The sequence below is a fragment of the Saccopteryx bilineata genome, chromosome 3, assembly GCF_036850765.1.
Source record: "Saccopteryx bilineata isolate mSacBil1 chromosome 3, mSacBil1_pri_phased_curated, whole genome shotgun sequence".
NCBI classification, from domain to species: domain Eukaryota; kingdom Metazoa; phylum Chordata; class Mammalia; order Chiroptera; family Emballonuridae; genus Saccopteryx; species Saccopteryx bilineata.
The window spans coordinates 96,906,400-97,483,115 of NC_089492.1; the positions used below are offsets into that span (position 1 = coordinate 96,906,400).

The 576,716-nt window shown below is 38.6% G+C and overlaps 1 protein-coding gene and 1 long non-coding RNA gene across 13 annotated transcripts; one reads left to right on the top strand and one right to left on the bottom strand.

Moving 5' to 3' along the window:
- Nucleotides 1-93,105: 93,105 nt before the first annotated feature.
- On the bottom strand, nt 93,106-466,961 carry SLC8A1 (solute carrier family 8 member A1). Of its 12 annotated transcripts, XM_066266978.1 has the most exons (13): nt 466,872-466,961; nt 438,899-438,964; nt 433,775-433,854; nt 393,118-394,952; nt 168,697-168,803; nt 165,590-165,610; nt 165,143-165,160; nt 165,012-165,026; nt 161,172-161,240; nt 155,770-155,900; nt 150,155-150,254; nt 126,806-127,081; nt 93,106-96,556 (listed from the first exon to the last, which is right to left on the bottom strand). In XM_066266978.1, exons 4-13 carry the CDS (start codon nt 394,914-394,916, stop codon nt 96,180-96,182), a joined length of 2,913 nt encoding a protein of 970 aa, XP_066123075.1. In that variant the 5' UTR covers nt 394,917-394,952; nt 433,775-433,854; nt 438,899-438,964; nt 466,872-466,961; the 3' UTR covers nt 93,106-96,179. The 12 variants fall into 12 exon arrangements, with proteins under 12 accessions (XP_066123075.1, XP_066123079.1, XP_066123074.1 ...); XM_066266982.1 differs by lacking the exons at nt 433,775-433,854; nt 438,899-438,964 and adding an exon at nt 409,414-409,544; XM_066266977.1 differs by lacking the exon at nt 438,899-438,964.
- Nucleotides 466,474-486,099, top strand: LOC136330328 (uncharacterized). The gene is made up of 3 exons (XR_010730274.1): nt 466,474-466,614; nt 482,531-482,623; nt 485,156-486,099. It is a non-coding gene; the product is annotated as an uncharacterized lncRNA (long non-coding RNA).
- Nucleotides 486,100-576,716: the final 90,617 nt, after the last annotated feature.

The window sequence follows — 576,716 nt, forward strand, 5'->3', positions numbered from 1 at the left end:
GTGACCAGTTTAGTGCATTCTTTGTTGGTGTTTGGATTTTGAGTAGAGTTGTCTTCAGCTAAAGACAACTCTTCAGTGGTCAGATTCCAGGCCCTAGGAGTTCCACTCTGGCAATGATGAAATAGGTCAGTAGGGCCAATCTTCCCACTAGGAATAGTGGGAAAGCTGGATCACATAGGAAAAACATTTATCTCGAGGCTTGAGAAGTAGCAAGACAGTGACAATTTATGGATGAAAGGTATGGGAAAGAATAAAATCAAGAGAGAGAGGCTGGCCTTTGGGGGCTGCTTTCCTTTAAAGGTCCCTACCATTTCTACAGGAGGAAGTTCAGAGGCTCAGAAGCTTACGCAGAGCTTTGACAGACAAACCCCAGACTTAGGGGTTCACCAAGGAGAGAGCTCCGCCTAACCCTGCAGGGACCCAAGGGTGCATTCTCTAGGATTAAGGGTAAATTGGAAATAGACAGGTTCTGAATCATGTCAGACCCTGGATGAATTATGGTGATTTGGAATCGCAGATGCCCCTAGCCTGGATGTAGAAGCAGATTAAAAACTCCTTAGAAGGAAGAAACCACCTTACAGTCTTGAGTTTTCTCTACATGTTTCATGTAATATGAGGAAATATCAATTTGTGACCCCAAACCAAAAGAGACAAAAGGAACAGACCCATAGGGAATCCAGATAATGGATTATTAGATCTAAACTTTAATAAACTCTGCTTAATATTTGTAAGAATAGAAGGTGAGAGACTAAGAGATTATGACAGAAGCAATATCTGAAGAGGCAGATAAGGGTGTAGAATTTTCCAGGAGCGACAAAAATCTTCAAACCAGAGACATATCCTAAGCAAGACTAATACAAAGAAAACAGTGTAATCAAGAGGAAACTAGACTAAAAATGATCAATTCAATACATCTGAAAGAAGCTAAGGTGGAGGGTGAGAGAGGGAGGGAAGAACACAAACCAGATGGGACCAATAGAAAGTAAAAGATAATATGGTAATTTAAACTTAAATACATAAGTAATTACATTTGAAGTAAACATGCCCAAAATACTCCAATTTAAAGACAAAGATTGTCAGGCTGGATTAAAAACACACAACTATATGCTGCTTCTGAGAGTATATCTTAAATATGTATAAGAGTGCAGACTTTCAGACACTAGAGAGCTAAAAGCAGCGGGCTTGGGGTTGGAAACATTCAGTATGCTGGGAGTAACTGCCAGCCAGCGACCTCTTTTGGCTGTTGGACTGGGTCTGTAGCTAGATGGTGATTAGCAAGACTGGAAACACTGACCGATTTATTAGACATTTTTTACCCCAGACTGCATTAGAAGTTTTAGCAGTAATATAGATTAAGGATTTCTAATATTTTCATGATGAGATGCAATTTTTTGGTTTCTTTAATGCTTTATGTCATTGAGTAATATGCAAAAATGGAGGTAGTAGTGAGAGATGGGGGAGGAATTTTTCTCTTCCATCCCTGAAATCTCTTAAAACAGAGGGGTAAGCTTTGAGCCGTTCCTTAAGCAGACTTGGATTTAGCCAGGGGAGTTGGCTATGTCTTTTCTGTTTGCAAGAATCAGTGAAATGCTTGGGCATTTTGGTGACGAGCATTTATTATAAGGGTAAATGAGGAAGTGAGAGAACATAGGAAATCATCTCAATGGCCAGATGTCAGGGAGAAGTAGACTCATTTCCATGCTGCCTGGGGTACAAAAAGGTTCACCTTCTCCTCAGAAGTCTTTCTCTAGACTTTTAAATCTGTGTCTTATTAATCCCTACCATTGAGAGAATGCCTAGTTAGTAGAGAATAGGGGAAGCAATTTCAATTGCATTAAGATTGCTATAAATAATTAAAACTAGTCTTTAAGATATACTTTCGGAAAGTAGTCATTACCGTGATATCATCAGCAATACAGCTTGATATAATTAATGCTTTATACTCATTATAATGATTGTCACTAGTCTCATTATTACCATGATTATTTTTATCCTAACAGGGCACTGACACCCCTGCTGCACACTACTGCCAGTTCTGTGTGCTGCAGGGCAGAGGGCACAAGGGCAAGGACAGCTCTGATTTTAATAGCACTTTCCCTCTCTTCCATTCCAGCTCATCTCCACTTCAGTTTTAATTAAGTTCTGCTTTCATGTCAGTGACTGCTCCATCTAGAATATTAAGACAATAAGGTTAATTCACCTGGGGATTCTTTTAAACTGCAGTTGCTGGTCTTGGAATCCAAGATGGTTTGGAACAAAAGGAAATCATATATTTTTGAGTCCCTGGGAGGTGAGGTGACTCACTAATGTTGTACCGCCTTCTCACATTTTCAGTATTTACCAGAGCCAAGCCATCCTTTGTGTGCTTGTTAAATTGAATCTAGAGGTCAAGTATTTGAAAGAAGAAGCCTTGGAACACTATATTAATTTCATCCATGCCATCAAATTCTATCCCATACTTTAAATACATTAATGTGCCTTTAAAGAAAACCTTCAGAGAATCTTGTGTAATAGGACAGACTATTTTAGTGATTTAATAAACCTTCCACTCCTTCCTTCAACCCATCATTTATACACATATTTTGAGTTGAAATCTTACAATCATATATGTTGGATTTTTCTTAAAATGAGAAGCTTAAAATGTTGTCCACGAGATGATTTCTTCCTTTGTATCATTTACTTATTACATTTACCAATATTTTGGCAAAGACCAAACATTTGAAATGGGATGGAAAATGGAAGGTGTATAGCAGGTCTTTCTCACATGTTGATACTGAGATACAATAAAGAGAAAATTACCTTTGACAATCAATGAGGGTAAACTAGTTGACTTATGCTATCCACACTAAACCCAGCATGAGTTCCCAATTTATCTATCCTGGCCACCCACAGGGGACTGGAAGTTTCATGGATGCATGCATCACTGAGAAAAATCACTTTCCCAAAGCCAGCTGTTAGAGTAAAGATAAACCACATTAAATTTAATGCTGGCCTCTCCGAGTCTAAATGGATAGTCCTTCACTCTTTGGCATTGTAGGTCAGTGCCCACTAAGATGCCACGACTGGGACTTACTAGAGACTTGTACTTTTGTAAAATTCCTCTTGTTACCTGCCATCAGAACTTCTAGGTCTATTCCTTAGGTCCTCGTTATCGTCTTCAAACTGGACCTTCCCTTCTCCCTAGACTATATAAAATGAAAAGCTAGTTGCATTCAATAAACACAAGGTTTCTATTATGCAAATAGTTGTGCCCAGAGATTGGCAAGTACAACTAATATGTTTCAGACTTGGCGCTTTTCTTTATTGACCCATTGAACTTCCCACACATGAAAACAAAAAAGAAGTAATTATGCGTTTGAAAGGATCCTTTAACTAAAGGACCCTTCTTTTTATACTCTGTGGCCTTTTAGTGAGAAAAGAAGAGATATTCTCAAGCTGGCTTCACCCTGGAAGTTAAAAGAGGAATGATTTCAGCACTTGACTGTAGGATATTCCTCCAGGGCTGTCGGTCACATTTCTTCTTTGGCCAGAGTAGCCAAAGTTGTCAGAATAGGACTCCATAAGAAACTTATATACCACAGAAAGAAACTTTCTTTTTTTCTGAAAAAACAGATTAATGTAATGGACCCCAGTAGAGTCAGATGGAGAGGCAGAATTGTGGTGCTGTGAAATTTAACATTAAAATTTTTTTTTAAGTTTTTAAATTAGAGTTGACATTTAATGTTATTTTTGATTCACGTGTACAGCATAGTGCTTAGACATTTATATAACCTACAAAGTGATCTCTTAGATGGTGAATTTTTGAGAAAACATCCCGCTGGGGAGGGGGGAGACTGTGACTCCTGAGCCAGCCTTGGGGAGGCAGTGCAGTATTATTCTTGGAGCAGGATTGAGTTAGATTTCTGGCTCAACTGCTTAAGACCTCTGGGAGCCTAATCTCTTCAGCTTAAAATGGGGGTAGTAAAGCATATATACCTAAAAGGGAATTAATGGAATAATACAGCACAGAAACAACCTGAAATAGTAATGATGATGATGACAATGATGCCTATGGATAATGTTAGCTTGGAAGCTGCTGAAGAAACTGACATCAGTACATACGGATTTATGCTTGCCCTTTCCTGGAATTTGAATTGGACTTTCCCATAGACACCATTTATTACTTATCATAGCTAATCTCATTCTGCTTTCCCTTCCTAAGTCCTTATGACTTGCTCATACGAGCTTTGCCCATCACAATGTTGTGTTTGGAATATAACCAATTTCATAGTCTTAAAGGATGAACTTTCACTCAATGAATATCTATTTATTGAGCCCGTACTGTGTGCTAGGTGCTGGCAGTTCAGTAATAAGTAAAAAAATGTGATCTGGTACCCTGGTAGAGGGCAAAGAAACCAATCAAATAATCATCTAAGTCAATATAAAACTATAACCATAATGATTGCTATAAAGGGAGCTACATATTGCTCTGAAAGTTAATACACTTCGAGAAACTCCACTGTCAACATGTCTTTCCCCACACTTCTGTGGAGAATCAGAGGACAAATTTGCATTGCTCTTGTCTGTAGGTTCTACATGTCATACATGGAGTGTATGACCCATGAACCAGGAGCCACTGCTTTCATTAAGAAAAGTCCATATTGCCTGCATGATGCCTACTGGCTTGTAACTGAGATATCTTGGGAAGGGTGCTAAATTCACCTTAATTTATTCAGCTTTAGTAAACCTATCATGAATGTTTTACATTGGAAATTGTTTCAAGAGGCCTAGCTCTCTTAATCCTTCATTTAATATTATCAACACATTTTCTGAGGTAGACAAGCTTGCCTTTGTGTGCCTTCCAGTTCAGGAAAGCTCTTTTGCTCACTCTCTAGATGTTTCCCTTCCTAGCAGTTGCAATGTCTTTTTATGCACAAGTGTGGCTCCTTCAAGAGCCTCCTGTTTAAAAAAAGAAACAGCAAAAGTGGAAGTAAAACTCCTTTGTCTTCTTTAAAACCCATGACATTTGCAATCCATGGGACTAGAAGAGGAAAGCCCAGCTGGTCAAATGTTAGTAGGCCGCCCCCTTCCGCTCTCTGCTGGCCAAAGTGTTTGTGTGCTTTGTTCAGTGTTCTATAGCACAGCATCTGTAAGAGTGCATTATACACTCAATAAATATTCGTTGAATGATGAACATACCCCTTCAAATTTGATTTGATCATGTGCTCTTTGACAACTTTCCTTTGGGATTTTAAAGATTGTCTTAGCTACATTCTATTTTCTGCTACCCATTTCCCTTCTTCATTGATCTTTATGTGTGAATCATGTTAGACTTTCTATTGTCCTTGGTGGCTTTACCAACTCACTCCCTGTTTCCTCGTTTCTCTCTAATTTCTCAGGTTGAGCTTAAGCTGAGAAGCCTATCAGGCTGGCTTAACTGACCAGAAGGTCTTGGCTCCTAAACACTATGTCGAGAGCAAGGATGATTCAGGGAGGAAGGTACATCATCACGGTGCCATTGCCTGGAGAAGCCTAGTCTGTCGATGCCTTTGATGGAAGTTCTAGTTAAGGGCCAAGAATGGCCACAGCAGATAGAGTAATTACTATGAAGGAAAGTGACAACACCCATGGTGAATCAGGCCTTGTTTCCCAGAGGAGCTGAGATTCTAATTGATAACACACAGAGAGCACAGCAAATCAAGAAGGAAAGAAGAAAGAAGAATATAAGTATAAACCACATTAAACAAAAACAAAGGGAAGGGATAAGGAAAATGAGTATTAAGTGAAAGAAATAACTCTGTGCTCAGAATCAGCCTCTTCCTTTTATAAGCAACTTACTATGTTTTAGGATTGTTTACATGTGTCGACCTCATGTCATCTTTTACCAATGCTATGTCATAGCATTATTGTGTGTTCCTTTAATTGATAAGAAAACTGAGACTTAGAAAGTTTAATGATAGATGGAACCAGGCAACCAAAATCTTAGCTATTCTGACATACTGAGTACCCTATCTATGTACCAATCACAGCTAAAGTGATGCTTTTCTCTCCAGCATTTCTTGTGCCCTTTACGTTGTTCAGCACACTCGGGGGCTGGCTGTTAATAAAATGTTCTGGTTAACTGAAAGGTGGCCCATAGATGAACTGCCAACTTTTCAAGAGTGATACTACACTTAAACAAACTTAATTCAATTTTTCTTTGATGATAGCACTTGAGGATTATGCAATTAGGGTTTCTGTCTCATCATTATGACTATAAATTCTCATCATAGCAGAAAATTGTGAAGCAATGGCTCGTGGAGAGCTCATATTGAGAAAATGCCAATGAGCCAATATTTATTCTCTGAGGGTAACTAACCATTGTGGAGATAACTGCTGGTGACGGGGGATGTGACTTTTCTAGAAGGGATGGGCAGGGGAAGCCTCTTTTTTTTTTTTTTTCCTTTGTATTTTTCTGAAGCTGGAAACGGGGAGAGACAGTCAGACAGACTCCTGCATGCGCCCGACCGGGATCCACCTGGCACGCCCACCAGGGGGTGACGCTCTGCCCACCAGGGGGCAATGCTGTGCCCCTCCGGGGCGTCGTTCTGCTGTGACCAGAGCCACTCTAGCACCTGGGGCAGAGGCCAAGGAGCCATCCCCAGCACCCGGGCCATCTTTGCTCCAATGGAGCCTCGCTGCAGGAGGGGAAGAGAGAGACAGAGAGGAAGGAGAGGGGGAGGGGTGGAGAAGCAGATGGGCGCTTCTCCTGTGTGCCCTGGCCGGGAATCCAACCTGGGACTTCTGCACGCCAGGCCGACACTCTACCACTGAGCCAACCGGCCAGGGCCAGGGGAAGCCTCTTTTGATGATCATCTACCATCATTGAAGTGGCACCCACTTCAACTGATTTATAAACTAGTGGCGTTGAACCCAGCCATCTGTGTTCCTGTCATGTACTGAATTATAAAAATCCACCATCACCACCCAGTTAGCTTGTATGGGGCACACATTGGCTGTGCTGCAAACATTGATTCAAAGATCTGATTTTGGGACCTGGGCTGATGCCAGCTCACTTAAGGGAACATTCAAGTTTCCATTATAGCCATTGTCAATCATAATCTAATCAAATTCCACAGGCATTTAATAGTGTGTCTAATGTGGGCAAGGCTCTGTGCTAGGTGACACAGAGGTACAGAGATTAAAAAATGAATGTTGGTACTTGGTAATCTAGATGTTTCTGGTTGTAGAAATTCTCTGAACCTGGTTCAGCGAAGCTCTTAGCAAAGCCCACTGCAGTATAAACGGGTGTGAACAAGCTTGTCATTGTGAGATATTGACCTTCTGCTGTCTTGATTCACATTAGACTCTGCCAGGAATAGTTTATTTGGGAAATGATCGCAGGGTGCACAGCTGAGGAACTGGGGAAGGTGAGACAGGGAAGGGAAAATGAGCAATACGAGGTGTGTTGATTAGCAGGTGGCACTCTGGGCAGTTGGGGCTGATCCCGCTGGAGTGCTCTGAGGTACTTTGTGGTACCCATGCCAGGACTGTCCTACCAGAGGAAGGGCAGTTGAGACATGTATTGACTCCCAGCCCCCATCAGTTGGGGACTGGCCCAGGGGTTGTCAGTTCCACAGTGCTTTCTGGCACACAGAGGCTGAGCAGGCTCTTGGGGTGCTTGAGAGAGCCTCTGATCTGGAGGGGGGAGGCTGGGCTCAGGGAAGGACCTGTCAGCAGGCTGCAGGCCATCTACCCCAGTTGCTGGTGAACTCATCTCAGCCTAGGAGGATGTCATTTATTTATTATAACAGTTAACATGTGTTACCACAGAAAATTTTGGAAATAGAGAAATAAAATTTCATAATACCACTTTTCAGAGATAACCTCTGTCATTCACCTGGTATACTTCCTACTAAAAATTGTTTTTTCATGTTGTGTGTGTGTGTATTCTACATGTGGATATTAGTTAGGTTTTGCTTTACTTTGTTTGAAATTTTACTGTGTTTTTCTTGCTGTTTTCCCACCATTCAAGCAGCTCAGTCACTAGTATTTCCTCTCCTCAGGGAGTTTAAGAACTGAAAGTAGATAGTATCAATATATGAGGTTAGTGCATCTTCCTGTCTTTTGTGAAGATGGACAAATCTTGCAGAGATTATCCTGGGTGTTTGGAGGGAAGGGGAAGCCAGGGGACCCTGTGTCTTAGACAGGCTGCTGTAACAGAATACCAAATTGGGTGGCTTGTAAACAACAGATCTGTTCCTCACAGCCCTGGAGGCCGGCAGCCTGAGGTCCGGTTGCCACTGTGGTCCGGCTCTGGTGAGGGCCCTCTTTTGGGTTGCAGACTGCTGACCTCTAGTATCCTCATATGGAAGCTAGCAGTGAGATCTCTTGGGTCTCTTTCTGAAGGACCTTTATTGCATCCATGTGAGCTCCATTCTCATGGCCTGTTTACCCCCCAAAAGCCCTGTCTCCAAACGCCATCATATCTGTGGGTAGAATTTCACTTGAATTTGGGAGGGGACACAAACATTCAGTCTGTGGTAAGAGAGAAGAGAGAGATTTAACACAAGATTGAGGGGATGCTGGAGGCCTCAGGAACATCAGGGCCCTCCAGTCTATGCCTGTACCCTGCCAGGTATATATAGCATATATATAAATATATATTATAACTATAGCATATCCTAAATTAAGGGTAAACCTTAATCTTCATCCTTTATCTCTGTACCTCTGTGTCACCTAGCACAGAGCCTTGCCCACATTAGACACACTATTAAATGCCTGTGGAATTTGATTAGATTTTGATTGACAATGGCTATACTGTAGGGTGCCAGAACTTAGAGGGAACACATTGATATCCTAGAAAGATTGGACCCGAAGCACAGGGGCTCTGGATCTAGCCAGTGCTTCCAGGACTCACATTGGCACAGGAAAAGCAGATCCACCCTTCTGTAGGTCTCATGCCTTCTGGGGCAGTGGCATCTGTGGATGGGTATGTGACCAATACAGCCCATGATTAAGACTCATGACTTCAGAGGCTCTTTGATGCTTGGCTCTGCATAATGTTGTAGGACTTTTTAAAAACCCTAAGGAGGGTGCCCCCAGAAAGACTGATGTGAATTATCCCATCACCCCTATGGATGTGGACTCATAATTGGCTTTAGTTTGATTAAGAAATAAAGTGAGGAATTGGATTCTAGATTTCTGTTGTTTCCTGGGGGGTTACGTTCTCATGGCTCCCTTTGTCTTTGGCTTCTGAGTCTAACCTACTGTTTCTGATGCAGCTCACATTTACCTGGAGCAATGCTTTCTTCATTTTCCATAGAAAATAAAAATCACTCATTCTAATTCATCTAGTCACCCTGAGTTAAGACTTGGGGTCGTTGGGAGTGATCGCATTATCCTGCAGCTTCATGCTGTCTCCCTGACTACCTTGCTCTATCTACGTCTCCCCTTTCCTCTTATTGCAAGAATGAGCTCTTGTGGCTACACTGGTTTTCTGGCTGGTGTTTGTTCTGATTCAGTCAGTTCTGATTGGTTACTAAATATATTCTCTGTGCTTGATCATTCTTCTAAGGAGCAAAACAAATTTCTCTCCTTTCCATTTACATTACAAGTTGCTAATGACCTTTCGGAATTTGATCGTGCCCTTGGGAGCCTCATGTTTTCTCAGTTTCCTTAAGCACAGAAAGCAGTGACCTTCCCGAAAGGCATTCTGTTGAATAAAGTTATACATTTCATGGAAAACAGCCTCTTCAAGAATGTTCAAGTTGTGTGATTGAGAGCATTATGGCAGACACACAATCCCATTTTATTTTTTTTTCTTTTGGTCACTCAGGAAGGCATTCTCTGGCTCCCCTTGTAGTTGTGTTGTGGCTGTGTCATTAGATTGACCTGTGAGCCATGAGCAGAAATGACACATGTCGCTTCCATGTGCAGCAGTCCAGCACTCTTTCCCTGCCACAGCAACTGTGGAAGCTGTGTGTTGAGCTGGCAGAGCTATAAAAGCAAGCAACCTGGACCACAGGGGCACCTTCTGGATCAGTTGTCCTGGAATATTGCTTGATTGAATTGAACTTTGTGTTCTAATGGAAAGGAAATAAACTACTGTTATTTAATGCCACTAAGAGTTGGAGGCTATTTTATAACTATAGCATATTTTAAATAAGGGTAAGCCTTAATTTAATATGACTCTGAAATCAGACTTACTAGGTTCTGCTCCATGTCCTGCCACTTCATAGTTTAAAAAAAATTACTTAATCTTATTAGGCTTTAGTTTCTTTGTCTCTATAGCAGTGGTTCCCAACCCCCGGGCCATAGACCCGTACTGGTCCTCAAAGAAAGAATAAATAACTTACATTATTTCCATTTTATTTATATTTAAGTCTGAACAATGTTTTATTTTTTAAAAATGACCAGATTCCCTCTGTTACATCCATCTAAGACTCACTCTTGATGCTTGTCTCAGTCACATGATACATTTATCCATCCCACCCTAAAGGCCGGTCCATGAAAATATTTTCTGACATTAACCCGGTCTGTGGCCCAAAAAAGGTTGGGGACCACTGCTCTATAGCAGTACCTTATAGAGTTGCAAGAATAATCAATATGCTTAAAATACTGTCTGGCACATTGTAAATGCTCCAAAAAACAATAGCATAATGATGATTAAAACCTAAAACATATTGGCAGTTTCAGAATAGTCACAGAGATAGAAATTGCAACATAGGGAGATAATAATGTTGTAATAACAATGTATAGAGCCAGGTGGGTACTTGAACTGTCAGGGGAAACACTCTGTAAAGTACATGATTGTCTAACCACTATTCTGTACACCTGAAGCCAATACAGAATATTATTGAGTGTAAACTGTGATTGAAAAAAAACTCAGCTTGATTTTTTGAATTTTTATCAACTGTCTCTTCACTCTCTGAACGGAGATTTGTACAAAAGAAAAGTATTAGTATAAGACTATAACTACTCCCAAGCAAATTATATTACCCATGTTTTTGTTCATATTTAAAACCCATCATTTGCCTAATGTATTGGGAAAATTATTTGTTGAGTTCATATACGTCTACTTACTGAGGGCAGTAACCAAGTGTATGAGCCATAGGTTCTCACATTTATTGCCACTGAATTGTATGCAGCACTATTTTGTAAACACTTCCTTCTTTTGTGATCATGATTATGCCTTTATTATGTCTAAACTAGGCTGATTTTGCTCCTTTTTTTCTCTCTACTCTGACTTTTTTTTTCACCAACTCATATTTCTATAAATAAGTGCCCTTTTGTGCCTTTTTCATGTCTATGTACATGGTAGTACAGTGGTACATCCTAGATCCTGTTCACCTTTGCTTGTGCTGGTGATAAGAGTGAAGGGATGGGCAGACAAGAGGTTGGTGAGGGATGAGACAGGATGCTTCCATGGGGCTGGATGATTGGCAGTGTCCTTAGTAAAGGGAAGGAGGCAGCAGGTGAGCTCTGTGTCCAGAGTGTGTGAGTGTGCACTCGGGAAGATGGAGGACAGGTGGGACGGTACTAAGCGGTATTGTCACTCAAGTGACATGGTGCTGGCAGAACATGATGGTGGAGACAGACGTCCTGTGGCCTTGGAAAGGCAAAACGTGACCCTCAGGAAGAATTTGCTTCTGTATTTAGCAATTGCTTACTTTAGAAGAGAAGTGAAAAGAAAAGGGATTGAGAGTAGCACAAAAAAGATTCCTCAACTTGAGGTCTGGAAGAAGAGCATTTCGCCCTGCTGAATGAGACAAGCTGTTGAAAGAGATTGCAGTGCACTCCTCACTCTAGTTTATATTCTTTTGTATGCATTTATTAATTTTATTTGTTTGTTTGGTGTCCCCCACTCCCACTTAGTTTTGATTTATTTTACCTTGCTGCCTTAATTTGTCTTGGAACAAAATAAGAGATATATAAATAAAAGCATTATTTTCTTAAGCCATGCTAAATAAGGAGGATTTGGGGGAGAAATTAAGAAAATACTATTATAACTTCACCTGGAGAGTTCTACCCCAATGAACATTGTTACAGAGCTGAGTAAGCACATTCTCATGAGGATATATCCCAGATGCATCTAGATATCAGTCATCATTGTAGAAATAGAAGATTTTCGTTCATAAAATATGTCCATGTAATTTCTATTCCTATGAATGATATGCTAGAATTACATAAGGGGCTATATTTAACATCATGTTAAGAAAGGATGAGTGTGGATAGCAAGTTGTAATCGTGGTGACTTCTCTCTGTATAAATATAGCTATAAATTCTCCATACAGAGCATTTCTGCGGCAATCAAGATGCGACTGCTTATCTAGCGCTTGACAATTTTGATAATGAAGAAGTTAGGATTTAATTTTGGCTGCTTCCAGTCCCAAATCTTTCCTAACTCTCCACTCCATAGGTGACCTCTCCTGACTTTCCTCTGACTTCAGGTGCAGGACAGTGCCTCCAGTCAGTGGAGGCTGCAGGCTCAGCCATTTCTGTCTGGTCTGCATACAGCTCCCGCTGGGCAGGACTGAAGGCTGCAGCCTGTGCGGCTCCACTGCTGGAGGCTGCTGGCCATCAACCTCCAGCTAGGGCACACCCTGCATTTTGCCACTGCAGGCCAGTTTCTCTTTCTGAGAGCTTTCTGCTTCTCTGGCAGCAAGAGCCAGAAGTGGAGTGAATTGATAGTGGGCAGTGAGTAGGGGAGGTGAATATAGACTCTTTGGAGAGAGAGTCTCAGCTGCAGCCATAGAACGTCACTGACTTGGCTATTCCCAACTATCTCTTACATAAACAGCAGAAAGATGGGCTGGAGAGATCAAACGAGGCAGCGCCTATTCCTTTCACGCAAACGCAGCAGCTCAAAGCCGCTCTATGTTTCCAGAGTACTATTGATAGATGTCAGCTTAAATAAATTACTGTTTCTAATTTAACATGAATCAGTGTTAATTCAAACAGACATGGTTGAGTAGGTTCAAGAGGTAGGTGACATTAAGTCTTTTACAAGTCCTCAAGATACATATATTCAAATTTCATTATTCCCCTTTTCTTGGGCAGGAAAATCAGGTAACATAGGAAAAACACCCAAAATAAAAGGAACTTGACTGAATTATTGTTAGTGCCAACCTGTTCAAACTTCATCAACTTGGATTCCTTAGGTTGGTAATGATCTTCCTGTGTATTAGAATTCATGTATAGCAGACAACTGATGTACCATTCATATAATCTCATTCACATTTAGCACTGGGTAAGAATTTTTAAAAAGAAACGTACAAGTCAATATTGTACAACTAAATGATTTTCGGCTATGAATTCCCAGAGCTCTTTAGTAATGGGACTTCGAATATGACAACTACACAGTCTCAGTTACTATTTACTTTACAAATTTCCTTAGTGCTGGTGGTCATCTCCGCATTCATTTTATCTCTGTACTCAGCAAGCGCTGTTTGTCTTTCACTTAGTGCTCCCAGAACCAATAAACCAATGTCATCCCCTGATGGATGGGCCGCCTTACTCTGTGGTTGGCTGTGTGGCCTAACTGTGAACCTGTGATCATGTTATTTAATTTGGCAAGTGGCTCTCTTGTTACCTCTCACAGGAAGTGTGTCTTCTCATTTCAACCGAATTATTTTTTTTCCTGACATCTTCTCCGTGTACCTTGTTGGCTGATGTCACACCTGTCACTTTGTGTTGGGTCTACATTTTTTTTCAAGCTTTTAAAGTGCCTTACTTCCCTTTAAGTAAAAGGTATTGAATAATTTAGACTTTTCATGAGTAAGCACAGCCCTATTAATCAATGTGAAAGAAGAGAGATAGGCCGGTATTGCTCTGTGGTGCCTGGAATTGACTAGGAATCACAAATAATTTGAATGAAATATCAGCTCCTTTTGGTTATCTCTTCCAGGTGTTTTGAATTTCTTTTTCCATTGCACTTTTCTTGGTGACTATTCTGCATTACAGTTAATCTTCATAAATTTCTTTAGTAGAGTTGATTGTGTATGATTATCTGAGATAATCCAAATGGTTACTATTACAGAAAGAACATATTTTACATTAGACTGTAATTTTGTGAGTAAAACTGAATCACTGTGTCTTTCTGGGAATTCTCAGTATTTCCTCACAAACACTGATGTCACCAGCACATAAGGAAGATTGGAAACAGCCCAGTTCTCTTGTCTCAGCATTCCTCTTCAATACAGCCATTCTCTCTCACTTGTGCTGGTGTAGGTGGTCCTATTCCCAGAAATAATACATAGGAGAGTTCTAGTTATAAGTGAGCTGTTGCTGCAAAGCCAACTTGGTCCAAAAGCCACTGCTCTACCACTTCTGACCCATTTGACCTCTCAGTTTCCTTCTGACTTGATCAGAGTTGATCAATATTCTGGTCCCTGAAGCAAACATCTGATTAACTGATCATAGGTCCTATGAGTTTCCATAGGAGGAACCTTCAAGGGAAGGTGGGTGTTGGAGATTACCCTTCAATAAGATGCTGTGGAATGGGGTGTTCTCCCCAAAGAAAGATAGAGTGCTGATTGAAAGGGATATAGATAGAACGCTAGATAGTAAATAAATCAATATCTGATAAATAACTGCTATATCGACTAATAATAAAGGTAATTTTATCTTCAGGAGCAGAAGTCCTGCAAAAATAGTATTTGAGAAAAAAGTCTGAACTGTGCACCCACAGAGTCTTGCAGCTAGCAGACCAGAGACGAGTTTCCTCCTCAGGGCTGCTCCAGACTCCGGCCGAGCCGGGAAGGCAGTCTAGGAAGGTGGAGAGGAAACTTATTCACACTTGCCAGATATTGATGTCTGTGCTTGGCCATTTGAACCACCTCTCCCGCTGTTTGTTTTTTGTTTTGTTTTTTTGTCCCCAACGGTCAAGGAGCCCCTTGTTTTATTTCAAAGTTGCATGTCTTACACAGGGAGTGATAGGTAAACTCTGTAAGGTTCCACCATGTGACTGTCTTGCTATCTATCCAGCACAGCCTCCAAAAGACAGTCTTTTCTGGATTTCTGTACTTTCTAGCAGAACCAGGTCAAGGGCATGTCAGAATTCTTAGAAATGTTGGAAATGTGAGACTACTTAATTCAGATTTCCTTATGGGAAGCCCACCTTTACCCTACTTCAGCCAAGACCCCCAGGTGATCACCTTCATTTCTAAAATATACTGCTCACAAAAATTAGGGGATATTTCAAATTGAATATGAAGCAATAAAAAAAGATTTAATTTTTTTATTAAATAAAAACATTATAAAAGCAAATGACAAGTCAGAGAAAGATGTTCGATTATACAAATGAGATGCAAAACCAACTTTTATTTCATTGGTGAAAACACACTATACAAAAGGCTGAAAGTACTGGAGTATCTGCACATTCCCTGATCTCCTAATTTTTGTGAGCAATTTATATATTTTTCATCCCTACCCATGTGATTTCTCTGCCTATACATTATGTCCATCAGCCTTAAGGTCAGCCAGCTGGCGCATGTGTCTCAGTTGGCTAGAGAAACTGAACAATGTGTGGCATTGTTCCATGTACTAAAAATGAGTGAGTTGTTATTTAAAGTTCAAGTATTTGAATATTACTTTCCAAGAAATTGTCTGGCTTAGAAAATCATGAAGGAGAACTGAAGAGGATGGAGGTGGAGGAGGAGAGTAGACAAATAGGAAACTTTTCTGAATGAAAGGAAAGAGAAGAACAGTTGTGTTTATTTGAATAAGTATCTCTAAAGATGATTTAGAAAGTGAGAAAAGTGAGAAAAGGGCCGTTGATCTTGTCTACTGTTGTCACTGTGGCATTGTCTAAGCCGCATGAAGTGGCTTCCAGGAAGTGGTTCCATGAAGTCCAGTGGTTCTCTGTTTCCATACATTCCCATGGGGAATAGGGTTCTCAGTTTGGGAACCCTAGTACTGAGGTCCTGCCCCTTCCAGGGCACACTGCCCATTGCTTCCTGCACATTCACAGGTGAAGGAAAGGTCCCTGGCTAACTTCAGGACCTACCTTTCCTTCCACTTCCCAAGCTCCAAAAACGTCCTGTGAGCCTGGAGGAAATCCCTCTAACTTCATGTTTGAGTTCAAGGACTCTTTCTCTTTAAATTTTCCAAGTCACCTAGCAGAATCTCTAAAATGGATTTATCTTTTGGAAACAAAATTTGGGAAGGATTGGGTTATGCGACTAATGCTACTTCATGCCTTTTCCACAGCTATCTTTAAGCAAGAAGCCCCAAACCTGCAAATGGGCTGTGGCCCTCATGTGAGTGAAATCGTGTGGTTCTTAACTTTTCTGTCTAACTTACTTCACTTAGCATATCCTCAGGGTCCAGTTTTCTTGTTGCAAATGGCAGTATTTTATTTTTTCTTATGGCTTGGTAGCATTCCATTGCATATATATACCACCTCCTCTTGATCCAGTTATTTATTGAAGGACACTTTGGTTGATTCCATGTCTTGGCCACCAGAAATAATGTTACAATAAACATAGGGGTGCATATGACTTTGTGGATAAATGCTTTCAAATTTTTCAGATAGATACCCAGCAGAAAGGGTTGTGGGGTGTATGATAATTATTCTTAATTTTTTTTTCATTTTTTCAAGAACCTTCATACTGTTTCCCATTATGGCTATACCAGTTTACATTCCTACCAGTGAATGAGGACTCATTTTTCTCCACAACCTTCTCAACACTTGTTTATTACTTGTCCTTTTTTTTTTAATTTCTTTTTTTATTTATTCATTTTAGAGAGGAGAGGGAGAGACAGAGAGAGAGAAGGGGGGGAGGAGCTGGAAGCATCAACTCCCATATGTGCCTTGACCAGGCAAGCCCAGGGTTTTGAATCGGCGACCTCAGCATTCCCAGGTCGACACTTTATCCACTGCGCCTCCACAGGTCAGGCTATTACTTGTCTTTTTTACAATAATCATTCTAACAGGTGTAAGGTTGTATCTCATTAGCATGTAATACTTATATAACCTGTGGCCCTTGAAGATGTACAGATCTTACTCCCTGGAACCTGTGAACTACAGACCTGTAAAATGGTAAATTTGTATTGTGTTAACTCACCAAGTTTATGCTGATTTGTTATGGTCACAATACGTATATAAGACACAATTTATATATTATATTCCTGAGTTTGGATCCATTTGAGAAATGAGACAAAGGAGACAAAAGAATAGAGGTAAAAAATATTCATTTTCCTACTGAGGAAGGTGATTTGAGAAAGTGGCTTTTTATTTGTGTTCATGGACTTTCTAATACTTTACCCCTGAATTAGAAAGTCTTTTCCAGCCAGCCACTGGCAAAGCTCTATGGCTCATCCCAGGAGCCTGGTCCAGGGAGCTTTCCCCTTGGCAGAGAGTAGATAATGTGCACATCCTGAGGGCAAGAAGACCAGAGAGAGGAAAGTTGGAAGCCACTAAATCACACACTATGACTGTTACTAAGTTCACCAATCAAACATGTCTCTCTCTCCCTTGGGAAGGGGAGGGTAAAAGATCCAGGAACGCCAGAAGTGTTGTTCTAGCAGAAGCGCCTCGACAAAGAACATGAGATCAGGGAGACAGAGGGCCCTCCTCTAACACCCACTATCTTCCTTAATTGGTGAGGAGAAGGAGAAAATATAGGAAGAGACTTTATATCTAAAAAAAAAATTGTCCTGTAAGTATTTACTTCCCATTTTTTGGACATAAAGAGTATAATTTTTATATATATAGTCAAATAATTTTTGATAAAGGGGCCAACAACACACAATGGAGAAAAGAAAGCCTCTTCAATAAATGGTGCTGGGAAAACTGGAAAGCCACATGCAAAAGAATGAAACTGGACTACAGTCTCTCCCCCTGTACAAAAATTAACTCAAAATGGATCAAAGATCTAAACATAAGACCTGAAACAATTAAGTACATAGAAGAAGACATAGGTACTCAACTCATGGACCTGGGTTTTAAAGAGCATTTTATGAATTTGACTCCAATGGCAAGAGAAGTGAAGGCAAAAATTAATGAATGGGACTACATCAGACTAAGAAGTTTTTGCTCAGCAAGAGAAACTGATAACAAAATAAACAGAAAGCCAACTAAATGGGAAATGATATTTTCAAACAACAGCTCAGATAAGGGCCTAATATCCAAAATATACAAAGAACTCATAAAACTCAACAACAAACAAACAAACAATCCAATAAAAAAATGGGAAGAGGATATGAATAGACACCTCTCCCAGGAAGAAATACAAATGGCCAACAGATATATGAAAAGATGCTCATCTTCTTTAGCTATTAGAGAAATGCAAATCAAAACGGCAATGAGATACCACCTCACACCTGTTCGATTAGCTGTTATTAGCAAGTCAGGTAATAGCAAATGTTGGAGAGGCTGTGGAGAAAAAGGAACCCTCATACACTGTTGGTGGGAATGTAAAGTAGTACAACCATTATGGAAGAAAGTATGGTGGTTCCTCAAAAAACTGAAAATAGAACTACCTTATGACCCAGCAATCCCTCTACTGGGTATATATCCCCAAAACTCAGAAACATTGATACGTAAAGACACATGCAGCCCCATGTTTATTGCAGCATTGTTCACAGTGGCCAGGACATGGAAACAACCAAAAAGCCCATCAATAGATGACTGGATAAAGAAGATGTGGCACATATACACTATGGAATACTACTCAGCCATAAGAAATGATGACATCGGAACATTTACAGCAAAATGGTGGGATCTTGATAACATGATACGAAGCGAAATAAGTAAATCAGAAAAAAACAGGAACTGTATTATTCCATATGTAGGTGGGACATAATACTGAAACTAAGAGACATTGACAAGAGTGTGGTGGTTACGGGGGGGAGGGGGGAATGGGAGAGGGATAGGGGGTGGGGAGGGGCACAAAGAAAACAAGATAGAAGGTGACAGAGGACTATCTGACTTTGGGTGGTGGGTATGCAACATAATTGAACGACAAGATAACCTGGACTTGTTATCTTTGAATATATGTATCCTGATTTATTGATGTCACCCCATTAAAAAAATAAAATTATATAAAAAAAAAAAGAGTATAATTTTTATCAATAGAAAAATCATATTTTCCCTTAATCTTTTTAAATAAACATTGAACTAATATTTAAAGAAACAAGATTGAAAGGGCATAGAAATCATTACTCTTCCTTTATACAGCGTCTCTTTGACCCAGCTTTCCTAAATTCCTTTTCCTGTATATTTTTGTACTTCTCTTCCCTGAAGTAGTCCTCCATGGTACTTTCTCTCCTTATCTCCATTTATCATCCAGAATTCCTGTTCAGTGATTAACAAAATCCCCTATATCTTCTCACTATTCATTTACTACTCCCTACACCTCCTGGTTGTACCAAAAACCTGGGTCCCACCTGAGGATTCTCCCTCCCTTGAGGCTCACTCCATTACATCCTATCTCAGACTCCAGATTGCCTGGTGAAATTTTTGTTCCCGAAGGCTTCCAGATCACTATTCTACCACCTTGCTGCTTTGAGGCTCATGAATTTTTGTTTTCACAATCCCCTAATCTTTCCTTGATTTGAGTCTTCAATCCCAGTGGTGATTTTCCTCTGCTTCCAAAGTCCAGTCAACATCCAGGGTGACCTTCATGCTCTGTGGACGACCCATCCAACACCTTGGGCTCTCAGTTTCTTTCTTCTCAAGGACCTCTCCCTCACTTAAATTTCATCCTTGTACAGCCATAGTCTGGAACCTGTCATCAGCCAAAACTGTTCATAATTTAGACTCATTGCTCCAAGCTTACTGACACAGTATTTTCATGATCCCTCTCATTCTATCACATCAGGACTCCTCATCATTGACTTCTCTACCTTTTGTCTTTCTCTCATTCTTCTCCAGCTTATATGCAAGCAATATTCTGTCATTTCAACTTCTCCCTTCCATGCCTCATGTTCACCTGGAGAAACCCCAAACCCTGGATGAATCTAGCCACTCAATTTCTCATATGCCTATATACGATTTATTTGGTATATCTTGAGGAAATTATACTTTTATGTAGACTGATATGGTCATAAACTTGTGGTCATCATTACAATCTGAGTGTATGATACTACACAGCAATCTGTAGTTCATTTTTTTTATTTCAAGCTGTTCCACTGTTTTCAAACTTTCAAACCAAGCATGTCTTCCTTCCATTTTTTTTATATTCTGTGAGAGGATGGGAGGTGAAGAGAGAGATTCCCACATGTGCCCCAACCAGGATCCACCTGGAAACCCCACTAAGGTGTGATGCTCTGCCCATCTGGGACATTGCTCCATTGCTCAACAACCGAGCTCTTCCTAGCACCTGAGGTGGAGGCCATGAAGCCATCCACAGCACCTGGGGCCAACTCTCTCTAATTGAGCCATGGCTGCAAGAGGGAAAGAGAGAGAGAGAGAGAGAGAGAGAGAGAGAGAGAGAGAGACGAGAGGGGGAGGGATGGAGAAGCAGATGGGCACTTCTCCTGTTTGTCCTGACTGGAAATTGAACCCAGGACATAGACACATTAGGCTGACACTCTACCACTGAGCCAACCTGCCAGGACCACATGCCCTCCTTCAATTAAGCTGATATATCTGGCTCCTCTTTTACGCAGAAAATAGACATGATTAGACAGGAACTTCCTCAAGTTAGTGCTATCAAATTCACAAAGCTATGTATTCAAATTATATATTTTTTCCCTTATCCTATGTTACAATAGAAGCTTCTCTTATAAAAATTTAATTCCTATACTCTGTTGTAAATTCCACACTTTCCTCATTTTTTTTTTTTTTTTTTGTTAAAAATCTCTACTAATTTCAGGAGCTTTAATTTCTTGAATTCTACTGACTCATGCCAATCAGCTTTTAAACAGTCTCAAATTTCTCCTATTTGAAAACAAAACAAAACAAAACAAAGAAAACAAAGAGCAAGTAGATAGAACAGAGAGTGAGAAAGCAGCTCAGTGTACCAAATCGTTGGGTTAGCTTTGGAAGCGTGCCTGAGCGCCCCTCACTGGGCATCTTTCATATTGAGGTTTTAGCTAGGTCTCCCTTGATGAGATTTTTAAAAACCTAATTTATTTTTACCTGGCTCAAATCATATTTTTGTTTCCTGAACTACCAAATATCCCCTTCCAACTTCTTCATAAAGTCCTCACTATCTCTGTTTTCCAATCTCACATGCACGCCTCCACTCACCAAAACGTGGTTCTACCTCCACCACTGCACGTAAATGCTTTCACTGAGGCCTCCAATGACCTTCATATGGTTAAATGTAATAGACAGCTTTCATTCATTAATTGACTTGACCTCATGAAAACATTTGTTATCACGACCACTCTTCTTCCCCCAAACCCTATTTATAGTGGTTATTCCTCATTAGACTCTGTGATCAACTCTTCCTGTGAATAAGGTATAAGTGTTGGGATTTTGTAGGGCTCTGTTTCATACTTCCTATACTCTTCCTAGTCCATTTTATCTACTTTCCTGGTTTTATGAACTAGCCCAGTCCATCTCTGGTGCCCACGAAGCCCCAGATACTTGTATAAAACTTCTTATTTGATTTTTCCACTTGGATGTTTTAGCATACCTTATAATATTTTGGAAACATGTCCAAGACTGAATTTATGCATACCTCTCACAAGCTGTTTTGTGTCTCAGGGCTTTTTTAATTGCAGTTCTATAAATAGCTCAAGACAAAGGCTTGGCACTCATCCTAACTTCTCTTACCTTCCTGCTCCTTTGGATATATTGTCACTTTATCACTAAGGCTTATGGGGTTGTCATCAGGCTCTGACATCTTCTATCTCCTAGGCTATCATCCTGTCTAACAGCCATCTCACCTGGGCTGTCATATTCATTACCTTTTGGATGTTTCTATCATCATTTTTCCCATGTTATGTCCTTAGAGCCTAGAAAAGTATTGGTGTCATTAGTCATATAATATATATTTAGTGAATGAATTAAGTTATTCATTCTTGTCTTTTCTAAAATCCAGTCTCTAGTCTACATACAAAACATTCTTCAAAAACTTACATTACTCCTCCTATTGCTATAAGTAGCTTAAATACCTTCAATGGCATATACTGGCTCTTAAAATTAGATCCAAAGCTTGCTAAAGCCACCCATTGTCTCTGCAACCTTTTAACATGATGGCCCCTGCTTCCACTTAGTCCCTTGGCTACCTACCCGGCACATTCCATTTTATTTCTCTCTACACTTGTAAACATGCTCTTTCCTACAAAACTCTTGGCCACACTCTTCTAATTTGCTAACTCTTGTTAACTCTTCATGTCTGGTGCTACTTGTCCCTTCCCCAAATGAGCCTAATCTGACCTCTGGGCACTTTCCCCATATTATGCTCTCATAGCACTCTCTGTTGCACATTTCATAGTATTTTCATACATTTTTAAATGTATTTCGTGCCTATATGCCACACTAGGAACCTCTTGTTCATCACGGTTCTCCCAGCACAGACAATAGACTCTTTGCTGAATGAAATGATGAATGAATGTAACAAGTATTCATGATTATAAATAATTTATACCTTCCACCATATTCATATAGTTAATGGTATATTCCTTTTGTTGTTTCTCTCTATATATGTTTGGTTTCTGAATTCTTATTTTGCCAGTTTATAGAGTATGAAATAAGCTGACTTGAATAGAGGAGTTGGAGATGTGATATCTGCTTTCTTGTTAGTAACAGGATTTTAGAGAAAGGGAAAGAGAGAGAGAAAAAAAATCGATCTGTTTCTGTATATGCTATATCTGGGAATTGAACCCACAACCTTTGTGTATTGGGAAGATGCTCTAACTAGCTGAACTATCTGGCCAGGGCAAACCAAGATTGCTTTTATTTTTCATAAGTCCTCCACTGGGACTGACTCTTCTGACCTTGGACGCAATCAGATTTGAGAGACCCTGTTCAGCGATTTCTAATGCAAAGCCCCTCGTATATGTGATGGGCAAACTAAAAGATAATTTTTAAAAAAGTATTCTTCATAAATTTGTTCATTTTCAAGTGGGTTAGAGTAAATCATTTCCTGAGGCTTTCACTTTTACTTCTGGGTTCATTGGCAAGTGGCAAATTTGTCCTTATATTAAACTACAAATATTGATCGACTTACGACCTATACAACTTACGACCATTCGACTTTACGACCACAATAGCTAGCCACGACTGCTCCGCGTCTGACAGTGCAAGCATTGCCCAGCTGGGTGTACGATAGTGCGGACCAGCTTCCGGCAGCACTACCATCTCCACGTGCACCATTTCAACTATTATCCCAGACTCAGTACAGCAATTTGTGTTTTGTGTCTTGGATATTTTTCATCAAACCCCTCCCAAGATGTCTACCAAGAGGAAATTGTCTTTGCAAATATTGTATTAAACCAGTTGTACTGGTAATGCAGTGTTTTACTTAAACCTGACGAATGTAAAAATAAAAAACAAAATGGTGTAGAGATGATACAAATGGCATAAAATGAACAAAGAAAATTACGATATATAACAATAATGAAAGAAAATTATGATAAAATATGACAAAGATTTTTTTTTGACTTAAAGATTTTTATAACATCATTTCACAGTACTGTACATATAGCCTACTCAACTTACGACCAAATCGTGTTATGACCTGTCTATCGGAACCAAACATGGTCGTAAGTCGAGCACTAGCTGTATGTAAAAACTGTTCTAAAGGAACTGGATCCAAAGACCATTTTAATATTTTTCTTATGGGAGGAAATAATTGGCTACATGTGACAAATCAACATCTCTACTTAACATACATCTCCAGTGTTACCTTTGGAGCATTTTAAAGATTAGAAACCAGAAAATTCTCCTGAGTATGATGTATAGAATTCCTTTTAGCTTTTTGGAAATGACAGAGAAAGAGAGAAATTGGAAAGAGAGAGCTAGGAAAGAAAATGTGGGCCGGCAGAAAGATTATTTTTCTTTATATATTTGTTAGTTTGCTAAATATCTTAACCTGACATTCTAAAATCCTCTTTCAGTATGTATGGGATTTTATCAGTAGCTATGTTTTCAGAAAAATGTGGACATCAGGGGCTGTGTAGGACTGGTAAGTCTTTTCCTGCGGCTTCAGGATGAATACAGAGAAGTTTAGGGGCTATTGCCAAGGCTAGGGATGTGAGATGTGACTTAAGGGAAATCATCTATGAGAAAATTCCCCCAACCCCCACAAAAAAAAAAGGAAAGAAAGAAAAGAAAAGAAAAAAAAAGAAATAGCCCTATCATGAACCTATCATGGTGTCAGGAATTTTGCACTGAAGTATTTGTTCCTCTATGCTTAAGGGATTGTATGGTTAGGAGTATTCTATAAAAATGCAGTGTTTTTCTAAGAGGTCTCAGATACACAAACACACACACACACACACACACACACCACTTGCTAGTTATGAACACTAATTAATCAAAATAATCAACAAACTATCTACGGGAAAGAAACACAGAGAAAATCATTCTGATAGCTGAGACCAGCACATAATGCTGCTTTGGATGCAAACAAAATAACGTTATCTTTATTAATAATAACTTATTGAAAGGCCACTGGTGGTACCCAGCATCAGGTTATTAGAAGGGCAGTAACCAGGGCAGGTCTAGAACTTAAGCAAGATGATTACCTCTTCATGCCTCAGTTTCCTCAATTTGGAGATAAATATAGTGCTGACTTCATGGAATTGTTATGAGGATCAAATGAGTTAATACTCTTGAAACGCTTAGAACAGTGGCTAGAAGTTGGTAAGAACTCAATAAAAGTTATTTCTTAGCCTGAATGCAGAAAGTGCTCAGGGGCTATCAATGGAAAGGCCTGGTCAATGGAGAGATGGGTTGAATGGGAGAGTTAGTCATGGGAGTGGTGTCAATAACCAGACTCTGGACTTATGTAGGAGATAGAATGCCAATGTATTTGCTAATAGATTAAATGTGAAGTGTGAGAACAAGAGATGAATAAAGAATGATGTCATGGTTTGGACTATAGCAAATGGAAAGTCGTATGTTGCCATTTATTCAGATGGAGAACACTGTGACAGATAAAGGGTTCGTTTTTAGATAGATTAGGTTTAAGATGGCGATAAGACCTCTAAGGTCAACTGGCTACGAGAGTGTGGTTTTAACTAGAGATACCCAGGCTTGTGTGGCAAATATAACACAGCAAGAAGAATAAATGTAAAAGTTAAAATAATCACTTCCTAACTATGCAAGGGTATAGCTGATATTAATAAATTCCTTTTATACTCTCTTCGCTTTAAGCCAATGTTTCAACTGTTTGGGTTTCCTTGTCTAATGAAGAAATCAAAACTTTTATTCCAGAGGTTTCTGGAGTATTCAAATAGTACATTTGGTGGCTTCTCCACTAGCATTTTCTATTGGACATGGTAAATCAGGTGGTACCCATAGAGTTGTCCTGGTTGGACAGGCCTTGAAGAAGTTGGCAAAATGGGGCCACAAGACAGTACTTTAAGGGGGAAAATGGCAGAAGTGGGTAAAGGGGGGAAGAAAGAGAATTTTTTAAAGAAAGGTTTTGTTCAGCCTACTGAGCATTGCTCCACGTCTGCCTCCAGGCTGTGCTCCCAAGTGTCCCCCCCACAGGTGCACCACCTCAGCCCCCCTCCACGGCAGCACTCAAGGTCAAAGCGGGCTGTGCTTGGACTCTTCTGCTCTTAGTTTTCATTACCTGAATAGCCATTAAATGAAACTCAGCCCAGCTTTTTTCTCTATTTAGTTTTTATTACCATCACCTAAGTATTAAAAAGCAAGCAAGTGTCAATTAGCTCCAGACACATACATAACAATTACACTGGGGAGGAACAACAGGGTTGAACAACACGTCCCTTTGGAGTGCATAATAATCTGGCAGAGGTCAGAGCTCTACATATGAGCAACAAATGTGTCTAATTGACTTCATGGGAAATGAGGTCCTCATGTCAAAACATCTGGGTACAATTTTCTGGGCATTTAAACAATTCCTTGGCTCTGGAGAGGCCTAGAGTAGGCCTTGGGCTGCATCTTGACTGGATTTAAACAACTGCCTTGTACTTTATTTCCACTTCCTTCCGCTCTTTGCCGCACATGCCTTCCCTTTAGCTCTTGGCCAAACCCACCTGCTATGGTTTAAAGAGATGGATTTTCCACCCACATTTCATCACCCAGTCCTCTGCCACTCTGATTTTCTGACCCTTCAATGGGAAAGACAGAAGGATCAGATTAGGTACTTTGCACATATTCTTTGTCCCTTGTTTTGCTGAAAATGTGTACTCATCCTTCTATTAGGACCTCGCCTAAGATCACTGACTTCATGTTGCTTGTACTGAGCGTCACCAGGAAGTTAGTTCCTTTGTATCCTGTGTTCCTACTTCCTGCCTCTGGAACAGGACTTATCAGATGTACCCTGTACTTTAACTGCTCACTCATCTCTCTTTTCAACTAGTATATGCGCTGCTTGAATTCAGAGACTGTGCGCTTCTGATGTAGTCTGAGATCCCAGAGCATGAGCCAGTTGGTGAAAGTTTGTAGCATTAATGCATTGGTTTTTGCTTGGCCAGCTGAAATAATTAGATTAGAAAAATATGACTAAAATAAGTTTTTATTCAACAGTTGATACTACTATCCTGTAGTTAATTACCCAATGGTAAGAAATATGGGGAGCAGTCCTGGGAAGCACCTGTGGTATTCAACAGAGTAGTGTTCTCTGTGTGGTCAGAGGACTATCAGAATCGCCTGGAGCATCTGATGGGACACAGATTCCTGAGCCCACCTTCAGACTGAAGTAGAATCAGATTCTTCAGAAGTGGGGATCAGGAGTCTCGTGTTTCCAAAACTTCCCTCAGTGAGTCTTGCAGACACGTAAGTTTGAAAGCCACTGTAATAAGAGAAGGGAGATAAAATGCTCCTTCAGAAATGTAGCCAGGATGTACAATGGTATAAAATAAAACCACTGGAGACAAGAAAATATTGAGGAAGAGAAACTATATTCTATCCTGGGATAAGAGAGGGGTGCTCTTTTATCCGCAGCCTCTCCTACCTACGTTCCCATTCACCTTTCAACCCTGGTGCTCAGCACATATCCACTGGCCTCTGTGCTTTATAAAATTTTTTATTGGTTCTTCTAATTAAAAAATAATCTATTTCTTTTTCTGTAATTTTGGGAGAATAACCCAGAGCATTTTACTGGCAAAAACGACACTTCTCTAAAGCCTTCAATTTTATATTAAATGTTCATGTTGATTTTGAACTCTATACACATAATATATACTTGTTTTAAAATAAAAATGTCTTAAAATATTTCATTTTTAACAAGTTTTTCAATTACAGGTGGCATTCAATATTAGCTTCAAGTGAACAGCATAGTGATTAGATATTTATGTAACCTATGAAGTGATCACCCTAAAAAGTGTCATACTTATCTGACACTGTACATAGTTATTAAAATAGATTGACTATATTTCCTATGCTGTACTTTAAAGCACTTAGTATTGAATAAAATTAAAGCCCCACGATGTTGTACCTGTTTGTCACTTGTCATAGCCACAGGGTTATTATTTCCTTCCTTTGAGAAAATAACTTCTTAAAATATCAGCGGATAAGGATTCTGATAGGAAAAGAAAAACAGAATTATAACCCTGATGTAGCTATAGACAAAAAAAGGATGATCTACTTGTTACTTCAAATTGTCTTCGGAATCAGATAGAGATGATTTATATAATTTTGGGCAAATGACATAACCTCTCAGAATTTCTGGTATGGTGTCCATAAAATAAACTACCGATCTTTCAGCAGTGGGTGTTAAAAACCAATGGTCTCTAATAGGATTTCAAAAACAGCAGCTTTAGGGCCACTTTCGATCTTCTGGCTGTGGCAGAGTAACTGTATGTGACTGGCCTTCCCACTGTAAATAGTATGAAAAAGCTGTTGCCAATAGGCAGCAGAGGACTGTGCATCCTGAGAGAGGGAAAACAAGCAGGGTGATCAATATGATCATTCCAGCTCACTTTCTGGAGGCACAGGAAGAAAGAACTCAAGTTGAGAAAAGTGGTCTTGCTGAGCTGAGTGTTCTAAGAGATCAGATTTTGTGGGGGCTAGGATGGCTATATTTGTGGCATAGACTACCAGAGGAGAGGAAGTTAAGCAGATATAAAGCATAGAAATCTGCAGAGGGTCTTCCTCAATTCCTGGAATAAATACAAATTGCGCATATGTAGGTGAAACTCCAAAAGGCCAGGCAAAGAACAATTGCTGGGAAAAAGAACTACCCACGAACTATAGCTGAATAATTCAGAGCCTACTGTAAGCTCATGCTAACAAAACTTTATAAGATATAAGAAGCCTCAGAAGGATTTGATGGTCCATGAGGAAACTAACACTAGCACTCTTTCAAGAAAGAAAAAAAAAATCTAGGTATTCACAATGTAACATTCACTACATCCAGCATCCAATCGTAAATTATTAGGTAAAGAAACAGAAAAATGTGATCCATAACCAAGAGAAAAACCAGCCAACACAAAAGACCCCCAAAATGACAGAAAGAATTAGCACACAAGGACTTTAGAAATGCTCTTATAAATAAATGTGAGCAGAGTGTCAATGGCCTGTGGAAAAATTCCCAGCACTCAAATAAAATTGGAGTCTTAGAAGCAGGAAGTGATAAATTATTTGAAGTAATTATGGCTGAAAAATATTCCAGATATGATAAAAAGTACCAACATAGATCATGGGAAGTGGGGAGGGCAACTGCATTAGAAAGAGCAAAGAAGAAGTGCGAGGCTGTCAATTGTACAAGTTACCACTAAAACAATTAAGTCTTAGTTGCTGTTGATAGTTATGTCAGTATATAAGCACTTTTTATGTGGAACAAGAGTTTGTCTGGAATGATTCTGGAATGTTTCTTCCAGCTAACAGAATAGAAAAGGAGATAAAAATTCAGGGACAGAATATGTCTAATTCCAAGAAACGTGCAAGCTTGTTTGGGCTTTTTCTTGTTTGGGAAAAAGAAAAAAACAGGCCAACAAAATAAGAAATCCAGGAGTATTTTAATGAAAATTGTAGATGATCTTTCTAATGACTTGCTGTTTTAGATTAGGAGAAGGCAATATTGTTGTTTTTTTAATTACAGATGACATTAAGTATATTAGTTTCAGGTGTATAGAATAGTGGCTAAGCATTTATATAATTTATAAACTGACTCCTCTGATAATTCTAGTACCCACTTGGCACTACACATACTTATTACAGTATTGTTCACTATTTTCCCTATGTTAAACTTTATATCCCTGCTATTTTGCAACTTCATATTTGTATTTATTAAATCATTTACCTTTTACACACAGCCTTCAACCCCCATCCCATCTGGCAACCACCAGTCTGTTCTCTGTATCTATGTGTCTGTTTCTATTTGTTTATTTATTTTGCTTTTTAGATTCCACATAGACCTCCAGGTCCATATCACAAATTGTAATATTTCTTTTTTATGGCCAGATAATATTCCATTGTGAATATATACCACATCTTCTTTATTCACTTGTCTATTGATTGGCACTTGGGTTGCTTCCATATTTTGGCTATTGTGAATGAACTTAACATTTTGGCTATATATGTAATGAACATAAATCTTTTGAATTAGTGTTTTGGGTTTCTTTGGCTATATAACTAGAAGTAGAATCGCTGGGTCATAAGGCAGCTCCATTTTTAATTTTCTTGAGGAAATTGTACTCTTTTCCCTAGGGACTGCACCAATCTGCAGTTTCATCAACAATGCACAAGGGTTCCCTTTCCTTCACACCCTCACCAACACTTGCTGTTTATTGATTTATTGATGATGTCCATTCTGACAGATGTGAGGTGATATCATTGTGGTTTTAATTTGTATTTTTCTGATGATTAGCGATGTTGAGTATCTTTTCATGTCTTTTAGCTATCTACATGTCCTCATTGGAGAAGGTGTCTGTTCAAGTCCTCTGAGGAGAAGTCAATATTGTAATAGACTACAATGGCTACTAAGCTCAACTGAATCATTGTACCATGATATCACTTATTTTTTTAATTAATTTTAATGGGATGACATTGATAAATCAGGGTACATATGTTCAGAGAAAACATCTCTAGGTTATTTTGACATTTGATTATGCTTCATTCCCATCACCCAGAGCACAATTGTCTTCCATCACCTTCTAACTGGTTTTCTTTGTGCCCCTCCCCTCCCCCAACCCACTCCCCTCACCAACCCCCTTCTTCTCCTCCCCCCCACCCCATAACCCCCACACTCTTGTCCATGTCTCTGAGTCTCATTTTTATGTCCCACCTAAGTATGGAATCATATAGTTCTTAGTTTTTTCTGATTTACATATTTTGCTCAGTATAATGTTATCAAGGTTCATCCATGTTGTTGTAAATGATCCGATGTCATCATTTCTTATGGCTGAGTAGTGTTCCATAGTATATATGTACCAAAGCTTTTTAATCCACTCGTCCACTGACAGACACTTGGGCTGTTTCCAGATCTTCGCTATTGTGGACAATGCTGCCATAAACATGGGGGTGCATTTCTTCTTTTCAAACAGTGCTATGGTGTTCTTGGGGTATATTCCTAAAAGTGGTATAGCTGGGTCAAAAGGCAGTTCGATTTTTAATTTTTTGAGGAATCTCCATACTGTTTTCCTCAGTGGCTGCACCAGTCTGCATTCCCACCAGCAGTGCAGGAGAGTTCCCTTTTCTCCACATCCTCGCCAGCACTTATTCTGTGTTGTTTTGTTGATGAGCACCGTTCTGACTGGTGTGAGGTGATATCTCATTGTGGTTTTAATTTGCATTTCTCTAATGATTAGTGATGTTGAGCATTTTTTCATATGCCTATTGGCTATCTGTATGTCCTCTTTGGAGAAGTGTCTATTCATTTCTTTTCCTCATTTTTTGATTGGATTGTTTGTCTTCCTGGTATTGAGATTTACAAGTTCTTTATAAATTTTGGTTATCAACCCCTTATCAGACGTATTGTCAAATATATTCTCCCTTTGTGTAGTTTATCTTTTCATTCTGTTCTTATTGTCTTTAGCTGTGCAAAAGCTTTTTAGTTTGATATAGTCCCGTTTGTTTATCTTGTCTTTTATTTCACTTGCCTGTGGAGATAAATCAGCAAATATATTGCTGCGAGAGATGTCAGAGAGCTTACTGCCTATGTTTTCTTCTAAGATGTTTATGGATTTATGGCTTACATTTAAATCTTTTATCCATTCTGAGTTTATTTTTGTGAATGGTGTAAGTTGGTGGTCTAGTTTCATTTTTTTGCAGGTAGCTGTCCAATTTTCCCAACACCATTTGTTGAGGAGGCTGTGTTTACTCCAATGTATGCTCTTATCTCCTTTGTCAAATGTCAGTTGTCCATAAAAGTGTGAGTTTATTTCTGGGTTCTCAGTTCTGTTCCATGATCTATATGCCTGTTCTTATGCCAGTACCAGGCTGTTTTGAGTACAATGGCTTTGTAATATAACTTGATATCTGGAAGTGTGATACCTCCCACTTTATTCTTCCTTTTCAAGATTGCTGAGGCTATTCGTGTTCTCTTTTGGTTTCATATAAATTTTTGAAATATGTGTTCTATATCTTTGAAGTAACTCATTGGTATTGGTATTTCATTGAATTTATAAATTGCTTTGGGTAATATAGACATTTTAATGATGTTTATTCTTCCTAACCATGAGCATGGTATATGCTTCCACTTGTTTGTATCTTCCCTGATTTCTTTTATCAATGTTTTTTAATTTTCCGAGTACAGGTCTTTAATCTTCCTGGTTAAATTTATTTCTAGGTACTTTATTTTTTTGGTTGCAATGGTGAAAGGGATTGCTTCCTTAATTTCTCTTTATGACAGTTCATTGTTAGTGTATAAAAATGCCTCTGATTTCTGAGTATTAATTATATATCCTGACACCTTGCTGAATTCATTTATCAGGTCCAGTAGTTTTTTGACTGAGACTTTAGGGTTTTCTATATACAATATCATATCATCTGCAAATAATGATAGTTTTACTTCTTCTTTTCCAATTTGGATGCCTTTTATTTCTTTTTCTTGGCTGATTGCTGTGGCTAGGACTTCCAGAACTATGTTGAGTAAGAGTGGTGAAAGGGGGCACCCCTGCCTTGTTCCTGATCTTAAGGGGATTGCTTTTAATTTTTGCTCATTGAGTATGATGTTGGTTGTGGGTTTGTCATAGATGGCCTTTATCATGTTGAGGTATGTTCCCTGTATTCCCACTTTGCTGAGAATTTTGATCATGAATGGGTGCTGGATTGTATCAAATGCTTTTTCTGTATCTATTGAAATTATCATGTGGTTTTTCTCCTTCCTTTTGTTTATGTGATGAATCACATTGATTGATTTGCATATATTTCACCAGCCTTGCCTCCCAAGAATAAATCCCACTTGATCATGGTGTATGATTTTTTTCCATATATTGCTGGATCTGGTTTGCTAATATTTTGTTGAGGATTTTAGTATCTAAATTCATCAGGGATATTGGCCTATAATTTTCTTTCTTTGTGTTGTCTTTGCCTTGTATTGGAATCAGAATTATACTCACCTCATAAAAGGAGATTGGAAGTCTTCCTTCCTTTTGAATTTTTTGAAATAGCTTGAGAAGGATAGGAGTTAGTTCTTCTTTAAATATTTGGTAGAATTCACTTGTGAAGCCATCAGGCCCAGTACTTTTCTTTTTTGGGAGTTTTTTGATAACTGTTTCAATCTCATTTGTTGTAATTGGTCTGTTTAGGTTTTCTGATTCTTCCAGATTAATTTTTGGAAGATTGTATGTTTCAAGGAATTTGTCCATTTCATCTAGGTTGTCTAATTTTTTGGTGTACAGTTCTTCATAGTATTTTCTTACAATTCTTTGTATTTCTGTTGTGTCAGTTGTTATTTCTTCACCCTCATTTCTAATTTTATTTATTTGAGTCCTCTCTCTTTTTTTCTAAATGGTGAGTCTGGTTAAAGGTTCATTGATCTTGTTTACCTTTTCAAAGAACCAGCTCCTGGTTTCATTGATCCTCTGTATTGTTTCTTTAGCCTCCATGTCATTTATTTCTTCTCTTATCTTTATTATTTCCTTCCTTCTACTTCCTCTGGGCTTTACTTGCTGTTCTTTTTCTAGTTCTTTTAGATGCGGGGTCAAGTTGTTTATTTGAGCTTTTCTAGCTTCTTAAGGTATGCCTGAAATGCTATGAACTTCCCTCTCAGGACTGCTTTTGCTGTGTCCCATAAATTTTGAGTTGATGTATGCTCGTTATCATTCTTTTCTAGACATGATATCACTTTTATGGGTTCAGAACTCAGCTGGACAAATTAGCTTTTTATACTTTATTAGGTGCAACTCATTACATCTTTATCCTGGTCTGTTGACCATAAATGAGTGTTATTGGTTATAAGAAGATCAGGTAATGTGCAATGGATAGAATACCACAATACATAAAATATAAATCACAAGCCATACAGATCTTTTCTAAAAAACAAAACTTTTTAAAACAAAGAAAGAAAGCCAGTACTCACAGAGAATCAGGTTTGCTAAAAAAAAAATACCAAAAAACTATTCATGTAGCAGCACAATTCACAATAGCCAAAAGGCAACCCAAATGCTCATCAGTGGATGAGTTGGTGACCAAATATGTTTTATACACACAACAAAATATCATTCAACCTTGAAAGGGAAGGAAATCCTATCAGATGGTACAACATGGATGACCTTAAGGACATTATACTATGTGAAATCAGTCTGTCACAAAATGTCAAATGCTGTATAAGTTCACTTATATGAGGTGACTAAAGTAGTCAAATTCATAGAAACAGAAACTAGAATGGTGGTTCACAGGGACAAGGGACAAGGAGATATCAGAGTTGTCGTGTAACAGGTATAGTTTCAGTTTTGTAAGATTAAAAATGTTCTGGAGATATTTTTCACAACAATGGGAATACTCTTAACACTCCTGGACGGTACACTTAAAGTGGTTAAGATGATAAATTCTATATTATGTGTTTTTAAACCACAATTTTAAAAAAATGTATGTATGGGAATAGGTTCAGAAAAATAAACTGCTTTGTCTACAGTCATCCATCTATGTTCATGGAACAAAGATTTAAACTCAGCCATCTCACTGCAAAGCCAGTGTCCTTCTGTTCATCTTGTTCCCTGAGAGTGGACAACAAGCTCATCACTGCTGAGTGTTTGGGCCACTTGGAGGTTTCTACACCATGAAAAGTGCTCCTCCCTTGAATTTCTTTGTAATTATCCAGTTTTCTGCATCTCTGCTAATGACATCTTTCTTCATCTCATGTGGCAGTGATTTTGCAGGCTTGTAAGTTTTAGACTTGACAGTAGCTTGATTTACATGTACAAAATTAGCAATTTTCTATTTCAAACTTATAGTCATAACTTTGATCTCCTGTTAATGTGCTTTTCAGGAACAAAAATACAAGTAACTTTTTTTATTTTTTACAGAGACAGAGTGAGAGTCAGAGAGAGGGACAGACAGACAGGAATGCAGAGAGATGAGAAGCATCAATCATCAGTTTTTTGTTGTGGCACCTAGTTGTTCATTGATTGCTTTCTCATATGTGCCTTGACCATGGGCCTTCAGCAGACCAAGTAACCCCTTGCTGGAGCCAGCAACCTTGGGTCCAAGCTGGTAAGCTTTTTTGCTCAAGCCAGATGAGCCTGCACTCCAGCTGGCGACCTCGGGGTCTCGAACCTGGGTCCTCCACACCCCAGTATGATGCTCTATCCACTGTGCCACTGCCTGGTCGGCACAAGTAACTCTTAAAGGCCAGTTTCAAAGGTAGTGAATTTTCACAGCAGCTTATTGTTTAAAAGTATAATAATAAATTGTATTGTATTGTCATGATGAAAATGAAACTTTTCTGTTTGTCCGTATGGTCCTTGATGAAGGTGGAGGGTGAGTGGCAGGTAAGGACTCCAGGAAATCAGTGACAGAGGGCTCAGGGTCTGGGAAGCTCCAATGTATTTTGGGTGTGTTCACCTGGTGAATACCTTTTCAAGTATTTCAGGTTCGCTGAACTCAGACTGTATTTTGCTAACTGCCATTTCCATTTGCTTCTCAACCCACCTGTGTGTGTAAGTGGCGATTCAAGCCATCTGCTTCATATTCATTTATATTTAACTCATTTAAATGTTATTTGGAGGGAAGGAAATCTGAGAACTCTTTCTTTCAGATTTAGTTAATACAGATTGGTCTTCAATTACAGAAAGGAAAATCATAAACAAATAAATATCACTATTGTTTAGTCCAATTTGTGGATAGAAGTCCTCTCCTCTAGGCACACTCAACATTGTGATGTAATTATCTAGACCTTTAAAATTTTCATGACTTCTACTTTACTGTCATTTACCTTCCTTTGGTGTCCTTCCATGTACACCTTGTGTACTCTGCTGTCCTACAATAGTAGCCCAACCTTATGAGCCCCTAACACACTTCCTCATACTTCTGGAACTCTTGCTTTACTAATTGGCAGACTGTATATCTATGAAAGACGTTGATGGTGAAAAGATGTTCATGGAAAATACTGGAATGAAACTAGCAATAACAAAGCTTCACTGAAGGTTTACTAATGCCAGTGTCTAGATTAGTTCATTATATTCTCATAACCACCCTAAAAAGAGGTAGTACTGTTATCATCATTTGAAAGATGGAATTTAGGCCCAGAGAAGTTGCTTTGAGTGACTTGCCTTTGGTCATACTGTTTGCACATTGCTTAGAAATCAAAACTTGGGCCATCCGACTCCAAGACCTTCATTTGTAACTCCCAAGTTCACTGCCTCCTGTTGACTTAACACCTTCTCAGCATGTTTGCATTTAAAGGCAACTTCCTAGGAAACCTTAATTGTAAAGAATGACTCTGATGGATGGGAAAAGGAACAGACATTGGGAACTACAAATCAAGCCCTCCAGACTCTTGAAACATAAAAGTTGGTGGGTGGGTGAGAGAATTATTTCATTTTCATCTGAGGCTGACTCATAACATGCAAAATATTTTCCTTTGTCCTCACAAGCAGATCTAAATCTGCTTATTTCAAGAATCTGTCTTGGTACCTTCAATAGAGACAACAAACTAATAAAAATGTGGTAGTACAAGTGTAATAGAGTCTTTACTCTCTGAGTCTCAGTTTTCTCATCTGTAGAAAGAGTATAATAATTCCACCTACCTTCTGAGATACTATAAAGATTGTCTGTTTTATAGAAAATGTTTCTTATGGTAAACTCTATAAATTCTGTATGGAACTCAATTACATGAAAGTATCAAAGAGTGATTAACAGCTTAATGAACACTTTGCTATTCTCAGTCCTCCTCTTCACCCCACAGGGAATTTGTAAAGGGATATTAAATTTTTATACTGAAACATACTTTATGGTGTAAGAGCAGGTAGGGTGGGTGGGACAGGGCTGCTTCTTTTTTTTTTTCTTTTTTTTTTTTTTTTTAGGGCTGCTTCTTTAAGTGCAGATTTTTCCAACTGCTTCTAGAACTTTTGAGAAGCCATGGAAAGTTAATCAAATGTAGAGTGGGTTGCTAGAAGAATGACATCTTCTGCATCATCAATGTTTTCTTACCCCAGAGACCTCTACCCTCATCTTGCTGACTGCCATTTGCATTGAGACTGGACGCTATACCCTAGCAAAAGAGTCTACAATAGCTCAAGACAAACCATGAATCATCAACCATTTCAGACCCATTCTGAGAAAGAACACTCCTGTTCTCTGTTCCTTTTCTTTTAGAATTTTTTCTGAATTTTACTTTATCTCTTGTGGAGAGACAATCAACTGTCATGATGAATTGCCTCTTCTGTTATAGGCCAGACCTCCTCAGTGCCTTTCTTTTTGCAGGATTTAGCTGTTGCATTTTCTCCAAGACTTAGATCCTGCTCCAGGAGCCTGTAGGTACCACACAATTTTACCATTTGGAAATGGCATGATTTTGCTGCTTCCAAAATTCCAGGCTCAGATGACCAAGGCAGTCATTTCTTAGTGCCAACTGGCCATCCTGAAGCTAATACACTACTCACAAAAATTAGGGAATATTTTATCACTTCATACTCATTTTGAAATATTCCCTAATTTCTGTGAGCAGTATAGTTGCCCCCCTCTCCTCCCAGCATTCACTTGTTCCCTACTGTTGCTCCCTGTACCATTTCTCTTCTGCCTTTTTCTCAGCTAGTTTTCAACCTGTAAGGTGGAGCTGATATTGACTGCTGACCTTGGGGTTGTAAGGCCAGTAGCCACAGCCATCATCACAGCTGCCTGGCCTGTGCAGGTTCTCATTTAATTCAGACAGATGGTAATGAAACAACAGAGCCGTCTTTTTTCTTGTTGCAACTGGTGGGCGAGAAAATACACACAGCGGGGAAAACACTTCCCTTTCCATTCAGGGTTCCCAAAGCCACTGACTTTCTCCGTTTTTTTCCTAGAATCAAAGGCCCAGTAGTCTCAGTTAGTCTCCTCTGCGTGCCTCCATTTTGGCTGCCTCTTCCCTTGCAACCACATGGGCTCCTTCCTCTGCCACAACGTGGTCTCCTCCTTTTAAAACTTTTGGGGAGAAAATCCCTCCTCCAGCACACATTAGCATAACCAAGCCCCTTCCGAAGCATGAAGGTAATCAGCTGCCCCACATGGGCAGCATCATTTCTAATAAAAGTGAGCAAAACCAACACAAATTCCACAAACTTATTTGCCCAACAGGGATCGTGTATGACAGGAGTGATAGTGTAACTGTTTTTTAATAGGTGACACAGCAAGAGAATGGCATCTGACTTTGGAATTCTGAGTTTGAATTTTGTCTCTGCTACTTGGTAGCTGTGTGACTTTGGGCAAGTGATACAAACTTTCTGGTCAGAAATCCCAAATCTTTAAAATAAATAGCATGTACTTAATGAAGTTGTTGCAATGGTCAAGAGAGATAATGTAACAGTTAAGTATACATGTAAAACCACTCATGTAAAGTGTAATTTGGTGGTAGCTATTTAAAGCCAACTTTGGCCGCAGCTGGTGCAAGCATCTCAGTGTTTAGAGCAGGGGTCCCCAAACTACGACCTGAGGTCCACACTTCCGGAGGGGCACCTCTTTCATTGGTGGTCAGTGAGAGGAGCATAGTTCCCATTGAAATACTGGTCAGTTTGTTGATTTAAATTTACTTATTCTTTATTTTAAATATTGTATTTGTTCCCGTTTTGTTTTTTTATTTTAAAGTAAGATATGTGTAGTGTGTATAGGGATTTGTTCATAGTTTTTTTTATAGTCCGGCCCTCCAACGGTCTGAGGGACAGTGAACTGGCCCCCTGTGTAAAATGTTTGTGGACCCCTGGTTTAGAGTCTGGACCTTCCTTTGCTATTTGCCACAGGACTGATTGTCATCCCCTAGTGAAGGCCCTAGATGCCAGAAAGGACCTTCTCCTTAGCCCTGCACCAGCCAGAGCAGAAGCTGCGACTGCTATTGGGCTAGAGAGGTGTCACTAAGCCCAGCAACTTTAACCCTTCAAGTCTTTGTGAGTCTTCAAACAGCCCACGAACCTAGAGGCTGTCCCAGGCCATGTGACCTTTGCCCAATTCTAGCTATTGACTCCTTGTCTGCAACTCCCCTCTGGGAAGGCCCAGATATCCAGGGTGAAGACAAAGTCAGGAAAAGAATTTGAGTGCCCAGGGGACACCACATGGTGAGCAGCCATGTTTTCCCAGAGCTACTTTTAGCCAGGAGGCAGTTTGAGGCTGTCAGAAGCTAGCCATAATGTAGAAACACGATTTCTTGTTAGCATGACTTCTCCCAGAAACAGGCAGGCACAACAAGTTGATAATACTAAGGATCTGTCTCTTCGGTACAGCAGTCTAACCCTTTTACATAATCTTGGTTTACATTGCAAACTTCTCCAAGAACTGCCTCCCAGAACTGCCTCTAGGATGGAAGGATATTTGCTCCCTCATTACTGTTTCTTTCATTCTCATGAAGTTTTTCCCATTTAAACCCAGTTAGCCTAAAATGAATAAATGATTGCATTGTGTGTGCACAGTGCAGCCTTCACTGGCCCTTAAACCTCCTTGGTTTGATTAACTCCGCAAACCTTGATTATCCTTGCTATTGTGGTTCAATTGGTTTACAATTCTACTTTTATCTCTTCTCATTTTTTCTTCCTTTCTCAAGGTTTTCTGTTGCAGAGATAATGACTTCTGGGATGTAAAGCCAGTAGGCACGGCTGCCATCACAGCCGCCTGGACCATGCAGGTGCCCATTGGATTCGGACAGTCGGTAAAGAAACAATGGAGCCAAAAACTTATGAGACATCTTTAATCCTAGCTTGCACCCGGCGGTAAGTAAAAACACACACTGGGCTCCAAAACCCACTCACATTCAGTGCTCACAAAGCTACTGACTTATCCGAGTTTCCTAAAATCAAAGGTTTTTAGCTCACCAGACTTATTCACCTCTGTTCCCCATCTCCTTCCTTCTCCCTGCATAAACTCTGCACTAACTGGCTTCTCACTCAACACTCCGCCATCTTGGCTGCCTCTCCTGGCCTCCTCCACATGGCCTTACTCTGCTCTCCTCTCTGCTCTCTCCTCTAATGATAATCTCAGGAACCAAGAGAGAGCAAGCTCCTGTTCTGCCCCCATTTTATAGTGTAGAAATCAAAACCTTTAATCCAATATACAAAATAGGGAAGTCTCTAATACAAAGTCACTTATCTGAGGCATGATGGGATTGTACCACCCCACATCAAAAAGGGTGGGAAAGGCTTAATCCCAAAACCAAGCCCCAGGCTACAAGGATTCTGCCTGCCTTTAGCCCACCCCCAACACACATTAATATCACCTGGGTGACGGGCTCCTCTTGAGCAGCGCCATCTTTAACAAAGTGAGCATAATATATTTTATCTGCCCAACATGGGAGATCACATGGCATGCACTGAGGGACTTAGGGGAGACCGCTTCACAATTCTCTATAAAAGTTTTATGAGATGGCCTTGACCCCCAATCCTTACAGGTATTTACTGATACAAAATAGAAGCAGGGACAAGAATGAAGAAGTCAGGAAGCAGAGAAGAGAATGAGGAAGTCAGGAAAAGGAACTTCTTTAGAGCAGAAAAAGGGCAAAGGAGTAGCTCAAATGTCCCCACCTATTGATTAATCAGAATTGTTCATTTTATCCCTATGTGCTGCCTTCAGCAGAGTAGTGTGTCAGCACTGTTGTCAGTAAAGCCACTGTGGCCTTTGCCTTAGGGCACTGAACTATCCCTGTTCCATGTTCCTATTCAGGGCCTCTATATTCCCCCTGTTTTGTTTGAGCTGTCTATTGGGGGTTCAAATCTTCAATAGGTTCAGGAGGACATTTTTTACAGGTGACAATAGTTTCAGCGGAAGGTGAAGGGCAAGCATAGAGAGAAACAGGTTTTCAGGGGTTACAAGCACGCCTGTATTTTGCAGACCTTCTTCTGCATGCCCAGTTAGACATTTCAAATCACCCCAGGTGATGTCAGGTGCTCCCTGAGTGCTTGGGAGCAAGTTAGGTCTCCTCCTCTTTATCGAGTTCATTCCCGGAGGTGGATTCACTATCAGCTTCTGGATCTCTGGAACTGGGTTGTTTCCTAGGGGCCCATGCCAAGTCATGACAAGGCTTTATGTTCCTTGCTGGTATCCAAAGAAGACCTGTTGATGACAAGTTTGCATCATAACCTTAGCCCCAGGTTTATAAATCAACCTGATTCTGCCGCTCAGGCCCAGCTCATACATCCTGGTGCAACAAAAAGACTTAGGCCATTGCTCAGCTGGTATAAAATGCCTCCTGGCTACAGTAAGTCCAGATGAGGAAATGTTAAAAAATATTAAGGTAAAAAGCCTTGTACAGTTGTTCTTGTGGGGTGAGTCTCTCCTCCTGACTCCCCAATTTCTGTTTGAACAGTTGGTGCTTAAGTAGGCCATTGGCTCTTTCAGCAACACTTGTAAGTTTGGGTGAATTCCTCAAGCTCCTGAGGCCCCAGGAATGTCCCAAGGTTTCCTTTTTTTTCTTAATTTTATTTAGACAATTAATTTTAATGGGTGACATTGATCAATTAGTGTACATAGATTCAGAGAAAACATCTCCAGATCATTTTGACATTTGATTATGTTGTATACCCATCACCCAAAATCAAACTGTTCTCCATCACCTTCTATTTGGTTTTCTTTATTGCCCCTCTCCTCCCCCCACCCCCTCCCTCTACTCCCTTTCCCTGGTAGCCACCACACTCTTGTCCATGTACATGAGTCTCAATTTTGTGTCTCACCTATGTATGGAATCATACAGTTCTTAGTTTTTTCTGATTTACTTATTTCACATAGTGTAATGTTATCAAGGTCCATCCACATTGTAAATGATCCAATGTCATCATTTCTTATGGCTGAGTAGTATTCCATAGTATATATGTACCACATCTTCTTTATCCAGTCATCTATTGAAGGGCTTTTGGGTTGTTTCCATGTCTTGGCCACTGTGAACAATGCTGCAATGAACGTGGGGCTGCAGGTGTCTTTACGTACCAGTTTTTGAGTTTTGTGGGTATATACCCAGTAGAGGGACTGCTGGGTCATATGGTATGTCTATTCTTAATTTTTTTGAGGAACCACCATATTTTCTTCCATAATGGCTGTACTACTTTGCATTCCCACCAACACCTTTTTCTCCACAGCCTCTCCAACACTTTTATTACCTGTCTTGTTGATCATAGCTAATCTAGCAGGTGTAAGGTAGTATTTCATTGTAGTTTTGATTTGCATTTCTCTAATAGCTAGTGAAATGAGCATCTTTTTATATATCTGTTGGCCATTTGTATTTCTTCTTGGGAGAAGTGTCTATTTATGTCCTCTTCCAATTTTTTATTGGATTGTTTGCTGTTGAGTTTTGTGAGTTCTTTGTATATTTTGGATATTAGGCCCTTATCTGAGCTGTTGTTTGAAAATATCCTCTCCCATTTAGTTGGCTGTCTGTTTTGTTGTCAATTTCATTTGCTGTGCAGAAGCTTCTTAGTCTGATGTAGTCCCATTCATTTATCTTTGCCTTCACTTCCCTTGCCTTTGGAGTCAAATTCATAAAATGCTCTTTATGACCAAGGTCTATGAGTTTAGTACCTATGTTTTCTTCTATATAATTTATTGTTTCAGGTCTTATATTTAGGTCTTTGATCCATTTTGAATTAATTTTGGTACAAGGGGACAAACTGTAGTTGAGTTTCATTCTTTTGCATATGGCTGTCCAGTTTTCCCCACACCATTTATTGAAGAGGCTTTTTCTTCTCCATTGTGTGTTTGTGGCTCCTTTACCAAAGATGATTTAACCATATATATGTGGTTTTATTTCTGGGCTCTCTATGCTGTTCCATTGATCTGAGTGTATATTTTTATGTCAATACCATGCTGTTTTTGTTTTTTTTTTAATTTATTTTTCTGAAGCTGGAAATGGGGAGAGACAGACAGACTCCCGCATGCACCCAACTGGGATCCACCCAGCACGTCCACCAGGGGGCGACGCTCTGCCCACCAGGGGGCGATGCTCTGCCCCTCTGGGGCATCGCTCTGTTGCGACCAGAGCCACTCTAGCGCCTGGGGCAGAGGCCAAGGAGCCATCCCCAGTGCCCGGGCCATCTTTGCTCCAATGGAGCCTTGCTGCGGGAGGGGAAGAGAGAGACAGAGAGGAAGGAGAGGGGGAGGGGTGGAGAAGCAGATGGGCGCTTCTCCTGTGTGCCCTGGCTGGGAATCGAACCCTGGACTTCTGCACGCCAGGCCAACACTCTACCACTGAGCCAACCGGCCAGGGCCAATACCATGCTGTTTTGATTGTCTTGGCTCTCTAATATAATTTGAAGTCAGGCATTGTAATGTCCACAGCTTCGTTCTTTTTCCTTAGGATTACTTTGGCTATTCAAAGGTTTTTATACTTACATATAAATCTAATGATTTTTTGTTCCATTTCTTTAAAAAATGACATTGAAATTTTGATGGGAATTGCATTAAATTTTTATATCGCTTTGGGTAATATGGCCATTTTGACTATATTTATTCTTCCTATCCAAGAACAAGGAATATTTTTCCATTTCATTGTATCTTTTTCTATTTCCCTTAACAATGCTTTGTAGTTTTCATTCTATAGGTCTTTTAAATTGTTTGTTATGTTTATTTCTAGGTATTTTTTTGTTGTTGTTGCAACCATAAAAGGGATTTTTTTGTGTGTGTTCGTTTTCTAATGTTTCATTTTTGGCATATAGGAAGGCAATAGACTTCTGTATATTAATTTTGTATCCTATGACCTTACTATATTGGTTTATTGTTTCTAATAGTCTTTTTGTGGAGTCTTTGGGGGTTTTGATGTATACGATCATGTCATCTGCAAAAAGTGAAACCTTTACTTCTTCTTTCCCAATGTGAATGCCTTTTATTTATTTCTCTTGTCTGGTTGCTCTGGCTAGAACTTCCAGCCCTACATTGAATAAGAGTTGAAAGAGTGGGCAACCTTGTCTTGTTCCTGATTTAAAAGGAAAAGTCCTCAGTTTTATGCCATTTAATATAATGTTAGCTGATGGTTTGTCATAATGGCCTTTATTCTGTTGAGATATTTTCCTTCTATACCCATTTGTTTGAGTGTTTTAAACATAAAATAATGTTGTATTTTATTGAATGTCTTTTCTGCATCTATTGATAGGATCATATGGTTTTTGTTCTTTGTTTTGTTGATATATTGAATTACGTTAACTGTTTTATGTATGTTGAATTAACCTTGTGATTCTGGGATGAATCGCACTTGATAATGAATTATTTTTTTAATGTGTTGTTGTATTTGGTTTGCTAGTATTAGTTTGGGATTTTAGCATCTGTATTCATTGGAGATATTGGTCTGTAGTTTTCTTTTTTTGTATTGTCCTTGCCAGGTTTTGGTATGAGGGTTATGTTGGCCTCATATAATGTGTTTGGAAGTATTGCTTTTCTTCAGTTCTCTGGAAGACTGAGTAGAATAGGAACCGAGTCTTTTTGAAAGTTTCTTAGAATTCACTAGTGTAGCCGACTGGCCTTGACTTTTATTTTTGGGGAGGTTTTTGATAGTCCTTTCTGTTTCCTTTCTGCTTATGGGTCTGTTTAGGCTATCTACTTCTTCATGACTTAGTTAAGAGGATTGTATTGTTTTAGGAATTTATCCATTTATTCAAGAATGTTAAATTCGGTGGCATATAGTTTTTCATAGGATTCTATGATAATTCTTTATATATCTAAGTAAGATATCTGTGGTAATTTCTCCTTTCATTTTGGATTTTGTTTAAATGAGTCCTATCTCTTTTTTCCTTAGTGAGTCTTGCCAAGGATTTGTCAATTTTATTGATCTTTTGGAAGAACCAGCTCCTTGTTTTATTGATTTTTTTCTATAGATTTTCTGTTCTCTGTTTCATTTATTTCTGCTCTGAATTTTATTATTTCCCTTCTTCTGCTGGTTTTGGGTTGCCTTTGTTCTTCTTTTTCTAGTTCCTTAAGATGTGACATTAAGTTGTTTATTTGGGCTTTCTCTTGTTTGTTCATATAGGCCCTGTAGTGATATGAACTTCACTCTTATTACTACTTTTGCTACATCCCAGAGATTCTGATATGTTGTATTGTCATTTTTGTTTGTCTGTATGTATCTTTTGATCTCTGCTTTTATTTCTTCTTTGACCCATTCATTTTCTAGAAGTATGTTGTTTAATTTCCACATTTTTGTGGGTTTGTTTATTTCTATTCTGCAGTTGAGTTCTAGTTTCAAAGCTTTATGGTCAGAGAATATGCTTGGTATAATTTCAATTTTCTGCATTTGTTGATGTTAGTTTTGTGGCCCAACATATGGTCAGTTCTTGAGAATATTCTATGTACACTGGAGAAAAATGTATACTCAGGCAATTGGGGTGAAATATCCTGTAAATCTCTATCATATCCAATTGTTCTAGTGTTTCGTTTAAGGCCCATATTTCTTTATTGATTTTCTGTTTGGATGAACGATCTAGAGCCATCAGCAGTGTATTAAGGTCTCCAAGTATGATTGTATTTTTGTTGCTTTTTATTTTTAGATCAGTTAGTAGATGTCTTATATACTTTGCTGCTCCTTGGTTTAGTGCAGTGGTCCCCAACCTTTTTTGGGCCATGGACCAGTTTAATGTCAGAAAATATTTTCACGGACTGGCTTTTAGGGTGAGATGGATAAATGTATCATGTGACCGAGGCAAGCATCAAGAGTGAGTCTTAGATGGATGTAACAGAGAGAATCTGGTCACTTTTAAAAAATAAAACATCGTTCAGACTTAAATATAAATAAAACGGAAATAATGTAAGTTATTTATTCTTTCTCTGCGGACCGGTACCAAATGGCCCACGAACCGGTACCAGTCCATGGCCCAGGGGTTGGAGACCACTGGTTTGGTGCATATATATTAAAAAGTGTTATGTCTTCTTATCTTTTTTTTTCTATTTTTTGAGTCAGAGAGAGGGATAAATAGGGACAGACAGATAGGAGTAACCCCTTGTTCAAGCCAGCAACCTTGGATCCAAGCTGGTGAACTTTTGCTCAAACCAGATGAACTCACGCTCAAGCTGGCAACTTTGGGATCACGAATTTGGGTCTTCTGCATCCCAGTCCAACGCTCTATCCATTGTGCCACTGCCTGGTCAGGCAAAAAAGTGTTATGTCTTCTTGATTCAATGTCTTCTTTATCATTATGAAATGACTATCTTTGTCTCTGATTACCTATCTTGTAGTTAGCATTGTTAGATATGAGTATGGCTACACCTGCTTTTCTTTAGATGTTATTTGCTTGGAGAATCGTTTTCCAACCTTTTACTTTGAATTTGTTTTTATCCTTTTAGTTTAGATGTGTTTCTTGAAGGCAGCATATAGTTGGATTTTCTTTTTTGATCCATTCTGCTAGTCTGTGTCTTTTTATTGGTAAGTTCAATCCATTTACATTTAGTGTAATTACTGACACTACAGGGTTTCCTATTGCCATTTTATATATTGCTTTCTGATAGCTCTGTATCTTGTTTGGTTCTTCTCTTTTGTTTTTCTGTCATTTGTTTTTGTTTGGTTGTATTCCATACTTCTTTCATCTGTTTCTTCTTTTTTTAAGCCATATGTTTCTGTAGTGGTTTTTTCAAGGGTTGTTACCATTAAGTTATAGAAAGGATATATATCATATTCTTTGTTGTACATAATAAGTGGTTCTCCACTCCATCATCCTTTGCTACTGTTAGTCTTTGTCCTCTTCCCTTTTTTGTTTTTGTTGTCACATATTAATCTTGTTTTTATTGTGATCTTGTTGGAGCTTTTACTTGTAATTTTGTTTTGTTTTGTTCTTTGTATTTGGTTGGATAAACCCCTTTAGTGTTTTCTGAAGTGGGATTTTCTGGTGATAAATTCCTTCATCTTTTCTATATCTGTTAATATTTTTATTTCCCCTTCGTATTCGAAGGATAGCTTTGATGGATATAGTATTCTTGGCTGGATGTTCCTCTCTTTCAGTACTTCAAATATTGAGGTCCACTCTCTTCTGGCTTGTAGAGGTTCTGCTGAGAAATCTGATGATAATCTAATGGGCCTTCTTTTATATGTTGTATTCTTCTTTTCCCTGGCTACCATGAGGATTTTTTCTTTGTCATTGGGTTGTGATAATTTCACTACAATGTATCTTGGAATAGGTGTGTTTGGGTTAAGATAACTCAGTGTTATGTTTGCTTCTTGGATTCAAGGCTCTAATTCTTTCCACATGCTTGGGAAGTTCTCATTTATTATTTGTTTGAATATGTTCTCCATTCCATTTTCTTTATCTTCTCCTTCTGATATGCCCATTATTCTTATGTTGCTCTTTCTATGGACTCAGACAATTCCTGTAGGGCTTTCTCATTTTTTTTGATTCGTGAGTCTCTCTCCTCTTCTCTCTGTAGTGTCTCTAGTTGCTTTTCTTCTGTGTCCCTAATTCTCTCCTCTATCTGTCCTGTTATGTTAGCTAAGCTTGTTACCTTGTTTTTCAGTTCATGTATTGATTTTTTCATCTCTGTTTGATTCATTTTCATAGTTTCAATTTCCTTGGTAATGTATTCTTTCTGTTCATTGAATTGCTTTTTGAGCTCTCTTAATTGCATTTCCATGCTTTCTTGTATTTCCCCGAGTATTTTTAAGACTTAAATTTTTAATTTTCTGTCATTTAACTTTAAGGTATTCAAGCAGTTGAAGTTTTTTTCTAGAGATTTTTCATCATCTATTTGACCTACATCTCTGCTTTTGTATCCATGATATTTGATTTCTTTTTTCTTAATGGTATTTGAGAGTGGTGTTAATAACACTAATAAGAGATGATTAAAAATTAATATAAAAATACAGTGAAAAAATGAAATTTTTATTATAATAAGTGGAACAAAAAGTACATAGAATGGGGAGCCAGAACTGAAGGAAAATGACAGAAATAAAACATGAAGTAAAAAAACACACAAATGCCACAAAGAAAAATATGAATCCGGAATAAAATAATTTGTTAATAAATGACGATTGAATGAGAGAAAAAGAGGATAAAAGAGAATGTTAAGGTTTTTTTTGAAATATTACCCTCATAAAAAAACAAACAAACCAGGAATGAAAAATGCAACACCTAAGGATAATGAAGTTCAAAAGGAAAATGAAAGAATACAAGGGAAAGAAGATAAAATGATCAAAGTGGAAACAAAAGAAAATAAAGGAAATAAAATGAAAAAAAGTTATAAAAAATGTAATTTTTTTCTGGTTTTGAGAGGTAGCTTCTTTATTTTTTCTTTTTCTTTTCAGAAGGTGGTGCTATACTACAGGTTTTGCCCCTGTGGCACTCTTGAGTAGAGATTTGCTATTATGTTGCTATCGCAATGACATAGGCTGGACCTCAGAGCTGTGGGTAGGCGGGCCTTGGTAGGGTGTGCAGGCTCTGACAATAAGAGAGTTGGTTAGTTTTCCAGGTGCCTCTCCCCACATCTCTTCCTCCTGCGCTAGCAGTCTAGGGAATTAGCTGTGAAGTTGCCATAACCACTTCTTGCAGAGCAAGTGGCTCTAAGAGCTGCCAAGTTTTCCCTCCAGCACCGCTCAAAGCACAGTTCTGGGTAAGACTGTGCCAACCAGAGCCACTAGCGAAAACAGGGCAGGGAGCCGATTGCTAATCAGGCACTTTTCTAAGGGCCACCAGGCATGTCTAGTATGCCTCACACACAGCGGGTCTAATCTTCACAGAATTTTCTCCCTTGTGCCCGCAGCAAGCTATATTGATGCCCAGCCCCCACAACTTTCGTAGTGCAATAGGAGGTCTGCTCCACAGGAATGTGCTTTGTAATCTGTATCAGCTAATGGAGGCGCTCTGCCCAGACTGGTCCAGGCCTAGGGATCTCAGCCCTTGTGTAATTCCCATGCTGTTGGTCCAAGAGTTGAGACCACACAGAAATGCTGGCTACAGCCCACACAGAAGTCCACTGATGATCCTGGGCCTAGCCCCTCTGCCCATGAATGCACGCACCCAAGCCAGCGGTACCAGGTGGAGTCACTTGTACACCACCTGCTATAACTGACCAGGAGCGCACAAAGCCCAAAGCCGTGCTGGCCTCCGCGGGCTACCCGCTCCGCTCCAGCAGCCTCCGTTGGAATCTACCACCCAAGCTAGCCCTGAGTCTGCGATCTCAAGCTGAGTCTGCCCACTCTCTCCTCTGCTTAGTCATCCGCCTTAGCCCATCTTCTTCCCTTGCCCCAAATCCTGTGTTTCTCTCAGTTCCAGGCGAAAGTGGCCCTTCCTCAGATAGCGAGGAAAGTGGAATACAATGTTCTCCATCTTATTTTCTTCAGAGTGAAATATATATTCAGCCACCTTTTTGCCCAGTCATACCTTTGTCTGGTGTGTGTACATTTCAGATGCTACTGAGATTATTTCTCTGTCTTTAGTTGTTGAATTTGTTGAAATTTCAGGGAGAGATATTGGGAGCACCCCTCGTGGAGCCATTACTCTGACGTCCGTGAGATTATTTTTTGCCAAGGTTTCCTTTTGCTTTCCTTTCAGGACAATCCTCTTCCTAAAGTCCTTCTTCTCTCCTCACCTTTGTTCACTTTCTCAGTTTCTTCACTTTTTGTTTCTTCCCTCTGCACATACCTTCTACCTGCAAAACCTTCTGCAATGTAACATTTTTCTCTGTTCAGAAATAACCAGCTTTCAGAACAACTTTCTTTAGTTTCCTTTCAAAAGTACCTTATATCCTCTATCATTAAAACCATACAATTTTTTTCCAATTAATCAGAACTCTCAATTTGCAAAAACCTTAACTTTTAGTGAGGACTAAGTCAGTAATTAGCAATTTTAGATTGGTACTTTTATGAACATATTTTATGACCTTTAGAAACAGGTTCTTTTTCTGGCAAACATATTTTCAACAGAGATATAAGGAACTTTTTGTAAACCCAGGCAAAAAAACATATTTTCTGTTAAGAATTTTAAAAATTATTAATTAAATTAAGCTAGTAGTAGTATCAAATGCTTTTGTTGACCACCAGGTTAAAAATTTTTTGAAATATAGTGGTACCTTGAGATACGAATTTAATTCATTTTGTAACCGAGCTCGTAAGTCAGTCAACTCGTATATCAAACAAATTTCTCCCATTTAAAATAACTGAAATATATTTAATCTGTTCCAGTCCTGTGAAACATCACCAAACCATCCTAAATTTTGAGAAAAGACATGTTTTTAATTAAGAAAAACACGTGTATACTTTACCAATGCATAACAAAATATATGAAATAAAAGAAAAAAGTGTTATTTAGCACTGTATTCTTACCTTGGAGACAGATGAGTGTGGCTAACAGAGGTGAATGGCAGAGGAGGAGGGGAGGAGGAAGGGATGCAGGCACTGTAGACATGTAAACTAAAACCACTTTCTTAACACTAAATGTAAACTAAAACTGCATTTTCTTTAAACAAAACTAAAACTGCACTTTCTTTACCTAAAATGAAACCACAAAGGCTTATTTGTAAAAAAAAAAGCACTTTCTTAATTTTAAACTTAACCTAAGCTTAACATTACATATTTTTTATTTAATCATCACTTGTTTTTGCCCTTTTGGCTGCACTTTCAGCACTTTCACTTGCAGGACTTTTGAATAAAAGTCTATCCAAAGAGGTTTGCTTTTGCCTGCCTTTAAAAATGTTATGGAAATGTGAAAAACAAGTGTCATTATAAAGTGCTGAAGCACGACCATTTGAAACGTTTTCTGTGTGTTTATTTTCAATGAAACTTGAAAGCTTCTCCCACATTGCCAGCATGTCTTTAATTTCACTTGTAGAAATCACTTCCTCCGACTCTACCTCCTCCTCGCTACTCTCTCTTGCAGAAGCTCCATATGTTGCATCATCCATAGCTCCTTCAACTCCTCAGTTGAGAGTTCCTCCTCATGTTCCTCGATGAGCTTGTTTACATCACCCTAATCTACCTCCAGACCCATCAAATGTCTGAGGGACACAATCTCCTCCAATGCTTCTACCTCGATCTTGGTCTCTGGTTCAAATCCTTCGAAGTCCCTTTTGGTTCCTTATAAATTTTTGGAATATGTGATCTATATCTTTAAAGTATGTCATTGGTATTTTAATTGGTATTGCATTGAATTTATAAATTACTTTGGGTAATATAGACATTTTAATGATGTTTATTCTTCCTAACCATGAGCATGGTATATGCTTCCACTTGTTTGTATCTTCCTTGATTTCTTTTATCAATGTTTTATAATTTTCCGAGTACAAGTCTTTAGTCTCCTTGGTTAAATGTACTCCTAGGTACTTTATTTTTTTGGTTGTAATAGTCTGCAACAACACCAGGCCATAACTTTTTCCATGCCAAGTTCAAGGTTCTTGTAACCTCTTGCCATGCCAAGTCAATAATGTGTAAATATATCACAATGTTGTAGTGATCTTTCCAAAACTCTCGAAGGGTTAGAATTGTATTCTCAGTTACCTCAAAGCAGTGGTGGAACAAGTGCTTTGTGTAAAGCTATTTAAAGTTGGAAATGACCTGCTGATCCATAGGTTGCAAGATTAAAGTCCTGTTGGGTAGGAGGTAGAGGACTTTCATGAATTTGCACTAATCGAGACTGTCGTCTTCGGTCTACAGCCATACCACCCTGAATGCTCACGATCTCGTCTGATCTTGGAAGCTAAGCAGGGTTGGGCCTGGTTAGTACTTGGATGGGAGAATGTCATCTTCAAGACCAGGTGGGTAGGCTGGAGCATTTTCAAGGATTAGTAATGCTTTCATCGGGAGTTTATTTTCTTAAAGATGTTTTTCACCGCAGAAACAAAGACGAGATTTACCCATTCAATAAAAAACTGCTGCATAGCCCATGCCCTAGCATTGGCATGCCACATAACCTGCAGTTTTTCTTTAAGAATCTTGTGAGTCTTAAAGGCTCAAGGATTTTTGGAATGATACACTAGCAGTGGCTTTACTTTACAGTCACCACTAGCATTTGCACACAATGCAAGGGTCAGACGGTCCTTCATGGGTTTATGGCTGGCAGCTTCTTCTCTGTGGTGATGAAAGTCTTCCGGGGCAGTTTTTTCCCAAAACAATCCTGTTTCATCACAGTTGAACAGTTGTTGAGGGATGTAGCCTTCCTTTGTGATAAGTGCAGCAAAACATATTATGTATTCCTCAGCTGCCTTAATGTCAGCACTTGCAGCTTCACCATGCCTCACCACCAAGTGGATGCCAGATCTCTTCTTGAAATTTTCAAACCAGCCGTGACTTGCCTTAATCATAGCTTCTGCTGCCTCTTTTGAGGTTGATGGTTCTTTCTTCTTCAAGTCGCTGTAAATAATATGTGCCTTTTCAAATGTTACAGTCTCTGTCACTGTATCTCCTGCCAGCTCTTTCTTTTTCACCCATACCAGCAGAAGCTTCTCCATTTCTTCATGGATATTTGTCCTTAATTGGGACAGAATTGTAGTTCCTTTCATTGGATTTGCACCTTTGATGGCATCCTTTTGTTTAAGGATGGTACAAATTGTAGATGTATTGTGGTCATACAATCTTGCCAGTTCAATCACTTATACACCACACTCATGTTTTTCTATTATATCTTGCTTTACTCCTATCAACATCATTTTCTTCTTCTTCTCACTACTGTCCTTTACACTCACTTTCTTCGGCCCCATGACAGCACACAAAAATAAATTAGTAAAAAATGCAAAAATGGTGCAAGAATGAGTATACTGCACGAGATTCGACTTGATTCTGGAGGTAACACGTGAGAAAGAACAAGATGCTGGTGTTGTGCTGCCAATACTGGACCCATGCACCAACGGCACCAACTAGTGGCAGCTTCCCGAATCACAACTTGTATCTTGAAATTTCACTTGGATCTCGAACAAAAATATGGACCAAGTTGCAGCTCATATCTTAAAAAAGGTATGTTGGTCTGCTCATATCTCAAGGTACCACTGTAATTATTTATTTTACAGTATTATTAATAATTGCAGAGAAGGCAAATCTCTTTATATGTCCTTGGCAGCCTGCTAGGTTGACTGAAGAGAAGGGAGGGGATGGACTACTGAGCCACTTGGATTTTAAAATGGCCTTATTATTCCCTTTACATTGAGGTTAGGTTATGACCCTTACTATTTTACAGCCTGCACCAGGTCTGGAGAGTTATTAGTTCTCCTATTCTCAGGATTACAATAATTTTCAGGTCTCTAGGAGAAAGTTTTAAGATATTTAAATGACCTGGTCTCTCTATTTTTCTTCCTTTTTTCTGAGTTTTACTATCTCAAAAGGGGAGTGAAATCTTTCCTCACTTTTAATTATTAATTTATCATTAATTTTTTAGTAGAATCTTTAATATGAATATGAAAGCTGGTGTCACACATAATAACCAAATTCTAAATAATGACAGAGTTCAAACAAAAGGTATTTATAAAACAAACCCTCTAGAAGGAGGGACCGAGACACTAGTCTTTAAACCTATTTCACATTAACCAGTACTGTAAATGATCTTTACAAGGTATAGGTGGACAAACCCAAATGGTTGAGGCAGAGGGTTTCTAGTACATATAGAATAAAAATTTCAGACAGACAGAAGAGACATAAGAAATTTCAGAGTGACACTGACTTTTATTTCACAGACCTGAGTAAAATTTGACATATAAAACAAGACAATGAGAGTATTGAGACACAGGCATGACACATAAATAAAACCTGATTAAATCTAATAGCAGAGTTGCTACTTGGCCCTTAACTCTGAAGACAATGAACACAGAGCCAGCCATTATTATAGCAAAACCTTACAGAGTACAAAACAAGTTTAGGATCTAAAATTCTATTCTATTTAAGTTTACATGAGCAGTCCTTACATATTTCAATTTTAAAGCAGCAATACTCAGAACATTTAAATACAGGAATAAAATTATTTTATTTAGTTCAGTATTAGAGCCGGCATTTCCAATTTTTGCATATGAAAACTTTAGCCTCAAAAGAGCCACATCTTGGCTATCCTAAATTGATAACTTACTTACAGTAGCAAGTCCAGCTTTAGCTTGGCCTGGTAATTTGCATAAACACCAATTGACCATATTGGGGATTTGGAGAGTGGGCCAGTGAGGTTGGGGCTCATCAAAAGAAAGAATCTGGTGATTTCTGCCCTGAATTGGGCATAGTGCCAATTGACAATGATTCCATGTTTTTAGGTGTTATACAGTTACTGGTCCTAATGAGTTGCAGAGCCAGCACCCCATTCGCCTCTAGTTTCTGATATCTAGAGTCCCTTGTTTTGGATACCAAGGACCCTGTTGATGCACAACAATAAGCAGCCTTGTGAGTTGCTTATTGGTGACCAACACCCCATACTATGGAGAAGGTCATGAAGTTGAAAGTTATGGTTGTGCTGCTGTGAGGTCAGGGAATTCCACATGCTAGACGACAAATGAAGGAGAAATGGGGAAAGGGAGGGAGTCCCCTGGTCTGAAACCTATTAGACCTTGCCGCAGATGTTCGGAAGCTATTCCTCCTTCATCTGTGTTCCACTTACTGGGATGTATAGGACATCCTTTTCCTTTGCCAGGTTTTGGGAAGTTGTTTCACAGTTTGGTTCTTGTTTCTCACATGGGGCAGCACTTGTCACAGAGACAATGACTACTCAAAGATCACATGGCATGCACTGAGAAACCTAGGGGAAACCGCCTCCCATTTCCCTGTACAGGTTTCATGATATCGCCTTGTGAGGGGTGTAATATCCCCAGTCCTTATGGGTATTTATTGATACACACAAAATAGAAGCAGGGACAAGAATGGGGAAGTCAGGAAGCAGAGAAGAGAATGATGATGTTAGGAAGGGGGATTTCTTTAGAGTGTAGATAAAGGGGCAAGTGGAGTAGTTTAGACCTATTGATTAATCAGATTTGCTAATTCTATCCCTATTGTGCTGCGTTCAGCACAGTACTGAGTTCAGTACTTTTTTCAATAAAGCCACTGTGGCTTTTGTGTCAGGGCACTGAACTATGTGCTTGTTCTATGTTCCTATTCAATGCCTCTGAATGGCATTTTTCAATGCAGTTCCTTCTGCATTTACTAATAATTCAATTTCCACTAGCAAAATTTATATATTTTTTATTCTTTGTGCTATAGATTACCCTTCAGGTCAGTACTTCTCCTTCATACTGGCACATACCCCAATTTCTCTAATCACCAGCAAATAAGAACAGGAACAATGAGCTTTACTTCTGGCAGTGAGGACAGCCTGGGGTGGGCTGCTGCCATCACAGTCTTAGTGGCATGGTGAGGGGACCAGGAATGGGAAGGAATTAAGAATACCTGTGTCATCCACAGAACTGAAGGCAGGGCCACTATATTAGGTTTTGCTAGAAAACCTTTTCATTATGCCTTAAAGGCTAATAACCCAGGTCTTTTTTCTAGTTATGGGGCTATACTGACTTTTACCAGGCTACACGTCTGCCTGGCATCATGATGTGTCTGTCCACCTCACAGAACTAGCATGGCTAAGCCTATCTTTGGATATAATTGGCCATCTCCAAAGAACACCATTGCTACTATCTTCCTTTTTTTCTCTTTGTCATCCATTTGGCATTTTGACAAATTCATAGCTGTCCTTTTTCTGCCAAAAGCTGTTCAGCTCTGACAAATAGCTCTGTCTTTTAACCTACCAGGAGAGGAAATTTAGAAGAAACTGAGTGTAGTTCCAGAATTGTGTCTTATATCTCAGAAGAATCCACCAGCACTTACAAGCTCAAGTGTGGCCCACCCATTCTCTGCTACTCTCCCACCCTCCTGACCACTTAGCCCTTTCTTCACAATAGACCTTGAACAAAAGAGTGTCAACAATTACTCAAGAACAAACTGTGAACCATTATCTATGACCTACCTACTCTCAGAAGATAACTTCTTCTCTGTTCTCTTTTGGCCTTTAGGAATTTCTCTGAATTAAAGGTTCTGGTCTAGTCTGGGAAGAGTCACAAATGAGGGTCTTAATTTTAGCTCTTTCACTTACTATGTTACATGATAAAATACAAGAAGAATGTAACTTTTCTGAGGTGGTTTTTTATTTTTAGAAAATAAGATGATAATCTTTACAGTGATGAAATAAGGTAGTGAACATAAATGCCAAACAGGCTGCCTGGGCACCCAGAGGGCACTTATAATACTGGTTCTCTTCCTACCTTTCCTGAGTGAGCCATGTAGTAACCAAGAGTACTTCATATCTAGGTGTTGGTGATGACCTGGAGACCAGGTACAGTAAAATACAGGGAACTCCCACCCTTTTCACTCCTCACACAATCTCCTACTCTTGATTTCCTTTGAAAGAAGGTTTGAGTACTGAAAAATATGTTTAAAAGCCATCAAGTCTAAATCAGAGAAAGACAGATGCCAGATGATTACAGTTATACATGGAATATAAAAAACAAAAGAAACAAATAAGCAGAACAGAAGCAGATTCATAGATAGAGAACATTTGATGGTTGCCAGATGGGAGGGTGAGTATGGGGAGGAATGGGTGAAAAGACAAAGAGTTAAGAAGTACAAATGGGTAGTTATAATCACAAGGATGTAAAGTACAGCATGGGGAAAGCTGTCAATAATAAGTAATTATGGAGAAGGATACCAAGATCACAGCAGAGTAGGCAGATGCACAAACTCCCAGCTCACACCACCAAACTGGATTACAAATTAATTTTGGAACAATCAGCGTGAAAAACCAACTTTGGACTACAAGAACAGGTTTCAAAAACCAAGGAGCAAAGAAGAAGACACACTGAGCCTGGTAGGGAGTATGAGGCACAGTGGGAGCTCCCCTGCTTCCAGGAATGAAGGGGTGGGGTTTTGAGGCTGAGACCCAGAAGGGCTCTCATTACAAGGAAAAGAGCAGAAAATATCACTCACAGCCACTTGCCTGGGGACCTGGGAATGAGGTGTGCTGAGAGGGCTGGCTTGTCTTCCAAAAGGAAAGTGGGGAGACAGACAGATGGTCAGGGGCAGAGAAATGCATGGGATGACCTGAGAAGCTGACTCATCCAATGCAGAAGCGGCCATAGCTGGGGGAGGGGTGGATCTCTCCACACTGCAAAAGCCTAAAGTGGTTTCAGATGACCCACCTCCAGAAAGCTCTCTGGCTCCAATCAGTGCAACAAGACACAGCTGAAAACAGGAAGTGGGGAGGAGGGGCAGTAACTCAGGTCTCCATGGAGATCTCAGATACACCTCCCCCTACTTAAGCAGAGAAAGCACCCTACCCTCAGAGAAAAGCTGGCAGATCAAGAGTATAAGGATATACCCACCACATTCCTGGATACAGTTTCAAAAAAAAAAAACCCCTGCTGAGATCAGTAAACAAGATTACCACCAAGTTAAGAAAACTGAGAAGAAAACAAATAAATCAAGACTTCAAAGCGGCTCTACTAGGTAAAGAGATCACAACTGGAAGAAGTCTATAAGTCATACAGAGAATAATGGGAAGGCAGAGAAGCATAAGTCATATCCTTCAACAAGATAAGTCCTCAGAAATAGTCTGGGATGAATCGGAAGTAATTAAATTACCAGATGCAGAGTATAAAACAGTGGTAGTCAACCTGGTCCCTACTGCTCACTAGTGGGAGTTACAGCTTTCATGGTGGGCAGTAGCAGAGCAACCAAAGTATATATAAAAAGATAGATTTAACTATAGTAAATTGTTTTATAAAGATTTATTCTGCCAAACTTAATGAAAATCTGACATAAAGCACTTGGTAAGTAATTATTATTATATGCTTTAACTTGCTGTAACTCTGCTTTATAAATTTTATAAAGTAAAGTTACTTCCCTACTTTATAAACCACCATTACTGTGGAACTGGTGGGTGGTTAGAAAATTTTACTACTAATAGAGATACAAAAGTGGATGGTAGGTTGACTACCCCGGTATAAAGTAATGATTGTTAGGATGCTTAAGGATCTCAAAGCTACAATGGATGGACTTAATGAACACCTCAACAAAGAAATTGTAAGCATCAAAAAGGACACAGAAATCATAAAGAAGAACGAGACAGAAATGACAAACACAGTATTACAAATGAAGACCACTAGAAAGAATTAAAAGCAGGCTGGAGGAAGCAGAGTACAGAATCAGAGACTTAGAGGACAAGATAAGTGAAAACACGGAAGTAGAAAAACAAAAAGAAAAGAGGATAAAAAAAACTGAGGAAACCCTGAGAGAGCTCTGTGACAACATGAAGAGAAACAATATCTGCATAATAGTGGTTCCTGAAGAAGAAGAGAAAGAACAAGGACTAGAGAAGCTCTATGAAGAAATTATAAATGAAAATTTTCCCTAAACTGATGCAGGAAAGAGTCACACAAGTTCAAGAAGCAGAGAGAACCCCATTAAAAAAGAACCCCAAGAGACCCACACCAAGACATATCATAATCAAAATACCAAAGCTAAGAGAAAAGAAGGAATATTAAAATTGTAAGAGAAAACAGTTAATCACTTACAGAACACCCATAAGGATGACATCTGATTTCTCAACAGAAACAGTTGAGGCCAGAAGGGATTGGCAAGAAGTAGTCAAAGTAATACAAAGTAATACAGAACAAGAACCTACAACCAAGACTTCTTTATTCAGCAGGACTGTTTAAAATTGAAGGAGAAATAAAAAGCTCCCCCCCCAAAAAAAAACTTAAGGAATTCATCACAACCAAACCAATGCTGTAAGAAATGTTAAAGGGCCTGCTGTAGACAGAACAAAGCAGGAAAAATTATATATATATTGTAAAAGAGGAATATATATTTAAAGAAAAAAATGGCAATAAACAACAACATATCAATAATAACCTTAAATGTAAATAGATTATATGCTCCAATCAAAAGACATAGGGTAGCTGAATGGATAAGAAAACAGGACCCATACATATGCTGTCTACAAGAGACACACCTCAAAACAAAAGATACACATAGACTGAAAGTAAAAGGATGGGAAAAAATATTTCATGCAAATGTAAATGAAAAACAAGCTGGGGTAGCAATACTTATATCTGACAAAATAGATGTTAAAACAAAAACTATAGTAAGGGATAAAGAAGGTCACTACATAATGATAAAGGGAGCAATCCAACAGGAAGATAAATTCATTATAAATATCTATGTACCTAATATAGGTGCACCTAAATATATAAAGCAGATTTTGATGGACATAAAGGGAGAGATCAACAGCAATACTATAATAGTAAGGGATTTCAATACCCCACTAACATCAATGGATAGATCCTCAAGAAAGAAAATTAACAAAGAAACAACAGAATTAAGGGACACACTAGATCAACTTGATTTAATAGGTATCTTCAGAACCTTTTACCCTAAAGCAGCAGAATATACATTCTTCTCAAGTGTTCATGGTACATTCTCTAGAATAGACCACATATTAAGGCATAAAATGAATCTCAACAAATATAAGAAGATTGAAACCATATCAAGTATCTTCTCTGACCAGATGGCATGAAACTAGAAATCAACTACAATAGGAAAACTGAAAAACACTCACACACTTGGAGACTAAACAGTATGTTATTAAACAATAAATGGGTCAACAATGAGATCAAGGAAGAAATAAAAAATTTCCTTGAATGAAAATGAGCATACAACAACTCAAAATCTGTGGAACACAGCAAAAGCAGTCCTGAGAGGGAAGTTCATAGCATTACAAGCATACCTTAAGAAGCTAGAAAAATCTCAAATAAACAACTTAATCCTGCAACTAAAAGAACTAGAACTAGAACAGCAAGTAAAGCCTAGAGAAAGTAGAAGGAAGGAAATAATAAAGATCAGAGTGGAAATAAATGACATCGAGACTAAAAAAACAATACAGAGTATCAATGAAACCAAGAGCTGGTTATTTGAAAAAGTAAACAGGATCAATGAACCTTTAACCAGACTCACCAAGAAAAAAAGAGAAAGGACTCAAATAAATAAATTTAGAAATGAGGGTGGAGAAGTAACAATGGACACAGCAGAAATACAAAGGATTGTAAGAAAATACTATGAAGAACTGTATGCCAAAAAATTAGACAACCTAGGTGAAATGGACAAATTTCTTGAAAAATATAATCTTTCAAAAATCAATCTGAAAGAATTAGAAAACCTAAATAGACTAATTACAACAAATGAGATTGAAACACTTATCAAAAAACCTCCAACAGCCCTGGCCGGTTGGCTCAGCGGTAGAGCATCGGCCTGGCATGCGGGGGACCCGGGTTTGATTCCTGGCCAGGGCACATAGGAGAAGTGCCCATTTGCTTCTCCACCCCCCCTCCTTCCTCTCTGTCTCTCTCTTCCCCTCCCGCAGCCAAGGCTCCATTGGAGCAAAGATGGCCTGGGCGCTGGGGATGGCTCCTTGGCCTCTGCTCCAGGCGCTAGAGTGGCTCTGGTCACGGCAGAGCGACGCCCCAGAGGGGCAGAGCATCGCCCCCTGGTGGGCATGCCGGGTGGATCCCGGTGGGGCGCATGCGGGAGTCTGTCTGACTGTCTCTCCCCGTTTCCAGCTTCAGAAAAAAAAAAAAACCTCCAACAAACAAAAGCCCTGGGCCAGATGTCTTCACAGGCAAATTCTACCAAACATTCAAAGAAGAACTAACTCCTATCCTTCTCAAACTATTTCAAAAAATTCAAAGGAGGGAAGACTTCCAAGCTTCTTTTATGAAGCGAGCATAATTCTGATTCCAAAGCCAGGCAAAGATAACACAAAGAAAGAAAACTATAGGCCAATATCCCTAATGAATTTAGATGCTAAAATTCTCAACAATATATTAGCAAACCAGATCCAGCAATACATGAAAAATATCATACATCATGATCAAGTGGGATTTATTCTGGGGAGGCAAGGCTGGTACAATATTCACAAATCAATCAATGTGATTCATCACATAAACAAAAGGAAGGACAAAAAACCACATGATAATGTCAATAGATGTAGAAAAAGCATTCAATAAAATCCAGCATCCATTTATGATCAAAACTCTCTGCAAAGTGGGAATACAGGGAACATAACTCAACATAATAAAGGCCATCTATGACAAGCCCACAGCCAACATCATACTCAATGGGCAAAAGTTAAAAGCAATCCCCTTATGATCAGGACAAGGTAGGGGTGCCGCCTTTCACCACTCTTATTCAATATAGTTCTGGAAGTCCTAGCCACAGCAATCAGCCAAGAAAAAGAAATAAAAGGCATCCAAATTGGAAAAGAAGAAGTAAAACTTTCATTTTTGCTGATGATATGATACTGACCCTTTAGTCACAGTCAAAAAATGACTAGATCTGATAAAAGAACTTAGCAAGGTGTCGGGATATAAAATTAATACTCAGATATCAGAAGCATTTTTATACACCAACAACGATCTGTCTGAAAGAGAAATTTAAAAAAAACAATCCTCCTCACTATTGCAACAACAAAAAAATAAAATATCTAGGAGTAAATTTAACCAAGGAGGTTAAAGACTTGTACTTGGAAAATTATAAAACATTGATAAAAGAAATCAAGGATGATACAAACAAGTGGAAGCATATTTCTTTTTTTTAGCTAGGAAGAATAAACATCATTAAAATGTCCTTATTACTCAAAGCAATTTAATAATTCAATGAAATTTCTATTGAAATACCAAGGACATACTTCAAAGATATAGAACAAATATTTCAAAAATTCATAAGGAACCAAAAAAGAACACGAATAGCCTCAGCAATCTCGAAAAAGAAGAATAAAGTGTGTGGTATCACACTTCTGGATGTCAAGTTATACTACAAGGCCATTGTACTCAAAACAGCTTGGTACTGGCATAAGAACAGGCCAATAGATCAATGGAACAGAACAGAGAACCCAGAAATAAACCCACACCTTTATGGACAATTGATATTTGACAAAGGAGGTAAGAGCATACAATGGAGTAAATACAGTCTCTTTAACAAATGGTGTTGGGAAAATTGGACAGCTACCTGCAAAAAAATGAAACTAGACCACCAACTTACACCATTCACAAAAATAAACTCAAAATTGATAAAAGACTTATATGTAAGCTGTGAAACCATAAGCATCGTAGAGGAAAACATAGGCAATAAGAACTCCGACATCACTCGCAGCAATATATTTTCTGATGTATCTCCATGTGCAAGGGAAATAAAGGATAGGATAAACAAATGGGACTATATCAAAGTAAAAAGCTTTTGCACAGCTAAAGACAATATGAACAAAATAAAAAGGCAAACCACACAATGGGAGAACATATTTGACAATACGTCTGATAAGGGGTTAATAACCAAAATTTATAAAGAACTTGTAAAACTCAACACTAGGAAGACAAACAATCCAATCAAAAAATGGGCAAAAGTAATGAATAGACACTTCTCCAAAGAGGACATACAGATGGCCAATAGGCAGATGAAAAAATGCTCAACATCATTAATCATTAGAGAAATGCAAATTAAAACCACAATGAGGTATCACTTCACACCAGTCAGAATGGCGCTCATCAACAAAACAACACAGAGTAAGTGCTGGCAAGGTTGTGGAGAAAAGGGGACCCTCCTGCACTGCTGGTGGGAATGCAGACTGGTGCAGCCACTGTGGAAAACAGTCTGGAGATTCCTCAAAAAATAAAAATTTAACTGCCTTTTGACCCAGCCATTCCACTTTTAGGAATATATCCCAAGAACATCACGTCAACAAGTCAAAAGGAGAAATGCACCCCCATGTATATGGCAGCATTGTTTACAGTAGCCAAGATCTGGCAACAGCCCACGTGCCCGTCAGTGGACGAGTGGATCAAAAAGCAGTGGTACATATATACAATGGAATACTATGGGGACATGAAAATGAAGGAAATCATACCTTTTGCGACAACATGGATGGACCTGGAAACTATTATGTTAAGTGAAATAAGCCAGGCAGAGAAAGAAAAATATCATATGACCTCACTCATGTGAGGAATCCGACGAACAATATGAACTGAGGAGTGGAATAGAGACAGAGGCGGAGTCAAAGGATCCAGAAGGATAGAGGAGAGGGAAAGGGGATGATAGGCTGATAGGATGGATGAGAGCAGAAAAGCAAACCCTGGAGGGAAGGTGTTATGGGGAGGGGGGCAGGAGGGATGTACTGGGGAACACAGGAGGGGAGGATGTATTCGGGGGGACACTAGAATCTATGTAAACAGTAAATTAATAAAAAATAATAAGTAATTATGTGTGGTGTCAGATAGGTACTAGATTTATGAGGCTGATCACTTTGTAAGTTATATAAGAGCCTAACCACTGGGTTGTACACCTGAAACTAATATAACATTACACATCCACTGTAATTGAAAAATAAATTTAAAAATAATTCATCAGTCAGGGATAATAACCACATATCATTGAAGAGGCTGTACATTAAAGGTTAATTCAAATGAAACCGCTTGTGTTAGAAAGTTTGATTTATGACAAAGTCAAACCATGTCATGCAGGGAAGAGACTGTGGCAAAGGGGATGGGGCCCCTGCTGTTTGCAGACTTCAGTTCTGTGTCAGAATTGCTCTTCTCGGGTTGTATATTTTACATTATAGCTCCTGTCAATTCCAGGAAGGGCTATGAGAAATTATGTCCCTAAAGGGATCAACTGTAAGAAGAAGCAGGTGCCACATACCAGAAAAATGGGGTTAGTTATCTCTCCACAAGGAGACCTTTTTTCCTGAAGTGTCCCTTTTTGGGACATTCCCTTGTCAGGTTTCTAGTTTTCCCAGGAGTGAAGAAGCCCATAATCTACTTTTGCATTTACTCAGGTTGTTCTGTGGCTGAAAGAAGAGGAATCAAATTTAGAAATGTCTGAAAGGACACAGGGTATTAATAGATGAGAGGCAAGGCAAGGTTGTATGAGTTGGAGAGGTACTATCAATTATACTCGGACTTAGGAGAGGATTTTTTTTCTTTTGTACTTTTCTGAAGTGAGAAGCGAGGAAGCAGAGACAGATTCCTGCATGTTCCTGACTGGGATCCATCTGGCATCCCCACTAGGGGGCAATGCTCTGCCCATCTGGGGTGTTGCTCCATTGTGACTGGAGCCATTCTAGTGCCTGAGGCTGAGGCCATGGAGCCATCCTCAGCGCCCAGGCCAACTTTGCTCCAATGGAGTTTTGGCTGCGGGAGGGGAAGAGAGAGACAGAGAGGAAGGAGAGGGAGAAGAGTGGAGAAGCAGATGGGCACTTCTCCTGTGTGCCCTGGCCAGGAATCTAACCCAGGACTTCCACACGCTGGGCCAACGCTCTACCACTGAGCCAACCAGTCAGGGCAGGAGAGGATCTTAAATTAGAGCATGTACGTAAGTCCCCACTAGGTACATGGAATAATGGAAGCAGTAGGAATAATGAGCATTAAAAATTTCTGCTCTTCAAAAGCCATGGCCTGAACCATAGTTTAATATATACACAGCAGGGCTTATTTTATATAATAAGAAAAATAAAAACATACTTTCAGAAAATGACAGGAAACTGGGCAGAAAATAAAGCTAATTGTGTGAGAGGACTATTTAAAAATCTCAAGTGGTGCTATAAGAGGAAAGAAATGAAAGAATAGGTGATAATGGAATTAGGAAGGACCCTGGCTTAGGGTTCATTGCTGCCCAAATGTCACATGGCATTTAAAATCTTTCATCCACCGTTGTTCCTCTACCTATCCAACCTTGCTGGGTCCGAGTGATCTGATTCCAAACTCTGCTTGACAGATGCAATAACCAGAGATTTTTAAGAGATGGTTCATCCTTATGTAGCTGGTTAATATTAGAGTTGGTTTTAAAAGATAGCTCCTATGCAAATATATATGTAGTATCTTGGTAGTTTGAAAAGTCTTTTATTGAATAGCACATTTTAATATGTATTGAGAGTGCATGTGTCTGTGCATGTTCATTTCAGGGTAATGACTGGTTGATTTCTATTTTCTTCTTTTGATTGTCTATTTTTCTTGCTATACTTCTTAGACTACTGGTTGTTTTGAATCATAAAGGAAATATAGTGGCTTATTTGGGAACTCTAGGGACCTACTTCAGCAACAGCCAGAACAAGAGGCTCAAAGCAGGGTGCTCTCCTTTATTGGAGTTCTTGACCCTGTTTCTCTTGGTGTCTTGGTGTTATTCCCACCGACTAAAGATGAGCTTCCCCCATGCGGCCAGGAAACATGGCCAATGGCACACACTATTCTTTGTCATTTCCATTTTGTAACCCCAGGAGGAAGAGAGTTTCTCCAGAGGATTCTAATTGATCCCTCTTGCATCCCTGATTCACAAGGGATTTAGGAGGGTGGGACACTCATGGACTCAACTGAGTTATGTGCCTCTCCTGCAGACAAAGGCAAGGCTGCATGGTAGATGCCCCTGACAGTACTTTATTGAGTGTTGAAAAATTAATCCACAAAAGAAAGAAAACATAAACCATATTTTTACCATAACGTGTTATTTTTTCAGTTAAATAAATGGAATACAGTTATTTTAGGGGGGAAAAGCCTTCTGAATTTTCTGTTTTCTTCCCATCATCCCAGAGAGCTTCTCAACTTACTGTCCCAATATTCTCTATTCAAACCACACTTGTTCTTGTTGCTGTGATGTTACTAGGATTTCCCTCTCTGAATAAAATCAGCATGCGGCCTATGTAAAGACCTGGGTTCTAGTCCAACCTCTGCCATTAATCACTTTCTATGAGTCCTGACTGTAACACCTCTTTTTGGGCCTTAATTCTCTTAATTATGTGAATACATGGGTCAGGAGAGATTCAAATGACTAATACACAAACACAAGTGTGAGAGGTTCCAAATAAGATGTCTACCATTTTCCCACTGGGAAGTATCATGGGTACACACAACAAAATTGTTCAACTATAATATGTAATATATAATATGTAAACTAATGTCAGCATATCTTAATTTTTAAATTTATATAGTTATACATACATTAAATAGTTCATTTTATAGAGCACTAACTAGTCATACAGTATTTTGTGCTTTCACATTTTAAAAATATTTTATTTAAATACACAAATTTTTCAGCATTAACATTATTATCAATGGAGTCATTTTTGAATCATCTAATGGTTTTCCAGAGTATCCCATTGTCATTGTCATCTAAATTTTTGAGACATAGTTCCTTTAGAATCTGTGTGTGCTACTGTCACTGGTGCCTATTATCCCTTATCACAAATACTCACTCAAAAACCATTAGTATGAGTGATTTTATTTCTTTTGTAAGTGTGTTGATGAAAGCCACAATATAACTTATCATTATGTTGATTTTTTACATGATCTTTACAAGTCTTGTTTACAGTGATATTCAGCATTCATAATTATAAGCTCATACCCCAGGAATAATTACTGTGTCTTTATTCGAGTTCTTGTTTCCTTATTACCTACAGATTAATTCATCATGTGACTATAAACATTCAAACTAATGTTGTGAGTGTTTTAAAATAACATACTTAATCCAAAAGATACTTTATTATTCTGAAGAAAATTACATCATGCCCATTTTTTGAGATGTTTTAAGGATGTGACTAATATGAATTCCTCTTTACCAAAGGAAATTTTGAGAAAAACCCCTCACCTTAATGCTTGTGATGGAAAGGGAGGCAAAAGAAATAGTTGACTTAAGCCAGCTTTTAAAACTGTGCAGATGGTAGAGGAGAGAGTCAGGGATGGTGCTGGAGGAAAATTCAGTCACCGCACAGAATTCTCCTTGGGTGACCTGCTTCTGGCCCTGGTACAAATGCCAGTATGGGCAGTTTTGAGCCAATAGATGCCTAGGAGTGGCCACTGGTCCCTGGAAGGGTACTTCTTGGCATGAGTTTAAGGAAAAGGAAGAGAGGGTAAGTTTATTAGGATCTCTCTGCCTGGAGTGATAGCAGAAAGAGAAGCAAGTCACTTGTCAAACCTCAATTTACTTTAGTGTTAACATACTACAAGTCCTTTCTCAAGGGCACTTACTGTTCATGAAATGTCACATTGCAAATCTGAAACCACTTGAAAACTGTTGATATGTATTACCAGGGAAAAGCTGAGAGGCAGATGCCTAATGGATGTAAGAAATATGATGAATAATCTACCTCTTTTCTGAGAGAGTCTGTGACATGCTGACTGGGTGTGGGGTGAGCATGATCATCCCCAAATGTTTGCTGTGCGAAAGGTAAGACATGCACGTATTTAGCAGAAAGTGAGAGAACAATGAGCTATACTTGTCTTGGTTTATTTGTACAAATAAGGAAAGCACTAAGTGTCACCCCTGATGACATGTTTGTTGTACAAGTAAGCTAATGTTTTTGAGGGCAGATTTTGGGGGTCTAAATGAGTAAGATGAATGATGCTAGTATTTGTTAATGGAGCATTTTCATGAACGTGATTTTGTTTGATCATATAAACCTCTGAAGGAGGCAGGCATTACTATAAATCTTTTAATATGAACACAGATCAGAGATATGGAATGGTTTTTACTTTCCTAGTGAGGTCCCTTTTTCTTTTCTTTTTTTTACAGAGACAGAGAGAGATTCAGAGAGAGGGATAGACAGGGACAGACAGACAGGAACAGAGAGATGAGAAGCATCAATCATCAGTTTTTCATTGTGCATTGCAACACCTTAGTTGTTCATTGATTGCTTTCTCATATGTGCCTTCACCGCGGGCCTTCAGCAGATCGAGTAACCCCTTGCTCGAGCCAATGACCTTGGGTCAAAGCTAGTGAGCTTTTGCTCAAACCAGATGAGCCCACGCTCAAGCTGGCGACCTCGGGGTCTTGAACCTGGGTCCTCCACATCCCAGTCCAATGCTCCACCTGGTCAGGCGTGAGGTCCCTTTTTAGGCCAAGAGTTCTGAAATCATTATATAGCTTGGCAGCCAGCACAAGGCTGAAAGAGCAGTTCCCCCACCTCTTCTGCTCAACAAAGTCAAGGTCCTTTAGTTGCTGGGATTGCATCCCTACTCTGTTTGAGGAAGATATGCCCAGATGGTAAGACTCACACAGATTTAGAGTAAGAGTTTTATGGTTTAAATGCTTCTTTTTTTGTTGCTGCTGTTAGTTTAGTAAGACCATAGACGTGGCACATTTCAAATAATCCAAAGAGTTACAATGAGAAATATGTTTCTGTTTTATATGCCCTGATCCTTAATCTTTCAGTTTTAGCCCCAAAAGATAACTCTTAAACCACTCTCTTGTGAATTCTGCCAGAGAAATTCTCTGTATATCTGAGTGCATCATTATTTATCTATCCTGCCAATATTTTTTTAACACAAATAGCATATTGAATTTTGTACCTTCTGATGTATCTTGGAGGTTGTTCCAGATCATAACATAAATATCAACCTTATTCTTTTTAGAGGTTACTTAGTATTCCATTGAATAGATTTGGTAATTTGTGGACATTTAGGTTTCATAAATAATGTTAAACCAAATATGTTTTATAAGTCTGTATTTATATGTGAACACATCCTTGCAGAAAAAAATAGCTAGAAATGTAAATGCTGTACAAAAAAGTCTGTGCATTTAAAATTTGGAAGAGCTTGACAAGTTGTCATTCAAAGATAGTAAACTGCCTGACCAGGTGGTGACACAGTGGATAGAGCGTCGATCTGGGACACTGAGGACTCAGATTCGAAACCCCAAGGTTGTTGGCTTGAGTGTGGGCACAGCAGCTTGAGTGATGGGTGACCAGTTTGAGCGTGGGATCATAGACATGACCCCATGGTCACTGGCTCAGTCAGAGCACCCCACCCCTCTTGCATCAAGGCACGTGTAAGAAAGCAATCAATGAACAACTGAAGTTCTGAAGTTATGACTTGATGCTTCTCATCTTTCCCCTTCCTCCCTGGCTCTGGCTCTGATCCTCTCTTTCTCTCTCTCTCTCTCTAAAAAAAAAGGGAAACGGACACTCCTACTAGTTATGAATGAGAGTGGTACCTGTTTCTTTTGTCAGTGTTTCATATTATGTATGACACTTTTGATCATGGCCAGTTTACTAGGTGAAAATTTATAATTTTAATCTGTAGTTTATATATTAAGACTCAGTATATCTGAAGATCTGTTTCACAGTAATGTTTATCTACCAAGCTGCTGAACTGTACACTTAAAAATGATTAAGATGGTAAAATAAAAACAAAAATTACTATATTTTAATATGTAAACTCTATTGATATTTTTTGTTCCTGTCCTCTGTCCAGTTTTTCTATTGTCTTGGAACTCTTTTCCTTATTGGTTTTTCAGAGCTCTTTCTATACTACGGATACAAGCCCTTTGACACCTGTTACAAATATTTTTCCGTTTTAAATTTGATGAAGTTTGTAGTAATTTTTTCACACACATTTAAATTTTTTGCATGTGCAATTTAAGATACTATTTATTATTTAAAGACATTTGAGCTTTCTGTCTTATAAAATATTTTTCTTTTGTGATTATTTACAGTTTTGTTGGTACTTTTACTTTCATTGAAATCCTTAATTCATTCAAAATATTGTCATTGTAGGGAAAGAGGTAAGGTTCTAATATTTTTCTGAGATGAATGTATAGTTACAGTCTGTTCTATTAATTAATCCAGTTTGTCTTCTACTGAATTAGAATGCTGCCATATTTCCACATGTAATTGAGTCTTTTTCTTTTTTTTTTTTTTCTGAAGCTGGAAACAGGGAAAGACAGACAGATTCCCGCATGCCCCCGACCGGGATCCACCCGGCACGCCCACCATGGGGCGGCGCTCTGCCCACCAGGGGGCGATGCTCTGCCCATCCTGGGCGTCGCCATGTTGCGACCAGAGCCACTCTAGCGCCAGGGGCAGAGGCCAAGGAGCCATCCCCAGCGCCCGGGCCATCTTTGCTCCGATGGAGCCTTGGCTGCGGGAGGGGAAGAGAGACAGAGAGGAAAGCTCGGCGGAGGGGTGGAGAAGCAAATGGGTGCTTCTCCTGTGTGCCCTGGCTGGGAATCGAACCCGGGTCCTCCGCACACTAGGCCGACGCTCTACCGCTGAGCCAACCGGCCAGGGCTAATTGAGTCTTTTTCATATTTATACTTAAAAGTTATTAGTATTTTAAAAGATATTATATATTTTTTTCTTAAGATTGTTTCTATAGTTGAAACTAGCATTTCAAATGAGATACATCCTACTATTATATTTTCTAATGTTTTTGCCTGAGTACCTTCGGATTTTTCTAGGGAGAGCAAGACTCCATAAATCATTTTCCCTTTGACAGTTCCATTAATGTCAAGATCCACTTCCATTTTCCCATCTTCAGTTCACAAAAGGAAACTCTTAGGGCAGTAACTGACATTTATCTCGCTTAAGTCTTGCTCTAATGCTGTTCTCATCTGGCTTGTTGCTTTGACATGAATACCGGTCAATAGAAATACTTTTAAGAGTTATCAGTGTGAATGCTGGTTTATTCGCTGATTCTGCCACAATAAAATGTCCAGTCCTCAACACAAAAGGCCAGTCACACAACTAAGGTCTCTTCAGAAGGCTCTTGGAGTTATACATCTTAGGCTCTGAGATAAATATATTCCATGGCAGAGAAAACATTAGGTCTCCTGGATCCATAATTTGGTTCCAGAACAAAGGATTTTTGCCTCAATTTGTGAATTCTCTTCTCATCTTATAACTGCGTTTCCAGAACAATATCTGACCACCAGAAACCCCATAGTATATCATGTTAAACAGTTGGGTCCCTGCCGTATTCACTAAAACTTGAGCTTCTGTGTTGGCTTCTCATCAGATGCTTTAATTTCTTTGAAACTGGGGATTTACTTTTACCCTGGTTAGTCTTCCCAGAATACTGTTTCTGAACCCATGTTCCCATGGTTGGTTGCTGAATTTTGGGAGTCTTGGATGTTTTAGTTTGCTTCTATTTCCTTGATGACACACTCCATCCACTTATCTTAATTTAGGGCAACTCAGTCATTCTCAATACTGAACATTAGAATATCTTGGGGAATAAGGTCATCAGACATAAGTACTCCTAGTTCAATTCAAATTTCAGAAAAACAATAAATAATTTTTTTGCATAGTATGTTTCATATTATATATTACATGGGACATACTTTTACTAAAAATTATTCTTTACCAGACATTCAAATTTAACTGGGCATACTGTATTTTTATTTGCAGAACCTGGCAACTAGGGAAAGTTTTGAAATAAATTTAAAAAAATTATTTTTATTAAGTGAAAGGCAGGATGGCAGGAAGGCAGGGAGGCAGAGAGACAGATTTCTATATGCGCCCTGACAGGGATCTACCTGGCAAACCCCCTATAGGGCAATGCTCTATTCATCTGGGGGCCACTGCTCTGACCCGAGCTATTTCAGCACCTGAGGTGAGGCCATGGAGCCATCCTCAGCACCCAGGGCCAACTTGCTCGAACCATTTGAGCCATGACTGCAGGAGATGAAGAGAGAGAAAGATTAAAGAATGGAGAGGGGTGAAGAAGCATATCGTTGTTCTTCAGTGTGTCCTGATGGGGAATCAGAATTAAGACTTCCTCATGCCGGGCTGACACTCTACTGCTGAGCCAACTGGCTAGGTCCTGAAATATACTTTTACTTAAGTTCCACCACCTATCTTCACATAAAGATTTTTATTTAATTTGTCTACAGTGTGTCCTAAATTGGTCTATTTTGGGTCCTAAGCCACATGTTTATATTAAATGCTACCCTGGAACCAGGGTTAAAACAACTGTTCTAATTGCTTAGGACTGATCTCTTCCCCATAAGAACTACCACCACTGTGGTCCCATCTAATCTTTAGATTCTGACTATTCCAGAACTTTCTAGTCATCCACCCATCCATTCATTTTTTCATCCATTCAATATATGCCTGCCAACCCTAGGTCAAGCATATGGCTGACCTATGGGTTAATTGAGGTTTTGGGTTAATTTCCTGAACAGCTTCTGTATGAATAAATTAATTTAGCAAAATTAACCTTCAGAGAAGTCAAGAAAGATTTCAGTACTCTGGCATATGAGGGGGAAAAAAAGTAAATCATGTTTTCTATAGATTCTAAAACCTTTTAACTCATCTTAAATTCCATTTAATCAATTATGTAAAGACAATAGTTTATTTAATGGTTCTAATTACATGTAGATCAAAAGGAAATGCTCTGACCTGGCCATAGGAGATTTATTCCTGAATTCTTATAGGCAGTCTTTGATGCAAAGTAATTGCACTTAAAGTACTTCACCAATTAAGCACATGTTATTCCTAAGAGATTCTCATATGCAGCATGTAAGTGATCATTTGTCATCCTGCCAGATGGAGGAAATTAATCCTGACTTTGGACAATGACTTGCTCTTTCATGCCTACCATGGATATACTGCTACAATGTCATTGTCCTGGAATGAAGAGTACATTGTGTAAGTTTCCTTGGGTGATTAGGGACCCTGCATCTCTCTCAGAAACTCTTCAAAGATTTCTGTAAGATCTCCCCTGCCCCAAACATACTTGGTGAATTTTATGATCACAATAATAATGTTCTGTTACCTTCTGACATGTTGCTATAAAAATATTGAAAGAATTCATAAGATAAAATCTTTGTCAAGTATGCTATGGTGCAATGTCAACTTCAATATCATTTTCTGAAATTCTGTTGTTGGTTTCCCTGTGAAAAATATTTATATGCATTTTAGAAAACTCTATATAGTTCAGCTTAGAAAATTTGATATATTTAAGTCTTCTGGAATGTCATGGTTTATCAAGTGTAAGTGCTTGTGGTTGTAAACCTAATTTCCCATTTTCCCCGTTTTTTCCCTATATGGGAAAGTTAGGTTTGATTTACAATATTATGATATGGGGAACTTATTATAAAAAAAATAGACCCATATTATAAAGATTAGTGGTTTTGCAATTATGCAACTATCAGAAATAGTACTTTTTTGCATATAAACAACAACTTCAATAATGAATCCATAGATTCATTGACTCTAAAAGAGTAAGAGCTTATTGCTATTGGTGGAGTCATACAATATAAAACCATTAATATAACACAAAAAATCCACAAGGAGGAGAACAGAATAAAAGATTTCGGGAGCAGGTTTTTCATGGCTGTTACTATTTGCATGCAGTTCAACATTTGGATTTTTTTAGAACAAAACCCATGTCCTGATGGGTGGGAGTGAGGGCAGCACGCAAGTGGGCGTGTAGCTGCTGGAGTAAGACTGTCTTCCTGCTGGCTCTGCACTGAACAGCCATGCAAGCCTCAAGCATCAGGGACCCCTTTTAAGTTTTTTTAACCTGGGAGATGGGAATAACACTACCTGATTCATGGTTTCTTTCGTGTGTGTGTGAAGGTTGAATGAGATAATATATGCCAAGTGCCTGGCAGTGGCTGGTGTTACTAACTGTGGACTAGTAATTTTATTATTGCTTATAGCACAGTCATAAGGGTACTTCGACAGGCATCACTAATTGTATTAACATTTTAACCCATCAATTTCCCTTCTCCCTTTTCTTATTCTACATTAAAATGAGTCCCTTCCATATTTAGTTTTATGTGAACACTTTCTTTCACTTTTGTCTTTTTCTTTTCCCAATTGTGTCTTAGTGGCTTCTGTTCTCTGTATCTATTTTCTTAAACATTGGATAGGAACCAAGTCATCCTTCGCTGTGGATGGAGAACAAACAGACATGATCACAGCTCTCTCTCTTAAGGCAGAGATGATAGTATGTAACATTCACATGGCATGTTCTGATTTTGTCTTTACAACAACTCCATGAGATTGGTGCTAATGTTCTCTCCATTTTGCTGATGAGGTAACTGAGGCACAAAGTAATCATTTGTTTATGATCCCACAGCTTTGCAGAGCCAGGATTTCAACGAAGTGGCCTGGCTTGAGGATTAGTGCTCTGAACCATTCCTTGGTAACCCCTCCAGAGGAACACTGGGAGCTGGGCAAATGAGTGCAGCGCAGTGACACCCAGACTCATTGGATTTCCCCTATGCCATGAGATCAAGGGCACAGCAGCTCAGGCACTAATGCTTCCCCTGACTACCAAACATGTTGCTGTATCTCAGGCTTCCTCTGCCTTGAATAAAATGAAGTGCCCTGGCCCTGGCCAGATAGCTCAGTTGAGCACCATCCTGAAGTGCAAAGGTTGCCAGTTTGATCCCTGGGCAGGGCATATACAGAGATAGCTTAATGTTCCTGTTTCATTCTCTCTCCCCCCCTCTCTCTAAGATCAATAAAATAAACATTAAAAAAAAATGAGGTGCCCTGGCTCAATGACCTTAAGGGTCTGTCATCTGCCTATGTTTATTTATTTACTTTTTTCTTATTCAACCTTAATTCATTCTAAAAGGTTCTGGTGTTTTCTTTATTGTTCTTGTAGCCATTGTGTGTGTTTTAATAATTTTTTGACAATTGGATCTTTTTTTGACATCTGGACTTCAGTTTAAATTATATTCAGAAGGACGCAGGTAATTCTAGTATGTAATTTCTATTGAATTGAAAAGCCTTTGGCAAAGGATGTTTGAGAGAAATCGCTATGTCAACAGAAGGAGATTAGTTAGGAATTTTGAGTTAATCTTCCCCCTGGAATTTGTGGAAATCTAACTTCATAGGAATCCTCACTAATGTGTAAGGGATGAGGCACATGGTGACCTCAGTCACAAAAATACAGATTTTTCTGGATCAATAACAGCAGGAGCCACAATTTATGTCTCCTTCTTACTGCAATGCCCTCACACATGCGTGGCCTCAGATTAATCAGGGACAAGAGGTTTTTCACTTGCATCTTTAGGTCCTGCATCCTATAGGACTGGGACTTACACTTGGAATTTGTTGGCTAGAATTTTAGAACAGATGGCCACATGCTTTTTCCCCTCTAGGAAACTTGCTTGGTTGTTTGTCCCCTAGTTCTCATGGTAACCAAAGGAAATTGTAATATTTTTTTTTTCTCACACAGTAAAATCAGCAGCATTGTCAGAATAGGTGCAGCTGTTTGATGAAGGTCTGGCCTTTTGTCATATTTTCTAGTTTGTGTTATTTGGTTTTAGTAACGTATACCATGAAAAAGAACCCTGAATGAATTCCTGTTGTATATAGCTAATTTAATAATTTCTCATTGCTATAAGAAAATAAAAATTTCCCTGCAATGTCAGATTTTTGGTAATGAAGACCTATGTTGTCACTCAGATGAAATGATTTCCTTTCAACAGAAGAAAGGGTTATGCCTGGGACCATCATAGATGACCTTCACATGTTACAGAGTTATCACCTTAGAATTTCTGAAAAAATTTCATAGCATTTTGTTTTCAGCCAATAGATGAGAGATGGAAGTAGAGGCACTTAGGTCTGGCTAAGATGCTGACCAAGGATTGAATGTCAACTTTTGCTAGTTGTGTATTTGCAGTGTGTCTACCATTTTTCCTTGAAATAGGTTGATGTTCATTGGTCAGTGAATGACTGAACACAGACCCTAGGAAGAGCTATTGATAGTTCTAGATATGTAAGCGTGCAAAGCTGTAGGATCTTGGGAGTCTACCCTGTAGGATCCTGAGAGTCTACACTTAAACATGTCCAATTATTGAGGTCTAAATAAAAAGTCAAGAATTCACTGGCATATCTCTGAATCTGATTATATTGTCTTCCCCCATCTGGGTGACTACATGGTATGTAGCCAATAAGCACAGAGGCTAGGCACAACTGGAGAATCACAGCTGATGAAAACGTGACTGCAACATAGCGAGTGTTATGGATAATCACAATAGAATGACCATTTCCAGTAACAGAGAATTCCTGGTATACACAAGCCCATTTTTGGAAACTGGTAATTGTTACCATTTATTGTTGTTCTGGATAATCTTATAATTTCCTTTATTAAAAAAAGATTGTGTTGTAAATATGTAAGAGAAACCAGATATTTGTCCCCACATCTTATGTGTATAGATAAGAAAGGACAAAACAACAAAAAAGAACTATAACTGTTCTCAGTGAGTGTCTGAAATACTGAACATGATGTTGAATGAGCTATTTTCAAGGTTACTTTGATGAAGCCTGAAAAACTTTAGAGTGCTTTCTATTCTTCTGAGGAATATTAATTTTTTTTTTACTGATTTGATGTTCTATATAAGCTCATGTTTCAAACTATAAGATCTATGACATTAACGGAGCAAGATTGTTACCATGGGGTTGTATATCAAACCTGAATGGGATTTCTTTTTACTATCCTGGTGATCATGATGATTGAACAGGTTGTATGTATTGGTAGACACTGCTATCATTTTATGTCATTTTGGGAGTTTGCTTAATCCTCATAGATATTTTCAAGATTAACAGAGTGAGGCACAATAACATGATGATCATAAGCTTAAGCTTTAGAATCAGACAAATTTGAATACAAGTCCCTGTTCTGCCACTCAGTAGGTATGTGATTCTGAGTAAGTACTTAAGTTCTCTGAGCATCGAATATCATGTGTAAAAAAAGGACAGAAGTTGTATTCCCTCAGAAGGTTTTTGTGAAAATTTGGGATATAATTCAAGTCAAGTGCTTAGTACAACTCAATAACTGTTGACTAAAATGACTACAGTGGCAAATGTTTTAATATAGCTCATTTGGTCTTTTCATCTTTCAGCATGGAAGATGTTGTTGGTGTTAAAGAAAAGTTTATATGGATTCCTGTTAAAAGATAGTATGGGATAATTTATTCAAGAAGGGGACAGCTGCAGTGGATCAGAAAGACTGAGTTCAACATTGAATAGAATAGGGACAAAGGTAATTTATAGCCAAGGAGCAGGATGGTGGTCAGTGGATGAAAAATTACTAAGTAAAAGCATCAAGGTGAGGTGGATTTTTGCTAGGCTGATTCCATATGATTTTTGCTGAAAGCAGGCCAAGATGATTAGATAGCAAGAGCTGGGGATGAGGAATTTGATTGGATATCAAGGTTGGAAGAATTTTCACTAAACTGAACCCCATAGGATATTTGAGAAACTGAACTAAACTGGCTAGGGAGAGACCCTAAAGTGAGAAGCCTGACTCAAGGTTGGTCAAAGAGAGAGCTTTTGTCACTGATATAAGAGATTATGTCTATATTGGTCATAAATATTCACAAATATTTATCAAATGCCTCTGAGTATCAGGTACTATCCCAAGCACTTCATAAGTGTTCATTGTTTCACTTAACCCTTATAAAAATCCTAAAGAGTAGATACTTTGAATCTTGGTTTTGCATACAAGGACACTGAAATTTAGAACAGTGAAGGAATTTTCACAAGATTACCTGGGTGGACTGATAAAGCTGGCACATGAATCTAGAGTTTTCTGACTCCAAAAAGCTGCATTGGTGGGCATTATTCCATCATGAGCATGTTTGGCTGTGTGGATAGATCTAATTTTACCTCTAATGCTTAGCAAATATTTACAGTGAATTAATAAATATCTGTAAGAAAGGAAAATTATCATTGTTTTATACAAGTTCAGAGGAATTACAAATGCTTCAAAAAAAAATTTGTGATACCAAAGTCAAGGCATGAACCACTTGTCAACCTCATTACCCTGAGCACCATAATGTCCCAAACCATGAGCTTTAGGGGGGCATCTCCTTGAAATAAGGAAAATGAGAATGTGGTGGGAGATATGCATCTTACTGTGGGTATGTGTTCAATTAAACAAGTGGTAAATAGACACGGTTCATATAAGGAACTCTATTATTGAGAAGACAACCTGTGTGTATTTCCTTCTGTGGTGTCTGTGGATATTTATCTTTCTGTCAGTCATTTTTCTCTTCTTTTACAGAATTTCCTGCTCCCTTGCTGGGGCACCATTTTAAGAAATGTGATCTGACGCTGCACTGATGTGCAGCAAAGAACCTTAAGACTAATGTTTTAAATTGTAATTTAATTCACAATCCTCAAGAGGGGTTCTTCTGTTTCTTCCAGAGTTGTGTTCAGTCTCTAAAACTGACTTTATTTTTGTTTATTTTTAAATTTGACTTTAAGACAATATTCCTGTGAATGATAGTTGCATTTTCCTTGGCCAAATATACTTCTCTTAATCCAAGACTCTTCTTGGAAATTTCTTTCTTTCTTTCTTTTTTTATTCAGTGAAAGGACAGGAGGCAGAGAGATAATCTCCCCCACATTTGCCTTAACCAAGATCCACCCAGCAAGCCCACTAGGGGACAGTGCTCTGCCCATCTGGGTTGTTGCTTTGTTGCTCAGCAACTGAGTTCTTCTTAGCACCTGAGGCAGAGGCTACAGAGCCATCCTCAGAACCTGGGGTCAACTCACTTGAATTGAGCCATAGCCGCAAGAGAAGAAAGAGAGAGAAGCGTGCACGTGCGTGTGTGTAAGAAAATGTGTGCTTATCCTATGTGTACTAACCAGGAATCAAACCTGGGACATCCACACACTGGGGCGATGCTCTACCACTGAGCCAACCAGCCAGGGCTGAGGTAATTTCTTAATCCAAGACTCTTCTTGGACAATTTCTGTCTTCATTATAACAAAGAAGAGACAAAATCATTTCTTCATTCCATAGAAGTCAAAGAATAGTTTAAGGAGAGTTCAGAAGTCTTCACTAGGTGGTATAGGTTTGTGTTACTCTGATTCTCAAAAATTCTCCCAATATTTTATTTATAGGAGATGCTCAATCAATAGTTATTTGATGAATGAATGAATTTTTGCCAAAGCCAAATGTCCCTGAGCCTGGACTAGACTACAACAGGGGAGAGCTTTGAGTCTCCTTTGAGTTAGTTAGTGGAGTCATACTGAAGATACAAACAAATCCATAAAAAAATGAGTGACTAATAGACAAACATTTATGTGTAAGTGTTAGGAAACATGGTAAGATTAGGAAAACAGTTAAGACAATGATTTGTACAGAATTGACTAGTCCAAGCAATGAACACTTCATGGATTATAGTTTAACAAGTTAAGTATCACATATAACATACATGTATGACAGCCAGCGCTTCTGATTTTGATATTAACATACCATCGATTATACACTGGAGAAAGATTGCAAGTTCAATTTGGGGTTGTGAAATATATAATTTTTTTGATAAGACATTTCAAATTACAACATATCTCAGGCAGCATGCAGGAAAAGTCATTTATTGTACATTTGTTAGGACACACTTTGCAGTAAGCTTTCAATTTTTGGTAGTTAGATCTAGAACATAGAAACCACTGAAATGATAGTATAGTTGAAATCAGCTGTTGTATTTACTGACTGAGAGCATTGCTGGTAAAAAATAGAACTCTCAGAATTCATTCATTAGGAAAATGCACAGTGATCATAAACTCAATTCTTTAAAAAGTGTTTTTCACAAGAAATTCTCATTTATTGGTGACATAGCAGCTGCAGGAAGTCTGAATTCTGAGAGCTGGTTGTACATAACAGCAGGAATTTATTCTGTGGGCTCACATGATTACAACAAAGATGCTTACCATTTGAAATCACATATTATAACAACGGTGCTGTACAAACATCACAAATATTTGGTGTTTCAGAGTCTTAACAAATATTATGCTGTTGTTATTTCACAAAGAGACCAGATTAACAGGCAGTGTAAATTACATATATCATAAGATTTTAAAAATACATTTTATACAATAGGCTTCTTATTTTTTCACTAGCATTTAATTTTGGTGAGTTTTGGGGGCCTCATAATTAAGAGTCCTTAAAGAAATTATGAACATCTGGCTCACGCCAGGAAAGTCAATAAGAATGATGCTTCCCCACAGGAATATGGCTGAGTGTACATTGAATCACAGAGTCAATAAAGCAACATCTAACTTAGAATAGATTATTTTAAAAATTCAAATAAAATCTATTTTAAAAGATAGCAGTTTGAACAAAACTATAGGAATCAAAAATTTTATTTACAAAACATTTGAATATATTTTTTAAATGGCTAGGTCTTGCTAACTGCACAAATTAAATGGCCTTGGTGTACATGGTCTATTAACCTCCCACGCAACATTGTTAGATGACTGAGCTAGCTTATATGAGATGGTCAGTGGGAAAACTATTTGATGGTAGTTTCCATCCACATAGGGTATTTGAAAAGGAATGTTTGAATGCTTTTCATGAGAGACAAGATCTGTCGGTAATGTCAGTGCCTTTAATTTGAAAAGATTAGTTGAAATTTCCAAATGTAATTTAGTGCAGTATAAGAATTATAAGAAAGACTGATAAATTCATCACCGGATGTTGGAATTCTAATCTAGCATCCTGCCATTGACCCAAGTCATTGTACTTCTCATTTCCAAGGCATTACATTGGCTTAGAAAAATTTTTTCTTGGTCCTTAGAAATACAAAATACCAATTTTCGAAAGATAGAGGATGATAGAGTGAGCATCACTTACATTCACATTCATAATAAAAGAAGTTAATACACATTTTACAGATGGTCAAACAATTGTCTTTGGCAGAAGGCTTCCTCCACTTCTAACATTTCATGTAGGCCATTTTCCTTTTTGATGAAATCAATTGTACGGTCACTTGTTCACTACTCTAGGTTAATAGGAAAATACCACAGATATAAAAAATATTTAAGTTTAGCACACATTCTTTTTGAAAGTTATATTCAAAGTGTATTGATTTACTGGTACTAGAGAAGACACTTTGCACAGGCATTTCCAACAGTGTTGCTTAAGGTCATAATTTTAACAACATGGTCAGCAAAGGGAATGAACATCTTTATTTCCCACAAAATGTTATCACTGAAACACACTGACAGGATTCATTAGAATCTTTTTGATTATTTTACATGTGTTTCCCACAAAACGAATAATATATGATGCATATGCCTTTATATGTGTGTGGTGTGTGTGGTTGTGTGTGTGTGTATACTAACAAATGGCAAGTCTTAGAGATTACATTCATTGGCATGAAAGAATAAAAGCGGAAAAAGTCAGTGAAGTATCCGGATGAATTACTGACACACCACGACTCAGGAATTTCAAAGTACAGTGAAGTTATTTATAAAGTAGCTTTAGACATGTGAACATCAACTAGAGGAACATTAGAATCTCTTGCTTCATTTTTCAAGGTTACATGTCCTCTCCATTTTGGCCTCTCTCCTTTCTATTCCCCCTCTGTCTTGGAAGGTTATTTGTAGTGGGTTCTTTAAACTGTGCCCACAAGATGTGAACAGGCTGTCCGCACGTGCGTGCATGCACGCGTGTGTGTGTTTGTGTGTGTGTGTGTTCTGTGTGGGAAGTTCATGGTCACCTCGTAGGAAGAGTGTAGCACAGTGATCTGCCACCCTTTTCTTTATAAATGGCCCATTGTGCTGGCTCAGAATAAGTTCCACCAAGCATTCAGTGGGAACAGATTGCCATCATGGCTGTCAAAGGCAAAAGAGAAGTTCTCAGTTTATTTCTTGCCTGAATTTTTCCTTCTCACCTGCCTGCATAGGACACTCCCAGGGTCACAGAGCAGTGTTTTGTGCAGATATACAGTATGTACAATATACTAGTTCTTTCATTGTTTGTCTAGAAAGCTCCAAGTATCTCCTCAGTGTGAACGTCCTAATGTGTACAAAAATTAATAGGTGAAAGCCAGGGAAGCCCCTGTTGTATTAACAGTTGTGCCAACTATTATTATTATGGCTTTATAGAAAAGTGTTGAATTGCACCACTGACCTACGGAAATCACCATGAATGGCACTGAAAGGCCAAGTCATTGGGAGATCAGAAACAGTTACCTGTTACCATCTAATGTCATAACCTTTTTAATGTACCATGTAAGTAAGGGTCTTTAGAATATATAACTCTATTTCCTAAACTTTCTGACAGAAATTTTTAATCCAGTTTTACTTCAAGATTTGAAGACTTGATCCAAAAACAAAAACTACTGATAACTTTGCCTTGGACTTCAGAGTATTAAAAAAACCCCACTGTGGACCATAGAGGTCTGGGAGGAGGTCAAGTCCTTGGATCTGAGTGAATCACAGTCAATACTACCCACCGCTTGTCTTGCATACGTGTACTTCCCACTACCAAAGCACCTTGACATTGGTGCTTCTGAGGGAGGTTTTAACATGGAGTAAAGAATATGCAAATGGAGATGGCTGCATGGTGGAGACAGAGGAGGGAAGGACGGAGCTTTAGCTGGCCTGTTTGGTGATCAGGTGTATGAGAGAAAAACAGGACAATGCAACGAACCAATGAGAAGATGCTCTCAGACACAGATAATGGACACCAAATGCTCCAACTTCCATCAGCAACAGGAGAGGAACACAGACAGGCAGAACACATTACAATACAATTGTTATTAGTTTTCAGTAATTCCTGAAAAAGAGCAGTGATTCCAAAATATCTGACAAGTTTGGTTCCTTTTAAGGGAGATATGAAGGGATAGTTCCCTGAATATTGTAGTTGAGGTTCCATTTTAGGCCTCTTTTTTCATACTTTGAATTAGGAAGTGTCAAAATATATAGGGATGTTTTAAATACTCATGAAATATGTCATTTTCAGGTCATATTTAAGGTTGCATATATACACACACACACAACTCACAATCTTAAATTCCCTTTTCTGAGCCATTTTTATAATTAGAGTCACTTGCTGATTCTCTGCCCTGGTTTTTCACTAATTCAAATGAACCGAGGAAGGGCTGCCAGTGGTCTTGGGATTGGTGTCTCCATTGTGGTTTCCAGATTTTATAAGCCATGTAAGCTTTTGAAACTCTCTTCTAAAACCTAGTCACTCATTACCAGTACGCATTTTAGCTCAGTCAATCCCTACCCACTCTTCAAATCAGAGCCATTAAATTAAGTAGAACTCAGTACAGTTACACAATGGTTTAGCTTAAGGCAAATGGCCCAGAGCTAATCAATTAAGAGAAAGGTGTCCAAGATCATTGCCTGGAGCCTGGGCAGACAGGCCAAATGGATGAATTGTGCTTTTTAAAAAGAACTAGAAAAACTGATTAAAATTTTGTCTGATTGGAGAGCCTGTCTGAAGCTCAATTATCAAGTAAGGAATATTTGTAAGGACTACTTTTCCTTCAAATTATATTGTAAGACCAAATGGTGGACATTTCTGTCCATACATCAAAATGTGTTGGGCCTCGATGAAAAATTTCATTTTAGCTTTTAAGCTTTTTTTCTGTGAGGAAGCAGAGTTAGATAGTGGGGACATTAGCTTTTCCTGACCACTTCAGGGCACTGTTTAGTAGTTCTCAAACTTGAACATATCAGAATCATCACAAGGGATGGTTAAAACCCATACTGTTGGGCCCACTCTCAGAATTTCTGATTCAGGGGTCTGGGCTGTGGTCTCAAGTGGGACCAGAGAACTAGCATATGAACACATTTCAAAGTTGTTGCTGATGCTGCTTTGTCGGTACCATGCATTAAGAATCACTATGGTAGTTTATTCTAAAACACAGTATCATTACTCAAAGCACTTAACTGTCACTATGGTAGTTTATTCTAAAACATACTATCATTACCCAAAGCACTTAACTGGACTCCCAGGACAGAGCTTTTTCATGCAAAATGTGAAAGTCAGTATTAGATTTCCATCCCACCCCCCAGATGTTCTTATAAGGGAGGTAAGAGGCATATTTGATTTATACTCATTTATAGAAACTCCAGAGGTTTAGAAGTTTAAGTATCATATCAGCATATACAGTAAACCTGTAAGAGAAATATGAGTCCAACTCATGCTATAACCTGTCTCCTCCCTCTGAAGGGACTATGATTTTTTTTCTCTGTCAGTCATTTGAGTCCCTATAATGCTATTGATGGAAGACTCTACAGCCCCTTTTCAGAGTATTATTTTAATAACAGCATTAAACTCTCTTGCCACAGAGGGTGACATTCCCCCTATTACCTCAGGATAGTCTACGTGATAACAGCTATTTTTGATCAATTCCTTCACTCAACCCAAAGGTTCGTTGACATTTTTCTACCAAGATCCTTTTTAAAGTATATAAGATGTAGAAGTCTACATGCAAGTGTAAAGAGAGGGCAAGAACGTTGAAGGGGCAATCCATGAAATTCAGTGGAGGAATCAGGTGGAACAAGCTCTCAGCACACATCCTTAGAGATTGCTCTTTGAAGGATACACAGACCTGGGTCAATCCCAGAGCCTGGATTGGCACAAGGACTTGAGAAAGAGAGATGAGTTTGTGGAAATGAGCAGCTGCTTATGTAGAAGGAAAGCTCGGTCTATTCCCAGGTTCTCTGCCTTAAACCAAGCACTGCTGGCTGATTGACATAGATACCAGGATGGCTTAAGGCAGTCATCTCCAGAAGGGACTTACCGATTGGATTTATTTAAGAAAAGAACAGAAAAACCTCCCTTTCCAATTTAGGACTTCCAATTAAATGTGAAATGGGGGTCAAATTCAACATGAGGGGCTTATTGAAATATATAAATACAATGCCTATGGCAACTGGAGAGCAGCTCTATATAAAGATTTATAATGAGAGAAGGGCAAATAATTTATCTTTAGGTGGAAGTCATAGAAATGACAATAGCTATAACAAAAATATTCTCTATTTTGATTTTCTCTCTCAAGAGTGTGAGGCTCACAAGATCACTTGATTTGTTACAATGCTGGGTATTTTTGTTTACGTGTCCCACTGATAAATTTGGCTTTATGCCTCAGTGCTCATCAACCGGGAATGTATTACTGCTGTGATATTGAAATGGTTTTGCCATTTCAGATGACATTCTGACTGGGATTCCTTCAAGAGAAAGCTTACATTCGTTCCACTAAAACAGTGTTTGTTTATATAAGCAGAGTTCACCATGGTTGCCTTTTCTGTTTTCTTTCTTTTTTGCCTAGGCAGTAGCTTTTTCCTTTTGGTGTATTTTCTCCAACCATGTTTAATTTCAGGTTGCTGATGGGGCATTTGGTCTGTGACAAGGCAGATGATTGCTAGCGGTGTGAGTGTGAAGTCTTTTGTAAAATCTTTCTGAATATTAATCCTTTTCTTCATAGCAGGGGAAGTGTTTAAAAGACAGTTGAATCTGTAGCAGATGTAATTCTTTTTCCTTCAGAAGAATCTCCCTTTAGAACGCTTGTATCTTTTAGTATCTTTCTGCCCCGTCAATGTACACCCTGCTTGTATTCACACACTTTCATATAAAATAACTGCTGTCAATCTCTTTCTTTTAAGAGGTTGTCATTAAATACAAAGAATGAAAAATAAGAGAGAAATTAGCATGGGAAGCTGTGTGCACTTCAAGTTTACATTGAGAATAGTGGGTTTAGCTTTATGAAGTCACTGGTATGGAATACATTCCAAGCTTATTAAATTTTCTGTTGCAGGCATCTTCCAAAAGGAAGAAACTTTTCATTTCTCTTAGGGAAGGATTTTTTTTTTCAAGCAGCACACAAAGAATTATCTCAAAATAAAGCTTTAAATTCCTGTCACACTTAATGTGGTTCCATTGGCTCAACATTTGCACTGGTAATTAGGCATTATGAAGAACCACAGGTTCAACCCACACGCAGTGGATGAGATCAGGGAACCACGAGTCACATAGGACTTGATCTATACTGGAAAACCAGGCAATAGGTGACATTCCTCCATTTAACAATGGGGACATTCAAGTCCAGACAAGTCAAGATAGAGCTGAAGGTTCATCTTTCTCTACAGCAATTAATTACTGGTTTTTCAAAAGAGGAAAGACATGAGATCTCTCCTCTCTGGTGACCCTTTGATGTAAAAATGGAAAGAACATTGTATATTCAGACATAGAGACTGAGGTCTTCTCCTCTAGTTGGTATTAGAATGTGACAGCTGGGGTTATAACTCACTGAAACACAGCTGGACACCTCAAAGTCAAAGAAGGAACAGGCAGAGTTAAGAAAATCCAATAGAATGAATTTACATCCAATAGAAAAAAAAATGCAAAAATGGGGAGTCAAATAGTCTTTGGAACAAGTTTTCACCTACATGAAATGGTAACTAAAAGATTGTATATAAATAAGCTTCATGCAGTCTTTGGCTCATTGTAGACTCTAGATATGAGAGTTGAATCAGAATCCATATATTTCATGGTGAAAGGCAGACTGTGAGGTTAAGAAAATTATTATTTCTATTTCTATTAAAAGAAAGTTAGTTGATAGGTTTAAGAATGGCTCCATTAAGCCATCTCAAATTGATAAGATGTCTCTAGACCCAAAATGGAAGGTAAATTTAAGTGGAGTGTCATAACTGAATGCTTCCTGGCTAAATTCAGGATTGGTGTTGTTTTCTTGAAATTACTTTTATCTTGAATTCTGCAGACCAAGTTTGGGCCCCTTGTTAATACTCCACATGAAATAAATGCTTGAAGTTTATGAAATTGGATGATTGAAAAAGTACAATAAACTCAGGAATTGGATTTAAAAATTGCCCCCCTGCCTTGACTGCATAGATCGTTTTTTAAAAAAGTTTTAATTGAATATAAAATGAGTCAATGATCCTGGAAGACGGACTTGCTAAATTGACTAATTTTCCACCCTCTTTGGTTTAACTTCTTTCAGATTCTTTTCCCTCAGGTTAATTTTCCAGTTGATATTTATCTAGCTCCAGCATCCAGGTCTGAATTTTAATTGATGAGCACTGCTCAAACACTTTCGTCTTTCAACCCTTATGAATTTGCAAACACTGAGCAAGAAGGTAATGTGGCTTTTAAGAGCTCTGACATTAAAGCAAGTTTTCTGACTTTTGATTAATAGTTGGAGATATTTCCTCAAATCTTTTTTTCTGGGTTGCTGTCACTTTAAAAAAGACATTTGGTGAGTACAGTGTTACTGTGGAGACAATTAGAACCGTCTGTGTTTTGGTACAAAGCTTCTGGATCAACCAGTGAGACACCTGTCAATTTTTCCTTTTTTTTAATATTACAAGCTCTGGGATGGCTTTTCTCCAGAGAGACTTAGGAAACCAAAGGCAGAGCCTGGAGCTCTGTCAGTTTCCTCCCACTGAGTGAGTGTGGAGAAGTATTCCACTGGGAACCAGGACAGATAAACACAAGAGAGCAAAATATCAAGAGATTGTGTCAGAAGCCCTTCCCTCCTATATAACCCAGGAGTCTATGCTGAATCTTCTTCATTGCTTTCAAATGTTATGATATATATTGTCTTTTGTTTTAAAAAGACCCAAACCAATTCTGTTTTTTTCACAAAACAAATAAGGTCTTACCAATACTACCCATGAGTCGGTCTCATTTTGGTTGTGGAAGCTTCAAGTTTTAAAGATTTATGAATTAATTGCATTGTTGCTGTTTAGACTTACTTTCATTTTATTAATAAAATCACTTTTAGAGTTGGGTTTTTTACCTTCTTAGTCAATGCTATGACATTCCAAATTTAGGCTCCTCTTTGCTTGATTCAATCCATTTGGTTATGCTGCCTTCTCAGTGTTTTTAAAAATTGGTTCCATGGCAACCAGTTTGAAAAGATGGTTCACTCTCCACGCAGGGAATAGCATGTGATTGAGTTGCAACTCTGTTTGGAAAGGTTTGAATCAAACAAAACAGCCTGGTTCAGAGCTAAAAGGAATTGCTGTAGGCAATATTCACATCAAATGAAAAAAATACTTCTGGCATTGTTCTAATGTTCATAGACCATATCCATCCCAGGAGTGAGCAAGGCTGGTGGTCTGGCTCAAGGACTCGGGTTGACCCTATCTATTTTGTCTCGTACTTGACCCTATGTAGTAATTGAATAAATCATGATCTGTCTCCCCTGCCCAACTCTTGTTTGTCCTCCCTTACCACCCTCGCCCCATTTTATTCATACAGTACTTAGAGGCAGAGGTTGAGTATTGATGTTATAAAATTCCAAGTCTTAATAATTAACTTTCATTTCTTTATAGCTTTCAAAAATGTATTTTTTTTGCTTTAGTTTGATATTTAAAAAGCATCTCTCTTTGGTTTGCATTTAAAATTCAGAAATAAAAAAAAATTTAACAGCGATGAAGAGCAGATTTAGTCCATTTTGAAAGGGAGGACAATTCTTTTCCTTTTGGCTTCCCCTCACCATCTGCAGTTGCTGCTGAAGGAAGTGTGCAGGGATTAGGAGTCAGACGTGGGAAAAGGGAACACAGAAGCAGAGTTGCTGATGCTCAAAGCTTCTGTGGGTGCTAGACTCACTTCTCAACAAAATGAATCCAGTTATGGGGAAAATTCCCAATCCATGTGAGAAAGATACTCTTTTTTTTTTTTTTTTAAGTAAGTCTATGCAGAATCCGTGAGAACAATCTGAGAATATCAAGACTATTTTGAGCCTTATGCATACATTAAGCATAGTATCATCTGTCTCAAAAAACATTCAGACTGTCAGATTTCCTATGATTTCTGATAGCAAAAACCTGTACTTCCTGTTGTTTCAGTCTAAATTTCTAAAACATATTTTTCTTGCAAATAGTAACAATAGTTGTAGCTAATAAAAATCACTCTTGGAAAAACTGGAAGGACTTCCAAAGGTAAGTATCCCAAATAGGGTCCAATATATAATGAGGCAGTGGGTTAAATAGGCTCCAATGACTCGGCTTCAACAATTTCCTCCCTCTTCCCACTCCTCATCCTTCCCCTTGGAGGAATCTCATGTGCTAGTGGTTGGAAGGGCTAATTCGCCTGTTTGTAAGTTCTTGGCAGGAAAATGTTAGGGACAAGACAACCATGAAAGTTAAATTGCTTCAATTAAAAATATCTAAGATAAACTAGAGGTAGTGGAGGAGCTACATGGTGGGAGACAATAGGTATTTTGGCAGAACTGGTTGGACTCCCATTCCTTTTCTCCCAACATGCCAAAATGCATTTCTATATAATATCAGCTGAGGTATGGGAGCCTTCTGTTTCCATGGAAAAATGCAAAATCTCATTCGTTTAATCCCCCACAATTTGACCTGGGCAAGGCTATTTTTTCAACACTTTCAAAAAAGGTAATTGGAAAAATCAGAAAGGAGCCCTAACTTACCCTAAAACCTTTCTATCAGAAATGCTTGCTAAATGAAGGAAATAAAAATGAATTTCTTTCTTTTTAAAATCCAGTTACATTTTTAGAAGGATACATATAATTAACAGTATTCTAAGTAGTTTCAAAATGCACCTTTAGCTAAAAAAAAACAAAACCCAAAAAAAACAAAAACAAAAACACCCCCACAGGAATGTGCTTCTTTCCACATCTCTCCCTCTTTTTCTATCTAAAAACAAAATGTGATCAACATGAACACTAACCTGACATGGGCTTTGAGGGCATGCCTAGAGCAAGTCAAGTTATTTGACATACATTATCTATTTATTTTTGTATTTCTATATATGTCCTTACGTGCTCTAGGGAGAGGTGTGAAAGAGGAGATTTAATGCTGAAACCATGTCTGATTCTCATAAAAATCATGTTTAAACTAGCATTTCAAATCTTTTTGTTTGTTTTTACACTGATTGAAACGGTCATTTTTGGTAGAAGTTAGAAAACAACAGTTCTATTTGCTGTTCATGGAAAAGCTATGTTTTAGAACCTTTTAAGTTCTGGTAGGTCCACTGGGCTTTTCTGTTTATTTGGGCTAGACCCAAGCTCAATATCCCATCTGATGTATTGGTTATTTTAAAAATTCTGTAATATAAACATCATCAAAATGGAACCAGCCATTTACAAATAAAATTACCAAGGTATTCAGTTATGAAATTTGGAAACTTCATTGCTTAAAAAAAGGAAGAGGAGGGATATTATTGAAGGCATTTTTATGATGGCTTATGAATTGCACAAAATAACTCAATAATATAGAAAAGTGTGCCAAAACATACTTGGTAACTTGTACTGTTATTGCTAGAGGCTGGGGGTCTATCTGCCTTAAGGGTAATGACTTTCAAATATCTTAGACAAGAGTAGTCCATAATGAAATACACATTTTCTTTTTTTCTGTTAGTTATTTCATTTTAAAATATGTTCTTGACAATCACATAGCTACATTCTCATAATGCTCATATAATTGAGTAATACAGCTAAAATAATGATTTGGGTACAAATTAACACCCTTCTACCCTTATATTCATCTTCACATTAAACTTCAAAAAATACTCCCAAAGAAGAAATCTTGAAAGGGACCTATAGGGAAATCTACTTTTCTCACAACTAGACATATGGGTCATATCACTTTTAAATATTTATGTAATTTAGTTTATATTTTAGATGAAATATTTTGAAAAGTAGTTTTATATTTGGATATTTAATACAGTTCATCTATTGGCCTACCATGTGGCTTCAAGTGATCTAATAAAATAATATGGTGCCAGTTTGGTGCTGGAAATATCAGGGGGAACACCCTGACAAACATTAAAAAACATTAAATAAGTTCTGTAAATTTAAAGTGGGTAGTTCCCACCTGGGAATGTAGGGGAAAGTTCTTAGAAATTGCATTTGGAAATCTCTGGGCCAGATCCTCCCAGGTGAGTAAACAGAGGGGCTGTTTCTACCTCCAACACCCTTGGATTTGGCTATGAAGCTCCGTCTTTCTCATTAACAAATTTGGAGTGCGAGGCTTGCATTAACTGTCAAAATGGACTCAGTAATACTTCAACTCATTTCAATTTTGGTGTGTTTGGTTATTAATGTGAATTCTGCTACTATTTGCATACAAAGTATTTGACCATCTCATATTTCTTGGAGGCATGGAAGCTACCTACGTTTTTCTATGTTTATCTACTTCACCTATGGGGGTATGTGTGGAGACCTTATCTCCAAACCATACCCACACATAGATAGAATATGCTAAATAGGTGGGCACTGAAATATGAAAAATGTGATCCAAAGAGGAATAAAACCAATCATCTGCTATAGCATTTGCTGTAGGCTGTAATATGTCCCTAACATTTACAGAGATAACAAGCTATGATCTAATAACTGTTTTCTAGGTGCAAGGTAAAAAATATTTGATTTTTCCTGTGACAAATTCACTTTCAGAAAAACATGTCCATGAGCCTTTCCCATTGCTAAGAGGTAAGAGTGAGCATTACTAAGGATAGTGAATATAATGCAAGTAGCCATGGAAAAACTATAAAGGTTGGAAACAGGGAAAAGAAAGACTAAGATTGCCATACTTCCCAGATGCTTGACCTGCTCACGTTCTTTGGATGTTTAGAATCACGCAGTCCCAAACTTTTCAGAGAGGTGTCCCCTTGGGAATATGCAATGATGACAGATGGAGCAGGCAACTCTGAGAAAGCAGGCCTTCCTACAAAGGCATGGGTCATAGTTTTAAAGAAATAATTTATACAATAACCATTGATTTAAATGTCCCATCGAGGATTAAATCAGAGGACCTTTGACAAAACTGAGAATTGGGAGAGCCTCTGAGTATATCTTTTTTGACCTTGTGGCAGGAAGGTAAAAGCCACAGAAAGCTAGATACTCACCATTTCTTGTTGGCTGGAAAGCAGATGAACTCTGCCTTTGGTGACCCACCTCTCAACAGTTGCTTCTTCTATAGAGAGCACATGCTCTGCTTTGGCAGGTGACTCACCATGACCTAATTAAGTACCATAAATGAAATACCTAACTTACAGTTGCTCGCCCTTCTTATGTTATCCTTAGTGAAATACCATCAAGACCACCCAACACTTGAAATATGATGGGTAAATGACAATACATGTGGCCAGAAGTGATAAGAACTAAGTGCTTTGATTGCACTTCTTCTCTTCTTTTAATTACCAAAAACCTGTAGATGGAGTAGAATAAAAGCAAATGAGTCCACTCCTAAAAGCACCTTTCTTTCTCTGTAAGATAAATATGATTTTATATGTCTCTTCTACATAATGCACTCCTTTATCGCTTGGAATGCTAATTTTTACCAGTGGCTGGAATGCCTTGACCCAGTGAAGTGATTGCTACAATAAAAGCCAAATGCCAGTTGTAGGTCAGGGTAAGATTCACTAGTGCATGGTCAATCATGAAATGGCCACATGCCTTTGAAATTCTGAAACTGTACTTAAGACTTGCTCCCAATATAACTGCCCAAGATCAGAGACAGAAAACCAGAATCAAAAGAAAGACTCCATATCTCGAGCCAGGGGAAACTTTGAAAGACATCTTAAAAGGGCTAATTTTTAGTCTCAAAAAAGTGAAGTTTTCTCTCTCTTTTTTTTAATTGAGAGGCAGGGAAGCAGAGACAGACTCTTGCATGTGCCTGGACTGGGATCCCCCTGGCAACCCCCATCTGAGGCTGATGCTCAGGTCAGTTGCAAGCATGGCCCCAGATGAACAATTTTTAGCACCCGAGGTGGAGGCTCCAGGGAGCCATCCTCAGCACCCGGGGCCAATACACTAGAACCAATCGAGCCATGGCTGTGGGAGGGAGGGAGAGAGAGGAGGGGGGGAGGGGAGGGAAGGAGAGGAGAGGAGGGGAGGGGAGGGGGGAGGGGAGAGGAGGGGAGGAGAGGAGAGGAGGGGAGGGGAAGGGGGAGGGGAGAGGAGGGGAGGAGAGGAGAGGAAAGGAGAGGAGAGGAGGGGAGAGGAGAGGAGGGGAGAGGAGGGGCAGAGAAGCAGATGGTCACATGTCCTGTGTGCCCTGATTGGGAATTGAACTCGGGATTTCCACATGCAGGGGCGACACTCTACCGCTGAACCAACTGGCCAGGGCCAGTTTTGTCTCTCTTAAAGAACAAAGGCCTTTTTTTTCTACCAGAGGAAATTTGCTATTTTTCTAATTACTTCCACAAATTCTCAGATGTACCCTGAGCTAATCAGCCAATCTCACTTCACTTCAGGTTAGGGTCAGGCGTCCTGGGCTATGGAATCAACAGTGAATCAGGCCCTGTCTGAAAAAGGCCATGTGGATGAAGAGCTTTTATTGGTAATGAGACTACTAGGGGAAAGGTGCCGAATTAGGGGTTCTCATTGTGGATGACAGCCACCTATCATGAAATACACAGTTTTAAGCAATGCCGCAACCCTTCAGATATTCTAAGTTTTTTCTTGTTGCTTCTCCAAGAAAAGAAGAACTATCACTGGTGGCAGGCTTGAATTAGAATCTGTGGAAAAAATTAAAATTAGCGTATAAAAGGTTTAGAATCATTGGGCCACGGCATTTTGCTGAAGGATTGTTAAATAGTCAAGGCTACTCTGGTCAGTAATTACTCTTTTGCCATTTAAAGAAGTAAATGTTGGCAGCTCATTTTATGTTAAATCAAAGATTGGGTCACAGGAAACATATTGTTGATCCAAGAAATATTTAAATTATACCTATTTCCTTCACATATGCAAGTGTTCCACGCATGACTATATATGAATATAATGAGGAATTCCAAAAGTTTTAAAGATGGTCAGGTGAATAATGTATCAGAAGTGCTTTCCTACTTCTCCACTGTGTACGTCTAAATGACAATTTTATTGGGACTGACTGACTTGATCTAATGCTCTATATGCCAAAAGGTGATCCGATAGGTGCCTGTTCTTGGATGCAGGAAGGATGTAGGTAACTAAAGTGGTGCTATATGCTGTAAGAAAACAGTGAAATGGAGAAATGTCCAACATTTATCTCAATCTCAATGGGACGATGTCCCAGGAGAGCCCAGTGTCCGAAGATTGGTTCTTCAAACTAGTACATCTATTTTCTTTCTTTTGGATTAGAATACCAATTGCACAATAATATCTTTTGGGTTTTTATTTCTTTAAAACATAAAAACAAAAAATGACGTAGATGACAATGAGGAGAGAAAACATTCCACACAGAATATGTTGCATCACTAGTGATTAAGTCAGAAACAATTAGAAACTTTATTCGCCGGTGTCAATAATGTGTACCATGTATAAGGAATAGCACAATTTGTGCCTTTCCCCCTAAAGCTGTGCACAATACACACAAAATAAAATAATCAAACAAAATAAAATAATTTTACACAACTATAATTATTCATAAACCCTGAACAACCAGAATCATATTTTCCCTATAACATAAAATTTTAAACAGCAAACAAACCCAAAAGCTTTGAAGTTGAAATTGACCAACGGCAGGAATTTCTCAAAAGTCCCCTGTAGTAATCCCCTGTAGGAATTTGCTATAGGATCACTGACATTCCAAATATGGCTACAAACGAGTGCAAAATCTTTCTAATGTTTAAACAGCTCATATCTCTTAACAATATTTACTTGGTGTTTCTAGGCTAGCTTTCCATTTAGTAACTTTGCAAAAAAGGGGGGGTAGAATGTGCCCCCAAATTAGTTAGGCCACTAGTGTGTTGGGCCATGACAGGTCGGGGGTGCGTCTCCAGGACAGAAGAAGAATTATAGAGGTGTGTAGCATGGAAACGTATTGTTGTCAAATAGTTAGAAACCAGGATTATTTGGGTCTTCTCAGTGATCTGGAATACCAACATGATTGCCCTCTTGGTTTAAGAAGGGGTGATGTACTTAACTGCAAGATGGGATGCTTTTCCTAACCTATGCACAGTTTCAATGTGTTTATTTCTAAAAGTTTCATAATTGTGTTTTTCCTTGCAAGATAACTGTTTCCACGTGGCTCGGTTAACTTTTACTCAGGGAAAGAGCAATCACACTCACAGTGAAGCCTCTGAGGGCAGGGGTCTGGGCTGTTCTGTTCATGGTTCACTCCCCAGGAGGTAGCATAATGCCTGGCATATTGAGTGGGAAACCAGCAGTTAATTATTTATTCAGTCACCAACTATTTATTAAATGATGAATGATCTTGATCACTAAGTGGAAGAAGAGAAAATAACACTTAACAGTTTTTATTTGTTAAGTATCATTGAATCAATTCAAAGGGCTTAGAGGTGTCTCCAGGCTGGGAATCTATCGATCGAGACATTTCTGGGAGAGTACCAACATCATTCCATTTTTGATCATTGGTGGATTCACTATTTTGGAATGTGGGTTTATTCACGCTCTTTGGTATTCTGAAACAGAAAAAGCCATTTCTCTTTCAGGGTTCAAAACTTCCCGGTACAATCTCTTTGGGAGGCACTCATCTTCTCCTGTAACTGCTGACCCCTTAGTCACAAGTAGAGAAGACTCACTTTCAAAGACCCATTGGTCAGCTTGGCTTCTTTCCTACTCAAGAACTGCAGGTACAATCAGAGGGGTTTGGACGGTGAAAGAAACAGGGCTCAAAATAGGCTTTTACATAAAAAAATAAACTGAACAAACCAGCACTATCTACCATCTGTGCCAGACAGAGAAGATGTGAAATAAATACTTTAGGGGCAGGGATGTTGTGAGAATGGAGGCTCTCAAAGCCCAGGCATAGACCTAACGCACCTGCTTGTCCACACCTTTCTCTTTGGCCTTCCTGAATCAGCAGGTGATGGTTTAGAGGCCTCTGGTGTGTTCCACATAGCTAATTTTCCATGAAGATACTTTGTAGTCTGCCTGCTGTCCTCTCCATAGCTTTAACTTCCCACGTGACAGTTATTGCTTCTTAGAAATGAATGTGCAGCTCCATGAACAACAAGCCATTTTCTCCTTTTTTATCACTAGTCATAAACTCAGTAACAACACAAAAGTTACAACTCAGGTGAAAAAAAACTCACTTATGTCTTCAGTGTCCAATGAACATTGCTGAATGAGAGAACAGTATATGCTATGCTCTACTATATACAGATAACGCTTTGTTTTGTTTTATTAGTTTTTCATCCATGCACTGTGTAACAGGTATCACAACAACATTCCCAAACAGGCACATGAAGGAGGAGCATATGTTCAGTCATGACCAGAACAGGGTTCTGCAAGCCATGGATGCCTTAGAAAATAAAACCAACAGATGATCTGAGGCAACAGGAACATGGGACTGGGACACATAGTGATGTAAATGGAAAAGGATGATATGCTTTTCTGAATGGGGTTATTCTTCCTGTTTGCAGGAGGGGTGGCGGGCTGGAGGAGGCGGGTGGGGGCTGGGGGGCCTGGGGAGTCAGCTGGGTTGGAACGCCAGAATAAGGGCCTTGCCGATCTCGATCCAGAGCTAAAGAGATACAAAATCAAGGATTTTACATGTTCCTGGGAATCTAGGCACGTTATTCCTTTACCTGTTGAACAAGAGTCCTAGGCGCCATCTCTTTAAATCTCAGATGGTCTCTAGAAACACCACTGCTCCTGGCTCTGTGCCAGCTCCCAGGCTGCTTCTCGGAGGTGGCCTCACCTCCGCTCACGTTCCAGAGATAAGCTTGACCTTACCAACAGAGTGAACACACGCTTCTTTCTTCTTCTGTGCCCATGTGTCCCTTCTTAATCCAAAGTAACTTTTTAAAGGATGTGGGGAAGGGGAGAGTCATCTTAATGACTTAAATTTTTACCAAAAATCCATTTGCATTTAGATTGGTCATCACCTCCCACAAGAGAAGCAAAAACTCTGATCTTCCCAACAAAACAAAACAAAAATAAAACAAAATAAAAGGCAAACATCAACCACCTCCCAACCCCCACTGAAAAGCCACAAGAGAAAGCAAATCAGACTCAATGGTGTGTGAACCTGGAGAGAACACAGCCCGTCGCGGCCCTGCCTCCGTGACGCTCAATGTGACGGTGCCCCTGGGAATGGGAGGGGGTGGTTTCTCACTTCAGCCCTAGTAAGTATGCTCTTGAAGCTGGATTCCATCAGCAGGTAAGTGAACATGACAATGTCAGTTTCCTCTGTTCATTGTACATAACTTTTTATGTATATATATGTATATATATATATATATAAATTTTCTATATCTGATTGTTCCTTTAGAAGCCTTTTATGTGGCAGTAGGCCTCCAGGGAGGAGAAGAAAATGTACAAGAGCCACAGGAGCACAAAGAGGGAGGATGTGAGGAGCTTGGCAGTCCGGGGCCCACCCAGCTCACCTCCGATTTCCGGCCTCCGCCGATACAGCAGCACCCCCACATTGATGAAAGCAAAAATGGTGAAGAGAGTGACAGAGAAAGCTAGCGTGCCAGGGGACACTTTGAACTGTTCCCCGTTGGCTGCATGGTAGATGGCAGCGATGGACCAGGCCACACCGATTCCCAGGAAGACATTCACTGCGTTGCTGCCAGTGACGTTACCGATGGATGCATCCGCGTACTGGTCCTGGGTAGCGGCCACTTTGCTTGCAAATGTGTCTGTGGAGGAAGAACAAAAAGGCAATGGAAATACCTTTTGATCCCTTAACTTTTTCATCTATAAACTGGAGCTGATGCTACAGCAAGTCAATAGTGGTGCTGAAACTAATTGAATTATAATAAAAACTGGTATCTGCTTATAGCCTTAGGTGAGCCTGTTTTACCATTCATGTCAGGGCTTATGCTCAGCCTTTTAAAGGTGTCTGCGGAGTGCTGGGAAACTTCAGCTGTGGACTCTAGAATAAACCCGTGGTTGGAAACGAAGTGACCACAGCAGGGCTGTGTCATTTTCTGGAGTCCCAGTGGTATGGCCAGAACAACAAGGTGTCAAGACTTGAGGACTCAGGGTTGGCTGTGTCACCGGTGATCTCAGTCAAGTTCTTTACCCACAGATACAACAATTCTTTGTAATACTGAACATTTTTCAGACTGATCATGGCCCATCTACATTAGAATCTGTGGGATCCTTCTTAAGACTGAAAATTACAATGCTCAGGAATCTGGCTTAAAAACATGCCAAAAGATTCTAGATAAACATAGCTGCTGGATCAAAGATGCTCTTGAATCCTTGGAAATACCTTTTGATCCCTTAAATTTTTCATCTATAAACTGGAGCTGATGCTACCGCAAGTCAATAGTGGTGCTGAAACTAATTGAATTATAATAAAAACTGGTATCTGCTTATAGCCTTAGGTGAGCCTGTTTTACCATTCATAAGTTACTGCATTGATAATGATAATTCTGTGTGGGGAGGAAACTTTATAAGTGAGGATGCTAGGCTTAGAGGTGATAAGTAATGGATGAAATGTCACACAGAAAGGAAGAAGCCATGTCAAGGCTTATGCTCAGGCCTCCTGCTTTCAAGGCAAATGCTTATCCATTGTGTCATCTTACCTTTTACTGTGCCATTGACAGAAATGACCATCTTCCAAGTTCTTTGTTCACTAATTGTTGTGAAGGCCGTATTTGAGACCCTCTGACTCATAAGTACTATAAACCTGGGCTCTACTCTTTAAGAAGTCTGAGTCACTCTTGTCCTGCTCCCTGTCTGCACCATGACTTTCCTGTCTTTAAGAAATTGAGGTTTAGGAAATTGAGGTAATCTGCAAGGTTCATACACTCAGTCCTGAATGTATCTTTTTCTAATCTTTAAAATTGAGGTGAGTGTCACTATCCCCGAGTGTTATTGTTAAATTGGAATAATATATGTAAAATGTTTCTGTCTGCATTTTCTGTGCCTGGGTGTGTATGTGAGGGGCCAACCTGTGTATAATGATCAGCTTCCTCCTGCTTGGAGCTGATTGCACCAAGAAACAAACAGTGAATGGAGTGGTACCTCCAGACAGGGGGACCACAATGGGTTACAAATGTCTGACATCAACCCATACCACAACCCTGCCAAGATCACCCAGAAGCAGTAGTGGGTGGCAGACTGAACCAAAGCTAGACTCACCTAGCCACACAAGCAACAAGCCCAAAGGAGGAGTCCAGCAGGCACCAGACCCTGCTGAGAATAACTATGCCCATAGGACAGACAATGCACAGTATCCAATACACGTGACCAAGGTTTACCCTTAGATCCAGTCAGCCTGAAGGGATAAGTTCACCCATGAAAGGGCTAACAGCTTTGAAGACTTACATAGAACAGGAAGGCAAATATAATCCTCAAGAATCATTCCTAGAGCAAGGAACTCAGGTAGCCTGGAGATTAATACCACTGAGCCCATCTTCCTCATCAAGGCACCACAACAAATTTTGGAGTCAGAGCAGACCTACCTAATATACTGACAAAATAGGCAGACAAAGAAATATGACCCAACCCAAATGATCAACAAGAGAAATCTCTAGGAAAAGAATGAAATGAAATGGAAATGGCCTAACCAAACTACCAAATGCAGAGTTTAAAATAATGGTTATTAGGATGCTTCAGGATCTTAGAGCAAGAATGAACAATCACAATAAGAACTTAGTAAGCGCCCTGGCTGGTTGGCTTAGTGGTAGAATGTCGGCCTGGCGTGCAGGAGTCCCAGGTTCGATTCCCGGCCAGGGCACACAGGAGAAGTGCCCATCTGCTTCTCCACCCCTCCCCCTCTCCTTCCTCTCTGTCTCTTCCCTTCCCACAGCCAAGGCTCCACTGGAGCAAAGTTTGCCCAGGCGCTGAGGATGGCTCTGTGGCCTCTGCCTCAGGTGCTAGAATGGCTCTGATTGTGGCAGAGCGACACCCCAAGATGGGCAGAGCATCGTCCCCTGGTGGGCATGCCGGGTGGATCCTGGTCAGGCACACGCAGGAGTCTATCTGACCGCCTCCCCGTTTCCAGCTTCAGGAAAAAAAAAAAAAAAAGAACTTAGTAAGCATTAAAAAGGACATTGAATCCATAAAAAACCCAGACAGAAATGGCAAATACAATATCTGAAATGAAGACTGCACTAGAAGTAATCAACAGCAGGCTGGATGAAGAAGAGGATTGAATCAGCAATTTAGAATTTCCTCAGTCTTTTGGAGCCTCTTTTCTTCTTGCTGCTCTGCTTTTGTGCTTACATTTATCTTGTCCTATAAGAGACCTCTATGACAACATGAAGAGAAACAACACCACATCATAGGGGTTCCTGAAGGAGAAGAGAATGAACAGGGATAGAGAAATTGTTTGAAGAAATTATGGCTGAAAACTTCCCTAAATTGATGAAGGAAAAAGTCTCACAACTTCAAGAAACACAGAAAGTCCCATTAAAGATGAACCCAAAGAGGCCCACACCAAGACACATCATATATAATTAAAATGCCTGAATAAGGAAGAATCAGAAAACCTGAATAGACCAACTACAACAAAATGAATGTTTGTAATTTTTGCCTGTGAAGCCATCCAGTCCAGGACTTTTGTTTGCTGGGAGTTTTTTGATAACTGTTTCAAAGAAGAACTAATACCTATCCTTCTCCAGCTATTCCAAAAAACTCTAGAGGAGAGAAGACTTCCAAGCTCATTTTATGAGGCAAGCATTATCCTAATTCTAAAACTAGGTAAAGATATGACAAAAAAAGAAAACTATAGGGTAATATCTCTGATGAAAATAGATGCTTAAATTCTCAACAAAATATTAGCAATCTGGATCCAGAAACATATTAAAAAGGTCATACACCATGATCAAGTGAGATTTATTCTGAGGAGGCAAAGGCTGGTATAATATTTGCAAATCAATCAATGTGATTCATCACATAAACAAAATGAAGGATAAAAATCACATGATCTTATCAATAGATGCAGAAAAAGCATTTGATAAAATCCAGCACCCATTTGTGATCAAAACTCTCAGCAAAGTGGGCAGAAAGGGAATGTACTTGAACATAATAAAGGCCATGTATGACAAACTGACAGCCAACATCATACTCAATGAGCAATGACAGAGACAAAGAGAGGGACAAATAGGGACAGACAGGAAGGGAGAGAGATGAGAAGCATCAATTCTTCATTGCGGCTCCCTAGTCTCCTTAGTTATTCATTGATTACCTTCTCATATTACCTTGACCAGGTGGCTCCAGCAAAGCAAGTGACCTCTTGGTGAAGCCAGCAGCCTTGGACTCAAGCCAGTGACCTTGCACTTCAAGTCGGCGACATTTGGGCTCAAGCCAGCAACCATGGGGTCATGTCTATGATCCCATGCTCAAGCCAGATGAGCCTACCCTCAAGCCAGTGACCTCAAGGTTTCAAACTTGGGTCTTCTACATCTCAGTCTTATGCTCTATCCACTGTACCACAGCCTGGTCAGACACCATTCTTATTTAACATAGTTCTGGAAGTCCTAACCACACAATTAGACAAGAAGAAATAATAGGGATCCAAACTGGAAAAGAAGAAGTAAAACTGTCATTATTTGCTGACAACATGATACTATATATAGAAAACCCTGAAGTCTCAGCTAAAAAAACTATGAGACCTGATAATTTTATATCTCCCCACCTTGCTGAATTCATTTAATATTCAGAAATCAGTGTCATTTTATACACTAATAATGAACTTCCAGAAAGAGAAATTAAGGAAATAATCCCATTCACTATTGCAACAACAAAAAATGAAGTACTTTGGAATAAATTTAACCAAGAAGGTTAAAGACTTGTACTTGGAAAAATATAAGAAATTGAAATTATAAATAGAGGAAGCTACAAACAAGTGGTAGCATATACCATGTTCATGGATAGAATTTTTAACACCATTTATATGTCCATACTACCCAAAGCAATCTATAGATTCAATGCCATTACTATTAAAATACCAATAGAATACTTGTTCTACATCTTTGAAGTATGTCAAAAATTTACATGGAACCAAAATAAAAACCAAAAAACCCGAATAGCCTCAGCAGTCTTAAAAATGAAGAACAAAGTGGGAGGTATCACAGTTCCTGATATCAAGCTATACTACAAGGTCATTATAATCAATGCAGCCTGGTACTGGCACAAGAACAGGCATACAGATCAATGGAACAGAACAGAGAACCCAGAAATAAACCCACACCTTTATGGTCAATTACTATTTGCCTTTACTCCATTTTGTACTTTTGCCTCCTTTGTCAGTCTCTTTAATGTGTTGGGAAAATTGGACAGGTGCATGCAAAATAATGTAAGACCACCAACTTACACCATTTACAAAAATAAACTCAAAATGGATAAAAGACTTACATATAAGTTGTAAGACCATAAAAATTCTAAAAGAAAACAGGCAGCAGACATGTAGACATCTCTCAAAGCAATATTTTTGTTAATATATCACCTTGGGCAAGTCAAATAAATGACAAAATAAACCCATGAGACTATATCAAACTGAAAAGCTTCTGCACAGCAAAAGACACCATTAACAAAATAAAAAGACAATCCACTCAATGAGAGAACATATTAATTCATATGTCTGATAAGGGGTTAATAACCAAAATTTATAAAGAACTCTAAGAATCCCAAAACACTAATTCAAAAGAAGAAATGCAACCCCATGTTTATGGCAGCATTGTTTACAATAGCCAAGATCTGGAAACAGCCCAAGTGCCCGTCAGTGGATGAGTGGATAAAAAAGCCATGGTACATTTATACAATGGAATATTATATGGCTGTTAAAAAGAAGAAAATTTTACCTTTTGTGACAGCATGGATGGACCTGGAGATTACTATGGTAAGAGAAATAAGCCAGGCAGAGAAACACATGATCTCACTTATATGTGGAATCTAATGAACACAATAAACTGAGGAACACAACAGAAAGAGTGGCAGGGTGACAGGGAGCAGAGGGACAGCTGTCAGAGGGAAAGGGGAAGAGGGGATGGGATCAAAGAAGGTGAAGGGATTAGCCAACTTATGTTACATAACTCAGACACAGACAACATGGTAGCGGTTCCCAGAGAGAAAGGGGGGACTCAGATGGGGGAGGGGGCTCAAAGGGTATATATGGGTATGGAAAGAGGCTCTGCATGGGGCATGGAGTGCATGATGCGGGGGTAGAGGGTGTTATATTGAGTAGGACACTTGAAAACATGTCAACAGAATAAAAAGCAGACAAAAGTTGAGGCAGAATCTGTAAGAGCTCCCTTTAGATACTCAATTTCTTTTGTATATGAATGCCCGCTTACTGATATCCAAGTCCTTTCAGCTGCCATTGTAAAATGCCATGCACAGTGGTTTTATAGTCAACCTTAGTAACTGTCAGTCTGAACATAGACTGCAAAGGCAATGACGGCAGGTATGATATCACTATACAGTAGCGTGTCACGTGCTCTGGTTCTCTTGATCCCTAGCGTGCTCTGAGCATGCATGTATTTGTATATCTGCAGTAGATTCTCCCCTTGGTGGCTATTCTGTGGCCACCATCCTTCTTCGGTAAATCTCCAAGGGGGAATGACACACAGAGCAGTAAGTTTCGATCAGCCTGCAGCTTCTCGTGCCTTACAATGAATGAGTGAGAAGGTTTTTCAGGCTGCTCACAGGCTCTGCAGTACCATATTCTCCCAGAAAGGGAACTGGTTAACCTTCAGGGCCCATCTCACCGACTTTGCTTCTTTATAAAAGAACTAAAACTGGCTTCCCATCACAGACAGAGGGCAAACATTGCTTACTCTGTGCTACATATGTGTTATCGGCTAGGAGGGTTGAATGAGCGATACATGTTATTTCTTATTTACAATTTAGGAAATGCCTTTGGACTGGGTGTTGCTCAACAGAACCAGGATTTTTAAGCCGAATCTGTTTGATTTGACAGTCCATTTTCCATCCACACCACACAGCTGTCACATCACACCACAAAGGCTAAAGATTTCCTCCCCTCTTAGTCCATTTCCCTGGGGAACTCTGAAACAGGTTCTCACACAAGGTTCTTCTCTGTCTGTGGGAGCCAAGGCTGCAGAGGTGTGAGCAGTTTTCTCACTGGCTCCAAGGTGTGGGCTGCTCTGTGAACACAGGTCCCACAGTGCAGCCCAGTCAGGACAGTCATAGAAGGTAGGGAGTGAAAGCAAACAAGATTCATCTCAATGGTCTCCTGCACATCGTTCTTGAGAGTTATCAGGAGCTGCTGCAGCAGCCTCAAATAAAAAGGAAGTCGTTTAGCTTTCCTTTTTCAAGGACAGGCAGCTGAGCAAGGAAAGGAAAGGAGTGGAGTCCAAGGCAGGAGGAAGCAGCGGAGGACACCTGAGACATTTATTCTGTGCTGACAGGGCTGCCGTGCCAGCTGGTCACTCAGGCGGGGCTGTCGGGAGGGGGCATTCCCCCGTGCTGCAGGGGCAGGTGACCTGGCGCTGTTCCACAGCACACACCTGCTTACCTCCCGGCACGTGGCGCATGCACACTGGACTTCCGGGCACCCCTCTCCACGCAGAAACCCTTCTTGGGCGGCACTCTGCCACAGTGCCAGAGGGAATGAGGTATAAAATCACAGGGTCCTGGGTCCGAGGGCCTCACACAGCCACATTAGTCATTCTGCCGGAAATGGAGGACACATCTGGGACTGTAGTGATTTCTTTGTCCTCAAGCCATTTCTTAGTCACTTAGTGTGAACATCACATGAGAATTCTTATAATAATGCTTTCCTGTTTGGTGACTGAATTTTCAGGATTCCAGAGAAAGGTATTTGCAAAGTGACTAGCTTGTCACATAAATTAACCATCTGGCCTTTTGTCTGTTTAGGTTCAAAAGCCATGTAAAAAAAAAATTGAGAAACACATGCAAATCTAAACCATTAACCTTAGCTCCAATAGAGACAACTCTGTTTTCCAAACGAAGTGGGAAGAACTGTCCCGAAATTACCTCTATTACAGCTTTGCCAAGCCCTGCCCTGAATGCTAAACCCATAACCTGCTATGGCTAAACAAGACAAAAGCCATTCAAATGCCATTCCCCAAAGTAAAACCCAAAAAGTAACTACTGCCATGGTCTCAGTGGGGTTGTAATCAGATTCCCAACTTTGCCTATTAAATTCAGACATGAATAAATTAGATTTCCAATGTGATTGGCACAAACTTAAATCATGTGAGTATATATTTATATACATCCCTTCAAGTATACTTAAGGTCAGATTTCTAACAGCAATTTTTGCTTTTAAAACTGCCACCTGGAATTCTAATAAATTTTAGAATAGTTGTACAGTCCTGCCTCCTTGGTACCCATGGCTGTAAATCAATAACAGGAAAGATTTGTTTGAGAGGCAGTGTGGTTGGAATTAAACAACACATGACAGAGTCAGGGCTTAATTGTTCTCTGTAGACCTGTCTCACATTCACTATACATAACCTTGGCCAAGTCACCTGGTTGGTATGCAGGAATAGGTTAACACACTTACCTGCATTTTTCAACCTTTATAGATACACATAGATGAAGCCTTAAATAGTTCTTCTGCAAAGGGGATAGTTCTTTCAGTCCTGCAGGTGACACATTTATGTATTGTCTGGAGCAAGGGTTTCACCCCAGATGATTTATCTTACTCTTGACTCTTAGCACACTTTGGGGCCCTCTATTCCACTCTCAAGTGATTTGAGCTCAGGAACTCACATGGACAGTGATTTTAACTGAAGCCCAGTCTGCTGACGGGGGCATGCCTGCATCCCCGCAGCACCTGGGGGTCAGTGCCAATGTCAGAGATGGGCTAGGGGGTACAGATCTGGTATAGTTGTGGGAGGAGCCTCATCATCTACCTGTCTGTTCTTGGGCAACAGACTTCATCTCTAAAATTTTCTGTAACTTTACTGTTATAGGATACATCAAAAGACTCAGATCACAGATATGATTTTGGTGTAATATTTTTATTTGTAGGAGTTTGTCCATGACAACCTTGCCTCATTAGAGCTGACTAGTGATAATAAATATCTTCTCCTCTTAAAAAATAATGACCTAAATAAAATATTTGAAGATGCTCAGAAGAAAGGTCTCTAGACCTAAAGGCATTGTCCTTGATCAAATTATGCTGTGTGTCTTCATTTCATAAATATTGCCACAGAGTCATTTCCTTTTGAAAAAATAGATAAGAAGTGTTGGCAAAATTATTTACTTCAAATCATACTGGCCAGCCCTCCATTTCTCTGGCTGAAGCTGCAGAATAAATGGTGGCAGCGATGAATGACATTACACACAATATCTGAAACAACAACTTTGCACACCACACATGACTGGGGTCAGAAATACTGGGAGCGGCTAGTTAACAATGAAGATTTGGGGCTCCACACTCAACCCACTTAATCAGACTCTGAGGAAAAAGATAAAGGAATGTGCATTTAAACAAGGACCTTAGGATATTCTTTCTTTTTTACACCAACATTTGAGAAGCAATGTTCCACGGCATGGGCTTAAAACCTGCTGCTCCCAGTCCACAGTGCGGGGGCCTTGCAGGGAGGACTCGATCTTTGAGTTTTAGGGAAGCAGCTAACTGGAGGGAGGTGAGGATCAGCTGATTTCTCTGACAGACAGTGCTGCCCTCAGATTCAGTTGGTCATCTCATAAAACAACTTGGGTGGGCTTGGTGGAAGGGTTGGGACAGCTGACCTCTAAAGTCCTCCCACTCTCAAACTAGGCTATGCTTATTTTGTAAAACCTTGTTCTAGCATGCATGCTATGAAAGGCCGAGGGAGGAGGAGAATCAGTTGAATTCTGGCCCCTCCACTTGCCAGGTAAGAAGCTTACCTACGTTATAGAGTTTTGAAGGAAATGAGTGAACGTGAACAACACTCAGGATGGGACCTTGCCACTTAACAAATGCCGGGTGTTATTTTTATAATAACAGAACCAGATTCCAAGAGAACCCATATGTGGTGAGGGAATCTGACTTGCTGTAATGATTCTAAACTAATACCCTTTAAAGATGTATTAACTTTATGGGCCTCTGACTTTTAAGAACAATTTTATGCTCTATTATCTTTTTAAATGCAAAGAGATTCTTTATTTTGAAAATTCCATACAACCCAAGTCATAAAAAGACATGAGATCTGGTTTAAGACCCTAATCTTACAAGCAGCTGAAAGGCAGGACTCTCTGCTTAAACAATGTGAGTATTCCTCTCTCCAGACCTTCTTCTCCCCTATGCCTTGCTTGTCTTGCTCTGTTAGTACATAAATACATAATATTTCCATCTGAATTCTAATTTCTCTGCTGTCTGTGAGGTCTTTAACAAGATTCTGTCTTTAGTTGGGATAATTATTTACTCACATAAGTATAAAAACCACATTCTTTCACTCCCATGCTTACACTCACTTCACTGGTTTATGAAAAAGAGCCCTTGTTTGGCTTCCAAGTGCAGTTTGAGCTCAGGGAATTATGGATGTTTGATCGATTAATGACCGGTTAGGAGAGGGGTTGTAAAAACTGAAAAAGAAAAAAAAACACTTAAAATTTCTGCTCGTAAAAGTCCCTGAAGAGAGTGAAAAAGTACTTGAGACAGTGACATGAGTTATTTTTAGAAAAGTAGAAAACAGACATCAGTAAAAAGCACCCAAGGACTCCTCTCGGCAGGTCAGAGCACCTGCTTCTACTAATTTTTGTCTTCAGCTGCAAAGTAAAATCACATGGGCAACTTTTGAAAAATACTAACTTGCTAGCCTCACCCCAAGTTTTGGCTTCACATTGCTATGCCATGGGCCTGGGCACTGGCACTTTTTAAAGTTCCCCAAGGAGACTGAGACCCACTTACTTACCACTCACAGCCCTGTGTCATTATCTGTACGAGGACAAGCACCTGCCTGTATGGAAAAGTTCTGACACACAGATCAACAAAAAACAACCATTCCTATTATCAAAACGAATTATTTTTTATTTTGATGTAACTTGAATGCACTTTGCAGGGTTTCCGCTGGGAATTAATTTTCCTATTATGAATCTAAAATCCTAGTATATATTTTAAATTCAAAGATTAGTTCTAATTAAAAGAGAAAGTAATAGAGATTTTTTCCCTCAGGAAATACAAGGAAGAGAATGAGTACAAACCAACAGTGCTATTTGATCTGCCTTCCAAACTAATTTAGTAGATGAGAGAGAGAGTGAGAGAGAGAGAGAAATACTCCTCAACACACCCAGAATGGGATTAGTTTTCAGTACAATGTTCATAGATGCTCAAGAGAGCATCCAAGTTTTCCCTTGCTTGATCAAACCCCCAACTTCACAGGATTTGCTAAAATTTTCTAAAATCCCTGGTTCTAATTCTTTGATGTCAACAAAAACTTGGAGTTCTTTCAAAGGTTCAAAATGTTTATCTGAAACTGCACTTACTCTATTCCATTGCTCGGTCACTGATTCCCCCTCCCAACCTGGATCTGAAAAGAGCCCTAAATCCACCAGCTGGGTGTGGCATGAGGAAGCCGTGTACTTTCCTGCTTGTCTCCCAAGCCCTGGACGCACATGGTTCTGGAGCAGATCTTGCTATGTATGCTTTTGACAGCTTTGGTCCTTTCACTTTGAGTACCATGCTTGTTTAAGTACCCAATCCTCCAAAAAAAAAAAAAGACTTCTGCCAATTCTAATGGTAGAAGTTCCAATGTGTACCTGATCCAGTCCACTCTATAAGGTCGAATGGTTGACTTGAGCGAAGTCTCCTGACTCTGGTCAGCCTGGTGAACAGGCAACTGGAGGATGACCATGTGGCCTCTGAACATTCCCAGTCAGCCCAAATATCTAAATTAATGGTTCTGCTTGGCATAGAGATATTTAGTAAGCTGAGGCCACTGTAAATGGCTAATTTGGTCACCTGAGTCTATGTTACCCTGTGAGTAAACACTGTTGTTACTGAAGAATGCCATTCCTAATTACAGTGGCCTGCATAATGTATCCAGTTATCGTAGGAAGGAGACCAAGCTAGGGAACAGAACTAGTCCCATTTTCCATGTACTGGCTGTGTGACCTCAGGATAACTAACCCCTCTTAGCCATACAAATGGGACATTTATTTTCCATATTTTATAGATGAGATATCTAAGGCTTAGAGAAGTAATACAAAAGGCATTACTTTCCTCAGCACGGTATCTGAGGAAAATAAGTAGGTGAACAACTATTACTTATATTTCAGAACTTTTTGTTCTGACAACAAAGGAAATGTTAATGAGATGAAAATCTTTCATTATAGTTTCCTTCAGCTATGTGATTTAGGGTGAATAGATCTTTTTACAGGATTATGAGAGAGAATGTGTTTGTCCTTGATGTCCAGAAATGAGGGTGGTGATCAGGACAAGAACAATAGTTAATATTGATGACGCTTGCTATGTACAGATTCCCATTTAATCCACAAAATAACTGTATGAGGTAGGTACTATTATCCCCACTTTATAGATGAGAAAACTGAATCCCAGCATACAATAGTTTTCCCTTTTCTGCAGAAGATACTTCCAAGACCCTCAGTGAATGCCAGAAATTGCAAATAGTACCAAACCTTGTATATACTATATTTTTCCTATACAGCTATACCTATGATAAAGTTTAATTTGTAAGTTAGGCACAGTAGAAGATTACAACAATAACTAATAATAAAATAGAACAATTATAACAATACACTGTGATGAAAGTAATGTGAATAGTTTCGGGGACTGTTATTAAGTAAAATAGGGTGACTTGAACACCAGCACTATGACACTATAACAGTCAATCTGGTGACCAAGATGGCTACTGAGAGACTAGTGTATCCACGCTGTCCATGCCCCCCACCCACTGAACAAAGGGATGATTCCTATCCTGGGTGAAAAGGAGTGGGAAGGTATGAGATTATACCATGCTACTTAGAATGGCATGCAATTTAAAACTTAAAAATTGGTTTATTTTGGAATATACCTTTTAATACTTTGGACTGTGATTGACCATGGGTAACTGAAACCCTGGAGAACAAAACAAAATAAGGGGGATTACTGTATAAGTTTTCCCAAAATTATATGACCAGTAAGAGGTGAAACTGGGATTCAGACCAAAGCACGGTGACATTAACCACAAGTCTGTGGAGTGTTGACCATGACCTCATGTACAAGATCATGTGCATAAGGGGTGTTGACAAGGACATAAGGGGCGTCTGAACATGTCTTAAATTTGAAAATGGACAAACAGTTCAAAGAGAATATACAGGAACTTCATCCTATTCAACTCTGCTTGTAACTATACAATGTTAAAGCATGATCATTTGAAAGAAAAGGAATAAATTGCTAAAGCAGTGAGGCTGCTGTTTCTGTCGAACACAGTATTACATCTGCATGGGTCAGAGACATTGAGAAGGGGCTATTTTCATGGAAGACCTCTCATTCTTTTAGAACAATATTTGAGATCACTGACTCATAACATTTTTTGATTCCTTAGTTCCTGGCTACTGCGCCTGGCATGACATTTACACTGTCCTCATAGTATGTAAAAACAGGCTTGAATGAACCTACTTTGCAAATAACATCAAGTTTTTTTATAGTTTTAAATTTAGGCTATAATTTTATTTTATAATAAACCTTTAAGTTTAATAATGCAAGTCTAGGAGAATAAAAACAATGGTAAGATTTAGTCAACATTTTGCTAATTTTGAAAAGGAAGAAAGGAAGCATGGGCATGGGCATAAATTGCTGAATTCAACGTCATTTTCCTAAGCAAGGTGGTTTGTTATTAGTTATAACTGAAATTCACTTCTTGCCTCCAAAACAGTCCAGGACTGCCCTGGACTGTGTCCTCCAGCTCCCATCTCCTTCCTTCCTAATAATTATCCCTTTCCCCTTCCCTTCCCTTCCCTTCCCTTCCCTTCCCTTCCCTTCCCTTCCCTTCCCTTCCCTCCTTATATTTGAAACCTGCTTCTTTTCTTTTTTTTTTGCCTTGTTCTGTTTATGGACTATCATAACTTATCTGAATCTTCTTAAATCCTCTTCCCTCTTTTTTCAAGTCCTACATTAGAATGGTAAAAGCCATCAGCATCCCAAGAGAGAACAGAGCTAGAGGTAGCTGAGAAAGATTTTTTAGAAAAGCCTGGAGAAAAATTAAAACAGAACTCTCCCACTCACACCTCCAGGTGACCTTAATGAGCTATGAAGGACTCTAACAGTGTGATGCAAAGTCTAGGTACCAGACAATACACTGAAGACACCTAATATGTGACTTTGACCTGTGAACATTTATCTAGTTAGTTATTCCACACGGAATCCTCTTTTGGGGGCGAGTACTCTGTGCATTATAAGTTTGGGAAAACATGAACATTATTAAAAGTTGGAAAACAGCGGCAACTCAAGCAGAAAATATCATATCACTGCATACAACTTCAACCCAGCACTGGAGGCAGCAGGTGACACTGGAAACAGGTTAAACTTGGGGGAGGGGTTCTGGAAAGTTAAAATAATTCTCCCATTTCTGCTTCCTCCTTGACTTGCCTTGGTATAAAATGTCTCCAGTTGCTTATGCCTATGGATTAATCATACAGTGCAAAAAAAAAGATAGGTGTCTATCAAAACACCTTAAAATCCATAAAATCTGTGGTCCAGCAATTCTACTTCTAAAGATTTAGAGGTAACTGTACCAGTGTGAAAGTTTATGTATGGCAATGGTAAGGGCAGAGTTTTTATGTTAAAAACTCTTTATGAGAAAAATTAGAAACAAATTCTCCATCATTTTTGGTCAAAGAAATTTCAACTTCATATAACATTGCACAGCTGGTAAAACCATGATGTAAGGGACATTGAGCAACAAAGCAAATATTCATGAGACACGGCTAAGGGAACTAGCAGTTGATGTAATTATGCCTAGTCTGAGTCCATTAAAAAGTGGATAAATATTTTTATATGTCTTTGTAAATGCATTTTTGTGCAAAGTATTACATTTTCCTGGATTTTAACATTTAAAAGTTAGAAAAGTGTAAATGGATGGTGGGCTTGCATTATTTCTTCTTTACTCTTTGCTTATTGCAAAGAGAATTTTATTTACAAAGAGAACATCATTCTCTTATTTAAAAAGAGGATGTATTTATGACTTATGTTATTAAAAGTCTTCTTCTAGGCCCTGGCCAGTTGGCTCAGCGGTAGAGCATTGGCTTGGCATGCAGGAGTCCCGGGTTCGATTCCCAGCCAGGGCACACAGGAGAAGCACCCATCTGCTTCTCCACCCCTCCCCCTCTCCTTCCTCTGTGTCTCTCTCTTCCCCTCCCGCAGCGGAGGCTCCATTGGAGCAAAGATGGACCAGGTGCTGAGGATGGCTCTGTGGCCTCTGCCTCAGGTGCTAGAATGGCTCTGGATGCAACAGAGCGATGCCCCAGAGGGGCAGAGCATCACCCCCTGGTGGGCATGCTGGGTGGATCCCTGTTGGGCGCATGCAGGAGTCTGTCTGCCTCCCCATTTCCAGCTTCGGAAAAATGAAAAAAAAAAAAGTCTTCTTCTAAACATACATTTAAAAGTAGCCTTATGTAAGTGATGGTCTCTGAGAAGAGATGGGGGGGTTCATTTTTAGCCTCTTCTGGCCTTTTCAGTCATCGTGTCTGTGGTCGTTGGACCCTTGGTGGGAGGTACCACACATACTACAGCACACACAGAGAAGATGGGGGAGAAGGTTGGAAGAGAAGACGTTTCCTGGACATCAGGGACTGGCCCAGAGTCCAGGGTCAGGCAAGTGCCTGGGACAGGCCATGAAGTGGAACAAGAACTCCAAACCACACACTTTGCTGATTTTAAAATTTGCCTAGAAATTAATTCAAAATGGATCAAAGACCTAAATATAAGATTGAAAACAATAAATTACATAGAAGAAAACATAGGTACAAAACTCATGGATCTTGGTCACAGAGAACATTTTATGAGTTTGACCCCACAGGCAAGGGAAGTAAAGGCAAAGATAAATGAATGGGACTATATTAAACTAAAAAGCTTCTGCACAGCAAAAGAATCTGACAACAAAACAAAAAGGCGGCCAACTAAAGGGGAGATGATATTTATAAGCAACAGTTCTAATAAGGGGTTAATATTCAAAATATATAAAGAACTCACAAAGCTCAGCACCAAACATGCAAGCAATCCAATTCAAAAATAGGGAGAATACCTGAAAAGACACTTCTCCGAAGAAGACATAGAAATGGTCAACAGAGATATGAAAAATGCTCTTTACTAGCTATTCAAAAAATGCAAATCAAAACTACAATGAGATATCACCTCACAACTATTAGATTAGCTATTATCAACAAAACAGGTAATAACAAGTGTTAAAAAGGCTGTGGAGAAAAAGAAACCCTCATTCACTGATGGTGGGAATGTAAACTGGTATACCCACTATGGAAGAAGGTATGGTGGTTCCTCAAAAAATTAAGAACAGAAGTACCATATGACCCAGCAATTCCTCTACTGGGTATCAACCCAAAAAACCCTCAAAAACACTGGTATGCGAAGTCACATGCACCCCCATGTTCATAGCAGCATTATTTACAGTGGCCAGGACATGGAAACAACCAAAGTCCCCTCAATAGAAGACTGAGTAAAGAACATGTGGTACATATATACAACTGAATACTACTCAGCCATAAGAAATGATGACATAGTGTCATTTACAACATGGATGAACCTTGAGAACATTATACTGAGTGAAATAAGCAAATCAGAAAGAGCTAAGAACTATATGATTTCACATCTAGGTGGAATATAAAACTGAGACTCATAAACATAGATAAAAGTGAATTGGTTACGGGGTGGGGGAGGTTGAGGGAGAGGGGTGATGGGGTGGGGGAGGGGAGTAAAGTGACAGAAAATAATTTGATTTTGGGTGATGGGTACACAACATAATCAACAGTTCAAATGCTATAGAGATGTTTACCTGAAACCTATGTACTCTTATTGATCAATGTCACCCCATTAAGTTTAACTTTCTAAATAAAATTATAAAAACAAGTTTGCCCAGGACTGGCTGTGAGGGAAGATGTGTGTCTAAGTCTGCTTCCCCCCATTCCTATCCAGCAGTAGTGGCTGTAAAGCAGAGCCAGTCCTCTTTTTTTGTATTTTATATCACAGCACCATAACATTTTATTTACTAACAATATGTTTTATTGACGTCAACCCTCAAATATTCACTTCAACTGACAAATACTTTTTACAAGCTAGTTATAAGATTTGTGTCCTTGAGATGTCTGGGAGGGGAAGTAATATCCAAGTCTTTCCTCATTTGTACTTGGGCTCTTACTAGAGTTGTAATTTGTAATGCAAAGACCAGAAAATAAGGTGGAGGCCTCTATCCATATAGCCAAGAATATGCTGAGTTCTAATGTCAACTTTTGCCTTTGTCTTTCTCTCCCAGGAACCTATCACAGCTCTTAGTAGATACTTAAGAAAAGCCTTTTGAAAAAAATTCTTTTTTACGTTATCTTGTAGTTTTCAGAACACTGCCATAGATATTATACTATTTGCACTTCCTGACATTTGAGATGAACAGTACCATCAGCCCCATTTTTTTTTTCAGGGGAGGAAACTGAAGCTCCCTAGGGGTCAGATGGAATTTCGCTGGGGTGGGATTATAATCCACACTGATTCCTGATGCCCAGATCCTTCCCCTGCAGGCTCCTTTCCAGGATCCTTCATCAGATCCTGTTCTTGCCGGATATTCTCCTGTGCTCTGAGACTCACCACACATTTGGGTTGCCTAACTCCCGGGACTACTTGTGGATACCGAAGAGATAGATAACGCAAAAGTGCTATTTAAACAATGAAGCTGTGCAAATGTGGTTATTGTTGAAACATTTTTTGTATTAAATGCAAATGCTCTGCCCTTATGAAATCGTCATTAGTCACTGATGCTTTCATGCGGATCATTTGTTGAATATTCCAAAGTCATAACTAACTGAGAATATTTAGATTGGGAGAACAGGTGTCAGGGAGGGAAACCCAGGGCACTTGGGTCCTAGCTGGCAAGAACGGGTTGCTGGATAAGCATCCCAGCTGCCAGAGGAGGAAAACACCAAATACATTAAGTTCTCACTTAACATCATTGATTGGTTCTGGGGAGTTTGGCATGGGCATCTATCTCATCAACATGATAATGAAACGGCTTTGATTGAAAGGATATTATTCAAGGACCTGCTGTAATTCAAAGTCATTATTGTTAGAAATGGGAGCCAGAAAAACTAACACTTTTTCGTAGTTTCTAAGACTAGAACTGCCTGGGTCAATTTGCATTGGGAGAGACAGGGGTCTGACAGGTTACATAATTTGCCAAAGATTAGTGGTACAAACAGTCACACCACCCTATTAAAATATCCACTACGCATGCACACTCTACGGCATGATTCCATAATTCTAGTTCATTCAAGAGTGTTCATTCTCATTGCTATCTGAAATTCTTTCATATTTTTAAGAACGTGTCTCCTTCCTCTGGAGCATGAACTTCACAGAGTTAAACATAATACATGTCTTGTTTATCCCTCCACCTCCATCCACCATGTAAAACAAGATCTAGTACCAAGTAGGTGCTCATGAAATGTTTGTAGAGTGATTAAATGAAAACTAATGCCTAAGCCTTGCCACCACACCATGCTGCTTCCTTTGTTTTAATTTTCAGAACATGGTATTAGTCACCTTTTTAGTGCCTCGTGACGAGTGTAGAAGAAAGATCATTTGCTATTTGACGATCAAGATCACCACACTGCCTCTGGGCCTCGGTCGGGGCTTCTTAGTTAGAGGTTGGCATTGTGTGTCAGAACACAGTGTTTTTCTCTTCTGAACAGTACTTGACACTAACATTCCACTGCAGACTATATTCAGGCATAGAAGTTGTACAAGACAAGACTTAATCCTTACTCTCAGAACAAGAATACGTGACACAGCAGAAGTCATGGATGTCAGGTTTGCTTCTTTTCTTCTGCAAAGTGAAACTCCAGCAGTGCAGAGAAACAGGCGGGCAGTACTCGGAACCACCCCGCTGCGGCCTCACACCGAGTGCTGACTCCCTGTGAGTGGTCGGGTGGAGCGGATGTCCTCTAGTGTGACAAGGGGTGAGTTTAGGGATTTCAGTTTGCTGTATTTCAGCCTTATTTCTGAAGCATCGCCATGCAGAAAATCCTTCAGAGAAGGACATTTGCATGACCCTTTGTATATTTACAGTTATTTGTTTCGCTTCTGTAACTCAGCAATGAAAAGGTACAATTCTCTGCTGGGCCCATTTGCAGAACCCAGTGGGGGTCATTTTAGTTCAGAACCACAGCAAGTCTTGCTTGTTGTCTCAAGCCATGATTTTTTACAGCAATAACCTAATAATAGCTTGCAGTTTACAGAGGACCATGCTCAAAAGCCCCCTGGGCTCCAGAGGGCATGCAGGGGTATGGGGAACAGAGGCTGAAAACAAACACAACGTGTAATATCCTGATTGTAAATAATAGAGCCAAAATAAGCTATTTTCTCCTTGTGCATAAAACACAGGATTTACATGTTCTGAGCTAAACAAAGGTTATCAAATATGGTCACCAGTAGACCTAGCATGTCTTGATTGTGTGCCAGGAAAGGTGGTAGAATATTGCTAAGGCATTTTATAAACTTAAATCCTTTTTGGAATAAAGCAGAATGTAAACAAGTAATCTATAGGTCCTGTTTCATTTCTGGGAAAAGGCAGGATGTGATGTCTGTGTTCTGAGGAACAATGATGCCATCCCAGCTGGCATCGTGCATAAATGCCAAGCACTGTGATTTCATACCTACACTACTCATTATTCCCAACAGATATCACAATTCTTTTATAGTCACATGTCAGATTTGCCTTTGAAATTGACTTAGCATTTTATTTGTCTTGTCTTCTAAAAATACCATTCATTTTATTGCTCATGAGGTGCCCATGACATGGCAAGTTAGGTTTTTTTATAGCCCACATTTTTTTCTTTTGAATTTAGAATGTGTTATAAGAAGACTGTGTCATTCTTTGTGCAGGGAGATCATGCACACAGCCTCTGTTCAATAGGCCTTGGTCTCTACTCTCTTCCTAATGGCTTCCATGGATTTGTATTGATCCAGGGTGACATGCTGGGGTCACGTATGAGAATAAGAAGCTGAACTTAATGACAGTTGCCTCCTTAGTGCTGTGTTATGATCCAAATCATAATTGACTGAATTGGCCAAGGACATTTAGCATTTATATATCATTAAACATGGGGTGTCACCCCAGGATTCACAGGGCTAATTCTAAGTACCGTTGTATGATATTTTCCCAGCAATTCCTATTATATGAACCATGGTTACTATTGAGGGGAGGGTAGTGGGGTTGTTTTAAAGGTATAAAAATCCTTATACGTACAAAGTGATGAATATGAAACATTTTACGTACACTGATAGTTTGCGAATGTCTAGTTTCTGTGATGAATAAAATAAAAGATTTTAAACTCAACTCATGGTAAATTTTTAACATTATGTATCAGTAGAGTACGTACAATTACTATGTTGTACAGAGTCTATGACATTTGTATATTAAAATTGATCTTTGTGAAAAATTAAGATAAGACAAATCAGTTGAGTCAGAAAGCCCATTAATAGGACCTGGAGCTGGAGGTGGAGGCGGGACTTCCTGTAAGTGGCCACGGCAATCTTAAGGGGATGTGGAAGTGTCCCAACACTGCAGTAGGGTCATGGGGACACAGCATAGTCAATTTACTAAAAAAAAAAAAAATCACTGAATTGTATTCTTCAAAAGTGTGAATTCTATAGTAAGTAAATCATACCTCACTAACATTAAAAGCACAAGCTGAGGCCTGAATTTGAAAGAAAAAAAGCAAAACCAAAATAAGTCCTTGAAAATTTTCATTGTTCTAACCTTCTTTACAAATGTGCAAAGGTAACAATGAAAGACATCTTCTTAGCATGTATAAGTCACTTGTTAGAAACCCGCCCCCTTGTTAATCGCCGTAGAGCAAAAAGGCCTGTTGCATTTGCTACACTTGATGCTTGCTCCCTTTGGAATGCACATGAGACTAAAAAGAACAGGAAATGGACAGGCATTCTCATCACACATTCATAACACCAACTCTTCAGACCACACACACACACACACACACACACATACCACACACACACACCCCTGAACACATGATGTGTCTGCCAAGTGTCTTTGCTCTGGCCAGAGTATGTCAGACGGCTCAGGTAGACACTAGAATGAAATATTTTTAGCTCTCCTTCTCTTACACTGTGACTTTTGTGGGACTGAGTGAAGGCAGCTTGCGAAGGATCGAGGCACTGACACCATGGCTCTGCAGAGCTTTGTAACACATGCCGAGTCCTCCTGTCCCCGAGCACCTCCTGGCAGATTGACGCCATTTCTGTTATCCCGGCGCCCCTACAGGGTTTTACTCAATGCCAGGTGCCCATGCAGTGTGGCCCTTTGAGAAAGTAAATTAAATGAAAAAGAACTTAAATGTACTGAATACATTTAAAACTCTGCTATTGAGCAGAAAGAATAAAGGATGCCAATAACTTCAGAACAGATCTTTCCCAGGTCTTGACGAAATGCTCTTGGCTTGCTACATGCAGTCTATTCCCCAGTGTTTCTTACTTTAGGACAACAGGCAGTTCTTGTGCCGCTTACAGAGCAAATCTTGTGAAATCTTGTGTCTAGCTTTTCTGTTTTGCTCTGTCCTTGTAAATTTTTGCTTATGTGGGCCTCTTTCAACTCTAATGATGTCATGTCACATTGTCATGGGAAAGTATATTAGAGTGTTTTTCCTCCAGACAGTTCCTCACTGGCGTGAGGTTAAGACAGAGTCCCTTGGAAAGCCATCTGGGTGATTACGGCTGCTGTGATGCTCCCCTGGTCGTGTCCCTACGCGACTTTGCCTCTTGGCCTGACTACAGATTGGGGACCCATTTTCAGCAGTCCTGACTTCCCCTAGTGACAAAGAAACTGAGTGCTTACTGGAGTGTCCAGAAACAAAATATATGTGCCCTTCACCATCTCCTGGGGGACCTGAGACCACAGCCATTGGGAAATCTTGGCTTGGAGTTAAGTTGTTCTGTTTTCATTTCCATTTAAGTTGATGTGAACTCATCCGATTAAAAATGCATGTACACTGTAGCTATGGCACTTTCTTTTCAACCTGTGTTTTCCGAGCTAAAACTCCAGCATCAGAGGATAAAGCTCATGGAGAGTCAGTGAAATTGCAAGAAACAGGGACACATTTGGGGATGTTCTCTTTTTTAATAACATGGGACAATAATGAAGATAGTCTGAGAATTTTCTTGATTTTCTATTTGTTCAATTGCTGCAAAATACCTGAGCGAAATACCCCAGAAGGCCCAACCTTAACTAACATATCAGCATGTTAAATGGAAGGGAAAAGAAAGTTACCATTTTTTTTTTTTAGTGTCACCTATGTGCCCTGCACTGGGGACTTTATAAAGGCGGTCTCTTGTAGTCCTCACTACAACTCTGTAATATAGATTTTCATGTCCCCATAATTCAAGTTAAGAAACTAAGGCTAAACAGAGTTAAGCAATTGCCCCTGAGGGTGTCATACATCTAGCAAAGGGGCTGGGTGATTCCCTGTTGTTTTAAGGTAGATCAGATGACCGTGGGAATTCACAATGGCTGGGTCCTCTGTCCCCCAAGAAGAGTGTTTGTTGTGGGTGGGGCACTGCTGTGTTCTCTCTCCTAACTCATCTCTGTGGTTAAAGAAGGGGCAGACTGAGTGGGCGCACTGAACAGTAATATGCAGTGATGACTCCCAGACTCCTACTCCTTTAGCTTTAAGACCTAAAAGACTGGGACATATTTCCAAAATTTCCCATAAATATCTGTAGAACACGACAGCTGGGAGAATGTCACCATGCACCCTTCCTCGGCCCACTGACCCCAGTGCCTGGCTAGCCATGTATCACAGGCAACTTTGTGTAGGCCCAGAACGACCAAATCTCCTGTAGCGGTCACTTCCACTGCACATGGCTGTGCTGATGAGGGTTATCTTAGCATTTTTTTTTCTTGCCAGCTAGGTCACAGTTGAACATGTTTAAAGAGTTTCTAGTTGTCTTAGTGTTTAAATTTTTACAGGTGGGAGATGTTAACCCTTTATGGCTACAGAAATAAGTCGGTTCATTTTTGAAATTCTTTTGAGGTAGGAACTTTATAGCTATTTTCCATGTCAAAGGGAATAATGATAGTGTCTGGCCTCAAGGAGCTTAAATATGAACTCATTTGTTGCATGCTTTAAAAGAGGAAAATGCTAAAATAGAAGCAAAGAGAGAAAGGAGTAATTTAAAATTTTTTGAGGTTTATGGGAAAGACTATATTCCAATGCTTATCTTAAAAATAAATCTGAGGTAGAATGATGGGGTAGTTAAGTACTAGATTATGAGAAAGAGAGATGATGTGCATTTCAGAACTTACTATCAATGTAAACTTGAACTAAATACGGGCAAATCATATATTCTCTCTGAGCCCTAATTTCCTCATGTAATGGGGATATGGTGCTCAATCTCACATATGCTACAAAGTGGCTTCTGCACAGGACCACCACTATGTCCATGCATGGGTGTGGCATTCCATATATCTCCAGGGATGTCACTTAGATTATGGTTACCTCTTCAGACTGCAGTATACAACCTGCACAACCATTCGAGTTACTTTAGGATCCACTGAGGAATAAAGCAGCACACCGTAATAAATTCTAATGAACTTGTTATTTAAATATATTCTAGAATATCTTAGTTTCAGGATAATTAGAAGTCAGGAAATTAGGAGATAAAATTTCTAAATCACCAGTAGCTAATTTTTTTGTCACAAAAATAATGTCTTCTAGCACAGTGACAAATAGAAAATCTCATTTTTGAAAGAAGATTCTAAAGGACAAAAAAATAAATGTCGGGAGAAGGCAAAATAGCTCCATATCGCTTTACTCTAAATAACTTCAGAATATATATATATATAGTGCTTGTGCCTAGCATACATTGGAACGATATGATAAATTTTAAAATTTTCTTTTTCTGCTTATACAACTTTTCCCATTCATTCTCGTTTTCTCAGGGTTTCTATTCCTGTTGACATTTTGAGAATTGATCTCAGTGTAAATAATGATAATTATTTCCTGCATTTTATACCAATTGTCAGTTGACAAAATGCTCTGAGATCCATATTACTAATCCTCTGATTGACTCTATTTAAATTACCATGTATCATTATGCCTGTTTGACAGGCCAGGAAGCCAAGGCTCAGAGAGTCAGTCAATTGTTTCCAGCCACACCGTGAATAATGGTTAGAAGTCCACTTTCCTGAAATCAGTTCTAAAGCTCTTATCACTGGGCTGTCTTGGTGAATATTCATAAACACCAAGAGAACAAAGTAACAGTTAGTTTAACTAGTTGTTTTGAAAATTCTTCCTATGGTATTTAGAAGGTTCGGAAAGATGTAATTTAAAAATGACATACATTTTCTCTAAGACAAAGTTTTATTTTTTAAAAAGGTTCTATTTACAAAATGGGGAGGGGGAAACCCTCTAAAAATAATCTATTTCCTTTCTATTTATGCCTTAACATCTCTAGCATGAAATAATTCCTACTTGACACAATCCAAAAGATATTCAAAACACTCCAAACCAATAGCAAAGCTGACAATGCCAGAGGCTAAGAGACAGTTAGAACACTCAGTGTTTAAACTGTGCTGACCCCAGGAGCAGACCTTGGTCAAGGGAAGACAGGGGAGCTGCCGGCTACCTTCATTCAGCACATGCTCAATCAAAATGCATGGAGAAAGACTAAGGCAGGACTTAGGTAAAGTATCCCAACTCACTAGCATCTCAGAATTTTCTGTGTAATTAAGGAAGAATTCTTACTTTTTTTAATCCAGTAGGATCAAAAAATAAAAGTAAAATCCATATTTGGAATCTGGTGTAGAAGCTGGAATATCTTGACTTAATATACCCAGCTTTCACTCAAGTAAATAATTGTAAGCTAAAAGCATATTTCATTAAAGGTGGTCCTTAGTATTAAAAAAAGCTGGTAAAATGTTTCTTCTTATATTTTTCTCTCTTGAATTTTGAAACAATTATTCCACAGAAGCAACATGATGTAACATAGTTATGAACCCACATCATGCTATTGCAGAATGTCTATTTAGAACTCCACTGAGTATGCTTAAATTTTATAAAGTATCAGTACTGAGTTCTGGGTCTTTGAGTCAGGGATTACTGTAGAGAAAAGAATAATGGCAAAAAAAAAAAGAAAGAAAGAAAGAAAAGAAAGCTTACTTCTCATCAAAGTTATTACCACAGCTAAAATTATGCAAGAGGAAAAATGTTTCTGTCTCAGCTTCTTAGTACTCTTGTTACCTCTACCCTTATTACAATACCCTACTCAGATATATTCTATTCTTCAAAAATAAGCCACACTATAGAATTGTCTCCTGTACATCACCCTCAGTCATAACTTTAAGTCTTAGCTATCTCTAGAAGGTGTTAGGAAAAAAGCAATGTGACTGAATTACCTTATACTAATGTGTAAATGACTTATTTGTACATTCATTTTATGTACACAACACACAGACACAGACACACACACACACAATTGCATTACTTATGTGTTAGCTAGGCACCATTCTAGCAGCCAGGGATATAATAGAGAGGAGAAAAAAAGTGGCAAGGTTTCTTCTCCCATGAAGTGTACATTTCACTGTGGAGAATTAGACAATAATATTTATTTGAATAAATTTATATACTCTATTCTAAAATAAATAAAACAAAAAAAATCCAGAAAGTAATACATACAGAAAATGGGGTGATAAAATACAGAAGAACTGGTTGACCACTCACATTGCATGCTTAGGAAAGGTCTCTTTGAAGAAGTGACATTTAAGATGAGATATAATTGAGACAAAGAGCCCATCTTGTATAAATAAAGAAAAGAGCATTTTATAAAGCCAGTGCAACTGGGAGAAAGGAATGACCTTGGAGCGTGGAGAAGAGTGAAAAGGCCAGTGGAGCTGAAGAGCAGAGGGTGAGGAAGAAAACACAATGGACAGATAGGCGGGGCCCACTCACATGGATGTTTGTAAGCCATAGCGATGCTTTTAAAGTTTACCCTGAGCAAAATAATAGGAAGCCCTTGAAACGTGGCCTGATGCATATCTTAAACAGTCTGTCACAGAAGCACAAAGACTGATAAAAGGCCACGGCATGGGCCCAAGTGAGAGAGAACTACACAGTATCCAGACCAGGAGAGTGGTGGTAGACAGAGAGAGCTAAAGGGGTTTGATCGAGATATTTTAGAGGACAGATGTGCAGGAGTTATAAATGGACTGATGGTGGGGATGAGGAACAGGAACCAGGACATCTGAGTGGATGGATGATGGTACTGTTTTCCTGAGAAGGACACGATCTGGGAAGAAATGGTTTGGTCGAAGGCTGAGGTGCTCAGGCAGCGGAAATTGACAGTTCTATTTTGGATGTGGTGATTTTGAGCTGCAAATTGCACATCTGGCATTGATACAGGGAAGGGAGTTGAGACATGAATCTACAGCTCAGCGGAAAGTCGGGGCTGGTGATATACATTTGGTAATCGTTGGCATACCGATGGCATTGAAGCCGTGGAGACTGGTGTGACGGCCCAGCGACTGAGCATGGACAGAGAAGCGAAGAGGGCTGGAGAACAAGCTCTGGCTCATTTTATGTTATAAAAAAAACATTTTTATTTATTTTTTTTTTAAATTTTTTTTTTCTTTTTTTTTATATTAATTTTTAGAGAGGAGAGAGAGTGAGTGAGAGAGAGAGAGAAGGGGGAGGGAGGAGCAGGAAGCATCAACTCCCATATGTGCCTTGACCAGGCAAGCCCAGGGTTTTGAACCGGCGACCTCAGTGTTCCAGGTCAACGTTTTATCCACTGCGCCACCACAGGTCAGGCTAAAAAAAACATTTTTAGTCGTATGGCTGTCACACTTTCAAGAGGCTATGAATACAAGAGATGCACAGAGGTGGAAAGAGACTGTTCAGGACTCTTCGCCGGACAGGCCGCTTAAGAAAAGGTGATTCAGGAAAAGCAGGTCCCTGCTCTACTAACCTGCGTGGGGCTTTTAGCTGTCCTAGCACACCTGAGGTTGAAGGGAAGTAGAGACCCTCAGGAATCCTGCTCCGACAGGGGGTTATAACAAGCATTTGCTACTACTTGGTATGAGGAAGAAACTCTGTTGCACCTACAGAGTCATAAGCTCTTTCTCCCATGGATGTTGAGCAATATTGTAAAAAATACTTCAAATGATATTTAATCCTGCCTTCGGGCAGGGAAAGTTTCCAACCCCTTCAGGCCATCACAAGCTCAGAATCTAAGTGTCTCACCTAAGAAGGGGCAGCAGTGTATCAGACACTAGCCAGGAGCTCTTGTACTTGAGGAAAAGTGTCAAGACATCAGCTTAGACAAAAAGCTGGGCCCCAGGGTCAACGCCAATTAATGGGCAGCTGTAAGTGAAGAGGATGAGTTTTCCTCCTTCTTCTTCAGCCTGTAGCAACTGGGCTTTGTCCTCTGGGAACAACAGCATTATTATTCTTTTTAAGTTTGGGAGATAAAATAAAGCACTGCGTGGAATCATCAGCATTGAGGAATAAAGTCAGAAATATTATGTTCATTTAGCACCTTGTTCAATTCACACAGCTGTTTATTTGAAAAGTCTGTTAAATAGATTTGATTATTTGCGATTACCTATGAATGTATTGTTTGGGAAGCATGCTGCACAGTTAATACGGCAAAAAATTACAGGAATTCTTCCAACAACAGAGCACAGAACTCTGTATCCCAATGGAAAAAATTTATGGCAATGTAGGGAAACCATTCTGACAACAAATGATTCGTGTATTCTCCCCAATAGGCTTTCTCACCTCTCCCTGGGAACTGAGCTGATTTTAAGTGGCAGAACAAACGACTCCTCCAAACACTGCGGTTTACTGGAAACCACATTGTATGTTACAGACAAATATTTTTAATTGTATGACTGCACACTATTCAAAAGCTTGAATGCGAAAGATGTAGAGAGCTGTTTTGGAAGACTGGTATTAGAAAAAGGAGCCAGTTTTGAGGTGTTGAGTTGAAGAGCTGAAAAATTTTAAAAAATACACACATTTTTTGGAACAAGGACTAGATGTAGGAAAAGCATTTTTAAATCATTTTGAAAGCAAGAGATGCATTTGCTAGGACCAACTGCTGACTTTGAATAACTGATGAGAGACCTAATTTTGCCTTCATTACCCTAATGTGAGCATATACTCCTCAAGGGTTAAATCGACAATCAACAGAGTGTGCTAATGTGGGCACCATTTCAAATAGTGAGTGATGCTTCAGGCAAAGTAGGCCCCAAAACATTTTCCTATGATAACCATAGACACAGCAATGGGTAACCACTGTGTTTAGTTCTTTTAGTTGTATATATGTTCTCTATACAAAGCAACTTAAAATAGGAATATTCTACATTTTTCCTCCTACTTGGTAAATTTCTGGTCATTTTTGGAAAAAAATCAAAATAAAGAGCAAATGTGGCAATGCTGGGACAGAGCTGAGGCTGGAGGGGGCCGTTTGGTGCAGAGGAGGAGCCCCCAGCTGAAGACTTCGCACAGCCCTGTTCACTAAGGGAGGATAAGGGTACACTCCAAGTCACCTGGCTTCTCCATCAACTCAGGTGGACACCAAGACCACACCAGGCACCTTGATCAGGAGTGCCAAATGGTCGGTAAATTGGGTAGTACCATGTGCTATGGCCAATCAGTATAACCTGTACACTTCATCCCCAATTATTCAAGAATAAAGTGTCCAGATATACACCAATCAGATCATCCTGAGCTATTCAACATAAATAATCACAAAAGCTCCTGCTTTATTAAGTGCCTTCTATGGCCTAGATGCTTTATTAGATGTATTAATTTACAGGTGTTTTCTCCAGTCCTTACCACAATTCTGCAAGTTAAGTATGGTCACCCCTACAAATATAGGAAGTGAGGCTCGGGGAAGTTAAGTAACTTATGTTCAGTCACTGAGATGATAAGTATCTGAGAAGAAAACAACCAGAGGATCCCAGTGAAGAGATATATATGATTTGAACGCTCTTGCTTTCTAACTCAAAACCAAAGGCCAATGTTACTGACTATAGTAAGTGATAGTAGAAATCACAGCATTGGCATTTAGGCTGTGATTATGTGGTAAGTGTGGAATGCTAAATGGTACCATCAGCAGGGCTGTATTTCCCCTCACGTGCTGCCCTTCCCCCAGTTCAAGAACCATAATGCTTGTTCTTCATCTACTATCTTGGTAGAGAAGGGGGGGCGGTTAATCAAAGTTAAAGCTGTACATTTGTCCAGATGTGAACTAGTGCTGGGAAATAGGCCGAGAATTTCAACTATGATAAGTTCTGATATGCACAGACCACTGTGAGTCAAAGCACACATTTCTGGGCCCTTCCTCTAAACCAGGGGTCCCCAAACTACGGCCTGAGGACGACATGCAGCCCCCTGAGGCCATTTATCTGGCCCCCGCCGCACTTCTGGAAGGGGCACCTCTTTCATTGGTGGTCAGTGAGAGGAGCATAGTTCCCATTGAAATATGGGTCATTTTGTTGATTTAAATTTACTTGTTCTTTATTTTAAATATTGTATTTGTTCCCGTTTTTTTTTTTTACTTTAAAATAAGATATGTGCAGTGTGCATAGGAATTTGTTCATAGTTTTTTTTATAGTCCGGCCCTCCAACAGTCTGAGGGACAGTGAACTGGCCCCCTGTGTAAAAAGTTTGGGGACCCCTGCTCTAAACCTTATGATTCCATAGCTTGGTGAGGATCTCAGGCATTGCATTTTTTACAGAAGCTTCCAGGTAATTCTGATGCCCATCAAAATCTTAAAATTACTGCTGTTAATGTCATGTTTGGGAGAATGATTCTTACTCAGAAGTCTGAGCAATCATAATGAACTACAGTTGTAGGGTGGAGGAAAAAATTCAGCTTATAGGAATACGTGAAGGGGCCCTGGCCAGTTGGCTAAGTGGTAGGGCATTGGCCCAGTGTATGGATGTCCCAGGTTCAATTTCTGGTCAGGGCATACAGGAAAAGCACCTATTTGCTTCTCTACTCTTCCCCCTCTTGCTTCTTTCTCTCTCTTCCCCTCCTGCAGCCATGGCTCAATTGGAGCGAGTTGGCCCTGGTGGTGAGGATGGCTCCATGGCATCTGCCTCAGGTGCTAAGAAGAGCTTGGTTGCTGAGCAATGGAGCAATGCCCCAGATGGGCAGAGTATCGCCCCCTAGTGGGCTTACCAGGTGGATACTGTTTGGGGAGCATGTGGGAGTCTGTGTCTGCCTCCCTTCCTCTCACTGAATAAAAAAAAAAAAAAAAAAAAAGAAATGCATGAAGGGACGCCTATGCAATGTGCACTTTCTCAGATTACATCTTCCCTGTCCTGATCAATGTCTGCCTCTTTTTATTTACACCCATTATCTCAGTTACTCAATGAATACAGAGTTTCATGAAAATCACCCAAATTTTATTTACTATCATTATAAAGAACAGAAAGTTTGTTCTTGAAGATGATTCTGTAATTTTGTTTTGTCCTTTTGAAAGTGTTAATTGTATTGGGAAGCTCGTCTACCAACCTAGCCATCAATCAATCTGCTCTCTTCATGCAGTCCTTCTGCAAATGCCTTCCTGTCATCACGGTGATACTGACCAGTTTTCTACCCTTGAAAAATGTCACGACAATGATCTGGCAGTGACATTATTTATATCTGTGGTCTCCTGTCTTTCCAAAGCCTGGTTTCTTATCGCAGTCCTTGAAATTGCTATCCAGGATAAGGTCATAGGCAAATGGACTTACGCTTGGGAGACTCATACATGAACGTATTCTCTTACCTGGCACTGATGTTCCCAGAGCAACGAACACGACTGCAGTCACAGAGTCTTTCAGGCCAATGGTGCAGCCAAAGTGGGAAGCCAGGTCACCGATGAAAGCTGTCAGTACGCCAATCATGAGGATGGAGACGATGAAACACGCCCAGCCATTCCAGTATTCCGTAGGGGGCACGAAGGCAAAGAGGACCTTCCAGAACACAGTCAGAAAGTGCATCACATAATCGAAACAGGAGGGCAGCTTCTCCTCCCCACATTCGTCGTCATCATCATCTTCCCCTACAGAGAAAGGAAAGAAGCACATTGTATCACAACATGTGTGATCTGGGTCTCTTCTCTCTCAATCCCTTCTTCTTAGGCCTCTCACCTGCCCTCTGAGAGACCAGGAGGCCATTAGAGGTCGATGAACCTTAGGGTTTTCCAAGAGTCAGTCATAATGAAACAATTATTGTTTTACGCTCCATGTTACAGGTCAATGGCAAAAACTTACCACCACCCTCCTCCACCCAGTTCTGGTTATATGTAATCAACTCACCCTTTCTACTCTCCTGTCCCCTCCAGTGAGATTTATCACTTGAGCGAAATGACAAGGATTTCTTCCAAGAGTCTGGAAAGTCCTGGGCGAGGCTCAGAAGCCCCTCTGAAGCACGATCACTCTGACACTATTCTTCCACTAGGATTCCTTTCTTGGAACACATTTTTGTTTTCCAACTTCAGCCCTGGATAGTCATGGTTCTGTAATCACCCACAGGCCGGTGCTCACACAGCGCCCTCCACCATGGCTCCGGGCCCTGCATATTTCTCCAGCATTATCTCCTGCAGCTACTTCAACCTCAAATTTCATCCGAGCCAAATGGAATTATTTAAATTCTTTTCCAAACCATATGTACTTTCTCCTTCTGTCCTTTAGAACTAAATGTACTTGGCATGTTTCAATGCCCCCCTCCTTCTCCTTCCCCGCTTGTCCTTTAAAACTCACTTCCTTTATGGAACCTTCTCTGAACCCCCTCACCCTCTAATCAGTGCTGGGAACTCCTTCTCTGAGCTCCCATAGACCCCCCCAACACGTGGAACACTAAATCAGTGCCCTCAAACTGTAGTTCCCTCAGTGAGAGCAGCTTCACCAGAGAAATTGTTGGAAATGCAAATTTCTGGCCCCACTGATTCAGACACTAGGGTGGTGGTGGGGGGGGGATAGGAGATGGTCCAGCAATCTGTTGGAACCAGCCCTCTAGGTGATTGTCATGCATGAGACTTATGAGACTCAGTTTCTAGATTATGCCTGTTCACTTTTCCTCTCTTCTCCAGGTAACCAGGAGCCCTTCAATGGCAGGAATTTGTTCATTTTTGTGTTCTTAATGTTTGGTCCCATTTTCAATGTGTGCAATAAGCTGGCTAAATGTTTGCTAAGTGAATGAATATATGCATTAATTTCTACTGACTTTATATAACTACTTAATTACATAATATATACGCTATCATAATTTTGCCAATTAGGTTATACTATCAATGCAAAAAGAAATGCATGAAGCTTACTATCTAAAGGAACCAGGAAATCACTAATAGTGTTCTAAAATGGAGACTTCATTTATAATATGACATAATTCCCATTCATATATTTTAAAATTGGGATATTGAATGTCAGCTCTTTTGAAAGTGGTGGCAAATATACAGTTGTGTGTTTTGTAGCCATTTAGGAAAGAAGAACTGCTTGAGGACATTGTTCACCATCCACAGCTCCCAACCTTGCCACCTGGGTCTACTTTCCCTCATTCACCTAATGCAGTGGGCAGCAGGTGAGATTGTCAAACCTCCCAGCTTACTGCTTGAGCCAAGATTGCCAACACAGAGCCAACGTATGTGCTCCCCGTGAGACACTTCGTGGTGAGGCCATCTGGTGCAGCTCTCGATTGGAAAAACCCTCTTAAAGTAGGACCTACAAGCAAATTGTGCCCTCACACAATATAAAAGGATGAATGTCTGGATTTGTCACATATCATTTTACAGGAGGAGAGAAGAGGCAATAGTTCACTCTTCAATGAGTTAGTTCAAGGTCAGGATTATTATGCAAACAAACTTGGAGGATCTGTGGAGGAAGCAGCCTCATCCTGAGACAGGAGAAGGTTTCCAATAAACTGTTGTGAGGAGGCCCCCAGCAGATGAATGGGATGACCTGGGGAGACTAGATAGGTCGGGAACTTGACTCAGGTCAGCTGATTGAAAAGGGTGTGACTCACTAGAGCGAACAAGCATTGTTGACCATGGCGCTCAGTAATTCAACAAGAAGGCCATGAGGCAGAGATGGCTCCAATGCCTTGGTAACCTAGGCAAGCAAACCAAAACCTGAGCCAGAGTTGATTCCTATCAATATACCTGTATCTGAGAAAATGAAATATAAGAACAATCAATCACAAACAACTGCTCAGGCTTTCCCAAGTAAGGCAACTGTTTAAGCTACAGCCAACTGGATTCTTTCCTTGCTTTGCTTCCGTATCTGCTCTATAAAAGTCTTTCTCCTACCTCTTGTTGGCAGAGCACTCCGAACCACTTTTAGTTTGTCTCTGTGCAATCTGAATCCATGTTTCCTCAAAATAACTCTTGAAAAATTTAATGAGTTTCAATTTATCTTTTAACAATCGTTTCCTACAGTACGCATGCTGTATGGTTCTTACATATTTCCATTATCACCCTTTCCTAAGAGAAGATGCTTTTAAATAAAAGCACAAGTGTTGGGTTGAGTTATGGTATCACTAAATTCATGGCCCTAAGCCCCAGTACTTCAGAATGTTTCTGTATTTGAAGACAGGGTTTTTAAAGAGATATTTAAGTTAAAATCAGGCTATTAGGGTGATCCCTGATCCAATCCAGTATCTTTATAAGAAAAGAAAGTTGGGACCCACAGAAAGACAGAAGGGACATGAGCTCACAGTGGAAAGACCATGTGAGGACACAGAGAGAAGGTGGTCCTTCCTTCTCCCAACTGAAGGAGAGAAGCCTCAGGAGAAACCAAACCTGCCAGTACTTTGATCTTTGACCTCTAGCTTTCTAGAATTGTGAAAAAAAGTACATTTCTATTGTCTAAGCTCCTCATATGTGGTATTTTGTTATGACAGCCTTGGAAAACTATTCCAGCACCCCCTCAGAGGCCTCCTATGCTGCAACGTTGATATGAAGGAAGATACATTCAGTGTGTCTATTACACACTCCTTTCTGTGTTTTTTACCCATTTCTTCCTTTTTTCCTTCTTTCACTTTTCTTCCCATTTTTCTTTTACCCTAAATATTAGCTTCAAGTAGAACTCACTATGAGAGCTGCCGTTGTCAGGGTTTATTGGGGAGGGGAGCGAAGAAGAAGGGAACCATGTTAATTCTTCCTCTACCTCCTTCTTCCCCCACTGTCTATCTACATCAAAGAGGGGGAGGTGCTGCACGTATCCTAGGAAGGCTCAGAGAAAGCACTAAACTTTCAAGTTATATTTACTTTGTATCTGATCCTTTCAAATTTCTATCTTTATAGACATTTTATAATTTCATAAGGCATATGATCAGAACAGTTTGGAAAACACTGAGTTTTAATCATTAATTTATGAAATACAGATTATTCTGCCTCTAATCCTATAAAATTAGTTAATTTTGGGTGTTTAAGTCCATATTGTGAAGACAAACAGGCAAACAATGGAGCTTCTCAGAAAAAATGAAACATAAATCACAAGTGGATACATTTGTCTTCCAGATGAAAACAGTAACACCTTTCCCAATGAGAGATGAGCATCATTATTTTCCTATAAAAGGACTGGGATTGTGTTTCCCTATCATTACTTGATTGCTTAGTCAATATGCGGGGTCCTAAGGTTATATTCTAGGATTTTTTTTTTTTTTTCATTTTTCTGAAGCTGGAAACAGGGAGAGACAGTCAGACAGACTCCCGCATGCGCCTGACCGGGATCCACCCGGCACGCCCACCAGGGGCGATGCTCTGCCCACCAGGGGGCGATGCTCTGCCCATCCTGGGCGTCGCCATGTTGCGACCAGAGCCACTCTAGCGCCTGGGGCAGAGGCCACAGAGCCATCCCCAGCGCCCGGGCCATCCTTGCTCCAATGGAGCCTTGGCTGCGGGAGGGGAAGAGAGAGACAGAGAGGGAAAGCGCGGCGCAGGGGTGGAGAAGCAAATGGGCGCTTCTCCTATGTGCCCTGGCCGGGAATCGAACCCGGATCCTTCGCACGCTAGGCCGATGCTCTACCGCTGAGCCAACCGGCCAGGGCTATATTCTAGGATTTTAAAAACAAAACATAATCCTGCCCTCTGGAATTAACTTGATGATCTATAAGTGTGCAATGCAAAAAGATAGAGAGAGACAGAGAGAGAAGGAGAGAGAGAGACAGAGAGAGACAGAGAGACAGAGAGACAGAGAGAGAGACAGAGAGACAGAGAGAGAGAGAGAGAGAGACAGAGAGTTCCTTCTGTGGGCTTCTAGCATTACACAGAATTTGAAATATTTTAATGTTTATGTCTGGAATAGGAGGCCCATCTGTTTTACTGCATTTGAAAGTAGAAGTGGCTTCCCATCCTTTTTCCTGGGATCTCATTGCTCTTTACAAATTTTAATCTGCAACTCAGATGTTATTTCCGCATCCCAGTCCGATGCTCCATCCACTGTGCCACTGCCTGGTCAGGCTCAGATGTTATTTAAATATTAAAAAATGACCACTGACTGCCATGTGTGATGCACAATTACCCTGTCTTGGAGAAGGACAAAGAAATATTATGTTCATCCATCACCATCTGGACTATGCTTAAAAGTCTGTTCCTTGCAAAAAGCAGTGGAGCATTAAAAAACAAAAAAGGTTCTGGGAGCATCTTTTATGTGACAGTAAAGCTGATTGTAATCTGCCGGATGTGTACGTTTGCCAGCCCAGGGTTACTGGAGGCTCCATAATTCTTTTGATTGCTTCCTCTATATTAGCAAAGAAACAGGCAGGTCGGTAGGTTTCCTTTTATAGAATCCCAAGCAAAGGATCCTCTTATCTCCAAATCCTTCTTTTCAGCTTTATGGATTCTACTAATGGAAAGATAACAACAACAAAAAAGCTGTATTTGATTAATTTATCCCATGGCCTTTTAAAAGGTTTCTTTGATACATGTTGGACTTCCTAAAAATATAGCTACAAATATAGCTAAATCATTAAAACCATAAATAGTGGAGAGAGTATCACTTCAAGTATAATAGTACCCGCTCTGACCCTGCTCTGGAGCATGAGAACAAGACCATCAGCAGCACAAGTGATCATGAAAGGCAACCCCTGGGCTTGGCACCTGCACATAACACAACACCTAAAGTAAACCAGAGATTAGTTTACATCCCTCTAGAAACGCTCAGGGACAGCTTTGAGAACCACAAAAAGGCTGTCGGAGTGTAGGAGACAGCTGGGTAAGTCAGCTGAAGTTAATTTCTAGTTCTGATAACTTGTTTTGGTGGAAGACACTTGATCTTCCTGAGCTTCAGTTCCTCATCCGTCAGATGAGTTTCCTAGCTCCCACATCACAGAGCTGTGGTGAGGACTGGAAGAGGAGATGTCTAGTTCCTTCATAAAACTCTGAACCCCTCTGCAGACAGATGTGCCATATTCCATCACCTCTACTTGTCAGAAGGAAGGCAGTAAATCAGTACGACCTGAGTTTCCTGATTTCACAGAATCTATATTCTGTTTGAATGAAACATTATTGCTACAGCTTCACTGAACTTCATCACTTTAAGAAAAGAAAGAAAGAAACAGGGAGAGAACATGATGGGCATCTTCTAAGTGACAGGCACTTAACTAAATTTTCTCCCATGCCTGTTCTATTTAATCCTTACAATAACCCTGAAGGTGGGCATTATTAATCCTATTGCACATATGAAGAACCTGAGATTCGGATAATTTAAGTAACTTTCTAAAATAATTTCACAATTGGTAAGTGGCTGAGTTGGGATTTGATCTTACAGCTTGGGGACTATTTACTGCACAACATGTTGTCTTGGTGAAGCAAGTTGAGGAGTATAGCATCTGTCAATTGATTCAAAGTTTGAATTTGTGAATTCTTCCTGTGCCTAAATGCTATATAAATACAATGGTTTGTTTTTAATAAAAGGAATGTGAAAACACTGATCAGTAGTAATGTTTGTGTTCTGGTGCATTTTCCAAGTACGATTTATTTTCTAGATATGATATATTTTTATCAGAGTCAGCCACATGTTTTTTTCTCAAGCCCTTCAGGATCAAGCAACACAGGAAATAAAATAATAAATAAAGGGAGAGCATCATGGTAATGATCATTTTCAACTTTGTGACAAGTTCTTAGTCCCATTCCTAATTGTCAAAGGTCAACCATCTAGTTCGAAATCAAATATCCTGGTGTGTATCTATCTAGCTCTTCACTCTAGAATTTGGGAAACTGGCCTGCATCATCACAAATCTATACTGGAAAGGAGTTTGGGGAATGGATGCTGCTATTAATCTGAAACTTTCAAATCCTTTGAGGTATTTATTTATGTCTATAATTAGTCTATTTTTATTCTGCAAGAGAATCCTCCACTATGGACTAGTGAGAATGGTCAGAACACATTCCAGAAGTATGACTGGATGAATATAGGATGACATCGGTGGCCAACCACACTGTCATCCATGTGACTTTATAAGTAGACGAGGCCAACGAGTGTTAGCTAGCAGCCCTGTGTACTATACAGATTAGTAATTGTGAAGCTGGATTCCTACAGAGGATTTCTACATTCTTCACACATTGTTTTGGGCTTAATTTTTCTTTCTGACATTTTCCCCCTTTTTTCCAAATGGGAATTGATTTTAATTTTGTGTCTCCTTAGTTTCTGAGCATAAAGATTTGTTGTCTTCAAACAAAATAACTTGATCTAACGGTCTTTCTCCTCCCTATCTATCATTTTATTTGCAATCTGAAATGTAGTCTTTACAAATCAGGTTCTGTCTTCTGTTGTACCTTTCCACTCCTCTTTGCTTTCAAAGGTTCTGGCAAAACCATAAAATATTTAAGATGAAAGAAACCTTAGCAATCAGCTAATTTGCCCTTCTCATTTCAAGAGAAAAAAAACTGAGAACTATGACTTAATTGATGAATTTTTTTTCTCTTATTTTCTTGTATGTCTCTCCCCTCGTCCCGTGTGTGTATCTCTCTCTCTCTCTCTCTCTCTCTCTCTCTCTCTCTCTCTGTGTGTGTGCGTGTGTGTGTGTGTGTGTGTTTGAATGTGTGTGTGTTTGTGTTTGATAGCTAAGGGCTTAAGTTAAACCCAGTGGCTTTTACTGTCTTGTTCACTCAGTGATCTAAAAACCTTTTCCCCCCTTTCCTTTTTATATGCTTGTGCCTTATTTCTATTGAGAAAACATTTATCCATCTCTTCCAACCATAAGCCATTTCTAGATGCCACTAAATTTAATAATCTAAAGGTTAATTCCCAAATAAGAATTTACCTTTTGCTCTGGATTTGGAAGAAGTGCTATAAATATTGCCCTATAACCTAATGGTTGGGAGGTACTTATATGTTCTCTGATAAAATGTTGACGTCTGCAATTTTTTTGACAAATATATTACAAGATAATGCCTTATCAAAGGAGATCTCAAATCACAATTTACTCAAATGTATAGCTCTATGGCTTTCCAAAGCACAGAGAAAAAAGCCGGTATTTGAATCTATCAACTGAAGCATGTACGTATTAGAAAACAACTGAACTTAGAGCACTGGGAGGGTTTCAGAGCTTGTCAAGGTCACCTCCCTATTTGACGTGAATTCCTTTACAATCTCTGCCAAGTGGTCTCCGGTGCTGCACTTGAGTCTCAGCTAATAGGGCATTCATGATCTCATGATCCAAGTTTTAGCAGCTCAAGCTGTCAGCTTGGGCTGTTAGGTTCCACTAATTTGTCCAAGTCCTGTCCCTTGGGCCATATGGAACAAATCCAATCTGGCTGCTCATGACCTCCCTTCAGGCACTTAGAGCTGGTTACTTGCCCATCACTCTCAGTTCCCCTCCAGGTTGCTTTGTCAGGCTCGTCAGGCTCCTCTGAGCACTTTCTAAGTTAGACCCTTCCTTTTCAAAATATGGTGCTTGGAGCTGAATGCAACTCCAAGAGGCACTTCACTTGTCTGCTCTGGGGAAGGTCTTTCCCCTTTCCCCTTCTAGACACAATTATTTTCAGAAATGTACACACTGGGCTTTTGGTGACCACACTGCACATTGTCATAGAGCTTACTTACACGGATACAATAACAATGACCCACTGTGTCAGTACCATTTCCAGGCCATGTCTCCCATTTCTCAGCCTAGTATAATTCATTTTCAGGACACGACTGTTCAATTGTTCATCTATCCTTATTAGGCTTTTTAATTGAAATGGTTATTTATTATCTTTTCATTCCAAGTTACACATTGTTATTAGAAAACCTGTGCCCAGCTTGACCAGACGGTGGCACAGTGGATGGAGTGTCAGACTGTGACGCAGAGGATCCAGGTTTGAAACCCGAGGTTGCCGGCTTGAGTGTGGGCTCATCCAGCTTGAGCGCAGGTATCAGCTTGAGCCGGGGGTTGGGGGTGGGAGGGAGTGTCACTGGCTTGAGCGTGGGATCATAGACATGATCCCATGGTTGCTGGCTTGAGCCCAAAGGATGCTGGCTTGAAGCCCAAGGTGCCATAACAAAGAATTGATGCTTTTCATCTCTCTCCCTTCCTATCTGTCCCTCTCTCTGACTCTGTCAAAAAAAAAAAAAAAAAAAAAAAAAAAAAAAAAAAAGGAAAGAAAACTTGTGCCTAGACAACAGAGTAGCTCTTTCTAAGAACTTTCTCCTTGAAGACTACAAAATTGATTTAGATTGTGGAAAGTCTCCTGGTGTGGCTGGTTGTCCTTGAAGAGGATGTGAGTCTCACTGCTGGTTCCTATTCCTACTGTCCCTGTCTTGTGGCTTGCTGATGGGTCCTCTGCATTAGCTACTGATGAACCAAATTAGTCTGAAAACAGAATGCCGAGAACCTACTGTGCCTGGGCACCCACCTCTAAGGGGGCGAGTTCGAGATTGCTGTAGACTTGTAACTTGCACTGCTGGCCCGTTCTTAGAGAATACTTGTATAGGTCCTATTAATCATCACCACCCTCTACTTCCATGCTAGAGATAGCTATGTGTCATCTGTCCCACAGCACTAGTGCTAGTCACAGTCCGACGTAGTGGGGTTAGGCACAGGCAACGTGTGACAGTACTGGAAAGGATGGAAGAAGGCAACTCATTCTCTGTGTATAACTTCCAAGCCTGTCTGGACAAATGGACTCCTTTGTGAAATTTTCCACAAGCAACAGAACGCTTACTAGCTTAGGCCATTATGGACCTTGGTAGGATGTTGAATACAGCACAAGAAATGTCTAATATGACAAAAATATTTCTCAGCAAGTGCAGCCGCTGTCAAAATGAAAAATGGATGTACTAAGGAGTTCTAGTTCCATGCAAGTTTGATTATTGGCAGAATGAATCAGCTTGAAGCTGAAAATGGACTGCTCTGCCTATCTCTCTTTTAAGAATTCCTCTCTGTGCCCAGAGTGGTCCTAAATGAGCATCAGTTGACACAATTAGCCTTGTAAGATTTTGTCCCAAGCTTTGTGTTTTGCAAAATAACTTCACACCAGGCTGAGAATCTTGATATTCAGTGTCCTCTTACCCTTTATTGATTCTAGGATTAGCAGAAATCCGGGCTTTTGCAACAGAGAAGCATATTCCCTACAGACATGAGCACCTAAGAAATAAACCCTCAACAAGTAGAACTGATACTCAGCAAGTGTAGCCACCTCCTGCTGGTTTAGATGGTTTAGTTACAGTGGCTAGTATGTGGGCACATGGGGTTCTAAGATTTGCCTGAGGGCTCTGTGATAACACTTTGTAAATAGCAGCATCTGTGTGCATTAGCCTCCTGCGTGGGAAGTTGAGTCTTGGAGGAACTGTTTGGGCAGCAATAACCCTTTCGTTTTCAACATATTGCTCAATGTTGTGCCCTAGGAAAATGTGAAACTTTATATAAAGTGTGGGGTTGATGAGTATCCAAGGCTGCCCCACGTGCAGAGGAGTACGAAGACCATCTGGATTTGAAGATGCTGCCGTGATTAATCTATACATTTGGGTTACTTAGTGAATGCTCACCTTCATGCACATGAGAAATACATCCCTCTTAATCGTCATCTCCCCAGCAACCTAAAGTAGGTGTTGTTTTTCCACTGTAAAGCACTTATTGGACATTTTATTATTATAATCAATTGATTTTAGAAAGACAGAGAAAGGGAGGGACAGAGGGAGAGAGCGAGAGAGGGAAGGCAACATTCATTTGTTCTACTTAGTTGTGCATTTAGTGTTTGCTTCCCGTATGTGCCATAGCAGAGATTGAAACCTCCAACCTTAGCATTTCGGGATGATGCTTTAACTGACTGAGCTAACTGGCTATTGTTTTCCCATTTTAAAAATGCAGAAACCAAGTCTCAAAGAGTTTAAGTGATGCTTGTGAGATGCAAAACTCTTTCTACTACTTCACAGCAATTATTTGACCCATTAGTTTCAGAGAGAAAAAAATCTGTGTGGTTTGTCCAGCAAAAATCCATCTTGATAACATGTAAGTTCATTTGTCTGTTTTATGAAAAGTATAACTGGGAAATAACTGCCCTCCTTAAAATAACTCTCTGCATAAAGCAACATATATAAGTCACTGAAGGCTTTTGAGGACAATAAGTGGATGACTCTACTTCCTTTCTTCTTCCTAAAGAGTTTGATTCTCCTTTTGTCTTTGGGAACATCTCTCTTCATGGTTTATATTGGCTCTGTTGGGAAGGGGGAATCTCTCGTTTGGGTGGCAAGTATCTATCTCTCTGTGTAGCAAATGGGAAGGGGCCTAGACAGTTCCCCTATTCCGTGATAGCTTTCGTAGTCTCGGGCTCACTTGAATGGACTTTGTTCTGATCACAGTGTTTGTGTGTTGATTTACCGGCAAAGTGGTAACAGAAGCTAAGAACTGACGATTTTAGTCATGGCCTCGGTTTACACAGAGTGATTACTCCGGGCACCCCTCCTTTGCTTGCTCGTTTTCTCCTCTCTGTTGTGATGTGAGATGTGATCCCAGGAAACAGGGTCCTCCACTGACAACAAAGAGGCTTTGCTGAGTGTTAGGTTCTCGGGTACCTCCCAGATGTGCCTGGCGCTTCCATTCCTTGTCCTGGAAATGGAGGCTAGCCATCACTAACTTTCTCTTCTGTGCTGTTAAGAAGATAATTGAGATTTTAAATAGAAGCTATGATCTTATAGTAATATTGGTTTGTGGTGGGAGGATTAGCTCATTAGTGGAATTCAGATGGACTTTCTCTATTACCTCATTGCTCATGAACACTTTTTTTTTTTTTGGTAGAGAGTAGGCTGGCTAAAGTGGGTGTCGACAATCAAGTTTGTTTGTCTGCCAGTGGATTTTTAGTCTTTCATAAACAATACCTCTGAACCAAGCTGTTGTGATGCCTTTCTTCTAAAATATAAACCATTGTAAAAAGATCTATTTCTCTCTCATTATCAGTACCTTTATGGCCTGTTTTCTTTATTTGGTTAAGGCATAGTGCAAACCCTATTAAGTTTATAGGTCTGAACTCTAAAAATACTTCAGGTCACTATTTGGTACCATAAGCCTAGGCTGAACCCCTAACCTGCACCCATATGTGCAGTGAAATCTTTAAAGGGAATGGATTGGTTAAAAGAAGGACTTTATTTGTACCATTCATTTGATCAGTGAATATATATATATATATAATGTATTTATTGATTATTTAGGGATAAAGGAAAGAGAGAAAGAGAGTGAGAGAGAGCGAGAGAACGAGAGAGCGCAAGAGAGATTTGTTGTTCCATTCATTCATGCATTCCTTGGTTGATTCTTCTATGTGCCCTGATCATGGTCAGTGAATATTTATTAATCATTTCTGTACTGGGCATTAGAAATGTAGTCAAATAGACCCCACAGAACTTCCAAGGGAAGAGAGAGAGTAACTAAATGAGTTAAACAAATGAACAAATGTGAGAGTTTCAGATTCTGATACGAGCTCTGAGGACAATGAAGTCAGGTAATATAATAAAGCATGGGTGGGTGGTTGAGAAACTCCTCTGAGGAGGTGATCTGTGAGCTGAGACCTTAGCCATGAGGAAACCCAGATGTGGAGGGAAAGCCTTCTATGCAGGAGAAAGAAGCTTGTGCACAGGCCCCGAGGCAAGAGCAAAGTGCCAAGAATAGAATTAAGCCTATGGCTTAAAAGCAGGGGGGGTCTCCAAATTTTTTACACAGGGGGCCAGTTCACTGTCCCTCAGACCGTTGGAGGGCTGGACTATAAAAAAACTATGAACAAATCCCTATGCACACTGCACACATGTTATTTTAAAGTAAAAAAACAAAACGGGAACAAATACAATATTTAAAATAAAGAACAAGTAAATTTAAATCAACAAACTGACCAGTATTTCAATGGGAACTATGGGCCTGCTTTTGGCTAATGAGATGGTCAATGTCCGGTTCCACATTTGTCACTGCTAGCCGTAACAAGTGATATGACGTGCTCTGGAGCCGTGACACATGCGTCCTGCATCACCGGAAGTAGTATTGTACATGAATGACGCCGCGCTTTGCGGCGCCACCACATACAGTACTCCAGGACCACCAATGAAAAAGGTGCCCCTTCTGGAAGTGCGGCAGGGGCCAGATAAATGGCCTCAGGGGGCCGCATGCGGCCCACGGGTTGTAGTTTGGGGACCCCTGCTTAAAAGCATCAATCTATGGGAGGCACAGCATAACAAGACAGAAAGATGACTGACCTTGGAATCAAAACTCTGGGCCAGGGTGTGAATCCTAACTTCTGTATTCTCATCTCACAAATGGGTTCCTGAATACCTACTGCACAGGGTTGCTGTGAGGCTTGTGTGAACAACAAAACAACTGCTCACCAGTGGCAGGGACACTCACTCCATTCAATGCCTCTAAGTTTTTGGTTTAGGAAAGTTTTGGTCTTTGATTCGCCTAACACTGAAGGATCATGTCACCAAGATGCCCAGAGGTCCTTAGGTGACATCAAGGGAATGGGCGCTGAGGGACTGGGTCTGCAAATGCCAACTCCAAAAGAAAACTGAGGACAATGCTGTATGCTTTGGCAAGATCCTTAGATTCTAAAACAGCAGCCTCTATGTGAGCCTGGTTGAAACTCTTCCCCTCTTTAGTTTCAGGTACTTGTTTACCAAAACAGGAGAGGTCTGAATAGCTGATCTGTAAACTCCTTTCCAGCTCTGTACTTAGATTCTGGTCTAAGATGCTCTTACAAGACTTAAGACATAGCACCCTGCAGACATGATCAGGCATAGGCAAAGTGGAGCGGAAGAGCTGCAAAGGGTGGGGAGTGTGTGTCAAAGCCTGTTGGTTCAGGCAAGTGGCTTCTGATTGCAGGAATCAGAATGACAGGGTCTTCAGTGAGACAGCAGGCTGTGAACAGCAAGAATTAATGCTGCAAGTCACTTTTATGCATTTTTTCTCTGCCTTTGGGGTGTGTGTGTTTGCGTGCATGTGTATACTTGTATGTGTGCGTGCTTTCTCCTTTTTCTGCCTGAAATGTTTTTCTTACTAAAAAACTGTGTACAAAGGTTCCTGCCTGGGGGTGAAAACCTCTCCCCCACCCCCCTGTGCCTGGAGCATTGATTAGCAAGCAACAACTAAAACTGTTCACAGCGCAAACTGTATTCACATGGAGGTAGCCCTGCCAACAAAGGAGCTCCCGATCCAGTGATGGTGCATTGTTTGCAGAGCTGAGCCACTGTCTCTCCAGACAAAAGCCGCATTAGAGACGTGACTTCAGGCTTAAATGAGAGCACTGAATCATTTTGGAGCCTTCCAATACAGTGTTTTCCTCAAGATTTTGTAATAAGCAAATTACGAGAAAAACAGCCCCACAAGCCAACATTCTTTTCAGAAATACCAGTTAAAGCACATCCAGAGGCCAGATAATAATTGCTCCTTTCTCCTATCTTCTGTCCTCCTGACCCTGTGCTGCTGGCCTGCCTCATTCTAAAACTGGGAGGTGAAGTTACCTGAGTCAACACTGCATTCTGCCATCACTGACATTTTTAAGTTGCTAGACATCCTAGATTTGCTTTGCCTCCCTACCAATAGGTTCCTAGCATATTTCCCACAAATGGTTCTATCTCCAAAGCTTAGTGTCATCATCTTTCATATTCATGCCTTTGACTACTCCTCCCCAGTTAGAGTCATGATTATTAGCTAAAGAACAGCAACCTTCCACTAGAAAAATTGACAGAAAATGACATTTCAAATATAGATCTAAATACGCAATTTGCACAAACAAAAATAAATATATTTTATGTGTACAAATCCATGCATATGTTCGCTGCATGTCCTGTGTACATATGTATTTATTATACACAAATTACGTATGTCTGAAACTTTCGGAAACACAGCATATGTGTGTATGCGAGTATGTATGAATTGCCCTAGATTTTTTTCTAGATAAGATATGGCAGTCTGATGTAGTGACAATAGGCTTTTTAATCCATTACATATAGATTGAAAAACATTGATTCACACATAAATTTATTCATTCATAATTCAACAAACACTTATCATTTCCAAACACTATCTTAGCTGCTAGAGAAATAGTGGCAAACAAGAGAGATTTGCTGTTATTTTTAAAAAAAGGGTTTTAATTTAGATTCTACTTCTAAGAGGACGTGAGTAAATCTATACTTATTAAAATAGCATATAAGATACTTTAAGATAAAATAGAACAAAAAATGTCTAAGCAGAAATAAAGAATGCTTTCAGACACTTATGCTGAGTAAATTTTGAACACTTGGGCAAAAAAAAAAAATTTTTTTTACTAACTTCCTGATGGCCAAACAAATAAGAAAACATTAAATTATACAGTTATAATTTTTCTAATTGCAGAGATGATAAAAGTTAATTTTCTGGGAATATAAAACTTTAAAGTGGGAATTTACCATGTTTCTTTGAAATATAGTAATATCATGACTAATTAACACTAAAGAAATAGAAAATAATAATTTTCAAATGTTATACTTTAAAGGTAAAAATTAAAATTGCAACTAAATTGTAATCCAGTGAGGGCAGTTTTAAAGTTAAAACTGATAGAAGTTATAAAAGCTTTGCTTTCTGATATCTAGTGCAAAGTGTGGAGGAGCAGTTACTGTATTTCGTTAATGGGACCATGAGACAGAGTGTCCTAGATGAGCTTTGGCCAAATTACCCAATTTATCTCACATGTTCTCTAAGGTGAATATTCCTTTCGATTCAAGTCAGGGCCCTACATTTCAAATAGCAGTACCATGGACAGCAAGTTGACCTTCACTGCTGAAAACAAAGGGTCCTAGAGGACCCTTTAGGATTTCCATGTTCCAAAGACAGAGGTCATCTATTGCCTATCCCTAATTTCATAGGTGAGATTAGAGGACTTTCTAGAGCTATACAACTAGTTGGTGGCTTTTTAACTATTTGAACTAAAATCTCCAGAGAAACCAAAGATCTCAACATATAATGTTTTACATTAAATGCTTTCTGTGTCATCCACATTAAAGCACTCTACCACAAAAAAATGTGAATACTTTAGCTCTCTATTGAAATAAAAGAATGAAGGCTGAGTTGGATGACAGCAATGTTCTTCACATCTCCTATTTAGAGTTTTAAATAATCGTTATTTGTATTAGTTCAAGCATGTGAGTGACTCTAAGCATGCAAACCTATCTGAATAACAAATCATACCAAAGGAAAATAGCAGGAGCTCAGAGAAAAGAATGGGCATTGATTCTGCTTTGCTTCAGTAGACCTGAAATGTTTTCTAGCAGCAGATTAAACACAATTCCAAGATCACAAAAAGAATTTGGAAGTTCCTCTGGGTTCCTCATGATGGGGTTAAGCTTGGACTTTTTGGAAATGCAGTGGCTGATTCTGTCTGCTTTCCACCATTGGTATACTTCCTATTCCTTCTGTATCTCTTTCCAGTGCTTGCACACTCCCAAACCCTTAACTTCACCATGTGTAACTGAGTAAAGACTCATCAACTTTGTCCATTTTGTCTTGCATTAACGCACTTGAAACCTGGCTACTTAAGATCTGAATTAAAGTTGTAGAAGAGACACTTGGTTTGTGCTAAAAGCTTCCTTGCTTTTGGACTTCAGTGGGTTTTTATATTCAGCTGGCCACTTGCCGGTTGTGTGACACTAATGAACCACATTGGGCTTCAGGATTCTCAATTGTAAACTCAGGACAAAAAAATACCTCATAGCATAGCTGTGCAGAATAGAAATAATATATATAAAGCTGTGGCCATGTAGTAGATAGTCAATAAATGGTAACATTATTTAAGCATAAAATGAGCCACAACTTCATATACAGGCTTTTGATAGACTTTTTTATTTTTTATTGATTTTAATTTGCTGTGTTTACATAGTTACAAGTGTAGTCCCGATCGATAGACTTTCTTTAAGGCAGTTATAACTACTATTTTTTATGAAACCACATCATTTTTTACAAACCTCAGTCAGTTTATGATTTTTATATGGAGGATAATTAATAATCATTATAGTCATAGAGGAAGTGGCAAAATAAAATCTCTTAATCTTTAACATCCTCTCCCCCTACCTTTAATTTTGATTGTCTTATAGTTACTGAGGATCTGTAAAACCTGACCCAGCAAGATTTTTTTTTAACTACTTAAATGGAATTTTCACAAGACCCAGAGTTAACACATTAAGTAATGAGAGTGTCCCCTCAGTAATGATGGTCCATAACAGAAGAGATGCTAGGGAGAGACCTGCTTAGGCCAGATTGCATGGCATCCCTTAAAACTCATCTAAGGTGCTATTTTTACTATTATTATTTAGAAATTATGGAGTGGATAAGTTTTGGGGTTGATGTTATTTTCAAATGAATTATTATATGGGGACACCACAGAATTGACAGCTTTTGCTATGAAATAACTCAGTTTAATTGAGAACACTTATTCGACATAGCATGCATGGGTGAAAGACTGGTGACAGAAGCGTCCCCCAAATGGAGCTAGTCTCCATATTTGTTTGCCAGGCTTGGGAGACCATGTTTTCCAGTCTTATTTAGGAGCCAGGTCTCAGACCATAACCTGCTGTGAAGCTCAGTGAGTGTGGATGGGCCAGCCGCGTCCACCTGCTCGGCCTCATGGTGACTGTCTGCCCTTCCACAGCTAGAGGATTCCACAGGCATTTCTGAGCTCCAGTCACAGAGCAGGAAGAAAACAGGTACTTTCAGTCATCATCTCACTTTGTCTTTGAGGCTATACTTTTTTTAAAAAAGTAAAAAGTTTTTTTCAATTGCAGTTTGCATTTAATATTATTAGTTCCAGGTGTACAGCGTAGTGGTTAGACCATCATCTACTTTACAAAGTGTTCTCCCTGGTATTTCTAGTACCCATCGGCACCATCCATAGTTATTACACTATTATTGACTGTATTCCCTATGCTGTACTTTGATGCTACACTTTGAAGATGATCCTTCCATCCCTTTCCTTCTAGGAGAACAAAGTGGGCTATATGCTGTTATTGTGCTGAATATTTAATTTAAGCAAGCCAGGTAGGTGGCTTGCTTAAATTAAATACTTTTTCATTGCCAAAATGATGTGGCCCATGAAGCTCAATGCTTTCGGGGACACTGCAGAACTATAATGGCCGTTGACAGATGCTTGTGTCTTAATGTTGGATAATATCTTAGAACTCGCTTAGTAACCCTCTCATTCTGCTGATGAACAAACTAAAATTCAGAAAGCTTAAATACCTCATCAAGTGTATACAGTTGGTAAGAGACAGAGCCAAGACTTCAAAAAGGCTGCTATTTTTTTGCGTCATTTTTGAGTGTTCCTTCATTATGATAATGCCAGTAAACACTGTATCAGATATGCAAAATCTTTGTCGAAAGAAAAAGACTTTCAGGAAAATCCTTAGAGCTATATATTTAAAATGGTCAGGTAAGAGAGAGGGCAGTGTGTTGACTTTCTGAAAGAATATCACAAACGACTAGGCGGCGGCAGCCTCTGGACACACCAAGGCAAAAAATATTCCCTTGTTATTTACGGAATAGACGGGCATTCTCCCTAAAGACTCTGAACTAGGCTTTAGACTTAACAAACATTGAGGAAAAACCTTCATATGTCAAGCTGCAGCTCAGTTATTCAAATGAATAAAGACACATGCAATATCAGGTGCGTGTACACATCTGTGTGCATGTGTTTAGTGTGTCTGTGCACATGTGTGTTTGTATATGTGTGTTCAAGTGCGTTTGCACACAAACATGCATGTCATGTGTGTATAAGAATCTTTATAGTCATACAGGCAACAGAGCAAAAGGAAGACTCCTAATCTCTAAACCTTTGATTGTTTTATTCACACCGAGGCTCTGTCAAACCTGACCTAGCAGAATTATATTTTTAATAGCTTAAATGGGACTTTCACATAACCCAGGTTTAACATATTTAGTAATGAAAGTGTCCCCTCAGTAATGACAATCAGTAACAGAAGAGATGCTAGGGAGAGACCTGCTTAGGCCAGATGGCATGGAATCCGTTGAAACTCATCTGAGGTGCTAGTTTTATCATATATTATTTAAGACTTATGAACTGGTTCAGTCTTTGGGTTGGCAGTATTTTTGAATGCGTTACTGTCTGCAACCATGTTCCTGTAAATGTGTGTGTGTGTGTGGGGGGGTGCTTGTACGAGGGCCCCAGGCACAGCAAGTGAGTGCACTCTTCACACTGGCATGAATCCTGGGCTGATTGTACCCCTGCACAGCCAGTTGCTAGCTTTACTTTTTGAGCAAGTTAGATTGTTTTTCTGAATCTCCATTTTCTTATACACAATGGTATCTGTAATATTAGAAACCAAAATAGATAAGCAATACTTTTAGTCACTTAAACATTTTAGTAATTAAACTGACTTGACTTCCTTTACACAAAATATCGTTATATTTTATTGTAGGATCTTCAAAATGATTTGTCTCCCAAACAACCAAATGTGGTATCAAAAGTATACACAGCTCTTGTGAAAACATGGATTGCCTTGATTAGTCCTTATAGCAACTCTGTGAGTGAGGAGCAGTGGTCTCCACTTTACACACAAGGGAACTGAGATTTAGAGGTGAAGTAATCTGCCCAGAGTCACCCAGGAAATTTCTGGAGGTCTGGGACACAAACCCACATTTGCCTCCAGAGCCAGGCTTACAAATCACTCTCTTGGTCACCTCACCGTGGCCGAAGGCTATGGTTAAGAACAGCAATGCAGTAGCTGTGGAATTGGCATTGGCATCTGGTTCTCTTTACCCAGTTGATGTTTGCCCTTTTGCTGGACACATCTGTTCTCCCTTGGATCCCAGCTGGCGCACAATTTCTTAAAGCTAACTCTCCATGCTGCCCTGCAGAGACACTGGAAAGAAAGTGGCACTGGGGGAAATGCAAACGACATACAGTGCATGGTAGTTGTCCTTAGATGCACACCTGTTGACCTATCTTCACAGCACCTGATGGTGGGTGCTGGACTGGCCTTATAAGTTTCTGACAGCCACTTACTAAAGGACATTGCTCCTGTTATTCTGCCCAGGAAATAACAGAACTGCTGGGACAGACGGCTTAATCTCGCCCTAAGCTCTGGAGTCTCATAAATCCTTTAACTCTTCAAATACTGAATAAGAACTTGGTTCTTCAACACATTATGGTCATAGGCAACCCACCTGCCAAGAAATGAAGTTTAGGGGAAACCAGAGGAACAAAAAGACTGCCAGGGGCTTACCTTGAAACTCATCTAAATATAATCAGTGAGAAACAGAAGCAAAATCCCACTTTCAAAATTATTATTTTTGTTTAGCAAGATATATAGACTTAATTTTGCACAGAAAATTGCATAGGAAAAAACCTCTCAGTAGAGTCATTGAAAAGCAATTTAATATTTTTAATAAGGCAAATCTTTCTGATTTGCAACTATTTAGCCATGAAATCTTAAAATCCAATCAAACTCTGTTTTTAATAAATGCTGCTTTACCAATTTTATTGTCCATTTAACAACCTAAGAAAATTAACATTCTTTAGGCGCTTAAATTTACTTCTAATGATAAACATTGAGCTTTCTAACTGCCCTTCAGGTAATTTAGTGCCTGTATAATATGAGTTTGCTTTTCTAGTATTTGGTCTCAAAATTGTAAATAAGGTCAATTTACTCAGCAGTGGTCAAATTTCTAAGCAATTTTATCTTACTCCCCAACAGTTGTTTAGAAACATAAAAATGCCATACGTTGCATGACAAACATAGTAAGAACATTTGAAAGGTTATGCATTTCCTTCATTAAGGGTTCTTCAAAAGATCTGGGCAGGAGTTAGTCCCATGATAAGAGTGCTAAGCTTCTAAAACCATGGCAACAGGAGAGGTAACAAGACTACAGTTATTTAATGAGACAGAGGTGGAGAACAATTTTCTCACTTTGAAAGTTCTCTTTCTTAAGGGCAGTGGACAGCACATTGGACTAATATCTAGTGGAGTTACACTGCAAAGTAGTGTTGTCTGGCTGAAGCTCAATTCTTCCTCTAGATCAGGGTAGTCAACCTTTTTATACCTACCGCCCACTTTTGTATCTCTGTTAGTAGGAAAGATTTCTAACTGCCCACTGGTTCCACAGTAATGGTGATTTATAAAGTAGGGAAGTAAGTTTACTTTATAAAATTTATAAAGCAGAGTTACAGCAAGTTAAAGCATATAATAATAATTACTTACCAGTACTTTATGTCAGATTTTCGCTAAGTTTGGCAGAATAAATCTTTATAAAACAACTTACTATAGTTAAATCTATCTTTTTATTTATACTTTGGTTGCTCCGCTACCGCCCACCATGAAAGCTGGAATGCCTACTAGTGGGTGGTAGGGACCAGGTTGACTACCACTGTTCTAGATGGTAATAATAATCTTAAAGCCCATCTCACAGGATGTTGAGAGGACTTAATTCAACCAACTATCTAAAAATGGTTACAATCCAAGATCTTTCCCTTTTTAAAGTAAGGAACTTTAGCATCTTCACTATCTTTTCTCTGTATACCTACTCTGATCAGAATCAAAGACACAACTTGGGCCATGTTTGTGGCACAATCTCTCTCATTGTTTAAAACAAAACTTTTCAATTTCCATAGACTGGTCATAAAATGGTTACCCTGATCCCTGAGAGTTACAAAACTGCATGACCAAACTAACACAAAACCATTCCACTGCTAGAAAAGCAAATTTGGCTTTGACGTGTCTATTGATGGTGTCTTCCTGGTGCCTATCCAATGTAGCCCCTACACATACTTCCTGTCTCTCTTCATTGGCTTGTTGTTCTCATGAGAAGCTCACCATTGTACATATATTTTATTTTACCTATTTTCTGTGTCCTCCATTAGAATGTAAGCTTCATTAGGGCAGGGGTATCTGTCTGTTTTATTCACTATCATATCCCTTGCACAAAGAACAATAATTGACATCTAGAAAAAAATGAATGAATCATGTCTATCTAGCACATGATGTATCTAAATGCTAATATATCTGGAAACCTAGAAACTATTAAGAATGGCTCATGAAGCCTTAGGTTGCTTTTAATATTTCAATTCTAATATACCAAAGCTCACAATCACATAATTCGGTTATCTTTCATGTTTTCTACCATTGGCCTTGTCTTATCCGAGTTATCTTTGTCCATTTAGTTTTTCTCTCTGTGAAGAGGGAGTATAGTTCATGTCTCAGATACTGATCTTAGATTTATACAAAACATAAGCCATAATGAGGGAGCGCTGTGGATACAATGTTTGTATCCCTCCTAAATCATATGCTGACACCTAATTCCCAACATCATGGTCCTTGGCGGTGAAGGCTTTTGAAAACGGTTAGGTCTCCAGGGCCAGGCCCTCATGAATGGGATCAATGCCTTCAAAACAGAGACTCCAGTGCTTCGTCACATCATCACTTCCCCCGTGTGAGAAGGCAGCTGTTTATGAGCCAGAAGGAGGGCTCTACCAGACACCAAATCTGTCAGTGCCTTGGTCTTGGGTTTCCCAGCCTCTAGAAATAAATTTCTGTTGTTTACACACCGCCCAGTCTACAGCACTCTGTTACAGCCGCCCCAGTGATAGAGTCCCCCTCACCCATTAGAATTTACATGTGCATTCCAAATCTAGTCTCCTAAGCAATTACTCACGCCTTAATAGTCATAAATTTCCATTGTATACTCAATTGCAAGAAACCAAAGTGTGATTATAAACAGCACTAATAATAAACAGGCACACAAATGTTTACCACCCTCCGTTCCCACAGCACTTGGGAGATCTGTCAAATTGTTCCATGGCAGATTGGAAAGGGGGTTGTGTTAGAAGTCATAGTCCAACTGCTAGGGATGCTGTTTTCATATTTCACAGGTTGGGAATTACTATTTAGAAAACTTCAGCTTTGTTCATTAGCTGTAATAGCAGAGGATGAGCCTGCAGGGATCTATAAAGAGAAAAACCCAGTGGAGATGGAGCAGAACTGAAAAAAAAAATGTCACTGTACTGTTGCTTTCACAGATCTGTGAGGGGGACTTCCCTCTAGCTTTATATAACCACACAGTGGACAAGGTTTGACAATGCAGGGAAGGGACGCTTCTTTCTATATTTAATTCCCTTAGGTCTCTGGCTCCTTGAGTTTGAAAAACACTTCATTTTGTACGATTTTCCTAAATAAAACTCTGTACTTGCTTGTCCAGAAAGAAACAGAATGTGATTCTCTTTCCGCTTCTAGAGCCAGTGCAGACACAAATTTGTTAGGCGCTGTTGAAGAGAGTGTAAAATGATGCAGATGCTATTGAAGTGTCCTCATGTCAGCCTGTCACCCATCTAGGATTTTGTGGTGTCCTTTATGACCTTCATTTAGGCCACTTCTGCTTTCACAGAATTTTCCAGACCAAGCCTTGAGATTGGGTACCATTAGAGAGAGACACAAAAGGCTTTACATTTATCTTACCTAGGTCCAGAGAGAAAGAATCAATGGAGATGAAGAAGATGGTCAGATTTGAGGACAGCTGCTTTATCTAGAAAGCCTAAATTGGTCTCCAAAATGCGCCTGTATGTTACAAACACATTTATTTCTTTTCCAATATTATCATGCAAGTTCTTTGGTGCTTTGACATAGACCAAGTGGTCACAGTAGGAAAAGTAAGCTCAGCTCGGGTCATCATAATTTGTTAACATGCAGAGAAGGACACTCACCGGCACTGACGGTGATAGCTTCAATAAACTGCTCTCTCCAGCTGTTTGTCCCAACCACCAGGGCCAGGTTTGTCTTCTTAATAAGTTTATCCACGGTACTCTAGAAAGGTTGAAAAGAATAAGATAATAACTGCAGGGTTAGGTAAGGCCTTGGAAAATCTAAGACCTTGTTGATTTTGAAACCCCAGAGTTATATAAAGGGTAGCAGATGTTAGGCTCAGAACAACAGTATTGACATCAAACACTGTTATGATTATGCAAACAGGCATCGTCCTCACTTGGAAACAGACTGAAATGGAAACTTCTTCATAGCAAATACAAGCCTCCCTCACTGCCTAATGGCCAATGAAGAATGGCCTCAGTATTCAGAATAGCAGATGTTGCGAAAGCCCATCCCTTCCCCTGAATGCTTTATGAACTTGCTTCTCCACGACGGGCTCATCCAGAGTGTGCTGTCTGCAACTGAATTAGCATATGCCCAGTTCAGCAGTTACGTATCTGGGAATAACCACAAGTGGTAGATAGATTATAAAACTAAAAACTGTTACTGTACTTTTGTTTATCAATAAATTGCAGCCAGGCCCTGGCCGGTTGGCTCAGCGGTAGAGCGTCGGCCTAGCGTGCGGAGGATCCGGGTTCGATTCCCGGCCAGGGCACATAGGAGAAGCGCCCATTTGCTTCTCCACCCCTCCGCCGCGCTTTCCTCACTGTCTCTCTCTTCCCCTCCCGCAGCCAAGGCTCCATTGGAGCAAAGATGGCCCAGGCGCTGGGCATGGCTCTGTGGCCTCTGCCTCAGGCGCTAGAGTGGCTCTGGTCGCAATATGGCGACGCCCAGGATGGGCAGAGCATCGCCCCCTGGGGGGCAGAGCACCGCCCCTAGTGGGCGTGCCGGGTGGATCCCGGTCGGGCGCATGCGGGAGTCTGTCTGACTGTCTCTCCCTGTTTCCAGCTTCAGAAAAATGAAAAAAAAAAAAAAAAAAAAAAAATTGCAGCCAGACAGCAGAACTTCAAAACTGCTGTTGTATGATCATCCACAAATGAATTTTTCTCTGGCTACTGATTTTGTCAGCCTGGTGGCTGTTGGAGATCTCACTCTCACCCTACTCCCCTTGCAAACAAGACAACACCGGACAGGAAAAGGGCAGTTCGTAGAGTTTAGGGCACATTGCAATTTACCTTGCACTGAATCACCCCCACCCAACCCTGCATTATTAACACTCCATCTCTTAGTTTTCTTTTTCCTTCAATCTTCTCTAAGCACTTGGTTTTTACAATTAGCATTTTCTAGTTTTCTAATTGTCACTGTGACAACAGGAGCGGCCAAACATTTGCAACAAAACTAAGTAAGCAGATGCACTCGAAGCACTACCACACATCACAGCCACTCCAAGGAGAAGGCCCGGGGCCAGGACATGGGGCTGCTCTTCCCAGGGAACTACCCCACTGACTAGGCTGCCACGCTTCCACACTTACTGTCAGAGCAGCCTCGTATTCCCACTCATTGCAAAGAGGCAGAAAACACATATTATTTGTCTTACGTCAAACTCTGTACATGTTTAATGCAGTGTACCTGAATTGCTATGGTTTGAGAGAGAGAGAGAGAGAGAGAGAGAGAGAGCAAGTTATCAACTAACTGGGAGTAAAAAAAAAAGAAAAGAAAAAAAAAAGTGATCTGAGGGGCCTGTACAGAAGGCCAAAGCTAAATCAGAATGTCAAGTGTTCTAGTTCAAGAGTCATGTGAAGTGACTTGAGATACTGAGATAACATGAGAGGGCCCATCTCCAACTGGCCCACTCTGCGTTTTCAACATCATTCTTTGCTAGCTTGTTTGTCCTTAAGGTGGTGACCTTGTGGGTAGAACTGCTGGGGCTCCTGATAATAGCTCTAGCTGTCGCTGCTCCTGACCACCATAACTTGAAGCACATGACAAGCATCTGCCTTTTCTCTCTCCACTCAGCCCCATCTCATCAAGCACTCTGAGTATCATGGCTGATGTCAACTCGGAGTGCTGTGTGAAACGTAACAAGTAATGACCTTGATTTTTCCTAAATGTAATGGAAACTTGAGGCAGGTCTCTCTCTGAAGGAGCCCTCTTTGTTCTGAAGCTCGGGCAGAGAATCCCATGTTTACCACCTGGAGATAAACGGTTGAGCTGATAAATTGGCCTAACAGTTGGACACAGACTTGCCTCAAGAAATCTCTCTAGGCCCTGGCCGGTTGGCTCAGTGGTAGAGCGTCAGCCTGGCGTGCAGGAGTCCCGGTTCGATTCCCGGCCAGGGAACATAGGAGAAGTGCCCATCTACTTCTCCACCCCTCCCCCTCTCCTTCCTCTCTGTCTCTCTCTTCCCCTCCCACAGCCAAGGCTCCATTGGAGCAAAAGATGGCCCGGGCACTGGGGATGGCTCCATGGCCTCTGCCTCAGGTGCTAGAGTGGCTCTGGTCGTGACAGAGCGAAACCCCGGATGGGCAGAGCATCGCCCCCTGGTAGGCGTGCCAGGTGGATCCCAGTCAGGCGCATGTGGGAGTCTGTCTGACTGTCTCTCCCCGTTTCCAGCTTCAGAAAAATACAAAAAAAAAAAAAAAAAAAAAAAAAAAAAAAAGAAATCTCTCTAAAAAACAAAGTTTTTTTAAAAGATAAAATAAACATAACATTTATAAATGTGTAATAGAGTAGATTGTAAACTTTCACGTTAACCCTGGGGGAGTGTGGGATAGCTTGGGTTCTTCCTAGGACTTAATTTGCATATGCATCCTCTTGAATCTGAAATTCAGACAGTTGAACTTGGATATTTCCATCTATATTTACCTGGCGATTTCCTATATGCCAGAGATCAATTCTTCACTACCCTATCCTTGTGAGCGATCATTACAATCTCACCCTCAGCAATGGGTTTCAGGAAAGCCAGCCCTCAGTTCCAAGTAAACAAGAGCCCAGTAGGTAAAGGAGAGTGGAACACTGCGAAGTGTCACCTGAAGTTGGGACTGAAATGCAGTTCGGAGAACTTAAAACAAGTTCTTTAAAATAGCCATGGTCTAGAAAAATAAATTTCTGAAAGAATAATATAATATCAAAATTGATCCTTCAGGGAACTTCAGAAAAATAACCCCAAGGCACCCTTTACTGATAACAGTGACTATACTGATGAAATTTGAGGAGATGGGAGGAGACAGTCTAGGACAGGGGTCGGGAACCTATGGCTTGCAAGCCAGATGTGGCTCTTTTGATGGCTGCATCTGGCTCACAGACAAATCTTTAATAAAAAAAATAACGTTAAAAAATATAAAATGTTCTCATGTATTCCAATCCATTAATTTCCTACCATTCATGTTCATGGTTGCAGGTGGCTGGAGCCAATCACAGCTGTCCTCCGTGACAACACCAAATTTTTATTGGACAATGCATAACGTACACAGGTCGTTGTATGGCTCTCACGGAATTACATTTTAAAATATGTGGCATTCATGGCTCTTTCAGCCAAAAGGTTCCCGACCCCTGGTCTAGGAAGCTATTCTGGGAAGATATGCACCCCAAATGACTTGACTCATATAAAGAGACCTGGGGGACCTTTAAATACTCAGATTATTAGGGTGGTTATCAGAGAGAGCTTTGGACTCAAGAAAGCATTGCTGTCAGGCCCTGACCAGTTGGCTCAGTGGTAGAGCGTCAGCCTATGTGTAGAAGTTCTGGGTTCGATTCCCAGTCAGGGCACATAGGAGAGGCGCCCATCTGCTTCTCCACCCTTCTCCTTTCTCTCTGTCTCTCTCTTCCTCTCCCACAGCCAAGGTTCCATTGGAGCAAGGTTGGCTCAGGCGCTGAGGAGGGCTCCATGGCCTCTGCCTCAGGCACTAAAAAATGGTTCCAGTTGCTATGGAGCAATGCCCCCGATGGGCAGATTATCGCCCCCTAGTGTGCTTCCCAGGGTGGATCCCAGTCGGGCACATGCAGGAGTCTATCTCTCTACCTCCCTGCCTCTCACTTCAGAGAAATAAAAAAAAAAAAAAAAGAAAGAAAGAAAGAAAGTATTGCTGTTTGAAAGACTGCACTAACATATCCAACCCAATGCCTCCTACAGGAAGGTCCTGTGATTGCTCTTCCTAGTCTTCCTAGTCACGGTACATGGAAGGGGAAGGTTGAGGGCTGTCCTATAAAGGAGAGAACATACAGGTCCCCATCAGGGACCCAGGAGGGGTGGGAGACAAGTTTATACAGGAATGCCAAGCCATAGAATCTTGGCTGCAGCAAATGGCACCAGGCCCTCTGATTCCAGATGAAAAGAAGGTGCCTGAGGAAGAGTGAGGTTGGACACATCCAGACAGACTGGATCATAGAGACAGGTCTCAGATATTTGTACCCTGGAATTACAGGGAGCTTGTGTCTGTGCCAGTTCTGTGTGGGCAGAGAGCCAGGGTTCGGATAGAACTACAGGTGAGCTATGATAGTCAGGGTCTGCCTAGAAAGCACTGATCCTGGTATCCACACCTGTTTGCTTTCTCTAGGGGAACGAGTGGGTAACAGGTAGATTTTCAGTTGTCTGAAGGGGAAAGTTTAATTGCATTTCTATCTTTTAAAATTTCCACTTTAATTGCAGAGGCATTTTTTTCTTTTTACTTGTGTTCTATCAGCCACTTCAATTTGTGAACTAAATTAAAAATAATAATAATAATAATTAATGGTCCCAGCTAAAGGAAAAGAGGCCACGATGATGGAAAATCCAGATAAAATACTGAGGTTTCTAAGTTGGTGGCCTGTTTTTCTCTTTTGGACTCCTCCTTCTGGTTTCCAATCAGGAGAGTCTGTTCAGAACACTCAATGGAGAAAAAACTTCCGTGATCTGGATTTGTAGTTCTGGAAAGGCAGGGAAAGGATGCTCCTCTTCATGTCCCACCCCAGAACTAAGGTGTGGCTCTGCTGGGGTGTTCTCAGATGTTAGGGCTCTGTGGGTGAGACGGGATGGCAGGTGAGCGAGGGGCAGAGGGGGCAGCTAAGAATGGACAGGAAATTGCACCTCAAAGCCCTAAGCTCACCCTAAGGCCCACTTGTTTAACTTCTGCCAAGTAACTGTCATCATCTAGACAACTGGGAATCCAGTTTTATCAGCACAATTATACGTTTTCTCGTCTCAGGCACTATACCTGCAGAATGGTGATTGTGCGCATGTCCTGGGATCTTAAGAGGATGACTAAATATAAATGGGAGTTGGTCAATGGGATGTTCCGTAGGGAGAGCTTACTATCTCTCCTCCAAAACAGAAGCCCCCTAATTTCAGTTCCTAACAAATGCTACCTAAATTCCAGTGTGATCACTTTGCTTCTAATAGATTTCTTAGCTTTGGCAAATAGAGCTTGTTTTCTTCTACACATAACACTTTTGGAATCCACCTTCTCAGATGAAGGGCTGCTTCTGACACTTTGACACATGCCACCCACCGAGCTCTGGTTTTGACGCTGTTTGGTTTCTGGAAACTCCTGATTCCAACTCGGCTCTGAAGGCCTCTCAGTTAATGAGCAAGTTTCTGAAATTACATCCGCCTCTTTCCAGACGGATCTGACACAGTGAACAGTTCTGATCCCAGGATGGCCCTGGCCTCCCGAGTGGGCAGTGTGGGTGAACATACCTTGAATTCATAGGATTCTTCAATGATCACTTCCAGCTTGGTGTGCTCTCCCAGAATGGGGCGCCCCATTTCTGCAATGCGCCTCTCTTCCTCCTCCTTGCTGGTCAGCGGCTGCTTGTCGTCACATTCCTCTGTGAAAGGGAAGGGCAAGGAAGTGAGCCGTGTGCTCAGTTTTATTTGGAAATCCATGGATCAGGAAACCGAGGAGGAAGGAAGCCCTAATGACCTACTACAAGTCCCTTGGTGAGATCGTAAAGCTGGAGGGTGCTATTGGATAGATGCTTGGTATGTCAGGCGGCATATCATTATGACAGCAAGTGATTATAATGTTCCACAACTAAGCATTTGTGAAAGCAGACCAGGGGGCATATAACCGAGAAAGACTGCCTGCCTGCGTCTCCGTTGTGGGAATCACCGAGCTGTCCCCTGTGACGCTGGCTCGTCTGGCTGTTTGTACACATTCCTTTAGCACGTGACCAAAAGGAAACAATTAAAAGAGAGAGAGTGACTCAAGGGACAAAGGAATTTGGCCTCTGTCTCTCCACTTTCTAGAGGCAACAGAAAATGCCCCAGGGCCAAAGAGATGATGGAAGGGAAATTCTGACCTTAGCCTCTCTCTTGCCAAAAGTCTCTTTTGTAAGTTAAGAAGCAAAACATCTATTTTTCAGTAAGATGCCTGCTCCAGTGCTTCCTCCCTCTGGTGCAAAGCTGAAATGTGCTAGGAAGACCTTGACCATGAAAATCTTAAAGTAAACAGGAAGGGTGAGAGGCCTTTGGGGAGTTAGTACTATTCACCATGTAAACATGATTATTTCCAGAACCACCACATAGATTATACTCCAGGAGAGGCTAGGGGGAGCTGAGAAAATGTTAATGGACTTCAGAGTCCATTAATGAGGGGAAGCTCACAGTTGGCTCCTCTCTGCGTGAAGGTCATTAGGATAAATCCCAGACTGCAAAGGCCACACACATGTGAAGGACAGACACTATTCCTGTAATCACTCAGCCCTTTAGCCTTCAGGGCCAGGATGCGAGAGCAAGACGGGCCACTTCCCCTCGGAGTCAAGTTGAATAAACTCATCTCCAAGGGATTAGTACCGGTATAATAGAAAGACCTCAGTCCCAATGTCCTCACTTTTAGATCTATCCAGGCAGTTTTTAGATCTATCCAGGCAGACTGCTTGCAGTCGGGGTCTGTTGACTGGGGAGACAGAAGAAAGGGAGGGAGGGACTTCTAGCCCAGGCTCCTTGCCTTTTGTATTTAGGCATCAGCTTCTGCAGCAGTCCACAACTCCCACTCCCTCCAAAGACACATGGCTTCCTGCTGCTGAGTGACGCTGCTTTGGTGGTTCCATTCAATGCTCTAGCAAATGCTGCCACAACTGGTTCCTAGGCCAGCTGTTTGCTGCTAGGGCACAGAGAAGATGGGACAGAGGCACTGCTAGCATTACATAGACACCATGTGTCAAAACCAACCAGTCCAAAGCAGAATGTAACATATTGATGGAGTCTTTCCATATTGATGCATTCAATAGTGTCTTCCTACAAGGGTGTTTCAGAATCTGCTTTCCTATCCATCGGTGATCACAGGGCCCCAAAGAAATGCAATGAAGACTAAAAGGAAGTGCTTTTGGACTGGCCAGAAACTGCTGGATGTTAGCAGATGCAAAGGAGAGGTGCTGGAGGATTAATTTTAACTGTAAAAGTGGTTATCTCTTTTAAAGTAGGCTTGGGAAGCTATGACCCGAGGGAAATAAAAGGGTTACAATTGGCATTTTGGTCTTGGAATTACGTGTGTGTAGTCCAGTGGATGAGCTGAAATATGTGACGTCGAATTTACCCAGTGCACAAAGCAATCACATTTCAATTCTATTGCCGTCTGATCCTTGAATCCAGGACGAACGTTGGTGGTAGTTTTTATAACAGCAGGTTATATTAATGTCTTTGTGCAGGGTAAGGAAAGGCATTCCATGGCTGAACGTGGAATCCTTAAAGACTTCCATCAAGCTAGAATTATTTTTCATAAGAACAACTATAACCTAAACTTTTATTTGAACTGCAAAGGTGTTGGGGAAGATTATTTTTATGCCCCTCTTTTCTGTAATTTACTTATAAATGGTAAGATGCCTTTAATTGGATTCAAGGTAATTTACATAGAAAAATAGGAAAATTACAAAAGAAAGGTTATGTGGGGGCATTGTTTGATGCAGCATTTCACAAAATGAAATGATTTAAACCATGGTTTAAATAGATGGACATGGTAGCAAATGGAATCGAATCACACAGTGAGTGAAAAGGTTATATCCCTTTTTAATCATCCTTCAGTCCTTCTGATCAAGAAGAAATGCTTAGTTTGGTGCTGTTATGCTATAAGTTGTTCCTGATATTTGGGTTTCTACTATTTAAGAAAGAGAAAATGGTTCTCAAGCATAAAGCATTTGACCATATCTAGTTAAAATTTAATAACATTTTTCCATTATAAACTTTTTTAACCTTACTTTCTACTAATGATAAATGATACCAGCTTTTCATTTGTGTTGGTGACAAAATTTTCTTTTACAAACAAGTCTAGTGAAGTACAAACATGAGGCAATTTCAAAAAATTGCATTAAGTAAATAACAGTAGAGTTGGTATGCAGCAAAAGCAAATATTATAAAGGAGCCATGAGAATGACCATGATTTAGGAAATACTCTCCTAACAGACTTCAGACTAACTTAAAGGAAAGCAAGGCACCTTGTTTCTATTACTTGCTACTCTTGCTCCAAACGTGATTTGAATTTAATGCCACACTTTTATCCTCTTGTCTACCCATCTGGAAAAGCTTCCCTATTTCCATCCAGCTCAATCTGACTTACCTTTCAAAACCCCACTTTTCTTGCATTAAATATCACAATTGATCTATTTAGAAATGATCACTCTAACTTTATATTAGTTTCTTAATATTTATTGTGTGTATTAAACAATAATCCTGCTTATATACGTTTAAAAAATTAGTTATCTTTATATGCAAATGTCCAGCATGTAAATTTACCGAGCTAAAACAGTATATCTCATTGCTGTTGAAACTGTCCTCGCAATCCCCAGAGCCTATAACAATGTATAAAATGTAGTAGATGCTCAATAAATATTTGTTGGGTCACTCTCCAACTCATTGTTAGAAAAGCCTCTTATATGTTCTTTGTGTGTAAAGAGGATCTGTTCATTTAACACGTGTTGTTGCGCTCCTGCAATATGTCATCACATTTCAGGACCTCGTGGTCTAATGGGAAGTGAGGCGTATAGGTGAGAAAACTTCTAGTACAGCAAAGAGGGCTGAGGGACCAGGGTAAAAGGGCAGCTCACTCTACCTGACAGACTGAGGAAGGCTTTAGGAAAGAGGAGACATTTATTTATTTATTTGTAAAGATTTTATTCACTGATTTTGGAGAGAGGAGAAAGAGAAAGGCAGTGAGAGAGGAGCAGAAATGTGCCTTGACCAGGCAAGCCTAGGGCTTCGAACTGGCAACCTCAGATTGATGCTTTATCCACTGTGCCATTATTACAGGTCAGGCCGGGAGGTATTTAAAATTGGCCCTGAAGCATGTATAGAAGCTTGCCAGGTGAAGTTGCTGGTAATGATGGCTAGGAAGTGGTAAGGTAAGGGGGGTCATTCCGGCAGAGAAATGTCAAAGCACAAAGCCATAGTGTCATGGAAGGGTCAGGGCTAATTTTACTCAATAAATGTCATGAACATTTAAGAAATCATTATACTTATATGCAACTGAGAAAAGGCAGCTGGATAAATGCTATTACTGCTCTATAATGATACTGATAAACTAGAATTTATGGTGCAGATTACTGACACTGGCAAAGAAGAGAGTTGGTCTTATTTTCTAAAAAGTATCCTGTGTTAGATACTTTTTATTGCAAAGAGAAATAGTTTAACAACATTTTTAGTTCATCTATTTGTTTCCTTTTTACTTTGAGTGTTGGATTAAATGCAACTCATTGTATTCTGGTCAAGTCAGTATCATTTTCTTATTTACGCAGAATGAGAAAACTAATTCCCCTTCTCTCTCTATCTCTTTCTATATATACATATACATACATATCCAAGTATACTTTTCAAACTCACCGTATTTCATTAACAAGTTGATAATAAATTATATAATATCATAGTCTTAACCAACCAACACAAATTAAAGATCAAATGCATAATCAATAGCCACAGTTAAAATCAGCATTGATAGGACACAAAACAATCCTGTGATAAAATAGGGGAACCTCCCTTCTCCTGGGTAATTGACTTTGCAAATGATAAATAACAAAAGCTAGTAGGTTGCTGGGATCTGGACAAAGCAGAATTATGCAAATGTTGCTGTGTGTGCTTCCTGACTATGGCTGCATTTTGAAGCATAGTTACTATGAGCAGCAATGGGTTGAGAGTGATCCCTATTAGAAAACAATACAACCCACAAGAGAGCTGTGCCTGACAAACTACTGCTGATAGTTTTTAATGTATTGGCAATTTTTAATCTTAACAAACGATGTTGAATTTGGAAAGGGGAACAAAGCCAGTGGTGCGACAATTTGCTCCGGGTGATTTTAATCCCTGACTCGGATGTATGCTGAAAGTCTGAGAGCGGAGACTTCTTGACAGTTTTCAACACCTGGCTGGCCTCTCTGGTAAGACTATATGGAGACTGGTACTTTTGTTTCCATGAAGAATATTCTGGAACAATTCTGCAGTTAGGGCTGGGTCTCATGACTATTGAATGGGAGTGTGGGAAGTGGGGTTGGGCAAAGTGCTACAGGGGGCAGATAAAAGTGATTCTACTGCCCTAGCCAGTGAGAGGCTCATGGTGATAGGAAGGAGTAAATATCCATGTTCTCATGCAGAGATGTAGTTCCTGGGCTCTGAGCCTCAGGAGATCTGGGACAGTTGTGGGGCCCTCTAATCCCCCTGTCAATGTTCCCCATTAGAGAAACCCCACAGACGTACTGTCATCTGTGTCCATATGGCCAATACCATGTTGGCTGAAGGCAGGAAGGCAGGCTCTGGGAAGAAACTTAATTATAGTTGGAATGAAAGACCCATGCTGAAGAAGCAAGATTTCCAAGAAATATGGAATATTATTAAAACTTGAGAGGGAGAGGCCATTGGCATCAATCTTCTCTGATGGTCCATGCTGTTCCCTCTACCATGCATGCCTCCTGTCTGGCACTGGTGAGGTTGTGTGTTGTTGCTGATCTATCATAACCCTAAGCACAGAGAAGCCATCACATTATTTAGCAATGTTTTAGAAGGGACAAGGGCTATAAACTGTGTCACTTGAATGTCTAATAGCCTAAAGAACACTTCAAGACTGTTAACTTCAAATCAATTAAACTGGTTTTCCAGGACCATGATGAAATGAGTACCTGCAAAGGTGATTACAGTGGAGGGGATCGGATGTTCTCTAGCATGAACTTTCCTGAAGACAGGCTGGCCTAGCAAAAGGACAGGCAGAAAATCAGCAGGATGGATCACATTGGTTTGCTGGCAGAGCTTTGTGGAATTAGTAAGCTAAACATAACATTGAGATGCACACATCACAAGCAATGTTAGAGGACTGAGTGCACATAGATCACTCGGATATAGGTTACAGAAGTGAGAGCTGAATGGGGCAGGTGTTCTCCAAGCCAAACCAGATTATATGAATGAACCACACATGCCACAGTAGGGGTGCAGCCAGATTCCTTCAGGTTTCTGACATGGAGTATTCATATCTTTGAAGTTACTGCTTCCAGTGGCATCATAAAATAATGGAAAGCACTTGGTGTGATGAAAAGTAGCCTGGGTTCCCTACTGGTGCCAATAACATAGCCAAGAGCGGCCATTTTCTCAGTGTTTTCACATGTGAAATGGGGACAATAGTGCCTGCTATATCCACATCACAAGTCTGTTTGAGGGCCAAGTAACATAAGGTCTGGGAACACGCTTATATGTTTATTGGGCATCCTGAATGGGAGAATGTTGTATTCACTGGCAAGCTTTGCAAGAGTACACTAGAGTCAGGCAACTATTTAAAGTAACCAGGAGTAGGGTTTTCATCAAACTCCTACTTCAAATGACTGCCAGATCTACCTGCCATTGGCTTCTACCAAGAGCTGCCCAAACCTGACCTGGGAATCAGGAGAGCGGGGACTTGGTGCCAGCTCTGTCATAACGCTTGCTGTCTAAATGAGCAAGGCACTTCTCTGAGACTCAGTTTTCTCAATTGTAAAATGAAACTGAACTTGAAGGCGATTTGTTCCTCTAACTTAAGTAGTGGAGTGATCGAAGTGTTTTTAACTTCCTTCCATGTGCCTTATTTAGTCTATTACACGATGACCATAATGTGACTGGAAGAATAACTTTTAAAGGAGGCATATTGACAGTTATATACTTAATTAGGGAACTCTACAGCTGCCTGTTTGGGGAATCAAGCATGCCCCTCTCCTTTCCAAACTGAACCAGAATACTGAATTGTATTAAAAAAATCCAAATTAATGTGCTATAGTTTCCTCCTTTTGGGGTCCCCTGGTTTTTCATATGACTGGCATTCATACGGCTGGCATTTATGCGACAGCTGGGCTCTGAATTGAAAAGGAGCAGCGTTGCAGGAAGAAATGAAGTGGATGGAAGGAAGGAAGTAAAAGTGCTGGGATTAGAACAGTCATCACATAGCCTTGACCTTCAAGTCAGAGGGCCAGGTTCTCAGTCCCAAATGAGTGATTCAGGGTAGATTGAGCATTCTTTTTGTACCCTCATTTTCTCTCCTATAAGTGAGAACAATAATATCTGATTCCATTAGGTTGAGGATTAAATGATATAATAAATAAGAAATGCTTTACAAACACTAATGAGCTACAACTGATAGGGGTCATCATATTAGATGTCTGGAGGGTCAAGGAGGAATGATGGCATAGGTCCACACAAGAGCCTTTCAATGAGGCAAGCTTGGGGACCAACAGGTAAACATTTACAAATTCTAAAAGTACCTCGAGAACTTAATGGCCACAACCAATGAGATCGTGGACAGTAGGTACTGGGCTGTGGCCTGAACAACTTTTCAATTTCCACATATCCTGCTTCCAATTTAGACCTTCACGCTCAGTTGCACAAGACCACACTAACGCTGCAGACACAACCCAGAGGCTAGATTACTTCCTCTCTACTTCCCCTCCATCTCAAAGCCCGGACTTCAAAGCCTCAGACTGACTTCAAAGATTCGCTCATTGGGACTTAAAGCCGTTTTTCACTGTGTAGACCTAAGTTTCAGAACTTTCCCCAGGAGCAACTACAGAGAGCGAATCCTAGGCCTTCTGGCCTCTTTCAGGAGAAGAGGGGTCATGTAATACGAGAAGCCAACGTCAAGCTTCCCAGAAAGTTCTGGAACTGTCTCCTGTCCTAACAACATCAACTTCAAGTCTTTGAAAGAGGTGACGTCAACAGGAAAACTGCCACTTCAGCTGTAAGAAAGAGCTTGAGGAAGTATGTGAAATGAGAGGAACCTTCCGAAGGGATTCTGTCTTCTAGGATGCAAGATGTATCCAAGGCAGCTGATGCTGGGCAGCGCTGGGCAAATCTTTTAGAACTTTATAAGAACAATTTCTGAGAAAAGAAAACTGGAATCTAATTACCTGGATACTAAAAGAGAAGATGGTTCAAGGGACATGGAAGGAAGGCCCTAAAAGTAAAATCCTGACATATTCAATGATAAAAATAATAGGAAGCTATCCAAACACCTCAATGCATTTTAACAAGGCATCTACAGCCAGAGACTTTTTAGTTAAGTTCTCATTACCAGGCTGCATAGGGCTGAAGGTGCTGGTAGAGACGATATTATTTCTATAATGGTTGATTGAAAAACAAATGACTTCAAGGAAGCCATGAAGCTTAACTTGACAAAATTCTACATTCCTCAAATCTCACGACAACTAACTTACTGAGTGACAGAATCAGAATAGTTCCAGGAAGACGTCAATGGGTTAAAATGATGGATTAAAAAAAAAAGATAAAATTATTTTTAATAAGTGGAAATTTCTGCATTTGTATTTTTTTTAAGCGTGTATGGCATTGCATAAGTTTCAGAACTTTCCCCAGAACTGGGGAGGCTAGATCTGGAAAAGTTTTGGGGAATCAGATATAAGAACTCCTCTCCCAGGACATGTCCTGTTTAACACTTTTATTCTTTTCAATGTCTCTGAAAGCCTATGAGTCACTTTGTCGTTAAATGTTTTGTCTGGAGCGAGACAGTGGAGAGTAAGAGCAATTGCTCGTATTCTGAAAGCTCCACTCTGGATAGAATGAGGTTGGACCTACTTGATTATGAATCTACACTAATAGTGGTTAAGTTAACCCAAACTCCTAACCCAGCATTTTTAAAATTAAAATATTTAGAAATCTTCATTTTAAAATTTTATTTTTTGTTCAGTCCTCTAATTTTAAGGAAAAAAAGAATTAGAATACTGATAGCCGCACAGTATATTAGACATTTGATATTTATCTCCCTTTCTAAATCTGCAAAGGCAATTTTGAAAAGGTGAGAAAATATTAAAGGTCAAAAGAGAAGATGCTGTAAGGAAATATCTTCTTACTGTACACAAGTTAACAGCTTTAGAGTTGAGCTACACCATGTAATCAATGCAGGCTGGGTAGCATTCTGAATTTAAGGGTTTCAAAGTTTTTGACTGGTATTTTGAGTTTTTATAGAGCATTCTGCAGTGTAGTTCAAATGGTAAAAATATTACTCATGAATTTATGTGTTAAGTTGGGAGAGGGGTTTGTTCACACTGGTGTAGTAGGATACTGGGAAGGGAATTCTCCATCTTCTGCCAACAGGGTTTTAATTACTATCAATATCCTGAACTCGGGCCAAGAGAAGTACTGCATGTCAAGTCCTATGTTTCTTTGAGACCAGCATTTGTCTAATTTACTCTGATACTTCTGGAAACATCTAGCAGGGTACATTGCACATGAGCAGGGCTATGTGACATTTGTAAATTGACCAGTTTGTCAAAATGTGAACAATTACGGGTTCTCCAGGCCAATGTGTGTGTAAATGAACACAACACTCTCACATTGTTAATGTGTAAGACGTTAAGTGTGTAAAAACAGCAAGAACACACCATGTGCCACAGCCAAATGTTAATACAAGTTACATAAGATGTGGTTTTGGTTTGGTTTTTAAGGGTATTTGAAAAAAAAATGAGGAACATTAAAAACAATTGTCTTACCATACAAGCATTTTCCTTCATTAAAAGCAAGTAAAAATGAGAAATAATTTTTTTAAAAATGTATACAATATGTGTTGAGAACAGACAACAAACAATACAATTTTATGTCATTAGACTTTAAAAATTCATACCTGTTATTGTGAAGCCACCTAAAAAAGAAAAAAATATAAATGTTACAATTTATTTAACTCACATTTTAAATAAATACCAGTGACATCAGACTGCCCGACAACCCAACCTAAGCATTAAAAACTCGCCAAATTATATTTACACTTAAGAAAAAGACAAAAACATCTGTTCACGTCTTAGTCACTAATCATTCTTTTAAGATTATGAAAGTTAGTGCACAAATATAATTCTGTGCATACCTCTGAAATCACTGATTTTTAAAAAGGTTATACTAAATTAAAACTGGAGTATAACCTATCTGACCTTAACAAAAATGAGGCCAATGTCCCCAAACAACAATCTTGCTAGTAAAGCAACAGAAATAAAAGTCAGCAAGCTATTGTACCACCTCACAGAAATGGAAATTAACCTAGAAAAATGGAAAGGGAATGCAAGAATGAAATGCTTACCAAGCTCATTCAATAACAGGGCTGAGAAGGAAACAGACAAAGACAAACACAGAATAAGAGACCAGATGAATAATGAAAGTAAGAGGAATATCAGCAGAAAGAAATCCAGGCAGATCTATTGTAGTGGTAGGGAGCCACTGACAAAAAATTGGGTCACCCCAAATAATGTGGCATTGGGAATATGTCCAAATAAACAATCCCAACACTAATTTCTGCAAATGTATATGGTTGATTACCTCTATATTTCAGTCTATAAATTACTTCTTGCCATTTAGTTAAACATTTCTACTATATATTTTTATACATAGTGTATGTATCTCGTTTACCAAATATAGTAGAAACATTTTATAAAGTTAATCCTAAACTTTGAGTCTTTTTCATGAAATATTGTCTGGGAGTTAGTTAACTCAACACATGGAAGTCCTTAGTCATCCAGGATCTCAGGTTTTATACCTTTCATTCAATGAAAACAGATAAAACATCTTGGGAATTTCCATTCTGGCCACCCTTCATGGAAGAATACTTTGGCCCAAGGTAAAGTTATCTCACTGTCGGTTCTGTTTGCATGAGATTTTGGTCCTTAAGGAAATCCTCAAAATTCAAGTCCCATGAATTAGCATGTATTTGTTTGTCCTTAACTATGTATGCGCATTATAATTGGACTGCCAGGATGCTTCTGTGAACATATCATTCTATGGAAACTGACAAGGCATGGTGGTGGTCATGCCTTGTCAGAATTCATTTTTCAGGTATGTGCTTTAAACCTAGACTGTACACTGTAGCACTTCATTTTGGCAAAAGCTACCTGGCTGAATGTATCAAATAAATGACTTCTGAGTTTTTTTTCTGATGGTAGTAGTATGAGAAGATACTTTATAAAACTAGTCAGTAATTTTTTTATAGTGATAAGAATCCACTTAGGGGGCAGAAAACTGGTTAGTGATATCAAGAAAGCTTAATTTGCTTTTACATGAGGGCATATTTTATTGAAAATGCTGTATCCAAAATGCTCTCCCTTTAAATAAAATACAGTCTTTAAGGGAATTCATTTAGAAGTAACTACTTTTTCCTATATGTTAATGAGGCATTTTTGATCCCAAATTTGTAAGAAATCAGCACAATTTCCTAACATGTCTGTGTCTCCTGCTTACTGTCTATGGAGCAATAATAAATAGGCTGAATTAAAATGGGTCCCCAGTGATCCTTTCTCCATCATTTCAAAGGCTCCTGCTAAGGTTTTGGATGTGATTAAGTCAGGAGCATAAACTTTTCTTTTTTTCCCCTGAAGGATTGAGGCCTTTGGGTCCATTCAAATGTGGGATTAAATTCCCCATAATGTTGGGTCTGAAAAGAAAGTAGTCCTATATATTTGATATATTTTACATGCAAAAGTATAAAGTTCTTGTAAAGTAGTTCTTCTAATCATCAATTCTTAGTATGTAATTAATAAGAGCTATTAATATGGATATGCTCATTTTTGCATATAATTAAATGAGTAGGATTCCTTTAAAATGGCCACTATTGAAAGATAATTATAGAAAGTCCTCATAATAATTCAGAATAAAAAAATATCTTTAAAGCTGATATAAAATTTTTCCCTTCTTTATCAAAATAAAGGCCACATAAAATAAATCTAAAGTTGAAGAGAACAAAGAAATCATCTTTATTCAAATATTTTCTAAAAATATAAGTATAAATCCACCAAAAGAAAATCTAGTTATGAGGATATGGCTGATTATTTATTTATTTTTACTATATATGTGAGAAATTTGTCAATTCTACAATATAAGAAAAAAAAGATTTTGGACCATAAGACTGGATAGGCTTTAAGCAAATTTTTACTGAAGGACCATATCCTTCTTACTTAAAATTGATATGACTATGATTTCATATATATAGTCTCTTTTAAATGTCATATTTGATTAAATGAACACTAGAATATTGATATCACTACTCTTCAAGGGTCTTTGTTCTTATTAAATCTTTTTGGTTTTGAAACCTGGGTCCTCCTAAGACACCTAATTATTTCTTGTAAAAGTTCCTAACTGTTGCCGTTAAGAGTTGTGTACCACTGCCAATCGGTATTAAGTAGTCTTCATCACTAACAATTTAGGGGAGATTTAACAGTTGGAATCAAATTTGAGAATGATCCCTAAATAGTGAAAAACTAAACACATAAGTCATTCTTTTATATCATCATCTCTGAGCTTCAGAAATCTCAGCATTTATTAAATCTGGGTTCAATCAAGGTTAGTTGGCATTTCTTGAACAAAATGGGCATAGCTTGTTGCACTTGTGAGTTAGGGAAGGGAAATGAAACTGTTAAAGCTTCAAAGGAAATGAAGTATAGTACTTGGAAGCCGAGGAAGAGGAGAGAGTTAAGTGTGAGAGTAGGGAGACACGGAGAGAGAAGAGTACAATTTCTCGCTGGTATGTCTTTGTATACTCTCACACCTTTCATTCCTCTTCTTATCCATTTTGGTTCCTCAAGCACAAGGGAGAAACTGCACTCTTTCTCATATTCCTCACGGTCAAATATTCTAATGGTAATGATCTTCCTGTGGGAACACAAGACAAAGGCAAAACAAATGGTTGGAGTCACACACTCATGCTAGGTGTTCACCAGGCTGAATGTTACTGTGATGTTATGGAGGAAGAACTGGCAACACATGAACCTCCTGAAATATGTAAAAGGGCATCTTGGTTGCTCACAGCTGGCCCCTACTAAGTTTTCTTTGCAAATTTATCACATTCACAAATTCTTCCTGCTCCAGTTAGCAGTCTGGAGGTACATACCCCAATTTGGAAAAGAAATCAGAAAGTTGGCTTCATTTTGGCATAGTGAGCGTTTATATCAACTTTCCCAGAAATGGAGGCTTGATTGACTGCATTGAAAATTAATAGCTCTGAACTGTAAGGTGCAGAGTGGCCACAACTGGCCAATGGAGCTACAGGCTAGGCCCACGGTGGCCCCAGGTGAGGTCTATGCCCTATTACATAGATGGAGGGATATGTGTGTTGTAAGTCACGTTCTGAAGAGTGCAGGCATCCAGGGTGGCACAGGCCAGCAGAAGCTGTTGGGCTCAGCCCTGGAGCAGCTCCCCCACCTTTCTTCTCACTCATCTCCACCAGGCGGGGCTCTCCAATCTCAAGGAAGAAGGTCTTGTTTTTCTCATACTCCTCATCATCAATTACCTTGACTGATATTGTTTTGCTGAAACAGAGAAGAATAGAAATTGACGAACATGGGGAAGAGGAAAGAGAAGAGAAAGAATATAAAGAGGAGGAAGGCAAGGTTAAGGAACTGCACTTCCAGACTAACAGCAACAGAAAAACTTCTGTACTGTGAATTTTTCCTTCAAGAATGAGTATGGGACAGGTCTGAAAGGTTGGAGTGGTCACCCATGGCATAGCTCCCCTGCCCAGGGCCACTGAGTTATTTCAGGCAAAACAGCACTCAGTACTAACAGGGTTATTATCATCATGAGAAGGAAAGCCAGAAGAACACAGACCACAATAATAAGAAAAGAAAATATATATTTGTTTAGTAAGTGCCTTATCTGTAGGATTATCTGAGCCATGCCCTGGAAATCACTCCTTTAGAACAAACTGATATCATATCAAAATATTAACAGAGCTCATCTCTGAGTAGTAGGCTTATGGATTAATATTTTTTGTCTTCATTTTGCTTTGTTGTATTTCCAAACATAATATTTTCAACATAAGATTTTACTAAAATAATAAATGTATTAAAGTACTGCAAAAGAAAATATTATGTGCTTTATTTTACCCTACCCAGTGTCCTAGAATTAAACTCTTATTCAGGTGAGTCAGATTTCCCACCTAGATCACAAGGGGAAGTTGTTCATACTTTGTCTTTTCAAAGATTGAAGCTGATGCCTCCCAAGACCTATCTTGAAAAGTGAAGGGTGAGGAGTTATGATCTGACAGTTATTTTTATCCTTCCCAAAAGTGAGTTTCAACTTTGACAAAATATACCACTGAGCCCATTCTCAAACTCCACAGATAACACCAAGGTGGTTCATTAAGAATTCTTTCTGTAACCCATCCTTTAGCACTTCTTGCCTTCTGGTCTTCTGGTTGTGAGTGACTGACAGATGGGACACATGCAAATACTATGCAAATCTCAACTTCCCATCAGCCTTAATGACTCTGAAAAATACATCTATTGTTACCTTCTAATTAATAGTGGCTTAATTTCTTCACATTTTACAACTTACTCAGAGCTCCTAAACACTTGTTTATCTTTGAAAATATTCTTTTCAGTAACATTGGCCAAAACCAATTCTGACTAAAGTTTTTGAAATAATTAGTTTATATAGACACACAGTTTTAATGGCATAGGCATTATTCAGTTTTGGTGAAATTTTCTAGGTTTTCTGGAAGGAAAATATTTAATTTTGTGAACCTAAATCTAAAAGTTTCATTTAGACCTATGCATGCCAAAAAGTATCAGTATTTTTTTCCTATGATGAAGGAAGCTATAGGTAGAAATTGCTATTAATTGTCTGTCTTTCAGTCCCTGATGTTACTTGCTTTAGTCCTGCTTTCTTGGGTTAGCATTGTAGAAGTGAAATCAAACAATTGATTCTGGTCCTTTGGAGCTCAATAACCTGTTCCCTTCTCCTCATATTCAGAACATCCCTGCATGATGGTCATATCTCAATTTTTCTCTACTAAGGAGTTGGAGCTCATGATGATGCCTTTTCTAGCTCAGTTCTGTCTGCAAAGACTGAAATACTAATGCTAGATGAGCAGCTGTGAATGACTAAAGCTATAATCATTTTTTAGAGTAGTTGAATATTTATTGGCGATGTGACAAAGTTCCAATTAGAAGTATAAGTGAACAGTTCCTAGCTAACCTCTAGAACAATTTTATGGAATGCATCTATTTACTTAGTATATATATATAAAAAATTTAGCCAGCCCAGCTAAACCAGAATCATTCCTCAAATCCCCAAAATACAAAATATTAGAGAGAAGACAAGAAAATATATGTGTGCTTTTAATTTCAGAACAAGATTTGATGTTATAAGTGAGATAAAATTTACTCAAGAAAAATCTGCCAATCATCTACTCTCTCTGTCAGCAAACTCATGCATTTTAGGAATTTATTTCCATCTTACTACCTTGTAATTATAAACTATAGTGTACATCTCTACTAAAGCAATCAGTATCATAATATGTGTGGGAAAGTATTGATGGTCATTAGAAGGGCCATGCTAACTAACATTGTCTGGACCTGATGAACCAAGATTCATTATCAAAGCACTTGATCATAGGGTACAGTTAACCAGATATCATGTTGCAATGCTTTCGCCTATATTAATTAAAAACATTTGATCTATCTTTCTTCATCCTGCACCTCTTCACATATTTTATTAGATTGTAGAAATAAAGAAAGCACAGTAGAGATGGTTGGAGTAGGCTTACTTAATAGGCAAGTGTTTGTTTAGGAAAGGCTACCAGTTTCATGTTCAAAGGCAACATGACCATTTATTTACAAATAAATGCAAATAACCACATAAAGTATTGTTTCTTATCCTTGATGAATTTAATCCTTTTATTGCTGTAATAGCTTTATTTTCTACATACTGAGTAGCTGTTGAATGTGAGAAATATAGGCCTCCACACAATTTGTTTGTATAATAAAATAAGCACTTAAAATTTATTGTTAGAGTATCACTATTCACTAGAGTTATAATCCTTAAAAATTATTTTGGTATTTGATAACTGTGACCCTGGAAAATCAAAGATGAAGAGAAAAACAGTCCCTTTGTGAGTTTCTGGCAAAGGTACCTTAAATAGATGAAATTTGCATAATGGCATAACATTTCAAAATCATTAGTGATACAATCAATAGTGTCCCTGACAGGAGAAACCATTAAGTTTTATATTGATTTGGCCCTACTTGCACAGTAAAGCAACTAATTGGAAATGATTATTAAAGGGTAATGTCAGTCAATTTAAAGAGGCAGGGGAAAATCAGTCCTTATGAATTAGCCTGGATCAAGAGAGGCAAACTTCAAAAGGAATTGGTAATGTCTATGTTGTGTTTTAGAACAAAACTATTTCTCCCCTTAGCAAAGATAAAATTAACTCATTCAACTTTTAAAGGGATATCTTTTGTTCATTTGCCAAGCCTAATGCACAAAAGAAACTGTAACCACTTCTTAAAACATAGGGGATGTTCCCTGAGATGGGGCTGATGTGGTGAAGAGTCCAGGTACACTGACCTGATAATCAGCAGAAGCTTGCCCTATTCCTCACATTTCTGCAATAGAAGCAAGATCTCCAAGGACCGAAGGGACCTTGCAGTTCCTCCAGTTTGCCCCTCTCACCACACCAACCCCACATTCACAGAGCTTTAGCATTGTCACAAGGAATCTTCCCTGAGAACAGATTTATGTTATCTGTTCTTTTGTTCTATACTGCTCACAAAAATTAGGGGATCAGGGAACGTGCAGACACTCCAGTACTTTCGGCCTTTTGTATAATACATTCTCACCAGTGAAATAAAAGTTGGTTTTGCATCTCATTTGCATAATCAAACAACTTTCTTTAACTTGTCAATTGCTTTTCTGATATTATTGTTTAATAACAACAACAAAAAAATCAAATGCTTCTTTTTTTATTGCTTCATATTCATTTTGAAATATCCCCTAATTTTTGTGAACAGTATATTTACCAAAGGGAAGCAGTCAGATACCTATTACTTCTTTTTTCCTTTGTAATTGACTTTTATTTTTTCTTTCTTTTTTTTCTTATTTTTATTAATTTTAATGCAGTGACATTGATAAATCAGGGTACATATGTTCAGAGAAAACATCTCCAGATTATTTTGACATCTGATTATGTTGCATACCCGTCACTCAAAGTCCAATTGTCTTCCGTCACCTTCTGGTTTTCTTTGTGCCCCTCCCCTCCCCCCACCCCCTCTCTTTCCTTCCTCGCCCCCTCCCTCTCTTCCCCTACCCCATTACCATCACATTCTTGTCCATGTCTCTGAGTCTCATTTTTATGTCCCATCTATTTATGAATTCATATAGTTCTTAGCTTTTTCTGATTTACTTATTTCACTCCGTATAATGTTATCATGGTCCATCCATGTTATTGTAAATGATCCGATGTCATCATTTCTTATGGCTGAGTAGTATTCCATAGTATATATGTACCAAAGCTTTTTAATCCACTCATCCACTGATGGACACTTGGGCTGTTTCCAGATCTTTGCTATTGTGAACAATGCTGCCATAAACATGGGCGTGCATTTCTCCTTTTGGAACAGTTCTATAGTGTTCTACAAAATGGGAGAACATATTTGACAATACGTCTGATAAAAGGTTAATAACCAAAATTTATAAAGAACTTGTAAATTTCACACCAGGAAGACAATCAATCCAATCAAAAAATGGGCAAAAGAAATGAATAGATACTTCTCCAAAGAGGACATATAGATGGCCAATAGGCATATGAAAAAATGCTCAACATCACTAATCATTAGAGAAATGCAAATTAAAACCACAATGAGATATCACCTCACACCCAGTCAGAATGGCGCTCATCAACAAAACAACACAGAATAAGTGCTGGTTAGGATGTGGAGAAAAGGGAACCCTCCTGCACTGCTGATGGGAATGCAGACTGGTGCAGCCACTGTGGAAAACAGTATGGAGATTCCTCAAAAAATTAAAAATCGAACTTCTTTTTGACCCAGCTATCCCACTTTTAGGAAGATACCCTAAGAACACCATAGCACTGTAATTGACTTTTAAAGAGAGAGGAAGAGAGAGAGAGAAGAGAAACATCGATTTGTTGTTCCATTTATTTACGCCGTCATTGGTTGATCCTCGTAAGTGCCCTGACCAGGAATCAAACCTGCAATCTCAACATGTAGGGACAATTTGTTAATCAACTGAACTACCCAACCAGGGCCTGTTGTTATTTCTTTAAATTGAAAGGTTAACCAAAACAAGACTAGAACAGTTAGGTATACACAGCCCTTCATCCAATGACAACTCTTAACACTGTTCTTACACTAAAAGGAATAGAATTTTTGCGTAATTGTTATGAAGAAGGTAAGAAGAATTCACTTCATTTTTTTGTTTTTTACATCGCTAAAGTTGAGCAGTATAGTATAAAAATTATGTTTTCTGGAAACTAGCAAATGAGTTATGATACAGTAAGTAATTTCTCAATATGGCCAAAATTTTTATGCAAATATATTTTAGTTCCATTTCAGGGGTGAGTGAGCAAAGCATTTGGTTAAGAAAGATCAATTTATTTGTGGAAACATACAGATATTCCTTTTGATTTTTGCAGAGTTTTGCCTTTGATGATAGTAAACCCACTTCTATACTTGACTTCTCAGTCTCTCTCTTATCTGATGGGTCGTAAAGGACTGGAACACCTTTTAACATTCTAACAAAGGACCTGAAGACCTTCAAGAATTCAAACAAGGAGTTCTTATATCAGGTGGTGACTCAGGAAGATGATGAGAAAGAGAAGAAAGAGGTGGTTTTATTAGTGGAAACTAAAAAGAAAATATCTTCAAACTATGTTCTAGTCACTCATCATTAAGCCAAAGTTGTATCACAGTCTTTTTTTTTTTTCCAGTTTCAGCTTCAATCAGTCCTTTTGTGGTTTCTTTTCCCCCAGGTTGCCCTTAATGTTGGCAGAAGTGAGAAAAAGACAAGTTGGAGGATTAAGCAGAAATGAATCTTTCTAAATCTTCATGCAAGAGATTTTAGAGAGAATTTTACATACTTAGATACTGCAATGGCTCCTTTAAGTTTTATTTTATTTTTAAGATTCAACCTCGCTTAGGGGCATATTCAGAGGTCAATGGATTGATGGGCATTTTGCATTTCTTATTTCACCTACCTTCTTAACCCCCGAGGACACAGTGACTCAGAGAAGGTAGGTAATTTCCAAGATCACAAAGTGAGACTCCTGTGACTGGCTCCAAAGACCAATACCTTTCAATTATGTGACCCGCAAGGTCCCTTATCCATTCAGATGTGCAATAGTTTTATGAACACTTTAAAGGGACTGGATCATTAGTTTATATTAATAGAGAGGTGTATTGTTCCATCTTTATGTTCACAAAGACTGCCTAGATGGCCCATGACAGATTTTCAACTCTATTTTTAAAAGGCCTGCAGCATATATTAGACTTGACAATGGCTGCCTTAAAAGCTAAAATCCTTGAAGAGAAAAAGGTCTTATTAAGATTAATTGAAAAGTGACCTGAACATGTAGAAGCTCACCAACTCCAAGGACTTGGAGCAGCCAACCAGTAGCCAGGGTTTCAGAGGGGGCTTGTTAGTCTTCCAGAACCTCAGGGCACACCCACACCCACCAAATCAGATCTGCATTTTAACGAGATCCCCAGAGGACACCTATGTGTGTGAAAGTTTGAGAAGCACTGACCTGGACAGGACAGTGGGTACTTCCATTAAGTCAGATAATTAAGAGGCTGGTAATAGTTGGCCTTATGTTTTGGAACTGCCAGCATATTAGAATCACGTGCGGGGCTTTGCAAAGTTTAAATGCCTGGGCTGGGCCTACTCTGGATCAGTGAAGTCAAACTTTTCGGCGGTGGGCTCCAATAGGAATATGGTTTTTAAAAGTTTTTCAAGTGATTCTAATATGCATCCAGGAAACTGGCTAATGGAGAGCTAGAATATATGGCCTGGTGTTTAAAAGAATGTATTAAATAAAGACTACGTAGAATGTGAGGAAGTGAGAGCCAAAACAAAATTTTAGATCAAATTAGGAGTCTAGATTGGAAGATGGGAGAAACATTTTGTCCTTCACTGACATCCTCCTCTGGAGTAAACAGAGTAAGTACTTCAAATTGTTTTCTCATCTTAGGAAATGCTGGCCTCCTCAGACAACCTTAATAGTATAGGAGAGAAAACACCCTTCACATTCAGACAACAGAACGCTTCCCTTCTTAACAAAGTGATAGGAACTCTGATGAGAGGATTTATACAACAGAGGTTCTATTTGGAGACTAAAAAAATTAAGGGTTTCAATTGCCACCGAAGATAGCCATGCCTCATATCCCCCACGCAGAGACTCAGAGCCATGTTGGCAAAAGGCCACATCAGGGGAACTGGAAACCTTTCCCAGGTAAGCCACCAAACTCAGCCTCAGGAGAGAAGTGACGCAGGACTGACCACATACGAAGGAAAAGGATCTGGCAGGTTCTTTGACCACAGCATTATTCATCACAGCCAGAAAAGGGAAAAAAAACCTAAATGTCTATCGAGTGATGAATAGATAAACACAACGTGATCGATCCATCGGATAGAATACTACCCGGCAACAAAAAAGGAGTGAGATTCTGGGGCATGCCACTAAAGGGTAGCATGCTATGGATATGCTACCCCAGAATATTCCATGTCAAAAAAATTCATTATTTTGAGCTATAGGCGCTTGAAAAATAGTAAATGCAGAGAAAGGCTTTCTCTGAATTCCCCTTATCTGCCTAAATACAGACTCTGCAAAAGGAAGTCAATTGGCATAAATCCCCTCACAGGAGTTTCATCATCCAGGAGGGGAGATTAGAAGTCAACACCAGAGCCCAACAAACTGTCACCAATTGTCATATCTCCTATTATTCCTCTATGGGCCTATTCATCTTTCCCCCAAATTATTTATTCTCCCCTATGGGGCCACACCGTTTCTGCTAAGATGATATTTAAGCTTACATTTAGGCCTCCTCAGAAAACGATGCATTTTTTTCCCCAGAATATCTCCCATGTACACAGGTAGTATACATGTTTTTCTCTTGTTAATCTTTTTCTTAGTACATAGTCTCAGCCAAGAACTCTGAAGGGTAGAGGGAATATTATTTTTCCTCCCTGACACTATGACATGGATGGACCTTGAAAACATAATGCTAAGTCAAAAAAGCCAGACACAAAATTTCACAGGTTGTATGATTCCATTTATATGAAAAATCCAGAACAGGCAAACCCATCGAGACAGAAAGTAGATCAAAGGCTGCCTGGGCTGGGTGTTAGGGAATCAACAGGGATGACTGCTAATGGGCAATGGGATTTCATTTTGGGGTGATAAAATATTCTAAAACTGACTGTAGCGATGGTTGTACAATTCCGAGAATACATGACGCCCACTGGGTTGCATATTTTCAATGGGTGAATTCTATGGTATGTCAATTATATCTTAACAAAGGTGTTACTTAAAAATAAAGAGAAAGTAATTTAAAACAAAACAAAACAAAATAATAAAAAGATAAGGTTCAGGAGAAACCCTAGTCTTTAGAAAGGTTGTTTCTTTAGATGAGAAAAGGTTGTGAGAATGTTCAGGGTTTTCAATAAAGAGTTTCAAATTTTGCCAGTACCGCATGACGGAAAACTGGGGTGCCTGCCGCATGCCGTGAGACCTGAAAACCACCAACACCAAAGCTAAGTGCCATTGCTGCTTCTGTCAGCTCCACTGCCGCTCAATCCAGCCCTTCCCTCGGCATTCCCGCAGAATGCTCCCTGCCTCCTTCAGGGTCAAGGGCTACTGATGCTGTGCTTGGCCACATTAAGTATTTAAGGCGAGTATTACCTCAGGCCCGGTTTCATTGGCTGGTGTGTTTTCCCCAAAGTGTAAAGTACTATGACAATGTCAGAAGCAGTGTCTCTTTCACAGAATTTATTTAAAAAAGAAAGGAAAGGAAAGGACTAACTTCGTAGGTTGTGCTTCTGCTCTGGTGGTCAACAGCTCGCTTCATATCACCGTGGGCATTACCCAGCAACCTTGCTGGCATCGATGTGTTGCCCCCTACAGGAAGATATGCAATGGGCTGGCTGCCATAGGAGCACTTGGTTTAAACTCCTGGGCCCTTTTAAGCTTATTTTTCTCTTCAAACACTGATTTAGTGAGTCACTGGATTTGGAGCTAGGGAAAGAAAGGGGCAAAGAACACCATGCATACATTCTGGTTGGTTTCCATGAGTGACCCAAATCAACTCCCCTAATTAGCATTCCAAATAGGATGGAACAGGCTGCTATTCCTATTATTTCTAATAATAATTTTATACTATGTTTGGATTATGGGCGAGAAACTTTGGGCATGGATTTGCTTAGGAGTTTTTTCTAGGTTCCGTGCTCAGATGGTCATAGGAAAGGGAATAATCATGACTTAAATCTGTTGTTTCCTTTGTTGAAATGTCAGGAGCACCAAAATGGGACTCAAGTTACTTGTGTTTGTAACTTGGCTCTGCCACTGGTTAACTGAGGTATTTGGGCCAGTTCTGGCATCTTTCTAAGACATCTATGTTACCATCTATCAAATAGGGATAAGAAAACTCATTTCACAGGGATTTCGATGTTCATAGTGTTGCGACAATCAAATAATAACTGTCGTTCATCAAGTGTGGAAAAATAAAACTTCACGGATTGTTTCAAAGATGAAATGATATAATGCATGCTAAACAATTTTGCAAAGGACATTAACTATAAAATGTTAGAAAGAGTTATTATGAATTGAAAAGGAGTGATTTACTTTGTAGTTCTTACTTGCCTGTTCACCTTAGTCACCAAAAGGGGCAGCTGGCAGCTGGTGAAGGTGGGGTCAGGAAATATTTGATGGAGTAATAGGAAATCCCCTCAAATTCACTCTCATATGTACCTTCCTTGGATCACATCCCCTATAATGAGTTTAAGTATAGAACCTTAAACTCAACAAAGCCAGGGACATAAGACTACCTTTTGGCAACCCAGTCCCAGCTCGGCCAGGTTCCCTCTCACCACGTTAGCTAGATACACAAAGGGGACTGAAGTCATTCTTTTCCTGGAGCTCCTGCTATGAGGCAGAGCCTGACGAGCCTGGATAGTGCTCTTCAGTGATTTAAATAAACTCCAAAGATGAGAGTTGCTAAAGTAGCTAAACCAAAGTAATTCTCCAGGAGGCCTTGTCATCTGTGCACTGATCTCTTTGCATTATCAAGTGGTAATTGAAATCATCGCTTCAAACAGGGCAAGAGACAGGAACAGCTTAAAATCCTGCTGTTCTCCAGGGAATCCAGTTACAGAACACTGGACTGGGGTTTTCCAATAAAACCTCGTCCTACTTTATTTTCCTTTGTTTACTTTTGAAACTGAATGACAATTCATTTTTTTCCAATGCAAAATAAAAATTAATTCTTTTTTGGTCTCTCTCTTTTTTAGCAAGTAGTTGTCAGCTTTAGTCTCAAAAAAGAAACTTGTGATTTATCTTCCTATCCTAGAAGGCATGCTAGTTGACCACTTGAAAGAGACACTGTCTGGACCCTAGAATTATTGTTCTGATAAACAATATGCTGGAAATTCTAGTATTCCCAAGGCTCTCTTCCATTATGGCAGGCTGATGTGAAAATCACATGAGTGGTTTACTAAGAGAAAATGATACGGATGTATTGAAAAGTGACCATAATTTTGTGATTTATAAAATTTATATTTTAGTCTTGCCTCACTCCTCTGCAGTCAATAAACTTCATCTTGGACATTTTAAACATTCTTGGGTTGTCACTAGACTCTTTCCAGATTATTTCTACCTCTGGTTTTCCCCACCTTTGTCAAGATTCATTCTTCAAAGGGAAGAGTTTCCCTGGGAAACAATGGAAAGATTTTACTCTTGGAATGGTACAGGACAGCAGCGAGGATATGCCAAAAGCATCTCTATTCAAAAGAGGTCAGATTAAAAATAGAACACCAAGAAATGAAGCTAGCTTTCGTAAAATTTTTTATTCATATTCTCTCTTCCTTTCTTCTCCATGGCCACAAGAGTCAATGGCAAATCAATCTCTCCGCATGCATTAATAGAAAATATTCTAAGAGATAGGACGCCAGGTATGTTCTTGAAGACAGTTAAATCAATAACTAGTGAATTGATGCTGATTTTTATATTTCACATTTCTATCCCATATCCAATATTGAATTGCTATTTTACATTAAAGTAAGCTATCAATCCTTATTCCTTCAGGCGATATATTTTATGAATGTTTGGATTTTAGTTTTTCATTTCACAATGGAGGCCAATGATTTACAAAAGAGTAAATAATATTTATTGGAAACTTACCCAGTGAAGTATATAAGATTGGAAAGGTAGGTTGGACTTGGATTTGTTTATCCTGCAGGTGTCTTATAAGAAACTCTCCAGGAAGTTTTTTTAAGCTACTTCAATGTTAATTTATGTGTATAAATAACATAATTATTAAGACTAATCAGGTCTCTGTAACCATGACCATAGCTCTGAATGGTTCTACAATAGAGAAGGGAAAAAAATGACCTCCTGAATGCTTCTGGACAGGGATGCCGGCACACAATTCTTGCCTTGCCATTTTCTCTGTACCCATGTGTATCTTGGGCTTTTGCTTTTCCTGATTACCTAGACAAAACTTAAATTTGAACAGAGGTCTGTCCTTGTTCATGTGGAAACATCATAAGTTGGCAGAATGACCAATAGCTTATATTAGCATGTTTGTATTTCATGGGCTCTTTTTCACTAAATACAATTAAACTAATATAAATTGATTTCAGATGTTACTTTGTAAGTTGCTTTCCTGCCTTTTAAAATAATACTTGTTTATTGTTGAAAATCTGACAAATGAAGAAAAAGAAAAAAAAATCAACCATAAGCCTGCCACTAGAAATCACTATTTAACATTAGAAATATTTGCTTTAGCCTTTAAAATGCACAATTGAATACTTCAAACCATGTTATATGTGTATGCAAGCATATGTGTGTGTGTGTATAAAATTTGGTATCATAATTTTTCACTTAGTTATGCTTTGAACACTGCCCATGACATAAGAAAAACAATTTTAAAACCCTCCCCTTTAAAATGGTACAAGATGTCCAATGAAATGTTTTTATATGAATGCAATTAACTATATATCTTTATGAATGGATTATAGACAGTTTTCAAAAAATATCTACTTTTACTATTTAACTAGATGAATCTATATTTTATGGTGTAAGGGGAATAAATATTATAAGGCAAAATATTATAAACTTGTGATGTTCTCTATTGAGGAGCTACTTGGGACTAAGCTCTGTTAGAGGCGGATGGGGTTCAGGGTAGGCTGCCCCAGAATGTGCTACTTTGCCATGGGGATTATTTTGAGCTGAAGATAATTAAGGCCCAAGACATTCAAGAAAATCTTTTTACCTGTCCCTTAACTGCCTCATAGGTGTATGTTTGTTTTCCCTACAACCCTCTTTATGTGCTTGGGCCTCACTTCATATTCCTCATCTCCTTTTTCTATCAGATTTCATTGAAGTCCTTGTCAGGATTGTGCCCTAGAAAAATTTGTCTCTCTACTATTATTATTTTTTTTATTAAGTGAAAAACGGGCAGGCAGAGAGACAGACTCCTGCATGTGCCCTGACAGGTATCCACCCAGCAAGCCCACTAGGGGGCAATGCTCTGCCCATCTGGGGTGTTGCTCTGTTGCTCAGCAACTGAGCTCTTCTTAGCACCTGAGGTGGAGGCCATGAAGCCATCTTCAGTGCCCAGGGCCAACTCGCTCCAACCTAGCCATGGCTATGGGAAAGGAAGATCTCTCTCTCTCTCTCTCTCTCTCTCTCTCTCTCTCTATATATATATATATATATATATATATATATAGAGAGAGAGAGAGAGAGAGAGGAAGAGATAAGGGAAGGGGGGTGGAGAAGTAGATGGTTGCTTCTCCTATGTGCCCTGACCATAATTGGAACTCGGAACAGCCACATGCTGGGTCAACACTCTACCACTGAGCCACTGGCCAGGGCCTGTCTCTCCATTTTTAAGTGGAAAAATTCTCTCCTTAGTTCTTGCTAACCTTTCGACTAGTTTTTCTTAGAAAATTTCTCAGGAATTATCTGCCATACTGTTTTCCCCAAAGGCCATTCTTTTTACATTTTTGTTCATTTCCTAAGAAATAATTCCTAGTGCTAAATCACTTACAAATACCAATGATTAGTGTCCTTCTCCTAACCACCACTTCCAAGTTTGTCATGAAAATAGTATTAGTTATTTTCCTCTCAAATTCAGCCCTGTTCTTCCCAAGCACTCCACTCTCCCTCCAGTCTGGAAGCTGTTTTTGTGTCTTCAGTTATAGAAATCTACCTGTTCACCTCTCATTATACAGATGAGCAAACCTAGGCTCCGTGAAATTAGCTGATGCCTCAAAGCTAGTGGATGCCAGATTCAGACTAAAAACTCATCTCTAGACTCTAAATCCACAGCTGATATTCACTCTGCTATGGTAGTGTTTTTCTTCTCTGGTGCTACCGAAATCCAATTCACCACTCTGTGTGGAAAACCTTTCCTCCCCCCTCCCTTTTCAATGAAGTAAAATACGCTGATAGAAGAAAATGAACAATTTTCTTTGTTAACTCATAGCCTTTAGTTATTGTCTGTCATGCTGATAGATGCTTTATAAATTAAATGTCCCATACATAGAACCATGGACCTTCTTTAGTAACAAGAATGGCTGTATGAAATCACCACCTGGAGAGTCTTTGATATGAAAGCAAGCTATACCATCCACAGAAACATTAAAGAATAAAACAAAACCAACCCAAATTTTCTGGGCATCACATTGAACAGTTTTCTATCCTTACATTTTTCTTTTTCCTTCCTTCTTTGTCCAGTGTAATGGTGTACCCCTATCAACCACCAAATCAGAAACTTGATGATCTATTCCTACTGAGATGAGAATGGTCAATAATCACGTAATTGTTTTCCACTTAAGTATACTTCCAAGTTTAAATAGAGGCCCCATTTTTTTATTCAAAGAGAGTAGTTATGGGAATACTTGGCTTTACAGCAATGTAGCAAGCCTATAAGTGCTCTGACTAGTTGCCTCTATGTGGTGAAATATTTCTTGAGTTTAGTCATAAATAAGTATAAATTGAAACTGATATAAACTATAAATTAGAAATTATTACCCACAAAATATCAAGATCCTCAATATACCTCCTGCTTCCTGCTTTCTTTCTTCTTTTTGTATTGATTGATTTGAGAAACAGAGGGAGAAAAAGAGAGGGAGAGAGAGATGGGGGAGGGGGAGAGAGGCAGGGAGGGAAGGGGAGAGAGAGAGAGAGATTTGTTGTTCCACATATTTATGGATTCATTGGTTGATTCTTGTATGTGCCCCAACTGGTGATCAACCTTACAACCTTGGCCTACTGGGATGGCGTTCTAATCGACTGAGCTGCCCAGGCCGGGCTCCTGTTGCTTTCTATTCTCTGCCAAACACAACGATTCACTGCCTATCACTGAACTTTCCAATGCAGTACTTATTTGGATTTTAAAATATTTTCCAGGTATTCTTCTTGGTTTGAAACCACATCAAACAGTTATTTTGGAGCTTATATTCTTAACAGAAGGGACCCAAGGCACTTTATAGGTAAAGAGAAAATCATCACAAGAGAAAATCAGAAAAAAAGACAATTAAGTTCTTATTGATATCAGCAATTTAGAGCTTCACATCAAAATTAACCAGAACCAGAATGGAGCTTATTGGTTTTGAATTAAAAAACATGTTTATCTTTTTTTCCCTTTTATGTTTCTTGTTTATAATGAAAGTTTCTCCCAGAACCAGAAGTAACAGAACCAGAGCAAGTTTACAGAATGCAAATAATGACACTGTTTAACAAAATTGAATCTCTAGATCCCAAACAGAGTGATTAAAGTACTTGGTGAGCAATTCTTGGATTAATTACAGGGTTTCTTATGAGCTGCATTTAAAGTGTACATTGATTGTAGGGGAAAATCTATAACTAGGCTTTAAAATATTTTTTATTTTGTTATAAGTTGTACATAGTTTACCGTCAGTGCTCAAAAGGCAAATCCTCATGATTATAGCTTTTGGCCTAGACATGATCTTGTTACAAGAAAAGGTTATTGTTTTTAGAATTTGTGCTATTTTACACATTCTCTAGAAAGTTCTATTATATAAATATAATAGCCTTTAGCAGCATGACCTTGGTTAAGTCATGTTCTCTTTCTAAATTTCAATTTCATCAAATATAAAATGAGAATCCCATGGTGTTGACAGAAAAAAAAACAATCTATAAAAGAACTCTTCACACATTAAGCATTGCAAGGTGCTTTTATTACCGTTATCTACCTTAAGATTCTCATTTTGAAACTAGAAAGTTTTGGAAAATAAGAGTTTACTGTGTGGAGATAAAGGCAGTGATATCTGACACCTGTCTATAGGTCTCCTTTCAGAGTTGTATTTTGTATTTACCGAACTAAAGCTTAGAAATTATAGCAGCAGACACAATTGACTGCTAAAACATGAACTGATACTTTAGTAAGATATTTATTATGATACTACCCTATTAGGTTTAACTTAATTTCTATTAACTTTCATCATTAGAATTGAATTTAACTTATATGTATTATTATTAATATATGGTTCACTTAATAAAATGGAGTAATAAGGGAGAGATAAAAGTATATTTTCAAGGACAAGTCTTTGTATCCTGAATAAATCCTACTAGTTCAGTAGAAAAAAGAATTTTTCAATTTTTGTACTAAATAGTACAGGAAACTCTTAAAAGCTTATTTATGGAATTTCCCTTTTATATTAACTTGCTGTCTTGGTGTAATATTGATAAGTCTTGAGTACTTCTTCTATTGAGCTATATTTGAGCTTCTAGAGTAATTAAAATCCTTTTTATAGTTTTAACTAAATTTACTCTCTCATGAAGTCAGACTTCTTGATATAGACATTCAAAGGTAAGTGAGGCCAGTGGCGAGATTGAATAAAATCCATACAAACCCAGTCTGGGTTCTCAGAGCCCCAGTTATGTAAATCTTTTGGCAAATATTCAACAGCACCATGTTCACAAGGGCCAGTGAATGACCAGCTACTTCATGTGTACTCCCCACGACAATGAGCTCAGTGCCCATACGTGGTATTTGCTTAATAGATGTTTGTGAATGTCTCAGCCATGCTCATGGTCACAATTTGTTCTTGAGTTTGTGCTGATACATCAAGGTCTCTTAGACTTCTCAGTGAAAGCAGCCCATATATTTTTTTTAGATGAAAATGTAGGTTTCTGAGTGTAGATTTGGCTGTCAGAGTAAAATGAACAGCGAGTAGGTGATTCAGGGTCATGACTGGACCTCACCAGGAAGTGCCAAATGACCCTTACTGAGTATCCAGCTGTGTCAGGCCCACATTAGGTGTCGGGGATAAAAAGACAACTCTGAACTTATGGCTGACAGGGGGGACAGGCATGCAAATCAATGATTACCTACCTCCATATGTGCTAAATAGAAGTATGGGCTCTGTGCTGTGGGAACTCAGAGGGTGGGGAACTCCAAAAAGGTAGGAATAACCCGGCTGGTTCTTGAAGAAAGAGTCGAGTTTTGCTAGGCATAAATGCATTGAAGGCTCAAAGCAAAAAAAAAAAAAGAAGAAGAAGAGAAAACAAAAACTAAACTGGGTACAAATAACAGGAATAAAAAGGTATGATCTTTTTAAGAAGTGTCAAGTTCTGTCTCATCCCTGTTTCTGGTGAGTATGTGAGTGGAGGAGGGCTGATGGGAGATAAGTCAAGAAAGAGCTTGGGATCAGGAGAAATGCTAAGTCATGTGTGTGAATACAATTTTGTAATAAAGAGCCAATGGGCCTTTTTGGTTATAGGCTGCCATGATCAATTTTGACCTTTAGGAAAATTATTCTAACTCTGGGGTAAAGCTTGTGTTGTAGAAGAAGAAAAAGATAGTGAAGAAGAGGCAGGGAAGCAGCCACGGAGAAAATGCTGTCTTCTGGACCAGCAGGGTAAAGCCCCAGCTTAGGCAGCCCTTGAGCAACGTGTGTGGAGGAAGTGTTTGGCCCCCAGCCTCCAGTCTAGATCTGTCAGAGCTAAAGAAATCACTGCAATGCTCTCATTTCTTTCCTACAACTCCTCTCCTTCCTGAAAACTTATCTGTGGGCTTGGGTTAGAGAAAACGAATTGAAATTCCATGAAATGCTCTCTCTGAGCACCTCCCTTTTTGCTTGCAACAATCAGTTTCTTACAGCAGGATGGAGGTAATAAAACACAAATTCTGCTGAAGGAAACACCATCATTGTGAACTGATCTGATTCCTCATGAACAGAAAATCGAATTATCTACCATCAACACAGGTCTGAGCACATATTTCACTTTATTTTTTATCAACTGTGAGTGGTTTGGGTAAGGTTTATGATAAAATGATATCTAGATGTATACATTGTTTTTAAATGAAAGTACCAACAGGAGGTCCCAGGGTAATGAATTAATTACATGGACAATTGCTATCATATTACATTATCTTCTCCAGTATTGGCAGGAGGATTGGTGAGGGAATTACAACAAAATCATGTAATAAAATAAAAATTTATATGTTGGGGTGTGGGAAAGGGTAAAAAGAATGTCATTTATTCTCCTCATACAGTGTGCAGCCACTAAGAAATTTGACTCTTAGGTTACTCAGGAGGCAGTGTGTGTGTGTATGTGTGTGTGTGTGTGTGTGTGTAGAGTAAGAGAGAGAGAGAGAGAATAGAAAGCGTCAGTAGTCTATGATAAGAAATACTAATTTACTATGAAAAGCAAATGAGATGCATAAAGATCTAAGGCACAAATAAAATTACATTTTTTGAAATTCCAGGATGGTGACAGAGTAGGCAGATGTTCCAACTGCCACCTCCCAGGACCAAATTGGATTACAACTGAGTTTAAGAATAATCATCTGGAAAAACCAACTTTGGACTAAATGAAGAGGAGTCTATAATCAGGGATCACAGAAGAAGTCACACCAAGACTGGTAGGAAGGGTGGAGACATACAAAGGGCTGTTCCACTTCCAGGTGCGAGCTGGTACAGAGGGTCTGGGGGGACTCTCACTGTCGGGACTTCTCACCCTGAGAAGTGTGAGTCCTCAGCCCCAGGCCCAGAGTCCTAGCTTAGAGTCTCAGAGCTTAGAAGAGGTGCCCACACAGCATTTGGAGGTGAAAAAAGCCGGTTTCTGTCTGCAAGAAAGAGACGGAGCTCTTGGAGACGCAGGCTCCATCTTAAAGGGCCAGTACAGAAAATCTCATTCACAGACACCCAGGGCTTCAGCGGATGGAAGGCTGAGACGACTAGAGTTGAATGAAGAGAGTGTGAAGTTGGAGGCCCACGGAGAAACATTGTGGGGGACAGCCACCAGAACCCCTGTGCTGAGTCATTCTCCAATACTGCAGTTGCCATCTTCCTTGGGTGAAGCAGTCCCCTTTGCATGCCCCACCCTATGAAGACTGGGCCCTGCTGAAAAGCAAACAGCCTTGGCCAGTAAGCAGGGAGCAAGACAGTGTCTCAGCTGTCTGTCATTGAGGCTGGAGCTTTTCTCCTTACTTTCCCCAGAATACGATGGGTGCTTTTGCCTCATGGGAGACTCAGTAGAAAATGGACTGTGGGAAGACCACATCTCTGGGTTTTAGAGGCCACACCCACCAGACTCCTGGTGTCCACACCCTACTGAGGAAAGACTGACACCTAGGGCATTGGGGTGAGAGCCACACCCACCACCTTTCCTAATCCCTAAATTTCCCTAGGCTCTAGACTCTACCACAGTTTTTTTTTTTCATTTTAGAGAAGAGAGAGAGAGAGGGAGAGAGACAGGGGGGGGGAGCTGGAAGCATCAACTCCCATATGTGCCTTGACCAGGCAAGCCCAGGGTTTCGAACTGGCGACCTCAGCATTTCCAGGTTGACGCTTTATCCACTGCGCCACCACAGGTCAGGCCTCTACCAGAGTTTTTTTTTAAGTGGCTAAATCCAACAAGCAGCCAGCAGACAGAGGCAACAAGAGAAGAATTTTAGGAAACCTGGGGCCTTTTGGTGATTTGCCCCCAGGCCTGAGGCTGGTAAAAGCCAGCCTAGGTGTGCAGCTTGGTCCTTCCATGTGCACCTAAGCCCAACAAAGGCAGCCACAAACTCTGATTTGCTTACAGTTCCAAAAAAGTTGCTGAGGGCCAGTGCCAGGGAGTGTCTTACATTGGTCTGCACCATGTTGCCTATTAAGAGGTCCAGAACTAACACATCCAGTGGCCAGCTAGAGACTACATCAGAGTGGGACCCCTAGCCTTTCTAGTAGCATATCCAAAGGGAGAGAATGTCAGGCACCACACCTAGCTGAGGCAAATTCCACTTTCTGTGGTCAACACCTGCACAGCAGTTCACATATACTGGACAAGGTAAAGCTTCTCAGTCAGCTGGCCCAAGTCCTGATTATCCTGACCCACTGGGATAAGTTCCACAAAGGGAAGGGAGAGAGGCTTAGAGACCAGACATTCAAGGTATGAGTTCCTTGGAGCATATTGTTGGGACCAGTTGAGGAGATTAGCCACCTTCTGGGGGAGGGGGCACAATCAGCCCTAGTGGAGGACTCTCTCAGTTTTCCACCCTGAGACTAGAGCCTTCCCAGCTGAAAGAACTTCTGCAGAGGGGATTACCAGCCCCACCCAATCTCAACCTGCTGCTCACCTACTTGGGGAAAAACAGAATTGGATTATCCAGCAGTGGCTGAGGAAATAGGCTCTGGAGTAGAGCTATTGACCAAAGAGTTGGTCATACTGAGCTCTTGACCAAAGAGTTGAAATAGGAGGTTCCACTAATGTTGTCATCCTGACCTCAGCTGCCCTAACACACTAAGCTTGCAATGTGTGGAGAGGTTGGTGGGGGGAGATCAGTCTGTACTCACTCTACAATCTCTCTAAAGAAGATTGTGGGAAGACTAGGCATCTATAAGAGGAGGTGCAGCAGCTAAAAAGTAGGAGCAAATATTAAGGAACTTGGACCCATTTATGGAGCTGCTGTCAGCTCTAAGCAGGAGGAAGCCAATCCTTAAGCACAGGTTGGCCCCTCCCACATATAGCCAGGCACAAAAAATGCAGACATAAACAGTAAACAGAGCTGTAGCACCAGACAGGAATCCCACACTGGGTTACAAACAATGTCTGACATCAATCTGCACCCGAACCCCAACCAAGAGGACTGGGAACCAACACAACCAGTAGAAGGTGGCATACTGTACCAATGCTATACTCAACAAGTCACACAACCAGTAGAAGGTGGCATACTGTACCAATGTTAGACTCAACAAGCCACACAAGCAGCATGTACAAAGAAGGAATCCAGCAGGCAGTAGACCCTGATGAGAATAACTACTCCCCATAGGACAGATACTGCACAACACCTGACACATGTAGTCAAGGTCAACCCTTAGAGCCAGCTAGCCTGTAGGGTTAATTCCACCCACAAAAGGACCAACAGCATTCAAGACTCACATAGAAAAGGAGGGTAAATATGATCCTCAAGAAACATTCCTAAAGCAAGGAGCTCAGGTGGCCTAGAGGTTTGTATGACTGAGACCATAATCCTCATCAAGACACCACAACAGCCTGACCTGTGGTGGTGCAGTGGATAAAACATTGACTTGGAATGCTGAGGTCACTAGTTCATAATTCTGAGGTTGCCCAGTCAAGGCACATATGGAAAGCAGCTACTATGAGTTGATGCTTCCTGCTTTTACCTCCCTCCCTCTTTTCCCTCTATCTAAAAAAGAAAATCAATAAATAAAATAAAAAAAGACATTACAACAAATTTGAAAGTCAGAGTAGAGCTACATAATACACAGTCAAAATGGGAAGACAGAGAAATATGACCTAAATATATCAAGAAGAGAAATTCCCAGAAAAAAACTTAAATAAAATGAAAGTAACCAAACTACCAAATGCAGAGTTAAAAATAATGGTTATGAGGATGCTTAAGGGTCCCAGAGCAAGAATAACGATCACAATGAGAACTTCATAAGCATTAAAAAGGACATTGGAACCATAAAAATGAAACAGTCAGAAATGGCAAATACAATATCTGAAATAGACTGTACTAGAAGGAATTAACAGTAGGCTAGATGAAGCAGAGAATAGAATCAGCAATTTAGAGGACAAGATAAATATAAGCACAGAAACAGAGCAGCAAAAAGAAAAGAAGGTCAAAAAGCTGGAGGAAACTCTAAGAGACCTCTGTGACAACATGAAGAGAAACAACATCCACATCATAGGGGTTCCTGTAGCAGGAAAGAAGAAACAAGGGATAAAGAACTTGTTTAAAGAAATCATAGCCAAAAACTTCCCTAAATTGATGAAGGAATAGTCACACAAGTTCAAGAAGCACAGACAGTCCCATCAAAGATGAACCCAAAGAGGCCCACACCAAGACACATCATAATAAAATAACAAAGTTAAGAGACAAAGAATCCTAAAAGTTGAAGGGAAAAGCAATTAATTACAGACAAAGGGGCCCCCATAAGGCTGATCTCTGAATTCTCAACCTAAACACTTCAGGTCAGAAGGGATTTGCAAGAATATTCAAAGTGATACAAAACAAAACCTACAACCAAGACTGCTTTATCCAGCAAAGCTATCATTTAAAATGAAGGAGAAATAAAGAGCTACCCAAACACATGGCTTCACAGGTGAATTTTTCCAAACATTCAAAGAACTAAAATGTATCCTTCTTAAGCTACTCTAAAAAGTCAAGGGTAGGGAAGACTTCCAAGCTCATTTTAGGAGGCAAGCATTATCCTCATTCCAAAACCAGGTAAAGACACTACGAAGAAAGGAAACCATAGGCTAATATCCGAGATGAATAGAGATGCTAAAACTCTAAAGAAAATATTAGCAAACCAGATCCAGCTATATATTAAAAAGATCATATACCATGATCAAGTGAGATTTACTTCAGAAAGGCAAGGCTGGTACAATATTTGAAAATCAATAAACATGATTCATCACATAAACAAAATAAAGTATAAAAATCATCTGATCATATCAATAGATGCAGAAAAAGCATTTGATAAAATCCAGCACCTATTTGTGATCAAAATGACCACAAAGTGGGCATACAGGAAACATACCTCAACATAGTAAAGGCCATAATATGACAAACCAACAGCCAACATCATTCTCAATTGGCAAAAATTAAAAGCAATCCCCTTAATATCAGGAATAAGACAGAGGTGTTTCCTTTCACCATTCTTATGCAACATAGTGCTGGAAGTCCTAGCCACAGCAATTAGACAAGAAGAAGAAATAAAAGGCATCCAAATTGGAAAAGAAGAAGTAAAACTTTCATTATTTGCTGATGACATGATACTGTATGTAGAAAACCCTGAAGTGTCAGCCAAAAAAGTACTATAAATGAATTCAACAAGGTGGCAGGATATAAAATTATTATTTAGAAATAAGTGGCATTTTTTTTATATTAATAGTGAATTGTAAGAAAGAGAAATTAAGGAAACAATTTCATTCACTATTGCAACAAATAAAATATAGTACCTAGGAATAAATTCAACCAAGGAAGTAAAAGACTTGTACTCGAAAAATTATAAGACATTGAAAAAAGAAATCAAGAGAGATACAAATAAGGGGAAGCATATACTGTGTCCATGGATAGGAAGAATTAACATCATTAAAATGCCCATACTACTCAAAGCAATCTATAGATTCAATGCAATTTCTATTACATACCAATGGCATACTTCACAGATCTAGAAAAAATAGTCCAAAATTTAATATGGAATGAAAAAGGAACTTAAATAGCCTCAGCAATCTTGAAAATGAAGAACAAAGTGAGAGGAATCAAGGTATACTAGAAGGCCTCTGTAATCAAAACAGCCTGGTACTGGTACAAGAACAGGCACACAGATAAGTGGAACAAAAATGCAAATTAAAAACACAGCAAGATATCACCTCACAGCTGCCAGAGTGACCTTCTTTAACAAATCAACGAACAGCAAGTGCTGGTGAGGGTGTGGAGAAAAGGGAACCCTCTTGCACTGCTGGTGGAAGTGCAGACTAGTGCAGACACTGTGGAAAACAGTATGGAGATTCCTCAAAAAATTAAAAATCGAACTGCCTTATGATCTAGCTATCCCACTTCTAGGAATATATCCTAAGAATACCAAATCACTAATTCAAAAGAAGAAATGCACCCCCATGTTTATGGCAGCATTGTTTACGATAGCCAAGATCTGGAAACACACAAGAGTCTGTCAGTGGACAAGTGGATAAAACAAGCTGTGGTACATTTATAGAATGGAATACTAAATGGCTATCAAAAAGAAGGACAACTTACCTTTTTCATGACACAGATGGACCTGAAGATTATTATGCTAAGTGAAATAAGCCAGGCAGAGCAAGACAAATATCATACAGTGTGTCCGTAAAGTCATGGTGCACTTTTGACTGGTCACAGGAAAGCAAGAAAAGACGATAGAAATGTGAAATCTGCATCAAATAAAAGGAAAACTCTCCCAGTTTCTGTAGGATGATGTGGCAGCAATGTGCGCATGTGCAGATGATGATGTAACACCGTGTATACAGCGGAGCAGCCCACAGCCATGCCAGTCGAGATGTGGACGGTACAGAAGAAAGTTCAGTGTGTTCTGTGGCTCGCTAAATTTGAATCCGTGACCAAAGTGCAACGTAAATATTGGTGCGTTTATAACAAAGTGCCACCACATAGGAATAACATTACTGGGTGGGATAAGCAGTTGAAGGAAACCGGCAGTTTGGTGGAGAAACCCCCTTCTGGTAGGCCATCAGTCAGTGACGAGTCTGTAGAGGCTATACGGGATAGCTACCTAAGGAGCCCTAAAAAATCTGTGCGTGAGCCCACATCAAACTGCACTGAATAGGTATGAAACTGGGAGAGTTTTCCTTTTATTTGGTGCAGATTTCACATTTTTATCATCTTTTGTTGCTTTCCTGTGACCAGTCAAAAGTGCACCATGACTTTATGGACACACTGTATTATCTCGCTTATATGCGCAATCTAATGAACACAATAAACTAAGGAACAAAACAGAAACATAGGCCAGGTCATAGGGAACAAGATAAACAGCTGTCTGAGGGGAAGGGGAAGAGGGGATAAGATCAAGGAAGGTGAAGGGATCAGCCAAATTATATATACATAACTAATAGATACAGAAAACAGGGTAGCAATTCCCAGAGGGAAACAGGGGATGGAGGTAGGGGGAGGGGGGGCAAAGGGGGTAAAACTATAATAAAAAAGACTGCATGGGGTATGGGGGGTACAATGCAGGGGTAGAGAGTGTTATATTGAGTGGGACACTTGAAACCATGTCAACACAATTCATTAAAAATAAATGACATCTTTCTCTAACTGGCTTATTTCAAATAGCATAATGCTCTCCAGGTCCATCCATGCTATCACAAAAGTTAAGATTTCCTTCTTTTTTATGGCCACCTAGTATTCCATTGTATAAATGTACCACAGCTTTTTTATCTACTAACCTACTGATAGGCCCTTGGGTTGTTTCCAGATCTTGGTTATTGTAAATAATGTTGCAATGTACATTGGAGGGTATACATTCTTTCAAATTAGTGTTTTGGGATTCTTAGGATATATTCCCAGAAGTAGGAACACTGGGTCAAAAGGCAGTTCCATTTTTTAAATTTTTTGAGGTAATTCATACTGCTTTCTACAGTGGCTGTACCAGTTAGCATTTGTGGAATCTAATGAACAAAATGAACTAAAATGCAAAATAGAGACAGGGTCATACATAGAGAACAGGCTAACAGGCTGACAGTTCTCAAGAGGCGTGGGGATAGGTGAAGGGAGTGTGGGATTGAGCAAAAAAGGATAAAAAGGAAAACTCACGGACATGAAAAACAGTGTGGGGATTGCAGGGGCGGGGGAGGTGGAGGGTGGCTCAGAGGGGTTAGATGGTGAGGAATGAAGACTTGACTTGGGATGGGGCTGAACACACAATACAATGTACAGAGATGTGTTGTAGAACTGGGCACCTGAATCCCATATAATCATGTTAACCAGTGTCACCCCAATAAATTCAATTAAATAATAAAAGAAAAAAGTTCAAAAAGCCCTGCCACCTGCTCCGTGCTCTTCTTTGTGTTAGATGGATAGGAACAGTGAGAGGCTGAAGGCAAAAGAGATTGCAAGGACTCAGCAGCAGCAGTTGGTGTCATGTTGGAGGGCCAGGCCTGCGACATCGCAGTGGGACGAAACAGACAGGAAGAGAATGAGAATGGAACTTGGTCTGCCCACTGGACTGGGGCAGGGAGTCGGAAATAAAGGAGGCTATGGAAGGCACAGAAGATGGAGGAGAGTCATTCCATAGCAGCCAAACGCAGCACCCAGAAAGTACAGAAATATATGATTGATGGAAGTCAGGTAAACTACTGGGTGGGTGGGCAAGAAAGCCTGAAGATGAATGATGTGGACTCAAGAATAAAGCAACACCAAGAAGTCCTGGGACAGAGGGCTACTACATATAGCATTATGTCATATGTTCTGTTCTTTCAGCAGAGCCCTGTTCCCCACTGAGAAAGGCACCAATCTTCCTGGGAACTGATTACAGGGAACATGTGCCTTCATTTAAGATGAACCAAAGGCCTGAAATCAAGACAGGAAGGCAGAAACCAGATAGGAAATAAAATCTGACTTTCAGATAGATTTCAGAAATCTAACTGTTCACTGTTCTTTTCTTAAATGCCTGGAGGAATACACAGAATGCATAGAAATGCCATAGTGTTTGATGAATGACTGACTGGGCTGTTGCAACAAGGGCCGAATCTGATGATTAAGAAGCCTATTTAAAGCTGGGCTAGGCTAGTGCCTCTGAAATCCTTCCTACTCAAGGTCCAGGTGGCACGGGGCTGAGAGAGCTGGCTAAGATCCATTTGGGACTGTGTGTGGGGAACCAGAGAAAAAGGATAAAGGTGAGAAAGAATCTTGAAGAAGAACACTGCAGCCATCACATGCCTTTTTATGAAGAGAAGGAAATTATCTCTGGTCTTGATATATTGAATACAAGCTGTGCTGGGAAATGTCTTACAGAATGTATGAAATATGGATCCTCAGTGAAGACAAAGTGTCTAAATGAGAAGTCTCTATACATTTGTCATGCATATTGAAATGGAAATTGAAGCCATTCATTTGAGTTAATGGAACTTCTCCAAAGGTGTGACCTTAGAAGGAGAAGCCAAAGCACGTAGAACTTGATACTGCAACATCTCTGGTAACAATGTAAAAAAAGGAGAGAGGGGGAAAGAGAGAAAGGAAGAGAGAGAGAGAGAGAGAGAGAGAGAGAGAGAGAGAGAGAGAGAGAGAGATGCATACACCAAAGCACCAATTATGAGAAGGATGAGAAATTGCCAGGTCCTTGAAGCTTGGAGTAGGATGTCCTTTAGGAGAAAGGTTCTAACATGTCAACATCAGAAGTTCCACAATTATAGAGAAAAAAAAAAGTAATAGTTTGGGCCAAGAGAAGACTATTGGAAATGAAGCCAAATAGTTGATTTGTGTAGTGATTTGAAGGGAGGTAAGATTTTGAGGTAGTAATGTTGTTGGCAGTGCCCTCAAAGAGTTTTAACACAAGAGCGAAAGTGAATGAGATGACACATATCAGGGACAGTCACAGTCAATGGTGATTTACCACAGAAACTGATCTGAGAAAACTTAAGCATGGTTTAAGACTTAAAAATAAATTTCTAGTGAAAACAAAACCTATGACATATTGAGAGGCCCTGTGGATTATGGGAAGAACATAATATTGCACTAGGGGTCCTCAAATCCAGCAGATAACCAGAATTTTCTGTAGAGCTTTAAAAATAAATATATAGATTCCCTGTCCTTATCAAAAAGTCAAATCTCTGGCTGTATAGGTGAAGGATGAATGGGAGGAATCTTTAGTGTTAAAGAAGATCCTCTAATAATTCTACAGCCATGATCCATCAACTGGCACTAGGAAAATATTTTACTAGCCCTGCTCCTATCCTCATGCTCAACAGCAAGTATCACTAAGAAAGGAGCCTTAAAAATCCACCTTTCATTATCTCACTTTCCAACATTTAAAAACTCAGGAAATTTATCTTCTTCCATAACACTTTCTTAGATTGATCAGATATCATATTATTGTCTGCTGTTCGGAGCAAAAGAAAAAGTGGTTCTTTGTGGCCATTGCAGATTCTGCACACTGTAATGAGTCAGGTGAATTTTCCATTACATCTACTCTCAGTACATTGATTAGTGGTAAAAATCCATATATTATTTCATAGAATTACTGAGTCTGAAAAGCACTGCACAGAGGAGGTATTCTTTATGGCAGGTCGATTTGTTCTTTAACCTGCATAATTTTCCATTACAAGATCATATAGAAATGCTCCTGGATGATCACATGTATCAGTGGCTATAAATACAAGGAAGTCTAGCATTTATAACCATGGCATTGGACCAGCTTTGTCTGGCACTATGCCACACAAAGTCATTAGCCCCAGTTCCCATTTGGGGGCCAGATAAAATAATTTTCAGTGCATTTCAATAGTGATAACCTTCCTGATAAATTTAGCATTTACCGAGGGATGGATGCACTTTCTATGCATGTGGTATCTACACTCTTTTCTCTGAGCTCAGCAATTATTGGCAGACGTGACTGCTGGGGCCTTGGGATGAAGCTATAATTTTATGGTACAGTTGTCTAAGGCTGGAAATGGAACTAGTAGACCACGGATGCCAAAGACATCATAAAGAAAAATGTTCCTTAGGAAGTACTTGCCAATTTCTGAGCAACCAATTATTCCCTAACCTACACACTGACTTTTATGAATAAAACAGCCCAGGAAATGCATTTAATTAAGCAGATCGTTACAAAAATAAATAAATAAGTAGATAAGCTGCGCTCTCTCTGTAACAAGAGATCTCTCTTTCATACCTGCCTCTGGCTTATACCCTCGCTCTCTGGTGGGCATTTTCATGGGTTCACTCCCATTGCCCAAACTCTTTTGCAAACAAGGACTGTCAAGCAAAATTGAGTGCTCTTAGAATGGGAGATAACAGTCTTCAGAGTGAAACTGATTGTCTCCAAGACTCTTTCCACTTAGGACATTTTTCATCTTGCTACATCTTTTTTTGCCGCCTCTGTGCAACAAAGAGGGTGGTGTGATCAGTGACGTTCAAGATTGGATCTGTTGCCACCATTCCAGGACAAAAGGACTGCCCTGAATGCTCCCTGAAGATGGCTTTTGGGGAGGCACAGCAGTGCCTGTCTCCTGAATCCTTAGTTCTCTCAGTTGCCTATAGAACCAAATTGAACATAGGTCAGAAGGACCCTCATGAGCGCCAATCAGAAATGGTCAGACGGGGAGCAGCTGAGGACCGTCAGCTCCAAACTTCCAGGAGAACTTGCCAACTTGGGTCAGGCATTTAGACAGAAGGAAATATTGGGCGTCTTTGAGACTATTCCTCTGTAAAATAGAAGATGAAATTATACAACTAGAATTCACTTCTACCTTAAAGAATTGAAAAAGTCATTGTGTCTATATTAGCTTCTCAAATTAATTTGTGATAGTTTAAATGAAGCCCTTAGGGACAACAAAGCTATGTACACATGAGTAAAACGTAGGAATTAAAAATAAAGGAGGTAGTGGTAGGGAAGATAATGATAGCAAAAAACCTCTTCACTTGGGAAACATCTGTGCTTACATGGACCATTAGTCATTATGCACGTGGGCTCTATTTACTGGACATTTTTCAGGGAATGCTACTAACCAGAGATCTTACTTATATTTCCCTATTTAGAAAGAGAATACGTAAATGTCAGCATTATATATTTATGTAGTGTGCTCTCTCAGATGCCCAAAACACTTGGTGACATATCTAACTCATGTAATTTCTATAAAATACACTGCTCACAAAAAGTAGGAGATATTTCAAAATGAATATAAAGTGATAAAATATCCCCTAATTTTTGTGAACAGTTTAGTTCAAGTATTTTATTTTCATTTCCTATGAGAAAATTATTTACTGATTTTTTTTAAAAAAGATTGCATTTAGTAAAACTGACCCTATGTGTTAACATGGCATATAACCCAAAGTGAAAAATGAATTTCACGGTGGTATGGAAAATAAGAGAAATATGAATAAGACCCAAAGTCAGAGACCTTGGAATACAATCTACTCTCCAGTTGTATAGAGAGCATGTTTGGAAGCATGTTAATGAGAGCACAGGCACGATACTGGGTAGGTTCCTTCTTTAAGGCACTAACTACCCTGAAGAGTGTCTATAAAATGCAGTTCTCAGGCCCTTATGAACTATGCCAAGATTCACAACAACTCACTTGTCAGTCCTTTTCACCATGGAAATGGGGTGCAGGGAGTTCTCTGTGCATGGTGCGTGAGCTTCCAGAAGGACTACACAGCTTTATGGAAAGTCAATTGAAGGAAAGCATAATTCAAAGGAGTTGAACTGTTCTAGGGCCCATAACATGATCCTCCATTGTAAGTTTCTTGATGGAAGGCATTATATGTTAAAATTCTTTGGTAATGCACTTAATAAATACAGAAGTTGGCTGCTAATGCCATGGAAAATTGTTCAATTTTATGACTCCAAAAATGAACAGGATCCCATTTTAAAGTGGGGCTAAAAACATTTCCATATGTTTAGTCATCAGATTTAGAGTACATGATGTGACCTATTCAGAATCCTGGAAAATAGAGGGATTAAATACTATAATTTGCATTATACAGCAGTGGTGGAAATGGAAACTATTCACGTGGGAACCTTGACAGCATTAATGCTAGATCACTGGTTTGCTTAGGATGGAGCTTGGAGCGCAGGGTCAGTGTGCTCCCCTGAAGTAGACCAACACGTGATACTGAATCCATCATGCTCAGACTACAGAGAATAGGCCTTTATAAGGGTCACATGTATAGTCTGTCTGTACTATATATCACAGGTGATCAAAATACTGACAGCCAAATGGATTTAAGGGATTCAAACAACTCCAGAATAAAGATTGAACAACAGAGGAAGGTTTTAATGATTCTGCAAAAATTCTTTGAGGTGCAAATCCTTCCTTGTATTTCCCTGACCATATGCATTAGGACTCTGGAAGCATGCAGGGCAAATTCTCCTACATTTGCCAATAAACTATGTCCTCAAATTCCTCTCCTCGTTTAGAAAAAGCATAGCTACAAAAAATTCAGCCCCGTAGTTTGTGCATTTTGGCATCCATTGCTGATTCTACATGGCAATTGATCACTTAGAAATTGACAGGACTTACATTAGGTTCTTGTTCTTAGTTCCAGTCTTAACAGGGGGACTGGGAGAGGAATAAGGCATTACTCATCAGAGGCTGTATTTGGCAAAGGCAGGTCTCTCTTCCCCTATTATCCTTCATCCTGATAGAGCTGTGACAGAGACCAGATGTCATTCCAATGTTAAAATTACATTGTTTTCATAACAAAGTCAGCTTACATCACTCTTAAATAGAACACACTAATGTTCCTCTGTATACTGTCAAGGACAGGGTGAGCTAGATCTTTCCAGAGGACTTGCCAAACACAAACTATAGAAGTTAAGATTTTCACAGGGCACTCACCAGCTGGCTCTCAGCCTACATGTCTCCACATCTCCTCGCAGCATGTTTCAAGTCATTGCAATATGAAATACCCTTTCTAGTGATTCCTGGAGGAAATCACAGGCTTGTTTTTTGTGGTAGAGAGAAGGTCAAAGCTTTCATTGGCTGGAGATATTTTTTCCTATTTTCTTTGCCTTTCCTTTTTGGGCCCTGGTGACCTTGAATTAATTTACGGTCCATTGCTTAAGAGTATGCTGTGCACTAGCTTTCTCATTTAACATGTGGGACTATAAAGATAATTCCAAATCTCAGGTCAGAATCCATATAGACTCAGCACATGTAAACCATACTTTGGTCCAAAGCCCACTCAATCCTTTATGATATAACTATAAGCCATCTCTGATTCATCAATTAGAACTACCTCTTTCTTTTCTGAATTTACCATCCCACTTTTTTTTTTTTTTGTAATTTCACATGGCATGTATCATGTTCTGATTTCCATGGTAATTTTGTTCGTACCTGATCATCAATGCCGGATTGTTAACACTTTGAGAACAAAAATCTCTAACTGCTTCAACTTCTTCAACTTTGCATTGCAGGAGAGCAGGGGCAGCAATCATGAAATATTTGCTGAATCAGAATATATATAATAATGCCCATATATGTGTATTTTTTCTTCTAAGACAATACCATTCCCCTCACTCTACAAAGGTATTTGCAGAAAGCACTGAGACTCACGGTTGGGCATCAGCAAGTTTTGGAAGTACACTGAAGCTAAGCTGTGGACACCACCACGAGCCTTCATGAAGTAGAGGCTCACTTCATGGGGTCCTTAGAGTTGTGGCTCTAGACAGCCAACATGTCACTTCATTAAAAAGTCACTATTCATGAATTGCAATTACCCTTTGGTTTGAGAGCATGTGTTCATGACTAAGAAATTATCTCTAGGCTCAGAGAGAGTATCTTGCTGGCTTTCCTAGAAGAAGCCAATACCAACTCTGCAAGCAACTTTAGATGCTTTAAAAAGTGCCCCGCGATGTGCCAGGAGCGCTGACATTACTGTGTCATAGACCTCCGTGCCTCTGCAGCATGCCATGCGTGGAGCCCACTCAGACAATAATTTGGGATTGTTGCTTTTTATGCCAACTGCTCACATTCAATAAAACAAAGGGATTACTTTAGGCAGCCTTCCTGTAGTCTCACTAATTGGCCGATGTTAGTGCAGCTTTGCTCAGACCCCCTTAAGCATGTTTACTTGAAATTTCTTCCAAATGTCACTTATTAGAAACTCTGCATTCCTGATCCTGGAGGTAATAAACCTGGAGACACAGCTTTCATTAGCAAATGGAAAGAGGCTCAAAGTACATCCAGAGATAAACAAATTAAAGGGCATAGAAGACCGGGATAGTTTAGAGCTAAAGAACCTCCCTGTAATATATTTAGAAAACAGGCCTCTGTTCCCCCACAACATTGCACGACTTCTGGCTCTTTCCATTTACCAGGTTTTCCATTTCCAGAAAAACCTAAACAGAAAATGTTCCACGTTCAGGAACTATTCCCAAATCACTGGACTGAATACATACATAAGTACAACATAGGAGAAAACAATAGACTAACAAATGGAAAAAGATGAACGAATTCAGCACTGCTAATGGGGGAGTCTCCTTTAGTCTAAATTCCTAATTCTCCCACAGGGAGGGTTAAAAACACTTTTACAAACTAAGTTTATCAGAGGAAGATTAAAAAAAAATGTAGAAAGATCTGTGTGTTCTTTAGATGACATTTGAAACACACACGCTTTTAAAAGCCATTTGTTTCTGTTGCTATTCAGGAGGTAGGTATGCTTGAATGTCTGCTCAGAAAACATCCTAAATTAGGGATACATTGTTCTCTTTTAAGATTGGATTAGACTGTCACTTGCTACTTATTGCACAAGAATTGTGAAAATATTCAAGGTGCAATGTTCACAGAGAATTCCTATAAGACTATAACAGCATTTTGAATTTACTGTTTTCTCCATAATTCTTTAAGAAAACCAGCTACAGGTTTTCAGATTATTTTCCCATCTCAATTCAGGGTAACCTCAATAACAACCTCATACCTCAGTTTTCAGAAGTGACTCCACATTTTTACCCTTAACTGAAGAAAAACAACCATATGGACCTTGTTCTTAGCCAGCACTCCATTAGCTAATTGAATTACAAAGCTCCACCAGTGAGAGACCATGAATTAACCCCATTTTAATGACTCCAGCCCTTTGGCAGAGCTAATGGTGTCTTGTTGCAGAGCAGACTAGAGAAGCCGGCTTCATTTTGAACAGGTTAGACAGATTAGTGCAATGAAAATACAATACAAGCCCCATATATATTTTTTAAGTAAAAAAAAAGGAAAAATCAATTTTAATAATGTTTTCTGTACCCAATGTACCCAAAATACTATCATCTTAACATATAGTCAATATAAAATTCATTAATGAGATACATATTTTTTCATACAAAATCTTTAAAATTTGGTATGTATTTTACAGTTACAACATATTGTAATGTGGATTAACCACAGTTTGATTTTTAATAGCCTCATGTGGCTAGTACATTGGACAGACACAACTGAGTGGTGAGATCCGTTCTCCATTATTTTCCCCCACTCTTCCCATTCATGGTCTTTTTCAAGAGCTTAGTACTTCACTTTTTGCATCTGGACATCAGCCGGACACGCAGCCACTCATAATTGTGAATTAACCTAAAAATAAAAGAATATCAGCTGCCTATTACAAAAAAAATCATCTATTGGCCCTGGCTGGGTAGCTCAGTTGGTTAGAGAATTGTCCCAATATGCCAAGGTTGCAGGTGTGTGTGTGTGTGTGTGTGTGTGTGTGTGTACACACACACACACACACACACACACACACGAAAAAATCCCTTGAAAAACATCACTTTTTAGGTTTAAAAAGTGCTAGGGGCAGAATAAGGCCCAACCCTCTACCCTATTAACCCACTTTGAAGTAAACGACCACAGAATATGCCAAGCACTTTATTCTCTAAAATTCTGTTAATTTCCTACATCAGTTGTGCCATCTACAGCTGGGCCACAGTCTCTGTGAGCCTATTTTGTTACTTGAAAAAAGGGAAACATGATCTGACAAAGGAATGAATTGTGCTGGCATGATTTGTTGACATAAAATTTCTCACAGAGACATGGAAATAAAATATATTCAATGAAAGATGTGATTGGAAAAAATAAAATTATAGAAGATCAAGTTGTTTTCAGGAATTCACCAAATTTAGGAGAATAAATAACTAAAGATTCTACTTTGCGATTAGATAATGGGACCAACAAAAAGATTGAAGCTATGAAGAACCAACAAAGAACCAATTCAATTGTGTTCTCACCTAACTTACAGAATGCCAGTATAAATAGCCTGTGTTATTACAAATATCTGAGTTGTGGAAAATTATTGAATTTAAATCCTAAAATTAGTGTATCTGCCACTTTGCTTAATATCTACTTCTAGAATCAAAGGATGTCACTACATCACCTTGGGCATTTATTTTAATCTGTCCTGAATATAATTATTCTATCAAGCTATTGTCACAAAATCCTATTAACTCAAAGAGTGATTGCATTATTCACTCCTTACTCAGACCTTGATTTTAGTGCTTATTAAATGCAACTTTCAGGCTGCCAAAATGAAGGATAACTTTAAGGATTCTTATATCTTTTTGATTTCAGGAGTTGTTTCCTACCTTTTGCTATGAGTACCTACCTGTCTCAAAAAGAAAACATGCTGCCTGACCTGTGGTGGCACAGCAGACAAAGCATTGACCTGGAATGGTGGGGTCACTCGTTCAAATCCCCAGGCTTACCCAGTCAAGGCACATAAGGGACGCCACTACTACTACAACTTGATGCTTCTGGCCCCTCCACTCCCCCTTCTCTCTCTCTCTCTCTAAAAATTAATAAATAAAAAATATATATTTTTAAAATATACTTACTTTAGAGTTCATTATAATGATATAGTTAAGCTTTAGAAATTCAGAGGACTGAAGGTTTTGATAAAAATTAGTATGATCTATTGAATACTGAGTAATCAAAGCATTATTGTCCTTTCTGCCCCCCACACTAGGAACCCACTTGTGGCCTTTATAACTCCCTACTCTCCTGAATCGCTTCTCATTATCTCTTTCTCTCTCCCTTTACTTCTTGGAAGGCTTGTTGACCTTTACAATCCTTCCTCTTTCTTCCCTGATCTTAGTCTGCTCAGAATTCTGTACTTTTTTTTTAATGTACAGTTTCTTTTTTTTATGTATAGCTTCTTAGAATGGATAAGTTTAGAAGCCACCATCAACACTGTGAGGCCACACACAATTATAAACAGATGGTTAGGACCAGCACACAGATGACAGAATCCCTGTTAGATTTTATCAGGACCCTGGCTTTCCTTTCCAGTGGTCTGTCTGTCTTTGGAAAAATCAGGACATCCTAAGCCGATCTTTTCTTTGCCTTTGCAGGCTAGAAATAATTCGGTCAAGTTCAATAACAAAATGAATGGCTGCCTCTGATGGAGGACAACACTGGGGCAGGGAGCTAGTGGACACCTCTCTAATCATGTCCAACAACCAGGCTGGCCTTGTCCCACTTCATTTTTCTTTTTACTGTGAATACTCATTAGATCTGAAAGCCATATAGAGTGACACCTCTCAAAAAACTCTAGTAGTTTGCCCTATGCAAATTTTAATGATGTTGGGACTTTTAAAATAAATTTTTGACATTTTGTTTGTCATTTTTAAGTGCCAACCGAATCTAAAGTTGGGCTTTTCTAAAAGACAACTAATAATGTGGGCCCGAGGTTTGGGAAAACCATCCATGCCAAGATGAGAGTCACAGGTATGTTTCACAAAGGAATGAGCTCCTTGGAGGCACAAGCAGTGGCTGACAGCAGCATCTTGGGAGATTTTCATATTTTGGCATTCAGAAGGAAAGTCAAACCATAAAATGATTCATGAGAGGCAATGGAAAAAGCTAAGCAGCAGGTTTCTGAGTGTCAGAGAAGTCAAAGGGATAGATAGCTCTTTAGGGTAATTCAAATGGTCAGTGCTACAGGGGTCAGCACTACAGAACTCCCACAGATCTGGAACTTGGAAGAAAATTAGTCATCCTCAAGAGGGTGAATTCAGCAAAATGATGGGAGAAAAAGCCAAGTTCCATGGGACTAATGATCCTCTTTTATTTCATAGGAGCGCATAAAATCTTGAGGATGAGTGGAGAAGTATTTGTCTCAGAAAGAAGGAAAATGATTTTTTCTGAAGGACTGAAGGGCGGAATGATACATGAGTAAAACATTAAAGGCACAAAAAGTGATGCATGAATAAAATATGGAACAGTACAAAACACCATGATCTATGGTTAATCAGAATTCAATGAACAAACTGCAAAGCAGAAATAAAAGGAATGTTGAGTGAATTCATTACATTCTCCAGTTCATTGCATCTGTCTCAGTTTTCAAAAGCTATAAATATTTTATATAATTTAAATAAAAGCAATAAAGAAGAGGAGAAGTAGAAAAAGGAAGAATTACAAGATGGCCCAGAGAAAAGATAGAGAGGAGGACATAATTCCTAGGCAACGTAAGAGAAGACAATGGTTGCTTTTTCTTGTGACTATCTGATATTCATCACTAAGAGCTAGACAGAAGAGACGCAGTATCTCGAAGGCACCACGAACACCCCAAGGAAGAAAGGATGAAGCACTGAAGAGTGAAGCCATTCTGGTTCCTTTATTTCCTTCAGAGAACATTAAAATTTTTTCAAGAATTTGGGTAGAGCACCTTGAACTCAGACCTCGTCTGTAAGCAGCACTGCTGTCTTCTTCCAGCAGCCATATGTGGTCCTTGTTTGTAGAGAACCATGTATGGATCCATAAATTTGAGACAACCAAGTGTGGAGGCGGGGTTGGGAGTGGGCAAGATGGATGAGGCTAAGTGAGGGCTAGCAGCTGCCTACAGGAAACGCGACAAAACCTCCGTGTCTGATTTGTGGCAGTGATGTACATCATCATTAGCTAAAGATGAATACTGTGGTATGCTAACTTTAAATCTTTATAACCTAGACTTTGGCATGCTCAGTTGGTTAGAGCATTGTACTGATATGCCAAGGTTGAAGGTTTGATCCCAGGTAAGGGCATATACAAGGAGCAACCAATGGATGCATAAGTGAGTGGAACAACAAATCAATGTTTCTCTCTCTCTCCCTTCCTCTCTCTCTAAAATCTATCAATCAATTTTTTCTAATCTTTATAACCTCAAGTAGATGATCATGTTGATTCTTTCCTACAACCCAACCCCCTTGACTTCAGAAACAATGGCATATTTTCATTACTAATATTCAGCCTCAATTCCAGTTCCTGGTGATATCAGCATCCATAGATCATTTTCTGGGAGGATCACAGAATGACTAAGGAATGAAACCTGCCATTAAAGATGTCTATTTAGAATTGCATCCCTCCTCTCCCCCCTCCCCTACACATAGGGTCCACAGCCAAGGAAAGAGCCCTTTCCCGGACAGAATGTGTTTGACCAGTAGATGGAGTAAGCGGTCCCCAGAACCTTGTACCTGCTAGTTAATGCTGTAGTCTTTCAAAAAGGGACAAAGCCATCGCAACGACTAAATACTGAGTTTAGTGTGCAAAGGCAGCCGATAAGTGTAATGAATGACACGGATGGCTTTTACCTGAACTATAGTATTTTAAAAGAGAGGAGGCGGTTACTCACAGACATATGAATAACTGAGCAGGGCATCAGCACTAGGTAATTAGCAGGGAAGCAGTAGGACACAGAGGAAACTTGGGGTCCTCAAAGTGCCTTTGTAGCTTCACAATTTCCCTTAACACCAGCCCAGCATCTGGGAAAGAATCCGAAGTGCAATTTTTCCCCTTCATCTTCAATTTCTTTCAAAAGCGATCATTTTACTCTGTGGTTTGTTGGGAGAGCGGGGTGGGGGAAGAGTCCACTTTGCAGCTGGTACGACAGTGAAGAGAGCTATGTCAACTCTCACAGGCTGCCAAGACTTTCTTTTGGCAGAAGTGCTGGGGATATTACAGTGGGGATAATTTATCACGCTTGCTTTGGGTGTTCCAAATTTGCAAGCTGTGGCTAATTTCCAGAGGCAGCAGGGCAATAAACTCCACTCTCCTAAAAGAAAAACAGTAACCACATCACCTTTCAATCAAATGGGCCGTGGAAAATGAACAGCCCCAGATGATCATGGATATTCAGAAATCCCCAGGACGCCTGAGTGTGGCCAGCAGTGGAGGGATAATACTATGTGGCTCCAGAAGCCTGGTCGATGGGTATTAAGAATTAGCATGTGCATCTGCTTCTTTCTATATCTGTCTCCAGACATTTTCACGTGTGAATATGCACACACATGCACACGTGAACTCTCACATGCTTAAGACTAAAACCCACATTGCTGGGTTCTCACAGAGAAATTAAAGACTTTTCAGCTATGAATCAGGTGAGGTTTTTCTCACAGTCTCTGAGTCTGGCTTCTCCAACTCCTTCCTCACTCTCCAGGTGTCCTGATCATGCCTCCTGGATCATCCAAAACTCCCTTGGAGCAGGAACGAAACAATACCCCTCCACATCAGTGAACCATGTCAGGGAATTGTCCTTAACTCCTTATCTCTCCCTAAATATATCTGCTGTCTTTCATGTTTCCCAGGTCAGATGTTCAGGAGCTACTTAGCATATCATCTATTTGTATATTATCTTAACACATATAATGGATCAGAATTTTATAGCAGAACGCATATAATGGACTAGTATTTTATAAGAGATTTCCAGGTCAACATTCAAAGGAATAACAGATAGTAGCTGGGCAATTAGTTGGTAAAATAAGGGATATTTGGAGCTGAAAGTCTAATTCTGAACCACTTTCAATGTTCCTACTAGTTTTGTGGTCCAGATTCATATCTTCTACATCTGTGGAGACCCTTAGTACCTGCTTATTATAGAATCCAGACCAGGACCACACATTGCACCTCCAGCTACAGAGACAGCAACCCCAGCAAAAGAGATTTGTGAGACAGAAGAACCCGGAGGTCAGCTAGGAGTTTATTGTTTTCTCTCCTCTCTAGTTCATATAGTGCAAGCTGCTGGCTCAGTGTTTGTTTCAGGATTTTTGTTTCAATAGATATGCTGAATTATTTTACAGGACCAATCCCAGTGGTCCAGAGGACCACCTTGGGCCAGCATCTATTTTCAAATTCACACATGCTGTAAAGTCAGACAAGGTGTTAGAAGTTTTGCAATGCACTAGAAATATTTTCCAAATTTTTTGGTGTGCTAATTCATATAAGTATTTCCATCTTCCTCCCCTGCTCTGTTAAAGCATTTATAAGAATATGGCACATAGAAAGAGCCACACATATGCTAGCTCTTATTATTTTTATCCTATAATTGCAGAAGCTATCATTCTTAAAAACTATTCCAATTGTATTCCACAGTTCCTAGCCACAAACTAATGCAAATTCCCTTTCGTCTCTCATGACCCTTCCACCTCCTTGGCCCTGGTCTGATATCTAACAAAATAATCTGCATTTGGGTGTTAAAGGGTGACAGAACTTTTGCATGTAAAGCCTTCCCAGGGCATATTGTTTCTTGACCTGAATCTCTCCTCTGGGCTTCAGTGTTGATCAGCTTGTCTGTCCTGTGGAGGTTCTCTGATGTATCTCTTCCCTGCCCTCAGAGTCTTTCTGTTTAGGTGACTACAGGTCATCTTGCCCAAGGTCATCCTTTCCTAATGCTGCTTTTGGTGGCCTGAGCTCAGAGGATTCCTCCTTCAGAGTGAACTGGGATCCCAACCTCTACTCTATATTCGGAAGTCAAATTAAACATAACAACACAGGAAGGCTTTGCTAAAATTATCCAACCTGTCAGTCTGTGAAATCACTAGTTTGAAGATCTAATTCACAACACCGACACCCAGCATGCTAATTTCCCACAGTTATATAACTGGATAATCCCATCTTAGTTATATCTACACAGCAACTGAATGGGGTTAAAAAGTAAAAACTGCTAAGCTATCACATACTTATTTTATATTTCCCCCAACTGCAAACACTTCTGTGTCGTGATACAAGCAAATGTGGTGAACGGGTTACAGAAGAGCACAGCTCCGTGTCCAAGCCTACAGGACCCAGGTTAGGGGGATAGTAACTGCTACTTTGTCTCAGCAGGCTAGTGAAGGGACACAGCCTTCAGAACATCATGGGAGATTACAGTTCAGCGATTTCAAAATCAAATCCAATTTCTAACTCTGAATTACAGTAAATGTACAAACTTGGCATGGCTATTAATGAAAATTTCAATTAATAAACATTTTGGATCTAAGTTTCATTTTATCAGTATTTCTCCCCTCTGCTATTAGGACATGGAGACTAGTAGGCTTACATTGAAAAATCGTCCTATTTTCTGTATCTAGTTCTGTTTTGCTTTGATGAACTCATTACAAATCATGTGTAATTACTGCATTGTGAACAAGGGAATGGCAATAAATTAAGCATAGCATTTCTGAATAAAACAGGAGCAGCTAGAAAGACTGTTTCTGAATGACAACACATGTGGTATGACCAAGCAGGTTACAATTACTATTACACATTTTCATTTATTGAGTTGTATGTACACAGAGCCAAGGGAAACGGGAACCATACTCTAGGCCTTCAGCCGGTGTACTTTTCTGATTTTATGGATGATTACATTTATCTCGGGTCTGCAGTGCTCTATAAAAGATGAAAACATTCTTCTGGGAGGAAAAATCAATTAACTTCCTGGCTTGTGGAGACTGGTAACCTTGTTTTTTTTTTTTCTTTTCGATTTCAGCAGGACATCCCCATCTTTGGATGAAAAACGCTGACCGGGTGTTGCGGGAACCTTGGCTCACCCCGAGGCAAGTAAGCACAGCGTCCTGGCTGGGTGCCCAGCTCTTGTGACAGGGAGTTACCCCCGAGTGCTTTTTTTAACTTACACTAAAGTTTGACTTAGAAAGCAAGATATGCCCATGCATAGGAAGAAACCAGGCTTTCCTTCTATAACCATCACATTTGAATCCTTCCAACTGTAACTTTGGGTCAAGCCCTTTGGTCAACCCCTTTGGTCGATATAATCTCCATGTTCATAAACATCTTTGGATCTATAGGGAGACGTTAGGAAGGAAGAGTGCCTGTAAGTTTCTCCTAGTTTGGGGGAACTTGGTCTATGTGCCCCTTTCGACAGGGATGCAGGAGAGGGCTGAGGCCATGGAGAGGAACCCTGAGGAACGTGTGTGCACAGGGAGGGGCGGCACGGAGCGAGAAGAAAGGGCGAGGAAGGCTCTCACTTGACCTTGCAGGCTTCCTGCACGGAATTAAACTTCAGGAACTAGCTGAGGCTGACAAGAAGGAAGCCAGGCAATTACTTTATCCTCCACTGTCAGCACTGGGCGGTTTACTGTGGATGGGAGAGCATGAAGTTCCTTCCAAACATTTCAAAATATTGGTAACGTTCTCTGCAATTTCTTTTCAGCCCTTAGTAGGAGATCATTGGAGACGTTAGACATTCTCTGTCCAATTCAATGCTGCCAAAGTAGTGCAAATCAGAAGAAATTGAAATGAAGTGGCAATAGACCCTTGCCATCTCCTTCAGTAATGCTTTCTAATATATAACAACATTCATAAACATTTTTTAAAAGGCCTCAAACACCACAATTACAAGCTATATTTTTTCTCTTTCATCCTTTTAGTCTAGCAAGTTGTTAACCTATTTAACAGTAAACCTCTTTTCAACTCACTTCAGCTGATGATATTTATCATTAAAATTATTTTATTTTTGAAGTTTTGTGAATACTGATATAGGAGCCAAATCAGTATGTTAATGAGCATTAAGTGATGCAATTACAGTTCAGTTTCCCATCCAGGAGACAGCTTGAAAAATGTGATATAGCCCCACTGGAGTTTCCCTACTACACGATCATTTATTTATTTTAGTCGATATATCTTTCTGTCACAGTTTGTGAGGCAAAATGAGACTGACACTGGACTAGGAACATAAGACTATTTTTATCTTTTCTGGGATCGATGGATCACTATTTCACACATTTCAGTTCTTCATCTCCGGCAAATGAGGCCAGTTTCTTGGCGCTTGTATCCCTGAAGCTATGGCCTCGCACCTGGTCAGCAGTGAGCCTGGGAAAGAGGCTGTTCATGGCTCTGACTTAACTGGGTTTTCCTTGAAGAAAAAGAAGGCACAGAAAGAGACAAATGAAGAGGAGAAATACCAGGAAGAAAAGAAATAATGAAGAAAAGAAGATGGAAAGAAAGGGAGGGAAGAGAGAAGGGAGGTGAGGACGGAAGAGCAAACATGGCGGGACTCATCTGGGCTTCCACTGGAGTGCCAGCTCTGACAGCCGCGATGTCTCTAACTTGGGGGCTGGGAAGAACAGCGTTCTTTCTAAAGGAGGTCATTAGAGAGCCAGGCTTCGGCTTCCTATTCAGCCATCACCTTTCAGGTGCTTGTTGGGAAGGTCCTAGCTCAACATGGCAGGCCCCTGGGCATGGTTCTTCATGCAGTTGGCTTGCACTTGCTGTCCAGCTCATCTGGAGACTGGTTTAATCTTGCAGCTCTTATTTTTTTTATCTTCCTGACAAAGCGGTACTTCCATTAAGAAAAAGGCACTCAGCTATTAATTTCTGCTAACTCTTAACCTGGCCAATGAAATATAAGCATGTGCAGTTTTGCATCTATTTTAGGGCATGAGAGTGGGGGCAGTTAAAACTCCGATTGGCTTGGAGCTCTCTGCATTCATCTCATTTTTCCCAGTGCTGTCTTCTTTGTTCATCCTTTTCCTAACAGGCTGGTTGACGGTTACCAAAATGATGCAGCATTGTGATGGGTTCAGAGGGGATAGAGGAGGGAACAGTCCCCTTTGTGCTTAACAGTTTAAAAAATTTAGCATTTTCTTAAAAGAACATCTGAGTGCTCTTAAGTATTAATCATTGTTATTTGAATGCTTTATTTTCCTAAGGGAAAAATGAAAACTCTCTATACTTCCTCTCTCTCCCTGGGTTTTGGAAATTAATTGGTGTGTGGGGGTGAGGGGGGTGGAGACCCATTTACAACTAGTCTCTCTGGTACTCTATTGATTGTTACATCACAGTATCTAATGTACTAAATGCTGGCCTCAGGAAAGCAAGCAGCAAGCAATGGGCTATAAATAAAAATGATTAAATATCTGTTTGATTCATTTCCATTAGGTAACAGCTTTCTACTTAATCTGTTTGGTTGTCAATGTATTAGAAGTAAGCATATTTTAATTTATAATGAGAGAAGAGAGAGTAGGATGAGCCAGAAGTTTACCTTGTCTCCATAACCATCAGGGACAAAGCAGGAATGAGTCTCCAATAATCAGAGTGGGTCTTGCCCAGAAATCACACAGGTATGCACCTACGAGAAGTAATGTGGGCCTGGCATAGCTTAGTCACAAATCCATCCCCTAAAAGATATTAAAGGGGCTGGAATTTTCACTTAGTAGGGACTCAGACATAATGTTATTTGTCAGGGAAATGATAGCTAATTTTCTAGTGAGACGGAGTCACTGTAACCTCTCACTTCGCACCTTACTCAAACTCAATAGTGAAGATGTAGACTTAGAATGAGATGAGACTGTCTTCTCCTAGAGCCTGTGTAGGGTCCTGGGGAGGTTTGAAAGGACTGAGACTCTATTAATGAGATGTTTCCAAAGACAGAGTCAGAGAAACCAAAGATATACCTTGCCTCTCTTATAGATTTGCTGGGAATCAGGTCTTCCTAAAAGCCCCTAATTGGCTTCACTCTTTAGAACTGGAAGATACCAAGAACTACGACACTATCACTTTATGAGAAACTAAGCAGAATCCTATGAGGTGTCAAAGACCTGGAAAGGAAGAATATATGAGTATGTGCTTGGCACTGTGTTCAGTGGTTTGAGGTTCACATACCTCATCTAATCCAATGATTACCAGTCATAGCTGTGCATCTCCATCACCCATGGAAACAAAAATACACATAGTTTCCTACGTGTTCCAACCCACCACCCATCAGAGAATCGGATTCCTTCAGCTTTGGGTTAGAGCTAGGCAAATGTAGCTTTTTAAAGCTCCCCAAGTGATTCTGACTCACTGCAGAGTTGAGCATTATTTGTTTAATTTTCACAACTCATTGAGGCAGGAATATTGCCCTATCACCTTCAGAAGGTGAAACTAAAGTTCATATTTGACTGACTTCAGGGGTCTAGAACATGGGTCTATAATTTCTGGTGCCTTAGTATTTTCATTTAACACTACAACTTCCCTGGAGGGTTGAAGTCTTAGGTTTTGAGTATGTAACTGTAGGCTTTTCAACTGTATTCTACTTTATCCTATAAGTGATTGTTCTGACAGAAACTAAGGACCATATAATATTTGCTAGGGGTAGGGTATACAGAAAAGAACATGGCGTTTTGCATTGCACTGGTTTTAATTCTGGTTAGTTGTGTGATTGTGGGCATGCCCCCTTACTAAGCCTCAGTTTCCTCTATAACGGGAATGATAGATACTACCTCAACTTGCATTTGAATATTAGATGAGAATATATATATATTTGTTAAAATAGTGTGTGGCACAAAGTAGTACTCAATAAATAGTAGTTCTTTCTGCCATGTTTATTAATAGTCTTCCCGATGCCAGACAATGGCATTTGTCTTGTCCTTCTCTTCTTTCACCTTTTCTTTAAACCAAAGAACGTGGTGACTGGTGAAAAGGCATAGAGAAAGGATAGATTCAATGATGATAATAGATCATGTAGACTCTCTCTTATACACAGTGGAGGATACGTAGTTTCTGTATAAGGAGCTCAACGTGAGAGTCAGGTTGGAGATTTTTCTTGAAGTTGCATTTGCCTGTGACGGTCAAACCCTTTATTTTTCTTAGTGGTGATTTGGTGGTGGTTGGGACAGCTGATGGAACTGGGGAGAGGAAGTGAAGGCCCTTGCCAAAGATGCCTCTTGGAGGTGCGACTCCCTAAGCCTCACCCTGTACCTGGGCCCCACAGGGATAAACAGATCCATCTGGTGTAGTTCTACGAGCTGCTAAACACAGACAGGGACGTCTAGCACTTGCATGGTGAGCTCCAGTGTTAGAGGCGCTCTCTTTACACTTCACTTTTCAGACAATCCTGAAGCTTTTACAAAATTGCTCAGCTCCTCTAGCTTGACAAACAATAAGATGATAAGCAATACTCTTTTCCATGCAGTTTTATGATGAATTTGCAAGTCAGCTTCACTTGCCATTATTCTGGTGAACATTAAGTGTTTTAAAGTACATCAGATGACAGTTGGTTTTATTGTTTTCCCTCTGGAAGTTGGGTCTTGCTATGACAGTTACTTTATAAGCACAGTGGAGTCTGCTGGGTGATAGGCAGGACAATGGATGGCATATTGGATTGGTTTAAGTCTTGGCAACAAAATTATTCAAACTAAACCTTGCTGAGTCTACTCAACTCTTCTTTAATTACATAATGCTGCAAGACTCAAGAGAGGACGGAGGTTGGGAAGCATTGCTACCCTGTCTATATTTCTGTACCGCAAACTTCTGCAATGTTAATGGTCTGCTTTGTGGTCCATAAGAAATTGAAACGAAGGCTTGAGGAATTAGGCTGCATGTAGGAACTGCATACCTGCTCAGGAGCAGGGAAGGCTTAAATGGCAAAGCACTTGAGAATAACCTGGTTTCTGAATAGAGGCCCTGCCTCTGGGGTTTTCCTCCACAGATGAGTTAGCTATAGATACATAGAATTCTGCAAAGAGCCTAGATTCTTCTACCGAACTCCCCTCCAAACTGGAAGCAGAGGAGAACCAACAGAGGGGGCATTTTACAAAGTTGCATTTTGTTCTATCCTGAGATGAAATGAAAGCATCCTTGACTAATACGTGTACACCTGAATATCCCTAACAGTAACAAATGAAGGCACCTAAGTGTCAATGAGTGATCTAAAAGATTAGCTGGTAGATTTTACTTGGTATAATCCTGAAATTGGTCAATAGAAGTGCCACTAATGAGTACCTATTAATAGAAGGCAAGTATAGTAAAACTGCTAATGTAATAAAATATGTGGACAAAACAAACATAGCACTATTCTATATCAAAGTAGCTCTCTTTAAAAACACATAACTAGGAAATGATCACAACTAAGAGAAATTTTTAACTACAAGGCACTGCTTAGTGAGGCTCACCACTGAGTTTTAAATAGGGTGGTAGGACTTTTCTTAATTATTCTGACTGGGTGTCAAAGCTCTGATCTTTTCCCTGAACCCTTATTATATAACAAGGAGGCCATGCCTTATAATTCAACATTTAAGTTTGCACTTCTTTAGGGTTCTTGGTTTTATGGATGTCAGTATAGTCTCCACAGCAAACTATTAGCAATAGAAAACAGGGACCCTACAGATAATAGGATGTCTTCCCTTACATTTTCCTTTCCGCCAACTGCTGCTAGGGGTTGAGTGAATACCGTGAAATTACAAGAGTGTTCTGTTTCCTTCCTTACACCCCAATCACACCTTAATGATAAGTAACCACTACCTCCTTGAAGCGGAGTTTGGAATTAGGGTTTGCCTCTTTTATCTCTGATTCCCTCCACCCAGCACCAGGTTCTCAACACAATACCAGGGTAGTGCTGAGCATCGTGACCAAGGAGACAGTGTGTTGTTTTAGACTTAGTTGGTTCCTGTATCTCAGGAAACTCAGAGAACTATGAGCTGCTCTTGCCTTCAATGGGCTTAGAGTCTAGAAATGGTTGGCACTCATATTTTATATACACAGAATTCAGATCTTGCTGAGGAATGGATATCTCCAAGAGGAAATGTAATTAGTATATTTATAATGTGTGCTTAAAATTGCTTTTCTTTTTCTAAATGTAATCATTTAATTAAACAAAACAACAATTTGCCTGGATTACTGGCTTTAGTAGATAAAGCCATTGACAAAGCCCTGCCATGAAATACACAATTTATTGAAGTCATTATTCACATAATTTCATCTTAGTGTAAAGCTTGGGCAGCATATATGGAGTACCATTTGTCCTTCCTGCAGTCGATATGAGCTTTGCTATGCCCACATACAGGCCACATACACACAAAATAAGATCCAAATACGCTTATATGAGAATTCACATACAGAAAGCAATGAGATGGAGTTAGTTTCAGCTCTTGGAGATGCATGACAATGGGCAAGGGCTATGCAAAGTGCTGCTGCCCTCATTGGCATGATGCTAGAGTTACAGCCACAGAAGGCAGCTGCAGAGCCTGAGAAACAAATCGGAGAGTTCAACAGCAGCAGCAACCAGCCGCAGCCCCAGGACCTGGGTGTCAGAGCCCTGGCACCTGGCATAGGCAGCAGTGGACTGGCATCGCTGAACTTCACTTAATGATAAGACCCCTAGGTCTTTATCATGGGCCAACTTGATTACTGCCACATTCTAGTCTTCTTTAAACGTTGGATGGCAGGGAGTTTTTCACATATTGAATATCTGTTGCCATCTATGTGGAAAGTGTGGCTAGAAGCAGTTTAAAACAAATCAGTTTTTAAAATTTTTTTTATTTAGAAATTAAATTTAATGGGGTGACATTCATCAATAAGAGTACATAGGTTTCAGGTAAACATCTCTATGGCATTTGAACTGTTGACAGTGTTTTGTGCCCATCAACAAACCTGTTTGGTTGCACGAGTGGTGAAATGCTCAGACTGGATCACCGAACCGTGGGGGAGGGATGGGGCAGCGGTAGGGGAGTCATACTACAGGTGTGCTTACAGACCTTATTTGCTAAACAATTGGATTATGTGAAAGATGCTCACTTTTCAGTTCTTCTTGCAAATAATGTATCTTGCTAAATAGCTTTCTTTTTATTATTCAATAAGGAAGGGAAAGCAATTGTTCTTTGTCTTATATTTAAGCCATCTTTGATGGAAAGGCTGGTTAGGTGCCAATCATGACTAATTTCATAATGGTCATATGCTAAAATGTTCACACGCTAATAAATTATACTTATTTTATGTATAATCTAATAACCATAGCCATCAAGCTGAACTAATTTCTACCTTTCATTTTGACTATATCCCCAAAAGCTGTTTACCTGGCTGCTTTTCACATAGAAACTGAATTTGTTCCATGTGCAATTAACAGGGATAAAACCCGAGTACCAATGAGAGATAGCTAACAGCCTTTAACTCTAGTAAATTGCATACGTATAATTTATATAATCATAATTACAAAAAATAAAAAATAAGAATGCCACATCAAGAGAAATATATTGTATTTAAGAATACAAGTAACTTGGAACTAACTAAACAGAGACAGCACTTCAAAAAAATCAACTGTCAGAGAAACTCCTTAATTCTTTTGAAAACAGAACTTGTCCTTGCGGTAATCTCTCTTTTGTGTTTTCTTCACAGCTGTAGGATTTCATCTGTTTGGGCAATCAAGAGTTGATATTACTTGCAAGACTCTCTACTGACAAATTTCTTGAACAATACTCTAGCTCTCCCTATTTCCACTGAACTCCATGCCTCATCTCCACGCCTTTCCTGGGAAGGTTCACTCTGATTCTCTGAACATCATCCCATGATGATATTTTTCTAAAAATGTGCTGGAAACAGTCTGGCAACACTTGTGTTGTGTGTCATACACATTGTCTTTTGCCCCATTTATTTTGTTTGGTTCTTTAAGGAGCAGTTATTCATGTGTAAAAGAAAGAGTATTAGAAAAAAACCTATGTAGATTGAATCTATAAAAAATAGACATCTAAGAGCATTTAGTAAAGATTCTGATATTGGTCTCAAGTGCTAGGTTGGTTCTTTTGTGTTTGTGTGTGTGACAGAGACAGAGAGAGGGACAGATAGGGACAGACAGGCAGGAAGGTAGAGATATGAGAAGCATCAATTCTTTGTTGCAGCTCCTTAGTCTTCGTTGTTCATTGATTGCTTTCTCATATGTGCCTTGACCTGGGGAGCTAGATCAAGTAAGTGACCCCCTGCTAAGCCAGAGACCCCATGCTCAAGCAGTTGACCTCGGGGTTTTAAACCTGGGTCCTTTATATCCCCATCCGACACTCTATCCACTGCACCATTGTCTGGTCAGGCTAGTTCTTGTCTTATTTTATGGACAGGAACTAACCAATAACAGCCTTTTTGTGTTACTGTTGATCTGTGAATGATCTTAGAGAGCAACTAAACCAAAACTCTTATTCAGATTAGGAGTTGAGGTTTAGATGATGAATTGATTTACTACAAGTTCCAGAGTCATCACTGGAGCTGTAGCTACCATATATCTCTAGTTGGGAGCTTCTTCTTGGAATCCAGACTCACAGGCACACCATTGTATTATGGCTTATGATGAGCTCCAGCCAATCTAGAAATATTTTGGGTTCCTCTATAGACTCAGTTTTTGCTGAATTTGCTTTGTTGCTCTTGTTCTATATATAAACCCTTAGATCCAAACAGAGCCTGAACATGGCTGCCTTTTCACTGTTAGGACTTGGTGCCTTTCCCACTTCTTAGAATACTCTGATCCTCATTGCCTTTCTCTGATCCCATCAATTCGCATTCCAGAGAATAGCTTTCATCCTAAGAGCTCACACATTTCATCTCAGGTCAAATGAGAAGTAGTATTTAGATCCACACATAAAACAATATAAACACTTGCTCTCACCTTTTTTACAACCTTAGTTCAACAAGCGAGGCAATTATAACTTTCCATCTCAACTTTCACTTGATTGCTAGAAGGATGTGTATAATAGGTAAGAGCACGTTATGAAAGGTAAATATTTATATATTGTTCAATTTTCCTTTAAAATCATAATGAATGGAATGTTGTTTACAATGAATGATCCTATAGAGATACTGAATATAAAATTTAATGAAAATTTGTATGTAAATCAAGCTCAGCTCTTTACCATACTTTTTATACTCTACAAGAACAAGAGCTAAATAAACTTTCACAAACCCTTTAAAAGGATGGTTCTGCTCTCCATTTAGAAGAGCCCCATTGTCTTTTTTGGAAATCTTACCTCACATGGGAGGCGGTTTCCACATGTAGGTGGCTGCTGCCATTTATGGGAAAAGTGTAAGGGGCGAGTGTGGCTAGAAGCAGACTAAAACAAACCTGTTCTGATACACAAATGCTCAAATTATATCACCAAACCAGGGGGGTGGGTGGAACTCAAGCTGAACTTTTAATGATCTGCTACCTTTCTCAAGCTTTGCCTGTTTCTTTGAATGGACCTGTTGTTGCTTCTTACAATCTCTCTGACCTGCTTTGTCTTAGAACACATGATAAAAAATATTCAATGTTTCCAGAAGTGTAGCAAATGCCACTGAGAAAAGAGTGGTACTGGTTCTTGGTCCAATTTTTCTTCTGAACTGAAAAAGGTGGTATGAAAAATATAAACCAAAAATGAAGCTAAGTTTTGAAGATTTTAATATATATATACATAAAAGAAATGAAAAAGACTCATTATCCTTTTAACATTAATATCTAATTTGAGTGTACATGATATATATCTATAATATAACCAGTGGTTTTTAAACTTTTTACACTGGGTAACCAGTGAAAATAGGAGAATTACTTTGGAGACCCCTAAAGCAGAAATCACTCTGAGCATAAACGAATTTGACTAAGATCATTGGGTGTGTAATCTTCATACAATATCAGGGTGGTTAACTCTTTAGTGGAGCACACATTTCTGGTAGACTGGTCCACGGACCCGCGGTTGAAAAACACTAAGCTATAGAACTTTATGGGTGCTCAAATCTTTCTATTTTATCTTCAAAGGTGACACTTTGGAGAGATGGTTGTCTTTTTCAAAATGGCTGTCTAGTCCTTTATTTTGACTCCTATCTTTTTTGCCCCTTGATTTCAAGGTCAAACTATGCATTCTTTTCTTCCTGGACTTACTTCATGGGTTTTCCTATCTGTGGTGAATCTGGGGTTCTCACTATTCTTTAAATTAATCCTTTTACAGAGCTCCTCACACTGATCTCTCCTGAACTTTGGGCACTAATACTCTCTCATCTCTTTTTCACAAATCTCCCTTGGAAGACAAACCCTTCAGGCTAAGCTGCTGCATGTAGGTTGTGTGCATTGCTCATCGAGAGCAACACTGACATCAATAGTGTCTACCTTCATCCTCACCTGTGAGAAGCGACTTACTTTGGGAACCTATTGTCTGTCCAGCATTCCTGTCTGAATGTCAATCTGGCCCAGGACTGGGACATGGGAACCAGGCCTGGCTGTCCCTGGATCTGGCCTGGGATGCCTATAATGTGGGTGGCTCTGGACTAGAACAGGCATGAACAGGCATAAGATAAAGTTCCAGAGCTGAAGAATCTTACAATCTAACAGAGTGAGAACGTGTCCTAAGACAGAGCAGGCCAGGAGAGTGTTAGCAGGCCATGGGTCAGGGTCAAAGAGTAAAGCAAGGCTCAGGAGGGGTGGTAGATCATTAAAATCAAGGTAGACAAAGGGTCAGAAACGAGTTATGGATTTGTGGAAGCAGAAACCCCAGGGACATGATTGGAAAGACTAATAGCACTCTGACTTCTTTTGAACCTTCAACTCTGTTTGGGCACCTAGGTCCTAAGACTGTAGCAATGGAAGGCAGAGAAAATCAGAGGCATGTGGGTAGGTGTGTCCTCTTTCAATTGGCACAGCGTAGCCCTCATTACAGACAGATGATGTTATTTTATGAGAGATGGAATATGTGAATGTAGTACTGTTTACCATTTTTAAGTCTCCAAATTATTTTCAAGTAATGACAAGGTTTATACTCTCAGGGCAATGTGCTGTTTAGATAGCATCTATCTATGCAAGGATATTGGAGGGTATGAGGTTAGGATTAAGAAACGGAGACTTAATCCAAATCCTCAAATTAAAGGGCCTTTGTAAAAGAAGTCCTGATAACTTCCTGTTACCATCCAACTTTCTTCTATTTCTTACTGGCAACATCCCCCAAGTTAGAGCTATGCAGTAAGTCTTCCAAAGTCCTTAAGTCTGTATATTCTATGAAGTTAAGTATGAGTTTCTATTATATAAAAATAACTCAAGTACTGTTCCAAGATAAATGAATATGGTTTATGAATGTGTTTTTATGAGCTATTTTTCTTCTGGAGGAAATTAATGTATATCATTATGTACAAAAGCTAGTCTCTCCTAAGAGTAACAATGTAGGTACTTCAGTGTTATTTAAGATAAAATTTACCTTTGCAGTGATAATGGCAGTAACCTTTTAAATAACATAAGCCTACACCAGAACTTGCACCTGTCACTGTTACCATGGAAATGGTTCCAAAACACAAAATGCTATTCTATTATTGAGACAGTATAGTTTCCCAAATGAATTTTAATGAAATTGTAGCAGCAAAAAAAGTTTATGGAGGTTTCTAAATTATTTAGTGAAGTTTGCAACTAAAATTGGACTAAAACCAGACAGCAGTAACCTTTGTCTAAAAAGGAAACAAGTCAGTAAATGTCAAGTACACAAAAAGGAACAATCAGGAGGTTTAAAGATAAATGAAGCACCCAAACGCTAACTCGCTAATTTTTATGTTTAACTTTAACCGTTTCAATCACTATTCTGTTGTTAGTTGAGGCATATTTGAGAGTTAGCTATCTGGGTGACCTATAGTTTCGGTCATCTTTGGGCTCTCTGTTGCTATAAGGTAAACAGATTTAGAGCTCTAATATTTTTGAGCTGAGAGACCCAAAGGACATCTATTCAAGCCCTTCATGTTACAGATGAGGGAACTAAGGTCTAAAGAGGTAAGAAATCTGTCCACAGTATGCAAGTTAATACAGTGGGACTAGAACTCTGGCCCCTCACTCTCCTCACACAGAGCTGCTGTGTTGCCTTGTGATTTCAGCCCTTCTCCTGGCTCATTCTTTCATGAAAGAGGGAAGTCAAGTTCTGAATTTGAATATCTGAACTCTATTGATCATTTACGTCTTCAAAAGAGCTAGCCTAATTTGCTAAATGAAACAACATTTTAACTTCTTCCTTAAAACATATATCTCCTCACTAAATATATCAATTGCATGGGGATTACTACTTTGTATTGTGGAAACTGAACTAATACCTTAATGTAATACAAGAAGGGAAAGTTTTCTTGACTTGTAATCACTCCTTCACCTTTTCTGTACTCTAAAATCGTGTAAATCGAATATCCCAGGCTCATAATAAAGCCAACTGTGAAACAAGTATTCACTTCCAAGAGCCTGGGAAACACATTGGTGGGGCTTAACGTAAAGCTATCTGATGATGATTGGGACACTAGTGTATTATTTTGAGTACACAGTTATGGTGTTATACTGGGTGGGAAAGCCCTCTTGGTCATAAATTATGGCTGGGAAGTGGGTACTTCCAGAGACAGAAAGCATTATGTAACTCTTGTTAAGGACTGATGGTCAGTGTCGAGTCCCTGGCAGAGCTGAGGACTCCCCAGGCTAGGAGATCCCTGAGACAGTGTGTCATACCGTGTTGATGGGTGGAAAATACTCTCACTGATCAAGATGTGATTGTTTTGGCTTCCTCTGGGTTAAGCTTTTGGCACTTGAACTGGACCCAATATAACACTGCAGCTGGAAAATGACATTATTTGGATTGGTTAAGAGGGGTTTTTAAATTGAAATCCTCTGTAGTAGTAGAGAAGGGAAAAATTCCCTGCACATTCAGCAAGTCCCCGAGGAACCATCTCTCTGTCATTCATGTGCTTGCACGTGAGTGCACATTATGAACACTCTGGGTTTTTTTGTAAACATATAGCTATATAAGATGGGTGAAGTTATATAGATCTATATTACTACAATAATTCACTCTATAAATGTTTCTTGAGTATTTTCTAAGTACCAGGCATGCTGTTCCAATATGTATATGTGTACACATACACACACACATGTGAATCACTCTTACAGTAGATATAATGCATTCCTTCCTCACAGGCATTAAGATACAGCATGGGCCCTGGCCAGTTGGCTCAGTGGTAAAGCATCGGCTCAGTGTGTGGAAGTCTCGGGTTAGATTCCTGGCCATGGCACCCAGAAGAATTGCCCATCAGCCTCTCCACCCTTCCTCCTCTCTTTTCTCTCTATCTCTCTTTCCCCTCCCACAGCCAAGACTCCATTGGAGCAAAGTTGTCCTGGGCGCTGAGGATGGCTCCATGACCTTCACCGCAAGCGCTAGAATGGCTCTCATTGCAACGTAACAACATCCCAGATGGGCAGAGCATCACCCCCTACTGGGCATGCCGGGTAGATCCCGGTTGGGCACATGCAGGAGTCTGTACCTCTGTTTCCCCACTTCTCACTTCAGAAAAGAAAAAAAAAAGACACAGCATAAATGAAACACAAGGGGTATAGGAGAATGTCATATTAGTTCCCTTCATACCTTTTCCCTGCCATCCCCTCACTTTGAGATATGGATAAGCTTTCTGTCCTTCCAAATTCTGCAAACTACCCTCCACATGACTGATAAGAAAGGGTGTGACAGTGGTCCATTGTAGGCCCAATTCAGAGCCTGAGACATGCATGCTGAATCCTCTACTTTTTTTTTTTTAATTTTTTTTTTATTTATTCATTTTTAGAGAGGAGAGACAGAGAGGGAGAGAAAGGAGAATGAGACAGAAAGAGAGAAGGGAGAGGAGCTGGAAGCATCAACTCCCATATGTGCCTTGACCAGGCAAGCCCAGGGTTTTGAACCGGCGACCTCAGCATTTCCAGGTCAATGCTTTATCCACTGCGCCACCACAGGTCAGGCCGCATCCTCTACTTTTAAGGAAGGACTCCAGAGACTCTGAGAATACCTTGTCATTTTCATATCCAGTGAGGACAGGGAGTTTTTGCTTCATAAACACATGCAGCCCCATGTTTATTGCAGCATTGTTCACAGTGGCCAGGACATGGAAACAACCAAAAAGCCCATCAATAGATGACTGGATAAAGAAGATGTGGCACATATACACTATGGAATACTACTCAGCCATAAGAAATGATGACATCGGAACATTTACAGCAAAATGGTGGGATCTTGATAACATGATACGAAGCGAAATAAGTAAATCAGAAAAAAACAGGAACTGTATTATTCCATACGTAGGAGGGACATAATAGTGAAACTAAAAGACATTGATAAGAGTGTGGTGGTTACGGGGGGGAGGGGGGAATGGGAGAGGGATAGGGGGTGGGGAGGGGCACAAAGAAAACAAGATAGAAGGTGACAGAGGACAATCTGACTTTGGGTGGTGGGTATGCAACATAATTGAATGACAAGATAACCTGGACTTGTTATCTTTGAATATATGTATCCTGATTTATTGATGTCACCCCATTAAAAAAATAAAATTATTAATAAAAATAAATAAATAAACATCTAAAAATTTGTCTAAGTCTAGTGAGACTAGACAAATAGATGTTGTTTACTTTTCTGAATATAAAGTTAATATATTTGTATTGTTGCATATTTGGGATGAAAGATATAAAAAAATAGAAAAGAGTAATTATATACAGTTCTACAATTCAAGAAATATTATACTCAACAGTTTGGTCTATTTCCTGTAGCTTGCTATTGACTTTGGGGAAGACTCCCAAGAAATGAATATAATGGGAGTATGATATGATGTCTCAACTTTGACTACATATATTGTTATATATAGAAGCGAAGCCTTATGACTTCCTTAAGTAGTGAAAACGATGTAAGTATATGAGAATATTTAGAAGAAATGAGTCCACTAGAATTTCACCGCAAACCAGGACTGAAAACATCAAAGATATTTAAGTAGGCATGTCTAGCTCTTTGTAAATATCATTTTAGAAAACAAACTAAAACAGAGCAGTAAAAAGACTTCACTGCATTTCATATTTGCAAATAAAGCTTATTTCATCCATGGTGAAGTGGCTTTGTGTAATTTGTAATCTCATTATTGTTCTGGAATCCCCCTACCGTCATGCTGCCTGTGTTTATGTAGCTTCTCCCTGTGCCATGTGCTCTGAGCAGAAAATGGCATAATTATACATCTCCATCCACTAACAAAAACAATGGCTGCACCAGCAACTCAACTCTCCCTTTGTGAAGCTCTACTTAGGAAACATAATGGTGCAGATACTGTTTTGAGTGTCAGAGGCCTAAAAGTGTTAGGAAAAGAACTGCCACTACTTTTCTGCATCAGGCACCTCCTTCTACATTTACTCTTGGTATCACTCATCCATCCCATCAGGGGCAAATCAAGGACCAGACATTTTAAAATGCTGTACCTATAATTACTCAGTAATAGCAGGAGACATAGAGGGATACAACTATGACTTAATATTTCAAGACTTTCTAGGTTTGCTTAGGAAAAAAAGACTATATTTCTGTCTTTAAGTAAAGTTAGCCAGACTGGAAAGACAAACTTGAAATGCAGAGTATACTTTGTGCCATCTCCATTTTTATAAAAGCAAAGCTATTAAGGTTCTGCTCTTTATTCCATGGTTATTAAGATAAGTTTCCCAAATCTGGGATCTTTGAAGCGATCTATAATATAATTATAACAAATCATTCATTCATTACTTTAACAACCATGGATACAAGTGCCTACTGAAATTGAGTAAGAGTAGGCCTAGTGACATTGAAGACTGATTTCACAGCCCTCAGCTTCTATATAAAGTAGCTGTGACGTATGGCTTTAGGGTTGGCTTACCTGTTTTAGACTAAGAAATCCATTCAGATGGTGCCAGTTGCCCATAAGCTCACTCCAGGAAACTGAACAAAGGAAGGCCATATTACATCAGCTTCACAGATTTCTTTGAAGAGTATTTCATTTCTCCTTTGTGATGGATGGGCTGGTGCCCTCAAAAATACCTTCACAGCAAAGGGGGCATCAATTCTGCTGCACATTTCTAGTTAAATTTATTTTCCCACCACCAACAAAAAAAAATATTCAAGTGGGGAAAGAATTTCACGGGAGGGCCTCTCTCTGATGAGTCTAAGTGCTGGATAAACAAACATCATATCGAAAACATCAAGGGGATCCTTGAGTCAGGAGCAATCTGAGAAGAAAGCAGGTAGACTGGGGACAGCTTGCAGGCAGATTGTGACATTTCTGAGTAATTATGGAGTGCAGAGGGTTCTAGAGTCCAACTCTGCATCAGCAGTCCTCCTTCTCTAACATAAAAAAAAAATTGACCATTAGAGTAATTTAATGGAAAGTGCTACAAAAACACAGCTGCACACATTACATTCCAACTAGATTGCTTCCTCTAAGCTTTCCTATGTAGAAATTTTGAAGCCTTCCAGACTTTCCATCAGCAGGTTAGGAAGTAAGTAGAAGCTCTGGGTTTTTAGATTTAGTGATGGGAGGTGGAACAGGAAAGAGTCAATGCTAATGAAGAGGGCCACTGGCTAACCATCTTCATTTATCAAGCACCTACTACGCGAGAGTTTTGTTCGGAGCACTTCACATTGATTACCTCTTTAAATTTCTCAACCACGTTAGTGTCATGTCAGCCTTTCCTGCCAACCTGTGAAGCCCAGGCTGGGAGTTGTCCAATGACTTTTCCTGTATAATCTCCCCCTAAGGGAAGACGTTACTCTGCTTTTTCCACCTCATGTTTTTCCATGGCAATTGCAGCGAAAGAATGTTGTTCTTGGAGCTGAACAGTCAAGTGTTGTACGTGATATAAAAAGAAAAAAAAGAAAAAAAGAAATCTGAAGGAAAGCATTTGTCAATTTCAGCTTGTCTACCAATGATCAAGACATTTTCCTACTGCTGGATGATTTTCAGCTGGGCTTTTGCTCTGTGTGGGGTGCTGCATGAGCCAGCCTCGGGCCACGGGCTTCTTCCCACCAAGGAGAGTGGCTGTGTTCCCAGGGGGAGCCTGTGGGTTTGTTTAACAAAGGGAGGGAATGTCTGGTGGATAAGACTCTGCACTCGTTCTCTGGAGAAAGTCTGCTCTATATATTTGCCAACTGATAAGGATTCTAGTAAATCAAAAGCCACTTGACTATTTACAGTGTTCAAGGGTAGCTTCCTGGCTCTTGAAAGAGTTATATAAATGGCTTTGTTAAAAATAGGCAACCAATTATATCTGAGCAATCTGAAAGGGCCCGTGATATGTACCATATGGTAAGATCATAAAAGAAAAATCAAAAGAGGAGGGGATTCAGTGTCAATTGAGAGTCATTCCCATTCCAATCAACACAGTCTGATGGATGCAGCACGGAAGGTTGGAATTCCACCCACTGTGCTGTTCTATAGGCAGACCTCTCTCCTGATATGACACCTATCTCTTTAGTTTAAAGGGTCTGTGCCTGACCCCTCTGATACCCCTTTCCAGCTCCCAACACATACTATGTAGTCATATTGAGTGTTCACAGAGTAAAACATATATTCAAGACATTTATTCCCTTGTGACAAACTTCACAGTAAAAGACCAAAGTGCCCACCTGGAAGAAATAGTGCTCAACTCTACAGTGGATCAGTGGGGTTTTCTCAGGCCAAAGTGCTTGAGAGGAGAATTCAGCAAGCATGAAATCTGACAAGGTAAGATTTTACATGTTCTGACTTGAATGCACTTGTTTGTTTCTGCCTAGAAAAGAACCTCTGATGTACGGGACCCACTCAAACAACCTAATTTAGCAGAAGAAACCAAACCAAACCAGACATGTCCTTGCATTCATTCTCTCATTTGGTGTCACCTGACTTAAAAGTTGACTCTAAAAAAGAGTCACTCCTTCCCAACACTACTCTTATGATGCATATTGTGAATAAAAACACAAGCAAAAGATTTAAAAATCTTACCAAATATCCCCAATTACACATCATGTCTAGTTTCTAAGCCACAATATTTCATATATTATTATATAATTTGTAATATAATTATATAACTATGTGTCAGAGGTATGTTGAATGCTTCATATATATATATATATGGCCTTATTTTATTCAAGAAAACCTATTTTATAAATAAAATTGATGTTTATGGAGGTCAAACATCTTATTCAAGCTTACACAGTTTATAAGTAGCTGAGGCAGGACTTTATAGATCTGTCCTATAATTTTAATCATCAGGCTATATGACTTATCTTGGACCGGTTGATAAAATAACTATTCAATTAACCTCTCTTATTTTAAGAGTTTTAAGCAGACTTTAAGTGCTTCTTTTTCTGGGTAGGCAATAACTTAAATTTTAAGCTGTACACACACAGGTTCAAATGAAGAAAAACAAAAAGAAAACAAACACTCCAGATAAGAGTCTTCATAGTTGCATTTCCTGGTTATAGGTGGTTTTACCCAAACAATAAGCACACGATACACGCCCATCCAGACCTTGCTTTAGATACATGTTCTGACAGGAGAAAGTTGAAATATGCAGATCATGGCCCTGATTCTACCTAAGAATACCTGCTTTTATTAGGGTTACCTGTAATCATGCAATGTTTGGCCGGAGTCCAATAGGACAACACGGTTTTTTTCTTGAGTTTTACTTAGTGTGCTCATTGCCTCTGTTTCCAATCAGTCCCCAAGACAGTCTTCCTGCATGACAGTTTTTCCCTGAGTCTCATTCAGCAGAACCTCAGAGAGTAGAGTGGAGCCCAGGCATTGGCTGGTCAGTCTGTTCAAAAGTCCACCCTTCTGCACATCCTGCCTTTAAGGTCTGCGCGTTGAGTGTGTTGTATTTCCAACACTGCTTTCCAGTCAGACCTTTATAGAGAAAGTCACTGTTATTTCATTTGTTTCAGAACGTGGATGGTTAACACTGTGCTTTGATATGCTTTCATGCGAAGGCTGTTCAAGGGAGGTTTGCATTCTCTTAAACGTACAATTTTTAAAATTCTGACTATTGGTTCACCGGCTACTATTATGACACCTCAAAGGAAACCTGTAAATTTGTTTTAAATTCTAACACTTTAAAAGAAAATGGTCAGAGGTGATCAGGGTTGTATAAACACAGTCTAGCTGTCAGGGCCTGGAAAAGATTATGCTCTCACAGGTTTCTGTTTAAAAAAAAGTGAGCATTTTCCATTATTGTCTCAGATTCTTCCATCTTTCCCCGCACTTTCTGAAATGTAATATCTGATAAATGGACACCATTTTTCGTATGGAAACACACTGGAGTGGAAAGGCCATGCCTGTTTCTTATAGACTAATGTGAGCGGAGAGGTTGGCCATCCTCCTGGGCAGCTAACTGGGTAGTTGGTAACTTTGAATCTACTCTTAACTATGTTAAGGCTGTGAGCCTGGGGGGATTTTCCAAGTACAGGACACTGATGTTCTGCAGCTCAGAATGGAGAGACCCCCAGCCCCGGGACAGCAGGACAGGCACAGGCGAGGTGCCCTGCTTAGCGCAGGCCCACCGTGGCCCTGACCTGTCAGACTCCAGGTTAGGCAAAATGCAGAGGGGCCTTATTCCGCTTCACTTGCCACGTGATTGGAGATGCCTTCTTTCAGAATATGGAAGAAGACTGTCCAAAGCAATGTTGGAACACAACAAAGTGGTGTGTGTGTGCACACATGTGTGCAGAGATAGGCGTAGGGCATGGATTTTACTAATGTGATTAAATAAACTCTCGCATATGCTAGAGCACCAGATGGTGCTATAAAAATTAGGGGGAGAGGCCTGACCTGTGGTGGTGCAGTGGATAAAGTGTCGACCTGAAAATGCTGAAGTCGCTGGTTCGAAACCCTGGGCTTGCCTGGTCAAAGGCACATATGGGAGTTGATGCTTCCAGCTCCTCTCCCCCCTTCTCTCTCTCTGTCTCTCCTCTCTCTCTCTCTGTTTCTCCCTCTCCTCTCTAAAAAATAAATAAATTAAAAAAAAATTAAGGGGAGAAAAGGCTCAGGGCATACATGTCACATTAGCTGTACTGGCCAGCATTCAAATGACATTCTAATCCCTCCAGTTTATTACTCTGTTTTTAATATTTTTTGTAATATGTTAATAGAAAATACAAGTTTACACAGAGAATTCTAATAAAATGCATAAATAACTAGGTTTTGCAAGAGAAAAGGACCTTAGAGATGATCTCTTCCAGCCCTTATTTTAAAGATGAGATCAAGAATTAAGCTAAAGTATGGAGAAGTTGAATGATTTTCAAAAAGTCTTATAGGTAAATCAATGTCAGAACAATGATTAGAATGTAAGTTCTCTGTTTCCATGTTCAATTCCATTTCTCCTATCACCTGTAACAGACTTACAGAGAAAAGTAAACATGTCAGCTATGTGCAATTCTCAATAAAATATTCCAACAAAATTTTCTAAGTGTATGTTCTCTGACCTCAAACTTGATTGAAGGTAGTAATTTTGAGTTCCCTAAACAGGAATCTTGATTTTTTTTTAAATCTTGGTTCTCTATCACATAAAAAAACAAAACATTTACAGCATTTTTATAAATCACATTCTAAGGGATAAGTAAATAAAATTTTAAGGCATATTAAGGGAACTGAATGTTCCAAACTGTGGTTTATAAATAAAGTACCAATTCTGCTTTTAAGGTTTCCCTAGTGAGGCCTTATTGAAGGAGATAATAAATTGCAGGGTTTTTTTCTAGGTTTAAAAATCTGTATTCAAACCTCCTTAGAGTGAGGTACAGCTTAGGCATAAATGAACTGGTGCTACAAGACAAAAAGTGAGACTACTGGCTATTGACAGAGAAATCTAGTTCTCATCTTTCAAACTTTAGGTCATTTCTGGTTTTGACGAAGTTGTATTATTTGTCTGTTCATTTTAAAGTAACCTTTAAGCCATAAGCAATGTAAGAACAAACAAACAAATCTATACCCAATGATGTGTTTTACTTTGATTCTACTTCGCCAGGGACAAAATGTATTTTTATTTCTGGGGATGTGCAGTGAGAACAGAATGAGTAACTGAGTTGAAGCTGTGATCAGCCTGCCAATTGTCACAGGGTCCTTTGATTCCTGCTCTGATTCCTTCTAGGAAGTGGACACACAATGAAAACTGACTTCCACAAAACTCTGATGCTCTGAAGATGGAATTATGGGGTTCCTTCCAGTTTTCTTCCTGATATTATAAGCAGATGAATTTTCTTTTTAAACAGACAATGTCTGCCCAAGGAGAGCAAGCTAAGTTCTGTACTGTCAGGCTAAAAACGTACGCAGATCAGTTAGTTTGGCGTGAAACCTCTCAGAGCTGCCATCAGCTCATTAATCATTAGAGATGTCTCTGTTATGATATCTGTCAAATGGAGAATGGCCTTACTCACCTATCAATGTCCATCCATTTTGAAAGTACTTTCAAGACCTTTTGAAATAAGTAGATTCTCGGTTGCAAAAATTTTAAGTACCTTTACTTGGGATAAATGCTAAAAAAACAAAACAGTTGTTTCCAAAATTCAGTCTCAGTACGGTTTATTTGCACAATTCACCACGTTCCATAATATTTTCATAATTCTCAGCGCTTCTCAAATGGTAGGGATGCCTGGGCCTTCCCTGCCAGTCTCCAAGAAGGCGGTGGGAGACAGAGGAGGTGTGTTCCTGGTCCCCATTCCCACCCTGTTGAGAAGCTCTATCTACTGTAGGTGATTCCTTCAAAAATATTCAAGCTTTTAAGAAGCTGGTTTAAAAAAAATTTTTAACTTAAATTTCGGGTGAATATCATCACTGTTTTGAATAACTGCAATGCATTTTTAATGTTGTAGGTTGTAAAAATTTTCAAAGAATCATTTAAATCCTGTGAGTACCATATTGACAAATTACAACGTATTACATGGCTCAAAATGTTTCCTGGTCTGATTATCTACCCAGACTACTTAAGACAGGGTGGCGACTTCACTGGAAATGACTCATTGATATTCAACCTGTAGATTTTAGTTGGAAAAAAATGTATTTTGATAAGTAGCAATGGTTGTTTCAAAGAAAGGTATTGCAGTTATATTAAGAAGTAAATATCTAACTCTATTGATCTCCTTATTTTCAAAACTTGTACGTGTGTGTGTGTGTGTGTGTGTATTTTTGATTTTTTTTAAAGTAATTCAAACCAAGCCATTGTTCTGTACCCTAATTTAACAACCTAGAAACAATTCCTTCACTGAAGTTGTAAAAGGACCATTGTGATGAATATTAAAATATTATCAGAATAAAAATTGTCTGAAAATACAGAGAATTGTTTATTAAGTATTACTTTATTATTTGGGGAGAGAAATATTAAATACTGTAAGGAGAATAAGATATTGGAAATAGGCTGAATTAAATTTTTTGGCAGACCATTTACTTATCATCTCTGAAGTTCAGTTTCTTCATCTATAATATATCCATATATAGATATATAAAGAGATTATGAGTTCTAACTACTAACTGGAGAAAACTATCTGAGACCTTGGCAAACAATAGGTGCTCAACATCACCACCATCATTTATATCAGTTATTATTCACTGGCACTTTAAAACAAAAATAAGCTGGGCGAATTTTAACGTATACCTGCCCCAGTTCCATGATAGGAGAATCTAAGTCCAGAGTGGGACTTGTATATTTGGAGAAAGCTCCCGAGGTAACTATGATGCACATCTTTGGTAAAGAATGACTAGTTCAGTTAACTTAAATCTTTTCAACAGATGTATTTAGGGAATATGACTCGGTTGTCACTGCAACAATCAGCTACTGAAGAAACGCTCTCTTGTAGTCAAGAGTACAATATGGTTCAAGTCTCTCTATGGCCCATATTTAATTTGGGATTTGGGGACAAATGGGATGTTTTTCTAGAGTCTTTCAGCACCATGGAGCTGAAATAACTTAAGTTATTGCATGCAAAAGAAGTGCCCGTGGCTGTTCAGTAGTTCCAGTGACTGAATCACAGAACTAAGGGAGGTGAGAGTTCGATCCCCACTCAAACCTTTTCATTTTCTCTGCTTCATGGTCCCTGGCCTCTTGAGCCACCAGGTGAAGGCATCAGGCAAGAGTGTGTACAGAGCTATAGAACCTACTGAAATTACTGGGAGGAAGTAAATAGTAGCAAGTTTTAATAAATAAATGTTTTATTTAGTAACCACTTTAAAGCTTATATTTAAGAAACTTTTATTCCTAACTGCTGGGTGTCCAAATTGAATATTGCTAAAATAACCAGGGTGTTAAATTATTCTCTTTAAAATAAAAAAAAATCTAGCTAGAATAAACTTGGTGTGTGAGGTAGATAAGCTTCAGACAAAGGAAAACCAAACCTGCTAGTCAGAGATACAGAAAAATATCTACTTCGACCTCACGTTGCCAAGGAGACTGTATAAACAGACAAACAAGGAGAAGTGGCTGGCTGGCAAGGAGGCTAATGTGGAAAACCTCATCATTGCTGTGTAGCAGACTTCTTTTCAGAGGAGCAGGAAGAGGTGGCAGGTGGAAAAAGAAAGGGAGAAACAAGAATAGAAAAGGCTTTCTTTTAAAGAAGACCATCTGAGTCCCTGAGAGATGAACCTAACTGACCCAGGCTCATGATGTCGTGGTTAAACACTAGGAAATAAAGCTTGGAAGCCCCGTATGCATTGCCTCACGATTCCTTTCATGCTTTATCTCTGTACTTTGCTAAGCTGCATGTGGAAGAAGTCTCATAGGAGATCTTTTTATTCAGACATTCAACTTAGGTGGACTTGCTGCTTCCCAGGTGAGGGCATTGCCTGCGAGTTGAAGGACAGAATAAGCAACTGAGTCTTACCTGACTGAGGTCACCATTTAACAAGCAAATACACACACAAGTAAGCTTCTTGGAACTTACATCTTTTTACTGTTTAAGAAGTATATCTAATCCAAGCATATAACCAAATGCAATGATTTCCCTTTCATTTGTTTTATTCATTCAACCCATACAAGACATTATAGGTAAATGCAGTGAACTTACAAGTTTTCCCATTCCTCAAGATGTTTATAGGACATAGTATAAAAAATTCTTTCATTATAAATTTAGTAAGAAAAATTTTGTGTTTTTACACCACCAATAATGCAGTATGATTGATTATATAGTGCGTAAAAACACAAAATTTTTACACAAACAAACAAACAAAAAACTCAAACAAACAAGAAACAGTGGTCATTAGTGATGGGTATAAAAACAATGAATTATTGTTTTTTTCCTTCCTTTTATGTTCATATCCAGCTTTTCTGTAATGTGCCTGTATGAGAATTTATAGTTGATTAATGTGAATCTGATTTCAGATGCTGTACTTTGCAGAGTTAGAGACAAGCATGATTAAGTTTGACAAAACCAAGATATAAAACAGCTCTTTCTACATCTGTAAGTTTGTTTAAAAAATTTTTGAAAAGAAATTTTCTGTTTTAATGTGTCTCTTTAAACCTATGATCATAGAAGTTGATTGTTTTGAAGGGAGATAAAAGAAAAAAGTAGAAAAAAAGAAAAAAGCATTCTTTCCCATTGCTAAGTCATCAATAGATTTAAAAATAGAAATGAGATTGGGGTCTTAAGTCATTTCCCTACATTGTAAGGGTCATAAAGAACATCACTTTGTAAGAAGGCAGCCAACACTGTGCTCAGAGTTGGCATGTTGAATTAATGACACACCCTTTTTCTATCAAATTGCTCCTGATTTGGATTGTTAAACATGTTTGTTTCTTTGCAGACTGTTATAATGCTTCATCAAACAGACAGCCTAAAGGGTCATTAGAAAACTTGAAGCTAAATGCAGCAAGGAGTTACTGTTTGCAACTCTCAAAAATATCATTTTCTTTAAATGGTTTAAATTTTTACCTGTTCTTTTATTTCAGATTTCCATTCAGAAAATTGTTAAGGTTTAACCTCTAAGTTACAGTCTGCAAGGTCATGCCACACTACCGCTGTCCAGTGGTCTGAAGAGTTGGTAAATTGATCAGATCCACCAAATTCTCATGGGACAATGAACTTCTGCCAGCATACTGGTCTCTGTTCATTTTCACAAGATTGACAGCCTCATTATGTTCATATTGACATCTCCACTTGAAAGCTCAAACTGTGCGATTGTAATCTTGCATATGTTAATGAGGAGATAATTATATCAAAGAATGAACATTTGGGCTGATGTGCAAGGCACCATTTAATTACAAGAATGAATGGACTCCAGTCCTGTTACTAATTCTTCCATTCCTTCTATCTTGTGTCTTCCCAACTTCTACTTCCTCTTAGATTTCCTTCCTTCTCTGCTTTTTTCCTCCTCTTTCCTTCCTCTCTTCTTAATAAGTGACAGCATTTTTTTTTATGCTACCTCTCTATGGCTGCACTTGAAAGAATTCTTTCCTCCTAGTTGTTGGTTAACCTCTGCAAATGTGATAGAATTTTAACATGACAAACAACAAGGAATTCTAAATAAACTGAAACGAAACAGTGTCTCTTCACTCTCCCACCTCCATGGTGGAAATGATGATATCCTCACCATCTGCACCCTAGCAGGATGTGAGTGGGCAGAAAACCAGCTGGAGAGGCAGCCATGGCAGGGCTCCAACTCCTCAGCTTCTGGGAGGTCCTCGAGCTCACGATGCCTCCCAACTATTGGATGAGCTCTTGTCATGCACATCCAAAAGGAACACAGAAACCATTTTTACAAGTTCTTGTGTATAGAGAAGATCTCTACTATAAAGGAGGTCAATGTAGGGGAGGGGATAGCATTCTGGACTGGGTGTCTGGAAACCGTGGTCTTTTGGGGACTCTTTTTGCAATTATGGGATCTTAGTCTGTGACTTCACTTCTCTGGAGTTTGGTTTTCTCATTTCTAAAGTGAGAGCTTCTTGCTTTAAATTTCCATGATTCCATTATAGAAAATATGTGCAGAATTAGAAAGAGAATGAAAATAGTTTGGGGATGTATCTTTTGCCTTGGTTGGCAAATTATGGCAAGAATAAAATATCTCTAAAACCACAGAACATGCCTAAGAGGCAAGACTTGTGCCCTAGAAGTTTTCCCTAAGATAATGGTAATGATTGCATTTGTGTCTGAGTGTGTGTCAGAACACACTCAGAAATTAGGGGTATGGTTTACAAACTGGAAGAAAAGGCTGACAGACCCTGGGAGCTGCCCTGGCACTGCACTGGAACTCCAAAGTCCATCAGAGCCACAAGATTGGGAACTGCAATGGGATACTGAGCCCATCAAGAAAAGAATATATATTCATATATACTATATAAGTATTATATATACTTTATGTGTATACTATATATACTATATATGTACACTATATATTACATATATGCTATATATGTATATGTACACATATATAATCACAATTCTCAGCCTGAATCTTCTACTCTGTTTTAATCTTTTTAGTGGCATTTTAGCTAAGGGCATAGTAAACTTTACTTGCAGAACTTAGCTCATTTTAAATGAACTCGACTCACAGAATTTAGCTCATTTTTAATGAACTCTACAGAGACCTCCTAACCCACCAGCACAGTTCCATATATTGCAGAAAACCTCTTTAAATAGGCCACAGGGGAGTATCTTTTTTATTTTTTAATCCTCAACATGAAGCTCCTAAACAAGATGATGACTTTGATTCACGATGTCCGAGTCGCTCGCTATCATCTGCTGGTAGAAAATGAGATGGACCCAAGTCAGAGGAAACCTAAGAAATGACCATGAAACCCTTGTAAAAAATCGATGACAATTATGGACGAACTCTTTATCATCCTTTCTGTGACCTTTCCTCTCTAGTCTGACCCTCTTCACAGGCAGCCAGGTTTACGGTGAGGATACTGTCGGTGAGGTCCCAGAGAAAGGAACACGGTTACAAAGATAGCAACTATTTCGAAGAGCATATCCAACAGGGCAAAGCACATTATGTCAGCACCCCCCCCCCCCCGTGACAATCTAGTTTTTGCTGGAGTTAATTAAAGCAATTAATTCCCTTTCTTTTCAAAGCAGGGTGATTACATAAATACATAATTTCCCAATTCATACCCATAAGGCAAGTGATTTCTCTGCACGGCCCTCAGTGCGACAAAGAACCTCACTGAACTAAATTATCCTTTATCTTCATATGACCTTTCAGAAATTCTCCATTTAGTCTTTCTGCTTTGTTCTCCTCTTTGTCAGATGGCAGAACCACATCTCCACCTGGATGCAGCAATCAAGGTTTTATTAAGTGTTTTCACACAGCAAAGATCGGTGAAGCTCAACCTGTCACCCTGGGACAGGAGGAGAGAGGAGGGCTAGAGCACACACGTGTGCACCTGACAGTCCCTGCTCAGTGCTCTGCTACAGTGAGTTCACAGTGTGGGTGATGCTGACAATAATTAGGCAAACAGGATGCCAAACAATTGTAAGAAAGGCTGTCAAACATTTTGTGTTATTATCCCCTGCATCGGCCTGTCATTTATCATCACAGAAAAAGCACATTAAAAAAAAAATCTCTCAACAGTGACATTTTGTTCAAATTACAGCCCTCAGCTTCTCTGACTGCCTGCAGACTGGCATCACCAGGGTCGGATGTAAAGCTCAGCAGTGGTTCCCTCATTCATCGAGCAGGTCCCTGGGGTACGTTCTGGCCGCCAGGAGAGCTGGTGGGCCAAGAGAGAAGCAAGGAACTGCTCAGCACATGGCAAACCACTTGCCTTCATGTGTCAGAGTGAAATAAAAGGACTGACATCCACATTTCCTTTTTAGACTCTTAGTTAAAATTGGTCCTAAAACTTGAAATAATGGTCTTTTGCATTAAGGTTTCTATTCATCATATCTTCATCCCTTTCCACCCAAGCAAGATCTTGCTTGGGGTTCGGGCTTTGGTTATAGTATATTTTTAGGGCTTTGATCTTTTCCATATAAAATCAAATTTCCTGATGATGTCTCCAATGGCTGTAATTGAACCAGAAAGAAAAAGAAACAAAAACAATACTTTTCTAATCCAATTCTTCTAGAATTTGGCATGGTTCTGTGGATAAGTTCTTAAAAATTGAAAGAAGTACTGCAAGGAGACATACTTTCAGGGACGTTGAGCCAAGCCAACGGGACAGATGTAATATGTTAATACTGTTACTTTGTCCAAAGTGCATAGGCAGTCTCTAATTTAGATGTCTAGGTTGCTAAGTGTTGAAATGACTCCTGGAGCTCATGAGATCTGCCTTTTCTTTTCTTGCTTACTTTTTTTTCTAATGTAAGTTAATGCTATTTATTTATTTATTGAGATGACATTGGCACAAAAAACCACACAGGTTTCAGGCACAGAGCTCAATAAAACATTATCTACACACGATGTATTGATGTATTGTATGCCCTTCACTCCAAAGTCTCTTTCTGTCCCTATTTACACTCCCTCTACCCACCTCCAACCTAGCCCCTCCCCTCTTTCCCTCTGGCCATCACCACACTGTTGTCTGTGTCCATGTATTATGTATATATGTTTTTTGTATGATCCCATCACCTTCTTTCATCCAGTCCTCCCTACCTATGACAGCTGTCCGTCTGTTCCTGTCTATGATATTTCTGGCTGATGTTCCGAGTTACAATGCTTCCAAGGATGGGGATGAGGCAGCTATTTTATTACAAACCACTGCTAACAGACCGAAGATCTAGATGTTCACTGTCTTCAGTCAGCCCTCCCCACCACTCCTGTCCCAACATCAAGATCCATTTAGCAGTGGAAAGCCCCTACCCTCTAGATATTGCCTTGTTTGAACAGCCACTTCTTCTGACCACTTATACAGAGCTTCTCCCACTCCTTTCTCTCTTCTCAATCTCTAAACCCACAAGAGAACCTTTTCCCCTCACAGTCCTCCTTTGTTTGAGTCTGGGCAGTCATTGGGCATCACCAATATAATAAATCTATATTTTATTTAGATGGATTTGCATTTTTAGAAACAGCCAATAGTCATTTAACCCAAAACATGAGCGATCATATATATAGATTAGCACACAGAGTAAGTAAATGAGCTCTAATTTCCCATTGACCATGTATCTTCATCTACCAAACTTTTCACAAGCTATTCAATACCTCTACGCTGACTTTTGGCTGTTGAGGAAATATCACTAGAATAAGCACAACCGGATGGCGCTTAGTCCTTTTCCAAACATCTTTCATACCAAATGTATATGTCCTAGGTCTCATATCTAAGAAAGTTGATGGTGAATTTTATGGGCTAATTTAAACTAGGGTATTAACAGCTTATAGCTGAGCATTTTAACGTATTGCAACCCAACTAACATTTACACATAAACAATGATTCATTTCCTTAGTCCAAGAAAGTGAACAGAGGTTGATATTCTTTCTTTCCCTTTTCCATTTCCTCATAGACAAATGTGAATTAGCCCTCATAACTTGTTCATCTAACTCTGGAAGCTGTTTTTTAAGGGCAAACCAAAAAGGAGGATCAGGTAAGAGATATGTGGAACTCATTGAAAACCCATCTCAGTTACAGAATGAACAGCTCAAAGATCTATAGCTTGTGAAAGCAAGTCTACCAAACTTGAAGTTAACTCTGAAGGTGAAGAACAGCTTCTTGACCAACATCACCAAATCAGTTTTTTATATTTTATTTATTTATTTATTTATTTATTTATTACAGGGACAGAGCGAGAGTCAGAGACAGGGATAGATAGGGACAGACAAACAGGAACGGAGAGAGATGAGAAGCATCAATTATCAGTTTTTCATTGTAACACCTTAGTTGTTCATTGATTGCTTTCTCATATGTTCCTGACTGTGGGCCTTCAGTAGACTTAGTAACTCCTTGCTCGAGCCAGTGACTTTGGGTCCAAGCTGGTGAGCTTTTTGCTCAAGCCAGATGAGCCCACGCTCAAGCTGGTGACTTCGGGGTGTCAAACCTGGGTTCTTCCACGTCCCAGTCCAACACTCTATCCACTGCGCCACTGCCTGGTCAGGCACGAAATCAGTTTTAAAACCTTTTTGTCCTATAATCTTGCAACCTACTCTGAGTGGCTTAGGTTGATCAGAAACAAACATATTAGTGATAAAGATCAAAATAAATGAACTTCCTTTTAGAAGTTTTCTCTCTTGCCAAAGTTGACGACTGAATAGATTCACAGTCATTTAAATTTATATGAGTGATAGTCACACTCCCTGGAGGAAAGGTACTGTGAATTCATGCTTCCAGTAAAGCAAAGGCTGAAATGATAACTTTGGGTTCCTTTGGATCCCAACTGTGACATGGTCTACTTGAAATACTATCTTTCTGAGAGAAGTTTGGTGGGGTTTTTTTTATTTAATTTATATTTAGATCTCCCACATGTAACCACAATCCACAATTTCTAAAACAAAGTGTCTCATTTTACGTATCTGGACTCTTTCAGGCAAGAAAACTACACAGTTTCCTTTCCCTCATAATCAGACTGAAGAGTATGGTTTTTCCAAGAACTTTTCATCTTGTTTCCATCTGCACATTAAAAAGGGTAAAATTAATGTAGCCACAACTGGGAATACAGTTTGATGAAGAGTCAAAAAGAAAGAGAGATGGCTGGGCTCCTATATATTTTTCTTCACAATCTAAATAAGTTGAGCACAGGAAGACAGCAACAGAACCAGGTCAAAGCAGCTCTTGTTGTGCTTTGGGAAATCTTGACTGTGAGGATCCTTCATAGGAGGAAGGCAAAATGTCTATCACCCTAACTGGAAGGCCAGTCTGGGGCATGCTCACTGTCTGTGTCAAGAGCAATTTCCCACAAGTCCCTGTGGAGCCTCTGTTCTGTAGGAAACAAGGAAAGCCCAGGCCATCAGTATTCTGCACGCACACTAACGGCATGTGCGTGCAGAGACAATCATTTTTCAGTTCCCTTCAGATGCTATTTATTTGTCATTTTCCTCAGTAGCTGGAAAGGTTTCTCCGTCATACTATACAGGGGCACCAATCTAACAGAATGTATTAGAAACTGCTCTATTGGTATTTTGCTGGGGTTCTACTAGGGTTGAAATGATCAAACAAAATGTGATGAAAGTTTCAGGGTGTTTTGGGTGACTTTGATCCTAAGGCCTCACTTAAAATGACTTGATTTCCTGCTCACAGAGATTTAAGCAATGCCAGTTTTGAGACAGTCTGAAAATGAGGCGGTTTTTACATCAGCCAGAGAAGAAAAATTCCATGCTTCTCTGGATGTCAAGATACTATGCTTTCATATGTGTGCAGGTGGGAATGAATTATTTAAAGAAGAAAATGTGAGCGTGAACACTGCATAGCAACGTATCTCAGACTTTGCACTGGGTTTTTCAGTAAGTACAAACATGTTCTTCTCATATCTTCCTGATTATGATAAGGAAAAAATGATTATAGGGTAGATATAAAGCAAGGTTTGGGGGTAGGTAAGAGATGCCTTTATTACTCTCATCAAAGTTTACAATTTTGTCTTCTTTTGCCTAGTGTTTGCTTAGTGCTTGCTCCACAAGTCATCCCACAGGAAGCAGAGAACACGTCTGCCCTGCTCACCTGCCAATGGCTACCACATTTTGGGGCATGCTCCAAGGAAGGACAAAAACATACTTTGTCTTCTTTAAAGCAATGCTTCTCATTTTTACCAAGTGAGAAGTTAGTCTGGATTTTCTTGAGGCTTGATGATGACCAAAGCCAGTGATAGAATGAAGATTTGCTCCTAACATGGTCTTATGCACTTGTAGTTCCAGCAATATTTGACTTGGATGTCAAATGAGTAAAATTCTAATATTTCCTAGTTTGTAAACCATTTTAAAGCCATAAAACAGAAACACTGACATTCTATTTTTAAAGACAAAATATTACAGCATCCGTTTATTCATTCAGGAAGCATATTCTGAGCCCCTGCATTGTGCCAGGAAGTCTTCCTGGTTCCTGGTGAATGTGGTGCGTGGTTGCGCATGGTGCTATCACTCTAGTAATGCAGATATGATTGGAACTGGTGGACATGGAGTCCAAACAGGCAGTTCTAAACAAATGATATGGATACCACAAGAGACTTGCTCAAATTTTGACCATATTTGGTTCTCCTGCCATCTTTCTCACCAACTAAGTTGGGATAGAAAAAGGTTCATCTGGAAGCACAGAATGAAGTGGACAAAGAGGCATCAGTGCAGTAACTCTGTTCACAGCCAATGGTGCGACTGTAATTCCAAGAAGGCAAGATATTTAAGCACCAACTGGTTCCATGATATGGCCACAAAGTAATATCCCTTCAGTGAAGGATGTAAAGTCTGAGTAACTTATAGAGCAGGGTCAAAACATAGGTTAGGAAGTCCTTTAATCAGTTATTTAGCCTTTGTAAGCATCAGTTTCAGCTCTAGAGTGGTGACAATCAACCTAGGTTCCAGGGATGCTGGAAATATGAAATAAAATAATACAGTATGTCATTAGCATGGTAATTTAAGTGACACATAAGAGCTGAATAAGTGTTATTATGTAGTAATTATTCAACAGAGAAAGAGCACACATTTCATTAATGACTATTAATCACTACACTCAGAGGAGAGGAGTATATATACTTTGCTGGTAAGAAAGTTGATGATTAAAGAGGTAGGACATTAATATTTTCAGTGCTTCTGGGCACACGGGAGGATTATACCTCACCTCTACCTTGAAGTTAGATGTGGCCACGTGACTTGCTTTGGTTAATGAAAATAAGTGCAAGAGGCATGCACTGCTTTTGAGAGGAAGCCTTTAAAGTCATCTTCCCTTCCTGTGCCACCACAAACACTATTCCAGAAGTAGGATTGCCCAGCATCCTGTGCCCTGAAGTGAGGACAATGGAGAACAGCGCCCTCTACTTATGATGGCAGAATGCAGCACGAGCAAGAAATAAAACTGTAGTTTTTGCCACTGAGATGTTTGGAGTTCCTTATTATTGCAGCAAATCTTAGTTTATCCTAACTTGCCCAAGACTGAAACTATTCAGATCAAGGATTCAAACTCAGATCTAATGATATTAAGGCCAATGCTTCTTCTGCAGCCTTGCAGACATCCTCATTGCTTATTAGAAATAAGATACTTGGTGGATGGAAGTTCTACAGGAAAAAAATAGACTTTCTTGTTGCTCTTATTCTTGACTTGGAAAAAAAGTTAATTATTTTTCTACAGACATAAAAAGAAAATTCTCTGAGCAAAGGTCAATGGAAGGTAACTAAAGAGTCGGAGGTGGACAGAAAATAATACTGGCTGAAAAGATCCATTCGTTTTGCAGAACTCTTCATGACCTGAAGATTACAGGGGAGGAAGGCAGGCCCTCATCAAAAGCTTGCAATTCTAGCTAGAAAAATCAGTTTTTAAATGATTTATGTGATGTTTTTCAGGACCAAAGGCAGTAAGTAATTCATTCCCCATGAGGCACTCAGGCTGCTGCTTAGATGTTGAAAAATGATTAATTTTTATTTACAGTGTGGCTCCCCTCATACATTACTGGAAACAAGATTCGAAACCATGATATTTCAATACCATGAAATTATTTACTGAAGGAAGTCCCAGGCAAAAAGAAAAAAAAAATCTACTAAAAGCCAAAGATCTCACCTTGCACTGATACAACCATTGTGAAAACTTTTCAAGGCCAAACCTTCCAATCTATTCAGTTCAATTCATTTATTATAAATGGGCCAAATTAATTTCCCAAAAGGAGCCATTCTTATATCAAGTCATACTCACCACTAACTTCAACTACGAGAAGATAAAGCATTTAGAATTCCTATGATTTTTGTTTTCCCAAAAGAATGAATTTAAAAAGTTTCTAGAATTCGGTGCACAGAGCTTACTTCTACTTAAGTTGAAATGTGTTCATTTAAGAAAAATTGCTATAACTATGTCTCTTCTGGGCCACCATATACAGGTATTTCTTTCTTTCAAAATTATAGAAGAGCTATATTCCCAGGGTTCTTATTCTTCAGCTTGTCAGCCTGAGCCCAATATGTTCATCATAATCTGAGGATCAGCTCCATTTAGAAAAAGGTTCGCAATTTTCTTATTGACCAAATGTCCCGATACACCTAATCTAGGGCCCACAGTAACTTGATAAGGGGGAGTTATTTGTATCTCCTTGGTACTCTGTCCTCTGGGAATTGAGGTAAAGATACTGAATCTCAATGAGAGAAAGTAAGATAAATTCTGAAGCCACTGAAAAGAATTCTATCCATGACTTCCAGTCTCTAGAAGTTAGAAGGCTATGGAAAATGGTGCTTGCCATTTTATCCTTTACCATTTTCTAGGACAAAAATTTTCCAAGGGAACAGTTAGGAGAGCCAGCTTGGTCAATTACCAAGTCCACACTGGAGACAACCCATAAACTCCTGGACATCCTGTGCCACATCTTCTCCTGGGATCATTGCACACTTTGTCCTCACTGGGCTAATGACTGGTTAAGCTGCAGGTTGATGCCTATAGACCACTATATCCTTGCATCATTAAGCATAGCTATATGCCTCAAGTGAGTTATAAATAAAATTAGTACTCTCATATATTATCACTAAACAACCAATTTCTTCATTAACATTTTCCTGTCATGGTTCTATTTCGTGTTATATCCTCCCTCTTCCTGAGTCCTGCCGTGAACTCTGGGAATACCAGTCCTGAGAAAGATAGTAGGTGATCAATATACCACATTCTAATCATCTGCTTGCTCTGTGAAAGCAAGAAACATGTATATGGACTGTATCCCAATAGCCATTTCCCTATCTGGTATGCAGAGGAATTTGGCAACTATGTGTTAGATGAATGAATGAATTAATAAGATGAATAAGAAAAAAATGATAGTCAGTCATTTATTCAGCCCCTTGGGGCAGGGCTGCTAGTAATCATATTTTGAATTCTCATAACAATTCTACAAAGTAAATATTATTTTTCTGATAATATTGGAGAAGAAAAAACTTCACTGAGTTTAGGTGGGTGTCTGGGACACAGGGGACAGTTTTAAACTGATTCCATACTCTGTGACTATCAGAACCCTTCCCAAATATATTCCTGAGTCTCCCGTGTCCAGTCTACAGGATGGCATTAAGGAGACTCATTAAGGACAGTTTGCCTTTCCTATTAAGCACTTATTTCTTAGTCTGTGGGATGGGAGAAAGAAGGAAAATGCAACCACTGAATTGTGGTGGGTATTTTACATCTTTTATTATATTTAATCTTGAAAACAGACTTATCATGCTGACATCAGCATTCTTATAATCAAGTGAGTAATCAAAATTAGGAGAGATGCAATGAGTTTCCCCAAACTACAATTCACAGTGAACACGCTATTAGTGCTAAAGATGAAAGTTCCTAGGTCCTGCCTCAAACTCACTCAAGTGGACTTCCTGAAAATAGAGCCCAGAAATCTCCATTTTTTGGCAACTCACTGGATGATTCTAAAACAAACTGAAGTTTGAGAAGTGTACTGTGTCTGTCTGCCTCTAAATGTACATTCTTGGGGTAAGAAATTTTTCATACACTTGCATTATACTAGGGCTAGATGGTCTATGGACAGAAGAAATACCCCTTTAACAAGCATTAGGGTTTCATTTGCAGCTTGGAATATGGGGAATGCCTTGGTACCCTCCATTAATGTTAATGGGAGTCATGTGGCTAATTGTCTATATTCCATGCTGGAAAGTGTCCCCTTTAGAACCAGGAGAGGCTATATTTAATCAAACCATCTGGATTCCTATGCACACGTATAAGGGCAGAAAATAGGTCACAGTTGGTAAGCTACTTCCTGGAAACTATTCTATTGTATCAGCAAATTCCACTGTCCCGAAAGGACTCTTGCTCTCCTGTCTCCTTCAGTGACTGACAGCCCAGAGGTAAGAGGTCAGAGAAACTCCAACATTTAAAGAAAAAGAGTTTCAAAAGCAAGAAAATATATAAAGCAAATCATCCCCAAATGGTAACGTAGAAATAACTTGTTAAAAGCTATTAACCTCTCCACAACACATTTCCACCCCACAGTAACCTCACTTGAAGTTTAGAGACTGGCATGAGATTAAGAAATACACTTTGAAGGGCATAAGAACTCCAGATATGAAGTTCTGATGTCCATGAGGCTTAGAGACATTCAAATTCTTATGAAGACCACAAGGATGATGGGCCTATGAGATATAAGGGAGTCAAAACCTGCTGTAAAAAGAATAGTGAGCATTCACAAGGCTTTGAGGACTCAACTCAATTACTCTTTCTATCATAGGAGAGAAGTTATAGAACTAATTAAGAATTTTAAATCAAGAAAGGACTGATCAAGCTCAGTCTAGATAATAACCTCCATCAAGTCTTGGAGTAGGAAGCTATTTCTTACAGTGAAGCAGAGCCTGGTGGGTACTGGGCTCAGCCAGAATTTATAGGTTGCTACTTCCCATCACCAGGCTGTTGTTCAGTTCTTTCTTAAGGGTCACTTTGATTGTTGCTGTTTGTAAAGCACCAAATAAGTGGAGGCATGGAAAAATAAAAAAAACGGTCTTCCAGGGCAGGTGACATGGAGGATAAATGGCACATCTTATATCATTTGCCTTTTGATATGTCTGAGAGTGCGAGAACTCCCTATTTAAGTAAGGTATCATACAAGTCAGTCCCTAGTCTAGAGTAGACAACTATATAAAAACCCAGGTGATAAATGAACATTAGGATCTCAGGCCAGCACCCATGAACTATGCTATCCTTGAAGCACACAGAAGAGTGCAGAACCCCAGAATTACCATCACTGTGTTTCTGGGGAAACTCAAGGGCTTAATTTCTTATGCCTGGCCTTTCCACTTTCTCTGTCATAAGATCAAGAACCTTCCAGTTGTAGCTTCAGGCCCAGGGTAGTGCTAGGAGTTCTAGGAGGGGGTTGACATAGGAAGCTGTATTCATTTTTATTGTTGCTATACCAAATTCTTCAAATTCTGTGTCTTAAAACAGCGTAAATCTCTTATCGTTCTGTAGGTTGGAAGTCCTAGACAGGTCTTACCAGGCTGAACTCAAGGGGTCTGCAGGGCTATGTTCCTTTCTGGAGGTTCTAGGGGACAATTTGTTCTGTGGCCTTTTCCACATCCTAGAGGCCTCTTACATTTAGAAAAAGACACCCAAGCTCCTTACCATAGCCCACAGAGTCCTACCTGGCCCAGCCTAGGACTGTCTCTATTCTGCCCTCGCCCTCCACCTTCCAGCTTCCTGGGCTCCAAGCTGCACCACCTCCAGGCTGCTGTCAAGCTCCCTCAGCCAGCTGTGGCCTCGGACCACGCTGCACCTGCTCCTCTGTTTGGAAATGTCAACTCCAGATCTTTGTATGGTTTGTTCCCCTTTTCCAGACCCCGATGCAATGTCTCCTCCTCAGAGAACTTTTCTGACTGCCCTGGTTAAAGCACCAAGCCTTTCATTCACTCTCTTTCCCCAACTGGATGCATTTATTTATTTTTCATATTCCTTCCCACTGCCTAACATTACATGGGTCAGCTCGTTTTCCTCATTATTTGTCTCTGTCACTACAATGCAGAAAATCCTGAGGGCAAGGAACTCCCTGAGCCAAGAATTTAGACAGTAGAGGTGCTCACGTGTTTGTTGAATGAATAAATTCAATGCATATTTCTTGAGGCCCAATCATGTGAAACATACTGTATCAGAGCAGTAAAAGATAGATGTGGTCTGCTCTTTCTGCCAGGTATCCTGCTAATTAAATGGTTTTCCTATAGGGAGTCAACTTTTTCTGATGACCAAACTTTCTTTTTTATTTCCCACTTCCATCTCAAGACTCTCTCCTGTTCTCATTCATTGTTTTATTCATTCATCCAATCAACACATGTCTATTGAGTACCTAAGCTAGATTCATAATAGGTCCCTGTTCCCATAATAAGAATGTCAGCTGTTGAGGACGTTTCTTTTGGTGGAGTCCATGATGAGAAGCAGATGAGGGGCACGATTCTCTTCCTCTTATGCTCCTTCATAGGTACTCTTTTCTTTTTTAATATGTGAATTCATTTGCAGACAAAGAAGAAAGCATTTAAAGGAATAGCAGAGACTCTGGAAATAATGAAAGGAATTTGGTCATGTAAGAATCAAGAAACATGGTCCTGGCACCTACAATGCAGAGGCAGTGCTGTGTAAACTGAGTCAGAACGCTGAGCCTCTGCAGACCCCGCCATACGGGTCTAGAGGTTCACACTGGTTTTCTGCTCACTCAGTCAGAATAGACCCACAATCCTAATTCCCAACCCAGCCTAGGTGACGGTGCACTAAGCAATGCCTTAACATTTTCTACTTTTGTTCACCATGGTGCTTACAACTCTGTTTTCCTTAGAGAACAAATGCTAAATAACTGGTTCTAAATTACCCTGAGCTAATTTCGACCTTGAGCTGACTCGCTGCCGATCGCGAATCAGATAGGGAGCCCTGCCACGTGTCCTGTGTGTATACTCCACGTTGTACTGTGCAGGGGCAGTCTGGCTCTGGGTGGGAAAAACACACACATTCCAAATACTTTTTATTATGCAGAAGTGTAAGGAGATATGTCCTATGAACAGATGAGCCAAGAAGAAGCTACAAAGGCGTACAAATCCTAGTCCCGCTCACTGATTCGTGGGCAAAAAAAGCTTGATGTCAGAAACTTTATTTGAAGTAGAAGCAACATGGAAAGCCCCAAAGTACTTTACATGGTGTCCAAAACTAGAGGGTATTTATGCGCTCTAATGAGGGCTAAGCAAAACTCTGTACTTTGAAAGTGAGGTTCACTAATCAGTAATCAACTAAATATGGTTGTTCAATGACACCATAGCAATTTTCAGTCAGTCTGAACTTTTCCTCTCTGGTTTAATGCCTCGTGATCGAGTGAAATCCTGTCTCTTGCTTAGGTCCACTAAGCAAGAGGAGAAGGAGGAGAAGGAGGAAGAAACAGTTAACGTGCCGTGTTCCCCTCTTCACTTTAGCTCAGCTGGGCTGCAGTCTTTTCTCTCGGCCAGAGCACAGAGAAGCAGACCCACTTCTGGGGGCTCTGTGTGTCCCAGGACTGCTGGATGCTGGTACTTAGGCATGGCTCTGCGTACCTGTCCAAGTCCTGCCCTTCAGCCTCTCTGCCCCCTTATTTAAAAAAGGCAACACACCGCTGCTTTCAGATCAGGTAGTCTCACTTACACATTTCCTTTGCTAAGTAGCCTGGGGTCAGAGGACCACAGGAAAACGAGGAGCAGTCCTGGATGAAACGGACTGGCACTGATGCTTTCCCAGGGGTCTGTCTCCTGAGGAGACATTCATGTCTGTTTTCAACCAAGAAAATCTGGAGTATGGAATTATAGACAGGTATGGTCAAAAGTAGGTTTGCAGTTATTCTTAAAGAAAATAATAAAATAATAAATAATACAATAATAAATAATACAAAAATAAAACGTTTCATGTACTGACAACTGTGAACCTACTTTTGCCCCAACTTGTATTTCTAGCCCCACTTCTATGTACTTTGTATGGGTTGCAAATTTCTGTAAATTTGCTTGTAGTAATCTTAGAAATAAACACAAGGTTTAAAGATGAACTAGTAACAGCAAAGCTAGGCCATCCAGCCCAACAGGAAAAGGCAATGGAAATGGTGCCCCAGGACCTTCCAACCACAGCTAGGTAAAAAGCCATAGAGTGGGGTTATTTCTGGAAAATCAGAGTATGTATAGGACTGTTCTACCCTATGTGATCCAGAGATGTGAACTCTCTTGATCACTTGACATAAATACTCATTAATAGAAATTTTACAAAAGACTGGGTAATGACATATGCTTAGCAACTGGCTTCTATTGGTACTCTAGGAAAACCAGACATAGGAATTCTTATCCTTTTCATCTGAAAACTAATTTCATTGCTGACAGTAAATCAAATGCTTACATGACCACCTCAATAAAAATAAAAGACTAAAGGTTATAATATCCCCATAGAAAAAGAACAGTAAACACTTACAAAAGCTCAAAGTACTCCCACATATAATCTGGTTGCTATAAAACAGAGATTAGTTTATCAGAAAGAAGGTCCCTCAGTAAATGGATCAGAGCTGAAGTTGTGTTATACATGATTTTCCCCTTATGTTAAGTTGAGGCTCTATTTAGATAGGAAACCGTAATAGCACTAAATAACTATTTTCCACAAGCAGCAGGCACACTGAAAATATAATTCATTCCTTTCTCATCTACAAAAATGCATTAAAGTTCAAGCATTTTTATTTACTATACAAAGATTAATCAGATTAGCATCAAAATATTTGATAAATGGCCATTTCCCCTCTAATATTACCTTATTTTAAAGGAATGGAACAGGTAAGAAATATTTAGGTTTTATAATTAAAGCACTTTAAAGTTGAGTTGAAACTTGTATTACAATTTTTTAAATCCTAAAACAAGTACCAGTGAAATAAAAGACATAAAGAACTGTAGATACCATTATAGTTAAATCACTCTTTTTTTTTTTTATGACAGAGACAGAAAGAGATTGAGAGAGGGACAGACAGACAGGAATGGAGAGAGATGAGTAGCATCAATTCTTCATTGCAGCACCTTAGTTGCTCATTGATTGCTTTCTCATATGTGCCTTGACCGGGGGGCTACAGCAGACCGAGTGACCCCTTGCTCAAGCCAGTGACCTTGGGTTCAAGCTGGTGAGCTTTGCTCAAACCAGATGAGCCTGCACTCAAGCCAGTGACCTTGGGGTTTCGAATCTGGGTCCTCTGTGTCCCAGTCTGACACTTTATCCACTGCACTAATTCTAACCATGAGGTACCTACAGTACCTGAGACTCAAATCATTACACTCTGAACAAAGAAGAGACTCATTTTATGTTAAGGACCCACAGAGTTAACTGTTGGCTGCAAATGTCACTCAAATCTTAAATAAGTGTACTAGGATTTGCAAATGAACCACTCTACCTGTGGAGAAATTCTCCCCCCTCCCCGAAGTGAGGGCGGAGGGCAGACGGACAGACTTCCACATAAGCTTGACCAGGATCCACCCGGCATGCCCACCAGGCGGCGATGCTCGGCCCCTCTGGGGTGTTGTTCCGCTATAATTGGAGCCATTCTAGTACCTGAGGCAGAGGCCATGGAGCCATCCTCAGTGCCCGGGGCCAACTTTGCTCCAATGAAGCCTTGGCTGTGGGAAGGGAAGAGAAAGATAGAGAGAAAGAAGAGGGGGAAGGATGGAGAAGCAGATGGGCACTCCCTGGCCAGGAGTCGAACCCAGGACTTCCACATGCCAGGCCAATGCTCTACCACTGAGCCAACCAGCCAAGGCTGCCTGTGGAGAAATTCTTAAAGTTAATCTCCAAAAGCAACACATTCTATGTTGCTTGGGATAGAGCCTGCTTTCATCCCACATAGCAAGTTGCCTGGGAATAGATGGATTTAAAGGCAGAAGGCCCAGAATTGAGGCCTTTCTCTGTTACTTGGACCTTATGAAAGCTTGAGGAAGCCGCAGTCCTCTGCAGCCTGATTTCTCCTGGCTTTAAAATGAAAATGAGGATCCTAGCCTAGTATTGTCTACCTCGAAGGACTGTGGTGAAGATCACATGGGATAATTATCTGGAAGGTGCTTTGTAAACTTAGAAATATTCTTAATAAGACAGGGCATGGCCTGACCAGGTGGTGGCGCAGTGGATAGAGCATCGGACTGGGATGCGGAAGGACCCAGGTTCGAGACCCCGAGGTCGCCAGCTTGAGCGCGGGCTCATCTGGTTTGAGCAAAAGGCTCACTGGCTTGGACTCAAGGTCGCTGGCTCCAGCAAGGGGTTGCTCGGTCTGCTGAAGGCCCACGGTCAAGGCACATATGAGAAAGCAATCAATGAACAACTAAGAAGTCGCAACACGCAACGAGAGACTGATTATTGATGCTTCTCATCTTTCTCTGTTCCTGTCTGTCCCTGTCTATCTCTGCCTCTGTAAAAAATAAAAAATAAATAAAATAAAAAATTAAAAAAAAAAAAATAAGACAGGGCATAGGGCAGTCCAGACTTGAGTCGAAATCTTCTGCTGGGTAACCAGTCTCTCAGCTGATAGGTGCTCACGAACTTCTCTACCTGAGGGTAGAGAGACTCTAGGGAGGGGACTCACTAACTTCTCTACCTGAGGGTTACCTCATCTGAGGCGAGGGGGCTGAATCCTCCCCAGGCCCCATCCCTAGACACAGCACAGTAAGTTAGGTTCTGAATACACAGTTGCCACCATGAGAGCTGACTGAGCACCGACGATGTTTATCTAACTGGTGAACAAACAGGTCCATACAGCTCATTGTAAAAGTCAAACACGTGAAATCATCTGGTCTAACTTTAGACAGTGGATGACTTTAGATTGGCAAGTTTGGCAACTATTTGGAAAGCTTGAGATTGGGAGCCAATTGACAGCTGCTTTCTATTCACTTCCTGTCCTCTCGCCTGTCATCCAGTCAGAGCAAGAAGAGAAAGCAGACAACAACCAGACTTGCTGCCTGATCTTCGTGGCCTCTCTTTGAGACCTTGCTCCTTAAACAGATGTCTTTAGGAAGGAAGTCAGTTGTCTCAGCATGTGGTTCAGACTGAGGAAACAGGCACTGAGATTATGTTCTCTTCAGAACTCTATGGCTTAATGAGAACAATGGGCAAAAAATAAAAAACCCTTAAGAGAGATGATGCATCTTCCTCATTTTAGAGAATGTCTATTCCTTATACATTATTCTCTAGCCAACAGAAGAGAGATGCCCAGCACATTGTTTCTTTGTGATATTATGGTTTTAAAGGACAGCTATCAAAGCAATCGAGTGGTTTCTACTCATGTCAAGGCGGGTGATGATATAAAATATTTAGGGAGTTATGTGGTAAAGGATAGCACTTTCTTTCTACCTCTTATTCACTGAGTTAATAGTTCCATAAAACTACTACTTCTCTAATCTTTCAAAATGCATTTCAAGGAGGCCATTGTTTTTATTATACATCTTTATTCCAGATGGCAAGAACTTTTTATTTCCCATGGTTACAAAAATTCACATTAGAGGATTTATTCTGGATACTGGCAATGCCCAACTTACATTGCATTTTGATGGGGAAAACTTACCTTTTGTGGTGACTTAGCTAAGAAAGGCTACTTTGTGTTAAATGACTTAGGTTAGAAAGTCTAAGTAGAGAGGCAATGAAGTTCTATCCAGCAGCCTACAGTTATTCAACTAAAAATAATATCATATGTAAATTTAAAACCAGTGATAGATTCTGTGGCATGAACATCACAATATAAGGTGCAAGGATAGAGGAATAGGAAGTAAATATAAAAATATATGGTTTATGCTGATAGTAATAACACATATTGACATGTTATGGTTCTATCACCTTCTAGCTTTGTTACTCCAACAAGTTACTTAACTTCTTTGTGCCTCAGTTTTCTTATCTTTAAAATAAGAATAATCAAAGAACCTACATTCCATAAGCTTGTCATAACGATTAAATAAAATAATCACTGCAAAGTATTTAGCACAGTGTCTTAAATATTGTAAACACTCAACTAACATTAGCTATTATAAAATCAATAGCATTTATCACTTGACTACATGAATAAGTAAAAAACTAAGAATGAGACTAACAAATATGTATATAGTTGTTTACTATGTGCTGAGCACTGTCCTAAATGCATGTAAGCATTCTATCTGTCAACAATTTTAACACCAACTTCATAAAATAGATATATTATTACCTCCATTGTACAGACAGGGAAAGCAAGGCAGAGCAATGCCAAGTAACTTTCCTAAATATAGGTAATGGGAGGGATTTGGTCAGGCGTTCTGCACGTATCAAAGTGTTTTCTGTAGTGATTTAAAACACTTCAGTTTTTTATAATCTTATTTAATGACATCATTATTTTCTATCTTTTTAAAATATGTAACGGCTATTTTATAGTAGCCATTAATTCTATAATTTATTTTTCCTCATATCTTTGAAAATAAAGTCATCACAAAATGATGATATGGGGAAATTAAAGTTACTTTGTGTCTTATACATATGTGCAGAAAAAAACTATCTAATGCCAAATATAGACAAAGCAATATTCTTCAGTTTTAAGAGAGTGAGACTTGGAAGATTAGGGCATTTTGATCTCTCTTCCATTCTTTTTTATAAGGACACACTAATGGGATGTCTGGATGAATAGCAAGGTGGCCCATTATCTCTCTTTTCTTTGTGCATATCTAGCTCCTATTCTGCAACTAATGCCTGTATAAGGAAACAGACCCCCACCCTCTTTGACATGGAGCTCTTAGAAAAGTTATCTAAAAGGAATATTGATTAAATTGTATACAATTGTATACAATTGTAACTTTTTTTCCTTCTAATTTTGTAATGACTTCCTCTACCTTTTTTTTTGACTCAGCTTCAAAGCCCAGATGCTTAAATATTGGTTGCTCTGGATCTTAAGGGTTACTCCACAGCCGTGGAATTTTGAATATGATCTCAGACTTTTAAGAAGTGACAGCTTGATTATTTTACAAGGCTAAAACCCTGAATCAAGACTGTAATTTTAAGAATCAAAACTGTTTTCCCATTGATGTAGACATTTTGTAATGTGTGGTCCACAGCTATTTACGAGCGATTTTCGAGCGGTTTACAGCTGTTGTTTCTTTGTGCCTGAGATCATGGAGAGTCCAGGAGCTGATCCTCCCCAGACTGCTGTTAATTTCGCTCTTATTTTAGACAGCTTTTCCTTCAACTAGCAATTTTCTGGCTTCCTTATATGACATTGTAGCCTCATGGCATGCAGGCATTCACAGGGCACTCGGACAATTTAGCAATGATCTAAAATATAGGCTTTTAAAATAAAAGACTTGTTTTAATGCTGGTGAAACAGAAAATGACTTGAATTAAAAACAAACAAACAAAAAACAAACAAGTGCCAGAAACTGAGAAAAATTGCTTAAACTAGGATAAGGGGTAGATAACTTCTTTAGTATAAAAAGAAATGAGTAATATATATAATTCCAATTTGGGGCAAAACTCAATGGGACAATTTTGAATGTCATTAAGGAACAAAGCATGACTCTCTCTAGGGCAAATGAACCAACTTTTATTGTACACAGACATCATGTTGAAGGTACTATACTTGATTCCATGTTTGATAGGACGTGACACATCTCTTCCCACGTGTGCTTTGAAAATCCTGTTCTTGTTCATTTTTTAGTGAAGAAGTCATTAGATCAGCCTTGAAAACAGGATAAATCTAAAGGACACGGGCATACAAAGTAAAATGTGTTGCCACGAAAAATTGTTTCGTGTTTTGGCTCCCACATGTCTCCCACGCGCAGTCCTCACTAAAATGTTCTGGTTGACCTGATTATTGTTTGCATTCGTTATTTAGCCTTTGATTGTTATTTCCTACATTAACATTTTATTTCTTGGTTTCTTTATCCATAAAATGGTGGTAATAGTAATATTATAGGGTTTTTATAAATGTTAAATTTATTCCTTTTTGAAAATTTTAGAATTATGTCAGGAACAGAGAAAACACTATATAAATGTTTGGATAAAGAAAATGTTCCCTGCTTCTTTTCCATTCTGATAAAAAAATAAATTCCAATTAATACATCATTGCATTTCTATGTGGTAGATCGTGTAGAGCATATGGTATTTAAAATCCTGGAACTCAACTTATTTTAAAGAATGGGGCGTTTTTGAAATGCAAGCTATGGAGAGCACTAAACACCATATTGAGAAGTGAGATGAGGAAGATGATGAAAATAAAATTGAAAATCCTAGTCTTTAGAGAGTGGTTGCAGCTCTTTAGGACTATCTTTGACCGATGTAAATTGCAAAAGCAGACACAACATTGACAACACAAACCTGACTAAAATATGACTCTTAAAATATGAACGTCTGCTATTATAAAAGAACCTAATGACAATAAAACCTGAGGAAATAAACATTAGAAAATAGCAGGGTTTTTTTCTTTTTCTTAAAAGTCCTGAAACTTAATTTCACCATTCCTAGTCACAGGATAAAACATCTGTTCTGATGGAAAAATAACAAAAATTCATTTCTGAAAAGCCCCACTGAGAATTTTTCACATGAGTAGATGGAAATATGTATTCCATTTTTAGATAACTATTCTTTCATGATTTAAAAAAGCCAGAGGTCAAAATACACAAATATCACATTTGCCTTCAATCAGGACACTCTGATAAGCACAAAAGTTACAATACCATCATGTTTAATTACTCATTCATTTATTCTTTCTGGAATGCTGAAAAAAAAATAAAAAAAACCTTAATCCTTGCCTTTGGGTGTTCATACTTTCGCCAGGAAGTCAAACACCAAAGATTAAGATATGATGCGATTAGCACTATGACAGAAATAAATACAGGATGGAATTAAGGACAGAGGATGAATCCAGACCAGAACTGTCAGGAAAGGTGACATTTGAATGGTGTCTTTGAAGGTGCCAGTAGAATAGCCAGAAAATGGTTCTCTAAGCACAAGAAATGATTTGTACAAAAGCAGAGATGGATAAAAATGCATTTGCAATTTCTCAGATAGAATTAATTCATCTCACACACAGCACCTCAGCACATTGTCTGTATTTCTGTTAACATGACTATCGTGTATTTTTACTGATCTACACACGTGTCTCCCTCACCAGACACTAACCCTCTAGCATCAGGCTGATTCATCCTTATCCTTCCCTCCCTTTTTGTCTTGCACTTACAACTAGCCTGCATAGGTTTGATGGAATGAGGGAACTAATTACCGTGAGATTTCACAAAAATCACTTGTGACTATATACACTCACCAAGACATCCGTTGAACCACTCATCAATAAGGGGAGCCCCTTTGGTTTTTGCATACATGGCCCCATTCACAGGGACAGCACAGGGAAAAATCTCTTAGTCTTTTTTGTCATCCTGCAGACATTTTTGTGGTCATGTGGAAAAAGGGTCTGGGAAATGTGCTCTCACATGGCATGGCTGGAATGAGAAATGGGAACTGCTTTGCCTTCTACACAGTTTTTGGAAAAGACAATCAGAACAACAACAAAAAACCCCCATCAGTGTTGGTCAGCATCTCAGTGTCTGAGTTGAAAGGTGCTAGAAACAGGGAAAAGTCTCCTAGGTCATGTCGACCCAGGCCACTTGCCAAAAATAGCTAACAGAGTGGCAAGACACATCAAGCCAGGGATTGTGAGTTGTGTCTCATGGCGTTGGAGTCCTTAAATGGCATTTGGGAAAATTGCTCTGAAGAGAGAACCACCTTCCCCGGCAGAGTCCAGGGACCTGGCCTGGTCCCGCAGAGAGAGAGGTTCATTTCAGAGCATGAGCAGCACTCTGCTTCCTGTCGGCAATTTACAAAAGACAGATTTAAGGATATGGAGCTGGGGATTTTTGGCAAGGGAGGGCCCATGATGTAAAACTCATTTCTTTTGTGAAGCAGTGGAGCAGAGAGCAGCAATGATTTCAACACTGGTTTTCTGGGGGATTTGTGCACACCAGCCTCAGCTGATCGTGGTTATTAAAGGTGAGTGCTCCCTGAGCCTCAGGAAGTGATTCTTCATCCTGGTGCCTTTTGGGTTTCATCTTCACTTGACTCTTGGGTGGAATAAAGCATTGCTGGATTTATTAGATCCTGATCAAATACTCAAAATTGGTGATGCACAGGAGTCTGTGTGTTCTTCTAAATGAATGTGATAACAACGAATGAACCTCTGGCTTCTAAGCCCCAGACTAGTTCCACCCATCACCGAGCACGGCTTTAGGACCACAGCTGGAACATCTGCACCAGCCTTTCCTCCCCCTTTGAACAACAAAATAATAAAATGCAACAAAATGCCACTTTTCTGGGGTTTATTTCTTTGTTCTTTTTCACCTAGGGTATTAATTATCCTTGCTTAATTCAGAGGCATGCTGGGAAAATTTAACTAAATCTGAAAGGAAAACATTGGGAAATCCTTAAGATTAAAGTAGTAGTAGGGAGTCATCTCTGATCCGGGATAAGCTCCACTGATCAGCTTTCTCATCCCAAGAATAAAACACAATAAAACTAATATTTGGGAGGAAAAGAGAATGGGTGTCACAGTTACCCAGTGAAGTCTCTTCCACACTCAGCAGAAGGGGAAGACTACATCTTCCATATCTCTTTGCCAGCCAGAACACTGAGTATCCTACTGTGAGCATGCATGATGCTTACAGAAATTTAAAGACTGTCTAGTTTTGCAGTTTGCATGTGTACATTCAGTCATGCACCCAGGGCATACAGCCTGTTGACTTATTATCATCCAAGATTAAAAGACTAAATGGAAACCAAAAGACTGCTCTCAAGAGACCTTCCTGCCACCAACTGCTACACTAGGTGAGATGCGTCTGTTTCCCTTTCACATACTTCTTTGCTTGGTTCCATTTAGTACCAAAAGAAAAACATGCCATAGATTTGGGGGGGAGAGCGAGAGTCTGTTTTTGCTGGAATTAGTTACCAGGAATTTTAAAAAAGATTGTCTTCCCTTCCTGTCCAGTCCTTCCCAGAAACAGAGGACAGCCATAAAAAAGTATCCAAATGTTGGCTACAAGAGGAACTTGACCTCTGATCCAGAAGGAATCCAGCAGATACAGACATCCTTCCCACCGGCCCATCCACATCTCTGACCCACTATGAATCTTGAAGAACCCGGCGTAAGTCCATACAATGTCAACACAATGGTGGCCTGTATTTATGCCCCTTCTCGTCCTGTTTCATTAAAGCTTCTTTTGGAGAGATCTGATTTTTATTAGTTTTCTTTCTCATTGACTTATTCTAAAAAATGTCTTGATTCTTTAACAAGGCACTACTTTCACTTTATGAAGTTAATTTTTCTATCAGACCTCAATACAATCTAAGAGCTACTGAGTTTGTAACGTGATGTCAGAACTGGCCGACTTAGTGAAAATACAACAAAATAAAATCCACAAACTTTAAACTCCTTTTTGTCCCCCCCACCACACCCCCACAGATAGGAAAGTAAAGGTAGAGTAAAATTAGTGTGTTCTCTAATTCCATAACTTATCCTCCAGCTGTACTGATGTCATACTAAGAGTGGGATGTTATTACCTTTGATTTCTGATAAACCTGAAAAACAAGTTCAACACAGTAAAGCTTGTGGTCTTTGACAGGCAATGCCTTACAAAAGTGAATAACAAACAGTTATTTGGAGAGTAAGTAAGGTTCATCAGGAACCACTTTAAAGGTGACTGTTCAGAGCCTCTCCCTCTCAAAGACACCTCCAAAAAGCCACCAGCTGCCAAAGACACTGAAGATTTACATCTCCCCAATGCAACAGTTTTTGTGACAGCCCTTTCCACAATGCGAGAAAACACAAAGGGAAAGCACACAGAGTGGAAACAAATGCTGCTTCGTTTTCTCTTCCACCCGGTCTATGAAAAGTCAAAACGGAGCTCACTGTCAAGCTTCAAGTCAGCTGTCCCTTTTGCCACGTGCAAAACAACTCCATCTCTAGAAAAATCTGAATGCCCTTGTGTATCCTACACAGCCTTCCTCAACGATATACAACGAAGCTAGGCTTCCAGTGACAAGTCAGGCCTTGGGAATGAAGAGCTGTGATCAGACAGAAGGAAAATAATTGGAAAAGTCAGGGGTCTGGCATATTTATCTGCCCCCTCAAGCCCAACTTAAATTTTTTTTTTCCTGAAAAGCAAAGCTGTATGACCATTCCTCCAGGGATTGTTGTAGAGTCCAGGACAAACAGGCTTCTGACTGTTTCTGTAATTCTAGTGTCTTAAGAGAAGCGGTGGTCTTGGTCACAGAGAATACCTCTGTAAATATGGAGTCCAGGAGGTTAGTTTTGAAGACAAATGTCTTATCTGTACAATGGCCCTGCCCATGAATCTTACTTGTTTCCGTTTTTCCTAAAAGCTTTCAATTAAAAAATTTTTTTTTCTCATACTTTTTGTTGTTGTCATTGTTGTTCAGCCTCATACGGAATGGTAAGAGGAGTCTGCCCCTCACCCTTCTCCCCCATGAAGGTCGGCTGGTGAACGTCAGCCTTGCAAACCCTGCTCCCCGATGAGGAGTGCTCTCTTACACAGTAGAGCAGTACAGGATGCTACCAGGGCTTCTTCCCTAGTCCCCTGGGAAGGAGCAACTCGCATGCTCATCTGGGTGGTTATGTGGACAGGTTCTCGGTCGTCCTCAATTCTCACTCTCATGCATTTCGATATGCTAGTTTTATAACTAAAGAGTACCAGAGTGTGAACATCATATAAGCTTTCTAATCCAAAAAATATAATCTCTCCCAAACTACTGCTTAGCATAATGGACAATCAGACTTTAAGAACAGGCAGGTGGCAGAATTTTTTCCTTCAATAGACACTGATTTAAGCTCTTCTTTTTTTTGTTTTTATTTTATTTTTTTAATTTATTCATTTTAGAAAGGAGATAGAGAGGGAGAGGAGAGAGAGAGAGAGAGAGAGAGAGAGAGAGAGAGAGAGAAGGGGGAGGAGCAGGAAACATCAACTCCCACATGTGCCTTGACCAGGTAAGCCCAGGGTTTCGAACCGGCGACCTCAGCATTTCCAGGTCGAAGCTTTATCCACTGCGCCACCACAGGTCAGGCACTGATTAAGCTCTTAATAACAAATTTGAGAGATGGGTAACAATGTCCCCATTTTATAGGAGAAGAAATGCATCTCAAGGTGTTCACAGCTAGTAAGAGACAAAAGGGATTCTTGAACCCAGGTCTGATTTCAAAGTCTGTACATTTTAACCACTATAATGCACATCTGATAGACATTGTCTTTAACTTTTTCACAGCTGGAGAGGCGGGCTCTATGTAATGAAAGACCCATATCTTTAGCAAGAACATCATGGACTATGAGGCTAGACTTGGGAAGTCGGTTTCTAGGGTAGGTGTGTGTGTGTAACAGGTGCCCTGCTCTTTAATATTCTTGCTCTCAAATAAAATATAATTAAAGTTTGTCTAAAAATTCAGCTTTGTTTTATGTCACCCCACCAATGCTGAGTGTGATTTGTCTAAACCTAGGGGATGACGACAGGCGAGTGACCCGCTGTCACAGACACAAAGCGGGAGATCACAGTGTTTACACATGAGATAATTTGGCTTTTCTTCTGGTCCTCATCTGCCAAGTTAAATAATCACTCCCGATTAAACAGAGTATGATTATTTTGCTCATACAAGGTAGGGGAACTTGCAGTGTTTCTGATTTTGTCCATTTCCCTTTGCTACATGTTGACAATGGGGGATTTACAACAGAATAAAGTGTTAATCCAAACAATTGAAATAGAAATGAAAATTGGCCCCAGTGGTCACTGGGAATCAAGAAAAGATGGAATTTCTTACTTTTCATTTGGCTTTTCTTCATGGTGTTTAATAACAGAATATTTTGCCTGAAGCAATTTACGTGATCTTCTACAGATTAACTGCCAAAATAACGTTGGAGATACAAATAATATTGTGCAAAACCCCTAAGAGAAAACTGTTAGAACCAGAAATGCTTCCTAAGAGCCAGAGTTCAGAACCCCGCCCCCTGTGCTTTCATCCCTTAATACCCAGTGCCGCCTGACCAGGCGGTGGCACAGTGGATAGAGCATCGGACTGGGATGCGGAAGACCCAGGTTCGAGACCCCGAGGTCGCTAGCTTGAGCACGGGCTCATCTGGTTTGAGCAAAAAGCCCACCAGCTTGAACCCAAGGTCGCTGGCTTACTCGGTCTGCTGTGGCCCCACGGTCAAGGCACATATGAGAAAGCAATCAATGAACAACTAAGATGTCTCAACACACAACGAAAAACTAATGATTGATGCTTCTCATCTATCCGTTCCTGTCTGTCTGTCCCTGTCTATCCCTCTCTCTGACTCTCTCTCTGTCTCTGAAAAAACAACCCAGTGCCTAGAATAGAGTCTGACACATAGTAGACAATAGTAGATAATAGCTACCTATTCCATGAATAAATATAATTCTTTACTATAGAGCATTCTGCAGCATCTAGAGGTGAGCTCTTTCATCCTATTTTTTTTTACTCTATTTAATCTTCAAAGAGAAGAGGTTTCATTATAGGGATAATCCCAGGTTCACAGGCGAACACCTTCTGTTGATTTGTTTCTGATCCAAGCTTCCCCACTAATCTAAGCAGCAAACTCAGACCAGGGCAACAACAGAGAGCTGAGACCTTGTCTCATTTACTTTTGCCTGATGTACATTTGAGAGATAACCATGCTGAAAACACACGTATGTTAAAATTACTCCCTGAGCTTTCTTTAATGCAATCACTGATTGTAGAAGAAGGTTTTGAGATTCCTTGGGGATCAGCCTTTGATGGCCAGAAAAGAAAGAGTTGGCTGCGCCTTACTAGTTGGTCTGTAAGATGTGAAATTTAAGTTCTAAGGCAGCTGGGCTAAGGTATTAGTCTAAAGAACTTATGCTGGTGTCTCAGGTCCACTGATGACTTTCTGCATAATCCTGAGCTAAGATGAACAATTACAGTCACATATAGTCTATTTAGAACCTTTCTTAAGGTAACTTTCAGTTGACACCAAACTATAGACCTACATACAATATGCAACTTGGAGTAACGGATAATTCCCATGCTCTAAGGATCATGTTGTCTTGTAGATCACATGTGTTTCACATTGGTCTGATGGAAGCCATGATGAGCCAGCTCTGCACACATATTCTTTGCACTCTCAACTTAGAAACAGTGAGGTCGATGTGACCAGAGGCAGGCTGGAACCATCCTTCAGGCATTATGAGCACAATTTGGAGTCAGACTTTAAAAAGTGACTTCCTAGGGTCCTTACCTAATGTCTGCCCTCTTCCAGAGAGTAATAGGTCAACAAGTCCTCTTGCCCTTCCTAAAAGGTATTTAAAACTATAAATATTTGGAGCTTAATGAGTGACATTACACTGAGCTTCCAAATCCTGTTTGTCTTGCACAGAATATTTAGATGGTGAGAAGGCCCACCATGTTGTCAGTATGTCAATAAATATTTATTGAACAAAAGCATCTTAAGACAAAAGTAAAGTATAACTTTACTTGGCAGTATTGTGTTGTCTAGCTGAGTACAAAAGTCAATGCAAATATAATGATTATAGAGCAGGACAAGTCAGTCCAGGTATAGAATTATGTGCTTTGTTGAGATAGATGTAAGTTGAGAGTATCTAAAACAGCTGTTTGTGTGTTGGCAGCAGTCTAGATATAATCCCAGAAAAATAATGTGAGTTAGGCACTTACAAAGCTTACATTATCTATAAGGCCCCGAGTCACAGACTTAAGTATACAAACCCATGATGTTTCATTGTTCCAAGAGGAACAATATCTGAGAAGTCAGGGATACACCTGCTCAGAAGCTCCCTGATTCTTTCAGCCAACCAAGCAGGGGAAAGGGTGTGTGTGTGTGTGTGTGCGCGCGCTCACGCATAGATAGACAAGGGAGTTCTTAGCTCCAACTCACTACACCTAGATGGCAGGGTCATGAAAGCCTAGAGCAAGAGACAGGGGCAGATGAGGGAGGGACACTTGAGGATGGGAAGCTGGGATGGGGACTCTGCAGGGCATGGAAAGGAAGAGACATCCAGGCAAGTGGAAGGGTGCAAATTTGTCTCCTCTCCTCCCACCTGCTCTACGTGTGAACTCGCTGTGTGATGCTGAGCCAGGCACTTTCCTCTCTGCATGAGGACAGAACAGTGTGGTGGTAAAGGGCAAACAGCTGTTTTCCTCCTTAACTAATGGCTAATTCTAGAGGGTGAAGGGGAAGGAGGGAGCAGAAGGCACTGCTGAACAGTGGTGGGACTCAAATAATTTAACAACTGATTCTCTGCCCTAATGACCATTATAAGTATAAAAAAGAAATATCCCGAAAGGCAGTTTACTATTTCATGCATTTAATACTTAAATAAGAACAATAAAAGAGGTACACAACACTAGATTATGTTATAAGAAAGAGTTTTAAAATATTAATAAAAAATTAAATAATACCTGACAAAAATAATAAAACTGTTATTTAAGATATTTCCATATTGCTTCTTGATTGGCATTCTCACTTGCAATTTTTTTCACCTATGGACTTGGAAAAAAACATTCTACAGGCGTTTAGAATATGCTGTTGCACAGATGAAGGTTAAAAAAGAGTAAGGAATGTGAATTTGTGATTTCCACATTGGGTGGCTGCCCAGGTGCCCACCTTAGAGAGAACCCTGATTACAAGTGCCATTTTAACAACCGGTTCGCCGAACTCAACTAAAAATTAGGTATGGGTTCTGCCTAACAGGTGCGGCCAGGCTGAATCCCTCCGTGCACCGTTCCTTTGTTTTTGTTTCTCTGATCATCACCGACACCACTCTGCCTGCCCAAGCTGTAGATCTGATCCTGGTTTCCGCAGGGATTCTGGAAAGGGGAGGAGCACACCCAGGTTAGGAAACTTCAGCGGGCAGTGGCCTGAAGCAACAAAGAAAAGGAAGTGGATTTTAGTGTGAAAGTAGTCCCTGGTCCTTTGGCTTAGAAACCGCTTCTGCTTTCACCTTCCTCTGTCCCCAGCACTGCCCCTGCAGCCTCCCCGCAGGTCACGTGGGGGGCTAAGGCTCCTGTCTGTTCTGGAAACAAACCTGCATGGGGCCTGCCTTCATGACAGTGTTTTCATAAACTCTTTATCTGAAAAACAAATACATCCACCCATAGAGAATCAGTCCTAGGGCTTCACACACAAAGGGAACTTCTCACCTGCTTTGTTTTTATTTAACAGAACCACATTTTAGGAAAACTAATCATTTGTCATTACAAAATCTGACGCCCAGATGAAGGTTTTCCGACTAGCCTATAACGGCAAAATACGTTCCGCTGAAGAAAAAGAGAAACCACAGACGTTTCACCAGGTGCGTTCTGGCTTCCATGTGGCTCTTTGGTGTGAGGTGAGACATTCTTGCTGGCCATGGCTTGGTCGATATTCTTCCCTACCTCCTGCTCCCCCACCTCCACTTCTACCGCAGCTGAAACCCCCAAGCTGAGGGTCTATTCAAAGTGAGTATAACTCTCATGTTGTGAGGAAGCCAGCATATCCTGGCTGTGGAGAGTGAATTGTGCATATTTCGTCCCTATTCTGTGTTCAGTGAATATGTTAATAGCTTGAAATCATCCTCAGTGGAAGCATTTACATCATGGGAACAGGCAAATGGTACAAATTAGGACTTTCCTTTGAGGAGGGCCAGTTTATCAGCACAATAGTGGGGAAAATGAGCACAGTTTTTTTGGAGAAACCTCAAAAAGTTGAGAACCTTCTAAGATGTTGCTACTAAATGACTAGATGATACTTATATTCTACAAAAACATATAATACTTAAGAAGTAAATTTAATGCTCAAATACAATGGTTCTTTTTCACTTATATGTGTTATAAAATCATAATTGATATTTTTGTCCTTGGTGAAAATATGGGGAAATAAGCTATAAAAAAATAGATGGGACATAAAAATGAGACTCAGAGACATGGACAAGAATGTGATGGTAAGGGGGAGGGGAGGAAGGAGAGAAGGGGTGGGGGAGGGGAGGGGCACAAAGAAAACCAGATAGAAGATGACAGAAGACAATTTGACTTTGGGTGAGGAGTATGTAACATAGTCAAATGTCAAAATAATCTGGAGATTTTTTCTGAACATATGTACCCTGATTTATCAATGTCACCCCATTAAAATTAATAAAAAATTCAAGTGAAAATTAAAAAAAAATAAACAGGAGGTAGATTAAACAAGTCCCAATTTTCAAAGAATAATTTGCTTCAATAGAGTCAAAACAAACTGATAAAAAATGTTAAATTATTTGTGATATTGATCCTGATTTAAAAATTTATTAGTATGGTTTATGTCAGAATGCAAAGGGCAAAATGTTCCCTTTTCAAGTTACAAACACAATTCCACATCTGGGGGTGGTGACAGAATCCCAAATGGCCTCTGACAACTTCATCATCAGCTTGCTTCAAAGCTTTAAATGCCTTATTTGTAATCTACTCTTGACATTGAGACAATCTCATTAAAGCAAAAGTTAGTTCCCTGGATGGTAACACATCTTTTGAAAAAAGATTATTGTATATATATAATCAAATTAGTGGACAGGGACGGGGTTTGAGAGAGTGGGGTTAAGGACAAACATTTTTATAGGTAGTTAGATCTAGGAGAAGCCTTGAGCAAGTGGTCTACTGGAGCAGTAAGAGTTCTGGAATAGTGAATCCAGGAGAATGTAAGGGCCAAATTGCATGGAATTTGAAGAGAGAATTTTTCCCACGATTTGGTCTCAAGTTTGTGAGCTGGACATCAGCTCCACTAAAATTGAAGATTCTGCATTTTCCTCTCTACTGAGCTTTGACGGACCTGGATCATAGTAAACTTCAATAAGTACCTGTCTGATAAATGAGGACTGTAGTATGAAAGGCAAAGATGACTGTTTTTCAAAAATGTCCCTGTGTTTTTATCTTAGTTTAGAAATAGGTAAAATATACTTTAGGGCAAATCTTGTGTCTTCTACTTGACCCATATAGAGCATCGAGTCTCACAAAGTGTGGAAATAACATCACAGTTTAAACTTATGCTCTTTGCACAATGATTACTTCCTCCCCTCTGACAGATGACAAAGGCAAGATGATGAATCGTGGCAGATTCGGGGCCAGATGCACAAAAATGGAGGTCCCTGCAGAAGCTGCCGCTTTCTCCTCATCCAGTTCCACTTCCCTAGGAGTCTTTTTTGGAAGCTCAAAAATAAGAGGACTGCAACAGAGGGAAATCGCGTCTCTATAAAAGGACAATACATTTTTTTAAAGGCAGAAAACAAAGAATATTTTAGTTGCTGTAAGTAATTTTATGTTTTAACCTTCAGGATTTAAAGGACCCTAAAGATCCCATTACAATGTTTAATAATGACTAATACATTTTTCTCATTTTTCATAGATACTCTAAAGTAGTCCATGTCAGTATCTTCCTGTCTTCATCTTTGGTGAGCAGCAGTTAAAAAATAAGACCAAAAATGTTTCAGGCAACTTGGTTATATTCTAATTGGTTCGCCCAGCAACTGTGGTATTTTCACCATGGTTTGTATCCATGACAGAGGTGCATAATCACTGGACATATTTTCTAGACATATAAATTCAAAGTAAGGTAAGCAGGCAAAGTTTAAGCCAACTAAACATCTGCATCCTTGATTATTAGACATGTTTTCTCAAACCAACTTGTAAGCATACAATGCAAAGCCACAGAAGAACTAAATGGAAGGCATGTCCCACAGGGTTACATCAGTGGCTTTCAGAGCTTATGACCCCATGACTTTCTATCTCAGCTTCATACAAGGTTCAAGAAAATCTTAAAAATGAAAACAAAGTCTATCCATTAGCAATAGAGAGGTATGTTTTCCTGCTGATATTCTGGAAGTTATCTGAATCCCAAACTAAAAGTCTTTGGATCAAACCCAGAGCTCCACTGTCACAATATGGTCCACTCCCATTTGTAGATAAGTCACTGGGACATCTTTTCTTGTAAAAGCAGAAAAGTGGAGTATACTTCTATAAATGGCATAATGAGAATTTTTATTTGGAAATGGCCTCCTGGTGACTCTGCTTACCTTCCCCACCATCACTCAAGAGCAGAACTGCTTCAATTGCCTATGAAAGATCTATATAGCCTCAAATATTAAATGGATAAATTTCCTTTGTCCCTCAAAAAGACCTTTGCTATTTTATGCTAATGTACCTTATCCACTGGATTTTTTTCATTATGGTAAAAATTATTATCATATTTTCATAAACCGAACTAAAACTGATTCACTCAAAGTTTACTGTGAAGATGAGGTCATATCCGGCTACAACAACACATCAATTGCTGGAAAAGTACCTTTACCTCTCTCACCAACCACCAGCTCACTTTTAAATGCTTAAAAGTTGCAAACTGTAAAATATAAATCAATGTATCACATGAACTTCTAGCACCACATGACTAGCCATATAATTATTTGCTTTTAGTCTTTACGTGTACATGATGAGTTAAATATAAACTACATAAAGAGCTGAACATGTGATATGGTGGAAAGAAATAAAAAATAGTGAGAGAGGAAGACTGAGCCGTGGGATCAACATACAGAGCTTTCTCTTTCTCTGACATGTGTGTTCTCAGCAGGCCAATGACAAAAGAAATTATATCTTTTTCTACCTACCAACAAATGCTAGAAGAATCTTCAAATGCCTATGGCTGACAAGATAGACTATTGGTCCATCCTTTCTATTTTTTTTTTTCCCCTTGTATCATAATGCGATAGCCTTTTGGAAGGTTTAGCAATAAGACGACGAAATCACCAGGATATGTCATGTGGGTGGGGCTTTGGGCTTTGTCTCCAGTGTCTGACCTGGATTTGGGGTCACGTTGCTACAAAACAGCTGCTTCCAGAGATACCCCTCTAGAGACATCCTGGTCATTTGCCATGACTTCCATGATTATCCATCATGGGGACAAATCTAGCCCAGGAAACTTCACTTCAGAATATAATGTGGTGTGGATTGAAGACCTAATAGAGAGAAGTATACCCAGAGGAGTGACTGTGATCTTTTAAATCAATAAAATCTTGGAAACCTCCCATAAATATACTTCAGAAAAATAATGGTTCCCCTCTCAAATACCACTGTACTTTATGATTTGTCTTTTGTTAAGTCATTCTGACAAAAGGGCTGGACCAGGGGATTTTAAACCTTAAATAGTGCCAGCGACGGATAAAAATAATGTTCTATTATCTTGCCTATTATCATAACAAACTCAGTCATAAGAGCATCTATTCCTTCTGCTAGTGGACTTTTAAGAATAGCAGAGCATAAGCATTTAGAAACTCATCATCGACTGACTTTGAGAGACCATAAAGCATGTTAGAGGAGGGCCTGCATAATTTTCCATCTGAATTCTGAATTATTTTCCCCCTCACTTCCCCTCTTTTAGTAGATCATATTTTTTTCCTGCCACAAAATGCCTGCACAAGCTGCTTCTTCTGTCTGGAATGCTTTTCCTCTACTGTTCATTTTTTTAAATCTTACTTATACTTTAGGTTCTTACCTAAATGCTACTTTCTTAGCAAAGAATTTGCCTGACCACTTAAATCTTTTCTATCTTTTATTGAACCCTTTAATTTTTAGCACTTTTTTTCACCATCTGCTTTGACACTCTTGGTTTCTTTCTTTCTTTTTTTTTTTTTTGTATTTTTCTGAAGTGAGAGGCGGGAAGCAGAGAGACAGACCTGCGCATGTGCCCAACCAGGATCCACCCAGCATGTCCACCAGGGGGCGATGCTCTGCCCATCTGGGGCTGTTGCTTCATTGCAACAAGAGCCATTCTAGCACCTGAGGCAGAGGCCATGGAGCCATCCTCAGTGCCAGGGCCAACTTTACTCCAATGGAGCCTTGACTGCAGGAGGGAAAGAGAGAGATAGAGAGAAAGGAGAGAGGGAAGGGCAGAGAAGCAGATGGGCGCTTCTTCCTGGCTGGGAATCAAACCCGGGACTTCCACATGTCAGGCCGATACTCTACCACTGAGCCAACCCACCAAGGTACACTCTTGGTTTCTCTCCTTGTTTCTGTGTCTCCTACCAGCATGAACAGTTCTCAAAGGCAGGAAATGTGTATGCTCCCATATAGGAGGAGCTACCTAAATATTTACCATATTAAAGAATTTTAAAAATAAGTGTGTGAGCCTGACCAGGTGGTGGCGCAGTGGACAGAGCGTCGGACTGGGATGCGGAAGGACCCAGGTTCGAGACCCCGAGGTCGCCAGCTTGAGCGCGGGCTCATCTGGCTTGAGCAAAGAGCTCACCAGCTTGGACCCAAGGTCGCTGGCTCCAGCAGGGGGCTACTCGGTCTGCTGAAGGCCCACGGTCAAGGCACATGTGAGAAAGCAATCAATGAACAACTAAGAAGTCACAACGCACAACGAGAAACTGATGATTGATGCTTCTCATCTCTCTCCGTTCCTGTCTGTCTGTCCCTGTCTATCCCTCTCTCTGACTCTGTAGAGGGAAAAAAAAAAAAAAAAAATAAGTGTGTGAATGGAGTTTGTGACAAAAAGTGACAACCATACTGAGAATTTTAAATAAAGTTGTACTGATGTTAAACTATATTCAATTAAATAACTTTAAAGTTAAAATTTTAGAGTTTGTAATGTAAATCAGGAAATGTTTCAATTATTCTTATTTTAAAATAATATTTTTATCAATGGAAGCATGTTCTGTAAGTGAAATTTCAACATGTCTATGTCCCCTTAATATCTGTGACTTTAATAGCTAGGTCTATAGGGCTTTGTAAGTACAAGAAAAATCATTATATTGAGGCTAAGGGCAGGGTAAGGAAAGCAGTTCTATTACTAGTTTCTCTCTGGTTTCTTCAAGGCAACTGAAGTCCTCAATTGTGTAGAATTTGTGGGTGGTTAGTCCACTGCTATCTAGTCAGAGGCATATGAATGGGGTAGGCTTTATAGACTTATTGATGGTTATAATTTTCCATCACCAGAAAGAAAAATAAAGTCAAACTCTAGATGTTATTAAGTCAGTTGTAAAACAAGGTATCCAGATGTTACTTTAGAAACAGTATTGATTGGTACAGAGTTCAGGCGATCTTGATTATTGTATAGAGGTTTATGCAGCTGGTGTAGTAAATTTTGAATATAGAAAGTGCTGGGATCAATTGAATCCATGACAACCTGTTTAAGTGCTTTAAATAAAGCGCTGAAATGATAAGAGAGAAAACAAACAGATTTTGCTTCTCATTTCCCTCAAACTGCAATGAGATATATAATGTGGACAAAATTAGCATGGAAATTAGGTAGGTACACATACCCTTTAAGCCAACAATTCTGCTTTGAAGAATTTACCTTACAGTTGACTGACAATTTATAAAAATTTATATGTATATATATAAATTGTAATTTATTGGGGTGACATTGGTTAATAAGCTTATATAAGTTTCAAGTGTACAATTCTATAATGTATCACCTGTATACCCTATTGTGTGTTCACCACCCAAAGTCCAGTCTCCTTCCATCACCATTTATCCCCCTCCCTAAGCTCTTCGACCTGTCCCACCCTCCTTTCCCTCTGGTAACCACCATCCTATGGTCTGCGTCTATGAGTTAGTTTGTTTGTTTGGTATATTGTCTTATTTGGTTTTTTGTTGCTTTCTGTTTTATAGTCCACATGTGTGTGAAATCATATGGTTCTTAAGTAGCATTTTTGTTAAAATGAAAAACCTGAAAACAACTTAAATGTTAAATAATATGGGATATTTTTTCCCCTGACATGTATTGTTTGTTACCTGCCAGAAATTGTTTTAAGCATTTTCACACAATTACTCAGTTGAACTTTGTAAGGACAGCAATCTTCAGTTACTGCCCCCACTTTATACATGAGGTAAAGTAGCGTGTGAGAGCCCACAGGGATATTGAGTGGCCAAGCTAGGGTTTGAATCCAAGCAAAAAGGTTTTAAAAATAAGGTAGATCTAAATTTACAGAAAATAATATTTGGGATATAGTTTTTTAGATTTAGAAAAAAGGCAGGTTGCATAATACAAACATAGTTCTCATTAGATGGCACTCTATATATATATCTACATATATCTATAAATCTCTAGAAGTATCTATCCAAACCAATCATCAGTTACCTCTTATTTGTAACTGTAAGCAGAGGTTTAAAGTGGACTTTTATGTTTTCCATTTTTTAAACTTGTGAGTTATTTTAATTTTATAGTTTTAAATGGCAAAGAAATTATGTATTTCTTAAGCTATTAAAATAAAATTAAATGCAACTGATATTCCCATCCCTGCCCTAAAAGCAACAATTAAAAAGGTATAACACCAACTGAACTGGTCATATTTTTTGTTTTCTAATGATGAAAAGAGGTTATTAAAGAATTGGCCTGATATTTGTTTTATTTATTTAGTGTTGTGCTATGAAATTCTTATTTGTGATAAGTCAAGAGAGGCAGAATTAGATTCTATCAGATTTTGAACACATGTGAATCGTGCCACTGAATGTTGATAAGTTCTCTATAGTGATAACGGTGATCATAATATTATTAATTCTTTTTTTAAATTATTTATTTATTCATTTTTAGAGAGGACAGAGAGAGGGAGAGAGAGAGAGACAGAGAGAGAGAGAAGGGGGGAGGAGCTGGAAGCATCAACTCCCATATGTGCCTTGACCAGGCAAGCCCAGGGTTTTGAACCGGCGACCTCAGCATTTCCAGGTCAACGTTTTATCCACTGCGCCACCACAGGTCAGGCCAATATTATTAATTTTATAAGTGAAATTCAACTTAATAGGCTCCTTTAAGTACAAGTACTTTACTCTCAGTCCATCCATAATCTACGTTTAGAACAAAGCTAGAGACATTCTATTATTAAGGCTTAAAGGCCAAATTCCTCTCTCCTGCTACTTCTCCAACAGTTCAGTCTTGGGAAGAGAAACTGAGGGAGGAGAAAGGGTGTGCCTGAGTGAAGGGGGCCGCTGCTGGCAGAGAGAGAAGGGCTTTCTTTCCACGGGTCCACATGCCGTATTGAGAATTAGGGAATTGTCCTTATTGCCTATATAGGTTGTTACTGCTCTCAGGCTTCGCCTAGAGTACCTAATAATTTGCTCAGTTTTGCAAAGAAATAAAGAACAGGCCTCTATCCACTCTCTTTAATTCATTTAGTCAGGTTTGAATTGCTCTGTACATTGGTACTCCCTCCATGGCAACTGAAGAATATTAAAAGTGATTCTAAGGGAAAAAAAAACATGCTAGAAATTGCTTCAAGTATTTTTGTTTTCTGCAACTAGGAGAGCCCAAGGGCAGAATGACTGGATCCCAAAACTTCTAGGAACACCATCTCCTTGTTTAGAACAACCCAAAATATGCAGATGCGACCTCCACTGACTCAGAAAACATCGAGTTATTTAATGAGAGAGTGAAGGTGCCAGCCCAGCAATAACAGTAAACTAATTTCTTTTTCATGAAGATGTTATGCCTCATTTAAGAGCTCTATTAATCTTCCAGTTAAAATGAGATTTTGCTACCTTCTAAGGCTTTAAGAAACGCTTTTCTATTTTTTCTTATTAACTAGATGGGTAAGAAAAACTAGCTTGTGGTCTCATCCAAATCTCCATTAACTGAATGACTTTTAGTAAGCAGAAATTCAAAATTGCAACTGAATGCTAAATTACACTGCACGTTTTCTATATACAAACGCATGCTAACAAATGGAAACACTAGGAATAGCTACTCTGCACTTAAAACATCCATCATTCTTTCTGCAAGTGTGTTTAAACAAAATACTAAGTAGAAAAGATTCATTATCTAATGCATAAAATCCACACTGTTGTTTTAAGGCAAGCAGAAAAAAGTAAAAATTTGTCTCTCTATAGAGTACGTTTAAGGATTAAGGTAAGGCATACAGAACTGGGAAAAGTTAAAGTTGCTAAAGCCAAAGTTTTAATTTTTTCATTGGTAAATAAACCCACCTCTGAGTATACCTTTATGGTACAATTCCCTAAATTCTATTGCTGATTCTTTATAATTTCTCTTTCTGTCAAATCAAACAAAATTAAAGACAAAAAACAGCTAAAAATGTTCAAAGGAAATAAAAGTCATTTTAGTTTATTGTATTTGTTTTAAGGCTAAATAGCTCCATGCAGTATTTTCTATTTATTTCTGTAATTTTCCTTATTTTATTTTTGACTCATTTTCTTCCCATTCTGTGGGAATTGTTAAAACTGGAACTATCATGTAGTGTCTCTGCTGTATTTCCTTTCTTTATGCCATCATCAAGTTCATTAATTCCCAGATATTTTCACTCAAGTAGTTGACAAAACATCAGGTTCCAAGAATTGACTGTTTTATGCCACTCCACTAGAGACTCCCTTTAAGCCAGGTTGACATCAAACACCACACTTAAGTATGGTTGTTACTTAATAGTTACATAATCCAGCCCTCCTTGACCTCATATTTCTACCTCTTGATCATGTGACTATACTGAAAGTTTTTCTTAAATGTCTTGCTGAACCGAATACTCATGGTATTGTCTTCATCTTACCACTAAAAACTACATCAAAAGACAGAAACAGGAAGTGGATTCCTTGAGGGCAGACACTGTATCATATCCATTCCCTAGTTCCCAGGTTTGGACCCAGTTACTGCATGACATGTAGGTATATGTTCAACTGTATATTGGGAGAATCTTCAGGTTTATTTATTTATTTATTTATTTATTTACAGAGACAGAGAGAGGGATAGACAGGGACAGACAGGAACAGAGAGTTGAGAACATCAATCATTAGTTTTTCTTTGCGCATTGCAACACCTTAATTGTTCATTGATTGCTTTCTTATACGTGCCTTGACCGCAGGCGTCCAGCAGACCGAGTAACCCCTTGCTCGAGCCAGTGACCTTGGGCTCAAGCTGGTGAGCTTTTGCTCAAACCAGATGAGCCCTCGCTCAAGCTGGTGACCTCAGGGTCTCGAACCTGGGTCTTTTGCATCCTAGTCTGATGTTCTATCCACTGTGCCATTGCCTGGTCAGACGAATCTTCGGGTTTTGAAGAAGTTGCTGTGTTGTCCTAGCTATGTTGCTTTCTTCCTGTGTGACTCCTAGTCTCTAAGATTCTGGGTTCTAAATCAGAAACAAAAATGAGCTGGAAAATTCTTAGATCTCTTACAGGTATAAAATACTACCTAGATTGCCCATTCATTACCTTGTAACAAAGTGGGAATGACCCATACTGTTGTTTGTTTTGACTAGTTGTTTAACATATATAAATATGAACTCAGGAACCCTATAACATCACTAGAAGTGCAGTAGATGGAAAATTCAGGGACTGAACATTTTATGATTCATCTTCAATCAGTCCTTCCAAGAGGAGAGGCTACTATTTAAATCCATTAAACTGAAGAATTCTGTGCATAACTACGAGAAAAATGTATGATTTAAGTGTGAGCTTCCTGCAGACTGGGAGAACTATGAAATACACACTCTAAAAAGCCCCAGTGTTTCTGTTTACTATTGCTAATTAGTACATGGGTGATAGAAATGGGGCAAACACATCAAACACAAATTGGCTCCTTTGTCCAGCAAACTGCTTCCACCTGACTCCTACTGGGAGCCACACTGACTTCTTGGCTAATTTCTTCCCGTAAATGGATTTGGTTATAGAACTGGAAAACTGGCTATACTGTGCTCTCAGAAGCTCTAGTCTAATGGGGTTTGTGAGTGAAATATACTGTTTTTATTTAAAAGAGAAATTTACTATCAGGTTTGTTGAAGGGGAGGAATGAAGCATATGGAGAATGGATGAAGGTATTGATTTCAGAGAAAAAACACAACGGACAATTTTCACTACCATTTGGCTGTCCCTCAAGCTGATGAATTAGTTTAATTCTTTTAGATTAGTTCCAGATAAGGGACTGGAACTACCATTTACTCTATTTTGAGAGAAATCAGAAGGCTATGGTTTCAACATTGTGGTCAACGTTTATGAACTTATAAAATGGTAATAACTTGCGTACTCTGGGGCACTGTTGTAAGGATGATGTGAGATACAATGGCACAGGAAAGCATGCTGACAAATATATAGAAAAGCTTTGAATGTTAAGTATAATTATAGAATACTGTTATCAATGGTGAAACAGAATAAATGATGGCTTAAGAACACCCACAATGAACGATTTATATGTTTACAGCAACTTGTCAGTCACACTCTGCACGGAGCTCGCCCCTCCTGCCAACACCCCCCCCCCCAGCCATGTATAGGGAGTAAGGAGAGCAGTAATGAACCTGGAGCTACTGGAGGCAGAGGTGTAGGCCACTACTCAGAGAGCAAGAAAAACCAAAGTTCCTGACTCCTGATTCTCCAGCCAGGCAGTCCTTGGGGGGACCTCACACAGAGTGACCTGGATTCTGGCTGGCGGGCATCACACTGCCCACCTTCAGGGCGGCAGAGCCCTGTGAGGTTGCTGCACAGCACCTACCAGCTCGTGTTTTTGTGGTTCTGTGTCACAAACAATTTGTTTCTACATCTTGTGCCATCAGGATTGCGGGAAGGATGTCCATACTCATTATCCATGAAAAGAGTTGATTGCCTAAGTGATTTGCCTGCTTTCCACAGAGTGGGAAAAGCTATTATAGACACTTATAGCCATGAGATTGCACCGTCAGCGGCCAGGCTCGCCTCCTTTCTTTTTCTTTCTTTCCCTCGTTCTGCAATAGAAATTGTAGATAAACTCATTTCTTGCTCGGGTTGTCCATCTTGAATTTAAGAGCCCTGAAACGTGTGAATCCTGTTCTGACACTGGCTGTGACAAAAATAAGGGAAGGGAGATGCCAGACAGTCACAAATGGCTGGCCCTGTCTCTGCATGGGGCACTGCCAAGGTGGTGTGCACACATTTAGACTTGGGAGGGTTATGACCCGGGAATCTGGGGACTTGCCTTTCTCCTGCAGCCTCCTCACCTTTCAATTCCACCACTAGGTTGCTCTTACAAGAGCTCCTCAACTACTTTTGTCCAAACATCCTCCAAAGTGGAAAGCCAGTTGTATGGAGGAGAGTTCTAGCACAGTAGGCCTTGGGCCATATTCTATGCTCATAAGAAGTAGACCTTTTCCCATACTCATCAGTTTAGGGAAGTGGTGACGAAGTAGGGGCAAAATCTCTACAAAAATCAAAGCCTCCTGAACTCCTACACCCTATGCACACATAGATGTCTCCATCACAGTGCTGGCCCTTGAGAAGGGACGTGAGCACATGGCACCAATACGTCCACAGGGGAAGGGCTTAACACCTATACTTACTTTGAGGACAAATATGAAAAACAAGCAGAGTTTTGAATTCCACATGCACCAATTGCTTTCTCAGTAAAATCTAGGGGACTCCAGTTCTTCTAAAATATGCCATACATGACTAAGTACTATGTCACTTTATCTTCAGAACAATTCTACAAAGTCATCATTGTTGTTATAGCTATTGTACACACACGCAAGAAAAAAGATTTAGAGAGGTCACACAGCTAAGAAATAATCATGCAACTAGTAAATTGTGGAGACAGGATTTCCATCTAGGTTTGGATGATTCCAAATCCTTTATGTTTCACTGCTCTACAGAGTTGGGTTCTTGATATCTAGAATGTTCTATTCCATAGAGGGGACATTATACATTGCCTTTTCGTTTCCTCATCTGGCTCCTGATAAAGTATTGTTTCAACTCCTCAGAATAAGGCTGAAACAAGATGTACACAGTAAATCAGAACCTTTCTGAGTCCCACTGTGCCCCTGGGAGCCTGGAATTCTCTGAAGTTCAAACCTCAGACATAAGCTTTGAACTACAGCCCCCTGAATTATGTCATACCCTAGAACTTAAGCTCAGACTCTGGGGACCAGAGACCATTCCTCTGAGGGGGGTTGGGGTAGAAAACAAGTCAGGGAAGACACAGACAGCAGCCTTCTGAGAACTCACTCAGCAATAGCAGTGCTCACTCCTGATTACCTTACAGAGAATCTTTCTGTTAATGTTCTTATAGAGCCAGGCAGAGGAGTATTTAACCAAAATATAAACCAAAGAAGTGGAAAGAGGTTCCCAACATATACCTCACATTTGTAAGCAAAGGCAACTCAATTCATCCTCACAAAATGAGATATTTAATCATCCTTTTTGAGGATGGAACTTTTCAAAGTGGAGAGAAATAAAAAAAATGTGATTGGGCCCCACAGTTTTGTAGGAATTGAGGAGAAAGGAGGTCAAAGAAGTTGATGTGGCTGGGCATTCTCTTGCGCTAACTAACTCCATGACTTTGAACAACAAAAAAACAAAATAGTGATACCAACTTTAGTTCATTGAATTCTTTGGGTCAAGAATTTGCTAAGTGCTTTATATATTATATATTTATAAAAATATACATTTGTATACATATATAAATACATATATTTATATATATGTTATTTAATTTAGGATGTTAAAAGTCTTCTCTTGAAGGCCCTGGTTGGTTGGCTCAGTGGTATACTGTTGGCCTAGCATGTGGAAGTTCCAGATTCAATTCCCTGACAGAGCACACAGGAGAAGCAACCATCTGCTTCTCCACCTCTCCCTTTTCTTTCTCTCTCTCTCTCTCTCCTTCTCCTTCCGAAACTATGAATCAAATGGTTTGAGCAAGCTGGCATTGGGCACTGAGGATGGCTCCATGGCTTCGCCTCAGGCACTGAAATAGCTCAGTCGCCCAGCAATGAAGCAGTGACCCCAGATGGGTAGAACATTGCCTTATATGGGGCTTGCCAGGTAGATCCCAATCGGGGTGCATGCAGGAGTCTATTTCTCAGCCTTTCCACCTCTCACTTAATTTTTTTTAAAAAAGTCTTTTCTTGAATATAAAGAAACTAAGGCAGGAGGAGTTGATATCACTTGCCCAAGGCAACAAAGCTTGATAATGGCAAAGCTAGTAGCAGAACATATATATGAATACAGAACTCAAACTTATAACCTTTAGGCTACGGTGCCCTTCAAAGTCTCAGTTTCCCTATCCATACAATTATGAAACATACCTACACCTACCAGCTTAGCTCTGAGAGTCCATGGATCTACACATCTAAAAGAGGCAAAACCAATGAGCCATTTTCAAACTCCTCCTTTCTTGTATTCTGTAAGCACTAGGAAGATGAACTGAATCTGAATACTGTGACTACACCCTGCCAGAATCTGATTTATTTTGGACAACTGTCTGTTTCCAAAAGTATAATTCTCAGCTGACCATATGATGTTATTATGTTCATTCAGTTTAAAAACTTTGTATCAATCCAGGTTTTAAATCCCATCCCCTCTCCCCATCACTCTAACAGCGGAAGAGTCTTTCCCAAAGAGGAGGAAATTTCACTTTAAGGATCATTACCTGCTTAGCTGCAAACATACTCATCACATTCAGAGTCTAAACAGTGGTCAGAGTTACAAAGGGGCCCACACTGAGTGGGAGAGTGGGAGTGAAAGAAGGAGTTGTTGATTAGGCATCCACTCATAGCTGCTATAAAATGAATTGCATGAACAGAATACAGTGGGTTCTGGAAGGTGCAGCCCATGTCAAGGACGAAATACTGCACTAATTTGACTTTGCCTTTCTTGGACCACCTTAAGTTTGGGGGAAGTCTAGGTGTCTGGTTGCCCATGTCTCTGTATATTCCTAAAGGTTTTGGAGGAAGATAAAAGTATATATGGTAGTCAATTGATATGCAAGGCCTAGTTACAATCTGAAATGAAGTAATGGACACAATCCAGAATTATAATTTGTAATAAAAACATACTCATTGGAATCATTGGTGAACTTCCAGATGATTAAGCAACTTGTCCTTTTTGCAATGGGAGGGATTCTGGGTTTTCCAGACCTCATGTTGTTTGAGTCTGTGAGAAGTCTGAGACATAGGCAAAGTGCTAAAGTTAATTGGGGACAAGGAGAGGAAGACCAGTTACTCTACTAAGAAACACGGGTCTTCATCCAACCACTGTCTGGGCAGCTGTCAACTTTCCTTCATCTTCCAGAGCAAGTAACATGTTCCAGGACATGGTTAGGCTGAGACAGGAGCCCTGAACAAGATGTCATTTACTATGAGAGAGCTTGGTTAAGTCAACAGCTCCTTAAAAAGTGGCTTCTAAAATATTTTAAAATAACAGAAGCACAATATCAAAAGTCCTCTAATATCGGTCACAAACTTTAATAAGGCCACTATGTTCAAACACCATTTCAACCACATGCTGGGAAAAACCTGACAAATGCTCCCAGAACGGCCCCCAGAGACTTCCTTCCTCTTGTTCACATTTGCCCTTTCACTTAGATTTTTTAGTCCACTTGCTCCTTAGTGAAGGAAATAGGAGGATGTTGGAATAGCAATTTTCAATATCCAGATTCCAGACATATCAGCCTGTTACAGACAAGACTCAAATCCAAAGCATTTCTGGAATCCCCATGTTAATTACCACATTATCAAGTCCTGGAAGGACTGTGAGCTATTGTATAAGGAATCTGAGTAACTCGATTCCCCTAATGAACTCCAGCCACCCAGACAATGGAATGAACAGCCTGTAGCCAGTCTGGGCTGCTGCCTCTCACCCCCGCAGTCTCACAGCTTTGGCCTCTCCTGGGTTTGGCACACGGCCTGTCCTTTTCCACTGTCAGCCTCCTTGGTGTTGCTTGGCACCTTTCCCCTCTGCCCGACTGCCCAGTCTTGTCCCACCCCTTCCCTTGACCTAGCCACTGCCACTTGGGCTGCAGCATCTGCTCATTCATCACCACCACTGCCTTCCATTCTGTTGATACTGCAGTTTTGCCTGGGTTCCCAGCTGGTGGCCCTGAAGTCTCCAACTCCAGCTGTTTTCTGGGCTAGATCCATGCTCACCTAGTACTTGTTGTGATCCAGTGATGAATCCAGGTGAAATTCTTTTGTTCTTTGCTTCCAGGTAAACTTGGACCACTCTTTTTGAACATCTGTAGCCTATTCACCCCACCCATTTAACTTAAAAATGCTTTTAGTCAGGGCTTCTCAACTTTAATGGGCATATGAATCAACTGAAGGATTTGATCAAATGCAGGTTATCATTCAGTAGCTCTGGAGTGGGTCTCAAGAGTCTGTGTTTCCAACAATGTACAAGGCCAGAGCAAGTACTGCTGGCCATGATCACATTTGAACAGCAAGGCTTTGGAAAGGACCCGTGTCCTATTCATCATTGCACTCCAGGCATTTCAACCTTACCATCACCATCCCCAGTTGGGGAGATCTTTCTATGTATGTGGTAGTAGAGATCCAAAGATGATTATGACACAGTCTCTGTCTACAAGGGCACATAGTCTGAGACAGGGTTTCTCAACTGTTCACATTCGGGACTGATAACTCTTTGTTGGGGGAGATACCTTGTGGATTGTAAGATGTTTAGCAGCATCGTTGGCCTCTAGTCACTAGTTATCAGTGGAACCTTCACCCACTAGATACCAATAATATCTCCCCAGTGCGACAATGAAAAAAATGTCTCCGGGCATTTCCAAATGTCCCCTGGGGAGCAAAACTGTCCCTGGTTGAGAAGCATTGCTGTAGGGGAGAGGCAGATATAGACATTAATCATTGAAATGATGGATCAAGTTACAGAGCTGTCTACACACCATTCAGGAAAAAAGGATTTCTATCATTTCAGAGGGTATGATGGGCATTTGGCATATAGTAAGTGCTCAGGAAAAGTTTGTTAGATAAGCAAATGAACTGCTGATATTCTCACATTCCCTGGTAACTGAAATAATTTATAATTGTGGCATCATCTAGTGGAAAGCATATTCGCACTTTCTAAATATATGCATTTAACTACTTCATTGACACAACGAATTTGCATGGATATGTTTATCAGGTATATTACAATGGAAAAAAGCTTGTCTTTCAGACTACTCTGCACAGAGTATGAATGTCTGTAAGAAAATGAGACTCTTACAATAATAAATAACAGTTTTTTAAAAGAAAGTTTATACTGCTTTCTTGGTATTGGTTCCACATTCATGTTAGAGCACAACAAAAAGGGGTGAGGATACATGTAACACTAAATAGATCCAAGCAGAAGAGTACATTTTATAACCTGGATACCCTTAATGCATGCTCTTAACTGGCCATGTCTTTTCCGCCACAGGTTCCGTGAGGGTGAATGCACTTCCAAGGAACTGTCTATTCTGAGATGCCCACATTCCTACACACAAGCATCTGACATCTGATCATGCATAATACAATGGCAGGCCAGCCAGCAGATAAGCTTGGGGGACCAGAGGAGGAGGGAAGCCAGAAGGAGTCCCCATCTACGGAATGGAGGAAATGAGGAACAGAGCTGTATGTAGGCTTGTGGCAAATATAAATTAGATCAGCATTTGTACTCATATAATGGGGTCACAGTTGAAGATGTTTAGGTTATTTACCTTAACATGGAGGCAAAAATAGAGAAGGGTATGCTTGAGGCAGGACAAAAAGTCTGTGACTGGAAAATACAGAGGCATGAGGGCAGCTGAGGACAAATAAAAAGAGGAAGACTGGAGAAGGGGATGTCTAGCACAGAACACGTCAGCGCAAACTTTAGACACATACTTGGTAGATGCTAATATTCCTTAACATTTTGGAAAGGGAAGCCAACAGCAGGCGCACGGGGAAAGTTCTTGGAAATATACCCCGACGAAACTGGAATCGCCATAGTTGCCAAAGGAAAGTGTGACACTGGGTCCCGTTGCCAAAGTCAGTAAGCCTTTGCCCAAATAATGGCAAACCTTTCCTTTCAGAATATGGTTTCTTAATTTAAGCTTCAATGTCAATTTCTGCACAGAAGTGGAAAGCAGCAGATCTGAAGTCGAGGCCCAGCTCCAGGATGGGTTGTCTATGTGAAACAACATTTTTGCTCCAATTTTCCTATCCGGAGAATAGGGAAGCTAATACTTTCCATCCATCAATGTTGAAGGAATATTGTGATGAGTCAGAAGACAAATGTCTGAGATTTTTGTTTAATGAAGAATGCTCCTGCATTTACTATAGTAAAGAATGGTTCTGTTTCAGTCCATAAATTGTAGAAAATATGACATAAATAATTTAACCCCAGAAAACTGAAATCCTTTGAATGCCACTCTCTTTTGTTTTTAGTATTAGAAACTGGCTAGAGGGGTACAGTCTCTGGTTAGTATTCTTAACACGAGCAGCCAAGGCTCCTGGTTACAAGAGATATCTGGTTAGTAACATACTTGTTTATGTAAAAGAAATAGATGCACAAATGTCCATTTAAAACTATCGTCCCTTGGTCTATATCCAGCTTGTGCCTTTCGGTGACATAACAGCAAAGGCCCTGGAACCCTCCAGAGGGGAGGATGGATAGTACTGCAGTCTATGTGTTACAGGTCACTGGCAGCCCTGGGTTGTGATAGTGTAATATCCTGAGCAAACAAGTCTGAAAACAGTTGCCAGGTCTGGGTCATTAACTGTAAGAAAAAACCCCGCAGAAATTCAGAAAATAGAAATAATAATATGAAATAAAAGAATATAAACCAAAACAACACTATTCAAGAGTTTTGTTTTTCAAGCCAAAGAAACCCATTCCATCTAAATATTCAAGCTGATAAATAATATGGCTGGTCTCCACTAAAGCACAGAGTTACTTTTCTCTTATGGCATCTGCCTTTCGCTAGTGTCTGAATAGAAAGTGTCAAATGATTCGCTGCAGTGACATTATCTCATCGATTTTTTTTCTGTGGTAAAGGGAGCGTGAATCTACCTAGAATGCTAGGACTCTAACAAGGATGGCCGCGCATGGCATGCTGGGAGTACGCAATCGCCCAACTAGAACGCCAGATCGGGCCCCTTGATCCAGCTCTACTTTACTGGATCATCCTGAGGATGTCTGTGTATCATCTTAGTTTCGTCTTCTGCAGTGTGACAAGACTGAGCTAGATAAAGGGACAGAGAAGTGAAATGGAAGAGTCACAGGACACGTTGAAGCAACGTGTGATAGAAACTAACCAGCCACTCCAGTCCGAGTGAACTTGGGCCATTTTTGTTGAGCAGCAAAGGAGAATGAGAAGCTTAGGAAGTGACGCTGTAAGGCTCTGAGCCACCAGGACTTCTGGAAATCATCGCTAATATCCGAGTGCTGTTATGTTTCACTCGGTAAGCAGAAAGAATTTCTCTGCTGGAAAAAAATCAAAACAAAATCAAAACAAACCCCTAAAGGTGTGTTGGGCTCACAACTATTTCCAACAGCGTTCAATCCTGTGGGGGAGGAGGGAGGCAGGTAGATGCCACGGAGATCAAACACCTGGCTGATTAGCTCCACTGGGAATGCAGCACAGGGCAAAGCTTTGTCATCCCATCTCTTTGAAGAAGGTTCGTCTCTAGAGTCTTTTAAAAATAGACTCACTCAGCAGGTAAAATGATGGGTATAAACATGCCCAGGATGGGGGGACTGGTTAGAAAAGATGGTCTTCTAAAATAGTTGGGCAGTGGGTTCTGGGGATGGATGTGCTCCCAAATTAACCGGGGGTATTGAGATTATGCGTATTCAACCAAGAATTCCTAGATACCGTGAAATCTCTAGTTGAGTCAACTATTTTGCAGGAAAAAAATGTCACTAGTGAAACACAACTTACTGATGTATTATTACTATTATTATTTTCACAGAGTCTAGATATCAAGCTGACAGTGCTTCAGGCGAAATCTCATTTCTTTCCTATTTACCTTCGTAGTCAAGGTACATTGTTAGTGTTTTGGACAAGAACTACATTTTCATCATGGGAATAAAGTTTGCAGATATTTGTGCAGCTCCTGCTTCTCTCTCTCTTCAGTGATCAAGAGCAGCCCATACCCCAGGAAAAGCATTTCAGGTTCTGAAAGGCACACAGATAAGAAGCATATGTGTTTTAGGCTGTGCCTACACAATCCTTACCATCTCCTTAAAATGGGTTATTGAAATATTCTAAAATGCACAATTCATAGTGTAAATGAATAATTACCTGAATATTTTATGTAGTCAACAAATATGTTCTATTATGATGTAACTTACATACCAATAAAATCCAGCCTATTAAAGTATATATAATTCAGTGCTTTTTAATATATTCACAAGGTTGTGCAACCATCATCACTCTCTAATTCCAGAACTTCTAATCACCCAAAAAAGAAATCTTGTACCAATTACCAGTCACTCCTATTTTCCCCTTCTCCCAGCCCCTGGCAAGCACTAACCTACTTCCTGTCTCTATATATTGGCTAATACTGGATATATTATATAAATGGAATCATACAATATGTGGCTTTTTGTGGCTCACTTCTTTCACTTTTCATAATGTTTTCAAGTTCATATTGTAGCACATGTCGGCACTAACAGCTTCTAAGCAATTACTGTGTACAAGACAGTGAGGTAGTATTAAAGTTATTTTTCTTCCAGATGTATGGAATTAGAGCAGAGCCAATGAACCCTCATGAGCAATTTAGGATACCATGGTCACAGGCAGCATGTTTACAGTGGAGGCCAAGGGTCACAAGGACCTAAATACTTGGGTTAACCCAGTGGAACATGCACAAGCAGTGAGTGAGATGAGGTCAGTGGCCAGGGATGTAGGCCAAGCAGCCAAGGAGCTGAAGTATCTGCGTCTGCAGCAACAGCCCTGACTCAGAGCAGAGCCATAGAATATTCACAATGAAGAAACACTTAGAGCTATCTTCTCCACCTCCATTATTTTGAAGATGAACAATCTGAGCTTCAGAGAGGTTAAGAGACCTCCCCAAGCTCACAGACCCTAGGGATTGCCTCTCCAGCCTCCTTCCTCTCAGTGTAATTCATTTTCCACAATAGCTCACAGCAGCAGTCCCAAGAGTTGGATTTGGTCATATGTGAGTGTCAAATGCAGCTTAGCAGGAATTATTCACACATTCTCATGCTATGCAAGAGCAAGTTGAAGGTCTTAAAATATATTAGCTTAAAAAAATTGGTGTTTCTGTTCGATTAGCTGTTATTAGCAAGACAGGTAATAGCAAATGTTGGAGAGGCTGTGGAAAAAAGGAACCCTCATCCACTGTTGGTGGGAATGTAAAGTAGTACAACCATTATGGAAGAAAGTATGGTGGTTCCTCAAAAAACTGAAAATAGAACTACCTTATGACCCAGCAATCCCTCTACTGGGTATATATCCCCAAAACTCAGAAACATTGATATGTAAAGACACATGCAGCCCCATGTTTATTGCAGCATTGTTCACAGTGGCCAGGACATGAAAACAACCAAAAAGCCCATCAATAGATGACTGGATAAAGAAGATGTGGCACATATACACTATGGAATACTACTCAGCCATAAGAAATGATAACATCGGAACATTTACAGCAAAATGGTGGGATCTTGATAACATGATACGAAGCGAAATAAGTAAATCAGAAAAAACCAGGAACTGTATTATTCCATATGTAGGTGGGACATAATAGTGAAACTAAGAGACATTGATAAGAGTGTGGTGGTTACGGGGGGGAGGGGGGAATGGGAGAGGGAAAGGGGGCGGGGAGGGGCACAAAGAAATCAAGATAGAAGGTGACAGAGGACAATCTGACTTTGGGTGGTGGGTATGCAACATAATTGGACAAGATAACCTGGACTTGTTATCTTTGAATATATGTATCCTGATTTATTGATGTCACCCCATTAAAAAAATAAAATTATTAAAGAAAAAAAAATTGGTGTTTCTTGACTGAATTCTTGTTGGTTAATTGTCTAAATAAATTCCTTTTTATTTTAAGTCATTTTATTTATGTCATAAATTAGCATCAGTCCATAGGGTTAAAAAACAAAGAAATGAATGAGGTTCCCTAAGAGGTCAACCAGTGGAAAAAGCTTACTTCTGTACTATGACTAGGACAGTAAAGCCCAGAATATTCACATAAATATCATGTAATGACCACTAAAGAGTTCTTAGTGTTCAACAGCATTGTAAAATTAATAGCCCAAGAGGCATGACTCCAAAAGCACTTTAAATTTTTAAATTCAGAGCTGTAGCTTTTTGGTCAATTTTTGCTAGGATCATGCTATAGAGGAAATCTTTGTTCCTTATGAACAAGAAAAAGTAATTAAAAGTAAGTATTTAACAGCCTTAAGATTGGTTGAAATAATTTTGGTGCATTCATATAATTGGACAATTGAAGGTTTTAAGATGGTAGTATTGATGTATATTTACTGATATAAAATGTCTGAAAATTTTTTTTTTTTGTATTTTTCTGAAGCTGGAAATGGGGAGAGACAGTCAGACAGACTCCCGCATGCGCCCGACTGGGATCCACCCAGCACGCCCACCAGGGGCAACGCTCTGCCCACCAGGGGGCGATGCTCTGCCCCTCCGGGGCGTCGCTCTGCCGCAACCAGAGCCACTCTAGCACCTGGGGCAGAGGCCAAGGAGCCATCCCCAGCGCCCGGGCCATCTTTGCTCCAATGGAGCCTTGGCTGTGGGAGGGGAAGAGAGAGACAGAGAGGAAGGAGAGGGTGGGGGTGGAGAAGCAAATGGGCCCTTCTCCTATGTGCCCTGGCCGGGAATCGAACCCGGGTCCCCTGCACTCCAGGCCGACGCTCTACCGCTGAGCCAACCGGCCAGGGCCTGAAAATTTTTTGAAAGAATAAAGTTTACAGCAGGATATTTAAAGTTTGACGTCTTTCTAGATCATATATATAAAGAAGACATCTGGAGGGACATCCATAAAGTATTGAGAATTGTATCCCCAAGTAGCAGAATTAGGAGAGGTTTCATTTTTTGGTTTTGTTTTGTGTTTGTTCTCTTATTTTTATCTTCAAATTTTCAACAATGAACACAATTACTCATATAATTAAAATTGTTAAAAATAGACTTCCTTGTGATTGCAAAACAGGCCCATTACTATTTGTTCCGATGAAACTAGTTTTTAGAACCTATAACAAAAATAAAACCAAGGTGCCCTTGCCATCTTCTGAACTCAGAAAACACTCAGCTCTCCTGCATCAAATCTGAATCAAACCAAAAGGAATCTTGTGAGAAGAAACATATGCGTGGGGTCAGACCTACTCCTCACCCATCCCCCCTTGTTTTTTAAGCCCTTGCATCTCAAAGATGTACGGGTCCTTTCACTCTTTCTGATATCTTAAATTGGCATCATCTCTCTTAGTTAAACACAAAATTCATGGTTCAGGATTCATCCTCAAGCTTTTTAGGCTATCCACCTGTTATCAGAAACATGCAAGGCACTTCTGCCTTGTTTTCAGTAGGGTGACTTCAGCTGACAACTTTGCTGAGCTTGTTTTTACTCACCTCTACCTCACAGGAAAATCCTCTGAATAGGGCACTGTGAATCACCCCATTTGCTTATTCATGAGGTAAAAGCAACAAGAATATATCTTGTTTATGTTGCAAGGGCTCAAAACCATCAGGGACACAGTGATGAACAATTGTGAGAGGTTCCACTTTCACCATAGATTATGTTAATGGTGTTCTCTAGAGTGGTGCATGCAGTACATGTCCTCTAAAGGTGGTCCAGGAAGCTGCATTCTGTAGCACACACATTCTCCTATTGTCTTAAATATATCATATTTTTGGTGACATTGTAAATAGTGTTGTTTTTCTAATATCAGTTTGCATTTATTGCAAGTATATAGATATACAATTAACCGTTGCATATTGATCTTGTATCCTGCAAACTTGTTGAACTCCCTCACTACTTTTAGTAGTTTTGCTTTTGTAAATTTCAAAAGTATTTTAAAGGATGGATTTCTAATTCCAAAACCAATGGGTCATGTTCATTGAAAAATACAAGATAGGACTGGATACCAAGCTCGTCTCATAAACAGAACCGGAAGCTCTTCCTTTTAGATTTGGAGTCATGACTCGTCAGATACAGTAATTGACTTTATCAACTGTAGCTAATGTAGGTTGGTTTCACATCTTATAATTTTTCACAATTATTCTCATGTTCTCAAGGTCTATTGCTCCAGTTTTTTAACAGCTTTATTGAGGTCCCACTAACATACAAAAAACTGGACATATTTAAAGTGTTTTTATCTTTTATAGATCATGTTTTTGGTCAAGTACCTAAGAAATTTTTGCCTAACCTCAGGATCAAAAGGTTTTCTCTGTTTTCTTCTGAAAGTTTTATAGTTTATATTGATGATCCATTTTAAATTAATTTTTGCATATAATGTGAGGTATAAATCACTATTTTTTCCCTTGCATATGGATATCTAGTGTTTCCAATAACATTTGTTCCTCACTAAATTGCCTTTGCCATCTTTTGTTTTGTTTTTTTAAAGTTCTTCATATATGTGAGGATCTATTTCTGTACCCTTCATTATGTTTGATTGATCTGTTTTTATGATACAACCACACCATCTTGATTACTGCAGCTATAAAATAAGACTTGAAATCGGGAAGCATTACCCCTCCACTTTTGTTCTTGTTCTTTTTTTTAAAGGTGTTTTAGCTATTCTTAGGTTCTTTGCATTCCCATATAAATATTAGAAAGATCTTGTCAATTCTTTTTTTTTAAAGCCTACTGGGATTTTCATTGAGATTATGTTGACTCTATATTCAATTTGGAAAGAATTCATATCTTTCAAATAATGAGCCTTCGTGAAAGGTACAGCTCTCCATTTATTTAGGTTTTCTTTCATTTTTCTCATCAAGGTGTTATAGTTATTAGTGTATAAGCCTTATCCATTATTGTCTTAAATATATCATATTTTTGGTGACATTGTAAATAGTGTTGTTTTTCTAATATCAGTTTGCATTTATTGCAAGTATATAGATATACAATTAACCGTTGCATATTGATCTTGTATCCTGCAAACTTGTTGAACTCCCTCACTACTTTTAGTAGTTTTGCTTTTGTAGATAGCATCAGATTTTAAATATAGACCATTACAGTGTCTGTGAATACAGTTTTACTTTTGCTGCTGCAACCTTGAGACAGTTTTTTTTTTTGTTGTTGTTGTACTGGCTAAAATTTCTAATATTGATATTATGTTGAATAAAATTGTTGAGATCAGATATCCTTGTCTTGTTCCTGATCTCAGGGGAAAAGCATTCAATCTTTCACTGTTAAGTGTAAGGTTAGTTTTAAGTTTCTCATGTATGTCCTTTTTTAGGTTGAAGAACTTGCCTTCTGTTCCTAGTTTTTTGAGAGTTTTTATTAGGAATGGATGTTGCAATTAGTCATTGCTTTTTCCACATCATTTGAGATGATCATACATTTTTTAGGTTAATATAATGATCATAATAATAATGATAATGATCAGCATAATAATATAGTTTACACTTTATTACTTTTGCTGCTAAGTTCCAAAACAAAGCAATTTCTGAATAAGCAAAAGATTAGTCAAGGTAGCTGCCTCCATGACATTAGATGAGACTGAGTGAAATAAATATTTTTTTTCTTAAGAACTCTCTTCTGAATTTGAATTGTCTAAATTGGTTACAACTGCCTTTTTGTCTAGATTTCCTAGGTCCCATTGTGTTAGTTTTGAACTAGCATTAAAAAAGGGAAAAAGTGCAAGTAAATTTTAAAGTTAATAAGCAACTTAAAATGTGGCCCCAAACCATGATCTCTGCCTGAAGAATTGGTCAAAATAGATAAAAACAAAGAAAAATGGGTAACATGTCTTAAACGGTAATCTCTTATCCAAAATAAACCTTCTGGAATACTTATCTAAAATCTGCTCATAATGGTAGTATAGCAATCATCTTAGAAAACTATTTTCCAGTAACAGGGTCCCAGAGATATGAATTTATCTAAATTTTACCTTGGTTCTATATAGCCTTTGGCACATACTTATAATACAGTAAGAAACAAAAGGGGTGAAATACTCAAAAGCTTCTTGCAATGAAAGCATCTGTCACTGGGCTATATCAAGAAATGAACCTGGGCTTGCAACCAAGATAAGTAATTGCACTGGCCTCAGGCCAATTTAAATTGTGTACTTTAGACCTTCTATATAAAAAAAAATTCAGAGGGTTTCTATTCAAGCATTAAATGGAAAAAAAACATCATATGAAAGTCTTTTGTTTTCCAATCAGGACCTGAATGGGTTTCTGTTTGTAAGACAACATCTGTGGGTATCTAGAACTTTTTAACATGGTATGCATGGTGAAAAGGGAAGTGTTGGTCAATAAATCATATATGGTCTCTGAGCCAGGATCAATTTAGACTGGCATGATTCTGGAATAAATCGGACTTTCTTTTGCAGTTCAAGGGCATGAGGACACATGCCACTTGGAAAAAAGTAATTTACTAAAAGGAACACCACTTGAATAAGTTCAGATACTGCTGCAAAATAATGTGTTCACTTTATTGAAAAAAACCTAGAGACATCCAAAGGCTTAAAGAATTAGAAGCATTTTTTTCTATCAATTTGAATATTATCTATGAACATAGAATTTGGTTAAATACTAACATGTAAATTTTGTATAAAAAGTCTATTTTGTGTATTTATGAGTTTAAAGTTAGGAGCATGTTCTTTTTCATTTAAGCTAACAATAAATATTAAAAATAAAAATCTAACTGAGATCATAAATTTTCAGAACAAAACATGTTTTAATTCTCTAAGTTTGTTTCTTTTTAAAAATAGCTATAAGATGAATTCAAGAACATCAGCTTGTAAAGAAAATTTCTCCACTATTTTTAATGACTAAATAGCACTTCTAAATTAATTTGTAACAAATACCTTAATTGTTACATGAGCCATATGAGAATTACAAATAACAATATTAGTACTGTCCATAATACTCAATATAAATTAAAACTTCCAGGGATATACATATATACCCATTTAAATGTTCACTGACATTCAACTATTTAATAAAAATGAAACATTTATTGATTTCAGATTATACTTTTACAGAATTATAGAGACCAACATTTTACCTAAGTGATTATTAATTCAGAAAAACTTCTTCTTGATAAAATTACTAGTTGGACTGATATTTCCAAAAACTGAGTGATTATTACATAGCCCACAGCTACTCATGAGAGAGGAGAGAACAGGGTGTCAATGAAATATACTGGAATCAATTTGTTAATAATAAAATCATTACAAGGGCTAAATAAAATAATTCTGATATCAATATACAGCCACAGAGAGGAGACAAAGTTCATTAAGTTCATTATTCCACTCAATTCTTTGGGATGACAGTATGCTTTTTTTAAAAATTTGACAAAGAATCTTTAGAATCAGAATACTTCACATAGCTTTTCTCAACCACTTATAAACATCAATGACTGAACAAAAACTCAGAGTCAAGGAAAAAGTGGATGTTCCGTAAACACTTTTGCATATAACAATATAAATTTATGAAAAAAGAAAGACAAGACTACTGTAAACGCTTTTGCATATAACAATATAAATTTATGAAAAAAGAAAGACAAGACTACCTTATCAGGATTATTAGAGAAAATAAATCTGGTTGATTTGGGCAGTATGGCCTTCTTGAGACTCAATTATATTTTTCTCAGAATCTTCTTCCGGTATCATATATATTTCCGTATATATATATGAATGGAAATGCACTTGTTGAGCAGGTTCATTGGTAATTCCAAGGCTACTGATTGTTGAGGCTCTCAGGGACTTCCATTTAACAGATGAGGTTTAAAAACATTGCCAAATTTGACATTACTGACTTCTGACCCTACCCTGCCCCCTCACCTGTCATTATTTGAGTATTTAAATGCAACTCAGGAAGCATTGTAATATTATATGGGTGTTTTTTTTTTCAGGTTTCACAGCTTAATTCAATGAAAAATCTGGATAATTCTGCTTAAAGATATTTCAGTAAAAATGATAGCCAGTGTGTAAAAAGGTAAATATAGTCAGAGTGTGATGCATGATGCGTTAAGCGCAGCAACAATGACAAATTCTCAGAATACCATTTGTTGACATTTTGAGAAGATTTTATCGAAGTGCCAATGAGATTCCCTGTTCAGTGGTTCCCATCTGCTGCACACACAAGGCTTCTGAGTCAACTCACATTCCAATGACTTGCTCACACCTTAAAATACAGCCCTCAGGGATGTGCACCAGTGCAAAGATGTGGCAACAGCAAAGAAAGAGATACATGCCAGAGCTAGAAAAGGACAAGGAAAGCTTTGGGACCAGAGCCTCGAAGTGTGGACGAGAAGGCCGCAGTCTAACAAGATCTCAGCACATCTGGCTGCCTCAGCAGCACAGACATGTCTGCTCTGATGTGATGTGCTCGAGAGTTTATAATCCCTGTTAACTTTAACCCAGCTCTGACTCTGCACGTGCTTTCCATATTAGCTTGTAAGATAGCAAGCCATTTTTTAATCTTTGTTTTCTTAAATTCTAGGCTTCCATTAATGCAATTATGTCTTTTATGCTGTGGGGCAGGGAATGAAAGCTGGTATCTCCAGGCTCCATGCAAGAGAGACTTTCTTCACCATCAGAACTTCAGAAACCCTACAGACAATTTCAAAGAGCTTCCTTACTTCATTGGGATGGGATGAACCTTGGGAACTGGTCAATGGCCTTATTTACGAAATTATTTTTAGAGTGGGAAGATAGAAAAAGTTCCTAAAGAGTATATTGTGATATTTCTTTAATTTTTCAAAATTGCATTTCATTTTCATCACACTGGAAAATTGATGCTGGTATTCGCTTCTCTCCTCACATGATAGCTGAAGTTATATTATGTCACTTCTGTGGCTATTCAGTGTATGACTCTACAGTGTAGATTTCTGAGTGGGGTCAAGGCTGGGAAAAGCACCAGAGCAACAGGAGTCCAGATCAGGGTTTGGTTGGAAAGGAGTAACTAAATACAGATCCATGGTAACAAGTGCGATCACATGGAAAACCTAATTATGTTTCTTTCTTTACATCTTAAACAGATGAAGAAGACTATGGGAACTGGGCTAAGTTTGGAAGAGGAAAAGAAAACCAAAATCATCAGCAAGTGATTTTAAAGCTCTGGTGTGCATCAGAATTTCCTAGAGAAATGATCCAAAATGTAATTATTTGAGCCTCATCTCAGAACTCCCTCAGCAGAGACTCTCAGGAAGGGGGTAAGGCATCTGTGTTTTTAAAAATCCATTTGAGGTGATTCTGAGACTCAGAATAATTTGAGAACTGAAGGCTTAGACCTCATGCTTACTATGCTCCAAAGGCTATACTAAACCACTTCTGGGTACTACATCAGCTAACTTAATCATCCTCTGTACAACTTTGTGAGAAAGTACTATTATTATCCCCATTTTACAGAGAAGCTCACCAAGACTTGGTAACTTTCCCAAAGTCACATGACCAATGCATAAAGAAGCTACAACCATTTGGCCCAAAATCTCACACCCACTGAAGAAAACTGCCTCTAACATATGGTGCATAATGCCCCTTAAAAAAGTAGACCATTGCTGTCTAAGTAAAACCTAGAGTAATTTATGAGAGTCCATCCAAAAATAATGCTACTATTTTCATCCACTAAGTTTAACTGAGGAGGAAAAAATATATATTGAAATTCAGTCTCTTGAAGTTAGATAAGGATGAATCAGACCCGAGCCTAACTATTATATCAAGTGCCATTTGTTAAAAGCACTTTGGAAGGTTGTTCTTTGGAGGTTGTTAGTTTTTCTCCTCAACATGTGATGACATGTTTGAATGTAGACTGGTACCTGAGAACAAGAATCCCTATAAATATTATAGTCACTAGAATTTGAGAAATAATTTCATGGATTTGCCACTACAGTTATAAGCCATATAGTGACTTTCCAGTCAATGATGGGCTGCATATATGACGGTGGCATATCATATAACGTAGGTGTGTAGTAGGCTGCACCATCTGGATACACTCGATGATGCTTGTACAATGTGAAAATTGCCTAATGATGAATTTCTCTGATCATATCTCTGTTGTTAAGCAGTACAAGACTATATTATAAAAGCCTACTGGAAAGCTTCCGGCTTCCAGGAAACTGGATTTGGAAACTCAGACATAAATGCCCAGCTGAGTGAGAACTATTGGTAGAATACACAATGAGAATGCCTTTAATTCCCAGCATATTTCTCTACATTGGGGCAAGGGTATAAGAATAGCATTATTTCATAACAGAGGGACATATTTTACAAAATGCATGTGATCACAGTGAGAATTTCCAGTTTCCTAAGTGGCACAACTAGCAGATCATACCATTTGGAATAAGACACAAATTGCTCAACATTGATTCTATTTAATTTTGCTTCACATCACTCTACTCACAGGCAGCTAGACCAAGGGACCCACTGTGCCTGATTTTATGTCATCAGGCTTTTATTCTTCTTTTGGTTCTCTGTACTATGGACCTTTAATGCTGCTATTCAGTTAATTCTTGGAGCTCCCTTTGTTACCCAGCTGATCCAGCTTTGGCAGTATTGATCAAGACTGTATGTTCTTTATGGGAGATGTTCAATACATGTTTCCTGAACAAACAATTAAATGAATAAAAGCAGCACGCATACCTCAGTAAGCATCCCATGCCATAATTCTATATGTGAGTAGTTCTGCCTGTCATAAAACTCCTCTGGTAGGTGAAAATCTCTTTCATTCAACACTCCTCTATTAGTCACCATTCTACCTTTCTAGAGCTATACATAATCTCTGTTAAGGGCAACCCCTTTAACATCTATCTGAAAGAAATTGTGAACTCCTAAATTCTTCTTCCACATTCTTTTCAATAGTTTCTTTTATAATATGACTTCTAGATATTTCACAATTTGGATCATCTTTCTCTCGAGTTTGTCTATGACCTTATTAAAAAGTGGCACTAAGAACTGAACACAGTCTTCCTAATATGAGCTGAACACTGCAGTTTCCTTTATTTGAATCTTTAGTTTTCTTTTTAATACTCCTGTCCTCTCCAAAAATAGTATGTTTTATCAACATAGATTTCAAGTTTATGAGTTATTTTAGGTGGGCAATATCTTGCAATTCACTAAAGTATCTTATTATTTTTCCAAAATGCTGCACTTTATAAACATGAGGAGTAAATACTATTTTTTGAACACCCACCAGGTGCCACATACTATGAGGTGCACTTCACATATATAAAAGATAAATTGTGTAATAGAACAAACAAGTATAGTCTTAGGATCTTGGGAGAACTGTATTGTTCACCTTCAATACATGATGTTTATGACATTTCAACAAATAGGATGTATTCAATCAATGTTTTCCTGAATAAATGGTTGATTTTTCCATCTTTTATGTAGGAATTATTATACCCCCTTGTAAAGTTGTTCCGAGAATGTAGGATATAGGTAAATGTACCAGTACAGAACTGTGCATAAAGTTGGAACTGATTAAACATTAGCATTTATTTTAATTGTTGTCATCATCATTCCCATCACCATTATCTTCATATTACCCAAGTCACAGCTTACATAGTTGTAGGTGTTTTTATTTTTAACCTAAGTGCCACATAGCACATTTGTATATAGACACTTAAATATATTCAGTTTGTTTCAGATATTTTTTGAATAATTGCTATTCAGTGCAAACTTAATAAACACCCAATGTCTTCATCAAGATACTGAATAAAATACTGCTCAGATGATGAGAGGTCATCATTACATGATTCTCCAAACCATTATGTCCCACAGCACTTCTGTGCTTTGTTGACTGGGCCACCTGGCATTAGCTGATAGCTTTCTGAACATATACTCAGCTTTTTTGGTATTTCATGTGTATTTCAAGCTATGGGCTACCCTAAACAAACCTACATCAAACTATAATCCAATGTTAAAGATGAGAAAGAATGGTATCTGTCCAATCTTAGAAACTTATTGAATAAGGAAATCACTTTCAGCTGAAAAATTCAGGTCTCTTTTAAACTCTTAAAATTTCCTCTTTGAATCACTTTGATGTGTGTCTCATTGCTAAGAAGAGTGAGGAATGGCTTGATCTTAAATGGATCATGTAACTTAGGTGGCCATACTTAAAAGGGACCTTTTCCTCCATATTCAATATCTTTTAAACTTGATCTTTTAAGTCTCCTCAAAAGAGGATTTGATGAACTAATGAAATGCATTAAAATCAAATGTGACTGGCCTCTTCTCTCCCTGTGCCCACAGAACATTCTATCAGTCACTGCACAGAACAAAATTAGCCAATTTGGCTTTAAGTCATCAACAGCATTTATTTTTGCATTGTAGTAGCCTGTACCCCTGTACTTCCCATTTTAATCATTCAGGTGGAGGCAGAGTGAGTGAGAAAGGGCCTTGCAAACCAAAGGTGAAAGGCTGTAACATCCCTAGTTTAAGAGTTAGAAATCCCGTGTTAGATTTGGTTCCAGATGTTTTCCAAGTCATACATCTACTTATGGTTCCACTGTCTCAATTTCCCCATCTCTAGATTAAAGGGGATATGAAACTCGATCTCTTCCAAAGTCCCAGTATAGATCTCTTTCTGTCATACAAATCCGACAGCTGGATTTCTCCCTTTCAGATGATTACTTTAACATTTCATAGAAAATGTGTTAAGGAATATAATTGATTTTTCTGATAGTTTTGTGTATCTGGTGTATGGTCTGCACAAGTCATTATCTAACACATTCATAACCACTATGACTGTTTTCATCAGTTCTAACCAGGATTCTTCATCAGAAAAAAAGAATCAGTCCCCAGGATTGATATGCTCAGGCAGGTAGTAATCTGAAAACAGACCAGAAGGCTCTTACTAAGGCATGGAATCTATGGCTCGTTTCCTTCCATATCATGAATCACCTGAGATCCTGAAAAATATTTCCTAAATAATTTCAGCAATTCACAAGTTTTTATTAAGCTTTCACTGTCTGCTTCAACTAAGGAATTCTGTCACTCATTAGTCACCTTAGGATTTGCTGCTGAATCTCTAATAGAATGGAAAGGACCCTGATGTCTGCCACTAGAGTTGCTATAACATTTATTCACTAAATTCACATATTCTTAAGCTGCAAATCAATTTCTTTGACTGCCCTTATTTCTGTTTCACTTCACTGAATGAGCTTTAAAAAAGATTGTATCAGTAATGATTTTAGAAAGACTGCTCTGTAGCTTTGTATAATATAAGAACAGGGTTTTCCACGTACCACTTGGTTAATCAGCTAAGCTTCTTGAATCACAGAACAATTTTATTCTTTTTCTTTTAATTTCAAGGAAATATCTCATCGTGGGTATAGGCAATCCATGAATGTTTGTTAAAGAAAAGGAAACCATAATTTTATTATATTTAATGTCTTTACAAGTTGCCAAAAAGCCAAGATGATTGAATATTAATTTAGTATGAAATAATAAAAAATATGATTATATAAATGCCACTTCTATAGTGTCGTCCATGCATTTGAGGATATACATATATAATACTATTGAAACATATATAATATGTATAGATATTCTATATCAACCTATACTATGTGTATATATAAAATCTCATTAAATTCTTAGAACAGCCTCTTATGGTAGGTTTTATATTAATATTTAAAGATAAATAATGAGACCCATTTAGTTTTGTTAAAGGAGGAGTCACATTCCATTTCATTGCTTCTAAATTTTAGTCCAAGAGCTTTTATAATTTAAAACTCAATTTATTAAATAATTAAAAATTAATGAATGTTAAATTTAAAGTTTATTGACAGAAGAGAAAGATATTTGCAGAAATATTCTTAATCTTTTGTAAAGCAACATCACATAAGTCAACTACAATACTTTCTTTTCCAAGAGTGTCTAGGTTCTCTCACCAATTACAAAGCTGATCATTTTCTTTAAATAGCTATGAAAACTGATATCTATAGCATAATGTCTTCTTAATAAATAATCATTCTGATTTTTATCAGTATTTCCTTTGCAGGATTTGAAATACAAATAAAAGGAACTTAAGACTTTTGACTCCCATGAGAATTACTGCCAATAGAAGGCTCACAGGTCTTGCAAATAGAATTGTCATTTGCGAATATCAAATGATTTCTTTACCTTTTTTTTGTTGTTGTTCTTTTTTTTAATGTCAATTTGCTTAGCTCAAAACAAATCCTAGTGATTAATCTATTCAACATAAAACAAGTCTGGATTTCTGGCTTACTTGCCTGTCGTAATCTTCTTTACAAAATCCCCAATTTAAAATTCGATTAACACCCATTCCACAAATATTTGTATGGCAAAATTCAAGTACCAGGAAACAGCATAAAGCAAAATTAACGAAGTGGCATTATGAAGGGGCAGCTGACCCAAACAGCTGCAACTCAATGAGAATATTGTTTGTCCAACTGTCTAGTTTCTTAGATTGGGGGGGGGGAGGGGATACAACAAAAATAAATGCTCCTACCAAGCAGCTTCTGAGAGTATTTAACTAGACTCTAAATACTTTGCAAGGATTTAAAAATACTCCAAATTTTTAAAGTAATCTGAAACGATGTCAGAAAGTTAGACCTCTTATCAAGGTGATTATTGCATTTTTGAATGGGCACGTGAAAATTAGGAGAGAGGTGGTACTAGTTCAGGAGTTTAATTTTTTAAAGATTTGTTAGAATAACAAAAGGCAGTTAAATATTTTGCTCATTTCCATGTACACTTGATTTATAAATAGAGTTACCATATAATTTTTATTCCAAGCTGGGATACATGGTGAGTAAAAGAGGCATTATTAATAATTGCAATGCATGTAAACCGAGATTGTCTCATGAAAACTGAGATATATAGTTATTCCTTCCCTTTCTCTTTCTTTTAATTAGAAGCATAAAGGCCTCAAATCTGGAGTTCATCAGGAACAGGCTGTTATTGATTGCTCATAAAGGCCGTCTCTTGCCAAGTTTTTGGTTTAGCTGGAAATGTCATAGCACAGTGTCACATTATAAAAGCAGGTCCACAGCATCTTCCGATGCTGCAGTTGTTTTTAAGTGACAGTGCTGAGACTGCCTCATCTCCTGCTATGTGAGAACACAATGACTACGCAGATGATGTAGGAAAGATGTGGTCCATAGTTTGTGCCACGATTTCTACTCCCTGCTTCTTCCTTCCTATAATTCCCTCCAGACTCTGACTGTATGCTCCACACGCGGCTCCTGCTTCATGTCAACACCCTTTCTTTATTCTGTAGAAATCCCTACCACATCCCTTCCCACTCTTCCCTTAATAAATAATGACCCAATTATTTATTTAGAGGTCTGCTTTCTCTTTACAAACTGTAGAGAAAAAATGGCAATTAATTCTTTTATAGAGAAAATAACTCACATTTTCTGTTTTATGACCAAAAAAAGAGCAGAGACAGTTTACTTGTAGGTTGATGCTTGGTGATTTAAGGAAAACACAACTCTGCCCTCTCCTAGTAAAGGCCATGAAAATACTTGACCTTTTGAGGTAGGACTAAAAATATTTTTATTTTTATTTTTATTTTTTTAGTATACTGTCAGGCCTTTGGAACCAGCAAGGAGTCCTGGTGTAGTTTATGGGGGCTGCTTTTCCCTTTCAAACCAGTGGGCTAGGTCAGTAATTTGGTGAATGCTACATCCGAGAAAGGCAAGGCATAATGATTATATTCTCTGGAAATCCATCCATTAATTTTTGAGCCACTCAGGCATATAATAAGGTTGCACCTATTTAAAATTTTGTTCCACTATATAATATATATTTTATATTATAAAAATGCCATTTGGAAAGTTTTAGCTCAATTCCTTTAAGATTCATTCTAATAGGTGTTTGAATAATTCTAACAGGTGTTTGATTTATTGTTATGAAAAATAAGCACCTTTTCACTTTGCTATCTCTCTAAGTTTCACCATACTATATAGATTACCCAGAATGGGAAAAACAAAATTAATTATGTGCTAGGGCACCTTACTGGGCCTGCTAATGTCAAGAAACATGAACTGCTTTTTTCAATAGCCCAACAGGGAAGGTCCGCAACTCTGAACTATCCAGAACTGATTCACAGATGTCTCTCTGTCAGCTGTTGTGTGATTTGTGTGGTGTTGGAATCGGGGATCATTTGTTCTGGCTTTTTAGGCAGGCCTAGATAGCACAGTGAAAGAGGCCACTCATCTGCACCAGCCTTTTCAAACTTAGATCTGATAAAAGCTACATGGTGCCTGGCAAGTGCATCCTAGAGTTTCCTGATGAGCCCACCCTCTCATTTCCTCCTTCTTATAACCACTATTCTGTTTACCCCGTTATTTGGTACTTGTCTTTGCCTGTGATGCTGAACCTCCCACTTTCTGGTATAGTACCATCCATGATTCAAGAGAATTGGTCCCTTTCTTGCCAAGACCACCTCAGAATATTGATTAGAGGGAAGATCAAAAGTAGTCACAGCTTTTGAAAATACAGTGCTTCTGTTTGAAAGGCTCCCCTAAGCAACAGGGAAGAGATTTTTTTAAAAATGGAGAAAGAGAACATCAGAGAAAGGCAGACAGACTTATCTTAGAGTTAAAAATCTTTCTTCCCTGCCCTCAGTCTTTCTTGTCTATTCCTGTTTTTTTCCACAGCCTACTCATGTTACCTGCCCCTCCCCATTTCTTGGATTTCTACCCTCTTAACTTTTCTCTTCTTTGTTCTTTCTCCTTAAACCTTAGAAATGACAACAGTTAAAGGACAAGATGGTCCCCTTGTCTGAAATTATGAGCTGAAATAAACTGGTGGTATTGATCAATGGTGATGGTCACTACCAATGGATCCTGACAGCCTAGTAATGACTTGTATATTTAAAGAATATCTTCTATCCACTTCCAGCAGGACCTGTGCTTTAAGTGTTGTTTTAATCAAATCTATTGCATTTGTTGAAATTAACAATGTGAGCTTAAAGATGACTGTGTGGAAATAAGAAAAGAGTCCTAACTAGAGTGCAGAGCTATTGCTCCTAAGACCTTGGCTCATTCATAGAAAGCTCTAATGGCCCAAGTAACCTTGCAAGTTTACTGCACAGTATTTGGTCCTTCATAGAAAACAAAAGATTACTTTAACGTAAGGTAAGTTATAACAATAAATTATTACTATAAATTTTAAAAAAGAAAACTACCTGAAATTTTATCTCTGTCTTAAAATTTATCAGTTTAACCTATTTGCTATCAAAATTCTCCACATGCACATTTTATACCTTTGAAACCATAGTGTCCAAATAATTTTGTGCCCTGCTTTTTAAATCATAATTGCATTTCTAAGTTCTTAATCTTCATAATTGTTAAAAGTTGTGTGATTTCATTAAATAGAATATTTGTACTCCTATATAAGCATCCCACAATTACAACTGATTAGCACTCTAGTCAAGTATATTTTTACATGTGATATTTTTATATTTCAGATTATTCTTATTTTCCCTTTTTTTTCAGATTATTCTTGTAGAATATAGTCCTGTGTATAAGGAGTTAACTGTTTTATGACACCTAACATATTGCCTTTTCAAAAAAATAAAAGTTTTTTTGAGCAACTTCTTTGTGCAAAGCATAAAGTCCACTTCGGGAAACAGGACATACACATGTGAAAAGAGAACTAACTATATCAACAACTACAGAGATTCAGAGAAGGACAAGATCAGATTCAGCAGGAGTGGGAGGAGGTTAGACTTTTAATTGAGTCTTAGGATGTTCACAGGGTAGATGAGTGGAGATGGGAGAATATTTAGGCTAGTAAATAGTGTGATAAGAAAGGAAATTAAGCAATCCAAGGAAATACCTGTGACCCAAAAGCACCATGTGAGTAAATGTGACTCATTAGCCTGATCCACACAGATTGCAAACTCCCCAAAGGCAATTCCATTACTAATAATAGTGAATCACCCTTGTCCTTGGAATGTTCTCTTCCCTTGTTACATTTAATGTGATACAATAGAACTTTACCTCCTCTACCCCTAACCAGCCCTTCTTTTTTTCAAGTCCTTTTGCCAATGACTCCTTCAAATAGGGCATTTCTCCAAGTTCTTTTCCAGTCTTTTTTCTCCCTTGCATTCTTTCTGTTGGTAAACTCAATCTGTTGGCTCTAGCTATTACTTCTTGTTGCTAACTCTCCAATCTCTATTTCCAGCTTTTAATTCTCCTTTATTGGTCTGCTACATACATTTCCACCGGCCACCAACAGCTTTTAAAACCCAAGCCCAAAATTGAACCCTTCCTGTGTTCTTCAGACCATGTGAAAGCCTCACAGTTCAGAAGCATATAACCCTAGACGTCACTTTCATCCTCATAGTCCATATTCAATCAAGTTTCCTAGTTTCACAGTGAATCCCATTTTCCTCCTATTGTAGGCCATCAAAATCCCTCACCTGGCCTATTGAAAGGATTCCTATTTGATCTGCTTGTCTTTAGTCTTATCCCTTTCGGCGTACACGTCACACCATTAGGTACCTTCCTACAGTATAAAGTAGATTATACCCAATCAATCCAGTCAGCTGGCAGAGTGAAATCCAGGCACAGTAATGTGTGTCTCCTCATCCTGGTCCTCTACTTCTTCTCATACTACAGCAGTCTGCATTCACATATACATACATACACTGTAAACTATTTAAAATTCACTGAAGATAGACATGGATTTTTACCCATTTGAACCTTTTCTCCTGCAGCTTCCTTCAAACAGGATACTCTCAGATGCTCTTGCCTATGGAAATCTTATACAACCATTCAGTCCAGCCAAATATTGTCACTTCCAAAAAGACTTCCCAGACCCTCTGTCTCCTCCAATTGAACTCTTGTATAGTAACTTCCAGTATTCTACAGCACAGCGTAGTTAATTTACATTTTGTCTGCATAACTACAATATTCCCTTTCTGAAAGGTCAAGTTGAGAAATATACATCATGTGACTACATACCAAATGAATTCAATAAATTCAAGTATTTAAATTTTTTAATCTCTCTAGCCAAAGGCTGAGCTTCCTCCAGCTGTTTGATAAATTGCCATTAGACATCACCAGCTACTCCTAAAAGCCCTCAAGAAGATGTTCAGTGGAATCCTTATGCCACAGGTATGGAGAAGAGAAGGGGAAGGCAGGAGAAAAGGCTGGGAGAAGTCACCCATGATTTTTCTCTCTGATCAGCTCTATGCTATATCTTCAAAACAGGGCCAAGAATTCTAAATGCTTGTCATAATAGGTTCTTTTCCAAAAATGTGGCATTACAAACATAAATTCTTCTACTAAGTTCTTTTGTCCCCATTCTAGGCCCTTACTCAGTTTACAGTGAAAGCTTTAAGGTCAGAAAAATCCCAGGCTGCAAACATCCCACAACCCATAACATCCCATGATATGCTGACAGGCGACCTATCTCACTCTGGGATGGTCTCCACATAACTCTGAGCTAGGATAGAGGGGAGAGAGAAGAAGGGAATTCACAACCAAATCTCCAGCTTTATTTATCACTTACCCTGGGAAAGTACGGAACTAGTAAAAGGGGGGGGGGATGCCAAGTTATTTAAAGAGCAGGAGCTAAAACATTAGAAACAAACTCATGTTTCTAAATAAAAACGGGTGTGGAGCATGAGTCTTTTTTTTTAAAAGTAGATGCCATATCTTAAGAAAACTGGCCTTTAAGTGGTATTTTTGAATGGACCATACCACCCTATTTATTAGGACTCAGGTTATTCCCAAGGCCTATTTCTGACTTTCTGGGTTCATGACATTTAGGTGGCCACTGTATTTTTTCCATTTGCGTAGTGGAGGCAGAATAACGATTGTATCTGCTTTTGCCTAAAGTGAGACTATGAAACTGGTAGAAGAAACATGAAAATGATGAGGATAAATGGTCATGTGTCACCAAGACCAGTTCTCTCCAGAGGTGGATTAAGGTCGGTTGAGGTCCCGGGCACTGAAGAAAATATTGGGCTCCTTAAAAAAGAGGGGGGGTATAAAAATACATATTAACCATATTTTTAAATAAATAAAAAATATTATGTACTATTAATGTTAAGATTGTACATATGAAACCAAACTGGTATCATTAGAAAAGAGTGTCAAGTTGGGGTTTTGTAGGGCCCTTCAGAAGTCTGGGCCCAGGGCGTGTTAAATCTGCCTCTAGCTCTCCCTGTTTTTCTCCAGGCAAAATTCCCATGACCTTTAGTTTTACTCATTGAAAAACTACACATATCATTGGATTAAATGTGCGAAAATAAGAAAACCAATGACTAAGAAAAGCAATCTCTAAGGCTGACCCCATTTGATAAATTAAAATGAAAGAGAAAATCAGGAAATATAAGAGTGACTTCTGATACTTACCTGAAATGCTCAAATCAGTCAGTTATTTCAACCTGGTGAATACACACCAATAAACTACAATCCCATAGACAGAAAATGGTCTGTACACAAAATGCCTTATACCTTTACTCTTGCTCATATTTGCACAGGTCAGTGCAGAAATAGTCATCATTTCACAAATTACTAGCTCAGAAAAGAAAAAAAATGATTCCCTGTTTTGCTCTGACTGCTAAGTAACTGACATGATTCATTAAATTAAGACATTAGGGACAATATGCAGAGTTCACAAATTTTAAATTTAATATATACATTTGCTAAATGTAGGCTTGTAACTATAGATAAATATCTGATCTCTTACTGTCCAGTTACCTGAAAATTGGAACCACATACAAAATAAAATTAATTAAAAAATTATCTTAAGATAATCACAAATTATTTTTTCCAAGTAAAATAAGTACTTGTTAAATAGTTTTGAACAATACATGTACAAGTTAGGAACAGTGGCTTTGAGGTCCACAGACAAAGGTTCACATTTTGTCCCTGCCTAGCACTAACCAGCTGGTGATCACAAGAATTGACCTAATGTCTTCACACCTCAGTTCTGGCTCTTACTCTGAGAAAATCAGGGTGGTAATATCTCTGCTATGGGATTGTAAGAATTAATTGAAGGAATGCCATATAACATACAAAGGTTGATATTTGACATATGATACATTCTCCATAAATATGTTTTTTATTAATATTATAATTATTAACTAGGCTAAAAAAATTGAACAGTCTACACAGGGTTTTTAACTTCATTTTCTACAGAACATTCATAGAATAATCTAGTTCAAACTCACAAACACACACCCACACAATGAAAATACTTCCTCCAGAGTCCAACTGTACTTGCTATTTCTCTGATTCCCTGCCATGGCCCCTTCTGATGCATATACAATCCTACAGCAAAGAACTCTCAGGAGAATTAGGAAATGTCTCATATTAGTGGAATTTTGTGTGAGTTAACTCTATTTAATGGAATGGGCTTTGTATACAACCCTATTGATTATTTTCCTTTGTGATGGTTTTTCTAAATAGAAATTTATTGAAGGATTATTGTAGTGGCTTGGTTATACTATAAGCATTTCATTTCTAAATCTTTTATGCCTTTCTAAAGGTCACAAGCTGGGTCTATATAATTCTCTTTGGAGCACCACTAGCAATTGGCTGCTTAAGTGGCTTTGAACTTTGCCACTGTAAATCCTGACTCTGGATTTACCCTTTACTTTACCACATAATTCAATTCAAACAACACAGTGAATATCCTCTCTCTCCAATATATGTGTGAGGGGATTCCTCTTATGCATTCTTATACATCTTTACCAAGCCAGTCCATCTGAATGAAAAGATTCCATTCTTTCCTAAACTTCCTTATTCTGACCCTTCTCTTAACATTATACGTCTGCACTGAGTGGTGATATTGGAGGTGGGGGGGGAATCAGGGAGTCAAAAAAAAAATGAGTTAGGAGCACAATTCTCTACCATGCTGCAGGAAAGAACAGAGTTGGTTTAAATCCAAAGGTCAAATACATATATATAGACTTTCCTATGGGAAAGGAATGTCAAACCTATTCAAAACTCTTCTGAAGTGAGTTTATAATCCCAGGCTACCAAAATTACCATCCAGCTGAGTCATTCTGGTATTTCCATGCATAAAGTTAGTTTGATGAGCTTTTTCAGGGTTATCTGTTATCAGATAAGCAAAGGAATATATTTTACATACATACTTTTGTCCAAATTGAATCGAACTTTATCGGATTAAGTAGAATAGGCCTATGGGGGGAAAAAAAGTCAAGAAAGAAATAAATGAGTCAAGACTGAAAATCATTCCTAGTTGATATAAGAACCAAGTGCTTGAGAATGAGTGGGGAGAAAGGTAAAGTTCCATAGAGGGTGATGTTGGAGCTATATCTTGAAAAAATTGAAATTTACAAGTCAGAAAATGAAGCAGTGCAGCCATCCCCTAAAATGTCATGTCATGGTACAAGCTAAATCTCGGCCTCTGGTTAAGGACAAGATTTTTCACTCTACTCCAGTTTCAAGGATGGGTTCGGCCTCCCTAGGACTACTTTAGGTGAAACCTTAAAGACATGTTAGCATCGTTAGCATAGCAATGATCACGCTGCATTATAATAACCTGTCTACATGCCTCCTGCACTTGAAGGCAGGGGATATATTTAGATCACACCACACCAGTGTCTGCCATATTTTATACATTCAGATGACTAAACAAATCATGAATGAATGAGGATTTAACCAAGACAGCAAAAGCCTTGCAGGGGTCACTCTTGCCTGTAGTTAGTAATGACATTCACTAAGAAAAGCTCCGAATGCCCTATATTACAGACAGTTCTGAGTACTCCTGAGAGGTTGAAACTAGTCCACAGGGCTCGTCAGAGTCCCAGATAAATCTTGTTTAACCAAACTTCTTAAAAAATAACTTCACATCCCTCAGGGAGGTTATCTAAACTGACCCTTTCTACTGGGACTGCTCCATCTGCTGGTCTAGGCTCCATTTCTGGAGATGCTGTCATAAATATGGGTCGTTAGGTTCACTTGGGTTCACCACCAAAACACGCACGAACCTCTTTGTTCTGCCAGCACGCTCCATTTTAGGATTCCTTAGTATTTCTATTTCTACTACTTTTTAAAATGAATTTTTTTTTTCTAAATGAAGTCTATGAAGTGATCTAGGACTTTGGCATCAGAGATCTAAGTTTCACTCTTGGCTCTGCCACTTTCTGTTTGACCTTGGGTGAGCCAACTTCCTGAGCCTCAGTTTCCTTGCCTGGAAAATGGGGATAACAGTATTTACTTCATAGAGGGTAGTGAGCATCAAATATAATGCACCTGACTCAGTGCAATAAATAGGTATTCAGTAAACAGTGGCTTCAAAGATGCCTAAGAAATATGAACATTTTTTTTGTAACTCACAAAAGCCAACTAATTTTTCCCATGATGGCTGGAAACATGGCAATTTTTGCTTCTATTTCAATTTAAACATGAAAACTGTATTAGTTACTTACTTAATGTACAGGGCATATTTTCCAGCTGCTGTGTAACTTTAAATATATGAAATAGGCCCGGGCGAGGTGGTTTAGTTGATTAGAGCACTGTCCCTATTTGTTGAGGTTGTGGTTTGATCCCTGGTTGAGATACACACATGAATCAACCAATGATGGCATGAGTAGGTGGATCAGCCAATCAGTGGTTCTCTTTCTGTCTCTGTCTCTGTTTCTTCCCTTTTCTCTGTCTCTAAAAATCAATTAAAAAATTTTTTCCTGGCTGGTTGGCTCAATGGTAGAGCATCGGCCTGGCATGCAGGAGTCCCGGGTTTGATTCCCGGCCAGTACACACAGGAGAAGCACCCATCTGCTTCTCCACCCCTCCTCCTCTCCTTCCTCTTTGTCTCTCTCTTCCCCTCCTACAGCCAAGGCTCCATTGGAGCAAAGTTGGCCCAGGCGCTGAGGATGGCTCCATGGCCTCTGCCTCAGGCGCTAGAATGGCTCTGGTCACAACAGAGCAATGCCCCAGATGGACAGAGCATCGCCCCCTGGTGGGCATGCCGGGTGGATCCCGGTTGGGTGCATGTGGGAGTCTGTCTGACTGCCTCCCCATTTCCAACTTCAGAAAAATACAAAAAAAAAAATTTTCCCTTGCTTAAAAAAAATGTGTGTGTGTGTGTGTCTGTGTGTGTGTGTGTATGTGTGTGTGTATGATAAATTTTCTTTTCCTTTTACTATAAGAATGAGGGAAAGGAAAATAAATTAACTGTCATAAAATGTTATTTTAAGCTTTATACCTGAATTGTAATATTTTGTTAGAAATGGTTTCCATGCAAGAATACATCATCATAAATAGTAATTGTGTTTTGTCCATATCACAATGCTGCTCCCGGCAGTTAATTTCCACAGAATCTTTTATCTTCTTGCCTCATGGCCCTGAATTCTCTAAGCTTTAAGAAAGAGCCTGACTTTTAAAAGAGCTTATCAAAGAAGGTGGGTAAAAAGCAAGAAAAACCACAAACTACTCACCTCCATCCAGGCCATTCTCAATAATGGACCAGTAGTTAGCAAATCAGATAGTGGGCACTAGTGATACTCTTTCCATATGGATTTTCTTACTTTCCTCTTTCCCTACATACTTTCACATTGTCTCCTAGACTTTTCCCTTTGGTTTCCATTCAAATTATTGTTATTGTTAGTTATATTCCCGCATTCCCATTTATGTCTCTAGGAAAATATGAAACTACTGTAATTATTTCTATTCATGGAGAAATATGCCATTCTGATGATTCTAGGAAGTTCCCTTGTTTTAGTTATTCTAAGTTTTCTAAAGTACTGCAAAAACATTAAATTCCTCGATTCTTTTATCTATCATTGAATCGTAAGGCATCTAAATTAGGTCTGCCTGATATTTGGCTCACAAAATGCCATGATATATTCTGAGGTATAACTGTAGAGAAGTCCTTGAGGTGCAGGACGTAAAGGGCCTTGAACAGCATCACCCACCTCCAATGAACTTTGGAAATATGGGGCCCAGGAGCTGTGCTCTGTCTTAATCAACTTCTCTCTCTTTCTCTTTCTCTTTCTCTTTCTCTTTCTCTTTCTCTTTCTCTTTCTCTTCCTCTTTCTCTTTCTCTTTCTCTCTTTCTCTCCCTCTTTCTTCAATGTAGATAAAATTCAGGTAATGGATAATCTTAGTGGGGCAGCATCTGGTACCAACAGAGACATTTGTGATTTCACAATCAGAGAAGCACGGCCATCCTGTCCGTAAGACAAATCTTAACATCTATAAAAGTAACTTCAGCATTTACTATTTTATAACAACAAACAAACAATAGCATGTCTGTGTGGGAAATCTAGTTTTCTAGGAATTAGACAATATGAAATGAACACCAGCTCTCCTGGGGAACACGGAGCTTGCTGACTGAAGATGTCTCTGGTACAGAATGCAACAAAAGTCAAATCTTCTGGCCCAGCAGCCATGCTCTTTGATTCAGTGACTGCTCTGCAAACTTCCTCATATGACATCAGACTTGACTGAAAGCCCTCAGGAAGTATATGGGAATGATTAGTGCAAAGCAAAATTAACAAGACTTTAGGCGTGTTTCCATCAGAAAGTCACAATAAAACAAGATTCTATCAGTAAGTCACAATAAAACAAAATGAGTGATGATTCTTACTTTGAAATTGGATGCTGAATGTCTTCAGTAATTGGATTTTCTGCTTTGTATAATTTCATAATAGGTCCTTGAACTATATGCATTACAAGAATTCAATAAAATGCCAGGTTAACTATATATAGCTATGAAATATTTGAAAACAGTATGCTATACAACAGAAATATAAGTAAACATAAATATAACAGTTGGAATTATGAGCAGGAATTACAATTTAAGTTGCAAATTAACACATGTTCTTCAGATGGAACTACCTTTAAGCCAGAGATGGTGAAAAAGGTTGGCCCCAGATAATGGGCTGCTCTTGTGCTCCCAAGGCAAAGAGCACATGACACTGATGACACAAACACAGAATCTGTCCAAATTTTAAGAACCAAGATGATTTATATTAGTAAAAACATAAATGCTTACTATTGGCCTCTAGCGTCGTCTTTCATGTCTCTTTGTTTAGTTCTTAGTAAGCATGGAAAGAATAGGTTACTCATTTCTAAGATGTCACAATGCTGTCTTGCAGGCTATCCGTGCTTCAATGTCAGATCAGAGTATCCTATTTAAAGATGGCCAGTGATTAGATAAAGGTAATGTGCCTTCTCTTCTTACTTGTCATCGAGACAGTACCAGCAGTGCTGGGAGTCCCTCTTGTGAGCTTTAGAAATTCAGTTACAGAGATGATGAGGGTTCTCTAAAGTCAAGCAGAGATAGAAATCACTCCACCATTTTTATATAAACTTGCTTTTAAAACTTGTTGCAGAAACATACATTTTACCATTTTCACTATAACAGATTGGGAAAAGAAAATAATTAAAGCCAAGGTAAATGAGATATGCTATATATATAAAAAGTTGCTCCATATATTCCATTAAAAGAATGTAAATTTTGTAATAGAATGCAACCTGTAATATCATTTTTACCATTTTGCATATAAAAAATGAATGTTTAGCACAGCAGGGGAAAATTCTGAAAAGTACTCAGTTATCAGCAATGAATTGGAGTAAGGGAGCATGAGTGAACACTTTATAAGGTATATTAATTAATGTCTAATTAATTAATGTCTAATCTCTGTATTGAATACTTGAAACTAATATACTGTATGTCAACTGCAATTGGAAAATAAAATAAAAACACAATTATAAATGAAACACAGATATACCATAAATTCTATAATTGTGCTTATTACTGATTAAGAATAAAGATGTTCATGACAGTTTGAAGAAAAATATGACTCTGTTTGTCATTTGGAATAAAAGAAAAGCTCTAAGTTTTGGCTAATGATTAGATGAGTCTCAGAAATATTCTTTCCTTTTTTTTATTCTGGAAATATTAATGACTCAAACATACAAAACCATTCAATAATCAATCGAAGGTCAATGATACACCAGTACCCAGATCTGGTACAGAGATCAAGGTCACCGGAAGTTCACAGTCTTATGATGGAGATAGCATGTGACTAGTGGCAATCTAGTAAGCCAAGAATATAGCAGGAAGAAGAGGGGAGAGATGGTAAAAAAGAGCTGCCAGGGAAACTAACTGACCCCTTTTCCTGGGACAATTCAAAGAGACAAGGCGCTGCTGATTCCACAAACTATCTGTCTGAGATTTTTCTGCAATATTTTTTCAAGGTGTCAAGGGCAGAATCTATGCCAATGTAGGTGAGAAAAAATTCATTGGAGAGAAGGATTCAGTGCAAACCTGTAAAGAATTTCTACCATCCCTCCCTCTGACCCTCAATGACATGAAAGGAAAGGGACAAAAAAAACTCAGGTCACCCCAGGTGTGTGCTGCAAACATGCCACACTGGTCTGGGCTCTGAGAAGGAAGTTCATCTTTGAGTAAAACACCCAGATCCACTATTTATTTTGATGTAAATTATTAGAAAGAAAAACATCTGGGGGGAACACACTCAAAAAGCATCTGTGGAGAGTAAGCAATTTATGAAGCAATATTTAAATTATGTGAGTAAAAAAAAAAAAGAATCACAAAACTTCAGGTCTAGTGGCCTTAGTCTTGGCTAATCCAGCCCAATGTTGTACACACATTTAATGACTTGAGGTTGGCCTTACTGGGAAACTCTTGTTCAGAACTGGCTTTAGATCATGCACCTAGCAGGATCTAGATTCTCAGAATAGTGTGATGCCAAGAATCTGAACCTAATACTCCACACTGAGCGCTAAGTACGGTGATAAGCATATGAGATACCAGAGCCTGTATACATGCTTCTCCACTCAGTCTCCTTTGCCCTGACACCCATATGACAAACCAATCAGCACAGGTTGGGGTGAGCCAATTGTTGAGAGTTCTGAGTGTCTCTTTCAGTGTTTTGTTTGTCTGTTTTAAAAAGGAGGCAAGATGTTGTAAGGCAAGGATTTTCAAATTTCATAACTGATTCAATTTGAATAGCCTTAGCTTAGAATGCAAAGCTTTTCCAAGCCTGGCTACTCCAGGGCCAAGACCCTCTCTGTTGTGTTGTATGCTGGGTGCTCACAATTCAGTGATGATAGTAAAGGGCAGGAAATGCTCCAACTCTTCTGGTCTCAATTGACATACAGCAAAAAGTCCTATCTGTGGGTCCTATTACTGTTCTCAGATCTCAGACCTTTTACCACATGCTTTAAAAAACAAAACAAAACAAAAAAACACTAGGCCTCTACCTTATCAATAACAATACATATGTTTAAAAATAAACATGATTGAAAAATGTTAAAACTGCTTCATAAATTATATTTCCATTTATCAGCCAGGGAAGTTGGAGTGTCATGAGGAAGAAAACATATGTATGTCTTAGCTATGCAGGAAAGCAGTCAGACCGCCCAAGGAGAATCTCAGAGAAAAAAGTCTATACAGCTAAGAACAGGGAAGATGACTCCTTTGAACTCTGAGAAGGCCTGGGCCACTGACTTATTCCTAGAGCTGTTAGTCAATGAATGAATGAAATAAACGAAGCAATCTGTGTGTGAATATCCCCAACTCACAGCCAATATGCATTCTGACCAGAAAATTTGTATGCTGAAAACCTCCAATTTCCTGTACTCTTCAGAACTAACAAGAGGTAGCTTAAGATTTTGAATAGGTTCATTTCTCAGGAAGCCTGGTTATCCATCTCTACATTCAGGGTCATTTGAGTTTCCCTGTTCTGTGAACAGTAAATAATTGATGGAGTGAGTGACAAGATGGCTGAGCCTTCTTTTTCCCACATTGCTCTTTTGCTAGGGTGGAGATGGGCAGCTTCTTGCCTGATTATGAGAAAACACACTGTACTCTATGTTAAAGTGAATCAGCATCATCAGGAACTTGTTAGAAATAGAAATTCTAGGGCTCTACCTCAAATGAATTAGAACCTCTGGGAGCAGAGCCCAGCACTCAGTGTTGTAACGAGCTCTGCTTGGCGGTCACAGCACCATTCCTCCCAGGGCCATGATCTGCCGTCAAGAGTTGCTGTGACCCTTTCTGGGAAAGAGAGCAAACTTCAGCTGATGTTTTATTTTTTTCCAGCAGAGCTCTTGCAATAGTTGAATTTACAAGTGTGGCCATTTGAGTGCAGGCCCCAAAATGGAACGCAGGACACAGGAAAGCAGAGAGGGAAAAAAGTCTGAGAGCCAAACAGAGAAGAATGACCTGTATGGCTAAACTGTTTTGTCTGCATCTTGTCCAAAGGCACCAGAATTAACAGAGAATAAACGAAGGGAAGGAAAAAAAAATCTTGGAGCTCAATGATCTTTCAAGTTTGGAGTAGTTTTAAATTGAGCAATAATCCAAGCATATTTCAGCCAGCTTCTGCGTTCTACTCAGTTCCAGTCTGGAGTTCACTCTACTGAGTAATTAGCCCGCAAATAAACAGGGTAAGAGATGGAAAAACACTTATTGCATTTTTTGGAAATTGATTTTAGAGAGAGAAAAAAAACCATCAATTTCTTGTTCCACTTATTTATGCATTCACCAGTTGATTCTTGTATGTGCCCTGACCTGGGATCGAACCCACAACACTGGCATGTGGATGATGCTCTAAGCAATTGAGCTACCTAAGCTCATTTTTATTTCTTCTTTTGTATATACATCATGGTATAGCATGTGACAGAAACACTTCCACAGCATTAGGAAATAGGCAGCATTTTAGAATGTGGGTAGTTTTCTGTGCCAGAGTTCAAATACAACTCTGACATTTCCTGGCTATTTGAAATATGGCATCTAATTTACTCTCTTTAGGAATTATTCATTCAATGACAGTGTTTTGAGTGTCTATTAAATACTAAAAATTGTTACAAATCCTGCATCCATTCTGAACAAGAAAGAGGCTCTGATCTCATGGAACAAACTATCAAGAGGAAGATTTTTAAAAAAATCAAATTAATAAATACATGTATAAAATAATGCCAATCCAATGAAGAAAAATAAAGCAGAGTAGTACAGATAACAAATGGGTGATACTAAGATGCTATTTTGAACATAATAGATAATAAAAGACTTGAATAATTGAGCAGAAAGTTGAAAACGAGAGCTGTGAGGCAATCTGAGAAAAAACTTCTCAAATAGCAAGTGAAAAGGGCCTGAGGGAGAAATGAGTGTGAATGTCACAGACATCATAGATATACAAAGAATCATACTAGAATACTATGAAAGATTATATGCCACCAAATTCAACAATCTAGCGAAATGGATAAATTTCTAAAACAATACAGTTTTCCTAGACTGAATCATGAAGTGGAAAATCTATGTACTCTTATTGATCAATGTAACCCCATTAAATTTCATTTCTAAAAAGAGAAATATTTACACATGTGGATCACATTATACAGTGTGTCCGTAAAGTCATGGTGCACTTTTGACCGGTCATAGGAAAGCAACAAAAGACGATAGAAATGTGAAATCTGCACCAAATAAAAGGAAAACTCTCCCAGATTCATACCTATTCAGTGCAGTTTGATGTGGGCTCATGCACAGATTTTTTAGGGCTCCTTAGGTAGCTATCCCGTATAGCCTCTACAGACTCGTCACTGACTGATGGCCTACCAGAATGGGGTTTCTCCACCAAAATGCTGGTTTCCTTCAACTGCTTATCCCACCGAATAATGTTATTCCTATGTGGTGGCGCTTCGTTATAAACTCGCCAATATTCGTGTTGCACTTGGGTCACGGATTCGAATTTAGCGAGTCACAGAACACACTGAACTTTCCTCTGTACCGTCCACATCTCGACTGGCTTGGCTGTGGGCTGCTCCGCTGTATACACGGTATTACATCATCATCTGTGCATGCACACATGCTGCCACATCATCCTACAGAAACTGGGAGAGTTTTCCTTTTATTTGGTGCAAATTTCACATTTCTATCATTTTTTTGTTGCTTTCCTGTGACCGGTCAAAAGTGCACCATGACTTTACGGACATAGTGTACTTCTGTTGGACTGCACTGTTTTAGACAATGGGCTATGACACTTCGAGGCTAAAACAACTGCAGCAGTACTCCTTCCCTGCCCCAGTGAAGGTTAAACCTGATGATGGCCGCAGCATAAGATGGTGAAACCTTAATAAGCCCAGGTCCCTGAATGAGTATTTGGGGGCCCTGCCAACATCCATTGGACAGATAATGTGAGAAATAAACTTTATTTTGTTAAACGAACAAAAAAAGTTACTTTAGTTAACCTCTCTGATCCTTTGTTTCCTTATCTGTAATGGGTATAACACCCACATCATAGTCCTTGATAAGATCTGGTTAGAAAATAGGTTTCCTTTAGTGATACTAATGTTGGAATTGTAAATTTAACCCAAAATGTTTCTAATGTCAAAGCCCATATATTTGCACTTAAAATCAACCACATCACTGATAATAAAGATAAGGAAATAAAATAAAACAATGGCTCACAGTCCATATATTCTCTTTGTCTAAGAAGGCAATTCAATTGGAATTATAAATTTTTAAACATCTTCTAACGTTTAAAAAAATAAACTCTATTTGCTCCAGTGCTTATAAATTTACTGCAGGTCAGTAACTTGGGTGCTATAGAAAAATTGGGGAAGGATGTTCTCTTCTTCATTTTCACACAGAACAGACATGTTTTCCAGGGCTGGAAGACAGCGCAGAGGTCAGAAATGATGCTGAAATCTGAATTCAGTCTGAGTTCCCATCAGCTGAAATGAGAGGACCAAGCCATTTAATGTCTCAGAAGACATATAGCCCCACCCCACCCTGTAAGAAGGAGGACTTTTGCTGGATCTGTCCAGTTCTACATTTTGATGATCCTGAGAATTGTTGGGAAGATCAATCACTGTGACTTTAAAAGGAAAATAGCAGCTCTCCCATTCCATCAAAGAATCTGTTTTTTTCCCCCACACGTTTTAAATATCAAATCAGTGCATTTATTAAAAAGTCTTTGTCCCAGGTTTAAAACATCTAACTTAAAAAAAAAGTCTGCCCCAAAACATACCACATAGATAGAAGACATTTTATCACCATATGCTTTATCCTCAGTGGACAATTGTAGCAGAAGCACTAGGCTGAGCCATGGTTGGGTATTCTCAGAGGCAGGGGATGGCTGACTATGGCTAAGATGACCAATTGTCCTCCTTTAGGGAGGACGGTCCTTCTTTTGTAAGTTCCGTCCTCCCTCAAAAAGTGTCCTCCTACATGTCCTCCTTTTTGATATTGGAAGGTTAATCTGTAAATGTCCATATTCGATCAATGCAGAGTCGATCCATTGCATGTGATGTGACATATTTGTATCTAAATGAGTACTTTTTTCTTACAATTATTATTAAAAATTAATAGGCATGTAATCATCATTACAAATGTTTTTATTATGCATTTATCATATTATAGTATATTATTGTTGCAATGAATAAAATGTTTCTTCTTTTTATGATATTTTTTCTTCAATTTATTTTTATCCTTTTCATTGTAAAAAGTTGATCACCTTAACTATGACTCTATATTTAATTGGAAATATAATTCATCTTATGTAGACATTATAATTTAAAGCATAATACACCTTATTGTACAAAACTGAAAGATATTATAAATTATAAAGGCACAAAAACTAATCTTTGGATAATAAGTCTAAACTGCCATTTTGTGAGTACCTGTAATGAACCAGACTCTCTAGTAGGCACTGTGTATAAATTGTTTCTAATCCACATAATATTTCTGTAAAGAAAATATTATCACTGTTGCCATATCATAGATGATGCAACTGGGGCTTTACGAGGTCTGTGACAGGTCACAGGGCCAGGGACTATCATGTGACGGAGCCAGAAAAGAAACACAGGCCCACCTCCCAGCTACTTACGACCTATTCCTTTGACTGGAATGCACAGAATTTAATATCCTTCTAAGTAGTATTTAATACACTGAGTAAATTCAGAGCATCTCAAACTGCATTTTGTCTGAAAACACCTCCATTGAACTTTGTACCATATTTTATGACACTTGTATGTTACTTATTTATGTTAGGGGCCATACCTCACCTACTTTATGAGGCAGAAACTGAGTCTGAATTTTATTTCTGTACAAGTGAGGCATCCAAACTCTCAGTGAGTGAATGGGGGGGTGCCTATTACAGATTTGAAATGTGCCAAGGAGATGATGTAGAGATGATATACTCCCCCCTGACCCTCTCATCTCTCTGGTTTCTCACCCACATTACCATCTCTGGTTAAGAGTCAGTACAAGTGATGGAGAATATGGAGACTGTTTTTCAATGAGAAGTTCTAAAGGACTGAGAAATACACCAGTCTCAGTGCTTCCCCTTCCACAGTTGTTCCCAGGCTGCCCTTGACTTACAGTCTGAGACATCTTCAGTGCCCTGATCTTCAGTTCTAGTGTCTGCTCTTAGTGAGGCATCAGATCTGAGGAGATTGGTTGACTGAATAGAGAGAATTCAGCAAAGAACCAGAATACTTATATGTCAGTCCAGTGCCCACCCAGGACAGATCAAGCACTCACAAATGATTCTCTGTACACACTAAAGTCTGCCTGTGGTCAGTAAATTAAAGATAGATGAGCAGAGTTGGGGAGGGGACTTTGTTGGAGACAGTGGGGAGCTCTATGTATCACAGTTACTAGGTTGGCATGCCTGAGAGTTTGAGGTTATGTAGATTACCTCCAAAAAACCAAAACAACAAATCCGAGGGACTCTCCTAGGATCCTAAGGTGATGTACAGCAAATACAAATTACAGGGTTTTCAGAGAAAATCTCCACCACACCACACAAGACAGGCATATGTATGTTCATGAAGGATTCAGGTCTTATTCCAAAGAAGCAAAAAAGCCAACATAAGGAAAATGGGAAAGATTTTTTTAATGAACATTACTTATGTCAATCTAACTAATAATCCTACATAGCATTGTGTCAAGTTATTCCTTTCAAAATATACAGATATGTTGTTTGCATTTGCCTAGTTCACTTGTTCTTGTTTTTCTTTTTAATTTGTTCACAAAATTTAATTCACAAAAATTTAGAGAAGAAACCATCACTTGTATTCAAGTTGGTAACCAATGCATCCTGTGAAGAATTGAATTTAAGAGCAAACTCAATTAGGAAATTAAAGTAAGAGAAGCTAAATTTAGCCCAGAAACATAAGATTATTATCTCTGCAATAACATTCTCCAAAGCTAAGAATAATCCATTTTGTTTATTGGGGAGTGCTAGATTTCAATGAACATCTCAAACAGTTACCATATGCTTTCCCATGCTGTTCTTTCCACTGGAGAATGGACACTTCTATTCCTTATCCAAAGGCTAGTGAGATCTCTTTCTATAGTCTTTGGGAATTCAAAGGTGCCTGTGAACCATCGAAATCATTATCAAAAATGAGTGTGGAGTTTAATTTCCTAGAGATTACAAAGATATTAAGACACAACTTTGGTCTTTAAAAATCTGGGTATAGTTTTGGCTTGGGACAAAGAATTGCTAAAGTGACTTCTTAAGGTGACTTTTTGAATACATAGGATTTAAGTCACCAAGATTTGGGCTACCCAGGCACTTTTGAAAATATTACTTATGTGGTCACATTATACTCAGAAAAAGCAAACTATTCATACAGTTTTATTGCTCTAAGAAATAGGGTGTTGCTTTAAATTAACACTAGGATTCCAAGTTGTTGGGTTTTTTTTTTTTTAAGAATAGGCATTCGTGTTTATCAGTCAGATCCAATTGAGCTAATTACATTCTCCAGTCCTGTTTATGCCAAGTAAGAGCTTTCCAAGTCTTTGTGGCTTATCTGGTGCATCTATGAGAAACCAGGGAGAGTGTTAAAGAAGGCAGGGTGTGAAGCTTATTTACGAAAGGTCCACACCCCATCTTATTTTACTCCTTATCTTTGACTTCCAAAGGGGTGGAGGCCTCAAAGCAATGCTTTTGTGTTTCGCTTCTGGTCTACTCCTGGTTCATCTATAACTTTCTATCATCAATTACAAAGTTATTTGGGAGAAAAGTGGGTAAATCTTTTCCAGCATTAGATTGAAAAAAAATTTTAATGAGAACTTTTCCAGAAAACATTTTTCTGCCTGTTCAAATCTTCCCTTCCTCAAATATGTGCTAGCTGTCATATAGCCTTATCTCTGGGGACCAATTGTTGACAGCTAAAAAAAAAAAAAGGATGAAGCAAAGAAAGCAATCCTCCTTCTCGTGGCACCATCCTTCTCCTGGTCATTCAACTATGAACACTTGACCTTGGCTGTGATCCTTACTAGTTCTCTACAGGCTCTCCAAGTCCTGCTGATTTTTCATTAAGGAACATGGCCCTCAACCCATTATTAAACAATTTCCACCCTCACCTCCCTACTCTCATGTCCCATTATAACATCCTTAACACACAGAGGCCAGCACTTTAACATTATGAGTAAAAACCATTCTCTGGAGCTGTGAGCAACAGGAAGGATCCCTAGTTGTAGGAAACTTTGGGCAGCTTCTATTTCTAGGCCCGAGAACTAAGAGACAACTGAAGGGGGTAACCCACAGATGTACTTCTCATTGAATAAGGAAAAGGGCACACATGCCCTCTCTGTCCTTCCCCAAAGTCCCCTCCACTATCCCTTTGGACACTTTTGTTCCATCTGCATTTCCCTATCCTGTCCGTGAGAGGGTAACTGGTCCTATCACAGTTGACTCTGCTACCTGTCCCCCTTCAACAAAAGTAAAACCTTTGAAGAGAAACTTCAACCATAACAGGAGGTACTTCCCTCATGGCCCTGACCCTCCTCTGACTCAAAAAAGGGAGAGGGAAGTAGACATTGAATAATGATAGTTTTGCTGACACAGCACACAGATAGTATGTGGTTGAACAACGACAAACAACACCAAATCACAAAGCTTTGTATGTAAGCCACTACATTCTCGCACAGATGTTTTTATAGGACAGAGTCCTAGAAATGGGGTTGCTGGGTCAAAGAGCAAATGCATCGCTAATTCTGTTCATTGTTTCCAGATCTCCCTCCACAAAGGTTATGCCACTTTGTACTCCGTCTGGAAATGTGTGAGTCCTTGTTTTCTCCCAGCTTTGCAACAGGATATAATAAACTGCAGGATTTTCGCTAGTCTTACGAATGAGAAAGAGTTTCTCAGTGAAGTTTGATTTTACATTATTGTAAGTTTATCATAGGTTTAAGGGCCATTTGTATTCTCTCTTAAATTTCTGTATTTGGCAGGAGGTGCTTTGTAATCCAAAGTGCTGTTTCTCTACTTCAAGTCACAACCACAAACATCCCACTCATCTGCTAGATACAAAACCAGTGCTGCTTACACATGTTCTAGAACTGAGTGAGGATGGATGCGGTACATGTTCCAAAAAAAGCAAAGGGGCTTAAAGACTTTGTTCTTCTCACAGTTAGTCTTTTGTTTGTTTTTTCTCCATTGATGTGAGAGAGAAAGAAGCATCAACCCATTGGTCCGCCTAGTTGTTAAATTTAGTTGTACACACATTGATTGCTTCTCCCACATGCCCTGATCTAGGACCAGACATGCAAATTCAGTGCACCAAGACAAAGCTCTACCTACTGTACAGCCCAGCCAGGGTTTCATAGTCAGTCTTTCGTGACTGGTTTGGCAGAAGCTGATGAAGTGTGTGACAGTGACTTTCCAGAGCATAGTCAGAAAAGAACAGAGAAGACTGCTTATTCTGTACATTTACATTTTGTGTTATTTTGGGATCTTGCCTAGATGATTTGTCTTCTCCTTTTTCTAAAATGTAGTATTCACACTTTTGTAAGTTGTGTGAATCTTAAGAAAGAAAGAGAGATACAAAGGAAGAAGGAAGAAAGGGAGGGAGGGAAGGAAAAAATATATTTTTAGATGTTTCTCACATCTGACCATCATTGCGGTTTATAGAACTACATTTCTAGACACGTCTCATTATATAAAAGTATTGTTGCACTTATTTATTTTGCTGTTTCTGTTCTGTTTTTATTGAGACATGATTGACATATGACTCAATATTAGTTTCATATCGTGGTTTATTTTTGACAAATGTGTGGATGGAGGACCGGATGGCACAGCCTCCCCTTCAGACGGCCTCCAGCAACGTCCCTGGACAACTTTAAGGTTAAACAAGTGGTGTTCTGTGGCACAGAGAAGGGTTTCTTAAAGACTGTTCACAGACTAGACTGTTGGCTATTGACAAGTATTTTTTGAAAAAGAGTGTTCTGTTGTCAAATATATGTGGAAAGTACTGCATTAAATAAAGATAAGTGAGTTTTTATTGCAAGATCACTCAAAGCCTTTAATATAGGGATGACTCCAAGTAACCAACATCTCCAGTATAATTTGGTTGCTGAATCCACTTCCCAGGAAAAAAAAATCAAGGGTCTAGTATTTGTGGCAATGCTAGGAAGGGGTGGTGTAGGGAAAACCGCATCCAACGGGGTAAACAGGTGAGTTTGAATCAGTACAACACACTGTGTGTTCTCAGTCACAGGGTTTCGAAGCTCATTCTAAAGTGGGCTGCTCTGCAAAATCACTTTAGGTTCTTACTTCCTTTGACCTATAAAGGGGGGTGGGGTGACACAGAAGACAGCCTGGTGGCAGCAAATGGTTCCTTTGGTTCATCTCATGGACACCCTCAGAAGGGTTAAAGTCAATACTTCTATAATGAGAAACAGTCTTAAAAAGATCCAGGGTTTTATCTCACATGATACTGTGAACCTTGACGCCAGTCACTGTTTTCCTCGCCTGTAGACCCTGCACTCTTCCCACTCAGCATCAGACTTAGCTGTCTAGGGAGCAGTTTCTCCTGTGGTCAAGTGACCGAGTCTGTCCGAATCCAGCCTCGCTTTAATTTGTGCTTTAATTTTACACACGTAACACATACCTGTCCCTGATCCAGGCCATCATTTAAATGTCAGCACAAACCCCCTCGTTGTCTCAATCATTCTATTTCTTTGGCATTTGCTTTTCTTGGCATTTTATGCCATATTACGACAACAGAGATTCTGATCTGTCAGCGTCACTAAATTATTAAAATTTCATCAAATTCTACAAACCCCTCATGTTGGATTTGCTGGAAGAGCTTGATGCTTTGCTTGTGCCCTTCTTTCCTTCAGTCACAAACACGCACTGAGCCTGCAATATGCCAGGCACGCTGCTGGCAGGTAGAGGTACAAAGTCATCCACACATGTGCACATGCTGCTTTTTCCAAATGCTCTGTCACATCCCCAGAGGTGTAGCTTGGATGCCTCCACCTCTAGGAAGCATTACTGAGCTTCATCTCACCTCAGTCTGAATCATGTCTATTCACCCCCACCCCTACTCCCAAGCAGCTCCTTCTACATATGTCCAACAGTACACTTACACTCCTGCATGCCTGCCTCCCTTCTGACTCTCCCTCCAGCACCTCAGCATCTGTGCTGGTGACTGCCACATAGGAAGTACTCAGATTTATGACTGATCGATGGAATCAAGGTATAAAGAAACAACTCTTGTTGTCAAAGCTCATATAAAATATAATTCAACTTCTAAGTAACTTAAGAAACCCCAAAATGCATTTATGATGTCTTAAATACAAATTGTATGAAAACCTCTTAAACATGTTAAATAGTTTTGCATTATGAGGACATCTTTATGTTTATCTCCAAAAGTCATCTGGGTAGGGCTACAATCATTGGATGCTGGTCTGAAGCTCAGACACGGTGCTGTGCAGAGACAGGCCCACAGCTAAGGCCACAGAACACAGCTGGGGTGGGGACTATCCTCTGTGTCAATCTGCCCACAGTCAGGCTGTCCACTCTCTCTGCCTCCACCTTCTGTATGTCTTATTAATGCAGGGAGAAATCAGTGTGAGAGAACAGCAGTCATGTTTCTAGTTTAATTACACGAACACAAACCTTACATCTCCTTAATCCTTAATTATCAAAAAAAAGTGACTAAAGGTACATGTCATGTCTTCTCTGCTTCTTGTCACCAACCATCTTGCCATATTGTAAACAAGGACACTCCACTAATAATCTGGGTATAATTACAACTCACCAGTCTGCCACTTGCATCTGCAGAACACTGCAATGAAAATTTTTACCAATGTAGGTATGTTGGGGTACATGGCATATATAAGAGACAATTCCCACTATATCCAAGAAAATGTAATTTTACATAATTTTTATAATATCCCCACACCCTTGAAATAACAGTCTAAAAGATATTTAAGAATATTTAAAGAAAGGATGAAAACAGCAATATTTCTATGCTCTGTGTAGCAGCAGTCTCCTCACGTTAATAACCAGTATACAAAATGCCAGCTACATCCCTGAATGCTAATGGAAGAGACACAAGACACCCAGTTCATGTGGCATTCCTTTGGCGCATAACATTCTTCTTAAGGAAACTACAACGGATGGCTTCCCTCTCCCCTTTCTCTTCTTCCCTGCTTTAGGGAGACTTAAGCTGCTGGAAAGATAGATCTTGGTCTCTGCTGCCAGTTATTTTATCCTGATGTGTTTGTGTAAAGGGAATAAAAGGGAATCCATCACAAAATTATTTTTCCTTAGTGAATGCCAAAATAAATAAAGGAAGCAAAAGAAAAAAAAAGGAATGCGGGTAGTGACGTAACTCTCCTCCCTGCTATGAATGAGAAAACTAGGGGAAGTACTGGAGAAAGCATTCATCCACCTACTCATCTACCCTGTCATTCATCAGTCATTCAAGCATGCTCTTATATCATTACAGAGGCTCTTGCATCATTCCTTAAATTTACGTAGTTTTAAAAATTAAAACCTAGTCAGAGGAGCTCTTTTTAAAGCCTACCGCATGGAGCCTACATTTAGATATGTCCCAAGAAACGTGGTTGCAGAAATATCTGTAGTCTCTTTAACAGCACATTTTCAGACTTCCTGATAGCTAAAGAATAGAACTAACATAGTTTTTGATTCTTGGGAACATCAAAGTCAATTCATATGTCAGAAATTTTCCACATTTGGTTTTCTTCTTCATTGCAACATCACGGAAAGATAAGGGATTTGAAGAAAAAAAGGAAGGAAGGAAGGAAGGAAGGAAGGAAGGAAGGAAGGAAGGAAGGAAGGAAGGAAGGAAGGAAGGAAACATCCTGAGTTTGAAAACTAGTCCTATCTTATCCTATTCATTCTTTTCACTTTACAGAGCTGAACTGAGGATCAAATAAGTTAATTCAGACAATAACCATTTAGCTTATAGATTTTTTTTCATACATCCATATATTCACTCAATAGCCCATACAATGACCCAGGGGCTATCCTAGGTGCTGTTAGGAATGCAAGGCTGAGAAAAAACTCAGAAGGAGTTCTTAGTCTAGTAGGCAGCCAGAAGCTGATAAGTTAACTATACTAATAAATTGCTAACGATAAATTAAAGTGTGTGCTCTGATGGAGGGGCATGTTTGTCCAAACTTGATAAAGAAACCAACATAGATAGGGACATTCGGTCAGGCTTCACTGAGGAAGACACTTTGTAACTAAGAGGTAAGTGAGAGTACTGGGTGACCAGAGGAGATGGAAGGGGGTAGAACAGCATGTGTAGAAGCCTCAGAACAGGAGAGAGCACAGTAGTGAGGGGGGAACTGAAGAAAGGTCAGTGTGGCTGGAAAGTTGGGACCAGCCGGAAAGAAGTGAAAGTGTGCAGCTCAGGTGGAGAGGGCGTCTCCAGCACACATGTAGCTAGGTGGGAAAGCAGTAGGCTGTAAATGTAAAATTCACACTGGGTTTTGAAGACAGCATGAAAAAATACAAAATATCTTGATATTGTGCATATCAATTACATGTCAAAATGATAAGATTTTGGATATATTAGGCTAAATATAGTATATTACTAAAATTAATTCTATATATATTTTAAACTTTTTAAGATGACTACTAGAAAAGTTAAAGTTGCATATTATAGACAGCTCACAATATATCATTACTGTACAGTGCTGGTTTGCACATGCAGAGCCTTTTAATTCCAGACAAGAGCTTTCATCCTGAGCACAATGGGAAGCATTGGGAGGCTTTAAGGAGAGAGATGATGGGATCATTCCAGCTTCCGGGTAGAGAACAGATGAAAAGGCATTGAGAGAGGAAGTGGAAAATGAGCTACAAATATACTGCAGTAGACCTGGCCAGAAGCCTCATCCCAGCTTGGTTTAAGGTCAAAAAGTCCTGAGATGAGAAGCAGAGAGGTATGAGAGATAATGAGGAAGAAAACATCAAGAGGACCTAGTAGTGAGCTGGACATTGACATCCTCCACAGGGCAGAAGCCCAGCTGTGAATACAGAGATATATAAATGGAAATATAAAATATAACATCCTAAATCCCGTTCAGAGGTCCGAATTCAGGGCAGTGGCAGAACAGTCAAAAAATTATGTGTGCTTTACGTAGCAGACAACAATGCTGCAGCTTTTGTTTTATAACAGGTGTCATTAAAAATCAGTTCTGATATCAGGTCAGGAAATTGCATTCTGGTTGGAACATTAAATATGTTTTAACCACACTGTTGAACTTAAATCAACAGATATACAATGAGTATCGACCACATGCAAGAGACCGTGAAAGGGCTGTATGGGGGAGAGAAAAAAAAAAGGAAATGGCATTTATTATGCCTACTAGCATGTGCTGGGAGCTTTATATGTTTAACTCATTCAATCATCCTAAGAATATTATGAAGTAATTTTAGTATCCCATTTTCAAGATGATTGAAATGAGGGTCAAAAATGTTAAACACACACACACACACACACAACTGATTGATGCTCCATAAAGATAGAGGTCGTTTTGATTTTATTCTCCATTGTATCTCTAAAACCCAATATACTACCTAACATGTACTAAATGCTCAATAAATTAGGTAGAATGAGTAAATAAAGGTTATACAGCCCACAAAAGGTAGAATTACATTTCAACTCTGTTGTGTATTGACTCAAGCACATGGTACCAAAGTTGGAATTAAAAAAAAAATAGAATCAGAGATAGCTTATAAATTAGCAAGTATTTATGCGAGCGCTCTCCATCGATGGTAGATAGCTATTCCACACTTCCTCAAATAATAAGAATGAATACTTCACATGTCTTGAAAACTTATTGTGTGCCACACACTGCTGTAAACCCTTTACTTGTATCATCTTATTTATGAGTCATTCTTAGCAACCCTATTGGGGCTGGTACTACTATTTTTCTCATGTATAGACTGGAAAACAGAGGCACAAAGAGGTTCAGTCACTTGTTCCAAGTCACACAGCTGTAAAAGCTTTAAATCCAAGAAACCTAATTCACGAGTCCATATCACACTTTTAACCACTAGGGGACCCTGGATTAAGGCAAAGTCTGCCTTCTTGTCATTGATGCAGCACCGTCTCCTTGAGCCATCCAATGTGATGGTTTGGTTTGTGTGGGCACCCCCTTGTGAATCTAACAAATCATTCAAGGCTAACTACTGAGTCAGAAGTTTGGAGAGTCAGAACAAAACGTGTAGGAAAGAGAGCCCATGGGTCTTGGTGCATCTCATTCAATGCAAAGAGCACATTTAATGTGGGCCTTGAAATCTCCACTGGCAGGAAACTATTATTTACCTCAAGTGACATCAGATAGAGCAGGGAAAAGAGGTGAAGCAAGAGACTTCATAAGTTGAAGATTTCCCAGCAGCAGAAACCATCTCAGTATGGTGTTAACAGTGAATTCAAGAGACCCTTGTTCACTAATGGAGCTTGCTGGATAAGGTACTTCCTAAGCACACTGGGCATTAAGTGCTTGCTAACAGTTCACATAATGAACTGGATGACTTTGATCAGCCATCCAGGCATTTCATATGTGCCACTTACTTCAAGTGTCAAATTACAAATTGATTCTGTGATGCAGAAAAAGGCTTAGTGCTCTGATTTGGAAAATCTGTTGGGCAAATATGGGCCTGTATATGAACATTACCCTTCTTTCAATACTTTAAAGGAATCATGTTTTGTGTTTTTTTAAAAAGAAATCATCTTACCAGTACCGTAAAAAGTTTAAAACAGAATTCAGTACCTAGCAATCTGATACAAAGGGATCTCATCTGGTGCTCCATCAAGATGCTCTGAAGTGCAATCAAGATGCCATTATAAGGTTGTGTGTCTACCAGGTGCCCCATTGCCTAGAGACTGAGAGCAGCACGGTGTTTCTCTGCTGGATGCTATCATTTGCAGTCACTGAAATCACGGAAGTAGAACAAATGCCCTCTGTACAAAGTAGTCATACACAATAGGTAGGGAAGGCTGCCCCTGTCTACCCTGGAACCATAAGAGGTACCCTGTCAAAATTCCCAATACTTACTCTTTCAGAGAACTTATCATCCCATAGTATAACAGTTTGTTTAGTTGTTCATCTCCTCTGCTAAGCTAATGTCTCCAGGAGGGCCAATTCGGCATCTCTCCCTTTTATGACTGCATCTTTAGCAACTGGTACAATGCCTGGCACATAGTAGGCACTCAACACATAACGAATGAATGAACAAAACTACTTCTGTATGACACAGTACATGTTGTCAGTAAATGAACAGTTTTGGAAGACAATATGAAAATAGTATTCTAGGATAGCATTCTTAATTCTGTTCTCTGAGAGCCTTTCCAAATGTATCAACATTCAGACAAAAATTCTTAAGGCGCCAAAAATGTAAGGCTGCTAATAAGGACTGGAATGAAGGATGAAGCAGTTACTAAGGTAGGGGTACAAAGTATTTATTTGAGAACACAAAAAATTATTAAAAAGGCATTTAACAGTATTTGCTCAGATATTTCATTTGGACAGAAAAGGTTAGAAATTGATACCTTGGGAGTGGGGAACCTATTTGTTCATTTATTTTGTTTTGTTTTTGTAACACAAAACAAAGGGAAAAGTATTTTTTACAATTTTTATCTTGCAATTCATCTAAGAGTCTTTGAAACACATATATCTTCTTTAAAAATTGGTTCCTTCTTTTAAGGACTATATCAGGGCTTTTTTTGTTGTTGTTAGCAAAAATAACCAACCAGATTTCATTCAAATTTAATGCAGCAGTCAATTAAGCCAGCTCTTCAAGAATAACTGGTATGGACTACACTAGAATTGGTTCTGCAAGATGGGAGGAGGCTAAGATAATGAGCGATGGAACCCTGGCCCATTTTCACATTGTTCCTTGGTAAAATGACAGTGATAGACAAAACCAAGGACTCAAGAAAACTTGTTCAAGTGAGGAATTTTAAATAATGCAAAAAATAAAAATTCTAGTAGTTTGTGTTTCTTATAGGTTTGTTTTTCTTGGAAGACTAGCTTATTTGGAAACTTGGATTAAATTTATATTGTAGGAATATGCTTTATGTTACTTTTAGGCTTTCTAAGACTTCCTCACCATTTATCTAAATACCTTTCAAATACTATGGGAATAATCAACATCTCTGTCTGATGACCCACAGATATCTGAAGCTCAATAGCTCATACACCAACCTCACCTAACAGGTCCCCACAGACCTCCTTACTTCCCTATTTTCTATCTGATAAATGGACATTTACTCAGGAAGGAAACTTTGCAACCATGTTTACTTCCAGATTTCTCTTCTACTTTCTTCTTTCACCTGCTCATATCCTGTTGGACAATCAGATTTTATTAATTCTCTTTTCCAAGTATGCTTTAAATCTTTGTTCACCTTCCCACTTCCATTACCACTCTGTAAAATTGAAATAATTTTCTAAACTGGTTGTTTTTCTTCCAGTTGGCCCATCTCCAGAAAGCCTGTCATATTGTTTCATAATTATATTTGTCAAATAAATGCCTGATCATGTCACTTCCCTGCTTAAAAATTTGTATAAGTTGCTATTGCTGAAGTTGAAACTACAACTCCTTGGAAAAATATAACTCAAGTTGTTCCAGAGCCATTCCAGGCCCATCTCCTAGCCATCTTGCAATTTACCCTAACAGGTATCTCCCAGACTCAAAAGTCTGTGAGTAAAAACAGGTCCCACCAGCTGGAGCCAACAGTACTTCTATGGCTCTACGTCTACCTAATCTGAAGGAACGGCAATCTCTTCAAATTCCTCATAACCAGTTCTTGGAGATCCCAAAGGGATATTGCTTTTCTCCCCAAATGAATAAGAGTCCAATTTGATCATATTTTCATCACATTCAATACATGTTATATATTTCCTTATGAAATTTATTACCTAGAAAAAAATAATGAGTGAACGCTTAAAGGATTGGTTCCATATTAGTAGCAGTTCCTTAGTTTTGCTTAGAAACGTGGCTATCAACTCTATGAGATCCAATTTCCCTTTATCAGAAATATTTTATACCATATTCATTATCCTGACATAAAATTCCTAGATACTTAAATTTACCTGCATCTTTAATTGCAGCCAAATATTCCTATTAAATGCCCAGATTGTAATATAAATAAAAAATTTTAAATCTTAATTTAAAATAAAATATTATATATTTATATAGGCAATTGTTCAATAATAGTTGCTATAGGGAGTCAGACAGACCTTCGTATAATGAGTAAGTTTGGATATAAGAGAAAAGATTAGAAGCCATTTGAAGGGTTACAGGAAATTAAAAACAGATATAACCCTGCATAACATCTGACACAAGGTAAACGATTACAAAACAAAAGCTATTATCATTAGATCCCAAACCACTCCGAAGCAATAACTCAAAATAGCATGTCGTACTGTTATATAAATTGTTCAGTAGTTACTTATTTATATCATGGACAATACATTTCTTTAAAAATGCATGAATATAAGCCCATCAGAACAAGAGACTTCATTAAGACCAGCACATCATTGGCAGATAACAATACCTGGGCTTGGCTTAGATTATTTATAACTGGTTATCATTAGGACTGTGTCTAGTGCAGCAAATACAGCTTTGTGTTTGGGCTGTGAGTTGTAACATTCATTTCTTTAAGGCTGATTGATTCTGGACAGTCCCATTATTTGCCAGTTCAACCAGGCAAGCAATTTTCCAAGAGAGATTTTTTTTTTTCGGTGGATAGGGTTCACATGTATGGTTGTGAGTTTGGGGAGAAAAAAATGTGAGCACCATATAAAAAATGACTAATTCAAATTACTCTGGATTTTTTTCACCTTGTTATCTCTGCACTTGTAGCACTAAAGACATTTTTATTCCTGAGCAGTTTTTATTTCTTTCTCAATAAAATTGTAAAAGGATGCAAGTACTCAATAATACAATTTGTTCTTAGTCTAGCATCATTTTCAGATTTTTAAAAAGAAATGACCGTAAAGAAAATATTCAACACATATCAGTTGATATGATTTTTCTCAATGATTAATAGATACATTAAGTGATGGGAACATAGAGAAACAGAACAATTAAAATATATATATAAATTTTAAACTCACTGAAATTGTCCAATCACTAAAAAGTTTTGAGAGCTTTTTGTTTGTTTGTTTTGGGGTAATATGCTTTATTGATTCATTAAAAATATAAATAAAATAAGCTGGAGAATATAACAAGTAGAACTAAACAGTTACTGCTTTTCTATCTAAATAGTTCGCGACCTAAAAAAATTGAATAACTTTTTTTTTGGTCTCTCCCTAAACAATTATTTTGCTCCATTCACATGTCTGTCCACCAAATACTTTCAATTTAATTTTCCATTCTCGGGTAAACTTAGATTCAGCAGATAAATATGCCGCTGCTTTTACTACTACCCTCATTCATTTACAAATATAGAATGGAAAAAATTAACACAAAAATTAGAGAAGATTCAGCCCCAGGCTTTCTTTACCTCTGTTAGAGGCCCCTGCCCCCCAAGGAAGGTCCTGCTTGCCAACCTGTTTGTTGGGTTACTTTTATGGGACAATTAGGAGGAAAGAATGAGGAGATGAGGATAAGAAGGAGCAACAGATGCATTTTTTTCTTATCTTTTTCACTATTTTTTTTAATTGCAAAAAAAAAAGGGAACAGTTTCAGGATTTTTACTGATAACAGATGGAAGAAGAAGAGGCATTTTAAGTTTATTGATGGAGCGTCTTTCTTTAATCAGGAGACCAAGTGAGGGACTTGAGTTATTTTATATCATTGTATTTCGTGGCACGTACTCTTTAGCCTTGACACCACTCTGAGACTGGTCCCTACTGGTCATATTCTCAATAAATTATTTATGGTACCTTACCATTTTTTTTAGAGTGTATTTCAATACTTTACCTTATCTGAACCTCAGAAAACCGTAAGGTAGGAAAGAAAGATATTATATTCCCATTTTACCTATGATTAAACCAAAAAGATGACAGTGTGACAAGCATTAAGTTTTTCTACCACCTAAATCAGCAGTCCTTCAATCAAATATATGTATATTAATATATGTGATATTTGCTTAATGTGAATTTGCTTCAGGGTTATATGTTGTTATAAATTCATATATTTGAATAACCTGCAGAAAATAATAATTAATGACTTATGTGTTTATAATTATCCAAATATTTGGCATTCATATATAACAGAGAAATGATTAACTGTCCATAGACATATGTGGCCAATAGTACTTTCCTACTCTTGGACTTAATCACACCATTCAAAAAAATCCCTTTAGTGGAAAGTCTCTGGGTCCCTTTTGGAAGATCTTTTCAGAAATATTCTATCTTATGCAGATGTCATAGGTCAGGTTTCTTGTTGAGCAAATTACCTGTCCATGCCATATTTCCACTCACAAGCATGTTGCTCATTTGCATTGAACTTGAGAGTCTAAAAAATGCTTTATTATATTTTAAAAATATAGATTTTTGGAACCAGAAAACCAGGGTTCCATTCTTCCCCAATACATTACAAACTCCCTAAAAACTGGTAATGAATATGCCTCCTTTATCATTATATTCCCCATTGTAAAAAGTAGACAATAATGAGTACCTGCCTCATGGGGTACTATTAAATGGTCTCATAGACATGCATACTTAAAGCAACTTATAAGTGTTGCTTTAAGTATAAAACTTATACTTAAAACTTATAAAAGCACTCAATAAATGTTGGCTTTTAGTTTTATTATTACAGATGCCAGTGCTTTTTTAAAATAGGTCTGGCAGATAAGTAGTCACAAAATACATGTTCATGGTATGCATGTTAAATGAGTCCCAGTTTTGTCAATGTGTGACCTGGGGGTAAATAATTTCATCAGAAAAATAAGAATATAAAACCGACAATAATAAAAACTGCTTCACTAGACTTTTATGAAGGTCAAATGGAAAAATATATCTCAAATCCTTTATAAAGTATAAAGTACAGAATAAATGTTAATTATCATGTTTATTCTTTAATTTCTTTATTTTTTTCTAATTCCATCCTCACAAATACACTGTTCTGCAGATGTGCTTAGCTTTATTTCATAGACAAGGCAACATGCTTAAAGAGGATTATGTAAGTTGCTCAAGGTCATTTAGATGGCGTGTAGGAACACGCAGACTAAAAAAACAAGTCTCTTTTTTATCCCTCCCAATTCCAGTATCCTTTCCACTGTTTCATAACAGTTCCATACAGAGCTATGATCTCTCCATAATATTACTTCAGTGTATTGCTGTATTTGTTTTTTGTAAATGGCATTTGATAATGCTGATGAAAATACAGTTTACATTTTAGGGATATTTTGTCATCCCCAAAGAATTTTTAAAAATATGTTGCAGCCATCCAGTGACAGTAGTTAACTAGTTTAATCAATCTAATGTCCTCTTAAGTAAAAGGACTTCACCTATCAGTTTAGGAGTTACAGACAGTGGATATTTTAAAATTCCACTTGCGGTTAACCTTTGGCCTCTGATTTTTAAGAGTTTGAAGGTATGGCTGTCAAACAAGAGAAATAAATTACAGTGGTTCTGGGTGATTTCACAGGGATTTTTCACAAAACCAAACTGGTATAATGATAAGGCCCCTTGTTTAGAGAACCCAGCCACCTGTCAGTGTGTTGGTCCACAAAGACAAGTTTTCACAAGGCAAAATCCCTTACCAAGTCTTGTTTAGTCAAGCAGAGGACATCAGCTACAATCAACAGTGCTGGTCTGTGAGCTGACACTCTGGTCTCCTTGTCCTCCCCTACTCTATGCTTTAGTCACTGGACATCAAATACTGAGTCTATAGTTCAGGCTCTGCTTCTGTCTGTGCCTTCCAGCCAAACTGGAATTTCCTGACCTTGGCTCTGGCTTACCTTCTCTGACACTACACTATAACTACTCTAACACCCAACTCTGACCTTTGCTTTGCCCTTTGCATTCACGGTACCCATGGGTCCCCTTTTCCCTTATTGACTTACCTCTAATTATGGCTTCTTGACATACCAGCCCAGACCCATTTCTGCCCCTGCTCTGCTGGTTTCTGATTAATGTTGATAAATTGCATCTTCCAATGGAAACACAATTCACCAAACGGTATAACAAGTCTGTTCTTTATCCTGTTGAAAAACAACCCCCCACTCTCAAGTAAGGCAAATTTGCACGAGTTATCAGTCATGCCACTCTGCCATAATTGTTCACCATCTCATCTAGATGCCTTTAGCATGTCAATGACATCTGAACATGCAGGTCCAAAATGCAATCAAATACTCAAGCTGTGGCCTCCCAGGTACAAAGTGTAGAGAGACGATGACATCTAAGGCTCTGGATACATTGCTTCTATTAAAATGCAGTCTAGGCTTACACTGGCTTTGTTCATAGACACATTACACCACTGACTCATCTAAAGCTTACAGGCAACAAAAACCTCCCTATCTTGTTCAAAGGAACTGGTGCCAAACCACATCCTTATTATGCACTTGGTGTTTATTTTAAACCAAAATTCATGCTTTTATATTTATCCCGATTTCCTTCTATAGTCTATTTAATATTAAGTAAATGCCATTTAATTTAATTACTGCTAATAATTACTATCATATTAATATAATATTGATATTCTGACTTTGAGTTTCACTAGGAAAAAGTGGACTTTGCTTTTCTTTCTCTTTTATTAAAATTGAGAAACATTTTTCTATTATTATTGTTCTTTTCACATTGTCATCATCTAAGATGGGTTGTTTCCGCTGCATCTACAGTCCTATGATGTTCAGGGATTTAACAGGTACATGACAGCCATTAGCTGAGGATATAAAGCATTAAGTAGGAACAGAAGCATCAGCACATAATCTTTTAATTGTCAATATGCATGAGCTTTAAGAGCTCCACTCTAAGAAAAACTGAGTTGCTTTAGCCATGCTAACTTTAGGAAATTTGTTTTGTTTTTCAGTCATCAGTTGTCTTGGAGTGTTTCACTGTACTCCAGTCAAATCTGAGTTGTTTAAGTGGTGCTTATAGGGGCATGGGTTAGCCAGTTCCAAAGCCCCTGTCCTTCTATCTATGGCTGTCAGCCATTCTGGTATGCATTTGCACCAATACCATGGGGTATGCAGGAAACAGAGTCCTGGCAAGTCCATTCTCTTTAACACCTCTTATAACTGTCTTCCCAGTTAAATTTTTGAGCCACTGTTTGGAGCCAATTAAGGGAATCATTTGTGAACTAAGCCTGGAAGCCAATTTTGTGAACTGAACATCATGCGAATGAGTTGTACTATACTGCTGTTGAGAAAGAAAAAAAAATGAGGCAAAATATGGGTTAGAAACTGTGAAAAGTAGTATGGAGTTACCTCAAAAAATTAAAAACGAACCTGCCTTATGATGCAGCAATTTCGCTTCTGGGAATACAGCCAAAGAAATCTGAAACACTAATTTGAAAGAATATATGCACTTCTATGCTCATTTCAGTGTTATTTACAGTGGCCAAGAACGGAAAACAGCCCAAGTACCCATCAATATACATGAGTGAATAAAAAAGAGCTGTGGTACATTTGCATAATGGAATACTACACAGCCATAAAAAGGAAATCTTAACTTTTGTATGACAGTATGGACAGACCTGGAAAGCATTATGCTAAGTGAAATAAGCCAGTCAGAAGGCAAAGTCCCATATGACTTCACTTATATATGGACTATAATAAATAAAATAAAAAACAAAATACAAATTGACTCATAAATATAGAGAACAGACTGACAGATGTCAAAGGGGAGGAGTGGGGGCTGAGTAAAAAAGGTGAAGGGATTAAGCAAAGGGGAAAAAAGCTCAGACCCAGACACGTGTGGTGATTACAGGAGGGAAAGGGGGGTGGAGGGAGGTAGAGAAGGTAAGGGGGATAAATGGTGATAGAAGTGGACTTGACTCGGGGTGGTAAATGCACGGTTCAGTGTACAAAGTATTATGGAATGGTACACCAGAAACCTATGTAATTTTATTAACCAATGCCATCCCAATATTCAAGTAAAAAATTAATACAAAAAACAATGAAGAAAATAAATAAGATAATAGTCTCAGGTTTGAGTACCCCCCCAAAAAAAGAAACATTGAAGTAATAATTGAAAATTTTCCCTGTAGCATGCTATCTTGAAAGATAAAGATCTATGAATAAAGACCACAAATAGCCCTGGCCGGTTGGCTCAGCGGTAGAGCGTCGGCCTAGCGTGCGGAGGACCTGGGTTCGATTCCCGGCCAGGGCACACAGGAGAAGCGCCCATTTGCTTCTCCACCCCTCCGCCGCGCTTTCCTCTCTGTCTCTCTCTTCCCCTCCCGCAGCCGAGGCTCCATTGGAGCAAAAGATGGCCCGGGCGCTGGGGATGGCTCTGTGGCCTCTGCCTCAGGCGCCGGAGTGGCTCTGGTCGCAACATGGCGGACGCCCAGGATGGGCAGAGCATCGCCCCCTGGTGGGCAGAGCGTAGCCCCTGGTGGGCGTGCCGGGTGGATCCCGGTCGGGCGCATGCGGGAGTCTGTCTGACTGTCTCTCCCTGTTTCCAGCTTCAGAAAGATGAAAAAAAAAATAAAAATAAAAATAAAAAAAAATAAAAAAAAAAAAGACCACAAATATGTGAAGGAATTGAAATAATTATAAAATCTTATGTTACGCTTTTCATCTGAAAAAAACATGGCATGGAGAGATATGCAATGTAACAGCTGCACATTTCTAAATTGTGGATATAAATTCTGGGCAACAGATTCAACAGCAATATAATACATATATAAACATTAAGGAAAAGGAATTCTTTTCTTTTTTATTTTTATTTTATTTATTCATTTTAGAAAGGAGAGAGAGAGAGAGAGAGGAGAGAGAGAGAGAGAGAGAGAGAGAGAGAGACGGGGAGAGGAGCAGGAAGCATCAACTCCCATATGTGCCTTGACCAGGCAAGCCCAGGGTTTCGAACCGGCGACCTCAGCATTTCCAGGTTGACGCTTTATCCACTGCACCACCACAGGTCAGGCAGGAATTCTTTTCTTTATGCTTATTACTGAGTCACTGTTCGGTAGACCATTTCAGTTTCCTCTAGAACCAGAGTAGAGGTTGATGAGTTCTTAAGACTAAAAAGCTAAACAGAGGAAAGGACACCAGATCCCTATAAAATTAATTTACCTTCCCAACTTTCCCTCCAGCAAGATAAACAGAGGAAAGGACATCAGATCCCTATAAAATCAATTTACCTTCCCAACTTTCCCTCCAGCAAATCCTCTGCCCAGCTTCTTATATCAAAAATGCTCTCAGATATATCTCTTCTCTCCTTTCCCCTTCATTTCACCTCAAATTTGTGTGTTGACCTCACTGACCTACTGTTATTTTGTTTTTGTTTTTACAGTGATAGAGTCAGAGAGAGGGATAGATAAGGACAGACAGACAGGAACGGAGAGAGATGAGAAGCATCAATCATCAGTTTTTCGTTGTGACACCTTAGTTGTTCATTGATTGCTTTCTCATATGTGCCTTGACCGTGTGGTTGCAGCAGACCAAGTAACCCCTTGCTTGAGCCAGCGACCTTGGGTCAAAGCTGGTGAGCTTTTGCTCAAACCAGATGAGCCCATGCTCAAGCTGGTGACCTCAGGGTCTCAAACCTGGGTCCTCCACATCCCAGTGAAATGCTCTATCCACTGAGCCACCGTCCGGTCAGTCTGACCTAATGTTTTTAAAGTGATTTGCTTTTTCCTGTGTAATTAACAGCCTAATCTATTACCAAGTCTCTAAAACAATCTCCTGGTGAAAATTGTACTTCTTAGAATATCTTATTTTTATCAGATTGACTTGAGCTTCTTGCTAAAAGTGTGTTTAACTTTAATAATAAATGGCAAAATATGTTAAATTTACAAAGTACACTAAGCCAATAAATACATTGCAATAAAAAAAGAAATCCTCTATTGTATTCTTTGGTCAGTATTGCAAGAAATTAATACCAATTCTAGTGTCTTACAATTTACAAAGCATTTTCACACCTATATTCTCAATTATGACAACTGTGTCATTGACAGTATTGTTAATAATATATTACTATTACCATCTCCATTTTATAAATAAACTGAAGATCAGAGACATTAACTAACTTGGGACATTGAGGAATTTTACCCCAAAGCTCACGATTCTAAATTCAGTGGATTTGCCTGACCCGTGGTGGCACAGTGGATAGTGTCCACCTGAAATGCTGAGGTCACCGTTCAATGCAGGTTCAAAACCCTGGGCTTGCTCAATCAAGGAGTTGATGCTTCCTGCTCTTTCCCCCTTTCTCTCTCTCTCTCTCTCTCTCTTTCCTAAAACAAATAAATAAAATCTTAAAAATAAATAAATAAATTCAGTGAATTTTATTTAGTTTTCTTAGTTAATACACTAGTAATTATCTGAAACCAAACTTCAAACTTCCACGGCTAGAAGGCACACATAAGTTTCATTTCATGACCTGGGAGAACTAAGATTCTGCCTCTTATGCTTCCTCCAAGTTTCACAAAGTTTTGTTTTAAGGGGGAAATAACAAAGAATAATTATTTCTTGTTTGCAAAATTGTGCCCAGGATTCCAGGGTATCTAGCTAAACTACTAGTGGTCCCTGCCCTACCCCTGGGATTATTTGAGGCTCATCACATAAAAACTTGGACTTCAATGTAGACTTGCATTTCCCTCCAGTCTAGTGGTCGACTTTTGATAAAATAAAAGAATTTCTCAAATTAAACTTCTTCCTTTTTGTCGTTCATATAAACATCACAGCTTTAGAAATAGGGTAGCATTTCAGGAGTCTAAAAAAAGGGGGGGGGGTAAAAGAGATTGTTAGACCAAGGCCTGGGACAGCCCTGTCAACTGTCTGGACCTGACCGTGAAAGTTCCCTTTAGTTCCCAACGATTCTGAACATGGGCTTTGGTGTCTTCCAAAGCCTTTCTTCAATTTTTCCAAGCCCCAATATCCTGATTCCCTAAAGAAAAGATGAAAACAATACATTCTGCTTCTTCTGGCTTTCTGAAGATTGAACGAGATAATGAAAGTAAGGAGTAGGGCATAGTAACTTGCATATAATAAATGCTCAATAAATCTTAGCTCTTTCTAATAAAAGATTTTATCTGATGCTGGAGATACAACAAACAGAGACAAATATATATATTTAAAAAGGGAACATGAAAGAATTAAAGGTTAAGTTATGTTTCTTTGGGATGGGGCGTGCACAACTGTCTCCATGCAGAGTTGACCCTGTTCTGTGCAAACACTGTCTCTGGCAGGCAGATTCTGAGCATGTGACATCACTGGCTCCTCCGTTGCCCTAGTAGCAGCCCTGCAGGCAGACAACACAGTTTTACAACAGAATGAGGTCCAGCATCTGTCTCCTGGGCAGCCACTGAGAACCAAACGCAGGGCTATATTCGTACATGAAATCGGGATGCAATGTCCTACCCATTTCTTAATTTATAAGCATTGTTTCTTCTCTTCAGAGCAATGCAAATGCTTTCCCAAGGCAGAGATGCCAAAGCCAAGTACTTTAAAAGAGAGGAAAATTATGATAAGCCCCTCTTAATGCAGGAAGGATTAGACAGCTTGCTACCAGAAATCAAGACATATTTATAAAAATCACATTCAACTCCAGACTTTCATCTATGAATCTAAACAGAAAACTTTAATTCTGTGAACTATAAGCTGATGTCATGGCTATATATGGTCACAGAACTCCTAAGGGAAAGAAAAAGGAAAAGAAGGGAGGAAAAAACTCAGATGCATGGCTCTTAAAACTTGTGTGTATTTTCTACCACAGGGATCATTTATCCTCAGCAAAATTTATAAGTAAGATTCATTAATCAGCTTTACTCAAGTATAGGTAAAACTTTCCATTTTAAGAAGCCACAAACTCCCCGCCCTTTGGGAAATCTCACTGTTTATCATGCTGAAGTATTTTCTTCACAGATATAAGTGCTAGGACAACATCAAAGACAACTGGATCCTGCATTCTGTAGATTTAACTGTCCCAGAAGGGGCAAGGAATATAAATTTTTCCTGTGGCCACTTTCAGAGTGCTCTGACTCCTATTTTTTTCCTCCTTTGTGCTACATTGTTTAGGTTAAAAAAAAGTATTACTTGAAAATGTTCAAATATTCTTAGAAATGGTAAAATTCCCGGCCCCACCCCGCCGTCCTTTCTAGGTTGAAGGCACTTCCAGAACAAGTTTGGGTTCTAAGGAATCTTGCTGAAGCTACTTCCCCCCTTGCAGTTAACAAGCCAGAGGATGCTATTTTGTTGTTTCCATCTCCTCAATGTAACAATGGAAAGTCATTATCTCTGGCTTTGTTCTTAACATAGGAAGAAATAGCAAACTGCCTCACCTGCTGGTGAATGGGAGGGAAGTCTCAGGTGGTTTATGGGGAGAGGTGCTGAGGGAATACTGAGGAGGAAGGATGCTAAAGGAAAAAAATATCCATACAAAATACCTACATCAGCCTTACAGTCCCCACTGAAACACATCCGACCAGTTGGGAAAAAAAAAAAAATTAAGCTATATATCAACTGTAAACTGGAAAAGGAAGTCTAGAAATGTCAAAATGCCTATTAACATCATTATTGCCCTTTCTCCTTTGAAAGATGTCTTTTTAAAAAATTGTTATTATTAGAGTTTGAGATCTTATAATATTAAGATTGAATTTATAAAAGGATGAATGTCAATTGCAAAATTAAATTTTTCTCAGCATATGTGACTCGGTCGCTTTATTATATACAAAGATATCTTGAATGATTAAACCCATTTTCCACCCACAGGTCCTCTGCCCAGGTCAATCTCAACAAAAGCTTGACTCTTCAAAAATAAATAACCACAGTTGTGATTAAATCTCCCATGCTCTATAATTCAATGCCAATATGAATAATATTCTAAATAACCAATAACAAAGTTAGAGTTACCCTTCTTCCCTTCCACTAAAATTACGGGATGACTAAGATCTCTTCAGTATTCACTTTAAGTTAGGCATTTTGCAAGTTGTTTTGCATACACTACCCTACTTAAGTTGCCCAGCAACATATGGACTAGGTATCAATATATCTAATTTACCGATAAATAAACAAATGCTACAAGAACTTGTGTCATCATCAAAATTGCACAGTTGAGGTCTATAGCACAGAATTCTCATTTATCCTGCCCACAAACACACAAACAAACAAATTTGATACACAAAACAGGATAAGGAGCAATAGCAAGTGATGTGAGGTACAGGATGTCATTGTACCTATCTTATCCGTACTGTCCATTCCCTGTTGTTTGCTCTCTCTCCGAACAGCGCTTTTAAAGTAGTAGGTTTAGGTATTCCCTTTATCTATCATCAGATAAGTATGGATCTGATGGATTAAGAGGTAACTTGATAGACTAAGTAAATTCAAGTTATCTTCCCAAGAAATCTCAGAGAGAAGTATTGTTTACGGATATCCTCCTAGCCTGACCCAGTGTGAAACTCAGGGCACAATGAAGTAAAAATCTGGACTTTTCTGCCCTCAGGCACCCACAAGTTCACTGAAGATTCAAAACAACCATCTAGAAATAATGTGAAGTTACAGAACGTGCTCTTTAAATGCCAAAACTCATACAGACAAGGAGGAGAGGGAAGTCGCTTTGGCCTCAAGTAAATAGGAAATCTCTAAAGTAAAAACAGAATGAATGAATAGATTTAGATACATTTTGCTTATGGTTATTCTGGGATGTGTGTGTGTGTGTGTGTGTGTGTGTGTGAATGATTTTGAATAATAGACTGTAAATTTTGCACAAGGAAGACTAGATCACAGCAAGGAAGGTTAATTTGGATAGGTTTACAGAGAGGAGAATGGACAAGGAAACCATGTAGTTATTGCCCCAATCCAGCTTTCCTAGTGATAGGGATGCGCCAAAGTGGTGTGGAAAGAACAAGGACAATCATCTTCCTGGCTGGACTCACGCAGGACCGTTGTGGAGACCCATCACTCCAGCGCTGTGATAATAAAAACAGTTTCAAATGCTTTGTGAATGACTAAAGATGACACAGGCTTTTGGAGTGGAGGCACTGGAAGTATAGACTAGCTACTTGAAAAGAAATCCTTGCATTTACATCTTTCTTCGTTTCCAGCTCTAGTTTCATGAGTACAAGGGAGAAGGGTAGTTCCAGAGCAATAAATCTTCCCTGGGAAGCGCTATACCTCTGGCTGCTTGATAATGAATTCAATCAGTAGGGAGAATAGCCCTGTCATTACAGATTAATCACCAAAAACTCTGTTTTGGTAAGTTAATTGATGCTGTGTTTGCAGCTGATGGTGGTCACAAGACACACTTGATATTTTAAAGCAATTTAGAGATTGAAGGAATGAATGCTCAAAAAGTTAATTAACAACCCCAAAACACAATAAACAAAAAGGAGAACAGCGAATACTCAGTTATCAGTTGGTACCTTGAGTTTTGATGAATCAAGACATAAATGGCTCAAAACATTGCTAATATTTCCAGAGTTGTTTTGTTTGGTTTCTCTTTTAACACAGCTAGGGAATTTTAAAACAATAAACCTGGAGCAGAGAGTATTTTCTACCTAACAAACTTAAATTCACTTAGCAAAGTGTAGTTCACTTTAAAAAAAAAATACCTTAATTGGATAGTTTTAGAAGAATTTTATAGGTTCTATTTTCAACATAGTATCAAATATTATAATATCTTTATTAAACTTCTTTATCAAACATCTTTATAAACTTTATTAAACACAGAACTCCAGCATGGTTAGCACAGACAGAATAACATATTTTGTTAAGAGCTTTCTAGTTGATTATTCTTCTAAGGTACTAGAGATTTTAGTAAGTTTGGATCCATCCCTCAAAAACAGAAGCAACTGAAAATTTAGCAACTATATGGAGTTAGATAATTAGATTTGTAGGTTGACTCTTTCAGCAAGATATTTAGAACTGAAGAAAGAGGCAGATTTTCCAACTTGAAAGTTTCCCTAAACTAGGCCCTGGACAGGTGGCTCAGTGGAAAAAGCATTGACCCAGCACACCAGAGGTTGCAGATTTGATCCCTGGTCAAGGTACATATGAGAAGGAATCAATAAGTACACAACTAAATGGAACAAGTGAAACAAGTTGATGCTTCTCTCTCTCTCCCTCCCCCCCATTCTTCTCTCTGAAATCAATGGAATAAATTTTTAAAAAGTTTCCCCACAGTACATTTTTTCCATCATTGTCACACTATTTTAAGTTTCACTAATTGCTACACAAAATAATGACTTAACTGTTAATCTAGCATTCTAGTATTTCTTAGCAACCTCAAACTTGTGACTATGTACAATAGAAGTACCCTAATGATTTCATTCTTTAGTGAACTGAGCTAAGTCAAATTGCTTCCCAATATTTTGGTAAATATTCATGGTCACATGAGATTAGAGGCAGACTCTAGCTATGATCTCTTTTCCTACAATTTTTCCTGTCAAGTCATCTTTTCCATGAAAGCAAATCTTAGACTAAATTCTGCAAAACTTTAACATTATTCACAAGCAGGCACAAAAATAGGCATTATAACCCTGTAGCTTCTATACATCCTCAATGCAGGTATAGTGGGGTCCACAAAATCTCTCTGGACAATCAAACATTCTGAATACTTCTCATTTCCAAAGTGAGAAACTATTTCTTCCGTGGCATGATAATTACCAAACTCTCTATTACGCTGTGAATGGCAGAAATCTGAAATGACTGCCAATAACCCATGACCATACATAATGCTCTTCCATCACCATTTATCCCCCACCTTCTTCTATCCCCCCCAGCCTCCTAACTACACTTTCTAAAATAACAGTTTTCTGACACTCACTTTGTATTGTCATCACAGTGTTTAGCACCACTTCAAATTATTATTTATTTGTTTGTTTACTGTTTGCACCCTGGACCAGGATGTACACCCAATGACAGCAGGCTCTCTGTCCATCTTTTTCACCTGTTCTATCTCCAGTTTCTAGAATAGTGTCTGGCTTATAACAGATACTACTTATAATACTTCTTTGAGTGAGTAAATGAAAAAATGCAAATGCTTAAATTCCCCATTGCTATTTACTCCAACACCAGGAATTTCTCTACATAGAGAACTTACATGATGGCTGGACCGTCTCTCCAGAATTTCTGTTCGCCATCCCAGTTGATGCTGATCTGCTGTTCCAAGGGCCACACTTTGAGAACTACTGTTCTATATCTGGTTAGTTACTGTGATGAGTAAGAAGTTTTAGCTAAGGTGATTTGTTTCTTCTTCTTTTTTTTTTTTTTTTTTAATAAATAAATTTTTATTTTAATGGGGTGACATCAATAAGTCAGGGTACATACATTCAAAGAAAACATTTCCAGGTTATCTTGTCATTTAGTTATGTTGCATACCCATCACCCGAAGAGAGATCGTCCTCCGCCACCCTCCATCCAGTTCTCTCTGTACCCCTCCCCCTCCCCCTCTCCCTCCTTCCCTCCCCTCACCCCCCATAGCCACCACGCATGCTGCAAATGGCTTTTTCCAGTCTACCTGAATCATTACCAGCTAGAAGCAGCGGTCATTGGGACTTGGACATGAGCTGCAAAGTATAGAATGGTGACAACAATTCCAGTGCCATGCGGACTTTTCCTGTGGGGAACTTTCCTGGACTCCTGCTCCCTGTGACAGCTCCTAACAGACTGAACTGTGGTTGGGGTGCATTTTTCAGGGATTTGGCATGGTGATGGGGCCAACTTGGACTTGGGGAACATGTTAAGGACACTACTCATTTATGGATTCTTGCTGTATTCTCCAAGAGTTTGCTTAAAGGCTCTTAATCACTGTAAAAAAAAATAGAGGACTGGATGAAGAAGATGGGGCACATATACACCATGGTATATTATTCAGCTAGGAGAAATGGTGACATTGGATCACTTATAGCGGAATGGTGGAGTCTTGGTAGCATTGTGCGGGGTGAAATAAGCGAATCAGAAAAAACAGGAACTGCAGGATTCCATACATTGGTGGGACATAAAAGCAAGACTAAGAGGCATGAACAGGAGTGTTTCTTCTTTTTTTAATCTATTCATATTGTCAGTTAAATTTAATGTAAAAAACCGAGCTTCCATCTATCTTTTGGTACCTACAGTAGGCTTAAAGGTATGAGTATCCAAAGAGAAATGAAAGATAAATGATTCAGATTTTCCCATCCACCATCTGTAACATACTTGGGTGGTACTAATACGCAACTTAATATACAGGGCACACAGATATCCTATGAAAAGTGCCATTTGCCAGCAGGGAAGGAGTATGGAATTGCCCAATTCCTCAAGTAAAACTGATTTTTATACAGCTGCTGGAAATCTTTTAAAGGTTAAGGTTTTGACGTGTGAAACTTTGGGCTTCAGTTTGGAAAAACAGCAGAGGCTCAACCCCAGCTGTTTAAAATCCTTCACTAGAAACATAATTACCTATACTTCCTTATGAACAGCATACGCCCCCTCAAGTGCTATTCTCTGGCTTGAATGTGCTGCCGTTTGGTCAGCACACAGACTGTGTGTGTGTTCTTATAGCAGCATAACAGAGATTAGGGGTCTGATGTGTACTTACTAAATAGACAAAGTACAGCTAGCAAAGCATACTGTCTGACATTTATCTCTGAAATCTGCCTCAGTAGATCGATTCGTTAAGAAGGGAAGCAGTAAACTTGGATGAAAATTGGTTTTCTACAATTTGCATATTGAGAGGCAGATGCAAGTTATTTGACAGAACCAGTGACAGACAATATGGCTTGAGATTATATAGTTCAGTGGTTTTTGACTCCACAGGTGACATGATCATAATCACTTTGTAGCCACTAGAGTGGCTTTAATAAAAAAGACAACAACAAGTGTCGGTGACAATGAGAAGAAACGGGAACCCTCATACATTGTTGGTTGGGGTGTAAAATGGTGCAGCCACTTTGAAAAACCAGTTTGGTGTTTGTTTAATATGTTAATAAAGTGTTACCATAAGACCTTAGTATTTCCATCCCTAGTTATCCATCCAAGAAAAAAAAATGTATGCCCCCCATACACACACACAAAAAGAAGTTTTAGCTAAGATGACTAAGATGACTTGATTCTTTTTTTTAAAGTCTACTCACAACAGGTTAAATTTAATATAAGACACATTCCACCATAAAAACTTAACAACTCAGAGTCTATCCAGGTGGTGGCACAGTGGATAGAGCGTCGGACTGGGATGCAGAGGACCCAGGTTTGAGACCCTGAGGTTGCCAGCTTGAGTGAGGGCTCATCTGGTTTGAGCAAAGCTCACCAGCTTGGGCCCAAGGTCACTGGCTCAAGCAAGGGGTTACTCAGTCTGCTTAAGGCCCGTGGTCAAGGCACATATAAGAAAGCAATCAATGAACAACTAAGGTGTCACAATGAAAAACTAATGATTGATGCTTCTCATCTCTCTGTTCCTGTCTGTCTGTCCCTGTCTATCCCTCTCTCGGACTCTCTATATGTATAAAAAAAAAAAGCTTAACAACTCACTCAAATATTTTGCCAATGTAAAGTTATTAAAAACTCTTGTAGGCCTGACCTGTGGTGGCGCAGTGGGATAAAGCATCGACCTGGAACACTGAGGTTGCCGGTTCGAAACCTTGGGCTTGCCCGGTCAAGGCACATATGGGAGTTGATGCTTCCTGCTCCTCCCTCCCCTTCTCTCTCTCTCTCTCCTCTCTCTCTAAAAATTAATAAATAAAATATATAAAAAAAACTCTTGTAGATCTACTATTATTTGAGATATGAACATTAATAAAACATTAGAAATCTGGTTTGTGTAGCTTGATACCATGTACCAGCACCTTGTGGCACTATAACTGCATCATAATGTCCCCAGTGAGTGTGATACAAAACTGCATATTCATACTTTTAGGTTGGTTAGTGCTTTGCAGCTTACAAAGTGTATTTGTTGTTCTATTCAATAGCAATACTGAGAGGTAAGCCAGACAAATATTCTAGGACTTGTTTTCCATTTAACAAAACTGAGGCTTGAAGATGTCAAAGGCCCACAGGCCATGCTCAGAGGCAATAGGAGTCAAACTCAAGTTTATGCCAAGGATATTAGGTCCTTGTTTCTACTACCTAGTTATACAACACCCTTGAAAAAGGATGAATCAATCCCAAGAACTATATAAAATGTCATGATGACAGGCATTGGTGTATAATGGACGTGTGACATACTCACTTTCTTCATGGTACTCTGCAGTCTTCACAAAAAAGTTTCAGAAGGAAAAAATGTATCTGTGTCAGACTAATATTTTTTTTAACCAAGGGATGTAAGACCGATGTTTAGAGAACTCTCTGATTTGTTGGTCTAAGTTTGACTGAAATTATCACTAATTATTCTGCACAGGGAGTTCTGCCAGCTGCACTTGAAGTATGCTTTGCCATCTTAATATAAAAGGAAAACAAGGTAATTCGTGGCAAGCGACGAGCACCTTGATTACTTTATTGCTACATTTATTAGAATTTTGATGATTGTACTTTAATAGAATTTCCTGAGCACTGAGGGTCTGCACTGGATCTGAATGGGCTCCTGACAACTTCAGGAAAGCAGCAATAATTTAGTAATCTGGTTATGGCCAGATTTGGTCTTTCTACGAAAATAAAGGTTACCAGGTGTCCTACTTCCTTAGGGAATGTGCTACTTTTCAACAAATCACCCTGCATATCTGACCCAAAATAGGGCAGTAAAAATGTCTCTTTTTCTGTGACATGCCAGATTCTTTTCTTCCCTCAGTGCTGACTCACTGAGTTTCCAGACCTTTCAGTGTCTGAGTTTGAAGTTTTTCCTAGAATAAACTCAGAATCCGAGGGTCCCATAAACCTTTGTAAGAGAATGTCTCCTATAGGAGAATGTGGGCACAGAGAGAGAATTTTCTGCCAAGCTCACTAGCCATGTGATCTAGGTTGTATATCCATGTCAGCAACCTCTGCAGTTGCTCAGCGGCGGCTGTACTCTGCAATGATACCAGTTCTGCCTAACGTGGTTTACTGTATGGTGCATGTTCAAATGCTACCCCCTTCAGGAAGCCTTCCCCGATCCATCACATCCTTTTATACATACATATGGTTGGCTGGTGTCAACCTATTTTTCTGTCTTTTCATAATTCTTACATTTCTCTTCATGGCTCCTTCCTCTTATCTATCTCCAAAATTTGTGAACCCTCAACCCCTATCTCTAGAATAGATTTCCCCTCTTCAGTTTGACAAAATTGTATTTACTTAGCTATATTTTGGACAAATGTGCCCAATTCTTCCTGTCTTCATACAGTTAGTCTTCCTTCACAATGTCAGACACACAAAAGCTTCCGCTGTAGCACTCAGTACTATATTGTAATCACTTCTTTACACTTCTGTCTTCTTCATTAGTCTGTGAGTTTCTCAAGATAGGCTAAATCCAGTGGCTTTCCACAGACCTTGGCATATTTTAGGTACTCAGTAGAATTTGAAAATAGAAGCTCCTAACCAATCTCTGCTTAATGATGGATGGATTTACGAGGAACTTGATGGTGAACTTAATGCTTTCCATGGTGCATTACTCATACATAGTAGACTATTTTCAGGTATTCTTGAGTGGTGGAAATCTACAATTACCAAGGGTCAGTATGTTTTGCCCAAACCTGTTTATGCCACTTTTGTTACTATTAATGGCATAATTTGATTAAATATTAAATAAAATTGAAATATGAATATTTAAAATATGACTAGTTATTCCTACAAAAATCAAGTAGAATGCTTGTAAATACTCAATACCAGTTTTTGTTTGTTTGTTTTATGAAAAGAGTATGTAATTTGATTTGAGCAAGACGGTTGTAAAAGATTGGGAAAAAATATGAGTAAATTGCAATTTGATTGCCATATAAATATCTTTAAAGAAACTGAAACTGAAAATTGTACTTTATAAGTGTTTAAGCAAATAAGAAAAAAAAACATAGAATTACAACCAGTAGATTCTTACTTAAAAAAAAAACTTTGTTGTATTAAAATACTAGTGAACTACAAAAGTACATTTGTGTTTTGATTAAAACAAAATGTCTATTTTCAATTTATTGAAAATTTCTGCTAAGTTGATTAACTTACTACCAGGCATAGAATTAGAGGAATTCAATTGTAATTACTTTATATCCTTCTTGATTGATTAATTTAAAAATCTGATGAATACTATACTTTATTTACTTTTAGATCAATTAATGCGCAATCTATTGCCTTACAGTAATCAGCATGTTGACATGAGTGTGGGATACAGCATTTGGAAATTAGAGGTACTCAATGGTTGAATAATTAATGAACTAATGAGCCTGTTATTTCTTACTTTGATTCTGTTTATCAAAGCATGTCCTCACCTGACACAACCTATCCACGTGGATAAATGGAGTTGATACATCACCTAGGGGTAAAGGTGGGAAGAAACAAGCTTTTCATGAACTGGATGAAGCGTTCAAAATTCAAATGTATTTTTCCACATTTTTATAAAGCTAACTGAAATCAGATACACAACTCTGTAGCCATTCTACCTAAGAGAGGTTCATCATTCCTTCCTGGTTGTTTCTGACTTTCACTGTTATTTATCTGCATAAAGGCGCACTACAGAATTTATATCTATATTTTCATAATAACACTAGCTATGCTGATTATGGGGAACTAGACTGTTTGCAGCAGGATAATAAGTTAGGATACTAAAGAATTAGTTAAGACTGATGGGCCACTAGCTAGGGAAATCTCTCACACTAATTAATCAATTCGTCCAAATTGATGTATGTAGGCAGATGGAAGCACAATCCTCAAATGCATCTCAGATTGATGTCTCTAAATTGGAACTGAAAACTAAATGTCCATTTTTCAAGAAAAGTCACCTATGAAAAATGTTTTCTCTTTAGCCAGGTAAACAAATGTTTATGATCTTGGTGAGCAGGGCTGCTTGGAAATCATCGTAACTTACTTTAAGGACTGCTATCACAGACATTGATTAGAGCGCTCCATTTGAGAGTGTAATGAAATGCATCAAGTCCTTAAACTTGAATTGCTACAAAATATAGAAGGCATTTGCAAAGTTTTATGGACCGTATTAATATGTGTGTCTCCAGTAAACATAAAATATATATTTGTTGTTGAATAATGTGTTTGTTCTGTCTGTATCTTTCATAGAAGATGCCATTTATTTCAGTGGTACCTTAACTGTCATTTCACAGTATTGCACAACATGAAGACAACAGAGAAATGACTGTGAAATATCTCTTTCCATACGGACTTCAAGTTTCTAGAGAAAGAAGGATCTACTTAAAACTTTTAGGCTCATTTACTACTGATAAGAGTGAGTAAAACAAAATCACCCTAAGCAACACCATGTAATATCACGAGTAGTTCACCTTGGTTAATGTTTTGGTAAACACACTACCCTCAGACAATTTTGGTTGAACATTTTCTAAATTCAGAAGTTAGGACCAAGTCAAATAACTCCAAGTGAATAATACTCATATATAATATCTATCTCAATCTATATATATATATCATGCAGACTTTCATATTTTTTTATTTTCATACATATTTTTGCTAAAATGATGTGTGTGCATACAAAATGTTTCCATTGATGGCTTGAAGTGTTGCCTAAAATATTTCTGTTTCAAATTTGATCCTGTTGATTGGTTTATTCAACAGAGAGACCATACTGACAATTTGTAGAGATCAATAATTGGCTAGTGCAGAAAGGATATTTTCCCCCTTCTATGTTTTAGCTGCCTAAGAGAGTAATCTGAATCCCTTAATCCCAACTCCCTGGTAAATGTTTTGTGTACTAAGAGGGTCATCTAAACACCCAACTCTTAAACCCTTTGGTGGCAATCTTAGTCCACGTTGTTAACAATATTTTCGATTTTTAATATAACCTAAGATACCAGGCTTTTCTCACCCTGATAGATACAACAGACATTTAAAAATATTTATCATTAAGTATAAATTTTTAATAAATGAAATTGTTATAGTATTTTGTGCTATAGTATAGCACAAAACATGGTTACAAAGATCTCTGCATCAGTTACCAAAAATTACAAGTCTATCACTTAAAGTACTTTTCTGTCCCATCTAAGACAACTTACTGCTCCACATTATCCTATTGAAGAAGCAGCAGAGTTGACCAACTGTTATTCTTTTCCCAACCCGGGTCAAGTTGTGGGCCTCACAACTAGGTGTTGGAGAACAAGGAAGAGGAGCTTAACTTATGAGAAATTGTTTTCACATAAACTTCTAATATAGAAACTTTTTAAAATTTGGGATATATAGAAAAGTATAATAAAGAAAATTACTATAATAATAATCCAATCTCTTTAAAATCATTACAGCTTCCAATTTGCACATGCACGCGCGCACACACACACGATTTGGCATTCTACCAGTTAGTAACATCATGATCATTTTTTCCTCTTTCAAAATTCCTCTTAATCATTATTTTCAATGGCTACATAATATTCCATTATACTAATCTAACATAACTTATTGTTGGGCTTTCGAAATGAAAGAAACATTTTTCTGGCAGATCTGGATTACACAGCATAGTCACTGTGGTCAAGTAAGAGTATGCATAGAAAGTTGAACTTCAGATGCTGTGTAAGTGACAGATTCAACTATCTTTTCCTGCTCACTCCATTGGGTTCCTTAAAGGGAAGGAAGGCCCTGTCCATCCTGTAACTATCTCCTGGCTTAGAATCATAAGTATTCACCACTTATTTTTTTTTTTTTTTATGTTTCCAATTGTGAACAGAGATTATCTTAGATGGGGCTAAATCACCTCAGCTCTAAAACCTAGGCAATTTCTCACATATTTCCTGCTAATTATTCAAAATAGTTAGAGGAGTGTAATTATGAGCTCAGTAGTTCTCCAAGAAGGGTCTCTGGACCAACAACATCAGTTACCTGAGAGTCTGCGAGAAATCATAAAGTCTGGATATCAGTCACACTCAGCAACTGGAGTGCTATCAGACCTCTGGGTGATGTAGGTGCCTGCACAAGCATTCAGATCTTGCTGTTGAGAGAAGCCATTTTCACATAAGAGTACCTACTTAGAAATCTACCAATTCTTTTAATAGTCTGATGTGTAACATTCATCCCAGGGATATTTTCCTATCAATGATCTGCATCTATCTTAATCTGAACACTTTGGTGAGATCATTCCAAATAAGCTTCTTAAGAAAATGAGAAATAAATTTCTTCAAAGAGCTTTAACCAATCTGATGGATATTTTATTATAGCATTTCTATTTTCAGCTAGGAAACTGCTTGAAGAGACAAACAGTAAATTTGGATGCCACCAAACGACTCTCTGGATTTATCCTGAGGCAGGTCTAGCATGCTGTGCAACTGTTCCTGGACAGAATTGACAAGACAGACCATTTTACAGAAGCTGTTTTTATTTCCTTATTTTTTCTTTTCTAATTTGAAAAATGTGGCTCTTTAGAGTGGTCCTTTTTTAATCCTTCCTGTGAGGTTCTAGTAGCCTTTAACATATATGTAGATATAGTATAATATATATTTTTAGCCTTGACCATGTAGCTCAGTTGGTTAGAGCATCCTTTGATAAATCAAGTTGTGGGTTCTGATATGTTGGCTTGGGGCACATACAAGAACCAACCAATGAACACATAAACTGTAGAACAAATCAATGTTTTTCTCTCTCTCTCTTTCTCCATTCTCATTCCTTAAAATCAATCAATAAAATATATTTTTAAAAATAATATATATATTTAAATGTTAATGCATATAGAATAAGTTTAAATAATTCCATTTTAGGGGAAAGGCTACTTTTAAGAAAAGTTGTTTATTATTCAGAATGGGAAGGCAATGCTAGTGTGTCATCAGATATTTGAATAAGCAGAAATACGCATCCTGTTTGGAAAAGTGGAGTACAGAACTAGAAACACTTTCTGAATGATCTAATTATCTATTTTATGAAATACAATTGTTCTGGCTAATGGTAAACCAGAAGCATACAGCCAGGGGTGGGATTCAGCCTGTTCACACCAGTTTGGGAGAACCAATACCTAATCTTTTGTCCAGTTCGGCAAACTGGTTGTTAAAATGGCACTTGTAATCAGAGTTCTCTCTAAGGTGGGGTTTTTCAAAGATGAACATAATATGTTCAGAGAAGAGAAGTCACCCAACTGTTTCTAATATATCAAACACAATGAGTATTAGTCTAACCAGCCTACCTCTAAAGGAGTGGGATCCTACTCCTACAGTGAAAAGATAGTTAAGGATAAATCACACAGCCGATCATGCTCAGATAAAAGTGAAGAAAATTGCAAGTGAGGATGCCAATCAAGAAGCACTATGGAGATATCTGAAATAACAGTTTTATTATTTTTTGTCAAGTATTATTTAATATTTTTATTACTATTTTTAAACTCTTATAATCTAGTTTTGTATACCTCTTCTATTGTTCTTATTTAAGTATTAAATGCATGAAATAATAAACTACTCTTTAGTATATCGTTTTTTTATACTTAAAATGGTCATTGGGGCAGAGAACTGGTTGTTAAATTATTCGAAGTCCACCACTACTTAGAGCCTAATTTCCCTCTCCTCACTCAATGTGGGGTAGCCATAGAGCCATAAGGAATTTGACGCTAACTGTAAAAGCTTCTCCTGTGAATAACCCAAAACTTATGAGAGCATGATGTCTCTCCCATGTTCTTTCTTTTCCAGAGTCTTTACTTCAAGTATTCTGGGACTAGAAGAGCCAAGCTTCTCAGCAATCATCCTGCTTCCACACAACGGAGCTCTTAGTCCCAGATTCAAGAATTACTGAACCTTAGAGGAAATTTAGAGGGCACTGAAATCATTGGTCAGCTGATAAAAATGAAGTCAGACAGACAAGAAGGTCTACACACACCACACAATGACAAAGAGCTAGGATTCCACATTCTCAGGCAGAGCCTTCTGCCTAATATCAGTGCCTCCATCCCTGCCAACATCACCCTAGTGACTAAAGCTCTGTACCAATGGGATGTTTTTACATGGAGCCAAACTAAATTACCCACGATCCAGTTCAACATTTCTTCTCATTCAGTCTTCAAGTGGAGATAGTGAATTGCTATTTGTCCTCTCTAAAAAATAAATCCATGTATCTAAAGATTTTTTATCAGAGAATTTCAGACTACAGGAAATTGCAAGAGGTCATCTTATCTACCCCTTGAAACTGGGTATTAATAATAAAATATCTAAATAGTATACTATAGCTAGAAACCTCACTATTAGTAAAGATTTCTAAGAAAGGAAAAGAAATGCCTCGATAAATTTAAGATGCATAAGTGTTTAGGCTGATTTACTGATGAAAGTGGGCAAAATGAAATCACTCCATGCATCAAAGTAGCACTATATAGTATCATGGGTATCTTGATACAACAAGCTGGCACCCACTATTGTAGGTAAGGGCTAACTGTTTAAGAGCTACCAAATTTGTACTGTGCTTCTGTTAAAACATCTTTGATCCTGGTTGGGATGCCTGTGAGAGTCTATCGTCCCTCATCTCACTTAAAAAAAAAGTCTTTGAAACTTCCAGAGATTTTCAAGATTTTGTCTATCCTGTCTACTCTTTCTCCTTCACATTCACTTTTGCTTATTGGTACTGAAATGTTGATGTTCACAATATTATCAGAAAAGATAAAATGAGCAAGAGGACTAGAAAAACATCATGGTTATGATTTTAGCAAAGGAGGGCTTTTCACATTAATGTTTACAAGTACTGAAGCAGAGTACACTCTTTCTCTCTGCGTTCACTTATTCTTACCCTACAAGCAGTCAATACTTGTGCCTGTGAGAACTCTAAAGATTAGAGTGAACTGGGAAATACATACTCTGTTGCTGGTATGAGTCAGAAGACAAAACAGGAGAAGAAATATATTCTCAGATCAGTGCCAGTACTGACTTTATTGGACTTTCATCTTTAGCCCAGCTATATAAATCCATTCAAATTAAAGAAAATATGTAAACTGTCTAATCTTTTACAATGTTGAATACTTCTTTTTACAGAATTATACTCTAATTTATGTAAACCTTTTCCAAGGCCACATAAACTCATATAAAGATGATCCCAGCAAAAAACAATTAGGAAATACCTTTTTAACGTAAAGGGATAAAGATCTGAAATATTATTCTCATGTTCTCTGCTTTGTTAAAATTCATCTTGTAACACAGTTAAATACCATAGCTAAAAAGTCAGTGATTTTATTCATATGATAGGCTATAACCAGATAAAGAACTAATGTAAGCTAAGTGGGCTACATTCACTGATTGTCATCACCTAAATCACCTGTCAACCAAAAAGCTGAAAGGTTCACATTCATACTCTACCCTTACTGTGTCAGTGGGTTACTTCAGATGTCACAACTCTGAGAACACAACTAGGTTATTTTAAACCAGTGGTTGTAAACATGTGGCTATTTGTACTCTAGGTGACATGGATCAATGTTTACAGACACTTTTAATTGTCATAATTTGAAGGATGCTACTGGCATCTACTGAATAAGCCCCAGGAATGCTACTAAATATCCCAGAATGCACAGCACAGTCCCACAACAAAGAATGATCTGAGGTTGGGAAACCCTGCCCTCAACATTAAGAACTGAACACCCAGTGATGATTTAACATGTTCTGCAACTCCCTACAGTTTAGGGGGGAGGGGTAAAGGAGAAAGAGCGCCATGCTGGGGAAATAATTTGTTTCCACTTAGGTGTTTAAACTAGTAAGATGTTTGCCTTTGTTGTTGTTTGGGGTTTTGGGGGGGGGGGTTTGGTTTTTTGGTTTTTTTGTTTGTTTTTTTGAGGAGGTTAAAGTTAGTAATTACTTATTTTAGTTCTTAAACAAAATTACTTTCTAATCCCCCATTGAGTAGAAACAGTAAAAAAAAATTAGATGTGCAGAGAAGTGTTTGCCTTTGTTAATGTGGATTTATCAAAACAGTGAAATTTGAGTATAATTTAAATAGGGTGTGTACTCTTTTTTCGTGTGTGTGGTTTGCTGCAACAGAGATAACTGCAACATAGCAAATGACATTTAAGTTCACTCTCAAGTTTCTACTATACTCTGATCAGATTATACAGAGCACACCATGGGTGTCTAACAGTATTCGTGGATTTGTGGACAAAAAGTTCGTGAACTGGTTTCTGCTCTCTTCCTTTCTAGAGAATGATGATAGCACTTTTCCTCTTTTTCTAATATGTATAGAGCACCTGTTGCCATAGCAATTGCTGATTTAGCACAACATGTTTTTTCCTCCTTCTTAAAAAAAAAAATTGGTTTCCATTCCTGCCAAGAAGGAACATATTAATCTACCCATTACGCTGGTTTAGGAGAGCTAAAGGCCGTAGAAGTTGTCACGTACACGAATATTCCCAGAAAGGCAATCGTTAGGATCGTTTGTGCCAAGAACTCTACCCCAGTTCCAGAGAGGAAATGGGACACTGAAATAAAAGTCTCTGGGATTAAGGGATAGATCTCTCTTCTTTTCTTTAAAGCTTTCCAGCAGGGTATGAAAATTCAAACTATCCATCTGCCTAAACAAACTTACCTTCCTAATGAATATGGCTTTAAAAGACCACTGATGTCTGGAATAGGGACTGACTGGGCAATACTTTTTAGAATGGCAATTTATCTTCTTACCTCTGAGGGTAGGGCAACCACAATAAAAACAAAAAAAAATTGTTTGAGGTGACAAATATAAGAAGTATGAACAGCTTGTTGAAGAAACCAAAATCAACTGTTTCATCCTTGATAAAACAAAGAGTCCTGCTTGAATCTCCTGGCTGGCTGAATTCTTTCCAGTATTAGGTAAATCAGACCTTAAATCTAACCGAGCCTTGTTGTTCAGACCACAAAAGGCTTATCACCACAGTGATCCAGCACCATGTCCAGGCCTGCCCGATGACAGTGGCCTGTGCTAACCAGGAGTTTTACAGTGACACTCCATGCTGGAGGGGCCACATTCTTCCTAGTGCCTCAAGTCAGACCCACTGGCTATCCTGCCTGTGGGCTTCCATAAATCTGTACAAACTAATGGAAATGCCACCCACTGGGGTCAGAGCATTTGAGTCAGAAGAAGAGAAAACAGAGGTTGACTTAAGGTACCCTACACTTTCTGATCTGTTTGCCACCTTAAGAGAAGAAAGGCAGGGAAGGGAAGAGAAACAAGTGGAACTGAAAAAAATTTTCAATGATCAGAAATGTTTGATGATCAGAGTGATGAGAAATCAAAATAAAGGCATGAGAAAGATTAGAGACAAGAGGTTAAAGGCTTTATCCACAGGATTTATAAAACTGGAGCCCAGCTTACGTAGGAGCCTCAGTGAATGAAATATTCATTACTTGTTTTAAACGAGAGTGGATGAGGAAGAGGACTGTCTTTTTTCACTCATAGTTTTCAGGGAAAATAAACACACACTTCCTATTAAACTAACCCTATCACTGTCCATCTTCTTCTATAAATCCAGCATCTCTCCTACTGTTTCTCACTAGGAACAAAGACCTGGCCATGCGTTTCCTTTTAACATCATGGAAATGGACAAAGGTTTAAACAGAAGAATGATATGACTTCCTAAAAGCTTGGTTGCTTTGTTGAAAATACACTTAATGGAATGCATCTCTGTTAGTAAAACAAAAACCTTTGATTAAGTGAATTTAAAGCAGTTGGTTTCTAAGGGAAAAATGTGAGAAAAATGTAATTGGAAGCAAATATGCATTCAATTGCACTAAAGTGCTTCTTCTGCCTTAGATCCTCAAGTCACGGACAGAAATATTTGTTAATTAGGCAGCAACTTGAGAAGCATCACCTTCCCTGTGGATGTCCTTCACTCAATCATGAATCTCTAGGGTTACATAATGCAATGGATGGTCTTCAAACCACTCATAGCCCAGACTTTAATTCTGGTGGCAATAATAATAATAATAATACCACCATACTATCCTAGCAGCCTATGCAAATTTAAGACCATTAGAAAACAATGACAGAAATTTGAAAGCAATAGATTACAAAACAAGACTGCATCAAAGGATAAGAGGCAATGCAATATCTTTTCAATTACTTACACAGCCTGGAAAAAATAGTTAACAATGAAAAAATGTGATGAGAAATACCTCATTAGCTCACTATTCTGGAACTTGGTATTTCACAAAAAAGAGAAAGAAGTTACTTATATAAATAAGATTTTATCACTGTTAAGCACTATCCTTTTAGCCACCATCATCTCTTAAAACCAGGTAAAACATGAGAAGAGAAAGGAACAAGCCAGAAAAACTAGAGGTTGCTGGGTCGATGTCAACTAATCTAGTGATAATAACTTAACATTGGAGGTCAGTCCCCCAGCCAGTCTACAGGGACTTCCCTTTCCAGATAGCACTGGGAGGTATGCGGTCTCACTTATTCTGCTTAGAATTTGACAGGTTCGAAGCAAGAAGGCCAAGGTTTAAATGTGCAAATCCTATCGCTCTCAGAAGGCAATGTCTTCATGTTACTCCTTTAACTGAAAAATGTCAGTGAGAGATCTTGGTACTCCAGGTAGGAACCAGATCAGTGAATTTTACTAAATAGAAAAAAACTAGGCCTTGGCCATTGGCTCAGTGGTAGAGCATTAGCCTGGTGTGTAGAAGTCCCGGGTTTGATACCTGGTCAGGGCACAGAGGAGAAGCGACTGTTTATTTCTCCAACCCTCCCCTTCCCCCTTCTCTCTCTCTCTCTCTCTCTCTCTCTCCCTCTCCCGCAGCCATGGCTCATTCAAGCAAGATGGCCCCGGGGTGCTGAGGATGGTGCCCTGGCCTTGCCTCAGGCACTAAAATGGCTCAGTTGCTGAGCAATGGAGCAGTGGCCCCAGACGGGCAGAGCGTAGCCCCATGGGGGGCTTACCAGATAGATCCAATGGTCGGGGCTCATGCAGGAGTCTGTCTCTCTGCCTCCCTGCTTCTCAATAATAATAATAATAATAAACTCTTGTTTTATAGATTAAGAAAAAATAAGTACATAGTGCTGAAAGCAATTCCTGGTGCACAGTAGGTATCCTAGGTATCCAATGATGAGTCTGACTCTACCCTTTCCCTTTCTCTCTGTCTGAGCTACACTTTAGTGTTCAGCAATAGTGGTGTAAACATGTCATGAGCTAATTTTCCCACTTGACAGTCTAGCTTATGACCATCAGGGAAGTTCTTTCAGTTGATAAAAGTGGGTATTATGAATAATAGAGTTGAGGATCAGTTCTGACAAGGATCAATTGGTTTGTCTTATTCCATAGTCAAAGGCCATCATAATCAAGTTTTTCATTGCTTACAATGAGGACAGGGAAGAGAATTAACCACAAATCTGCTCTCACTGGTGGAAAATCAATGCAAGAAGCATCGCCCACTGACTATGGGCATGGGCATGCACTATCTACATCTACGCACAGGAAAGTTTTTATATTGTCATTATTATAAACCTGGAGACATTTGACAACTTGACCATTCCAAACAAGACTTCCCAACACTGGCTGCACATTCAAATCACTTATGTAGCTTCATATACATATTGATGTTCAGGCTCCACACTGAAAAAAATGAAACAGAGCTTCTGAAATGGGCACAATTCTCACCAGGATGATCACTCTATGAACGAATAGAAACAGAGATCATGGGTCAAATTCTTTTTTTACTCCTGGGATTCACCAGCACATGCACGGATCTCTGCGTCTGGCTACATGACCCAGAGTTCTTTCTTAAAGTGGGACACAGTGTGCTCTAAATCCAGACCTGACGCTGAATTAACTACGGTTGGGTAGCCACTGCCTTATGGAGACTGGCCCGAGGGACACTGCACTTACACATTAAACAGCTGAGCCAACGGATGTTTCAACTGGCAGGGAAATAACAGAATGGGGAGACCCTCTGTTCATCTGACTCGGGTGCCAGCTTGGCAGAACAATGATTTTTTCCCCTGTAGTCACTGAAAGAAAATAACCTAGCAACACCCATGGCCTTTTAGCTCTCAAAGAGCAGAACCACTTTTTCTTTTCTAGCTTATTCTCAACACAAATTGAGTTTCAGGCTCCAAAGAGGCACAGAGTGTGCCTTGGTGGCTTTTTCTAGTCTTGCTATGCTTTTTCCATTCTTTTGACTGGCCTGGCCTCTCACCTGGCCGGCTTTCCAGAGAAGCCGATCAATCAGCGCTCTCAGCAGAGTGGCATTCTGAACAATGTTGCTAACGACCGCATCCTCTCTGCAGCCTTTCTCCACCATATGTCACGTTACCGTCTTGCTCCTGGTTACTGGTGCTATATTGGTTTCCCGACTAGATGTTGTTGAGTTTTAAGTAACTTAGAAAATAACATTAGCAATCCGGGTTCATTATAAAACACATAAATGAATGAAAGAAAAAAACATCCATTATATTACCACCAAACGTTAACTACTTGTTAACACAATTTTCAAATACTTCTCCCATGTACATACTTTTCTGTTTTTACAAAAATGCAATCACAGAATATTGTACCTTTTTTACGAAGTATATAAATATTTCTTCATTGATAATTATTCACTTAGCATATTATTATTATTTCTTAAGTCTAATACTAGTTTATGTGAGCCCCACAGATGACAATTGGTGGGAAGCAGAACCTGAATGAATTGAGAAAATGATCCCGAGAAGGACAGTCTGCAACTTATTTTTTTTAACTGTTTATTATTTTCTAATATTTTTAATGGTGGTACCATCTCTCCTTGTCATTTATATGACATTTCTATGTCGATAAATATTTAGCTGTTTTGAATATGCTGCTATTATAAACTGCTACGACGATGCCTGGAGCTCTTCAACTGCTATCCCACCGTCATGACAGACTGATGATGACCTACCTGACCCACCTTCGTAGGCATAGGCAACAGATTCTGAGCCTTACAAAGCCTTTTACAGTGCTTATCAAGAAACAAACGGATCTGCATTATTGTGAGATCCGAATGCTTCCAAACCAAGAAGCATTTGTACGTCACTATTTGTCTGTCAGGAAGAGAAAACGAGCTAGCCGGAGCCCAGGCTGAAGCTCCTGCTCTGTTGCCATTTAAAACTGCCATTTAATTTTTCAAATCACTGTTGGTGCCTAATCACTTGTTTTTAATCTAGTCTGGCTCCTTTAAAGTTTTCTTTTCTTGCTACACGTACTTATCCCATGAGTAGGTCTGGGATGGGATAGACAGGTGTTCAAGTGGGTCCCGTTTTTGTTGTGGTGACATATGGTACAGGCATGGAGCGTGCGGGTCCCTTTTAGTGCAGTGTGGGAACAGGACAACAATAAACTCCATCCTCAGTGAGAAATATCCTGAAATGGGGGACAGAGAGGAACAGACAGTCCTGAGCCCCAAGTAAGAAAGCCTCTCTGGGATGCGGCAGTCGGGATCGGGGTCTAGAAAGTACGCGTCTATTGGCTAACCTTCACATGGGTTTAAAGGAGGACGGAATAGCTAAGGCAGGGAGGCATCACTTCATTCCCTTTGTTTCAGTTAGAGGAGAACATTCTTCTTTTCAGAGGAAGTGCTGGAAGATTCTCTATCGGTTTCTTCCCAACAAGAAACCTGGAAAGCAAGCTGTAGTAACAAACTGCGGGGGCGACGGACATTGAGACTAGCTGGCAGGGCTTTGTGGGGCTGCGCTGGCCGCCTCATCCTCCCCTCCCCCACCCTGGGGTCAAGGCCTTTTAGGGAACAATGTCAGCAAGAGCACATGTCAGGCAAGTTGTCTGTCTCTGGGGCCTTGCTCTGGGTCAGGCCACTCTAACATGTTTTCTGCAGACCCTTGGAGGGAAGTCAGATGAAGGAATTTTACTCAGGTCCAGAATGACCCAGTCCCTAGAGGTCTGGATCCAAAAAGTAAAGAGACTGCAATTTTTTTTATGTGACTCTCACCAGAGTGAAAAACTATCTAAATGCTCCCTAGGGGCCTGAAATTCTTATGTTTCCAAAAATGTTACACTGTGGGAAACACTAATATTAAATAAATAGCCCCTCTCTCCTTTACCAAGGACATTTACCAAAAAAAAAAAGAAAAAAAGAAAAAAATCACTGATGAAAAACTGGGATGCTGTTTTAAATTGCTAAGTCTCACAAAATGAAAGCCACCATTTTTCTAAATTCCCTACCCAATTAAGAAGCTGTATCGCTAGTCACTACGTACAATTTCCATTTAACAAACTGGCGTAGGTTTAAGAAGAACAGCGTGTGAGGCCGAAGGCAGATCCTTGAACCGAAAGACGTGGGTGGACGGTGGAAGGGAAGACTCATCTAAGAGAAGAAGACAAGGAATCAGACGAGCTAGCTGAGAATTCACCAAGGACACGACAAGTGGTGCCAGTCAAAACATCCCTGGTGAGGTAGCAAATTCATTTAAAATCAAACCATACATTCACTGGATTCTTCCTGTCCACTTTTGTCTTCTCTGGGCCTCTGAGTAAATGTCATTTATAAAACTTCTGAGGGTCAGATGGAGAGAAATGGAGGGAAGGAAAGGTAGGCAGGAGAGAGGAAATGAGAGGGTGTCCCTGCTGACAAACTCAGCGGTGACGGATTCCTGAGGGAGGATGAAGGAGGAGGGACAGAGTGCCAGGGGAGAGAACCGTGCCAGCTCCCTCGCACCAAGGGGGGCCAGGGAGGGCTCTTCTCAGAAAACCAAGAGAGGCTTTGGTGATGATGTCAGAAATGAAGCATCTGCCTTCTAAGGACTTTGCCAACTGGCACAGGGGGCAGGGTCCAGAATGCCAATTCTCTCTGTAAGAAGCAGAGACAGGAAACAGGCAGGGAGCGTTCAACTCAGTGGAAAAGCCACATTTGAAGGACACAAGGGAGAGAAGAAATAGGGAGGAACGTGAAATCTTGGTACCCTGGGTGAGAAGGACAATGTTTTATAGATCTGCACGGTATTTTGCCGTTGACAAAGCACAGACACTAGCACATGGAAACCTCCCAGGGATCTGGGAGGCTGGCACATTGTCACTATCGTCCAGCTGAATAAACGGGCACCCAGAAATAAGTGACACACTCTGTCGTAAGAATTCTTATGTAGGTCTGACATTCTCACATTCTTTCTATTACATTGGAGCAGCTTTTCTGGGGCAGGTCTGCGCTAAGTGAGTAGGGTGAGAAGGGCTTTTTTAAAATTGCTAGTTACTACAATTAGCATTGTTATTAGGCCAGTTCACAACTGGAAACGCCATTCTTCCCAGGGTAGAAGGAAGGAAGACACAAACTCTGAGTATAGGAGGAAAATTAGGGATCTCCCCAAACACCCTGACATTCAAGTTTTAACTCATCCAGTGGCCACCAGAAGAGCCTCCTCTGACTGCTAAGCCAGTATCCCCCAAAGCAGATAGATCTCGACCTCGTCTAGTTTCTAAATCACTTTGCTTTGCTGCCTCCCCAGCTGTGGCTTCTCCGTATTATCAGCCCTCTTTATGAATGCTGAAGATAAGTGACAATTCTGTAACAACAACAAATACATGAGGATACAGTATCAAATACATGAGGTTTCCGGTGACTCCAAATACAGTATTGATATTGGTATAAGTTCAAATATCTATTTCAATAAAAAAAAAACATTTCATTGGTTTTGGGGTCCTCATTTAATTTCATACTGCCCCAGAGCACACTGTTTGCTCAGTTGTACCCTGTTTTAACTTCTAGGTTCATGCAGCTTTTGCTACCTTGCAGTGAGTGGGAGCAATAGCATATCACTGAGAGGCTGCTGGACAAGGACTGAGACCCAAATCTCAAGTCTGATTCAGTCTCCACCTCCTAGGAACAGGCTAGACACTCCTAGGCGTAGCTATCTTTGATGGCCTATTATGGGCCACATGCTCTACATATAGTATCTTTAATCCTCCCAGAAACATGCACCTTAACCTCACTGTACAGGTGAGAAACTAAAGCTCAACAAAGTTAGAGAACTTAACCAAAATCACTCAGTCAGTACACAGGAGAGTCATTCTTCCTGACATTTAGAATTGCAAAACTTTCTACTTCTTCAACTACACCAAAAAAAAAATCATTTTTATCTCATTTACTTTACAAACTTTTAAAATGATAAGTGTCTTCTCAAGACTGCCTTTAGGAGTCCCGGGTTCGATTCCTGGCCAGGGCACACAGGAGAAGTGCCCATCTGCTTCTCCACCCCTCCCCCTCTCCTTCCTCTCTGTCTCTCTCTTCCCCTCCTGCAGCCAAGGCTCCGTTGGAGCAAAGTTGGCCCAGGCACTGAGGATGGCTCTGTGGCCTCTGCCTCAGGCGCTAGGATGACTCTGGTTGCAGCAGAGTGATGCCCCAGATGGGCAGAACATCGCCCCCTGGTGAGTGTGCCGGGTGAATCCCGGTCGGGCACATGCAGGAGTCTGTCTGACTGCCTCCCCATTTCCAGCTTCGGAAAAATACAAAAAACAAAACAAAACAAAAAAAAGTACCCAACTATAAACTACTTACAGCAGATGGCTAATAATTATATATATTTATCTCTAGTCTACTTTTCTTAATAAAATTTAGCAATAAAAAAATCTTACTCTTTTTTTTTAATTTTTTAATTTATTTATTCATTTTAGAGAGGAGAGAGAGAGGGAGAGAGAGACAGAGAGGGGAGAGAGAAGAGGGGAGGAGCTGGAAGCATCAACTCCCATATGTGCCTTGACCAGGCAAGCCCAGGGTTTTGAACCGGCGACCTCAGCATTTCCAGGTCGATGCTCTATCCACTGCGCCACCACAGGTCAGGCAAATCTTACTCTTAATTGAATTCAATGCATGTAGTTGTGCTTAATGCAACATTTCAGGTTGAGATTCTACCAAATTTCAGTGTAATCACAAAAGATGTTCAGTTTGGTTATTTTCTGATAGTAAATGTATATTTCACACTGTGGGGTCACCCACCTTCTTGGTCCCTGACTTTGAATTGGCTTGTCCTTGTTTCTGGTGTCCTTCCCCTCAGTCTATTCAATCCTTTAGGAGTGGTTTCATATCCAATATCTAAAAACATAACATCTCCCGTTCTAACCTCCATCTCCTTTCAGGACATTCTTTATCTATCTTGTCTTCCAATCTATTGCCAAACTCTATATAGATTCTATGTTCGCAGAGTCTCCTGAGCATATTCTTTCTTTTCATAGTTTTATTTTTAATTTTTATTTTTAGTGAGAGGAGGGGAGGCAGAGAGACAGAGTCCCGCATACACCTCGACCCTGATCTACTCTGGGAAGCCCACTAAGGGATGATGCTCTGCCCATCTGGGGCCATTGCTCCATTGCAACTAGAGCTATTTTTTAGCACCTGAGGTTGAGGTCATGGAGCCATTTTCAGTGCCCAAGGCCAATTCACTCAAGCCAATTGAGCCATGGCTGAAGGAGGGGTATATATAAAAAGAAAGGGAAAAGATGAGGAAGCAGATGGTCACTTCTCCTGTGTGACCTGACCGGGAATCAAACCCAGGACATCCACACACTGGGCTGATGCTCTATCACTGAGCCAACCAGCCAGAGCCCTTTTTTTTCATTCTTCCTCCCTTCAGTGTTCAAATTCTGATCAAACTCAACTAACACACTTATTTGAAAGTTCCATCAGATTCACTTACAAAGAACATAAATATACTTTTAAAATCCTGCTCAAAGAGCTCAGCCACTTGCCCTCTGACTATTCAAAAGTTTACTTAACTTGGCATTCAAGGTCTTTGAAAACCTGAATAAATTATTTCAGTGTTGTGTTCCAACATCATTTGTTTTCAGAATCCTATACTTTAGGAAAATTGTATTAGTGCTATTCCTTAACGCTTTGAGTAGTATGAGTGTTCATGTGTGTCCTCGTGCCTCCTGACTATCCAGAGTACGATCGATTTATTTTAAAAATGTGTAAGGCAACATTAAAAAAAGGCAAATGTATGTTCTTCTTGTTTCAATAAATTGGTTATCAAACAAACATGATTTTAAGTTAATAAAACTCTAACTGGAACTAATTTCATTTTTTGAAGAAAAATAAACCCCAAAAAGCCAACTCACTTCCAGGGGTCAGTGAGCATGAAAAAAACTTGCTATTCAACAGGTTAGACAAGTTGAAACTTTCCTCCCTGTCTTTGCTCATGCTGTTTCTGCCTCCTGAACCCCTTTGCCCAGCCTGGGTGGTTAGAATATTACCCACATCTTTCAAGGTCTAAATCTCTACTTTATCCATTTAGCTCCTGTGATATTTTCATGGTAATTCTTTGTATTACAAATATTTATATACTTTTCTTCTCTCTTACAAAATGTAACATTGTGTTCATTTTAATGCCTAGTAAAAGTCTTTGCACAACATAAAAGCTTAGTTTTGAATGAATGGGTCAGTTACAAAAAAAAACAACCTTTGAGTTCTTAATGTGCATTTTCTTGTACATTAAACAAACAAACAAAAATATTCCCTGAAGCCAAAGCAGATTCTACCCACAATTAGTGTAAGATTTTTACTAACCGAATTCTATATCCCATGTTTATGAAGAAATAGTTGTTTCTATTTCTATTTTTTTATTTTATTTATTCATTATAGAGAGGAGAGAGAGAGAGAGAGAGAGAGAGAGAGAGAGAGAGAGAGAGAAGGGGGAGGAGCAAGAAGCATCAACTCCCATATGTGCCTTGACCAGGCAAGCCCAGGGTTTTGAACTGGCAACCTCAGCATTTCCAGATTGACGCTTTATCCACTGCGCCACCACAGGTCAGGCATATTTCTATATATTGATAAAACATTTTGTGTGTGTAGTGGTGAGGGCTGTGTAATTCATTGAAATAAGTGAAATATTTGAATCTTTGTTGAGCTAAACACAGAAGTACTCATTGAAAAACTGCATGTAGTCAGGTACTACAAAGACACATAGAGATTGTCCCACATCTAAAATTCTTGCTCTAAGTGTACAATTCTAGGATTTTATTGATTGAAATATATGTGCTAAAGAGAACCTCCAATTTCACTCTGACTTTTCCATGGCTCAAATTAGTAGTCATTTTCCCCAGACTTATGGTCACCATGTTTCCAGTGCTAAAGAAACACTCTTCATCTCATCACACCACAGGGCTTCCATCCCACCTTTCCACCATAGGAAAGTGAACAGAAAGCTCACAAGGACTGTCCTGGATTCAGTGTTCAGCGATTCACCTTGACTATTCATTCCATCATGTGCTTCTTTAACTTTGTACTCAAGGTAATTGCCTCTTTTAGATGAAAGCCTTGTTATTAGCTACTGATACAACTGCATCATTTGATTTTTATTTGTGACTTATTGCTCTAAATCTGAGTCACAGTTAGCAAAATTAAAGTCATGAATTTTTCCCCTAATTAGGCATTTGCAGCCTTTCATAAATGACACTCAAATGTACCAGATATAGGTTCCATGCATAATGCACATCAATAGCACCACATAAAATCATTTTGGAACTTAAATTTAGATTTAAATTGGTTTTAAAGTTAATCCTCACTCAATAGGAAACATTAAAAATGAGGCAAGCTTGAAACATACCAAGCAATTTGACATTATTCAGTATAGCATGCCAATTACGTTTATTCAAAAGCAAACATTTTGCAAGGCAAAAATTGTCCCTGTAACCCAAGCATTAGGAAGAGAGTAGACTCTTAATTACTCAAGAAGGAAATGCATTTGCTCCATGTTTCGCGTGTAAACAGCCCAAGGGCTTTTTCAATGGCCCCCTTCCAAAGAGCCCCACCAGACTCTACTCCCTCACTCCCCCCTCCCAAGTCGCAGGAACCAACACCCTAGTCCACTACCTGCCCTTTCCCATATTAAGAGAAGACAGTACTGTCAGCGTTTAGTTCTTTGTCCTCCCTTTCCCTACAGGAGTTAGTTCAGTAGAATCCTTTAATTCAACTGAAACAGTCAAGTCATTGACCATCTATTCTAATTCCTACTCATTTCAGGCAATCTTCTCTGTAACCTGGAAAACTTTTCCGTTATAATCAGTTCTTTCTGCTAGTCCTCTGTTCATACACAGTTAGCTTGAAATTCAACATTAGCTTCAGAATAGTGAAGGAATACTTATTGCGAGAGATTCAAAAGGTACAGACTTTATTCACAGAAAGTATTCCGGCATCCAAAACAAATGTATAACTAGTAATGAATAATAATAGCATTGTCTCTGAAGGCAAGAGCATAAAAATACAGCCATGAACCAAAAAAGAAAAATTAAAAAACCTCTTGACAAGGCCATTTGCACCAAGAAAATTAGCAGAAAGCTTCCGTTGCTTTTGAATATTCAGTGCCACTATTTCACTGGATTGTTTTAAATTGTAATTTTTTATAAATTTAAGATTATCATGGATTTGCATGCCCACTGGTGTCTAATAGGATACTGACCCAAGACTATCAAGATAAGAGTAGATCCATGAATTTTAACATACAGGGGTAGGCAAAAGTAGAGTTACAGTTGTGAGTACATGAAACAGTTTATTCTTGTTGAGTTAATAAAGCTATTGTAATAATCACAACCTGCAGGATAATCGTAAACCTACTTTTGCCTCCCTCTGTATTTCTCTACAGCTTTCTCACTTGTCTCTCATCAATGGAAAAGAAATATTGTCCTTGATACTTATCTTACAACAAATCTTTTTTCTCCGTTGCCCTTATGTGTGTATGCCTATGATCACCAAAGCTTGCCTATTTTTAGTCACTCGCATAAACTAAGACCACTTCTATAATCCATTTGTAAAGCACTGCTGTCATCAATGTATTCAGGAAGACATTTTTTTTTTGTAACAGATACGGTGATTTGAAAAGGCCATATTAAAATATATAATTTTATATAACAGCTATCAAGCTTGCTAATTCAATGTTCCAAAATGTTGCCCATGTTGGGGAACTGCATTCAAGAAAGACTTAACAAACGAGTGAATTAGTATTTCTTTACTGGTCTTCAATCTTTTAGATTCTTTAAAAGATAAAATAAGGGCTCTAAGGATCATTGGTCTGATTCAGGGTGAGAGTTCTCGCACTCTCATGATTGGAAATTAGAACTAAAGCATTTCAGAGGTTTCGAGCTAGCACGAGCACACTGCTTCCTAGCTTGAAATGTATAATTAACCAGAAAGCTAGTTGTAAAACAGTTAAACAGACTGTCCAAAAATGACCCCAGCACTGTTCAAATGAATGCTGAAAAGAAGGGTGCCACAGTGCTTTCTGATTTTATAGACAAGCCACATCCAAGCAGTTGACAAAACCTGATTTTCCGTTTTTCAAAGCCAATAAAAGCTCATGAGTAATAGCAATTATCTCTGTTTGTGAATTTATAATCCCATGAAAATGCTGTAATTTACTGAACTACTGAGCAAGTCCATACTATTCCCCCTCCCCATCCCCATAGGATGTAACTCATTTCAACAAAGAACTGGACTCAATGATGTAAATAAGGTAGTCTTCATAGGCAGAAAGGGGAAAATGCTAGGAAAACATGCCTCCCTATTTCCATAAGAACTACTCTAATTATTGGACAGAACAGCCACATTTCAGAGCATAAATTAATCCCATTCTTGTTGCTGAGTGAAGATGTCAGGGCAGAATTAGTAGTTTAGAATGAGGATGGGCTAGCTGTATATCTCCATTTGCTAAAGCAATTACTCCAAGAAAAAAACTAAATATGGAAAACATTGTGGATCAAAGCCAAGCAGTATCTTAAATACAGATTGCTTAAGAAAATCCATGGATGTTTCCGTATCTTGTAAATAGTAGGTTTTAAGAGGTTGTCTTTAAAATAAAATGGATGAATCACAATATAACAGTTGGCCCCTTTCCAGCAAGCACATCCTACAAACTAGAATTCTTGGGAGATCTCAAATCCCAATTCATCTTCCAATTTCCAACAAAGAGAAGGTACTTCATTCACTTTTTAACATTTGCATTGTAGTGCTTCCACAGTGTTTTATGGTTGATTTGGGCATGTTTACTTTTTAGAAATGTTAGAATGAGAAGAATGAGATAATTCTTCAACTGTCTCAATCTAACAATTTTAATGAAATACAGTGTGTATATTTGAGTTACCAGGTGTTTTATTTTTTCCTTGTCCACTCTATTTTTTTTCTATCCAGGTCAATCCATGTAATATACTAGCTGTAAATGATTCAGATTATATTAACAAACTTTGACCTAAAATCTAATTTAAATTTGCCTTGGTCCTTGATTAGCATGAGTTTGAAAAATTGGTTAACTGAGCTCTCAAAGACTATCACAGTCTTGACAACAGCATTTTATGCAATATGTCCCCCACTACTGTATGCTCCATATATGTCTTCCTTTTTCTACAGCTCAGGGTTTCTAAATGTCTTCCACTTGTTGGAAAATGCAATCAATATTGGATTCATTTGACCTGTCATCTTTATAAAATATGCAAAAATACAAATATTTACACATATGCACAGAAGTTCCAGTTTTTAAATTTTGCATTTCCTCAGAAACTCATACAAACAAGCAAGAGATTATATTAATATGACCTCAGGGAACATTTAGAGTATGCTATGTAAGTATGATATGTAATTTAAAAATAATAGACAATATCACTGTGTTTGGAGGTTTGTGCATCCCTGGACTTTCTACTTCTTTGTGAATTCAGTTATTCTGGAAGATTATAGAATGTTCCCTAATCAATTTATATTACATTACATATACAAGGTGGGGCAAAAGTAAGTTTATTGTTGAGTATGCAAAACACAGAGTTTATTCTTGAATCATTATTTATTTATTATGGTATTATTTTGCATATGAACAACTGTAAACCTACTTTTTGCCCCTGTATAAATATCAGACAGGGAATTTTACCTTCTTAAGGGGCTGTAGAGCTATGTATGTCTATAACTTTTTACTAGCAGACAGGTGAGAGTCAGAAAGGATGTCGACTTTTGAGCTGGGAAGAGGGGGTTGAGTGGGCAGCATATGCCAGTAAACTGGAGAGGGGAGTGTCTTCCCAGCCTAACCGACAGAATCAGTGTGGTGAAGGTCTGGGAAAGCCAAGGGCTTCTGCTGCCCAATGATGCTCCGTGTGTGGTATTGAGGGCCTGGCCACGAAGACGGAGCCAGTGTGGTTCTGCATTTCCACGTGCCTACAGTTCAACCTTTGTCAGCTCATCCTCTGTGAGTTCCAAACTCAACTATTTTGTGGGTCACTTCTCTGAAACTCAGAGACATTTGTAGTACCACATTTACCACTTGGGGTTTACACTTAGGTAAGTTAGCATCTCATATGTGTTCCCACATATCTATGTCACATGCTGATTGCATCGACCTAAAACAGGAACAAGGCCATACCTGCCTGTGTTGGACTCTCCCATTTCTTCCTGTGATGGTCTTACTTCATGATGGCAGGCAAATAAAGTGGTTGGATGAAACACTGGGTTCCCCATGGGTTCTAGGCCCAGCTCTGCCCTTTCCTAACTGTCTGATCTTAGTAAGTCATTACTAGATTGCTCTTGGACTGTTTCCTAATCTGTGAAAGGAGATATTTAACTAGATGCCATCTATGGATCCTTCACTTCTACATTTCAATAGTTTCTCCTTTCTTGGTAGTTTGCTCTCTCCCTGGGTTTTGCTAATGTCTATTTCTCCATTGCTTTTTTTTTCTCTTTAATCCTTTACCTCAGTGGTAAAGGATTTCTTCCTGCTTCAAGGATCCCCTGTCCTCGAAAAGTCTCTCCACTCTCTGTACCTGCATCTCAGTATGTTGCTTTCTGATTGCTCTGCCTGCATCAACTGTCAGCTACTTTCAAGAAAGACATTCTCTATTTTGTTTATTCTACTTTCCCAACTTTGTGACATTCAATAAAGAGCTCTTAAATAATAGACTTCCCTAACCTTCTTCTGGAGGGTCCCTTTAAGCAAAGGGAATAGTCACAAGAAGTCACACTTTGCTATTCTGGCCAAGATTCTTCACAAAGAGCAGCCTTGGGTTCCAACTCTTCTGAGGTAACTTGTTTTTAAAACTGTGGGTCTTCACTGGTGACTCTAAATCACTGACTAGGTTGCATTTACTCACTCATTGTGCAGGCAAATAACTATGTCAGACACCAACAAAAGTATTTCATGATTCATAAAGTCATAAATATGTTATCTCCATAACAATCTTCTATAATACTAGACTGTGAGTTTGGCCGTGGACAGGGCTGTATTCTCTTCATGCCTCTAAACTGCCTTTTCTATTTCCTTCCTCCTTACCACTCAGCCCCCAATAGAGTTTGGGGCATTAAATATTGTTTAATATATTTTTACTGAAAATTTGTTTGTGGTTAAACTAGATCATATGCATTCTATACTCATACTCTCAAAAGTGTTCCTTTTATGTTGGTCTCTGCAAGATATGCCAGCATTCAGATAACCCTTCTTGCCTTAATTTATCAACATTTCTTTTATTAATTTTTTGGTGGGATTATCAACACTATTTTAAATTGAGATGTAATTGACATATAATAGTATATTAATTAGTCTCAGGTATACAACATGATGATTTGTTATTTGCATGTGTTACAAAACGATCACAGTAAGTTTGATAAATAACCATCCCCTCACATAGTTACAATTTTTTTTAATGAGAACTTTTAAGATCTATTCTCTTAGTAACTCTCAAATATACAATACAGCAGTGTTTTTCAACCACTGATCCACGGATCAGTCTGTCAGAAATTTCCATGCCAGTCTGTGAAAGAGTTAACCATCTTGATGTATGAAGATTATAGACCCAATGATCTTAGTCAAATTCACTTATGCTCAAGGTGATTTCTGCCTTAGCAGTCCCTGAAATAATTTTCCATTTTAATTGGATCCCATGTATAATATAAAAAGGTTGAAAACCACTGCAGTATCGTATTACTAACTAAAGTCACCATGTTGTATATTACATTCCCAGGACTAACAGATCACATAACTGGAAGTTTGTACCTCTTGACATTTTTACCCATTTCACTTGAACATTTTCTTTTAGATGACAGATATCTTTGGCACTGTGGTACACCTCTGAAGGTTCACATAAACAAGGGTCAGACAGGAAACAGTAAATTGACGCCCTTACTGGTTGGCTCAGTGGTAGAGCATACTGGCTCCAGCAAGTGGATGTCCTGGATTCAATTCCGGTCCAGGGCACAGAGGAGAAGCACCCAACTGCTTCTCTATCCTTCCCCCCTCTTTTCTCTCTATCTTTCTCTTCCTCTCCTGCAGCCAAGGCTCTATTGGAGCAAAGTTGGCCTGGGTGCTGAGGATGGCTCCATAGCCTCCGCTTCAGGTGCTAGAATGGCTCTAGTTCAAATGGAGCAACGATGGCCCAGATGGGCAGAGCATCACCCCATATTTAGTAAATGGAAAGATTGTCCCTTGTTCTATTTTCTATATTTCCCTCCTCAAACCACGTGGGTTGTTGGCCCCTCGGACATTCCCTTCCCACAAAGGACACAATAAAACATAATACGACTGCCCAAATCTGGGTAAAAGGAGAGAGCAATTAAGACAGCTTTGGGAAATAAGAGAGTGACAAGTAGGTGGCTCAACTTGGGGACCTGAAACTACAATGACACAGTCACTAATTAACAAACTACTGTACACAGAAGCACACCTTCATGCTCACAAAAGTGGCAAAACGGCACCAAAGGCCCAAATTTTGGAGCAGCTATTGTTAAGAAACTTAAAATTCATGAGCTTGATCAAGGTTTAGCAATATAAATTATTTTCCTGTGGGCTTGCCGAACTCTGAATGAAAAATGCAACACTGGACCACATTTTTACTGCAATATTGAGTTAAAAGATAATAATGCATAGAAAATAATTTATGGTCTTAAGAAGCCTTAAAAGGAACTAATTTTCCTTGGTAACTTAACTCCACATGCACAGAAATAATAAACAAAAATGTTATAGCTATGTAACATGCTATAAATCCAAGTATATGATTATATATGAACATTACTTTTGATAGGACTGCAAAATAGCAATTCATGAAAGGTCTTTAAAATTCTTCCTATTTTTGAGGCTAAGAGCCAAGAATGTAAGGTACTTCCCTCTAAGAGAAAAAATCTCCTGCAAATAGTCACACTGGTTCGCTTTTTGGCACACATTTGAAATAGCCTACTGATGGAATAAAATACCACTGGTAAGCACCCAATCATACTTTCTTATTCAGAATATAAGTGTATTCTGAATATTTTTCCTACTGGAAAAACAAATCTGCAGATTTCAGTTTCAGATATATACCTGGAATCGACAGAGAAATCAGGGTTTCTGCCCTGCTTCATATCCAAAAGATAATGGATTCTTAGGCTCTTGGTCAAGAATTCCTGCTTCAGAATTGCCCAAAGCAAGCAGTTGGCCAGAAATAAATTTGAGTCCTCCAAAGATTTTTAAATTCGTCATCCTTCAGAAACATGCCCACAAAAAGACCACATCAGAGCTTCAGTTCATCCACGGTGGGTCTGTGGTCATCCATGTAGAATTGTTGACCGCAACTCTCAGTTCTTACAGCACCCCCTCCATCTGTCCTCTAGCTCGCGGAGTAGCAGAGAGTTGGAGGTGGTGGCAAATAAAGAGGCTAGACAGTGAAAAAGAAGAAGAGATAGAAGATGCTTGGGGTTTTGGGGGAGAAATTACAATAGTCATCTTGCTCTGCAAACAGTGAAAATTATGCTTTCTGGTGCCACCTCATCCAAATGGCGCCATTAGCAGAAGTGCTAATGAGAATGTAGTCATCATGGGTTTACGATCCGCTTGTTCTTGCTTTGCCTTTAATTTCACAGCTGTCTATCAACCAACCAATTAAGCTGTTAATTTATTAATGCTGCTATTTCACACCTCCTATACTTCATCACCAGGAATGCAGTGCTGTGAGCTATGTGAAAAATAGCCCAGCAATAGGGCCAACCACAGTTTCAAAGTGAGAAGAGTAAAGAGGAGGAGAAAGAGAGAAATGAGAGAGAAAAAATGAAGAGATAACTTCTGCAAGCAATTACTAGAATTAACCTACTAAATAATAACTTCTTAGTTTAATTTTCAATAAATCATGGGGCAAGGGATAGAATACATGCCTCTTCACACTAAAGTTATACGCAATAAGTCTTAGAGATAGTTTATTAGATTATTACTGCACCCCTCTAAGGTCAATGAAATGATGCAATAAAAAATGATAATATGAGAACACTAGATTATCCCGATTTACAGAAATCACAGAGTAATATTTCAATTTCACGGGGGGCTGACGAAACTAGGGTGAAATCAACACCTAATACATGGATTACAAGCTACATAGTTTTATTTGGTTTGCATTAAAAGCCTTCTGGTGACTAAAGAGGCCTATATATTCTACCAATAGTTTAATACTATGAGCTTTGCAGAAAGGAATAAAACTTTGCAGACAGCTATGTGCAGAAATAGCAGGGGAAAAGTGGAACTATAAATGAGATTTTCCTCCTATATAAATATACATCATCAAATTCTGATGTGTCATTTTAATACTGTACATGTATTACTTCTCATTGTCTCATCTATAAATTATCTTCAACATTTGTTAGTATTATCAAATACCATTTTCTCATTAATAAAGCATTTTCATAATTTTTATCTAATGTTATTCATTGAAGCATTTGATTAAGAACTATTTTCACCATTTTTCAGGGAAAAAAAGTGAATCTTAACATATAACTACATAAGCTATTCTATAAGGTCAGCAAATGAGATTTTTCAACCACAAGAATAGTACCCATTCTATAATACTGCAATATACTGAAAGTTTGATAAATGATTTTGACAATCATAAAAAAATTTTGACTGTATTTAATTTAGGGACCAGCCTAAAGTGTTTGACACTAAGACTTTGGAATAAAGTAAATGATCAGGCAAGATAATGTCATATGAAATCTTAAAAAAAAAAATAGGTATTACCTATATAGCTCTGAAGATAATGTCAAAAGAAGAATTTGGAAGAGTTTTGAACAATAATGATATATTGGAATCCAGGTATACTCCAAAGGTAACAATTTAAAGTATGATAATGGCTGGCACAATATTTTGTACAAAGCAGACAGACAATGAATACTAGCAGAAAAGCTTTAAAGGACCCACTTACATGTATAAGTACTGACAAGGTTTTCTAATAATCAGTCTCATCAGAAAATTATGCAGAGACATTAGAAATGTAAATTGGTACAGATTCTCTTAAAATAACTTGGTGAAAGTTATTAAGGGTCTTAAGAGGTCTACATATTTTGGTCTATTCATTCCAACTTAAGTATTTAGCCTAAATAACTAATCTGTCAACAAATTTTTTTTAGATGTTTGTTATAGCATTCAGTATTTATGTGTAAACATTTGTAAAAAGAAAATGAAACCAAACTAGTAAAACAAAAACCAATAATAGAGCCCTCATTAAGTAAATTGTATTTTAAAAATAGGATATTATTATTCAGCTGTTAAGATTTTATTTTAAAGAATTTTATTTATTTAAGAAGTACTTTAAACACAGCAAAAAGCAAGAATGAAACAAAGATTATATATACTAAAATGTAAACATCTCTGGTTTCTGAGATTACTTATAATTTTCTCCTTATCTGGTGAAAATATATTATATTAGGTATGTTATTTTTATACAGACACCAAAGTTATTTTAAAGTCAGTATCTTAATGATCAACATAAATTGAGTTTCTGCCCATGTGTTCTACCCTTTTTATACATATTATCTCATTTACTTATAAAAGTCATTGATGTGTGTCTATTTCTGTTTAATAGACGAGGAAAATGGGGCAGAGAGACATTTCATAACTGGTTCAAGTCACCTTGTTAGTAAATAATTGAGCTTATTAGTAAATAGTATGAACCAAATCATCTGACTCCAGAACGCATGGCCTTTGGGCCATGTTACATTGCTCATGTCACACAGTCTGCTTAGCGATGGGTCAGAATATAGTCATGTCGTGGAGAGAGCAATCTTGCAACTGTGACCTTTGTGAAATTTTATAACCTTGTTGGTGAGATGGCTTGGAATTCTGATGGTGTATTGAACGTAATTAATTTACACTATATATAGCCAGTTTTCATGAATGTGTTGTTTCTTAATCCTGAGAAGACAAAATCTGGTTACCATAGAGGAATATTATATCCACTTACATCCATTTGCTTCCATTTATAGTATATCAGACACTGGACTACAGTCTGGGAATAATTAACAAGTTCTAGCACTCACTGCCATAAATTTTACAGGTCTGTGGAGGGAGCATGCCACTCTTTAATGAAGCTATTTCCTAACCACGGGAAGGGAGTACCACTTTAAGAGCAGGAATATTCAGATTGTTTTCTGGCTAGAATGTGCTCTTTCGCGTAGATCAAAGACAACACAGGTAATTTTATTGTTTTCAGGAATTTCTGTTAAATACATTGGCAGGTATAATGTCTCTAAAACCACAGCTGCAAAGGTGTAAGCCAGTCACAATAATAAAAAGTTTTATCATTAGCATTTCAACTACAAAAAACACAAACATAAATTTACTATGGATGAAAACTATTGACGGACACTTTTGTTATGATTTCGTTTAAGTGTCTTCTGAAAAGTTAAGAGTTTAATTTAAAGTGTTTTTTTTCCCCCTGGATACTATTGCTGATTTTAAAAATTATTTATTTTAATAATCTCTACATTCAGATTCTTTTTTTTTCTTAAACAGAAAATGTTAGTATTCAGGTGTTACTTTAGACTTCACATTTGATTTACTTTACATCTTTTCTCCAAATACCATGTGAGCCTCATATCAAATACATGGGAAAACGCTTAGGTCCTATAGCTTGTTTGAGGATTTGTGATATATAATGTTCTTGCACAGCATGATATAAATCAACATCCTTTAAGGAGGAACTCAAAGGCATACAAAGGTGTAATGTGTGTCAAGTTTTATTCCAACTTATTTATAAGACAGATTTATATTTACTAATCCCTGGATAAACAGGTAGAAATATAAAAGAAGATGCATTATGTACTCAGGAACTATAAGCTGATCCTGGGCACATGGCAAGCTGTCTCTCTAGGTGCTGCATGTAATAATTGATTGATTACTATAGATTGATTATTATAGCATCTAATGGCTGCGGAGAAGATCAGTTTCTTGAGGACTGTATTTGACACCAATTTAAAAAGAAAATTCATAAAAATTATACAAGAAAAATAGAGTAATGTTTAAATGACCCTTAATTGTTTGAACAATTTAAAAACAGACAATAGATACCTTGATTTCTTGAATGTAAAAATACGTTCATGCCCTTCAAGATTCTTCTAAAATGAAGCACAAATCAAAGTGAATACAGAGCTGCTCAGAAGCAAAAGTGCATTCTTTGCTGCCGTGTAGTTTGGGTATAGCATTTTGTTGGAAAACAATATATAGCACTGGCTGGTTAGCTCAGTGGTAAAGCGTCGGCCTAGCGTGCGGGGGACCCGGGTTCGATTCCTGGCCAGGGCACATAGGAGAGGCGCCCATTTGCTTCTCCACCCCCCCTCCTTCCTCTCTGTCTCTCTCTTCCCCTCCCGCAGCCAAGGCTCCATTGGAGCAAAGATGGCCCGGGTGCTGAGGATGGCTCTGTGGCCTCTGTCTCAGGCACTAGAATGGCTCTGGATGTAACAGAGCAATGCCCTGGATGGGCAGAGCATCGCCCCCTGGTGGGCGTGCCAGGTGGATCCCAGTCGGGCACATGCGGGAGTCTGTCTGACTGCCTCCCCGTTTCCAGCTTTGGAAAAACAAAGAAAAAAACAAAACAAAAAACCCCCAAAACAATATGTATACTTGATTGAGACCAAAACTCAATTGTTGAGTTTGAGGTTCTAGCCACTGAGACAATTAGACTTTACGGAAGCAAATATTGATATCTGTGCACATCTGCAGCCATATATAAGGTCCCTCATGAGATGTAACAACCAGCTGTGTTTTCACGCAACAGTGTAACTGATCTGTGGCTAGCGCACTGGGACATTATGTAACGTTACCTGTAGTTTCTGCTGAATAACTTGAGAAACTCCGATTTTTTTTTTTAACTTCAGACTATTTCCAGGTCTAATAATTCTGATTCTGTACTTGCCTGATTGATATTCCTTCTTTTAAATTCTATATTGTTCTCACCTTGACCGATCTATAATTTACCTAGCACTTCATTAATTCAAATATTTAATTCTTCAATTCTTTTTCTGTTCCGTCCACGGTCTAATGTTTCAGTGGGAACTTGCATTAGTCTCTTGGAGGTTTATATGCTGTTCATGGAACTTTTGCAATACCTGCTCCGCTTATTATAATTAATAAATAAGCTTAATTTGTCATATATCCATGATGAACAACATATGTATCACAGAAAACTTACAGATAACTTGATTGGAAATGGACTGGCTTATGCCTAGAGATCAATATATTGTTCTTTCTTCTCCTACATAGGCATTCTGAAAAATACTATTGCTTATGTTTACATAAGCATATTTATATGATGTGTATTTATAATAGGACAATAGGTGTCCATTCAAGAAAACTCTTTGGAAATGGCAATATTGGAAAAGAAAGAACATAGAAAGATTTGTGTCATCTGGATATCAGAGCATGGGTTATCTGGCTCAGATAGTTGTTGTCGAGGGAATCAAAGTGTGTTTAAGGACAGGGCCCTCAGGAGTGTCTGTGGAATGCTTGAAGAAAGTCAATGGGGACAGACTAAGGCAGTGCGCAGTAGTTCAGAGGCACACCCAGCAGCTCTTCAAGCTTGGACAACCAAAGCTCAGAGCAAGATAAAGAATACAAGGTCATGGCGTCTTGGGAGGCTATAACGCTACTGAACAACTTCATTTTAGAGCTGAAAGGGGTTCCATGGCCTGTGGGATTCTTTATTTTTTAAAGACATAATTGGTAACTTTTTGAGTTCTGCAGAGGCAACACTGTATGTACAAGGTCACAGATCTGTGTCAGCTGAAACTCTACAATTTTCCTAAAGACAAAGAAGAAAAATCAATTGTTTAATTCACATGTGTGTGCGTGCGTGTGTATGTATAAACCTGCCAATGTGGTTAGACTAGCAAATCATTGGAGAGTGGTTTAGGCATAATGGATTCCATCTTCCATTGCCTCTAATTAATTTCTCATATCTGTTCCTATTCCAGCAGATATGGTCACTAGCCAAGTTATATTAAGATGCTTGTGAATAGCTTCATTTAAAAAAACAAATGGACAGGATGTGGATAGGTGAAGCAAACATATAGAAACACCAGGAACAAAGTCTTCCATTTTTTATGACAGTCGCTCTTGTATTAAGAAGTGTCTTCAACAGAAAAGCCATCTCTACTTTTCTGAGACAGCACACAGAGAGAGAGTGGTTATCATTAGGGTGACTAAGCGGCACCTCCTAATTATTACTAATAGTGCCTCCTTTTACTCAGAAAATTGCTCCAATTTGGACAATAAATTACATGGTTACCCTATATAAAATTGTGACAGGAATGTCAACTTGGGTAAGACACTGAAACAAACTTAATATGACCACTTTAATCTACTTAGCAGGCATATATAATTTTCTTAAATCTTCTTCAAGTCTCTAAGTTAAGCATAAAGAAGGCACAATTAAGAAGTTAATAGATTTTTGCTGAATTAATTGGTGATTAACATAGCAATGGATGGAAGAATCAGAGTTGGTGAAGAATAAAGATAAGTTTAGAAAGTAAGAATAAAAGTAGCATTTCTAGAATGATGAAGATTCATGGGTAAGTTGCTGACATTAACTTTTTTTTAAGACAGCATTAATGTTGAAAGAGAAGAAATCATCCGACTCCACAGACCTGCTTATTTGGGTAAGGGTAAGAACATGATCCTGGTATTGTCACATGAGGAATTTTTTTTCATAGCAGTCGTAACAGAAGTGAACTCGTCACTACTTTAATACAGCATATTATTATTATTATCATTCAATCATAACTCTTCACCCAATTCTAACTCTGAATAACACCATGTATCTTATAAAAATTTCTCAGGTATATTTCCATCATAGATATCCCTGAGAGATGCAGAAATAGGGCATCAAAATGCAACAGTGTTTGCCTCCTGGGACAAGCTGTTTAACCCAGGTGGCAATTTGTTAACATATGCTTCAAAAGGATAACTAGGGAAAGAAATTCCATGGAAGATTTGTGAGAACTGAGAGTGGATGCTCAGCCAGGTAACTTCTCCTGAGTCTAACTTGCTAATAGCACATGAAAGAAACATAGGGTAAGTACCAGACCCAACAACCATTATCACCTGGTGGAGTGTCAAGATCACTAGCTGAGCTGTCAATATTGCTGGTTTCCAGTTTTGGCTCTGCCATTTAAAACAATTCCTTTAATTCCCTAAACTTGAGTTTTCTCATCTGTAAATATCTTCCTAGTTTCTTTCTTTCTTTTTCTTCCTTCCTTCCTTCCTTCCTTCCTTCCTTCCTTCCTTCCTTCCTTCCTTCCTTCCTTCCTTCCTTCCTTCCTTCCTCCCTCCCTCCCTCCCTCCCTCCCTCCCTCCCTCCCTCCCTCTCTCCCTTTTCTCTTTCTTTCTTTCTTTCTTTCTTTCTTTCTTTCTTTCTTTCTTTCTTTCTTTCTCTCTTTCTTTCTCTCTCTCTCTTTCTTTGTTTCTTTATCTTTCTTTCTCTATCTCTCTTTCTTTCTTTGTTTTTTTCTCTCTCTTTCTCTTTCTTTCTCTATCTCTTTCTTTTTCTTTCTTTCTGCCATTAGTATGATATTAATCACTGTGGTACCCCCCCTCCGCCCCAAAATTGATGTGCTATGCCTGAAGGGCTTTTTGGGAAGATAAAATGAAGATGTAGGAACATTTCAAGTAGCATTGTGTTATGTAAAAGGAAAAGTCTTATCTCTGACCCCTCCCATGTTCCTTATTAGCCCTAAGTCTCTGGTCTCCACATTACATCTTCCTCCTGTCCCTTCCCATCAAAATGGTGACTGTATTGAAAGGGCATTCTCGGACAGCATTATGATATCATTTTGATCATTTTCTGCAGCTATCATTTTTACTAGGCTAGAAGACAACTATATGCCTTGAGTGCCTCTAAACAAAAGCACGCACACATGCAAGTACACACAGATGCACTCTATACACAGAATCACAAAACTCAATAATGTGCTTTTTGTTTTTTTTAAGGAAGCTAAGAGGAAAGTGCCCTGTGCTCAGTGCCCAGCAAGCATAGATCAGACTTCTGTAAGCAACCATCTGGAAAGTAATTGTTGGGCAAATAAGTTTGTAACAAATGTTTCTTTAAGTTTGCTCACTTTTATTGTTAGAAAATGGTGCTGGGCAATCCCAGGTATATATGGTCTGTGAAATTGTAAATTATGTTCCTGCTTGGGAAGGGCCATTGTTTTGCTCATGTTTGCTGGAGGAGAGGTTTTCATTCTAGAAAGCTTTGAAAAGAGAGAGCAGAAGGAAAAGAGGCAAAGAGAAGCCATATTTTCAGAGTGAGAGCAGAGAGAATACAGGGTGCTGAAGAAGAAGCCATGTTAACAGAGAAAGAGAAGGTGTGCAGATGGGGAACCAGAGCTGAGGGGCTTTCTGCACTCCAATGAGACTGGTGGGGCCTTTAATTCTAGGAGGAACTGGAGAAGATTCTCCTGGTTGTGGAACCGGAGAGAAGTGTTTCCTTGTGTGTTTGCTTGTCAGCCAGTGTGAGACTTTAATAAAGAAATGGCCCATCATTTTTTGGCTCCACTGTTTCTTTACCATCTGCCCAAATCCAATGAGAACCTGCATGTGAATGGCCACAATGGCTGTGACTACTGGCCATACAGTAACCAAAGTCAACAAATACAGCAACTAATACTTGCAGAGCACTCACTATAAGGCAAGTGATGGCTAACTGGATTGAATCTTTTGGAATAGGTATTATTAACCTCAATCTATAGGTGATGAAACTAAAACACAGATTGATTAAACATTTATGAATATATGCACACAATTGTGTTTTGTGTTCACAATGAATACCTATCTATAATCCGTTCTTATGCCATGTACAAGTGTGTGAAGCAATACATTTAAAATGAACACAGCTAGACCCAGGCACACTGATATCTTGAGTGTAAAAAATGGAAAAAATATCTTGGAAAAAATATGTTATAATACATATACTGCTCACAAAAATTAAAGGATATTTCCAAAATGAATATGAAGCGTTAAATATCCACTGAGTTTTGTGAACAGTATATATTTATACAGCAAATACAAGAATACAAAACTCAGTAGACTGCAAGACTGGACAACTTTACTGTAAGAGCCAAGGCCCAGATCTACCTCAAAATATCCCAAGGGCTTCATATGCACAAACTGACCGTGAATGTTTACAATCAATAACTAAATAAAGCCAGATTAATTTAAGAGAATATCGCTTGCTGTGATTATGAAGTCATGAAATATTAGGAAAGATGTTCTTTATCTGAAAGAATTCAGATCTATAAAATATGCTTCAGTTATTCAAACAACTAACTTTTGTAGGACTTATTAGTACTAGATAGTGCCAGATAAATCAGGACTTCATTTCTTTATATTATTATTCTATTTTATCTGTTTTTATATTTATATATAGACATGTTTATATTAATTATGTTAATAAATCATATTAACAGTCTTAATATTCTATCATTCTATTAGACCATGTGTAGGTTAGATGAACCACTTCCTATAATCAGTTTAAAACATCCCAGAACTCATCCATATAGAGTTCTTTTTTTCCATATTAACAATTCAAGAAGACCCCCACAGCTTTCCGTCTTTCCTCGGTAACCTATCCACTCTCCTTCAAAACCATGTCCAGATATTCTGATATGTCAGGCCACAGAAGTCTAAGACCGAGAAGGCACCAAGCCTAAGCTGACTGAATTCCTGACTAGGTGGCTCCAATGTCTGTAAATAGCCCTTTTTGTGCATGCTCAATAAAATCGTATCAATTAGAGAAAAAACTCAGATGTGAGTGACACAACTTCCCTAGGTAATGCATAGGATTAGGAAACAGTGGAAGCTCAGGTTCAAAACCAATGTTGCCACTCTTCCCTACTTTACATCCCCCTGAGTTCATTGCTGCTATGAACCATAAATCAGATTTGAATTGTTCCCAACATCTAATCTGGTCTCCACTTAATAGGGCAGTCAAACGGTGACAGGAGCCATCTGGAGTGGGGACAGGAATGAGAAGGAGTTGGGTAGTTTTATTCTGGGGAAGATCAGGCACACAGAGCAGGTTGCTTCTGCCAGAGGCGGCCAGTGGCTACCTGGCCAGCTCACCATCGTATCTTCTCAGCCTGAACAGTGGTAAGAGCCCCATCAGGGGGCACTGGAAGGAGAATTCCAGGGAAGACACAGAGAGGCTTTCAAGGGTGGCAAAACATCCACGTGAGTGTCTGACAGGAGGACATCTATCTGTCCATCCCCTCCTCAAGTACAGCATGAGGTTCTCCACGGCAGGCTCTGTGTCTTAGTCACCACTGCTGTCCAGGCATTTGACACAGGATGGGTGCTCATAAAACATTTGCTGAAAGCAGGAATCAGTGCCTAGGTACCAAATCTATGCATTCTATCCAACCTAGGGAGAGTCCACAAAGCCTCTTCCAGCTCCTCAAACCTAGTTAGGCAATTGTCATGTACATTTGATTTCAAAGACAAAGTTGCTGTCTCTTTAATAAAGAAGCAGCCTGAGTGAATGCCCCGTTTGTTTTCTTACTCTCACACCAGCTTTTGTTTGCTTAAGCAAGACCCTGGACTAATCCCAGGCTTCACTTCACTTCAGTAATAGCTGAAATCTAATCAGGGCTGCATATTCTTAGCCTCTGTCTCATCCCTGCGCCTGCCTCCCTTCTTCGCCCCTCCCCCTTCTCACTCTGCCTGCTTCCACTTTTCTCTCCTTTCCTCTGCCCCACTCTCTATTTCCTGCCTCCTCTCTTTCTCTATATAGATGGATAGATACAGATCTGGATAGATATAGATACTATAGAGATAGAGATAGATACAGACAGATATAGATATAGATATACAGATATAGATAAAGATATAGATACTGATGACATATAGATCTCTCATCTTCTTGCTTCTCTGTTCCTTCCTTCCCCCCTCTCTTCCTCTGTCTCCTCCTCTGCTACATCTCTGCTTTTTCCTTCAGTGTCCCTTTCTCTATTTCTGCTTTTGTCACCCCTTGTTCCCACATCTCTCTGCCCCCCATTGCTCTCCCTCCCCACTCTCTCTGCCTCCAGTCTCTTGCTGCCCCTCTCCTGATGTCAATCTGCCCCATCGGACCCCTCCCTTCCCTTTCTTGTTCTGCCTCTTCTCCCTCTCTCTCCCCCTCTTCCCCTCTCTGAGCTGATATACAAGCTCCGCCCCCCACCCCACAGATACACCTACTGAACTGAACAGCTCATTTAAAAAACTGTGTCAAGATTATAACATTTAATGTGTGAGAATGAAAGCTGTCCTTTGGGAATTGTTTTTGTTTTATTGCACCCTAAAATTAAACTCTGTGTAAACAGGACTTAATTTCACTTTCCCACATTTACCTTGGTACATAGAGAGAGAGAGAGTATGTGTGTGTGTGTGTGTTTATGTGTAAGAGAACAGTTCTCTGTTGAAAGAGAATGGTTGGAGGCTTCTGGTAAAGGTTATAATTACTTATATTTATAAAATATCAACAGTGAGTTTGCTCCACACAGACCAATAATTCACCTGCAAAAGCTAACAAATAAAATAAAACTATTTTACTTTCAAAAGAGAATTATTCATCAATACCTGTGTACTGATTTTGTGCAAAGTGTATGCGAGTTGCCTTGGACAGTCATCTGATTTTAGGTAGTTTGTGGTTGTCGTTGTTCTCAACTTCTACAGAAAATGTAGTTCAGAAGCAAGAGCTGCTTGAAATTGAATTTTTTTAAAAGTATCTTAAAATGCCATTCGCTCTGGGTAGGCCTGTATTAGATGAACTGCTATGTGGGCCACTTATTCTAGGAAAACCTCTTAACTATGAATTCTAACTATTAATGACCTTCAGGAGAAGAGAATATAATTTTTGAAACTTCTTGCTAGTGCTGACACAGGTAACAAGCATTTTTTAGCACAGATTCTCTGTCGCCATTAATTTACATTGTCTTGTAATACATACAAAAAAGATAGACCAAGAAACTACTATTTTAAGTATGGAGAAAAGCTACATTCATTGTTCAGCCATATAAGGAAGATAAAATGTTACAGGGCCAGTACAGGCAATGACAGAAAGTTACTAATAAAACATTACTCTTTTATTTAGAAACAAAGGAAAATAAATACTGAGAGTGGAAATAATACATAATAATTGACAGGCTGTGTATAGGAAGGGATTATAGCACTCAGCATTTTTCTTGCTTCTCAAACTGTTAATCATGGCTTTTCTAGAGCAGGGCGGGGGGTAACGTGGTTAACACATGTTCAAAAATTCTAGAAAAGATCAATGAGTGCTCTAATTCCTTACCTCTGAGCTGCCTGAGCCACGCTGTGGCCAAGGTGAACGCATCCCAGGCCTCCCCCGTGCTCATCCTGCTACTGGAAGCCCTTGGAGGGGAGAACAGCCCCTGATGAGGCTGCGTAGCTTTTATAGGACGGCTGTCCTGCGGCTAGATTCCAGGCCCACCCTTCTTAGCTGTGTGACCCAAAGAGTTAGTTACTCTCTAAGCCTCAACCGTTCCATCTGTAAAATGAACATAATGGCACCTACCTAATAAAGTTGTTGTGACGATGAAATCAAATGAACACTGTAAGAAAAACGCAGGAAATCTGGCCTACAATATATCTTAGACCAGTGGGCGGCAAACTCATTAGTCAACAGAGCCAAATACCTTAGAGACCATTACCACCTTTACCAATATCATTACCTTCTAACTACAACTATATCCAAGACCTCCTCCTCCAACAACAAATGCAACACTACCATCAGTACCACACCGCCTCAAATACCAACACCACCAGCACCATTAGCACCAATAGCACCAGCACCACCACCTCCAAAACCAATACCACACCACCTCCAACAGCAGCAGCAAAATCACCACCGCCACGATCATCATCACTGCCCCTACTTCCAGCATCATCACCTCCACATCCCGAATCACCACTTCCAGCACCAGCCCCACCACCACAGTCATCATCACCACCACCACCGTCATCCCACAGCTACCGCCACCACCTCTACCGTGGCCATCCTCATTTTACAATCATGGCGAACTGAATGCGTTTGCTGAAAGGCACAAAGCTAGTAGGGACAGGCGGAGAGCTCAAACTCGGGTGTGGAATCCAAATCAAGTGCTACTCTGAAGTCCATTCTGGTTTCGAGGATCACCACAGGGCTTCAAGGATACCCAACGTTCCAGAGCCTAAGAAAAATTGTTTCTGGAAATAAAATATCCCAGGCTACTTCATTAATATCTGAATTACCAGGTTCGTGAAATTTCACTGGTTGCCCTGTTATCATGAATACCAGCCTGAAAGGCAAGGGACCCAAGCTCTGCTCTTGGCTCTGTTTTGGCCTCTGGCCTCCGTATCTTCAACTGTCACTAAAGAACACAATGCCTATTCCCCTCTCTGACCCTGTGGAGACCATTGTAAGAAGGAAAGAAAATGTCATCTGGAGGACCAGTCTCCCGGAGAAAGGCAGGAAATGAAAAGGCATTGTTTATTTCGCCTGGCACTGCAGTGGGACAGCTGGCTAGGCCTGTGAAAAGAATGAGGCCTGGCTGGCCCCACCTCTGGCAAATAGACAGGTATTACGTAGGAGGTATGTTGAGCTGGAGAGGAAGCAAAGGAGGAGATTTCCTTTAATTCTGCTCGTGTTGTTGACTGCTTGCTTTCCCTCCCAGGTCCTTCTGGACTCCCCACTACCGGATCGGAAAGGGGCAGGCGGTGCGGGAGGCCAGCAGCTCACATCCCCTGGCTGCTGCAGCTGCCTGCCTGCTTAGTGGGCACCTTCCCTGGGACTCCCCGCAGCGACTCACCCAGGGCAGTTACACAGAACATCTCTAGTGCGCTGGCCCACCTTACATTTCGGCTGTGCTCTCTTCCTATCCCGGCACCTGGCTTACAGCCCCTTCTATGAGACTGTTGCAAAGGTAACACTTGGGCACATGGCATTTACAATGTCATAGGGGCCCACCAGCTTTCCCATCCATAAGAAAGAATCTCCAATGAGCAGGTTTCATTAGCCACAATGGAACACGATGGAGATACAGGGTGGGCAAAAGTGGGTCTACAGTTGTTAGTAGGAAAATAATAAAATAATTGATAAATAATACAAGAGGAAACTGCATTCCATGTATTTACACCTGTGAACCTACTTTTGTCCCGCCCTGTATTTTATACTGTAACCAGTGGAAAACTTTCTACACCTCAGCCAAGAAGGACAGAGCAGCCCAACACCAAATAAGCCTATTTTAGGTGTTAGACCCTCAAGGTTGCTCCATTCGAAAGAATTAAGTATGCTTGAATTTCTTTCCCCTGAGTTACCCACGTCTTCAGGGAAAAAAAAAAACCCCAAAGAAAATTTCTTCCCACTTTACAACTTAGTGTAAAATCTCCTCAGGGTTTTACCAAGAGGATGGCAAAACAGTGGTCACCCTGAGCAAATGGGGTGAGGGAGGGAGGCAAAGTGGGTCCCAGGCAGCTCAAGTGGCCACAAACTGTAAGTGAGGCAAAAAACAGCATTCCCTGAGCCCAAGGACTGACTCACAAAGTGCAAAGTGAGGTACTGACGTGTTACTAAAAATCTAGTAAATGTCTCTAGAAACTACACAAGGCAATGTGGGACAGAAGGGCAAGCACTTTCAAGTAAATTATTTTATTTATTTCAAAGGATTTTATAGTATTGTAGTAAAAACATTGAACATAAGATCTACCCTCGTAATAGATTTTTCAGTGTACAATACTATATCGTTCACTACAAGCACGTCGGGCAGCAGATCTCTGGAACTTCCTTATTCTGCATTACTGAAACTTGATGCCTGTTTGTTAATCAGCAACTCCCCATTTCTCCCTTCCCCTGCTCCTGGCTACCACAGTTCTGCTCTTTGCTTCTATGAATGACTTTTATAAGTAGAATCAGGCAGTGTTTGTCCTTCTGGGACTGGCTTAAAGGGATATATACTCAGATTAATTTAAATGCCCTCATAATGATTTAAAATCCCAAACAAAATAAACATTCACTGAGTCTTTCATTACATTTGATAACTATCCTGTCTATGTAGTGAAACTGTCCATTCTCTCATGTTTACCAAGATGTGGGTCCATCTTGAAATGCACATTACACTTTTCTCTCCCCTTAGGCCTTCTGTTCTTCAAAAGTAAATGCCAATATTTTGTCCAAAATTAGGACTTCTCTCACAGCTTACACCATATCTTTATAATAATGTTTGTACTTATCAAAATATCAGTTGCTTCATCTCCCATGTTAGAGTATAAGGAGTATATTTTCCTGTTTCCTCCAGAATGATCAGTTCAGTGTTGGGCTCAAATCAGAACTTATTAAGTATGTGCAGGTTCACTGATATATAAATTCTTCTCTACTCCTGGACCAGTGAAGGAAGCATTTAACTCCCTATGTAACGACCTTGAATGTGACTCAGAGAAGAGTCCATAATTTAAACAGTTCAGTGTGTCTAAACCATGAAACTTCCTCATTTGCTAAACTTTCTTTGCATAACTATACTATAACCCCAAACTCTAATCAGCAATGGGAAAATGAGATTACAACAGCAAATACGGCAATCTAGTTGATGTGGTAAACAGCTCCCATGCACACATTCAATTCAAGTTTCTGGCAGTAGTCAATTCATCTTTTTTTTTTTTTTTTACTTTCACCCTGTCTTATTATTATAAATGTTATATATTCATGAGAGCATATGCATCTATAAAAACATTTCTTGTTATAATTTATATTTGCAGATAATACTACATGTGCTTTGTTTCTGAGAGGCAATAAATATTCCAATCTGAAAAGATAATCTACCAAAGCAGAAATTCCTAAAATTATTCTACCTAAATTCCTTGCATTACTGTATTACCTAGGAAATTTTATGTCAATGTAAAATATTTATTTTTAATTTTAATTAAATATGTTAAGGTTTAATAGGCTAAATGTAGCAGATAAATTCCTTCTGCCATAAAGTAAATCTTCACTGTGTTGGACTCAAGGTAGTACTATGTGCTAATAGCTTTCCTTGTCTAACATTATTTTCTCTAGTATTTTTAACATTTCTGATTCCCCAAATACACATAATTATTCTTCTGATTGCCTCAGGTTTTCTTAATTTCTTTCTTTCTTTCTTTCTTTCTTTCTTTCTTTCTTTCTTTCTTTCTTTCTTTCTTTCTTTTTTTCTTTCTCCTCTTCCCCCTCTTCTTCCTCCTCCTCCTTCTTTTATTTCTTATTCTTTTTACAGTAAGCTGCCTTCTTGTATCACAATTGATCTACTCTCAGAATTGAATTGCTCTCTCCTATAACTGAATCTTTATTCCTTAGAATTCTATAGAGCAAAAGAATACCAGTCGGTCATATAAGTAGCAAAAACGAAGTATTTATCTTCCCTGGAATATAGTAATAATTCCAGAAAACCTATATAATAATAAATTTTTCTTTTTTTCTATTTATTTTTTCCAAAAAAATGATGTAAATCAGTGTTTTTCAACTGCCGGTCTGTATACTGGTCTGCCAGAAAGTCTGTGCTGGTCCGCAAAGGAGTGGACCCCCCTGATGCTGTGTGAAGATTACAGACCCAGTGATCTTAGTCGAACTTGCTTATACTCAGGGTGATTTCTGCTTTAGTAGTCCCTGAAATCATTCTATTTTCACTAGTCCCCAAGTGTAAAGAGATTGAAAACCACTGCTGTAAACATTTACTGTCAAATAGCTATATTTGTTAGGATATCTTGTGTATTTTATTCCTAGTTCATGAAGTTAAATCATACTTGAAAATGTAATAGTTGTTAAAACAAAATTAATTTTGGACAAATCTATTGTTTAATAACTTATGCTGTGGCTAGAGTGTCCAGTAAACTACTTTGCTAAGCAATATATTAAATAAATTTTCCCACCTACATACTTTGTTGTTCAACCTACATTTTAAATATATACTAGTAAATACTGGTAATCTTTTGAATTCCTTTCCAAAAGTGATATTAATGCTGAGCTATATCTAAGTACTATAATTAAATTCGATTTGTATCTGTATTAGTTAATTAACCTTAACATTTTCTGGAAGAGTCAAGCTAAGTTAGACTTGGAAGACAAACAGCATTTTGTAATAATTATTACCACTAAACTAGCATCATTAAAGAACAACCATTAGTAGCATGCCAACTTTGTGGATATCACCTACCAAACCATAAATCAAATTAATATATTCTTCATTCATTTTTTTATTTTCTGCTAACATTAGACAAAATTCCTTGTTGAAAGTCAAGATTAGCTGGCATGGGTTTAGTATTTGTCATTATTGAGTTTATACAAACGCATGTGCTGTTAATTATATCTATCTAATGAGTTATATCTATCTAATTATATCTATCTAATTATATCTATCATTATAATTTTAAAACATTTGCCAAGAATACATTTTATTAGAGATTACAAGTACCACTTACCACTTATCAGTATTTTTCTCAAATATAGATTTTTATCTTAAAAAGGTCAGACTGAAATAATTCAACTCATTTATATATGAGGTCAAAGATGAAAAATCTATTTTGTTCTTAAAACCAAAGATTAGGCTGAACTCTAGTTCTATCTTGGTTAATGGCTTCTGAAAATTAAAGAGTCTTTAAATTCAGGCATTTCCAGGAATCTCTTTATGGTACTCTGGAAGAATCATAAATTCTGGCTTTGTTTAGAATATTAAACAAAAAAAAATTTTTTTTGGAAGTATTTAACGAAGCTCAGTGCTGTCAATAGTTCTATGTATTGTAGGTTTTGAAGAAAGTAATCTCCTGAGATTAACTGTGTAATTGAATGAGATCAAAATTCATTCTTAAAGATAAATTGGGTTGACTCTACATAGTTCAATTTCACTACATAAGGACAAACCTCTCTCATTTGAATTTGACCACGTGGACCTGACATTGGAAACAACTACTAGGGGAAAAATGATTTTAAAAAATATACAGAATGAGCAATCTTTGATAATACTATGTTTTTTCTAGAATCATTATGTCTGAATCCTTAGTGCCTAACTTAAGGCTAAGTTCCATTCAACCAAAAAAATTTATTTAAGCAAGAGACTTATTAAGCATCTACCAAGATTTTCATCAATAGTAAAACTCTATAATATCAAGATAAAAATTCTTTAAAATAAAAATTCTAGAAAAAGAAAAAATATAAGGCTGTAATTTTATCTAACTTATAAATGTTTTGCAACTTCTGAAATTTCATATTTCAACTTAGTGAATAAAATTCAGAAAGAGCTTTTAAAACTAGAAACTAGCGATTGGTATAGAATAGTCCCAAGACTATATATACAGAGATGCCATACTGATAATACCACCAATTCTTAGCACTTTTCACAGATACATAAATTTCTAAAGCTGGAGTTTGGCAATACTCCTTCCTCAGCAACAAATAAATCAATTTAATGGCATAGGGTGAGTGTTTTAAGTAGAGCTGGCAAAATCAATTATTTCATCAAATCACTGTCTTTCCCTCCCCTTTTTCTTCAATACTATGTCCAAAAGAAGGTTATTTATTTATGGTTTGGTAAAAGTCCTAGATAGCAGAATAGATAAGAGAAACCTCTCAAATAAACAAGTATAGAGCCATTATTAAGAGAAAGCAATACCAAATTTTCATGAGAAAACATCCTAAGTAAAATGAATAAACAAAACAAAACACCAATTTGGTCATATTTGAGGGCTACCCTTTGTGAGTTTATATAATAACATGCAATAGTCCTTTAATAACATGCAATATACTTTTACATGGCTTACAAGTGCTATCTAATACAAGAGGGTTCAATAATTGAAATAATTAGGAAATGTAATAAGAAAGAATTCCTAGCAAAGGAATAGAGTTTATATGCTGATTTGGGCAGGATCACATTTGACACAAAGCCATTGGGAAAATCCTTCCTCTGGTATGCAGGATAGTCACTCGCTACTATAGTACTATCTTTTAATAAAACACATGTCCTAACAATACACATATGAATAAGTGAAACATGAACATCATAAGAATCAACATAAAATAGTCATGAAAAGCTGTCCCCTACATGCACATTCTAAGATGGATATTATAATCTCTGTTTTGCTTAATTTAATTGTGATATCTCACTCAGTAATTGTTCATCTCTGTAATATTAAAACAACGTAAAAGACATTGGAAGGCTAAGGAATCCATTCCCTCTGTCCACCCCATCCCTACCCCTTGTGCTTGTTTTCTCTACACTTGTAGTATGAGAAATTTCATCTTAGAATGTACTTGCCATTTAACATACATATGCAATTTACACAAGAGTTAAGCTTTTATAGAACAAACTATATTTTATATTTTTTCCTGAATTTTCCTAATCTGGCAATGCTTCAACCAGCATATTTATTCCTTTTATTTTCTTTGTTGCATGGCAGATATTATAGTTTCCTTTCTTCCTTCTTTTCAGTTTGGACACTGCTCATTGCTTCTAGTGAGTGCAATGCCTTCTTCAGGGAAGGAAGGAGGAATAGCTCCCTAAATAGCAACTGTCAATGAAAAAATCGGTGCACAGCCAGGCACTACATGATACAATGTTGGCAAACATCACTGTAAAGAGGCAATAGGAAGAATAAATTGTTCCCCATTTCTTTTCTCTGACCCGAGTCTTGTCAACTAGGATTCTTGGACAGAATCTTATTTCTCTCCCCATCACTATATCCATAGGGCAAAAGGGTTTATTTAATCATATAAAGTAAAATGAGACTGGAACTAAATAAAAGCTATATGACTTTTTCCATGTTGGCATTAAACTGAAAAAGCAGGATTGGCCATTAAGTCATAATTAAGCATTAACATTTAAACAAAACATGTATTATCTTACATTGTCACAAAACCACAGTGTCAGATACAAACGGCAAAAAGTGTTTCAGCCAGCCCTGGTAGCCAGGAAATTCTATTCAGAGCTGTTTCTTCTTTGGGCTTTCCTAATTAGTACTCAGTTATGGAGGTAGGGACCTGATGTGATGTTTTAAATATTCCCTTCCTATGCATATCTTATGTGATCCAAAATAGAATGCGAAATTTTTAACCCTTCACAAGTGATCTGATAAACTGTGTCACAAGACTTATCATGATCTATAATGTACTCAAAATATGTAAAAGTGAAAAAAGGGAAAATAAAGTCAAATTACAACCTCTGTGCATACAGCATATTGATGGTCCATAGGTAAGGATTGAGATTTGAAAGTGGTCTGGTATAGTAACTATCGCATTCCTTGTATGCCATTTAGTTTAAAAGAACATGCACACATTCTCACATCCACAAATGCACACAACACACATGTGTATATATATATATATATATATATATATATATATATATATATATATATGCATATAAAAAGGAACTTACACAATTTCATCATTCTGGAATTCAAGCTCTCCACAGGTGTCCTCAAAGTCCTCGCCTCCACCTCTGGCTGTCCCTTCAACGGTTTTATAGGGAACGATAACATTTCCTCGCGCTCCAGATGTCCTCAATACTTTCACCTCCATGATGCCAATACTCTCACTCACATGAGTCACGGGTTCCTCAAAAGTAAAGATGCCAGCATGGTCATCATCAAAAATAGTCACGGTGGCAGTAGAGGGAGAGGCGAGGCAGGCGAGCGTAGAAACGTGGTTGGCTTCCAGGATGCCATCTTCCGAAGCCTCAGCAGATACTTTGATGTTGCTGAGATGCACAAGGAAGTTTTCGTCCTCCTCAAAGATATCATCATCGATGATGCCAACTCTGATTTCCTTCTGGGTTTCACCAGGCTTAAAGACCACAGTTCCTTCAGTAAATTCATAGTCGGACCCAGCATTGGCTGTGCCATCCTCGGTTCTGAAGTCGACAAACACGGTGTTGGTCAAATCCCCGCCTCTGCGAATAATGGTCAGGGCTACAGTCCCACAGTTCTCCAGACACTGGTAGGTCCCCTGTTCGAAGAAGATCTTACTCACAGGGTCATTTTCAGCCACTTCAGTGTTGACCTCATGCATGCTGACAGCCTTCCTTGCTTGGTCAGCGGCATGCCTCTTTAAGATGTTGCCAGCCCCAGTCATCAGGCGAGTGGCTTGAATGCGGTAGAATGCTCGACTTTTTTGCTGCTGACTTAGGACTTGGTAGTTAGCTAATTCTATTAGTTGCTCTATTTCTTTCTCTGGATGCTTCTGCTTGAGTTCCTTCAGAATCCTAGCCATTTCTCGTCTAGCTTCTTCATCATCCTGGTCCCTTTCATCGACCTCCAGAACCAGAGCGCCATCTAAGAAATTGTCCACATGGGAATTGACCACTTTCCCATCCATTTCGATTTCAGTTTTGGAAGAAGGCCTGTCCCCTTCATGTTCAATAATCATTCCCCTCTGCTTGCCAGCCCGATACCGCTTGTAGACATACTTGTAAAACAGAAGCCTCCTATCTGCTACCCAAGCAAACACAACACAGATAGGGAAGAAGAAGAAAGTAAGCAAACCTTCCCAGACCTCCACGACCCCTGGAGAGATGACAGACAAAATAAGGTAAAGCCAGGTATAGGCGAAGATGCTCCAGGCTGCCGTCACAAAGAACACACGCAGATGCTTGATCTTCCTTGTCTCTCCATCAGGGACCACATAGACACAAAGTGCAATGATGATGAACATGTTGAAGGCAGCACTCCCCACGATGGTGCTGGGACCCAGGTCTCCGGCATGGAAGTTATGGCCGCACACTTCAATTACTGAAAGGAGAATCTCTGGAGCAGAAGATCCCAGGGCCATCAAGGTGAGGTTGGACACCGTCTCATTCCAGATCCTCACAGTTGTCTTGGTGGTCTCTCCATTGGGTTTCTTTATGGTTATTTCTTTTTCTTGAGACGTGATAACTTCTATAGAGGACATGAACCGGTCGGCAATGATGGAGACTCCAAGAAACATGTAGACCATGGCCACAAAATACACAGTGGCTCTAGCAATTTTGTCCCCAAAGGAAGGGTCTTGGGGTTCCCAAATGGGTAGAATCACCCCTTTCTTACAGTAATATGAGCCAGTGCACTCGCCAGTTTCATTGCCTTCTCCTTCCATTTCTGCTTCCGCACTGATATGGTCCACATGGGAGAATAAGATAGCCACGATGGCTAACAGATGAAATCCCAGCGAAAAGGCAGGTGAGAGACTTCCTCGCAGCATGTTGTGCAACGGCAGACTCCCAACTGTCCCAGCCTCCTGATAAAAACAAGATGGGGTTTGGGTGGGAAAAAAATGGCATCATTAGAGCCAGATCCAAAGCATGACTAAATACTCATTTTTCTTAATTTTACCAATGATTTGTTTATACCCGACTATCATATCATCTCTGGTGAATCATTATTCTAAGAATCCTTTGGTGATTAAGTTCACAGCTCAATCTCTCTGCTTTTGGATTTTCTACATGCCGTCCTCATTCACTGAGCAATGTACACAGCTGACTTATTGAAAGTGAACAGTTCAATTAGCCGTGTCTTGCTGCATGCACATTTATGTATGCTAACAGCCAACTAGAAAAAAAACAAAACTTTTTTTGTGTGACAGAGACAGAGAAAGACAGAGAGAAAGACATAGGGACAGACAGACAGAAAAGGAGAGAGATGAGAAGCATCAATTCTTCGTTTGCTACACCTTAGTTGTTCATTGATTGCTTTCTCATTATGTGCCTTGATGGGGCGGGGGGGAGGCTACAGCAGACCAAATGACCCCTTGCTCAAGCCAGCAACACTTTGGGCTCAAGCTGATGAGCCTTGCTAAAACCAGATGAGCCCGTGCTCAATCTGGCGACCTCGAGGTTTTGAACTGGGGTCCTCCAAGTCCCAGTTCGATGTTCCATCCACTGTGCCACCACCTGGCCAGGTAGAAAAAAAACCCAAAAAACTTTTGAAACATTAAATAATTTTCTCCTTGTTGCTAAAGCAGATTTTCTTTTAAATTTTGGTTAGTACAATTACCTTCTAGAAACTATTTAATTGCCAAAATCATTTTATTAAGAATGATGCTTTTTCCCCAGCCAATTAGCTCAGTCAGTTGGAGTGTTGTCCTGAAATGCCAGGGTTACAGGTTCAATTCGCAGTTAAGGCACATACAGGAAGCAACCAGTGAGTGCACAACTAAGTGGAATAACAAATAAATGCTTCTCTCTCTCTCCCCCCACCCTCCCTTCCCTTCTCTGTCTCTAAAGCAAAAAGGAAAAAAAAAGATCAATGCTTTCATGGTGAAATCCCAAGGTTTCATGGATGAGGCAATCTTAGTCAGGAATGTTACCTCCTAAGCCATTTCCCCTTCCATTAATATTATTTGATGTGGGCAATATTATTTGTTTTCCAATCCTATGTAAAGTGTAGGTAGAAACTGGTTTGGAAGATTTTGCATATTTTTTCAACCTAAATAAATCTAAGAAAAAGACCAAAAAAATTGATGCTTTGAAGTCCAGACTTTAAAAATCCTACCAACATAGAGCCTGGTAATAGTCTTTAGTTCTGGAGCACACCTTAAACTAAATTTCATGCAATCATGTCCTATTGCTCCAAACTTACTTGGAAACACAGAGAAATCTTCACGCTTGCCTGCAATCAGAACTCAGTATTTGTACTTGAGGGGAAAAAAATTCTGCTGCAATGCAATATTTCCACACATTTAGTACAGTTTTTAAAAGCATGTTTGATGAGAGCACATGTTCTCCTAATTTTCAGGAAGCCCAGATCTCCTGATGCATTAGTAGTTGGGCCTCTGGTTCTTCAAGCACAGCTCTTCATATCTGTGTACAGACCTCACTGGAGAATCTGCAGGCTGTACATGCAGGAAGGGTTGACAACCAGACCTAAGCCTGGTTGGGTGTAAGGCTCTTGCCTGGCAGACTGTGAACTCAGCATAACCAGCCATGAAGTGTTCCTTCTCGGTACTGATGTCATACTTTCTGTGGGCCATCAAAAACACATCTTAGTTCTATAGAGGGTTTAAGTGACCAAAAAGTGCAGGAGCAATAATTCCATCTAAATTAGCTCATATGGCAGAATGACAGAGACCACAAAGTAACATATAATGAAGGGCTGTAGGCAATTAGGGTTATAGGAACAGAGTCACTGAGCAGCACTAAGCATGGAAAGGAAAGCAAAGTGGTGGGCTGAGCCATCGTGGGCTCTAAATTCATCCATCAGCTTAGGCAAGGCTCAGCTCGAACCTCACACCATCTCTACCTCCAGGGCTTGGAAGAATGCTCACACAGAGGCGGGTCTGCACCAGGTCAGGGTAACTCTGGTCTGGAAGCTCAGTTGTGCCATCAGACCAAGTGGTGACAGGAAGGAGTCCTGAGTCAGAACACAGCCCAGTGAAAAGTGGTGCAGGACTGGAGTCTTCCACAGCCTCAGGCTGTCTGAGTCTCCCCCACATTCACCTGCACTGTCAGACCCACGTTTGCTGCTGACCGCTTATACTGGAAAACTGCACCAGGGCCTCAGAGGGGTCCTGGCTCAGCCCATCTGGCAGACCTTCAGGAATCCCCACCAGCACTTAAAGCCCCTGATAGTTAGCTCATCACCGTCAAGAGATAAGCTTTGATATTTTCCCCATGCTAAAGAAGACACACAGAGGGCTGTGATGGTAGAATTCCATTTTAAATAAAAGGCAGAAACACTGAAGCATATTTTTAGAATATGCAAAAGTTCATGGTCACTGTGACTGCTTGCTTAGTTAATATAGGTCTTGGGTGGGTTATAGGATCTCTTAAAACAAGGTGACATTGAACCAGCCCACAAGAGTAGCGAAAGTACAATTCTAATTTGCTCATGCAGCCATTTATTCCACAAATATTTATGCATGCCACATAATATGTATTTCAGAATGACCTGCTAGGTTCTCTTCTAGGTGCTGAGAATTCATTAATGAATTAAAAAAAAAAAGTCTCTGTCCTCGCAGATCTTATATTCAAGTGGAAGGAAACAAGGAAATATTACAAATGTAAGATGGTAGAAAGTGCTATAGTGGAATGGGTAGTAACATAGGAGTCCATGTAGAAATAAGTGTGTGTATGTAGGTGTCAGTGTATACACACACACACACACACACACACACACACAGCATGTATGATTTACACTGGATGGTTAAGGAAGGCGTCTCTGATAAAGAAGCAAGGGACCAAGCCTCGTGGATGGATATCTGCAAGAAGAGAACTCCAGGGAAGTGTCAAGACCCTGATGGGAACTGGGCTTTGCATAGTGCAGGAACCACAGAGAAAGCACTGAGCACAGGGAGCAGGGCTCTCCGATGGGAATGCGGAGGGGAAGAGTCATGAGGCCACCGCAAGGCACTGACTATGTGAGGGAGACGGGGATTACAGGGAGGTTCTGATCACAGGTATAGTATGAGCTGATCCCACCCCCACCTCTTTTCCAATATTTATTTATTTATTTTTAACTCTTCCCCAGGAAGACAAAGAATCCAATTAAAAAATGGGCAAGGGACCTGAATTGGACACTTCTCCATAGAGGATATACAGATGGCCAATAGACATGAAAAAAGGCTCAAGGTCAGTAACCTTCAGAGAGACGCAAATTAAAACTACAATTATAATATCACCTCACACCTGCCAGAATGGTTATCATTAGCAAAGGAACAAACAAGTCCTGGCGAAGGTGTGGAGAAAAGGGAGCCCTCCTGCACTGCTGGTGGGAACGCAGACTGGTGCAGCCACTGCGGAAAGCAGGATGGAGGAACCTCCTAACATTAAAAACGGAACTGCCTTTTGATTTTCCTTTCTAAAAGGGTCTCTCTGCTAGTGAAAAAAAAACTACAGAGGTGAGGATGGAAACAAAAAGGCCAGCCTTTATTTAACTCAAAAAAAAATCCATTTTATAAACGATCCCAATGCCGGGTGGGTATAAAAATGATATAATCAAGATCTAAGGTTTAAAAAGGAAAAAGACACATTTGCAGTGACTCTTTTGGAAGATGTGCAACTTAAAATGTCTCGGGAGCCTGGAAGGATGGGAAACGGTGAGCAGCTGCGCTCAGTGAGTACGGAACAGACAGTAAACACTGAGCAGAGGCTCAGACCTCTGCGCCTGTCTCCGAGACCGGTGATTAACCATCGCCTTCAAACTGCTGCCAAATCGCATCAGCCCATCCTTCACATCTCAGCCAAAATGAACCACCTAACATACAGGGCTGAGCCTCTCACTCCCCTTAAAACTCTCCACTGGTTGCCTATTGCCCTGAAGACAACCCCAACCCCTCCATAGGCTGTTCACATCTTGTTCCGGAGTCTGACAAGTCTCCCCAGCTCCTGAACATAAACACTCTTTCTTACCTCCAGGTCTCTGCATACATATTGTGTTTCCTAGGCCCCAAACCATTTCCCATTTGAGAAGCAAGTTTCAGAACAGCACAGTAGGAAATGAGAGTCGATTCCCTCAGAGAGTAACACCAGGCTCCATTCTTAAACATTACCCCAGGCGCCAAGTTCTTTCCGTGTATCATTGTATCTAACCCCTACAATAACCAGCATTGCTGTGACACAACTCCTCCTGTGCCATTTCCTATACAGTCCCTGTGAACAGCATCTCCTGTAGCTCTACAGTGCACGGTGCCCTAACAATCACCCTATGCAGTGGATATTATTGGGCCCATTTTGGAGGTGGGAGAACTGAGGCTTAGACAGGTTAAGTACTTGCTAAAAGTCATACAGATAGTAAACTCCTGAACTGGGATTCAAACCCTGGTCTGTCTCTGATACCAGTGTCATTAACTGCTCCATTATATCATCCCTGATAGTGTGTGAAGTAATCTTTGAGAACTATTAAACTTGGGCTTAGACTAGTTCTTTGGAAAACCTCTTGGCTTTCATGCAGGATTAGGAGGGCCTAGGTGGGGAAAGTCCCATGGAAGGTTTCCAACAGCCTGGCTTCTATCTCATGGACTAGAGACTCAAGCAAAGGAGAATCATAGCTGTGATGTCACACGTGGGCTGGCCTATTCTTGGAGACAGCGGCCTTTCCCTCTCCCACCATTTAGCAATTACCTGGCAACCTCCTCCTGCACGCACACTTGGGGCAGCCTCTTAGGTCAGCCAAGAAAAATCCCTGCCCCAACTCACATCTCACAACACGACCTTAGCCACAAGGGTACCAGATGTGCAGGGGCGGATGGAGCAGTAAAAATCCCATCACTGCCACTGGAGGAAAAGGAAGGGGGCTCCTGAGGTTAACTCAGAAACATTACGACACTATATGAAAACTGGTAGCATTAAAATTTGTGAAATCGGTGGATACAAAGCACTTAGGGCTTATTGGCAATGAACCAATTGGGAAGAACTTTCTGGACTTTAGCTTTTTTCTGTATTAAATTAACACCAAGTCCAAATGCTTGTGAGGAAGTAGGATAGGTGTTATTTAAATGAGAGTTCCATCTTCGTATTTTGCCTCCAATCTTTCAGGGTCTTTCCTCTGTCATAAGGTTCAAGCAGATCTACCTGGCCTTCTCTTCTTTCCCCTCAAATATATATCATACTTCCATAAAAATGAAGCAGGACAGAGAGACTGTCCATACGTTTGTCTGCTACCTGGCATCCTTACGTTTTTCCCCGATCTAATCTACTGAACTCTGTAACCAGGGGCAGGCTGACTTTAATGATGGATTCTGATCAATTATTACATCCAAGGCCAGTTTTTGCTTAGGCGTCTCCATCACATCATCCAAATGAATCTTCAGCACAAGATCAGAACACTTGAGTTCTTTTCTGCAATTTATGTCTTCAAAACAAATCAAACAAGACGTCCACCCCCACCCACCTGCAGATTATAGAAACGGATCTGGCAAAGAACGCTGAGAAGATATTGAGCCGAGCAAGCCCTCTAAACGACATTGAAGGGAGAGGTCATAGAAACAGAAACACGTACCTGTCTGCATCACACTGCTTGTGTCAGGTGTGAGGCAGAGAGGCCCACGGCACTGGCCTGAGGGTTAGTGAGGAGCAGAGCAGTGTCCCCTGAGAAAGCGAGAGCCTTTTGATGACCAAGGAGAACATGACTCAGACTGAAGGGATACCTCAGGCACTCCCGCCAGGCCCCTGCTTGAGGCGGCCTAATCTCATTCTGTTGATTGGCAGCTGGGGTTACTCCAAGGAACCTCTTGTCTTTCCTTCATCAGGACCTGAAATCCCCTTTTATGTAATTCTCACTGAGTGAAAGCCTCAAAGCTAAGCAATTAATCTGTTCTAAGGCAACATTAAAGCAACCACAAATTCTATCCACTACGGAGGCAGGCACTTCCAAATGCTTCTAGACAACAAGACGATGCAAGAGTGTGGCTTTCCTTATCTGGCCATTCATCTAGGCCACAAATTACTGTTCTGGCCCCCAACGCCAGGCCTTCAGACTTGACCACACTTCAGGAAGGAGCTTCGTTTCCATAGTAGCTCTCTGCTATTACCTTTTTTTTTTCTCCTTCAATGAGACAGTTTCTTCTTTGCTGCCTGATAAATTGTAACAGGTCCTGGAAGGGACAGGCAGTGAGAGGTCATAGAAGGGGTTCAAGTCCTTCTACAGGAACTTACAAGACTAGAATCAGGATCCTGACCCATGTCAGAAAACACCCACCTCATTCATCACAGAAAGTGACTCGGGTAAAGGTCAGGCAACATGTCCAAAAAAAAAGAAAGATAGATTCAAGATTTAAGATCATGAATAAGTTATTGAAAAGTCATGAGATACACCCTGGGCTTTTCCCCCTGCTTTGCTTTGCTATATACAAGTTATTATTTTTTTATATGCTGTCCAATTTGCTTGGTGGTTCTGTTTTTTGTCTTTCTCTCTCTAATAGGGTAGGGATTAGTGCCTTTTGTTCACCGATGGATCTCCAGTTCCTAGAGCAGAGTCTGGCGAATGGAAGATGCACAGGACTTGTTTACTAGACAAACAAAATCATTTCTATAGGGTCATGTGCTCATTCCCGAATCTCTGATAGCAAATAAGAATCTGACGGCTGAGCCTGTCCATTTGCATTTAAAAATGTTCCCCAAATGAGCAGAGGCCAGATTCCTACTGAGAAGCCAATGTCAGTGTTAGGCGGAGAAGAGGAAACCTGATTCAGCTCCTGGGAAGAGAACCTCAAGCTGAGAGAACTCATCTCCAGTCTAGAGAGAGGCCTTGACATTTCCCTAGCTCCTGAGTGTGGGTCCTCCTACACCAGCCCTGACTTGCTGACTTTTTTTTTTTTTCTGTAGTGCCAAGACCTGAAAGGGTCCTAAGATTTTGGACATTCTCAACATAGCATATCTTTTTCTCCTTTCAGTACAATAAAAAGACATCCAGCCTAACACCAAACAAAAATCACCTCCATTAATTACAAAGACCCCATTAAAGGGAAAGCGCATGCAGAGTTTAAATGCCAGTATATTAACTCTGCATACTGACACAGAAGTATGGCCAGGAGTAAAAGAGCGGCGGAATAAAGAGAGCCTTCCAATAATATATAAATGAAGAGGAAGTCAGCGGGAATTCAAAGAGCTCCAAGTAAAGCCAGCCAGGATTGTCCTCCGATTTCATTAGGCCAGCGCCAAGGGCACTGTAAGGACCCCAGTTGGGGCATTCACGACAATAATGACTAAAACCACTGACTAATCACTTGCTCTGTCCCAGATACTATACTGACTGCTTTGCATCCACTATTACCGACCTTTTGGACGATATTGCAAGGAGGTATTACATTTCCCATTTTACACGTAAGAAAGAGAAATCTTTTATAAAAGTAAGCTGGCTGAAGTCATGACATAAGAGATGAGTACTCTGGATTATACCATAATGGATTCCAAAATGGCAGCACCTTCTAGTTTGCTTGTTTTCACTATGGAGTTTCCACTGTAGTCCTGTAGCGGGAAAGCGCTCCTTACTTCTGTGCTCAGTGCAGACTAACACTTCCTCCCACCTGAAGAAGTGTGCGTAGCTTGCACTATCTCGTTGGAGCCTTGCACGTTTCCCTCCCTGACTCCTGCCTCCCCAGCCCCAAAGCGAGGGTTTTGTAAGCACTCCTATTCATCATGTAGCAAGAAAAAATGCTCCATTTAGAGGATCATCAGCTAAAATCTGAAGTCTGAAATCATTCCAAAGTAATAATCTCAAGGTTTCCACTTGGTCAGGAAAAAAGAAAAGGGAGACAGAACTCCTAGTAGTGAATAAGCACAACTAAAATAAGAGGGCAGTGAGTGGAGCTGAGAAGAATGTCCAACTTTAGCAGAACATTAATAATTTGCTCAAATAAGAATAAATCCTTTTTTCTTTTTTAAGAATTTCAATGCAGCTCTCAAATATACTGTCTTAGGATCAAAACATTTAAAAATATTTTTTTAAACTGGTATGTTATCCAAAAGAAATAGGGAAAACAACAAATTCATTCATAATTTTGTTTGTCAAGCATTTCTTAGACAGTCGTGTGTGCCAGATACTCTGTTGCAAAGAGGGAGAAGATACTATCCCCAATGAAGCTCATATTCCAGAGGGGCATTCCAAGAGTCAAGGAGTGAGTCTCCTTTATGGAAGACAGAAATCTTCCATCCCTAGAGAATCACAGGAAAGGGGAGACTTTCCAGGCATTTAGACACTGGAACTATATACGTACCTTGATGTTCTCAAAGTGGACCACACAGCTCAGAGGTTAATGCACCTGGGGTCCTGGGTTCACAAAACTAAGGTTCTAGAAACCTCAGGCAGCTCAGACGGCTCAGCCAATAGTCCTGCAATGGAGAGGTTCCAGGTGCAGTGCGCTCCTGGAGGCAGGGCCTGGTAGCATCTCTTATGCACTCTGTGACTTTCAGGGGCCTTGTGATGGACAATAACAACCATTTCAGATAATAACTTGTTCACCATTGACCCTGAATAGCAGCAGCCTTCCTTTGATGTTTGACCTTACACACTGAAAAAAAAAAATGAGGTCATATACATGCATTTATATCTGAATCACCAAAAAAGATCCTCTACCTACAAATATTTTCCACACTAGCTTGATGACCTTTCAGCTAAAGAAATGTTTTTTGAGTGAAGTATAGCCCTCTCTATACTTCTAGAGAGTGAAGCATTCATTTATTCCTCCAACATTTATTAAGTGGCCTCTATGTGCAGAGCACCAGACCAAAAACTGTGGGAATTACAAGATGATTACCACATAGTCCCTGCATTATTTACAATCTTCAAATCATCATTACCCAAATGACCATGACTACTAGGGAGAATATGAAAAATTCCATAAAAGGGAAAGGAAGGGTGACAAAAGCTGGAGAGAGTGAGGATATTCCAGAAGGCAGAAAAGATGTGCCTAAAGGCATAAAGCAATGCTTCTTCAACCACAGTCCAGGTAAGAATCACCTAGGGAAGCTCATTAAAATGCAAATAACTGGGCCTGGTCGTCAGAGAGACAGTATTCTCTAAAGAGGAACCCCAACATCTGAGTTTTCACAAGCACCCCAGGTGATTGGGATTTAGGTGGTTTTGGCAACACCCCTTGAGAGGAACTGGCATAAAGGGTTGGAAGGGCAGAACTGGGTAGAAGTGTCATGAGGGCAGGGGGCATGTTTAGCAAGCACAGAATGGAGAGCAAAAGAACTTACACAGGGTAGTTGACAGGAGGTAATGCCTAAAAAACAGAAGACAGTGACTGTTGTAATATCAGGGAGATGCTGCTGTGAAATGATACCAGATAACCTTGCCTCCTCTCAGACTGGGGCTGCATGCAACGTCACAACCCAAAGCCCCTTGGTGAGTGTATATGGGAAGTAGGGGTGAGGTGGGCAGAGAAGAATGAACCTTTACAGAAGATCATGGGGGGATGGGGCAAAAGAGGAGATTAAAGCCCAGGGAGTAACTTACACCTACTTCATAATTTTGACAAGGGTTCGTTCTGCCTTCTCTAAGTAGAAACAGGTAAAGATTGCTAGAACACTTCACTGACATGTGACAAAGACCCAGCATAGATGGAGTTTTCGAAGACCTTCTCTCTAGACTCCATTCACCCTGAATAGAGGTAGAAAATATGCAGAAACATACACCCCTGACTAGAAATCTTGGGTGACAAGGGGAGCTGTGCCCTTTCAATGACAGTCTCTTTGTAGGGCGTCTTCTATGCTCTTTGTTCACTGCAACTCAAGAGTTAATTGTTGTAGTCACTCTTTCTGCTTTCTGGTCTGTCCCTTGGGCCTGGGGAAGTTTAATACAAAATCCAATTTCAAGCTATATGACAGAAACCTTTAGAATGCCTTTTTTAAAAAATATCTTTTTTAACAAGGAAAATGCTGGTTATGGGCATAGAGGCTGGTGAATTTCATCAGCTTTTTCCCTGAGTCATTAAAGCTTCATCTTCAAGTAGTTTGTTTCTCAGGTGATGGAATCCTAGCAACTTGAGGTTTGTTAAGTCTTTTAAGTTTTCCCACATAGTCTCAAATCACTGTCCCGGAAAAAATAAGATGCTCTTGAGGAGGCCGAAAGTAGGAAGTAAAAAGAAATATTTAAAGAAGAAATTCAAGCTTATAGATGCTCATGTAATGGTGAACCTTCATCAATATTCTATGTTACAATTTTCTGAAGTTCCTGACAATATACTCAGTAACATGACTCTAAAAGCAAGTGTATATGTACATAGAACAAATTAATTTTTAAAACAAAAGTAGCTTAAAAAGGAACTAGCCACATTTTATTATTTATAAGAATAAACTGTGTGGCTTACAGGAAAACATGAAATGTTTACACAAATCTCTGAGCACAGTTTATGAAACATTGTTTCTCTATTAAGTAAGGCATCTAGTGCCTATGCCCTTTATACCAATGCTACACACTTATAGTTGAAGAATTGTTTAAATGTTGGCTTAAGTGTTATGATTTAATGTTAATAATTATGACAAGACTATGATGTTAATGTCTTTTTTGTGATCAGTGAAGAGCTATAGGAGAGGACCAATTTAAAAATGTAGAGAGCTCTTTATATATTTTGGATATTAGTCCCTTATCTGAGCTATTGTTTGAAAATATTATCTCCCATTTAGTTGGTCACCTATTTGTTTTGTTGACAGTTTCTCTTGCTGTGCAGAAGCTTCTTAGTCTGATGTAGTCCCATTCATTTATCTTTGCCTTTACTTTCCTTGCCTTTGGAGTCAAATTCATAAAATGTTCTTTATGGCCAAGGTCCTCAAATTTAGTACCTATGTTTTCTTCTATGTTATTTATTGTTTCAGATCTTATATTTAGTTCTTTGAACCATTTTGAATTAATTTTTGTGCAAGGAGATAAACTGTAGTCAAGTTTCATTCTTTTGCATTTGGCTTTACAATTTTCCCAGCACCATTTATCATGGCGGCCAAGACATTAAAACAGCCAAAATGCCCTTCAATAGAGGACTGGATAAAGAAGATGTGGTACATATATACAACGGAATACTACTCAGCCATAAGAAATGATGACATCGGATCATTTACAATAATATGGATGGACCTTGATAACATTATACTGAGTGAAATAAGTAAGTCAGAAAAAGCTAAGAACTGTATGATTCCATACATAGGTGGGACACAAAATTAAGACTCATGGACATAGACAGGAGTTCAGTGATTACCAGGGAGAAGGGAAGGGTGGAAAGGGAGGGAGACTGGAGGAAGGGCAAGGGCTTAAAGAGAAACAAAATACAGGGTGACAGAAGATGATTTGACTTTGGGTGATGGGTATACAACATAATCGACTGTCCAAAAGATATGGAGATATTTTCTCTAAATCTATGTACTCTGATAGACTAATATCACCCTGTTAAATTTAATTGTCTAAAAAAATATGTAGAGAAAAAAAGTCAATGGAGAAAGTAATGCTAATCATTTAATCAAGTAATTAGTAAGTGAAGACAATAACTTCTGCCTAGTAAGGCTTTGCTTAAGCAAGGACTGTTTTCATCAATATCAGTGACTAAGAGAGAATATTCATTCATTCATTCATTCATTCATTCAACAAATGTATATTATGTGTCTTGCAATGTACAAAGCATTGGGACTAGAACCATGAAATAAACAGACACAATCTCTCTCCTCTAGGAATTTATTATCTAGCTGGGAAGACAGATAGCAGATGTTAATTTAATTGTTACTAAAAAAAACCATAGTTATTAACTCTGATAAAGGTTATGAAGGAAAAACACCCTCCTACAAGAGCAAGTAATGGAAGACCTGACCACTAGGGTACTGGGAAAGGCTCTGCTGAAGAGATAACATGTGAGCTGAAATTTAAGACACTCAGCAGGAAACCAGGCAAAAGGTTGCTGGAGTGTAGGGCCTTCTGTTGACAGTTCTGCAATGACCCCTCTCTGAAATGGGATTACTCAGAGACCTACCTTGTTAGATATACTGGGGTATGAGATCATGCATTTAAAAAATACTGAAAGCAGCTTCTGTAATTTATACGACACCTTTCCCCTCTGAGGTCACAGTTATGCAACTGCTGGGGGGCAATGCGTTGGATGAAAGGGTCACTGGCCTGGGGGCCAAAAGAAATCAGTGCTGGACTAGGCTGTCACTGACCAGTCATGTGGCCATGGGCAAGTCACTTTCCATTTTTCAGTCTGATTTGTAAAACTTCAAAATTTCACTAACAGCCTGAAGCTATAATATTCTAATCTCTCACTTTGGCATTCAAGGTCATCATCTGCAACACAGTACCTGTCTACCTTCCTAGGTCAGCGGAGCTACCAGATGAGAAGGACCCAACCTGCACCGCATCTCCCTCCTCATGCTTCTCCCTGTTCTCCATGACCCATCTCAAAGACCCACTTTTCCTGCATAAAACTTCTTTTATGGCTAGGGAATCCCCTAAAAGTCTCCAGCTTTCTCTCTTCTCCTTTTCCTGACATGAAAACTCAGGACATGGTATCCTGAAAGAATTTCTCAAAGCCACACATCTCAGAAATGGCAGAGCTAGACTCTAAAACAAGGTCTCTGAGTTCTAGGTTGACATCAATCCAATTGCTAAGATTCCCCAAGCTCCCTAAGGTTACCGTTGCATCTCTCAGAAGCTACCTGTGTGTCAGATGTCGGCCAACGAGTCAAATTTAGCTTTCTACCTGCTTTTATAAGGTCTGTGAAATTAATTCTTTCATCTTTAAATATTTAAAAATTAAATGACCAATATTTCGTGACATGAGAAAATGATATGATGTTCACATTTCATGTGTCACAATTCAAAAATAATGTTTTGTAGAACACAACATGCCCATTCTTTCATTCAAGTATTGTCTGTGCCTGCTTTCTCATTAGAACAGCGTTGAATAATTGTAACAGACCCTACGGCCCACAAAGTCAAAAATACTATGTGGCCCTTTAAAAGACAGTTGTATAAACTTTGGTGTAAGTCACTACATATGTCCTTATCTTCCTTCCCCTGTCCATGGAACGTCCCACAGTTAGCATGTTCATGCAAAGGCACGGAGGCAGGGAGAGGGGTTTCTCACTATTCATCTCTCCTGTAACAGGAAACAATCCTATTGAGCACTCTTGTGCCAGAAACTGTTCCAAAGGTGTTACAACTATTAATGTCTTATTACACACAAAAACCCCATCAGTCACTTAATTATTATCATTTCCACTTAACAGATGAAGAAAAAAAGGCACAGGTGTTAAAAATACCATTTGTTGAATTCATACAAAAATATAAATATTGTGATAGGTCTGCGGACCTCAAAGAAAGTTAGTCTGAGTCCTCTAGGGGCCTTCATTTTGTTAGTCAATATCTTCAATCTAGAAGCAAAAGTCATAATAGTTCTCCTTCCACTCTGGGGAGTCCTATTCATCCAGAGACTCCTGAGCAGAAAACACAGGCACGTTTCTGGAGCCCTCTGCATTATCTAAGAAAAGAAGGGAGATGTGACTTTGGTGAAATGACTTTAGAGTCATTGATCTGGATTAAGCTATCTCCAGTTTCACTCTCATAAAGTAATTTCTTTCTTTTTTTTGTGGCAGAGACAGAGTCAGAGAGATGGAAAGACAGACAGACAGGGAGAGAGATGAGAAACATCAATTCTTCATTGCGGCTCCTTAGTTGTTCATTGATTGATTTCTCATATGTGCCTTGATCGGGGGACTACAGAAGACTGAGTAACCCCTTGCTCGAGCCAGCGACCTTGGGCTCAAGCTGGTGAGTCTTGCTCAAACCAGATGAGCTCGCGCTCAAGCTGGTGACCTTGGGGTCTCGAACCTGGGTCCTGTGTGTCCCAGTCCAACGCTCTATCCACTGTGCCACCGCCTGGTCAGGCTAAAGTAATTTCTTTTCATATGCTCTTCATATATGCTTATTTGTTAAAAGAAACAACAACAAACAGATGATTACAGGTCTGATGTTTTTTCCAAAGATGCTAGCTGTGGTTCTAAGCAAGAAGAGGACTGGTAAGGAGGAGCCCTCAACACAGGCCGCTGACAGCTAGCTGAATGGCCAGTAGAAGGAAGCCACTGAGTAATCAGAGGAAAAAAGAGCCATCAACTTTTTTTTTTTTTTGAGCCCAAAACCAACTCAAACATTTAAGCTCTAGAGGGCTCACATCTCTCATCATTTGAAAGGTAGTTTGTTTTGAAAGAGTGACTTGGAACTTCTGAGAGACTTCTGAGTACCTGTCCAAACTCTATCCTTTTGCCCTGGCTGATGCTACTCACCCTGGGGCTCTACCAGAGTCTGTGGAGGAAGTTCAGGTGTGCATGCAGTAAGCAGTCCGTTCTCTAAATCTGCCATTTGGACTGGATGCTCTCCATCAGCAGAGCAGATGAAGAGAGCCCGGGGTCCAGTGCTGGAAGGGGAAGCAAATAAGGAGCTGGAGAAGCTCAGGAAGCTCAAGGGAGACAGCAGTTAAGCCATTCGGTGCTAAGCAAGGAAAAAACACCTGGGAAGGTACACAAAACATAATCGTCAACTTTAGGAGAGGAGCAGGCTGACAGGTGACACTTGGCCAACCTTTCAGATTATTACAGCCTCTCTTGTTCAAGGCTGTGCTGGAAATTCATCATCAATTTTGGTTTCACATGCAAAATACTTTTGTGCAACAGTTTCTGCCATCATTTGTACCAGATCCACAGATCCCATGGCATAGTCCTGACTGTGACAGACAGCTGACTGGAAAAGTCTGGAAATGGTCCTAACATTGCCCCAGGTTTGTCCTTGTCATAAATTAGCTGGGGCTGTTTATTTAAAAATAGCCAGAACTTATTTTTAAAGTCCTTTTCACTCTCTGAGAACAAATTAAAATGCTTCCTCTTCCATGAAGCCTTTTCCAGTATCGTCTTCTTCCTTTACACTCTGCAGCACATTGCTCATTCGTGGCAGCCATCTCTCTCACTCATCAAAGTATTTACTCATTCTAGACAGTGGCATCCCTGAGAAGAGAGAATGTGACTCAAAGAACATGGCTTCTGAACAGCCTCAAAAACTGGTGCCATCACCTGTTCAGTTTCGGACAAGTTATTTATCTGAGCCATCATCTTCATCTTTAAATCAGGAAAAGAATGCTTCCCTTGTGGGACACTTATGAGCATTAACTGAGAAAATGTGTACCAAGGGCTTAGACTGGTCCCTGGAAGACAGCGGGTGCTCAACAAATATCGAGCAGCACCTCTTCATCATCTGCATCCTCTGGAAAGCCCAGTGCAGTGTCTTGCACACACTGAGTTCTCAATAAATATCAGGGCTGAGTTGAGACAAATTGCTGAATCACCCTCTTGTCTGTTTGACTTCATCTCACATCAGATTCAACCAGCAGATTATTAATTATGCTGACTTCACATGCAATGACGTCTACAACGTGATTGCTTTTCTGTCTTTTTTAAGACTGAAGATGGATTCTCTTATTTGCATGTATTTTTCTACGTCCATTCATTATGCCAGATACCAATAGTCTGCATGGGTATCACACTAGCTTTCTAGGTTACTGGTCTGAATATTCCAAAACGATACAGTGGAAGCCACTCAAGATTTTACAGATATCATTTCACACCAGGGAAAATATTTTGTCCCTTTCTCAGAAGATGTTAAAAAGGCTAAAATTTCACAAAAGGATCAAATTTTTGTTCCCTTTGCTGCCCCAGAAGTCAAATTTCAGTGTTGGGGTTTATCTTTGCCTCTGTCTGGCTACTGCCAGCAGCCCTGCCCTGGGCACTCAGGCCCCACCCACTTCCCCGCCAGAAGTGCCCTCAGAGGGCACCAGCTATGCAGCAACTAGTTTCAAAAGTCTTCCACTTTCTCTGCATCTTCCTGTATTCCAGGCTCTTAGGACTTTTCTGTCTTCCAGCAGATCAGATAAACCAATCCAGTTTTTAAAAATGAATAATATGCTAAGGGTTTGAGTATTAATGGTATCTCCTTCTCAGGTAATATTCACTGCATTTTATTAGGAATCTACTGGATAGAATTACTTATTCACAGGGATGTCTATGATGTGAGAATTTCAAATCCTATGTTGGCCAATGAATAAATGGATAACTGCTTTGCACCTAGAGATAGTTTGCCTTCCTCTAATCACTTGAGAATGCAATACACTTGCCCTTGACCACAAACACATTTCCTTCACTTCAGGACTTTCATTCTTCTGAAATTGTCTAAAAAGTTACCGGTAAAGAGAAAATCTGATTCTCGTACACATTTGTCTATTTTGTAACTTACTACACTCTCTTGGCTGGGTAGATCACAAATGCAGATATAAAACACATCGGGTTCAGTACAGAGCCACCAGCAAAGAGAACCTCATAGTAAGCGCTGTGAGAAACTCTCTCCTAAGTCAGCAAACTGGGAAAAGGTGCCCAATCTCATCTTTATTCTGAACAGCTCTTGATAAAAACATATCCGGAAGAGTCATTTACCCTAGCGTCTCCCAGTTCAGAAGAGTCTGTTTGATCGACAAATCCAAGTGAGACCCAAATAATTGATTAGTTTGAGTCTTCAAAATATGTTATATCTGTGCACAAGTGAGAGGCTGAGGAGGAGGATGGAGGGAAGCAGGAAGAGAGAGCAGTGTGGGGAGGCGCATGTGCGTACACACACACACACACACACACACACACACACACGTATCTTTTGGAAGAGAAAGAAAGAAAACTAGAAATAATCCCACTGTGTTTGATGAGGCCCCACCAGAACAGCCTTCAATCTAAATCAAAATTTCAGAGGCAGACTCTGAAAGCTCACAACCCCAGAATCTAGTCCATCCCAAAGGGTCAGAGAACAACTGATATGTGCTTCCACTAAATCTCAGCTGTGTCTCCAGGCCACTGACACCCCTTTGTTCAGACAGAAAATTGGAAACAGCTGGTTCAGCAACCCCCTGGCCTGGTGGGCCACAATGACTGGTGAGAATTAGAACCCAAGTGACCGGCAGCTGAGGGAAATCTAAGTGATGGGATTCTGGAACCCGGAGAAAGTCAGGGAGAATATTTGCCACAAGAGGGAGCAGGAGAATTTAGTCAGATGGGAGACAATTTGGCAGAGGATCTGAGGAGGGGTCTAGGAGGCCTGGATGATTTGGGAAGATGTTTTGGCAAGAGACATTTATCCCTTAGAGGACAAAAAAAAAATTGATGATAGGAGCAGGAAAGAAAGAAAGATCATTGCATGTTGATACCTAAGTTCTTAATAAATGTAAAGCAGCAAATTAATTTTCATTTAAAAGGAACGTACATACACTCTGCAAAAATATAAACCATAATATATATATATATGTGCCCTACCATCCTTTTTTGATTGTGTATTCCTCACCCCCGCCCCCGATTTAATTTGTTTGTTTGGATTTTGTCTATTTCCATGCTGATGGGCAGATTGCTTGCTTATTACCTACATGCTGTTCTCCCTCTCTATGAAAGCATCATGGAGAAAAGTCTCCTCTCACTGAATTGCAACATGAAAATCAGAGGGTAAAGTCCTAATATGCACTGACTTTGAAAGAAACACATCCATGAGCTAAATGAATGCTTTAACTTGCTTTAAAGGGGGAATGCAACTTCACTGGATGTGCAGAGGCTCCCTCATCATTTATTTTGTCAAAGAAACACATTAAGTACTTAGAGGGAAGGAACCATGCGTTTACTTTGTAAGATAAATAAAAGTCTATTTTTATCTGATAAAAAAACATGTTAAATATAGCTTGCTAACAAAATGTTGAAGCTCTTAGAGTATTTAATGTAATTTTTGCAAATAGTTCTATAGGTGTTACTAACTATATTTCACCTTCCTTTTAAAATTTTATTTGAAGTTAAAGTACCGCTACTGCTATGCATTTAATTCCCCTATATAGTCAACAAAGGATTATCTAGTCCACAATCTTAATCCAAAAAGATTCAGTGGAAACCATTAAATAATAATAGGTAAAAGTACATAGAAAGATAGGTAGGTAGGTAGGTCTGTAGATAGATAAATAGACAGATCATAAAGCATAGCCTTCATATTCTTTTAATTCCTTACTCTCCCTTTTCCAGCTCTGCTAATTTTGCAAGACAGAATAAATGAAGTCTGATTGTCATAGACACTTACATCCTTTGCAACATCTGCACAGCTCAACAGTGAATAATAGTTTACCTTTGTCACATTTTTTTCCCTTAAGGAATTAATCACTCCATATTTAATAAAAGACAACAGCCATTTTAGGGGGGGGGGCGAGCAGGAATCCTTTTATAGTGGCTGGGAGAAATCTTAGCTAAAGAGCCCTTAGATCCAGATGGAATCTTTCAAGCAGGCAGAATTTATGAAATGAAAACCATGTAGGAAAACACATCTTGCTTCTTGAAAAAATAGGTGGGTCTTCCCCCCATCTTTTCACTCACAAGTCCCCCAAAATGGTGCTTGCTCTTTCTTCCTTCCTCCTTTCCTACCTGCCTAACCTCCCAATTAAGCAAGTTGAGCAAAACCCACAGAGCTAAATCCAAGTAACAACATTTGAAAGAGGAACCTAAAGACAATCATCTCTATTTTGGCTTTCTTTTCTCATCGGAAATGAATGAAACCTCTAGATACATCTTCTTCCCTCCTTTCCTGACTTGCTGCAGGAATTGCTTTGGGAGAGAAAGGGGAAAGCAAGTGAGGCGGGGTGTGTGTGTGTGTGTGTGTGTGTGTGTGTGTGTACACATGCGCGCGCGCGCCCCCGCCTGCGCCGGGGGCATGGGCAAAAGATACACTTTGTGAATCCCCTCCTCGTTGCTCCCGGTTGGTTTCCCTTAGGAAATCTTCACCCAGAAGGTGGAGTGTGGATGTTCTATCGCTCATATTTGGAGATACTGAAGCTCTGCTTTTAATCAGCTCTGATCAGAATCTCCACCTACTCTGCCAGCTCCTCCATGATCGAGATGCCTGTACTGTCTTTACCATATCTGTCATTTTTTAAAAAGCTTCTTCCACTACACCTCCTACTGATATCCTTCCCCCCCCCCCTCTCTTTTTAGTCTTTACACCTCCAGCAGGACAAAGTTTGTATTGTTATAGTCACAACCACTAGTGGCTGACTAGCTGGAGTGAGACAGAGCGCGCCAGCAAGGCAGCCAGGCTAAGGGGGTGGGGGTGGGTGGGAGGTAAAACAGATACCTAGTGCAAAGCATGACTTTCTTTCCAATGACGGCGATCACCCTGAACACCGACCTTTTTTAAAATTCTTTGTTAAATCTGATCACTCTGCTCACAACGGGCAACCACTGCCACTTTGGGGAGGGAAATACGAATTGCTAGCCCAAGCCATTCATCAGTCAACAGAATCAATGGGGGGAAGGGGGATTTTAAAAATCAAGGAAGGACCATACTGTGTTCTTAAAATCATCGCTTGGGCGAATTTAGTTTCTTTAGCCAACTGCCCACCCATAAGACCTCCCTCTACTTCATGAAGGTGGAGCCAAGAAGGGTATCCTCATATCTCAGAACACAGACCATTTCCCCAAAGCTCCAGAGGCCGAGGACGCAGCTGCAAAGTTCCCTTCCAATCTCTTTGGGTGAAAATGTCTGTGCATGCAGAATCCCCAACGCGCACTCCGACATAGCGCCTAGAAAAGGGGACCCTTCTGCTCACTCCCCGCTGCATTTTTCCCTCATCTGTTCCCCCGCCCGGGCCACACCTCCCTCTGCTCCTCAATCTCTGTTAAGAGAGCATCCCGCGCTCGCCGGAAAAGAGGGGACTCGCAAGTGTGGCCTTGTGGAAGACCCCAGGGATTACCAGGAGGAGGGATGACCGCCGAGCGGAGCCCAGAGAGAGGGGACTCCTGGATCCCCAGCAGCGCTGCGTTCCGGGTGGACTTAGATCTTCGCGCCCTCGATCCTCGGAACCCAGGGCGGTGCAGGGTGCAGCATCTCTCCTCGGCAGCCCTTTCTTCCCCGGCAGCCGGCACTGGCAGGGAGGCACACTCACGCCCAGACGCACGATCCCGAGCAACTGCACTCCCCGAGCTGCCCGGACACCCACCCCAGAAAATGTGTAGGGACACACACACACACACACACACACACACACAATTTAGGAGCCTGTCGTCTGTCAAAGCGGAAGGAAGTATAGCCTTATGGACAACAAATGAAAAATAGTTGGCGGTATCGGACCAAATCCCTCCTGCTTTGCCCATCATAAGATCCTACCTGGTTTGGGGAGTGGATGGCTCTTTCCCCGTTTCCTTCACTCGAGAAGGAAACAGGGCGCACTCCCTCCTTTTAAACAGCTCCCGATCAGGAAGAGGTCGTTCCCATCTTCAGGGGGAGCACAAAGCAGGCGACAGCGGGTAGGCTCCCGTGCAGCGCCGGCGCGAGCAGGAGCGGCGGCGGCGGGCAGCCGGTGCGCGCGGGCGGGAGGCAGGCGCGGAGGCCGGGAGGCAGGGAGGGCCGGGGCCGGGCGGCGCGCGCTCCCCTCCCCCCGCGCACTCGCCCGCCCGCCGCCGCCCGCAGCCTCGCACTGGCTCACCCGCTTGCTCGGCCCCGCCGCTGTCCGCCGTGTCCCAGCGCCCCGGGCCCGTGCGCGTCCCCCGGCGCCCTCGGCCACCGCCTGGGAGCAGAGCCAGCGCGTTTTTGGAGCAATGAACGGGTGGGGAGTCCTTCCCGCTCTCAGCTTCTGTCGCTGCGATTTTTCGATTTCCTCCCAGCTCTCGGCCCCGCAGTGCGTTTTGGTGGCGCGCTAGCGCTCTCTCCCGCACTCAGCTCATCGGTTACACGCAGACCCGCGCTGCAACTTTTCTTTAACCTTCCTCGCCTCACCCACAGACAGAACCCCAACCACAGCTCGCGACCCGTTTCTCACCTCTGAAACTGTTAACCAGATATATCTTTCCTCCTTTAACTTTCTATCAGTCTGCTAAAGGAAGCTTTCTTTTAGCAAAGGGATCTGGGGATAGATCAATGATTTTCTCTTAAATCCTCACTCCGTGTTTTCCCTGCATATCAGACATGCACAGCAACAAGCTGGCTAGTAGCTGCTGACGCAAGCAGATAAGGCTATGGGGGTGGGGAAAGAGGTATTCCCCAGCCAAGAACTCTGAAAGATTCTCCGTGCTGGTATTTCCCTCAGCGATTGCACCTCACCTGGGAATAAAGACCAAGAGATTGTTAAATGTGAAAGCCACGCAGCTTTTCAACTACAGAGAGGAGTAAAAGCTGAGCATTAAGGTTGAGCTGGGAGAGATCTAATGCAGAAATCGACAAACCATTCATTGCCCTTTCCAAGAGAAGCATTATCATTGCCAATACATCACTTCCCCGTAATTAATAAAGGAGCATTGCACCAGGCCCTTGCTCTCTTGACAGCTCATTCATCCTTACAAATCCTTAATAACTTGGCAAGATGAAAGGCTAGACCTACTGTGGAGTTCACAAACCTGGCTGTACATCAGACACCTGGGAAGCTTGGTAAAAATGCAGATTTCAGCGTCCCATCTTGAGACTTTGATGGCAAATGAGACTCCAAGTTTGTATTTTTAAAGCACCAGTAGTTATTCGCTGCTGGTGTAGTTTGCCAAAGTGTGTGTGGGGGGGGTGGGTTCTGGGGCAGCTATCTGGAGAAGGTACCAGTAGAAGAGAGCTGCAGAGCACACTCCACAGAAGGTTAAGTTCCTTAGCAGAATTCTCCCCAGTACTTACAGTGCAGCTATGGGACAGCCAGCCCACAGGAAAAGAGCTTTTCTGAACAGAAACCTTACTGTTTGACTAGGAGGCAAAGAGGGCTTCATTGAAGTAGCATAGCTCTCAATCCTGACTGCACCTCAAAAAATCTCCTGGGACACTTTTAAACATCCCAGTGCTTAGGCCACACCCCAGACCCATTAATTTGGAATCAGTGGGGGTAGGACCCAGAATTTATTTATTTATTTATTTACTTATTTATTTCCCCTGGTTAATTCCTATGTAACCTAGGTTGAAAGTCATTGTTCCAAGCCAATTCCCATCAAACAAGAATGTGCACATAGATAACCCGGGGAGTGTCATTTTTTAGGCAGAAGGTGTGGAGCAGGACTGGGTTCTGCACTGGTGCATCACTCCCTAGTGATGGTGATGCTGCCTGCATGAGGCCCTCACTTGAATTAGCGAGGCTCTGTTGAGTTCCAGCCAGTGGTTATGAACAGGCAGCTTGTTGAAGGAAATTCTAAGCTGTTTCTTGTCTTCTATATTCCCAAGACTCATTCCTCTCTAAGGACATTTTCCTTTCCTCTCTGTGAGTTTAAGTTTCTTGGAAGCCACTCCGCACACAAACTTTATGTTAGACTGCATCGACTAGTGGGTGTGAAGAGGGTCACATAAGGGGAGACACAGGTCACCATCTCTGTTAGAATATGTCCTCAGCCAAAAATTACTCAGGGCCCTGACTTTAAGGGAATGTGAAAAGGAAGACATTTGGCTCACACTCAAAGAAAGGTCTTTGGGGAGTGAAGTGACTGCTTTGTCAATGACACAGAAAGGCATATAACTAAAGACCCCACCCACAGGATATGGGACAAGGCTAACTAACGGCGCTGAGTGAAAGAGCTAACTGAAAATGTGAGTGGAATACATCTCATTGGAAGAGATTCTGTGCAAAGGCTGTGGTCTATTATTGCTATTACGAACCACTTAGTGAAAGCTCAGATCTTCTGTATAAGCATCACAATCATGCTTGTGATGTGGGGTGAAGAGAACCCTGTTCTTTATATCTTTATTTCTGTGGTCCATGGACTTTATTCCAAAGTCAGTCCATCTTGTCAGTAGCCAAGAAGACATGAGGGTGACATCTTGAATCTCTTTATTCCTCCTCTTTTTCAACCTAGACTGATATTAAGTCAACTTGGATTATTGGGGGGAAAACCACTAAATGGTCCTCTCTTTATCTAGAACCTTAGAGGCAGCCTAGTGCCTAGTGGTTTGGCACCCTCTTTGATTTGCCTTCATTTTTGAACACTTTATTTTGCCTTTTGTTTCTCATTAAAGGCATCTCTAGAAGGGTTCTAGGGCCCCGAGGCAAATCAAACCTTTTGCTCCCTCCTAAATGTCAAGCATGACTGGATTTTTATTGCAAGAATTATCAAAGGCTACATCACTGGCACAGGGTCTAGCTAAGGAAATTGTGAAGTTGTTGCAGGCTGTGGCTTTGGAAAGAAGAAATATTGTACGTGGGAAAGTGGTGATTTACATTCCAATGGCAATAGCATTTCTTAATGGTGTTATCGAATACTAATTGCCCTTTTTTTCTTTGGACTTGAGATTCAGTTATGGGTTTTCACTGTTATATATCCAGGCAGTATGGCATGACCATTTTGGGGACTTCACAGGGCTATAACTAAGATTTGATGTCTTCTAGAGATGGTTCAGATTTTCATGAGCTATTTTCTTGCAAATCTTCAGGAGATTTTAGTCAATTCATTTTCAGATCAAGTTTAAAATTTGTAAATTGGGTCTAATTTTTTTATCTAAACTATGAAAAAATTAGGTATACATATGATCAGGGGTAACAAAATTTAAAAAGATATATATATTTAATATTTTACTAAAACACCCAATAATTTTTCATCATAGGAAAATATTACTTTGTCATAATATAATTCTTTTCAGTTGAGTTTGAATTGCCTAGATCAGAGGTACCATCATTTTTTTCTGTGCTTGGTGCTTCACAAGGGTGTTGATATATAGAACTAGTCCTTCCCAGCCTCATTTACTATTTTGCCAGGTGTTGCCATTCAGATGTCTGCTCACTCACAGGCTGAGTCTGATACTGATTTCTACATAAGAAAAAGTATTATCATGTCCTCAACCTGGCCAGCTAGTGGAGCTTAACATTAGCCATTTCCTCACACTTAGGGTCCTCCAGTAGGTCCCTGGCCCCTTTTATCCTTTGAGTTTTCTTTGTTGCTGATGGAATCCAGGGGATTTTGCTTCAGGGGTGACAGGATTCTTTGTTTACTTCTAAGTGCGATTGTTCCTTCTCTGGAGTCTTATTCCTGCAATTCAACCTTTATTTTTCTGTTTTGTTTTGATCTCTTGAGCACCAGAGTGGAGCCCCTTCTAGTAACTGGGCCCTGCTCCTGGGTGGGAGCAGCCTTACTGGTAGACTCACAGTTATCACCCATATTCTTCTGTGCTCCATCACTGTGTGGTCACCCACTTTCTGTGAAATGTTGCAGTCTTTGTATGAGCAGTTATAGCCAAGGGTTGGGCATGTATAAAATTCTAACACTCTCTCATGTTTGCCCCTTATTATACTAAGGACATATCTAGTCTGTAATCCACAAATTTACCAATGGATAAGGTTACCAATGAGTAACTGAATAGAAAGCAGAATGATTAGTGAATAAGGAAAAAAGAGACTAGTTGAGAGTTACGGCTTTGGAGTCAGAATATTTGGAATCAGAATATCACCTCTAGCTGTGCAACCTTGGGGAAGTTTCTTTACCTTTCTGAGTCACAATAACTGTCTGGAAAACCTAGATAGTAAAAATCTCCTTCAGGAAGCTATATGGAGGATAAAATATGTATATATGTAATGTGCCAATATAGTTTCTGATCATAGTAATTATTTATAAATGATGTTGTTATAATTATTGGTCAAGTTCCATAAAAAATACATACATAAAGTTAAAAAGGGGTCTCTATATAATTAACTTCCACATATTCAGAACATCTCATTTTTGATAATAATTATGCATTCATTTTGGTTATACAGAGTTCTGTACAATGAATAATCCAGGAAAATGGATGTTTCTACAGTACAAAAGTCCTTCCTCTATCTGCAATAAAAGAAGCTACTTGTATACTTTCTGATTTTGTAAGTGCAGATTGTGGTTATATGATTAATAAAAGGGTCACCACACTCTAATTGGATCACAATATTTATTTTCCTTTATGTCTGGATATCAACTTGGTCCCATCTGTAGTGTAATCTGAAGGTATAATTTCCAACAGAGCCATTTTAAACAAATTCCACTATAGTGAAGGTTTTGGTTGTCACATTTAATTTTTTTTTTAACAAGGGATCTTATTATAAACTTCTTCACTGAGTTTGCACAAACTTCCCTCAATATTGATTCAAGGACTCTGCATCAATAAGGACTCAAGATGCGGCCCCTGGGGTGCCCTGTACCAGACAGTTGTTTCTTGCAATCCAGTTCTGAAACAATGTCCCCAAGAGATTGCACTTCAGCTTTTTCAATAAATCTCTTTTCTAAGGCATTGTCTATGATGTATAGCTTCCTCTGCATCTGTAACTGCTGGGCACTGATTAGAATCTTCTGAGAACTGCCAATGTTTTAGTTGTTACCGCAGTGCCCAGACAGTAGCCCTTGAAAATAGTCATAACAAAAATACCTGAGGGGAAAATAGACTGAACCTAGGGTGTCTTAACTCATGGTTTTAACAATGCTGACTTTGCTATCACTGCAAGTGTCTGGAAATAATGAAACTATCTGCTCTTGTCTCTTTAAAAATTCAGAATCTTTTACAGTGTGACCTAAACAGTCCTCAGCAATCACGAGCAGGGAAGTTCAGATACTATCTCTTTTTTTCTTTTCTTTTAGCATATTTTCCTGTCATACCACAAAAGCTTAGTCATCTTTGGATATGTTGTAGAATTTTTTAGTGTAGACAAAAATAAATAAATAGATATAAAAATTATTTTCTTTTTGCAACCTAAGTTTTATATAAGAAATCCTGATAAACTAATTAGATGAACTATGATTACTCTCATTTTAAAGACTGAGAAAGAAAGTACAGAGATTTGCCCGGTCCTGGCTATACAGAAGTATCAGCTGTGTAGTTTTCAAATAATACTGAAGCCCAGGCCCACTCTTAGCTATTCTGTCCCCAGAGACAGGAAATGGAGTATGGGCACTGGTATTTTTTTTAAGTTCCCTAGGTGGTACTATGGCTCAGCCAGAGCTGAGAGCCACTGGCTTAAGATCAAATTGCTAATTAATGGTAAAAACAACCGAAAAAAAAACCCCAATAAACACAAACTCCTTATATCTCCACAATGCGGTTTCTATTCTGCTGCTCCTTTGAGCATCAATATTTAACAGATATAAAAATGGGGACTTTTCTTGGAAATGCGAGAAAACTTAGAAATGTTTGTGGATCTTTCTGAGTCTCCACAAGGCACAAGTGGATATAGTAATTGACCTGACAGTGATATATAAGCAGTTGGGAATGTATGAACAAAAAGTGAAGTTCATGACTGCAGGGCCTGTGTCTGTCTTGTTGAACATTCAATTCCATCATCTAGAGCAGGTTGTGGTGCATGGTAGATGAATTAACAAAGTACATGATGTCTACTGTAGTGGGACTAGCCTATAGGGTAGATGATGGACTTGGGGTATAGGGTAAACTTTTTGGCCCCTGTCCAGAGTAAATTGCAACCTAATAGCAATCATCTCCTTATAGCACAGTGAAGGCCCTGGTTAGCAACTGACATTGTCACCGTATCCACATCCAAAGTCCTGCCTGGCCACCTGCTCTGCAATGACAGACAGATTGTCTGTGACATCGCAGGAGGCCAGACCACACAGAGATGGCAATCTGACTGAGCCTCAGGCTTGTGCCTGTAAACTGACCCTTTGTAGGTTATCTCAGGAATTACCTGCAAGCTCCTATTTGGCCCAGTCTGTAAGCATGTCAGAGAATCTCTTATTTCCTGCTAAGAGGGGTTCTTTAGGTATCTATTATATTTTAAAAGATAGTATGCTTCTTTTTAAATTTATTAATTTTCAAGGATCAAGAAACCTGTGAACTTCCTGCTATGTTCAAAGTCAGTGGTCAAGCAACTCTTAAAAACAAGAAGCTTGGCAGAGCAGAGACAAAAAAACAACAACAACACATAGTTGAGAATAGACTTAGTATTCATTTGTTCATTCATTCCTTCATGTATTCATTCAATAAATATTTATGAGGACCTACTTTAGCCTGCCACTGTATGAGACCTTGGAGATACAACAGCAAATACATTAGTAAAAGCTCATGCTCTCCTGGGACTTACATTCTATTAGGAAAACAAGAGGCAGTTAGCAAAATAAACACATTAACACATTACAGGGTGTCAGATGGAGATACTGCTATGAAGGAAATGAGGCAAGAAAAACATGACAGAGACTTCAGGAGCAAGTACTAGTTTAGATAGTCAGTTTGCCGAGAACTGAATGAAGTTAGGATTTCTCAGTGACAATGTCATCCCTTTCTTGACAGTCCCCAATAGATAAAATGATAAAGCAGTGTTCTGTTGTCTGATGATTTGTTTTTTGCCCTGAGTTGATGTTCCTATAGGAATTCCCATCAAAGCCACTGGCCTTCATCAGGGTTAGAGCAGAGCCATGGTCACACGGCTTCCACCGCCACTTTTAGTAGCTTGTCATATGACATAAATCCCAGAGTTGTTCCAAAAAGGCAGACGGCTTCCAGAGGTTGCACATAAAAAGGTTGTTTTTCTCCCAAGGCAGAGTTGCTGCAAGAATTCTGAGTGCCCTCTTTGGTTTTACTTAAAGAACAGCATCGTATTAAAGCAACTAGATGGGAAACTAGACCAGTGAGCCCTCATGGCTGAACCTCTTGCCAAATAGTCAACAGCCCTGGTGATGAGGGAGGGAAATCACATATATGTAATTTAATGATGGTCCAGTGCTTTTTTCCATGAGTTTGCCATACCTGTTTTTCCTTTTTCTCACATTCTTATCTGAGGTTGCGCAATACACATAGTGTGCACACACACACGGCACTCATACACACACTCTTACACAAACTCACACTCATCCACATGCATGATTCTTAAGTGTTGCTAAATATCTAATTATGGGGAAAATCATCATTTGCAACTTTGCAAATGACATATGGAAATAATAGCCAACCTCTTTTGTCCTTAATTTTATTTAACCTTAGTGATCTTTTATTTGCCAGATCTTATATATTTGGTTTTAAGTCTACTTAGAGGCTCATAGGCTAAAGTAGATCATGACCCATGCAATGATCTCTTTTTAAATGAATGCTGATAGAGTTGAAGCCTAATAAAACGATACTCTGAATTAGGTATCTTAGAAATCTTAAGATAACGTTTTTGTTCTTTCTGTTTCTTTTGCAAAAAAAGAAAAAAAAAACCAACTCTGATCACAGAAATTGTTCAAGGAAAGGCATTTTGGATGGAAAATTATTCAACATAGCAAAGTGCCTTCTTAACCCATAATAGCTGATCAATAAATATGTGCTGAATAAATGATGCAAATTAATGGAACATGCCTCATTAGTGGGCAATCATTTAAAAAAGTTTTTACAGCAGATTTACTGGCTGAATTTTTTAATCAGGCAGCAAATAGTGAGTGACTACTCCATTCAGAGCCATGAGCTAAGTTCTGCAGTGATTAAAAAATGAATTAGACACTGGCCATGACCTCGTGGAATTAAGTCTCATAGCTAGAATTAGACTGAAGATTTGTGAGCACACGAATGCGATAGCCAGGTATCTACTTTAGGAAGAGAGTGCAGCTTGAAAAGTATATGACATACGTTAAAGTGGGCATGGTCAGGGATGAAGGAGAAACAAGTGGGAAGATGATTAAATTGTCCCACAGATGGCCCAAATAAGAGTACTCTAAACAATACCAGAGAAGAAAGGGAAGAATATATATAGTTATATTTTTTTCTCTTTGGTTCAATTCTTGGCAGAATGCCATTAAACCCCTTCCCCTCAGGGGGCCAGTATTTTAAAACATCCTGAGTTCTCATTTTCAAGGGAATCTCTCTGTATGGTTTCAATTGGAACACATATGCTTTCTATAAGACTCTTAGCATTCTAGGGAAAGTTTTCCTTTAAGAGTGGGAGACTGAAGTGGGGTGGGAGGGGTCTGCTCCAGCAGGCAGGGAGAATATTTCATCAGTGAGATGGCACATGGTGATAACAAAGAGTAGATGGTCCTTGGTTGATTTTATCATTGTGCTGAAATCCTCTCCAGACAGGGCACCCCCTTAATCTTTCCATTTTGACAGATTTCTCCAACTGCCTGTCCCTGGAGGTGCAGCTGCCTTTTCAATAGGTTATAGAAGGTTGAGAATTATTGATTTCTGTTCTATGACATAAAGCTGATTGCCTAGATAACTTGTAAATGAGAGAGTCTTCCCATTTATACCCACCCACCCCTAGCAAATCCCCAGACATTTCAACCCACTGCGTGTGGAAGCCAAATGGAGCCAAGTTTGAAGTATGGGCTTTATAAAGCCACTTTTCTTCCCCTAACTACAGCTGCTTCTAATATTATTTCAGAGATAATTAGAATCAGTGTAGGAAACCTGAATAGAATTGTAAAATTTAATCAAATCTTTTTGTCTTTTGATCATATATATATGTATATATATTCAAAAGAATATTTTGTTAAAAGCAGTTATATTTGCTGGATAACAAGTTGAAGGGTAAAATCAATTGGTTTGGTTTGTCACATGTATTTCTGATGTCTCTTGTAACACATCCATAATCTGATATACACCTGTGCATTTGTCATTATGAGATATCAAGTGTTAATTTAACATTAACACTACTTGACATTGAGATATATATTTTTAATGGAAAGCATATATTAGATTTTTAACCTTTTTAAAGGTGAAATTATTGTTTATTCTAATAAGTACATTTAATACATTTCATTAGTTTATTAAAATTAAGTTTAAATAAAGCTGTATTAAATAAATTAAAATAAAATGTTATTTATATGTAAATACTCACATTAACAAAATGTCTGATGAATTTCCTGACAACTATGGAACCTTCTTTTCTTGATCTATGAGATAGTTTCAGCCCTGGCCAGTTTGCACAGTGGTAGAGCGTTGGCCCAGCCTGTGAATGTCTGGGGTTTGAAGTGACCGACTTCTTCTCTACCCCTCCTCCTTCTCTCCTTCTCTCCCTTTCTTTCTCCCTCTTCCCCTTCCACAGCCATGGCTCAATTGGAGTAAGTTGGCTTTGGGCGCTGAGGATGGCTCCATGACCTCCACCTCAGGTGCTAAGAAATGGCACCAGTTGGTTGTAAGAGAGCAACAGCCCCAGATGGGCAGAGCATTGCCCCCTAGTGGGTTTACTGAGTGGGTCTGGTGGGGGCACATGCAGAAGTCTGTCTCTTTGACTCCCTTCCTCTCACTAAAACAAAAAAAAATTAAGAAAGAGATAGTATTTCACAATTATAGCAGATATGAGCTTGAATTTTGTGGAACTGTACTTAAATTTTGGTAATTACCCGAAAGACGTAATTCATTCACTCACTTATTTATTGAGTATTTTTGAGTAGATTATTAAGTAAGGCACTATATTAGATATAAGTGAGTCCTCAGTGAACACATGGGCAAAAATTTAACAAGTACAAATATGTCAGTTGCAAAAATGAGGCTCCTTCAATAACTTAAATAGACTGAAAAATTTTAGGACTGATATGCCCCTTAAGGAGCTGCTTCCAGAAAGGAAGTAGTATCTCCAGACCTCCACTGGGACTATCACTGGGAAATGACTTAAGGGTCCTTCTGGCAGCTTTTGTATCCAGTTGTATGGTCAGTTCCCTGACACATGCCTGAAGAGTGGAAAGAATGTATAGTTCCAGTTCTACTATTAACTGGTTGCTGGTAAACTCACCACCACTCTGAGCCTTACTTCCCTTGCAAATTGAAGATGCAAATAATTTTTCTGCTTCTTTCAGTATTATTGTGAGAAACATTGTTGCAATAAGTATAAAGTCTTCTGTGATGAAAGGGACCTTCTTGCATTCACAGTACTCAGACCCAAGCTGTGCATGTAAGAATACCTCGTAGTTCATGTTGATTGGTTGAATGTGTCCTCATTCCCACTTAGCCCTGAGGAACACAGATAGTGAAATTTTGATTTGATCTCCAAATTTCTAATGGTGCTTAATTTCCTTATTCACATGCATGATATACTTGAAAACACTATTTTTGATTACTGGACATCATTAACTCATTTATAAATGGCCTGAAAGCATTAAATGTAATAGTATCTAGATATTGAGGTTAGTTAAACATATATTTTGTAGGAACTTGTGATCTAAAAATAAAATATGCAGAGAAAGAAAGAAGCTGGATATGTGTTTTAAAAGGGATTAATTCAAGAGTGAAACTCTACCTGGTGCCCACTTCAGGAGCAGTCAATTAGTAAATCCTTTGAAAGGAGTAGAGTGGATCCCCAAAGCTGGTGGAGATGGTTGGAACACAGAGTTTATCATGCCACGGAGGGTTGTTCCATTTCTGATTTTTACCTGTTCTTCTTTTCAGACTCTACTGTGAACTCCAAGCTGCCCATTTTGAAAATCTTTCCTTGTGCAGACAGCTGAGAGTGTGATAAGGGATTGATGTAAATCCAATCTCTCTAATATTAAGAAACGAAAAGTTAAAGGATTTGCCCTACAGAGCATTACCCTATGGGTTACATAGTAGCACTGTCCTCCTAAGCAAAGGTTAGCAGTGTGATGATGGTCAGGGTTGCTTCGAAGAGGCTGTGATGGTCTATTAGGTATGGATGGAAGGAGGCCCAAAGTCCACACACACTGTGTCATTCATGTCTCTAAATTATCTTTCTCCTCTCAATTAAAAACATTTGTAGCTGCTGTCTTTGTCTCCTTTTGTTTTTTCTACAGAATAATGGTATGCTACCTTTTGCTCCTTTTAGAGACAATTTCTCCTTTAATTAAAGGTCATATAATACCTCTTTGCATTTGACATTCACATAAATAACTCTGTCCCTGTTACTCCCTTCAAAATGCTGTTCAATCTAATTAAATTCTAATTAATTTCTGCCTTTTCTCAAAGAAAAAACAATGGCGGCTTTTTGTGTGTGTGTGTGTGTGACACTTTTGAATTCACTAGTATGCTCATCTTTATCTATTTTATTCATGATATTAAATTTTTATGGCTCTTACATTTGAAATCTTTTTTTTTTTTTTTTTTTTTTTTTTAATAAATTTTTTTATTTATTCATTTTAGAGAGGAGAGGGAGAGACAGAGAGAGAGAGAGAAGGGGGAGGAGCTAGAAGCATCAACTCCCATATGTGCCTTGACCAGGCAAGCCCAGGGTTTTGAACTGGCCACCTCAGCATTTCCAGGTTGACGCTTTATCCACTGCGCCACCACAGGTCAGGCTACATTTGAAATCTTCACAAGAAGTTTTTGAGAGCAAAATGGGAATAAATATTATTTTTGCACATGACCATATGTGCGAAAATAAAGTTAGTTGCTATTCTACAGCTATGATGTTAAGCAAGTTACTTCAGCTTCCTAGATCTCAAGTTGATCATCTGTAAAATGGGAGTGTGGAGGCAATTTCTGTTTCTTTTTCCCCTTAAAATATTGATATTTCAAGATATAAATCTCAATGCTTGTTCTTGCTTTCAAAGCTTACCTTCCATTTTTGGTCTACATTGTATATTAGTAAAGAGGTGATATTGAAATGATTAGTGCCCCCCACCCCCATGATGGGGAATTCTCTTTATCTTGCTCAAAATAGTCATTCCTTTACTCTGGAAAAATAACTTTGAAATAACACTAACTTTAGTATTATATGTACTTAAAAATAAATGGTGCTTACATATTTTTTCATGTTTACTATTATTGCTATTTACAGAAATATGCTCTTTCCCATCTATCTAAACATAACTTTTTAAAATCAGCAATCACTCAACTACTTTTGAAGACTTTTCATGTCTTTCCACATGAAGACAATCCAGAACACAGCCCAAGATAATGCATAGAGAAGTTACATAGTTCAGCTTTGGAAGTCAGGTTCTTAGCACTGCCCATTAAGTTTAAGTAAGTTCTTCTGAAAAGGAATAATTTAAGATTTTCACAATTTTCTCTTTTGATTTCTCCTTAATTAAAAGCAGCATTTCTATTCTGTATTCTGTATGCACATATCTTTTATATAAAATAATCCATGTTGCAATACATTCTTTACTTTTTATTATAGTAAATTTCAAACACACATAAAAGTAGAGGAGGAAATAGAATGAGTCTCTTTGTACCCGTTTTCAGCTTCAACAGTTGACAACAAATAGTCAATTTTGTGACACTTAGATTTCCCAAGTGTGTTTCAGGTTTGATTATTTTAAAGCCCCTTTTGGATATCATATCATTCCATCAGTAAATACTTAAATGAGTATGTCTAAAAGAGAACTCATTGTTTTTCATGACTGCAACATTATCACACTTAAAAAATTAACAACTACTTACTTTAATCAAATATTCAGAGTGGAAATGTCTCTCTAATGAGAGAACAAATGGTTCTCTCATTAACAATATGTTTGCACTTGGTGTTGAAGAATAATGATTTAAATAACATTTAAAAATTGCATATGTCTCTGCCTGGATAGCTTAGCTGATAGAGTGTTGGTCCAAGCACAAAGGTTGATGGTTCGATCCCTGGTCGGGGCACATACAGGAATAGATCACTCTTCCTCTCTCTGTCTCTCTCTCTTTCCCCTCCTCTCTCTCAAAAGTCAATAAATAAAAAAAAGTTTTTAATTACAGATGTCTAAAATGTCTTCAGGATCCTCTTTATAAATCCCCCCTCTCATTTTCTTCTTCCAATTTAATGTCCCTAAGAATTCAAGTCCTTTTTCCAGTCAAGCTTCAGACATTCTGCAATTTGCTGGACGCGTTGCTGTTTTATCTTTTTTGTACACCTAGAGGCTTAGCTGGCATGACTGTGTCATAGGGAATGGTGTGTATATATCTTTCATTTTTCATACTAAGAAGCAAATGTTGACTAGTTGCCCTCTTTTCGTGTTGTTAAACTTCCTAGAGTGCTCAGGTCTTGTCAGCTTGATTCATTCAAGCTCTTCAACAAGTGTTTTTGGCAGTCATTGATGATCACTGTCCAGATTCTTTATTTCATTGGACATTTTAAATTGGTAATATTTTATGTATCATTACTTCATAATTTTCTAGTTCAGATTCATTCTTTATAATAGCAAAATTCATTGTTTTAATAGGAAAAAGTTACTGCAACAATCTAAATGCTTAACAATAGGCTGTCTGACACATTGTGATAATTGTGGTCAGGCATTAAAAAATGAATTATAGATCCACGTTGACATGAACACAATGATCTGTAGATCAATATAGATTATAAATATATGCTCAAATGAACATATAGCTTGTTAAAAGCATGGTACAAAATATCATGTATAGTTGGATGCTATATTTATAAAACTAATTTTGTATGAATAAAAGATGTATAGCTATATGCATAGAAAATTTGTGAAAGCCTATCCTTTCAAATGTAACATTTATTGATTTCTGGATGGTGGTGTTTGAGTAATTTTCTCTTTCCACTCTACTTACTTTCATTAATGCATGAATATTTTTTAAAATTAACAAGAAAAAGTAACAGTGAAATTTTATATTTTTACAATTAAAAGAGTAATTTCAGTCAACAGTTGAAAACATTTACTTGTATAAAGCCAATAAATCAATTTTTAATTTGGAAATAAAGAAGATCCTTGTTCATTGCCATTTAAACCTAACCTGTACCACTGTTTCTTCTTCCCTTAAATCTCATGGTACAGATTACAGATAAGCAGCTTGGTTATTACTATGATTTCTGTCATCCAACTTCTACGATTTTATGCCTAGGCTTGATGCTTCTTATCACCTGTGAAATTGCTGATTTTATCCTGAACCAAGCTGCTGGAAGCTTTACACCAAAGGTTTAGTTTCTCAAACAGAATCAGTTGCCACTGCTAATATTCCATGGTTCATGGAGACTCTCTCTATATTTAATATTCAAAACTAGCCTTTGATATAAGTATTGACAACTTTAATATACAGATGGGAGTAAATCCCTTGTTCACACAGCTAATAACCCCTTGCACTGGACTTGGACCCAGCACTTTTTATTCTAAAACCCTTTCTTTGCCTGCTGGACCAGCACATTTCAAGATCATTCTCATTCACTTAATTTTCCACCTTGGAAGTCTTATCTGACAAGTCTTAACTACACAGAGACCATCTCACTTAGTTTTCTGCCACCACATCTCTGTTAGAATAGATTACCTTGTCTGTCAGTGTCTAAACTCGCATGGCACTAGCCCAATTTCAGCCCCCGTGAAACAAGGATGTACTACTTCCCCATCACCCTATGTACTGAGATAGTAATAAATTGTGAGTTAAGCACACCGGATTGCTATTACTGTCTAAAAATAATGTTTTTCCATCTGTCATATAGAGGAAGCACACCCTTCATTAAAATAAAAAGTTACTGACCTCAGGCATCTGTCTGGAAATACCCTATTCATAGCCCCCAAGGCTATAAGGTTGACAGGAAATCTGAAATGATTCCTGCCATTGCAAGATGTTGAAACTGTCCTTTTTTGAAATTGCAAATAGTGAAAATCTCAGATAACTTTGGCAAGATTGGGCAAGACTCACTTTTTAATTAACACTTTTTAAGACAAAACTTTAATACACATGCTTCTGTTATATGCTGGCAGATCTTAAAAAGATAAGAAATTGTAAAAGATATTTATCCAGCTATACTGCATCATCTAGTAGGTGAAAAGGTCAGAGCACCAAGTCCACAGGAGAGAAAGGAATAGACTGAGATTGTGAACAATCCTGACCTATATCTAAACCAGGGGCATTATAAATATATATATGGGTGTGAAAGCAGAGGAAGTCCAAGTGGTACGGAAAGCCAAGTGCTGTCAATGGTGACATTCAACTGGCACATGATAAAGAAATGTTCATTTTACATGACAACCCTGCAGTAGACTTATGCTTGCGTGCTGTGTCAAAAACCCTAAAACCTTGAATTAAAAGATCTGGATACAAGCCTGACAACATCTATCAAAACAACTCTTAATCTCTGTGAGCCTCATAATATTGATCTCCTTAGAAAGAAAATGAAAGTGAAGCATTCCATTCCACTTAGGCCATAGTGTTGGGGAGATTGCAGAAGAACATACGTGAGACAGTACTTGGTAAAACATAAAGCACTATATTAATACAAGGCTGAGTGTTTGGAATTATTTGCCAATTACACAGCCCTAGCTGTTGTCACCCAACACTCTCCCATTGGCCTGTTTCAAACATGTATAGTTCTCCAATAAATGTTTTTCGAGTGCCTACTCTATACCGGTCCTATTCTAGGTTCCTTGGGTGTAGCAGTAAACACAATAAAATTTCCTGCCCTCTTGGAGTTTACATATCCAGTTAGCAGAGATTCAACAAACATTTCTGCATACCTACTATGTGTTAAACACATGGTGGAATTGAATATACACACTATCTGTCATTGTGTAATCTATGGGTTAGAAAGCAGCCTGGAGCCTGCCCAGTTTAAGGTGAACGATATATAACACAGCATTATACAGCTAAGATAGCGCATAGAGGAGACACAGAGCTCAGACTGGGGAGTCAGAAAGGCATTTTGAAGGAAGTACCACTCATGCCAGAAGACAGAACACAGAATGGGGGTGTTAAGCAATTTTCCCATTCTTCTCTGCATTTTAGGTATACTGGTACTGTCTGAGGGGAGACCTAAGACATAAGGGATCTAGATGTCATACCGCATGGTAAATAATGAAAGAACTGAACTGCAGATGCTTAGTGTGGATTATGAAAGACAAACATAATTACCTAATTGTAAATAAATTAATTTCATGTGATCCCAGGTAGCAAATTTCAATCAATGAACAAGAATCTGTAAATCTTCCTAAAATCTTTACTCTCACCTCTTCTATTTCCTCTGGGATTATCTTTCCCTCAATATTTAACTAACATCCCAAACCTCCATTCCAAAATTCCTTAGCCCTCTTCCCTGCTTTATGTTTCTTCACAGCACATAACACCTCTGATATATATATATTTTAATTTATTTATCATTTATTAATCTGCCTACTCTCAAAATAATATGTCATGAGAAGGCATAGATTTTACATGTTTTGTTCATTTATATTTCAAGTTCCTAGAAGAATATCTAGACCAGTGTTTCTCAACCATTGATTCACTGGTTTGCCAGAAATTTGGAGCTAGTCTGTGAAAGAGTGAACCATCCGGATGTTGTAAGAAGATCATAGACCCAATCAATGATCTCAGTCAAATTAGTTTATGCTCAGAGTGATTTCTGCCTTAGCAGTCTCCAAAATAATTCTATTTTCACTAGTCCCCAAGTGTAAAAAGGTTGAAAACCAGTGGTCTAGGTCATAAATATTTGTTGGATAAATGAATAAAAGTTGTCCAGGATATAAAAACATTTGCTTCATAAAACAGCGTATTTCTATTATAGAAATGTGACACCCTAACTTGGGAATCAATGTTATCAGAAAATGACACAATTAGGACTAATAGATTTTCCTTTCCTTAACTACTTAACTTCATAACATGCAGTTTCTGTTTTCTTCTTTGGGGCATATATATTTTTATGCACAAAATTGCCTTATCACATAGTTAATGAATATAGTATCAGAGGGGAATATTTGCTTTTGAATAAAACACAATTGATTTCTCCGAAAAGAGTACTGTCTCAATGGTAAGATTAAATTTATCTTTCAATTTCTAATTACATTGAAATCTCAATGCTTCTTACAGTTTCAATGTTAACTTCCATTTTTTTCTTCCATAGTTCCTGCTAATATTGTGGTATTAATCTCAGTCATGATTATTGTCATGGTAGCTAACATTCTATACTAACTATAATAGTAGCTAACATTTATGAAATATGCCTAGCACTGTTCTGGACACTTTACAAGTATGAAGTTATTTAATCTTATTACCAGTCCTTTAATTTATCCATTCTTTAGAGTTAAAGAACTGAATTATAGAAAGGTTGGGTAAAAGTTGGCAGTTTGTTTTGGGAAGCCTATGCTCATGGCCATAATCTTAGACCTAAAAATTTACTATTGGTTTCCATTTAGATAGGTGTTTGCAAAGCTTTGGTTAACTATATATCCGAAGAAGCTAAAACAATTGTCTGCATCTGTACGAAAAACCTCTGTAAAAAAAGGAAATTATGATTTTCTTGGAGTCCTGAGAAATAAATTGAACTAAAGTAGCCAAGGTTAAAATATATTTTGCTGTGTTTTTATTGCCTTAAATTTGTTAAAAAATATTTATTTACAAATCTATTTGTTGATAGTTGCGTGTCTTAGAGCAGCAGTTCTTAAACTCTGTGGACCCCATTATACTTTAAAAAGTTAGTGAGGATTCAAAAGAACTTTTGCTTATATGGATTACAATTATAGTCATTTATTGTATTAGAAATTAAAATGAAGAATGTATTAAATATTTACTTATGAATTCAACAAAATAACAATAATATACCCGTTACATGTTAACATAAATAATGTGTTCTTATAAAAATAACTACAATTCCAAAACAAAACGTTAGTGAAAAGAATGAACTTGTTTCACATATTTGCAAATATTTCAAATATTTGGCTTAAGAGAATACAGTTGGGTTTTCATATCTGTTCCCCCATTTAACCTACTGCAATATCATGATACCACGTGGCCTCTGAAACTCCAGTGTACAAGTGTGGGGAAATGAGGGCAAAAAAGGCAAATAACATCTTCATATTTTATGAAAATACCACTAACCTATGGACCTCTTGAAAGAGTCTCAGATGATCAGGGGTCCCCAGATCACACTTTGAGAACTGCTGTCTTAGATTGACCAACTAGGAGAAAAACAAAATAAACCTTAGTGCTTTTTTAAAGATAATTACATATGCCATAGGGTCTCCTATTTTCAGTTCTGTTTCCCTCCAAAATATAACAGTCTATGATGCTTCATAATTTGTAAAGGGTTTGGGAGACATTTCCTCCTTTAAGCAATTTTCTAATCAAAATATAGTCAACAACCTTAACATATTTCCAGATTTCTTTTTATCTCTAAGAGCCTTGCTTTGTTTCAAAGCATAGAAATAAATAAGTAATGAGACATCAAAGGTATTACTTACAAGTTAATTGAAACATTGTGAGCTTAGTTGTGGAACATTTTGGTTATTTATGCAAGTGTTAGGTTCTCTTTCAAGACCCCTGACTTTTCCTATTCATCTATTCCTCATATCACCCTATTTGCAACAACTCTTTATTCCCTTGTCTTCATCAAAGGGCTAAATGTGTAAGGCAGAGTGCTGTGTCTCAATTTCCCAGAGCCACCATGCATTGTCATCCAAACTCCATTGCCGGACTGCCTTGGCAAAGAGGCTCAGCTCTTGCTTCATACCTTCTGGAGCCAGTTTATTCATTTAGGGCAAGGCAAATGAAGTCTTACTCCTATGAAGCTTGCTCTCATCCAGGGGAGACTGAAACTGAAGATCTAATCTAATGTTAGGTAGTAATAATCCCTAGGAAAAGGTAAGCACGTTGTGGGATAGAGCAGGACAAAGGAGGGGTTAGGTAAGGTGGTCAGCGAAGACCTCCCTTAGCAGGTGGGATTCGCTAAGAGCTCTGAAAGAGTTAGAGAGAAGTCTATATCTGGTGTAAGAGCAGTCCTGGTAGAGGGCATAGAAAATGCTAATTCCCTAAAGTCAGAAGACACTTGGTTAATTTGCATATGAGGAAACAGTAGGAGCCACTGTTGCTGGAGCCAAATGAACAAGTGGTAGAGATATAGGAGCTGAGAGGTTGTTACAATTTATTCTAAGAGTGCCAGAGCCACTTAAAGGTTTTGAGTAGAAGAGTGTCATGTTTAAAGAGGATCCCTCTGAGCACACTTTCATCAGCCTAGGCTAGGGGCATGATGGAAGCAGAGAGACCAGTGGGGAGAGAGTTGCTGGTGGCTTTCACTAGGATGTTAGCAGTGGGAGAGGATGGTCCAATCTAGGTTCTTTTCAGATAGTAGAGAGAGCAGAATTAGCAGATAGATCAAAAGTGGGATATATGAAAAAGTAACCATGGGTGAATGGATTTTCTACTGAGCAATTGGGTAAACATAGTTGCCATGTACTAAGATCCCAAAGAATTCAGGGAACAGAAATAAAATGTTTTGTTTTGAGTATATTATGTTTAAGATGCCTAGAAGATATACGAGTAAGGGTATTGACTTCTCAGTTGAGCATAAGAGTGTGGAACTCAGAGTTGTGGCCTGAGATAAAAATTTGAGCATTATTGCCACATAGATGGACATTAAAAATCCATGATACTGGGTAGAATCAAATAAGGAGTGAAAGTAGAAAGGAGGGGGAAGGGGGTCTAAGGAAAGCCCAGGACACTTCCTATATTTAAGATTGAGAAAAGAGGAAGGTCCAGAGAAGGAAACCAAAATGAGTGGCATTGAATTATGAGGAGAATGAAGAGAACGTAATGTTCTGCATCTAAACACAAAAGTTTAGAAAGTAGGTAGCAGCTACACTAAATGACAATTCTTTTAATTGCTACTGATTTTAAAACACCATCTGAGAACCTGATGGCTTTTCCCTTCTACATTCCTTTCTGGACAACAGATCTACACCTAAGGTTTACCTTAGATCAGGGGTCCCCAAACTTTTTACACAGGGGACCAGTTCACTGTCCCTCAGACTGTTGGAGGGCCGGACTATAAAAAAAAACTATGACCAAATCCTTATGCACACTGCACATATCTTATTTTAAAGTAAAAAACCAAAATATTATTTTAAATAATATTTAAAATAAAGAACAAGTAAATTTAAATCAACAAACTGACTAGTATTTCAGTGGAAACTATGCTACCCTCACTGACACCAATGAAAGAAGTGCCCCTTTCAGAAGTGCAACGGGGGCCAGGAAATGGCCTCAGCTGGCCGCATGCGGCCTGGCCCATGGGGCCTGTAGTTTGGGGACCCCTGCCTTAGATGTTTTGCTCTTTGTTTTGCTCCTATCCACTTCCTGGATTACCCCTATCCCATGCCATAGCATGCTTTTGATGTCAAAGACCAGGATCCTTGCCCCATATCCAGAGTCCATTCGTTCTCTAGCATAACATTTCACAAAGAAATCTGTTAATAAACAAGCACCATGTGTGTCAACTGGAAGCAATTGGTTTGTTGTATTCAACTAAAAACAAAAGATACAACAAGATTCACAGGCGCAATACGGCAACTGTTCAGTAGTTATTTTATGGAACATTAAATTAACTGGACTTTTTCATATTTATGAGAAAATAATTGATACTCATAATGATGTTTCTAAATTAATATATGGTCCCTAAAGCCTTCTTACTCATTAAAGAAAAACTAAGTACAGTGAGTGTCCTTTAGGGTTAAACATAAAACCTCCTGTTCTAATTTTTCTAAAATCAGAAATTAATGTGTGGCCATATAGCTATCCTCTACTAACAAGAATAATTTATTGCACAGAGAATGATATTTTCTAAGCACAGTTAATAGGAGAATTTACTGGGATTGAGTCAGCAGAAAGGAGAGGTAGGGGGCATTTCTGTTCTGGGCTGTACATTGTGGTGGACTATCAATGACAATAAAAGAGCATGGGTGAGGGTTCAGTTCACCCTGTTCAGTCTATGCAGGGAATTAAGGTCAGGGTTTCAAGGCATGCATTAAGGCAGAAGTTGTCAGGAGAGTTCATAGACATTAGAAGAAAAACAGTTAGGGGGAGGTGAGACATTCATAATGTGGGGAATACATTGTGGTTCAGACTCAGTTTGCATGGCTTAGCCTTGAGGCCTTCTGTCGTGGTGGGAAATTAATGATATGAAAGAAATGATAGCATAAGAAATGATTTCTGAGGCTCCAATATCAGACTGAGAATGAGTAATTGTCACACCTTGTGAATGCTTTACCTACATCCCTGCAATGTCATCTACGGTGGGCAAATACCTCCAGGCAAACCAGAGGAAATGGAGAGGGCCCTACACCACCAGAACTTGCCTGAAATACTGCCGATCTAGTGTCTTCCCAGGTGCCTGGCTCTAGACCAGGGGTCCCCAAACTACAGCCTGCGGGTCGCATGTGGCCCCCTGAGGCCATTTATTCTGCCCCCGCCACACTTCCAGAAGGGGCACCTCTTCCATTGGTGATCAGTGAGAGGAGCACATTGACCATCTCATTAGCCAAAAGCAGGCCCATAGTTCCCATTGAAATACTGGTCAGTTTGTTGATTTAAATTTACTTGTTCTTTATTTTAAATATTGTATTCGCTCCCATTTTGTTTTTTTACTTTAAAATAAGATATGTGCGGTGTGCATAGGGATTTGTTCATAGTTTTTTTTTATAGTCCGGCCCTCCAGTGGTCTGAGGGACAGTGAACTGGCCCCCTGTGTAAAAAGTTTGGGGATTTAAAGGGATTTTTAAATCCCTTTAGTCAACCAACATTTTCTGCAGTCCTACTAGCTAGCTGGGTCTGTAGAGAGAGACAGGTGAATAAGAGAAAATTGTTGCCTTCTCGGAATCCCAAGCTTGGAGTAGGAGAAGATAGAAAGATGGACAAGCCAGTGAATGCAGTACAGAGGCCTGGTCTGGGTGTTATAAGGGGGGAAGGCAGGGCTGGGTCTGCACAGAGGAAGGAAACGAGGATGACTGAGTAGGGCTTTCAAAAGAAGTTGATGGCTAAACTGAGTCTTAAAGGACCACTAGAGGCTTTCTTGGAAGGTAATGCAGGAGGAGGCATGACATTAAAAACAATAGTAGCATGAGAGATCAAGTTGCATCCTGGGATGCGAAAGAAGCTTGATGCATTCAGAATGTTTAATGCATATGGCAAAGCGGTGAGAAATAAGGCCTGAGAATTAAAGGGCTGTTCCAGCTATCCAAATACAAATTTGGGATTTTTAATTGAGGAGTTAAAAAAAAAATCCAAAGGATTTAGACTGTCAGTAATTTTCTGTGGTAAATTATAGCTGGGACTTTGGTTCTTAAATCCGTCCCATGAATTCTGAGGCTTGAACATAAAACCTTAGCTCTCAGAGAGATTTTCATCAACACACAATTTAGCTGGAAACAGCCACTTCATGAGCTGCCATAGCAACTTTCAGAGTTCAGATATGGAATGAAAACTCTTTATCATCCCCAGACTTGATGATCTAATCATTCCTTTAACACACTGGATTGATTGCTTCCTATGAACAAAGGACTTTAATGTCTTTTCTAAACCAATGAATGAAAACCTCTGAAAAGTAGGGCACACACTTAGGGGCTGGCACCTCCAATATTAACTTCTGTCCTGATGCCATACTGTATTAAGAAGAGCAGAGACTCTTATGGGAAGTGGATATTTCTTTTCTCTCCAGGGAAGCTAACTGGGACAGAGGACAGACAATGTTCTCTTGATCTCTGAGTATCTAGGAATAGTGCTCACCCATTTTAGATATTTCTGATATAATTATCTTTCCATTATCTGTGTTGGTCAGTCTTTTACTCACAGCACCAAACCTAATACTTATAAAAGATTAAGTGCACATTAAATATTTGAAAGGGTGATTGAACCAAGAAATCAATGAATAAAAATTATCAGACTATTTTCTCTGATATTTCTGGCCAGAAACATATGGCTATGATTAATCAATAGGTGTATTTTACCTATAGCAAAGAATATTGGCAATGACAATGTCAGGCATTATTTGTGACATTCAACGTGTAAAAATGTATAATACTATGCTCTGTAAACAGAAACAAAGAGCTCATTAAATAAATATGTGAATTTCTTGCACAACATGGTCTTTTTTTTAAGCTAATTTTTAGTAGGCTGGAATGCCATGCGGTCTGAAGAAAATGTGAGGTTTCTGTTATCTTAAAAGATATAGACCTTATGATATAGTCCTAGGTTGAGAGCTCAGTGTTGTAGCTTCTTATTCTTAGAATCTCTGAATACCTGCAAGTAAATCAATGCAATTTTCTCTGGTTAGGGTTGTTTATCTGTTTAATGATCCACCTGCTCCTCTCCTTCAGCCCTCTCCCTATTTCTTTGTCTCACATTATTGAAAAGAGGATTCTTTCTCGCCACTTAAACAATATTTTAGCAATGATACTTCCACTTTTCAGGCACTGCCCAAAAGCAAAACAGACTCTTGACCTTTAGCTGAAGGAAGAAATGGGGTCAGTTGGCATGGGATGCTTTCCTTCCTCTGGCTGAAGATGAACTTAGCTGCATTTTTATCTGTTCTGTACACTTAAGCCACATGAGTAATTTGCCCTTGAGTTGAACTGCTGAATTTCATTTCAATAAAGATGTGTGTGTGAGAGGGAAGAGAGAATGTATGCCTGTGCGTGCGTGTGTGTGTGGCCTGTACGTGGCATAAGGAGAGATTTGATCAACGTGAGAACTGAATGCAAAGACATTGGTTAATAAAGTGTCAAGGGGCCCAGAAAATGCTCCATAGACGACTATTTGTGAGTTAGTGTAGCTTGATATGCCACAGCAGGATTCCAGAATAGTTGTGACTCAATACTTTGTAGGAGCTATTTGGGTTACAGCTCAGGAAAGGCCAGAGATGATCACAATGTAGTAAGAACGTCTCAGAAAAAAATCATGATATTGGAGCATGGCATTATTCTTCCCTCCACCACCTTTGGCCACATATTTTGGTATCAAATTGTAAAAATCCAATGATGTAGTTTCTGAGGAGTTTTACTCACTCTTTTCCCCCTGTCAGTTAATTGTCTTTGAGCAGAAATTTGTATAGTCTGCATTTTATATTTACATCTACCTTGGTTGAAAATAGAGTCATTCCCCCACACAGTTTTTGTAATCACTACACATATACTCACTCATTCTCTCTCATACACACACGAAAACCATTATGATTTTTCTGAAAAACAACACCAGCCACCTGCTTACGGCAGTTCTACTTCTCATAGTGATGACAACTGTTATTTGAGCCCTAATCAGCAGAGTACTGGGCTAAACTAAGTGTCTTTCATGCCCTGTTTATATATTGCTGAAGCCAACTAAACTCAATATGACCTTTACAGAGCTAACCATTCCAACAAATTGCAATGGGCAGTCATCTTTGTATATCTAAATCCAAGAATTAATATTATATTTTAAAAAATGATTTAAAGCCATCAAATCAAATGTACTATCCATTTGAAAGTCTATGATTTGTTTAAGTGAGAAAAAGCTGAAATAGTTCTTTTCATTGAAAAACTCTCATAAATATTATAGTGTACTTCCTTCTCCTTAAAAAAAAAAAAAACCTGTTTAGTTCCAAAGATCTTAGAAAGAGCAAGATTTTAATAATTTTTGTACTTTGATAAACTTTCTAAAGGGAATTTGCATTTATTTCACTGGATGTTGCATTTCATTATTGACCAATTCATTTTCAACTTCAAGTATACTTCCAAGCTTCATAAATTCAGGGCATTAATTCAGAATGTGCAAACATTTAGACCTGTGGCTATTGTTTTTTTTGTGTGTGTGTGTTTTTGTTTTTTTTTTCTTGAAGCTGGAAACGGGGACAGTCAGACAGACTCCCGCATGCGCCCGACTGGGATCCACCCGGCACGCCCACCAGGGGCGACGCTCTGCCCACCAGGGGGCGATGCTCTGCCCCTCTGGGGGGTCGCTCTGCCGCAACCCAGAGCCACTCTAGCGCCTGGGGCAGAGGCCAAGGAGCCATCCCCAGCGCCCGGGCCATCTCTGCTCCAATGGAGCCTTGGCTGTGGGAGGGGAAGAGAGAGACAGAGAAGAAGGAGGGGGTGGGGATGGAGAAGCAAATGGGCGCTTCTCCTATGTGCCCTGGCCGAGAATCGAACCCGGGTCCCCCGCACGCCAGGCTGACGCTCTACCGCTGAGCCAACCAGCCAGGGCACCTGTGGCTATTGTTGAATAAACATCTAAAATATATTTGACTACATTTTGGGGTCCTTTCTGGTGGGAATTCAATTCTAAATTAATATATCTTTAAAATAAATGTTCAAGAGATGTTGGAATTTGTGGGGTTTTAATATTTAATTTTAACTCATAAATTTAAAATTATATTGACTATTTTATGTTTAGGCGTATAGTCAAAATGAATTCATTGTTGCACTATTACCAGAACCTCAAATTCTGTAATTACCATTTATCTTATAATCACAAGTTTTCTCAGGCTGAGGGAAATTAATGTTCTTTATATTCACAAAAATTTTGTTTTTTCTCTAAGAGACCTGGCTGAATACCACTTTTTTTTTTCTCTCTCAAGGTATTCGGCTACAGAGATAATAGTGATACAGACTTTATACATTCTGCAGATGGGAAACAGAAATTTGTCATCTTGGTCAAAAGCAGAAACTACTTTTGGGGCAATAAGTAGAAGTTTCTTGTTCTTTTAAAACACTGGTTTCATTTCTAATTAATAAAATTACTAATTTATTAGTAGTAAATGCTTCTATCTCAGCCTTGTCATACTAATTCTTCTGAATATGTAGAAAACATTTTTAAAATAATCAATATTGGGAGAAAAAGATAAGCCTCTTTAACTACCCTTGCCTTGTTTATCACATGACAGCGGTGCATTTAGTAGCAGTGTAACTTCTTATCCTCAGCCTCCACCCATGGGGCAGTGATTAATGCATGGGGCAATTTCTTCCTGACGCCACAATCTGTTGATATAGCCATGGACACTGACTGAGGGCCCGTGATAAGGTTTCCACAGTGACTTGACTCTACTGAAGAAGGGGGAAAAACAGGACAAGGAGAGACCATAAGGTAAAAGCTGCATATTTTTAATCGTTGCTTTTTTTCTAATTAGATCCTGATTTTCTTTGGTGCCAGTAAAGAGGCCACAACAGTTTTTCTTAGGACTCAAAACAGGAGAAAAACCTTGTGAAACATAGAAAGGGGAAGCCAAATGTTATTCTCTTCTCCAAAATGAACTTGCCTTTTCCAAAATAACCTTACTTTGATGGGAGAGGTTGAGTATATTAGTTCAGTCTTAACTAACAAGTCTTGCTGGGGTTGAAGGGGACTCTGGCTGCTCTAAAATACACCTCTTTTCCCAGTCCATGTCTTGTCAGGAATGAATGAGCTCCGGGATGAGCTAGAAGATGGAGGCCACAATAGTCTCCAGCCAGCACTCCCCATCTAATCTTACATTTTGAAGAGATTTGTGAGTGTTTATAATGCATCGGTGTTTAAACACAAATGCCTAAAAAGACAAGAGCTCACAACTTAGCAAACCTTTTAATTATAGTAATATATTTTTCTGTGGGGGGAGAGAAGGGGGGACGAGTTCATTCTTTGCCCTTAGATACAACTGTGTCAGAAAAACCAGGCAGCATCCAGAGTTCTTTTTTTTTTTTTTTTAACAGAGACAGAGACAGAGAGAGATAGGGACAGATGGACAGGAATGGAGAGAGATGAGAAGCATCAATCATCAGTTTTTCGTTGCAACACCTTAGTTGTTCATTGATTGCTTTCTCATATGTGCCTTGACCGTGGGCCTTCAGCAGACTGAGTAACCCCTTGCTCAAGCCAGTGACCTTAGGTCCAAGCTGGTGAGCTTTGCTCAAACCAGATGAGCCCGAGCTCAAACTGGCGACCTTGGGGTCTCGAACCTGGGTCCTCCACATCCCAGTCCTACGCTCTATCCACTGCGCCACTGCCTGATCAGGCCAGAGTAATTTTCTAAAGGGAAGCAAATATTTTAATGGGTGAATAAGTGTGTGTGTGCATTTGTGTGTGTGCGTGCATGTGTGTGCGTGCATGCACATGCTCATAGGCACTTCAGTTTTTTAAAAAACATGAGCTACCATGGAGAGAAATGGATGTAAAAATGGACAGTTAATTGATTCTGAGACATATCACATTGAGTCTTTTCAAGGTTTGAAGCTTTGAATGTCACCTCTCACACCAATGAATGCCATATTTGTTTGTAAACACCATAGTGTTGAGGGAAGGAGGCAAAATAGGCTTTGAATTCAGCCATACCTGGGTTTAAATCCCTGCCACACATTAGCTGTGTGATATTTTGCAAAATCAATCTGCTTGAGCTTTACTTGTCTCATTCATAAAAATAAGAATGCCACCTTTCTTGCAGGATAGGTATAAAAATTCAGCAAGGCAACATAAGTAGATTACCTAGTTGCATGTTTAGAAAGAGTAACAGTAACTCTTAACTACCTCTCCCTTCTCCACAGAAAACCATAGCTTGATTTGAGCTAATAAAATCGCAAATAATTATCATAATCTTTACTACTGGGCTCATGGATAGGAGGAGGAAGGGTACTAGTTTTTTATTCTTGAAAATATACCAGTGCAAAACAAATGGTTCACTTTCAGACAAGTCATGTTTACATGCTGAAAAGTGGGACTCCAAGTCTTTACATCTCCACTCCTTTTTGTCTCTCAAAGTTCCGAGAATCCCTTAGTTGGGGACAATCCTGCAAGAGGAAGCCAAGTTATTGATTCTTCTCCAGCCTTTAGGTGTGTGATTTCTGAGTCAGGATTGTGTACTTTTATATTAGAATTTTCATAATTGGGCCCTGGCCGGTTGGCTCAGCGGTAGAGCGTCGGCCTGGCGTGCAGAAGTCTCGGGTTCGATTCGCGGCCAGGGCACATAGGAGAAGCACCCATTTGCTTCTCCACCCCCTCCTCCTTCCTCTCTCTCTCTTCCCCTCCCGCAGCCAAGGCTCCATTGGAGCAAAGATGGCCCGGGCGCTGGGATGGCTCCTTGGCCTCTGCCCCAGGCGCTAGAGTGGCTCTGGTCGCTGCAGAGCGACGCCCCAGAGGGGCAGAGCATCGCCCCCTGGTGGGCAGAGCGTCGCCCCTGGTGGGCGTGCCGGGTGGATCCCGGTCGGGCGCATGCGGGAGTCTGTCTGACTGTCTCTCCCTGTTTCCAGCTTCAGAAAAATACAAAAAAAAAAAAAAAAAAAAAAAAAAAGAGGTTACAATAGTGTTTTAAACATTATGGCATATTAGACTTATTTGAAAAGCTTGATAAAAAAAGAGATTCGCAGGACCCATCCCCAAGGAGTCTTATTCTGGAATTACACATTTCAAGTTCTTGCATTTTTAAAACACAAATATCTCGCCTGACCTGTGGTGGCACAGTGGATAAAGCGTCGACCTGGAAATGCTGAGGTTGCCGGTTTGAAACCCTGGGCTTGCCTGGTCAAGGCACATATAGGAGTTGATGCTTCCAGCTCCTCCTCCCTTCTCTCTATCTCTCCTCTCTCTCTCTGTCTCTCTCTCTCTTCTCTCTCTCTCCTCTCTAAAATGAATAAATTAAAAAAACACACACACAAATATCCCAAGTACCTCTGATTCAGTTGACCTGCACTGATATGGAGCACTCCTGTCTTATAGGCTATTTAATTCAAGGTCACTTACGGCTTCTGATTCAGTGGTCAACTACCAGGGGAGGGTCTGAGTTTTGTAGAGACAAAACATTATACAGTTTGGGGATTTACTTTAAAAAAACAAACCAAAAAAATCTTACTTCTATGAATTTTGCAAAAGCATATGATCATGGGAATGTATTGCCAGGACTTCTCCCAGGGGTTAGGGGGTGGGAGGTGAGCTGTGAATAGGAGGGTCTCTGAACATAAGCTTCTTAGCTTCTCAGTACATCCACATTAGAGTAACTCATGACAATCCATTCTTGTAATTGCTTCTATTTTACACAGTGAAGGAACTGAAGAACAGAGACTTGAAGTAACTTGTGATGGTCACACAGCTAGTAAGTGGGAGACCTGGGATTTGAATCCAGGCAATCTGTCTCCTGAGCCTTTCTTCTGTTTACCATCACAACATAATGTCTTTAAGAAGTACTTCCTGTTTTCTGAAAGTCACAGAGAGACAATGTCTCTCCTTATTTCTATTATAGGAGCCACAGTTACATTCTTACCTGATGAGATAACGTGCTGATGACAATAAGTCAAAAGCTGCAATGATTAGGTGAATATTTTTGCATTAAGAGTGACTATAAAGTCACTTTATTTACTTAGATAGTTTTATATTTTAAAATCTAAATTTAAAATACACAATCATTCATTCAATATACATAATTGATGAAGAATCTGGGTGAGTAAAAGAAGATACATCTCTGGCCCCCGGGAATTTATAATCTAATAAGCCCAGGGTGTGGATGGAGAGGGGCTGTGGGTGAGATAGACGTAAACTTACAAGCAGCATGAGGAACTATTTGGAAAGCTTGACAATTGAGAGAAGAGAAAAAGCACAGTCCTAGCCTCTGGAAGAGAACAGCTGCATTAAACAAAAGCAAAAGCAATGAAAAAACTTATAGACTGCTAGTGATCTAGTCCGATATTCTGTTAGTCACAGAACCTGCAGTTTTAACTGCTTGGAATAAGCAGTAAAGTATGGTCACATGACTAAGTTCTGCTAGATGAGATGGAAACAGAAGGATTACGTGACAACTTCCAGAAAACCTTGTGAAAAGACAGCTGCTTTGCCCCCTTTGCCCCTCTCTCTTTCCTCTCCTTTCTGCAGACTCGAATGCAAACTAATGACTGGAATTAGAACAGGTTTCATGGTCTGCAAGACACAGCACACTGAGGATGAGGTAGCATAAACACAGATAGGAGTCCTAGGGACCATAAAGCCACCGTGCCAACCTGGGGCCGCTGATCTCCAGCTTGTGTTCTTCAGAGAGGGACAGACCGCTGCCTTATTTAAGAATTGTTTATTTTGGTTTTGTCATTTGCAGCTGACCTTAATCCTAACTGATGAAAACCTTTATTGAGAATGCTGACATCAACATCAGACACCATTCTATTAAGAAAGTTCCATTATAGAACAGGTAGAAATATAACTAACATTATATAAATGTACTTAAACATAAAAACAAATATATTATTATGATGCAAAAAAATAAAATCATCTCCCACAAACTGTCACTTTGGGAGAAAATATTATTATTACTCCTATCAACTGCTAATAATCAAATTAGTGTTAGAGCTTTACCTTTGGAATTGTGTTCAGATGATTTTCACGGACACCTTATTCTAAATTAGGTTTCTATAAAGGACATCTATTTGGGGGGTTCTTTTTGTTTCTAAATATTTGACCTTTTTTTTTTTGTTTGAAAAATGCTTCACATATGAATGTGGGTAACTCCCTCTGCTCACTCTCCAACCCTCTATCATGCTTTATCCCCCTACAGCACTTACTAACATTACCTCCTACCTTCCTCTAGAATGGAGCTCCCCAGTACCCTTACAATAAACTAGTTTTTGTAATTTTATCATAGATTCTTTCCTTGATGATACTACATAAATGGCACACCTTGCACTCTCTGTCCTCATAATTCACAGCTAGTGAGAAGGGCATGTGAGGGCTTAAAATGTGTCTCCCGGAATTTGGGGGACATCATGTCCAAAATATACTCAAAAAGGTTAAGGTGAAAGTTGGTACTGTCACTTGAGTGAGCAAAGTAGAGGAAGAGAGGACTGGGGCCTGCATTTGGGAGTTAAGTGAACAACCAGAGGCAGCATTCGAAGGATGTGACAAGGGTTTTTCATGGGCTAGATGTCAGCCACAATCACAGGAGAGCTGTTGTGTAGTTATGTTAGGTTTTATCCACTCAGCTAACTGGCACATGATGGGATCTCAGCAGAGAGATGCTGAGGATGAAAGGACAAGTTGGAGAAAAATGCAATGTGCCACTTGCATCTTGGGAATTATCATTTAATGTATTTATTGTTGGGGTTTCTTAAGAGTCAAGACGGTTCCCATAAGAGGAAGTTAGATACCTGCCCCACTATGAGTGGACATCATACTAAAGAATAAGCTTTCTGGCACTTTCTTGTTTCCACTCCCTCTCTCTCTTCCCCCACAACACCCTGCAGCTCTGAATGGTTTAGCAAGGATCGGGAGGGGACGTGCAAGCAGGGAGACAAAGAAAGAACAGGTACCCTCTTCTCTGAACCCAAGTCCTCACTCTGCAAGTCATTAGCCTGCAGCAAACCTCAGCTGGGCCCACGGAAATGGACTTAACATTATGTCAGAGTAGGCCCTGGCCGGTTGGCTCAGTGGTAGAGCATCGGCCTGGTGTGCAGAAGTCCCGGGTTAGATTCCCGGCCAGGGCACACAGGAGAAGCGCCCATCTGCTTCTCCACACCTCCCTGTCTCTGTCTCTCTCTTCCCCTCCTGCAGCCAAGGCTCCATTGGAGCAAAGATGGCCCGAGCGCTGGGGATGGCTCTGTGGCCTCTGCCTCAGGCGCTAGAGTGGCTCTGGTCGCAACATAGCGACACCCAGGATGGGCAGAGCATCGCTCCCTGGTGGGCGTGCGGGGTGGGTTCCCGTCGGGCGCATGCGGGAGTCTGTCTGTCTCTCCCCATTTCCAGCTTCAGAAAAATACAAAAAAAAAAAAAAACAACAACCAAAAAACATTATGTCAGAGTAAACTTCAGCACACAAGACCAGACATTCTGTTTTCTGAATTGGGACTCTGTTAATATTTTAAAACAATTGCAGAGTTTCTACTGACAATGACCTTTTATCTCTCACTGCCCAGATTTGTACCGAGGTTTAAAAGAAAATTGGGAGGAAAAAACATGTTGCTTTGATGATCATTCCCTGTAAGTCCTCCTTGTTCTAATGATCAGTTACTTTTCAATATGATGAAATATTAAGCAAACGAGGAGGCAAGTGACATAGTCTTCTAGTCTTAGTTATTATTATCCTCTTTCATCTCAGGAATCATTGTTCTTTTGCTCTCATTTCTCCCATCAAGTAAAAATATATAAAAACAATTTTTTAAATGGAATGGAACAACTTTAAAAGATTTTTTTCTTAACTACGTTGTTAGTGGCTAAAACTGTTGCTCTCTCTCTCTCTAATTACTACATAAAAGAGATGCCCAGGAAAACAATCTTAATAAAAAGTAATTCAACCAATGCTAGAATTTCTAGCAAAAGAGAGAAGATATCTTCTATATAGCACCTTTCTGGCAATGCTCAAAAAATTCTATGGAGAAAATTTCACATATGATCTGAGTGTATCAGACGTTAAGTATGTGTTGAACAAATAAATTGATAAATAAGTTCTCATATACAAATAGCATAGTTGGTGAACGTAAAGCAAAAACAAACATCTGAGACATAGAGGAAGTTGGTGGAGAGTGTGAAGCAAATGCCTTTTTATAGGAAAAGAGGAAGCGGTGTGAAAGGCAGGCACATTGTTTCATCAGAGGGACAAATTCTACCTATTCATGCTTGGAGAGCCAATTATGAAAAATCAGCCACATTATCAAACAGTTGTTTGGCGGAGATTAATACTAAGTAAACTAACAAAGCACTATCTCTCAGAAAGGAGAAAATCTGTTCCTTCTAAATAAATTAATTCATCCAAGCATCAGCGAAAGAATTGATTGCTCAATCATTATTTATGAAGTCCTGTTAGGTACTCACTATTGTGGACGACATGGATTTTAACTAAGCCTCAGTCCTGTATCCAATACTTGAAAATTTAATGTTAATGACTGATAGTCAAACATTTTAAATATTTCTCTTAATCAGGTGTGCTTTTGGTTTTCTCACAGATATCACAGTTTTCGAGGTGGAAGAGATATTTCAGAATGCTTCACTGATATTAAGCTCCAAGTTTGTTAAATGTAATTCTTTATGTGCTGGGCAAGTATTCTTACTATAAGTGCCTTGCTTGATAATTTCTTTATTGAAAACTTGGTTATACATGATGATGACATAGTATACATAACATAACTTTGGTAAACATTATATACCTATCTAATGTGTCTTTGCATACTCATGTCTTTTTCTGTTGCCTATATTTATGCATTTTCACTTTGTTGGTATAGAAGTGCTATCCTCATTCTATATGCACTTTGTAATTTAATGGCAATTTTCTCATAACTCAGTTGAATGTCATTTCCTTAAGAAAACTTCCCCTGATCACCCAGAGCAGCTCAGGTCCTTTGCTTCAAAGCCTATATTTCTAGAAATGCATTTAGCATAACTGCAATGAGTGAAAATTATAATTTCTGTTTAATATCTAGTTCTGCACTGAGGTATACTGTCATCGAGGGCAGAGAAAGTTCACTCTGGTGTTCCTAGCCTAGTACCTTGCATAAAGTGGGTACACCCAGCATATCACCTGACCCACATGAGGTGCTCAATAAATAATTGCGTGAATGAATGAACTTGAAAATAATAACTGAGAATCTACTTTGTGCTTGCCTTAACTGTGCAAATTATACAATAGTCATAGTTTGATTTAAGGCCATTTTTCTTGGCCAACGTGGTAGTCTTCCTTATCTGGATTTGCCAATTTCATAGTCCAGGCCCCTCAAGAGTAATTCTGCTTTATTCATCCAATAAGTATTTATTTTCATCTTTTATATAATGTGAAGCTGAATTTATCTTCTGAATTTCTTTGATTACTTGCTTCTTACCAGCTAATCAGATAATCCTAAATAATTTGATTTGGAAGTGCCCTTAAAGACCATACAGCCCAAATTCTTTTGTAATAAAACATTCCTTCAGTCACTCATCTAAAAAATTGATTGTCTGACACTTTTTGAATACTTTTAATTGACCTAAAGAACTTGACTTTTTTGAAAGGAAGACCAACCCTTTGTTGCAACTCTCAAATTATTGCAAAATTCTTTATGTTTTGTACTCTTCCATCCTCTACAGTCTCCTACAAGGGTCGTTACACTTTATGTTTTTTATTTTTTTATTTTTTGTATGTGACAGAGACAGAGAGCGGGACAGACAGACAGGAAGAGAGAGAGAGAGGTGAGAAGCATCAAGTCTTCGTTGGGGCACCTTAGTTGTTCACTGATTGCTTTCTCATACGTGCCTTGACCCGGGGTGGGGGGCTACAGCAGACAGAGTGACCCCTTGCTCCAGCCAGCGACCTTGGGCTCAAGCTGGTGAGCCCTGCTCAAACCAGATGAGCCCACGCTCAAGCTGACAACCTCGGGGTTTCGGACCTGGGTCCTCCGCGTCCCAGTTCGATGCTCTATCCACTGTGCCACCGCCTGATCAGAAGGGTCGTTACACTTTAAACAAAACCCTTAAACTTCGCACAGTGGGCCTTCCTGTGTTGGAAGGAGGCTCTTATTTCTTCTCAAATAATTTAAACATCCAATGGCTCCTTCACTTGTTTATCATTGAAGTTCTTCACAACTGTTTTGCCTTACTGGTCATTTATAGTTTAATAACGCTTTAAAAATGTGGTGTCTAAAGCAAGTAAAGTGTTCTTAGATGATCAGTTTAGTGTTTTGAACAGTAAGAGTTTTTAATACATGAGCTTCATGAGGCTCCCCAGATTCAATACTAATTCTCTGGCAGTTTGTCCTGATGTTACAGGGCATAACAAAGCACCATTTTATCAATTAGACTTTGCCCAATACTGCAGGGGAAAAAAATGAATAGCCCAATAACTGATGGAGGCACAGTTATATTAATTCATTTTCTTTCACAAATGTCAATGATAATGAACCAATTAACCATTGTTTTAAATTGATCTAATTATTCACTCTACCTTTTCCATCAGGTCAGGCTAATGATATAAAACCATAGAATTGTTTATGTTACAAATTTTTAAATAATAATCAACAAATTAATTCAAAGAATGTCTGTCAACAAAATATACTACATTATATGAGAAATAATATACATTGTGAAAGGGAGTATCGATGACTTTTACTCCAGTCTGAATATTACATGTGATGGATTTTATTGTAGCATATTCAGATCTAGATGTTTAATTAGATTATGTCACCTGAAACATAATTTTGGCATAGACAATACGATTTATCTCTGTTTCTAACAAATAATCCTCATAATTGATAATGTGTTTTATATATGAGCCATTCAAAATATTTTGGAAAATTAGCACAGACACTAACATATCAATAGGTAAAAGTTAAAAAGAATATGTAGAAAATGGGAAAATATGCCCTAAAACACTAAATTAATAAGGTCTTGTATGTAATATAATCATCATGGAAGTTGCTAAAATAATTTTTTGAGAAGAAGGTAGTATACACAAACCAAATATTTTTAAAATATCCATTTTCTTTTTTTTAACTATTCAATCAACAACATGTATTGTATGTGTAAAATATGCCAGGCTATTGAGGTGCCAATATGTAAAACACAGGCTTCAGGCTTCCTTGAGGAGGTGGCATTAGAGATAAAAAATGTAGATGCAGAAATCCTTACTATTAAATACTGAACTACCACTACTCAGATTTTCTCCTATTTGACAATTTTCAAATCAACACTTTAAATCCATACTATCCATTTTCCCTAGAAAGTGCTTTAGTTATAGAAGATATCTGATTGAGAGAAATATTTTATATTTCTCTTTTTTAAAAAAAGTTTACAATTAGAGAGGATCTGGTTTGGATTTTCTTTATAAAACAATTGTCTCAGAGCTCTTAATCACCCATCATTTTGCTGGAATAAAGCACCACATAAACCTTGATTATTCCTGAAGTTCTGGAGAAGATAATTGGTTATATCGACATAGTAGACAGAGGGAAAAAAGTTTATTCCTATTCTTCACAGTGAACCAAAAGTTCAATCGAGATACTTCCTTAAAAATAAGCAAAACTGCCAACTCTCACTAGTTTAGTGTTTACTCTGACTCCAAGGATTGCGGAACAGGAGTGAAAGAAGCCCATGGTGGAGCCTGCTGACTCAGACTGGTTTTCCCATTGCTGCTAAAAATGCAGAGCTGGGTTGCATAACTGAGAAAGTTTAATGGTCAGCCATGGAATTGAAACAGACACTGAGCTTAAGTAGTTTTTCATGCTCTAGTAAGTAAATTGTTAACGGACAGATAACACCATCTTAATCTCTGATACTACTTCATGGAAAAGCAATACAACCAGTCCCAGCGAAGGAGGATTTAAAAATAATAAATGAGGTTAAAAAGTTTAAAGCCAGCTGACTAAATATCTGGTTTGGAGTTTAGCATTAACTTTCAGATTGGATTGTTTGAATAAAAGCTTAACCTTGTAGAAGTAAGAGCTATTTAAGAGTGAACAGACAGAAACCTAAAGGACTTTGCACACCTGTAAAATATCACAGGATATGGATGAAATGCCAGGCTAGCCTTTGCTGTTACCACAAGGGGGACACCTTCTGTGGGACAGAAATAGATGGAAAGAAAGTGAAGGCTTTTTTTTTTTTTTTAAATCAATAATCATCCTCTCTACTCTCCCCCAAGCTCAGGCAGAAAGCTAGAGAAAGACTAGAAATTCCAGTGAATTGAGATGAGATAGAATTTAAGGGATTCCAGTCCATTAAACTGCTCTTAGGATTGACTCTTGTCATCTCATTTCATAGGATGTGAACATGCAGGCAAAGTCTCTTAAAACATGATTCTTAAGTTTTCTTTGTTTCTTTGTTTCTCTTTCTCTTTCTCTCACTCGCTCTCTCTTTCCTTCCCTTTCTTTCTCTCTCTCTTTCTTTCTCTCTCTTTTTCTCTTTCTCTCCCTCCCTCCCTCCTTTCTTTCTTTCTTTCTTTTTCTTTCTTTCTTCTTTTCTTCCTTCCTTCCTTCCTTCCTTCCTTCCTTCCTTCTTTCTCTCTTTTTTTCTTTCTTTTTTTTCTTTCTTCTTTCTCTCTCTCTCTCTCTTTCTCTCTTTCTTTCTCTTTCTTTCTTTCTTTCTTTCTTTCTTTCTTTCTTTCTTTCTTTCTTTCTCTCTTGCTTGTTAAGCACATGGAAGGAATGAACATATTTCCTTTTAACTGTCAAAAGGGAAGTCTCATATGACAGTGTGCGTTTGAACAAAACCGAGTGTTGTTTTTTTGTTTTTTTAAGTAACCAAACATTGGGGGTGGGGGAAGGGAGTGGGGAGGAGGAAAAGAAAATCAAACATTTTTTTCCACTAAACCCTTAATCTCCTCATTTCTATTTTATTTCCCTCTCACTCAAATCATCTTTATTTTTAAAGGTTACTTAAGTTCACAGGAGTTCATTTCTTGATCATTTTGGTGTTAACATAGCAATTTGATTTCTTCACCTGAAGGATTTTTGGGGACTGTGCTCATGTCTTAAAATTCTTACTATGTCCACAGAGGATCCACTCCCTGTGGCATATCAGGGAGAGGCTGCCCGGTGGTCTAGGGCTGAGCCTTCCATCTGTACGGAGGTAGATTGCAGTGCTCTGTGAGACCATGGTTCTGTGGCAGAGGAAACAACATTGGGTTTGTAAGGAGGAGCCTGCCAGATTCCCACAAGATAATCATAATCACAGTGACAGTAATTACTCTAACGATAATAACTGTTATTGACTGAGTGCTTGCTCTGTGTCAGGCACAGCACTAAGTGCTTTGCAAACATGTGCATTGGTCGCATTGACCTCCTTAGTTATTGGACTCCTGTTTTACAGAGAGGACATGGAACTTAGAGAACTGAAGAAACCCCTCTAAGGTAGCACATTGCTAGTAATTTATAAAAGAGAGAGAATTAAAAATCAGGTCTGTCTGCTCAGTTTCACCATCTGTAAGACAAGGGCATAATTTACCTCAAATTTTGCTGGGCTTAAACAGGACTACATGAGCCTTGTAAACCAAAAAGAAATGTATATGCAAAAGTGTCTGTGCTATGGTCAACAGGACAGATGGATTGGGTGCAGAATGGGAAGTGGGCGCCTAGCAAGTACGAGGCAAAGGAAAGTACGCAGAATTTTTATTTCTATAGTCATGGTCGTTTCACCATACTGGAAGCCTCTCCTCACTTTTCTGACATTCAGAACTACCCCTTTAAGATGCCACAGCAGCATTTTCTTTTGCGTTGGTCAGAGGACTGTGGTGTACTTCTGGAAGGGGAAGTGGGGTGCAGATTCAGTTTCACTTTGGGATTAGAACACTCTGCTTGGTGAAGGAGAGAGGACAGGAGAACGCTGGAGGGCAGAAGAACAGACAAACCCTGTCCCCTCCCTTGAGACAGACACAGAACTCAACTCTCAGGCTTCCGCTCTGACAAGAACCGTTGAACGGCTTCCTGACAACCCTCCATGGGTTAGTCTTTGAGCAGGAGAAGAATCAGGACGTTTGTAGACAGAATCCTCCCATTGAGTCAAACCCAAAGCTTTAGCCAATAAAATATTTCTCTAAATCCCCAAGGAGCCAATACCGTAGCACATTATTAAAAAGTGTTTTCAGTTTTTAGGGCCTAATATGGAGCAAGGGGATGTCCTTCACATGATAAAGCACTTCTTTTTTAAATATTTACTTATGTATGTATGTATGTATGTATTTATTGTGGTTGACTATGCATAATATACTTACTCTCTTAACTATTTTTAAGTCTACAGTTCAGTGATATTAAGGATATTCATATTATTGTGCTACCATCACCATTATCTACCTCCAGAACTCATTTACAATAACATAGATGAAACTGGAGGACTTTATGCTAAGTGAAATAAGCCAGACACAGACAAATAAATATTGCACAATCTCACTGACATGTGGAATCTAAAATAACCCCCCCAGGTTCCCCCCCTCCAAGAAAAATACCAAACTCAGAAGAGATCATACTTGGTTACCAGAGACAGAGGGTAGGGGGTGGGGAAATTGAAGGAAGGCCATCAATAGGTACAAACTTCCAGTTAAAAGACAAATAAGCACTACGGACGTAAAGTTCGTGACGACCATAGCTAACAGTGCTAAGGGTTCTCATCATGAAAGAAAAAAAATTTTTCTTCTTCTTTCTTTTCTTTTTATTGTATCTATATGAAATGATGGATGTTAGCAGATTCTATTGTGGTTATCATTTACATTGCATATATGTAAATCACACTATTATGTTGTATACCTTAAACTTATACCATGATGTATGTCTATTATTTCTTAATAAAACTGGAAAAAATAAACCCCGCTGAATTCATTGTAACACAGAGTAGAATGGTGGTTCCCGTAGGCTGAGGAAAAAGGTGATAAAAAAGACAAAAACAGAAAGTAGAAACAAACAGAGAGCGGTTGCCAAAGCCTGGGGGATGGAGGACATTTCTAACATTTTTACGTCGTGCCATTAAATCTGTGTTCAAAACAAACACACACGAAAAGGTTTTCCCCTTGCCTGTCAAGGCACATTCGTGAAAAGTTTGATGACATGAGATATGTATCGTTTTTTTTCTTCCACCAAGAAACTGGTGAAATTGTGTGAATAATATACTCATATCCAAGGAAAATATGTATCATTTAAATATCATCCATCACTTAGAACGTGCAATTACATATTTATGAGGGCAGATGAGATGTGTTTGCCTTTAAAACATGTAGCTCATTGGAAAGCTTGGGGAGATGGGTCTCTTGTTATTGTTTTAACCTTTGAGTATTGATGCAGATTCTGAACAGAAACTTTAGCATCTCAGAAGGTGATAAGCACAGAATAATTTTGTTGTGAAATTTTACGATCTTCATTTATTTTTTTCTAATCACCTAATGTGTTTCTAAACCTTTTACTCATATTTAGAATGAATAAACTATGCTTCTTTTTATAAACACAAATATATTAACTTATTCAAAACTGATGAGAATCTCCTAAATACTTAGCCTTCCAATAAATGTTGAGGAACAAAGATGAATATTTCCTAGAAACTTAATGAGACCCTGGCCAGTTGCTTAGTGGTAGTGTCCACCCAGTACATGGATGTCCTGGGTTCGATTCCCAGTCAGGGCACACAGGAGAAGCACCCATTTGCTTCTCCCACCTTCCCTCTTTCTCTACCCCTCCTGCAGCCATGACTCCATTGGAGTGAGTTGGATACAGGCGCTAAGTATGGCTCCTTGGCTTCTGCCTCAGGTGTTAAGAAAAGCTCAGTCAGAGCAAAGGAGCAATGGCTCCAGGTGGGCAGGGCATTGCCCCTTAGTGGGCTTGCAGGGTGGATCCTGGTTGAGGGGAATGCAGGAGTCTGTCTCTGCCTCCCCTCCTCTCATTGAATTAAAAAAAAAAAAAGAAAACACAGATACTTAATAAATCATCAATAAATGAAAAGTTCTGTATATATGCTGAAGGTGCAAAGATGAATACAACATGATAATATTTTGAGATGATTTGTGGGGAGTGGGAAGGAGTCATAAACTCACAACTACCTATTCAGATAAACAGGAATGTCTAAGAATAAAATTAAAATGGAAGACTTCTGATATCAGTTTGGCAGATATTGAACACAAGTTATTAATAACATCAGAGAACAGAAATAAAAATTACAAAGCACAGCAAAACTTTTTGATGACTAATATCTAGTTGGAACATATGGGGAGAGATACTAATCATATTCTATAGAAACCTATGTATTATACTGGGTGCAGAGTGAAAATATCTACAAATATGAAATAACGAGGAATTGGTAAGTGAAATAATTTCAAATCTGGGCTTGAAAACCTTGCCATTCACTAGGCTGCTTATCAAATTTATATTTCTTCAATAAGAGAATATGAAAATTAAAAGCCCAAAGTTAAAATACAGGGGCAAAAGTAGGTTTAGTTGTTTGTCTGAAAAATAATACAATAATTAATAAATAATAACACAAGCATAAAATCTGTGTTTTGTGTACTCACAATTGAAAACCTACTTTTCCCCCATCCTGTGTGGAATTTCTCTTCTGAAGTCATAATGCTTAAAGACAAATCACCATAAAGAATTTCCCCCCATATAAAAAAGTATAAGGTTTTATAAGATTATCTGTGCTTCTCTTGTCCATAAGATTTAACAGTTGTTAGACACCACTTGTAATCATCCAATTCAAGCTCTTATTTTATGGTTAAAGGAGCTTAGATCCAGAAAATAAAAATAAATGTACTAAGATCACAGAACTAGGCAGTTGGAGAACCAAGCCTAGACTAGTTCTCCCTCTACCAAAATGCAAAAATCTTTCCCAAACTATTTATGTCAATGGACAGCCAGTGAGTAGCTCTGTTCTGTCTCTGAAATGGCGTTTTCTCATTTTTCATTCTTCTTCTCTCAACTTCTTTTTTTTTTAAACATCTAATACTTTTTTCTTCTTTGCAGTTTTGAGGAACATAAGGTCAGACCTGATTTAACAAAATACGTGTGCCTTCTCCCCTCTACAGGCCCTTGCAATCACTACAATCAAATATTTGAGTCACTTGGCCCAAATTCTAATAATGAAAAGATCTGACATGTCTGGCTGCTTTTTAGTGACTCATCCATTTAACTTGCAATTTCTTTTAGGGACCTGGACATTTTTGTCCTCAATCCAATAGTGTTTTATTTTTTTAAAACATATTTAGTGCAAACATTAAAGATTAGCTCCATGTTTCAAAGAGGAAACACAAGCATGAGAAATTGCTTCTGAGACTCAATAAATCATAAATATAATAGTAAAGCCAAAGAGAACCTAGAGATTATTTAGTTTCATCTTCCCTTTGGCCGTTGTTCAGAAAAATTCATGTCTTTCATTCATGAATATAATTTGGGTCAGCCATTTGCCAGAGCTGCCTTAGCTTTCTGTCTGGTGACTTTAGCTGTGTTTTCTAAGGAAAATACAGAGATACATACAAGGGGGAAAGTAAAAGGGATCATTTGTCCTGTATCATGTTTTCATGTTTTATCATCCATTATTTCATTTGGCCACCGCTGTGCCCACCCTCCCCCAAACCAGTACAGTCTATGTTAGTATTATTAATTTAGAAATAAAGAACTGAATCTAAAACTGAAGTGAAAAGTCCTACTGCTGGGAGCATGGCTGGAAGTTTATTAGTCAGTTTTGCATTCTGTTTACCTTTAACCCAAGCACTATAACAAATAAAGTGAAGGTAAAGTTGAAAAGTTTTATATCAGTTGAAATACAATTTTGTTATTTTTCATAGACATAATTTCTTTAGTGTTGATGATAATAAAAGTTGCCAATTTGAGTGATGAGTACTCGAATCATAAGACATGGTGGAAAGAGCACAGATTTTAATGTCAGGTGGAAACATGTTCAAATTCTGGCATGTCTGCTTACAATGTAGTAGCTCAATAAATGATGGTCATAAAAACTATAATAATTATTCTTTCTGTATCTGAAAGTAAGGAATCATTTGAGGCCAATATATTTTATATTAAATGTGTAGGAGAACAGAAAAGTGTCCAAGTTCAGGACAAACTCTTAAAATGTGTTTTTATTTCTTTTCTAATTATGCCTCCATATTTCTATATCAGATGACAATAATTAGGGCAATTTATGTAAAAATGATAAGCAAAACAAAGAGTGGCTGTAGGAACAAATCACAGATGTACCAGTTGGTAAAAAACCAACATGCACAATGACAGCCTTCTTACAAGTTTATCATTCTAGTGTCTCATGCAAATATTGACCATGAACTTTTTCAGCAAAAAGGCATCCCAGTGGTTATGAAATACAACTTCCTTATCTCTCAGAGATCTGGAGGAGATTAGTGACTTGCTAAGTATTTGCTTTGTGATGGAATTGGGACTGAAAATCAGGATTTAGAATTTTGGTGTTGTTATTGATCTTTTTATTTCCACTATTTGAAACCTGTTTAAAAAATACCTCTTTTGTTGATAGTCTTAGCTTTGCCTAAGGACTCTCAGTGATTATTCAGTTGTTAAATACCAGAGATTATTTGGTGCTCAGATAGTTTTATTGGTTGGTTGATTGATTGTTTTTAAATAAAGTGGACCCATTCAGAGGCTACCTTTGAAGATCTCTGGAGAAAATTCAGCAATTATAAGCCACCCAACCTTACTCATTATTATTTTTTTCTTGCTAGTAGGAAATACTTTGACTCTAATAAATAGAATAATACAAAGCTTAAGTCAAATTCTAGATTGTATTTAAATTTTTAGATGTTATCTAGATGGCATGTCCGTAATGCTCTAAATAAACATTATTTGATGAGGTATACTTGGGGTGTGTGGTATTGTGTGATTAAAATAAAATTTCTAAAAGTATTACCTAAAAGGATTTCAGAACTATCTGAAGAGAGAAAATACTGCTATATGGCAAGTACTTCCAACAGTTGGATTAAGATCTGGATAATGTTGCTAAAAATGCTAATAGAAGCTTCTTGCTATTATCATGTGTTGTTTTTGCCCTTAAGCAAATAAACCAGTGCTTGATGTTTAAAAAAATAATTAAAAAGAGAATGCTCAACTAAAAGAGAAAGATTTCGATTGCTTTCTCTTCTTTGAGGCTGGCGAGGTTAACAGCTTTGAGATTAGTGACTATATATTTTGGAGCTAATCAACCACCAAGGCCCACACAGCCTTCAATGTGGGAATGAGTAATGTCACAAAAATCTGTTTATAAGTTAGTCAGGTGAACCTTAGAATGTAAAGAACAAGTAGAGTTCTTAAAATTAGCTTAACAGTTTGGAGCTAAATGAGGAAGGGATAGATTCCCCTGCCTGGGGCATGTGGGAGATAAAAGAAAAACATAGCTCCTTAGAGTACATTTTCTTCTATTTCTTATTCCAATGAAAATTATTTTGACTTATTCACTTTGTTATTTGATAAACTTTTATGGACGGCATCCACTGGATGTCAAACACTGTGCCAAGCTCTTCATATATAAGAATGAGTAAGGTAAGTATGTGTCCCCCATGTTGCTTAGATTCTAATGAGGTGGCAGAAAAATACACATTGACAATACTAGGCACTATCAGGGTGTAGTAGGAGCACAAAGGAGAATACAAATCAGAATTGAATGATGGGAAGGAGAGCATCTCAGAGAGAATGGTTGCTATGTGAAAGCCACAACAGCCTTTGTTAAGTGAAAAGAGAACAAAAACACTGAAGAGAGAAAGTAATTTACATTAAGAAAAAGGAGAGCTGAGCCACTCTTGACTACTGTGGGAATCATAAGTAGTTTGGTAAAGCTGGAACAAAGAGTGTCTATTGGGAGGTAGAGAGGGACAAGCTTAGGGATGTAGGCAGGGCTGACTATGTATTCAGGGGTCTCTGGTATTAAGCTAATGAGTTTGGATTTTATCCTGGAAGTTATAGGGATTCATTAAAAGATTTTACAAATGAATGTGCCTGATCAAAATTGTGTCTTAGTGAGATCATTTCGGCAACAAAGTAAAGGATAGTTGGGAGTAGCCAGGCTGGTGGGAGGGTAAGTTTTAGCATGCTATTGCCATCACTCAGTAATAAATTCTAAAAGGCAGTGGTAGTAGATAGGAGAGACATCCTGAAAGTATGGCTATAGTATTTGAGGACTTATTTGTTGTGGTGGGGAGATAGCAAGTTAAGGAAAAAAATTCTAAGCTGCCTTTTTGGTTTAAAGTTACTCAAAGAGATAAATCAAAAAAGTTGGTCAAGTGGATAGTAAAAATGATGAATTTAATTTTGAACATATTAAGTAAGAGTCAGGAGCTCTGCAGAAATAGGTTGAATAGATAGTTGGATGTATGGCTAGGAAGGTTGTCAGTAAACGTTAGTAATGGGAAAGTAGATTCAAAAACGAAAGTAGTGGTTAAACAGTATCTAGCCACTTTAAATTTGCTTAGATGCTTTGCACAAGTAAATGACGTTCTAATGCATGAAAACGTCTTAAAAAGGAATGCTGAACCAACCAGCAGTCTTAGAGAAACTCTGGAGGTTGGAAGAGGTTTCATAAGATTGCAAATAAGTAAATATAGTGTGAATGTTCAAAGTTAGGTCAGCCTAACCTCGTAACATAAAGGGATCTTAAACTAGTCTGATAGGGAAATGCTGTTGGCACATGATTTCTAACCTTCATAAGGGCATTTTACATAACTACACAAAAGTACTTTGCACCAAATGGAGAAATATGGACTGACTTCAATTAAGTGAAATCCTTATTAAACAACTGTGCTCAAAGATTACTACTTGTGATTGATAAAATTGGATTGGTGTTCTGCAATGTACTATTGTTGACTTTGGCCAAATACTTTGTTTAGAGGATTGGAGGAAGATATAAAAGCCATTCTCACTATGTTTGCATAAGATATCAAATTTGAAGAATGAAAACAGGCAGGATAACATTTAGGACTCACAAAAGTTTTAAAAGATGAAATCTAATAGTGTCAGGTCTCAAGGTCCTACACTGAGAGCCCTTAAAATTACTTGCAAAGTACTTCTTGGCCAAGTTGTGCCTATCAACCTCCTCAATACATCAACTAAATAAATATATAATAAAATAGACAAATCAGTGCACATTCAAAGGTGAGTTTTAGGCATTAAATTAAGCAGGAATTCACATGCATGTCATAAGAGAACCCACTAAAGGAACTGGAGTCATAGAGAAAGTTTTAAAAAACATGTAGTAACTTTTGATCTTCAGAGACATCAAGGGATGGCAGTTGAAACAATATATGATGGTGGAAGACAGTTTGACTGTGGGTGATGGACACACGATGCAATATACAGATCATTATATTGCAGAAAGGTACACTTGAAACCTATATGATCTCATTAACAAATGTCACCTCAATAAATCGAATAAAAATTATGTTCTATATAATCATAAGGACTAGAACCATCATTACTAGGTAAGAACAGTTACCTATCTCTGTTAATTTCTGTGATGCATTTGCCCATAGTGGAGTGGACAGTAACCAACTTTGGAGCCAGATTTGTCCAGCTTTACTAATTAGAACTGTGTGACCTTGGGCAGATTTACTTAGAAACTCTTTGTCTAATTTTTTTCATCTATAAATAAAGATGATAACAGAATACAGCTCACAGGTTATTACCAGGATTTAATGAGTTAATATATATAAAAATACGGAGAAAAATGCCTGGCACATAGAAATTGCTTTATATGTTCGCTATCATTAGAAGCATAGAGGGTAATTCACTACTCTGCCAAGGAAATATTAGGTAAAAGAAGAGATTTAAAGAGGTATTCTTTATGCTGTTTTAAAAAATGTATGGGTCATTTGGAAACCAGAGTTGAGAAGTTGGTCAAAGTCCCCTAGTGTTCTGGTTGCTGGCTCACCAGCACAGCTCCCATCTCAGGATATGGGAAGTCAGGTGCCAGCAATTGCCTCCACCCCAGGACCCAGCGTAGCTCTCTGCCTGGGTATCTGATGAGGTTGGTTCCGTCTTCCATTTCTGAGCACATCTTCTTGCCTTCCTACTTTACATACTTCAGTTTTCCATACATGTTTCTGGCTTTTGTGTCAATGGCAATTCAGAACCTGTTTTTGTTTGTTAGTTTGTTTGTTTTTCCTGGCCTGTGTCTTTGACTCCGACCCCCATTCTTACTGGCAAAGAAGGAGAGGGCACCAAGAAACTACTTTTAAAAATATCCCAGACATAAACTGAAATCCATAAAACCGCAAGAACAAAGCAAATACTAGATTTTCATGGGAAACAGGAAAAGGCTTCTTTGTCTCTCCAGGAGATCAGAACAACCTTGATATTTTGGTAGCAGCTAAATCAAAATGACACTGTTTCTAAACTGGTTTGGAATTCCCCACACCACTGACTTATCTGCCTGGCAGTCTAAGCACAATTTCTGGATAAAATCTTGGAATCATTTTTGCCACCCATTCTACTTTATCCCTGAACCATACATTTCATTACTCTTTACATTGAGTCCATTGGAAAGCTGAAATCATAACATTATTTCCTTGAAAAAGTAAAATCTAGGGACAAATTATGTGGAAAAACTGTATACCATAAACAATGCATAAATATTTGTAAGGCAGATTAGCTTATTAATAACTCCAAGAACTCTTTCAGTAAAGAATCAATTAACCTAAGTTTAATCTAGTAATTCTTAGTTTATTCATTCATAGGATTATTTTTAGCCAGTAGCTCTTTAATATGTTATAAATCTAGTATTTGGTGAAAGAGTTTTATAGCTATTAATTTTATATGCTTTTCTTTGAACACCTACTCAATACTCATTTATTCTTGAAAATAGCTCTTTAATTTAGGTCAAACATATGTCCTAGTTTGCCTGGGACATTCCCAGTTCACTGCAGTTGATTGAATGTAATTATTAATAGTTCTACATTTTAAACTAAAAAATGTTTCGATGACCAATAACATAGACACTTGACCTATAAGGTATCTTTTTTTTTATTTTCTATAAGGTATCTTATTACCATCTGGGGAATAATAATACTCCTAATATGATGAGTATATTGAAAAAAATCAATTGACCTTGTCTGGACCCTATCAATCTATTTAGTTCATTGGGGTGTGGTGTGGACATCACCCAATTTATGTGAATCTGATGTGCAGTTAGAGTTGAGAATAGAGGCTCATCTCAGGGCCACTGTCAATGGAACAGGAAAGTTCATTTTCTCTGCAGAAGCAGTAAGGGCCATGAATATTTTTACCCCTTCCACTACTCTATATACTTTAAAACTACTTTTAAAAAGTTTCTGGCCTGACCAGGCGGTGGTGCAGTGGATAGAGCATTGGCTTGGTATGCAGGGGACCCAGGTTCGGAACCCCAAGGTTGCCAGCTTGAGCATGGGCTCATCTGGTTTGAGCAAGTCTCACCAGCTTAAGCCCAAGGTCACTGGCTTGAGCAAGGGGTCACTCGGTCTGCTGTAGCCCCCCCCCCCAGTAAAGGCACATATGAGAAAGCAATCAATGAACAACTAAGGTGATACAATGAAGAATTTATGCTTCTCATCTCTCTCCCTTCATATCTCTTTGTCCCTGTCTGTCCCTCTCTCTATCTCTGTAAGAAAAAATAAATAAATAAAAAAAATTCTGGCTTGAAACTTTCTTCTAATATCTTGCATGACACTTGAAAAGATTGTCTGACCTTAAGAACTTGAAAGAGGTGCAGCACGGGAGATCAGTTATGATCAGAAAACCACGTAATTCAAATTCTTGGGAAGCTTTCCCTTCCAATGACTGACCTTAGAGAAAGTATGTAGACTCTCTGGTTTTCAAACTCCTCAACGTCCCATCTCCTAGTCTCATGCCTTCTGTCATTTTTATGTTCTTAAAACCTCCAGTGGTTTGTCTGAATGTCTACAGTTTTTATCACCTGAGTAAAATTTATTCTATTTATATTTAAAGTTCCCAAAGGGATTTAGAAGTGTAACCAAAGCTATCATTTCCTTGAAACATAATGATCTTTCCTGTGGGTTAAAATTTTCTGTGCCCTGGGAGGAGTTAAATTTCTACTCTTACTCTTCATAGAAATTTCCCCTCAATATTCAGTGACATTGTTCCTCATCAAAGCCTCTAAAAATACTCGCTCCTCCAGCTCATTGACCAGGCCCAGGAGCTATCCAGTCAGACCCTATTCTATACACGGGATGTAGCCTTAAATTTGTGCTTTACGGTCTTAGGACAAATTTTACCTTCTTGGTCACCAGCAGTTTGCTGCATGTCTCAGCTAACTATAACATAGAAAGAACACTAATGTATTTTTTTTTTTTACGTGAGACTGTCAATACTTCCAATTCTCTTCTGAAAATTCAACCTCACCAAAATTTTCTACATTTATAGTCATCACTAAACGCTTACGAAGTCACAAGTCAAAAGGTCAAGGAGCTTGACTGTCATCTTTTTCCATAGATGTTGAAATACTGTATATAAAAATAGCAGTAAGTCATTCTTTATTACTTATATTACACTTATTGAAAGTTTTTGCTAAAGAAAAACAGGAGCAGATATTTCTTATGAGGAGTGCACACTTGAAATGTACTTGGCCGTAAGCAAATGAAAAAACAGTCTGTGATGTCATATGTATATTGGATCTGATCGCAAATACTAGTGAAATGATTTAGAATAAGTGTTTACATATTGAAAATTGCCAAGCTCCTGCTGTGCTGTTCCATTTGGAAAGCTGGCTGGTAAGTAGTGTTTTAATTCAGGGGTTGGGAAAATTTTTGGCTGAGAGAGCCATGAATGCCACATATTTTAAAATGTAATTCCATGACAGCTGTACAACAACTTGTGTATGTTACACATTATCCAATAAAAATTTGCTGTTGTCCCGGAGGACAGCTGTGATTGGCTCCAGCCACTCGCAACCATGAACATGAGCGGTAGGAAATGAATGGATTGTAATACATGAGAATGTTTTCTATTTTTAACATTATTATTTTTTTATTAAGATTTGTCTGCGAGCCAGATGCAGCCATCAAAAGAGCCACATCTGGCTCACGAACCATAGGTTCCCGACCCCTGGTTTAATTATTTTCAAACTATCCTTTTGTAGGCCTGTTCCGCCTTAGCTCAAGTTATGACAGCTTGTCTCTGTTAGTTTTTTTTAAAGGCATAGTTTATTCTCTCTCTCTGATACAGAATATTAGAATTTTTAAGTGAAGTAAAATAGCCTATTTTAGAAATGTGGAAAGGGTAGGTGTGAATGTGTTGTTATTGTAATGTGATGTCAGTGTAAACAGACTAGACAGGAAAAGAAATAATTTGATGAAAATATCTATATTTTATTTTAATAATAATTTATTATTATGAAAATAGAGCCATGTTTTCTCTTTTTCTGCCACTTTTTTTTTTTTTTTTGTATTTTGGAACATTCGCATCCTGAAGGAAACCACCACAAAACTAAAGTCATTTCATGTATTCCCCTTCAGTGAGCTTTCCCAGCTATCTAATTTACCCAATGAATGTCTCCTTGATCAGTATTACAAACATCATATTCTTTTTTTTACCTCTGTTTATTATTCATTTTCCATGTCATATTTTGTCATCAGGAGGAAAAATCACCTTCAATTTTTCTTTCTTTTTTTCCTCTCAAGGCTTATCATAAGATTAAAAACTTTTAGTGATTCAAATATGACTTAAACTATAGACACATTATTCTCAACAAGACAAATTTTGAATTTAAATGTCATTATATTGTGTAAAATTTCTTTTAATTATATCTTGGAAAAACACCCACATTTTAAAGATACGACTTGTAGTTTTTTTCCTTTTGATTTTTGTGAGTATTTGTGGGAGTTCTCTGATTTTGATAATAATTTTAAAAGTATGGCTTTGATGATCTAATTATTACAGTTTGGTCAATAGCTGGAGTAGCATTTCAAGTGTGATTGATATGATTTTGCTAGCTAACCAGTATGCTACAATGTAGTCTAGAGGCATATAGATGCTGGTATTGTTCTTGCCTTTACATACATACTTTTTCTTTCGACTTCTAAGACATATGGGTTCTGTTATTCTGCCACAACCTACTATTCTCAAAACATCCCTGGTAACAAAACAAGGACAACCTTTGGAAAAATTTCTCCTCAAATTCCCATGTGTTCAGTCATTAACAAAAAAGAAAGCAAGAGAATATGAAAGGTACTGAGAAGTCCAGCGCCTTCCGCTGGTTTCAGCAATTTCAGCTTGCGCAAGACCCCGTGCTTGTAAAAGAAAACCAAGAATCTCCGAACAGGATGTAATCAACCTCCGATCTGCTGAGAAACACTGCAAAAATGACTTCAGCTGCCAAAAATAATAATGTCGTTTACAAGCAGCTCTTCCCATGTCTAAGGAAGCACTAGGCACACACTGGAGTTTATGCTGGCTTTGGAAGAGCAGGCGAGGAGAAGGGCAAAGCTGACCTCCCCCGCCCTAAAATACACAGTGTCGGAACGCACTGGCAGCTGTGGTCCGTGCCAATGGTGCTGGCAATATCGAGGGAGATTAATATCCACAAAGATCTGAACGGTAAGTGACCCCAGGCACAGGGATTATATCTGGCAGGAATTCTGTGCTGTCACTTTTCCTGTGTAACCAAGCTGCCCTGTCTTGTGCAGGCAGAGCTGTTAAATACCTCTAAGTCAGGAACCTCAAATCCAAGTCTTTCTCCCCCCCTCCCCCTAAATATTATCTGGCAGCTTCCCTTAAGGGACATCAAGAGCTTGGGAGGGAATATTCACGAATGATCCTTCAGATAACTTTCATCGCAAAAGCCCTGCACCTACCTCTGTCAAGTCCGGGCTGTTCGGTCCTCATGGGCTGGATGTGAAAAAAGGCCCGGTGTGATGGCTTCTCCAAATTTACCAGAAAGAAAGGACCTGGGGTGCTTGTCCTTTAAGTGTCTCTAAACATGGTTTGCATAGCTGGATCTCTGCTTATCTGTGCCTTTCGGCTTTCGCTTCCATACATGGATCTGTTCCCAACAGTAACACCAAGCTGTCGAAAAGAAGCTATCTGGCAGCTCCCTGCTTCATCCAACACATGGATGATAAAAATACACATATAGCGATCCTTCCAGCCAGGCCTGTTTCTCACCCCACCATCCTGCCACTATGCCTTTTTGCAAATACCATTTTCAGATTGACATTTCTCCTCACCAGACGTTCAGAGCACAAGCAGTTACTGAATGATTCCTGTATAGAGCTTTCAGGATGTGGTTTTGCTTAACTTTATGTAAACAGAGGTACAATTAGGGTCCCAGGATCTTCAGCCTTAGAGATTTTAGCAATAACATATGTATAGGGGATGGAGCAATGTTTAGTGAATGAAAGAACATGTACACAAATAGCTAAGCAAACAGATAACGTAGGTGAAGAAATAAATACGTAATGTAGATATTAATTTAATTAGGAATAGTTGTTGACACTCTGGGTTACTTGTCTTGAAGGATAAGGTAGTATGAGAAGGTCAAAGGAATCACAATCTCTAAAAGGAAAGGAGAGGCCAGGCTCTTATTTCAACAGCTTCTCATTCAGGGTATTGCGACAGTTCCTGCTAAGTAAGCTACTAGACAGCATATGGTTTGAGATATAGAAATTTCTTTTTAATGTTAAAGAGTGTAAACCTTAATAGAATGCTAATTGCTACATTTGTTAAATGTCAGTGATACTTTAAATGACACCTAACTATGACCTATTGAGATGGGGAGGAGGAGGACTGATAAGTCCCGCTCGGTACGTAGGGAGGTGAGAGGTACTCTCTGAGGGTGTCGCCCAAACTCTGCTGAGCTTTCCAGTTCCTTTGTAATTTAGCTTCTCAGTTTGTAAATTTATTTCTCTCTCTTCTTTTAAATTTGTTATTCATGTGTAGCAAATATTCACAATATGGAGACAGACATAGATGATAGATAGATAAATAGATAGATAGATGATAGATAGATAGATAGATAGATAGATGATAGATAGATAATTTCCAAGTAACATTTTTCCATTGGTAATTTGTTTCCTCAAAAGCATCTTAAAACTCTTAAAGAGTCTCTTGTTTGAAGAAGAGAAATTTGAGGTACACAGGCATAATTCATTTTGGTATACTAAAATGAAGTTAGTTTGCTTAAAAAATTCTAGAGGAAATAAAAGGAGGGATAGACAGAGCAAACTGACAAAATGATAATTGTTGTAGGTGGTTGATAGGTACACCTACCAACCTGTCAGTAGGGAGCTCGTTATATTATCCTCCCTACTTTGAATACATATTAACATTTCTATAAAAGAAATAAAAGAAAAAAGGAGAGGAGAGTACAAAACGCGTATATGCATGGCAAGTTTGAGGAATCCTAGATTTTAATAATCTCTGTGCAAACTCACTTAGGCCAGAACAAGAGGGGCAAGGTTGTGTTTTTTTTATTAAAAAAAAAAAAACTCCGACAGTCTAACCTTTTCCTCCCTAAATCTGATTACATATATCTTCATATTCTATATAAGAATATAATTTATGTTATATATTATCTAGTAATATATAAACAAACATATTATATTATCTATCATATATAATAATACCTATTCCATATAATAATTTGTAGCTAATAAAAATTAATACATGATATTCAGAAAGCTAACCAAATATAGCTCAGTGATGGACACAGTAGATGCCTTAACCAGGAGCCATTCGATAGACTCCCTTCCCTTGTCTTTTTCTTCTTTGGAAATTCAAAAGCAAAACTCTTTTTTTCTCATTGTCCTTTGTAGCTAGGAGTAACCATGTAACTCAGTTTGGTCAAGCAGGTGTAAACAGGAGTCCCCCGGTGGGACTTCAAGAAATCTTTTATTTACCTGTGAAAACCTGACAGGCTCAGTTTTTTTGTCCCTCTTGTCCCTGTACACTTTCCACTTATTTCCTTCTGAGACAGCAAACTTGAAGCCTGAAAGTGCAGCAGCCATTTGGTGACCAGGAGGGGACAAGCAGAGGACACAGGCCTACGATGTAAGGAAGGTAGACCAAATGAACAGCATCACTAACTCATTGTCACAACCCTGAACTACCCACCTCTGGACTTCCTGTCAGGTGAGAAAAACAAAACCATAAGGAATACAAAAAGTGGATTCTAGGTTGTGAACTCAGGATTTAAATTAAAAAACAACAACTGTGTTTTGGCCTGACCAGATAGTGGTGCAGTGGATAGAATACTGACCTGGGACACTGAGGACCCAGGTTCAAAACCCTGAGGTTGCTGGCTTGAGCATAGGGGTTGCCGGTTTGAGCATGGGATCACAGATATGACCGTATGGTTGCTGGCTTGAGCCCAAAGGTCGCTGGCTTGAAGCCCAAGGTCGCTGGCTTGAGCAAGGGGTCACTGGCCTGGCTGGACCCCCTAACCTGGTCAAGGCACATATGAGAAAGCAGTCGATGAAAACTAAATAACTACAACTACGAGATGATGCTTCTCATCTCTCTTTTTCTCTTCCTGTCTGTCCCTGTTTGTCCCTCTCTCTGTCTCTCTCTTGCTAAAAAAAAAAAAAAAAAAAAAAAAAAAAAAAAAAAAAAAAAAAAAGATAGTGCTCTGGTCCTGGCTTTGTTACTTAACTAGCTGTATGACATTGGTCATGTCACAGTGTTCTGTTTTCTTCTCTGTTAGTCACGAGAACACTTGACCTTTAACCCCTAAATTACCGTATGATTTAATATGTGTGATATGTCTTTATGAATTGTAAGGGATTATATCAATGTAAGGTACTGCTTATTTAATATACAGGGTGGTTGATATATAGGATGCACAGAACTCTACAGTTACATATAACAGGGACTAGGAGTCTGCTTTCTGTTCAAAGGAGATTTTGCACTTTGCTTGGCTTAACTTAAAACCTTTTGTGAATTCTGCTCTGAAGTTAGCTCAGGTATGAAAAGCTAGTATATTCTAAAATGTATTTGCCTTTTGGGGGTTGGCCAAACTTAGATGGCGTGGTCTTGGTGAGGTTTGCTGTGGAAGGAAGCCAGTTTCCTGCCTTACCTTGGATAATCAGTATTCTGGGCTTGCATGATCTTTCCCTATTCTGGAAGATGCTGTGGGGTGCGTGGATAGGAAGACCTCCTGATAAAGAGGTTGATGGCCTATCACGCCTCTAAATAGACTTTAAATTGGTCCCCTATAGCGACCCTGTCAATGCAGAAGTCAGGATTTAATGTACTGACATCACTCTGCCTAACTGTGAAGAGAGTATAGTTCAATGCTCTGGGCATGCTGTTTCACCACAGGGTGCTTTGCACAGGCTGTTCCTTTCAGTAAAATGTTCTCCACCTCCCCCCAAAAATATGTGCACACATCCATGCACTCCACCTTTGCCAGAAGAAAGGAGTCTCAGTCTTTTAACATTCAACTCAGTATCTCTTCCTTTCTGGTCTTTCCTGACCTCACAACCGGGTATCTTAAAGGACATATAGCATATTATTGTAGTCTCTTCCTCCCTATCTGCCCCTGACCATTATTAGTCTGTAAGCTCCTAGAAAACAGAGTCATATTATTTACCAACTGTGTATTACTAACATTCATTATAATGTCTGTCCTATAGTAAGCAAACCATAACAACTTTGTTGAAAAATTAAATGCATCGATAAATGAGTGAAAAATGAGTAGAAGGCAGTTAACTCTCCACTAATGACCATTAGTCTAGCAACCCTCCCGGCTGTGTTAGGTACAAGAATCTTAAATACCCCGTTGCCCAGCTGAGCAGAGACTGTCAACTCAAAACTGATAGAAAACAGAACATCCAGAAATATTGACATCATCCTGATTTAGCCAGGCAGATGATCTAATGTTTCTAGTTAATCAACTCAATGGGCAACTTCATTAGCACAGGCCAGTTAGAGTGGGTAACTGACATGCTATTACTATTAATGAGGGGTGAGGATTTTAATTTTAAAAAAATCTCATAGATATTAAATGTGTGATTTTTAAAAGTTTCTTTATTTATTTAATAATGTGGGGGGGTAGTATTTTATGAAAGACTTGTTAAGACACATATCAAGTTTTTGAAGGATTTGAAGGCAAATGAATAGCAAAATATCCATTCCATCTTACAAGTCTAGGAATGAGAAAAAGAAATTAAACATGGGTCTTATCCTTGAAGAACCAGTTCAAATATCAACGCTTATAAGTAGATTTTCTTGACCTGTTTCTAGCACCACTATTGACATTGCAATTAGTCTCATTTGGGTCCCCTTAAGCGCAATGTTCAAATTTTTTAACAATTTTTTTATGATGTAATTCACATACCATATAATTCCCTGAATTAAAGTGTATAATTTAAAATTTTAGTATATCCACAGACATCTGCAACCATCACCACAATCAACTGTAAAACATTTTTACCACCTCCCCATCCTTCCATCTTCCCCTGCCCTAAATAATCACTAATCAACTTTCTATGTCTAAGTATTTCCTTACTATGGACTCTTATATGACTAGAATCATATATACATGGTCTTTCATGACTAGCTTCTTTCATTTTTCAAAGTTCATCCATTTGTAGCAGGAATCAGTACTTCATTCCTCTTTATGGTCAAATAATATTCCATTGTTAAAATATGTTGTATATCCATTCATCCGTCAATGAACATTTGAATGGTTTCCATCTTCTGGCTATTATGAACAATGCTGCTATAAACATCTGTGTTCAAGTTTTTTCATGGACATATGTTTTTATTTCTCTGAGGTATATACCTAGGAATGGAGTTGCTGATAATTCAATGTTTAATCATTTGAGAAACTGCCAGATTGTTATCCAAAGCAGTTGTATCATTTTACATTCTCAACCAGCAATGTATGAAGGTTTAATTTTCCACACACTTGCTATTTGACTTTTTGTTATATCTGACTTTTTGATTCTAGCTATTCTAGTGTTTATGAAGTTGTATTTCATTGTGGTTTTGATTTGTATTCCCTGATGACCATGATGTTGAACAGTTTTTTCAAGTGCTTATTGTTTATTTGTATATCTTCCTTGGAGAAATATCTATTCAGATTCTTTGTTCATTTTTAACTGGGTTATTTGTCTTTTTTATTATTGAGTCAATAAATGTCCTTTATACATTCTAAACACAAGTCCCTTAGATATATGATTTGCAAATATTATTTTGCATTCTGTAGATGGTTTTTCATTTTCTTGATGGTATTCTTTGAAGAACAAAAGTTTTAGATGTTGATGACGTTCAATTGGTCTATTGTTTTCTTTTGTTTTTTATACTTTTAGTATCATATCCAAGAATCTTTTGCCAAATCTGAGATCATGAAGATTTGTCTTTATGCTTTCTCCTAAGAGTTTTGTAGTTTTAGCTGTTGCTTTTAGGACTTTCATTCATTTGGAGTTAACTTTTCTATATAAAATGAACTTCATTCTTTTGTATCTGGATATCCATTTGTCCCAGCACTATTGGTTGAAAAGACTCTCCTTATTTATTGAATAATCTTTGTACCCTTGTTGAAATATCCATTGATCTTAGATATGTAGGTTTATTTTTGGAGTCTCAGTTTTTCCTATTTCTCTATATGTCTCTCTTTGGTTCAGCATCACACTGTCTACATTACATTATTTTGCAAAAGTTTTGAAATCAGGATGTGAGTCCTAGTTTGTTCTTCTTTCTCAGGATTATTTTGACTATTCCGAATCCCTTTAAGTCACAATAAATTTTAGAATCAAGTTGCCAATTTCTATAATAAAGTCAACTAAGATTCTGATTAGAGTTATGTCGAATTCATAAATCAGCTTAGGATACACTACCATCTTCATAATATTCAGTTTTCTGATCCATACACATAGGATGCTTGCCATTGATTTCTTTCAACAATGTTTTAGAGTTTTCAGAGTGCAAGTGTTAAACTTCTATTGTTATTCCTAAGTGTTTTATGCTTTTTGATGTTATCGTGAATGGAATTGTTTCCGTGATTTTTACTTTCAGATTGAAAATAAAGCCATTTTGGCCTTTTTAATGAGTTTTTTTAAAAACAATTTTAAGGGGTAGTTTTTTAAATATTACTTAAATTTTCTCATTTATTACAGGTTTATTCAGATTGTCTATTTCTTCTTGAATCAGACCTTTGTTTAAGTAGTTTGTGTCTTTTTAGGAATTTGTCATTTTATCTAAGTTATCAACTTGTTGGCATATAATCATTTATAGTATTCCTTTTACTCTTTTTATTTCTGTAAATTCAGTAATAATGTGCACATTTTCTGTTCTAAATCTTGTAATTTGAGTCTTTTCTCCTTCTTCCTTGGTCAACCTAGCTAATCATTTGCCAATTAAATTCTGATAATTTTTATAACTTTCTAATCAATTGGCCCTTTTTTATTATAAAGTATTCCTCTTTGTCTCTGATAACATTTTCTATTTTAAAATTTATTTTGTCTGAATTAGTAGAGCCATTTCAGCTTTCCTGTGATTGCTAACTTCATGATCTATCATTTTCTAGCCTTGAACTTTCTATTTATGTCTTTGAATCTAGTGTGTTTTCTGTAGAAAACATACCTTGGGATTATATAATTTTCATTGGCTTTTTAATCCAGTCTGACAATCTCTGCCTTTTGATTAGACTGTTTAACTTCCTCACATTTAATTTTATTATTGATGTAGTTGAATTTATATGTTTCATTTTACTTTTGCTGTATATATGTCTCATGTCTATTTTTGGTTCCTCTATTCTTTTTTTACTGCTTTCTTTAGCATTAAGTGAATATTTTTCTCATGTAGCATGCTAATTTCTTTAGCAATTTTTTTCACTGTATTTTTGAGTTATTATTTAGTGGTTTCTCAAGGGTTACTACATATATCAGGATCAGCTTCAGATTTAAATTAGCTTAATTCCAGTGATGTAAGGTGTTCCTCTTATATAGCTCTACTCCCATCCCTTTTTGTTGTGGTATTATTGTTAGATATATTACATCTATTAACTGTTACAAAATCAATAACAGGTTGCTACAATTATTACTTTGCCACCTGCAATCACTTTTTTAGTCCAATACTGCTATGTTCCCATTGCTTCCTTTGTATTTTACATTATTTGAAAATATATTATACATATGTTACATTTTTATGTGCTAGGACTAACAATACATTGTAATCATAATTTTAAACCATTCCTCTTTAAATAATTTAAGACAGGAAAGGAGAAAAATGTGCATTTATAGTGTCTTTCATAGTTACTTAATTACGTTTATTAGTGCTCTCTGGTTATGGCTTCACATTGCCATCTAGGTTTGCTTGCGTTCAGCCTGAAGAACTTCTAATATTTCTTATAGAGCAAGTCTGCAAGCAGCAAATTCTTTCAGCTTTTGTTTATCTGGAAAAGTATTTATTTTGCCTTATTCTTTAAAAAATAGCTTTGCTGATTATAGGGTTCTTGGTTGACAGTTTTTTTTCCCTTTGTACACTTTGAATATGTTATCGCTCTGCCTGTGGTCTTTATTGTTTCTGCTGAGAAGTCAAAAAATCATCTTACTGAAGTTCCTTTGTAAGTGTCACATTGTTTTCCTTTTGCTGCTTTCAAACTGTATCCTAGTCTTTGATTTTCAGCAGTTTTAACATCTTGTGCCTATTTGTGGTGTTTAGTTGGCATAAGCAGTTATTTTCTAAATGTTTTCTGTCTTTCTAGGATACCCTTTTTTTTGGCCTTTTGGCTCCATGTTTGGTATATAAGAGGCAAAAGGAAACCCAGGGAACTCATCATTATGTTATTGATTGGTCCCAACACTCCTCATTGATTTGCCTTATATTTCAGAATTCTATGCTTGTTTTGTATTTAGTGTCCAGTGTTTTTAGATATACTCAGTGGAATAAAAACAAGTTATGTCTGCTTCATCTTTCTGGAAACTGCAGTCTAAACCTCTTTTCTCATACAAAGTACTTACTCATTTTCCTTCTACCAGGTATAAGCATAACTAAAATGAGTTTTATTTGCCCTGTGGTTGGTTAATTAAATGTTTCATTCCTTCATTTAGCATTCAGTTAGCTAAATACTGCCAGGAAAGAAACAAACAGAAAAATACAAACAAAACAAGCAAAAATAAATAAATAAAAAACCAAGCAAACAAAATAGATTGCAACTTCAGAGAGAAGATATGTAAGTTTGAACATAATAGATACTACTTAAAAATTTAAGTCAGTCCTGGCTGGTTGGCTCAGTGATACAGTATCAGCCCGGCACATGGATGTCTCAGGTTCAATTCCCAGTCAGGGCACACAGGAGAAGTGACCATCTGCTTCTCCACCCCTTTTCCTCTCACTTTTCTCTCTCTCTCTTCCCCTCCTGAAGCCAAAGCTCAGTTGGAGCAAGTTGGCCCTGGGCACTGAGGATGGCTCCATGGCCTCACCTCAGATGCTAAAATAGCTCAGCTGCCAAGCAACGGTGCCAGATGGGCAGAGCATAGCTCCATAGGGGGCTTGCCAGGTAGCTCCTGATCGGGGCACATGTGGGAGGCTGTCTCTCTGCCTCTCTGCTTCTCATTTAAGAAAAAAAAAAAAGAAATTTAAGTCAAAATCATTTATAAGCTTCTTAGATTCTTTTGTTATGTTTTGTTTTGATTTTTAATCCAGGGTTTAAAAAATAATGAAAATTTCTGGACTTAGTTGTTGCAGAAGTTAGCCATACGTGATATGTAAATTTGAAGAGGTTATGGGAACATCAATATTATAACTATGATAACAACTTAAAATTAACAGACCCTGGAGCTTGATAATCAATTCCAGTGGAATACATTTTGTTATTTTAAAACAAAAACTTTTATGTAACTTTTCTTTTTAACCTTCCATTTTTAAATACTAAAATTCAAATTTGAATTTAACATTCAATAACAATACAAATTTACTTAATTATATCCTCAGATAATGTTTTTTCTTTTGTTAAACATGGCCAAATCTATCTTATTTAAAAATAGAATTATTTTACAAAATTACAGATCCCACCAAACTTTCTTCTAAAAAATATAGACCTCCACTTTTGATTTTAGAATTTGTTTGAAGGACAACAATTAGATATCAGGTTGAAAACCTAGGTATCTCTTTTATTTTTTCTCTAATCTTTCTGAGTTATTTCAACAATTTCCATGATCACAAGTACCACATAGGCTACTAATTTTCAAATATCTATCTCTCCTCATGAAATCCTCCATTCTGCACTTTCTTTATATTTGTATTTGACCTTTCCTCTTGGATATACTGCTATGATCTCAAATAAAGTATGTTCAATACTGAACTTCTTAGCATTCTTCCATTCCATCCATTCTTCTTCATATTGATTTCCTCTTTGTAAAGATGACTACAACCGATTTTTAAGCCAGAATGTTCAGTGACACATGTGTCTTCTGCACCCACTCTGCATTTCAGTCACTACAAATTCCATAAGACCACCTAAAATAGCTCTTAAGTTCAGTCTTCCTTTACAATACCGTTCTCAGGACTTTTATTATTCCTTTCTTGGAGAGAGCATTGATCTGATCTTCCTAACACCAGTCTTCTCTGACATTGGTTCACTTTTCATTTGAGTGATATTCTTCAAATATGAATCTATAACGACACCGTCATCAACAACAAATCTCCATGTTTGTTGTACTGTTAAAACTGTGCCTGGCCTCCTAGTGATCGCAAGGGACACTTTGATCTTCATTGCTGTCCTGTCCAGTAATATTTTCTTTTTCTTGTTTTCTTTTTCTTCTTTTTCCAAGTGAAAAGAGGGGAGTTAGAGAGATAGACTCCTGCATGTGCCCTGACCGGGATTCACCTGGCAACCCCTGTCTGGGGCCATGCTCACAACTGAACTTTTTTTTTTTTTTTTTTGTATTTTTCTGAAGCTGGAAACGGGGAGAGACAGTCAGACAGACTCCCGCATGCGCCCGACCGGGATCCACCTGGCACGCCCACCAGGGGGTGACGCTCTGCCCACCAGGGGGCGAAGCTCTGCCCCTCTGGGGTGTCGCTCTGTCGCGACCAGAGCCACTCTAGCGCCTGGGGCAGAGGCCAAGGAGCCATCCCCAGTGCCGGGCCATCTTTACTCCAATGGAGCTTTGCTGCAGGAGGGGAAGAGAGAGAAAGAGAGGAAGGAGAGGGGGAGGGGTGGAGAAGCAGATGGGCGCTTCTCCTGTGTGCCCTGGCCGGGAATCGAACCTGGGACTTCTGCACACCAGGCTGACGCTCTACCACTGAGCCAACCGGCCAGGGCCACAACTGAACTATTTTTAAGCACTTGAGCGGATGCTCTACAGGGCCATCCTCAGTGCCTGGGACTGATGCACTTGAACCAACTGAGCCATGGCTGTGAGAGGGGAGGAGAGAGAGAGGGAGTGGCAGAGAGAGAAGGTGGAGTGGTGGAGAAACAGACAGTTACTTCTTCTGTGTGCCCTGACTGGGAATTGAACCCCAGACAACCAGATGCTGGCCCGATGTTCTGCCTCTGAGCCAACCGGACAGGGCTCCAGTTACATTGTCTATCACTCTCTTTCTGTAGCCTAGCTGCTAATGTTAATGAACTCTTCACCTCAGATGCATCATAATCTCTATGACTAAGCTGTCATACATGCTTTTCTTTCCACCTAGAGTTTCTTCTCTTTTCAAAGTGTTGCTCATCCTTCAGGATCAAACTACAAGTCACTTTCACTGTGAATCCTGCCCTGAGGTCTCCATCCAGATTCTATCTGAACTTTGCTAATGCCTTTTTTTGTACAATTTACAGTGCAACATGACCTCTTTAATTATACCATGAATTCCTTGAGTGCTGGAACTAAGTCTCAGTTAGTATTGTATTTGACACATAAACAGTGTTGAACATTTAATAACTGTTGTACAACATTACGAAGGGCAGCACATGAACAGTTAAGGGAATTAGAATTTACTAGGGCCAATGGGAGCCAGTGAGTCTGTTAAAAATGGCAAGTGAACAACCTGGGGGCAGGACTGAGCTTGCTGTTTCTATTTATACAGATTTATAGCTTAGTAAATATTTTGGTTACGTTAGTGTTGACAATTATCTTTCTTTCATCTGATGCAGAAATTGAGTACCAACCTTGTATGGTTCTAGCGTTCATTAATGTGTTATTAAATATTTGAATAAATGAAAAGAGAGAGCTCTAGTGGCAAAACTATATGAGTTTAATATAATTTCATGGCTAGTACTATTTTGACATGTCTCAGATTCTTAAACAATTCAACATAGCGTAGAGAGCTGGCTCCCCCTGCCCCGGTGTCCCTAGTGAACATGAGCATGCATGGAAATAAACTCCCAAACTTCCTGTTTCATTATTCTTCTGATTTTAATTTTTCCTTCTTGTTAACCAATGTGTTTTCTGTCTCCTTTCCTCCAGGCTGACTGAATGACCTTCAGTTATATATTTCTCTTTGTTGTGTCTCTACAAATTGACGGCTGCATAACCACAACCTTGTTTTAAAGGACTGCATAAACTGTCTTATCTATGTGATGCTCTCATAGACAGTCAAGATTGGCAGTACTTGAAGATATTCATTAAAAACATGAGGGTTGGAGCCAAGGACAGGGGGAAAATTGGCAAATAAAGTATTGGATCATGTGGTGTACATTAATATAAGGTGTCTAAAATGTAGCCTCTTATATAATGTGTGAGATTGTGATCTGGTCTTCCATAACTGTCTGCCCTGATTATGTAAAATATTATATTTTCAACACATTTATTATTATTGGATTTTTATTGGGAGAGAGAGTGAGCTAGGGAGAGAAAGAGAGGGACAGATAGGAAGAGAGAGAGATGAGAAGCATAAATTCTTCATTGTGGCATCTTAGTTGTCCATTGCTTGCTTTCTATATATACCTTGACTGGGGGATTCCAGCAGAGCCAGTGACCCTTTGCTCAAGCCAGTGACATTGGACTCAAGTCAGTGACCCTGGGCTTCAAGCTAGTGACTTCTGGACTCAAGCTAGTGACCATGGGGTCATGTCTGTGATCCCATGCTCAAGCCAGTGACCTGTGTTCAAGCTGGGGACCCTGCGCTCAAGCTGGATGAGCCCTCACTCAAGCTGGCGACCTCTGGTTTCAAACCTGGGTCCTCTGCATCCCGGGCTGACATTCTATCCACTGAGCAACTGCCTGGCCAGGCTGAACACATTTATTTTTAATTTAAAAAGGTTGTATTTTATCTCAGAAGCATGTTAGCTAGTGAAATTCTGAAGTAACTTTCTTCTATTCTTGATCAAGTACTGAAGTGTTTGAAAGAAAACGAAGCTTTTTAATTTCGGTGGCATTCTCAGATGGAAACGTCACAAATTCAAAACACTGAATCTCTCAGTCTACTACTGGTGCTGCTTGTCTCTCGGGTCCTCAGCAGGAACCAGTGAGCAGGCTGGAGACTGCTCTACCTACAGGTATTCTGCCTTGCCTTTTCAAAAACTGCAGCCCTGCTTTGATTGTTATATCTTTAATCAAACTGAAATCACCAACTGATGACAAATTGTCTACCTAACACTAGGCACCATTTTTGTCTGTACTTCATCCTTTTTTATTTTTTATTTTTTTAAGGATTGAGCATCTTAGTTACTGATATATAGATAAATACAAATTGGGATCTTGCTCTATTCCTTAAGACTTGTCTTAGTTTAGGTTGTATCAACAGAATACCATAGACTGTTAGAAGTAAATGGTGAACATTTATGGAAGTTCAGGAGTTCTGGAGGCTTGAATCTGTTGTCATGGTGCCTGCATAGTTGGATTCTTGGTGAAGGTCCTCCTCCTGGTTTACAGGTGGCCACCTTCTTGCTCTATCGTCACGGGACAGGGCGTGAGAGCTTTGGTGCCTTCAGTTTCCTGTAATGGAACCAATTCCCTCATGGGGGGCTCCATCCTCATAATCCCATCTAAGTTTAAATACCTCTGTAAGGCCCCATCACATCCAAATACCATCACATTGAGGAGTAGGGCTACAACACATGCATCTGGGGCAGGCACAAACATTCGGTCCAGAGCAGGCCTTGACTGGCCTTGTCATTCTTCACATCCCTATCACAGAGGGGTTGCTACTTGTGCCTTTTAGTATCATTTTATTTTAATTGTGTATATAAACCCTGTTCCAAAATTACCTCTGTCACTCCTTGATTGCCTTTTCACTCTATTCATGATGTCATTCTGTTTTTCCGCTTGTTCTTTGAATAGTTAGCCTCTATCAATCTTGGGGGCTTCACCTCAGATAGAAAAGTCCTAAGAAGGATATTCTTTAAATCACCTTTGTCAGGATTGTGTCAATGGAACAGTTGAAGGGGGTACAGTATGACCAGATATACATTTTTAAGAAATCATTCATGCTATTGTGTAGATGACAGAGATAAGAGACTAGTTAGCATATCCTTCAAACATGCTTGAAGACATCTTGGTTGATTCTGGTTTATGATTGTGGCAGCAGAGGGGAAAGACCAAAGATGGAGCCAGATGTATTTAACAATAAAATAGGAGACTTGGTGGATTAAATGTGAGAGATTGCCAGAGAGGGTGATAGCATGTCTGCTCCTTAGATTTCTGGCTTAAGTATTTGGGTGCCATTCCAAACCAAATTATGATTTCGCTATTTCCCATTTAGCATTTTCAATATTTCAATATTTCCCATAACCATTCAGAATGAAATATAAATTTTTTAGTTTTTCTAAATGTTTCACAATTTACTTCCTGCTCACATCTTAATGTCCTCTGTGGCCCCTCACCCACTAAGGTCCTTTCATTGAAGTCCCTACAAATGACACGCAGCCCATGTACAACCTAACTACTTAGAGCCTTGGTTTTCCTCACACTCATGATGTTTCCCCTCTGCCTTCTCATTCTGCCTAGAATATCTTTCAATGTCCTCTTTATTTTGTTAATTCTTCTCAAATTTTAAGGTTTACATCAGCTGTTCTCTCCTCTGGGAAGGTGATGGTCTTTCTGGCATGATTTAGTTTTTTGAGGCATACTTTACACAACTCTGCCAGTCCACTCTATAATTGTAGGGAAATTACTATTTATATTGTTTTACTTTTCAATTGGACTTTAAGTTTCATAAAGTCAGGGAACTGATGTCACTTGTACTTCTATCATGGAGACTTAGCATACAATAAGTGTTCAATATAATATTATATTTAACTGAATAAATGACTAAATGAATAGATTAACAGGTTCTGCTTGATCAGAAAGATAAAGCAAGATTTCATGGAATAATTGCATGGTTTTGAATTAGGCTCCTCACTCCTGAATCAGGGATAGGATTGAAACAGGCACAGATATTGGCCCAAATCAAGCAACAAATGTATGTCTTGAGTTCCTGAATGAATAACTGGTAAAGGAGAAAGCAGGGATTCCAGGAGGAAAGAGGAATTTGAGTAATAGCAGAGAAGCAATATGGTACAGAATCTGTTCGGCTAATTGTGAGGGGTCCACTTTCATTGAAGATTAGGGTGATTGAAGGAGATAGTGGAAATCTCAAGGACCTCAGGTGGCAGGCTTATCATTTTGGTTTTGGGTTTGTTTATTGGAGGAGTTATGGCACTGTCAAAATGGAAAAGTTTCTGTAAGATTCTATTTTCCCATGTGATGAAATTTAGTGATAATAGAATACTAGAATAATCATAAAATTAAATGTTTACAAACAAGCAGTTTGGTGGATTCTCACTTGGCAACCCTCTGGAAGAACATACTTGATGTCTGCTTTGTTCCAGTATGACATCTTACTTTATAAATTAACCATTGAATCTAATACATGTAAAGCATATTGGAGGAGGAAGTAGAGGTGAAGGAAGAGAAGGAGGAGGAGGGGAATAGAAGTACATATTCTGGACAGAATGAAGTGTGGGGGCTTCAGCTAGTTTAAAAATGGACCTACCATGCTTATGTTTATATGATCACTTACATTTTAAATACTACCCAGAGCATTGGAAAACAGAATCATTGTAGTTACCACGACTGATTATATCCAGGAGGTCTCTTAAATAATTCAAATAGTCCTATAAAACTAGAGCATTTAATTCACTTGGTGTCAGTATAGTTAAAAAAAATTTTTTTTTGTATTTTTCTGAAGCTGGAAACGGGGAGAGACAGTCAGACAGACTCCCGCATGCGTCCGACCGGGATCCACCCGGCACGCCCACCAGGGGCGATGCTCTGCCCACCAGGGGGCGATGCTCTGCCCCTCCGGGGCGTCGCTCTGCCGCGACCAGAGCCACTCTAGCGCCTGGGGCAGAGGCCAAGGAGCCATCCCCAGCGCCCGGGCCATCTTTGCTCCAATGGAGCCTTGGCTTCGGGAGGGGAAGAGAGAGACAGAGAGGAAGGAAGGGGGGGGGTGGAGAAGCAAATGGGCGCTTCTCCTGTGTGCCCTGGCCGGGAATCGAACCCGAGTCCCCTGCACACCAGGCCGACGCTCTACTGCTGAGCCAACCGGCCAGGGCAAAATATTTTATTATTTATGTATCTTTGTATTTCAGATTAAAATCACAAGGATGTGATCTGGTGCTTTGAAGTCATCATTGAAAATTTGGCTATAACTGAACTGGTTGTATCCAAGGAGATGATCTTAGGTAAATCCATTTCATTTTTGCTCTCCTCACAGCATTTGCTTTTGTTTTTCTGTGCCACTGTAGATGACAGGTACCCTTGCCTATACTTTTATCAAAACTCACGTCTTATGAACTGTGGGAAATATATATGTATTTTTAAATTTCCAAGGAGATTATTTAAGCTTTTACATATGAGCCCCTGTACAACAGAATAGACATCCCAAACTACTGGTGTCAAATTCTTCATGGGTTCCAAGGTCTCTACTCTAGCCCATTGTAGGTGCCCACTGATAATACTCACATGACATGCAAGGTTCTTCCTCTAGGAAGGGTAGGGGTAGTACTTAGTAATTATTCAATAATTTAGTTATGTTGTGCATTTAAAAAGCAAAGTAAAATAAAACACTATTTAATTATTTTTGTTCTCTATTAAGACTGGTAATTCTCCTTTTTTTAAAAACAAAAAAACTTTTTCATCGATTTGAAATAGAGAGGGGAGAAAAAGGGAGAGAGAGAGAGGGAGAGAGAAGCATCAACTCATTGTTCCATTTAGTTTTGCACTCATTGATTGCTTCTCCTATGTCCCTGACTGAGGGTCAAACCTGCGACTTCTGGTGCTCTGGGACAGTGCTTTGTCCACGGAGCCTCATGGCCAGGGCCTGGTGATTCTCTTTTTAAAGGGGATTAGAATATTACTGACTTTGGGAACTAATCCTTTTTTTTTTTTTTTTTTGTATTTTTCTGAAGCTGGAAACGGGGAGAGACAGTCAGACAGACTCCCGCATGCGCCCGACTGGGATCCACCCGGCTCGCCCACCAGGGGCAACGCTCTGCCCACCAGGGGGTGATGCTCTGCCCCTCCGGGGCGTCGCTCTGCCGCGACCAGAGCCACTCTAGCACCTGGGGCAGAGGCCAAGGAGCCATCCCCAGCGCCCGGGCCATCTTTGCTCCAATGGAGCCTTGGCTGCGGGAAGGTAAGAGAGAGACAGAGAGGAAGGAAAGGGTGGGGATGGAGAAGCAAATGGGCGCTTCTCCTGTGTGCCCTGGCCGGGAATCGAACCCGGGTCCCCCGCACACCAGGCCGACGCTCTACCGCTGAGCCAACCGGCCAGGGCCAAGGGAACTAATCCTTGTATGTATTTTATAATCTGTTTGTAGTAACTAATAATGTTTTACACTCCTTAAAAAAAAATTGTGAACTGACATTTCTCTTAATCCAGTCAGATTTTGCTGTAATGAAGATTATTTGTCATCAAATATGGACTATAAAAAAAAACAGTGTTAAAAAGTCTTGACTTATTATGACAGTGTACCATTTAAAGTTTATTCTAGCTTCCTATGTACAGGGCTTAATTAAGCATGATCATGTGCAAGGGCTTATCTTTATAGAACAGGCAGAGACGTTAATGCTAAAACAAAGTATAATGTATCAAGTATAATGAAGAAGGATTTTTGTGTCCTTGTTGTTATAGTAGGCAGAGCTTGAAGAGATGAGCTAAAATAAGGGTAAGCAATTTCAAGGTGTTTTGACTATTGGACAACAAAATAGGAAGAAAAAGTTGGAGTGTTGCACCCTTCTCTCTCCATATCCAGCTGGAACATAGGGTACATTTGGGATTGGGGATTTAAATGCCCTGATGAATGAGGAGACATCTTGTCAAGCAAGTTAGAACCACACTGAGTAAGATCAGTAAGGGAGCACTGAGTGATGATGGTAAAGTGGAAAAGCAGGGGAACATTTACCCAAGCACACCTGGCCATTGATTCCGAAGAAAAATCAAGAGACTTGGCAAAAATCACTTGTTACTAAATTTTTCTTCAAAACTAACCTGTAGACTCATTAAAGTAATCTAAGCCCATAAATTATATGGCAGTGGTCCCCAAACCCCGGGCCGTGGACCGGTCCTGGTCCATGGGCCATTTGGTACTGGTCCGCAGAGAAAGAATAAATAACTTATATTATTTCCATTTTATTTATATTTAAGTCTGAATGATGTTTTATTTTTTAAAAAAATGACCAGATTCCCTCTGTTACATCTGTCTAAGACTCACTCTTGACGCTTGTCTCGGTCATGTGATACATTTAGCCGTCCCACACTAAAGGCCGGTTCGTGAAAATATTTTCTGACATTAAACCAGTCCGTGGCCCCCAAAAGGTTAGGGACCACTGATATATGGCATCTAAGCCATTTATTAACACAGACAAAACGCACAGCAAGTGTTTAGAAAAATGCACAGATATTACACAGAGATGTATATATTTCCAAATAAGAGTTTATCTTATTAAAGATAGTTTAGAACTATCTATAAGCTGCTTTAATGAGATTGCTTTCTGAAGAAAACAAGTTTAGTAAATCACAAAGTACTGCTTTTTTTTTTTTTTTTTTAGTTTTTTTTAGTTTTTTCATCCTGTGTGTAAAATTTTAATCATGACAAAGGGAATCTCTGGATCTAAAAACTCTGTAAATTTCTTTTTCACAGATACAGTAAATGGAAACTACAACTTTTTAATAATAATATTCATCATTGTGATTTGTTTTCAATTTGTTACAGACTCAAATACCACTGGTAAGGGTAAGATGCTTAAAGTACTTCTGTGCTTGTGCAGTGGTGTCAAGAACATAGAGAAATTGAAAGCAGTATGTTCTGATCAAGAAACATCTGGAAATGGCAGCAGCCTGATACGGAGCCATCAATAGCTGAAGGTTTACTGTGAATGAGAGGCGTCGGTCCAACTGTGAGACTGAGGGATTTCAGCCAAGGAAAGTGCAAACACAATCAATAGTGACTTCAGGGATGAAGTCACTGAGAACCTGTCTCATTCCATGTCTCTTTCTGCTGCTATATTTGTACTGCATCCTTAGACTGCAATATTCTCTGTGGAGGAGGAAAAAAGTCCTTTGCTTTATTTTTTATTCTTAACGACAGCTTTTGAACTGTGGTAATATGAAATTAGGGTGATAAAATGGCCTTTTCAGAAGAAAAGAAACAATATATTTCAAAGCCTAGCTGTACAATGGACAGGTAAGAATGCCTCATCATTAAATGGTCTTTAGTATGCATTGCCTCTCCAGTCTGTCACCTATGTTATATTAGTGGTTCTCTATTTTCTGTATCTGTAGAGCTATGGGCAAAGTAATTTCATTCTTCCTGGTCCCTACCAATGTTATCATTTTATTGATATAGACCATAGACGCTGTTCATTAAATATTGTTGAACAGTCTATCATTGCAATATTTTATATTTGGATACCACTTTAGTTTTCAAAGCACATTAACATAACTATTTAATTAAACTTCACTAGAAAACAAACATATTGTCCAATTATGTGTTTTTTAAGCCTCCTCATTTTATAGCCATGATCCATGTATCACATACATTTGTCACAGACAATTGACAACAGACATGTGACTATGTAAGCAAGATTTCCCAAACTTATGCTTTCTTTAGAATTTCCTTCTATAACTTTTTTCAAAATAAAAACCTTCCTCCTTTTATTACAAGACCATTTGATGACTCAGAAATATTTCCTTTTGTCTTTTTCTTTTTGATTCCTGTAACGATACAAGGCACTGATGGGGTCAGTTACCACAAAGGATACAAACATGAATAAGATGAAGTTTTTCACCTTGGTGAGATCAAAATTCATTTCCTCTCTTCACTAATCCCAGTTAGCACTCTCACTAGACAATTTCAATTGGAATAAAAAAAATGTCACTCATTTTAGAACCTTGGAAGGTAAGCTGGAGCCTGGGCAGACTTTGCGGTTTTGGAACTGTTCTATGTGTTATGCTTAGATATCTAAGACTGTTTCTCATCTGGCTGTCTTTGTAATGCAAAGGGCAGAGGCAAATTATTCAGAGCATATCAGTGGGTCCAGAGTATTGAAACACTCCTCTTAGCGACAATGCCAAGTTACTTTATTTGTTCATGAAGCACTTGAAAAATGAGAAAGCACAGCAGGCCTTCAAGAGGGAACAGAGAAAGAGTTGGCTTTCTAACCTTTCATTACCAAAAGAGGGTGGTAAAATGCATAGAAATGTTAAATGTCTACCAAAAAAAAATCAATGAATGACACTGCCAGTTACAGCTTACTCAACTCTGATTTAACAATCATTTGAGATCATACAACAGAATGGTTTTGAAGTATAAAAGGTACTGCAATTATTCCTGCTGAATGCTAATGCATTTGAAACACTGGAAGAGAAGCTGTAAAAGGAAGTAGAATATCAGTGCCACCACCTACACTCTTGAACAAAAATTATGATGTAGCTGTACATTCTTTGAATTTTATTAAAATGTGTGTATAATCCTATAAGTTTGAAAAATGTCAGGTTTGACCTGACAGGAGATAAAATAATAATATGAATACCATGTTTGGTATTCATACAGCATTTCTTTTTTCTGAGGACCCCAATTCCATTTATGGGTATAACTCAATCTTTATGTCACATAGAATCTTAGCCAGTATCCAGCAACCTGGAAAGTGACCAAGTCTCACTGTAGAAACTTTTAGGGATTTAATTTTTTTGTTGCAAGCCTGGCAAACAAGAGCATAACAACGGTCCTTAAACCTAGCAACCCAGGCACCCGGGCAGTGTCTCCATTGACTGTTTTTACATGTGTAAAGGGACATCATCCAATGTCCCAGCCCCAATACTGTTACAGCCCAATTATTGCTCTGTCAATTAATGAAAGGCACAACTTTAACTCAAGGCACTTCTTTGAAAGGTCCAGTGTCTTTACTCAGAAATGACAGAGGATTTATTCCAAAATGAAAACCTAGTGAAGAGGCTAGATACATAAAGCTTTCTAGCTTTATACCAATATTTTATTTAAAAATGGTTCTGCTTGATCAGAAGGTGGTATAGTGGATAAAGTGTTGGACTTGGATGTGGAGGATACTGGTTCAAAACCCCAAGGTCCCCAGCTTGAGCGTGGGCTCATTTGGTTTGAGCAAGGCTCACCAGCTAGAGCAAGGGGTCACTTGGTCTGCTATAGCCCCCCAATCAAGGCACATATGAGAAAGCAATCAATGAATAACTAAGGTGCCACAACAAAGAATTGATGTTTCTCATCTCTCTCCCTTCCTGTCTGTCTGTCCCTATCTGTCCCTCTCTGTCTCTGTCACACACAAAAAAGGTTCTGTTTAAGGTATTTATAGTTCACATCAAGATTGTTATTTAAGGGTTGAGATACTATACTAAAGAACCATTGGATGCTTATGATATTATGATTTGTGCAAGATAAAGCACACTGTTGCCATGGGGATCAGTAAATAGTCTTGATCTGAAATACTAGTTCCCACTGCCAACACATGGGTGGGAGAGGTGGTTCCCACAGACACTGTTTTCTCTAGACTAAAAATACAGTATGATTTCTATTAAAGGGCAATTAAAAAAAACTGTGGTGATGTAGTCTAAAGGGAACATACCCTATCATTTTCAGAACAATGAAGCAGCAAGCTTGCTATCAAATCTTGGAGATTATATTTGCATGCAATATAAATTATGCTCATGCTATGTCATGTCAGAGGTGGTGTCCTAAGGGCAGTTTTTTTAGGCAAAGTTTTGCATGGTCTTAGAAAAAGAAACTGTTTATGGAGACAGATACATTACAGACATAAATTATTTCCTTCAAGGGTTACAATATAAACAACATGCTGACATTAACTCTTCACAAAAGTTGTTTTGGTTTGCAAAATACTCCTCCAAATGGTTGGGATGAATGTAAGTGCTATGAATACTGTTTTTAAGACCTGTGGTCAAGAAATTTAAAGCATCATAACTTTTCTGTGAAGTTTACTGTTAATTAGTATGTCAACACAAATATTATCAGTCTTAGATTTATAGGGTGCTGTATACAGAGTTGACAAAGTTATTTTACCCTAAATCATTTTGCTTGATGTATTTCACAATCCCATGAGCTAGGCAGTGCTGGGAATTCAAGTCCCCTTTCATATGATGAGATTACAAATTAAAAAGGTTCAAATGCTGCCTAAAATTACATAGATAACAAGTGTGAGATTGGATACCATGTCCCAAAAAGAAAACCACCTTCCCTCCTCTGTTGTGATGTTAGTAAAATTACATACTTCCTCTCATGGAATTACTCTTCTAAACTCTATCACTACATTCTCAAGACCTATAGATTCAATTCTGTGACAATTAACATTACAGTGTCATCTGAATTATTATCTGAAAATTGTGTTGAACTAAAATAGCAGCTCAATAAAATTATCCATTGGCCAGGGCTGGGTATCCTCATGATCCTATAAAGACTATTTATTTTAAGAAAGTTTAACACACATTGAAAGGAACTAATTTTAAGTTCATTACAAAAACTGTCCAAATTAAGTTCTGTTTTTCCATTTAGAAGGTAGCTTTTCTTCTTCTTCTTTTTATCATCTCCTCCCACCCATGACATCTTGTGGCTTTTCAGCCTTATTTAGTTTATCATTGCATAATATATCATTGTATTACTTTGGTGAATGTCAAGGTAGAATAGTCAGGTTTTAAAAGAATATTATTCCTCATGCCGTCTTTCTTTAAGATATGTTCTTCAGATAGAATATTTGCTGGGCTGTTTCCAGTTTTAAATTAGTCTAATTCATCAAGGGGTCAACACTAACTCAAATATATGCATATTGACTGATTCTTTTCAGGAGTTCTAAAGCAGTGCTTTCCTCTTCTCAAACATCACTCTTTAGATGTAGGCTCATTCATTCCTCCCAAACATCATTTATAAAAGCTGTCACTTGACTTGATAAGGAACACATTTTTCTCAACTGCCCCTTAGGGGAGACATCTGTTGGTTGTTATTGCCCAGGTCACCAGAGTTAAATGTTTCATGTCTCTATCCACCTTCCTTATCATCTTATCCTTTATTCCTATGAGTCGCCCATGTGACCTTACATACTTTTTTATTTTCTCCTTAAATTAGAAAGTTGGCTTCTTATATTTGCAACCAGAGAATCCTGCTTGCTGCAGAAGAATAAAATGAGCCTGACCAGGCAGTGGTGCAGTGGATAGAGCGTTGAACTAGAATAAAGAGGACCCAGGTTCGAAACCCTGAGGTCACCGACTTGAGTGCGGGCTCATCTGGTTTGAGCACAGTCACCAGCTAGAACCTAAAGTCATTGGCTTGAGCAAGGGGTCACTTGGTTTACTGTAGCCCACCCTGTCAAGGCACATATGAGAAAGCAATCAATGAACTAAGGTGCCACAACAAAGAATTGATGCTTCTCATCTCTCTCCTTTCCTGTCTGTCTGTACTTATCTGTCCCTCTCTCTGTCTCTGTCATACACACACAAAAAGAAGAATAAAATAAAAGTGTTAGAATTAGTGCTGTTTCCCCCATTTGAACAATACTGTAAAATCACCAAATAATTTTGTTGTCAAGCATTATTTATTATGGCAATATTATATTTTCCTAATTACTAACATTCACTGAGATAGTGTATATTTTACTTGAGTCTCACAATGTTTTTCACAGGAGATGTTTACCCCATTGGGGGGGAGCAAATGAAATTTATCTGTTTACAAAAGCTCCCTATGATCTTTATGTTTGGGGTAGTAGTTCCTAAACCATGTCATACCTACTCATTTAGATGGTGCACCATTGAGCAGGCTCATTTAGGAGACAGAAACCATAAGTATTGGTTGTTTAGGTAATTTCTTCAGGTTAAGGACAAAAGTCATCTAGCCTTTCTCCAGTCTAGGACTCTGGTCTTCTGATTGAACTACCCTAATCAGATCAATAATGGCTTTTATCTGCAGTGAGACAGCTAAGAAGTTCATTCCAAAGTGGCAGATGAGTTGCCTTTCCATCCTATAGTCTGCCTACTAATGTGAATCTTGGCATAACAGACACAACTTGGCAAAAATTAATTGTACCAAAGTAAAAACCATATTCTTGGAGAGTTCCTTTATTCCTGACAGACATGTGGGTTTTTCCCCCTCAAAGATCATCATCACTGTGAAGTGCCTTCCTAGTTTTGAATTATTGAGGAGTGGAGACTATGTCAAAGGGGTAAGAGTGAGTAGCTTTGACCACCATTGCCCCTAGGGGTTGAAGGTTAATTCATCTCTCTGGCTTTGTGTATTTCTGATAAACACAGTTCCCTGGCAATCCATGTTCAGTTCAAGAACAGAAAATAAACACAAGCATAACTATGTGTACTCTTTATCAACTGTATATATTTTTCCTATCCCTCCTTAATATTTTAAAGGAGGGATGATGAGAGTTATGGGAAAATAATTAGGTTGAAAACTTCTTGTTTTTTCTAATTCAGTCTGCCTCTCTTCCTGTGTTTCTTGTGTCAGTAATTTATAACCATTCCACAATCCCCTAGGTTGGGGATAAGTTTTCAAAGTGGTCTCTATGCCTCCTGCCTGGAGTTCCTCCTATTGGTTCTCCACATTGCATCCAATAGGATCTTTGCTAAGCTTGAATCTGATTTTATCATTCCACTATTGAAATCTTTCTTTGGCTGCCCCGAGCTCTCTATTTCCTAGCTTGGTGTGCAGACTTCTTCATGATTTACAAACTGCCTGCTTCTTCTGGCTCCTCTTCCATCCCTATCCCACAGGGATACTCTGGTCACAGCAAAACATTTGCCCCTGTCCTCAAGAATTTCACAGGTGTCATTCTCTCTACTTTAAACCTAAATTGTTTTTCTCTAAGCATTTAATTCTTACTCTTCAAGACCAAGTTCTTGGGGGAAAAAAACCTTTTGACCTCTTAATGATGAGGATTTTATTTTGCCCTCCAGAGCACCCTTAACAGCTCTTTAACCACCTGTCATCTGAAATTACCCTTCCTGGTTTATGGCTCTGTATCTTTCACTAGAGAGGGGGAAAGAAAGTGTCACTTTGTCTTTACATGCTCTAGCACCGAGACGTGTGCATGGAATGTAGAGAACAATCAAATCTGTGTCTGTAATGAAGTGAAATGAGTCAGTAAAGCAAGTGGGTAGATGATGTAAAGAAATACAGAAAGGTGGCCAGGAAGGCAGACTTGCAAAGCATACTTTCCCACAAATGTCTCCTCATGGCTACATATCTCCTTTTGCAAGCTCATCTCCAATCCTTCTAATCTGATGACACTTTTCCAGCCCAGTCTGCTGATCATAAAATCACTCCAGGACTCTAGAAGAGACTCATTTCCCTCCATGATAAACATTTATTGGGCATCATGCACCCTTGTTTCATCATTCCATCTCATGTCCCTGAACTCATTAACTCAAAATTTCCTTCTCTTAGGATATGTTTTCCCAATTAATTAGAAAAAATAGTAAATTCCCATTAGTACCCTTGTATCTAAACATGAAACTCATCTGTTCTTGTTTCTTTCTTTTTAAAAATTTTTATTGATTTTAGAAAGAGAGGAAGGTAGAGCATAAGACAGAAACATCAATCTGTTCTTGTATGTGCCCAACATTGCTTGTTGGAATTTGGCTATAAGGACTCACAGTGGGTGAATGGAAGAGGTTACTTATTCATCGATGAAATGGAAGTCTATTGTGGCAACCTCTGCATATGGGATGATGCTCTAACCAACTGAGCTATTCAGCCAGGGCCTCATCAACCAGAACCGTAGCCCCCACTTTGGTCAGCTCCATCTTTTCATGGCTATGGCATATGGAGGAAAGAATAAGAGCTCCAGAATGAGAGACCTGAGTGTGAACCCCAGTCTTCCCACTTTTCGTCCCTCCTTTACGAGGCTTAGGATCCTTTCCAGATAGTTGTGGATTACACCACCCTCCATGGACAGTTTCATATTAACCTTTGCCTGATACACAGTAAATTCTCTGTAGCTCAATAGTAATAATGTATGTTCATACTTTTATGTTTCAGTTGATATTGAATACTGGAAATTTTTAATTTTATTTAGTTTTACACTCCTAGCTCTTAGATTTTTTAAAATATTTTAAATCAAATTAAATAGAGTGTGTGACACAAGGGTCTCTGAGTATTAGATTCTAAAAAGGTATTTTATTACAGTTATAATATATATGTTGATGTGAATGTTGAGATCATGTAATTTCTTGATTTGAAAGGTGCTATTGTTGCTATGTAGATACAGTTGTGGAAATAAATGTGAAAGACAGCAAAGGACGTAGTCCTGATCATTTGCCTCTATTGTCCTCCCCTTTGTCCATTTACTTCCTCCTTTTTACCATTATTTTCATTATTTCCAGGGGATTCTGTAATCCTTTGCTGGAAGAGGTTACTTATTCAGTGATGAAATGGAAGTCTATTGTGGCAATTATGTAGCTGTCCAATTAGGAGTGTCTGTTCAAGTCTTGGTTAATTCATTCAAATATTTATTGAAACACAGAATTAGGCACTGGAGATAAGAGATAAAACATAGCCAGTGTTCTTAGTAATTTACATTTCAGTAGAGAAGAAAGATATATAACTCAATATTTAAAATGTAACAATAATAAATGCCCAGTGTTAAGGGAACTCAGATGAGGAAAACCCAATTTAATCTAGCCCTTGTAGATGAAATCAAAAGGTGAGGATTATTTGAGTAGAGTGCAAAGCATGCTTTGATTTGTCATTCCTCACCATCTTTCTTGTTGCCATCAATCAGACCCAGTCCAACACCACCTATTTTTTCCTGGACTGCTTCATGGGCTTTCTATAAAGCAGGAGATGATCTGTTTTCCATCTTCTAATCCATTTTCTACATTGTGCTCAGAATAATCTTTTCAAATGCAAGTCTGAGGCAATCATCTTCTTAAAAATAATGAATAATTTTCCATATCCCCTAGGATAGAGAAAGACTATGCCTGACAACTACTTACCTGGACTGGTTTCTGACCCTATCACCAACTTTATCTCTGGCTACTCACCCCTTCTCTCTTTTTGTTTTAACTCATGTAACCTTCCTTTGATTCCTCGAAACACATTATTCTCCTCCCACTGCAAGCAAGACCTTTGTATATTCTGTGCCCACTTTAAGGCTCCTCTGAACCTCTTGCCATTTATCTTGGTAACTCCTATTCACACTCGAAGCATTAGCACAAAAGTTTATCCCTTGAGGAAGCAACCTGTGAAAATTGCCAGGCCAGGTGAGGCCCCCATTATATGCTTTTATAAAATCCTATAGTTATTCATTATGGTATTTATCCCAATTCTAATTAATTGAGTGTGTTTATTTTTGTATTTTTTGCTTCTTGAGCAATGATATAATTTTCAACTGTTCACCACATTACCCCTTCTCATGTTAGATCCAGTGCTGTGCAAGTGGTAAGAACTCAATAAATAATTTTTGAATGGCTATATGGACGAAAAAGACCCAGACTCCGAGAAAGCGTTGTGCATGAGGGGGAAATAAAGCTGGAGAGGACTACAAAAGCCAAATCCTGAAAGGCCTTAGATGCATAATAAATTGGACTTATACTTGAGTATGATAAACAACCATTAATTTCTTTTCTTTTTTAAGCTTGGACTTCTTTTGGCTGGAGAATAAATTGGTGCAGCAATAAGCTAGAGTCAAGCAGAAGAATTAAGAGGCAGAGGCAATTATCTAGCAGAGAGATACTAAGAGCATAAATAAAGTTTCTCAAATTTGCTTCATATTATAATCACCTATAGCTAATAAATCTCACAGAGGTCCAGACTTCAACCTTTATATTTTTACCACGTTCCTAAAGAGACACTGATACTCGCACATTTTAGAACCACTGAAGTAAATTTAAGACAGTGCGTTGAGTGATTAGCGATGAAGAATGTCAAAGTGAGGAGTCCACATTAACTTTCAGGTTATTGGGTACAAGGACCAGTTCTGCCATTGGCCAAAATGGGGAGAGATTATTAGTTCCGCATCTTCATTATTGGGATGAAAGTCAACTACCGTATTTCCCCACACATAAGACGCTCCCATGTATAAGACAAACCTTAATTTTGGGGCCCAAAATTTGAAAATAAATGTATTACATAAAGTTATTGAACTCAAGTTTTATTCATCATAAAGTCCATACAACTCCTCGTCTGCATGAAAAAGTGGAAAATGCAAATAAAAAAATCTATAAACACTGTATAAGACGTTCCCAGTTTATAGACTCTAAAATTTTCAGAAAAGGGTGTATCTTATACATGGGGAAATACAATCTATTCTCCTAATTGATGTCTGTCCTATAGAAAGGGAATCCCGGTAGGTCAGTGAAAAGTTGGAGCCAGTGTCCCTCCTCACATGGCAGAAGAGATTATAATGAAACTCAGATTTTCTAATTTCCAGTTTATAACGTCTTAAAAATCACATGATAAATTAAATGCATCTTAGAACATAAATCTTTCCCTGTGCGTATGTTGTTGCTCCACCATCATGTTGATTTATTCATGAAAGGAAGCATATGACACACTTGGTAGCGCTTTTGATTTTGCTAGTGTGTTTGCCCATTCGTTGCCAAATCATTTGTGATTCATAAAAGTTTAGTATTAATACCCAAACTCTGGATAATATTAAATCTTGTAAAAGATCAACGAGAGACTATTTGTTCATCATTGGAGCTTGGAGAACTTCTTCCCACAGAGTAGCCTGGTGCCAATATTTGCTAAATTTTCATGGTTCTACTGAAATTAAAAAAAATATATATATGTGTTGAAGATCTAATATTAAATTTAATATTAGTTTGACATCATTTTTTAATGGCCAGGGAATGGCTGCCTTCCTGGCATTTGGACTTTAATATTAAGTATAAGCCAGGAGCAGGAAACAGGTAAGATCCAAAAGATGCAATAATTTCTTTTGTTGATATTTCCGTATCTAATTTTACCACACAGGGTAATTCACTTTAAATATATTTTTAAGTAAAATGTTAAAACGTCCCTTTGCTTGTCACAAGTGAGAGACAACCTGGAAGAGTAAAAAAGATTTGAGTTCTAGTCTGGACTCTCATAACCAACTCTGGGACTTTGGGCTAATCACGTAATCTTCTTTGCATGTCAGTTTCCTCTGCTTAAAAATAATGGGAGGACTAGTCTCTAAAAATCTGTTTTGGTTCAACATTTCTGTGATTCTAGGTTCTATCAACTAGGCATCTCCATAGTTTTTAATAGAAATGTGATTTGATCTGGAAACATCTGTTACAGTCTATAACATATTTTGCCAAATCCTTGACCTTAATTTTCTATAGTCATTAGATGTTCCTTCACAGATTATACTCTGTATTTTAATGAGGGAACATCAATTATGCTTGAGCCTTGAGTAGTGTCAATTTGACTCAAAAAGATGCAAATTTGTTAACATTATCATTAAATGACTACTTAATTGAGGTTGTCAATACCACCAATGACACAGTTCAGTGCTATTTTTTGCGTTAGATATTACATAAGCATCTCATTTACATTTTTATTTTTACTTTCTTGCAAAATAAGTCATTTTTGTTAAAGGCAGCATACTTTTTAAAAAATAAACATAGTAAAAAATAATTCTGTGACATGCATATTAACATACTGATGAGATATATTGCTGTTTCATTTCTATTAAATAATTATTCCAGTACTAGTTGTAACTATATCTATTATTAATCTACAAAGCTACTTTTTTTTCCATTAGAAATTTTATTTTTATGGTTTCCTAGCTATAAAAAGAGTAGTTGGGATATAAATTTTCGACAATTTTCTCACTTGAAACAAAGAAAATAGAAATAGATTTTTCAACCTTTGCCTTTACAATTTGAATATATATATATATATATCATTAAAAAAAAACACAGTGCATCCTTGTATGATTAATTATTAAACCAAGGCAAATCTGATCAAAGAGGAAAAAGGATAATAAACAAAAAAGCAAGCAAAAACCCATTAGACACTTTGCCCTTTTGTGCTTTGTTTTCCTGAGGCTCCATTTCCCAATCTGCAGATGATGGTGGGGAGGCATGGAGTAGTAGCAGTCACCTTGCAAAGTGTATTGGGAATTATTTGAGATAGCAACAGTATTAATAATTACTGTTAGTAAGAAATACCTACTATTCTATTATTAGTTCAATATGCAAAATAAAGATATACCTAAGAGGGTACCCTGAGCTCAGGCTGTGTTAGACACATATTCATTTTGTTTTAATTCTTGCTCTTTCCTTAACAGTGAGTCAGACGATTGTCAGTGAGCATACTGACCTTCCTAATGCTGCCTTACTTTTGTTTCTGGGACTGTGCTCTTGGTCAGACTTGGTCGTATATTTTCAGCATCCAGGGGTTAAGTGTTGATTTTCTCTCTCAATATAATTAAGCTTTTTCAAATGAGCTTTCAATTATAACCCTGTCCCTAGAATGCCTCGATTACTTCATAAAGAAAAATTGAAAGTGCCATCAAACATGTATACTTACAAAAAATAAATACTTGTAATATTATCAAAATAAATTCTAGGGAAGAGAGGTAAGGTATGCATTACCATTCTCTGATTCTTTCTTTCTCCTATAGCACTGTCTTCTCTGGCCCCTCTAGCCCAGGCTTACCTCCAACCTTAGCCTACCTGCATTGGTTGCCTTGCTCAGCAGCTTTGGGCCTTCCCTTTCACAGAGCTTTGCTTATGATGTTGGTACTTAGTGAGTCCAGGTACCTCACAGAGTGGAGTAAAGACAGGTAGCAGAAAGCAGGGGAACACTTATATTATTTTGTACTGCACTTCTTAAAAGAACAAAATGTCTTCCTAAATATGACCTCTTATGTGCTCATTAGATCACTTTGTGATCTGGCTGGGGCAGAATCCCCTATCTTCATGGTGAAGACATTGAAACTCCTAAGGGTTAAATAATTTCTTCAAGGTCATGCAGATTGGAAGCATTCCAAGTCAGTTTCAGTCTGTATCTTCTGAATGCAGCTCCAGGATTCTTTCCACTTGTTCATTCCAACATCTCTATTCTGGGACTACTATCAGTAATGCCTAAATTTGCTGTTGGGAAATCCCATCATTCACTCAAGAGCTTCATGAGGTGCTCTGATTATTAAAAAAGAAGAAACCTTTGCTCTGATGATAACTAAGAATGTTAACAGCCCATTAAAATAAGAAACAAGAATTTAGGAGGATAGGCATACCCTCTCTGTATCTTCTCTAAAGCTGAGTGATTAAGCCTGAAGCGTCCCTCCACAGCAGACATGAGAAGAATAGTTAGTAGCAATAGACAGTTCATTCTGTTTCTGAAACAGGTACATTTTTTTCCATGAATCCAGAAGAAAAGGAAGGGATTTGTATAGGATCAATACTCACTGATTTTCATTCCATATAGACAGCATAGTACCAATTGCAAAGGGCAAGATACTAAAGCCCTTTGGAGAGGTGCAATGATAGGGTATGAGTTTGGACTTTGGATCAAAGACTTAATGGATTTGGATTCAGACTGACTTGAGCTCCTTGTAAGACTGTGGCTAAAAGGAAATTAAATAAGATACAAAAGGTTTCACACAGTGCCTGGTATATGTGTTAAAAACAAATGGATGAATGGTTTTTATGCCGTCAGGTGAATAAGATGAAAGCATTCAGAAAATGCTGTTGGATTTCAAGAAAATAAAAATTAATAGTTCACAACAGTCAAAATTATTTATTTTATCAATAAATAAGCCAGCAGCATATTTTAGAAATTTCCCTTTTATAAAGGTGGTCCCAAGCTTCAGATCAGATTGTAAACCCTTGGTAATTAAATAAAACAGATAAATTCCTACTTCAAACCCATTTAATCTGAATTGCTAAGGATGAGTTCTGTTTGTTTGTTTGTTTTAAGCCCTCCAGCTGATTTGAACATGGCCCCAGTTGATAAGCACTTGTCTGTAACATCACTGGTCTTGGGGTAACAATCACGGAAAACTTCTTTTGATGATGATGACTTATGGTTATCTATTTCAGGGTCAGTGATAATGGCCCATGGGTTTATGCCCTCCTTTCGTGCTCTATTCATAATCCGTCAGTTTTCTAAAGAGGATCTAACGCAGACACATCAGCCTGAGTGCGCCTTGCAATGGTTAAGTGAGGTGTAAGAAGTAATGTGAGATCTGATCCAGAATCTGTGCCTTGCAGCTGGAGGGAGGAAACCAATGTAGAGACTTTTTACTGTTTGATTACAAGTTGCCATGGCTGTTTCTTGCTTTTTCTTGTCTCCCTGGCCTTTCCTTTCTTTCTTTCTTCGTTACTTATCTTACTTATGCCTCTGTGCTCTTCAGTTTCTTACTTATCTTCCTTTATCTTCTTTCACTTGCTCTTCTCAGAAAAAAAGGTACTTGCCTGAGGACTAAAGAGTTCAGTTTACATAAACCATTGTAATGTCTGCCAGTTCTACCAGTTTCACTTTGACATTTGAACCCATAACCATTTGGGAGTGGCTACAGACTTCAATGATTATTCTGGAACTATTTCTTTCTTCGATTTTATCAGTTTTTGCTTCATTTATTTTGATGATCTGTCATAAGGCGCATAAATGCTTAGTTATATCTTCTTACAGTATAGAAATTTTTAAAATATATAATGTCCTTCTTTGTATCTTGCAGTCTTTTATGATGCAAAGTCTATTTTGCTGATATTAATATAGCCATTCTTACTCTTTTTGGTTACTGTTCGTGTAGAATATCTTTTTTTTTCCTTTTACTTTCAATCTGTTTGTTTTTTTGGATCTAAAGTGAGTCTCCTGTACACCACATAGAGTTGAATCATGTTTTTATTTTCCTTCTGCTAACCTCTATCTTTTGATTGGAGCGTTTAATTCATTTTCATTTAAAGTAATTACTAGTAAGAAAGAACTTGCTTCTGTCATTTCACTCTCTTTGCCTTCAAGTTTTTCTGTCTCTCATTTCCTACATTATTGCTTTCTTTTGTGTTTAGTTGATTTTTGCTTTCCATAGTGAAATGTTTAAATTCTTTCTCAATTTTTTGTTTGTTTATATTATGTAGCTATTTTTCTTGTGGTTACCATGGGGATTACATTTAAATTTCTAAAGTTATAACACACTAGTTTGAATTTATATGAGCTTAACTTCAATAACATACAAAGTCTCTGTTACTCTACAGCTATATCCTTAACCATTTTGATTGTTGGTGTCACAAAATGACATTTTTATACATTGTGTTTCCAAAAACATGACTTAAAAATTCTTTTAAATGCATTAGCCTCATCAATTATGTAGAAATCAAAATCTGAAATTACAAACCAAAATTAAAATAATACTAGCTTATAGACTAATAATTATCTTCAAAAATGCATTACTATCATAAATTGTACGGGAAACAAAAAGTCGAGTTATAAACGCCACTAGTGTTGCTGCAATAATACTTAGGATAAGGTTAACTTTGAAGTACCTGAGGTCACTAGAAGTTACTTCTAACCTTTTAGTTACATTAATTCAAGCTTGGTGTTTGAGAGAGAGTTGAAGTAATGTCGACATACAAGATAAAGCAGAGCACAGTTAGAATGGAAAAATAAGTTAGCCAAAGGCCAAACTCCAGTGGTAGGGTGTTTGTTGCCAGACTTTTCAGCCAGGTTTTATCTTTAGTGAATGTTTCACATTCAGAGTTTAGAAATGTTTCTGCAGGTTTGACTGAATGAATTATCTTCTAATTTATCCTATATCAATCATATTCTACATACCTTTGAATTTCTGAGAAAACAATAGGCTTCATTGGTAGTATATTATCTTTTTTATTTTTAGAAATATTAAGTATTTGAGCAGCAATGATATATTTCCCAGTAATCATAATAATCATTTAAAAATATTTACTATAAATACAATGGTAGGGATTATACTTACAATCCTGTAAAGTAAGAATGATTCATGCCCTTATTTTATAGAGGAAGAACCTGATGCAGAGAGTTTAATAACTGGGCATCACATCCAGGCTCCCTATCTGCAGATCTCATTCTCTCGACCAGTGATCTTAAAGTGTTACTAATGTCTGGACCCAACCCCAGAGTTGTTGACTTAATTGCCTCAAGTGAAGCTCAGGAATCGATGCTGAGAGCTCCCTTGGCAATTCTAATTGCAGCCAGAGATGCAAACCTTTACTTTGAACCTTGCCTTCTGTTTGGAAGATGCCACCACATTGCACAGTCTCAATGGCTCCCCCTGGAGCTGAACGTAGATAGTGTCCATAGAATCATGCAGTGTGGCATCTGTGCCTCAGCGCGAATTCTTAAGCCTTCAAATTCAAGAGTGTTGATGAGTATAATTAACTGGAATTTTTTGTTTATATTAAAACAATCAGAGTCTTGAATGTATTTTTAACTCTTTTAGGATTATGCGATAGTTTTTTAATAATTTAAGAGAGCATATATATTTGTGCAGAATAACCACAATTAACATATTTACTTGACTGACTATAAATATAATCAATGAGTAAAATCACAGATTTGGGACTCTTCCCTCTTTGAAATGGAGAGTAATGTCATAGTGTCACTATTCACTGTGATGCTGTTGAGGGAGGTTGGAATCATGTAGCCATCTAAGGAGGGGAGTTCGAAGAAACTGCCCATGTCAATCCTTGCAGCCTCTCACTGCTTTGAAAAACTTCTCAAATTCACTTACTCATGTGAGGACTTTGCAGAGCTCCTGACCAACCTGAAGGGGCCGGGGTCCCAGTGGAAAACATAACAAGGTCAAGGGCCAGAGCTAGGCTGAAAGTCTAGACAGAGTGGCTGTTGTTGTGATGCTGGGAAGGTATTGTGTTACCCTCAAATGTCACCTAGAAAATTCCCAAACAAGGCAGTAGGAAGGAAACCAGAGCAATACAAACTTAGCTCTCATGGAATAAGAATGGGTCCTAGGGACAAACTATCCAGTCTAGTCTGGTATTTTACTAGCTGTGTGACCTTGAGTAAAATAATTAATCTCTCTGAATTTCAACTTGCTCTTATGAAAGAAAAAAAAAAGTTGTGACATTTCTGATTATAGAACCCCTAAATGTGAAAGTATCTAGCTCAGAAGGTCTTTACTGATTTCCCCTCCATATTGGTCTTTTAGCGAAAAGACAGTGGAAGCAAGAGCAGAAAGTGTCAGGGGATGAGAGCTGAGGTGCTGCTACATCAAAGAGAAGGTGGAAATAGGGTGGACTGGACGCAGAGCAGTTATAAGACTTTCAGGTTCCATTGGAGCCACAGTCACACACGATCCATTTTGCTTGCTTGCAAATGAAGAACTGCCATTGTAATGCTGCTGCCTCCTTCTTCCCCATCTGGGAATGGTTCAGGGCGCCCCACTTTCAGCAAGGTCCACTGGATACTCTATGGACTCTTCAGAAAAAGCATGGGCTACTGTCATTTCATTTTCTAATGCTGCTGCCTGGGTTTTTATTTAATGAAGAAGGATGACCTTTAGAGAGAGAGTTTATTTTTACCCCTTCCTTTCACTAAGCTTACAATGATCCTAATAGAAGCTGAAAATCTGATGGTACAGAGGGCCAAGTGTTCACTGATAAGGCCAACATGTTGTTCCTATCCTGACAAAGAAATTAAACGGGCATAATTATATATGCATAAGCCAAAATCCCTTTCAGATAAATCTGACCTCAAGTGGATGAGTAGGTGAGAACAGCAGGAAATAAAAGATAATCCCTAGAGGAATATTTATCAAAAGGAATATCTCATATATCAAAAAATGGAGGCCCTGAGAACACATATCCTTACAATTAGCCTTTATTAAATTAAAGTCAGATTCTTACTCAATCTTTTAAACCTCTGGATCTGGAGAATCCAGCTACTTAAAGCCTCTGTTGTGCACAGCAGTGCTCTCTAGACAGAAGGGCCACATGAACCAGTGGGGAGGCTGACAGTGGCAAATGATGTTAGGACCACAGACCTGCCTGCTTGGGGCTTGCTGATGGTTGATGATGTTGGCTCCACAAGATCAGCAAATGGATGGGGGTTCTCCAGCACTGGTTGGGTCTGAAGAATAGTCTGGCATTTGCTCTGCCCTGGATTTACCCACAAACCCCCATGAGTCCGTCTCTGCTTAGGAGAGTTCAGGAGCGTCTGCCTAAGCGTAAGTCACTGCTGCGTGTTTGGGTTCCTTTTTCTTAGTGCCCTTTTCTCTCTCTATTAGGGAATATACTTGGTCTAGTCTTTATGGAAACTGTTCACCTGGACAAAAAGAAATTTTGTTACTAAAATAGAGCTGATGCTCAATTGCATCCTGAGTGATGACTAAGCAAGTGCATGGTTGGCTCTAGGCGCATAATGCCACACTGATGGCAGCTCATGGAGGTGACAGTGGACTTCTGCTACTGGAGCTAACAATGACCCTCTTCCCTGATTCATCCAATTGGTAAGCCAGTCTTTCCTAATCAGCTCTCATTGGTTTTTGACACATCACACAAAACAATGTGTCTACTGGAACCAAGTAGAGAGAAATTCTGAACTTCGTGTCTCTGACTGTGAGCATTTATTCCTGTACTCTAACACTAAGCAAGTATTAGGGGCAGATTAGGATTGTTTGCTTCCTTTCTTTTAAAGGATTGTAAACTACTAAATACAAAATGGAGCAAAGAGATAAACAGAATGTGAATGGGATCTTAGAATAATATATGCTCCTAGGTAAGCCCCAAATCAGACGATTATACCCCCTAGTTTTCTCTGTCAGTGTTAGTATAGACAGTAAATTACCTTTCCTTTCCCAGGTGTATTCCACCGAGCGAAAAGAGAATATATCTCATGTTGCTAATTTAGTAGCCATGTTCTGGGTGTTGGTATCACTTTAAATGAAAAAAAAGTCAAAGAACTAGGAAATAATAAGCAATGCTGCATTTACGGCACCTCTTTCTACCTTCCCAGCAATCTTCTTGCCCTTGGATATTTTCAACCCATTATAAATGAATTCATTGGAGGTCACATAATTTCTCACATACACAAATTAACCCAAGAAAAGAAGTGCTGTAAAAAAATTGTTTTTGTGTACCTATTGGTGTCTACTGCTACATGCAAACACACACACACAAACATACAAACATGCATATACTCTAATTCTACCCCAAAATTAAAAGTCATTTTTGAATTGTAAGCTCCAGTGTATGAAAAATCCTTTCAAAACTCAGCTCAAGGTATACTGTAAGTAAAATTGAGGCTAAACAACATTAATTTTAACTAACATTCTAGTCTGTTCTTCTAACAGCAGTGATATGAAAGGGTTCGGCTATTTTTATTTAAATTGGCATGCCATTTAAACTTATTCTCACACATGATAATAATAGTGATTGCACACATCACAGTAGAAATAAAATATATCCATAAAAGGGTGTGTATGTTCTCTCTAAAGGGCTATGGGGAAAATGCCATAAAGGCTTTAACTTTGTTTTTAGTATGACAGATAGTCACTGATAGAAGGATTTTTCTTCTTTATTTTTTTACGCATCACTTTTTCAGAAATTAATAACACCTGCAGTACTTTCTCCCATTGATGTTATAATCCATAGGGGAGATATAACACAATGCCTGTGAGTTGCCTAGATCCTCCTGGGAAAAAGCAGTTTTCCTTATGTATCACCCTGCGTCTCATTTCTTTTTCCAGATAATAGACCTTGGAAGCTAAATGAAGCTAGACACTATCACTGCTGTCCTGAACTAGTGACACTGGGCTCCTCTCCAGGGAACCTGTGCATCTATTTAAAATACACTTTTAGGTGAATATGTGAGACATCTTTGCTAAGTAGAAGGATTCTTAGTAGGATGCAGAAGTGTTTTAGCAATAGAATATTGGCCTTGAATGTATAGGACAAAACTGAGGTTCACTGTAAATGAGGGTCAGGATGTTGTAACATGGAGATACAGTAACATCCCCTCCTTCAGTGTCCTACTGTTGTCAAACCAATAATATCCAGGGGAGAGGGCACCTGCTGTAGAGGCTCTATTTTCCTTTCTTGGTAATGACTGCATGTGACGTTGAGTGTAATATATATATATATATATATATATATATATATATATATATATAGAGAGAGAGAGAGAGAGAGAGAGAGAGAGAGAGAGAGAGAGAGAGACAGCTGTAATTCTGATTCTAAAATAAATTTTCCTGTATTATTTTTTTGAATTAGAAATTCAATAAATTTTTCATTTATAAAGATAAATACTCCATTTTCAATTTTCCTTCTTTTCTCTATTCCTTTTTGCTTTAAAAAAAGAAAGGGTGGCTTCACCTATCTTTTTTTTTTTTTTTTGGATTTTTCTGAAGTTGGAAGCGGGGAGGCAGTCAGACAGACTCCTGCATGCGCCCGACCAGGATCCACCCGGCATGCCCACCAGGGGGCGATGCTCCGCCCATCTGGGCTGTTGCTCTGTTGCATCCAGAGCCATTCTAGCGCCTGAGGCAGAGGCCATAGAGCCATCCCCAGCTCCCGGGCCAACTTTGCTCCAATGGAGCCCTGGCTGTGGGAGGGGAAGAGAGAAACAGAAAGGAAGAAAAGGGGGAGGGGTGGAGAAGCAGGTGGGCGCCTCTCCTGTGTGCCCTGGCTGGGAATCCAACCCGGGACTCCTGCATGCCAGGCCAACACTCTACCACTGACCCAACCGGCCAGAGCCTGGCTTAAGCTATCTTAATCTAATTCATATCTGTTGTTCCTCTTGGCAGGGAAAGATAGGAAGTGAGAAAGTAAGATGAGGAGAGCGAGGAGGACAGCGAGAGCAAGAGAGACCAGTGGTGAATGTCAGGTGTGGCATAGGATACTAACATAGGCTGTAGTGACAAGGAGAAAGAAAGAAAGGGTTGTGGTCAAAAGGAGATGTAAAATAAGGAGAAAGATAGGATGGAATAGAGCAGAAAGGGTGGCAGAGGATTTTTATTTTTATTTTTTTCCGGCAAGTTTATACCAAATGGTCAGCAGGTGCTATCTTTAATGTTGCACAATAAATAACTGTAAAACCCACTCATGGACCTTGTAAAATCAAGAATTGTTTGTTGTCACAACACCCTGTAGGCATTTCCATCGTGCCACTTAAGCAATATTGTGCTATCTGTGTGTTTGCCTATTTTCTCCAGTAGGCTACTTGAGTGACTGAATGGTCTCTAGCTTACTCATCTTTAGTTCAGGTTCAACACAGAGTCTGGCACAAAACAATCACCTAACAAATGTTTATTTGTTTGTCTGAAAATCGGGTCAAAATGCATTGTTCCTCTAAGAACTCTAGATAAAGCTTTCACGTTGGCTCACAAAAATCACACCTCTACTAAAAGCAATCTGAATTATATTATCTCTTGATCACTAATTTACCTTTTTAACAATAAAGACCAGTGGGAGAGCAAAACAAATTCTTCCTTTCCTCAAGAGAAGGTAGTATGCATTGCCGTCAGGATGGTAAAAGAATGCTAATGTAACATTGAAGTATTGTTACTTTGATTTTAGATCAGGTGCAATTAAGTTTGGGTGAGGATAAAGTAATCCATGAGCACACAGGAAGTACAGCATTATTTTAGTTATTCTGCCTTCATCCTTTAACTGCTAGTTGTGCACGCAGAACATCTTTCTTATAGAATAAGCTTGCCTGCTTATGCTTATCTTACAGAGCACAGAACGAAAACTGTATTCTTGCCATTTTACTATCAATTGGTACCAAGAAGACAAGATTATGGTTAATCAAATGTTGGCATCCTCCATGAATTTGCTCGGCATTGCAGTAGGTTTTGTAATCACTTTCTGGATCAAAATTTCAGAAAACGAGACTGCTCCTAGTTTTAAAGTTTTAAGTTTGTTCTTCATCTTGACCCCATTTATTTCTTCAGATTGTTCTTTATCAATTGGCTTCTGATATAAAAGATAGACTTAAAATATATTAAGTAAAAATGGGTTTTTTTCAATTAATTTGTGTTCTGTTTTGTGTTAGTTTTAGTAAATAAAAAGTTTGAAAATTATCTCACATTTAATCAATATTCCTTTTCAAAATGAAAGAAAACTATTCTGTTTGGCTAAGGGCAGATTTTTAATTTTTAAACAATGGAATCTAGGTTCAGAAGTAGTATTTTGAATGAATGATTCTTGTCCCCAACTTTTCTAATATATAAAATTATATATTTTAAACATTTTAAAAAGAGACATTCGCCTGGCCTGTGGTGGTGCAGTGGATAAAGCATCGACCTGGAAATGCTGAGGTCTCCAGTTTGAAACCCTGAGTTTGCCTGGTCAGAGCACATATGGGAGTTGATGGTTTCTGCTCCTCCTCCCTTCTCTCTCTCTCAGTCTCTCTCTCTTTCCTCTCTAAAAAATGAATAAAGACATAAAAAGAGACATTCATATTCTGCATTTTGTTTTTATGTTTTTTAAATGACAATACAATTCCCTTAAGTCACTATTCTCATCTAAGTTATGGTCTATTTGACGCAAATATTTCCTTTCTTCCTTTAGCTTTATTTGTGAAATGAGCACTATTATTGCTGTTAGTATTTTTAATTCATTTCATGTGTGAGTTCTATAGATTCTTATATGATCCATGACTATTACATTCTGTGAATGGAAATGAATGAATATGTCAATATGCATTTATTCAACAACTCAATATTTAAAAATTGTTGAGAGCATTTGCTTGATGAGTGTGAATTCAGCATTGAAACCAGAGTGTCATTGCAGCCAACTCTTTAAATGAGTGGGTAGATACAAAACTATTGTGTCTACATTTATAGTCATTTGGAACAGAATTCTATGCTAGTATCTCAGGTCTTATTTGAACAATATTAAGGTCGGTAGAAGTGAATTTAAAATTTTTTGAAGTTCTAGATTTTTGCCTTGAGAGGCCTCATTTAATTAGGGCATCAGACACAACTCAAGTACATTTTGTGTTAAATTTGAATACAAAAAAGTAAAGTGATGGAAATAAGAGCCACTATAAATAGTTTAAATGCCCAGAAAAAAAAATACATGAGAAGAAGTTGTTCTCTTCTGATTCCTCAACAAGTTTGTTCTATGTAGTTTATTATTTTGTTTTTACAAAGATCTCTCATGTGTTTGCTGTTGTTGGACACTCAATTTGTGATTGTTCTAATATTCATTCTAGTGTAAAGCAATGTCATCATCTTGCAATAGGTGAATATATCCTCTAACTGATAATTTGAGAAATAACGAATCAATAGTGGGTTTTCTTAATAGAATAAAGGTGTATAAAGCTCTGATTATACATACAGATCTATATCAGGTGTTATATAATATATATGAGGTATAATCAATGACCTTTGTCTGAAAAAGCTGTTCATTTTGAGACAAGAAAGTGTATTATATGGAATGTAACAAAAGGCAATGTCAATATAGTAACAATAAGATAGTCTGGTATTCAGGTACAGGGCAGGAAAGATCTATGTTGTATCTGAAATGATGAGGCAAACAGTGGGACTTGAACTGCAAATCTAATAAGAAATAAACTTTATATAGATGAGGAGTTGGGCAGGGAACTTAGGCTGAAAGAAGAGTATAAATCAAGGCAGAATGACATGAATGTGGGCAACAAGTTTGGGAGGCCATTTACATTAGTAACCTCAGTGCAGAGAATGTAAGTACATGTAGACACATGTATGTAGAGGATGATGGGAGTATAGTGCAGCACTGAAAATACACGGTGGACAATTATAGAACCCAGAAGGATCAGTTTGACCTTGAATTCTATTCTATAGAACCTCTAAGGACTTCTAAGCTAGACAATTGACTTAAATAAAACAGTTTTTTGAAATATTATCCTGACAATGTTTTTCAGATTGCTTTGGAAAAGGAAAAAAAGAGAGCTCAGTGAAGAAAGTATTCAATAATCCAGGAACAATAGATACAGACCAAAAATAGGATGGTGGCATGAAGAAGATAAAAATTCTAAACAGTGGTTTTAGGTTTTCAGTTCAAGGCAAAGCAGACAGCTATCTCATAAATTTTTCTACTGTTTTTGAAGATAGCGTTCCCATTTTCTTTCTGCCTGTCTACCTGTGTCTTTTCCGACTTGATATTCTGATAGAGAATGTATTCTGTGACTGTTCCCTAAGTCTTTCATCCTCATTACAAAAGACAGGCCCAGTAATGATTGTGATGCCTGTAAACCTCTTAGTCAGATGGAGGACAAAGAATCTAACTCAGAGGAAGAAAAATAGATCAGTCTACGTGGGTGTTATAAAATATTCCATTTCTAGTGATCTTTAAACCTATTGGGCCATGCATATTATAATTTACCTTCAAAAGTTTGTGAAGTTCGAGAGCTCTGAAGTGAGAGTGCTATGTTCAATCCCAGATCAAGCCTATTTTGTGGGTGACTTCATTTATTTTTATTTTTTTATAGATGACTTCAGACAGAAAACTGTAAGTTTTCTTATCTCTAAGACTACCATGATAATATCTTATGAAACCTGAATAAAATACTAGATGCCAAGTACTTCATATAGTGCCACACACATATTAATTACTCACTGATTGCTAGCAATTATTAATGCTCAGAAAATATTTGTTTGCTTTTACGTAAAATTATTTTGCTTTTTAGGTAAAAATTATGATTATCTACTTATTGATAACTATATTCAGTTTGTTTCTAAATTATTTTTTAAAAATTAATTCTTTCACTTGACCAGTGGTGACACACTGGTTGGAGCACCAAATTGAGTTGCTAAGGTCCCAGGTTCAAAACGCCAAGGTCACTGACTTGAGCATGGGATCATAAGCATGATCCCATGGTTACTAGCTTGAGTCCAAAGGTCACTGGTTTGAAGCCCAAGGTCGCTGGCTTGAGCAAGGGGTCACTGGCTCAGCTATAGCCCCCCAGTCAAGGCACATATGAGGAGCAATTAATGAACAACTAAGGTGTCACAACTCTGAGTTGATGCTTCTCAGCTCTCTCCCTTACTCCTGTGTCTGTCCCTCTAAAAAAATTAATTAGCTTGATCAGGCAGTGGCGCAGTGGATAGAGCATCAGACTGGGATGCGGAGGACCCAGGTTCGAGACCCCGAGGTTGCCAGCTTGAGCACGGGCTCATCTGGTTTGAGCAAAGCTCATCAGCTTGGACTCAAGGTCACTGGCTTGAGCAAGAGGTTACCAGCCTGCTGTAGCCCCACGGTCAAGGCACATATGAGAAAGCGATCAATGAACAACTAAGGTGTCACAAAGAAAAACTAATGATTGATGCTTCTCATCTCTTTCCATTCCTGTCTGTCTGTCCCTATCCCTCTCTCTGTAAAAAAATAATAAAAAAATTATTTAAAAATAAATTTATTTCAATAACTTCTCAATATCACTTTGCTTTGATGTAATATTCACATAATATATACTAATATAAGTTAATTTAAATTAACATGATATGGAAGGATATTATTTGATTCAGTTTATGAAATATTCACTGAGAACAAAGTACTCTGTTAATTATATATATCACAATCCCAGACATCAAGGAGTTTTTTGGCAAATGAATAGACACATATTAAGGAACAGAAATGATTTTGCAGAGCAACATACTAACTATGCCTTTTAGCTATTAATCTACTGACTGTCAGAATAATATTTGTTCTACCAGGTTTTATGGCTAGAAGTTGGAGAGGAAGGACATTAGTAAAGCATCCTGTCCAGGCAGTGTGATGTGTTCAGAATGCTCTACTTGCAAAGTGCTGAAGCAAAGATCTGTAGCCAGGACAATGAGAAGAAGAAGGCTTCAGATTGAGAGGCAAGATCAAGGCCAGGGGTGTCCAATAGAAATAAATTATTAGCCACATGTTTAACTATACATTTTCTAGTGGCTAGATTTAAAGATATTAAAAGAAACAAGTGAAATTGATTTTATAATATATTTTATTTAAGCCAATATTTCTAAAATATTCTCATTTTGACATATAATTCATAAATATAATATTGATTCACATAAATAATGAGATATTTTACTTTTAAAATTATGAAGTCTCCAAAGTCTAGTGTATGTTACATTTAGATCACAGCACAGTTTGAACTAGTCACCTTTCAAGTGCTAAAATAGCCATGTGAGATTAGTGTCCACCTGCACTGACGAGTATAGGACAGAGCCAGATTTTGAAGAGCATAACACCTTTCTAAGGAATTTGGACTACTGATCTTTGATAATAAGTGAAGTGTATTCATCTGGTAAATGTCAGAATTATATTTTTTGTATAAGGTATTGAGGATGTTGGTGGCTAGTAAAAATATTTGGTCAAGAGACACTGAAATATTTGTATTCTGTTTTCGACCAGTTAACTGTAGACATGCACTTTATATGGAAGAAAAAGAAGACAAAATCATACTTAAAGACAAGATATGATTTTACCCCAATCCCCCATAGAGGATCCAAATACCTAGGCTGGACTCCATGGAGAATGCCATTATCAATGCCAAGTCATCCTGAATAAGTCTGGAGGTAAAGCTGACTAAAAAGCCAGGTTAGGTTACTTGCATGCCAAACTCAAACTTGGATCTTACTATTCCACAGTGAGAAGAGGCATGAGCTTACACACTAACAAGGGGCACTGGGGAAAGAACTGTATCAAAGAGAGTCCGTACTAGGGCCATTTTCAGATTGTCAGATTCCTAGTCTTTTGGGAGAAGACATCTCATGAGAAAAATTAATATTGTAAGCGAGAAAGCTACCAGAACCCCCTGATGTCCTACATTTAATTCATATGCCCAGGCCACTCAACTTTTCACTCCAACTGCATGGAGAGAAGAGTAGTTTAAATGACACACGGTGTATCTGTAAACTTGTTACATGGCATAATGGCATCAAGCACTAGCACAACGGTCAGTAGACTGTCATTAATTTAGACAGTATAAAGAATTGTACCATTGCCAAGAGAGCTGGAATGACTGGAGCCACTGGAGATGCAGTGATGACGCCTCCATGAAGGATGCTTAAAATCCACTCTAGGAGTCAATGTAAGTTTCCAGACACAGCCTAGATAGTTGAAGATTTTGGGTTTAAGTGTTTCTTGGCTTCAGAGGAAGAGAAAAAAAGCATTATTATTACTTTTTAAAATTTTGCTTCCTTAAATGGTGTAGCATACTTGTTATGAGCTAGGAAGAACATATATCCTATTTGGCATGTAATAGTTCTAGTTCATTTCTTTATCCCCAGCATCCTGTTTTGTTTTGCATTCACCAAATTTAAAAAAAGAAAAGGAACATTATTAGTAGTTAAATTAAAATAAGTCAGAATGAATTTATTATTCTTTGACTTTAAACTTCTAGCTTCGGTCATGGTCTTATCTAACAGTGTTGAGATGCATGTGTCATAAACAGAATTCTTATTTTAACAGGTCATTATATCTCAAAGAAGACCTGTGGCCTGTGTAACTGGCTTCAAGATGCACAAGGCCTCCGGGCAACCAGTTAGTAGGATCAGTGAAAAATATGGAAAATTATAGGTTATATGTATGTAAAATACGTCCAAAAAAATAGAGGCTAAGTAGTTCATCCACAGAGGTTATACAGAGCAATTGGAAATCTCTTATTGTAGCAGCTTTGTAGTAGAAATCAACAATATTTGTTCTTTGTCATTTTGAGAAAATAAGCAGCAATGAGTTCAAAAAATGAAAATGTATGTAAAATAAAAAAATAAGTTCTACATTTGCATGTTTCAAGAAAGTTGATGGTTAATACTAAATTGGACAGATTATTTGTGGACATTTCCCTTTCTTTGTGACAGTGGTGGTGAGATAACTGGATGTATGGAACCAAGAAACAAATCTGCTCAATTTGTACTCATATCTACTTCAAAAGCTAATGATTGTTTTAATAAGAAATTACAAAATGATTTTACATATGGAGCCACAGAAAGTACATTTTTGTATGACTAGCTATTATTTTTCATTTAGATCAAAGAATTTTTCTTACAGAACTCATTAATTTTTAATTTCAAGTTTTCTTCTGCATGTATGAGAGGTGTTAGCATACTAGTTCCACCAGTAGAAGACCTTGGCAGGCTTGGCAGCAGTAAATACTGTCAGTATTTTATCAGTGTCACCTGATGCCGAAAGGAAATGAACTAATTCCAAAACTAATTCAACATTTAATCAAATTTGTAGAATCCAAGTGATACTTTAAAACTTTATTTAATAAAAGGTGATATATTTGCCAATTATCATAGATGCTACTGCTAATTTTAAAAAATAAAACAAATTTTGGTTGCATTTGTTTTAAAATTAATTGAGAATCTTGAACTAAAGGGTTCAATGAATAGAGTGCCAAAATTGTTCAACATTTCAAGCTTTAGTGAATTGCAGTTATTGGAAATAAAGCAAAAGAGAATATATTGAAATATATTTCTACAAAAACAAGAAGGAAAGGAACAAATCATATACAAAGGGCAAACATAGAATTTAATATTAAAATTATCTTAATTTTGGGAAAAATCGTTGAATAAGGCTTACAACTTTAATGGATTCATATCTGTTCTGAGAAGGACTTTAATTTTGTGGCATCCAAATTCAGTAATATATTCAAATGGATAATAACTAAATAAAAATCATTTGATGAGTTTTGATTTCTAAACATATTTGTCAAAAAAGTACTTTAAATGGAAGTAAAATGATAGTATTTGTGAAAATATCTGAGCTAAGATATTTATAATTGTTAATAAATAGTTGAATGGAGGATATTTTTCTTTTCAGAGACATTGCAGATTTGGTTCCAGACCACTGAGATAAAGCAAGTATGATAGTCAACTGAGTAGTAATCTTTTTGCTGGGACAGTGTTTTGCCTTCAATTTGTAAAAATACAGCATCAATGAAGTACACGCTTGTATCTCTGAGATCAAATTACCAAGGAGGTGCGGCTTTGTTCCTATGCTCCCTATCTTATTCCATCGGGTTTATGAATCTGTTTTTCTTCCAGTACCATCCTGTTTGATTATTATAGCTTGGTAATATAGTATGAAGTCAGGCATTGTGATACCTCCAGCTTTGTTCTTTTTTCTCAGTATCATTTTGGTTATTTGGGGTCTTTTGTAATTACATACAAGTTTTAGGATTTTTTTTTGTACTATCTGAATTTTAATAGGGATCCCATTAGTTCTAACAGATTTTTGTTTGGGGGTTGTTTTTGGTAGAGTTACAAATAAAGTTAATCCAGTATAAGAAAGGAAAGGATAAAATATAAAAGAGGCAAAATACCTTGGTATAATGGACATGCATTATTTTCCCTTATTCTGAGAATAGTGTGACATCTTAGGACAAGCGGTGCAGGCCACCAGCCATGAAAACTGAGTACATCCAGTACATGGCTGGAGTAAAAGATAAACAACCGTTAGAAATGTAGCAATATTTTTCACTGAACTTTATGTACTCAGCAGCAAGGAAGCCCTACCCTAGAGACTTAGCCAAGAGCAAGGTCAGCTGATCGCACCTCTCCTGCCCTTGTAAATGTTGCTTGCTTGCTCAGCCTAGATAGCCACCCTATAAAAAGGAGCCATTTTAGAAGCTCGGGGCTTTAGTTCCCTTGCGTGGGTTGCCTGCAGTCCCTGTGCAGGTTTGCAATAAAATTTATAAAATTCACTTTGGGTTTGCTGTGGTCTGTCTCCTAGGATGTAACAAATAGCTTCTGATTTTACTTTGAGAACTACTTCTTCTACTTCTAGTCTGTGTGGTTAAGGTAGGGATAACCCACAACACGTGGTGGTGGGCTCATGCTTGAACCTGACCAGCCAGGACATTCTATGTCACAGGTGACTGAGATTAGCTCCAAGCGGGGAGTGTTACTCATGTAAGGCACAGAAGAACCTCTGAAAGGGTGATCATGACAGTTTTGGGAACTCTGAAACAGAAATACCCTCTTTTCAGAAGGGCTGTTTTTTTCTAACAGACTCTTCAAGCTCTGGTCGCCACCTTGACCATGTGAGGGTAGATGCTTACTTAGAATGAGCCCAAAGAGAAGAAAGCGGAGGTTAGAAATGGGCACAAAGTCTTGACTCCACTTTTTGTAGTTAATTGTAGTCTCCTTGAAGTAGATAAGGTTCATGAAAAGAAAACTCAATTAATTTACTGAAACATATATAAAAGCAGATTTGAATTTCCATTAAAACTTTTTATTTAAGTGACATCTTTTTTATTCTTTTTAAATTGGTTTTAATTTATTGTGTTTACATAGATTCTAGTATTGCCCTGAATGCATCTGCCCCTCCCCCGTACTCCCCTCAACACACCTTTTCTCCCTCCTCACAAGGCCCTCCCCCCTTCCCTTCAGAATTATCCCATCCTATCATCCCCTTTCCCTCTGTCCTCTTTTCCTCTGTTCCCTTTGACCCCTCCTCTGTCTCAATTCCATTCCTCAGTTCACATTGTTCATTGGATTCCTCAGATAAATAAGGTCGTATGATATTTTTCATTCTCTGCCTGGCTTACTTCACTTAACATAATAGTTTCCAGGCCCATCCATGTTGTCGCAAAAGGTAAGATTTCTTTCTTTTTCATGGCCCCATAGTAATCCATTGTATATGTACCACTGCTTTTTAATCCACTCGTCCACTGACGAACACTTGGGCTATTTCCAGATCTTCACTACTGTGAACAATGCTGCCATAAACAAGGGGGTGCATTTCTTCTTTTGAATCAGTGATATGGTGTTCTTGGGATATATTTCTAAAAGTGGGATGGCTGGGTCAAAGGCAGTTCCATTTTTATTTTTTGAGGAGTATCCATACTGTTTTCCACAGTGGCGGCACCAGTCTGCATTCCCACTAGCAGTGTAGGAGGGTTCCCTTCCTCCACATCCTGGCCAGCACTTATTATCGGTTGTTTTATTAATGCTCGCCATTCTGACTGGTATGAGGTGGTATCTCATTGTGGTTTTAATTTGCATTTCTCTAATGATTAGTGATGTTGAATATTTTTTCATCTGCCTATTGGCCATCTGTATGTCCTCTTTGAAGAAGTGTCTATTCATTTCTTTTGCCCATTTTTGATTGGATTGTTTATCTTCCTGGTGTTGAGTTTTACAAGTTCTTCATAAATTTTGGTTATTAACCCCTTATCAGATGTATTGTCGAATATGTTCTCCCATTGTGTGGCTTGTCTTTTTATTCTGTTCATATTGTCTTTAGCTGTGCAAAAACTTTTTAGTTTCATATAGTCCCATTTGTTTATCCTGTCTTTGATTTCACTTGCCCGTGAAGATAAATCAGCAAATGTATTGCTGCAAGAGATGTCGGAGAGCTTTTGGTCTATGTTTTCTTCTAAGATGTTTATGGTTTCACGACTTACATTTAAGACTTTTATCCATTTTGAGTTTATTTTTGTGAATGGTGTAAGTTGGTGGTCTAGTTTCATTTTTTTGCAGGTAGCTGTCCAATTTTCCCAACACCATTTGTTAAAGAGGCTGTCTTTACTTCATTGTATGCTCTTACCTCCTTTGTCAAATATCAATTGTTCATAAAGTTGTGGGTTTATTTCTGAGTTCTCTGTTCTGTTCCATTGATCTATATGCCTGTTCTTATGCCAGTACCAAGCTGTTTTGAGTACAATGGCCTTGTAGTATAACTTGATATCAGGAAGTGTGATACTACCCACTTTATTCTTCTTTTTCAAAATTGCTGAGGCTCTTCATGTTCTTTTTTGGTTCCATTAAATATTTGAAATATGTGTTCTATATCTTTGAAGTATGTCATTGGTGTTTTAATTGGTATTGCATTGATTTTACAAATTGCTTTGGGTAATATAGATATTTTAATGATGTTTATTCTTTCTATCCATAAACACGGTTTGTACCTTCCTTGATTTCTTTTATCAATGTTTTATAGTTTTCCAAACATAAGTCTTTAATCTCTTTGGTTAAATTTACACCTAGGTACTTTATTTTTTTGTTGTTGTTGCAATAGTGAAGGGGATTGTTTCCTTAATTTCTCTTTCTGAAAGTTTATTGTTGGTGTATAAAAATGCCTCTGATTTCTGAGTACCATTTTATATCCTGCCACTTTGTTGAATTTATTTATCAGGTCGAGTGGTTTTTTGACTGAGACTTTCATGTTTTCTATATACAGTATCATATCATCTGCAAATAATGATAGTTTTACTTTTTTCCAATTTGGATGCCTTTAATTTCTTCTGCTTATCTGATTGCTGTGGCTAGGACTTCCAGAACTTTGTTGAATAAAAGTGGTGGAAGGGGACACCCCTGCCTTGTTCTTGATCTTAAGGGGATTGCTTTTAATTTTTGTCCCTTGAGTATGATGTTGGCTGTGGGTTTGTCATAGATGGCCTTTATCATGTTGAGGTATGTTCCCTATATTTCCACTTTGCTGAGAGTTTTGATCATAAATGGGTGCTGAATTTTATCAAAGCTTTTTCTGCATCTATTGATATTATCATGTGGTTTTTCTCCTTTCTTTCCTTATGTGATTGATTTGTGAATATTGTACCAGCCTTGCCTCCCCAGAATAAGTCCTGCTTGGTCATTATGTATGATTTTTTTCATATATTGCTGGATCTGATTTGCTAATATTTTGTTGAGGATTTTAACATCTAAATTTATCAGGGATATTGGCCTATAATTTCTTTCTTTGTGTTGTCTCTGCCTGGTTTTGGAATCAGAATTATGTTCGCCTCATAAAAGGAGCTTAGAAGTCTTCCCTCATCCTGAATTTTTTGAAATAACTTGAGAAGGATAGGAGTTAGTTCTTCTTTGACTATTTGGTAAAATTCACCTGTGAAGCCATCTGGCCTGGGGCTTTTGCTTGTTGGGAGTTTTTGATAACTGTTTCAATTTCATTTGTTGTACTTGATCTGTTTAGGTTTTCTGATTCTTCCAGACTGATTTTTGAAAGACTATATGCTTCAAGGAATTTTTCCACTTTACCTAGGTTATCTAATTTTTTGGCATACAGTTCTTCATAATACTTTCTTACAATCTTTTGTATTTCTGTTGTGTCAGTTGTTATTTCTCCCCTCTCATTTCTAATTTTATTTATTTGAGTCCTCTCTCTTTTTTTCTTGGTGAGTCTGGTTAAAGGTTCATCAATCTTGTTTACCCTTTCAAAGAACTAGGTCTTGGTTTCATTGATCCTCTGTATTGATTCTTTAGCCTCTATGTTATTTATTTCTGCTCTGATCTTTATTATTTCCTTCCTTCTATTTCCTCTGGGCCTTACTTACTGTTCTTTTTCTAGGTCTTTTAGATGCAGGGTTAAATTGTTTATTTGAGCTTTTTCTAGCTTCTTAAGGTATGCCTGTAATGCATACCTTAAGTCTCAGGACTGCTTTTGCTGTGTCCCATATATTTTGAGTTCTTATATTCTCATTACTATTCATTTCTGGGAATATTTTTATTTCTTCTTTTATCTCATTGTTAACTCACTCATTATTTAATAACATGCTATTTAGTTTCCAAGTGTTTATTTTTTAGTTTTTCTGTTGTGGTTGATTTCCTGTTTCATGCCATTGTGATCAGAGAAGATGCTTGATATGACATCAATCTTTTTAAATTTGTTGAAAGCCCTTTTGTGCCCTAATATGTGGTCTATTTTAGAGAATGTACCATAAGCACTTGAAAAGAATGTATATTCTGCTGCTTTAGGGTGAAAGGTTTCAAAGATATCTATTAAATCTAGTTGATATAGTGTGTCCTTTAAGTCTGCTGTTTCTTTGGTAATTTTCTTTCTTGAGGATATATCTAATGATGTTAGTGGAGTATTGACATCCCCTAGTATTATAGTATTACTATTTTTTTTATAATAAATTTTTATTAATGGTAATGGGATGACATTAATAAATCAGGGTACATATATTCAAAGAAAACATGTCTAGGTTATTTTGTCATTAAATTATGTTGCAAACCCCTCGCCCAAAGTCAGATTGTCCTCCGCCACCCTCTATCTAGTTCTCTGTGCCCCTCCCCTTCCCCCTAACTCTCTCCCTCCCTCCCTCCCATGTCCTCCCTCCCCCCACCCTTGGTAACCACCACAATCTTGTCCATGTCTCTTAGTCTCATTTTTATGTTCCACCAATGTATGGAATCATGTAGTTCTTGTTTTTTTCTGATTTACTTATTTCACTCCTTATAATGTTATCAAGATCCCACCATTTTGCTGTAAATGATCTGATGTCATCATTTCTTATGGCTGAGTAGTATTCCATAGTGTATATGTGCCACATCTTCTTTATCCAGTCTTCTATTGAAGGGCTTTTTGGTTGTTTCCATGTCTTGGCCTATAGTATTACTATTGATCTCATTCTTTATGTCCATCAAAGTCTGCTTCATATATTTAGGTGATCCCATATTAGCTGCATAGATATTTATAATGGTTATATCATTCTGTTGTATTGTTCCTTTTATCATTATGTAGTGATCTTCTTTATCCTTTACTATAGCCTTTGTTTTAAAGTCTATTTTGTCAGATATAAGTATTACTACCCAAGTTTTTTTTTCATTTCTATTTGCATGAAATATTTTTTTCAACTATTTACTTTCAGTCTATGTGTATCTTTTGTTTTGAGGTGTGTCTCTTGTAGATAGCATATGTATGGGTCCTGTTTTCTTATCCACACAGCTACCCTATGTCTATTGATTGGATTATTTAATCCATTTACATTTAAGGTTATTATTGATATGTAGTTGTTTATTGCCATTTTATTTTTTAAAGTTATATATTCCTCATTTACTATATTCTTTCCCCCATTGTTCTGTTTACAACAGGCCCCTTAACATTTCTGGCAGCACTGGTTTGGATGTAATGAATTCCTTGAGTTTTCTTTTTTTTGTCTGGGTAGCTTTTTATTTCTTCTTCAATTTTAAATGATAGCCTTGCTGGTAAAGAAGTCTTGGTTGTAGGCTCTTTTTCTGCATTACTTTGAATATTTCTTGCCATTTCCTTCTGGCCTCAAGTGTTTCTGTTGAGAACTCAGATATCATCCTTATGTGGGCTGTTTTGTAGGTGATTGACTTTTTTTTTCCTTGCAGCTTTTAGTATATTTTCTTTAAGTCTTAGCTTTGGTGTTTCAATTATGATGTGGCTTGGTGTAGATTTCTTTAGGTTTCTCTTTAATAGAATTTGCTGAGCTTCTTGAACTTGTGTGACTTTTTCCTGCATCAATTTAGGGAAGTTTTCAGCTATGATTTTTTTGAACAGGCTGTCTATCCCTTGTTCTTTCTCTTCTTCTTCTTCAGGAACCCTTATGATGCAGATGTTGTTTTTTTTTAGGTTGTCACAGAACTCTCTTAGAGTTTTCTCAGACTTTTTGAGCCTCTTTTCTTTTTGCTGGTCCACTTCCATGTTTTCCTTTATCTTGTCTTCTACATTGCTGATTCGATCTCTGCTATACCCAGCCTGCTTTTAATTCCTTCTAGTCTAGTCTTCATTTCTGATATTGTATTTGTGATTTCTGACTGGTTCTTCCTTATTATTTCAATGTCCTTTTTGATTCTTGTTATCTCTTTATTTAGGTGCTCATTGTGTCCATCCATTGTTGCTCTAAGATCTTAGAGCATTCTAATAATTATTATTTTAAACTCTGCATCCAGTAGTTTGGTTATTTCCATCTCACTCAGTTCTTTTTCTGGGTGTTTCTCCCTTTGTTTCATTTGGATTGCATTTCTTTGTCTTCCCATTTAATCTGTATATACACTCCTTGTTTGGATGTGTTGTTTGTGAAGCTAGCTATGTCTAGGGTTGATCTTGTATGCCTCCAATTTTCAGTTGTGTTATTTCTAGGTCTTCTTTGGTTGACATCAGCTGTTGTTTGTAATCGCTATGTGCTACTTATCTGCTATCACTGTTCTTTTTTCTCTTTGTGTTGGTGTTTTCTATGTCTTAGCTGGTCAGGTGTGAAGAGCCTTTTTTAAAGCTTCCACTCTAACAAGGGTTGTTAGTTCCTGAACTGATGCTTTCCATATCTGGCCACTGGATGTGCCTTCCCTGGGCCCTGGACCTTTCTGTCCAGGGCCTGGTGCAGATCCGTGGGGTTCACTGCCTATGACTGGCTCTTATCAACCTTTTTGGAGCTACAAGTGATCCAGATCTTGTGGCTGCTTCTGTTGGACCCAGGTGTCATTGTAAATATCATCTGCATTCCTAGGCTTGCTTTATCTATTCTTGGCCTGGGGGGAAGTTCCTTTAAAAGTTCAAGTTCCAAAAATAAATAAATAAATAAAAGTTCAAGTTGCCCTGAGATCCACTTTCTGTTGCCTCTTTTTGCTGGCTACTTGTGGGCTCAGTACTGTAAATCAGTAATTAGGTATGGTATTGTATGTTGCCTACTCCTTAGCCTCAGGTGTCATTCTATCCAGAGTTTTTATTTATTTTATTTTATTTTGTTTTTTTCTTCTTTTTCATCTCTCAGTAGGGTGTAGTCACAAGGGGCCAGTGGTTGTGGCCCCTCTACTCCCATTGTGTGGTCTGTCCACTGGACCGAAACTGCTGTTGCTGCCTGGGGCATTTGGGCTCAGGTGCTGCTGATGTCAACCCGCCACTGCAGCCTCTGCTGATACGGGAGGGTTTGCGTGTGCCCACATGTGCCTGTTTTGACTGCTTCCATGGCCAGCCCTGCCTCTGCTGCCGCTGACAGCCAGTCTGTACCATGGACTAGTTTGCACAGTCTTGAGCCTCTGCAGCATCTGCCGTGGGCCTGATGGGTGGGCTTGTGCATGCCCACTCAAACTGCTTCCGGGGCTTCTTTGGCCTCCACTGTTGCAGAGGGCTGATCCGCATTACTGGGGGGCTTTGCGCATTGGCTCAGGCCTTGTCAGCAGGTGCTGCAGCCCCCACCTCCACGGCGGGACTTGTGTATGCCTGCTTGGTCCAACCCTGAGGTCGCCTGGCTTCCACTGCTGCTGAGGGCATGCCCGCACCACCCACAGATTTGTGTGCTGGCCCAGACCTCTGCAGTGGCCGCAACGACTTCCACCCTTGCTGGTGGGCTCTCCTGTGCTCACAGGGACCCCTCTCTGCTGTTGCTTGGGCCTCTATACCAGCCAAGGGTGGGCTCATGCTACAAGCAGAACTGTGTGTGTGAGTCCAGATCTCTGCAGTTCCCACCTCCACGGGCAGGACCCCTCTCACAAGCTTGGACTGCCCTGGTCTCACAGCCATGTCCTGGCTTCCCTAGCCATGCCCTGCCGTCTCCGGCCCACCCTCCCCTGGCGAGCACTCAGCAGCACACAGGTGGTGTAGCTTAGACCTCTGCACTCCCTATTTGTGTCCCTAATGTGCTGCCTGCCTCTAAGCAACTCTTTGTTCTAAGTGGGGCAGGTAAGCCTCTGGTGGATGGGGTAATTTTTCTCTTTTGCTGGTGATGCTGTTCCCAGGAAAAATGTTTAATTTAGATTTGGGGAGTGACTTAGCCCAAGGGTTAGGGTGTCCATCCCTCAAAGTGTCTCCCCCTGTGCCTCCGAGACCACTCTCTCCCCTGGGAACTCCAGTTCTCCAAGTGCTCCCCACTCCTGAAGCTCTGGAAAAGTGGCTGTGAGTGAGGCTGTCTCTGCAGTCCCTTTAATACGAAGCCTGTGTTTGAGAGTTCTGCCTCCTTTTCTCAAAAAATATCTAGGCTCCTTTCTCAACCAAATATATTCCATAAGCCCCTTCCAAGCTCCCGGGCTCTGGGCTGGGATTCCTGTTTTGGGTCTGAGGATCCACAACTTGCTGGGCAACCCTTCCCCTCACGTGACTCTCTCCTGGCTGCCGCTCGCTCCCGGGTCTCTGCCTTTCCTACCAGTCTCAGTGTGGGTTTTTTGGTGGTCCTTGGCTGTAGAATCCTTTTATTTTAGTCTAAAGTTGGTCTTTCATGATGATTGTTCTCACAATTAAGTTGTAATCCACTTTGGTTCTGGGAAGTGGGAGTTGGAGCGTCGCCTACTCTGTGGCCATCTTGTCTCTCCTTAAGTGACATCTTAATAGCAAATTTTCAAGTAGATTTAAAAAAGAACTTGGATAAAAATTGCCCCCACTACTTTTAAACCCATATGATGATGAATAAATGTCAAAACATACAGTATTGCTCCAGGAAATATAACAGTTGAAGGTCTTCCAAACATTTCATGAAAACTGGAAATCAAAAACTAAGAAGTTTTCCAAATTTTCAAGTTGTCAAACTCTAAACTTGCAAGTAGTTTTACAATTATTAAAGACAAACTGAGGATTGCTAAATATTACACTTAAAGTCCTCACGTATTTTTGATATATTTATTTATTTATTTATTTATTTTTATTTTATAATTTTTTTTTAATGGGGTGACATCAATAAATCAGGATACATATATTCAAAGATAACAAGTCCAGGTTATCTTGTCATTCAATTATGTTGCATACCCACCACCCAAAGTCAGATTGTCCTCTGTCACCTTCTATCTTGTTTTCTTTGTGCCTCTCCCCACCCCCTATCCCTCTCCCATTCCCCCCTCCCCCCCGTAACCACCACACTCTTATCAATGTCTCTTAGTTTCACTATTATGTCCCACCTACGTATGAAATAATACAGTTCCTGTTTTTTTCTGATTTACTTATTTCGCTTCGTATCATGTTATCAAGATCCCACCATTTTTCTGTAAATGTTCCGATGTCATCATTTCTTATGGCTGAGTAGTATTCCATAGTGTATATGTGCCACATCTTCTTTATCCAGTCACCTATTGATGGGCTTTTTGGTTGCTTCCATGTCCTGGCCACTGTGAACAATGCTGCAATAAACATGGGGCTGCATGTGTCTTTACGTATCAATGTTTCTGAGTTTTGGGGATATATACCCAGTAGAGGGATTGCTGGGTCATAAGGTAGTTCTATTTGCAGTTTTTTGAGGAACCACCATACTTTCTTCCATAATGGTTGTACTACTTTACATTCCCACCAACAGTGGATGAGGGTTCCTTTTTCTCCACAGCCTCTCCAACATTTGCTATTACCTGACTTGCTAATAACAGCTAATCGAACAGGTGTGAGGTGGTATCTCATTGCCGTTTTGATTTGCATTTCTCTAATAGCTAAAGAAGATGAGCATCTTTTCATATACCTGTTGGCCATTTGTATTTCTTCCTGGGAGAAGTGTCTATTCATATCCTCTTCCCATTTTTTTATTGGATTGTTTGTTTGTTTGTTGTTGAGTTTTATGAGTTCTTTGTATATTTTGGATATTAAGCCCTTATCTGAGCTGTTGTTTGAAAATATCATTTCCCATTTAGTTGGCTTTCTGTTTATTTTGTTATCAGTTTCTCTTGCTGAGCAAAAACTTCTTAGTCTGATGTAGTCCCATTCATTAATTTTTGCCTTCACTTCTTTTGCCATTGGAGTCAAATTCATAAAATGCTCTTTAAAACCCAGGTCCATGAGTTGAGTACCTATGTCTTCTTCTATGTACTTAATTGTTTCAGGTCTTATGTTTAGATCTTTGATCCATTTTGAGTTAATTTTTGTACAGGGGGAGAGACTGTAGTCCAGTTTCATTCTTTTGCATGTGGCTTTCCAGTTTTCCCAGCACCATTTATTGAAGAGGCTTTCTTTTCTCCATTGTGTGTTGTTGGCCCCTTTATCAAAAATTATTTGACTATATATATGTGGTTTTATTTCTGGACTTTCTATTCTGTTCCATTGGTCTGAGTGTCTATTTTTCTGCCAATACCATGCTGTTTTGATTGTCGTGGCCCTATAATAGAGTTTGAAGTCAGGTATTGTTATGCCCCCAGCTTCATTCTTTTTCTTTAGGATTGCTTTGGCTATTCGGGGTTTTTTATACTTCCATATAAATCTGATGATTTTTTGCTCTATTTCTTTAAAAAATGTCATTGGAAGTTTGATGGGAATTGCATTAAATTTGTATATTGCTTTGGGTAATATAGCCATCTGGATTATATTTATTCTTCCTAGCCAAGAACAAGGTATATTCTTCCATCTCATTATATCTTTTTCGATTTCCCTTAACAATGGTTTATAGTTTTCATTATATAAGTCCTTTACATTCTTAGTTATGTTTATTCCTAAGTATTTTATTTTTTTTGTTGCAATCGTGAAGGGGATTATTCTTTTGAGTTCCTTCTCAGTTGTTTCATTGTTGGCATATAGAAAGGCTATTGACTTCTGTATGTTAATTTTGTATCCTGTGACCTTACTGTATTGGCTTATTGTTTCTAGTAGTCTTTTTGTGGATTCTTTGGGGTTTTCGATGTATAGGATCATATCATCTGCAAAAAGTGATACCTTTACTTCTTCTTTTCTGATATGGATGCCTTTTATTTCTTTGTCTTGTCTGATTGCTCTGGCTAGAACCTCTAGTACCACATTAAATAAGAGTGGAGAGAGTGGACAACCCTGTCTTGTTCCTGATTTAAGGGGGAAAGCCTTCAGTTTAGTGCCATTTAATATGATGTTAGCTGATGGTTTATCATATATGGCCTTTATCATGTTGAGATATTTTCCTTCTATATCCATTTTGTTGAGAGTCTTAAACATAAAATTGTGTTGTATTTTATCGAAAGCCTTTTCTGCGTCTATTGATAAGATCATGTGGTTTTTGTTCTTTGTTTTGTTGATATGGTGTATTACGTTAACCGTTTTGCGTATGTTGAACCATCCTTGAGATTCTGGGATGAATCCCACTTGATCATGATGTATTATTTTTTTAATATGTTGTTGTATTTGATTTGCTAGTATTTTGTTTAGTATTTTAGCATCTGTATTCATTAGAGATATTGGTCTGTAGTTTTCTTTTTTTGTGCCATCCTTGCCTGGTTTTGGTATGAGGGTTATGTTGGCCTCATAAAATGTGTTTGGAAGTATTGCTTCTTCTTCAATTTTTTGGAAGACTTTGAGTAGAATAGGAACCAAGTCTTCTTTGAATGTTTGATAAAATTTGCTGGTATAGCCGTCAGGGCTTGGACTTTTATTTTTGGGGAGGTTTTTAATGGTTTTTTCTATTTCTTCTCTACTGATAGGTCTGTTTAGGCTTTCTGCTTCTTCTTGACTCAGTCTAGGAAGGTTGTATTTTTCTAGGAATTTATCCATTTCTTCTAGGTTGTTGAATTTAGTGGCATAAAGTTTTTCATAGTATTCTACAATAATTCTTTGTATATCTACGGTGTCCGTGGTGATTTCTCCTCTTTCATTTTGGATTTTGTTTATATGAGTTCTTTCTCTTTTTTCCTTGGTAAGTCTTGCCAAGGGTTTGTCAATTTTGTTGATCTTTTCAAAGAACCAGCTCCTTGTTCTATTAATTTTTTCTATAGTTTTTCTGTTCTCTAATTCATTTATTTCTGCTCTGATTTTTATTATCTCCTTTCTTCGGCTGGTTTTGGGTTGTCTTTGTTCTTCTTTTTCTAGTTCCTTAAGGTGGGAAGTTAAGTGGTTCACTTGGACTCTCTCTTGTTTGTTCATATATGCCTGAAGCGATATGAACTTCCCTCTTATCACTGCTTTTGCTGCATCCCATAGATTCTGATATGTCGTATTGTCATTTTCATTAGTCTGTATATATCTTTTGATCTCTGCACTTATTTCTTCTTTGACCCATTCATTTTTTAAAAGTATGTTGTTTAGTTTCCACATTTTTGTGGGATTTTTTTCCTCTTTTTTGCGGTTGAATTCTAGTTTCAAGGCTTTATGATCAGAAAATATGCTTGGGACAACTTCAATTTTTCTGAATTTGCTGATGTTGTTTTTGTGGCCCAACATATGGTCAATTCTTGAGAATGATCCATGTACACTGGAGAAAAATGTATACTCAGTCACTTTGGGATGAAATATCCTGTAGATGTCTATCATATGTAGGTGCTCTAGTGTTTTGTTTAAGGCCACTATGTCTTTGTTGATTCTCTGTTTGGATGACCGATCTAGAGCCGTCAGCGGTGTACTGAGGTCTCCAAGTATGATTGTATTTTTGTCAGTTTTTGTTTTAAGATCAATAAGTAGCTGTCTTATATATTTTGGTGCTCCTTGGTTTGGTGCATATATATTAAGAATTCAGTGTCCCCTTAGCCATTATGAAATGGCCATTTTTGTCTCTGAGTACTTTTCCTGTCTTGTAGTCAGCATTATCCGATATGAGTATTGCTACACCTGCTTTTTTTTGGATGTTATTTGCTTGGAGTATTGTTTTCCAGCCTTTCACTTTGAATTTGTTTTTATCCTTGTTACTTAGATGAGTTTCCTGTAGGCAGCATACAGTTGGATTTTCTTTTTTAATCCATTCTGCTACTCTGTGCCTTTTTATTGGTGAGTTTAATCCGTTTACATTTAGTGTAATTATTGATACTTGTGAGTTCCCTATTGCCATTTTATATCTTGCTTTCTGTTAGTTTTGTGTCTTGTTTGATCCTTCTCTTTCGTTTTTCTATCTTTTGTTTTTATTTGGTTGTATTCCATACATCTTTCCTCTGTTGCTATCTTTTTTATCTCATGTGCTTCTGTGGTGGTTTTTTCAATGGTGGTTACCTTTGAGTAATGAAAAGGGTCCCTACCCTGTTCATTGTAGCGAACTATTTTGTGAGTACTTTTGCACTCCATCGTCCTTTGCTACTGTTAATCTCCATCTTCTCCCCCTCTTTCTTTTTGTTGTTGTCACAGTTTAAATTTGGTTTTATTGTGTTCTTCTTGGAGCTTTTACTTGTGGCTCTGTTTTTTTTTTGTTCTTTGTATCTGATTGGAGAACCCCCTTTAGTAATTCCTGGAGTGGGGGTTTTCTGATGATAAATTCCCTCATCTTTTCTGTATCTGTTAATGTTTTTATTTCTCCTTCATATTTGAAGGATAGCTTTGATGGGTATAGTATTCATGGCTGAAAGTTCCTCTCTTTCAGGACTTTAAATATTGGGGTCCACTCTCTTCTAGCTTGTAGAGTTTCTGCTGAGAAATCTGATGATAATCTAATGGGCCTTCCTTTATATGTTGTATTCTTCTTTTCCCTGGCTGCCTTGAGAATTTTTTCTTTGCTGTTGGTTTGTGTCAATTTCATTATAATATGCCTTGGAGTAGGTTTGTTGGGGTTAAGAAAACTTGGAGTTCTGTTTGCTTCTTGAACTTGAGGCTTTAGTTCTTTCCACAGGCTTGGGAAGTTCTCATCTATTATTTGTTTAAGTATGTTCTCCATTCCATTTTCTCTCTCTTCTCCCTCTGATATACCTATTATTCTTATGTTATTCTTTTTGATGGAGTCAGATAATTCTTGTAGAGCTATCTCATTTTTTTTAAATTTTTGAGTCTCTTTCTTCTTCTCTCTGTTGTGCCTCAAGTTGCTTGTCTTCTATTTCACTAATCCTCTCTTCTATCTGACCTGTTCTATTAGCTAAGCTTGTTACTTCGTTTTTCAGCTCGTGAATTGAGTTTTTCATCTCTGTTTGATTTGTTTTTATAGTTTCAATTTCCTTGGACATATATTCTTTGTGTTCATGGAGTTGTTTTCTGAGCTCCTTATATTGCCTTTCTGTGTTTTCTTGTATATCTCGGAGGATTTTTAGTATTTCTATCTTGAATTCTCTGTCATTTAGCTCCAAGTTTTCCAATATATTAAATTTTTTCTCCATAGATTTTTCCTCATCTAGCTGTGTTACCTCTCTTTCTTTTGTATTCATGATATTCGATTTTCTCTTCCTTAATGGCATCTGAGGGTGGTTTTGTTGATAGTATTAATGAGATTTAATAAAGAATAAAAAGTTAAAAAAAATAAAAAAATAACAAATCGAAAAGAGTTGTTTTTTTAAAAAAAATTAATAATGAAATAAAGAAAAATAAAATAAAATTAAAATTAAAAAAAAAAGGAAATTATTCCCCCCCTCCTTTTTTCCTCTCCTCTCCTCTTCCCTCTTTCTTGAGAAAATCTTGTGGTGGACTGTGAGTTATAACAAACAATGCCTGTGATGGAGGGCCTGAATTGGGGAAAAGTAATAAAGGGGCAAAAAAGAGAGGAAAAAAAAAAAGGAAAAAAAAAAAGAAAGAAAAAAAAAAAAAAGAGCGTATGTACCCACAAAAAGCAAATAAGGAAAAAATTTGGGTCAAGAATAAAATGATTTGCTTTTAGGTGTTGGTTGTCTAAGAGTTATGATGAGAGGAATAAGAGGAAAACGGAAAAATGGGGGGACAAATTAAAAAATTACTATTGTATTTAGTGGAAGAACTAGATAATATGGAGAGCCAGGGATGGGAGCACTGCTAGTGAGTTAAAAAGGTGAAGTAAAAACCCCCCAAAATGCCACAAACATAGGTTTGAGTCCCAGATAAGATAATTTGTTTGTTATTGAGGTTTGAATGAGAGGAGATGTAAAGGAGAAAGGAAGAAACTAATATAGAGGGAGAAAAGAAAGAGAGAGAAAAAAAGAGGTAACCACTAAAAGAAGAAAAAAGAAAGGAGAGAGAGAGAGAGAGTTAAGGGTTTTGGAGTGCAACCCTCATAGAGAGAAAGGAAGAGAAGAGAAATGATAATGGGAGATGTAACACTTATGGGTAGTGTAGTTCAAGGAGAGGAGAGAGTAAGACCGGTAGAGAGTTAATCGGCCAAATTGGAGGAGGAAAAAAAAGTCTCAAGAATGAAGATAAGAGAAACAAACGAACAAATATAATAAAATGGGATAGGTTATAAAGTCTGCAGATTATTCTTGATTTTGAGAGGTTATCTTCTTGCTTTTTCTTTTCTCTCCCTCTTCCTGGTCAGTGACTCTGTACCCCGGGTTCTGCCCCTTTGGCACGCTCAGGTAGAGGTTTGCAGTTGATAAGTCTCTAGGGCAATGTCATTTATTGTGCTTTAGTCTCGTTGGGAGTCGAGGATCATTAGCATTTATAGGCTCCGACAGTGAGAGAGTCCATGTTCCTGGAGCCTTTCTCCTAGTCTTTCCTTCCTCAATTAGTAGCCTGATAATCCAGCTATGGGGTTGCTGCTGCCTCTGCCTGGATAGTAAGAGGCTCAAAGAGCTGGCAACTCCCCACTCTATTTCTACTCAGCACAGGGCTCTGGGAAAGGCTCAGTCAGTCAGAGCTGCTAGCATAATCAGGTGGGCTTTCCGCCCACTCAAAGACCTCTGGCTCTGCCACTCTGTCCGGTAACTCAAGCGGGCGCCCACTTCCGGGGCGCTTGGAGGAAACTCTCACTCACTGTCTGCAACCAGGATATCCGGCCAGCAGTCTCACGCTCTGAGTGAAACCCCCAACCGCAGGGAAAAGTTGCAGCGTTGGAATTGAGTCTCGCTCCGTCCCCGTGCGCGGCTTTTGCAAGGCGCTGGGGCGGCCCGAGATTCCGCTTTGGCCCACACAAAGGCCCCTGACTCTGCCCCTCTGTGCGATAACACGGGCGCGCACTGCGGAGACACTCGAAGGAATCGCTCACTCCTTATCTGCGAGCGCAAACCAGGATATGAGGCTGGCCGCGGTTCCCTCTGAGTGAAACACCCTCCAGCACGAAAAATCTCCACCGTTGGAATTAGTTCTCACTCTCTCCCGTGTGTGGCTTTCCCAGGGCGCTGGGGCTGCCCAGAGACTCTGCCCTCGGCCCACAGAAAGGCCTCTGACCCTGCCTCTCCGTGGGGCAACACGGGCACCCACTTCCGGGGCTTAGGAAGAAATCTCTCGCCCACTAACTGCACACCGACCAGGAGACCGGGTAAAATGGCCGCTCCGCTTGTCTTTCTTTGTTTGGGTTTGGCGCGAGTGTTAGCTTGTATTGCCCGGGTTGCCACAGGATCAGATTTTCCTCGGCTTGGATCGTCGTGCCACAGCCTGGTTCGGCCGTTTGTGCTGCAGCGGCCTGGATCTATTCACCCCCTTTGCCCGTCTCAGTTTCTATATTCACAGTTACCAGAGAAAGCCGCCCTGTTTAGGTTAGTGAGGAAGGCGGAGCATTTCTTACTCCCTATTTCCTTCGGGGTTTGGTTATATATTTAGCCAATTTTTCACTCAATCATACCTTTGGGTGTATTGCGAAGCATCTGGAAGCTCCAAGTATAGGTTTTTCTGTTTCTGGTTGAAGATCTTGTTGAGTTTTGGGGGAGATTTATCGGTATCGCTTCCTACCCCGCCATTACTCTCTTTTTGATATATTTAAAAAGAAATTTGTGGGTTCACCAGTGAACACACAATATATATGATGAAGTCTTGTAGAATTGTACACCTGAAATGTATATAATTTCATTAATCAATGCCACCCCAATAAATTCAATTTTAAAAGAAGAAAAAAAATTCTGTGGATAAAAAGAGACTTTTTCTCAAACATGTTGAACACAATGCTTGAGAATTTACATAGCTCCTGGCCTGGACTGTGTTGTTCCTGTGGGTGTCCCTCTTGCTGATATACATGTGCACATAGCAGGTTGGCAGGTGTCCCCTTGTTCTTTTTGTTTGTTTGTTTGTTTCTTTTTTTTAAATTTTTTTAATTTATTCATTTTAGAGAGGAGAGGGAGAGACAGAGAGAGAGAGAGAGGAGAGACAGAGAGAGAGAAGGAGGGGAGGAGCTGGAAGCATCAACTCCCATATGTGCCTTGACCAGGCAAGCCCAGGGTTTCGAACCGGCGACCTCAGCATTTCCAGGTCAACGCTTTATCCACTGCACCACCACAGGTCAGGCTCCCCTTGTTCTTAAGGGAGGGCCCAGCATCCAAAAACAGACTGGTTTTATACTTAAATACTGAAGTAGCAGGTCTGGGGATAAGGTAGACACTTCAGGGTCTCCTAAGTTTCTTTATAGTCCATTATTTTATTTGCTAAGAATATTATAGAAACTCTGGCCAAACCCTTTAGTAAGAAACTAATTAACAATGAATGAGTATAATCAATTGAGATACTGTTACATAAGCAAAAAAAATAATAATGCCAGGCTACATTGTTTGTTTTAGTACATACATCTAAATTAAAATTTCAAGTGATATAGTGCATGCAGATTTTCTGGGATAAACAGCAATATTTCAGAAACTAAAGGCTTTATGTCCTATGCTAGTAAACCCTGGCTCAGCAAATCAATACAATATTCAAGTCAAGCAAGAAAGTTTCAGAGCAGGACAAAGTATTAATTTTATGTGTGACTGCGTTTGCATTTATAAATTTAGCTTAAACCAATTTCTGTCTTATCTCCTTGTAATTATATTCTGGTATTTAGACATCATAAATACATTTTTAAAACCCTTTTATTGACATAGTCATGATCCAAATTTAATTTAGAATGACCTTTGTTTTATTCTTTATGAGAGGACATCAAATATGAACATGACTATAACTTGTTCAAACTATAGGGGTAAGCTTCAGTGATGAAAACTGCTTATAAAATGTTTTCTTGAGGCATCCCTTTCATTGTTTTCTCTTTAATTGAGATATACTTCCCATACCATAAAATTTATACCTTTTTACTGATTGTAAGTATATCTACAAGTTGTGCTATCATCAACACTATTTAATTTTAAAACATTTATTGAATCCTTTTTGGGGGGTTACATGCTCCAAAGAAAACCTATTTCCTTGGGTAGTCACTCCCCAGGACCCCACATGCCACCTCCTGGCAACCACTAATTGGTATTCTGTCTCTATGCATGTGCTTATTTTAGACATTTTATATAAATGGAATCACATACTATGTGACATTTTGTGTCTGGCTTTTTCCATTTAGCATAACACATTCAAGATCATCCATGTTGTAGAACAAATCAGATTTTAATTTTTTATGGCTGAATAATATTCCCTTATATTAGGTAATTTCCTTATATTTAGTAAGTTAATAGAGTTTTCTTTTTACGAACCTTACCTACTTATATAGCTGTATTTCATTTTACTTATCCATTCATCAGTTGATAAGATATTTGGGGTTTTCTTTATACTTTCTGGCTATTATAAATAATGTTACAATGAACATGCATATACAACTTTTTGTGTGGACATATTTTTTAAGTTATCTTGAATGTATATCTATGACTAGTACTACTCGGACATATGGTAATTCTATGTTTAATTTTGTGGAATTCTCAAAGAGTTTTCTAGACCACTGTACCCTTTTATATTCCCATCAGCAAGGAATGAAGATTCCAACTTCTCCTTCTCCTCTCCAACACTAATTACTGTCTGTCCTTTCAAGTATATCTATTTTATAATAATTTTAAAAATCCAATTAATCCATTAGAATACCCTTTTCCATTATGAGCCTTGACTGTGCTAGATATTTCTCTCAAGTGCTGTTTTCATCATTTTAAGCAACAGAAATGGTACAACCTTATTATATTTATATTCGGGTTAGCACTTTTATTGATTAATTTTGCTAATACATTCACTAAAAGGTGGAATAATTTCAACTTGCATATTACACATGAAGAACTAATCATTCTTAAAGGACTGTAGAATACCAAGTTTAGGTATTTAGGTATTAATTTTGATTTTGCAGTTGGCTATCTATGTTTCCCTTGGCAATTTATATAAATTGTTCTTTATTTTGTGAAATGGAGAAAATGCTACAAACTTGAAGTAAAATTTTAGAAATTTCATGAGTATATTGGTTTCCTAATCATGCTGTAATAAATTAACACAAACTTAGTGGCTTTCACAATATAATTTATCACCTTACTGTTGACTATCCTGACACGAATTTCACTGGGTTGAAACCCAGATGTTGGCAGAGCTGCATTCTATAGGTCTATTTCTTTGTGCTTTCAAGTTTTTAAAATCTGTCCTCATTCCTTGGCTTACAGCCTTCTCTGTCCTTCTTCAAACCCAATAAGGGCAGACTGAGTCCTTCTCATGGTTTCATCTCTCTGAATCTCTAACCAGCCAGAAAAGATTCTCCACTGGTAAAGATTCAGGATTAGAAGTAGACACACTCAGATAATCCAGGATAATCTGTCCATCTCAAGGTCTTTAATGTTAATCACATCTGCAAAATCCATTTTGCCATGTAAATTAATATATTCTCAGGTTCTGGTGATTAGGGCAGGACAAGGACATCTTTGCAGGACCATTATTTTGCCTCTTACCGGAAGTTAATGCATGTTTCATGAGAAGTATATATGTGGCACATAATTAATGCTGGATAAACAATAGTTTCTCTTTGGTTGCTTAAAATAGGTATCACATTATAAAGTGGCAGTATACTATACTTCAACTGTGCCAAGGAAATGGATAACCAAATCTGAAAAAGTGTATATAAAGACTTAAAATGCAAACATTATCATTCCTCCATATTAATTCTTCTCATGGTTTATTAGTATAGTTATGTAGCTTTCTCTTCTCCAGATGGATATTGTGGCATGTATATGAGTATCAAGCAGCCAAGTATACTCATCACTAACCCCCACCATCTCACCTTTTCTCTGGCCTGACAGCTAAGACATCTCAATGCCAGTTGGACAAATTTCATTTTTGTGATCTGATCATCATAGTCTTTTATTTAAACCTGAAGAGACAACCAAGAGACATTGATAGAAGAAAATAATATTGCCACTATTCTAAGAAGTAAACTATTGGCTCTGTTCTCTGTGCTAAATTTTTAATTTACTCATATCAATATCTCTAACTTCTGGGTCTCTACAATTTGATGTGTACCCACAGCTTTACTTTGAAATGGGGATATTAGGCAAGGTGTTTAGAGAGCAAAGATACTCACATAGTTCCTAAATTGCCATTTATGGAGTATAAAGTCATTTCTAATTTCTCTCTTGCATCTCTACTAGACACATAGACACAGACACACACATGAACACACATGCACACATCAATAGTTTTTTCCAAATGCATGGTACAATGGTAGAAATTTCAATCCCTGAGAACTACTGGGATTGAAAGAAGATTGCATAGCATTAAAGTAGTAAATGTTAATTATCTTAAAAACAGCAACCACTACCACCATAGGTAAATAGATATCTACTAACAAAGTCCCTGATTCACAGGAAAATGAAATGATGCCTCACTGGGAGAGACCAGAGACAATGCAGATCATTATATTAATAACACTGGAAATATCACTTTCTACCTAAAGATTGATTGGTCTTTTCTCTGATATAACCAGAATCACTTTTTGCCTAAGCGAATTAATTCTGAAATTAGAATTGGCCATTTTGTGGCAATTCTTATTTCTTTGATCAAAAAGGCAATTGCAAAATTTTTAAATAAAAAATAATTCTTGATTTTTTTAAACCAATTCTAGCCCTGGATGAGCTAGGACTTTTAGTTCAATAACACCAAATTTTCAGTAAAATAATTGCATTGTTCAAATGGCTACAAAAGAAATGATGCTTTCCATATTTTGTGGGCATTTGCTAAACATCTCTAATAGCTTTGTCAATATTTGGCAGTTGCAAAATAAATACATTCTGGTAGAAATTCAGCCAGTGATATTTAAGCAAATCCTAATTAGGGACCATTTAAATGTCAGCAATCAAAACATAGGAAGGAAAAGTTGGTATTTTATGCTAGCACATTTATAGAACACCTTTTCCTGAACTCAAAACAGAAAAGCACAAAGTAGAAGCATCTGTTTAACAGTGTGACTCAGAGATGGGCACATGGACACTGACCTTTCTTGGTAGAGCCAAGGAAGACAGCTGTGTAACGGTGAAACATCGGACAGCACAAGGTGGATATCCAGGAGTGAAATGACATAGAAGATAGCCTCAGTTCAAGTGCCGTTTGCCTCTGAAGTCATTGCTTATGTTGACATCTTCTACCCTTAATTATCAATCTATATAAATTAAGAATTTTTGTCCCCTCAAGAAAAAAATGCTATAAATCACGCTTTGTGTAAGTTAGCAAAAAAGTTTCTGCCAAAGGCTGTTTCTGAAATACTGCAGTAATGATACTTAAATCAACAAATGAGAAAACAAATCATAAAATATTTTCAAAACAGCTGGCAATGTCCTATTTTACTCTAGGAGTTGAGCTAAAGGTATGTCGATACCGAGCTTCGAAGGGAGCTATGTGCCTCAGTGCCTACTTCCTTTCAGTTGGTTATATCCAACATACCTTTACTATGGGATCTGAGTAAAATGAGGAAAGGGAAGCAAGTAAAAATTGCCTACAGTCTTTGTACCAGCACAAACTACCATTCATATTTTGGCATATTTAATTTATATGCAAATTATTATATTTTTGGTTTGTAAATATTAATTTTGATATGATTTTCAATTTACAGAACATTTTCAGGAAGAGTGCAACAAATTCCCTGACACTTTAACACAGATTTAGCAATGGTTACATTTTGCCTCATTTACTTTTCTCTCTGGACATCTGTGCACATTCACACACACTCACACAGCTATTTATGCATAAATATTTGTAACCCCATACACATGCAAACATATTTATTTTCTAAATCATTTGAGAGCCATTTGGAGCTACATCTTTTCTCCTAACTACCTATAAAAATCAAGAACTTGAACATTGGTGCTGCATTAGCTAATCCACAGTACATGTGTAAATTTTGCCAGTTGTCCCTATAATGTACTTTATCTTTTTTCCCTGAGCACAGCCTCTAGTGTAGACCACATGCTGCATTTGCTTATCATGTCTATTTAGTCTCCATTAATCTGAAAAAGATCCTAATCCTTAGTTTTTTGTCTTTCTTGACCTTGACATTTTTTTAGAGAGCAATTAATAATAATAATAATAATTATTATTATTATTATTTTGTAGAATGTCCTGCGATTTGAGTGTTTCTGGCACTTTCTCATGATTTAATTTATGATTTAAATTTTTTTTTCTTTTTTTCAGGAATACCGTGATGCTCTGCCTTTCTCACTTCTGATACGAGGAAATACTTAATGTTAGTCCATCCCAACCTTGATAAACTGAACTTTGGCCATGTGCTTATGAGGTGTTTGCAGGGATTCTCCACTGTAAATCATTTTTCCATTTATAATGAATCTGTAATTTGTGAGCAAGCACTTTCAGACTATGTAAATATCCTATTTCTTATCAAACTTCCAACCATTAAATTTAGCAAACATTAATGATGACTAAACCTATCATTTCTTCTGTTCATTAGTTGGCATTTTATTGATAGAGATTTCTTATCTCCCCGTTTTATCATTGATTCACGCATTTATATGTGTATATTCATAAAGATTTATGGATCTCTATTTTATTCAGAGTTATAATTAATTGTTGAATTATTATTATTTTTATGTTCAAGTTGCCCCAGATTTGGCCAGTGGAAACCTTGACAATCTTTTTGACTCACCTCCAGGATTTATTGAGCATTCTTTTAAATTATAAAGAAAATTATGATTATAATCCATTATGTAGATTGTATAGTATTTGTACTTTACTGATAATACCCTTTGAAGAACAAAATTTTTAATTTTGAAAAAGTATGATTTACCTATTTTTCTTTGCTCTATTTTGGTGTAGTATCTGAGAAAGCATTACCTAATTCAAGGTCAAAAACATTTACACTTTTTTTCCTTCTGAATTTTATAGTTTTTGTTCTTACATTTAGGTCTTAGGCCATTTTGAGTTAACTTTTTGAATATAACGCAAATTTTATTCTTTTGTAATTGTAGCTTTATCACTGTAGTTTTGGAGGTTTTGAAATTAAAAAGTGTGAGTCTTCCAAATTTATTCCTTGAATTTTCATATAAATTTTAGAATCAGCTTGTCAATTTTCTGAAAAAATCCAACTAAGATTTTTATAGAGATTGCACAGAATCTATAGATCAATTTAGGGGCTAATTTCAACTTAACACTATTCAGTATTTTAATGGATCAACACAGGAAATCTTTCCATTTATTTTGGGTGTTGTTAGTTTCTTTCAAAATGTTTTATAGTTTTCAGTGTACTTTTTTGTTAAAATTATCCCTAAGTATTTTGATATTTTTGATGCTATTGTAAATGGATTTGTTTTCTTAATTTCTTTTTCAGGTTGTTCATTGCCAGTGTAAAGATGCACTTGATTTTTGTGTATTGAACTTGCATATTGTTAGTTTATTGAAATCTTTATTAATTTTAGTTATTCTCTTGTGGATTTATTAGGATTTTCTGTCTCATGATTATGTCATCTATTAAGGAGATAACTTTCTTTCTTTTCAATATAGATTTTTATAATGTATTTTTCTTGCCTAATTGCTATGACTATCACCTTTTGTGCACTGGTAGGTAGATATAATAAAAGTAAACATGCTTATCTTGTTCCTGACCTTACAAGGGGGAAGCTTTCAATCTTTCACCAACAAGTATAATGTTAGTTGGGGATTTGTTTTTAGATTCATCTTATTAGGTTGATGAAATTCCCTTCTGTTCTACAAGATTCTCAAATAACAAACTGTCATTGCCATGTACATATTATAGAAAGGAAAGTACCTATCTAAGGAGAAAGGTAAAGTCCTACAAACTCAGCTTCCTGAGAGAAGAATAAGAAATGGATAAATAATACACTGTGGGCACCTCCAATTATTTCAGGAAGAATGAAAAAGAAGAACGAATGTTATCCATGTCCTTAAAAATGCAAAGTAATCCCATAGTAGATGTAGTTAATATGAAGCAGAAGTGAAAAACCTATTTATATACAGAAAGAGGCAAGCTCATACTTGTTGATTAAATAGAAAAAATAATTTTGAAAGCAATTTGGAGATATATATTAAAATCTTTAAACAGTGCTCACACTTTGGTAATTTCTAAGCTATTATTCTAAATAAAGTCTTTTAAAAATTTTAGCAGATTTTATGCATAAAGATGTTTATAATATTCTTACTTATGATAGTAAAAATGTAAAACAACTGAACTATTTAACTAGGATAATAGCAAAATAAAGCATGATACATAAACATGAGAAAATATAATAGAATTATTATGTTAATAAGTTTATTTTAATATTTAGGATATATTAGCCATAATAATGAAAAGATTACAACACTATAAATTATGACAACAGCCCTGGCTGCTTGGCTCAGTGGTTGAGTATTGATCCAGCATGTGGAAGTCCTGGGTTCAATTCCTGGTTAGGGCACAAAGGGGAAGTGACCATTTGCTTTTCTCCCTCAGTTTCCTCTTCTTTCTCTCTCTCTTTTTTCCTCTCCTGCAGCCATGGCTCTATTGATTGGAACACATTAGCCCCAGGAGCTGAGGATGACTCTGTGAAACCTCTGCCTCAGGTGCTAGAAATAGCTTGGTTGAGAGCATTGGCCACAGATGGGCAGTGCATTGGCCCCAGATAGGGGTTTCCAGATGAATCCCAGTTGGACACTATGTGAGAGCCTGTTTCTCTAGTACGCCTCCACTCACTTAAAAATAAATAAATAAATAAAAATTATGACAACAATGTCAAATTAAAAAAATCCAAATCTGGCCCTGGCTGCTTGGCTCAGTGGTAGAGCGTCAGCCTGGCATGCAGGAGTCCTGGGTTTGATTCCCGGCCAGGGCACACAGGAGAAGCGCCCATCTGCATCTCCACCCCTCCCCCTCTCCTTCCTCTCTGTCTCTCTCTTCCCTTCCCGCAGCTAAGGCTCCATTGGTGCAAAGTTGGCCCTGCACTGAGGATGGCTCTGTGGCCTCTGTCTCAGGTGCTAGAATGGCTCTGGTTGCAACAGAGCGACACCCCAGATGGGCAGAGCATCGCCCCCTGGAGGGCATGCCGGGTGGATCCTGGTCAGGCGCATGCGGGAGTCTGTCTGACTGCCTCCCTGTTTCCAACTTCAGAAAAATACAAAAAAAAAAAATCTAAATCTATGAAATATAAAAATATTTAGAAGGAAATAAAGCAAATTATTTATAGTAGCTATCTTGAACTATATGAATAAACATATTATTTTTCTTGAATCTTTTTTAAATCATAATTTCAATGATTGTGAACTGTCATTTAATAACATTTGTAATGAAAACCTTTTTATAAAATGATTAATGTACAAATAATAGTAAATGTACAGATTTCCAAATAACTGATACATTATTTGTTGGATTGAGTTAATCCATGAAACTTCCCAAAGAAGTTAAATTTAACTTCAAATTTGGAAGTGAAGAGAGATACATAGGACTGAAAAATTTCATAATGAGTCACTAGACATTTGGTATTCTTTTTGGTTTGTTTAGTAACTGTTGCCCATAGGGGCTTGAGGTGAGTAGTGTGGCTTGACTAGCTTTATTGTTCCCTTAAGTTTTTGTTGTTTTTTTTTTTAAGTGAGAAAAGGGGAGATAGTGAGACAATCTCCTGCTTTTGTCCCAACCTGGATCTACTTGGTAACCCCCGTCTGAGGCCAATGCTCGAATCAACTGAGCTATTTTTAGCACCTAAGGCTGATGCTCAGATCCATTGAACTATCTTCAATTCTTGGGGCCAATGCTTGAACCAACTAAGCCACTGGCTGCGGGAGGAGAGGAGGGAGAGAAAGGGGAGGTAGAGGGGAAGAGAAGTAGATGGTCATTTCTCTTGTGTGCCCTGACTGGGAATTGAACCTGGGATGTCAATATGTTGAGCCAATGCTCTACCCGCTGAGCTAACTGGCCAGGATGCCATGTAGATTTTTGAAAAAACTAAAACCACTGCTGCAGCTTAGAAATTTTTCTAGTTATAATTATCAGTTTTCATTTGCCTTTGTAAAATCTGGCTTATAGCTTTTATGTACATTTTTTTCTTTTGCTTTGTACCCTATCTTTTCTGTTAAATTAATTTTTCTTTTGAGGATTTGATAAGTCAGCCTTTAGAGAAATAAATAAAATAGAAAATGGAGGCATCTTGAGACCCAGAGGGAGATGGATCACATTTAGAAGAATTATTTTCCTTCCATATATGGAGGTGAGAATCATGATTCTTAAGAGTAACAACTTTTAATACACTACCCACAGAAATAATACAGTATAAATAATATAATAGTCCATGTAATATCAAAGAATGAACTCTACACTCTCACACTTCAGAGATAATCTTTACATGATATGCTAATCTTATATGATAAAGTGTGTATGTATGTACATGCTATATATAATGCATTTCAATATATTTAATTCAAAATATCAATAGCATTAGAGCATATATACTCTTCTCTAAAACATTTTTTATTAAATATTTCATGGGTTTTTTTCCATGTCAAAATATATTGAGCATCCTCATTCTTTTAAAAAATTATGTTGTGTTCTATGATGACAATGAACCATAGTTTCTTTAATTTTCTATTGATGATCATTTCGATCAATATTAATTATGTCTTTTTATCTAATAAACAATCGTGCAATCACCATCCTGGTATATTGCCTTTGCTATGATTACATATTCAAAGCAGGCACATTAAGTATAATTAGGAAGCAGTTACTGATTTAAGCTTGTGCTATACAAATAAAGAATGAGTAATATATCAAATGACAGTGGAGACAGGGCAATATAAATTACTCTATCGTTAGACTTGCACTTATGGGATTAAATCACAAGAGAATAGTCCAATTAGAGAACTAAGAAATAGCTCTGTGATCATCAGTCTAGAGAATATTGTAATGATTATGATGATAACTTTTATCAAAAGCTTATGATGTGCCAGTCAGTGAGTTAATCTACTTTATATAATTTCTACAAAAAGAAAATGATTTTATTTTGCCCCTTTGCAAATTAAGAAATTAAGGTAAATTTACTTGACTCAGGTCACACAGTGGAATCCATTTTCAGAGCCAAAGTTCAGTTTCATCACTTATAATCCCACTAACAAGTATAGTAATATAAGTAGGAAGAGGATGGAACAGAAAGATTTGCATACCAGATCTTTGTTGACATTGGCTTCTGGGTACCAAAATGACTTGTCACAACCATAATGACTGATATTGTGTGAAATGAAAAAGCTTCAGGCATTGGGTCAGGGCTACTCAGTTTACTTCAGCAAACACCTAATTCAAGGTATTACTTTATTGTTTAAACAAGCTTAGGTATATTCAAGTGCTTTGTAGTTCATAAAATGGAGAAGTGGGGGAAAAAAGATTGCAATGATTATGTATGTTAATTATCATGATTTTTATTTATTTCAGTTGGAAAATCACTACTGCCCTAGAAGGTAAGGAGTAATTGCAGTTTCTTTGAGCCAATTAAATCTATCAGAGGGTTCTATGATAAAGTTCCTTACTCATCTCTGAGTACATAAAGGCTGAAACACACACAAAAAAGAGGGAGAAAACCTACAGAGTAACTGTGTCGCTACTGAATCTTCATTTAATTTTGCACATGCTCATAGTATCTATTGATGGCTTCTTTAGACGGTGTCAATTATTATTTTGGCCGTATTTTCAATAACCAGTAGTGACTGAAGTAATTTTTTAAAAACAAATACATGTAAACTTCCACAGCAACCACTTAGATATTAAGTCAAAACATTTGATTTGCTGTTGATTCCTTTCTTCTCTCGTACCTCTCATAATTGTACCATAAAATTGGTATGAATTTCACGTTTTTGTTCTCAATATCTGTTAGTCATTACTATTAACTAATATTATTATATTTATAATGAACTTTATAAGGTTATATCTGGTTCATGAAATCAGAAGAGGTTAAGAGAATTTGTCTGGGAATACGAAAATAAAAAGCTAGCTATCTCCCCTTCTTGTTTCTCTCCACATATATTTATAAATAGTTATATGTATGTATGTACCTACATATGTATCTGTGGGTCTGTCTTATTCTTGTTTGTTCAGGGTTATTTTTTTTCTGCTATACTGATAAATATGTTGGTATTTTGAGCTGCAATTATTTTTGGAGCTAGGGAAGAGGGGCCATCATCAAAAGAACTGATAAGAGCAAAGTAAGAGATCATTCTTACTTTTTGGCTCATTTCCCTGGTCTAAGCATAGAAAGCAAGCCCTTTAAAGAATGAGCAGTAAAACACATTTTGATTAGAGAAAACTTTCCATGGACATTCCTGGTCTGGACACATTTTATCTCCTGGCTATTTATATTTCTATCTACTGCAGCTTCAGTAAGCCGCAGGTTGGGAAAATGGATGCTTTAGAAATACATTTGGGGATCACTCAAACCTGATTTTATAAATGGAAATGTAGACAGATTTATTAATACAGGGAAAATTAATACTGTTACAAAAATAATACAAGCAACAACCTGCAACTGTTAGAGTAGGCAGTTAGTAAGATAATTAACAAAAGAGGAGAGAGTGAATGGAACAGTCTTCCTGGGGAGTAACCAGCATCATTCCAACCAAATGGAGCAAAACATCCTGCCTAGTGGACTGGGCAGGAAATATAGCTCTACAGCCACCCTGGGGGGGGGGGAATTGGCATCCCTATGCCAGGTTCACAGGAGGAGTTTGGGGAGGGAGAAAACAGCAAGGGAAAATTCCTTTTACCGAGGGCATGCCTGGTTCCAGCCAAGATGGTGCGAAGAAGGTCCTTTTACTGAGAGCATGACCCGTAGATGCCAAATGACAAAGCAGAACTATAAGGCATGTGCAGTAGGAGCCAAAATGGTGTTCATAAAAGGGGGAGGGAAAATCTGGGGAAAAGATTGGATATGGGAAAGACACAGGGTCTGGAAAATCCAGGAAAGAGATTGGGTAGAAGAAGTGATAGGCAAAAGTCCAGAAAGAGCCAGAAAAGAGATTGGATAGTTTAAAAAAAAGCTGCTTTTTCCTGAACCCAAGGAAATATAGGGAAGCTCAGCAATGTCCTCAAGGCAGCTCCTATCCTCTAGCCTGACTGCTCTTTGCCTCTCCCAGGGTAGAATATCGCTTTTTGCCTTAATAAATCTTGCCACTATTTCTTAATACTCCTACAGAAGTGTTCTTTTCCCATGACACCGCTGAAGAACCTACTTTCCAGTAACAGAATAACTGATAAAAGATATTCTCCATTTTTATAAAAATACAGTATTACCTGTAAATATAAATTGTGGCTGGAAGAGATCATGGGGAATGAATCCTTCACCGGGTTTTACTTTGGTCAGAGATGTGAGTTTTCCAATGTGTGGACCTTCTCTGAGTTGCATCTAGCATTCTTTTTAGTGTGCTTTCTAAATTCTCTTCAAGAAGTTTAGGAGTATTTGTTGGGAGAACATGCATATAAGAGGTAGGAAAGAAAAAAGATAAAGAGGGAAGAAAGACTGAAAGATGGAGAGGGAAGAAAATCTGTCTCAAACATTCTCAAAACTATTTTAATTACTTTTGAAATGAAAATTATCATTAAAAAATAAAACTGTCTCAAATATGTGCAAAGGAAAGGAACTTGGTGTTTTGGTTAATTTGAATTATCCTCCAAAGAATTTAAAACACTTTATGAATACTATTGCTTATTTAAAAGATCTTTTTAAAAAATATATAAAAGTAACATTTAAATATCTTAATTGTTCAGATTGATTCTATTGATCCCATTTATTTTGTATTCTTTTTAAAGTTATATTCTTCAAGACATCTGGTATAAGTGTCTGCTTACTCTTTTATTCCCTTCCTTGTCTAAGAAAATTTCAACCTTCTTTTGTTCTCTTCCCAGTGCCATGAGAACTTGAATTTCATCAGGGGCATTCTCAAGGTTAAGAGATACTTACAGAATCCCAGTAGCAGCTCTGAGGCATACTAGGCAATCTGTTACGGGTTAATGCCTCATTCATCTAGGAACATAGGAACTTAATAAAATTGTCACTAGAAGACTGTGGTACAAAGTATAGAGAATTGCAATTCCATAGCAGAAGTAATGTGGTTCCTATGAGGCAATAAAAATAAGTACATGGTCATCTTAAGATTGTACCTCTTCACTATTAGATACCTAATAGATATTATACTAGACCAGGGGAGAGTAGAAAAGGTCTAATACTATGCCATTAGTGTCAGCTGTCCTGTATATTTAATATCAAGATATATCTTAAAGAAGAAAAGCTGTGACCAACTCTGCTCTGAGACCTTAATTGTAAGTACTCTTATATTTGTGCTCCCTAAAGACAAGTGGCATTTTCAGTTTGGGCCATACAATTGAAAGAATTAAAAATAAGGAGAGCAAGAGAAATTAAGGAGGAAAATAAGCTCATGGACAAAAAAACTGAGAAACATGAAAAGTAGTTTCTGGTAATTACTTAACTTATACTGAATGGAAATAAAGAGATTTTATTGAAATATCTTTTTAACTCAGGTCTTATTCTTAGAGTTCTGAGAATTCCACCTTCATTGACTTATAAAAATATCTACTAGTTAAGTTTGGAGAAGAAGAATAATTCTTCTAAAAAATAGGCATAGATACATACTTATTAGGAATGGAGAAAATCCAGAACACCAAATACATGCAAAGAAGTGGAACATCAGGGACTTTCATTCATTGCTAGGGGGAATGCGAAATGGTGTGACTACTTTGGAAAATTGTTTGGTAGTTTCTCACAAAACTACACATTCTCTTACCTTACAATCCAACAATCATTCTCCTTTTTTTTTTCACGTGAAAGAGTTAAAACATATGTGCATACAAACACCTGCACATGGATGTTTGTAGAAGCTTTATTTATAATTTCTAAAACTTGGGAACAACTGATAGTCTTTTAGTAGGTGAATGGATAAATAAACTACGGTAATCCAGATAATAAAATATTATTCAGTGCTATAAGAAAACACGAAGCTATCAAGTCATGAAAAGATGCCTGACCATGTGGTGGTGCAGTGGATAGAGCATTGGCCTGGGATACAGAGGACCCAGTTTCAAAATCCTGAGGTCACCGGATTGAGTACAGGCTCATTAGGTTGAATGTGGGGTCGCTGGATTGAGCAAGGGGTCACTGGATTGGCTGGAGCCCCACCCGCACCCTCTGGTCAAGGCACATATGAGAATGCAATCAATGAACAACTAAGGTGACAAAACTATGAGTTGGTGCTTTTCATCTCCATGTCTGTCTGTCTGTCTCTCCTGTGTCTCTCTCTTGCTAAAAACAGCCATGAACAGACATGGAGAAAGCTTAAACTCATATTACTAAGTGTAAAAAGCCAATATGAAAAGGCTACATAATATATGATTTCAACCTATGACAGTCTGGAAAAGGCAAAACTATGGAGACAATAAGAATATCTATGGTTGCCAGGGATTGGATGGGGCAGAGGAGATGAGATAAATAGATGGAATACAGAGTAGTTTTAGGGCAGTGAAAATACTTTGTATAATATTAAAAGGATGGATTTATATCATTACACATTTGTTCAAACCCATATAGATTATATAACACCAAGAGTAAATCCTAGTGTAGACTATGGATTTTGGGTAATTATGGTGTATCAGTAAAGGTTTATATTTAAATACATTGCAGCAGCCTTCAATTGATAAGCACTGAAAATCAGGGAACTATGCATATGTGACATCATGGAATATATGGGAAATCTTTGTACCTTCTGCTCAATTTTGTTTTGAACTTTAAACTTCTATAAAAAATCAAGTTAAAAAATTAAGCTTACATATATGCCTTTAATACAAGAGTGTTTTTAAATTATCATTTTATTTCTTTGTATTTTTATCTGAGAATGGCATTACTTTCAAATGTGTTATCATTTGGGGGATGGAAACCTAAGTAAATAAAGGGATAATGGGAACAATCCCGACAGTTAGATGATCTGAAACTTGAAATAATTAATCTTGTAAACGTATTCTTACATCCTCTTTTTACTATCTATTTTAATTATTTTTGCATTCCTTCCTTATTTTCTAGGTGTGCACACCAGATTTTAAAGGAAAAAAAAGAAAAATGTCTCAGAAAAATTTTTTCCATACAAATATCTTTCATATCATACAAATATTTAAATCTTTAAACATAAAGGAAAACTAATTTTAAAAATATTGCTTACAAGCAAGATATTAACAAACATTCTATTTCTATCAGGTGTAAGAGGTATCATTTTTCAAAAATTGTTATGTTGCCATGCCAAAATTTCATTTGGGTAATAGTAAAATAGAATCACCTAATAAATTCCAGTAACCATCGACAACTTATCTGGAAAGACTTCTTGTTTAGACATTTCAGATATGAGTTTGTATCTTCTATTTTTCCATTATCTCAGAACCCAGCTTTTCAACCAATCATTTCTGTCAGTTTTATATTCTTTTTCTTTACAAAAACAATTTAATAGGTTATTAAGGCAGCAGAACAACCCCCCTGAAACAGAACTATTCACAAACAATTATAACACAAAGGATACTAAAGTGTATCTTTTGTAATGTGATTGTGGAAGATGAAATGAACTTCTGAAAAATAAACAGAACACAATATGTGCAATGACTGGAAAAGGCAGACAACCTTAGTGCTTTCGTACAAAATTAACTTTTTTTTTATGTGGGTGAGATAGGAGGACATAGCATCCCCAGTAGGCATGACAGTAGGATACTCAACATGCTGGTTCAAATATCCAGATCCAATGGCTTTCTACATGGGAAGTCCAAAACTCTCAAGAGACTACATCTATAATGTAGGGAAGAAAAAAGAGAAGTAAAAGAAGAGACTCTGAGAAAAGAAAGGCTGGTGTGTATTCCAATTAAAACGTACATAGAACCAAACCCACTGGGAAGGAGACCAGTCCTTAAACATGTAAATATTTAATAATGATGCAAATTCTGGTTAAGGCCCTAGAACAGATAAATTGTTTCATTTATATACTATATAGTTTCTACTTAAAAGGAGCCAGTTTTGAACTTTCTCTTGCTTTGTCCTTTATTGTTTCACTGACGAGGTAGACAGATACCACCATGAAAATAATGGAAAGAATCCATTCAACCTATTGTTCAGGAATGGCTGCTTATATCTAAGATCCAGGATATATCTGCACTGTGAAAGCTTTGTTATTTTATAAAAGTGTCTAATTAAATGTGTTTCTAAAGGTAGTATCCTGGTTGTGCATTAGAAATAACAAGGGGAACTTAAAAAATATGCATTTCTTGGTCACATTCCCCAAAGAGACCCAAAGAGACTCATTTCCTTGGTCTGGGGGAGGGGGCCTGGAGATTAACATGTTGTTAAAGTTTCGCCTGCAATTCTGATTTTCAGCCAAGGGAAGGAATCACTGGGAAGAAGTCAACCACGGCTCAGGATGGAGTTAATGGGGGTTGATGGATGGTAAGAAATCACCAAATGTAGCAAAAGCAAGTGAGGTTTAAAATTATTTGGTGTTCTAGCTGTTCTACCTTATGTTAACGCCCTATTTTTGGTAAACCGTGTTACATGCAACAGTCTTGTACTGATGGGCTTTGGAAGAATGGGAGTGAAGGTCCACTCCTGGTGAGAACAGATACCAAAAAAAGGGTAGCAAGAATTCTGCAGAGATCAGTCATGAAATACAAGATAATCAGAAGACTGTAGCATGCTTGATATAGTCTTCTGGCTTCCCACTATTTATGGCATGAATCTTAAGAATCATTATTTGAAAATAATTATCTCAAAGGCCAGGAGGACTTGCAGTTAAATTTCTGATAAACTCAAGTCAATTTGAGTTTAATATATTTTTCAGGCACCTGTTAGATGAGATTAGCAACCACCTTGAGGAATACTTGTTTGAATTCACATTTTTAATAGTCATGTGATCTTGAGCAAGTTAATTATCCTTATTTCTTTCATGTGTAGTGAATGCCTTTTTGAAGGTTACGCATGATGTTTGTAGGAAAATTTGGGCCAGCAGTTTTCCTTTTATAAATTAATCTTGAGGAAATAAGCATACAGATATTCAAAGATATATCTAGAGTAAGGTATTGATGGATTTTATTGCAATAAATTAGAAGTATTTTAAGTGTACAATAATAAGACAAATGTTAAATAAAATATAGAGCAAACATATGAGGCAATGCTCTATAGTTATATAAATGACTATGCATTTCTGGACTTACTGAAAAAATTTCCATAATGTTTTCCATTTTATTGTTACATGAAGAAAAAATTTATGAAATAGTCTTATCCTATGTGTATGCACACATACATAGAAAACTATCTGGATGGAAGTGTGTTTATTGATATGCGATTGCGGAGGACATGGGTATCTGTGGGTGGTGAAATTCTGATGGGCTTATTTTCTTCCTTTTTTCCTATCTTGTCTATTTCTTAAACAATGACAATGACCATATATGTTATAATAAGAAAAAGGATATATTTATTTTTATTTTGAAAATATAAATACATTGAGTACCTGGCAAGAAACTAAGTCACTCAATATATACCTGTTGTCTTATTATAGCTAACTAGTAAAGGTGAGCTAATGCTAGCCTATCAGTACATAGAAGTAGTAATATTGACTTAGCTCATGGAATTTAAAGGTGTGCTACCCCATTTGCATTATCCCTAGAAAACTAAAATTAATAGATACTACTTGAATAGTATACACATGAATTTACATTTCCTTTTTGTTCAGGAAATTATATAAGAACATTATTTTTCACTGCACCGAAAGCTGTATAGTTATGATACTTTCCAAAACACCCTTAAAAATTTCCCATAAATAACAGATTTCCATGATGAATAATGCTCTTGTATTTTTTCAAAGGCACTGTAAGGACTGGTGTATGACCACAATGTGTGGTCAGTCATTCAGTAATTCACAATCGCAGATGCTGTTTACCCTGTCTGTAGGACCTGTGTGCTCTTTTTAGGTTTCAGCTTTCCATGTTTTCCCTGAAGAACCAGCCTAATAATAGCAAATGGAACCTCTCTTTGCTTATCAGATGGCTGCCGCATATTTTGGAAAATGCATGAGAGAGAGAGAGTTGCCAGGCTCGCTGTCTCTCAGAACTGTGTGTAACAGCTAAGACAGGAGGGGCCTCTGTCTCAGAGAAAGGAGCTGGCTGCCATTCATCCAGAAGGGTTTCTACTCTGATAACTGGATCCTAGTGCAAGCTCTGCAGTCCTAGTCCACTTTTTGCAAAATGGCCTTTGTGGCAGGAGTCCACAGCCTGCTTAATCTTGCATTCATCAAAACAGTAGGGAATCTGAAAAACACTCAAGGTGGAAACTGTGTCTGAGCTCACATGCTGTTTGGGGTTCAGAGAGCAGGTACACGTGGGCCTCTGTGTAGGAACATTTGTTCTGAAGTGGATGATACATTGATTTTGCATTTAAGAAGTTCTCGGACTTTGAAATAAACTATTTGAAAGCCGACTGGGGTGATTTAAAGGATAATCAATTAAGGATCTTCATATCTGACTGCAAATAATAATCATATGGGAATTTCTTTTTTTTAAATAAGAACTTTAAAACTGCTGATTTTCATGGCCAGTTAAGCTTTCCTGGGGTGAGGCCTAAAACTCATTATCTTTAATCAAGTATTCTGGTTCTGATGTACAGTCAGGTAGGGAAATCATTTCTTAATCTATCTTAGATAAATAAATGAAAAATCCGTGGAAGAATGACAGGGTGTAAGGAGGTAGAAGAAACTGAGAAAGAGAGGGTGTGAGGAGGTAAATAGGAAAAAGCATTGCTAAAATATAACAATGGGAAAAAGAGCTAGAGACAGAAGAAAATATTAGGCACTGCAACAAACAGCTGGCAACCGCGATTTGCACAGGTCTTGAAGAAAAGAGCCAGGAGAACAATGTTTCCTAATCTACAGGGCTGCAATTACTCTTGCAGTCGCCATTTGTATACTAAAATAAATTAATCGTAATAAGACACTGTCACTGAACAAATGTCTCCTGCTTGGAAAATCAGTGCTTCCATTATGCCCCTCTCCTTTATGCTCCACAGGAGAGCTGAATGTTATCTTGGGATAATTTTCTATTCTACTGATATTATCATTTAATTATACCTCCCTCACCCTCAGCCTTCTAAGTGTTTAATGAAATATTTTCTAAAAATGCATGCGTTTAATAGAAACACAGAAAATAGAAAACCAGAAGTTTCAAATCCATATAATTCAAAACACCAATCTCTGTCATGAAAAAACACCCTTCCCAAGGTAGTAAAAGTCATCATTTTGACTCCTGTTTAACAACATCTAGTTAATAATTCAGTCTGAAAATATCGGGAATGGAAAAACGCTATATAGGTAGATAGAGATATATAACTGGAATTGTTCTTCGGTTATATATCAAAATGAGAAAAAAAATTAAACTAAGTTAGAATTATTTTTTAAGATATGACTATATAATTAACATATAAGAAATATAATGAACCTACATTGACTTTCAAAAGATCTTTCCCACTGTTGAAAGTTTTGTTTTGTACCCAAACTCTGTCTTGAGCCTTACTGCTGCCAATGCAGAGAAATCTGTGTTGGTTTCTTTCTGGAAAGCAAGACCTCCCACCTTCTGGGTTTCAAGGTCTCTAGAACAAGATAATAGAGTAGATTTGCCTCGAAATGAAAGTATCTACCATATGAGAACTGAATGATTTCATATATGAAGTGATATCTGGTCCACTGGAAACACTGCACAAATGTTTGCTGAGACTGTTGTAAAGGCTGAGATTCTCTTATGGCTTTTAGAATTCCATTAAATATGTTTCCTCCATATTTTTATATTTCTTTATGTAATATTGATTGTCTTGTCACAACACATTTCAAGTGATACAACACCCTATAGAGCAATAGTCTCCTATTCTTAATATCCCCTGGTGTATTTCTGCCAAAAAATAGCAATTAGCAATTCTGTTACAGTTATCAGTATTAAAGATGATCAAAGATAACAATGGAAAGCCAAGAGAAGGGGAAAAAGAGTTGAGAGGGACATAAGGAAAACATATCCCAACTGAAAGAATGGTTACTTTCTGGTGAATCTGAGAAATCATAGAGCAGAGAGAGAGAGGCCGGGGCTCCTCATTCAACATCACCAAATAACTCTATTGCCGAGAAAGTGACAGATACAGCCACCAAACCACTCTTTTCTCAGAAGTTGTAGAATTTCTTGGATCTTACCCCATCCTTCACCTGTGTTTTTGTCTTCTTAGCTGTTTTCTACAGACTTCCCTCAGCATTTAGAACCCACACTTCTCTGTTATTAAATTGTTGCTATATCATCAAGGCTCTGCCACACCCCCCTCCCTGCTTCACTCGCTCACCCCAGCACTCAGTTAATTGAACTTGCTGTTTTGTGGCCTCAGAAACATAGAATTCAATATGTTTGCATTAAACTATGGTCAGAATGTCAATGATTATATGTCCTGACATAATGAATACCATGTTTCCTGATAATACCAATTGTTTCTAAATAATATATATATACCTAGATTTCTGTTTTATCTTTTTAAAAATAGTTGACATCTTATTATGATTAATGTTCTATTTCCTTTGCCATGTGTGCCCTCTTCCCCTTCTTGTAAGATTTGTTAGTTTTATTTTTATCATTTTATCTTTATCATTTTAAATATTAGTCATCTTCTAAGATCAGAACCCTCTATGTAATGGCATCAATTAAGAAAAGAAATTTTAGTAATACATACATGTCACAGAGACAGATATAGACTAAAAAGTAGATAACATATAACTTTAAAAGAATCAGTGCAACTAAATTGAAAGCTTACTATATTCTCTTGGAGAGAGCATTGCTGTAATTTCCATCAGGAAAAATGATAGTACTATAAGACTTTTATTTTAACATCAATTATTTTTTCCAAAGAGAATAAAGTCATCATTTTTAATTCTAAGATAGAAAAACTCTTCCCAGACATTTTCTGAAAAAAAAATTAGAAAATCTAGATGACCTTGAGTATGTCAATGATGTTTAGGTATAGCACCAAAAGCATAATGCACTCAAAAAATAATTGATAAAATGGACTTTATTAAAATTAAAAACATCTGCTCTGCAAAAGACAATGTCAAGAGAATTGGAAGATAAGCCACAGATTGGAGGTTAATATTTGAAAAAGATGCATCTGATAAAGGGCTATTATTTCAAAATATACAAAGAAGTCTTAAAATTCAATAACCAGAAAACAAAAATCCTGATTAAAAAATAGACAAAAGATCTATTGTCAAAGAAAATATACACACATTGTCAAAGAAAGTATACAGACATCAAACAATATATAACTGATGCTCCATATTATATGTCATCAAAGAAATGCAAATTAAATCAATAATAAGATGCCACTATAGACCTAGTAGAATGGCCCAAATCTGAAACACTAACCATATCAAATGTTGGTGAGGATGTTGAGCATCAGAAATGCTTATGCATTGCTGGTGAGAATGCAAAATAGTACAGCCATTTAGGAAGACAGTTTGGTGGTTACTTAAAAAATTAAACATACTCCCTAGCGTGCGGAGGACCCAGGTTCGATTCCCGGCCAGGGCACACAGGAGAAGCGCCCATTTGCTTCTCCACCCCTCCGCCGCACTTTCCTCTCTGTCTCTCTCTTCCCCTCCCGCAGCCAAGGCTCCATTGGAGCAAAGATGGCCCGGGCGCTGGGGATGGCTCTGTGGCCTCTGCCTCAGGCGCTAGAGTGGCTCTGGTCGCCAACATGGCGATGCCCAGGATGGGCAGAGCATCGCCCCCTGGTGGGCAGAGCGTCGCCCAATGGTGGGCGTGCCGGGTGGATCCCGGTCGGGCGCATGCGGGAGTCTGTCTGACTGTCTCTCCCTGTTTCCAGCTTCAGAAAAATGAAAAAAAAAAAAAATTAAACATACTCTTGTATGAAATAAATCAGCATAAACACTACAATTACTTCAAATTTGTTTTTTATTCTTGTCATCACTTTGGGACTCTTTTTGATCTTATAGAAATGCTCAACAATTCATCACACACTCACCTTGTCGCTAAGTGCAGAGTCCTTGTAAACTACATCAGATGGTCAGGTTACCAAGCAGAAGCTATAGCTTTCTGCAAGTGGGAGGGCCCCTGGGTCTATAAAGACACAAATCAGATCATCAAGAATGAGGCACTGAGACATACCTACTGGTCACCCAATTTGGAATGTTTCTTCTCTCACATGGCCTGCTAAGGGACCATTTTACAGCAGTGGCTGCTGCCACTGAGATGAACCTCAGAAGAACAGATATGGGCCCAATATGTCTGCTGGGAACATCCCTACCTTTCTTTTAATGAAATATTTTGGTTAAGTAAATGTAAAAAGAAAAAACAACAAAAAATAAGCTAAACATACTCATCATATGATTCAACTATCATGATTCTTAGTATTTACCCAAAGGAGTATAACATTATGTTCACATAAAAACCTGAACATGAATGTTTATAGCACTTTATGCAAAATTGTCAAAACTTGGAAGTAACCAAGATGTCCTTCAGTAGGTGAAGGGATAAATAAACTGGTACATCTAGACACTGAAATATTATTCAGTGTTAAAAATAAATGGGCTATCAAGGCATGAAAACACATAATGGAAGCTTAAATTAATATTACAAAATAAAACAAGTCAATCTGGAGAGGCTACATACTGTATGATTCCAATTATATGACATACTGGAAAAGGCAGATCAATTAAGACATTAAAAAGATCAGTGGTTGCCAAGGGTTGGGAAAGGGGAGAGGGATAAGTAGGTAGAGCACAGAGGATTATAAAGGCAGCAAAAATTTTCTATATTATACCATAACGATGGATTCATGTTGTTATACATTAGCCCAAAATCATAGAATATGCCACACAGCCCCATGAATGAACAGTTATGTAAACTATGGATTTTGGGTGACTGAGATGTGTCAATGAAGGCTGACCATTTGTAACAAAGGTAACTTGCTAGAAGGAGATGTTGATAATAGAAAAGGCAGGTGAATATGGGACATCTCTATCTTTCACTACATTTTGCTGTGAAATAAATACTGCTCTAGAAAAAGAAAGTATTTATTTATTTATTTAGAAAATTAAATTTAACAGACTGACATTGATCAACAAGAGTACATAGATTTTAGGTAAACATTTCCACATCATTTGGACAGTCGATAATATTGCATACCCATCACCCAAAGTCAAATCATCCTCTGTCATCTTATATTTGTTCCTTTTTATACCCTTCTTCCAACCCCCTCCTTGCTACCCCTTCTTTATATACCCTCCCCTAGCAACCACTGCACTCTTATCTATGTCCGTGAGTCTCAATTTTGTATCCCACCTATATGTGGAGTCATACAGTTTTTAGCTTTTTCTGATTTACTTATTTCACTCAGTATAATGTTTGCAAGGTCCATCTTTGTTGTTGTAAATGTCACTATGTCATCATTTCTTATGGCTGAATAATATGCCATTGTATATTTGTACTACATCTTCTTTACCCAATCCTCTATCTAAGGTCACTTTGTTTCCATGTCTTGGCCACTGTGAATAATACTGTGATGGACATGGGGGGGCATGTGTCTTTACGTACCAATGTTTTAGAGTTTTTGAGGTAGATACTCAGTGGAGGGATTGCTTGGTCATATGGTAGTTCTATTCTTAATTTTTTGAGTAACCACCATACTTTCTCCTTAAAAGTAATATTACCAAATTTCTCTTCAAAGAACCAAATGAAAGAAGACTTGCTGCCATGTGAAGAAGAGTTAACCAAAGCTTCTGTTCTCCTGTGCTTAGGCATGAATGCCAGGTCCCATTTACAATCTGTTGTTTGGAGTAGCTTCTTCATTTTCCACTTTAGCTACTGTGTCCTATTCTATTTGGAGCTATTTGCATGTCATTGTTTTTCTATCTGTGTGTTATTTAAAACTTCCAACAAATAAAAATCTTATTCATCTCTTGAATTCAGTCTGTATTGACATCCTTCTCCTGTTCTGTTAGTGAAAATAACAGGAAACTAACATGGAGTAGAGGAAAAAAGAGATGATTCCCAATGGAAATAATAATGGACCAAGAATCTGAAGCTGTAATTTAATTTTGATTATGTAAAAATCTACTTGAGTACATGGTCCAAACAACCTATTAAAGGGGGTTATGCAGTCAACCACCTAATTATCTGGTCTACATCAATTTAATATTGATATTTAGGCTCTCCCTTTTGTGCCATTTCAGAAACTTATGCTTTTCTGATTGTATATTTAAGGTAGATTTATGTATAAAACTGTTGTTGAATCTCTTATTTTATCTAAGGTTCATTAGATACTGACCACGTAATTAATTATTCAAACCATTTATTCACTCAAATAGTTAATATTTGAGAGGCTAGATGGTAAAAATTAGCTAACAGGAGAGACAGACCCCTTCTTCTAATCATTATTACATTCTGGTAGGAAAGAAGAGTCAACAAACAAGTGAACAAATAAATTATAGTAGTCTCACTTGATGCCCTGTCAAACTTCTTTTTTACATGTTTTCACGTAATGAAAATTACATGGCTTTCCATTTTTGCTTTGGCAAATTAGAAAGCCAAAATTAAATCTAAAACTTTGAGAGGAAAAACAGTACACAGAGAGCAAGGACAGGAAATCAAAAGATCTGAGTTTGCCTCTCTTTGGCTTTTATTTGTGAAGCATTGTGTGAAACCACGTCTCTAAACCTTTGCTTTCTTGTCTCAACATGGAATTAACTAACATCTGCCCTTATTTCCTCGTTGTTTTCCAAAGCCAATGAAATCATGTGCATGAAGGGGAACACCAGTGATTTATAAATACAAGACAGTAAGAAATCATTCTTCAAGGAAACAAATAAATTGAACTAGATTTACTTTTTTTCTCTTAAAGCTATGACTGATAGCTTTCTGGATATATAAGAACAGATAAATTTTATATGCTTTTTAAAAAATTTTCACTAAATCTTTCTGAAATAGACTATTGAATTTTAGAATTGGAAATATCCTTAAAGATTATCTAACTACCGTTTATGTTTAAAATATTATCTATAACTTCTACTTAATATGTGAGTTTAATTAAGCCAAGGTTTCAATTCCTCTAGTGATAGGGGACTTCCAGCTTAATGAACCAGTTCATTCTGACTGTTAAAAACTATTTTAAAAATGTCTCCTAATTTGAGCTAGAATGTCTCCTGGTAGCTTCTGTCAAATGTTCCTAAATTACAAAGATGCTGAGTTTTATGTACAGATTGAAGCATTGCTCTGATTTCAGATGTTATGGCTTTGACTGTTTACAATAGTAATTCCCTTGCCCAGTAGAAGTAAAACAAATTAAAGAAAAACACCATTTTAAAATTCTTGCAAAGGTACAATTTATGCTGGTAGCAGCCCTACTTCGTCATTTATAGTCAGATAGATAAATGCCCCTGTCTCCTCCCATGGTGTGAAAGTGTAAAGAATAAGAGGTAGTTATTTAAGAAAAAAGGAGCTTCAGCCCAGAGACACAAATTTAGGTGGTAATCTAACTGTGTTTCACTGAGACAAAGGGGAAGCCACTTTTTTCTCGTGAAAGTTCCTCCCCAGTTTCTCTCTATGTAAATGAGGCATCCAAATAGTGCAATTCTGATTGGATAGGGCAGGTTTCAGTCTATTGGTGGAAAAGAGGAAACCTGTTTCTCCCTGCAGTGGTGGACTCAGATGGCATAAACAAGAGTGGCACATGTGGGAAGCCAAGGGTTCATTGTAAGGTTCCTTGCAGGCGTCCCCAAACTACGGCCCGGGGGCCGCATGCAGCCCCCTAAGGACATTTATCCGGCACTTCCGGAAGGGGCACCTCTTTCATTGGTGGTCAGTGAGAGGAGCACTGTATGTGGCGGCCCTCCAGTGGTCTGAGGGACAGTGAACTGGCCCCCTGTGTAAAAAGTTTGGGGACCCCTGGGAGAAGCCCTCATCAGCAAGTTACCAGTAGTGTCTCATTATTTATAATATTTGGATCTTCAGTTGACCATGGGCAGTACATCTCAGCAGATAAATGCCTTCTCAGCATTCACATAAAATGAATTTTTCTTCCAGGGGTCCACAGAAGAAATGGGGTTCTATTAAAAGTAATCTCACAAAGTGATCTGATCATAAATTCCTAATTGGGCATCTCATGGTGGGTAGTCACCCAACACACAACCTCTTTAGCCAAGGCTTAATTTTGTCTCAAGCAAGCCCTGTCTATTGTTTCTGTGCATTTCAAAAACACACCTTTGAAATACCTCTTTCAGATCTCCTAATATCTCCCTCAAGAAAGCACCTATAATCTGATTTCTCCATGACCACCCTCAAGATTTAACTACCCTGTAATCCAATCCCTGTCTTGTTTTCTTCCACCTTTGTGTATTTTCCTTAGGTTAACTCCTCCATCTCAAATGCATAAAAGAAACTATAAATTATTATTTGCAGAAGCTTTTATTTTAGTCTGCTGAAATCTTGCTTCCAGGTATATCCTCTGTCAGCTCAAATAAGGTTTTATAAAAATTCTTTACAGATTTAGATGTTCTCCCTTGACTGTGTGTAGTAGATTATACCATCTAGGTTTGTGTAAGTACACTCCATGATGTTTGCGCAACAACAAAATTACCTAAGCACACATTTCTCAGAAGTATCCCATTCTAATGTGGCACATGACTGTGATTTCAAGGGCCTGTAGTTTCCTCTTTTGAGGGGGACTCGGGTTTTCTATTTTTAAATCACCATGTTTGTCAATAAAAATGTAACAACTGTTGTCAACATCTAACTACTTATAACAACATGCAATATTTTATTTCCTCTGTCTTTATTGTGTAGTTGCATTGGGATGGTAAAATCCCACAAGATTTTGAAAATTGGATATCAATTATACATCTTAAAATATAATAATCTCTTATAAAATTTCTGACACCCAGATAACATTAAGGTACTACTCATAACACTGCCATATTATCTACTATGTCAAAGAAGTTTTCATTGTCTGTTAAGAAGAAATAAAAAAATATTTCCTCCTGAAAGATAATCTTTCAGCATATGCATATCAATAACACTTAATGTAAGTTATGTGAATTCATGTTGTTATAAAAGCTATTCTAATAGTAAATAGAAACCTCTCTAAATCTTGTTTTTAAATCTCACTCACCTAGGTTTATAGAGACAATAAATATATGAGCAATTACATGTTCTCTAAAGCTAACAGCATAAAGGAAAGCGGGATAGGGTTAAAATAAAGGTGTAGTCATTAACAAAGATTTTATTGCATTGTACGCATCCAATTTTAGCTAAACCAGTTCCAGTTCTTATATCTACTATCTGGTAATCTCTGGATTCTTTTTTCCTGGACCAGAACTTAAAACTTGTAAAACCTTTCTGTGTTTGTTAAATAAAAAATGGTAACTTGTACTGCAGAAGTAAAATTCATATCAAAGCACAAGAATTGAAAGCATGTTCACCTCTTAGCCGTCTAATTTCCCAGGGCCGATCACAAACCTTTGTCGTTTGTTTCTTTCCTGAGCTTTTTTTTGTTGTTGCCTCTATAGCAGATCTATCTTTAGACTCATTATCACTTGAAAAATACAAAGGGAATTCATTCATGTATTCAACAAATACTGAGTCTACTTTTTCTAGGCAATGTTGGTTCTTGTTCCTAGTTTTAAATGCTAAAGCAAAAGAAAAAAAAACATGTAAGATAGTTAAATAAGGCCAATAAAGAAAATAAAAGAGGGCGGTGTGACAGTGACGGTGTGTCATGAGATTGGTATTCAGAGAAAACCTTTCTGAGAGGTGGCACGAGGACAGAGTATGGCAGGACAATGACATACCTTAGGAGAATAAACTGATGCAAACATAAGTTTAGAAGCATTAGGAACTAAAAGCAAGGCTCCAAGTGGATGGATCAGAGTAAAGGAAGAGAAAGGGGCAGGATAAATAATGTCAGAGAAGTAGTCAGTATCCGGAGGACCTTCTAGGTTTGGGTGGAGAGCCTGGATTTTATTTTTAAGTATGATGTGAGAGATTCTTGTGAGTTTTAAGGAGATAAATTACATGATCTTATTTTCATTTTAAAATTATCACTCTGGCCACATGTAGAGAGTAGACTATAAATGAGGGCAGAAATCAATTGGGACTTTACTATGGCAGCAGGATGATGGTGTTTAGCCAATGAACAATGACAAAGTCAGAGTGGGCATAGGGAGGTGAGTTAGGGATGGTGGGCATCTGGAGCAGAGTGGCAGTTGTCCAGACAGAACTGGGCAGAATAGGTATATGTTTCAAGGGAAGAGTCAGTATGGCTTGTGGTAAGGTGAGGGGATGGGAGAATATTTTAAAGACAAATCATGGGATATGGGCAAATGAGGAAATGGTGCATTTTATGGGGATGACAAGGACTAAGAAAGGGGCACATTTTATCATAAGTTGAACCCACCTCTTAGAAATTCAAGTGAAAATGTCAAGTTGATAGTCGGCTACAAATAAACTGGAGCTCAGGGAATTTCAGAAAGTATGGGCTAGCGGTATAATTTGGGAAGTCATCATAGATTTATGGTGATGGAAGGAGGCTTGATATGGGGTGGTAAATAGACAACATAAAGAAGAGAGAAGTATTTTAAAAATTTAAGCATAAAAATAATCAAATCAATTCAAAGAAGTGGCCAAAACACCCTTGTATGTATTTTCATCTTAGTTTTTGATTTTTATCTTTTGCCTTTTGGTTGTTATTCTCTCCTTTTCAACTTTTTTACTAGCTGGTTTTAGGGAAAGTTAAGTTTTACCTTTCCTAAATTTTTTAAAATTTATAAATAAAACATATATATGGTAAGACAAATGTTTTTCTACAAATATAAAGGCATATAGAGTGCAAAGTAAGTCTCTCTGATTACCTTATTTCTAAAAACTTATTCCTTTCAGAAGTAAAATAGTCTCCAGCTGTTTTACACAAATGGAAATGTTGTTGTTCATAGGTTTATTGTGTTCTTTGATTCCACATGTAAGTGAGATCATACCATATTTGTCTTTCTCTGACTAGCTTATTTTATTTAGCATAGTAATCTCTAGGTCCATCCACACTGTCACAGAAGGTTAAGATTTTCTTCTTTTTTTATGGCTGTGTAGTATTCTATTGTGTAAATGTACCACAGCATTTTTATCCATGGTGTTTTATTTAATATATTCTTCTATATCTTATTTATTTTACTATACATTAAATGTTGAACAATTTCTGTATAGTGTTCTATTAAATGGTATACCATAATTTATTTAACTAGTCTATCAAAGAGATTTTGGGTTCTTTTTATTCATTATTCTCTCTTATTTCCTGTGTATTTTTGCTTCTTTACCATCTTTTTACCTTTAACTACTTCTATTTTATGGTTTTATTTTACAGAAAATTCTTTGGAAGTATTAATCAGAATCAGTACTATCCTCTTTTTTCACTGCTTTGTTATTGCTAATGTCTTTACTATTTGTTTCTGTAATGAATTTATTGCTACTTTCAATTCTTTTCTGATCTATACCAGAGTTGCTTTTTGCTTGAGATGGTCCTTTTCTCCTGTTTGCTTTACATCGACTTTGTCTATATCTCTTTTGTAATTCTTAATGAACTTTCTTCAAGTGTAAATAGAACCCATCAAATTTTTGTCTGCTTCTTATAAGTAATGGGCAGAAGTAGTCAGTACCTTTCATTTGGGAATATTATTTAAGAAAAGTTTCCAAATACATATGTTGTTGTCTCCTGTCTTGGAGGCAAACATTCCCGAGTCCTTCCTCCACAGGGAGCAGACACCATAGATATCAGTTCTGCATGTTCTAGCAAGTCTCACCTGGATTTCTCAGTACAGCATTTTTGTTCGAGATCCGAGCTAAATTCCGAGCTACGAGTCGTGATGTGGGAAGCTGCCGCTAGTTGGTGCATTGGCACACAGGTCCAGTATTGGCAGTTTAATATACAAGTTGACTGACTTACAAGGTCAGTTACAAAACAAATTAAATTTGTATCTCAAGGTACCACTGTACATCTTTGTATTTACATCTGCTCAAATTTTGCAAGGGTAAAACAGGATGCAAGATGATTACTGCTTCCCTTTCTATATACTGCTTCATTTGCAGTTTATTTCTCATATTAGGAGTGATGTTTGAAGACATGAAAAGGGTATGCTTGTCATCACTTCTTTCTCACCTTCTGCTCTGATGCTCTGGGCTGTAGAACCAAATTCCCGTTACTCTTCTCCTGGTCACCCAGGCCTCATTGTTCTAGGACCATGATGGCGAACCTTTTTATAAAAATTGCCCACTTTTGCAGTGCTAGTCAACCTGTTCCCTCTCTCCCACTAGTGGGTATTCCAGCTTTCATGGTGGGCCAATCGTGATGCCGTTTGGTTGCTCCACTACCGCCAGCCATGAAAGCTGGAACGCCCACTAGTGGGCAAGATGGAGTAGATTGACCAGCACTGCAAAAGTGGGTGGTTTTTATAAAAAGGTTCGCCATCATGGTTCTAGGAAATGAATCACCAGTCTCTCAGGATGGTGTTATTATTTTCAGAAAAAAACCCCACCTTTTTGAGATCCAGAAACATGTTCTAGACTTTTGGTGGCTTCCTAAATTGGAATAAATTTTAATAGATTATATTCTTATCTTAGCTGTTTCTTACTTTGCTTATTAGAGGGGTTTACAAAATTATTTTTCTTATGTTAATATGTTATTTTCATGGTATAAAAAGAGAAATAAGTCATTTTCCTCCTTAAACTTTTATTGGTCTTTAGTAATCTAATACTATTTCAGTAATCTAGGCATTCTTTCTCAGTAAATGAGCTCATTTCTTATTAAGCCTTGAAACTGATTTCAGTTTCCTGATCTCCTACCTATATAAAGATCTATACTTATCCCTTCTTTTACAGAATATGTGATAATTTTTATATATCACTAATCATTACCCTTTTATGGAGTAGTAATTTTTACTGTTGTACAGATAAAGCTCAGATCTATTAAGTATTCTGAAGTTATACAAATAGTTAATAATGGAACAGTAAATTGAGTTCAGATTTGATTCTTAAATATTATACTCTCTGCACCATAAGGATAAAATAAATAAAAAATTATTATATTTTATTAACATTTCATTATTCAATTGATTATACAGACAGTTTTCTATTTACAGGACACTGGTATTCACCCGACATAGTTATTAAGAAGAATAAGAGCTGTAATACCTAATTATATCTAAAAACTTGTTTGCTTTCATGTACAGTGATTTGAGAGCTGAATGACATCAAGTCATGAAGGTACATAACTATGTGTTGTATAAAGAAAATTATACTAAGTGGTCAGTAAATGCTCATTAGCCTCTCTTGTCAAAATCATGCCATAAAATCATTGATCAAACAAAAACTATCTGTTGACTAACTCAGGATGCCAATTAACATTTGTTAATTGCACTAAGATCATGGGCATCCAAACAGACTTCCATGAGGGATAATTTAAAATTATTTGGATATTTTCAAATCTCCTCTTTACTTTCTCATATTTCTGCCATGTAATCCAAAGGTTACCATATTTGGAGATGGTTTCACTATTAGAGAGTTATTCTCAAACTCATCAAGTTGTATACCTGAAATACGCAGTTTTTTACATGTCAATTACATCTCAATAAAGTGGTTTAGAAAAATTATGTCGTGGGGAAAGAGAACATTCAGAAAGATCATCATGTCATATATGAAAGACAAGGATTGTATCTGAATTTTAAAAATTAGCATGGTATAAAGACAATAGAAATGTGTTTGGGATTAGATACATGTGAGTTTGAATTCCACACCTGTCATTTTTTAGTTGTTTGGAAAAACACTTTACTTCTCTGAATTCATTGTAAATTCTCATTTTAAAGAGAAAGTGTTTAAAAATTCACAAGATTGATTAATTTAATTTATTAATTAATAAAATCATATAAGGTGAGAAAAAGTGTGTATACAAAGTAGGCTTTTAACCAATTTCCAATTCTTCTAAATACACATATTGTATCTTTTACCATCCAAGTTAATACTTTTTTAAAAATTCTGATGCCCCATAAACTAATACAATAGTTTAGATTTTTTTACTGCCATGAAATAATATAACAGGGGATCCTAAATGACTGGGAAATAGGATACCAGAACCATTTTTGCTTTATAAGAAGTACATTGAAGGCTGTTCATTGTTCAAATAAATTTATATATTCAACTGCATTTGAATATGTAAATGAAAACCTCTGATAAAATTGCAACAGTGGCCCTGGCCGGTTGGCTCAGTGGTAGAGCGTCGGCCTAGCGTGCGGAGGACCCGGGTTCGATTCCCGGCCAGGGCACACAGGAGAAGCGCCCATTTGCTTCTCCACCCCTCCGCTGCGCTTTCCTCTCTGTCTCTCTCTTCCCCTCCCGCAGCCAAGGCTCCATTGGAGCAAAGATGGCCCGGGCGCTGGGGATGGCTCTGTGGCCTCTGCCTCAGGCGCTAGAGTGGCTCTGGTCGCAATATGGCGACGCCCAGGATGGGCAGAGCATCGCTCCCTGGTGGGCAGAGCGTCGCCCCTGGTGGGCGTGCGGGGTGGATCCCGGTCGGGCGCATGCGGGAGTCTGTCTGACTGTCTTTCCCTGTTTCCAACTTCAGAAAAATGGAAAAAAAAAAAATTGCAACAGTGAAGAAATCCCTGTAGGCACACATACAAATACTAATATATTTCATACATATATGTATTAATTTAGTTAATAATGCAATGAAATTATCCAAATTGTTCTTCTTAAAGCAGAAGAGAAAAAGAAGATAACCTTAGTAATACTTTTCCAGGAAAATAAAAAATTTACTTTAAGCCCTTCAAAGGGCAAATCTGAGAACCCTTGTCAAGGAAAGCTACTACACTGTTGGAGGATTTGCTACACACCCAGTGAAGAGAAATAGGAAATGTTAGTACAGCTGATTTTGAAAGAAAATCCATGAGATAAAGAACATTTCAATTTTAATGTTTAAGTGAAAGCTACGCTGTATTCATAACCCTAACATGATAGAAATAAAACAGTGTCTCAGCTAGCAAAGCATTCTGCCATTCATGATTTTGCATTTTTATATAGCTCAGAACAGAAATGGCAGAATGACAGCATTTAATTTGCAGGGTGCCCCAGTTCTCTTAGCACCAATCCCACATGGGCATTGGAGAACACACTCCATTGATTTTTCAGTCAGCTCATACCAATTCTGTACTTGCAATCATAGGATGCAGATGGAAGTCGTACTTAAAGCAAAGAAAATCAACACACTGAAGACCACTCTTCAGCAAGCAAAAATGTATTTCAGTGTCTTAATGATTCATGTCACTTAGATCCCCTAATGTGAACATGTCTTGCTGGTATCCTCTGTCAATGAATCCTATGACATTTGTTACCAGACCCTCTCTTGCATAATGTATCCTCAGGTCATCTGAAGCCCAGATGCTCTACTGGCTTGCTCAGCTACATTGGCCTCTGCTAAGCCATCTGCATAGCTTCTGAGCCAATGTTTCTTCCTAACCAAAGTCTCTCTCTCTCTCAGCCTTCCTGGACCCACAGAACTTTCTCTGAGTAGCTAATCTATTAGCAGTGGAAAACTTCAATATCTCTATGTGATCTGGGATTTAGAGTTAGTGAAAAGAGCCCTGGGCCTGGAAACACAACACCTGCCTTTGAAAATGACCTTGCCTCTTGTTACTATGTGACTTTGGGCAAAACAGCCTCTCTGAACTTGTTTCTTCAACTGTGCAAACAGGGTAATTATGCTGATCCTGTAGAATGCTTATGAGGACTAAATAAAATAATGCATTTAAAAGTATTGTGTATGCTACACATTTTGATATATGAGTAAGTTTTCATGGTAATCATCAGCACAGTTCTTTCCAAGTTAATCATGGAGTATATCTTTCTAAAAATTATTTCACCTATTAACAATTCAGTCACTGTATACAGTGTATTTATGTACTTTAGTTCTCACCAAGTTATAAATTTGTTCTTCAGAGATTTTTAGAACACTCAGTAGTACCAACTATTTATAGACAATGGCATTGAAATTTTACTTGAACTCTAGGATTGTAGTTGCTAATAGAAATAAGATCAAAGTGTCCCTTTAAATGAATAATTCCTTCTATGTCTAGGATTCGCAAAGCATTACAATACACTTTGAATCATCTCTCAGTAGATACAAATTATTACAACTTAATTACAAATATTTTTTGTTGTAAGTGTTAGATACAACTTCCTTTCCCTCACTTCTAATATACACATCTGGTTGCAACAAGACTACATCTCTTGCATTAAATTCTCCAAAATATGAAAAGAAAAGATACTGGGCAAACCTAGATGCTATGCTGTAACTCTGTTGTGGACCCAACTGCATTTGAATATGTAAATGGTATTTTTAGAAAATGTAAGTAAAACTCTATTTCTCTTCTTTTCTTTTCTCTTTCTCTGCCCCTCATAACCCCCAAATTTAGAAGTATATTAAACCAAGAAGGCTATTGTTTTTCTTATTGTAGTATTTACTCCTGAAAACACTTAGACAGAGATTGATATGACCTTTCTAATCAGAGCATATGATGGCATTCCCTGTTCGTGTCCTGCAGTTCCTAGTGCTGTAGAATCACTAGTGGTTTCCTAGATTTGCTCATTGACATCACTGGACCTTTATCTCTGCTCTGCCTTCTGTATCAAATATTCTTCTATCTTTGGTTAACTGTGAAGTCCCTAATTGTAGATCAAGTCCAGGTCAAACAATAGTTCTGGGATGTTTTCCCCACTTGACTGCTTATGGTACACAAGATATTTTTCTTTTCCTTTCCTTTTCTTTTCTTTTTTTTTAATACTACCATGGTTTTACTACAGATCTCCATGGACAGTCTTTAGTAGCTTGCACTCTAATTTATTAGCAGCTTATTGCCCCATTAGTTTTCCTTATTAAGATAGAGTGTGTGAGTTTACCTATATGGATACCTCAGTCTTTACTACAATGCCTGGAAAAGAGTAAATACTTAATAAAGCTAACAAAAGGTACTTAATAAAGACTGGCTTTTGGTTTAATAGAAATTAATTAATTAGCTTCATATTATGCACATTTGATTTTCAGTAAGTAATAAAAATTAAGGGGGTAGGGAACCAAGCTTTCAAATTAACTCATTTTTAAAACGTCTAAGAAAAAATATGTTTCAAAACATATTTCACATATTCTTTTACATTCAGTTCTATGAAATGTGAAAATATATTGCTTGGAGACCTATCATTTGTATGTTCAAATTTAGTTTTATTGTACTAGGTAAAGCGAAAGGAGAAAAGGGATATTTTAGTTGTATAAAAATAATTGTATTAAAATGTCACAGCAAATGTTTTTCTTATTGATCCCTGAATCGCAATATTACCCTAGATAAAATTTATCAAATAAAATAAAACAAGCTACTTTTTAAGGCAAATAATTTATACAATTGTTAAAAAACATCTCTGATCAATTGTTTCCTTTTGAAATTCTTCATATCATTGGCAGAATGTATTTCTGTAAATGCTTTTGAAATAGTCCCTATCAGTATTTGATGAAAAAATTGTTCAATTTAATTTTATTTTTATTATTTTCCATGAAAAGATTATAAATATTTAATTTGATATATATGTGCATTGTCTCTTTTTCAAAAAGTACTTATCCACACGAGGCAATTTTGCTTATTTTTAAAGGATGTACTAACACAGGTAGGCTTCATAGAGCTGTGGTATTTAGCATGATTCTGGCTTTTAGTGATTGCTTAATAAATGGTGGCTATTCTTATTGCTGTTGTCTTCACAACCATCAATCTTCCGGCATCTAAGTTCAAAAAGTGTAGGAATTTTATCTGGTTTGTTCACTGCTTGTATGCTCAGTGACTTTTGATATCATCTCACACATAGTAGGTTATCAGTAAATTTCTCTTGACCAGATTAATGAGCAACTGAATCTAAATACAGTCAAATTTTGCCACTGTAAAAAGCCATATTAGTTAAATTATAGGTACATATCATACAGTTGGAATATTTAGAAAAGATAAATATTTTATTAGGTAATCTTTGGGTAATTGTAATCAGCATTATGGTCAACTTGCACCATTGGTAAAACTGAAAATTTTCATAGTTGTCTTCAGAAAAATAAACTCATGGTTCTTGGGCTTACTTAGGATGGCTTATAGAATCATATTTTTCTCATGTACAAAAAGATCAGCAAGCGCCCCGGAAGTGGGCGCCCGCTTGTGTTACCGAACAGAGTGGCAGAGCCAGAGGTCTTTGAGTGGGCAGAAAGCCCGCCTGATTATGCTAGCAGCTCTGACTGACTGAGCCTTACCCAGAGCCCTGTGCTGAGTGGAAATAGAGTGGGGAGTTGCCAGCTCTTTGAGCCTCTTACTATCCAGGCAGAGGCAGCAGCAACCCCATAGCTGGATTATCAGGCCACTAATTAAGGAAGGAAAGACTAGGAGAAAGGCTCCAGGAACACGGACTCTCTCACTGTCGGAGCCTATAAATGCTATTGAGCTTCGACTGCCAACAAGACTAAAGCACAATACATGACATTGCCATAGAGACTTATCAACTGCAAACCTCTACCTGAGCGTGCCAAAGGGGCAGAACCCGGGGTACAGAGTCACCGACCAGGAAGAGGGAGAGAAAAGAAAAAGCAAGAAGATAACCTCTCAAAATCAAGAATAATCTGCAGACTTTATAACCTATCCCATTTTATTATATTTGTTCGTTTGTTTCTCTTATCTTCATTCTTGAGACTTTTTTTTCCTCCTCCAATTTGGCCGATTAACTCTCTACCGGTCTTACTCTCTCCTCTCCCTGAACTACACTACCCATAAGTGTTACATCTCCCATTATCTTTTCTCTTCTCTTCCTTTCTCTCTATGAGGGTTGCACTCCAAAACCCTTAACTCTCTCTCTCTCTCTCCTTTCTTTTTTCTTCTTTTAGTGATTACCTCTTTTTTTCTCTCTCTTTCTTTTCTCCCTCTATATTAGTTTCTTCCTTTCTCCTTTACATCTCCTCTCATTCAAACCTCAATAACAAATTATCTTATCTGGGACTCAAACCTATGTTTGTGGCATTTTGGGGGGTTTTTACTTCACCTTTTTAACTCACTAGCAGTGCTCTCATCCCTGGCTCTCCATATTATCTAGTTCTTGTTCCACTAAATACAATAGTAATTTTTTAATTTGTCCCCCCATTTTTCCGTTTTCCTCTTATTCCTCTCATCATAACTCTTAGACAACCAACACCTAAAAGCAAATCATTTCATTCTTGACCCAATTTTTTTCCTTATTTGCTTTTTGTGGGTCCATACGCTCTTTTTTTTCTTTTTTCTTTCCTTTTTTTTTTTTTTTTTTTTTTTTTTTGCCCCTTTATTACTTTTCCCCAATTCAGGCCCTCTATCACAGGCATTGTTTGTTATAATTCACAGTCCACCACAAGATTTTCTCAAAAAAGAGGGGAGAGGAGAGGAGAGGAAAAAAAGAGGGGGGAATAATTTCCTTTTCTTTAATTTTTATTTTATTTTTCTTTATTTCATTATTAATTTTTTTTTAAAAAAAACAACTCTTTTCGATTTGTTATTTTTTTTATTGTTATTTTTTTAACTTTTTATTCTTTATTAAATCTCATTAATACTATCAACAAAACCACCCTCAGATGCCATTAAGGAAGAGAAAATCAAATATCATGGATACAAAAGAAAGAGAGGTAACACAGCTAGATGAGGAAAAATCTATGGAGAAAAAATTTAATATATTGGAAACCTTGGAGCTAAATGACAGAGAATTCAAGATAGAAATACTAAAAATGCTCCGAGATATACAAGAAAACACAGAAAGGCAATTTAGGGAGCTCAGAAAACAACTCAATGAACACAAAGAATATATGTCCAAGGAAATTGAAACTGTAAAAACAAATCAAACAGAGATGAAAAACTCAATTCACGAGCTGAAAAACGAAATAACAAGCTTAGCTAATAGAACAGGTCAGATAGAAGAGAGGATTAGTGAAATAGAAGACAAGCAACTTGAGGCACAACAGAGAGAAGAAGAAAGAGACTCAAAAATTAAAAAAAATGAGATAGCCCTACAAGAATTATCTGACTCCATCAAAAAGAATAACATAAGAATAATAGGTATATCAGAGGGAGAAGAGAGAGAAAATGGAATGGAGAACATACTCAAACAAATAATAGATGAGAACTTCCCAAGCCTGTGGAAAGAACTAAAGCCTCAAGTTCAAGAAGCAAACAGAACTCCCAGTTTTCTAAACCCCAACAAACCTACTCCAAGGCATATCATAATGAAATTGACACAAACCAACAGCAAAGAAAAAATTCTCAAGGCAGCCAGGGAAAAGAAGAATACAACATATAAAGGAAGGCCCATTAGATTATCATCAGATTTCTCAGCAGAAACTCTACAAGCTAGAAGAGAGTGGACCCCAATATTTAAAGTCCTGAAAGAGAGGAACTTTCAGCCATGAATACTATACCCATCAAAGCTATCCTTCAAATACGAAGGAGAAATAAAAACATTAACAGATACAGAAAAGATGAGGGAATTTATCATCAGAAAACCCCCACTCCAGGAATTACTAAAGGGGGTTCTCCAATCAGATACAAAGAACAAAAAAAAACAGAGCCACAAGTAAAAGCTCCAAGAAGAACACAATAAAACCAAATTTAAACTGTGACAACAACAAAAAGAAAGAAGGGGAGAAGATGGAGATTAACAGTAGCAAAGGACGATGGAGTGCAAAAGTACTCACAAAATAGTTCGCTACAATGAACAGGGTAGGGACCCTTTTCATTACTCAAAGGTAACCACCATTGAAAAAACCACCACAGAAGCACATGAGATAAAAAAGCAACAGAGGAAAGATGTATGGAATACAACCAAATAAAAACAAAAGATAGAAAAACGAAAGAGAAGGATCAAACAAGACACAAAACTAACAGAAAGCAAGATATAAAATGGCAATAGGGAACTCACAAGTATCAATAATTACACTAAATGTAAACGGATTAAACTCACCAATAAAAAGGCACAGAGTAGCAGAATGGATTAAAAAAGAAAATCCAACTGTATGCTGCCTACAGGAAACTCATCTAAGTAACAAGGATAAAAACAAATTCAAAGTGAAAGGCTGGAAAACAATACTCCAAGCAAATAACATCCAAAAAAAAGCAGGTGTAGCAATACTCATATCGGATAATGCTGACTACAAGACAGGAAAAGTACTCAGAGACAAAAATGGCCATTTCATAATGGCTAAGGGGACACTGAATTCTTAATATATATGCACCAAACCAAGGAGCACCAAAATATATAAGACAGCTACTTATTGATCTTAAAACAAAAACTGACAAAAATACAATCATACTTGGAGACCTCAATACACCGCTGACGGCTCTAGATCGGTCATCCAAACAGAGAATCAACAAAGACATAGTGGCCTTAAACAAAACACTAGAGCACCTGGATATGATAGACATCTACAGGACATTTCATCCCAAAGTGACTGAGTATACATTTTTCTCCAGTGTACATGGATCATTCTCAACAATTGACCATATGTTGGGCCACAAAAACAACATCAGCAAATTCAGAAAAATTGAAGTTGTCCCAAGCATATTTTCTGATCATAAAGCCTTGAAACTAGAATTCAACTGCAAAAAAGAGGAAAAAAATCCCACAAAAATGTGGAAACTAAACAACATACTTTTAAAAAATGAATGGGTCAAAGAGGAAATAAGTGCAGAGATCAAAAGATATATACAGACTAATGAAAATGACAATACGACATATCAGAATCTATGGGATGCAGCAAAAGCAGTGATAAGAGGGAAGTTCATATCGCTTCAGGCATATATGAACAAACAAGAGAGAGCCCAAGTGAACCACTTAACTTCTCACCTTAAGGAACTAGAAAAAGAAGAACAAAGACAACCCAAAACCAGCCGAAGAAAGGAGATAATAAAAATCAGAGCAGAAATAAATGAAATAAAAAACAGAAAAACTATAGAAAAAATTAATAGAACAAGGAGCTGGTTCTTTGAAAAGATCAACAAAATTGACAAACCCTTGGCAAGACTTACCAAGGAAAAAAGAGAAAGAACTCATATAAACAAAATCCAAAATGAAAGAGGAGAAATCACCACGGACACCGTAGATATACAAAGAATTATTGTAGAATACTATGAAAAACTTTATGCCACTAAATTCAACAACCTAGAAGAAATGGATAAATTTCTAGAAAAATACAACCTTCCTAGACTGAGTCAAGAAGAAGCAGAAAGCCTAAACAGACCTATCAGTAGAGAAGAAATAGAAAAAACCATTAAAAACCTCCCCAAAAATAAAAGTCCAGGCCCTGACGGCTATACCAGCGAATTTTATCAAACATTCAAAGAAGACTTGGTTCCTATTCTACTCAAAGTCTTCCAAAAAATTGAAGAAGAAGCAATACTTCCAAACACATTTTATGAGGCCAACATAACCCTCATACCAAAACCAGGCAAGGATGGCACAAAAAAAGAAAACTACAGACCAATATCTCTAATGAATACAGATGCTAAAATACTAAACAAAATACTAGCAAATCGAATACAACAACATATTAAAAAAATAATACATCATGATCAAGTGGGATTCATCCCAGAATCTCAAGGATGGTTCAACATACGTAAAATGGTTAATGTAATACACCATATCAACAAAACAAAGAACAAAAACCACATGATCTTATCAATAGATGCAGAAAAGGCTTTTGATAAAATACAACACAATTTTATGTTTAAGACTCTCAACAAAATGGGTATAGAAGGAAAATATCTCAACATGATAAAGGCCATATATGATAAACCATCAGCTAACATCATATTAAATGGCACTAAACTGAAGGCTTTCCCCCTTAAATCAGGAACAAGACAGGGTTGTCCACTCTCTCCACTCTTATTTAATGTGGTACTAGAGGTTCTAGCCAGAGCAATCAGACAAGACAAAGAAATAAAAGGCATCCATATCGGAAAAGAAGAAGTAAAGGTATCACTTTTTGCAGATGATATGATCCTATACATCGAAAACCCCAAAGAATCCACAAAAAGACTACTAGAAACAATAAACCAATACAGTAAGGTTGCAGGATACAAAATTAACATACAGAAGTCAATAGCCTTTCTATATGCCAACAATGAAACAACTGAGAAGGAACTCAAAAGAATAATCCCCTTCACGATTGCAACAAAAAAAATAAAATACTTAGGAATAAACATAACTAAGAATGTAAAGGACTTATATAATGAAAACTATAAACCATTGTTAAGGGAAATTGAAAAAGATATAATGAGATGGAAGAATATACCTTGTTCTTGGCTAGGAAGAATAAATATAATCAAGATGGTTATATTACCCAAAGCAATATACAAATTTAATGCAATTCCCATCAAACTTCCAATGACATTTTTTAAAGAAATAGAGCAAAAAATCATCAGATTTATATGGAAGTATAAAAAACCCCGAATAGCCAAAGCAATCCTAAAGAAAAAGAATGAAGCTGAGGGCATAACAATACCTGACTTCAAACTCTATTATAGGGCCACGACAATCAAAACAGCATGGTATTGGCAGAAAAATAGACACTCAGACCAATGGAACAGAATAGAAAGTCCAGAAATAAAACCACATATATATAGTCAAATAATTTTTGATAAAGGGGCCAACAACACACAATGGAGAAAAGAAAGCCTCTTCAATAAATGGTGCTGGGAAAACTGGAAAGCCACATGCAAAAGAATGAAACTGGACTACAGTCTCTCCCCCTGTACAAAAATTAACTCAAAATGGATCAAAGATCTAAACATAAGACCTGAAACAATTAAGTACATAGAAGAAGACATAGGTACTCAACTCATGGACCTGGGTTTTAAAGAGCATTTTATGAATTTGACTCCAATGGCAAAAGAAGTGAAGGCAAAAATTAATGAATGGGACTACATCAGACTAAGAAGTTTTTGCTCAGCAAGAGAAACTGATAACAAAATAAACAGAAAGCCAACTAAATGGGAAATGATATTTTCAAACAACAGCTCAGATAAGGGCTTAATATCCAAAATATACAAAGAACTCATAAAACTCAACAACAAACAAACAAACAATCCAATAAAAAAATGGGAAGAGGATATGAATAGACACTTCTCCCAGGAAGAAATACAAATGGCCAACAGGTATATGAAAAGATGCTCATCTTCTTTAGCTATTAGAGAAATGCAAATCAAAACGGCAATGAGATACCACCTCACACCTGTTCGATTAGCTGTTATTAGCAAGACAGGTAATAGCAAATGTTGGAGAGGCTGTGGAGAAAAAGGAACCCTCATCCACTGTTGGTGGGAATGTAAAGTAGTACAACCATTATGGAAGAAAGTATGGTGGTTCCTCAAAAAACTGAAAATAGAACTACCTTATGACCCAGCAATTCCTCTACTGGGTATATATCCCCAAAACTCAGAAACATTGATACGTAAAGACACATGCAGCCCCATGTTTATTGCAGCATTGTTCACAGTGGCCAGGACATGGAAACAACCAAAAAGCCCATCAATAGATGACTGGATAAAGAAGATGTGGCACATATACACTATGGAATACTACTCAGCCATAAGAAATGATGACCCCGGAACATTTACAGCAAAATGGTGGGATCTTGATAACATGATACGAAGCGAAATAAGTAAATCAGAAAAAACCAGGAACTGTATTATTCCATACGTAGGTGGGACATAATAGTAAAACTAAGAGACATTGATAAGAGTGTGGTGGTTACGGGGGGAAGGGGGGAATGGGGGAGGGAAAGGGGGAGGGGGAGGGGCACAGAGAGAACAAGATAGAGGGTGACGGAGGACAATCTGACTTTGGGTGGTGGGTATGCAACATAATTGAACGACAAGATAACCTGGACTTGTTATCTTTGAATATATGTATCCTGATTTATTGATGTCACCCCATTAAAAAAATAAAATTATAAAAAAAAAAAAAAAGATCAGCAAGTATAGAAACATATCAATAGATCAAAGGCTGGAACAGAATACAAAAAGATTACACAAAAACCTAGGAAAGAGATCAGCCACTAAATTTAAGGTATAATTTTAACTCAAATCTGCTACTTCAACACCATTTGCTTTAGCCCTAATATCATATCACTAAGTGACAACTTATCAAAATAAAATTGAAATAGATTTTCAAGTAAAGTATTATTTTAAATATTAAAGCTGAAATTCCAAAGAAAGGAGAAACATTGTTATAAACCAAAATGAATGTCCACACCAAGGAGTAAAGGTTGGGTCAGAGAGCTTGATTTAAAAGTTTCTTCTTGATGTGGATTATTGGGAAAAGGACTTAAACTTTAAGAACAGTTTATCAGTGAGATTAATGGGTACTGTAAAATTTCAGTGGGAAATGAGAATGAAAGCTATATAACATATTGCTTAGCTAAACATATTGAAATTTTTATGTGTTAGTTATGATCATTATTAGTATGGTGATCCAGATTATATGTTGTTTTGCAACTTTATATTCTTTTTTTTCTACAGCTAAATTATGTTTTAATTTAGCCACATCATCCACTTTTATAGTCGTCAAAGCTTTCATGTATAAAAATATAGGTATTACAATGTTGGATGGATGTGTACCGGATAGGTAGTCTCTATCAATTAGATTTAGAATATAACTTCTGAATTAATCTTAACAGCTCCATGATGGGTGATTTTAAAATATTGGAGGATGAGAGACACTTCTGAAATATATGAGCTGGATGATAATAAAAATTTTTAAAGGTGTTTATATATAAAAGATGTTCTCCTTCATTGAATTTTAGGGGAACATAGCATTTCTGAAGGCAATGATTTAACCCACATTAAATTCTCTATTAAAAGTTAGTTCCAGGTCCTGGCCAGTTGGCCCAGTGGTAGAGTGTCGGCTCAGCGTGTGGAAGTCCTGGGTTTGATTCCCAGTCAGGGCACACAGGAGAAACAGTCATCTGCTTCTCCACCCCTCCCACTCCTCCATATCTCTCTCTCTCTCTCTCTCTCTCTCTCTCTCTCCATCCCCTCCTGCAGCCATGACTTCATTGGTTCCAATGAGTTGGCCCTGAGGGCTGAGGGTAGCTCCATGGCCTCACCTCAGAAGCTAAAATAGCTCAATTTCCCAGCAACAGAACAGTGGCCCCAGATGGGCAGAGCATCAGCTCCAGATGGGGTTTGCTGGGTATATCCTGGTTGGGGCACATGAGGGAGTCTGTCTCTCTGCCTCCATACCTCTCACTTAAAAAAAAAAGTTAGTTCCAAACTTTACACTCACTGTAGTTTTTAAAACCACTTTCTTTTTATTCCTTTATTGAATGTCATTTCCTAAGGTTTCCCAATGGAAACTACCACATAATAAAGGTCTGATCAACTGATACAGTATGGCAAGAGATAGATATGCTAGTGGAAATTGCTTATTATTCAAATAAATTTAAGCCAAATAAAGCAATACACTAAAAGGTAAAAACTGTTCATATTATTCATGGATTTTCTTATTTATCCATCCATTCATCCATCCGTCCGTCCATCCGGAAACATATTTATTGAGCATTGGTTTTGTGTCAGGTGCTCTGATGGGTGTATAGAAACAGAACAGTGAATTTAAGCACAGCTTCCATGGCCAATTAGGTCACAATGGTGCAGGAAAGAAAGGTACATAAACCACTACTTAGAACACTAGCATGTAAGTGTCAAGATAGAGTGGTGCACAGAGCACATTGGAATACATACTTACAAATATATATAAAGGACCAAGTGCTTTTACTCTTGTAGTAGAGTTGGATGGGGTCTGGTGGAATTATTAAATTAGAAGATGTGGACAAGTCCTGCCAGGGGTGAGGATGACGGAGACGCAAAGACCCAACTCCGGGGACCAGGTTCAGTGACACAAATCCACTTTATTCAGGAAATAAGCTAGCTTATATACACAGGTTCAGCCTATAGCATGTTACAGCACGTTTCTCAAAGCCAATGGCTAAAAAGATCAGGGAGCTGCGTGGTTGGCACTGAGTCACTTCCTTATAGCGGGCGAGCTCCCTTCCTTGGTATGCCCAGGAGGGTTCTGGGAGCTGGAGTATTCTCACAGCATTGCATCAGCCACAGCTGCTAGGAATGTGCTCTGTGCTCCGCCCACACCTGCCCCTTCTCTTTTAATTAAGGCCAATTGGACTTGAATGACAGCTTGCTGTTGTTGTAGCTTCTGAATGCTAAGCATTATGCAATGAAACCCTAGTAGAACTAAAACAACTATAATACCTATTATACTATATGCTAATAAATTAGTTGGATTAAACAATGAGGCAAGCTTCTGTAATGTTTGACTAGTTAGGAAATAGAATGGGGGTCTTAAACAGGGGATTCCTCCCAAGGGTCGAGATATCATTTCCCTCCCATTGTGTTACAGAGACCTTCTAGATGGCGTTAAACACAGTTCCATTATGATTGTAAAAAATGGACATAGGTCCATGCACGCCCCCTTCCCACAAAGTTCCCGGCATCCAAACACAGAACGGATGGATTGCCCTGGGCTGCATACTGCATATGGTTGCAAGGCACATTACACAAATTACAACAACATGATAAATCATATAATTTCAACAATTACAAAGGTATATTTAACCATTCTC

What these genes read in the sequence shown, in the direction of transcription:
- SLC8A1 (XM_066266976.1), bottom strand. Translation starts at nt 394,916, where the DNA reads ATGCTGCGAGGAAGTCTCTCACCTGCCTTTTCGCTGGGATTTCATCTG. An exon ending in CACTGTAATCACCTTTGCAG is followed by an intron (nt 155,901 to 161,171) that starts GTACTCATTTCA and finishes TCCCTTTCACAG; the next exon opens with AGGAATGTGACGACAAGCAG. An exon ending in TCTGGGAACATCAGTGCCAG is followed by an intron (nt 96,557 to 126,805) that starts GTAAGAGAATAC and finishes CTTCCTCCACAG; the next exon opens with ACACATTTGCAAGCAAAGTG.